We start from the raw sequence: 440,000 nt of genomic DNA on the forward strand, positions 1-440,000 counted from the left end.
TTGTCCTCTTTTTGGAAAACCAGAATATGGTCATCCTACCTATGTTGCCTTTGCCATGGGCCGGCCCTGCTTTATGCACCCCTATCGCTACTCAGCCTTATAGGAACAATTCAAGGCACCTTTGTACAATTTTTTTTCCACAACGTGTTCAGACATATGAATACATTTTCAAACACATTCCTAATTCTGATTAATTTAAGTGAACTGGTTTGTTCGGAAGAGATTTTTTCACTTTTGTTTGAAGTGAACGATCCTTTTAACTTTAGCCTACTTACTATAATTCTTTAATGTTCTGGAAAACATGTCCAAAAAAAGAATGTCCTTCCTCATTTTGTTAAAAATGATGCACTTAATTTTTATGGAATTTTGTTATGAAATTTAAATGTGTGTCTTAAAAAACAGGTTAAAATGTTGTTCTTTTTATTTTATTGTATTGATGTTATTGTTTGATTTAATTATTTGTTATTTATTCAATCATTTACATTTCAAACAGGGGCCTGGTTAGCTCAGCGAGTAAAGACACTGACTACCACCCCTGGAGTCACGAGTTCGAATCCAGGGCGTGCTGAGTGACTCCAGCCAGGTCTCCTAAGCAACCAAATTGGCCCAGCTGCTATGATGTGGTTCTCACTCTTGGTGGGACGTGTGGATACCACGGAGAATAGTGTGAGCCTACTATGTCTCTGCAGTAATGCACTCAACAAGCCACGTGATAAGATGCGTGGACCGACTGCCTCAGACGCAGAGGCAACTGAGATTTGTCCTCCGCCACCCAGACTGAGGCGAGTCACTACACCACCATGAGGACTTAGAGCACATTGGGAACTGGGCATTCCAAATTGGGGAGAAAAAGGGGAGAAAATTAAAAAGAAAAAAACAAGGAGTAAACAATCATAAATAATATGTTTTATTTCTTTACAATGGCTAGCAGTATGTTTTTTGGTCACTGATCTGGTGTCCAGGAATTTTCCAGGGCCAAGGTGGCAACCCTACCTCCTATAGACTTTTATTGTTTTTAAATTAATTAAACTTATTGCACTCTAATTCAAGCCATACAACACTTTTTGGCATTTTAAGACATTATTTGGCTAATTTATAAACATTTCTACTTGCAAGAACCACCCTTAAAAGTCATGTCCAGAAATTGGTCTCTCTCCCTATACAAAGTGTGGGCATGCATTCTAGAATCTTATCTGTAACAAACTTTGTTTCCCATCAAAACATAAGAAAATAAAGTAACACTTTACAATAAGGTTCCATTTCTTAACATTATTAACAACATTAGTTAACATGAACTGACAATGAATAATACTTTTATAGCATGTATTAATCTTGGTCAATGTTACTTTCAACATCTACAAATACACTGAATCAAAAGCTGTATTTGTTAATATTGATTAATGCACTATGAACTAACATGAACTAACAATGAATGTGCAATTATATTTTAATTAACTACCATTAACTAAGATTAGTAAATGCTGTAAATTATTTACTATTCATTGTTTGTTCATGATACCTAATGCATTAACTAATGTTGACGAATGGAAACTTATTGTAAAGTGTTACTGAAAATAATTTATATTAGAAGCAGAAAGCATTTGAAAGTCATTTGAAAGACCTCTGTGCTGTAGGTGAACTCAGTCGGATGAGCATGATGCAGTGCTGTTTACCAAATCAACAACATCAAGCCAAAATACACAAACAATCATGAACACATAGAAGACACAACACAGCTTTAAATGTCATGTTGCATTTAAAGGAAAATATGAACATGAGTCCACTGGAACCATCATATCTCTCATTCAGCACGCCATCTGTCTAAATAAAATATTAGCACACAAATTACAACTTCTCATGGATAAAGCCTCATCTGGCACATCACTCAGATTTTACCATGGAAACTATAAAGTGTTATTCACTCCTGATACAAACTCTCTTCGTAATGGTTTGTTTTGCAGGATGGATTTTCAGCAGGTGTACAATATGATGTCAAAACGTTTGAGTAATGGCACGCACACACCATAAAACACTATAAAAAATATTATTATGTTATGTACCTTGAAAACAAAATAACACATTATTCTGGAAATAAAGATTAAAGGTTTAGTTCACCCAAAAAATAATTTACTCACCCTTGTGCCATCCCAGATGTATATAACACACATTTTTTTAATAATATTTCAGCTCTCTAGGTCTATACAGTTCAATTTTTTTACTGTAAATTCTCATCTGTTGCCAGTAGTTGGTGATATGCACGAAGAATGCAAATTGCCAAAATCAAAAATGTGAAAGAAAAAGTGGAGATTTATAGTAAAAAAGGACTTCAATATTAATCTGTTTCTCATCCACACCTATCATATCACTTCTGAAGACAGGGATTTAACAACTCGAGTCATATGGATTACCTTTATGCTGCCTTTATGTGCTTTTCGGAGATTTAAAAGTTCTGGTCACCATTCACTTGCATTCTATGGACCTACAGAGCTGAGATATTTTTCACACCTACCAAACAACCCGAACTCTGATGTTAAATGGACTGGAGTCCGCAGGAAAAGATTTAGCATTTTTTGCACTGCATATATTTATTGAATATTAGCAGGTCTTTCTTGCCTAATTGAAACATACTAGAAACTTTCCATCAGCATTCATTAGATCTATACTGTATGTGCTTGACAAGAGAGTGAATCTGTAAAATGAGGATATTTCAGATTTTAGCATCAGCTTTAAACAGAGAGACAACACCAAGAGATACATGTTGAGTCCATTTGAGCTTTTAGTGAGACCTGCTGCTGAGGGCCAGATCACTCTGATAGCATCATGATGAATCATACAAAGATGTTGTGGGATTCCAAACCCCTCCAGTATTGTTTCCAACATCCCACCAGGACAGGAATCCAGCCCTGATTTACTGTTGGATAATCAGTCGAGTTTACCAGAGGTGGAGGGGACACAATCTGTGTGGCAACGAGAGAGAGACTCCTCTGTCCTGAGAGACAAGGAGATAGAGATGATAATATCATGCCTCAATTTGTGTGGTCATGATGACATGCAGATAATGCAGCTGACAGTCAGACACTTGGAGCAGATGCAAGAATCTGCAAATTGCAACTTAGCATGCGAACTGTGAACAGATGTGAAGAGCAATTAGATTGGTACACTGTTATAAACACACACACACACACACACACACACACACACAAACACAGACATTGGAAGCTATATTAGTAAGAACCTCTAATATGCACAATGGTTTTCATAAAGTCAAAATTCACTTGGAAAGAAACCTGCTTCACGTTTGCACCACCATAGCAACATTTGTGCCCAGTTATCACTCTACTCAAGCTCTTTCAATGTTTTTTCTTCTTTTCATTTTATATAAAAAGTTTTAATAAATAAATAAGCAGATACTTGGAGAAAAGTGTAACACTTCAGCAATACGAAAGCATTATTCTCTGAATTAAATACAGAGCTTAGGCTACAAAATGAAAATAAATAAATGATTGCATTTTCTTAACACATTTTTTTTCTTTACATTTATCATGCATTTTCTTTACAACATTATCTTAATTACTATTTTACCTTTAATACATTTAATTAAACATCTGTAAACATATTTAGTTAAGATTCACACCACTCCAATTTTATTTAAAAATAAATAAAATAAAATAGAAAGATTGAACAATTTATACTGGTAAGTATTTATGGGATGTTTTAATCTAAATCAGCAAATACAGTTGGATAAAATTATAGAAATCTATGTCATGTTTGTGCGTCATCCATAGGGAATTTGCAAGTGTGATTTATTATCAGCCTATATGAATTTTCAAATTTTTGCATGGCCTATAAGTTACTAATCTAAAAGACAGGCCCGGTTCTACGGGGGTGCTTGAGGGTGTTAAGCACCCTCAAATGAACCTTAGAGCACCCACAATTGCAGACCAGGGCAAACTACTGCCCGCAGGTTGATTTATCATGAACATTTTTTATTAGATCTTTCATTTATCTGGCTTTGGGACCTATCGCGCATCCATAAGCTTTTAATATGCTCAGGGTTGCCAGATAATAGATGCAACACCCCAATCAGAGAATTATACTTGCACAAATAGGAAATATTTCACCTTACGTCATACTTAATTTATTCATTCTGGCAACCACACATGCGAGTGCGCACACTCTCTCTCTCCTCTTTGGAAAAAAACCTTAAAGTGCTCAACAGTGCAATATTATGTTCAAAGAAAAGTGTGATACAGTCATTCCGTGTCCATTCTCGATGCTGCGTGTGCTGTTTAGTGCCAAGTCTGTGAGCAAACCTTTTCAGTGATGAACTTTAGTAAAATCCCAATAGATCTTTGCATCATTCGCACACGGAGGGGACACGCGAGCAAAAGCAAGTGAGAGAGGAATATGTTTGTTCTTTGTGTTATTTGTAAAATGCTGAAGTCCCTCACACCTGTATGTGAATTTTACTCTGGCAGTAATCATTTATCAGTGTCATGCAGCCTGTTTTATTCAGAGACTCACATCATGACCCATGAGCGTTTAAACGGGTTGATAATGTTCTGAGAATAAAACAAATGTGTCCACTTTGCGGCCAAAATTAAAATAAGCCTTTAGAATCTATAATTTCCGAATATTTTATTTTACTATTAAACCAGACTCCTGATGTAGAGTGTTAAATTGAATACTAAATTACCACTATATTGAAGTATAGTAAAATAAACAATTAATAATTATACTCAGTCTTAATTCAGTTTTACCAACACGTGATAGTAAATGTAGCAGCAAAACTTCAAGCAATCGCAGAATGGCCCCATCAGTATACACTTCAGAAAATTGTGCATCATTCATTGAGTGTATGAGTGCACTACTACTTCTGGGATTAAAAGATACAACTATGCAGAAATTTTTATCTTCTCTGTTTCGTGTTCTACTTAACGGCTGATGTGGCCCCTGTACCAAAACAATTGCACACCTCTGCTCAATTGAATATGTAAGTCTAATACTGTAAATTGGCAATCAGATTTCCTTGAGTCCCATCAAACACACAAAAATCCCTGCAGTTTGTGAACACACAATTGCCGCATCAAAACTTATAAACGTGTATGATTGTGAAAATCAGTATGTCCTAATCTGCACGTGCAGCATTTTGCTGTCATTTTCAGCGACAGATCATGTGAAAAAAAACGAAGCGATAAATGTTTTGTACATAAAAAAAACTGTTATTTACGTTGTTTTAGTAGCATTTAAACATGATTTAATATATTTAAAAAATGTGTAGTTACGATACATCTCCACTTTATACAGGATACCCCCACTATTTTCAGAAGCACCCTCAGTGATTTTGATCTGGAACCGGGCCTGCTAAAAGAGGAGAAAGATGTACTATAACCCACCTTTTTTGTTTTCTCCAATGTGAACAGAAAAGTTTTGAATTTTTTGGGCCACAAGTCTTTTTATTTCCACAATGATATTTGCTTGTGGTAGCTCATTATTATTGTAGGCCACCTCCCGCACCCACGTTCATTCTCAGCATCTGTAATTTTCTGTATTTGTGATCAGGCTGTCTTATTATAGGTCTATTTGACAAAATCCATCTTTCTTGTAAATGTTAGCCTATGCTCGTGATGGAGTGGTATTGGAGCAACAGAAATGCTGATGTCCTGACTTTCAGAGAGAGAGAAAAAAATGCTCATCCGTGGTGGGAAAATTTCACCGTTTTGCTTCTATTCCGCAACACTCCTGTAAAGTGAGTCACGTTCATTGATCCGGACGATTGGGACCACAGTCAGCGATATCAATGCGTTCATATCGCACAGTCTGACAAGCAACAATCTTAAAGGACTGTAAAAATCATACAGTGTATAGCAGTGTAACGATGGGCTGGCGCTGGCAATGACAAAGAAGATGGTGATGAAGTAAAGAACCCAAGTGCAAATTTATTCAAATCGTGATATCCATAAACCCTAACTACAAACGTAAATAAAACATAAACATGAACTTGACTTGACATAAACTTGACATGACATAGACTTGAACTCTCAACCAAGGTTACATACAAACAATCAATACCTGACAATGGACAAAGGAAAACATGAGGCTTAAATACATGAACATGGGAGAACACATGACAAAGATAACCAATAAACACAAAGAACTCTAAACAGGATAACAAGACAATCAACCAATGAAAACAAGACACATGAACATGGAGGGAAACATGAAATCACATGAAACAGGAATTAAACTTTCAAAACAAAAGACATGAAATACATGAACAAACACATCAAACATTACAAGCGGGCTTAAGAAAATGAGATTTACTATACCCTAAACCTAACCCTCAAACATGTTGACAACAGTAGATTAAACAGACTGATCTCGCTATGAATTCGGCTACATTAGGTTGAAAGTTCTTCAGCTAAAACCAAATTTCTAGCCACTGCTCCCAGCGGCCAGTTTCCAGGAGAAAAACTTGAGTTCACATGTGTCCGAAAAGTTGTAAAGTAAAGAGGAATGCATATATTATTAACTCTACCCCTAAACTTCAACCAGGGCCTTTTCTAGCGACAGTGCTGTGAAAAGGTATCTGATTTCTTCTATTTTTGTGTATTTTTCATACTACATTTTTTAGATCTTCAAATGAGATATAACATTAAACAAAGGCAACCTGAGTAAACACAAAATACAGTTTTCAAATATATATTTTTAAGTAATCTAACACCTATATCACCCATGCGATAAACTAACTGCCCCCTTAAACTTTATAGCTTTGCCACCTTTAGCAACAACAACTGCAACCAAATGCTTCCAATAACTGGAGATCAGTCTTTCACAACACTGTGGTGGAATTTTGGCCCACTCTTCTTTGCAGAACTGCTTTAGTTCAGCCACATTGGAGGGTTTTCGAGCATGATCTGCCCGTTTAAGGTCCTGCCACAGGATCTCAATCGAGTTCAAGTCAGGACTTTGACTAGGCCACTCCAAAACTTTAATTTAGCTTCATTTGAGCCATTCAGAGGTGTACTTACTCCAATGCTTTGAATTATTGTCTTGCTGCATAATCCAGTTGCGCTTGAGCTTCAACTCACGGACTGATGACCGGACGTTCTCCTTTAGGATTTTCTGGTAGAGAGCAGAATTCATGTTTCCCTCGAGTTATTGCAAGTCACCCTTGCCCTGAAGCAGTAAAGCATCCCCACACCTTCACAATACCACCGGCATGCTTGACCGTAGATATTATGTTCTTTATGTGGAATTCTGTGTTTTATTTACGCCAGATGTAACGGGACCCCTGTCTTCCAAACAGTTCCACTTTTGACTCATCAGTCCACAGAACATTTTCCCAAAATGTTTGAGGATCATCAAGGTGTGTTTTGGCAAAATTCAGAGCCATAATGTTGTTCTGGGTTAGCAGTGGTTAGGTGTGGGAGTCTCCCAGTAGGATTTTGCTTAGGGCCCCCAAATGCTCAGAAACAGCCCTGACCCCAACCCTAAACCTAACCATTAGTGGAGTAAAAATATAATCTTAGAGCAAAAATGTAACCTCCGAATCACGCTGATCATTGATTTTGTGAGCACGATTACATTCTGGTTTCCATATAGGACATGAACCCATGTCTGCTGATGCAATGCGCCATCAGTCTCGCCAAGGAAAAGATAAATACATCTAAATTGATGCAAAAATGTCTGATGGGAGATGGCACTTGTCAGTAACAGGAATGGGGGTGATGTCAGGGTACTGGAACATTCGGTAGCAACTTGTCCACTTCCTGTGTGATCATGTTGGATTTAAAGTAAAACATGATTTATTTAGGACTCAAGATGGCGCCGAGTATGGCTGCTGCGTTGCGAGCTCCGACACAACATAGCAATGTTTTGTTTGTTTTGTTCACAATTCTTATGTTTTTTGTCTTGGATGTTGTCTGCCTTATTGTCTACGACAGACAAACACTTTTGGACATTGGTTCAGCGATCTCACACCGAAAATCAGACTTCACATTCCTCAATGCCGACCCGCTGTTTACAAACACGCAAGCGGAGCCCTTTGTCTGGGCAGCACGGCCGCGGAAACGCAGGAGGAAAAGGGGAAACAGAGCCGGCGTTCTCATCAGAGTAAGACGCTGCGCAAATCGACCCCCGCTACCCACTATTCTACTGGCAAATGTTCAGTCTCTGGATAACAAGCTCTGCGAGCTGAAAGCGCGGATCTCCTTCCAACGAGAGATGAGGGACTGCTGCATTATCTAACAGAAACTTGGATGTCTGCGGAGATTCCAGACTCAGCCATTGAACCCGCGGGGTTCTCCGTGCACCGAGCGGACAGAGCGAAAGACCTCTCAGGTAAAACTAGAGGAGGTGGTGTATGTTTTATGATCAACAAATCCTGGTGTGATCAGAGGAACGTACATTCCATCAAGTCTTTCTGTTCTCCTGATCTGGAATTTCTCATGCTTCTGTGTCGACCATTCTGGCTACCGAGGGAATTCACAGCAGTCATTATCACAGCTGTGTACATCCCCCCACAAGCCGACACAGACCGGGCACTCAAGGAACTGTATGGGATTATAAGTGAGCAGGAAACCGCGCACCCTGAGGCCGCGTTCATTGTGACCGGGGACTTTAATAAAGCCAGTTTAAAATCAGTCGCACCAAAATATCACCAGCACATTAGTTTCAACACACGAGGGGACCGGGTTTTGGATCATTGCTACTCTCCGTTCCGGGATGGCTACAAATCCCTCCCCCGCCCACCATTTGGCAAATCGGACCACTCTTCCATTCTGCTTCTGCCCGCTTACAGGCAGAAATTGAAACAGGAAGCACCCACCCTCAGAATGATCCAGTGCTGGTCGGACCAATCAGACTCTATGCTACAAGACTGTTTTGATCACACGGACTGGGAGATGTTCCGGTCCGCCTCTGATGACGACATCGAGCTTTACGCTGATAGCGTAATGTGTTTCATCAGAACGTGCGTAGAGGAAGTGATTCCAACCAGAACTGTACGAATCTATCCGAATCAGAAGCCGTGGATCAATAGCGATGTTCGCGCGGCACTTAATGTGCGGACCTCTGCTTTTAATTCCGGGAACGCGGAGGAGCATAAACAAGCCAGTTATGCCCTCCGAAAAACGATCAAAACAGCAAAAAAGCCAGTACAGGAGCAAGATTGAAGGACAGTTTAACACCACCAACTCTAGAAGCATGTGGCAGGAAATTAACATCATCACGGACTTCAAAGGGAATAAAAACTCCGCCATGAACACCGCTGCCTCTCTACCGGATGAGCTAAATAATTTTTATGCTCGTTTCGAGGGAAATAACACCGCCCTCGCGGAGAGAGCTCTCGCGGCTGAAGCTACAGAGGTTAGTTCACTCTCCGTCTCTGTAGCGGATGTAACCCGATCCTTCCGATGGGTGAATATCCGCAAAGCCGCGGGTCCAGACGGCATTCCGGGCCGCGTCATCAGAGCGTGCGCGAACCAGCTGGCTGGTGTTTTTATGGACATTTTCAACCTTTTCCTCTCTTTGTCTGTAGTCCCCACATGCTTTAAAGCATCCACCATTGTGCCTGTACCAAAACAATCAAAAATAACTTGTTTAAATGACTGGCGTCCTGTTGCTCTGACCCCTATCATCAGCAAATGTTTTGAGAGACTAATCAGAGATTACATCTGCTCTGTATTGCCACTCAATCTTGACCCGCTGCAGTTTGCTTACCGCAACAACCGCTCCACTGATGATGCCATTGCATCTACAATACACACTGCTCTCTCCCACCTGGAAAAAAAGAACACTTATGTGAGAATGCTGTTTGTAGACTACAGCTCAGCATTCAACACCATAGTGCCCTCCAAGCTAGATGAGAAACTCCGGGCTCTGGGCTTAAACAGCTCGCTGTGCAGCTGGATCCTGGACTTCCTGTCAAGCAGACGCCAGGTGGTTAGAATAGGTAGCAACATCTCCTCATCACTAACCCTCAACACTGGAGCCCCGCAGGGCTGTGTTCTCAGCCCACTACTGTATTCCTTGTACACACATGACTGTGTGGCAACACATAGCTCCAATGCCATCATTAAGTTTGAAACAGCCTACAGAGAGGAGGTGCACATTCTGACACACCGGTGTCAGGAGCACAACCTCTCCCTCAACGTCAGTAAGACAAAGGAGCTTATGGTGGACTTCAGAAGAAAAGACAGAGAACACAGTCCCATCACCATCAATGGAGCACCAGTCGAGAGAGTCAGCAGCTTCAAGTTCCTGGGTGTCCACATCACTGAAGTCGTTGTGAAGAAGGCTCATCAGCGCCTCTTCTTCCTGAGACGGCTGAGGAAGTTTGGAATGAACCGCCACATCCTCACACGGTTCTACACCTGCACTGTGGAGAGCATCCTGACTGGCTGTATCTCCGCCTGGTACGGCAATAGCACCGCCCACAACCGCAAAGCACTGCAAAGGGTGGTGCGAACTGCCAGACACATCATCGGAGGTGAGCTTCCCTCCCTCCAGGAAATATATACAAAGTGGTGTGTGAAAAAAGCTCGGAGGATCATCAGAGACTCCAGCCACCCGAGCCATGGGCTGTTCTCACTGCTACCATCAGGTAGGCAGTATCGCAGCATCAGGACCTGCACCAGCCGACTCCATGACAGCTTCTTCCCCCAAGCAATCAGACTTCTGAACTCTTGATCTCCCATGATCAAAATACATCAGCACTGCACTTTATTACCATTACTCTTATATCTCACACCGGACTATTATAAATTATATTATTATTATTATATTATGTTCTCTCTTAACAACTGACTATCAACCGACAGCCTGAATGTCAATACAGTACAATACTGTACATTCTATATATATATATATATATATATATATATATATATATATATATATATATATATATATATATACTTTTTTTTATATATATATTTTTATTTTTAATTTTTATTGAATAATGTGTATCCATATAGTAAAAACAAACAAACAAAAAAATAAAACAGCGTATTGTATACTGTACAGTGTATGTTATTATTTGTATATTGTTGAGTGTAATTATGTGTATAACAGATGTTTAAATTGTGTTGTGTTAATCTGATGTTTATTGTAAATTGGTATATGTCTCATCACTGTCACGACTGCTATGTTGCTCGGAACTGCACCCAAGAATTTCACACACCATTGCACTTGTGTATATGGCTGTGTGACAATAAAGTGATTTGATTTTGATTTGAAGCATTACAAATAGTGAGGAGCACTTTAAACGTCATCACAAGTAATTTTTTAACAGGTTTCACTGTGTTTGTGAAAACATTTGGCTCTCAAAGGTATAGCTAAACCTGTAGACACATACATATACACTTCTCTTATCTGAAACATGGACTAGAAATAGTGTAATTTAAATAATATATAACCTCTTGGCTGAAAATCAAACAAAGAGAAAACTAATTTTGGCAGCTTTGTATCATCGTGTCCAATACGACATTATCACACGGGAAGTCGGCATGAGTTCCAGTATCCTGGGATCAGCCTCATAATGCCGACAAGCGGCATCTACTATTTGACATTTTTTTGGCTCCAGCATGTTTAACTTGCCCTGGGAGCGTGGGAGACCCTGGTTCGGATCCCGTGCTGAAACCAGTAAATAATCGTAGTTGCCTAATCAGTGACAAGCGTGATTCTGAGGTTGAATTTTTCCCTCTAACATTGCATATTTACTCTATTGATGGTTAGGTTTAAGTTTGGGGTTTGGGTTGGGGGGTAGCCTACAGTTTATAAAATATGCATTCCTCATTACTGTATTACAGCCTGTACAACTGAAAATAACTTGCTTCACAACTCGCTTTTGGCGCCATTCCGTGGACATTACACCTGGAAAATTTAGCTCACACGTGCCCATATGCCCAACAACTAAACGTTTTGTATTTCGGTAACCACAGGCCAGTTTATCTGAAAAAAAATCACCTGCTGTTTATGATTTCACTGTGAGATCAGTCTTTCCTATACTAGTTTACATATTGTAAATTCTACATTAGGGATGTCCCAATACCGATACTGGTATGAGGTCCGATACTGCGCTCATGTACTGGTACTCATACTCGTATAAATGCTTCGATATCAAAAACCGATACCATCTGATGTACAAATGTCATTACGTGAACATTCAGCCCACAAATTAAAATCACGTTATGTCCTAGTGAGATTATTTAACCGCAAAAGCTGCGATTTGAGATGAATATATAGTTTGCATGTAATTCAAATGTGAGCGCTTGTGAATGTGTGGAGACAGTGTTGTGCTGACGCCGGCTGCTCGTACCTTTTAAAGCTCCTCCAAGGCTCATACAGGGAAAACACCGTCATGAGCATCAAGCGCACTGTATGCAGCAGATGACAGTAAACAGAGTGCAAATTCACATTGTATTGTGAGGCACACACAGAGTACATACTTATTTAAATAAATAGCAGCCTTTTGTGGTTTAATAATCACTTTGAGTCACATAGCGACCGGCTTTTCCAGAGTGGGAAGCTGCCGTCATAACGTCAGAGCTCCATGGTCAAAACAACACAGAAACACTTCAAAATAAAAGCTCAGTCAGAATTAAAAGGTAAATTTATAGGAAAAAGGACAACAGAAATATAATCACTACTGTAAAGTAATTTAATATTCATTGTAATACTACTACTAATAATAACAATAATAATAAATCAGTAGTAATTGTGTGATATCTAACATCTGTGATGCTCTGTTATGCAGCACTTTATTTGACAAAATATAAAGTAACTCCAATGTTGTATTTTGGATTGTGCTGTGAGGTTCTGTATATAAGCACATAATTTAATAAAAAGATAATACAATATTATGTTGAAAATGAATTGCTATATTTTAATTTTAATAAATTTTTAATTAATTCATTTATTTAAACACCATTTTGATGATAAAATTTAAACTGTTAAAAAACAAAAACAAAAAACAAAAAACAAAAACAGGTATCGGACTTGGTATGGGCGAGTACCAAAAATGAATTATCGGTACTCGTTCTCAAAAAAAATGGTATCGGAACATCCCTAGTCTACATATTTGCTTAAAAATAACAAAATAATTATATTTCGACTTTCAATCTTTTAAACAAAGACAAATATTAACAAATATTTTTACTCCACAACATTGCTTTACTAACATTTTCGGGCAATCGTCATTGTGGACTTCAGGTAGCTCAAAAAATTATATTTTCAAGGCCAGAAATGGATTGAGCATGTGGGGAGAACATTCTGAGAAGTACTGTAGGTCATTTTCTTTTTTACATCAACATTTGATATTTTCATTAGCAGAAAAGGCAGATGGCACAATTACAAATTATTCACGTCAAAGTGCTTAACATTGCGTTGTTATAGGCATTAAACAATATTTATCTAATAAAATGCTGTTCTAGTAAATATGCAAAATGTCCATGAACCCTATCGTCTAGGCATAAAACACATGTATAAAATCACATCTGTTGCTCAATCACCCGTTCTCACACACGCAGCTTTAGCACAGAGACACGCATATGTGCATGTGTTGATGGTGAAGAGTTAAAGTTCGTGACTGCACAGCTCATAACAGAGATTGTTGAAATAAAGCAAGCACGCTGCTCTGCACACGGGTCAAAGTATTACATCACACTAAAGATGACAGCACGACCTCATCACTCACTCACACAAACACATGAGTGTGACTGACATGTTGTCTGGCAGTAATTGTGCAGCAGGCAGAGATCACAACTCCAGTCAGCTTTGGAGAAAACACTGTATTCATCATTCTCTGATAAGGGTAATATGACTATACTTTCTTTATAAATGATATAAAAACACTTGTATGATATTTCTGCATGTTAAAGCCTTTAACTTAATGGTATCCTTTCAAACATTTGTATAATTGTATCTGTTCTCCTAAGATCCACTTATCATTCTTTTAAGTTGTTGTGCCAAAAATTGTAATGCATGCAGAGTTGCAAGTGCTACATACAGCAAGGAACAGTACAAGGTTTGACAGACTTTACCACATTTATCACATCTTATGGTTAGTTCTTCTGGGAAGGGTTGCACCAGCTGTGCGTAAGATCTCCCTTAAGTTGGGATGTCAAGTTCAAACTACGGCTTAGTAACTGTAACTAGGGGTCGCCATGCATGTTTAATGTTTCCCTGCCTGTCTTTTGTGTTGATTATGGATTTTATAGTTCTTGTCATTGTCTTTCGTTTCACTGGTTCTTGTGATTATTAGTCCCAGGTGTTCCTTGTTTCCTCGTTTGCCCCTTGTGTATTTAATCTCTTGGCTTTTTTTTTTTTATCATTCATGGATGTAACGGTTTATTCTGTTTTCATGTTTTAGTTTCCTGTGTTTATTTTCTTGAGTTTTTATTAATTAAGCCTGCATTTAGATCCTCTTTCTCTCGATTCCTTCCTGCAAACATTACAGAAAGTTAGTGCTTAAGCACTAACTATTAAGGCAAAACATAGCTAGGTCATAAGCTCTTCTTCGTAAAGTGTAGTCGCATAATATGCAAACCTTGCTTGAAATAAGAAAAATGTTTGTAGAGAAAACCGTTTGCCAGTGGGGTAAGAAAAATAAGCTTAATTCAAGATTGATGTAAGCATTTTTTTCTTACTCCACTGGCAAACATTTTTTTCTTTTGTTTTTTCTTGTTTCAAGCATGTATAAGCTTAATTCAAGATATATACTCTGAAAACAAGTCTTGGATATTAAACAGTTTTGCTTAAGTAAATTCATCTAGTTTTAAGGACATTTACATATTTTTATTGGAAAACAAGGCAAACATACTTGTCTTGAAAATCATTTTGTTCAGTGTTTCACATAATGCCCATTTACTCTAAAACTAGTCTAAGTTGTAACTTACGCATGGCTGGTGCAACCAGCTCCTGGTGTGTAGAAATAATCTCCATCCGAATTCCTCCTTAACACCTCACAGTGACTGGACAGGCCAAGTTTCTCTTATAAGTGTCATTGATATGAAAATGTAGACGGTAATGTGTTCATGTGTTAATGTATGCATTAATGTTTCACTTATGTAAGTAAGAGTTGTAAAAGTTCAGAACGAGTCATTTTTGCAATTTAGTTTAGGTAAATACTCATTTTGGAGGTAGATTGGGGCTCTGAAAAATATAGTATGTTTCCATTGTACATTAACTGTTGTATTTCACAAGAACAAGATAAATTTGATTCATCATGCTATTATACCTTAAATCTTTTGTTGTCATGTTATTGGTATGGAATTTATCCTATTTCACAGCTAACATGTTCAAATTCACCTACCATTTGAGTGTGTGAGTTTGTGTGTTGTGCCTGAATGTGTTGTGTGGTGATTTGGCCAGCAGTGATGGTCTCCCATGAGGGGTGGTCTTTCTCTTTGCTTGGTGCTGCAGAAGGTCTGAAATTAAAAACAGACATGTTTGAGTTCCTTATTTGCACTACTACTGTTCAATTATGATTTACAAGAGAGTGTGAGCTATAGACCTCTCTCACGCAACAGAGTGACTGAAAAAGTCTGTCTGTTTGAAACTGTCTACAGTTGGTTTAAATTTGAATCATTCTCTCCTGCAGCTCCGAGATTCAGTTTAAAGCATCATGAACACAAAATGTGAACAAAAGGGAAATATTAGGCAGAATGCTAAGTTGCTCTTTTCTTATATTTACTGCCAGGCTTCAAAAAGGACATAAAGGGTCTGTTCCAAAACCTAGCGAGCTTTCTCAATAAGCAGCATTTTAAGACATCATAGGCATGCTCCCAATTCGAAGACTGTTCCAAAAGGTTGGTATCTTAATTATGCTGCATCCTAAGATATCTTGTTTTGGCCAAATTCTAAGGTAGCATCGTATGCATCCTTCCCCAGGTAGGAGATCCCAGAATGCATTGTGATGAGCTCGGCAGAAAATAAATCCATGATGGCAGATGAAGCGAGATAAATTTAGATTATAAATGTACTTATAATCCATTTGTAACACTTCCCTGGTAGCACAGGAATGAGGAAGCAGGAGGCAGCGTAACAAAAACCACACACAGCGGATATTTATTTTATTTTCTCGCATTTCAGCAATTTTTGCCAGACAACATAAACACACACATAGGTCTGGGCTGCTCTTATATCTCTCTCCAGCTCTCACTGCAACACAAAACAGCTGTTAGAGATAATTTCCCAAAGGTGTCAATCCTTACAGCTCTTCCTCTCCCGGCCTCGCTCTCCACAGAACGTCGCTCAACCACGCCCCCATCTCCACACCATTCAATTCTAAAAAGCATAGATAAATGACATGATAAAAAACTATTATTTTACCCAAAATGTATGTGCTTTGCTCTTTAGAGTATCATGTCATTCCTCTCGCGTCACCTGTACTGAAATCAGTTGTGAGTCGAGTCTCCCGTGCACTGCACGTGAGGAGCACTATTTGAATTATGCGTGGAGCTGCTGCCTATGTAGAGCATTCCAAATTGGTCTCTTATGAGGCATCATTTCAGTTAGGATGCTGCCATAGAAGTCTATATGATGCGTGAATTTGCATATATTTAAACTAGGTACGTAAAGATGCATTGTCTCAGGTTTGATGTCAATGTTACCAGTTACATAAGCAATTGTGACACAGTAAATGTGAATATAGGCAACAGCAAAAGAGAATAAATAATAAATAATGACTTTAAAATTAATAATGTTCCTCACACGTACAGTTGGTGTCATATGACTTCAGAACACTTGGAATATAGCACACAGGTTGTTGTTTTTTAATTTTTAACTTTATGATGTTGTTGTTTTTAATGATCTATAGACCTTATTCACAGTAGCACTATATTTTATTTTTGACATGAATGAAAACGAGGCTGTGAGGGATAGACTTACAATACAATCTCTTCTATAACATGCACTGTATGAAGCTGTATAAAACTCCTAGATCACATCTAATTTTCCAACAATGTTTTTTTTTTCTTCCCTTTTCCAATTCCGATTTGGAATGCCCAATTCCCAATGCGCTCTAGGTCCTTGTGGTGGCATAGTGACTCAATCCGGGTGGCAGAGGATGAATCTCAGTAGCCTCCGTGTCTGGGACAGTCAATCCGCACATCTTTTCACGTGGCATGTTGAGCGCGTCACTGCGGAGACATAGTGCGTGTGGAGGCCCACGCTATTCTCCGCCGGCATCCAAGCACAACTCACCACGCGCCCCACCGAGAGCGAGAACCACACATTATAGCGACCACGAGGAGGTTACCCCATGTGACTCTCCCTATTGGGCCAATTTGGTTGCTAAGGAGACCTGGATAGAGTCACTCAGCATGCCCTGGATTCGAACTCGCGACTCCAGGGGTGGTAGTCAGCGTCAATACTCGCTGAGCTACCCAGGCCCCCTTTGTCTAAAATTATTATTATTATTATTATTTTTATGTTTTGTCAGCAGAATGATCTAAAACACTTTAAACAACAGTACAACCCATTGAAAAGTCTAAAAGTCCATTCCTCACAGCTTCGTTGTCATTTCCGTCAAAAAAATAAAGATACCGCTACTGTGAATAAGGTCATGGAGCTTGACAGCACATGGTCTTGCATGCTTTCAATGTATGGAAAAGAAAAGCATGACCATTATACTAAATATCTGCTTTTGTGTTCCGTAGAAGACAGAAAGCCTGTTTGGAATGACATGAGGATGCGTAAATGATGACAGAAGAATTTCTGGTTGAACTATTATATTAAACTTGCATTTGACAACGTTTCCAAAGTACTAAACACAAACCAAAGGATATTTTCTATCATTTTAATGGAAATCTGGGCTTGTTGCATGTTTCAGGAGCTTTTACACAACATTTACCAGTTAAACATTCAACACTGCGCCCCCCACTGCATCCTGTGTGAATCCTGCAGTGTTACATACAAATGCACATACACTCTTTCAGCATGTTATGAAACGCAGCTGAGCCCTGAGGCTGAACGATCTGTCTGTCACATATGCAGACAGACTGACACACAGACAGCTCATTCCACACAGATATCCTGTATTCAGTGCCAGTCCTACCCCATTTACCTTTAATGTAAAGTGCTTGTAAACCAAGTCAAGTGGTCAAAGGTGTTAAAAAAAGGCACACTGCACTAAATATCTATGCACATTGTACAGTATATTTCACAGCAGGCACATTTATAGACTTTCATCATTACTGGGGAGTCTGGGACCCATCAAGTACACAATCTATTGTACTTTGATGTTGTAGGGGGGTTTCAAATTATATATTTTATTTATTCATTTAGCAAAAACAGCTCCAAAGCATTCATTTCTGGTGATTTTAGGAGCATAATTTCAACATTTTCTTTAGTAGCCTATATATGTTGTGTAGCATTAATGAATGGACTAAAAATATATTGTCACCTTTTCACATTACACAGCACAAGATGAAGTTTATCAAAGTTACCTTTCTAAAAGCTTGCTTCTGGCAGTATCATGGTACAGCAGTGCTGGTCCTACCCCATTTGGCACCCTAGGCGAGACCCTCCAGTACCCCCCCACCCCTGATTGGCTGATTAATGGGAGAGATATAGTCACTTGTAGGGCTCAACAATAAGTTTCATTCAGAACATACTTTTTAAGTCATTTTTATTGGAAATTCTATTTGAAGCGATCTTACAGCATGACTGTCATGATTGTTTTCCCTTCAAAGTGCCCTTCAGAGGGTGATTTATGTCTGAGTTTGACACCTAGCAGGAATTGTTCAAGGAACAAAAAGACGTCAATTCCTTAATCTTGAAATGGTCTATAGAACTAAACAAGACACAACACGGACATGTCAGCTCTCTCATTGTGCTAAGTTGGGCAACTGTACACCCTGCTGAAAAGACCAGCATTGATGGTCACCAGCTAATTTTGTGTTGGGTGCTGGTGTGCTGGTGTCTCACTCTGCAATAGGCTTTTAAGATATCTTAATGAACTTCATTAGGAAGACCATGCTGGTCAACCAGCTAGATCAGCACCAAACCAGCACTAACCAGCATAAACCAGCCTAGACCATCATGGGAATTGCATGCTGGTTAAGATGGTCTTTTCAGCAGGGAAGGCAGTCTGAAAGAGGTTGAAATGTTGAATAATCTGTCAAGATCAGAGGACCGGTGATACTGATGCAAACACTTCCGCTGATAGAGATTCAAATATTTTACATCTCGGGGGACGAAGTGGCCGTCCATGCAGTAAACAGAGTGAGCGGAACTCTGCGTGTGTGTGTGTGAGTAGGTTTTTGTGGTTTACAAGGACATTTTTCTAGGTTACACACTAGTAATTACGATGGCATTATGCTATAAATGTGTTTTTTGAGGAAACCCCTAGTGTCCCTGTAATTCAAACGGCTTTAAAAACATACTAAACAATGTATTTTTGAAAATTTAAAAATGCCAAAAGGCTTCTGTGAGGGTTAGGTTTAGAGGTAGGATTAGGGGATAGAATATATAGTTTGTACAGTATAAAGATCTTTATGTCTATGGAGATTCCTCGAAATGACAGGAGTACCAACAACTGTGTGTGTGTGTATGTGTGTGCATGTGTGATGATGGTATTTGAAAAATACCATCATCACAGCTCTATTTGATGAGCAGGAAATATGATCAGATCAGGCTACTGAGAGGTCAGAGGTCACGGGAACACTGATCTTTAGTAATATCAAAGTATATATCTCTCTGCTCCTGCTTAGTTAGACAAATTCTTCTTTAAAAAAATAATTATAACTAGCCAACATAGAAGACGGTCATTATGTAAGGAATAATTGACGACGGACCGTTGAATTGTTGAAAAACAATGCACACCAGAGGTGGTAATGCGGTCACGACGCTCAGCGGAGTGACTGATGCACCTCGGGTGTGCATTATTTTTCAACAATTCAACGGGCCGGAGTCAATTATTCCACTTATACCACGGTTACCACACCTTAAGATGTTGTTAAGGGTTTTATCTCAAGACATTTTCTGGTTTTCGTCCCTAAAATGCTCTTACTACTTTCTCCCACCATGGATTCAGCCAGGGTTGTGAGGGTTACTTTTGAAATGTATTCCACTACAGATTACAGAATACATGCTGTAAAATGTCATTTGTAACGTATTCCGTTAGATTACTCAAGGTCAGTAACGTATTCTAAATACTTTGGATTACTTCTTCAGCACTGGTAGATTTTTTCACTTGTTTTGACTATAAAAACTCTGCCAGTACAGTAAGACAAAATACACATGTTAAAAATACATTCTCTGAAAAACCTAAATATCTTATGCAGTGTTGTTTCTAAAACAAGATAAATCAAATTGATCTTGTTTTAAGGATTTTTAGATATTTTTACAGGAAAACAATACAAAAATTATTATCAAGAATATGATTTATGCCCTAATATCAAAGGTCTTACTAGAAAAAAAGAAATTATGATCCAGCATGAACTTTCTTGATAAAAAAATATGATCGTGTCTGGTAACATGTGCATGTAAAATGGCTAGAAATAGCTTCTTAGCTTAGCGTAAAGTTGACAATTTACACAAGGTTTATTTATATTTCTTCTGCTCCAAACTTACTTCAAACGTACTTCTCTGTCTGCTCGTATGAACGTAACACATCATAAGAAAGTGTTTCACCGCTGTTCAAATGCACTTTGGATCGCATCATTTATATGTATAAATGTTTTCCATCTGAAAGGACTAAATATTAAATGAAACAAATGACAATAAAATGCAAAGTAATCTCTTCACTAATCAAAATACTTTTTGAATGTAACTGTATTCTAAATACCAATTATTTAAATTGTAACTGTAGTGGAATACAGTTACTAATATTTAGTATTTTAAATACGTAATCCCATTACATGTATTTCGTTACTCCCCAACCCTGGATTCAGCGTCTTGCTTTAATACAGTTCAAGCCGTCATTGCTCACGTCACATTAGAACTAGCAACGGAGGATTGTGTGAGCGTGTGTGTGTGTGCGTGTCTCACAGAAACACCTGTTGGCATTAGTGAAAGGCTAATGATCCTCCATATCCCCCTGGCAAAGAAGCGTTATGCCACACTTTTTAGTGCCTACGCACCAACTTTGCCATCTGAGAACGAGGCCAAGGAATGCTTTTATCGGGCACTGGATGAAGCTCTTTGCCAGATCCCTAAGAGTGACAAGATCCTCTTGCTTGGGGACTTTAACGCTAGAGTGGGACAGAACAACAGGATATGGTGTGGAGTACTAGGCAGGCATGTATTTGTAGGGTGAAGGCAAATGGCATGAGGCTACTTAATCTTTGCTCTGAGCGTAACCTTACCATAACCAACACCATCTTCCAGCAGAAGGCCAAGTATAAGACCTCGTGGATGCACCCTCGCTCTAAACATTGGCACATGATTGACTTCATCATTGTGAGGCGTAGTGACATCAAGGATGTTCACATCACCCGTGCCATGAGGGGTGCAGAGTGCTGGACTGACTGACCATCGTAAGATTGTGGCCAAGCTCCATATGAAAGTGTGTCCCCCTCTGCGGTTGCAAAAGCCCAACAAAAAGAAGCTAAATTGCAACCGCTTGGGAAGCAAAGAAGCCAGAAGTGAGTTCTGATGCCTCTTAGCTGACAAACTAAGCGAGCTGGAACCTTATCTGAACCCAGAAAACACCATGGAACAACAGTGGACCTATATCAGTTCTGCACTCTATGATGCAGCAGCCCAATCCATTGGCCATAAGAGCAGGAACCACCAAGACTGGTTTGACGATAACTCAGACACTGTTGGTGGTGAACAGCTATCAGTAGTGACATCCTTCAAATATCTGGGGAGTATTCTCACAGAGGATAGCGATATCGACAACGATATCCAGTGCCAGATTAAACAGGCCTCATCTGCCTTTTGGAGACTTCGGCACAGAGTATTTGAGAACAAGAACCTTCATCCCTCCACAAAAATAATTGCACACCTTAGAACCAAGCGGTCTGTGTCATCACCCTCCTCTATAGCTGTGAAGCTTGGGTAACATAAAGCCGTCACATTAAGTCCTTAGAGCGCTTCCACATCAGATGCCTTCAGCGCATTCTGGGAATTACATGGCATGAGCGTATGCCTCACACTGAAATACTTGTAAAGACCAACTGCAGAAGTCAACTGGGGCACATGATAAGGATGCCCCCATGTTGGCTACCCCGCAGAGTGCTATATGGCCAGCTACATCATGGTCGAAGCTCAGCTGGAGGGCTGAAGAAGCGCTATAAGGATCAAATGAAGATTGCCTTGAGGAAGTGTAAGATCAGACCCGAGGACCTGGAGTATGTTGCTGCTGATCGTACCATCTGGTGACAGCTTTGTAGGGAAGTGGCTCGTATGCTGGAGATGGAGAGGACAACCAGAAGACAACAGGAGAGAGCCGGGAGACACACAGCCACGGTTGCCATCACTACCACCACAACTACCACATATATATGCCCCACCTGCAATAGAGCTTGTGGATCCAGGATAGGACTGTTCAGCCATCAAAGATCTCACCATTAAATGAGTGGACATCATCATCAGATTTTGATGGACAACCAAAGAAAAAGAATGTGTGTGTGTGTGTATGTGAGCGTGTGTAAGTTTGGGGGAGACGAGGGAGCGCGAGGGCTCTTTTTAACCGAAACTGGAATAACTGTAGGATATTTTAGAGATTGTTTGACATTCTTAACCGATTTACTTTAACCACTGACTTTGTTTTAATTTTGTTGTGGTAGCCTGTAGGATTCTTTGAAATAACTTAAATAATTTGGCAAAGTCATATGGAACCATTATGCAGTCAAGACCTGGAACTACTTTATAGCCATGCATTTCCTTGAAAAATAATTTCACACCTTAGAACGTCCGTGAACCAATCAGAATCAAGCATTTAACAGATCCGTGGTATAAGCACTTCTAAAGCACAGTGCGAGAGAGAGTTGAGTGTTGAGTGTATTCTTTATTTATTTATTTTTTTTATTAACAATTTTTATTGATTCCATTCAACAAATTAAATAAACATAACAGAAAATACGGAATCAAATTATATAAAATTAAACCTTTACCCCGAACATTCCCATTCTTGGATCTTAACACACCACCAAAAAACATGGGTTGTGTCCCCATCTTCTGATTGGCATTGCCAGCAGGTGGGTGTGTCTTTAAGACCAAGCCTATACAATCTAGAGGGGGTCCAATAAAATTGATGTAAAATCTTATATTGCATAAGGCGCACCCTTGCATCTCTAGATGTAGACTTGACGTTTTTTAGAATCCTAGACCACACTCCCTCCTCCAATACCAAGTTTAAATCTTTCTCCCATAATCTCTTGAGAGAAGTTGAAGCTCCATCCCCCAGTGAGACCGAATGCATAATAATAAAACAAAATCTTGGGCAGGCCTAGCCCACCTTTGACAATCGGCCTATGTAGCTTACTGAAATGTAATCTGGGACGTTTACCATTCCAAATGAAGGACTTCGCTATGCTATCAAATTGCTTGAAATAAGAGAGGGGGACATCTATAGGGAGAGATTGTAGCAGGTAGAACACAAGATAGAACACAATTCATTTTAATAACATTAACCTTCCCAGTTATAGATACGTAAATGTAATGAAGCCCATCTACCCACATTGCTCGAAAACCTTTTTATTAAAGGGTCAAAAGTAACTAACTAAATCACACAAATTTGCTGGGAATAAAATACCCAAATACTTAATTCCCTGTTTGGGCCACTGGAAGGCGCCCAGCTGAAAAGCTGTTACCGGGCAGTATGCTGTTAGAGCCAAAGCTTTGGATTTAGACCAATTCACTCTGTATCCTGAGAACTTAGAAAAGGAATAAATAATTCTGTGGAGGCAAGGCATAGGTCTAGTAGGGTAGGAGACAAATAATAAAATATCATCAAAGTAACTTAATCCAACCAATAAATGTACTCCCGAACCCATACATTTCCAAAATCTTAAAAAGATAACCCCATTCTACAATATTAAACACTTTTTCGGCGTCAAGTGAGATGGCAGCGACCGGAGATTGATCATTCGCTACTGACCACATGATATTGATGAGACGCCTAATATTATCAGAAGAGCTACGGCCTTGAATATACCCCACCTGATCTATATGTACAGGTGCATCTCAATAAATTAGAATGTTGTGGAAAAGTTCATTTATTTCAGTAATTCAACTCAAATTGTGAAACTCGTGTATTAAATAAATTCAATGCACACAGACTGAAGTAGTTTAAGTCTTTGGTTCTTTTAATTGTGATGATTTTGGCTCACATTTAACAAAAACCCACCAATTCACTATCTCAAAAAATTAGAATATGGTGACATGCCAATCAGCTAATCAACTCAAAACACCTGCAAAGGTTTCCTGAGCCTTCAAAATGGTCTCTCAGTTTGGTTCACTAGGTTACACAATCATGGGGAAGACTGCTGATCTGACAGTTGTCCAGAAGACAATCACTGACACCCTTCACAAGGAGGGTAAGCCACAAACATTCATTGCCAAAGAAGCTGGCTGTTCACAGAGTGCTGTATCCAAGCATGTTAACAGAAAGTTGAGTGGAAGGAAAAAGTGTGGAAGAAAAAGATGCACAACCAACCGAGAGAACCGCATGCTTATGAGGATTGTCAAGCAAAATCGATTCAAGAATTTGGGTGAACTTCACAAGGAATGGACTGAGGCTGGGGTCAAGGCATCAAGACCCACCACACACAGACGTGTCAAGGAATTTGGCTACAGTTGTCGTATTCCTCTTGTTAAGCCACTTCTGAACCACAGACAATGTCAGAGGGCTAAGGAGAAGAAGAACTGGACTGTTGCCCAGTGGTCCAAAGTCCTCTTTTCAGATGAGAGCAAGTTTTGTATTTCATTTGGAAACCAAGGTCCTAGAGTCTGGAGGAAGGGTGGAGAAGCTCATAGCCCAAGTTGCTTGTAGTCCAGTGTTAAGTTTCCACAGTCTGTGATGATTTTGGGTGCAATGTCATCTGCTGGTGTTGGTCCATTGTGTTTTTTGAAAACCAAAGTCACTGCACCCGTTTACCAAGAAATTTTGGAGCACTTCATGCTTCCTTCTTCTGACCAGCTTTTTAAAGATGCTGATTTCATTTTCCAGCAGAATTTGGCACCTGCCCACACTGCCAAAAGCACCAAAAGTTGGTTAAATGACCATGGTGTTGGTGTGCTTGACTGGCCAGCAAACTCACCAGACCTGAACCCCATAGAGAATCTATGGGGTATTGTCAAGAGGAAAATGAGAAACAAGAGACCAAAAAATGCAGATGAGCTGAAGGCCACTGTCAAAGAAACCTGGGCTTCCATACCACCTCAGCAGTGCCACAAACTGATCACCTCCATGCCACGCCGAATTGAGGCAGTAATTAAAGCAAAAGGAGCCCCTACCAAGTATTGATTACATATACAGTAAATGAACATACTTTCCAGAAGGCCAACAATTCACTAAAAATGTTTTTTTTTTATTGGTCTTATGATGTATTCTAATTTTCTGAGATAGTGAATTGGTGGGTTTTTGTTAAATGTGAGCCAAAATCATCACAATTAAAAGAACCAAAGACTTAAACTACTTCAGTCTGTGTGCATTGAATTTATTTAATACACGAGTTTCACAATTTGAGTTGAATTACTGAAATAAATGAACTTTTCCACGACATTCTAATTTATTGAGAAGCACCTGTATAAGTGATGTCATAACTTTACTTAATCGATTAGCCAGAATTTTGGACAAACTTTTTACATCTAACTGGATCAGGGAAATTGGGCAGTAACTTTTACACTCGCTTGGATCTTTGTCCTTTTTAAGAATCAGACTGATCCGGGCTTCCATCATGGTTGGAGGAAGCTTTCCGTTCTTTAATGATTCCATATAAACTTCTAACAAAAGTGGAGCCAGTTCTGTAGCATAAGATTTGAAAAACTCAGAAGAAAAGCCGTTAGGCCCTGGAGCCTTGCCTGTAGGCAAGGCCTTAATTACCTCATCAAGCTCCTCCAAGTTTATCTCAGAATCAAGAGAATTTTTTTTGCTCAGTTGTCAGTTTAGGGAGATCTAATGGTTCCACAAAGTTCCTAATATCTTCATCAGTAGACGAAGATGTGGAACTATAGAGATCAAAATAGAATTCTTTAAAAGCATTATTAATATCAAGGGCCGAGGTAAATATTTCACCACCAGCAGATTTCACTGAGGGAATGATAGAAAAAGACTCTCTCTGCTTTATATATCTAGCCAAAAGTTTTCCTGCTTTGTCCCCCGACTCACAGTATGACTGTCTTGCCCTGAATAACCAAAACTCCACTTTCCGTGACAAAATAGTATTATATCTATATTTCAATTGGGTCAGTTCTCTGAGGCCATCAGAAGACATACGGTGCTTCAGCTCTGCCTCTGCACTTTTAATATTTCCTTCCAACTCCACAAGTTCTTGTGCTTTGGATTTTTTGGTGAATGAGGCATACTGTATGATCCGACCCCTAAGAACTGCCTTAAGTGCCTTCCAAGCCATGCCCACAGAGGATACTGAGGACCAGTTGGTCTCCATATAAACATTGATTTCAGTCTTTAACATTTGTTGGAAATCAGGATTTTGCAAAAGGGACACATTAAGGCGCCAACTATATGATTTATTTTTCTCTGTATACGGCAACACCTCTAAACTCACCAGGGCATGATCTGAGACTAAGATATTTCCAATTGAGCAATCAACAACAGATGAAATGAGGGATTTGGATATTAAAAAAAATCTATTCTAGAATAAATGTTATGGACTGATGAAAAAAAAAATGTATAGTCCCTACCAGATGGGTTCAAAAGTCTCCAAATATCCGTAAGACCAAGATTTTTACACATCCTGTGAAATGTCAATGTTGCTATAGGGGGTTTACACACTTTTGCTTCACTGTGATCAAGGACTGAGTCCATCAAAAGATTAAAGTCTCCTCCCAATATTATATCATGAGAGGTGCCAGCAGTTTGCAGCATCCCTTCAAGATCTATAAAAAAGCCCTGATCATCAGCGTTAGGTGTGTAAATATTAACCAAAATCAACCTTTGCCCTTGAATTTCAGCTAAAACAATAATGACTCTCCCTAATTTATCTTTAGTCTGTTTGAGACATTTGAATTGTAAATGTTTATTTACCAATATAATGACTCATACATTAAAGCAGCAACTATATGATTTCTTTTTCTCCATATCTGGCAGCACCTCTAAATTCACCAGGGCATGATCTGAGACTAAAATGTTTCCAATTGAGCAATCAACAACAGATGAAATGAGGGACTTAAGCTGCGTTCACACTGCCAGCGACTTTGTCGCTGCATGTCGCCAGTGGCTGGCGGTTTGGTCGCTAGTGGGAGTTCCCACTACTGGTTGCCTAGTAACGTTTATGAATGACATTCACTGATGTCATTCCATTGTTGTTGACAGCGAATCCGTTTTCTTGCCGCTAAAAACAAATATTTTGGAGGGAAAAGTCTAAATACAAATGGAATCAGTACATAAAATGTTTAAAATCAAAGATGAATGAGAAACAAGGCATGCTCTTTGCCATTGCGGCTATTTATCTGCGGTGAAAGCGCAAATGCCGGTTCCAGCAGTACTTCAGGCTTGACAGAACCCAGTTTGATGAGCTGCTGCAGAGGGTGGGTCCCCTGATTGCAAAGGATAACACAAGCTTCCACTGAGCCATTTCCCCTGGTGAACGCCTGTCAGTTTGCTTACGGTGAGTATATAAATCATAATGCATTTACTGAACCTGGTTGATTTTAATATTTTGATAAATTTAGAGGGCATTATATATCACATTTAATTCACGTTTAATTCAGATACAATTTATTATGTAATATGTAGAATTAACTGCCATGTATGTTTTTATGATTCAACATGTTATAATAAACAGTTGTTCTTTGACTCTTAATACAGATAAAGCTGTTTCTTTTATATATATATATATATATATATATATATATATATAAAATTATAAATGTCATGTATGTTTTTTGTAGATCAATATGCTTTTCATATACATTTCTGCTTTGACTCTTAATACATATTTCCACAGGTTCCTTGCAACAGGGGATTCATGTATTGCCTTCAGCTACCGTGTTGGGCACAGCACTGTAGCTGGTATTGTGGCAGAAGTGGCAAAGGCCATTTGGGACTCCCTGGTGGAGGACTACATGCCTGTTCCCAAAGATTGGAGGGACATTGCAGCAGAGTTCCACCATCGCTGGAATTTTCCAAACTGTCTAGGGTCTATTGATGGGAAGCATGTACTGATCCAGGCTCCCAACAACTCTGGATCACTATTCTACAACTACAAGGGGATATTCTGTATTGTCCTCTTAGCAGTTGTAGATGCCAAATACTGCTTCCGCATCATAGAGGTTGGCAGTTATGGGAAGACCAGTGATGGTGGTACTCTGGCTAATAGTCCCTTTGGTAACGCTCTTCGCAGTGGAAACCTCGGCCTACCAGAGGACACACTGCTGCCAGGAGCAGAGCACCTAGAGCCCCAGCCTCAAGACTTCGTGGCAGATGAAGCCTTTCCTCTACGCAGAGACCTGATGAGACCCTTCCCAGGTACCATCCTTCCCAGTAGACACAGGGTGTTCAACTACAGGCTTTCACGGGCAAGACTGACTGTTGAGAATGCGTTTGGTATACTTGCAGCACAGTGGCGAATGTATCGGCGTGTAATTGGTGTCTGCCCTACCAATGCGGAAGCCTGTGTGAAGGCCACCTGTGTTCTACACAACTTTCTGCGGAGGACAACAAGAACTGGGCCAGACCCACTAACCCCTGCTGCTGACGGAGAAGTCTCTGCACTGCTGAACATCAGAAGAGTAGGGAGCAACAATGCAGCATGGGAAGCAATGTGTGTGAGGGAGACCCTTGTTGACTACTTCTGTGCTGAGGGTGCAGTTCCCTGGCAGCCACAGGTGTGAAAGGTTCTTCTCAGAACCAAACCAAAGGCTCTTTTAAGAGCCACCCACATTATAATAAAAGAGCAATGTTTCCATGTGTCATTTCTTGAAACAATGATATCCTGGCTACACTATTAGATATGCCCATTAAACACATCTCCCCCAAATACATAACAGCAATATGAATGAATAAGTATGAATAATAAAGCATAACACCTATAGTGACTGCAGTATGGGAATCAAACTATAAAAGGCTATGAACTTTAATATATACTAAATAGTTTCATCTATCAAATCAATATTGGACCCCACTGACTTTCACTGCATGGACAAAAACACATTCTTCAAAATATAATTTGTGTTATGCAGAAGAACTATCCCCTTAACAATAATCACAAAAAGAAACAGATTGAAAAGTCTGAAACAAATGTATTTATTTTTCCAAAAAATTACCTTACAGTTATTGTGTTTTATTTTAATGACATAAACATCAAAAAAACACTAATATTATGAACCTTGCCTGCAGGGTACAGCTGACAGGACCACGAGAGTAAATAAGCTTACAAACACCCCTCAAGGCCTTGTCAGCTGTACCCACTCAGCGACAAAACAACTTCCTCTCTTCCTGTTCCTGACTGCACTGGGCCTCAAAGCTTATTTGATGTATTTCAAATTTAACACTTTCCCTCTTTCTTAAATTAAGATTTTTGATTTGTGGCAACAGGCTCCAGAGGAAAAGTTCATCTGGGTCTTCAGATGCTGGTGGGGGATGAGATGGTGCTGCCTCTGCCCTGCTTAAGGCTGAAATTAGATGTTTCTCAAAAGGGAATTTTTGAAATGCCCTGGGGAGGCTTTTCTTCCCCCTGTCTTGATTCCCATTCTCTGTCAGCCTGGACCTAGCTGTTTGCTGGTTGTATTCTGCTGGCTTCTGGTTGGATCTAGCTGGCTGCTTGCAGGATCTGGCTGACTAGTGACTGTGGCTGGTGGGCTGCTGAGTGGATCTGGCTGGTTGTCTGGTTCTCCCTGACCCGCTGGCTGTCTGACTGGCACTGCCTTCATTTGTTGGTTTTGGACTTCAGTTGCCAAAATGGGCTCCCCAACGCATGTTTCCACTGGTGGCTCTGAACTCCATAAAGGGGTTGAGGAAGCCCATGATGGCACTGCACTTCCAAGGTTTAATGTGATCAACTGCTGAACCACTTTTTCTGTCTTTCAATTTGTTTAATTCTCGCCTGTATATGTCATGGAGGTTTTTCTATTTCTTTTTGCATTCTTCCACTAACAATCCCAAAAAATAAAAAAGGCATGTGCGCACACACACACACACAGACAAATATTCCTTTTATGACAATATATAACAAATTATGACAATTTATGATCAGATGTAATGAGTAACCATAGTATATATTGTTTATTCTGTAATATAATGCAATATACTCTGTAAGATATATACTGTATTTACAGTATATCTCACAGAATACATATATTGTATTAATATATACAGTATGCATAAGTATACAGTACATTAATTAATACAGTATTAATATTATAGTATTAATATATAGTATATACATAAGTATACAGTACATTGTATACATTGTGTATGTGTGTATGGATAGTATAAACAGCACTGTTTCTTTACAATTAATATTAATACAATTAATATTATTATTAAAGTATTAGTAAGGTTATTAATATGGTATGTTTATCCACTATATCTGATCATTTATATGGTTTCGTTTGCTGTCATACATGTAACACATTTTCAAAACAAATTATTTAATAGTTAATTTTACAGGCTATTTGATGATTTAAACCTACTTGGAATCCCCGCGATCTCAGATACACCTTTCCACGCATAATTTTTCTTAAATATGTCCCTGTACATGGGCAGAGACATATCATATAACATTGGAAAATTGCTAACAGCAAGGATTAGCCTTTCCTCCATCTTTCCGTCACTGCAGGAGCTGAGAGAAGGATCACGTGAGCTCTACCATTTTCTCTCGTATTGGCTGTCGCTCCCGAAAGTCGCTCTTCATTTGCATAAAGTTAAACATTTCTCAACTTTGTCACATTGCTGGACACACCCACATCCAGTCGTCAATGGTCGCCGTCGCTCGTGTCGCCGGAAGTCGCCAGATCTCATTGAACATGAATGAGATGAGGTCGTTTTGTCACTGAATGTCGCTGGCAGTGTGAACCCAGCATTAGATATTAAAAAAAATCTATTCTAGGGTAAATCTTATGGACTGATGAAAAAAATGTATAGTACCAGATGGGTTCAAAAGTCTCCAAATATCTGTAAGGCCAAGATATTACACATCCTGTGAAGCATCAATGTTGATCTAGGAGGCTTGCACACTTTTGCTTCACTACGATCAAGGACTGAGTCCATCAAAAGATTAAAGTCTCCTCCCAATATTATATCATGAGGGGTGCCAGCGGCTTGCCACATCCCTTCAAGATCTATAAAAAAGCCCTGATCATCAACGTTAGGTGCATAAATATTAGCCAAAATAAGACTTTGTCCCTGAATTTCAGCGAAAACAATAATGACTCTTCCTGATTTTCTTGACTCTGTCTGAGACATTTGAATTGTAGATGTTTACTTATCAAAGTAATGACTCCCCTGCTCTTACTCGAGTCAGTACTATAAAACATTTTGTTACCCCATATCTTTCCAAATTTTTCAGCTTCCTGCGGAGAAAGGTGCATTTCTTGAAGAAACACTATATCATATTTCTTATGCTTAAGAAGAGAAATAACCTTTCTTCTTTTTATGGGGTGCCCCAACCCATTCACATTCCACGTGGAGAGAGAGAATCCACTCATATTAACATTTGACATTTTGACATATAAGAAAAAATAGATTGTGTCAAAAACTTCACAAAAAAGATTATAAAGACCACATTCCAACATTGGTGCAACCGTCAAAACCCGAACTTACCCCAGAACAAAATAAACAGAAAAATGAAAAACATGCACATTAACCCCACACACGACAGCGCCAACTGCCGTCCATCCATCCAAACTCAAACAGTCCATGCACACCTACGAGAGCCCCCGTAACAAGCTTGCCATCGGATTGCTCAAGTCCGGTGTTTCTATACAAATTTTGTGAGACAGAATTACACAGCAAAAGACAATCTATACAACAAACTCCAGCCAATAGGCAGAATAAACACAAAGAATCATCGATAAAACTGTCCTGAAGGTGTGTTACTCTACAAAATAAACTCTAGCTGATAGGCGGACTAAGCATAAAGAGTGTGTAGATTCATCCTTAAAACTGTCCTGAAGGTGTGTTACTCTACAAAATAAACTCCAGCCTGTAGGTGGACTAAGCACAAAGAGCATGTAGATTCATCCATAAAACTGTCCTGAAGGTGTGTTACTCTACAAAATAAACTCCAGCCACTAGGCGGAACCAGCACAAAAAAAGCACTCAGATTCCTCAAACAATCAAGCGAATGTTCAGTGAGCTGGTCCACTCGGCTACATCGTGAGTACAACGAGATGACTTACTCACTCCACTGACTTTATGAAGGACATTTCTTGCTGTGGGCATGTGTATGTTTTACGGCCATCCTTAGCATCTATTCTCAATTTGTCTGGGAATATCAGTGCAAAAGCGACCTTCCGTTGATGTAAATGTTTCTTGCATTCCTTGAATCAATCATGTTTCTCTCTTGTCGAGTTCGCAAAGTCTGGGAACAAGAAATTGCTGTGGTTCTTCCAAGAAAGCCTTCCTTTACTCCTCGCCTCACATAACACTAGATCTTTATCGGATGATCTCAGAAATTTGGCCAGAATTGATCGGGGCCTGTCTCCCTCCGCGGATCGACGAGCAGGAACCCTGTGAGCTCACTTGATTTCCAGCTTATGGGCTGCTATGTCAAGCAGATTCAGAAAGAACTCATCCAGGAATTTCACCATATCCTGTCCCTCTACTCCCTCCGGGACTCCTACGATATGGACGTTATTTGGCCGGCTATGCTTTTCCATGTCCTCCAGCTTCTCCCAGACATGTTCCAAATCCACCTTGGTTGCTAGCGGATTAGCAGATAATTCCCTCACCGATGACTCCAGGTAATCGATACGTTTCTCGACATCCCCCACTCTTGTAACCACATCAGTGAACTTCGCCTCCATGGTGGTGATCAATCAATGTATCACAGCAAGATCCTCCAAGTCAGCAACGACCTTCGTCAGCATTGCCGACATGTTCAGCATCTCCTGCCGCATCTCCCGCCGCATTTCCCGCACGTCTCCAACCAAGACGACTCCCAGAACGTAAGTGTCTTTTAATGTCTCCAGAGCATGAGGATTTTGATTTCTTTGACATATTGTCCTCCTAGAACAGTTATGGAACAGAGTGTATCGAATCTTACCGGTTTATGTCCTAAAAAGTATTAAAACTTGCAAAGTGCGGGGCCTGGGTAGCTCAGTGAGTAAAGACGCTTATTGTATTAAAGACTACCCCTGTAGTCGTGAGTTCAAATCCAGGGTGTGCTGAGTGACTCCAGCCAGGTCTCCTAAGCAATCAAATTGGCCTGGTTGCTAGGGAGGGTAGAGTCAAAGGGGGTAACCTCCTCGTGGCCTCTATAATGTGGTTCTCGCTCTCGGTGGGGCACGTGGTGATTTGTGCATGGATGCCGCGTAGAATAGCGTGAAGCCTCCACATGTGCTATGTCTCCACGGTAACATGCTCAACAAGCCATGTGATAAGATGCGTGGATTGGCGGTCTCAGAAGTGCAGTTTGAGGCAAGTCACTACGCCACCATGAGGACTTAGAGTGCATTGTGAATCGGGCATTCCAAACTGGGGAGAATTTTTTTTTTTTTAATAAAAACTAGAAAAGTGCACAGAGCTCGCCGTTCACACGTCCGATCCTCGCATGGCGTCACATGACTCCTCCTAGTGTATTCTTTATTTTCATCTTAATGAAAATATTTAAAAATGCATTTTTTAGCACACATATCACATCTGGATCTCATTGTTTTTATTACATGTTACATATTCCAAGTTATTTTACTTTATTTTGTACATATTTGTATTTCACATGTGTTTATGGTCATAATTATAGTCATGAGTTGTGTATTTTGAATGTATTGTGTGTGTGTGTACTTGGCTATATTTGGGAACAAACTGGTCCACAGAAGTGAGCTAATTTCACAAACAATTCATACTGTACGTACATTACTTCTAAAATACAAAAAGATTTCTTTCTGGGTTTGGGTTAGTCAATAGTAATTATAACTAGTTTGATATAATAGCGAGAGCTAGGTAAACAAATGTGACTGTGATTGTTCACACCAGCTGGAGGATTGAAGCTCATCTGAGACAAAAACTGAGTCCAAATGCTGCCAAAGACAACATACAACCGTTGTTTAAACTGCAATCACCGTGAGTGAAGACTAATGACACAATAACACAGAGCTTCTGTCTCTCTCTTCTTCTCAAAAGCATCATGTCTGCGTTTCTGTTAAAGTTCTCAGATCTTCATATAGTATGTGTCTTCATGCAGAACTCAAAGTGAAAAACAGTATTTTGTAGTACTAGTGGCCTAATTTACTGTTGTTTTTTAACAAAGGAAAGTAACAATGTTAAATTATGAGCATATTTATCCAATGTATGTGTGTGTGTGTGTGTGTGTGTGTGTGTGTGTGTGTGTGTGTGTGTGTGTGTGTGTGTGTGGAGTGTGTGGGCGGGTTTGGGTGGTATTCGAGGATATTTTTCTAGGTTACAATCTGGTAATTACAAGGGTATTATGCTATAAATGTGGTTTATGAGGACATTCCTAGTGTCCTCATTATTCAAATCACTTAAAAAACATACTAAACAATGTTTTATTGAAAATGTAAAAATGCAGAAAGTTTTTTTGTGAGGGTTAGGTTTAGGGGTAGGGTTTGGGTTAGGGGATAAAATCTATAGTTTGTACAGTAAAAAAAACATTATGTCTATGGAGAGTCCTCATAATGCTAGCTGCACCAACATGTGTGTGTGTGTGTGTGTGTGTGTGTGTGTGCGTGCATACTAATAAATGCCTTTAAGATTCAACAAGATCACTTTTTATGTGGCTAGGCCTGAATATCATTCCATGGCTAACTTAAAAAAAAAAAAATCTAAGATGACAGCCCATCTCCAAGCCAAATGGGCAGAGATTCAAATCAACTAACATAACACAAGTATCACAAGCTCAGCAGAGACACATAAGCACAGAAATGAATTCTATACAATGAAACAGTTGTGGTCAAACTGTATTGAGTTTCTAAGAATAGTTATTTTTCAGTTTGTTTTTTTTTTTCACAGATATGTGTTTTTTATTTAAGTCACGCTCTGTTCTGTGTCCCTGCCGACGCCTCCTGCAACATAGATGTGTAGTTATTTAAAGAACAGCCTACCGTTACCAGCCCCGATCCCAGGGGCTCACCAATTATGAGGGAATGTAGAAAGCCACGGTTTAACACGAATGTTGCCTGCCACTCAGAATAGACTGACCTTAAACCCCGAGAGCAGGTGAAAGCCAATCACCATCCCGCTGTTGATAAAGCACAGACAAAACAAGATTATAATTTCAACAATCTGACATACAATTCTATTGTTTACTGATATGGTATACCACAGTTATTCTCCATAAGCCCAGTGTAAACAAGAGTTGAACTGGATCTGCCTCTGATGCAGTGCAGGATTTCATGTTCGTTTGGGTTATTATAATCATTTCAGGCACAATTAAAGTGGCAGGAGAGCTGCAGATCTGACCGAGAGAAGTCTAAAGTTCATAGACAACAAGCTGTCTCTCTCCTTTTCTGAACAGCTTTGAACTGTTTCTGACTCTATCATTTCAGCTATAAACTCAAATGACTGCTGGGACTGTAAACATCTGCTAAGAAAAAGCCATGCAACATTTTACAGTCTAGTGAATACAGTGAGATTACAGTGAGATTATGTTGAGTTTTGGGATGTTCAGTGAAATGTTATAGAACAGCCCAAGGGTAAAAATGTTTCTCGTTGAATATCCTATTTTATGAAATATGTTGCATTACTGAAGTAAAATGGGTTGCAAATCAGGGCTGGTACCTTGATTCAATCTTTGGGGGGAAACTTTAGGGGGCCAAGCCCCCTAGCCCCCCACCTCCCACACCCCCACTAGGAACCGGCAATGTTGTGAACGCTGCTTCATGTTGACTTGAATAACAAATTCAAAGGGTGGATATTGGTATAGTGACTCAGCTGGTGTATTTGAGTAGGAACTTTCTGTAGATCAAACTCTACAGGATCACGGAAAGATGTAAAGAAACACAATAACAGCTTAAGTAGCGTGCTCCCTGTAAAACTTGATTATATTTGAAGGTGAAGGGAAGTCCGTGGCTTCTGTGTTTGCGAATGACCGTGAGCAAACAGATCAGGCGTTTTACGAGCCATCGTTTGGGAAATGAAAGAGTACAGTGAACTGTCCAGAAGACATGGTCTCTACTTTGTGTGCAGGGTCTCCCTCAGGACTGTGAACACTGGGAGCGTTTGATGTGTCGAGAGCCGTGGAGGCCAGGTGGGTAAAACTGTAAATTTGACTGTTAAATACAAACAGGAAAAGTGAAAGATTGTTTGACCTTCTGCAGAGATTACCAGTTCCAGCAGTAAACGGCCCTCTGTTTAGCTTTCTCAATTGCGGCCTGCCTCGTTAGATTTATTACCCTCACAGATTCAGCCATCAGCCTTTGAATTCAACTCAAGCTTTGATGTTTTTAGTAAGACACCAACAAATGAAAGACAAAACTTTTCAGACCACAAGTGAAACTCAAAAGAACTAGAAAATCTGGAGAAAACCCTCTCCTGAATGTCCTAATACTTGCATGCAAATCTCACTGGCATTCATCCTGCATACCTCAGAGAGAGCAGCCATTCTTTATGTTTATGGCTCTCTCTCAGACCTGATTTGCTGAAAAGGGCAACTCTCTCTCTTTCTCGTTCTCTCGCGCCAGTTCCCAGTGACAGCTGAGTGGCTGAGATGTAATTGCAGAGAAGTGAGGTCAGCAGGAGGCTTTTATCAGAGGTTGCACAGCGTTCAGTAACACGAAAAGATGCACAGCGCAGACGGGCTGCCCCACAGCTTTCTCTCTCTCAGTGTGCCACACAAAGTTTGTCTGGAATTATCAGAACTGAAACAAACATTCTGGAAACACATGTGAGTAGATTTAATAGACTGTTTTCCAACTGATCTCTGTTTCACACTGACAGTTTAATATAATTCTGTTATAAGGGAATTTGGCAGTAACTGCCTAGAGAGAAAGACAGACAGAGATAGTGAGGCAGGGAAAAATACATTGACATTTAAGGTAATGATAGACCATTATATTGACCAGGTTGATTAATCGGCTGATATTTGGATATTTTGAGATTATCAGCTGATAAACCCACTTGGCCAATTAAAAGAGGTGGTCATTCCAACTAGTGTCAGTTTGAAAAATGTATCGACAGCCTTGACAATAAACACTTCATAATTTCTGTTTTCGAATATTTTTCAGTTTACAATTTTTTTTTTAACAAAAATAAGTGTGAAATATGTGTTCAGTTAAATTAATCTATTTCATGTACATTTTATTTTCATCTCATTTGCCTTAAAAACTGGGGACTTTAAGACATTTAAGAAATTAAGGCATGATTTCCTGTAAAGCTGCTTTGAAATGTGGTGAATAGTGAAATACAAATAAGAATGATTATTATTAAATTAATAATAAGACTATTATTAAATTATATATTATATAAAGGCAATATAAAAATTTCATACAATGAAATACATTGGTAATTGGTAATCGTCACCCAAGATATTGGTATCGGCATCAGCGATTAAAAATCCCTATCAGTCACAAATTTAAAGACACTGAACATATTAAACTGGGATTATATGTGTTGTTGAGGTGAGTGAGGAGGGAATCACGACTGAACTGCAACTTAAAGAAGATCCATTCAACTAAATGATGAAAGTTCTGCAACAACTGACTGGTCTACTGTAACTTCATCAGGATCAGACAGTTCAGGAATAGTGTTTTTGGGGTTGTCTTTCATTAATAACAGAAACTAATCAAACTGCAGCCTCTTCCAGCTCTGAGGACATTCAGTTACTTCAGGAGTTCTGAGGATGATGTCAGAGTTCACACTATGATCTGAGGATTTTGCTGGGAAAGATTCTGAGCGTTCAGGTTCAGGACCAGATCTCCCTTGGTTTGAGGATCCAATCGCAACAGGATTCTCAGTGACAGTTTTGCCTTCAGTATGTGGTTCATGAACTTCTTGAGAAACGCAGTATAATGCGCAAATGGACGCTGCCATGGAAACTGCCAAACTTGCTGTGTGGACTGTGGTTGCACGTCGTGCTGGTCTTAAGCTGTATATGCGTGTGTGACGGCGAGGGGGTTGCTGGTCAGTTGTCTGTGACCGACTGTTTCAAGCACGAACGCCACTCCAGGAACTACGACTACATGGAAGGAGGGGATGTTAGAATCCGACGCCTCTACAGTCGCACACAATGGTTCCTCACAGTCGACGAGTATGGGAACATCAACGGAACACAGGACCCCAACAACTGTTACAGTAAGAGCATCATTACGTCTGTCTGATGTCTTACCTTTACCATGTTTCTGAGAGGATTTTTGGCTGTATATTACAGCAGTTATAAGTCTGGAAGTCTGGAAGAAGGGTAACATTTTATAATAGCTTTTATTAATAATATTAACAAACATTATTAGGTTGGCTTGACAAACCAACTTACTGTTATACTACAGACTTGGTTTTTGGGTTTTTCCAAAATGGTAACCTTCTAGCAACTAGCTAGAACACCACAGCAATGCCTAGAAAATAGCCAGAAAACCCTAGCAACCAGCCACAACCCTAGCTACGGCAATCAGCAAGAACACTTGAGAAATTACCAGCGATCAGAGCCTAAACACCCTAAAAATCACACAGTCAACCTTAGAAACCATGTGCACTGTCTGCCTGTCTGAGTTTTGTCTGTCTATCTGACTGTCTGCCTTTTTGAGTTTCTGTCTGTCTGTTTGTCTGTCTGAGTGTAAGGCCTGTATAAATTTTAAAACTGTTTTGAACTTTCAGACAAGGCTTTGTCAAAATTGTAAAGTGTTACCAAACAATGTCTGAGGTAGAAGAAATTGTGGACGGTCAAAATTCTGATCAGAATATCAGCAAGTTGCGTGGCAGTATGTCTGGGGAGGTGGGGGGTGACAGGCGTAAAGAGAGACAGGTGCTGAGGGGCCGAGGTAAACAAATGCATTTGTGTGTATTGGGGGGGAGTATTTTTAGCTTTTGTTCCTCTATGTTAGATTACTTTATTTTGTGGTCAAAATATAAGTACATTCTGATCATTTTAATTATGTTTTTTTTTTTTCCGTGACGTGTTGTAAGACCAAATATGTCATAATGTAATTTTAACTTGTCCAGAGAGAGTGAAACCTCTCCATACAAACTGGTAAATGTCTTTTATATGGATAGTAAAGAAGCTGCTAATGCATGCAGAAAAATCCAGATTCAGAACTCAGACCAGAACCAAGGCACAGATTCAGATTAAAATCAGAACCAAGAATCAGATCAGAACCAGAACACAGATTCAGATCTCAAACAGAATCAGGATTCAGATTCAGACCAGAACAGAACTTAGATTCAGATTAGAACTAGAACAAAAATTCATATCAGAACAAGAACTCAGATTAAGACCAGAACCAGGACTCCAATTCTGATCAGAACAAGAATAATATCAGGACCAGAAATCAGATTCTGACAAGAACTAGAACTCAGATTCAGATTACAACCAGAACCAGAACTCAGATTGAGACCAGATTCAGGGCACAGATTCAGACTAGAACCAGGATTCAAATTAAAATCAGAACGAATAATCAGATCACGCCAGAACTAGAATTCAGATTCAGGACAAAATCAAGACTCAGATTCAGATTCAGATCAGAACAAGAACTCAGATTAAGACCAGAACCAGGACTGATATTCAGATCAGAACCAGAATCAAGAATAATTTCAGCACCAGAATTTAGATTCAGACAAGAACTAGAACTCAGATTAAGATTAGAACCAGAATCAAAATTGAGATCAGAACCAGAACTCACATTCAGATCACAAACAGAACCAGAACTCAGATTCAGACCAGAACCAGGGCACAGATTCAGACCAGAACAAGAACTCACATTCAGATCACACAAGAACCAGGATTCAGACCAGAACCAGACTCAGATTCAGACCAGAACTAGACCCAAAATTCATATCAGAACATGAACTCAGATTAAGACCAGAACCAGGACTCAGATTCAGATTCGAACCAAAATCAAGAATCAGACCAGAACCAGAACTCAGATTTAGACAAGAACCAGGACTCAGATTTAAATTAAAACCAGAATCAAAAATTAGATCAGAACCAGTCCAGAACTCAGACTGAGACCAAAACATTGAATAAGATTCAGATCAGAATCCGAACTCATTCACACCAGAACCAGATGATCCTACTCTACTGCTGTCTATAGCATGATAGTGTGTCAAAATTAACCGCTATAATAATTACTCTAATAACTTTAAATAACTACTTTAATAATTATATACCCCAGTAAATTGTGTATTGAATAATTTTACACTGGCACCCCACACATATTTGGTTGAGTAATTTCAGAGCTGTATGTGTGAGTCTCGTAGAAAGTTGTGTATTGGCGTGACAGCGAGCATCTCTGCTCTCAGGGAAAAATCATTACGTCAGCTGGCGCTGAAAAGAAGAAAAATTGATACAGCCAGATGTGGCTGACAACTGCACGCACAGAGCGCATGTAAGAAATGCAGTGAGGGTAAGAGCAGTCAGACAGCGCTGTGGGAGAAAAAAGCAGACGGGTTGTGAGGTTCTGTTAAGAGTCATGCCGTGACAGCAGCTTATTATACCGTTAGAACTGCTCAGATATAAACCAAACACTTTCAGAGACCTGCATGTATCCCTGCCCATAACCCAGCAAAGACCCCCAGTACAACTCGCAATACCACACAACACACACAAGAACAGTGTCTGTTTCTGTTGTGTAACTCATTTAAACATGCCCTTAACAACAAATAGACCTTTTAACTGTGAAATATCTCCTGTTCTGCAGAGTGTGTGGCATGTAACTGGAGGTTGTTGAGGGTTTTGTTTTAATTGAGTGGTGATCGTGCTTCAGATCCACTGAGATTAATGAGAACTATGTGACATTTTATCTGCACACCATGCCATCCATTAGGAATTATCAAAAGGATAGTTCTGACTCTAAATTCTGATTGGATGGGCCACGTTCAAAGCTGTTGTACTGTACAATGACAATAAACACACATCTATGACCACAAATTCGGACCAGCTTTATTTTAGGTACCTTTCACTAATATGTTCTTAAGTATTTGATACAATGTAATTATTATGTACATATGTGTTGCATTGTACTTACATTTAAAGTAACTGCATTTAATTACATCTGTAGTTACACTGTTAACCTTACCCCTAACCCTAAACCTAACCCTACTCCAACTCTTAACCTAAGCCTTAAACCCTAACCCCTACACCTAACCCTAACCCCTAACCCCTAACCCTACTCCTAAACCTTCCCATACCTCAACCTGAGCAGGAGCAAATATAAATCTTGTGAGAATTTTGCAGAACAACATGTAGTTATGTAACGGGAGCCAGCTGGTACTTGATAGCTGCGCGGTATGTGTAAACCTCCCTCCCCTGGCCTCAAGGTGCTCAAGGCTGTAGCCTTTAGCCTCCTCATTAGAGCGCCTGCCTCCCATGCTAGGGACCCCGGTTCAAATCCCACTCAGAGTGGATTAAACAGGATGTTGATACATTATGTTGCATATATTTAAATGTTATTACATAGTATTTAAAGACACCTAATATTAAGTGGGACCACATATTCTATATTAATGTTTGTCAACCGTAAACAACCTACAAGGGTAATGAACAATATTACCTGGCGTAAGAATTGTTTTTTCCGATTATTATTGAACATTGCTGTTAGTGCTGTTATAAAAAAGAAGAAAAAACAAACAAACACCAAATTAACAAGAAAAAGATCCCGCACACTGCTGCAGCTTGCGAATATACAATTTAATTAGTATAACGCTTCAGTCATGCGACCAAATACCTGCCGAATGTCGCATTACCGAAACGTTGTACTAATTAAACTGTATATTTGCAAGCAGCAGCAGTGTGCGGGATCTTTTTCTTGTTTTGTTGCTGCTGTTATAAAAGCAATCAGACACAGTTACAGTGATTTGATGATAGTTAACAGGGTCTTTGATAAGCTTTGTGTCATGCCCAAGGACACCCTTTACCTGTGGTAAGATTACTGTAACACACAGCCCTCTTGCGGCGTATTGCTTTAATGAACTGCTTACTCTACTTTAAAGGAATTGTTTTTTTAAACAATTTGCATCAATTACTGAATAATTAAGTAAGTTAATGAGCTATAATATTCATTTCAGAGAGCAACCAAATTAGCCTATCAACACTCCCTCTAAAACCCCAATCTAAACACTGACATCCCTTTGATTTAATGTTCTGAAATTAAGCTAATATTAAATACCATAAACTAACCCAAAGAATTAAAAACACATATTTACTTAATGTATGAACCAACTTTTTATCCGAAAAGGAGATTTTGATTGGTTTAAATGACCTCTGACAATATTTTGTAGAACATTTGTCCCCAAAGTCTCCTTAAACACTCACTCAGGTTCACTGGCTGTGTTTCAGGTGTTCTGGAGATCAGGACCGTTTCAGAGGGTGGCGTGTTGGCCATAAAAGGACTGAAGAGCCAGTATTATATTTCCATGAACCGCACCGGAATGTTACATGGCAAGGTAACACCCACCCAGTCCTGCAAACAAACATCAGTGCTTTCATTCAATTCCAGCTGATGCTTTCTCCAATAATTACTCTTGTTTCAAGGCTGATTTTAATGCTAAATATAACAAAAGAAATTAATGATAATTCAGGAATGTATATGTACAGTCGAATATTGCATAATTTGTAATCTGGGTGGGAATCTGAAACACATTTTTTTCCTTTTCCAAACAGAAAGACTATAACGACAGCTGCAACTTCAAAGAGGTGTTTTTAGAAAACTACTACACAGCATACTCCTCTGTGAAATGGATTAAAAATGGCAAAGAGATGTTCATCTCTCTGTCACAGAAGGGGAGACCACTGAAAGGCAAGAAGACAAGGAAAGAAAGTATCGCTTCTCACTTCATCCCTCGAAAGTGCAGTGAAGATTAAAAGAAACTGGCATAAAGCCACCACATGTCCAAATTTGTAAACATAGACGCAGTGAGATCGCACAAGCTGTTTATACAATATTACTGCATTTGTTTTGGGTTTCACCTGTCTGGTGTGATGAATGTGAGATTATTCTCAGTCTGAAGTGAAATCAAGAGAAAGAGAGCAAGGAGGAAGAATAATTGTCACATGTGCAGCGTGTGTACTTCCTGTGAACATTTTTCAAGCAGAACACAAACAGATTAATCAAAATAATCAATGACACATTTATTTTATTTTTTTATTTTTTTTGCTGCTCATATGCAGGATATTCATAAAGCGCTGGGTGTTTAGGAACATGGACATTGATAATAAATTACGTAAATGTTTTGGAGTTGTGTGTAACCAGCAGTGTACACAGCTAAAAATTTTGAATGGTAAAAAGTATTTTTGTGTTTCAGAGAGAATAAACAGAACATCTCTTTGTTTCCATTTGCTGCACTTTCACAATCATTAGAGCCATTTAAAAGTTCAAATACTATATAAACATGATAATGCATTTCATACAGATGACCAATCTCTCCAAATATGACACATCACTGCACTGTGCGTGTGTTCTTGATTTGTGTGTCTGTAACAATGAGCTGGACAGTTTTAATATCAAACACATTCTGTTTTGACTGTGTGAAATATAATTATATGTCCATATCTGCCAAATTCATCCTGCAAAGTTTTTCTTATAATTTATTTTTAACATTCCATTCTTGCTTCCAGCTCTCAGTTCTATATGTCTATGAGTAAATTATAGCAGTTCACTTATTTTAAGTCAACATGAAAACAAAATGGACCTAAAAGAAAACTAAAATGAAAACTCTGTCATCATTTACTCACCCTCATGTTATTTCAAACCCAAATGACTCCCTTCCTTCCATGAAACACAAATGGAGATGTTAGGCAGAATGTTGGCCTCAGTCATTACTTTTATTTTATTTAGGGAAAAAAAAAAAAAGAGGCAGTGAAAGTGATACAGGTTTGAAACAACATGAAAACGGGTAACTAAAGCTGTTTCATGTTGACTTTAATGTGTGAGTCTGACCATACTTAATTTTCACAGTCACTCAGTGCTCTAATGTGATTGTGTCCATGTGTTTTTATGTGTTATTTATGATATTTATGTGATATCAGAGAGGGGTGGGGTGTCTGAATGAATCTGAAATGATGAACTGAAATGATGAGTGAATAATCTGCATGAACACCAGAGTTTTGTATCGTTATGCTGCAAACACACACACAGAGTCAGGAGGGTTTTCTTTTGCTGCTAAAAATAAAGTGAAATTAGAGGTGTTTTATAAGATTATAGAACAAATCTCCAATAAAATATGTATATCTTTCTACTGAGTGGTGCCTTCTGATTTGTTCACACGTAAGAGTTGCATATCTTAAACTCATTGTTTTACTGACGGCTGTTTATTCTGCTGAATCTGAGAGCTCATCTGTGGATAGTGATTATTTATTATGTTTATACCACATTATTTATTTATTTTTATTTTTTGGGGGGATTTTCTCCCCTTTTTCTCCCCAATTTGGCATGCCCAATTCCCAATGCGCTCTAAGTCCTCGTGGTGACATAGTGACTCACCTCAATCCGTGTGGCGGAGGACGAATCTCAGTTGCCTCTGCATCTGAGACAGTCAATCCGTGCATCTTATGACGTGGCTTGTTGGGCGTTACCGCAGATACCTAGCATGTGTGGAGGCTCACGCTATTCTCTGCGGCATCCACACCACGTGCCCCACCGAGAGCGAGAACCACATTATAGCGAACACGAGGAGGTTAACCCAATGTGACTCTACCCACCTTAGCAACTGAGCTAATTGGTTGCTTAGGAAGCCTGACTGGATTCACTCAGCACACCCTGGATTTGAACTTGCGACTCCAGGTGTGGTAGTTACCCAGCTACCCAGGCCACTATACCACATTATTGTCAAATTCTTGATTTTGATTGGTTTACAAACTCTCCAAGGTGTTAATTTCTGTAAAAGCACATCTATTAAGTAGTTCCAGATTTGTTGACTGCTTTACAGTTCAGTATCAATTTTTACAATTGTTAATTGAGATTAAAGTTAACTGAACTTCAAAAATCCTCAACTGTACTGTAAGTTTCTTTGTCTGGTGTTTATGTTCTTGTTGTTTGGCTAGCGCATCAGCTCGAGGGATTTGAGTAAAACACTATTTCTGTAAGGTGAACGAGAGAGGGGTGCTGGCCAACTGCCACACCGAAAAGCACACACACACAGCAAGCCTCCAAATAACTCTTGACCCAAACAAAGTTAGTGCGAGGTAAATCTGCCAAGTCACGCAAAGTTGGTTTTAGCAGATAATTTGTAACATGCTTTGAATATAAACATATTCTCAAAGTTTCTCTAAGCTGATGTGAACTCACACTAAAAACTATATAATTCATTTATGAGGTTAAAGAGTTTGATATAGATCAATGTGCCAATCAGATGAATTTCGTCTGCAAACGTTTAATCTTCAATCATCTATATGTATTTTCAAACTTTACAGAACCCAGGAACCACCCACTCAGAGTCAACCCAAGGACACACAATATAAAAGCAACAAGTAACATGGCCACTAGTATAACTTTCATTTAGAACGTTAACTAATGCTTAACAGATCATTAGCAAATGTTCATTCAAATAGTTACAAATGTTTCTTTAATTCATCTGGTTTAAAATATTTGATGTTTGTGTGGTCTAAAGTCTTTAGCTCACAACATGAGTTCACTAGATGTGAGCCAAAATCAAATCAAAAGCATAACAGATTCTGGCAGAAATAGATGTGGACATGTTAAGTGAGTTGTATCACAGTTTTGAATCTAAATGGAATGAACCTGTTAAAGCTTAAAACATACCTACAAAGAATATGAGAGTAAACATATAGTATATAGGAGAACCCCCCCCCCCCCCCCCCTTCATGCTGTGTAAATGTTTAAATTATTTATACATTCATAATGAACTCTTGATCTTCAGCGGAGATGTAAATTACGCTGAATTTCTCATGAGAAGTAAATTGCGTTGACTTTCTCCAAGTTTCACACATTGGCTGTTGGTGGTAAACGTCACTCATTCATGTGCACACGCTTCAGGGTTAATCATGAACTCACGACCAAACTCTTAAGGTGGGTATAATGTTTATAGTGAGTGTCTTGAGATCGCCGAACCGGTTCTGATCCAGTTTGGCTTTACCTGGTTTTGTTGATTCAGTTCTATTGGAGGTGCTCGCCTTCGCCACTACAGTCCCCCAGGAGGCACCTGTCCTTGCTGCAGTCACCTCGGAGGCACCCGCCCTTGCCACTCCAGTCCCCTTAGAGGCAGCCACCCACGCCATTGCAGTCCCCCTGGAGGTGCCCGACATCGCCACTGCAGCCGACCTGGAGTCGCCCGTCCTCACTGCAGCCCCCCTGAAGGCGCCCGCCCACTCTGGTGCAGCCCTGAACCCTGTTCCCACCCTAGCGGCTACTGCTGACCCTGTCCTCATCCCTGTTCTTGAGTAGCCCAACCTCCTTACTGCTCTGGAGCCACCTGGCCCTCTTCCCACTCCGGGGCTGCCTGATATCATCCCCGCTCCGAGGCTGCCTGACCCCGTGGCCTCTCCAGAACCGCCTGACTCTGAATAACATTTTTAAGTGTAGACATGTTTTTGTAAGAATCATCCATGCAGATTCAATGCTAAAACAAGAATTAAATTAAGAATTACCTTTCCTTTGTAGAATTGTTTTTTTCACTGTGTGTTGAGAGGGGATTTTAGTCAAGTTTTTAATATATTTTTTATTCTTATTTCATTTTTATTTCTATAGTGCTTTTGACAACACCACAATGGTTTTCCTCATTTCAAAGCAGCTTTACAGAAAATTATCATGTGACATATTACAGCATCTGTTGCTTGATATCTGATTATTAGCACTTCATTAACATGATTAAATCTTCATTGCACCCAGCAATGTTTCAGTCACCAGCTTGCTTAACAAATGCTATCAATCAAATGCAGTAAACAATTATAATTTGCTTGAATAATTATTAATATATGTGGTCAGTGTGACCTACAGAAACAGCTGCAGCAGGATACTAATACTACAGGAGGAATCAGTCAAGACACTTCAGTGATCACACACACACACACGTGCACATGATCACCAGCACAGAATGTCACCTCTCATGAACCATTGAACTGTGGAATGCTACTGACCTGCAGGTAAAAGGCACCAATTACCTGACAGCAAATAAACAAACCCTCCACACAGGCAATTACTGCTCACATTTTCATCAGATAATGTAAACATATAGGTTTATTTGTGATTATATTACCACAGTTCATACCCTACAACAGAAAGGGCAATGTTTGATATTTGAACAGCAGCTGTTGATTCTGTTGCATTCCGTGCTTAATGTAAACTCTGAGATGTCTCCCCACACACGGCTGGCACTCCAGCCACCTGGGAAAGATGGAGGGCTGTAGTTTCACTTTAATCCAAAGCTTCTCCAGGTCTTTGGTGATAGATTCAGCGATGTCACTGGGAAATGGGACTTTGGCTCTTAGATCTTCATATATCATCCCAGAAGTGATTGTAGAGATAAGATGTTGAATCATCCTCCTCACGTCACTGGCCACTCAACCTGAAAAACAGAAATAATGAAAGTATCACTCCCACTGATTAATTCAATTCAATCTAGCTTTATTGATATGGCAACTGATGTACAGAATTGACAAAGCATTATAAGGTTATCCAGAATGTTTTTAAATAGGATACTACTACAACAACAACTGAATCTTACAAAACCATGTCCAGGTCATATTTCATCCTGAAATTAAAGGGAAAAAGAACCAATTAACTAGTTTTTAGTACAGTTAAGATTATTTGCATTGTAACATTATTCTCATGACAATTAAGTTTGGATGTTTTACTTTTTAGGTTTTATATTTATTTATTTATTTGTAATTCTCATCAAAATATTGCCATTTGTACTGATTTTTATTTAAATATGTATAAATTAAATAAATAGATATTTTATGTCTAAATACTTTTTTAATATAACAAAAATAATAAACATAGATTTTGCATTACATGAATTACTTTTTTTTCTTTTGCATTAATGAGAATTTGGGGAGGATGTGCTTAATTAATTGTCATGATAAAAATGTTACAATGCAAAATTGGCTTAATTTTATTTTAAGCACAATATAACTTCGTTTTTTATCTTTATTTTGGGGTGCTTCATAAGATTAACTCAACAGTGATAGCTACATTGATAATTACAAAGGCAAAAAGAAAGAAAAGGTAAACACTTGAATACTAATATATTATTATAATTATGATTAAGGGCTCATTTGGACTCTTACCAGTCCTTGAGATTTTGTTCATCCAGTGAACAAATCGGCTTGTTTCATCTTCAACTCTCCGCAGCGTCTGCGTCTGTTGCTAGGCAACCACCAGCCTCACTTCCTGCTTCCTGTGATGTGTAAGTGTTTCCGGTGTGTAGTGCACGTATGGCTTTGTTGTTGCCATCCGTGTGTTAATTTTGACAGTTAAAAACCACATTAAACCAGACTGGTTCGGTTCGGTGCTGATGTCGGATCAGGATTGCGCTGCAAGGGAGAGGAGCTCTCTGAGCGGGCTGCTGCTCGCCTCGCACGCCCCGCTGGATGAAGCGCAGCGCGCCGGACGGATGAAGTGCTCGCGATGCGGCTCGTCGCGCATGTTCTACTGCTACAGCTGCTGTGCGTTGGTTGGGCTGGAGTCACAGGACGTACCGAACGTGAAGGTCCGTCAAAACATCTATAAACTCTATTAATTGTGTTGAAAACCGTCTCTACACTGAGCGCGAGCAATGCGATAGGCTGTTTACACTGATTATAACGGGAGCGTTCTAGTCGACTCGGTGTTAGTCATGCTTTTTTTGTAAAGGTGATTTTTGGATCAGTGTCTGTCTTGAACGCAACATTTATTCTTACTAATTTTCCTTTATATTAAACAACGATAGTAGTTCAGTCTGAATCAATTAGATTGAACTTTACAGAGCGATACTCGCCATCATGTCATTCAAACCCCTATGATTTTCATCTGTGGAAGTTAATACTGCCTTTTTCCCATACAGTGAAAGCATATAGTGAGTACTAGGGGCTGTCAAGATCCACAAATGACAAAAATACAGCACATCCACTTAACAGTATTCCAAACCATATGAATAGCTTTTGTGAGAGGAACAGACCTTATTTTCACTCTTATGCCATCACATATGTGTAAGACTTTCTTGAAGATTTTTAGAAGAATATTTCAGCTGTGAGTTCATACAGTGCAAGTGAATGGTGACTAAAACTTTGAAGCTCCAAAAAGCACATCAAGGCAGCATAAAAGTAATACATAAGACTTAAGTGGTTTAATCCATGTCTTCACAAGTGATATGATCAGTTTTTGGTGAGAACAGTCCAAAGTATAACTTATATGACTTAAAACAAAAATCGAGAATATTTCCCCCAGCCAACTGAATAAAAGAAGCAAAAAGTAGAGGGCAGTAAACACAAGCAATTCAGTGACAAGATGTTTTCAGCAGACTGTAATTTGGACTGAAGGGAGGGAAGATTTTCATTGATTAATTACTTAAATTTGGGTCTATTCTTACACACATACACACACAACTTATTAAACTGATATTACAGTTTTTCTCAATTGCTTTGGCTAATATTTTTAAACAGTCTTAACATTCTCTAAACTGTTAGTGCAGTTGTCACAACTGTTTTATGGGACATCACAACTCTATTGCATGTCTGCAAAATGTAGTATCTCACCCAAAACATTTAATTAATGCTTCAAAACCTAGTTATTGTGTCAGTAAATTGGCCAATGCCACCAAAAAGTAAAGTGTTTTTGTCATCGTGTGAGCTGTACTGGTCAAAATGTTTAGATGTTTTTTCACCATGGCAGTCAACCCTGGAAATGTTTGTTATATACAAATTTCATTTTTGATCACATTTTTGTTGACACTGACTGCTTACTGTACTATACAAGAATGTCAATTTTGTCTAGCTGAATGCTATTGTGTATCACACTGAGCTTTTTAGATACCGATTTCAACAGTAGGTAAACGTTTACTGGGAAAAGTCAATACTGTACAATACTGTAGTACACAGAAAAAGGAAATGCACATTTGTATATATACAGTAAATTTATTTTTGTAGCAATGAGCTACATGTAAACGGAAAAATTAACATTTGCATGTCCATTTTTACACATTTCTTACATGTAAAGTCATATATAGTGAACAGAAAATTGCCAAAAAATGCATTAAAAAAAACACACAAAAAAACACAACAATGAAGAAACATTCCATGTCATAGATCTTTATGGAATATACATGTATGTCTGACAGATTTTGAAAAATGAATGGATCATTTTGCATGTGATGGCTCACATGATGAAAGAATGTTTAGAAGTTGTGAAGAGTATGACAATTTCACTGAGAATCAACTCGTCAGTTTTGATGAGCAAGCCATGTGCATTTAGTTATTGTGCAAATTGTAGAAAATTGTACTGACTCTTTTGCACACATGTGCCATAACACATGCAATATGCTTAAATGAATAAGAAACTAACTGTTCCGAGATTTGAACTTAATGTTTTGAAAAAAATTATTCTCATTCGAGAATTTAGCCAAAGCGATTGAGAAAAACTGTAATAGACTTGGAATATAGTGCACGAATCATATGGACTACTTTTGAGATACTGTAATGGTGTCTTTTATCCTTTTGGAGCTTGATAGATCCTGGTCACTGTATATTTTAATTGTACTGAAAAGAGCACAGTGAATATTCTGCTAAGCATCTCCATTTGTGTTCCATGGAGAAAGAAAAATCTTACAACATCATGAGATTGGATCATTCATTGGAGAAGTAGATGATGACTGAATTTACATTTTTGGGTGAACTTGTCAGTTTCCATCTTCATACAGTACATAAAAGATAAGTTACAGTCAGATGATGAGATATGTGTTAGAGGTTAATAAATGTTTGTCTGAAAGATAAATTAGGAAGAGTCTTTATTGTTTTAGCAGAAATTCAGGGACAAAGTCTTATTTTGGCTAATATTTATGCACCTAACATTGATGATCAGGGCTTTTGCAAGCCGCTGGCACCCCTCATGATATAATATTGGGAGGAGACTTTAATCTATTGATGGATTCAGTCCTTGATCGTAGTAAAGCAAAAGTGTGTAAGCCCCCTAAAGCAACATTGATGCTTCACAGGATGTGTAAAAATCTTGGTCTTATGGATATTTGGAGACTTTTGAACCCATCTGGTAGGGACTATACATTTTTTTCATCAGTCCATAAGATTTATTCTAGAATAGATTTTTTTTATTTTATTTTATTTTTTATATATCTAAGTCCTTCATTTCATCTGCTGTGGATTGCTCAATTGGAAATATTTTAGTCTCAGATCACGCCCTGGTGTGTTTAGAGATGTTGCCACAAACGGAGAAAAAGAAATCATGTAGTTGCTGCTTTAATGTATCGCTTTTGCAAAATCCTTAATTCCAACAAATGCTAAAGGCTGAAATCAATGTTTATATGGAGACCAACTGGTCCTCAGTATCCTCTGTGGGCGTGGCTTGGGAGGCACTTAAGGTGGTTCTTAGGGGTCGGATCATACAGTATGCCTCATTCATCAAAAAGTCCAAAACATGAGAGCACGTGGAATTGGAAGAGAATATTAAAAGTGCAGAGGCAGAGCTGAAGTGCCGAATGTCGTCTAATGGCCTTAGAGAATTGACCCAATTGAAATACAGATATAATACTATTTTGTCGCGGAAGGTGGAGTTTTGGTTATTCAGGGCAAGATAGACATACAGTTGTGCTCAAAAGTTTGCATACCCTTGGAGAATTGGTAATATATGTACCATTTTTAAAGAAAACATGAGTGAGCAGGCAAAACACGTTTCTTTTATTTCTTATGGGATTCATATTCAACTGTAGGTTATAACAGAATGGCACAATCATAAAACAAAACATGGCAACAAAGAAAAAAATTAAATGACCCCTGTTCAAAAGTCTGCACACCCTTAGTTCTTAATACTGTGTATATCCCCCTTTAGCATCAATGACAGCATGAGGTCTTTTGTAATAGTTGTCTATGAGGCCCCAAATTCTTGCAGGTGGTATAGTTGCCCATTCATCTTGGCAAAATGCCTCCAGGTCATGCAAAGTCTTTGGTCGTCTTGCATGAACCGCACGTTTGAGACCTCCCCAGAGTGGCTCGATGATATTAAGGTCAGGAGACTGTGATGGCCAACATGCTGCATTCATCTTGCCATCATTTTTCACAAGATTCCCCATGCCTTTAGAGCTCACACACCCCCAAAACATCAGTGAACCACCACCATGCTTCACAGTGGGGATGGTATTCTTTTCACTATAGGCCTTGTTGACCCCTCTCCAAACATAGCACTTATGGTTGTGACCATAAAGGTCTATTTTGATCTCATCACTCCAAATTACAGTGTGCCAGAAGCTGTGAGGTGTGTCAAGGTGTTGTCGGGCATATTGTAACTGGGCTTTTTTGTGGCAACTCGACCATGCAGCTCATTTTTGTTCATGTATCGTCGTATTGTGCTCCTTGAAACAACCACACCGTTTTTTTCCAGAGCAGCCTGTATTTCTCCTGAGGTTACCTGTGGGTTTTTCTTTGTATCTCGAACAATTCTTCTGGCAGTTGTGGCTGAAGTCTTTCTTGGTCTACCTGACCTTGGCTTGGTATCAAGAGATCCCTGAATTTTCCACTTCTTAATAAGTGATTGAACAGTACTGACTGGCATTTTCAAGGCTTTGGATATCTTTTTATATCCTTTTCCATCTTTATAAAGTTCCATTACCTTGTTACGCAGGTCTTTTGACAGTTCTTTTCTGCTCCCCATGGCTCAGTATCTAGCCTGCTCAGTGCATCCACGTGAGAGCTAACAAACTCATTGACTATTTATACACAGACACTAACTGCAATTTAAAAAGCCACAGGTGTGGGAAATTAACCTTTAATTGCTATTTAAACCTGTGTGTGTCACCTTGTGTGTCTGTAACAAGGCCAAACATTCAAGGGTATGTAAACTTTTGATCAGGGCCATTTGGGTGATTTCTGTTATCATTATGATTTAAAAAGGAGCCAAACAACTATGTGATGATAAATGGCTTCATATGATCACTATCCTTAAATAAAAGACAGTTTTTTTTTTGCATGATCAGTCATATTTTAAAAATCAATGCCAAAATTTCACAATTTCTGCCAGGGTATGTAAAGTTTTGAGCACAACTGTATTTTGAGATGGGGGACAAAGCAGGGAAGCTTTTGGCTAGATATATAAAGCAGAGAGAGTCTTTTTCTACCATTCCCTCAGTGAAATCTGCTGGTGGTGAAATATTTAGATTATTTTACTCGGGATGGGGCACCCGGCAGGGTTGCCCTCTTTCCCCATTATTGTTCTGTCTTGCCCTGGAACCATTAGCAGCCGCGATAAGGAGGAAGATTTTCCAGGGGTGGTGGCGGGAGGTATGGTGCATAAGCTTTTGCTTTACGCAGATGATGTTTTATTATTCGTCTCTGACCCTACTAGATCTATGCCTTGCCTCCACAGAATTATTAATTCCTTTTCCAAGTTCTCAGGATACAGAGTTAATTGTTCTAAATCCGAAGCTTTGGCTCTGACAGAGTACTGCCCAGTAGCGGCTTTTCAGCCGGGCGCCTTCCAGTTGCCTAAACAGGGCATTAAGTATTTGGATATTTTATTCCCAACTAAATTTGTCTGATTTAGTTAGTTAATTTTGACCCTTTATAAAAAGGTTTTCGAGCGATGTGGACAGGTGGGCTTCATTACATTTATCTATGATTGGAAAAGTTACTGTAATTAAAATGAATTGTATTCCAGAATTCAACTACCTGCTAAAATCTCTCCCCATAGATGTCCCCCTCACTTATTTCAAGCAATTTGATAGTATAGCGATATATAGTCCTTCATTTGGAATGGTAAGCGTCCCAGATTACATTTCAGTAAGCTGCATAGGCCGATTGACAAAGGTGGGCTAGGCCTACCCAAGATTTTGTTTTATTATTATGCATTCGGTCTCAGACATTTGGCTCATTGGTCGCTTCCACCTGAGAGAGCCCCTCCCTGGTTTTGTCAGCCCTCTATATTGCGAGTAAATTTCGCACTTTGTGACCCAAGAACGTCTGTTATTAGCCACTGGCAAGTAAATATTAACATTTCACTCGCCAGTGATAGAGTTGTGTAGTGTCGAAGCACCGAGGCCCTTTTACTGAATAAAAAGCAGTTGATTAAGAAGCTGGATTCAGCCTCATGTTTCCCTGCATGCTGTCTCATGCGCGCAGGAAAAAGCACTTGTGTCTCATTCAGTTGAACTCTGAGCATCTCGGGGAACCGCACCCGGATGTCACAAATGCAGCTCTCTTGAGAGCGTGTGAAGATGAACCACTTCAAGCGCTCTGATGTGCACGCCGTCTACAGAGGCTTGCACCAAACAACCTTGAAAATATAAACAAGGTATAAACGTATTAATTTTGTGAACGCAAAGCGCTCCAGTTTCACTTAACTGCCATGTAATGGTGCATAAAATGTCCGTGACACGCAGTGAGACAGAGGAGATACCCTGCTCTGTTTCTGTGGAGATGATAAAATGCAAGAAACAGAATCTCAAAGTCTTCCTTCACAAGAAATAAGGGCTTGTGAGTTAATCAGAGAGCCTTAAAATAATGTGTGAAAGTGAAGAATTTAAGGCAGAAATATTTTACTATTGCATAATGTAATAGCTATACAAGTTGGCTGGGTTACAAAAGAAGCAAAAGAAAACAAAACATTGAAACAGTCCAATGGATCAAAAGTAAATTGGACAAATAAGAGAGATATATTTTAGTTATTTGGACATTTTGATAATTAAAATATTATTTTAATTATTTTATACTTTTATATTTGACTGTCATTCATACAATTTTGAAGCCTGAAAAGGAAATCATATACCCTTATTTTATTATATGACCCAAGCTAAATTTGTATAAATGAATTTGTTGTGTGCATGAAGCACACATAGTGAGTTTGTAGGTTAATTAATCGTCATATTCATGAAACACCTAAAACAGACAATTAATCATCATAGCCCTAAAACAGGTAATTAATCGTCATAATCGCAATTATTTGTTTGACAATTAATTGTCAGCCAAATTTCACAATCGTGACCACTAATTTTCATTATTAGGTTCCTACCTTGTGAATTTTCTTTGTTAAAAATGTGTACGAAATTTCAAACAGTGACAACAACTTATTATTAAAAATGCGATTTCATGACATCATATAAATTGATAGAATATGAAATTTGTACATTTTTAAAAAGCTAAAATGTGATTAAAATCATAAAGCCCCAAAAAATATAAAAATAAAACAAATTACAATATACTATATTATGTGAATATATATGAAGAGGTCCCCTCTCTCAGTTTGCTTAATATATTTTTTAGTTACATTATGCTTACATGTCAAAAGTCTGGTGAGTATAAACAAAAAGTACTAGCCAATGACGATTCTTTCTCCAACATGATCGTAGAGGGTTGTTTTGTATAGAACAGGAAGTTCTTGCCCCTATTTCGACCATTGCAAAGCCTTTCTCTCAAACTAATCGGAGAAGTTACACCCCGTTATCTCACATTTGCACTTGGTATGGACAAAAGTATCCAGTGTGTCTAATTCAGACATTTATTTAAACGTAGCCTTGAGCATATGTCTGAACCCAAAATTCTGTATTAATAAGTCCCCTTTCTGCTGGTCATAGTGGATTGTGAGGGAGGTTAATACACTCGGTGACCTATATGAGAGTGGAGTGTTGAGATCTTTTGAAAATATGGTTAAACATTTTGGGATTCCCAGATCTCTGTTCTTTAGGTATTTACAGCTGCGCCACCTACTCTACTATTTTTGGGAATGTCAAGTCTGCATCTAGAGATGCAAGGGTTGGCCTTATGCAATTCAAGATTTTACAAAGATTTGATTGGACCCCCTCTAGATTGTATAGGCTTGGTCTTAAAGACACACCCACCTGCTGGCAATGCCAATCAGAATTTGGTGACACAACCCATGTCTTTTGGGGGGGTGTTAAGATCCAAGATTTTTGGTTGAAGGTTCAGAGTTTTATGTGTGACATTTTGGACACTCAAATTTTACTTTGCCCCAGACTCTGTATTTTGGGTGATGGGGCAGTCATAAATTTGGGGGATAAACATAAAATTGGGTTCTGACCAGTATTGTGATTGGCAGACAAATTATTTTAAGGGTTTGGAAGTCAGACAGAGCACCATCATTTCCAGAGTGGTGTGCGGAGATGGGGAGGGTGGCAGCTTTCGAAGAGGTGGCAAGTAGAAGGCTGGGGTTTGGGGACTTGTTTTTCAGAAAATGGGGTAATTATTTAGCTGTTTTGGGGGACTCTCGGTGAGGGGATGGGGAGAGAAAAGTTTAGTTTAATTATGTATGTTTATTATATATTTACATTTATTTTTTGTGTGTGTGCATTATTTTATGTGACCACAGGGGTGTTCGTTGGGGGTTAGGGTGGGGTTGGTGATTGGGGAGGGATATCAGTGGGGGTTAAATGTTAATTCGGTGTGTATGTTTTTTTTGTTTTTTTAATCACTAAAACTTTTTAATTACAAATATAAAAAAAAAAAAAAAATGTTTGTCCATTTACAGCTCCCAGTGAAGATCGACATCATCAAACACCCAAATGAAACGGATGGAAAGAGCACCGCAGTGCAGGCCAGACTGCTCGCTCCGCAGGACGTCACCATCTACACCTATCCCTGTATCCCGGATCTTGACCAGTCTGCAGAAAATGTGAGCAAGTAGAAATCCTTGAAAATCTCACTGTGTGCTCAAACCGTCTCGGGTGATACAGATAACCATTCTTCCCACAGATCGTGCTGGTGTTTCCCGGTCCAGACGCCATGACGGTTGAGCAATTATGGGAGTATTTTTCCGCAGGTGGAGAGAGCTGTGGCGGTGAGCCGAGAACGAAGAGGTTAAAGGCGGAGAAACAGAGTGATGCAGCTGCTGATACACACACCTGTCCAATTCAAAGAGTCGTTTTCATCGACAGCACCTGGAACCAAACCACCAGAATCATCACAGATGAACGTCTACAAGGTTCAATGAGTGAATTTGAATTGGCCACACTACAGGATGTTAAATTTGAATGATAGGAAGAGAATTTTGAAAATGGAATGAAAATTACTGAATTGCAATTTAAAGAAATTCAAGTCACACAATAGATGAATTTCATTAGTCCAACGCAGGTCTTGTGCAGCAAACCAAATAGTTACATAATTAATTTTGATAATTATTAATTACACCTAGTAGAATACATTTTTTCTAAACTGATTAGAACTGTTTCTATAAACAACTATGAACACTTAATTCTATAAACAACTTTCATGTTTGAATGAACTTCTTAATTTCATTACATTTTCATTCTTCCTTAAATTAAAATTGGAATTACAGTTCTGCATCCAGTTGGCTAGCTCAGTTCAAACTCAGAATTAAAATTAAAAAAGGCATTTTCAATTCAGTTCTGAATGGTGCACAACCCTAATACCATCAGACTCTCAATTCTTTATCTGTTTATTCATCTCAAACGTGATTTAATTTAACTGGTGTTATTTCTGTTATTACAGCTTTACCAACCGTGGAACTCAAGAGCAGAAGAACCTGTTTTTGGCGGCACCAGCAAGGATGTCCAGACACGTACCTAGCGACCATAGAGGCCATTTACTACTTCCTGAAGGACCTTCACAACCACTATTTCTCAGAGTACAAAGGAGAATATGATAATCTGCTCTTCTTCTTCTCATTCCTGCATAAGCTCATCAACAAAGCCAAACAGGCTGCTGGGAAAATGTGACTCTTGTGTAAAAAGAAAAAAAGACCTCAAATGACTCATGACACAGGGACACACCATACCAATAAAATGCTCCAGCTGTGAGAGGAACGTGCTGATGCATTTAAAACCCATGTGTTTTTATTTGTAAGAAATTACTGGATACAGATCCAGTTTGTCACAGTGATATTTAAATGTTTTTATTTACAAATCAAAGACTGCATGCATTTGAAAATATTCTCAGCATCTCTGGTAATTGAATTGACTGATTGCCGTGTAGTGTTTAAGACACTTTAATGTGTATCTGACAATAAAATGATTTTCTTGTATTCTCGTCTTGTGTGGTAAATGCATGATTTGCATTTGATCTTGATGAAGGGCTTGCACTGCTGCATGCATGCATGTTAGTAGTAGGCCGCTCTTATTTTGGACTGTAAACTGTCACAGGTCTTCTTGGCATCTCCTAGAAGCATGGCAGTGTTAGGCTTGTAGAATATGGGGTTATCCACTGCAGCGTAGCCCACGCCCAGAGTATGCTTCATGACGATCACTTGCAAACATACACGAACACGCTCCAGGTTATTACTGATTCACCTGTGTGATGGTTTTCAAGAGCTCATATTACGAGGAATAAAATTTTCCAACAAGACCATTTAATGAAAATAAACTGCAAAAAACTACTAATTCTCAGCTTCTGCAACTTTCTCAGATCAGATGAATTTCCACATTTATAGCGCCAGTGACACCTATTCAGATTTCAGTATTCAGAAACATAGCCCGTCCAGTCACCGACTGAGATTCAGGAACAGACTGGAGACAAACTACAATTCACAATTTTAACAAAACAATCTGGCACAGGACAGAGAACACAGGGAGATTAAATAGGGAAGGCAGGTGATAAGAATGAACTAATAACAAGGTAACAACGTGGGAGGGACCTAGACATGAGACTGACAGAAGAGCATGTGGCAAATTAACTGCATTATAAGCCATGTGCTCAAACAAAAACACACAGCATGGGTGTCAGGATCCTGTCACCACACAATAAACATGAATGACCAAAGTTACAGGATCCTGATATTACCCCCTCCCCAAAGGGACGCCACATGCCGTCCCAAAAGGAGAACATCTAACACAACACCAAATAACAGACACAAACTAGGGTGGGGCTGGAGTAGGAACTGTCCAAGTAGGAACTTCATCTCCATGATTTCACAAACTTTCTCAACCACCTCCCAGAAATTCCAGCTCTTTAAGCCTCCCCATACTGTATCTCCCAGTCCAAGGGCTCATCCAGTCTGGCCAGGAAAAGATGTATAAAGCTGGTCTCACCAATACCAAACCTCTGAACCGCATCGAGGAGCGCCTCAGTATAAATCCCAAAAGGGCGGTTGCCCTGGCAACAACTTCTCGACCTGCAGTCCCAGGGCAACTTTTGGGAGACTGGTTCCTGCCTAACTGGATTTGGAGTCCAAAAAATTCCCATTATCTCTGCTGGGTCCAATCTGGCCAGATTGTTATGTCACAGATTATGAGGGAGGACCCAAATGCAGGAAGGCAATTCAAAAAGGCTTTATTTAAAAGAAACAAAATACAAACCAAAACTCTCATGAGAAAGAGGAACAAAACAGCGAAAAATAAAAGATAAACAAAACACAAAACCAACTGAGGTTCAGGAACAGACTGGACACATAAACTACATCTCACAATTTTAACAAAACAATCTGGCACATGGACTTTTGTTTTAGCATCTGCCATGTGAGGTCAAAGTCAGGAGCTCTGCAAACCATCCTTTTAAATTTGCCTCAATACTGGATACAGCATTCTATATAGTTCTTACTGACTGCTAGTGGCAGTGCCTCACACTGGATATTATGTCTGTTTGCTCATGCTCAGGTCAAGTCTAATATCAACAAAGTCACCTCATGACCCAGGATGACATGGGGTCCTCCGATATTTAACTTCCAGCAAACTCCCTATAATCTTCTCGCATATGTGCAAGGATTGCAGGTCAAAGAAAAAAGTTTGGATTCCGTCCTTCACAGCCTTGTAACAAACATTTTGTTGGAGTCGAGTGGTAACACATCCTCCAGAGGCTGTGGTGGATTGCGAGTTTAATTTCTTTGAAACAACTTACCTGTGGTCGATACAGCAGACTGGAAAGTGCTACGTATCATCTGTGTTACGGGAAACAAAGGCTTGGCTGATGAGTGTTGTTTACATATATTTGGGGTTTGTTCTCATTCTCCCGGAAGGGTATTTTAGTGGCTAGTGAGAGTGTTTTTGCTCCATGGAACGGCAAGAGGGTGGAAGCAATGAGTGCGTCCACTAGCAAGAGACTTGAGGACCCCTTAACTAAGAAGGTGGATGTGCTGACTTCAGAGTTTGCTTAGATTAAGCCTCTGATACTGAATCTGCAACCAGGCGATACACTGAAGTCTTCTCAGGAGGCAGGATCTCCACCACCAGTTAGAAGGGCAGATTTGGCACCCAGACCCAGACCGCCTGCAGCTGTGTTTGGCCCCTGAGGAGCCAGAATCACTGTTGAGGGCTTGTGACCAAGAGGTGCAAAATTCAATCTTGAACTCTAAAGCATCCTCCACCAGGAGTGTTTATGCTTGTCTGTGGAAGCTGTTCTCTGATTGGTGTAGGGAACGAGCAATGGTCCCAGAACACTGCCTTATACCCCTTGTATTACATTTTCTGCAGTCCCTACTAGAAAGCAACAGGGCGGCGTCTACCCTTAGAATATATGTGGCTACAATTTCCGCACAACACGTAATGGCAGACGGTCAACCATTGGGGTCCCACGTTTTAGTTACTCGCTTTCTTAGAGATGCTCAGTGATTGCGGCACCTCTGAACATTCAAGTGCCCTCATGGGATCTGAGTCTGGTTTTAAGATCGCTTACACTGCACCCTTTTGAGCCCATGGAGCAGAGTAATCTGAAGTGGCTTTCATTGAAGACTGCATTTCTCCTGGCTATTACTTGAGCTAAGCACATAAGTGAGCTCCACGCATTATCAGTAATGTATCTTGCATTCGCTGGAATGAGGATGGCTCAGTAGTGACATTGTGGCCCAACCCATTATTCCTCCCCAAGAGGCTCTCAACCTTATTCAGGAACCAGGCAATCGAGCTGGCAGTGTTTAAGCCCCCTATGTCAAATACATAGGAGAACAGTCAAAGCGAACTATTATACCCAGTGCAAGCCCTTCGTGGATACCCAAGGGCCACAGAAAGCTTGCGGCAATCAGTCCTATCGGGGCCTTCAATTTCTTCTTAGGGGTAAGCATGGCCTCCTTGTGACCTTGTTGTTATGAGTTATCCAGTGTGAAGCACTGCCTTTTGCGGTCAGTAAGAATTAAATAGAACGAGAGTTAAATATGTAACTGTATGTTACGTATGAGTTCTGGATGACCACAAGAGTTCTATCACTCGGAGTCTGGGCGAGAAGATTCCATAGGGACAGTTTTCTGGAAGTCACATGGTTAAAAAGGGGAGGACCCCGTGTCATCCTTGGTCATGAGGTGACTTGGTTGATATTAGACTTGACCTGAGCATGAGCGAACAGAGATAATATCCAGTGTGAAGCACTGTCTCTGGCGATCATACAGAACTCAAAGAACCGCAGTTACATACGTAACTCTTGTTATCTTTTGTGTTTACGCAATCATAGATGATTTACAACAGCTGTACCTGATTTTTTTTTTTGGTTTGCTTTTATCCGGGTTGATACTGTGTCTACGAAAGCCCAACGACAAAAGAAGGCCAATCCGGCAGCTGCTAGTGGCCCACCATCAGAATCAGCTAAGTTTGACGAACCTTCCTCACCTGAGTGTTGTGATTATGGCTGCCATTAAAATGCTGGAGAGTGGAATTTATGAAACATTTGATGCACACGCCGCCATAATTCGAGGTGAAATGTTCTCAATTCAAGGAGAAATGCATAATGCACTCTCATCCTTGAAATCGGATGTTAAAACCCAAGGAGAGCGCATAACTAGCCTAGAGACTGCTGCCTCGGATTGGACAACCAGTCTGCACTCATTCAAGCCTGCAGTTGCTTTTCTTCAGAAGGAGGTAACTGCACTGAAAGCTAAATGCATCGACTAAGAGTGCCATTCCTGAAGTAAGCTCTGTCTGGTGGGAATCCCAGAAGGTCTAGAAGACCCAAAACCAACTAAGTTTGTGGCGGCATTGGCTGACATATTCAACCTCCCTGAACCTCCGCTCCTTGAACACGGCCATCATACACTCGCACCGAAACCAGCAGACGGTAGCCGACCGTATGCTTGCGTGAATTTTTTTCAGCGTTATGATGTTAAGGAGGATATTCTGCGAAAGGCGAGCCAGGTTAAACAGCTCAAATTCAAGGACAAAACTGTTCATTTTCACTAATTTTCCTCCTGAAATCGCCAAGAAGCGAGCAGCCTATTATGAGGTGAAATGGATGCTCCTCTGAGAATGGTCTCGTGGTGAGGTTCTTGAAGTGTATTTTTTTATTTTATCATGTAACTCAAGACCACAAGATTTAATTGATTCTTTCTACTCATTTTATTTTGTGTAAGGATTGTCTCCATGGTTTCTCGGGTTTCGTAATTACAACTCTAACTGGTCTCCCTTTTTCCTCATGTTTTCATAATGATGGGTAGCAAGGCTAATGACGATAGTGCTGACTTGGTGAGATGTGTTAGCTGGAACTGTAAAGGTCTGAATAATCCAGTAATAAGGTGTTGAACCATCTTTAAAAAACTGAAGGCAAACTTTGTATTTCTTAAAGAGACACCTTTGTTCTTCAGACCATTTAGATTGATAAACTTGCCCCACCTTTTTCATTCACATTTTCACTCCAAGTCCAGGGACTGTGGCATTTTGGTGCATAAATCTACCCCCTTCGTAGTATCACAAGTTATTGCAGATCACAAGGGCAGATATGTTATCACAGGAACTTTATTTTCGACCTCCCTAATTCTCGCAAATGTCTATGCACACAATTATGATTGTTGCTTTTATCTCCTCTTTTTGTCATGCATACCTAATCTTCACTCTCACTCATTAATTCTAGGTGGGTATTTTAACTGTGATGTGCCCATGGCTTAAAGATCCTCAAAGAAAGCTATAGCACTTTCAAAATGTGCTGCGATTATTCAATCTTTCTGCAGAAATACGGTATTTGTGATGCGTTCTGTTTTTTTAATCCTACAAGGAATTTTTTTTTCTCATGTACATCAGACCTATTCCCAAATTGATTATTTTTTCATAGATCAAAAACTTCTTCCTTATCTTCAGAATTGCTCATATGAAAATAAAGTAATTTCTGATCATGCTCCAGATGTTGTATGGCTTCAATTTCCATGGACGCTACCTATAAATAATCAATGGCGACTTAATCCAAGTCTTTTAACTGACAAACAATGTTAAATTAATTTCCTCCAATATAACATCTTTTATTGAAGTTAATCCTACACCAGGTATGGCTCATTCTACAATTTAAGAAAGTTTGAAATGCTACCTACATGGTTTGATAATCTCAGCATGATAAAGTCACCTTGATGAACTGTCCCGCTTTATAGCAGCTATTGATGATCAGTTTATCAGATCCTTCCTCTAAACTTTATGAAGAGCGTCAATTTGCTTTTCCGTTCTCAACATAGTGTATACATGAGTATGGTGATAAGACAGGTACATTATTACCCCATCTGAGATGTCTTGTCTCATACCCCAACTTAGACTACCTTCAGAAGCTGCTGTTTTTGATTACAAAGAGATAAACGCTCAATATATACAATTTTATGTAAATTTGTACGCTTCTGAGTCCATAAAAATTACACTCTCAATAAATATCTTTTTAGACAAAATAGATTTCCCTACTATTGACAAGATTTTGTGATCTCTTAAGAGGAGGATATACAAATTGAGGAAATAGCTGAAGCGATTGCACCTATGAAATCAGTTAAGGCTCCCAGTCCCGATGGTTTTCCATCTGATTTTTATAAGGCTTTTTCTAGACTACTTTGCCCAGTGTTGCTCTCAGCTGCCCCCAACCTTCTATCAAACAATGATTTCTTTGCTTCTTAAGAAAGACAAAAACCCACTAGACTGTAGCTCATATCATCCCATATCCCTTTTAAACTGTGACTAAAAGGTATTAGCTAAAATATTATCTATTCGGCTTAAAAAAAAAAAAAACATTTATACAAAATAATTTCACCTGATCAGACTGGTTTCATGATTCTTTTTCAATATTAGGCGCCTTTTTTAATGCTATGTATTCTCCCCTTGATGAAGTTGTGGTCTCGCATGACGCGGAGAAAGTGTTTGACCGCATTGAGTGGGACTTTCTTATTAATGTTTTAGATAGATTTGGAATAGGTCTCACATTTCTAACAGGCCATTAATGTCTCATTGGGAGGATGACTTAAAGATGACACTGGACGGTGACACTTGGGACTCTATTTTAGAAAAGAATACACAGTTCCACAGTTAAATCTAGGCACTGCCTTATACAACTTAAGGTAATACATCGTGTCCATTGGTCTAGAGCCCAACTTGACAAAATATTTCCTAATCTTGACCCCACCTGCCCACGATGTGCTGTAGAGCCAGCCTCTTTGTTTCATTCATTTTGGTCTTGTTCTAAATTATTAAAGTTTTGGGGAATTTTTTTAGCTGTCTTCAGACATTTTTGCTACGGTAATTGACCCCAACCTGCTGACAGCCTTATTTGGTGTTCTTCCAGAAAATATTAAATTAACAGCTTTAGAAATTGACAATATAGCACTGTACAAACTGTTGGACAGATGACTTATACTTATTAATTGGAAGCTACCATCTCCACTATCCTATCGTCAATGGGCTTTGGATCTACTGTTTGCACTCAAACTTGAAAAGATTAAATTTGGAATCAGAAAGAAAGCAGATATTTTTATAAAATCATGGAGCCCTTTTTACACTATTATAAGGAGACAGGTACTTGTTAAAATCTGTTCTTTTCTCATTTTATTTTTGTGTAAATATATTTCTCCTTTCTTTTTTGCTCAAAACTTATATGTTAGTTAAGAGTTTAAGTTAGACCTTATAATGGAATTTATGGCCAGACCTTAAAATTATAATTCAAATGTACATTTTACCCTGTAACTACTTTAATATTAATAAACGCACAGTATTAAGGGTGTTTAAGTAACATGTTACTTGCGATGAAAGTGCTAGCTAAGATGAATACGGGAAAAAGTTGGGCCCCCTGCCAAGTTTTCATATGGATAATGTGGCCCCCGTAAGAAAGTAGTTGAAGAGCACTGCATTAAAATTGTGTATGTGTGTATGTATGTATGTGTGTGTCTGTATGTATGTGTATAATTATTTTTTATTTTTTATTATTATCTATGTCTTGCTGCTGTTTTTGTATTGTTTTTGTATGGTTGTACACTGGAAGCTCCTGTCACCAAGACAAATTCCTTGAATGTGTAAGCATACTTGGCAATAAAGCCCATTCTGATTCTGATTCTTCTTCTTCTAAGCCATGTGCTCAAACACAGAACATGGGTGTCAGGATCCTGTCACCACACAATAAACATGAATGACCAAAGTGATAGGATCCTGACACCTCCATTCTGACACCTGACAAAGCTGCACAGTGTCTTGCTGTTTTAAAGGAGTCCTGGACAGTTTTTTTGCACCCATCTGTGCTATATTTAATTGTTCTTTTGTAAACATGCACTAGATGGACATATGTGATCATTTTGATGCATTTCCACTGGCAATGTGCAGCCCATTTTAAGAGCGGGACTGGGAGAAACACGTCTTTCTGTCTGTAAACATACACGGAAAATGTGAGATGTCGCTCCCGTGAAGACCAGCGTCTCTGCTTTGGCCTGTTGAAGCACACAACATCCCAATGGATTGTATTACGCTTGCGAATTCTGAACATTTCAGCGTGGATTGTATGTGTTTTCGGATTCAAGCTTTACAAAGGAACTGTTATTGAAAGATGCGGCAGTTAAACACTACCAGACCTGTGAGTAAACAGTTTCATTCTCAAATGTTTCAAATGTCATGACTATTTGATAGTTGCTGTGCTTGAGTGAACATTTTGATACATTCAGATGAAATATGCTGGGTATATGTTGTGTTAACCCTGAAATGGAGTTTTATAAATTATAATGTAATGCTTGTTCATTTTCTTTTGATTGAGTTTCAAATATAGCTGTATTTGAGGGGCTGCACGAAGTTAGCCAATTAGAACAGTGGGCATTTACATTGAAATCTTAAAGGGCCAGATAGCTTAAAACTGAGCATTTCAGACTGAGAGCAAGAGACAGGGTGGGAAATTATCATATTATTAAATTACTGTTTTGGTGTAAAAAAACTTTACTGACATTTTAAGTGGACCTCAGTGAAGATAATAAAATTATTAAAAAAATAAATAATAAAAAAAATGTCATGACCCCTTTAATATTAAGGGGAGGGCTTTTGACTTGGTCAAGTAAGCAACCACTAAGAAATGTCCTAGAAACTGCATTGCAACTCACTAAAAACCACTCTAAACACCTTAACAACAACATAACAATGCACTGGCGACTGCTCACCACCACACGGCATCATGATGGCGAGTTTTGCATGGGAAAATTTTTGTCAGAAAATGTAAAAATTAAGGTTTACACATAATGGGCTATATGATTTGTGTACAAATACATTCTGATGTAAATGTTCCCATTGAATTGAATGGGACAATCTATGCAAGAATCGTTTTCCTAACGATTTACACACAAATTTGTTTTGCTCGTGTTTCATTCATATGGCCCATTGTTTGTATGGTGTTTGTATGCAAATGAGAACAAATCTTTAGATTAGTAGTTTTGGTTGAAAGGCTGTTAAAACTGACCTGGGAAATCCTCGTTAATTTCATCCATCTCCAGAACGATGTCATATGGGACTCCAGCTTCAGCCAATAGCATGTTGAGCTGCCCAGGCATATGGCCTGCCACCGGGTGAATACCAAACCTGAGAGCCACGGAGAGACATGTTCTGAATGACAGTAATTATGTTCATTGTTTCGTACAAGTGATTGCAAATGAAGTGATAAAAAACCTGTGAAGCTATACGTCATGTGCGAGTGTTACAATCAGAGTTAGAATAACTTAACATTTCACTTTTCAATAGCATACAGATATTAATAAGAGGACGTGTGAGTTTATTCTTGATGCTATGAATTCAGAGTCTTTTATTCCACCATCTGCGTGGCTCTCATGTAAATACTGCCCGAATGTTTTACCCTTTTTCTCTTTGTTTACAGAATGGCCACGGTTTTATCAGCTCTTTTATCAGTTACAGATTTGTTTTGTCTTCGTTCTAACACAATCAAGCTGTTGACCTGCCAAGAGCTGAAGACATTAAAAACTCTGGATGTAAAATGTGAGAATTTGTCGTGAGATGATGTTTGAAGGTTATTTTGATTATCTCCCTCATTTAAGAGGTCGTGATGTGAAGGACGTTGGGCTAAATCTGAGCTCCACGCCAGATCGAATGAACCAATCACCCCAGCCAGATGAGTGTGTGACCGTGAGTTGAGCTTTCATGTGTGCAGTTTTGTAGTTTGTGTGTCTGACCTCACAGTCTTGCCCTGTTCTCTCAACATCTTCACCATGTCAGTGATGGGATACTGCGCCTTCGCCGCACACAGACCCCAGCCTGTCACAGAGAACACACACACACACTTGCCGGTTAGAGTGTGTGAATCATGTAAATTGGGATTCTGTTATTAATCTTTTATTTCTTTCTAGAGCTTTAAACAGTGTGAGGTAACTGCGGAATCCCCTAAATCCCTTTTATTTGATGTTTAAAGATCTACATTTGCTTCAAGTTTACTGATAATAACTGGAGGAGCGTGGAGAATTGTCTCATCGCCGCGTGCGTGCACAGACATTCAGGGAAATCCGTTTGATTAGATTCAGATTGCAGAGTTTCCTGAAACCCAGATGTCTCCCTGCAGAACAACTCCATGAGGATCGCGTGTAGAGGCGAGACACGCACATGCAAAAATATGTGACCTGTGCTAGAGTGTGGGGTACAGTGGGGGTGATGTGGGGTGAGTTTGAGGGTGGGGTGTTAGAGGGGGCAGCACTGGATGTGCTATGTGTTTGGGGGGTATTCAGGAGTAATCCTCATCTTTGATTGGGTCTCTCTGGGATGGTCAGACTCTTTGTACTGTTCAAGCTCTCTGCATCAGTCTCTGGTACTTATCAAGTTTCTCTCTTGTTCTTTAATCAAATTTTTTTCTCTTTCAATCTTGTAGTTGTCTGTGTCGTGGAGTATAATAATTTGTTCTCTGCTGTGGCCCCCTGAGAGGCTGCTAATGCAGGTGTGTTTGGAGGAGAGAAACAGATGTGATTGTGTGTGTTGTAATATGTTCTGTGTTCCACAGGAGTCTGTTGGGAGTGTCTCTGTTTGTGTCGGGGTTCTGGAGTGTTTTAAGAAACAATGACCTCTAGTGGTCACACAGCTTTGATCTGAAAAAGCGACAAATGAATTTTATGGGTTCAATGCAAGTTCAGCTATCTCCATAGTATTTGTGGCGTTATGCTGATTACCACAGAAAATAATTTTGACAAATCCCTTTTAAAAAAGCAAAGATTGTGTTTACAGTAATGCACTAGCAGTAGTTCTCAACCTTTTTTGTTAAAAGGACCCCCACTGTCAGAGAAACTATTTGAAGGCCCCCCCCACGTAGGCTATTAGAGATTTATATTATAAGATATCTATTATAAAATATTTCTTCTGATACTTCTACTGTAATGATGACAGCTACCCCCCAAACCTATTTTTATGCAAGAAACTATTAGCATTAATAGATTCAAAAATTAATCAGAATACATTTTGTAATTCCAGAAATGTCTAGAACTGTATGTTCTTCATAAAAAGCAATCTGTTGAAGGGAGTTATTAATTTTATTTTAGCATTTTCAATAAGTTAAATTATAATTCTTATATAAATATTATAATAATCTACCTTATTTTAAATAATTTGAAGAAATCAGTCCCCTGGAGGTGTGCTGAGGCCCCCTAGTGGGTTCCGACCCCCTGGTTGAGGACCACTGAATAAAAGCACACAGGGACAAGCAATCCAAGAAATGTGCAGCATTTCAGAGAAAGAAAAATGTTCATAAATGGAAAAAAGTCAAATATATATATATATATATTTACCGAATTTGAAATTATTGCCATTTCAGTTTAATTGAAATGTTTCTTTAAGTTTATACATTTAACATTACTCAGTTATTGGGTCGAAAAAAAGATACTGTCAACTTACTACAAAGTATGCTATATATTTTCCAAATCAATAGGAATACACCAATTTAAACATTTTTGGACGATACGATACCAATTTTAACAAAAAACTATACTGATTTTTTGTCACTTACCCACCTTATTTTGTCATAAGATCACTGTTTTGCTTAGAAATTGTGCATAACAAATGTAAAAGGAGGTACAAAAGCTATTTTATTATTCTAACAATAAATAATTTCCATTGAACATTGATTGGATCTATTGAACACATGAAAGGCTAAAATTCTGAGAGCCACAATAAAAGATAAATACAAGATTTAAAAACAAGAAAAGAATACAATATTTTATATTATATATTTATATATATATATATACATACACATATACACACATATACATACACACACACACACACACACAGTATATACTGTATACAGTATACACATACATTGATTTTTGTGGAAACTTTTTTTTTTTTTTACTGTTTTTGCAGTTCTAAACAATAGAACTTACATTTGACACATTAGGACAGAACATTCGAAATTCATATTATGAATTATTATATTTGACAAACTTTATGGGATTTCATTTATTTTGGTAGATATTTCTTTAAGTTAAATAAAAAAATGACTATAAACTTACTACAACGCAATACACCTACTTAATTATAAATAAACCATCAGTTTTTCATGCTTATGCAATCATCCTGTGGTCATATTTGGAGGTCCTTGTCATAAAAAAAGTTTGAAAACCTCTGGTCTAAATCATTATTTTAGTGGCAAGACACAAGTGGATGAACTTGTAGTTATTCGTCACCATCACCAATGTAAGTTTTAGATTTTTCTCTATGTAAAAAGTCTACAGGCTTTACATGTTCATGACAAAATGAATACAATTTTACACCAACAAATTCAGTAAGTGATTTTTTCACATTCACACGTATAATGTTTAAAGCTAAAGTGTGTAATTTCTGTGGCAGTAGAGTCACCAAACAGAATTGCAAAAATAAACATTTTCGAACACTCCTCCATCTGCCATTGAACAAACAAATAGACAGTCCCGCCCCCAACTCAAATAAAATTGGTTTTGTCAATGTTGCGGTGTTGGTCTGGACGGGTCGCAAACAGAGCAGTTTTTATAGTGCCAAATCAACCTACAAATGCTGGGATAGGAGAAAGTATTTCAACACAGAAAAAGTTCACTTCAGCTTTAAGTTTTGTGGCTATACTTTCACAGTGTGTATTTTAATCTTTAATGACTGGCCCCGTTTACTTCTATCTTAAGTGCATTTCTGTACTGTGCTTTGCTTAAAAAAACAAAAAACAACTGAGGTACGAGTCAATAATTTTTTGTGGTAATGGACAATAGGCCACAAATGCTGTTGATAGAGCTGAACTTACATGGGAACCAGAGCATTTCTTTACTACAGGGTTCTCACACTTTGTGACCAATACATTTCCATGATTTTTCCAGTAATTCGGATTACTGAATAAGGACAACTGTATTGAGATCAGGCTCATGAAGAGCAATTTCTAGTTCAATAAATATTTTAGAGCTACTAGAAAAATATATATTTACTACAGAAACTTCCATGATTTTTTAAGATTAAACTAACCTTAAAATGTTTTTCCAGGCCTAGGAATGTCTATTTTCAAAACTCCCTGTTATTTCCAGGTTTTCCATGACTGTGGAAACCCTGTTAATAACCTGCATAATTCAACTCATGGCTCTATAAAATGTTTGTGTGTGTGTCACACCAGGAGTTATGATGATGGTATTGGCCTCTTTGATCATTTCGATGGACTGCTCCACGTTCACTTCTGTGTGTGTGCTGACAACCTCCATAGGCTTCCCGCCGGATGTGGAGGTGGTTTCATATCCTCCAAGAATGATGTTTGGAAGAGACTATTATTTTTTTATTTTATTATTTATTCTTGTTTATTATAATTCTCAACGTTTAATCACCACACACATGATGAAGGACAGGATGACGAGCCAATCAGAGCGCCCACAATGGTCATGAGGTTATTGTCCAATAAGAATCCCTCAGCGCACAGAGCCCAGCCAGAGTAACTATTTAACACCATAATGACTACGGGCATATCAGCCCCTCCTATAGCTGCTGTGAGCATTACACCCTACACACACTCACACACACACACATGAACTCAACTTCGTGTTACTCAGATTTTCACTAAATTAATTCAGGGTTCAGTGTTTTTAGGGTGTGAGGTTCAGCTCACCATGATGGTGGAGAGGCCGGACACCCCCAGCAGACAGCTGGGTTGAAACTGTCACTCAATATAAAGGGCACCATGCCCCCCACTGATGCCGCCATCAGACTCGCATTCAACATGTGACGCTCCATCAACAGAGGAGCCAAGTCCAATATACCTGACAACACACACGGTCATTTGAACAGTGTATGTATGTCCAAACATCTCTCTTCCTCCAGATTTAATGATTACAGTCTATTTTGAGGAAAATTAAATCACCATTAGGTGAAGACCAGAGGTTTTATACAAGAAAATTTATGATGAACATCTGTAAGGTGTCCAGCCTAAAATATACAGACCAAAATATTCTGACAATAATACTGTATTCTTGAACATTAAGGTTTTATTGCTGCTAAGTGGTTGTGGAAATCATGGAATATTCATGAAAGATAATGATTAAATAAAGCCTTCTGCCTCTTATCTGCCATCTCTTAAACTTTCAAAGAACTTGAGTGCCAAGAGACACTTATTTTGTAGCTCATAATGGTCTCATAAAAACAGATTCTAGACAGACTCATATTAGCCGTTCTTAAACTCTGTTTTTGTTTAATGACTTCACCTTGTAGTTTTCCGTAAGCAACCAGAGATCCGCTAAAGGTCACTCTGCCGATGTAGGTGCCCAGATAAGCTACAATCTTCAGCACATTGGCCGCTGGGTGGACGTCCAGGTGTGGGTGTTCGATCATGAACTCAGCGATGCAGGTAAGAACCGCCGCGAGACCAACCAGACTGTGGAACGCAGCGACCAGCTGAGGCAGATCTGTGATCTCAATGCGTTTCGCAATCGTCAAATCTGATATTATAAATGTAACACATATCCATTAAATACACAAACAGTCCACATGTACAAAAAGTTGGACACACTTGACTGAATTTATGTTTTAAGGCATATACCTTAATTGTTATTTACTTTATTATCTATAAATTATTATTAATTATTAAAAGTATAGTTCTCCCAAAAATGATCTATCCATTTAAATCCATGACTTCTGAAGCGATACGATAGGTGTGGGTGAGAAAAAGATCAATATTTAAGTCTTTTTTTACTGTAAATCTCCACTTTCGCTTTCTTCTTCTTGTGTTTATGACATTATTTTTAAATTTTTTATGTATGGCCACCTACTGGGAAGGGAGGAGAATTTATATTAAATAAGGACTTTAATATTGATCTGTTTCTCACACACACCTATCATATCGCTTCTGAAGACATGGATTAAACCATAGGGGTCTTATTCATAACTTTTATGCTGCCCTTATGTAATTTTTGGAGCTTCAAAATTCAACACTGATCAAAAATTGTGCTTACGTATGAATTGTAATTATGTTAATTAAAAAATAGTTTGCACAATGTATAGTTCTGTATACTCTGTACAGTTCTGTATATTTTGCATATTTTCTACTATATTTTATTTATTCACAATATATTTCTTTACGGTCTACTATATTTTATTCTATTTTTTATCATTATGTGGGTGTATGTCCTTAGTTCATTGTTGGTTCTGTTTTTTGTTGCACTGTGGGATGAGGAAAAACTTTTCACTACATTACATCACATGTATGTAATATGTATGTGACAAATAATAATAACCAAACCTGACGGTCAATAAAAACCAAACCTGAAAAAAGATTCTTTACAAAGAAAGAAAAAAAAAAAAAGAAAATAAAATTGAATCAGTTGGAGCATTTTGTGAATGAAAAGCAGTCATCAAGTGTTCAGCTTACAAGGAAACTCCTTTAATACAGTTTTAAAAGCATCCCAGGATTCAAATCATTAAGTTAATTTGGTCACTGCATAATTCTCATACTTTCATATCATTTCATAGTTCTGCTGTCTTTCTAAAATATTCAAAATGTGGAAAACAGGCATCGTAAAAAATATTGTACAAAGAGAAACACAAAAACAATAATCAATAATAAAATCCACAATCCAGGCTCAGTGAGATGAAACTGTCAGTGCCGTTCAGATCTTACCCAGAATTCCTCCTGTTGCCATGGCGAATGACATCTGCGACAGCAGTTCTGGGGAGGGTTTCAGCGCACCCAGTGTGGCTATGATGCCCCCTGCCACCCCGATCATGCCCAGGGCATTACCCAACCTGCTTGTGTGCTGAGCCGAGAGCCCTGCTAGGGCTCCAACACAACACAAACTTGATCCCAGATACATCATCTACACACACACAGCACATAGAGTTATACAACTCATTTCAGCACAGGTCTCACAGATGTTATTGTCAGACGCGCAGTACCTGCTCAATGTTGTAACCACCGGCGACAGACACCCCGTAACCACCCACAAACACCAGTCCAGGTATAGAGTACAGATAGTTGTATTCTGGAGGGTCTGTCGACCTCTTAAACATGTCCAACATTCTCTGGGTAATCAGGAAACCACCTAAAGAAAATAATTTCATTAATCAACATTTCTAGAAGGTTGCAGGGAGTAGTATTTACCAGTGTGCAGGGTGTAGTAGTACTGTATACAATATTACATGCAGAGTGTAGCAAGTGATAATTTATTGTGTATTTTATTACTATGGTGTAAAGTGTAGTTCTTAGGGTATAGTGTTGTGTTATAGAGTGTTGTATTAAGGGTGTAATTAATGAGATGTACAGTCGTTAATGTTTTGCAGTGTAGATGTAGTTTACATTGTGTGTTGGCGGGGAGGGGAGTAACTAAAATGCATTACAATGTAATTAGTGCTTTTAACATGTGTCTTTAAATACAGTCTTTGTTTTTCTATGTAATTCTATAAAAAATAATAATTTCTGCAAAATTTCCTTTGACCCAAAAAGTCCTAATATATATTATTATTGCTTTTGTCACTGTTTCTTTCTTATTTATTTTTTTTAACTATTAGTACTATTATTAGTAGTAGTAGTACTCCTACTATCACCTTGCATACATAAGTCGCATGACAACGTTTTTTACGCACTGTCAAACTAAAGTTTGGAAAACTTTGTGATAATTATAATAGTGAAAAACATAAAGGGATAGTTCACCCAGATATGGAAATTCTCTCATCATTTACTCACCCTCATGTGCATGACTTTTTTCTGAAGAACACAAATGAAGATTTTAGAAGAATAACTCAGCTCTGTAGGTCCATACAATGCAAGTGAATGGGTGCCAAAATTTTGATGCTCCAAAAGCATCAAATAGTGCTTTTATAGCTTCTTTTATAGTAAAAAAGAAATTAAACATTGATCTGTTTCTCACCCACACTTATCATATCACTTCTGAAGATATGGATTTAAACACCGGAGTCTTATGGATTAATTTTATGCTGACTTTGTGATTTTTGGAGATTCAAAGGTCTGATCACCATTCATTGCATTGTATGGACCTACAGAGTTGAGATATTCTTCTAAACATCTTAATTTGTGTTCAGCAGAAGAAAGAAAGTCACACATCTGGGATGGCATGAGGGTGAGTAAATGATGAGAATTTTCATTTTTGGGTGAATTATCCCTTTAAGCAACATCTTTGGCCCAACTATACAAAACTCTGAATTACGAACCGAAGAATTGCCTTGCTTTCAACTGAAACAGCACCACGTAATTTATATATTCAAAACAATGATTTTTTTGCTGAAAGTCTAGAAGTTTGCAGGTATGAGTTTATGGGATGTGTAAATTACAGGGTGTAGTTTATGGGGTGTGGGGTGTGGGATGTATTTTCTTGTGTATAGTTGCTCTGACCTGCGATGTTGATGGAGGACACAAATGCTGCAAGCAGAGCCAAAGTTTCAGGCACAGATGAGGGTGTTAAACCTCCACCCATTAACACCAGCCCACCTACTGCTGTCAGAACAGCACATACACACACACAGCACACAATTATTACATGCAAACATATGATAAAAAAGACATGAGAGAGCTGAGATCAGTGTTTGTTTGTGTGTGTCTGACCTGAGATGGCGTTGGTCACTGACATCAGTGGTGAATGCAGTGTTGGTGTCACACCCCACACAGTGTGATAACCCACAATTCCAGCAAGACCAAAGGTGGTTACCATCTGTGTAAAAGCAGAGTTCGGAGATGCGATACCCAAGCCCAGTACTGACGACAGGCCTGCACAATGATGGAGAGAGGGTTCCTCAGTAAGTGTCATTCATTCATTCATCTAGTCTCTCTGTCTCCTCCTCACCTGCTGTATAGATCCCCACTGACGTCATGGTATGTTTAAAGGGGGTAATTTCTGCATGTTTTTCGGCTTCCAGCTCAGCGACGGTCTTCTGTTTAGCAGGTGCTGGAGGTGGGGTTGTCTTTGGCAGCGGGGCGGGGAAAAGATTCCTACCTTCCTGAAAGCAGGCAGTAAAACATGAATATGAATATTATCAAATGAATATAAAACATACAGTGCTGTGAAAAAGTATTTAATGATTTCTTCTGTTTTTGTATATATCTCGTACTAAATTGTTTCAAGAATTCAAACAAAATAACATAAAAAGGCAATCTGAGTAAACACAAAAACACTAAAGTACCTACGGTCAGTTTTTAAATGATAATGTTATTTATTGAGGCAGAAAAGTTATCTAATACCAACTGGGCCTGTGTGAAAAAGTATTTGCCCCTTACTAAATCCCCAAATCTATGAAACTGCATTCATAATGGGGTTCAGCTGGACTAGACACACCCAGGCCTGATTACTGCCAGCCCTGATCAATCAAATCAACACCTAAATAGAACTTTTTCAGCAGCATGAAGTTGGCTAAAAGTTCTCAACCAGTAGCACACTATGTCAAGGTCGAAAGAAATTCCAGAAATGAGAAAAAAGGTGATTGAAATACATCAGTCTAGGAAGGGTTATGAAGCTATTTCAAAGTCTCTGGAACTCTAAAGAACCACATTTGGTTATCTCCAAATGGAGAAAACTTGGCACAGTAGTGAACCTTCCCAAAAGTGGCCGACCTTCCAAAATTCCTCCAAGAGCACAGCGACAACTCATCCAAGAAGTCACAAAAAAGCAAAGGACAACATCCAAGGAACTAAAGGCCTCTCTCGCATCAGTACAGGTCACTGTTCATGACTCCACTATCAGAAAGACACTGATAAAAAAAAATGGCATCCATAGAAGAGTGGCGAGGCGAAAACCACTGCTAACCCAGAAGAGCATTAAGGCTCATCTGAATATTGCTTTAACACACCTTGATGTTCCTCAAACCTTTTGGGAGAATATTCTGTGGACTGATGAGTCGAAAGTGGAACTGTTTGGAAGACAGGGGTCCCATTACATCTGGCATAAATCAAACACAGAATTCCACAAAAAGTACATCATACCTATGGTCAAACATGGTGGTGGTAGTGTGATGGTGTGGGGATGCTTTGCTGCTTCAGGTCCAAGGGCGACTTGCAATAACTCGAGGGAAACATGAATTCTGCTCTCTTCCAGAAAATCCTAAAGGAGAACGTCTGGACATCAGTCTGTGAGTTGAAGCTCAAGCACAACTGGATTATGCAGCAAGACAATGATCCAAAGCATAGGAGTAAGTCCACCTCTCAATGGCTCAAAAGAAGCTAAATTAGCGTTTTGGAGTGGCCTAGTCAGAGTCCTGACTTGAACCTGATTGAGATGCTGTGGCAGGACCTTAAACGGGCAGGTCATGCTCGAAAACCCTCCAATGTGACTGAACTAAAGCAGTTCTGCAAAGAAGAGTGGGCCAAAATTCCACCACAGCGTTGTGAAAGACTGATCTCCAGTTATCGGAAGCGTTTGGTTGCAGATGTTGCTGCTAAAGGTGGCACAACCAGCTATTAAGTTTAAGGGGGCAGTTAGTTTTTCACATGGGTGAATATGGGTGTTAGATAACTTTTCTGCTGCAATAAAATATATATATATATATATATATATATATATATATATATATATATATATATATATAAATATATTTGAAAACTGTATTTTTTGTTTACTGAGGTTGCCTTTATGTTATATCTTGTTTGAAGATCTAAAACAATTTAGTATAAAAAAATAAAAATCAGGAAGGGGGCAGATATTTTTTCACATCACTGTACAATTACTTTAAAAAAGGTGGTTGGTTCGAGAATTTAATAATGGCAGCAAAGTTCTTTCATTTCTTTTCGATTATACAGATGTGTGATTTATAATGTCCAGATGTTAATATACATCCTGAAAATGACGGAACATAGAGGCAAAATCATTTCAGTATGTGTATAATACTCAGACAATCTGATTATGATTTATTTGGTTACAAGTGAAATTTCTGTTATAGTGAGAAAGAAAGAGTGTCACCTTCATCACCGTAGTCCCTCTGATCACATAATCCAGAGTCCCATAATTAAACTCATCAACGGGCACAAAATGGAAGTAAACTTTATCTGGGCTGATGGCCTTCAGCAGCTTTATGATGTTGTTTGAGTAAAGTGAGCTGGCCTGAGTGGGTATCTGACTGGGCAGATCTGTGAAGCCAATGTGTGTCACACCCTACAGAATAAACCAGCAGGGTTATGATTATGTAAATACATGATTCAGCCTATAATTTGTCATTCTGAAAGAGATGATGCACAGTAACCTAATAGACATACAGTTGTCCAGGTTTGGTTGTCTCGTTGTTTCCTCCAGCATCAGCTGCCAGATCCACGACCACTGAGCCGTCCCTCATACTCTCCACCATCTCACGCTTTATTAGGACTGGAACTCTTTTACCTGCACAAACACACCGCCATGAGATTGAAGGAAGGCCCTTCATAGGACTCATCATTTTTGCACTTTTGTGTTGCTTTCTGCAAAAGTTTTCATGTGGAGGTCAAAGTGGCACGTGTTGAAGCCCTGCCGCAAGTACTGTGAAAGAGCTTTAGGAGTCTGCATACTTGTATTCCCTTTAAAACTCACTGCACATGTCTTCACTGTTGTGATGTATTGTGAATGTGTTTAATACGGAGGGAGAGTGTGTGTGTTTGTTTGTTTGTTGTGTGTGTTCACCGGGAATAAGAGCGGTCCTGATAACGATGTCAACATCTTTGCATTGTTTGGCGAACAGTGTCATCTCCGCCTCCAGAAACTCTTTGGACATTTCTTTGGCGTAACCTCCGACCCCTTCACCCGATTCTGCGATTTCTACTTCCAGCGGCTCCGCCCCAAACGATTTGAACTGCTCCAGTGCTGCTGGTCTAAAGAGAGACCCATGTAAACAGAAACTTCAGACAGATGCAGATCAGATCAGTTTATAGCACAAGACAGATATGAGCTTCACAAATCACTAATCACAGTGATTCTGTGATGTGACACGTTTCCTCACTGACCTGGTGTCAAATCCTCTGACAATGGCTCCCATTGATTTAGCAGCACCAGCCGCAGCCAGACCAGCAACACCACCACCAATAACCAGCACCTACACACACAAATGCAAAGCACATCATTATAGATCTAATAACTCATTATAAATAACAATATAAAAATAAATGTTACAACAAATACAAAAAATTACAAAAAATTTCCCTTTAGTAGCACCACAACAGCTAAAGTGACTCCTAGGAGAGCTGAGGTCATTTGAGGGGAAGTGACTCCATACATCCACTAAAATTGTTGTTGATTGAGCCTAACTTGTTTTGAACCTAGAATATTACTTTAAGCTGGTGTCAAAGGGATTTTTAGTGGATGGATTTGAAGTGTCACAATAATTTTTGGGGTCACTGTATATGTGTACAGTACCTTAGCTGGAGGAACTTTCCCCGATGCTGTGATTTGACCAGTAAAAAATCTTCCAAAATGATTGGGTGCAAGAACTACAGCCTTATACCTGCAGATGAGGGACATATGAATATGTTTTATTATGATAATGATTTCCAGAGTGAGAGATAGGTGGCCATTCTCACCCTGCAATGTTGGCCATGGAACTGAGGGAGTCGTAATCCTTGGCAATGATGACCCGGGGCACCTGGTCCATTGCAAGTACAGTACATTGCTGTTTGGTCAGTTTGTCCATGAGTTCTGGGTTCTGTGCAGGATAGATGAAACTCACAAGTGTGGATTTGGGCTTCAGTAATTCTGCCTCATGCACTCATAACACCTCGTTAAAGACTAGCCCTCAAACCTGCAACACATGACACGTCAGTCACCTGCTGCAAGTCTGCGATCCACCTCAAGGACAGAAAACAAGACTGACCCATATAACTGCAGTGTGACCATATGCCCCAAATTATAGTAACAAAAATGTTTTTTTACACACAAGAAAAAACATTAAAATCAGAAACGACATCGTCATATTTCTTACCAAAATCAATACGCTTAAAATGGTTTTCCTTTTTTGGGGTAAGTTCATGAATGGTTTAAGCATAAACCGATTGGTACACCTACAGTAGATCTTTAAGTTGCACGTAATCACCTTTACTGGTGTGCTTACCAGCTCAAGTGTTGTGCGCATGACTGTTTACATTTTGCTGTCAAAAACTCAGAATGACCTGATGATTTCAAGTGAATGGTGACCTAAACTTTGAAGCTCCAAAAAGCACATAAAGGCAGCATGAAAGTACTTCATACGATTTCAGTGGTTTAATCCATGTCTTCAGAAGTAATATGATAAGTGTGGGAAAGAAACAATATTTAAGTAATTTTTCCCCCATAAAACCTCCACTTTCGACCAGCATTCCAATGCGCATTCATGAGAGGACTGAATTTCTCTTTTTTTTTTTTTTTTTTTTGCGATTTGCATTCTTTGTGCATTTAGCCACCTACTGGGCAGGGAGGAGAAAGAAAAAAAGGGAGGGACAGAGGAAAAGAGAAAACAAATCATATTTTTGCAACAGCCCAGTAGGTAGCGATATGCACAAAGAATGCAAATCACCAATATCGTGGCGATATCGATTATCCCTTCTTCATACATGAATTTAAGTCGTATTGATTATTTGAAGCTGACTTTGTGCTTTTTTGGACCTTCAAAGTTTTGGTCACCATTCACTTGCATTGTATGGACCTACAAAGCTGAAGAAAGAAGGACATACACTTCTGGGATGGCATGAGCATGAGTAAATGATGAGAGAATTTTAATTTTTGGGTGAACTACTCATTTAATGTATAATGAAAAAATCTTATTCTCATAACTGTAATGCATCCAGACATTTTACTTTGTAATTATCTTAACGATGATTATTCATTATTCTTAAATACTCAAAAACAATGATCTTTCATTTTTTTGGGAGTAGCATACACCCCCCTAAAGCGGCATATATTCTGGGAGGGGTGACTACTGCTATTGGAAAAGGTCATGAGGCATCAGTGTATTACTCCCTGCTAATTCAGAGTCTGGGGGACGGAGCTTCAACTTCTCTCAAGAGATTATGGGAGAAAGATTTAAACTTGGTATTGGAGGAGGGAGTGTGGGCTAAGATTCAAAAAAACGTCAAGTCTACATCTAGAGATTCGAGAGTGCGTCTGATGCAATTTAAGATTTTGAATCGATTATATTGGACCCCCTCTAGATTGTATAGACTTGTCTTAAAGACACACCCACCTGCTGGCGATGCCAATCAGAAGACGGGGACACAACCCAACCCAATACAGGAATTTTGGTTAAAGATTCAGGGATTTATGTGTGATGTGTTGGACACAAGGTTTTCATTTTGCCCCAGACTCTGCATTTTGGGTGATGGGGAAGTCATACATTTTGGGGATAGCCACTTGAGAGGTTGGGTCCTGGCCGGAGTTATGGTGGCCAGGCGAATAATACTCAGGGGATGGAAGACGGCTGGGGCACCCTCCTTTCGGGAGTGGTGCGGGGAGATGAGCGAGGTTGCAGCATTTGAGGAGGCAATCTTCAGAAGGTTAGGAAAGTGGTATTTGTTTAATAGGAAGTGGGGTGGATATTTGGATTTTTTGGAGGGTTCTCGGGGAGGGGCAGTGGAGAGTGATTTTTGATTTTTAATTTTTAGTTTGATGTGTATGTGCACTTGCTTTTTGAAAGTATTTTTTGTTTTAGTTTGTTTCTAATTTTTTTTTATAATTGTAAGAGACCACTGTAATGCGTGTTTGTGTCGGGTGGGGGGGATATTCGGGGGGAAAGGTTTAATTTATATATCTGATTCCGTATTTTATGTTGTATCTATTGGTTTTTTATGAATGGAATCAATAAAAATGTTAATAACAAACAAGAGCATGTCACGCAGCACAGTCGCAGGACATGTCTCAGATGGCCCTTTCCCCACAGATTCTGAGAAATACAACACACAGTTTCAAATACACACACATACACACACACACACACACTTTTTCTCAGACACAGACACTCATGTTCCAGCAGCGGTAGAACCGGGAGCAGACTGTAGGCCTCGCAGTGTGACACCTGCAGCTCTTGAGCGTCCATGCGAGAACACTTACTAGTGACGAGAGAGGGGGAAAAGTGCCAAGACACATACATAATCACAAACTCCACACACACTTCAATTCTAACACACAAATGCATTCAAAGAGCACAGATGTAAAAACAGGTTGCCACCTTTGTTGATCAATCAATTTCCATGACTTTTACAGATTTTAAAAGTAATTTTACAGACACTGCACTCAAAAAGAGCCATTTCTAGACAAGCTGAGGATAACTAGAAATATATATATATGTTCACTATAGAAATTGTTATTACTTTTGCATGACTTTTCTAGGTCTGGCAATCATCTTTTTAAAATTTCCTGATATATCCAGGTTTTCCATGACCTGTTGGAAAATTCCCTGCCATTTTAAAATATTCATAATAAAAAAAAAAAAGACTACCAGTCAACACAACTTAACAGTCTTTAACTTAAATCCTTTAGTTGACCCTAATCATAATCCTTATTTTCTCAAACCTGACCTCAAACATAACCTTTATGCACTCATTTTACTGCAATCTTTATCTGACCTTTAAACTCAATATCAACTCTGACCTCCCTTTGAAGTTCATGGAATTATACTTTGTCCTGTTACTAGTGATAGTCTTAAATTCAGATTTGTGACTTATTTCAAATACAAAACAACAAGATTAGCAGTCAACCCATATAGGTTTTTCAATGCTTAATGGCAATACCGATATCTAGAGCAGGGTGTCTGATGGCCAATATCAGTCTATCACAACTCAAGATTAACTGACCCACTGAAGGGTCTACAGGGTTTTTTTAAACATCATGCACAAGATAAATGTTAAATGACAGTTAAATGTCAGTTACTACTTAAAAATCATCCAAACATGGCATATTATGGAAGCCCATTTTTGCCACATAGGGGGAACAAAATGCAAATTTGAGATAAAGTCATAATTATTCAATAAAGGGCTCTATTTTTGTGAGTGCGCAAAGTGCAGCGCTACGCACAACCACCGTATGCAACGACTTATCCAATTTTCATGTCAGCGCAAATGGGCGTGGGTGGGAGTGTTTGCACTATCTGTGGGTGTATGAGCGCACACTGTGGGTGTATTGTATGTTAATAAAGTGGCGCAAAGCACAATTAGTTTTTTTCCTGAGAAATAGGTCATTGCACTAAGACGTTTGAAAATCATGTCTTATCTCAGTGCAAAGACCAAACTCAGTTCCTACATTTACAGTTTGGAGATTTCACCAGCGGGTGGTAATAAAGTTCATGTCCAAACTCTGAAAATATAGTGGAACATCAAATTATGCCCCTGACCATCACTGTCATTGCCCTTTTATAAAAACTTTCTATAGGTTATGGTTTATTTTTCAGTTATTATTATTATGCTTATATTTACAATTGTATTTATGATCTAATTTATATTGGAATTTTTCCTTCTGTTGTCATGTAATTTGAACGTAGAAATATTTTTGGTTTTATTTTTTTGCCGTTTCAATAAATGAATTTTTGAATTTTTCAAAATAAAAATCGACCGGTAGAAGTGAAGTGCATACCGATACAATCACTGCTAATACTAGCCATGATTTGTGTGTCAGTAGATGAAAATTATTAATAATACTTATTCTCTATAATGTAATGGAGCCTACATCTAAATTCTGATGAGAATCACATTTTCCATGCATATAAAAAAAAAACGTGTCACTGTCATGGAAATATGCCTGACATTCATCCAAGATGCAGTTAATGCACAAAAGAATGTAATTTCTATTCTTCTAATTCATTGCATACAGTCCATTTACACTACCAACGTCTTATGAATGTGCTGTCTTGGTTTATATTGCTGCTGCTTGTAAGGGAATGGACTATAAAATAGGATGCAGACGGTGCAATTACCAGAGAAGAACCTCAGAATAAATTGCACTCGACCCAGCCCATTTACGCATTGCACGTGCGATTTCACCAAACCCACTTGCTCCTAGACTTACATGATTGCACGAAAATATCAAAACTACATGGCCATGCCAACTGACTTTGCGCTTATGACTTATAGCACTCTTAAAATAGAGGCCAAAGTCTAAATTAATAAAGATAAGTCAAAATTTAGAGATAAAAATTATAAGATAGTATGTTATAATTATGCCTTTTAATCTCTAGTCTCATAATTTACTTACTGTCTCAATTTTTATTTACTATCTCATAATTTCTATTTATAATCTCATAAGAATGATTTAGCATATCATTAAGACTAACCAAAGTACTTTTTTCATGTGAAGGAAACAGTCTTCTATTGCATACACATGCATCAGGTAGTTGACAGCAAACTATTCTGAAAACATTTACAATTATTTTACATTTATTTAGCAGTTTTTATGGAGCATATATTACATGGAATATTGGTAATTTAAAAAAAATATCACACTGTAGGACCATTAAAAATTAACTTAAAGCAAAATGTTTGGTTAGAGCAGTTAAAATAAACACTTTCCTTTGTACTAGACTACAAATTTATAAATTTGGACACACCTGCACAGTCATTAAAAATCAGATAACACAGAAGGAAGCATGGGAATAATGCAATGGCCAAAAATGTTAAACAAATCAAAACAATCTCACTATTATTGTCTGGATTACAGCTTTGCACACTCTGGCCATTCTCTCAAGCAACATCATGAGGATGCACCCTGGGATGCTTTTCAAACAGCATTGAGGGAGCTTCCATTTACACTGGACACTTACTGACTGCTTTTTAAAAAAAAAAAAAAAAAAAAAAAAAAGTGTAAAGAAATTCATAGGCAGTTTATTTTTGTCTAGAAAAATAATTTAAATTCTTTAATCATAAGCCTTTCTATCAAAAGATTTTATATGATCAAGCATACATTTAGTCAAGTGTGTCCAAACGTTTGTCTGGAAATGTACATGTAAATTTTAACCTAAAGATTTGGTGTTGAATATTAAACAAAGTTCGTGGATATGTTAAATGTCAAATACCCATTACAAATACATTCTAAGCATATACACACATGCATCTGTCAGACGCAATGCAGAACAACAGATGAGGCGCTCAATTTAAGTCTCCAAACGTCTCCATGAGCAAACAGCTACTGAGATCTGAGGAGAAACAGTGTGTCTTTACCTGTCGCACCTCACTGCAGCACAAACACACGGATGAACTTCACATTTATGGCACTGTTGTGTGGTCCAGCGCGACTTCACTGTACAAACTATAAATAACTCTGTGGCAGGGCTGTGCCGGGTCTAGGCTGATGAAGCCTGAGAGACATAAGGCCGATCGGAGACGGCAGTGCGACACCTGTGTGTTTGTCTTTTTTGGTTAAGTTTATCATTAAACTATCATTTATATTATCAAGCCGGTTCTAGCCTCCTTTCCCTTTTACCCTGTTACAAACACATCATGTGATTGATATGGCAAATGGTGGCGCTGCAACATGGAGATTTAATTCAAACAACTTTATCATTTATACGATTAAAAACTCAGTTTAAGTTTATATAGGTCAGGATAAACTTGTAAAAGTATAATTAAAAAGGCAATTAACACTCCTGAGACTGCACAAACTTATCTGACAATGTCTAATTTATTGTTCTTTTGCAGTTCATTGATTTCATGATTGAATCTCTAAAGTGAATAAGTGTTCCTGAACTATACCTTTATTAACACTGGCATATACACAAAATTCCTGTATGGATGACAACGTTTGTTTAGTTAACATTTGCGAAGTAGAATCAACGCAGCTAGCTATGTTCACACTACTTAAAATGTTCTTAATTTTCATTCATTGCTTTTGGATTTCTTTTTTTTCTTTTTTTCTTTTACTGTTTTCCATTCGTTTTATTGTATATTATTATTATTATTATTATTATTATTATTATTATTATTATTATTATTATTATTATTATTACCATCACCTTTTTCCTATACATTTTTTGTTAAAGGAATGTTCCGGGCTCAATACAAGTTAAGCTCAATCGACAGCATTTGTAGCATAATACTGATCACCACAAAAAATTAGTTTGACTGGTCCCTCCTTTTCTTTAAAAAAAAACAAAACAAAAAAACAAAAAAAAACAAAAAAAGAAGCAAAAATCTGGGTTACAGTGAATCACTTACAATGGAAGTGAACGGGGATTAAAAGCAGAAATATGAAGCTTATAATTTTATAAAAGCACTTACATTCATTATTCTGATAAAACTCATGTATTATTTGAGCTGTAAAGTTTTTTAAAAGTAATTTTTACTGTCATTTTAATGTTTGTTGACATTACATTGTAATGGCAACAAAGTTGGAAAATTGGCTATAACTTTACACAGAAAAGGTTAGTAAGTGATTTTATCACACTAAAATCATGTTTACACGCATATTGTTTATCTCTTGTTCAAAAATTAGCCCCATTCACTTCCATTGTAACTGCCTCACTGTAACCTAGATTTTTGCATTTTTTAAGAAAGTGAAAATTAATTTTTGTGGTAATCAACATCATGCACAAATGCTGTCGATTGAGCTTAATTTGTATTGAATGTGGAATATTCCTTTAATTGTATCGATGCTTTGGCAATATTATTCTGTTCAAGCAATTGTCGCTGTGTGTCATTCATCTGTAGATGCGGCAGTGAAGAAGACAAGCTGCACATGTGCTGATCAAGTTGATGTGAGCTTATTGCAGCGCTGAGTTCCACACATGAACACGAGTGAAGGTAAAAAAATTCAGTGTTGGTTCACTGCATGCAATTTTATGAATATGGTTAGAAGGGGCGCCCCTATGCATTGCATACTTTGCATATATGGTTTTTACACCTCTGTATACTGTATATATACACTCACCCGCCACTTTATTAGGTGCACCTATACATCTGCTTATTCATGCGTTATCTATTCAGCCAAGTGTGGCAGCAGTGTAATGTATAAAATCATGCAGATACAGGTCAGGAGCTTCAGTTAATGTTCACATCAACCATCAGAATGGGGAAAAAATTGAATCTCAGTGATTTCGACCATGGCATGATTGCTGATGCCAGACGGGTTGATTTGAGTATTTCTGTAACTGCTGATCTCCTGGGCTTTTCACACAACAGTCTCTAGAGTGTAAAGAGAATAATGCGAAAAACAAAAAACATCCAGCGAGCAGCAGTTCTGTGGATGAAAACGCCTTGTTAATGACAGAGTTCAGAGGAGAATGGCCAGACTGGTCCAAGCTGACAGGAAGGTGACAGTAACCCAAATAAACACACATTACAACAGTGCTATGCAGAAAAGCATTCCTGAATGTACAACATGTAAAACATTGAGGTGGATGGGCTACAGAAGCAGAAGACCCCTCCAGGTACCACTACTGTCAGCTAATAACAGGAAACTGAGGCTGCAGTGGGCACAGGCTCACCAAAACTGGACAGTAGACGATTGGAAAAACATCGCCTGGTCTGACAAATCTGGATTTCTGCTGAGGTACACAAATGGTAGGCCCACTGCTGCCTCATTTTTCTGTTCTTAACTGACAGAAGTGGAACCCAATGTAGTCTTCTGTTGTTGTAGCCCATTCGCCTCAATGTTAGGGCTGGATGATTAATTTATGTATTTTTTCAATTATTTTTATTTTTATTTTTCACATTTTTTCGATTATGAAAACAAGATAATCGAGATAAAACGATTACTGTGCCACATTCCATTTCGCAATGAAACACCCGGCATCTTTAAAGCATCCTTTATTAAAGTTCAAATAATAAGGAAGCGAGTTATGAAAATAAGCTCAGAACTGGCATTTCTCTGTGCGGCCAGCGCCGCATCTATGAGTTGCGTGAAGTGACTGGGGAAGAGACTGAATCTTGTTCCGGCTGATGCACACTCTGGCGCGGGGACACTCATCACTTTGCTGCAGCTAGATTATAACGTGATGGCTCGCGACGTAGTGAATCTTTATTTTTTTCATAACCTTTGCCCCTGAATTTCTGCTAAAACAATAATGACTCTTCCTAATTTATCTTTAGTCTGTTTGAGACATTTGAATTGTAGATGCTTACTTATCAATGTAATGACTCCCCTGCTCTTACTTGAGCCAGCACTAAAGAAAACATGTCCACCCCATATCTTCCCAAATTTTTCAGCTTCCAGCGGGGAAAGATGCATTTCTTGAAGAAACACTATATCATATTTCTTACATTTGCGATTAACATTTTTATTGATTTTTCAAAGCAAAGAAAAACAAAACATATATACAATGAATCAACATTAACTCCCACTACTTCCCCTCCCCAATCAAGAACCCCACCCGACCCCAAATGAACATCCCAGTAGTCTTACATAAGTACACACATAAACAGAGAATAAAATAATAAATAAATAAATAAATAATAATAACAATAATAATAATAATAATAATAATATATATATATATATATATATATATATATATATATATATATATACATACATACATACACATACATACACACACACACACACACACACACACTATATATATATATATATATATATATATATATATATATATATATATATATATAAATATATATACACATATATATATGTGATTTAACTTCTCTAATTAGTTTGATGGAAAGGCTTTGCAATGGCAAAATAGGGGCAAGAAGTTCTTATTCAATGCAGAACCAGGGAGGGTCTCTTTCAGGTGGAAGCGACCAATGAGCCAAATGTCTGAGACCGAATGCATAATAATAAAACTAAATCTTGGGGAGGCCTAGCCCACTTTTGTCAATCGGCCTATGTAACTTATTGAAATGAAATCTGGGGCGCTTACCACTCCAAATGAAAGACTTCGCTATGCTCTCAAATTGCTTGAAATAAGAGAGGGGGACATCTACCGGGAGAGACTATAGCAAGTAGTTAAATTATGGAATACAATTCATTTTAATAACATTAACCTTCCCAATCATCGATAAATGTAATGAAGCCCACCTGTCTACATCGCTCGAAAAGATTTTTATTAAAGGGTCAAAATTAACTCTGACTAAATCAGACAAATTTGTTGGCAATAAAATGCCCAAATACTTAATGCCCTGTTTGGGCCACTGGAAGGCGCCTGGCTGGAAGGCCGTTACCGGACAGAATGCAGTCAGAGCCAAAGCTTCGGATTTAGATCAATTGACTTTGTATCCTGAGAACTTTGAAAAGGAATTAATAATTCTGTGGAGGCAAGGCATAGATCTAGTAGGGTCAGAGAAGAAGAATAAAATATCATCTGCGTAAAGCAAAAGCTTATGCGCCACACCTCCTGCAATCACCCCTGGAAAATCATCCTCCTTTCTTATCGCGGCTGATAATGGTTCCAGGGCAAGACAGAACAATAGTGGGGAAAGAGGGCAACCCTGCCGGGTGCCCCTATCCAGAATAAAATAATCTGAAATTAATCAATTTGTTTGTACCTCCGCTACAGGGTGTCTATAAAGTAACTTAATCCATCCAATAAAAGTATTTCCGAACCCATATATTTCTAAAATCTTAAAAAGATAATCCCATTCTACCATATCAAACGCCTTTTCGGCGTCAAGTGAGATGGCAGCGACCGGAGTCTGATCATTCGCCACTGACCACATGATATTGATGAAACGCCTAATATTATCAGAAGAGCTACGGCCCTGAATAAACCCCACCTGATCTATATGTATAAGAGATGTCATAACTTTAATTAATCGGTTAGCCAGACTTTTTGACAAAAAATTTTACATCTAGCTGGATCAGAGAAATAGGACGGTAACATTTACACTCACTTGGATCTTTGTCCTTTTTAAGAATCAGATTGATCCGGGCTTGTGTCATGGTTGGGGGAAGCTTTCCATTCTTTAATGATTCCGTATAAACTTCTAACAAAAGTGGAGCCAATTCTGTAGCATAACATCTAGAAAATTAAGCCATGCCTGTGTGTAAGACATTTATTACCTCGTCAAGCTCCTCCAAGGTTATCTCCAATTTTTTTGCTTAGTCATCAATTTAGGGAGTTCTAATGGTTCCACAAATTTTCGAATATCTTCATCAGTAGACGAAGACGTGGAACTATAGAGATCAAGATAGAATTCTTTAAAAGCATTATTAATATCAATGGCCGAGGTAAAAACGTCACCACCAGCAGATTTCACTGAGGGAATGGTAGAAAAAGACTCTCTCTGCTTTATATATCTATCCAAAAGCTTCCCTGCTTTGTCCCCTGACTCAAAGTATGACTGTCTTGCCCTGAACAACCAAAACTCCACTTTCCGTGACAAAATAGTATTATATCTGTATTTCAGTCGGGTCAATTCTTTGAGACCATCAGACGACATTCGGCACTTCAGCTCTGCCTCGGCACTTTTAATATTTCCTTCCAACTCCACGAGTTCTTGTGCTTTGGATTTTTTGGTGAATGAGGCATAATGTATGATCCGACCCCTAAGAACTGCCTTAAGTGCCTCCCAAGCCACATCCACAAAGAATACTGAGGACCAGTTGGTCTCCATATAAACACTGATTTCAGTCTTTAACATTTGTTGGAAATCAGGATTTTGCAAAAGGGATACATTAAAGCGCCAACTATATGATTTCTTTTTCTCTGTATGTGGCAACATCTTTAAGTTCACCAGGGCATTTCCAATTGAGCAATCAACAACAGATGAAATGAGGGACTTAGATATAAAAAAAATAAAAAAATATATTCTAGAGTAAATCTTATGAACTGATGAAAAAAATGTATAATCCCTACCAGATGGGTTCAAAAGTCGCCAGATATCTGCAAGACCAAGATTTTTGCACATCCTGTGAAGCATCAATGTTGCTCTAGGGGGCTTGCACACTTTTGCTTCACTATGATCAAGGACTGAGTCCATCAAAAGATTAAAGTCTCCTCCCAATATTATATCATGAGGGGTGCCAGCGGCTTGCAACATCCCATCAAGATCTATAAAAAAGCCCTGATCATCAGTGTTAGGTGCGTAAATATTATCTAAAATCAGCCTTTGCCCCTGAATTTCTCCTAAAACAACAATGACTCTTCCTAATGTATCTTTAATATGTTTGACATTTGAATTGTAGATGCTTATTTATCATTGTAATGACTCCCCTGCTCTTACTTAAACCAGCACTAAAGAAAACATGTGCACCCCATATCTTACCAAATTTTTCAGCTTCTTGCGGGGAGAGATTTGTCTCTTGAAGAAACACTATATCATATTTCTTACGTTTAAGAAAAGTAATAACCTTCCTTCTTTTTATGGGGTGCCCCAACCCATTCACATTCCATGTGGAGAGAGACAACTTATTCATATTAACATTTGACATATTGATATAATAAAAATAAAAAAATGTGTGTGTCAAAAACAAGATTACACAGACCACATTACCCATTAATGCAACAATCAAACCCCAAACTTCCCCCTGAACAAAACAAACAGAAAAAAGAAAAACATGCGCATTAACCCCGCGCACGACAGCGCCAACCGGCGTCTATCCCTCAAAACTCAAAGAGTCCATGTACGCCTACGAGAACCCCCGCAACAACTTTGCCATCGGATTATTGAAGTCCGGTGTTTCTGCACAAATTTTGTGAGGCAAAATTACATAACAGAAAATACTTTGTAAAACAGACCCCAGCCAACAGGCAGAATAACAGAAAAAACATGTAGATTCATTCACAGAACTGTCTTGAAGGTGTGTTCCTCCACAAAATAAACTCCAGCTGATATAAAGCCGTTCAGTTTCCTCAAGACAAACAATTGTTCAGTGAGCCGGCTGTTATGAGTGCAGCAGATGAGGTAATCATTCTACTGTCCCTTAAAAATACTCCACAAAAACAAACTCCAGCCAACAGGAGGCATAAGCACAAAGAACGAACAGATTTATCCACAACTGTCCCGAAGTAGTGTAATTCCACAAAACAAGCTCCAGCCGCTAGGTGGAGCCAGCATGAAAAACAAAACCGGCATCCTGGTTCCTCGGATGATCAATAGCCAAACTAACTCGAAGGCCACGCAAAAAAAACAAAAAAACACCATAACTTACTCAGCCAGTCAACTTTATAAAAGACGTCCTTTATGTGAGCACACAAGTGTATAGATATTTTGCGGTCATCCATAGTGTCCATTCTCGATCTGGCCGGGAACTTCAGTGTAAAAAAAATCTTCCGTCAATGCAAAAGTTTCTTGGAGTCATGCCATAAAACAAACTCCAGCCGCTAGACAGAGACAACGCAAAAAGAAACAAAAATGGCACCCAGCTTTCTCAGATAATAGAGTTCCTCAACCGCGAGGCAGTCCGCTAATATAAGAAACATCAAATGGCCTACTCCAATGTATTTATAGAGGAGAGTGCCTGTTTTGGACATGTAAATACTTTGCGACCATTCTTCGTTTCTATTCTCAGTTTGGCCGGGAACATCAATGCAAAAGCGATCTTCTGTTGGTGTAAGAGTTTCTTGCATTCCCTGAACCGATTGTGTTTCTCTCTTGTCGAATTCGCAAAGTCCGGGAACAAGAAAATATTATGGTTCTTCCAAGAAAGCTTCCCTTTACTCCTCACCTGGCACAACAAGAGATCTTTATCAGATGATTTCAGAAATTTGGCCAGAATCGATCGGGGCCTGTCTTCCTCAGCAGATCTTTGAGCCGGGACCCTGTGAGCTCGCTCGATTTCCAGTTTATGGCCTGTTATGTCGAGCAGACTCGGGAAGAGCTTGTCCAGGAATTTCACCATATCTCTGCCCTCATCATGCTCAGGAGTTCCAACAATTCGTATGTTATTCCTTCGGCTCATATTTTCGAAATATTCCAGTTTTTCCAAAATTAATTCCAAATCTGTTTTGGACGCAGGTGGATTAGCGGATAATTCCCTTTCCGATGACTCAAGATAATCGATTCGTTTATCAACTTCTGTCACTCTTGTAACCAACTCAGAGAATTTTGTTTCCATCGCCGTAATCGATCGACGTATTACAGTGAGATCCTCCAAGTCAGCAACAACCTTCGTCAGCATCACCGAGATGTTGGACAACTGACGCTGAATTTCATCTCCCAACGCGCCATCCAAATCGAGTCCTCGGCTTGCAGTCCCGTCAGAGGCCTCAGCTTGAACACGTAAGTGTCTTTTAATGTCTCCAGAGTCTGAGGATTTTGACTTCTTTGCCATGTTTATCTCAAAGAGCAAGTATGTAACTGAGTGTATCGAATCTCACCGGATTATAACATGAAAATAATTAAAAAACTAGCAAAGTTCGCAGAGCTCGTGTCTCACACGTCTGCTTCTTGCATGGCATCACGTGAACCCCCGTGTGTATGTATTTAAAGTATATGTTTTATTGTTTTTTATTTGTTGTGTGAAACCACATACTGATAAATTGTGTAAAGTAGTCTTTGATTGTCTTATATAAATGACAATTCAAGGCATATAATTGTAAGATGGTTTTAGTAGTAGCTATTAAAGGGATAGTTCACCCTCATGAAATCCCAGGTGTGTATTGCTTTCTTTCTTCTGCAGAACACATTTAAAGAAAAATATCTTAGCTCAGTAGGTCCTTAAAATGCATGTGGATGGCAGCAGAATGCACGTTCACAAAAGTGCTGAGTTCCCACGGTCTCTCGTGTGACGTATTCGCATTGCATGTTACGGACGTAATCTCACGTTCTTCTCTCGGTTGAGACATCCAGGATAAGCACACAAATGCACCATTGTGAGTAAACAAACAGATACAAATACAGATCTAAACCAAAACTGACAAAGCTTCTGTACAGCGTTCCTCCTCCTCACTTGTAAACAGTGCTGCTCTTCCGGCTGTGACGCACATGCGTCAGTTCTCGCGTGTTTCAAATGCCAATGCGATTACGTCACACGCACATACTGCTGCTGACTGGAAACATGATTTAGAGTTTAAAAGTACTTAAATATTGATATTTTCGCACCAAAAGCGATCATGTTGCTTTAAATGACATTAATTTAACCGCTGGAGTCATATCAATGACGTTTATACTGACTGTCTGTGATTTTTGGAGTTTCAAAAGTCTGATTACCATCCACTTGCATTTTAAGGACCTGCTGAGCTGAGATATTTTTCTAATTTTCTTCAAATGTGTTCTGGTTAAAAAAGTCATACACACCTGGGACATCATGAGGGTGAGTAAATAATGAGAGAATTTTAATTTTTGGGTGAACTATCCCTTTAATGTTTCACACAGGTTTATAGAAAAAAAAGTGTTTTTGTTTTTTTATTATTGAGTGTTAAGCAGTGTATTGAGAAACAAAGTAGAAAGAAATAGCTTTCATATTTTACTGTAATTATGGATGACACAATTTTACAGTTAAACATTTTAATGTGCAAAGTATTGAAAATCAAAATGAGTAAAAATAATTCACTTTTACAATTAATTTCACACAATAAAACATTGTAAAAAAACAATTTACATACATATTGTCAACAAAACAATACATTTCTAACAACCAGTAGTGTAATGGAGAATGAAAAGATGGGTAAACTATAATTATTATTTTAAGTTTGCTATAACAGACACCACAACCAACAACAATCAGACTTGTGAGTGTAACTACAAAAACAGCTGTTGCAAATGGGACTAACATCTTTAAGTCTGCGAGTGCCCCACCATGCAACCAAAAGTCTTACACACACTCGCAGTCTTCACATCTAGTTGCACGCAATGGCCAAACACTGAAAATATGTAAGACAAGTGGAAGTAGGCAAGTCCAAATCTCAGAAATGACAAGCACCTACAATTTAACCAATCCTCTCAAACTTAAGACACACCCACTAGTCTCCTCCCACAGCACAATCTTCATTGGTTTAAATTGTGTCAGCACTGTTCAGTACAGCATACAGCAGATATTCATATGTTCTGATTCTCTCTTTTCTCAGGCACGCCTGGCTGTGCTGCGTATCTGCACTGAGCGTGTTTCTCTTCATCAGGGTGTGTGTTTGCAGGATCTGGCTGCTTGAACTAACTCTTCTCTGGAGCCGATCTTGAAAACCTGTGCAAAGGGGTAAAACACTAAAATCGACCATATTGAACTAAATAGTTCCTCTGCCGTTTTATATCAGACTGATAATATTTCTCTGTGTCTGTTTCAGGCTGCTCTTTTGGCCTTGCGTGAAGATGGTGTCACCGTTTCCTTTGTGGAGCAGAAGTACTTCCTGAAAGCTCTTCAGAGTTTGACTCCTTCACTGAGTAGTGAACAACAGAAGCAAAACATACACTCAACTCTCTATTAAAAATTTGATATTGTATATTTATGGAATACAATTTTTTTATCATTTGTGTTGTGCATTCTTTTTTCATTCTTAATATTACAGCAGTTTTATTCCTTTTAATGGACCTTTAGTCGGATGCAAAAGTTTACATGTTTTGTTGATTTTCCAAGTAAAAAAAAAAGACAAAACAATCTTTTCAGTGAACACACACAAACTAGACATAATTCTGCAAAATGTTGTGCACATTTATTATTTATTTGCTTAATTTAACATATGAAAAAACAAAACAGTAAATGTGGCAGGTGCAAGTTTGGACACCCTTTCAGTCTTCTAGCTTCTAGCGTTCCTTATAGCCTACTAACAGTGTCTCTATTCTTCTTTTAGGACTTTTTCCCCACTCTTCCTTACAGAATAATTCTAGTTCAGCAATATTCTTAGGACATCTCACATGAACTGCTTGATTGAGATCTACCCATAGATTAAGATTTCATCTGTTAAACTGAGCAAATAACAATTTGCATAAATATGTCTAAGTTTAAGTGTGTTCACTGGAAAGATTGTGTTGGGTTTTTTTTACTTGGAAAGTCAACAAAACATGTAAATTGGCCTGGGGTGCCAAATTTTTGCATACTACTGTATGTTAAAGTATTAAAGAGGTCATACTGAACCGTCTCATGAGGAAAACAAACTTACATTTAAAACTTAAAACATCCTCCCTGCTCTAATATGAGCACTGAGTTTGGAAGGCATTCTTCTCTTTAAATTTGCTTTGGAATTGGAACAACATACTGTATGGTGAAACGCACTGTATAAATAAATTTAAATGAAAAATTAAAATGATCTGGACCTAAATGAAGTGAATAAAAATCATAATGTCTCATATGGCCCTTTTAAAGAAAATCACTTCTATGACACCATCAGCTTACCATAACAAACATAACTTTGAGAGTTATTTGACACTGTTTTGCATACATGTACACAGACATGTATCATTTTACTATATATAAACACAACAATAGTCTCTTATGTTTTTCCAGGCACATTCCCCACATCACACACACAACACTTTCCACAAATAGGGTACAAAATAGTGCCAGTAAATAGAGCAAGTGAAAGGAGGTGCTTCACCTTTAGAAAAAGACATTTCATCTACTTTTTATGCTAGGTTAATTTTATGTCAACATATATAATAGGTCTCGCTACAAAAAAAAAAAAAAAAAAAAACCATGGCATATTTTTGCATCTAATGTTTTTTAAATAATTAAAAGAGACATCAAAATGTACCCTATTTGTGTAATGTGCCGTAAAAATAATACACAAATAAAAAATAAATATGTCTCACAACAGTATATACAGTAGTATAGCTCTGGGAATTCCGATTCATTTTAATGAATCGTTCGAATGGCCGATTCGTTTCAACAAGCCAGATTAAAAAAAAACGATGTAAGACCGAGTCCTCGCTCGGCATTTTGTGTTTCATTTTTGTAGTTCAATTGCTGTTTATCTCCATGTTTTCACTGTTTTAATAAATTATATAGATTACATTAGTTCTTTATTTTTCCAACAAGATTATTAAGAACATCATGTGTTTCCCATCATAATAACAGCGCTAATTATTAATACTATTAATTATTTATAATATTGTTAACAATATCCCAGCTCACAGTTTTACATCTTTTGCCGTCGAGTGAAACATTTTTCGAATCGTTTGTATCGAGTGAATAAAATGAATCGAATCAGAAGGACGATTCGTCATTCGGACATCATATTCCTCGTGCCGCTCTCGTTGAGTCCAGCAGGGGGCGCGCACAGCACAGAGCTGTTTACATAGTTTCAGTATCAAGGTGAAGCGCATGATGTTGTAAATACTGTATGTCATGAACTGATGCGCCTGTGTGTACGTGCCAATAAACGCGTTTCGGTGTGTTATATGCGCGCACAGTCGAATGATGCTGCATCTTCAACTCAGCTTCATCACAGGTCGCTTCACTCTCATCGTGTTTGATTCATTCAACTTTTGGTTCTCAATACAGGCACTAGAGCTTCATTACACTTGATTGTAAACGATACATTGAGGATTTTGTTTTCTATAGGAAAGCTCATAGCAGCTGAAAGATGTCTGGTGGATTTCTACAAATGCTTAAGAAGAGGAAGGAGGTGAAGATCACTTCAACAACAGTCTACACTGCAGTGGATTATTATTGTATTTGTTTCACATCCTCATTATTAATATATTTTTCATCTTTCTAGTTGATTCCTTTGATTGGGTTTGTTGGTTGTGCTGCATTTGGAGCAGCAACAGCCTCAATTTACTTTTTATTCACCAAACCTGATGTCATGTAAGTAAATGAGATCTTTATTACAGACTAAAATGTCCATTATTATTATTGTTGTTGTTGTTGTTGTTATTGGCTATAAACTGTTTACAAAAAAAAAAAAAAAGAGTTAAAATGTTTATATCTGTCAAAGTTAAGTAAATCATGTTGATTCCTTGCCTAATTAAAATGTGTAAGACATGTATATGGGTGTTTACTAGTGAGTTTGGGTATGCTTAATATAATGTTTATTTACTACTATAGTTTAAACAAGACCAGAAACCCAGAGCCCTGGGAGAGGCTCGACCCGTCAAAACCACAGAAGGTAAAAGATTCACAAAAATCCAATCCACTTTAAAGTCTCAAAGGAATTGCTCACTGCAATATGAAAACCCTCTCATCATTTACTCACCCTCATGCCATCTCAGATGTGTATGACTTTCTTTCTTCTGCTGAACTCATTTGAAGATTTTTAGAAGAATATTTCTGCTCTGTAGGTCCATACAATGCAAATGAATGGTGACCAAAACTTTGACGCTCCAAAAAGCACAAAGACAGCATAAAAGTAATTCATAAGACTCCAGTGGTTAAATCCATATCTTCTGAAGCGATCCAGTTGGTTTTGGGTGAGAACAGACCAAAATATAACTCCTTTTTTACTGTATATTCACTGTATATTGACAGCAGTCTCCTTGGCGATCATGATTTAAAGCTCGATTACACGTCCTAAAGAGGCATCTAGCACTCTGAGCATTCGTCAAGCACTAGCTAGAAATCATGATCATGCCAAGAAACAGCAATGACAAGATGTACAGTGTTCTCACACAGAACCAACTGGATTGCTTCTGAAGACATTGATTAAGCCATTGTAGTCATATGAATTACTTTAATATTGCCTTTATGTGCTTTTTGGCGATTCAAAAGTTCTGGTCACCATTCACTTGCATTGTATGGATCAACAGATCTGAGATCTTCTTCTAAAAATCTTACTTTGTGTTCTGCAGAAGAAAAAAAGTCATAAACATCTGGGATGACATGAGGGTGAGTAAATGATGAGAGAATTTTCATTTTTGGGTGAACTGTCCCTTTGGAGTAATATGACGTTCAGTATGTTTTTCAAGCACACTGGGCTGATGGATCAGATCAGTTGTGACATCACTGAGATAACCCTAACCCCAAACCCTAACCTGCAACCTTCATATTGCCAGCCCAGATCCTAAACCATTACACTGCAACACTCACATCTATTCCATCATGCTTTGCATTGCTTATTAAATATTAAAAGTGCATGTTTAGTTCCATCCGGCTGCTTAAATGCCTCTGTTGTTTATCTTTTCAGCTTATAACTATTAACCAGGAGTGGAAACCAGTGGAGGAACTTGAGCTAGTGAAAAAACTGACAAAATGACACCATCTCTTCCTCTGAATGTTCATGCTGATTAAATCAGGGTCTCAGTTCTTTTATGAAAGAACTATCAAACTGAATATATCTGTGAATGTATCCATGTATTTTTGCATATAGTTTCTACACTGTTAAAGAACAGCTAATGAGTGTCGCACTGATAACCTGTATTGTTGCTGTTACTGTCAAAATCAACTGTCCTGTTGTTACTGAAATCACCTGTTCACTGGACTAAGACCTGCAAATTCATAAAACAAAAGGTGTTTAATAAAAATTAAATTGTGTTGATTTTTTTGTACATACGTCTTTTCTCTTCTTGTCAACAAACACTTTTCCTCATTCCTCACAAACACACACACTCGCTAACACGCTCATACACTCGCTGTTTTTCTCTGAGCTGTTTCCTTTAGTTAGAAGAACAATAACAGAATAAATCAAACCTGTCAACAGTATGAGTCATCATCACTGATGTGATTACAGAGGAAATCGAGCAGTGCATGTCTGCTGAGGTCATTGTCTCTGAATGTTTCTGCTCCTCCTCGTTATGATGATGCTCAGATTTGTCCCGTTAATGTTTTTTCAGTTTAAGCACAAACACAGATGTTTGAATCTCTCATTAAACACAAATAAAGCAGTTTAATTAATATTAATACAGTCTCTTTTCACTGTGCTGGAGTTTAAATGTTCACCTCCAGAAGAACCCAGTTTAATTCACTTAATCACATCAGTTTAATTCAGAACAATCACAAAGAAGCTGATGGTTTCATGTGATTGTCTGTATATGTGATTACTGCAGCTCAGCACTTTCATCTACAATCATTATGCATCCAACAACTTTCTATGACTGTTGCTGTAGATACATTCACACATTCAACATCATCTGAAACTTCCTCCTTCACATAAACACACACCCTCCACAAGAAACCCCCTTTATCATTTTTATGTACTTTCCCATCAGATCACATTCTACAACCACACGACTGTTAATTATGTAACAAGAATGAGGTGAATAAAACTTTGGACTTCTCAGTCGTCTGCTGTGGGTGTGTCTCTGTTCATGTGTGTGTACGTGACAAAGTATTACATGGTGATGCCGCCAGTCATGTGACTGAATGTGCAGTTCATAATCACAGTTCCTTATGAGATGACAAGAACAAATGAACACTTGAAAAATGACAGACCACGAGCACTTTTAAGAAACCTGCATTTATAAACTAGTTTTAGACAGTGCAATCATGCAACAAACATTTTTGTTAAAGTTCACAGTGAATTGAAACTTAAATCATCAGCCTGCTCGATTTCGGTGTCAGTTCTTGTGTGACATCACTTTCCGCTGACAGTGTTAGTAAGTGACTAAAATCCCCCTCCAGTGTCATTGCTGTCCTTGAAACAGGACTGAACTTTCAACTGCATGTAAGCCACCTTCTATAAAAGATGATTGCCAAGCAACTGCAGCTCTGCTGAATTCACACATTTGTCACTTTGACTGCAGCACATCTTACTGTGATATAATCCATTTACAGTCATTAAACAGACCATAATCCAGATTACAAAATATATAATCACTAAGTATGAAAAACAGTTATACAGTGAGGCTTGACTTAAACACCACTAATGATTGCTGTCCTACTTCCCTATCTCCCAAAGTCCTGCATTGTTCGAGAAGGGTACAGCTGCAGGCAGAGCTCCAAAAAGGGGCGGGAGCTCCAAACCACCAGCAAAGATACAGAGAGCCCCATACCTAACCTAACCATGTGTGGAAGTGTCACCCCCTTTTGGACCCGGCCCAACCCCTTTTTAGAGTAACTCTGGTCCCTTCTTGAATAATCCCGCCCTCTTTTGGAGATTCCACCCCCATTTGGAGATCTCCACCAGAAGCTACCTACAACGAACAAATGCGCCACCTTGTGGTGCGGGTGTGTAATGAAATCTGCACCAACATGAATACAGAATGCAGATGTTTAAAATCTATTTATTATAAGTTATCAAGCGCTTCAGTGTAAATAAATCAAATAAAGCATTCACATGCCCTCAGGCACACAGACCCACATAAAACAAAACAAATACTGCAAACATAAAGAAATGTGATCATTAGCTTTCACGTTACTGTGAGATTTAGTTCCAATAATCAAAAAGAAAAAAAAACCAAACAAACAAAAAGGCTATAAAATAACAAATAGGCTTAACACTGATGAAACTCATTATTGATATTTAAATAATTTTATATTCAATCTGTAGCTTTTGTTGTTGGCACTCAAATATCTGAAGAAAATTATTCTAAATGCATGAAATACAAAAAAATAAAAAATAAAAATTTCCCGTGAATGCTGTGTGAAAACTACAGTCAGTTTGGTCAAACTATTTTTGTCACTTGTTGATTATTTGCAAACATACTTAATATTTATTGTCTAGTCATGAAAAGTAACTCAACTGCAGGCCATGTCAGTCCAGAAATAAGAGAACGCGCACACTCACAGGGAAAACACATGCACATGGAGGGTTTGGATTATTTTACCTGTAAAAAAACATATGCAGATCATATTTCACCCTTAAAATCAAAAGAAAGAGATAAGAAATCTCCCCCAAAATTCTCATTATTATTTAAATTGTTGTATTTTTTGTCAATAAAATATTGGTGCATCACGGTTGCATTTGCTGTACTGCCTTTAATTTATGACGATTTTAATAAAAATTTGATTCACCGCTGACAATAATGAAAATTAAAAAAAAAAAATTAAAATACGCAAAACATCCGGATTCATTCCTGTAATGACAAATATTTAATTTAATTAGTGTAATGGGAATTTGCTTAATTAAATTGCCATGAAAACAATGGTCCTAAAAATAGGCTTCATTTTGTTTGTGCCAAATATAATTTCTCATTTTGTCCTTTTCATTTTAAGGTTGAATATGACCTGGACATGTTCTTCATTAGATTCACCCAGAACCCCCCACACATGAGACATCAGAACACACGCTCCAGCTGTTAGTGTTCCTCAGTGACAGACAGAATCATAAAACTAAACAAAAACAAACTGGGTCTGTTTCTCGTGTTTGGAGGCTTGTATTAAAGGCGTATCAAAAATGAGGTCAATATTCATTATAGAAAAAGCTGCTAGACAATCATTTAAAACCCTGCCGGGTTGACATGTCAGTTTACACACTCTCTCTCTCTTTCATCCTGTATGGATGTGTCTGTGTGCGAGAGAGAGAGAGAGACACACAACTTTACTGTTTTCAGGCACTCTGTGCGAGACAGTGTGTGCAGGACTGTGGCGCCCCCTGTGTCTGCATCTGCAGCTGCACCGTGCAGTGCGTCACCCCGTGTGACTTCATCAGCAGGCGCCTCGCATTCGACTGCACTTCCTCCCAGTTACCCACAATCCCTGGTGCTGAACACACAACAGAGACAGATGTACAAACATCAGCCAACTTCACAACCTGAACAACAGACAATAGCTCTGGAGTCACTCTGCTCTGTGTTGTCACGCACTGTGTGAATGAGCAGTTGTTTTTTATACTGTAATAATACTGTAATGTGTCCAAATAACATGCATCAAACACAGCAAAACTGGGCATGCACTGCACATTTCTGTTATTATAATATATTAATATTCAGTCAAACTTAAATTATAGCTTACAATCCATTTCTTTGAGCCTATAACAAGGACTGCGTTGGGAAATAATCTGTGTGCATTAGCTGCTCTTTCTTCTCTGAACATACAAGACTCTAGTGGCTCTAAATGATTTTAGGACTCAAGTGAAAGACTTTATTAACAGGTGTTTTGGTCAGTGACAGTGTTTTAATATATAGGGAGTAGGGATGCTCCGATCAATCGGCCACGATCGGTATCGGCTGATATTCACATCTTATGACTCGATTAGTGATCTGTAATTTGGTCGATCGCATGAACCATTCGCTCATGTTGCAGAAGACGCGTGGCTCCTTTAAGACTTCAGCAGCACTGTTATGGCATCCCAGAGTGTGAGGAACACTGACATAGTGTTGTAAGACAAAAAACTTGATTCAGCAGTTAAGAACGATGCAGTGGGACAGGTATGGTAATGAGGCATGTTCCCTCCATTAAAGTTCAAGTAGCAACAAGTGAAAAATTAACTATTAATACAATCATCCAACTAAATGAAAAGGTAGGGAAGGAATTTATCAATATAATAATTCTTTATACAATATTAAGATACCATAATATAATGTATTAAATATAATGTATTAAATATAATAACAACAATTATATGAAATAATGACAATGAATTAATAACCAAAAATGTCACATTAAGTTTAATTGCACCTATGGGTTATCAGTTTGTCTTCAGTTTGACACTAAGCTTCATTTTTTTATAGGGCTGTCTATCTTAATATAGATAATATAGATAACAAGCCTATACTTGTTTTAAAGTCTTATTAAAATAGCTTTTTTAATAAGCCTTTTAAACTTTTAAACTTTTTTTGTCAGCAAAAATTGGAAAAGTGATATTACTGGGAAGAGAAAAATGTAATTAATATTGACAGTGTGCAGAAAGCTTACATAGAGCCAGTTATGACAGAGATCTTAATAAAAGGTGAAATGATCAGTATCGGCCGATCAGGTGACAAGAATCAGAGCATCTCTAAGTAGAGCAGGGAGTAACATTTGTTATTTTTATATGTCCCTTGTTGTATGTTTGACATGTTTATTATTGTTGTAACACTTTTTGCTGCCAGAACTCTCTCAAAAATAAGATTTTAATCTCAGGGACTAACACAGTAAATTAGGTTTAATAATAAGCTCTAATTCCAGTATATATCGGAGCTTATGAAGCTAATAATGTATATAAATGACAAAGGAAAGAGAAGGTTTGAAGGTTTAGTGTCTCACCGAGCTGCAAGTGAACAATCGCTGCGGTTTTATCAGCTGTCAGAGCCCAGAGCTTGAGTTCCTCCACACGCTCCACGTGCTGCAGCTTCAGCAGGTCAGCTCTGATACATGACACATCCACATGACGTGGCACGCCTACACACGCATTAACAAACAATTTAGCTGATGACACTGGACGCATTCAGCAGAGACAGATAGTTCGCCCAAAATCGATATTTATCTCATCATTTACTCACCCTCATGTCATTTGACTTTCTCTCTTCCGCAGAATACAAAGATATTTTAATGGAGATAAGATGTCTGTTTGTCCACACAATGCAAGTGGATGGTGACCAAAAACTTTGAAGGTCCAGAAAGCACATAAAGCCAGCAAAAATTAATCCATACAATTTTAGTGGTTTAATCCATGTCTTCTGAAGTGATCCAATCGGATTTTGGGTGAGGACAGACTAAAATGTAACTCCTTTAATGCTATAAATCTTGACATTAGCAGTCTCCTTGGCGTTCAAGATTTCAATCTCAATTACACTTCCTACAGCGCCGTCTAGTGCTCTGTGCATGTGTCATGCACTAGGTAGTGTAATCAAGCTTGAAATCACGATCGTGCCTAGAGACTGGAATGGTACATGTAGACGTAAGATGTACAGTGAAAAAAGTTATATTTTGGTCTGTTCTAACCCTAAACCAATCGTATTGCTTCAGAAGTCATGGATTCAACCACTGGAGTCTTATGTATTATCTTTATGCTGCCTTTTTGTCACTTTTGGAGCTTGAAAATTTGGTTTACCATTCACTTGCATTGTATGGAAAAACATTATATTGGATATTATACAGTGGATATTATAGCTCCATTAAAATATCTTCGTTTGTATTCTGCAGAAGAAAGAACATTCATATGAGTTTGAGAACACATGAGGGTGAGTAAATGATGAGAATTTTCATTTTTGGGTGAACTATTCTTTAAACTCTCTGTGTGAGTGAAAGACAGCCAGTGAGAGGCAGACAGACAAACAGGCAGAGAGAGACAGACAGACAGATAAAGAGAGACAGACAGGCAGGGAGGCAAGCAGGCTGACAGATTGACAGACAAAGAAAGATAGATAGATAGATAGACATACAGACAAACAAGGAGAGATAGAGAGACCGATGGACAGACAGACAGACAGGCAGGCAGATAGAGAGAGACAGACAGACAGAAAGACAAACATTCAGAGACAGACAGACAGGCAGACAGACAGAAAGACAAAGAGAGAGACAGACAGACAAAGAGAGACAGATGGGCAGACAGACAGGCAGACATTCAAAGACAGATGGACGGGCAGACCGACAGAGAGAGCAAGAGAGAGACAGGCAGGCAAATGGAAAGAAAGACAAAGAGAGAGACAGACAGACAAAGAGAGACAGATGGGCAGACAGACAGACAAACAGGTAAACAGACAGGCAGATAGCCAAAGAGAGACAAACAGATAGACAGACACACAGAAAGACACACAGACTCGGTGTCTTACCCTCCAGTAGAATTATTCCGGTGTCTCTGATGATCTGGAACGTGCTGAACAGCACCAGCACAGAGAACAGGTACGTACACACTGGATCTGCCAGCTTATACTCAGGCTGACACACACAGACACACATTATTAGCAACTCCATGGCAATGTTATTATGAATGTGAGTGTTTATGCTTGTTTTATAAAGTAAGTTTGAGATCTGAAACTTTTATAACTGACAGACCAACAGAGACTCAAAAATCAGCTCAACTTGGGGGCCTGGGTAGCTCAGTGAGTAAAGACGCTGACTACCACCCCTGGAGTTGCGAGTTAGAATCCAGGGAGTGCTGAGTGACATGTCTCCTAAGCAAACAAATTAGCCCGGTTGCTAGGGAGGGTAGAGTCACATGGGGTAACCTCCTCATGGTCGCTATAATGTGGTTCGCTCTCGGTGGGGTGCATGGCGAGTTGTGCGTGGATGCCGTGGAGAATAGCGAAGCCTCCACACACGCTATGTCTCCGCGGTAACGCGCTCAGCAAGCCACATGATAAGATGCGCAGATTGACGATCTCAGATGTGGAGGCAACTGAGATTTGTCCTCTGCCACCTGGATTGAGGCGAGTCACTACACCACTACGAGGACTTAGAGCACATTGGGAATTGGACATTCCAAATTGGGGAGAAAAAAAAAAATCAGCTCAACTTCTTGCTAGAATGACAGACAGTCTAAAGTGTTAAAGATCATCCGTGATCATGTGATCAGCTCTCCGCAGTCATACCTTAAACCTGACAATGTACGCGGCGATGAGAACGCCCACACTCTGAACGAGATCACCCAGAGCGTGGATGAAGGCCGCTCGCACTGCCAGGCTCCCATGACCCCGCTGACCTTGATCCTGACCTCGACCTGGTGACCCATGTGAGTGGGTGTGGCCATGAGAGTGAGAGTGAAGATGTCCTGTTTGGTTGAGGAGAAGCCCCATCCTACACAAACACAAAACACACAAGCAGATGTGAGCCCCTCTATTAGGTTTTATTTTCAAAATGCACATGTGCTTGTTAAGAGATATGCACATGTTGTGCGGGTGTGTGCGTGTGTTAGGGGTGTAATGGTTCTCGGTAAATAAAACGAACCGTACGGTTCGCCACCCATGGTTCGATAAGCATTGGCACAGCGGTTCACCTCAAGTTTATTGACGCATCTGGAGCACAAGGTTTTGCAAAGAAAATAAAGCATCCAACAGACACGCACAGTTACAACCTCCGCTAATGCACCTGAATGGATCTGTAAATGGATACACTCCACCTGTGTTTCACGTGGGTCAACTTGATGACATCACTGTTCTGCACGTGTTGTGTGTAGTTGAAAATGGCAAGTGGAGAAAACGAAACACTGATAGAGAAGCCCCCTGCGTTATTTAGGTCTCCTGTCTGGAAACATTTTCTTTTTGCAGTCAATTACAACAGTGATGGTCAAAAAACGTTTACAAAACAGGCACTGATTACAGACAACGCTCGATGCGAGTGCTGTATTCTAGGTGGTTAAATACGATTTTTTGATCACATTATTGCTTTTTTGTTTAAAGTGCAATTTGAATTAGAAATGTCTTTTGTTTATGTTTTTCGTGTTTCAATAAATCAAAATCAATAAAGCAAAAACATTCACCGACCCTCGGCGGGGGGGTTAACGATGCAATCGGATATCGTGATATTTTTTAAGACAATTATCGTTAAAATATTTTTAGATATCGCCCAGCCCTACGTTACACCCCTAGTGTGTGTGTGTGTGTGTGTGTGTGTGTGTGTGTTTGAGTGAGAGACAGAGAGAGAAAACATGCAGGACACGCAGAGGGACAGAATCAAACATGACGCTGAGCAGCTCTTATGGACTTTCAACCCCTTTACGACCTATAAAATCTCTGGCCAAGTCAAAGCCATAAAGACAGAGCTTTATAGTAAAACAAAATGTGTTTCTGTGTGCTGATATGAGCATCACTGCAGTGAGTTTTCATACAGTGATATCAGAAAAACACAGATCACAGAGATACGACATTCTCATGAGAAAAACCAAGAGGAGCTTCATAATGATCCAGAACAGTTTTAGAGAGTTCTTGAGTGATTACCAGCAGTCCTAGTCCTACAATGTCCGAGAGCACTTAACAGTGATTCTGGTGTGATAAACATCTGTTTTGGACGATTATAGAGTAGTTGTCAAATTGAGTTATGACGAGTAGTTAAAGGGGGCGTTCACACCAGTTCTTGCATTTTGTCTGCGCTTTTTTAACTGTTACTCCATTGTCAGATGGAGTCTTCGGCCACTGCATCGCATCTTACTGTTTTTATTAGCATCTTGTGACATGAGCACCATGTTTTATAGATAGTGTGTCAAGCTAAAAAAAAATGTAAACGCGTCTGCATGCAACTTTTAGAGCCCTGTGTTCTGCTCCATTTTGTCGTGCTTTATCCAAATGTTTAAGAATGCAAGAACATTTCCAGTGTGAACAGCCCCTTAGAGTGCTGTACAGATATTTCATTTGCTTGACAGATGCTTTCTAACTAAAGAGAAAGCTCATTTGTGGCAACAAGAACACAGCTGATCTAACTATCAATAGAAAAGATTAAATGTACCTCTTTAAATTAAGCATGCTATTTTCTCAGTAGTGAGTTTAGCAAGCATGTGTTTGTGTGCTTGTTTAAGCTGATGAACATTTCAGACTCACACCAGGTTGACAGCGACGCCCACCGCAGCAGTGATCAACATCACATCTCCATCTATTGTAAAATCCTGATGAATGGTTCTCTGTGCAGCTTCATTCACTAACACACCCGTCAAAATATAGATCAGCAACACACTGATACCTGCAGACAACACCTCTGAACAGACACACACAGGTATGACACACTGAAGTCCTGCATGATATCCTGTAACAAACAGTGAATGCCATTTCACAAGAAGGCAAGACGAGACAAGACGAGTTGTTTACCAAGCCGATGGAGCCCGAATGTGAATCTGTATGTTGGTGGTTTTGCAGACAGCCAGAGTGCCAGCAGTGACACTATAATCCCAATGAGATCTGTCAACATGTGCAGCGCATCCGTCATGATGGCCAGACTGTTTGCCACATACCCACCTGAAAGACAAACCATAGTTAAATAAAAGTAAAACTACAGAAAAAATTAAAATGAAAATCAAATAACAGGCAAACAACAAGCAAATGAAAGTCAAACAACCATCAAACACAAGTCAAACCACAGTCAAATGAAAGTCAAACTACAAGACAAAAGACAAACCATGGTTAAGCAAGTCAAACTACAGACAAAAAAAATTTCAAATAACAGGCAAATCCAAACAAGTCAAACGACAGACAAAACAAATTCAAATAACAGGCAAATCCAAACAAGTCAAACGACAGACAAGCCAAATTAATGTCAAAGTACAGACAAACAACCACCAAAGAAGTGAAACAATTGTTAAACAAGTCAAAATAGTCAAAGGAAAATCAAACTATAAACAACTATCAAACAAAAGTCAAACCAGTCGAATTAAAGTCAAACTACAGACACACAACTGTCAAGCGAAAGTCAAACCAGTTAACCAAGTCAAATAACAGGCAAACAAATGTCAAACCAGTCAAAAAGATTTCAAGCTACAATCAACCATCAAACGAAAGTCAAACCAGTTAAACAAAAGTCAAATGGAAGTCAAACCAGTCAAAATAAAGTCAAACTACAGACACACAACTATCAAATGAAAGTCAAACCACAGTTAACCAAAAGTCAAATAACAGACAAACAAAAGTCAAACCACATTCAAATAGAGGTCAAGCTACAGACAATCAACCCTCAAACGAAAGTTAAACCACAGTTAAACAAAAGTGAAGCGCAAGGCAAACAACAGCCAAACGAATGTCACACATTGTCTCTGAGGGGCATCTGCTTACCTATCAGCTCACCGACCATGAACAAGAAGTACAACAGCGCCGCAAAACCCAATTTCCTCATGACCCTCTTGCGTTTGTTGTGTTCTCTTGTTGTCCTGCAGCTCTCGCAGGGGTCTGTTGTCAAGGCTGGGCTCCCTAGACTCGACGATGAGCCCAGCAGGGAGTCGTCATCATCCACCACCACCGTGTTGACCGCCGAGCCATTGAGAGCTCCCACGGGGAGCTCATCCCCCTCTCCGGACACAACCACCTTTAGACGGTTGAACTTCGGCATGTCATTGTCGTCCAGTTCATCAGAGAAATCAAATGCGGCCGTGTCACTGAGATGCCAGCTGTCCGGCTGCCGGCGAAACGCTGACCTCACACGACCAATCAGATTTGAGCCAGACATCTCTGAGTATATATTCACTCACTGACAGTAAAATTCAGAATTCAGGAATATTCAGAGTAGCTGACTGTAGATCAGTCCATGTGTGCGGCGGCAGGATATTTGACAGCCGGTCTCTTGTGCTCCATAACTCCGGGTTACCTGTAACACAACAAACACTCTTTACACACATAAACAAGCATTGGGTAGAACTCAGAACTTAAGAATTTGCTCCCTTTTAATTAGTAAATTTGGACTGAATAGGCCACACCCTACAGGATGTTCAATTGAAACTTGTTTTGTGCCAAAACATAATTACATTTATTTGATTTGCACTATCTCTGCCTATTTATAACCTGTTAAGTAGAATACATCAGCAGCATTCACTATTTAATTTTTTATGTTTCTCTAAACTAAATTCAATTCCGTCAAAACAATGAGCCATCAACACAGACTTGAATCCAGCACCTCTTTATGTCCATCAGTTTATATCTCAATCTACTGATTCATACTGAAAAATGAAATGTATTATTAAAAACTACTTACAACAGTTATTTGAATTACAGTCCATTTTTTAATTCTACTTCCTTAAAATTCCTTAGAATTGCAATTCTGCTTCTTGTTTTCTACAAATTCAAGAATGGAATTTAAAAGGCCTTTTCAATTCGATTCTGAATGACGCACAATCCGGACACATACACACTTTATAATATTAAAATAATATTAAACGAGAGAGTGTCGTGTGTTCATTAACTTAATAACATCACAGTGTTGTCTCTTATAGAAAAGAACATATGTGATGTATAAATGTGTGAATTTTGTCACTCATGCTAGCAAGCTAACAGCTACTCTGTTAACACTAAACACCGAACATAAAAACACTTCTGCGGTATTAAATGAGCACAAACCTTCCTAAAGTTTGACGTTTGAGTGTTCCGTCCATTGCGGTGTGTTCAAGCAGATCTTAGAGTCACAGTCCGGCCGTGTGTGTTGTGAGTACGTGTTTCATGTTAGCGCGTCCACTCTGCGCTCATCCCAACACTGCTGCAGTACCGCCTGAAGGCCAGCAGGTGGCCATCCGTAGTTTCAAAAATCACGATGGGACTCGATGATGATCTTCGCTTTTGCCTCAAATATGTGAGGCACAACAGCTAAATAATAACTTTGTCAAAAGGGCATTATAAGAAAAATAATAAAATAATAATAGTAATACTTGTAATTGTAATAATAATTATTTAAATGAAAATTTCAATTAAATATTTATGCTAGTACATTTTCTCGATATGCCAAAAGGTTCATTTTGTACCCTGTTAACTAGGATTGTCCCGTATATAAAGATAAAATGATGTGTCTCGTATAGAATCAATACGGGACGCGAATTGTCCCGTATTTAAGCTGGTCAGATGGCGTCACGGTGAAATCGTTCCAGATCGCTAATTTAACATTGATATAAGTTGAAAAATGTGCCTATGGTGGGTAAAGGACCGTCCGAAAAGTCCACAAATGGTGCTAAAATTGTGGATTTTTTTTTTCTTTTTCTAAATAAATGTTCAATAAGATCAAGCAATGTATGAATACAAGTCATGAGTCTTAAAGACAAGTACAGGTGAAGGAAGAAAAAAAAATACGTATAAACCAACCAAAATGCATACATAAATAAGATAAAGGAGACAAAAAATCGAAAAGATAATATATATATATATATATATATATATATATATATATATATATATATATATATACATACATACATACATATATTTGTTACATATAAACGCTGTTTTTTTTTTTTTTTTTTTTTTTTTATATAAATCAGGGGTCAGGAAAGTTCTAATTTCAGCATATAAATTAACCCATAGTGTTAACCCAACATAGCGGAAGTACATTCAGAGTGGCCGCAGATCAGTTTTTAAAGCATCTTTGTCGCGCTTCCATCTGCGATCACATGATGACTGCGAGCTGCTGCTGCTGCTGCTCTGACACATGGAAACAGTTTAATTTATTATCACATTTATTATCGCACGACTGATTCAAGACGGTTTGTGTTTTATAAATCAACAGTGATCTGATGTGATGTGTGTGTTACTAATCAGTGATATACAGATGGATTATTGTAGATTCAGAGAGAAACTGATTGACTGTGTTTGTGTTTTACAGCTGCTGGTGAAACTGTAAAGAGTTGACGAGATGATGGACAGACGTGAAGAGGAAGAGGAGGAGAAAGAGGAAGCAGCGTCTCCAGAGAGAGGTGACGGTAAACAAGCTGTAAAACACATCGACTTCCTGTATTCATTTGTGATTAATTCATGGCTATTCATACTGTGGCTGCAGTATGCCTCATGTACACTGTGCACAGTGTGTACAGATTCTGTATGCATGGAAAACCTGGATGACCTACAACATTTGCCAAACTGTGCAGTATATAAAACAGCACACTGGGTGATATAGGCCTATATCATATACAGCATATAGTGATATAGAATTAGAGGTAGACCAGGTAATCAGTTTTACTGATTAATTTGACTGATAGTTGCTTTTTCATTATCGACAAAAATCTATGCAGATAGTAGTCGATAGTTTTTTTTTATTATTATTCCTCATCAATAAACCTCATCTGGTGAAATACAGTTGTGCTCAAAAGTTTGCATACCCTTGAAGAATTGGTAATATATGTACCATTTAAAAAAAAAAACATGAGTGAGCAGGCAAAACACATTTCTTTTATTTCTATGGGATTCATATTCAACTGTAGGTTATAACAGAATGGCACAATCATAAAACAAAACATGTTCAAAAGTCTGCACACCCTTATTCCTTAATACTATGTATTGCCCCCTTTAGCATCAATGAGAGCATGAGGTCTTTTGTAATAGTTGTCTATGAGGCCCCAAATTCTTGCAGGTGTTATAGCTGCCCATTCGTCTTGGCAAAATGCCTCCAGGTCATGCAAAGTCTTTGGTCATCTTGCATGAACCGCACGTTTGAGATCTCCCCAGAGTGGCTCGATGATATTAAGGTCAGGAGACTGTGATGGCCACTCCAGTACCTTCACCTTTTTCTGCTGTAACCACTGGAGGGTCAACTTGGCCTTGTGTTTAGGGTCATTGTCATGCTGGAAAGTCCAAGAGCGTCCCATGCACAGCTTTCATGCAGAAGAATGCAAATTGTCTGCCAGTATATTCTGATAACATGCTGCATTCATCTTGCCATCATTTTTCACAAGATTCCCCATGCCTTTAAAGCTCACACACCCCCAAAACGTCAGTGAGCCACCACCATGCTTCACAGTGGGGATGGTATTCTTTTCACTATAGGCCTTGTTGACCCCTCTCCAAACATAGCGCTTGTGATTGTGACCATAAAGCTCTATTTGGTCTCGTCACTCCAAATTACATTGTGCCAGAAGCTGTGAGGCGTGTCAAGGTGTTGTCAGGCATATTGTAACCGGGCTTTTTTGTGGCATTGGCTTCTTTTTGGCAACTCGACCATGCAGCTCATTTTTGTTCAAGTATCGTCGTATTGTGCTCCTTGAAACAATGACACCGTCTTTTTCCAGAGCAGCCTGTATTTCTCCTGAGGTTACCTGTGGGTTGAAAATATGACTGATCATGCAAAAAACTAAATAAAATTTAGTCTTTTATTTAAGGCTAAAATAAATTATTTGGGCTTCCATTTCCACACACCTGTGTGTGGGGCGGCGGCGTCACTGGCGGCCTGTCTTCCCAGGCCCGCGGCAAGTGTGAGGGGAAGGCAGGCCGGCATCTAGCCCGTCGGCGGAAACGTGAGCTGTTCACCTCCGGCGACTCATTACGGCGTCTGGGGGTCCAAAGAACGGGTCCGGCAGCACGTCCACTTGTCCAATCCCTCCCAGCTCTGGTCCTGGGCGTGTGAGGATGCCAGTTTGTGAACACATGGAGATTTGAAGCCGTGCGCACTGCGTTTTAAAGACAGCGGTGATGAAGCATTATTCACAACAGGTGTGCCTCATTCACCGTTGACCAAACAAAGCTTATTAATTATGCACCTCTTCCCGCTCTCCCGCCCAACTCCCGTCGTTAGCCTGGCTGAAGGGCAGCCTTAAGAGGCAGGCGACAATGACGAGCCAGAGGAGCGGATCATTCTGCCACAACATATGTACGTACATACAGTATGTATGTACAGGTGCATCTCAATAAATTAGAATGTCGTGGAAAAGTTCATTTATTTCAGATATTCAACTCAAATTGTGAAACTCGTGTATTAAATAAATTCAATGCACACAGACTGAAGTAGTTTAAGTCTTTGGTTCTTTTAATTGTGATGATTTTGGCTCACATTTAACAAAAACCCACCAATTCACTATCTCAAAAAATTAGAATATGGTGACATGCCAATCAGCTAATCAGCTCAAAACACCTGCAAAAGTTTCATGAGCCTTCAAAATGGTCTCTCAGTTTGGTTCACTAGGCTACACAATCATGGGGAAGACTGCTGATCTGACAGTTGTCCAGAAGACAATCATTGACACCCTTCACAAGGAGGGTAAGCCACAAACATTCATTGCCAAAGAAGCTGGCTGTTCACAGAGTGCTGTATCCAAGCATGTTAACAGAAAGTTGAGTGGAAGGAAAAAGTGTGGAAGAAAAAGATGCACAACCAACCGAGAGAATCGCAGCCTTATGAGGATTGTCAAGCAAAATCGATTCAAGAATTTGGTGAACTTCACAAGGAATGGACTGAGGCTGGGGTCAAGGCATCAAGAGCCACCACACACAGACGTGTCAAGGAATTTGGCTACAGTTGTCGTATTCCTCTTGTTAAGCCACTCCTGAACCACAGACAACATCAGAGGCATCTTACCTGGGCTAATGAGAAGAAGAACTGGACTGTTGCCCAGTGGTCCAAAGTCCTCTTTTCAGATGAGAGCAAGTTTTGTATTTAATTTGGAAACCAAGGTCCTAGAGCCTGGAGGAAGGGTGGAGAAGCTCATAGCCCAAGTTGCTTGAAGTCCAGTGTTAAGTTTCCACAGTCTGTGATGATTTGGGGTGCAATGTCATCTGCTGGTGTTGGTTCATTGTGTTTTTTGAAAACCAAAGTCACTGCACCCGTTTACCAAGAAATTTTGGAGCACTTCATGCTTCCTTCTGCTGACCAGCTTTTTAAAGATGCTGACTTCATTTTCCAGCAGGATTTGGCACCTGCCCACACTGCCAAAAGCACCAAAAGTTGGTTAAATGACCATGGTGTTGGTGTGCTTGACTGGCCAGCAAACTCACAAGACCTGAACCCTATAGAGAATCTGTGGGGTATTGTCAAGAGGAAAATGAGAAACAAGAGACCAAAAAATGCAGATGAGCTGAAGGCCACTGTCAAAGAAACCTGGGCTTCCATACCACCTCAGCAGTGCCACAAACTGATCACCTCCATGCCACGCCAAATTGAGGCAGTAATTAAAGCAAAAGGAGCCCCTACCAAGTATTGAGTACATATACAGTAAATGAACATACTTTCCAGAAGGCCAACAATTCACTAAAAATGTTTTTTTTATTGGTCTTATGATGTATTCTAATTTTTTGAGATAGTGAATTGGTGGGTTTTTGTTAAATGTGAGCCAAAATCATCACAATTAAAAGAACCAAAGACTTAAACTACTTCAGTCTGTGTGCACTGAATTTATTTAATACACGAGTTTCACAATTTGAGTTGAATTACTGAAATAAATGAACTTTTCCATGACATTCTAATTTATTGAGATGCACCTGTATATATTCACAAACACACACAACTTTTCATCTGGTGGATAAAAAGCCTAATTTGGTAAATACTTGCATATAGATCATTGTAACAGAGCCAAGTCACTGTCATTTCAAAACAAGAGTCCCTGGTGTATCTAGGGCTTGTTTATAGTTTAAAGTCCAGTGTTATACACCAAATCTTAATTTTCTGGTTGCACAATAAACTCCTTTTTGGGATTTTATTCATTTTGGAGCCTCAATGTCTGTGCCCTTCATAATAAGGAAAGCCTAAGAAATGTTTTATTCTATAAATCGATTTTAAAAAACTATCGGCCAATAAATCGGATATCGGCCTTTTCCATCACCTTAGGTATCAGTATCGGCAAAATCCACTATACTGTATCTTACAATGCAGTGTGCTCGATTTGACCATAAATTTCTACTGTGATGAATGAGTAGAAAGTACTATTAAACATGATTTTGACTCATTATTTGGTCAGACTGATAAACATTAAGACATTTTTACATAAAATTTGTCTAAAAATGCAAAATTACTGTCTTTATTTCTGAGATGATAACGACGCTGTGCGCTTGCCAAATTAAACATGCAACGAATCAATGTGGTCATCTGTATGGAAGCCCGTTTCTGACACATGAAAAACATTTTTTACTTTAAGTCATAATATGAGATACTAAGTTATAATTATGAGAGAAAAAGTCAAAATTATTAAATAGTAAGTAAATTATTAGATTAATTGTGACTTAGTATCTCATAATTTTCCATTTTTATGTCATAATTATGATTTAGAATCTCATAATTACTACCTCATAACTTTGCCTTTTTTTTAAAAATCAAAATTGTGACATTTTATCTCATAAATATTGACTTTCAAGGCAAGTCAGTTCACTCAGTGACCATATTTGGAACCCTCCTGGGCAGGCTGGACAGCTATTTTCTATGTAGAGCTCCAATCTACTTGAATGGGGAAAGCCCGAAATCTCAACTGAAAACAGTCGGTCAAGATTATGATTAAAGAACATATTTCAACTCAGCGGTAAAATCTGACAACAATGGTATCGTAAATTGTGCTTCTTCAGCTAAGATCACACTATAAAACGTAATTTTTCAGGCTGGTTCAGTTGATGTGCATGCTTGTTCTTGAGTTGACTGACAGGAGATGTCTGTATCTAAAAGGTGATTGGCTCTTTTACCTGTAAGGCAGGATTTCCTTTTTTTACATCCACCATATTGGCCGTTCCAGTTTTTCCCCATCAAGTTTTATACCAGTGGTCCATCTCTGCTAAATAGTCTCTTTTATGACTTATTCAGTGTGGTGGAAATGGGCTTCCATTTCCATATGTATTCCAACAATGTAGCATAATACTGTTTGAGATGTATATGTGAAACAGTATATACTAAAGCATATGCAGGAAATAGTAGGCAAGTATTCCATTCTGAATATAGTCTGTGTGTGTTATTGCAGAGTCTGGTGTGATAGAAGAAACTCTAGCGCTGCAGGATATCCTGCATGTGAATGAACAGACGGTACAGCGACTGACAGACGGATTCATACAGCACTATCTGCCAGAACTAAACACCTCCAAACAAGCCCTGCAGGAGCTTTCGTATGATCAACTTGATCTCTGGTTATGTCAGAATAGCAAACTACAATTCTACTCATACTATTCCTGCAGTATTTAGGATGTATACTCTGCACAGTATGTGAATTTTGCGTGGAATACCCAGATGACCTACAACATTTGCCAAACTGCAGTACACAACAAGCACACTCAAATGCAGTATTGTTTCCCAGCGTAACATACTATTGCTTAAAGGGGTCACGACATGCCTCTTTTAACTATATTAATCTGTTCCTTGAAGTTCACTTATAATATCAGTAAAGTTTTTGCACAAAAAAAAAAACAGTCATATACTGTATTTGTAAAACACAATTATTTTCCACCCTCATTCTGACCCTCTGTCAGAAACACTGTTTTGGTGCTGCTTCTCCTTTGAGACTTGACAGTAAACGCCCACTGTTCTGATTGGCTCTCTGCTCTTGACTGACCTGCTCTCTCATTGCCATCTCACTGCTCACCACTACTGGGCAGGGCTACAGAAGTGATAAGGTAATGTAGGCGCTGAAGTGTTGATGTGGAGGTGGTCAGATACAAAATCTACCACAGTGTGACATCACAATGTGGAGGAAGTAGAAAACTAGTCGTTTTGCTCTTTTTGTAGTGAGGAGGAAGTTTTGAGTTCTGAAACTTACAGTATGTTTTTATAGTACAATAAACTCTTACATGTGAAAAGATCAAGGAAAATTTGATTCCTCATGTCATGACTCCTTTAAAAAAAAATTTGATGCATACAAAAAAAAATTTCACATACTGTTTTTCAGAAAAATAACAGGAAGTGAACAGTATATGCATGTGTTTGATGTGTGGTGGTTATGTTCTGTTATGTTTTTGATCTCTTCTTTCCAGACAAAATCAAGTTATTTTGCTTGATACTCTGGAGCAAGAAGTGATGAAATTCTGCGAGTGCAACATCATGATTGATCTGAATTCTCTGGTGGGTTTTTAATGGTGTGGGTTTTTTAAGCAACTGTGAATCATTGATGCTTTCCTCACTCTCACTGTTGATGTGTTTCAGTTCACAGAGGCAAAAGTTTATCACAACAAACTAGTGAATATTCGTAAAGACATGATCATTCTGCACGACAAGACGACCAAACTAAAGGTTTGAACTTTTCAATAAAACTACAGAAAAATTTACTCCTGGGTTAACTTGTTCCATGTTTCACACTGCTCACATTTTACTCGGGTTATTTATTAATTCTGGCCAGACATGCTTCAAGATTTCACTGTTTTACACAAGATTTGTGTGGGTTAGGATTGCAAAATTACAAGTGTGAAACGTTGTTTAACCCAGGGTTAAGTGCAGTGTGAAAAGCCTAGAGTGTAAAAACAAACACTAGAACAATTAGAATTTTATTATTTACTATCAAGCATGGCAGTAATGTCTTATGTGTGTGTGTATAGAAGCGTGCGCTGAAGCTGCAGCAGCACAAACAGCAGGAGGACCTGGAGAGAGAGCAGCAGAGAGAGAGAGAGCTTGAGCGAGAGAGACGCCTCATCGCCAAACCAGCCAAACGCACCAACACCTGAAACACACACACACACTGAGCATGCTCAGAAACAGAGCTCCATCATAGACTCCACCATTGATATTTTGCAATGGATTTCCTGGATATAAAATTTATGAAGACTAATTAATCAGAAACAGTGTGCTGCCTGTGAATGATAGACAGGTGAAGAGGTTTCTTATGTGTAATGTATGTTTTTCATGTGTAGATCCTGTCCAGTCTTCATGATCATCTTTATCATCTGTGGTTTTCTGTATGATGTAAAATGGCCAAATGTTAAAAACATGATCCAATAAACGTTCTTTCTTTAGTGAAAGTGTTGTTGATCGTTGTATCTGATAGACTGTAACAGATCTCTAAGTTCAGGCAATGGAGGAGTCAGGAGACAACGAAGCAGGTTCAAGGTCAGTCCTTTTATTCTCTCTCTTACAATCGCCAGTAACCGTCGATAACAAAGGAAAAACGTTCTAAATAAATGAAAGCACTCTAGCTAATCAACCACTCTCAGTTCAGGGCTGTCATGCTTTCTGGTCACTCTCTCTCCCTCTCTGATGCTCTGGCGTGCCTTTTCAAGTCTCCCTCCACCATCACTATAATGAGAGACAGGTGTTAGAGATAATTATGAACCAGGTGACGAGCCTTACCGCTCTCTCCTGCAAACCGACACATGACCACGCCCCCCATGCCACATGCCCCCACCACTGACTCAGGCTGGGGCAACATCTGGCCTGCCTACTCTCCCCACCCCATTTCTGGAGAGAAAGTCAGCCACAACCATCTGCGCCCCCGGTCTGTGGACCACCTTGAATTTAAAGGGCTGGAGAGCCAGGTACCAACAGGTGATCCACGTGTTAGTGTCCTTCATGCGGTGGAGTCACTGCAGAGGAGTGTGATCGGAACAGAGGGCGAAGGCTCGCCCCAGCAGGTAGTAGCGGAGGGTTGGAACAGCCCACTTAATTGCAAGACACTCCTTCACGATGGTACTATATTTTATCTCCCTGAAGGAGAGCTTGCGACTAATAAATAGCACTGGCCGTTCCTCCCCTCCCACCTCCTGCGAGAGCACTGCGCCCAGCCCCGTCAGATGCATCAGTCTGCAAAATAAAGGGGAGAGAGAAATCAGGTGCATGTAGAAGTGGCCCCCCACACAGTGCGGACTTTACCTTAAGGAAGGCCAGTTGGCACGACTCTGTCCACTGGACCGGATCGGGAGCCCCCTTTTTAGTAAGGTCAGTCAGCGGGCTGGTGACATCAGAATAACTAGGCACAAACCTTCGGTAGTAGCCAGCCAGCTCCAAAAACTGCCTTACCCCCTTTTTGGTCTTGGGTGCCGGGCAGGCTGCGATCGCTGCGGTTTTGTCAACCTGTGGACGCACCTGCCCATGACCCAAGTGGAACCCAGATACCTAACTTCCACCCGCCCAATTGCGCAATTCTTTGGGTTGGCCGTGAGTGCCGCCTGTCTCAGCGCTCTCAGGACCGCCCTCAGATGTTGCATATGCTGCTGCCAATCATTACATTAAATGATGATGTCATCTAGATATGCGGCGGCATATGCCGTGTGCGGTCTGAGGACCTTGTCCATAAGGCGCTGAAACGTGGCTGGGGCTCCGAACAAACGGAACGGTCACAAATTGGTGTAATCCGAACGGTGTGGAAAAAGCCGTCTTTTCTCGGGACATTGGCATTAAAGGGATCTGCCAATAACCCTTTGTTAAGTCCAGTGTTGAGTAAAATTGAGCCGCGCCCAACTGATCGAGTAACTCGTCAATTCGCGGCATTGGATAAGCATCAAATTTTGACAGCGCATTCACTTTCTGGTAGTCAATACAGAAGCGGACCGAGCCATCGCTCTTCGGTACCAAAACTACCGGGCTGGCCCAATCGCTGTGCAACTCTTGTATTATGCCCATTTCAAGCATTGCCTCTAATTATTCCTGAACAATCTTTTTCTTGTGTTCAGGAAGACGATAGGGGCGGCTACGAACCACCACGCCCGGGGTGGTCTCAATGTGGTGCACTATGAGGTTCGTGCAACCGGGTAGGGGTGAAAACACGTATGCGAACTCTGTTTGCAACCTGGCAATATCTGTAAGCTGCGACAGCGAGAGGTGGTCTCCGCAAGGGACCACCTCAAAGAGTCCTTGCCACTTGGCGAGTAATTTGGAGCTTGAGGTGGGCAGAAATACAAGCACTTTATCTCCCTGTGCGAATTCCCATAGTTGAGTGCCCCTGTCGTACAGTCGGCGTTGACGTTCTTGCGCTTGGAGCAAATTCTCCTGTGTTACCTGCCCCAAAGTGTGGAGTTTTGCTCTTAGGTCAAGAACGTATTGAATTAGATTTTTACTACTCGAAGGTCCTTCCTCCCAAGCTTCCCATATGACGTCATATGGGAAAACCCGGTGGAGGCTTGCGGGACCTCTCGTACTGCAAACAGCAGGGGTTCGAGCCACTTATCCCAGTTTTAATATCTTCGTGTATGAACTTAAGAATCATGTTTTTTAAGGTCTTATTAAATCATTCGACCAAACCTGTTTGCGGGTGATAAATGCTGGTGCGAATTGACTTAATGCCTAATCATTTGTATAGTTCACATAGTGTTTGTGACATGAATGTCGTGCCTTGATCAGTGAGGATTTCCTTTGGAATCCCCACTCAGGAGATTATTTTGAAGAGTGCCTCCACAACACTACAGGCTGAGATGTTGCGCAGGGGCACTGCTTCCGGATATCGTGATGTCCGTGTGCAGTCCATACTAATGGCCCGATGAGATCCATGCCAATTCTCTCAAAGGGGATCTCGATCAACGGCAACGGGCGCAATGGCTCTTTTGGGGTGGCAGGTGGATTTACCAACTGACATTCGCGGCACGCTGCACACCAATTGCGAACGTCCCCTTGAATGCCCGGCCAAAAGAAACGGCCCATTATACAGTTCAAAGTCTTTTCGTGACCTAAGTGGCCAGCCATTGGATTATAGTGAGCCACCTGGAAGAGTGTTTCCCGACGGCTCTTTGGTACTAACAGCTGAGTTGTATTCTCTTTGGTTTGAGTGTCCTGCGTCACTCGATACAACCGCTCTTTAATAATAAAAAAGTATGGTCACGTGACGCCATGCGAGAAGCAGACGTGAGCGACTGGCTCTGTGCACTTTACTAGTTTTTTTTTATTATTTTCATGTTTAATTTGGTGAGATTTGATACACCCAGTTACATATTTGCTCTTTGAGGTAAACATGGCAAAGAAGTCAAAATCCTCAGACTCTGGAGACATTAAAAGACACTTACATGCTCTAGCTGAAAACTCTGGCGGGCCTGCGGACCGGGGACTCGATTTGGATGGCATGTCGGGAAAAGAAATTCAGCATTGTTGCTGACTTGGAGGATCTCGCTGTAATACATCGATCGATTACGGCGAAGGAAACAAAATTCTCTGAGTTGGTCACGAGTGGCAGAAGTTGAAAGACAGATCTATTATCTGGAGTCATCAGAAAGGGAATTATCCGCTAATCCGCCCGCGTCAAAAACAGATTTGGAATCCATTTTGGAAAAATTGTAAGATCTCGAAAATAGGAATCGAAGGAACAATATATGAATCGTTGGAATTCCTGAGCATGAAGAGGGCAGAGAAATGGTGAAATTCCTGGACGAGCTCTTCCTGAGTCTGCTCGACATAACAGGCCATAAGCTGGAAATCGATTGACCTCACAGTGTCCCGGCTCGCAGATTTGCTGAGGGAGACAGGCCCAGATCAATTCTATAATTCTGATGTAAGCAAAGCATTTCTATCAAACCATCCCGGAAAAGTTAGTTATTAATAACAAGGCCTATAGTGAAAAGAATACCATCCCCACTGTGAAGCATGGTGGTGCCTCACTGAAGTTTTGGGGGTGTGTGAGCTCTAAAGGCACGGGGAATCTTGTGAAAATTGATGGCAAGATGAATGCAGCATGTTATCAGAAAATACTGGCAGACAATTTGCATTCTTCTACATGAAAGCTCCTGAGAACGGGAATTCCCTCGTCTGCGCCATCCTGACGCGGAGCCGATGTTGACAGCCCTGGCACCGCCTCACCAGCCATAGTATCGCATGTTACATCCCATGCCACTACTTTGCAGGACCCATCCACACATATTACCCTCAATATATTTTTAAAACTGGGCCAATTGGTTCCCAGAATTAGTGGAAGGGTGAGGCGGGGATTAACCGCAGCCTCGACTCTATGCCTTTTTCCCCTGAATCGTATCTCAATGGTAACCACCGGATATCTGTGAATGTCACCATGCACACACCTCACCCTCACCAGTTTATTTTTATCCAATGCCCCGCCTTGCACCAAGCATTGGTGGATCGAGGTTTGAGAACAACCTGTATCCACCAAAGCTTGATGTGTATCCCCTTTTACTCTTACCGGTATCCGATACGCCCCTGCCTGATCGAGGGCAGCCTGTGGAGCGTCGGGGATCCGGACCAGCACCCCCACCTCCATTACTGGACACCGCTCCTGGCTGTGTCCGGTTTCCCCGCAGCTCCAGCAGACCGGCCCAGGTCTTCCCTCCGCACTCGTGGGGGCGTCTCGCGAACCTGGAGGGGATAGCGGAGAGAGACGGCGGGGTAGGAGAGACAGACAAGGGGAAGGGTCCTCTGGACCGGGAGCGGGGTTTGGGAAGGCCTCCCCACCTCCAAGGAGCCGGAACTGGGCGGGAGTGAGGGGAACGGGGGTGAGGGGGGGGAACATGAGGCACGGGGTGGAGAGAGAAAAGAGAGAGAGAGAAAAGAGACTGTTTCGCCGCCTCCTGGGAACGCCGCCATGTAGTCCTCTGACAGCTGGACGGCTTCCTCCAACGATGCTGGGCAGTGGCACTGGACACACTCAGACATGCCTCGGGGGAGTTGGGAGACGAACTGCTCCAGTACCACCAGATCGACCACTTCCACGAAGCCACGGGTTCCCCCCACCAGTAGCCATTTCTGGCAGGTGTCACGGAGCTGCTGCGAAAAGCAAACGGGCGGCCATCCTTCCCGAAGCTCAACAAGCGGAAGAGCTGCCGACTCTGCTCCGGGGTCTGACCGACCCATTGCTAGATGGCCTTCTTCATGTGATTGTAATCCAGGAGGCTGGCGGCGGGGAGTTGTTGTGCTGCCAACTGTGCCTCCCCGGAGAGCAGGGGCAACAGGCGGGCCATCCACTGATTGGGAGGCCACCTCCAAACCTCCGTGGTTTTCTCAAAGAGGTCGAGGAAGGCCTCCGGATCGTCGTTTGGCCCCATTTTCATAAAGGCCACCGGTGGGATGGGCTCTGAGGACGTCGCAGTGCCAGCCCCCTCCCTGGCGATCAGGTTCCAGAGCACCTGCCGGTCCTCTGCTTGTGTCTAGAGCAGGACTTGGAAACGTTGTTCCTGCTCCCAGCATACCTCCATGAGGGCATGGTGTTGTGACTGCTGGATGCTGGTGAGGGTCTTGAAGACTTCGCCCAGCGGTGAAGATTCCATAGCAGCGTTCTCCTCTGTTGTAACAGATCTCTAAGTTCAGACAATGGAGGAGTCAGGAGACAACGAAGCAGGTTCAAGGTCAGTCCTTTTATTCTCTCTCTTACAATCGACGGTAACTGTCGATAACAAAGGAAAAACGTTCTAAATAAATGAAAGCACTCTAGCTAATCAACCTCTCTCTCGGTTCAGGGCTGTCGTGCTTTCTGGTCACTCTCTCTCCCTCTCTGATGCTCTGGCGTGCCTTTTCAAGTCTCCCTCCGCCATCACTATAATGAGAGACAGGTGTTAGAGATAATTATGAACCAGGTGATGAGCCTTACCGCTCTCTCTCTCCCACAGACCGACACATGACCACGCCCCCCATGCCACATAGACATCATCATCAAACTGTATAAACCGAAAAAACAGATTTCAACTTGTTATTTGTATATGAAAGTCACATTAAAACTGACTTGAAAACATTTTACCAGGCCTTCATTATTATTTTTGGTACTTTTCAAATGCCTTTTATGTACAAATGTAACTGTTTTAGTTGTCCCAGACCTAGACTTTCATGTTTAAAACAATGATAATCTGAATAAACGTAAACCATTTTGCAATGTTTGTGTGAAAATTATTTTGTTTTTCAAAAATTATGATTGTCTCACAGTTGTCATTTCCACCTGGCCAAAAAAAAAAAAAAAACAATTATTTATTTTTTTTGAAGAAAAAAACATGGCAAAAGTGTAAGTGAAAAGCATGCTTGAGATTAAATACTGTACAAGTCAATTGATGTTTGAAGAAAACAAGGTAAATATCACTTTGAGGAAAATATTTTATTGGCTGTCATTTTCTATCAAGATGTAATTTTTGCCAAATTATGCAAAAGTGTGAAAATATTTAATTGTGTGTATTTAGGATGTTATTGTTAGCTATGAATAAATAATGCTAGCTATGAAATGAGCTTAGCAAGACTAAAATGAAGTTTGCCATTTTATTAAAAAATATATATAATTAATATATACAATTAATTATTATTTATAATTAATACAAAAAAAGGTGCACTGAGAAATGTTTTCCTCATTGAAAAAGTTTTGTGCCTAAAGAAATGAACAGTAATTTTAAAACATGTATAAAGGAGGAGGCCATGTCAAGATCACATGACCAGCAGAATACTACTTCCTTTATCTCAGTATCCATCCTGTTATTTGACACTTACACTCATTGATTTAAGTAATCAAGGCTGATTGTGCATATTGAATTTATACATTGGCATTAGTAACTGAAAACATCTGTTTGAATTACGCAGTAACACCACTAGGCGTCAGTGTAACACCCTGTCTACACCGGACGCGAGTGGCGCGTCGCATCAAAAGCAATAGAACCCCACAGGCGCGATATCACTTATTTTCTTTTCGATCGGATACCAAGTACTTTTAGGCCAGTATCGCCGATATCGATATCGATACCGATACCTCTAATAAATTGAATTTTTACGAATTCTTTGGATAAAATTAGTAACTTAAATTATTACTTAACATTTTTATATATGTATAGGCCTAAGCAGAAAATTATAAGGCTGCTTTGTTTACCTTTTAAAATAAGTAAGTATAAGCCACATATAAAACCACAAAATTAACCATAGATATTATTATATGGTTACTATTACTAAAACCAATTTACAATATGTATCAAATAATGTATCAAAGCCTTGGTTACTGCCAAAAAAAAAAAAACATGGTTACCACAGTCCTGGTTACAAGTCATGGTTAATACAATATTACTACAGTAAATCCATGGGTAGTTTTCATGAGGGTATCATTTATTAATGAGGATTACATTTTAATTATCAATGTTTTAACACCCCTGAATTTAAATAATCATGTTAAAATGGTCACACAAGCCCATTATAATACATGTCATGTCTAGGTTTGTCATTACTTAGTGTAAATAACTCCAGATGCTGTTTTTCTGTCATTACCTCAGGAAAGCACTGCTCTCTCTTTGAACGAGCGATATAACTGAAAGGGTGAGCACTGTCTGTGACTGATAGTGTATTTTAGCATTTCTGCGCATCAAGATGAGCAGAAGAAAAATTTGTTCCAGTGCCATGCAACAATTCGCTCATATAATTCGAAACTTATGAGATGCATTAATATTCATGTTATCTAAATAATAAGATCACTGGTTAAAAAAATAAATAAATTAAGAATCGATATTTTTATGTGAGGATCGATATTCTTGATACCACATCAGTATCGTAAGTATCGATCCGCCCATCCCTTAGAACCCCATTATAATCAATGATGCTGTCTACACTGGAAGCGTCCGGACATGCCGACACAGGTGTCGCGTTCCATTTTGTGCTGCACACGCTGGCGCTACTACACAAATTAAACGGTTTAGAACGTTTGTGTCCCGTGTAGACAGCTTCACTGATTATAATGGCATCCGGTGTAGACAGGGTGTAGGTCCAAGATGACATATACACAAAAATGACTGAGTGAACTTTTAAAAAATGTCATTTCCATCACTGTCATTCCCACCACCAAAATCTATAAAACACAATACAGAATTTAAAATGTGGTAGAATTTTCATTTAAAAAAAAAAAAATAATAATAAATTTTTTTACAGAAATGACAGAAATCTCCTGAAATCACATACATACACTGTTAGACATTGTTAGTTGAGACTTTATTTTCTAATTTCTAATTCACAGTGCTAAAGGTGCCCGCAAAAAAGCAACCATATATTTGTATTCACTGGTGGCCAAAAATTTTGAATAATGTACAGATTTTGCTCTTATGGAAGGAAATTGGTACTTTTATTCACCAAAGTGGCATTCAACTGATCACAATGTAGTTAGGACATTAATAACATGAAAAATGACTATTACAATTTGAAAAAAATGTTCAGAACTTCTTAAACTACTCCAAAGAGTTCTCATCAAAAATCCTTCATGTGCAGCAATGACAGCTTTGCAGATCCTTGACATTTTAGCTGTCAGTTTGTCCAGATACTCAGGTGACATTTCACCCCACACTTCCTGTAGCACATGCCATAGATGTGGCCGTCTTGTCGGGCACTTCTCACGCACCTTAAAGTCTAGCTGATCCCACAAAAGATCAATGGGGTTAAGATCCATAACACTCTTTTCCAATTATCTGTTGTCCATTGTCTGTGTTTCTTTGCCCACTCTAACCTTTTCTTTTTGTTTTTCTGTTTCAAAAGTGGCTTTTTCTTTGCAATTCTTCCCATAAGGCCTGCATCCCTGAGTCTTCTCTTTACTGTTGTACATGAAACTGGTGTTGAGCGGGTAGAATTCAATGAAGCTGTCAGCTGAGGACATGTGAGGCATCTATTTCTCAAACTAGAGACTCTGATGTACTTATCCTCTTGTTTAGTTGTACATCTGGCCTTCCACATCTCTTTCTGTCCTTGTTAGAGCCAGTTGTTCTCTGTCTTTGAAGACTGTAGTGTACACCTTTGTATGAAATCTTCAGGTTTTTTTTTTGTTGTTGTTGTTGTTGTTGTTGTTGTTTTTTTTGGTTTTTTTTTTGGCAATTTCAAGCATTGTATAGCCTTCGTTCCTCAAAACAATGATTGGCTGACGAGTTTCTAGAGAAAGCTGTTTCTTTTTTGCCATTTTTGACCTAATATTGACGTTAAGACATGCCAGTCTATGGCATACTGTGGCAACTCAAAAACAAACACAAAGAAAATGTTAAGCTTCATTTAACAAACCAAACAGCTTTCAGCTGTGTTTGATATAATGGCAAGTGATTTTCTAGTACCAAATTAGTAATTTAGCATGATTACTCAAGGATAAGCCACCAGTGTATACATTTTCATTATCATAACTGCTTACCTGTTAAGCTTCATTTAATGTTTGTAAATTGTTAATGGAAAATTATCTTAAAGTATTCCACAGTGTGTTTGCTAGTAGAATCATGTGATGGCAGGAGTGTGAACTGTGTGAAGAACTGCAGTTTGAGTTTTGAACACCAGGTGGCAGCATAGCATCATGACAGTGGAGACAGATGCTGTGTGCAGAATAGCATACTACCATACTACTCTGTTTCTACAGACTGCAGTATATAGACACGGCAGAAATAGTATGGGAGTATGCTATTCAGGATTGGAGACACAGAAAATGTCAATTAGTGTGTGTTTCCAAAGGAATGATGTTGACTGAACATATTAACAAACCCCTAACCCTACGTTTTAAACTTCAATTTGTGCTTCAGACATGAATAATACCTCAAATCATGCGGCTTGTTGGAGAAGTGTGCTAATAAAGTGATAAAAATTAACAATTTCACCTGACGTATGATAAAATCCCATAGACTTACATTAAAGGAGGGACCCGAGGAAATATCATCCAGAATATAATAGAGAAATGGGGTGGGCTTCGCAACACCTTAACAACCACATAGCAACATCCTGGCAACCAACCAAAACACTTTTTAGAAAAATGTTAAAGACAAGAGACAGTGTTGTGTTGTGTTGTAAAATGCAGAGCTGCACATCTGCAGGTTAATGAAGCTCAGCTGATGTTCTGCAATGCTGTTGTAAACACAACTGCAGGTTTGAGCTGCAGCCAGAATCCACAGCTCTCAAACACCTCCACACCAGTGTGTGTGTGTGTGTGTGTGTGTGTGTGTGTGTTTCAGACAGTACTCCTCTGAGGCCACTGGGACAGACAGACAGTCCTGGTCTCCCAGTGGTTTAGAGGTTGACGCACCCCTCCATTCCGCGCGGGCGTTTCAGTTTGCCTCTGGATTTAGATGTTTGGGCCTGAATGAGCAAAAACAAACCCACAGCTGAACCACAGACACTCCAACAGACACTCAGCACATGTGGAGGTGAAAACTCAATAAACCCACCACTGCTCTGTTTCTGTCTGTTTCTTTCACTCACTTTCACTTGTACCATGGTATTGTAAGTGGTGCATGTCCAAAAATATGGTAATATAGTACATGTCCAAACCATACAACATGGCACAAATGGTATCAGATAGTAATAAAATTATACTTTGATATATACTGTGAAACTGAATGATCATCATATTCATGTACAATGTATTTACATGCTAAGATAATTAAAAGAATACCTTGATATTATCATGCAACATAACTGACCATGGTTTTACCATGGTACTCATCCAAAAACACGTGATATTGACATGGTACATGTAAAAAAATAGTCTCTAGCCCCTCTCTTAATTTTCTCTGCCACTCTCCACCCTCCATGAACACATTCTATTAGTGTCTGTCTATTCATAACAGGAAGTGCTCATTCTGACCAGTGTGTCTGTGGTCTCATTGTTGTCTGCTCATCATGAATGTAGCGTGTCTGGAAATGCTCTGTGGTTTGTTGCTGTTGAGGTTGTGTGACTTTTAAACGAGTTATATAATGTTACGGGTGGAGAGTTGAGGTGAGGGGTAATTGGGTGGAGCAGCAAAGAAGCTTTTGCGTATTAGACACCAAAATCCAAATATAGAATTGAACATGTTTCTCCTCGACCTAGTGCAACATCTGCTACGGCTTTAAATGAATAATCAACAGCATTTGTGGCATAATGTTAATTACCACAAAGATAATTTCGACTCGTCCCTGCTTTTCTTAGAAAAATTTTTTATATTACATTGAGGCATTTACAGTACAATAGAAGTCAATGGGACCAATATTTGGAGGGTTTAAAGCAGAAATGTGAAGCTTAAAAATTGTATAAAAGCACTTACATTCATTATTTTGTTAAAAATAATGAAATGATTTGAGCTGTAATTTTGTTTAAATCTTTGTTTTTGTCGATTTCGGATGAAATTCTAGTTATTTGTCACCAATGTTACATCATCAAGTTGTAAATTTGGATATAACTTTACACAGAAAAAACTAGTAAGCAATTTATCACACTAAAATCATGTTAACATGCATGTTGTTTATGTCTTGTGGCTTTTTTATGGGTTGGCCCCATTGACTTCCATTGTAAGTGACTCAATGTAACCCAGAACAAATCGAAATGTATTTTTGTGGTAATCAACATTATACCACAAATGCTGTCGACTGAGCTTAACTTGTCTTGAACCCAAATTATTTATTTAAAACATACAGATCTTGCTGCTGCACTATACAACACAACACTTCACATAATATCAGAACACACAACACTATACATCACATTTTATTTGAAAACATTACAGAAATTTCTATAGTATGTGTGTATTAACATCTATCCCATGAACAAAAGTACTGTCACGGTATCAAGGTACAGTGATGGTATCAGATGGTATCATGGTACTCAATAATGACCATACTCATGGTAAATACATTTTACACATGCCAAAGTCCCTCAAAGAATAACATGGTACTGCCACTGTAAATGATGAAAAATATATGACCATGGTCCATGTCCAAACCAAAAATATAGTATTGCAATGGTAAATGTGAAGAAAAAAAAAAAAACATTGTATTACCATGGTATTTCATTTATACCTGTCCAAAAAACCTTTTGTATTACCATTGTACCGTGTTGTAAAAAAAGGTACTAGACACTACTTGGCATGTTGGTTTTTGTGGTTTGTGGACCACACAGCAGGTATGATCATCTGATTTCATATCATCTGCAGCTCTGTGTGTCTTTCTATGTCTGAGTCTTATCTTCATTCTTTATGATATACGAGAGTCATAATTAAACTTTCACAACAAACCAAAGAGATGCATCAATACTGCTGAAAATGCAGTGGTTTTGGTGGAAAGTAAATGTAGACATTCAGCTTCTGAAGTGAAAACAACATAAACATTAAAGCAAGAGTTCATTAAACAAGAGAAACAGAACCTGTTATTTTATTTTACAGAACAACAGTCTAAAGAGAGAGAGAGAGAGAGAGAGAGAGAGAGAGAGAGAGAGAGAGAGAGAGACAGACAGACAGACAGACAGACAGACAGAGAAATCGGCAGTGTCTTGGAGCATAAAATGTTTTTGGGGTTATTTTCTTGGCACACACCTTTTAAAACGAACAACATATGGGGAGAAAGTGTCCTATACAGGATTTATTGACTTGTTTACTCTGTGAGTGTACGTTTATGTGAGTTAACCACAGATAAAAACAAAAAAACTGAATTACTGACAGAAATGGAGGAGTAGACGTGTTGAGTATGTGTGTCTTTTATTTATTTGTCATTCAGCAAACGTGTTTCTTCCAGTGGGTCATTCTCAGGAAACTGTGCCACCTGTACTAGAATACTTCAGGGACTGAAATATTGAGAGAGACCAAAGAGACCAATTTGAACAAAGAGCCAGAGTCGAAGTTGCAATCAACTGACAGAAGTTCTGATGTTTTTTCATTCTCGACAATTCCAATGGCAACAATCAGCAATACTGCTTACAGACAAGTTCAGACAGCTAACAAACATAAAACATAGAATTATTAGCATTCTGTATGCCAAATCAGTTTACGTTACAGATTTTCAAACATTCTGATTGGTTAAAAACATAGAAAGATTCTAGGAACAACTCCAAATATGGTATACTACGTGACTATATTACAGCAGTAATTTTTTAGGCAAAACATTCATTATCACAACCATTACTAATTCTAGCACTTGGATTGGTATCATGAGTTGCCTCTTTACACTTGATGTCCATGAAATATCCATTCTGTGGAAGTTAATTGGTTATAAGGCACTCCATTAACAAGAATGTAATCACATGCACATATACATTATCTTGAGGAAAAGATGATTAGACAGCACAAACAGGTCGTGTCTTATTTCAAAAAGGTTGCATGACACTCAGATAGGTGGAGTGTAGAGCCTGCGAAGAGACTTGGACAACATATAGAAACAGAAGAGAATTCTATATGCTTCAACTTTTAATTAAATCAACACATAATATAGAGTGATGAATAGTAATAAGTGGACTATAAAAGAGTTAAAAATGTTAACAATATAAATGTGTCAGGGGTTTTTCTATGAATTAATTCTTCGTCACTGAACTTTATAACCCAGGAATGGCCTTCAACACAGGAGACATGCACACACTTAAATGTCTCATACTGCTTGTTTGAACATAAAAGGCATAAAGTAAACAACAATATTAATAAGAAAAAAAATTAGATTAAAATACCTGACGACTACACATGAGTATGTAAAAAACTGGTGCATATCTATTATCTGGATGAAGCCGGGCTAAATGAGTTATTGATGTACAGTATTCCTGACATGGGTCAGACCCTCAGTCACTTCTCAGATATTGAATATACACATTGCTTGTGAAATGAATGAATGATTAATCATTGAAGAATAATAAATATAATATATATTAAATAAATATTATTATGCATATTATATATAATAAAACATAAAATAAAGAAATTACTTAATAATAATTGTTAATAAACTCATTAAGAGAAAAGCATCATAAAATAATAGGGTGGGGATCCACCTCCTTCATCGTTCTGGTTGACAGTCACTGGAAAAATACTAATGAGTAAGAGAGAGTTACTTCTTTGAATCATGTAGTCAAAAACATTTTATGATGTCAGAAAAATCAAAGGAGGAAATATAACTGTATAACAAGGTTTAACAGAAGACAGTATATATACAGCATTTTAGAGAAATTTACATGAACAGTGAATGCAGGATATTTTAATTTCAATACAAGAAACATTTGGTAGAATTCTTAGTTTTATTCAATGCAAACTTTAAAATGTAATGGTAATGATGAAGAATTTGGCTGATATTCTGATGAAAAAAAAATGTAAAAATGAAATTAAAGGAATATTCTGGGTTCAGTGAAAGTTAAGCTCAGTCGACAGCATATTAAAAAAGTTAATTTCGACTCGTCCCACCTTTTCTTTTAGTCACAAAAATCGAGGTTACAGTGAGGCACTTACAATGGAAGTGAATGGGGCCAATTTTTGGAGGGTTTAAAGGCAGAAATGTGACATTTGTAATTTTATGAAAGCACTTACATTCATTCTTCTCTTAAAACTCGTATTATTTGAACTGTAAAGATGTTTCAATTATCATTTTTACAGTCATTTTAGGGTTTTAGGGTTTGTTGACAATACATCGTCATAGAAAAGGTTTGTAAGTGAATTTATCACACTAAAATCATGTTTACACGCATATTGTTTATGTCTTGTGGCTAAACTTTTGAAACAGGGATTATTTTAACGTTTATGGATTGGTCCCCATTCACTTCTATCCTCACTGTAACCCAGATTTTTTTTTTTTTTTTTTTTAAGAAAAGGAGGGATGGGTCAAAATAATTTTTTGTTGTAATCAACATTGTCACAAATGCTGTCGATTGAGCTTAACTTGTATTGAACCTGGAATATTCCTTTAATGTTTTATTTGAACATGTCTTTTGCATTACACACTAAACATAGCCAGATCTATCCAACATAGAAATCAAAAGATAGATGAACAGAATTTCAAATCAATACAATATAGGCATCAAATTTGAGCTAACCTCCTTTCCAACACTTTATAGAAAACGTTAGTGGTCAAATTTGTGTATCATTCCACATATAGACCTTATTCACGCTAGCGCCATCTTTGATTTTTAATGGAAATGTAAACGAGGCTTTGAGGGATAGACGTACCATCTCATCAATTGCACAAACAGTATAAAGCTGTAAAAAGATACTAGATCACATCTGATTTTCCACAACTCATGCTGTCTGGAGTTCCTTGTCTACTGAATGTTCTTGGACAGATATTGTATCAATGTTTTGTCTGAAGAACGATCCAAAGCACTATAAACTGCAGAATAGCCCATTGAAAAGACTGTCTATCCCGCACAGCCTCGTTTTCATTCCCATTACAAATAAAAAATTATAAGCTTCACATTTCTGCCTTTAAATCCTCAAAAAATTAACCCCATTGACTTCTATTGTAAGTGCCTTGCTGTAACCATAATTTTTGTTTCTTTTTTTTTTTTTTGAGAAAAGGAGGGATGAGTCGAAATTAATTTTTGTGGTAATCAGTATTATGTCACAAATGCTGTTGATTCATCTTAACTTGTATTGAACCCAGAATATTCCTTTAATACCTTTTTTGTTGGTTTGTTTATTATTCTCTATGGTAGTTAAAGTTGTACATTTTTGTACGTGTCACCTCGTACAATTTCTTAAGATTTCACCATCTTGTACTACTATTAAATTGTCATGAGTCCAGGTTGAATCTATCAAATCATGTGCTGGTAGATCAGGATTGTCTCCAGGTCTTTCTTCTGACATCACTGATATTGAACCTACAGCCTTCATGTTACCAGCCCAGATGCTGAGCCATTAACCAACACCCTCACTGGCCTTTCGTCACCCTCTGGTTTTCACCATATTTTCACTCTTTGCATATTTATAAAGTTGTTGACTTTGACACAGTTGTTGTTTTTAGTGTGTGCAGCAGATGGGTATTTTAAGGGTGTGGAGCTCGTGGTTACACAACTGTTTATCTGTCAGACGCACACACACTCTTCTGCAGAGTGGCCCCATGCACACTAAACACTGAGACTTCTGGGTCTGACAAGCGATCTAGTTCATGACTGAACTCTTGTACCTTCACAAGTGGATGTGAAATATGATGTAAAGTTGCTGAATTTAAGTGTGTACTATTGAACTGCAGCACACATGAATGACACACATGTGCTAAAGGCCCATCAAAGTCTCATTTGTGAGAAATAAAGAGAATCAGCATTTGAGCAGATATAGTGTGTTATATTGTTAATATAGTCACAACTAAAGGGTGCAGACTGATCACACTGTGAATTGGCAATAAGAGACAACAATTTGCTCACCAAAATTCAAACCACGGCCCCAGTGGCCAAAGCTGGAAGTGTCGCAGAGGTGAAATGTCCTCAAGGTGGCGCAAAAAGCGAACTATATTTTTGGTTGTAAATGATGCAATACAGTCAACAAGAATATATTTTTAAATCCTACTCCGTAACCCAAACCCCAACCCTTAAACTAACCATGAGTGGAGTACAAATGTCATTTTAGAGCAAAAATGTATCATCTGTAGAATACTCACCATTTTTTATGTGAACCGAATACTTCTTGGTATCAACTGGATCAGAACCTGTGTCTGGGAGATTGCTTGCAAAACGTGCTATCAGTAGTGCCTCAAGGAAAGATGAACACATTTTAATTGAAGCAAAAATGTCTGATGGCACTTGTCTGTAATTCAGCAGAATGGGTCGATTTCAGGGTACATAAATATTCGAAAACAGCATGTTGTTTTTACTGTGTGATCACATTTTAAGAATGGCAGCAGAATGACTTCTTCAAAAACATCACCATCTTAAGTGCCTTATTGCTATTATGAAATAATTACTGCATAATAGAAATATTATTAAAAACAAATTTACATACAATTAGTTTTTTTTTACTGTATATACTGTATAAATTAATGAAGTGTCATCCTTTCGCTAGAAGATGTAGTCCCTGACATGTAAATTAAAGTTTATAGTTGGTCCCTCTGGGTGCTGTGCAGTGATTTACACAGTAGCTGTTATATTGTGCATTTTAGCACAACTGGAACTCTGCATTGACCAATCAGCATCCAGGACCACAACTATCCGTTTTATAATAATTGTCCATGGGTTCAGTTGCTTGTAATAGTTTCTTGAAATGGCAAAAATCATGGATTCTTTAAATTATTTATTCTTTGACTGAATGTCATTGACTCAAATCTGATCTTTGAATTCAAATAAAGTTTGAGGGAATATAAAACTCAGATGTGGGTTTTGCAGCAGGGCATTTCTGTCATGGTGGACATTGTGTTCTGTTCGGTTTACAGAATTAGGCTCCTGGACGTTGTGCATGAAAGTATGTATGTGCTGTTCATAAACCTGAAATAGACTGAAAACACGAACTCTCATCTGAACCCAAACCCACTGAGCACACTCAACCTACTGCCCACATGCAAATGCGCTTACACTTTCTTTACTATTTCATACAGGAAATAATATGTAGGTCATACAGTGTCCAGTGGCGCAAGTGTCCAATATATCTGGACACTTGCGCCACACTTAATAGTGTCTGAATGTCATTGCAAAACAATATATAGTGTTAAAAAATCAAATCCGACAGTTTTGTGACACTTTCTGGTTGTCAAACATTAGTGGAACATGTCCACAGTTAATGTCATGAACTGCACCTGTGGTTATTCTGCTTGGACACTTGTGTGAACTTGAGGGGAACTGACTTCATACATCCAATAAAAATCATCTTGGGACCGGCTGCTTAAAAGACAAAAACAACTCTGAAAGTGAGCCATTCTGAAAAAAAGTCTAGCAGCATTTGATCGCAAATGACACTTGCTGTGATATTTTGTTATCTAATGCAATGACGTTCAGACATTTTAATGTGTGTTGCAAGCGGCCAAATACTTTTTTGGGGTCACTGTATGCTCTGAACAATAAGTGAGATGGTTTTGTTTATGTAACTCTTTCAGAGGAAACATCAAATTTCTTCATTCATTCTAAATTGGTGGTTGGAAAGGTCTAGTGCAGCGCAGCTCAAAAAGTCCCAAAAAAATTTCCCCAGTGGCTTTTAGAGCATCACAGAGTCAATGAACTCCATACTGAAACTCCACAGTCTCTGTGAACGGCTCACATGCTTTTCAAACTCTGTTTATTTTAGTAAAGTTTAGTAAAAAGTCTGAGCTGGACCGTATTTACAGCTGAAGTGTGAATATCCCAGCGTAAATGTGCAACTGTAAGTAAGCCATTTGTAGGTTGATTTCACTGTGGCTCAATCAAAATATTGCTCTGTTTGTATGAGCAGCCTGACACAGTAACACTGACTCAACCAATGGTGTGGGTCTGTCTGTTTCTCTAACCAATGGAAGAAGGGGAGAGTGTTCAGGAAACCTGTTTAAAAAATTTCTTTTTGAAATTCCGTTTGGTGACGCTAGTTTACCTTTACGATACAGATTCAGTGCCTCTATAATAAGGGTCAAATGAGTCTTGTGTTTTTCTCAAAACAATGACAGAGGTGATGCGTTTGTGTCACTGCAGTGCAACAGAGCAGTGTTAAACATATGACTGCGGTATTGTCATAGCTCCATCATCCCAACACCTTCCATTTATGTTTGGACTTTTAGTTGGACACCTATTGAGACTTATGGTTATGTTTTTCAATTAGACTACACTTCCCATGATCCACTGCCCTCCTCACACTCATCTGTTCTCCATCTTTGTTCCCAGGTATTCTATGTTTTGCCATTACCCATGTATGTATTTAATCCCTCATGTTCTCTCCTTCTTTGACTAGTCTTAGTCCTATGAAGCTATTCACTTGGTCTTTCCATGCTAGAATTTATATTTCCGTCTTCATCGTTGTTGGCATAGTTATTTGTTTATCTTTATGTTCCTCATTAAACTCTGCATTTGGGCTCTAACACAATTTCTCTCTCTCTCTCTTCCTTGTGAAAGTGTGACAGGTATAGAAACACACGCACACCATGGACTGACGCAGAGGAGCAGCAAGCCTCTGTCCCATATGCGTATGCAACAAATCACAGATATTACATAACATGTGAAGAAACAAAACTCCACCCAGCACTGAAACTCACATGTCAACACACTTTATTAAAGACACTGAACTAATCAAAAGCTCTCTGAAAGCTACTGTAATCAAGCAGAATGATTCACTGTGATACTCAAGACAAACAGAACTGCCAATGTGAAAATACAGTGAAAAAGAGAACAGCTTTATGCATTTTTATATACCAATTGGCCAAGACAGCATTCCAGTCTTGTTAAAAACAATCTAATAACAGCTATGACATTATACACTAGTTCATCAGCTACTGTGTATTTGGAATTAATTTCATATGAATGTTTTAATGAAAATTTGTGTTCTTAATTTGCTTTATTATGCAGTGTCCATCTTATAAAAGCAATAAGACACTCGATGTTGTGCTATATTGTGAAAATAGTTAGGCTACTACACTGCATCATTTGTCACATCGACTTCACAGTATAACACAACCATTTGTGCCTTATTGTTTATTCAAATCAAGGATAGTTTCTACTCTAAATCATGATTCTATAACTACATTTGAAACAGACATAAAATTACTATAAATGCAAACCTGTGACCACTCATTTTAACACTGAAAAAACTTTGGAGTTTATTCTGACTATTACTATTATCAATATATAGTTATTGAATGTTAGTGTCTTTATAATATTGCAGCTGCCATAATCTTATAAAAGCAATACATTCTGCTTCATATTTTACCCTTAACCATGGCGAGCCTTTCATGGCCCATTGCTTCATTTCACTGTGATGCTCAAGGGGAAATAATGTGAAGAATTAGTAAACTAGAGTGGTTTTATTGATTTGTAAAAATGTTGTTGATGTAATGAGAGTCAGAGGGATTAAAACTTTCTTTCAGACACTCCTCAAGTATTAACCATTTCATTACACTGTTATGTAACATATAGAGTGTTTTGTGAGATTACTGCACACTATCAGTCTGGCACTGGGGCATTGACGCAGTGAAACAGGACTGTATTTAGTGGTGGTGAGCGTATGAGAGGGTGCGTTTAAGAAAAGAAATATGGTGGAAACCATAATGACAGGTTTGATCTTACTGCCCAACGTAAAGTCTCCCAAAACAGAGTCATAGGATCTGAAGTAAAAATGACCCACATTTCCAACAGATGAGAGTAACTGTTGACTACCCCGGTGTGTTGTTACCTTAGTAACCTGTTTTTTTCCATCTCACAGACTCACTGTGGCTAGTTTCACTGGAAAGACATGACTCAAAAATTTGCAGGTCTGTGATCTTAATATTTACTTGAGGGGATTGAAGCAAAGCTCGTTATAGCAACAAGCTATTATTTCAGCCTAAAATGAAAATCCTACCCTCATGAGACTTTTTCATTTTGTGGAAAACAAAGATTTGTAGCATCATTTCCCATACAATGAAAGCATACAGTAACCAGGAGTTGTAAAGCTCCTAAAAGGACCAAAAAACATAACTAAAATTGTACATATAACTCAAAAGTCACACAATAGGTTTGTTTGAGGAACAGAAAACACAAAGTTCCAATGTTCTCAAATCTCATTGACACTTCCATACCTGGCATGGCACAATTGGTCAAATGATAGGCAAAAATCAAGTTAGGTATCACTGACGTCAAACCTCACGTTATATTCATGCACAAATGAGAGATCCAAGTTTTGATGTATAAATTTTGGGTCTGTTCCTCACACAGCATGTGACTTGGAATATAGTGCACAAGTCATATGGACTACTATTCTGATACTATTTGGAGATGACAGCCCCTAGTCACAACTTTCATTGCATGGAATAGGATTAGTGTGAAGCTTCTGCTAAACATCCCCTTTTTTAGTTCCCCATAAGAAAGTCATAAGGTTTGGAACAATAATTCTCATTTTTGATTGAACTTTTCTTTTAACCAGCAGACATCATTTCATGTATCATGTTCAGTAAAACAATCAACAAGATCAAACGCTTTGCAGGAGCTTCTTTTTATTGGCTTTGTGCTTGTAGCTGCAACCATCCTCAGAACATTCTCCATCTTGATGTTAATACAGATGAGTAGCGTTATAAGTGCTTTATAAGCAATAAATATAGAGGATATAAAAACAGATATAAAAAAGCGTTGCAGACGCTGTCTTGACTGGAGTACACACTGCTGCTGCGTGCAGGAATCAAAGCAGCCTTCATCCTGCAGCGCTAGGACGTTCAAGCCGATCATCAGATCTACAACAAGGAGACACAAAGATGGCAGTTAACACAAAATCCACAACAATACTCAATCCTGCACATTAGACATCAGGCGCTGCTGCAGTACCTTTGTTCACGGCAGACTGTTCTGGATGTCGTTGAGAATGTTTCCGTACACAAAGTTGTACAGTTGTTCCTTAGACATGGTTCCATCTAGCTGCACTGTAACACAGATGCACACAAACCTTCAATGTCTGGAGTCTCGATGCATCAGAAACAAACACACACAACCATACAAACACTTACCGACATCAACCCCTGAGTCTTCCATGATTTTTGTGTGTTTCACATACATGGGCCAGACGTGTCCATCAAACAGACCGGGTGGGTCTGGCACTGCATAGTTCCTTGAACTGAAACACGCACACATACACACAAAAATCAGGTGCCAAATCAAACCCCTTTAGTTCTTCGACTTCAGTTCAAACGCTGATGCAATACTCACCTCCTCCTCTTTTTGCATTCTTCGTATGGAATGGAAATAAAGTATCGTTGGTTGAACACATCGATCAAAGGTCTGTTGAAACACAATGAAAATACATTTAATAAAAATGTATCATTTGCATCACACTGGGCAAAGTCATTTACAGTCGCAGAGCAACATCCCAATTAACTGTCATGAAAATCATCTTATGTGAGGCCACAGGTAAACACATCAGCTTTACAACAGTTTTGAGTGTGGCTCATTCAATCAGAATTTAGAGTCAGAACTAAGCATTAGAGGTAGTTAAACTATATTGAGTTTTGTTTTTAACTCAGCATTACAGTATAACATGCACTGATGTCTTGGCATATGATTGTTATGAATAACATGAACTTTTAGTTTATACATGAAGTTTCAAATAAAAAGAGAAAATAATCAAATGATATGAAATACCTTTAATTTGTAAAGCGTTTTATTAACTGGAATACCCTTCAATTCTATTCATATAAACCATTTTTATTGAACTTCCCTTTCATCTTTATTTGAGGTTACAATGATGTAAAATAAGTTTTTTTTTTTCTCTCCCCTTTTCTCTCCAATTTGGAATGCCCAATTCCCAGTGCGCTCTAAGTCCTCGTGGTGGTGTAGTGACTCACCTCAATCCGGGTAGCGGAGGACGAATCTCAGTTGCCTCCGAGGCTGAGACCATCAATCTGCACATCTTATCACGTGGTTTGTTGAGCGTGTTACTGCGGAGACATAGCATGTGTGGAGTCTTCACGCTATTCTCCGCGGCATCCACGCACAACTCACCACGCGCCCCACCGAGAGCGAACCACATTATAGCTACCACGAGGCGGTTAACCCAACATGACTCTACCCACCCAAGCAACCAGGCCAATTGGTTGCTTAGGAAGCCTAACTGGAGTCACTCAGCACGCCACGGATTCGAACTTGTGACTCCAGATGTGGCAGTCAGCTTCTTTACTTGCTGAGCTACCCAGGCCCCCCAAATGTTAAGACTTTGTTCATCCCACACACCAACGACTGTGCATGTAGTGTATGGACATAGCATCTCACCCATAGGTGTACAGCAGGAAACCTTCCACAATCAGGATATGAACGCCTTCCCCTTCATCCTGCACACGTGGAACGATTTCCGAGTCCAGGGTGTTGTTGACGCCGTGAGATCTTTCAAACTTGACGGGGTTCTGCTCCCAGGCATGGATGGTGCTCATCATGGCGTCCATATCCAGGGCAGAGATGACTGCAGAATCAAACATGTAAATGCAACAAGTTAGTAGAGGAGACGTGTCGCAGACCACCAGGCGTCTTAGTTAAATAAACATGCAAAATGTATTAATTAAGGCGCCTTGCTTAAACACACACACAACACAGCAACCCTTCGATAAGAGCCCAGCTTACCATCATACTGCTTAAAGCCATCTTCACCAACTGCAATCTCATCTTGGGGCTGAAACATACACCAATGAGATGCACTCCAGAACATTCTGACCAGCACAAGCTGATGGTGATCCCTCCAGACACCCACCACTAACCGTCCTTTACAACTAGACTAGAACTGTCTCAGCTACAACACGTGACTTAAGCGATAAAACTATATCATTAATGAATAACCTACAGCTCAGATGTGCGTATTCTCTGCACCTACTCACCTTGAAGAAGTCATCCTGATGAACCACACAGCAGTTGGGCAGATCCTTGATCAGTCTGTCAGTCAGTGTTGTTTTACCTCCGTTTGTGACCCTGTGGGGCAGAAACACATTCAAGTCAAACACATCACAACAACAAAGTATCAAAGAGTAAACAGTGCAATGCCTTTCTCGTTTACAATGGTACCACCATATATTTTGGAAAGCATTATGGTATTTCCATAATAGTCCATGATGCATTTAACACTGGTGTATCATATGACACCATGGCACATAAATAAGACCATAACTTTATTATGCAAATACGTCACATATTCATATTTCTCCAGATTAGCAAAAACTACCTTCATCCTTCCGCCAAAATACAAGTTTCTTCGATTTCTGCAACAGTGTAAGAAGCTATTAGAACCTGCCAATTACTTTTTTCTTTTTTTCCTGAAAGTGTCGACTAACATCAAATAACCACAGTAATATTGTAGTAACTGTCACTGGGGTAACTACTGTATTTTGAATAATGGTTAATTGTTTTATACTGAATTTTTTTTTTTTTTTTAACGAGAGTGGCACGCGCGCAGCATGCGGCCTGGACTGAGCATGCGCTCTCATTCACTCACCCGCCGATGCCGATGATGAACTTCATCTTCAAACTGGAAGACACGCGTCAAATCTGGAGAAAAGTGGCTGGTAACGCTGTTAACGGATCGATGACCGTACGAAGTAAAGCGTAAAAAGAGAAGGTGAAAGGAAACGTCAACTACTCGACTCCTCCATGGCGCTGAATGAGAGTTGGATGATGGCGCTGCCTCGCGATCTTATACCAAGACAAACTCTTTCGTTCACTGCCGCTCAGACACTACTGCGAAGTGCGCGCTTACTGACTATATATAAACCAGCGGGCCAGCGGAAAAGTAATGCCAGCCAATCGGAGAGCTGGATCGTCACAGTCTATGGCCACGCCCTGTGTGGGTGGAAGAGGGCCACATTCAGCAAACTTTCTGTTATACATTCATGATGAAATATGAGAATGTTATTCTGACGTTTATAGATTATGAGAGAGAAGAGTCAGATATTTTTAGTTAATTAATTTTGCTTTGCTTTTCGCTGAATAATTTATACATAAAGATGAACTGAATTATTGCAAGCCTTGTTTCAATCTCGTTATGTGTTTATTGAACTTTTTTAAAGCAATTAGAACTTTGTCTTTGTATGAGGACTTAGGACTTAATATTGGACAGAAATATTTATAAAGGACCCTGGCTTGTTGTATTGTGGTGTTGTGACAATGTTAATTGTTGTTATAAACATTTAATAAAATAATAATAAATAAAAACATTGAAAATGTGTGAAAACTATTCATTTTTTTAAGTAGTACAGCTCTATTTACTCACTGTAGCATGTAATATAAAATAATTTAGCATTTTCAAGCGTGCTCTTGAAAAAGTCGGTTAAAGAAAACTGATTTCTTTAGAATTCTGTAAATCTTTCAACTAGAGTAAAGCCAGAGTCACAGACCGGTGTGTGTTCAGTTCATGTGTGTTTAAGTAAAACACATCTCACACATCTAGTACTGGTCAGTGCTAACGAAAAGCAAATTCAACAATACAACATCACACCATGACTCTCAAAACAAAAGCACATTATTCCCTAACATTTATCAGTTTGCACCACCTTTAAACTCTTTACATTAATTAATGTATAAATTATTGTTTCATTTGATGCCCTCTTTATTTATTTGTATTTATTATTATTTCATATATTTATTTATTTATTTATTTATTTATTTTTGTTTTGTCTTTTCCTCTTGTTTCTGGCTTAATTTGTTCTTCCTTTTTCTTTGTTCCATTTAATATGTTAATCACAATCAATTGTGTGATCTTTTCTCTGTAAAGTGTTGAAGGACCAATAAAAATATATTATTCATTCATTTCTTTATTGTTTACATTTGTGTTGTGGTAGTTGTTTTTATAACGTGTTATTTGTGGTTAGATTCAGTTCATCAGTCAGTCAAATTATAGGTTCTAGTCTCTAATTCAAGAGTCTGTGAATGAGCTTTCATTTTCCATTTTCTAATTATGGTTATGATTTAATGTTTTTTTCCTCTGAACTTTTCCTTTGTCTGGTCTTTGAAGATCTCATTCTTTACAGATAGACAGTGTGTTCAGTCAGATCGTGTGCGACGTGTTGATTCCTGACTAAATGTTCTGGATGTGTTCATAGTATTCCTGGGATCCGTTTATTCCTTACATGGATTCAGTTACTGCAGATCCACATTCCACACATTTATTCACGTCTGAGGAAACCAGCGGTTCTTTAATATGCAATAAACTATTTGAAACAATGACAATATGCAGTCATCTTTCTAACCATACCATGCCTTTTTGTTCATATTTATTTAGATATTTCATCAGTTCATTGTATATTTGTTAAAATAAAAAAAAAATAAAAAAAAGGCTAAATGTTATCTTTCCCTTTTCTAACAATTGTAATTATTTTAAAAATGTTCTTAAATAAACAGCACATATTTTATATATACAGACATGGCATTTGAGAAATGTTGACCACAAGTAAACATTTCTACTGGTTATTCGCACATTACTTTCAGTTGAAGGAATGTCAGACTGTGTTTTGAAGTTCGAAAATAAAAATTATGAATCTGACTGTTGTTGTGATGTCGTCGCCATCTGGAGGAGCAATTTTTCTTATGACGTGTAAAACATATCCGCATGTTCATTTAAACCTCGAATCTTCCTCTCTTTTTATCCGTTTTAAAGTGAACATCACGGTTCAAGTGTTCACTCGTTCCATAATCGTTCGTCACATCGGGGCGCGTGTCAGTTGTGAGAACTTCATATGAACTACATTTCCCAGGTGCACTTTCGATGTTGAAAAAGCATATGACATGATGTGGAAAGAGGGTCTTCTGATAAAACTAAAAATGATGAATATAGGAGGAAGAATTTTCAAGTGGATAAGGATTTTATGGGAAATAGGACTATTCAGGTAAGGGTAGGAAACGAAATATCAAATAAACATGAAATAGAAAATGGGACTCCACAAGGGAGTTTAACAAGTCTGTTTTCTATAATGATTAATGATGTTTTTTCTCAAGTTCAACCAGATATTGGAAGATCTCTTTTTGCAGATGATGGGGCAGTTTGGAAAAAGGGAAAGAACATTCTGCATATAAATAGAAAAATACAAGAAGCAGTAATAAAGGTAGAGAAATGGGCGTATGAATGAGGATTTAAATTCTCAGTAGAAAAGACAAATACAGTAGTTTTCACAAGGAAAATAATTCTCCCAGAAATGAACCTGAAAATGTATGAAAGAACATTGGACAGGGTGAAAGTTTTTAGATTCTTAGGAATCTTATTTGAAACATAATTAACATGGGCAGATCATATAAATAAAATTATTGGAAAGTGTCAGAAAGTAATAAACATCATGAGGAGTTTAAGTGGCGTGGAATGGGGTGCAAACTTCTCCTCATTAAAAATTGTATATGTGACAATGATTAGGTCTGTGATTGATTATGGAAGTATAGTATATGGGTCAGCATCAAAACTTTATTGGAAAAAATAAATAAGATACAAGCTCAAGCTCTTAGGCAGTGCAGTGGAGCAGTAAAAACAGCATCCATATCAGCTCTGCAAGTTCTGACAGGAGAGATGCTACTAGAAATAAGGAGGAAACAGCTAATGATTCATTACTGGGTCAGTCTTAAAGGGCATAAAGAGGAACATCCTACAAAAATGGTGATACAAGAAATCTGGGAACATGATAAAAGAAATATATGCAAAAGACATGGGGATTAATAGAGTCAAGATGAGCCCAACAGTTGTAATCCCAGAAACAGATAAGACACCACATATAGACATGCATATGTTGGAAATAAAGAAAGCAGGAAGAGGGGAAATAGATTTACCAACAGAATTTTCAATTCATGTCAGTGTTAATTACCCCCAGTATATACAAATATTTACAGATGGGTCAAAAGATCCAGAGCATCAGACAATTGGAGCAGCATTTATAGTACCAAAATGGAAAGAAAGTGGAATAAAACGAAGTTCAAACTATTTGGGAGTTTATACAGTGGAAATGCTGGCAATATTCATGGCTTTACAGTGGGTAGAAGAACACAAACCAGAATACATTTTAGTATGTTCTGACTCTGTTTCAGTCCTTAAGAGCCTGAGAACTTTCAAATCCAGAAGACAAGATATTCTGTTTAGAATTTTACAAGTACATACAAAAATAATTCGAGAGGGTACAGTAATTAGGTTTATGTGGGTTCCGGCACATGTGGGTATAAAAGGAAATGAGGAGGTGGATAAATTAGCAAAACAAGCATTACAAAGAGAATCAATAGAATTACAAGTTGCATTAAGTAAGTCAGAAGTTAAAGCAGTAATATGGGGTAAAGCAATAGAAGAATGGCAAGGAATGTGGAACAATAAAACAAAGGGTAGATTTCTTTACAGCATAACCAATAAAGTTAATAAAAAAATAGGAAATATAGGTAAGTCGAGGAAAGAGGAAGTTGTTTACAACAGAATAAGGTTAGGACATTCAAATTTAAATAATACACTAAAAATAATAGGAAAACATCCAGATGGGTTGTGTGAATACTGTCAGGTTGAGGAGAATATATCACATGTAATTACTGAATGCACTAAATATGAACAAGAAAGGACAAATATGATGGAGGAGTTGATGAAGAATGGAATTAAGGAGTGCAGTATCAAGGAATTAACAAATATGTAAAATTGGAAAAACAGTAGAACTTTCTTTAAATTCATAAGAAAAACAGGATTGATAGGTAGAATTTAAGCTCTGTTCCACACTCCGGAGCAAAAGGTGCCGGTAAGGCGCCATTTACGTTGGATGCCACCCGCCGTTAAAAAAAAAAAAAAAAAAAAAAAAAAAAAAACAGGAAGAAGAAGAAGAAGAAGAAGAAGGCGTGCTTTCGCAGGAGTTCGGCGGAAGTGGGCGGAGCTTCCATTGGCTCTGACAGATAGCCACTTTCAGGAAGTGCTCGAGGTAAGACATAACATCTTCCCTTTTATCATAAACTTTGAGGGAAAAGGATAGGTTATTTTTATTTTTTTTTATTTATAAACCCAACCTGTATTATGAAATATAGTTTTTTTTGAGCTCCACGTTTGGGTTTATTTCTCAACCTGTTCTGTAGGACAGCTTGATTGTATGTTAGCATGCTAATGTGTGGTTGAGGTTTGCTGCTGCGCGAGTCTGTGTTTATTAATTAATATTAAATGTATATGTATATTTACTATATCCGACAACTTTTAATACATGTAACACCTCTAAACTGCTGTATTTACATTCTTCCATAAAATAACTCTGATTCTGCCACGTAAAGCTCGGATCTAATTTGGTGATGATAAAATCGAATTATTTTCTGATGTTCCTTTAATTTCATTAATAAAATGATGGTTAATGCAAGAGGTGTTTCCTGAGAGCAGTAATACTGCTTGATGATACTGCACCTCTGTCTTTTTTCCATGAAGTTGCACCCTGGATTATACATACATACACATATATATGTATGTATGTGTATGTATGTGTGTGTGTGTGTGTGTGTATATATATATATATACATACATATAAATACGTATATATATATATATATATATATATATATATATATATATATATATATATATATATATATATATATATATATATATATACACATATACACACACATATATACACATATACATATATAAAACTTTTGAAACACGACTGAAATGTTTCTCATGATCTTAAAAATCTTTTGATCTGAAGGTGTACGCATAAATGTTTGAAATTAGTTTTGTAGACAAAAATATAATTGTGCCACCTTATTAATTTATTTCATTATAAAACTAAAGTTTAATGAAAAAAAAAAGTTTTTGAAATTGATGACTTTTTAAATCATAATGATAACAGAAATCACCCAAATGGCCCTGATCAAAAGTTTACATACCCTTGAATGTTTGGCCTTGTTACAGACACACAAGGTGACACACACAGGTTTAAATGGCTATTAAAGGTTAATTTCCCACACTTGTGGCCTTTTAAATTGCAATTAGTGTCTGTGTATAAATAGTCAATGAGTTTGTTAGCTCTCACGTGGATGCACTGAGCAGGCTAGATACTGAGCCATGGGGAGCAGAAAAGAACTGTCAAAAGACCTGCGTAACAAGGTAATGGAACTTTATAAAGATGGAAAAGGATATAAAAAGATATCCAAAGCCTTGAAAATGCCAGTCAGTACTGTTCAATCACTTATTAAGAAGTGGAAAATTCAGGGATCTCTTGATATCAAGCCAAGGTCAGGTAGACCAAGAAAGATTTCAGCCACAACTGCCAGAAGAATTGTTCGGGATACAAAAGAAAAACCCACAGGTAACCTCAGGAGAAATACAGGCTGCTCTGGAAAAAGACAGTGTGGTTGTTTCAAGGAGCACAATACGACGATACCTGAACAAAAATGAGCTGCATGGTCGAGTTGCCAGAAAGAAGCCTTTACTGCGCCAATACCACAAAAAAGCCCGGTTACAATATGCCCGACAACACCTTGACACGCCTCGCAGCTTCTGGCACACTGTAATTTGGAGTGATGAGACCAAAATAGAGCTTTATGGTCACAACCATAAGCGCTATGTTTGGAGAGGGGTCAGCAAGGCCTATAGTGAAAAGAATACCATCCCCACTGTGAAGCATGGTGGTGGCTCACTGATGTTTTGGGGGTGTGTGAGCTCTAAAGGCACGGGTAATCTTGTGAAAATTGATGGCAAGATGAATGCAGCATGTTATCAGAAAATACTGACAGACAATTTGCATTCTTCTGCATGAAAGCTGCGCATGGGATGCTCTTGGACTTTCCAGCACGACAATGACACTAAGCACAAGACCAAGTTGACCCTCCAGTGGTTACAGCAGAAAAAGGTGAAGGTTCTGGAGTGGCCATCACAGTCTCCTGACCTTAATATCATCGAGTCACTCTGGGGAGATCTCAAATGTGCGGTTCATGCAAGACGACCAAAGACTTTGCATGACCTGGAGGCATTTTGCCAAGACGAATGGGCAGCTATACCACCTGCAAGAATTTGGGCCTCATAGACAACTATTACAAAAGACTGCACGCTGTCACTGATGCTAAAGGGGGCAATACACAGTATTGAGAACTAAGGGTATGCAGACTTTTGAACAGGGGTGATTTAATTTTTTTCTTTGTTGCCATGTTTTGTATTATGATTGCACCATTCTGTAATAACCTACAGTTGAATATGAATCCCATAAGAAATAAAAGAAATGTGTTTTGCCTGCTCACTCATGTTTTCTTTAAAAATGATACACATATTACCAATTCTCCAAGGGTATGCAAACTTTTGAGCACAACTGTGTGTGTATTAGTCTATAATACATCACAAATACTTAAAGTGATTCTGTTAATTGAATCAAATTCTTCATTAGATTAATAAATGTATTATCTCTTACCCATAAACTTAAACGTAATCTCATATTTCATGCAATAACCTGTATACCTAGGCCTGGAATGGAATATTAAGAAATATATCTGATGTTACAAATAAAAGGCAGAGGAATTCATTTTTTTTTTGCCCCCATATTTTGAGGGCATTCTTTTTTTCTTCTTTTTTTTGTCCCAGGCCTTTTAATTTCTGACTCTGTGCATCTCCTCAGATTTTTATTTCTTTATTAACATGTTTATTGTTAATTGTTGATTCAGCACACCCCTGTGTGATGGAAAATGTGTGTTTGTGCTGCAGAGGAAATGTCACACAAAACCACAGTGTGTGCAATGTGTGTATTATTGTTGTATAATCAGTGTGCAGATGTTCACTGTGTGATGACGCTGATGTTGCATCTTTCAGGAGGAGCCTGTGACCCGCATCAGCATCAGTGGACGCATGACCAGCACGCGTTCAGTCGCTGAAATCAGTTTCTGGCAGACGTGTGTGGCCGCTGAGCAGGAAGAGACAAGTGAAAGTCACACAGGAAGAGAGAAAAGAGAGTGAAACGCAGGAAGTGCTGCAGGAGGAACATGACCGAGTTTTGGATTTGTTTCAGCTGCTGCGTCGCCGAGCAGCCGCAACCTGTGAGTCGCAAACACGCTAAACATGCAGTTCTGTCCTTATTATGCCAGCAGTGAAGGTTCATTAAACTTTACAGAGAGTCTCGTGTGTTTTTTGAGCAGTTAATGAAGGAAAAGTGGCTTAGAGTGAATGTGCGTCTCAAATGCCTTTTTTCTTCATCTTATAATTTCTTGTGTGTGAATTGCAGAAGCGGAGGCGGAGAATAGATCGTTCTATGATCGGAGAACCCACAAACTTTGTTCACATGACTCATGTGGGTTCTGGAGACATGGGGCTGGGCGCTGTGAGTATCATTACGCCTCACACATACTTGATATCAGCAGATTTTACACACTATGCAAATTACATAGGCATGCAGCATTTACATGAGAATTACCTCAGTGTTTGTTCGTAGAATTACCTCACCATACATTCTATTTGTTTAAAAAAAAAAAAGGAACATTTGACTGACAAATACAATAGTTTGTTGAAATGTCACACCAGAATTGTTGGGAAACTGAAGGCTTTTGACCATATGCATTATTCTCATTTGTCTGTTAAAGGAAATGGATGATCTGTTATTTTTACAATTCTGATGAAATTATTTCCTCTTAACTCAGTGTTGTTTTTTGTCTCTGGCAGGTGGACTCTGTTCAATCGCAGATGAAATCTAAAGGTGGCTACGGGAACGGCACACCAGAGAGCGTTCAAGGATAGACAGGTGACACCTTTACACTGCATGGATTTCAGCATTACTGTCACTTGCTCCGACACCGTTGAATGTCACACAAATTTGGGAAGGGGTTAAAAAATAAGAAGGACTTGTGATGTCATATGAAAAGGAAAGTTGTTTCAGAGGCGGAACAATTATTACATTTTGATGAAAGACTATTACATTGTTTTGGATGTACGTTGATGAATCATTCACATTAAGATTAGGAACATGTATTAAAGTCTAGATAAAATCCAAATAGCTGTTTAGGCATTGTTTTAAGCTTCTGTATTCTAAAATCTAGCCAAATGATAACAGTAATTAATTGCCAGTAAAAACAAATAGTGATAGATTTGAAAAAGTAGTGTGGAGATGCTATGGTGGGTGAACTTGAGCTTAAGCCTCCATGTCCGGTCAAAAAGCCTCCTCAAAAGGTATCTCTGTGTTTCAGGAGGGGAGTAGTTCTCCATAATATACTGCAAACTCACATTCAGCTTTGACTACATTCTTGTATGGAACACCCACTTTTAACAGTCCAATTAAACAAATAGTTCACAAAAAATGAAAATTCTCTCATCATTTACTGACCCTCATGCCATCCCAGATGTGTATGACTTTCTTTCTTCAGCAGAACACAAATTAAGATTTTTAGAAGAATATTTCAACTCTGTAGGTCCATACAATGCAAATGAATGGGTGCCAAAATTTCTAAACTCCAAAAAGGACACAATGGCATAATCTATATCTAAGACTCCAGTGGCTTAATCCATATCTTCAGAAGCAATATGATAGGTGTGGGTGAGAAACAGATCAATATTTAAGTCCTTTTTTACTATCAATCTCTAATTTTACTTTCACATTTTTACTTTTTTTTCTTGTATATCACCACCTACTGGGCAGGGAGGAGAATTTATAGTAAAAAAAAGAATTTAAATATTGATCTTTTTCTCACTTACACCTATCATATCACTTCTAAAGATATGGATTTAACCACTGGAGACATAAGGACTACATTATACTGCCTTTATGTGCTTTTTGGAACTTCAAAGTTCTGGCCAACAGAAAAAAAATCAAGTCTCACCCTACAATTTTCTAATTACATATCTTATTTCACTCGGAAATGCATCACATTACAGAAGTAAAATGTGTTGCAAATGTTGTTTCATGATGACTTTTAGCTCAGACTACTGCATCGGGACTGAACCTGCAATAAGTGTTTTGTATAACAGTGTCGGTTGATTGACTATGATGTTTTGTGTCTTGCAGCTCGTGTAAACCCGTCTGAACCACAGACAAATGCAGATCACATACACTGGAGCGAAGTGCTCGCGATGCTGCCGTCTGGACTGTTGTAGATATTTTTGTAATGAAAGTATTGTTATTCTTTTACTGCTTTGTTAATTGTTCTGTACAAAAAGACCTTTAACAGTAGAGATTTATCCAAATGGCTGTCAATACGTGATTGTTTATGTGAGGGATCAAATTCGGATTAGATTTTTCCAATGGATCTGTATTTATTTCATGGTTTAATGGTGGCTGGGCCACATGACACAATTACACAAATTCACACAGATGCCTCTTGAGTTATAAAATCTGTAATAACTGCTGTTTCTTATGTTTTGTGCCTTTCAAATATTCCCTGGATAATGGAATATTTTTGTTTTATCTTTTAAATGTGCTATTTTGCAGGAAACTTGAATTGTGCATCTCACTGTAATATTTGTGCAATGCTCGAATGGGATGCATTGGCAGGAAAGTATTTTTGTACAAATTTTGTTCATTCTGATGCCTGAATAAAAGAACAGCCTCGGAAGAGTTTGTGCATGTGTTGTATTGCATGCATCTGTCAGATGAAGATGTTAAATGCGTGTTACTGATGCACATTTAGCCGTTCACACTTCATCTAATGAATCACACATGGATTTACCATTACCTAATAATGCTTTCACTATCCTCTGTGACTCAGATGATCTTAAACTATGTTCTTGTTTTGAAGGTACAGTTCTGGGATTTCCAAACCTTCATATTGATCTAATGACAATCTTATGCGAGTTCTTTAACATCTGATGCAAAGTCATTAAATAATTCATAAAAGAAAACACATCAGAAAATTAAATAAATAATAAAACCACTATGGTTTTGGTCCATTATTATTATTAGTGGTGGTAAATAATTGTATTTTATTTAGCTGAAAACAGTTCAATCGTAATATAATAAAAGTACCAGATATCCTCAATCGGAGCTAACAACGTAATCACGCATTATTGATAAATTAAATGGATTGCACACTATGAGAAATATCAGCATCAAAAAACGTTTCAAATTTCGGCAAATATTTAATCGTTCTTATGAATTAGGCGTTACAAAATGTTCATTACAAATGACATATGTTCATGGATTTTGTTCGTATGGAAGTTTTTGTGCAGAGACCTTCTGTACCTACGATGAAAAGCTCCGCGTTTTAACCATAGAAGACGGTAACTAGCGTGTTACGACAGTAGGTCGCCGTTTGCGGATACCAAACAAATGAATATGGAGAGCCGTAAACGAACACCTCCCTGTCGCAAAATTGTCCGTGTCATCTCTTAGGGAAATTAAAGAGAAGATCCATTTTTATCGTAGTAAACTGCGCACATAGTAAGGATTGTTTAGTATAAAACATGTGGAATATTAGCGTACAGGCGGTCAATTCATTAATCGATGAGCTGTTTCCTCACAAAAGCATTGTATTCAGCGTACTGAAGAATCTCCTTCATAGACATCCATTAAAAAGGGCTCTTGTCTCCTCGTCAGTGTACCGCCATGTCTGTATGCGATCACCGCGGTCACTAATATGGGGAACTCAGCTTGTAGGTTTCTATTTTAGAAGGGCTCTGTTTTTGTGGGCAGAAGCGCGTGACGCTTCTTTCTCGGTAATGTGACTGTACGGCAGAAGGCGGAAGTGTTATTGTTAAAATAAACATGACAAAAGCGAAACTCAGACAGTGAAATTACGGTTCTTTAAAAGTAAGACACAAAATATAAAAACTCGTTTTCTGGAGGACATCTGACCAGAAGCGACAGAAATGGCAGTAAATCTGTTGATATACCTCGCGTTGATGTTTTGCTCTCAGGTAAGACATGAAACTAAATCAAATCTGAAGCGTCATGAAGTAGGCGCTCGTCTTTAATGGCGACTTATTTTCTTTTATTTGGTGTGTTCTGTCACAGGTCGGTGGTCATGAGGCGATTCTACACGTGTCTGAAGGATCTACAGTTAGAGAATACTGTCTGGTGTACAACTCCTCATGGAGCAACATCTCACACTCACTCACTGGAGCTGTGAGAGCATTTATACACATCATCACATTCATCTGAAGAGAAGTTAATCAACATTGGCAATCAGATTCAAGGGAATTTATTCACCATTCAGAATTATTAAATTAAAGCAAAGACATTCATCATACATAAAAGCAAACATAAACTTAAAATTCTAAATCTCATCAGCCTCTCTTCACAATAGGACAATACGAATTTGGTTATTTCTAAAAGAGAGGGAGACATGTCCCCCCAGTTATAATGGTTGTGACGCCCCTGACTTTCACTCTTCTATGGAACACAAAAGGTTAAGTTATGCAGAATGACAGCCTCAGTCACCATTCTCTTTCATTGTACGGAAAAAAGATGCAATGAATGTGAACCATAACTGAGGGAGGCTGTCAGCCCCTAAATATTTAGCTAAACATCTCTTTTTGTGTTCCACTGAAGAAAGTCAGGGTTTGGAACTACACGAGGGTAAGAAATTATGACAGAATTTTTTTGTGAACTGTTTTTTAATAGTTAGGAATGTTCATCCAGAGGTTATTTTGTTAAGATCCAACATAAATAGTACCATTGTTAGTTGTACTGAGTGTGTGTGTGTGTGTGTGTGCAGCAACCATACCCATTAGTGAACCTGACGTCCAGTCCCCTGTGTGAGCGGGGTCAGCTGACCCCAGGTTCTCTTCAGGGTAAGGCTGTGGCGGTCATGCGAGGGGAGTGTGATTTCAGTACGAAAGCGCAAGTCGCTCAAGAACTGGGTGCAACTGCACTTCTGGTTACCAGCACTGAGAGTATGGTAAGAGTTCAAATTTACCCTCATCCTGTTACTTATACTGTATGTGAGCTCCTCTTTAAAACCTCACGTTTACACCAGGTGACTCCATCAGCGAACGACTCAGAGTACAGGAAAGTGAATATTCCTCTAGCCCTAATGAGGCATCGTGACTTTCTGGACGCCCTGCAGGTAAAGAACCATGTGACTCTGATCTTCTATGTGACTCTTGCTGCATTCAATTAATTCATGCTGGAATGATGGAATTAAAAGAATAGTTCACCCAAAAATTCCCCAAAAAATCATTTACCCACCTTCATGCCATCACAGATGTGTATGACTTTCTTTCTTCTGCTGAACACAAATAAAGATTTTTAGAAGAATATCTCAGCTCTGTAGGTCCATACAATACAAATGAATGGTGACCAAGACTTTGAAGCTCCAAAAAGTACATAAAGGCAGCATAAAAGTTATAAATACGACTGAGTTGCATTTTGATCGGTTCTCATCCAAAATCGATTAGATCACTTCAGAAGACATGGATTAAACTACTGGAGTCTTATGTATTATTTTAAGCTGCTGTTATGTGCTTTTTGGAAGTTGTGGTCACTATTCATTTACATTGTGAGGACCTACAGTGCTGAAAAAGCATCCATTCTCTGTTTGTTCTTCATAAATCTCTGCTCTCAGGTGTTTCTAGATAGAATGGAGGTGAGGTTATACGATCCACCTGTGCCGCTGTTTGATGCCAGCATCATAGTTATGTTATTGCTCGCTGTGTTTACGGTGGCCATGGGAGGGTTCTGGAGCGGAGCAGCGGAAAAGTGAGTGATTCTGTCATAATTAACTCACCTTCATGTTGTTCCGAACCAGTAAGTCTTCCTTTGTTCTGTTGAACACAAAAGGAGATGTTTAGCAGACATATTCGTGCTGCTCTTTTCCATATAATAATGATGGATGTGAAAGGGAACGGACACTGTTGAGTTCTAAAAATAACAAAGTAACCATTAAAAAGTGCACAATATTGTCATGTGCTGATGGGATGGTGTGTGCGTGCAGGGTGAAGCAGACTGCAGGCCCTTCAGCAGATGTGAACGACGTGCGTTCTGACAGCAGCGAGTTGTCTCTTTACTCTCCTCTCAAGGTTCTGCTGTTTGTGGGTATGATGTGTGTGATGCTGGTACTCATGTATTTCTTCTACCGCTGGCTAGGTGAGTCTGTATAGCCCTAATGTACAGTAAAACTTACTGTAACTCTTCAGGAAGTGATGTGAGTAATGTGATTGGTTGTTTTCTCTTGTAGTTTATGTGATTATTGTCATATTCTGTCTGGCGTCAGCGACGGCGCTCTATAACTGTCTGGATTCACTAATGACAGCTGTGGGCTGTGGAATGCTCAGGTGAATACACACACACACCAGACAAGCTTATACACATATAATTGTGAGGACCTCCCGTAGACTTCTATTGTTCTTGATTTAATTATGGGGTGCATCTCAATTAGTTTCCTAGTTCAGTAGTCAGGGCACTTACCAGGGAGTCGGCCATTTCTAGGGCTGTCACTATTGCAAAATCCTTCCAGTGCACTGAAACATTTGCTCTCTAAAAATTCCCAGAATGCACCATAAAAACCAGGGAGCATCGTTTCTCTCTATGTTCCCTTATCGGAAACGTCGTCATGTCTTCTGAAGTCTTTCAAGTTGTTAAAGGACGAGCACAAGTGTAAAACTATGAAGTCCAAGCCTTATTTTCTCTTTAAAAGAGAATTAGCTTTCATCCATAATGTTCATGAAAGGGAAACTTTTTTAAATATTAGAGTTGTTAGAAAAAGATTGAAAATAAGTTTATAAGTAAAGACGCTGACTATCACACCTGGAGTCACAAGTTTGAATCCAGGTAGTGCTGAGTGACTCCAGTCAGGCTTCCTAAGCAACCAATTGGCCTGGTTGCTAGTGGGGGTAGAGTCACATGGTATAACCTCCTCGTGGTCGCTATAATGTGTTGTTCTCGCTCTCGGTGGGGCGTGTGGTGAGTTGTACGTGGATCGCGGAGAGTAGCGCGAAGCCTCCACACGCGCTATGTCTCCGCGGTAACACGCGAGTGATAAGATGCGTGGATTGACGGTCTCAGATGCGGAGACAACTGAGATTCATCCTCCGCCACCCGGATTGAGGCGAGTCACCATAAGGACTTAGAGCGCATTGGGAATTGGGCATTCCAAATTGGGGAGAAAAAAGAAAATACGTTTATATTTGTTTCTTAATTTATGTCATTTATCTTCCATAATAACACTATACATTTGAATATCTACAATGAAAACACACGATAGTGTCATTTAAACAGTGATGTTGTTGATTAATAACAGTTGTGTTTAAAAGCGTGACCTCGTAACTGTGTCGCAGGTAATTAGGCAATAGTGTCCCAATGCTCAGTGGATCAACATCCTTTCCAGTGGCTGAATTCTTGTTAACGATATACTGGTTCATGACATAGGGAGTGAGATGAGACAAACACCTTTTGGCATTTAAAAAATTTTATCAAGCCATTTTTGGCTCATTTGTGAACATTTGTTACACAATAATAATTATAATAATAATACATTTTATTTATAAGCACCTTTCAAGACTCTCAAGGACACTTCACATACATAATCAAGTTTACAATAAGAACATAAAAGATACAAATCTAAAATCACAAATAAAAATATGCATAATCATAAAAATGAATACATTCATAAATAAAGGTTATTTGTAGTAAGCCAATTTAAAAAGGTGAGTTTTGAGGAGAGACCTGAAAGTGGAAAGACAATCACAATTACGGATATCTGGTGGTAAAGAGTTCCAGAGTCGTGAAGCAGCACTGCTAAAGGATCTGGACACCACAGAAGTCAGACAAACCGAAGGTATCACAAGAGAGAGAGAGGAGCAGGATCTAAGAGTACGGGTAGGAGAATATATATTAAGAAGATCTAGAAGATAGGAAGGTGCTAGGCTATGAAGAGCCTTAAAAGTCAGTAACAGAATCTTGTATTCAATATGAAATTTAACAGAAAGTCAGTGAAGTTGTTGAAGAATAGGAGTTATATGGACAGAGTTAGGGGTTTGTGAAATAATCTGTGCAGCTGAGTTTTGTACCAGCTGTAATTTATACTGAAGTTTTTGCGGTAGACCAAATAGAAGGGAATTACAATAATCCAAACGGGACATGACCAGAGCATGTATGAGAGTGACAGTGCTGTGAGTTGAATGAGATGAATGAAGACGATTTATGGTGCACAAGTGGAAATAAGCAGTCCGGGTGATATTATTTACATGTACTTCAAAAGAAAGAGTGCTATCCAGAATGACACCCAGACTCTTAACTTTCAAACAGGGAAGGACAGTGGAATTGTCAATGGTCAGAGCAAAACTTTTTGAATTGACAAGATTATGCTTAGTACCTACAAGAACTACCTCAGTTTTATTACTATTGAGTTTGAGGAAATTACAAGAAAACCATGATTGTATTTCAAGTAAACAGTTATGAAGGGAAAACGGTGGAAGAGAAAAATTTGGCTTGGTGGACATATAGAGCTGGGTGTCATCAGCATAGCAGTGAAAGTGGATTCCAAATTTCCTAAAAATATAACCGAGAGGTAGGAGATAGATTATAAATAATAAAGGGCCTAAGACTGATCCCTGTGGAACTCCAGTAGTAACTGGAGAACACTGTGAACAAAATTTATTCAATTTAACGAACTGAGTGCGACCAGAGAGATAAGATGTAAACCAAGCGAGAAGTGCCTGTAATACCAATGGATAATAAACTCTCTAATAGAATATTGTGTGAGATAGTGTCAAAAGCTGCGCTTAAATCAAGAAGAATGAGTATAGACAGAAGTCCTGCATCAGCTGAAATTAACAATCACAAACACGTACTCATTGGCTTTGTTTAAAATGGAATACTAGCATACTTCGTTCTGTATACTGCACAGTTTGTACTAGAGGTCGACCGATAGTGGATTTTGTTGATGTCAGTAAATAAGGTGGTGGAAAAGGCAGATAACCGGTTAATCGGCAAAACAAATTTTTTAAATCGTTTTATAGAATGTTAAATAATAGAATGTTTCATAGTCTTTTCTTACTGTGACGGGCACAGACATATAGAAGCTACTAGAGTCCAAAATGAATAAAGTCCCAGATGCAGTTGTTCAACCAAAATCCTAATTATAACCAAAAAATAAAAAATGATTTGGTGCATAGAACACTTGATTATCTAATCAAAATAACAAAATATGTTTAATCTGGTGTGTGTTTCCAGTGTCTCCTGCAGGGGAAAATCTCTCTCTGTGCGCTCGCTGCTGCTCGCCGCTGTCTGCATCACACTGGCTGTGATCTGGGGAGTTTACAGGAACGATGACAGGTACACGCAAAAGTCTGGTCAAATTCAATTAGCGAAAGTTTGTGTTTGTGATCAGAATTTATGTCTGCCAAAAGTAATAAGTAACAACAAAGTGGAATATACAGATCTGCTCTACTCATGGATGTCAAGTGCCTCAAACAAAACTCTGAAGATCTTTGATTCAACTATTGCAAAATTTGATTTAACTAATGTTTCAAATGCTTTGCCAAATCCAGCTATTTCTTCTTGCAGCCTGGTACCTTAAAAACACATCTTTGTTTCCTTGTGGATTGATATACTGTAAACCTGTGCGCACGCTAACTCCTGGAAATTGTGTAGCAGTCAGCCAATCAGATTGGAACTGCTGATTTCAGACTATGGACTAAAACACACACAGCCATGGAACTTGTGTTTTGACAGTGTTCCTCTGGTTCTGTTCGGGTCTGTGCAGGTGGATCTGGATTCTGCAGGATCTGTTGGGTGTGGCGTTCTGTCTGAACTTCCTGAAGACCATCACCCTCTCAAACTTTAAGGTAGCGCATGTTTTTACTCATGGCTGCAGTAACATGCTGCTGTGGCTGCATGTTTGACGTGTGTTTGCATGATCCCTGTAGATCTGTGTGATACTGCTGAGTCTGCTGCTGGTCTATGACGTCTTCTTCGTCTTCATCACACCGTTCATGACGCCTGTGAGTGACACCTCATACACACTCACTGTTTGAGAGACACTCACCCGTCTGTAGATTAGTTTGGGTTTGTGTTATTGCTTTATTGTTAAAGGGATAGTTCACTCAAATATGTAAATTCTGTCATAATTTACTTCTTGTATTTTAAATCATTAAAATAGCAACATATCCAGTGAAACAATGAATGTTGGGTGATTGTCTTTACAATTTTACATGCCATTCAAAAACGTGCCATTTTCCAACAATAAGAGTGTAATAAAAGTCTAAAACTAACTAACTTTTCTTTTATTGGATGTAAATGTTCAAGACAAAGGGGAAATGGTTGCTGTCTCTTTAAGAGTGTTTTAGCGCAAGATACAATATTAAAAGACCTCCGCTCAGTTTAGTCCCATTATTTTTGTACTGTGTCGTACTGTTGCATCTGTATTCATTTACTTTGAGTATTCTGTTATTTTGTGACAAAAAATAATATTGTTATCATTCTTCACTACTAGAGAAGAGGATTTCAGAGATTGTGAGACTACAGTCTCTCACAGGCTACTCTCTCATTTGTTTGGGTGTGAGATGATAAGATACGGTAGAGACTGTGTCTGTTAATACGGAATGCAATACTAATCCCTTAAATACCGGATGATACGGATGGTTGGCAACAGTTATATGACAAATGATGAAAGTTTATCAACATGCGGACCTAACCGGCCCAATTTTTACCAGCCCAGCGGTAAATTCTCCCGATCCCCCCTATTAGCCACTCCGGCCCTGTGTTCAGCAGAATGTTGCATCTTTTGACCATACAATGAAAATTAACATAAGTGACCAGTTTGGAACAACATGAGGGTGAGACAATAATGAAAGAATTTTAATTTTTAAGGGAAATTATCTCTTTAATATGTGTGTGATTTCAGAATGGAGAGAGTATCATGGTGCAGGTTGCTCTGGGCCCGGGTGCAGGTGGAGAAAAGGTGAGTGTGACACGTCATGTTAAGTGGTGTGTGTGTGTGTGTGTGTGTGTGTGTATGTGTTTGTGTGGTACTAACAGCACTGGCTGGTTCTGCTTTTGGTTTTAGACTGATGGTAAGGTGGTAGAGGTTCCAGGAGACTTCTCATCCTCCTATGAGAAAGTAAGAAGCTTTATGAGTGTGTGACCTGCATGTGTGTTTGTCTAGATGAGTGTGTGTCATTTTGGTTAGCATTCAGCTCTAGACACTAATTGCCAACACATGCTGTTTGTGTGTATTTGTGTAAAGTGTGAGAGTTCTGTGGCATTTAGACAGTAATGTGTGTGTTTTCCAGTTGCCTGTAGTGATGCGTATCCCACAGTTCTCGTCATTGGCTCAGAATCTGTGTATGACACAGTTCTCCATCCTGGGCTACGGTGACATCATTGTACCAGGTGAGAGTTTTCCACACAATCACAGACATAACACTTAGCCTATGACCCAACGTGACTCTTATTGTCATGACATTACGTTTGTGGCATAATACTGATTACCACAAAATGTATTTCGACTCATCCTTCCTTATCTTTAAAAATAGAAAAAATCTGGGTTACAGTGTGGTAGACTTTTTAAACATTAAAATATTCACTGTTTCAAAAGTTTAGCCACAAGACATAAACAATATGTGTGTTCACATGATTTCAGTGTGATAAAATTACTTACTAACCTTTTCTGTGTAAAGTTATAGTCAATTTTACAACTTCGTTACCATGACGATGTAGTCAACAAACCCTAAAACAACTGTTAAAATGACCATTTAATCAACTTTGGAGTGGTGGTGGCGTAGTGGACTATAGCACTGAACTTGTAAGCAGAGGGTTGCTGGTTCAATCCCCACAGCCACCACCATTGTGTCCTTGAGCAAGGCACTTAACTCCAGGTTGCTCCAGGGGGATTGTCCCTGTAATAAGGGCACTGTAAGTCGCTTTGGATAAAAGCGTCTGCCAAATGCATAAATGTAAATGTAACTTTACAGTGCAAATAATACATGAGTTTTAACAGAAGAATTAATGTAAGTACTTTTATAAAATTATAAGTTTCAAATTTCTGTCTTTAAACCCTCCAAAATTTGGCCCCATTCACTTCCATTATAAGTGCCTCACTGTAACCGTGATTTTTGCTTTTTTTTTTTTTTTTAAGAAAAGGAGGGATGAGTCGAAATAAATTTTTGTGGCAATCAACATAATGCCACAAATTCTGTCGATTGAGCTTAACTTGTACTGAACCAGGAACATTCCTTTAAGTTTGACAGCATTTTAGCATAATATTGATTACTACAGAAAATATTTTCGTTCCTTGTTTATTTAAAATCACACTTACAGTGAGGCACTCACAATGGAAGTGAATGGGGCCAGTCAATAAACGCTAAAATAAAAACGGTTTCAAAAGTATTTTCACAAGATGTAAACATTAAACGTGTTAACTTGATTTTAGTGTGATAAAAAGTTTGTGTGAAAAAAAACAAAAAACAAAACGCAGGGTTTATCCATCATCATGGCAACAAAGTTGTAATATTGGAAATAACTATGCACATACGGTTAGTAAGTGATTGTATTACAGTGAAATCATATTAACATCTGTAATGTTTATGTCTTGTGGCTAAACTTTTGAAACGGTGTGTGTATTTTAATATTTACGGACTGGCCCCATTCACTTCAACTGTAAGTTCCTCAGTGTAATCTGCATTATTTTTCTTTTTTTAAATAAACGTGGGTGACAAGTCGAAATTGTTTTTTGTGGAAATCAACATTGTCACAAATGCTGTCAACTGAGCTTAACTTGTAAGTACATGCATGAAACACAGCCCCAAAATTCTGTTGGACTCGGGTCAGGTAACACCTCTATTATGTGTGTGTGTTGTGGTGACTGCTGTTTTCTGCCTGCAGGGCTGCTGGTTGCATACTGTCACAGGTTTGACGTGTGGATAGGCAATTCTAGCAGAATATACTTCATCTCCTGTGCTATCGGTACGAGCATGTCATCTACTGCATTGTTCTTCTGCACATTCAAGCAAAACGATTCCAGTCGGAACAAAAACTCCAGTTTAAACTAACAGTGTGTTGTGTGTGTAGCTTACTGCGTGGGACTAGTGGTGACGTTTGCAGTGTTGTTGGCGACTAAGATGGGTCAGCCCGCTCTGCTGTATCTGGTCCCCTGTACTCTCCTCACCAGCTCCATTCTAGCATCCGTCCGGAAGGAGTTCAGACAGTTCTGGGCTGGTACCACTTACCAGGTGAGTCATTCTGATTAGACAAAAGATTCTTCTATTTGTGTCAAAGTGCTTCTGATTGGATTGTAAAAGTCCATCTGGATGTGATTTACCATGATACCTCATGTGTCTGTGTGTGAGAGAGATGTTTTATGACTGAGATATATACATGTGTAAGTGTTTACAGTGTGTACAGTAGATGCATGTATATGTATATGTAGGTATAAGACTTGCGATTTGACTTGGTTATCCTTCAGGTACTGGACGAATCCAGGAAGCCATTATTATCAGGTTTGAATTCATTTTTGTTCCTCATTCTAATAGTTACACGTGCTCGGTGCTGACCCCTGCCCTGCTGTCTCTCTTTTGCACATCTTCCTTCTCTAAGAGTGTGATCACACTTGTAGTTCGGTTCTGTTGGTCTGGACCAAAAAAGAAAATGATACATTTAGTCCTGGTTCGATTAGCGTTCACACTGGCATTTTTAACACCGAACCTAATGATACAAAACCAAAGGCATCAGGAAGAAGTCACAACCTGATTGGACAGCTTTTATGACGTATATTTTGTGACGGAACTTGACGATCATCCAAAACAATGCTGGCTGCTGGGCTAAATACGCTCGTTGGATTTATATATGTATATATGGTGGTATTTTTACCAGCTGAGAACAAACGAAGAGCTAATAAAATGTGTAAAGGAGTCAAAACATCGCCAGAAATTCCCCCGTTGTACACACAAACGAAGATATGCTGCAAGGACGGCTGACGGCAATTCCGACACCTGTACCGAACTGTAATGGGCAACATAGCTCCTATGATGAGAAGAACCAGGTATGCTTCAGGTCAGTATTAGGCAAATTACTTCCTGTTTTTGGTCCGTTTAGATGTCTTTGGTCCATGTTGCGTTCATATATATCAATCGAACCTCACCAGAGTTCGTTTGGAAGCGGACTGAGACCCACTTTCAGGCGGTCTCAGTCCGCTCGTTTGGTGCGCACCAAGGTTCGGGTGACAGCGTTCACACTTGTTCAAATGAACCGCACTAACAGAGCAATCACACCAGAGTTCGTTTTAATCGAACCAAACCTGCCAAGTGTGAACACACCCTAAAACCTAATTTGCTGTAGTACACATGCACACCAAAAGATGGTACTAGAGTACTCGTATTGTCCTCCTTTGTGTAGTAGATGTGTATGGCAGAGTATTTGAATGTTGCTCCTCTGTCTCTCCAGCTCGTGTTTATTAGTTGCATGATATTTTCAGTTTGCAGTCAGACTCACCTGCATGTCTCTGTTGCTAATAAACATACATTTATTAACCTCAACAATTAACATGAATCAGTGACAAATAAGGACTTCTTTACAGCTTATTTTACATTCTGCAGAATTTGTTTTCTTTGAAACTCATGCTTTCAAATTATAGTCTAAATGTATGAGGTTTTATGATTTATTGAATTCACTCTTTGAAAATGCCATACTCTGATACTTCTCAGATCTAAACTATACCAAAATAAAAAAAGATATTTGAGCTTCTGTATAGACTTTTATGTTGAGATATCACTGTAAATTTCATGCTGAATATTTAGTAAACTAAGTTAGAAATGACTTTGTCTTCAAGCTAATTTTAACTGTTGTCATTTATTGCTTAAAAACGATTATATAGTTTTATATTCTAAATTTGCTTTGGACACTGAAATGTGCAGAGCACGTCACTAACCCACCCATTAATGAACACGTTAAAGGGGTCACGACATGCCTTTTTTAACTACTTTAACCTGTTCCTTGAGGTTCACTTATAATATCAGTAAAGTTTTTGCACAAAAAAAAAAAAAAAAATTCATTTATTTGTAAAATATGATGATTTTCCACCCTCATTCTGACCCTCTGTCAGAAACACTGTTTTGGTGCTGCTTCTCCTTTGAGTCTTGACTGTAAACGCCCACTGTTCTGATTGGCTCTCTGCTCTTGACTGACCTGCTCTCTCATTGCCATCTCACTGCTCACCACTACTGGGTGGGGCTACAGAAGTGATAACGTAAAGTAGGCATTGATGTGTTGTTGTGGAGGCAGTCAGATGTAAATATATACAACACTGTGACATCACAATGAGGAAGTAGAGAATGAGTCATTTTGGCAGATTGGTTTCAACAAATGCTCTTTTTGCAGTAAGGAGGAAGTTTTGAGTTCTGAAACTTACAGTATGTTTTTATAGTACAATAAACTCTTACATGTGAAAAGATCAAGAAAAATTTGATTTCTCATGTCATGACCCCTTTAATTCCATGTGTCCTGTGTTTTCAACAGTAACATCAAATAAGCACTTTACTGAATGTGTGTAGATCTTTCTGCTGTAGTGGTGTAAAATCATAAATTAGAGTAATGTCTGTCTCTTGTCTCTCTGTTTAGATGGAAACTCTGGATATGCTGGTGGAGTGAGAGAATGCTGACAGATCTCAGATTTATATTATATATTATATTTCCTCAAACACACAACAGAAGGGAAATGCCACCTAATAAGTGTTTTATGTTGATGTGACATGAATGTTGTAAGTGTTTTAGACTGATGAAACTCTTTACACTGAATCTGTCCATTACATCACTGCAAACAGGCATACACTGCAACACTTTCCACACATCTGACTATTAACTCATTCTGACAGATGGAAATTAATCTTTAAGGGGCCTTAAATCTCCACATCAACCTGCTGTTTAACTTTCACTTTTTTAAATGATCGTTTTATACCATATTGTTTGTATTTTTTCACAATATACTAATGAATAGTTAAATTTTCTTCCACTGCGAAGAATTAATAATTGAAATTAAAAAAGAAATTACAACAAAATGGGCTTTTTAAATGACTGAAGATCATTTGTAAATTCAGCCAAAGTGGCCTGTTACAGACAATGACTGAGGTCTCTATTAGTATCAGTGTCTGCTTGAGTACACATGTGTTTGTGTCAGTTACTGTGAGTATGTGTATTTGCTGTTCTTGACTCTGGTAATAAGGTTTAATTCAGCATAACCTCACCTTATAGGGATAGTTCACCCAAAAATGCAAATTCTCTCATCATTTACTCACCCTCATGCCACCCCAGATGTGTATGACTTTCTTTTTTCAGCAGAACACAAATGAAGATTTTTAGAAGAATATTTCAGCTCTGTTGGTCCATACAATGCAAGTGAATGGTGACCAGAACTTTTAAGCTCCAAAAAGCACATAAAAGCAGCATAAAAGTAATCCATAAGACTCCAGTGTTTTAATCCATATCTTCAGAAGCGATATAATAGGTGTGGGTGTGAAACAGATTAATATTTAAGTTCTTTTGAACTACAAATGTACACTTTCACTTCCACATTCTCCTTTTGTTTTTTGGCCATTCGCATTCTTCCTGCATAATGCTGCCTATCGGGCAGGGAGAATTTACAGTAAAAAAAAAAAAGGACTTAAATATTAATCTGTTTCTCGCCCACACCAATCATATCACTTCTGAAGACATGGATTTAACTGCTGGAGTGTTATGGATTACTTTTATACTGACTTATGTGATTTTTGGAGCTTCAAAATTTTGGCACCCATTCACTTGCATTATATGGACCTACAGAACTGAAATCCCATACTTTATTAATTTACTAAAATTCTATAATATAATCATAACAAATGTCGTAACGTTAATCCTTTATCAGAAATTATGGTTACTATGTTACAGTTTTGTAAATGGTGTGTCTCTTGCACTGGAATATTTTTTTAATGCATGCTTTTTTTAATAAATTCGTTCTAAAACAAATTTTCCAGGATATACGCTATCAGGGGATTTGACTGTGTTGGAAACTTATCTGAGTGCAGAAAAAAAAAAAAGTGGTACCATAGTTAGTACCAGCCGCAGGCCGTGCATTTTAAGTCTATGCCTTCAATGTGATTCATGCCATTAAGAAAACACAGTTTCACAATGAATAAGACACTCTATGTCTTTGGGCATCATACTTTACGTGGCAGTCAACTAGCAATACCAGTTGACATTTTAAAAACATGTCCACACACGAAAGCCAGAACTTGATCCGACACTGAATGCTCCAGCAAGCCTAATTTACACTTAGAAAACTCCTGATGTTGCTATAACAATGCAAAAAGCACTTACCAATTTACTTGAAGTGAAAAATCAGTCCTCCTTTCCTTTTGAATAAATTAAGCAATCACACGGTCATGCAGAACATCTTGTGTTTTTAAATCCATAAGGATCTCTTTCTCAGTGGTGATGTGGCAGTGACAGCCGACTCGTCAGACAGCTTGAGCTTACGCTTTTTGCTCTTGAATTACGGACATCACTTTAAGTGTGATTGTGTCACTCAAGGCCAGCTAGAAGGCCTCGACTGGGACATATCCTAAAGATCACACCCACCAAGAACAAATAAATCACTCTGATTGGCTGATGAATCTGACAATCTGACATTAGATGTGCATTCATTTGCACTGTTGAGGGATTCTGAAGAAATTCTGAAGGCCTGACGGGGTGGAGCTCAGACTCATGCGCTGCTTTGGGCATGCAATATGTGAAACAGTTGTCACACTTTGCTTGTAAGCATCAAGGAATAAATTCTGACTGGATAAACTTTTCATTTTTCTCTATTTGTTTGTAGATTAATTAAGAGTGGAAAGCGATTAAAAATACATAGGCAAAAAGGTGATTGAGAATGAAAGGATGAAAAATATTTATTTATTTGGCATGTTAGGCCAGCAGAGAAGGCTTTGCTGGCCCTGAGAATTCACCACTGGTTAGTACATTGATTAGATGGCATTACCATGGTATTGAATGATTACCTTATTCACAGTAGTGTTGTCTAGGGCATCCGCTGTATGCCCACCTATCTTTCAAAGGATTTTGCGTATGCCCACATAAAATGAGCTATGATATGTATGGCCGCCAGAACAGCGAGGAGGCTTTTGACACATAACTTTTACTTATACTGAGGTGATGCCGCAGCACCGTTGAGTGAATTGTGATTATTATTTTTTTAAATAAGTGTACAGAGATTCTCTTCACGGAGCAGCAAGAGGCGGGACCACAACTGAAGGCACAGTTGGATATTTTCTAACCAATCATATTTTCTGTTTTAGTAAGAGGCAAGACATTTCCGGCGTCTACAGTGAGATGAGCCTGCAGCGCTGGAGTCAACATAATTATTTTGCGCTGTAGGGCTGCATTCCACTTCACTTTTAACATCCACTCTCTAACCCCCCTAAGCACTTCCCCTCGGGGGAATCCCCGCCACCATTTCTTAAGTCCGTTCCACTTCGTTCAGTGAGCTAGGGACGTTTCTGTTGACAGACCCTCAACCATAGACGTATTTTATATGTCTATGCCCTCAACCCCTCGATTTTGACAGAGGGAGCGAGCCTACTCTGATGTATGCTTTAGGCAACTGGTTGTATGGTGCCTTGGGCAAAACCCGCTTCAACACGCCCCCTTAGTTGTTGACCGGGGGTCGCCCCACCGCAAGATGCCGCCCTGGGCAACTGCACATGTCGCCCATGCCTAAATCCGCTACTGATTCCACAAATTGACATCAGCCTTCAACATGCTCCAAGTGATCAAGGGTTTAGGGTGTTCCAGTTAAACCCATTGCCAGGGTTGGGAGGGTAATAAAATGCAAAGTAATCTGTTCAGTAATCAAAATACTTTTTGAATGTAACTGTATTCTAATTACCAATGATTTAAATTGTAAGGTTGCACCATACAACCTTGAACGCAGCCTATATTTACCTCGCTGTTAAAAGTACAAAAGTACCTTGATAAAAACACAGTATGCCCACCTCTTCAGTCACTATTACACGACTGCTTATTCGTGTACCGTGGTATTTACATGAGACTCCAAGAATCTCCTTTGAATGACATGGCACTACCAGGGCACAAATTACACCATTTCTCATTGTAGAATCTATCCTGCAACTCTTTGGCAGTGCAAGTATAGTTGTTTTTTCTTCATGCCAGTATAAAGCACACTCCGTTGAAATAGAACCGTACTCCCCGCGGCCACCGCTGCTGCTCCGCCCCGCTCAAGTGACGCTCTGCGGGCTGACTCAGCGGGTGGGACGGCCTCAAGCCGACTCCGTCACGCCGCGTCAGTCCGGAGTCGCACAATTATGAAAAATCCACCTTCCGCTGGAGCTGCAGCGGACGCACACGATACCCACCACCGTCACCGGGCTTTCCTTCCGAGGCATACAGAGCAGCACAGCGCCGATAGATGGCTAGACGATCCGCTCTTCGTGAGTCTGAACCTTGAAGAGAATGGTACGCATCACTCGCGTGCTGTTGTTGTGGTTGTCTTGTGTTTGCCAGAGGCTGCGTGGCAAATCTGGCATAAACTGACAGTGCGCCTTTCAGTGGCAAGTCTCTGCCTGCCGAGGCTGCTTGAGGTGGAATGCGGGTTGCGTTGACAGCTGCGCTGAGTTCAGTCACGGAGCTCCACCGACTGTTGTTAGCGCGGCTCGAGCATCTTGTAGAACGCTGTGCGGGGCAGCGCGAGGGTCTTTTGGCTCGTGCCTCTCGCGCGCTGCTAGCTTTTAGCCCCTCTAACGCGCGCGTGCACCGGCAAACAAACAAACCAAAAAATAAATAAATAAATAATAAAAACCGCTGGCGTCGCGATCAGACAGATGTTTGCACTGCAGTCGTACATAATAACGATAAAATGTGTTCACCAGATTGAAGCCTTTGGCTATAAGAAAACACTTCTATTAGCTTAGTTGCTCACTCTGTATTTAAACGCTGCGGTCACGTGATGTTGGTGTAGTTGACGTTAAGAATGACAGTAACTAAAAACAACAATCTATTCTGCAATAATAAGTATTATATTAGCAGAATGTTCATAAACTGAAATATTGACCTGGAATTGCGCAAGTTCTGAGGAAACACCGAGGCGATCCTTTATAAACGCATTTCTAATATTGGCAGAATATTGTATTAGATGTTGTTTTGTGATTTGTCATTATAAATTAATACATTTTAAAGTGTAACCCGACACTTATCTCTTGTGTGGTCTGTCAGTGAGGTTGTGTGACGGGAGCGTGCTTGACAGTTTGAAACGTCACTGATTCGTCATCGACCGTCAACTGCGAGTGTTACATCGTCTGACGTGGAGGGGCACATGGGGGACCAGGGTCTGTCTACCCCCCCCCCCCCCCGAACCGCAACTGTACAGATGCACTAATATTTTGTTATATTTTACTTTAATGATAACATGGCAAGCATCTCAAAACGGTTTAATATTTCAGCATAGGGTAAGGAGACACTATCTAACCTATTGCCCACCCTAAAGGTAAAAATGCCCTCCAAAGTTCACATCGTAGTACCGGCTCTGTTGTGAAGTGATTTTGGTTGAGGTGATCTCTCCTCTAAAGGTCTTTCTTGAGGGCTAGAACTGGAAATACCTGCATTGTGGGGTCAAGTATCTGTGTCAGGGCCTACAGCTGAATTTTTAGTCTAAACTAGTTGAACTCTTGTGGTGACATTGATGACCCCTTTAAGAGACCATATTTGGTTTTATGTCTTAGCCTTATTTGCTTCCTTTGCCCTTAAGCATATGTAGATACTTTAAATACTTTTTCAATTTTTGGTCAGTCATTTTAATTTAAATATTTTTTTAGAGTAACTTTTCTAAACTTAGAAGTTTATATAGAGAGAGAGAGAGTATTTATGTACTGTATATATGTACAGTGTAAGTCAGAAGTTTACATACACTTAGGTTGAAGTCATTAAAACTAATTTTTAACCACTCAACATATTTCATATTAGCAAACTATAGTTTTGGCAAGTCGTTTAGGACATCTACTTTGTGCATGACACAAGTAATTTTTCCAACAATTGTTTACAGACAGATTGTTTCACTTTTATTTGACTATTTCACAATTCCAGTGGGTCAGAAGTTTACATACAAGTTAACTGTGCCTTTAAGCAGCTTAGAAAATTCCATAAAATGATGTCAAGCCTTTAGACAATTAGCTTCTGATAGGAGGTGTACTGAATTGGAGGTACCTGTGGATGTATTTTAAGGCCTACCTTAAAACTCAATCAAAAGAAATCAGCCAAGATGCAGAAAAAAATTTTATGGACCCCCACAAGTCTGGTTCATCCTTGAGAGCAATTTCCAAATGCCTGAAGGTACCACATTCATCTGTACAAAAATAGTATGCAAGTATAAACACCAAGGGGCCACGCAGCCATCATACCGCTCAGGAAGGAGACACGTTCTGTCTCCTAGAGATGAACGTAGTTTGGTGCGAAAAGTGCAAATCAATCCCAGAACGGAGGACCTTGTGAAGATGCTGGAGGAAACAGGTAGACAAGTATCTATATCCACAGTAAAACGAGTCCTATATCGACATAACCTGAAAGGCTGCTCGGCAAGGAAGAAGCCACTACTCCAAAGCTGCCATAAAAAAGCCAGACTTCAGTTTGCAAGTGCGCATGGGGACAAAGATCTTACCTTTTGGAGAAATGTCCTCTGATCTAATGAAACAAAAATTTAACTGTTTGGCCATAATGACCATTGTTATGTTTGGAGGAAAAAGGGTGAGGCTTGCAAGCTGAAGAACACCATCCCAACCGTGAAGCATGGGGGCGGCAGCATCATGTTATGGGGTGCTTTGCTGCAGGAGGGACTGGTGCACTTCACAAAATAGATGACATCATTAGTAAGGAACATTATGAGGATATATTGAAGCAACATCTCAAGACATCAGCCAGGAAGTTAAAGCTTGGTTGCAAATGGGTCTTACAAATGGACAGTGACCCCAAGCATACCTCCAAAGTTGTGGCAAAATGGCTTAAGGACAACAAAGTCAAAGTATTGGAGTGGGCATCACAAAGCCCTGACCTCAATCCGATAGAAAATTTGTAGGCAGAACTGAAAAAGTATGTGCGTGCAAGGAGCCCTACAAACCTGACTCAGTTACACCAGTTCTGTCTGGAGGAATGGGCCAAAATTCCAGCAACTTATTGTGAGACATCTTGTGGAAGGCTATCCAAAATGTTTGATCCAAGTTAAACAATTTAAAGGCAATGCTACCAAATACTAACAAAGTGTATGTAAACTTCTGACCCACTGGGAATGTGATGAAAGAAATAAAAGCTGAAACAAATAATTCTCTACTATTATTCTGACATTTCACATTCTTAAAATAAAGTAGTGATTCAAACTGACCAGAGACAGGGAATGTTTGCTATGATTACATGTAAAGAATTGTGAAAAACTGAGTTGAAATGTATTTGGCTAAGGTGTATGTAAACTTCTGACTTCAACTGTATATATTTATGTACACACAGAGTACTGTGCAAAAGTTTGTCAAAAATGTTGCATAGTGAGGATGTCTTCAAAAATAATGCCATAAATAGTTTGAATTTATCAATTAATGTCATACAAAGTCCAGTAAACATAAAAAAAGCTAAATCAATAGTTTGTGTGACAACCTTTGCCTTTAAAATAGCACCAATTCTCCCAGGTACACCTGGACACAGTTTTTATTGGTTGTTGGCAGATAGGATGTTCCAAGCTTCTTGGAACATCCTACTAAGCTCAGCAAAAAAAGAAACGTCCCTTTTTCAGGACACTGTATTTTAAAGATAATTTTGTAAAAATCCGAATAACTTTACAGATCTTTATTGTAGGGTTTAAACAATGTTTTCCATGCTTGTTCGATGAACCATAAACAATTAATGAACATGCACCTGTGGAACAGTCGTTAAGACACTAACAGCTTACAGATGTAGGCAATTAAGGTCACAATTATAAAAACTCAGGACACTAATGCAAGAACTGGCAAATGTAAACAATAAGTAGCATGCGTAAACATGTTAGGTAGCTGTTGTGTGTGACAGAAGCAAGTAATTGTCGCGTATTAGATGGAAACAATGTCCAGTGATGTCATTGGCTATAGTGAAAGTTGTAGGGATTTAAACATGTGCAGTCGCATGATGTCATACAAATTAGCCAAATTTTAAAAAAAGTCAAATGAATCGAGTTAATGAGATAAAAGGTGCTTTTACTGTGCAAACTGAGTACAATACTAGCGCTCTGTCCCTTTAAGATAGTGCATGCATGCACTTTAAACAGTGTCTATGGTGCATGGAGAGACTGATGAGAGAGATTGGATTCAGTCCAATAGAAGGAAACTGTTGATTTTCTAATGTGTGTATTTCTAATTTTAACCAACATGTTAAAATAAAAAAATGTGGGAACTTCGCGCACTGTGAACATGGAATGTGCAGGGATACTTAAATTTTGCGCAACACATGCTATCCCGCTATGAAATTCTAGCTATTTTCTACATATTGGTAATTGCTGCTGCTAAAACACTTTGAAACGAGTGAGCACAGCGCCTGTGCTTTGGCACGGCCAGTATATTATGCGCTTGCATGTCTTTTAGCCCTTTTCCACTGACATGGTTCGGGTGCGTTTTCCTGGGCGAATTCTCGAACTGTTCCATGCATTTCCACTGCTGAAAAGGCTGTTCCGGGGCAGAAAACCTGGTTCCGCACTGGCCCTAAAAGCTTGCTGGGCTCTACGCAGAAACCGATTACGTCAAGGGACGAAGGCCGGGATAATGTTTCATTACCATGGTAAACTTTTCCCAAACAACAACAGTATCTACCGTCTGCAGCAAGGAGTACTTCTTCGCTCTATAACAACAATAAAAAATCCACAAAATTATCAGACATTAAAAGTGTTCAGGTAACACGGCAAAATGAGTGCTCTACTTGCGATATGGTATTTACGAAGATCCAAGATAAACTAGAGAGATTGTAAAGGAAAAATACGAGAATGAAGATGCAGCACGAAATGATGCACGTCGTCTTCAATCGGAAAACTGACCAAATAATAAGCAAATTGAAAAACACTTAAGGAAGTACAGGGACCATCATAAGGACATAAGCAAAAGCGACAGTGGACGGAACACCAATGTTTTGGTCTCGGACACCGACCAGCCTGCTAACTAACCGGGGCATTGAATTCAATCAGTCACACTCATGATAAACAGTGAATCGCCGGTGTCCTCTGCAGCTGATCTCAGTCAGTTGTTATATTTGCCAACTTCGTTAGCTTTTCTTACACTGTTGTCATCTTATTTTGTGCAATGTTTTGTTCTGTAAGGGGATTTTTGATCAGCTACTCACTAAGTTTGGAAGATTGCGGCTATCTGTTAAGTAAAACGGTGGGATTCCCAATCAATAATATTATATGCAATGGCAAAAATCCAAATACAACCATCTGCTACACCAATGTTAATAATGATTCCACTGTAACAGTTTACAGAACTTAGCAAGTTAAGCCATAGTTCATACAATATAGTGTAATTACATTACCTGTTGTCTTTAGCGTAGATGTCGTCTTTGAAAATCTTGTTGAGCAATGTAATAACGATGAATTGCATTAATCTGTATGTTTAAATATGTCCTCAAAAACAAGAGTAAAAGCTGTATACAAACACACTGTGACGCGGCATGTTTGTTTATGTTTGAGGTAGTCATGTGAAACTACCATATAGACATTAACCCTTTACGTCACCGTTCGGACCTTAGGTCAGTTGAAAAGCACGGCCGGTTTACGATAGGCTACAGATTGTACCGGCCGTGAACCAGTGGAGCACAGGCTCGGCACGAGAACCATCGCAATTTTCGGTGGAAAAGGGCTATTTGTGAGCTAAATATAATCGTGCTCACTTGTCTCTGAACACTTGGTTAGTAGACTATATTCACTCCTTGTAATTTTTGTTCTCTCTCACTTGTTGTCTGCTCTCACTAATGTTATAAATGGATCAAGTGACAGTTCTAGCACCTGGCTCGAATCTCTCTCACACTGGCCCTGGGCCATCGGGCAGTCATTATTGTCGAGCCCTGCTTTGGAAACTGAAAAATACTGTGTTTTAATGATACAGCATCCAGGCCACTATGTGTCAGTGTAAGCCAATGCAAGTCATTTTGACAAACTTAAAAATATTACTGAATGCACCTTTAATATAAAAATAATTTGATTAGATTTTCAATTTCTGGTGCAGCAGCTAGTGAAAATGTCATTTTCTAGATTCCTTTGCAGCACCTGACAGCAAACACCTGTAGGTGAAATTAGTCATATACTGGGTGGCGAAACTGGTTTGAGGTGAATAACCTCTGTTAGAATGCAAATATGGTGACTGTGGTGTTGAAACCTGTGGAAGATTAATTGTTTCTGAGCTCTTTCATGTTTCACATCAGTGACGGCTTTTCTACACTAGTTTGGTGTTGGATTGTATGTTCTGCTTCTCATTATTATTTAGATGCTAATCAGTTGTTTGTTCAATGAGTTGTCCAGTCTTAAGGTCATACTAATTTTCAAAACCCATTTTTTTCTAGAGTTATTTGTCCTCTGGAAATTATGTGTGAGAGACAAAGAGAGACTAGCGTGTTTAAAAAGGCTGGTGTTTTGACTAATTCGATACTCTTTAATGTGATATCTCATTCTTCATTGGCCGAGAGCCAGAGATGCTTTACGCTGATACCCATACACACAAACAAACACAGGACAGCGAGAAACTTCACCCAGTCGAAACACACAAGAGCTCCAGTTGAGTTTAGACTGAATTAATTAATTATTTTTTAACAGAGATAGGTAGGTCTATTTCTAAAATCAGTTGACTTCAGCACCCCTTGTTGCATTATCTGCCTATGGTGTGAATCCAAAAATAGGAAAAAAACCAAAAAAACAAAACTTTATTTTCCAAAATTGGAGTGCCTTACCGGAATTATTAAAGAAATCTTAATATCCTTTTAGATTCTGGTTCAGAACAAATTGTCCTTTTTGTATCTACATTTTTAATGCCCTATATGGTTAAATCCCAGAGATTTGGGACTTTTAGTGTGGCTAAATTGTTAAATTGTACCCATTTTGCATTGTCGAAAACCAAATGTGCGTCATACTATGAAGCTAGTTTTTCTTGTCCAACAAACATAGGTCTGAAGTACAAATAATGTTGAAACTAGGAGTTTACCTTTATTTATTAACATAAAAACAATGATGTAAAAATCTCAATATTCAAGACTCCAAAAATACATTATTATTAAGAATAAGTGACACATGTGGCTCTTCAGTGAGTGCAGTACCTACATCTAGTTTTTGGATTTCAGAAATGTACATCTACAAAGCTCTGGAATGCATCGTCATATAGGCACTATGTAATGATGAGTCAGTGGGGTTGAGATCCATGTGCAGCTTTAATAACATTAAACGTAGTAAAACAGACAGGCAGGCAGGCAGGGGTCAATCACCAGCAACAGTAATATCAAAGGCAATCCAGAGGGGTAGTTAATAAACAGGCAAGAGGTCAGGGCAGGCGGCAGACAGTCACAGGTTATATCCAGGTAAACAAGGCAATAATAGTAGACAGACAGCAATGGGTCAAAACAGGGTAAACAGTCCAGGATCATACACAGATAATTCAGAAAACTCAGAGAATGCTTAGAAATGTCAGCCAGGGCAAAAATAAACTTCACAATGATAGAGAGTGAGAGTGAGACTTAAATAGCTGAGTAAATGAGAAACAGCTGAGCAGGTAATCAGTGCCAGGTACGGGGATTATGGGAAATGGAGTCCAAAGAGTTAGTCAATACCCAGGTGATGGAGCCCTCTTGTGGTGAGCGGGAGGAACCACAGAGGCAGGATTCCCCCCTGCCCCCCGCGAGCGGCTCCTCAAGCGAGGAGGCAGGTGACGCCGGGGTCCAAAGAAACCAGGGCAGATCAGACAGACGACCAGGGAACCAAGGAAACCAGAGCAGATCAGGTGGACGACCAGGAGACCCAGAAGACCAGAGCAGATCAGGCAGACGGCCATGAGACCAAGGGGACCAGAGTAGATCAGGCAGATGGCCAGGAGATCCAGAAGACCAGAGCAGGTCAGGCAGACGGCCATGAGACCAGGGATACCAGAGCAGATCAGGCAGACGACCTTGAGACCAAGGGGACCAGAACAGATCAGGCAGATGGCCAGGAGATCCAGAAAACCAGAGCATATCAGGCAGAAGGCCAGGAGACCAAGGATACCAGAGCAGATCAGGTGGACGGCCATGAGACCCAGAAGACCAGTGCAGATCAGGCAGACAGCCATGAGACCAGGGAGACCAGAGCAGATCAGGTGGATGACCAAGGGGACCAGAACAGATCAGGCAGATGGCCAGGAGATCCAGAAGACCAGAATATATCAGGCAGAAGGCCAGGAGACCAAGGATACCAAAGCAGATCATGTGGACAGCCATGAGACCCAGAAGACCAGTGCAGATCAGGCAGACAGCCATGAGACCAGGGAGACCAGAGCAGATTGGGTGGATGGCCGAGAGACCAAGGAGACCAGAGCAGATCAGGTGGACGGTCAGGAGACCCAGAAGACCAGAGCAGATCGGGTGATGGCCAGAAGTCCCAGGAGACCAGAGTATATCAGGCGGACGGCCAGGAGACCACCTCAGGGTAGGGACTGGATTAGGAGGCCTGGGTGGCAACCACAGGGTCGAGATAGGGTCAGGAGGCCTGGGAGGTGGCCACAGACTAGAGACAGGAGCCGTGGAAGGCGGAGCTGTAGTAGGCTCGGGGAGCGAAGCCGTGGGAGGCTCGAGGGGTGAAGCCGTAGAAGGCGGAGCCGTGGGAGGCTCGAGGGGTGAAGCCGTAGAAGGCGGAGCCGTGGGAGGCTCGAGGGGTGAAGCCGTAGAAGGCGGAGCCGTGGGAGGCTCGAGGGGCGAAGCCGTAGAAGGCGGAGCCGTGGGAGGCTCGAGGGGCGAAGCCGTAGAAGGCGGAGCCGTGGACTTCGCAATGATAGAGAGTGAGAGTGAGACTTAAATAGCTGAGTAAATGAGAAACAACTGAGCAGGTAATCAGTGCCAGGTATGGGGATTATGGGAAATGGAGTCCAGAGAGTTAAAGTCAATACTCAGGTGACGGAGCCTTCTGGTGGTGAGCGGGAGGAACCACAGAGGTGGCATTCGTGACACACTATATATAGAGTGTTTGCATTGTGAAGTCAGGCACTATGACTTTACTGGCGAAGGACAATTGCTCAGTTAAAAATGAGGAAAATTTAAATGAAGAATCTTGAATGAAAAATTTGGTTTTATGGTCAGGAGGCCGTATATTGCAAAATTGTCAAATTTGTGTTTTATGTGAATTGCTGGAGTCTTTAGAGCGTAGTGACACTTATGTAACTTTACGTCTCCAAGATCAGACTGAATGTGTGAAGTGATCATGAATGCAGCTGTTATCAGACCACAGCGTTACTCTCACTGACTTCCAGTGGTTCTGTGTTGACCCCTGCGGCAACTCGTCATGTCCTCTGTTCACTACATTAGACTAACATGTGGGATTATTGCATTGTATTTGACTACAGGAGTAGAGTATGGTTTTAAGGTATTGAATGAAGGTTGGTTTTGTGAAGACAGTTTGTATGTCCTCAGGACCAACTCTATACTGTGATTTCAGGGTCGTATGTCTATTATCTGATGATGTCCTAATGATCTGATAAAGTTAGGGGACGCTGTTGACTTTGACATTTTTGCTTTATGACCTTGTTTGAGTGTGTTGAGCTTCATAGAGTTATCAGAAAAATTTATTTGATCTTTGAAATCTGAGATTTGAGATGCTGTATGTAGTTTCTCTTTCATTGTACATACAGCCGTCAAGAGAACACATTTAGTTTGAGTTTTTTTTTCTTTTCTTTTTTTTCTCCCCTTTTCTCCCCAATTTGGAATGCCCAATTCCCAATGTGCTCTAAATCCTCATGGTGGCATAGTGACTCACCTCAATCTGGGTGGCGGAGGACGAATCTCAGTTGCCTCTGCATCTAAGACTGTCAATCCGTGCATCTTATCACGTGGCTTGTTGAGCGTGTTACCGCGGAGACCTAGCACGTGTGGAGGCTTCACGCTATTCTCTGCGGCATCCACGCACAACTCACCACACATTATAGCGACTACGAGGAGGTTTCCCCATGTGACTCTACCCTCCCTAGCAACCGGGCCAATTTGGTTGCTTAGGAGACCTGGCTGGAGTCACTCAGCAAACCCTGGTTTCGAACTCACGACACCAGGGGTGGTAGTCAGCAAAGCCTGTAAGTTTGATGAATAATGTACATTATGAACCGAAGTGCTCCAACATTCATTTGGAGCTGAAACAGTTGTCAGTGTCCAGACAGTTTAAGTGTGTCATGTCACTCCCAATGCAGGAGTCACATACAGTGTCCTACGATCTAATGATGTAGCTGGATTCCAATTTGCATGCTTAATTTAGTAATGGAAAAAGTACATACATTTGAGTTTGTAGAAATAAAATATGCCAGTACTGGGACATAAAATTGCGTCATGATACCACAAACCTCTGTAGTGTCAACAGTTTGCATTTAAATGTAATGAGGCTAAATTACTTTACAATTCATTGTTACTTAATGCTGCAGTGTGTAATTTCTGCACCAATAGAGGCATCAGATGGAATCAAGCGCAACTGTCCCTGCCTACTTTTTCAGCTTTATTGATTCCGAAAGTGTTATTCACATAATTTTTTTTATATATAGGGAATTCATAAAAGTCTTCATAAAAGAGTTCTAAGCCAAGAACCAAACCAGTTATCTCCTAGGTGAATAACAACATTACAAACTCTGATTTAAAGCAAAAAAATATTTGAAAATCAGACAAAAAGACAAAGGTACAAGACTACGTACTAAACGTCATTAATGAACATACAATCAAATGAAGCTTAGCAAATGATGTTAGCGAATAAAAAACATACAAATATAAATTATTTATTGTTTATTATATAGGAACAATATATTTCAAGTTTATTGCAATATACAGTGCATCCGGAAAGTATTCACAGCGCTTCACTTTTTCCACATTTTGTTATGTTACAGCCTTATTCCAAAACTGATTAAATTAATTAATTTCCTCAAAATTCTACAAACAATACCCCATAATGACAACATGAAAGAAGTTTGTTTGAAATCTTTGCAAATTTATTAAAAATAAAAAACGAAACAAAATCACATGTACACAAGTATTCACAGCTTTTGCTCAATACTTTGTTGAAGCACCTTTGGCACCAATTACAGCCTCAAGTCTTTTAGAGTATGATGCTATAAGCTTGGCACACCTATTTTTGGGCAGTTTCTCCCATTCTTCTTTGCAGGACCTCTCAAGCTCCATCAGGTTGGATGGGGAGTGTCAGTGCACAGCCATTTTCAGATCTCTCCAGAGATGTTCAATCAGGTTCAAGTCTGGGCTCTGGCTGGGCCACTCAAGGACATTCACAGAGTTGTCCCGTGTCCTTTGTTATCTTGGCTGTGTGCATAGGGTCGTTGTCCTGTTGGAAGATGAACCTTCACCCCAGTCTGCGGTCCAGAGCGCTCTGGAGCAGGTTTTCATCAAGGATGTCTCTGTACATTGCTGCATTCATCTTTCTCTCGATCCTGACTAGTCTCCCAGTTCCTGCTGCTGAAAAACATCCCCACAGCATGATGCTGCCACCATCATGCTTCACTGTAGGGATGGTATTGCCCAGGTGATGAGCGGTGCCTGGTTTCCTCCAGACATGATGCTTGCCATTCAGGCCAAAGAGTTCAATCTTTGTTTCTCATGGTCTGAGAGTCCTTCAGGTGCCTTTTGGCAAACTCCAGGCGGGCTGTCATGTGCCTTTTACTGAGGAGTGGCTTCCGTCTTGCCACTCTACCATACAGGCCTGATTGGTGGAGTGCTGCAGAGATGGTTGTTCTTATGGAAGGCTCTCCTCTCTCCACAGAGAAATGCTGGAGCTCTGTCAGACTGACTATCGGGTTCTTGGTCACCTCCCTGACTAAGGCCCTTCTCCCCCGATCGCTCAGTTTGGCCAGGTGGCCAGCTCTAGGAAGAGTCCTGGTGGTTCCAAACTTCTTATATTTACGGATGATGGAGGCCACTGTGCTCATTGGGACATTCAATGCTGCAGAAATTTTTCTGTACCCTTCCCCAGATCTGTGCCTCGATCAAATCCTGTCTCGGAGGTCTACAGACAATTCCTTGGACTTCATGGCTTGGTTTGTGCTCTGACATGCACTGTTAACTGTGGGACCTTATATAAACAGGTGTGTGCCTTTCCAAATCATGTCCAATCAACTGAATTTACCACAGGTGGACTCCAATCAAGTTGTAGAAACATCTCAAGGATGATCAGTGGAAACAGGATGCACCTGAGCTCAATTTTGAGTGTCATGGCAAAAGCTGTGAATACTTATGTACATGTGATTGTTTTTTTTGTTATTTTTTTTTTTTTTTTGTAGTTTTTTATTTTTAATAAATTTGCAAAGATTTCAAACAAACTTCTTTTACATTGTCATTATGGGGTATTGTTTGTAGAATTTTGAGGAAAATAATGAATTTAATCAATTTTGGAATAAGGCTGTAACATAAAATGTGGAAAAAGTGAAGCGCTGTGAATACTTTCTGGATACACTGTATGTATACAAATACATATAGTTTGAGAGTGTAGGGGGATTAACTGTATTGCATCATTCACAGTGATAATCACAGTTATAATTGAACTGCCTACCGCATGTTTTTGCATTGTTGTGTTACAGTCTTTATCTCTAAGTATACAACATGACACCATGCTGTGGACGTTAGCTAAGAAGGTGACATAGATGTTTTCCGGTTGAACTTTTTACATCATAGTACAGCATAGAAGAAGTCAGCTACAGTGAGACCCACACAACAGTCACAATAACAACATGGTCAGCCTTACAGCCACTTGCTTTTCTTACATTCTTTAGGCATTGATTTTGGTGCAGATTAGATGCTATGTTGATCAGAACTGCACCCAAGAATTTCACACACAATTGCACTTGTGTATATGGCTGTGTGACAATAAAGTGATTTGATTTGATGTACGTTATGATATCCGTTGTGCTTATGGTGATGTCCGAAGGCAGATGCTTTGCTTCACTTTCATCCTTATAAACTCTGTGTAAAACTTAATAATACTGTAACGTTTAGAATGAGGAGAGATGTTGTGAATAAACAGACGATTAAGAAAATATGTGGTTTGTCTATATTTTCCAAGTGATCGCTGGTATCTGTTGTCTGAATACTTAAACAGTCCTGTACCTCTTAGTTGTTTCAGGCTGCATATGTAATAACAATCATGCTTTCTGCCTCATTCTGTGAATGGAATCCACATGAGGTCATTAAAAGAAGCTGTTATAACCACTCAATGATAAATTAAATTAAGATATATGCAGTATGTAATGTGTAATTTGTCATGTTTATATACTGCATCCATGTCACTAATGTTAACGCTAGCATGCTTATCTTGGCCATAGAATGCATCTGTTACCCTCTTTTATTGTATTTTATGATGGAATGTGTGAAAATAGTCTGCGTAAGATCATGGAAAAAGTTTTTTTTATACTTTATAAAAAAAAAGTAAAATTTAAAAAAAAAAAGACATTTATTGCTACTGCAAAGATTGGTGTTGAGTGAAATGAGTTTTACTATGGAAGACAGATAGGAGGAATAGTCAATGGACTAAAGAATAGTAATTAGAGGCACATCAATGTGTCATTGCTGTGAATGTCCACAAATGAAAATTTCTAGCGTTTGTCGTGTGTCCCTGTGTTACGAAATAAATCAGCCTCTGAAGGGCACTTTAAAGGGAGAACAGTCATAGTAGCCATGCTGAGATAGCTTCAAACAAAATTTCTTATAAAAATGTATAAAAAGGTTAGTTTCAAATAAATGTTATTATTTAAACCCCACACCTTTCAGCCCTCCAAAGCTCTCACAATTGATGGTAAAGTCTTTGAAGGAAATAGGGCATAGGGGTGATCAATTCTGAATGATACGCACATGTGTTGTTGTTGTTGCTTTTCTTCTTTTCTGCTTTTTGTTGTTTTCGACTTCCGGGTTAAATGCAGGTCACGCGACACCTCTGTTTCTTGGAGCATGCGGATAACGCCGAAGTCTATTGGTGTCGATTGAAGTGTAAACTTGCTATCTAGGTTTGTTACTTCGAATTTGCAAAAACTGGACGATTTCAGTCGGACTAAGGTGTTTACATTATATTTTTAAAAAGATGAATGATTGCTTTAGTCTGACTGAAATCAGGCTTTTAAAATGCATGTAAACGCACTCATTGTGTCATGGATGTGGGCGGTCACCGCAGAGCTCATTTGCCATGGTTGGTTTGCAGCGCTTCTCTGATTAGTGGATCTTTCTGTTCTGGATTCATGTGTAGTGCAGTTCTCCAGGAATTCTGTTTCATTAACAACTTTCATTAACAACCTCTAAGCTCACAGTAGGTCTGTCTTTAAAGGTTTATAAGTTATTGTTAAAAATAAATGAGTGAGATTTTTACATCTGAAACCAGACTGTTGTGCTCCATAGTATTGCAAAAATAATGACTGTTGTCAAACAGGTTTTCTGGACACTGATCCCATCTGTCATTGGTTAGGTAGTCCCATCCCAAACTCACACTATTGGTTGTTTTGTTCTAACAGGTTGTTTCACTGTGGTTTATAGAGGAAGTTACTGTGGCAGCTTCGGCTTTGCATTCCTTTTGTACAACTGAAAAGTCGAAAGAACCATCACAAACACAAAACCATTGGAATACCTTTGTTATAGAACAAAATCTCACATACTATTTTGGATGGATAGTGTGAGAATTGGAAAGCAACGTGTTTTAAAACTATAATATGTGCACCGTTCTTGGAGTCACATAACATTCCATCATCCAATCTGTAGAGAGATTATGTACATGCCAGTGTGCCTGGTTACTGCCTCATATGTCTGAGCCCCCACTCCTCTCTCTCTCTCTCTCTCTTTCTTTCTAATATTCTTGTTCACTCTCAGAAACATTCATCACCCCACCCCCTATGACCTCTTGCTGATTAACTATGCTGAGAAAACACCATTTAGTGTTAACTATTTTAAACTAGTCTCTCACAGTGGCGTCTGGTGATGTTTCTTTACTCCTTGCTGCGACAGAAGGATGAAGATGAGGAGTATGAGGTAGACAGACTAAATCTAAAATGATCAAACTTTCACTGTATCTACTCAAATATATGTCTAATCCTCTTTGGTAAATTCGAGATTGTTCGGGCTTCACTGTTGCAGAACAGTTGACAGCAGAACGGCTGCTGTGAGTGGGCTGAAAACAAAAGGGAACTCTGGGAAATTTAATTAAAAATTATTTGCCGTTAAATCCACGAAGGGACTCTTGCTGGAGATATTTGAGCTTGATTTAATTTGAAAAAACCTGAAGAAGGTAAACAGACCAGCGACATTCAAAGAACTATGATGATGTCTGTAAAGTTGTTAATTTAGTTGATCTTGTGAGGTGTTTAAAGTGAGGTGGTTAAATCAGTTGTGGAGAAGAGGGTTTGATAGTTTGGGCAGCTGGAATCCTGGCAGATGGTCTAAACTTATAATATAGATCTTAAAATATGATGCTAGAGACTGCATGACCAAATGTCACTGGAACAAACGTTGCATCTTTAGATATGATTCAGGGCTTGGACAGCAAATCCACAGATTCTTGTTCACTGACCGTCATATGTATATTTCACACAAAGCTAGCAAGAACTTCCTCAAAATGTCTAGCACCATTCTGATTGAATGATTTCATGTAGTTTTCAGGGCTCATGTCTAGATGTAACCCCTGTTTGGTGACAACATTCATATGCTGTGTTTATTTGGAGTACTGCAGATAACCTAGCCCTAACCCTTACCAACCCAAACAGCAAATGTGAATCATTCGAAAGTCTTTTAGAATGAGAATTTCCAACCTTCACACAACCATTTCTCCTATTTACAGAATGGGGAAAGACCTAAGTCTCCAAAATGGTTGGTAAAGATTGCTATCATATAACATACTTCAAATCAGCAGTAAAATCTGACAGCATCGGTATCATAAATAGTGCAACTTTAGCTCTAATCATGGTACAAAATGAAATTTTTCAGACTGGTCCAGCTGATGCACATGCGCGTTCTCGAGTTATCCAACAGACGATGTCTGTATCTGAAAGGTGATTGGCTCTTTCACCTGTAAGGCGAGACTTTAGCCGTTCCAGTTTTTCCCATTCATTTTAATGCCAGTGCTCCATATCAGACTAAATAGTCTCTAGCACTAGTCACTGGATTTTACAAAGTTTGTAATGTTGCTGACATAGTTTCTGAAATTTGTTTAGAGTTTTGATTGAAACACTTGCTAACACGTAAACTAGATATTCATGAGCACAACTGTATTTTGGTTTGTTCTCAGAGTTATGTCTAATTTTATATTAACCCGCATTGTCACATAAAAACCTGTCAAAATCAGATATTCTCTTGCTTTGTAAGTAGGCAGTTCTTTCAGATAATTTTTTTTTTTTTTATTGATTCACATAAATGAACACCGTAAAACAAAACATATTTACACACAGAATCAATCTTAACCCCCACTATTACTCCTCCAGTCGGGGGCTGATGTAGGTATTGGCAGGGGTGGGCTGAGCCCACCCAAACGTGAGTCTTGCCCACCCAATCAAACATTTGGGAAACACTGTTTTAAATAAAATATGAATTTTTTTCCAATTTGTGTATTGGTTAAAACAATATGGGGGCGGGCTATGTGTTACAGACATTGAGAGTGGGTTGTAGATTGCCCAACCAATCACAAAACAGCACCAGAAATGTGTAGTGTTTTTCTATTTATCTCATTGGCCGAAAGCAACAAGCTGCAGCTGCAAACCAGAATGGTAATAAGAGATACTTTTGTGCAATGCATAGGTTTTTAGTGCCCATAAAGAAACCTGGTGGTGTCTCTAGCAGTGACCATGTGGCTGTTGTTAATGTACCACAGGCTCCCTCTTATCAAATATCTCCCTCCACATCAGCTCCCCAAAGTCACGTTGCAGGTGTTAAAGAAATACTGGACGGACCTGAATTATAAAGTAGAGTTCTGTGCGGGATGGATTTTTCAGACATGCTCACACGAGATTCTGTCCCACTCCCGCAAAAATATATGTAATTTTTTGTCCCGCTCCCACCTGCAACTTTCAAGTTTTGTCCTGCTCCTGCACACAAAAGCCTGCAGGTAGTGGTCTGCGTGAATTTTTCAGTCCCACTCCCGTAAGATTCAGTCCCACTCCGGTATCATTAATTTTTTTTTTTTTTTTTTTTTACAATTCCCACCCGGGAAAAAAAACGGAAAGAGAGAGAGAGAAATGCAGTGGTTTTTCCAAGAAAGTCTTCCTTTATTCCTCACCTCGTGTAACACAAGATCTTTATTGGATGATCTCAGAAATTTGGCCAGAATTGATCGTGGCCTGCCTCCATTCGCGGATTGCTGAGCAGGAATCCTGTGAGCTCGCACGATTTCCAGCTTATGGCCTGCTATGTCGAGCAGATTCGGAAGGAGCCCATCCAGGAATTTCACCATATCCTGTCCCTCTTCGCCCTCTGGAATTCTGACGATACGGACGTTATTCCGGCGGCTACGGTTCTCCATGTCCTCCAACTTCTCCCAGACACGCTCAAAATCCACCTTGATTGCTAGCAGATTAGTAGATAATTCCCTCTCCGATGACTCCAGATAATCGATCCATTTCTCGACACCCCCACTCTTGTAACCACCTCAGTGAACTTCACCCCATGGCAGTGATCGATCGACATATCACAACAAGATCCTCTAAGTCAGCAACGACCTTCGTCAACATTGCCGACATGTTCAGCATCTCTCGCCGCATTTCCCGCACTTACCCAACTAAATCATCTCCCAGGCTCGTGACCTGCTCGGGGGTGTCAGCTTGAGCACATAAGTGTCTTTTAATGTCTCCAGAGCCCAGGGCCTGGGTAGCTCAGCAAGTATTGACACTGACTACCACTCCTGGAGTCACGAGTTTGAATCCAGGGCGTGCTGAGTGACTCCAGCCGGGTCTCCTAAGCAACCAAATTGGCCCGGTTGCAAGGGAGGGTAGAGTCACATGGGGTAAACTTGTGGTCGCGATTAGGGGTTCTCGCTCTCAATGGGGTGCGTGGTAATTTGTGCGTGGATCGCGGAGAGTAGCATGAGCCTCCTCATGCTGAGAGTCTCTGCTGTGTCATGCACAGCGAGCCACGTGATAAGATGCGCAGATTGACTGTAACCGCGCCACCCTGAGGACCTAAGTAGTGGGAATTGGGCATTCCAAATTGAGAAAAACAAAAATGTCTCCAGAGGCCGAGGATTTTGAATTCTTTGACATATTATCCTCCTAGAACAGTTATGGAACAGAGTGTATCGAATCTCACTGGTTTATGTCATTAAAAGTGTTAAAACTAACAAAGTGCACAGAGCTCGCCATTCACACGTCTGATTCTCGCATGCGTCACGTGACTGCACCAGACTACATTAAACAGAAGGCCAACTGACAGTGAGTTGGAAAGCACGCAATTTAGACTTCTAATTTAAATATGGACTAATGTTAAGATTTTGATGCCTCAAAAACCTATTGAGAAAATAATGTGCTGAGCAATAATCAATATATCGATATTTTATGACATTCCTGATGTTTTGTAATATAGTACATTAATTGAAGTAGTTTTATTTTCATTTGAATACTTTTGTTTCTGAATGTTTTACCTGATATTGCTGTTACATACCTGAAAAACATCAAGCACTGTCAAACACTTCACTGAAGAGTTTCTAAACCTGATTTAAACCTTTTTTTTCTTATGAATTTCCCTGTTGGTTTCCTGCTACAGTCCCAGAAGTCCTGGATAGAGAGCACTTTCACCAGGAGGGAATGTGTCTATATATTGCCTGTGTCAAAGGACCCCCACAGGTACCACACTCAATTTCCTTACTTTCATATTGATGAAAAGTGTCTTGGACATATTCTTGACCGGATTAATTCACTCTTAGTCATTCAGTTGTGTATATTGATTGCTACTTTCTCTCAAACATGTTGTTGTTGTTGTTTTGCAGATGCCTCCCAGGATGCCAAATCTGCCAGCAGCTTGTGCGGTGAGTGTCACACACATCAAACATGGACAGTTTAGATAAGAGTGTTTTGCAGTTTTGTGATTGTCACAAAGTTTGTAGCTCTTCAACAAAGGAGGAAGCGGGAGATGACGAAATCTAACTCAAAGGTATATTTTAAATTTTTTAACAACTCAAAACTCGCTTTTCAGCGGACTCAAAACCATCACAGTCTCTGGGTGTGTGTGTGTGTGTAGCTCTCTCTTCCACACTGGCATCTGGTTCATTCTTAAATCCGTCTCCACTCTCACTGCAATGACAAACAGCTGTTAGAGACAATCAATGACAGGGGATGACCCTCACCGTTCTCATCTCCCGATCTCGCTCTCCATTCACAAGCTGGTGCTCGACCCCCCCCCCCCACCCTCCCACAGTGATGTGAACTCTTTTGTGTGTGTTTGTGTAGATGCTGCTGCGGCCGTTTGGTTCGTCAGCACGTCGGCTTCACTGCCACACTGGCGATGAAATACTCAGACGTGCGGCTGACGGATGGGGGGCTTTCAGATCTGGAGCAGTGGTCTGTGGAGAAACATACAGAGGAAAGTCCCACTGATGCATATGGAGTCATCAACTTCCAGGGCGGATCCCATTCATATAGAGCCAAGGTTCAAACACACAATAACGTGCACAAACACAATGAAATGGAACACTAGTGTACTACATACTGCTTAGTATGCACTGTATGCTGCCTATTTTTTTATAAGAACAGTAGTATGTGGAACAGTTTTAGATACTGTGCATCAAGTTGTATGACTGGCCTTTCACAGATCCGTAATCTGTATGGGCTAATGGGGCCAATACTCTGTTGTGTACATTGGTGTTCATTGAGACTGCTCAACAGCAGGATTTTTTCATATACATTTTTTAAATTAGTCTTTTACATTTTCTAATTTTATTTCTATAATCAGTGCAACTATATTTAATTATATATAATTTTATATACAATAACTAACATAAATATTTATTTAAATATCATTAAGTAATAAAAAAAAAAATGTATGATTACATTTTTAAATAATTACTTTGAATAATTGTTAGTTCAAGATCATGTCTTGAAGCACCTGACTTTATCAAAACTGATCGCCCAGCAATTGTGTAGATTTTGAAGCTGTATTGAACAGATTAATACTGTGGCTCATGGAGTATTGTGATAGACTGATGTAAGTGATGTCATGGTCTCGTCCCTGCAGTATGTGCGCCTCTCATACGACTCTCGTCCAGAAGCGATTCTTCGGCTCATGTTGAAGGAATGGCAGATGGAGCTGCCGAAGATCGTCATCAGCGTCCATGGAGGAGTTCAAAACTTTGACCTGCACCCTCGAATCAAACATGCGATGGGCAAAGGACTCATCAAAGCTGCTGTTACCACAGGGGCCTGGATACTGACCGGAGGAGTGAATACAGGTCACACACACATAAACATAAACATACATACACACAGACATGTTATTTAGCTATTTAAATGAGAATAAATGAGGAAGAGGATTTATTAGGAATACTATGGTCCTAATAAAGTGCCCGATGTGGTCATCTGCTGTTGTAGCCCATCCGCCTCAAAGTTCGTGTGCATTCTGAGATGCTATTTTGCTCATCACAATTGTACAGAGCGGTTATCTGAGTTACCGTAGCCTTTCTGTCAGCTCGAACCATTCTCGAGGCCATTCTCCATTGACCTCTCTCATCAACAAGGCATTTTTGTCCACAGAACTGCCGCTCGCTGGATGTTTTTTTTTTTTTGGCACCATTCTGTGTAAACTCTAGCTACTGTTGTGTGTGAAAATCCCAGGAGATCAGCAGTTACAGAAATACTCAAACCAGCCCATCTGGCACCAACAATCATGCCACAGTCTAAATCACTTAGATCACATTTTTTGCCCATTCTGATGGTTGATGTGAACATTAACTGAAGCTCCTGATCCGTATCTGCATGATTTTATGCATTGCACTGCTGCCATACGATTGGCTGATTAGATTATCGCATGAATAAGTAGATGTAAAGGTGTACCTAATAAAGTGCTCAGTGAGTGTATATTGTTTCTATTGTTTTTATATAAAGCTAATTACAATGTCAATAGACTAACTCAAAACACACACACACATTAATGGGACATCATGGCCATAGATGGCGACATGCATACGTGTTACCTGCTGTACAGACAGCACACTCAGCTAAACTGTGTGTGTGTGTGTGTGTGTGTGTGTGTGTTCTGAGCTGCAGTTACAGGATTACCTCAAGCACTATAATGACAGTCATTTGAGTGAAAAGATCAGGCCAATGCACTTTATTAGTGTTAACACACACACTCACACACATGCTGCTGAACACACATGTTACAGTCGTGAGGCCGTGACCAACTAGTGCACGTCACAGGCGTCTGTAAACCACTGACTGCAGGTGTTTTCCACTGCTTTCAGGTGTGGCCAAACATGTGGGCAACGCGCTGAAAGAGCACCTGTCACGATCGGCGCGGAAAATCTGCACACTGGGAATCACACCCTGGGGAGTGATTGAAAACAGGAACGACCTCATCGGAAGAGATGTGAGATTTATTTATATCACATTGTCTCACACACATTTGGCCCATTTATTAACCCTTTTTTCCCCCAAAAATTAAGAGGTAAACACAAACACAGTCCTCTTCGCTTTGTGTGCCTACTAACTTGTCTTCCTCTGTGTGTGTGTGTGTGTGTGTGTGTGTGTGTGCAGGTTGTAGCGCCGTATCAGACTTTGTTGAATCCCCTCAGTAAACTGAATGTGCTGAATAACTTCCACTCTCATTTTATCCTGGTGGATGATGGAACGGTCGGGAAATATGGAGCAGAAGTCAAACTCAGGAGAGAGCTGGAGAAACACATTAACCTGCAGAGGATTCACGCACGTGAGGCAACGCACACTTTTCAATCCCAAACAGTTTGACTCAAACGACAGTTATTATCTTGCAATCACTGTTATTATGAAGCAGTGAAAAGTTTGGTCACCCCAACGCATTCTTTATAATGACGTTATTTTTCTTTTAATTAACATTTTCGTCTTGTATAGTAATTCCTATGTAGGTTCAATTTATATTTGTACACAAAATAAATAAAGTGTGTTTGTGTTTATGTGAAGGTATTGGTCAGGGTGTTCCTGTGGTGGCGCTGATTTTCGAAGGTGGTCCGAATGTGATCCTGACAGTGTTGGAGTATCTGCAGGAGAGACCACCTGTGCCTGTGGTGGTGTGTGAGGGGACGGGTCGTGCAGCAGATATACTGGCATATGTCCACAAACAGACAGAGCCGGACTGGTATGAAACACATACATGTATACAACACAACACAACACAATGTGTGCGTTTGAGTCAGTTTATGGGTCATTCTACTTAACAAGCACCTTGCATGTAGCCAGCGTACTCTTGCATTTACCACATGTATGTAAATAGCATTTTTTTATCTATGAATAGCAGATGCCGACTTTTACTTTCTGAATACATCAACAAAAATCCACTGAATTGTTTCAAATGTTTTTTTTCTTTCATCATGAGGAAGCAGATTTTGGCTTGACCACATCCCATGTTTTTCAGCTTCACCTTGCAAATATGCACTTTTTGATTAAAAACAAATATAAGGAAATCTAGTGTTATATTCTTTCTATGTATATCAAATATATAAGTGTGTGTGTGTGTGTGTGTGTGTCTATGTTATATTTAGCTTGACATAATACATTTTTGAAACAGGCTTGAAAGTTGTGTCCCCAGGCTATGCGTAAACCGTTACAATTGCATATTCCCCCTTATTAAAATAATGCACTGTTGCATGAATCAAATAATTATTTCAAAATGACATCATTCTTCTAGGAAGTGAACACTGCTAGGAAAAGTCTTGTTTATCCCACTTATGCTACCTTATGTTTTGCTTTGTTTGCCAGTTGGAAAAGCTCTTCAAATGTCAGTTTTGTGTAGGAAGCCATTGGTTATTGAAAATTTCAACACACTGTATACTAGTACATTGTTACAATCAAAGGTTGTATTTGTTAACATTAGTTAATGCACTATGAACTAACAATGAGCAATTGTATTTTTATGAACTTACACTAACAAAGATTAATAAATGCTGTAAAAAATATATATTGTTCATTGTTAGTTCATGATACCTAATGCATTAACTAATGTTAACGAATGGAACCTCATTGTAAAGTGTACATTTTTTTTGTTAATTTATCATCAAATTGCACAGTGCAATTTATTAACACTTAAGACATTCTTTATCTAATAGAATGTTAAAAATCATACAAAAATTACTTACAAAATCAGAGTCTCAAAATGGAAAAGGCATTTGTTTTATAGACTGAAATGTGTACATTTGTGTGTGTGTAGTGCGTTGCCTGATGGTGTTGAGGCCGAAATCATCTCTACAATCAAGAAAACCTTTAACTTCAGTCAGAGTGACGCACTGCACCTCTTTCAAACACTAATGGAATGCATGAAGAGTAAAGAACTGGTAAATAAATACACACAACAACAATCAATACAACACACACATCCATAAGATTATTAATAATGTCTCATTTTTTATTGAAACATGGCAAAACTTCAGATCACAACAGTGTTTTAGATGTGAAAGTGTCATGAACTAATAACCTGTGTGTGTATGACAGATAACCGTGTTTCCTGTGGGCTCTGAGGATCATCAGGACATCGATGTGGCAATTCTAAAAGCTCTTCTCAAAGGTCAGTGTGTTGACTGTGTGTGAGTAATTGTGTTTGTATTTTTCTCTGTAATGGAGGTTTTCTCATCTGTTTAGTAAATGAAAGAAACAAGTGTGTGACACACATTTACTTAACTAAATTAAACTTAACTATACCAGACTTCTATTGTTTTTATATAAAGCTAATTATAATGATAACGATGAGCCCAAACTCAAATCCTGACCCAACCTCGAAAAGACAACCTAAACACATTAGTTACTCTATTTGTGAATCATTTTTACCTGTGAGGACATTCCTGAATGCCTACAAAAGGAGGTATTGTCAGATCTGGCTCACTTTTGAGGACAAATTTGTCCCCAGACTACAGCTAAATATAACCACACACACAAATACACTCTCAGCAATAAATGAAACAGGTTGAATCCTGCTCTGGGTCTTTCAGTAGATTAAACAAGTTTAGATGCTCAAACATTTACCTCCATGTCAGAATGACTATGAAAGTCTAAACTCTTTCTAAATAAACCATGTTGATCTCATTCTTGTTAGACCATCATTTATTCTCATTGTCATGCTGTCAAGTTCTAAAGTGCTGCAGGAATGAATCTGTAATGGGGCTGTTGTCTCGTGAACATCTTTTCCCTCGGGACAAAGCACCAATAAACACACCCTCCTGTGAGATAAGCATCTCTGTGTGTGTTGTGTTCACAGGTACAAATGCATCGGCCTTTGATCAACTGGTCCTGACGCTGGCATGGGACAGGGTGGACATCGCTAAAGATCACGTGTTTGTTTACGGACAACAGTTGCTGGTTCGTGACCATGTGTTTGTGTGTAAATAAACATTGTCAGAAACTTTGTCACCTCTGTAGAACAATGAGAGAAACAATTTTTTAGTGTTTGTAGTAAACACAATGACCAAGCAGAGGTCACACCAATGACTAATGACATGTCAAAAACATTTTGATACACTAACAAAAAAAGTATAAAAAAAGTATCAAGGTACAAAGAACATGGTTTTGTGGGCATGTCAATAACATGGTACATTAATATGTAATTGTTCTGTACCAATATATTTATCAAATTACCATGGTATTACCATCATAGATAGAGGGCTACACATGCATAAATTTGGATACGAAAGACGTAGCATGCTAGTTTGTAGTTTTGGCATACTCTGTTCAACATGAGAACTACTGTTTTAATGTGATTTTATGCCTTTATGTTCTTTAAGCTTTGATATATCAGCAGCAGCCATACTGTCGCAGTATTTGTCAAAATAATTGCAATATGAATGTGTGTGTAGGTGGGTTCTCTCGAGCAGGCAATGTTGGATGCGTTGGTTATGGACCGTGTCGAGTTTGTTAAACTGCTTATAGAGAACGGAGTCAGTATGCATCGATTCCTCACAATTACAAGATTGGAGGAGCTGTACAACACGGTACATGCACACTCTCACACACACTTGACTTGTAAACTGAATATAATTGAATGGTAAAATCTGAAAGTCTAAACTTTGATCCTCTTACAGAAACAAACGCCAACAAATCCAACTCTTTATCACCTGGTGAGAGATGTAAAACAGGTAATCCTGCCAGACTAAGAAAAACTGTAAATTGAAACAATTGATCAAATAGTTTTCTGCTTCAATTTTCTGCTTAGTTTTTATTTATTATTATTATTTATAGGGTAACCTCCCACCCAACTATAAAATCACACTGATTGATGTTGGGTTGGTTATTGAGTATCTCATGGGTGGAACATACAGGTGCAACTACACACGAAAACGCTTCCGGATAATCTACAACAATCTCCATGGAAACAGTCGGGTAAAGAAAGATTTGATGAAAAGCTACTTTTTTTTTTTTTTATAAAAAAGTAATACATGTATTCTGACCCATAATTAAAGATCTAATGGTGTCTGGCTGTCTCTGATAGAGGTCAGGGCGACACACAGCCAGTAGCTCTCATGAGTCCTTCAGCATTCAAGCTGACAAGAAAGAGAAAACAAGACACAATCACTTCATTAAGACCGCACAGCCCTACAAACCGAAGGTAAACCGTCTTCACAGTGTTTGAACATCTGTCATTTCTGCTTACCTGCTACTTTAATCTTCATGTTCTTGCTCTTCTTCCTTAGTTGGATTCAGCTGCTGAGCAGCAGAAGAAGAAAAGTAAAGAGGAAGTAGTGGACATCGACGACCCAGAAATGCGTCGTTTCCCATATCCCTTTAACGAGTTGCTAGTGTGGGCTGTGCTGATGAAGAGGCAGAAGATGTCTTTGTTCTTCTGGCAGCATGGAGAGGAGTCGATGGCCAAAGCGCTGGTGGCCTGCAAGCTGATGCGCTCGATGGGCTACGAGTCCAAGAAGAGCGATGTAGTGGACGATACCTCAGAGGAGCTGAAAGAGTATTCTAAGTGAGTCTGAATCAGAGTCGCAAAGTGACTCTGAATCAGATATTTAAAGTCTATATCAGAGACTCAAAGCGAGTCTGAATCAGAAACTCAAAGCGAGTCTGAATCAGAAACTCAAAGCGAGTCTGATTCAGAAACTCAAAGCGAGGCTTAATCAGTGTGACAAGGAGGAGGGCATGGCCAGGCTGTGATGGCCGACGCTGTATCAGCTGATCAGCGGGAGAGCGAGATAAAGGGGCGCCAGAGACGCCGGTTGGAGAGAAAGAGAGACGCATGCGGCCGCACTGCACGTTTGTTTATGTTGGTTTTAAATTTACCATTAAAGTTTATGTTTATTTTTCAGCCAGTTCCTACCTCCTCCTTGCCCATCCTTATACTGTTACAGTGGTGCCGAAACCCGGGAGGGAGGAGGGATGCGCTGTTGAGGAGTCCTCGCCACTGCCATCTGCCAGGGGGAGGGAAGAGAGATGCGCTGTCGAGGAGTCCTCACCACTGCCATCTGCCAGGGGGAGGGAGGAGGGATGCGCTGTCGAGGAGTCCTCGCTGCTGCCATCCACCAGGGGAGCAGCCGCGGCTGTCTGCTTGGGGATGGAGGGGGGACTCAAAGCGAGTCCGAGCCAGGAACTCAATTCGACTCCGAAGCAGAGACTCAAAGCAAGTCCAGGGCAAAGACTCAAAGCGAGTCCGAGGCAGGAACTCTATTCTAGTCTGAAGCAGAGACTCAAAGCGAGTCCGAGGCAGAGGCTCAAAGCGAGTCCGAGGCAGGAACTCTATTCTAGTCTGAAGCAGAGACTCAAAGCGTGTCCGAGGCAGAGGCTCAAAGCGTGTCCGAGGCAGAGGCTCAAAGCGTGTCCGAGGCAGAGGCTCAAAGCGTGTCCGAGGCAGAGGCTCAAAGCGAGTCCAGGCAAAGACTCAAAGCGAGTCCGAGGCAGATGCTCAAAGCGTGTCCGAGGCAGAGGCTCAAAGCGTGTCCGAGGCAGAGGCTCAAAGCGTGTCCGAGGCAGAGGCTCAAAGCGAGTCCGAGGCAGAGGCTCAAAGCGAGTCCGAGGCAGAGGCTCAAAGCGAGTCCGAGGCAGAGGCTCAAAGCGAGTCCAGGCAAAGACTCAAAGCGAGTCCGAGGCAGATGCTCAAAGCGAGTCCGAGGCAGAGGCTCAAAGCGAGTCCGAGGCAGAGGCTCAGAGCGAGTCCGAGGCAGAGGCTCAGAGCGAGTCCGAGGCAGATGCTCAGAGCGAGTCCGAGGCAGAGGCTCAGAGCGAGTCTGAAGCGCAGGGTTCTCGCAAATCCTTAGTCTTAAAATGTCTTAAATTCAGTTTTCCAAAATTTAAGGTCATAAAAAGTCTTAAATATTTTAAATAAAACAGAAGTCTTAATTTTTATTTAAAGAGGTCTAAAATTTGGGGGCGGGAAGACAGGAATCGTGATATGACCTAATGTGATTATCAAACATCAAAAGAATACGATTTAATTAAAAAATTAATGCGCTACATCTGTCAAAGTGAAAACACAGCACTGTTGTATTTTCTTCATGCACGCGGGGGATTGTGTGTGTTGCAGAGCAGTTCACAATGATTAAGCCATATCGGAAATTTATGAAACTATCACTAAAGATCAGCTGTTGATGAAATATGACAATGTTTACTTTTAATTGTTTATATTGTAATACATTGTAGATTATTAGTAGTGTAGAAGTGCACATTTTATATCCCTTAAGTAAGAGTCTGTGATACATGATTTATTTTGAGATTGTGTGGGTTTATTTTAGTATTGGTATACAGTATTCATTTTATTTGTTCAGGTCTTGAAAAAGGTCTTACATTTGATTTTAAAAACTCAGCAGCAACCCTGAAGTGTGTCTAAAGGCGAGTCTCAAAGTGAGGCAGAACCAAATGTAAAATGTTTTAGATAGGGGTAGAATGGTGTCTTTACTATGTTTTGTGAGGAAGTCAGTTTGATGTGTTGGAATTAAATACTTGTATATTTTGTGTTAGTGAGTTTGGCACATTGGCTGTGGATTTGTTGGATCAGTCGTTCAGGCAGGATGAGACGATGGCCATGAAGCTGCTGACATACGAACTCAAGAACTGGAGTAACTCCACCTGTCTGAAACTGGCCGTGTCATCACGGCTCCGTCCCTTCGTGGCTCACACTTGTACACAGATGCTGCTGTCCGACATGTGGATGGGACGATTAAACATGCGGAAAAACTCCTGGTATAAGGTACAGCCATCGCACGAGTTTTCAGCCTAAGTTTCGACTGTAAATAGTGATAAACTGATATACTATATCGATCATTGGCTGAAAACTGTCTGATTGGCCTATTTATATTAACTCTCCTTTGTTTCAGTTTCCAAAATCTACTCACAGAAAAGCTCAATGGATAACGTGTAATTCCAAATATTTTTGGATATTTTGAGTATATTCTGTGTAAATTTTATTTTATTCACACATTTTCTTTGTTAATACATCTCTATTTATCAGTATTATATCAGCCACCCTTCTCTCTAGATATTTTGTATTGGGATAAGCCATTGTAAATGCATTTATTTGTTTTTGTGTACATTTGTGTTTTATAAGGTGATTTTGAGTATCCTTGTTCCGCCGGCAATCCTTCTGTTGGAGTACAAGACCAAAGCAGAGATGTCACATATTCCCCAGTCACAAGATGCCCATCAGAGTATGGAGGACAGTGAACACAACCTCCAGAACCCTGATGACATACAGATGGTAAAAATACAAAAATCAAATGACACCGATAAAATATTTAGCATGGTTTAAATGTTATAACGTGCCTTTACTGAGCTGAGCCAGTATTCTGGGATCATGTTTTTAGTACACTAGCATTTGTTACTTAGAAAACTGTAAATCTTTAAATCATTTCTGTTGCGCAGCCAGCATTAAGTGTTCTTACACAATAACATTTATACATTTTTACAGAATTTCACTGAATTTACCATCCTCTGTGTGTGTGTGTGTGTGTGTGTGTGTGTGTGTGTGTGTGTGTGTGTGTGTGTTAGGATGTGTTTAAGGAAGTTCGTATGAACGAAAATGCAGAAATAAAAAGTGAATCAGAGGTCCACGTTCGGTCTCGTCGATTACCCATCACACGCAAATTCTACGCTTTTTACCATGCTCCTATCGTCAAGTTCTGGTTTAACACGGTACGTATTGCTACTTTCTCACGCTTTGTGTGTGTGTGTGCGGCCTTAGGTTGATTTCCAAGACTGTTAAGTGTTCTGCATTGGTGTTCCCATGATGATAATATCAGAGACACTTCCCTGCATAAACTCACTGCGTTACACCTGTGAGATTCACATCACACACACAGATAAACATCACAGAACTCTACAGAACGTTCACTAGTGACATTTCTACCAGACCTGACTCAACACTATGTGTGTGTCTGTATGTTAATGTGATGTGTGTGTGTAGCAGGGGTTGATTATTCATCCATTGTCTCTCAGGTAAGCTGAGGGATGTTTAGGTGAATTTGTTGATGAATTATTAAAGATGTTTGGTAGGACATACTGTAAGTATTTAAGTACTTGATACTTGGACCCCGATTATTACACGTCTATTTATAATACTTGATTGTGATTGGTCAGTGGCATAATTCTTCAGTCTAATATTTTTGTATAATATATCATAATGACATTAAAGTGTCAAATTAACTCCATACCATACACTTACTTATCATATAATAAAGTCATTTACACAATCAATATTTCATGTCCATTTATTTATTCATTTTTTTTGCCCAGTAGCCATGTAATAAGCAGGATATTGTACCATCAGCCAATCATCATTACCACAAAATATAGCTCTTCTGTGTGATCCAAGACCCCTCAGCTGGGGTTTACTATGCAACTCTGCAAGACTCGCTGTACTTTATTCATTACATAACTACAGAGTCTCCTTAATTATGAGCCATTATGAGAAGTTAGGAACTCCTTATGATGCTCTATATATGCTCAAGAGTTGTCATTTTTGAAGATGTTTAAGTGTGTATGTGTTTTTGTGTGTTGTAGCTGTTTTATATAGGTTTTCTGATGCTGTATTCATATGTGGTGTTGGTGAGAATGGAGCTGCTACCTTCTCCTCAGGAATGGATCGTCATTCTCTACATCTTTACATTAGCCGTAGAGAAGATACGAGAGGTATGTGTGTGTTTGTTCATTTGTTTTTTTTTAAACAAGGTATGTCAGAAATGTTTAATTATTTGACTGTCCCATGAGCAAAATTTGTTGCATTCCAACAAATTTCCGTGAAATGTTTAAACCTTGCCCGTGATGATCGACTTGCAGTTAAAGTCAGAGTTCTGAAATCATTACAATCCCACATTCAGAGAACAAGTGTGATGTTTAATGTTGTCCAAAGTCTTTTTGAGAGCTCTTTTATGTAATTCTGTATTTTTTATATATACAGTATAGATATGCAAACAAATTTAAATGTGGAATATTATATCCAGTGAGAATGGTACATTAAGTCACACACATTGTTTGTTAAATAAAATGTGTCATGTGAGTTCAGTCTGTATATTTTTGTCTTTCCTCTGTAGATGTTCATGTCTGAAGGTGGTAAGATCGGTCAGAAGGTTAAAGTTTGGTTCAGTGACTATTTCAACATCTCTGACTTCCTGGCCATCCTCATGTTCTTCGTGGGCTTCGGTCTGCGCTTCGGCTACGGGGACGTGTTGATCGCGGGTCGTATCGTGTACTGCTTGAACATCATTTTCTGGTACGTGCGGCTGCTGGATATTCTGGCTGTCAATCAGCAGGCGGGACCGTACGTCATGATGATCGGAAAAATGGTGAGATGATCATAAAAATACAGCCCAGTCATTGGCTTATTTCTGTTCCTGTGGGCCACATGAGATCTGTCTTTGCAAAAATGCTTCCATTATAATAAAAAAAAAAAACTGTGCACTGCAAGCTTAGAGCAGATTCATTGAAAATAAAGTGATTTAGTTTTGACCTGTTGTGACGTGCTGCTCGATTGCAGCTCTGACAGATCTCATGTGACCCACAGTGACAGAAACAAACCAAGGAAGGTGCATTTAATGGCTTCCATTGTAAATGCAATGTTAATGTTCTATGTGTTTTGACACTGTGTTCTCTCTAACTCTGGTGTATTTGTTTCTTTCTACAGGTAGCAAACATGTTTTACATTGTGGTGATTATGGCTGTGGTGTTGCTGAGTTATGGAGTTCCTCGTAAAGCCATTTTGTACCCAGACGAGGATCCCTCATGGACTTTGGCCAAAGATGTGGTGTTCCAGCCGTACTGGATGATGTACGGTGAAGTCTACGCGTATGAGATTGACGGTATCAGCACAAACTTCACTGTTCACTAAATCGTTTTTTTGACTTTTTTTCTTTCTTTGTGTGTTGGGAATGTTTCAAAAGAGTTATTTGGGCCAAACACCAAAGTTGCATACACATCTAGTGTATCGTTCTGTTAGCTTGTGAAATTTGTCACACTGATTGGGAAGGTCTGAACATTCCTGGTGGCAGTTCTGGGAAGATCTCCCAAACCCTCTAGTGCCATCAATATTTTGAAGTTTGACGTACATTTCTGTTCACAACTTGAACCATGTGGTCTAGAAATGTGATTATTCGTAATTTTTTTCCAAATATATTTTTATTCCAGTTCTCCTGATTCCTTGTATTATGCCGAGAACGGTGCATCCAATCTGACTAGATTTTTCACAATTTAAAATTAGTTGAATACTGACATTTTTTTTTAACTAGTTTTATATGGTTTCATCAGATTTTCCTAAATTTGGGTCAGAAGAGTTGAGATTATGGTGAAAATTTATTAAATGCTTGTTGATATTTTAGACCATTCCCATGTAACACATCAATGAATCTGATTGCAAAGATGCCAAAGAGAAAGCTTGACAATGCTTTGACGTACTGTCATGAAACTTGTTATGTATCATTGCTCCAATGCCCTGATGAGACAACATAAAGTTGGATTTAGCTTCACCAATTGGTTAAGTTGGTCAACTGGTTTTCCTTGATTCATGACTGGGGATGCTATAACCACATATACCTTTTAACGTGGCATTGGTGTGCTTGGCATTGCTTCTTTGGGTATATCTGCAACCAGAGATTAGAGTGATTTTATAAAGTACTGTATTGAAGCATCAGGCTTGTTTAACTTGTGTTATGTGTGTGTGTTTGCTGGCAGTGTGTGCAAACTCAAGTGATGCTGTGAAAGAGCTGTGTGCGACAGGTGTGTGGTTGACGCCACTGCTGCAGGCCGTGTATCTGTTTGTTCAGTATATACTGATGGTCAACCTGCTCATCGCCTTTTTTAAGTGAGTGACCCTGCTGCCCACTGTGTTGTCTTTGAGATGGTTGTCATGGTAACTGAACGTGCATTTTTTTCCCCAAACAGTAATGTGTACATGCAGGTGAAGTCCATATCAAACCTGGTGTGGAAATACCAGCGTTACCATTTCATCATGGCGTATCATGATAAGCCCATCCTGCCCCCTCCACTGATTCTGCTCAGTCATGTGGCATCTCTCCTGTCGTCCATCTGCAGGAAGAGGAAGAAGGACAGCAGCACATATGGACCAAGTAATTCACCTCCAGTGCTTGTGTGGTCACTCACCTTTTCTTACTCTCCATCAGTATTTTATTCTTCTTCATGTTTCTGCAGAGCTCTTCCTGACGGAGGAGGACCAGAAGAAGCTGCATGATTTTGAAGAGCAGTGTGTGGAGATGTACTTCCATGAGAAAGATGATCAGTTTCACTCTGGGAGTGAAGAGAGAATCAGACTCACGTCAGACAGGTCTGAATCCTCCAAACACAGACATGCAACACAATGTACACATGTATAACATGTTTTGGTAAACAGCCAATCACAGCCCTGACCTTACTGCTGACATCAAAGGCAGCGGTTGATAGCATTCTTGATCCTGGAACATGTGCTCAAATTTGTGATGAATCACACAGACATCTGACCCACAATTCTCAGTTCAGCTTGAGCTTTCAGAGCCACATCAGAAACTGGTTTAGTCTCACAAAGCCTGACTTTTTACTAGGGTTTTAAGTCTGGTCCACTTGACCAATTTTCTGGTCAAAAAACTGCCCCCTTTAACAGGAAGAGATGGTGTGACCAGTGAGCGTGTTAGAAATGACCAGAACATGTTTGTAGAATTTGTGATCCAAATTTCAGTCCATCTATGAAGTAATAAATTACGATTACGATTTCAGAAAACAACACAGAATATACTACTGATCTTGTAAAACTACTGTTCTTCTGCTCGTGGATATCTCATTTACATGACACTAAGTGTCTCAATAAATTTTGGCCATTTGTGTGTGAAATATGCATAAGATGATTAGCGAACAGTTGAAGCTAAAGCCATCTTTACACTGCAAAGGTGGCACAGAAGCTGCATCTGAAGTGGCATTTAGTTGTATTTACACAGACTGTTCAGAGCAATGCTACTCAGAGCAGGCATAAATGCATTTACACAGCAGTTACAAACGCATAAATAATGTTATGAGATGAACATTTTTAAATAAAAAATTATGAATAAAGAAATGTGAAATTAATGAAATATAAAGTTATACTTTAATTATGAAACTAAATTATGAAATATATGCTCAATCATAACAACAAAGTTTAAGGCTGCTCTGATGCTGCATTTTATATACACAACCAAAGCAGCATAAGAACTGCATTTGATACTATGGATTGAGGTGGGTCATAGTAAGCTTAATTTAATCTGGCTTTTGTGTCTTAACACAGAATTTTGAACAGGCACAGTGCAGGCTTAATTCGGCTGTGTAAAGACGCATTAAGACTAAGTTTAGTTTAATTTGATCTTTTGCAACTAGGATTGGGAACCGATTCTAAATAAGAACCAGTTCCATTTTTTTTTAAATACAGAAACCGGATTATTTTTAAAACTTTTAGTTACTTTAACAGCTCTCGAACATGCATTCCCCTGCCGTGCTAGTATACTTTGATTATGTTTTCTGTTACTTCTCACCGGCACTGCAACACAGCTATTCAGCAGTGCAAAACACACAGTCTGACCATTCTTTTTAGTGGTCCAAGAATTGAATCTAATAAGAATTGCTTTATTTCGAAATATTTCTTCCTCAAAAGTACTAAAGGAATCATTAATGGAACCATTAAGGAATTGGAATAGAAACTGAAATTGTTAAATTCATTACGATACACATGCTTATTTGCAACATACATACCAAATCAGGTCAGCCATTACAGAACTGTAAGTTATCATTAATAGATGATATAACATGAATAGATGCTGATCAAATTAGAATAATTTGTGAGTGAATTCAACTGTGTGTGCTTCTAGGGTTGAAACGATGTGTGTTCAGCTGAAAGAGGTTGGAAACAAGGTGAACTTCATCAAGCGATCTTTGCACACTCTGGATTCTCAGATTGGGCACCTGCAGGATCTCTCAGCGCTCACTGTGGACACTCTGAAGGCCCTTACGGCCCAGCGAGCATCAGAGGCCAGCAAAGTCCACAACCAGATCACCCGCGAACTCAGCGTCTCCAAGAACCTGGTGCCTGGCCCGTCCGACATGGCAGGACATTCCAAGTCAAGCGCGCTGGTGCGCTGCAGCGTGGGCTTCCTGCCCCCTGCGGCCACCATAGCGGAGTCACTGTTCGGGGGCAGGGCTGAAGACAGAATGCTGCGTCAAGGGGCAGAGCTTCCTTTGAGCCCAGAGAGACGCCCTCTGTTCATTCCGGAGGCTGGATCCTCGGGCTACGGCTTACCGCACACTAACACGCAGTCCCCGCAGCTGCGTCTGCGCGGACATTCACTGCGTGAGGGGAACGCCGGCCGACCCGAAGACATGAGTTCCAGTAGCCTCATCAGTGCTCCGGCCGCCACGGCCAGGTTCTTTGTCAGCACGCCGATGCAGCTTGCGGATTCTCAGCCAAGCACACATTCACGCGGTGCACAAATGTACACACCCCCTCACACCGTACAGACAGAGCAACACGGCGCCGTGGAGTTTGGGGCATTCGTAGGTGAGTATGAGAAGGAAGATGAGGGTGTTTATGGGAAGAGTGATGAAGGCTGCCCAGTGGTGGTCGTGAGTGAGCCGGAGTGTGAGGGATATGTCAATCCCGCATTTACCGATGATGATGATGAAGCTGAGATTAGGGTAGAGGAACCCGCAGCCGCTGACCAGCCTGACAGAAACGCGCCCCTCCCAGGCCTTCCTCAGGCCGCTGATAATTGGCCCCAGCATAGCGGCAGACGGTTCCCGAGAGATGCGCGCTGCATACGTGTGCTGCAGAGACTCAGACAGAGGACTGGAGGTTTGGTTTTGGCCCAGTTCAGCCTGCTGGGGATCAGGGATATAACCTCATCCTAACTATGATTCTAGACCCTCCCGCAATCTGCATGCCCTTGTTTGTGTTAGAGAGGGTGAGACGGGTGACGTGCCCATTTGTTTGTGGTTTTTGAGAGGGAATATGAAGAGGCCTAAATTACTAAATTGCCCCTCGGGAGTAAATAAAGTGGTATTGTGTCATATCGTGTGTTATTTTGGTAGAGACTAATCCTGGGCTGGTGCTGGTGTGTCAAAAGCTTGTTTGGGGTTTTTTATAGAGATGATTAAATAAACTAAGGTTTATGTGAGTGAAGTGTTTAATATGGTGACTAGTTTAAGATGTGCTGTATAATTTACTGGTTTCAATGGCTTTGTTCACACAGGCAGCAAAAACACTATTTTGGTTTATTCAACTCAGCAAATAGTAGAACAAATGAAATCAGATTTTTACAAACCATTCATATGTACTACTAGTATGTGGTTTGAAATCTGATTAAAATCGGATTTTTTTCAAAATGTACTTCAGTCAGATCGGAATTGAAGTAATTTCACATAAATCATTACTATAGCAACCAATGTAAATACACTGGATATTGACAACACTGTCTGAACAAAATACCTGAATTGGATGCAGTATGAACAAAGCCTGTTTATATAAATGAATGAGATTTATCTGTCTATCTGTTGTTTTGTGTTTATATAGCCTTTGGACTGATTTCGCCATTTTTCTCTTAAAGGTCACAAGGATAACCCTGAGGGTCAGAGGTCATTCCCCAAGGAGGTTTCCGCCAGCAGGCGGCAATTCAGTCCACCCAGGAAGGGTCGAGATATGGTCAGTGTAGATCTGAGATTGTAGAAGTGTTGTAAACTAGTTTAAAGATTTAATTTATATGTTGTTGATTGACTGAGATTTACTCGCTGTGCCATACCCAAACTGATGTTCTGTGTGTGTCTGGCTGTAGGGGGCATCACAGGGTCACATGCGGATGGTAAATTCATACGCTGGTTTCACCGATTTTGACAGAAATCCTTTGGTCGAGTCCAGTGAGTGGAAACAATTGCAATTGCTTTAAACATTAACCCTTACACATGTGCGGGTCATTGCAACATTATACATGATGAAAGATAAAGGCCTTGTTCACACTGCAATTAAATCCAGATGTCCTCACCAGTTTTGTCCCCACCAGTCCTGTGGTCTAGCAGTAACCCTTACATTACACTCCAGAGAGCAGGCTGTTTAAAAGCACCAGGTAGACAAAACACGGCGCCTCTGTTGACAGCAGTTTACAAACGGTTGCCAGACAATAATACATCTCTGGTCTTAAACGTTTGTTTGGTCAAAAACAGTTTACACTGAACGCGTTAAGCGACTGCTATCCATGTTTCCTGTTTGCAGCCATGAGATGCCGAACCATTGCTATGGTTATCACAAGGGTCCAGAAACTTGCCAAGTGCCAAATGCAGTGGGAAAAAAATGCTTTAATGAGTAAATAAAAAGAATTACAAGTCATTTGGCCAATAACTTGAGAACTTTAATTGCAAGAATGATAGTTTGACCCTTGCTGATTTTTTTTAATCTGATATAAGTCACTCGTGCATCTTCTAACAACTTTTACCAACTTTTAAATGTAGCATCGGAAATCACTTACCAAAATGGTGCATTGTGAATGTGGCCAGTATGTCTAACAGCAACCTCTTTAACTGTTTCTGTGTGTGTATATGTGTGTGTGTTGCAGCGCTCAGTAAACCGGAAAGGAATCGCGTGTCAATTGAGGATATCTCGCGAAACGAGGATCTGTCAGTCGCACTGCTATTGGTCAGTCAGACTCGCAACACGCACACCAACACATGAGTGTTTAAGACTGTTACTGTTGTAATGTTTTTTTTCTTTCATTGGTTTTCAGGGTAAATCAGTGCAATCCAGCAAACTGTGAGTAAATGCATCCACACAGTGTGTGTGTGTGTTTGTTTGTTTTGGTATTTGGACTGATTTTCTTTTGCTTTCTTCAGGAGTGTAGATGACGACATCTCAAACGGTGAGTACGGTTCCGTATATCTAATGCACTCTACTGATCCAGAAACACAGTTCTTACTGAACCGAACTTAACTGCAGTCTGTGTGTGTTTCAGCTGCAGCAGGTCTGTACAAGGCACGCCACACACACCTGGGTGCACGCAAGGACTGTAAGTCTGACCCCTGCTGGTCTGTTTTAGAGCTGCGCTTTATATGCGTTGCTGTGCTTACAAAAAATAAAAATAAAGGCAGATGCTATTTGCACCCCAGTGGTGCAATTTTGCTATTGTTGTTTATGCTTACCGGTATTTTTACTTGGTTCTGTCTGTGTCTTTCTGTTGAGCAGCGATTGGTTCTCCATTTAAGCCCATGGAGAGTTATCAGTATTCAGGTCAGTGTTTCTGTCTTTCACTATAAACACGTCCTGAAAGCACAAACACATTCTGGTCCAAACCCGACCCATAATGCCTCACTACATTAAACAGACTGTAATGATGGAGTTCAAACCTCTCCTTTAACTGGACGAGACATCAGGGTTTGGGTTTGAAGCAGACATGGGATGGCAACTCCTTGTGATGTATACTGACATCAGCCTTGTGTGTGTCGTCTGTGTACGTGTGTATTAGCGGTGGAGCGTAATAACCTGATGCGGTTGTCTCAGAGTATTCCATTTACCCCAGTGCCCCCTAGAGGTAAGACACAATACTGCCCTCTTGCCCCTCTATCTCTCTCCTCCATCACGCTTTGCTCTCTGTTTATTTGCTGTAAGGCTGGGCGGTATGAAGGTGTATACTGTGCAACAATAGAAATGTGTCAACCTGTAGAGATTTTGCTTATGGGTTTAACAAACGGGTGAAACAAACACTTATATTATGCATTGTTTACTTAAATTTGCTTAAACTTGAAAAGAAAAAACCTTGAAAACAGAATGTGTTGACTATCCATTCACAAACCTATTGGTTGATTTTGGAATTGACACCATGGAAAGTTAACACTTCTGTTAATCGGCCACGTGAACGCAGTTGTCGGGGCGATGCGACAATCGCTAAATGGCCAAATATCATTTGGTGAATACTTTTAATTGGTGAAGTATTCAATTTACCGGGTTATCCAAAAAAGGCATTACCACATGGCCATTATAAATAAAAGTGATTTTTCAATCATTTCAATTTCCTGCAAAAATAACTATATTGTGATATATACGGTTACCATGATAAAATGATTCAAGATTTTGGTCATACCACCCACTCCTAATTTGATGTTTTGTATTTATTTGTAATTCGTCAGACATGTGTAATACTGGATGTTCTCTCTGTTTGTGTGTGTTCTGCAGGTGAGCCTGTGACTGTGTACCATCTGGAGGAAAGTTCTCCTAACAGCATCAATAACAGCATGTCGTCGTGGGCACAGCGTGGGCTCTGCGCAAAGATTGAGTTTCTCAGTAAGGAGGAAATGGGTGGCGGCCTTCGGCGGGCTTTAAAGGTTCTCTGCACCTGGTCAGAATATGACATTCTGAAACCTGGACACCTGTACATCGTCAAATCCTTCCTACCTGAGGTGGTCAACACCTGGCAAACCATTTACAAAGAGGACACAGTCTTGCACCTCTGTCTCAGGGTACGAACACACACTCCAAATGAAAGAAAAACAGAGAGTGATAAGAGTTATGGGTTGGTGCAATCGACGCAGGGCCTGGTGCAACCGCACCGGTTGTACCGCCCTATGGTTGGCCCTGGCCATTCATATTGCTTGTTTACAGCAGTGAGATGCCAAAACATTGCTATGGTTATCACTATGTCAGCCATTGCAAGTTCTGTGCATAGACACAGAATGATACTTTAGAGGATTCAGTCCTGTATGCAAATGCAGTTGTCACTCCTAAAACTTTGCAGTGTGGCTGTGACCTTTATTTGCGACTCGATATAATGTGTCTTTTGTGTGTTTTTGTTCTTAACAGGAAATTCAGCAGCAGAGAGCTGCTCAAAAACTCACATTTGCATTCAATCAGATCAGACCCAAAACAATCCCATACTCACCCAGGTAACACATTTCTTACTTTATAATGAATTGTTTTTACCTTTGACGTCACCAACAGGAGGTTTTGTCACATGTAGCTCACTTCTTGAGTCAATTTCGTCCCCAAAATAGCAAAGTAAGACCACCCACAGACGACACAAGTTTAGTGATATGAGTGTGTTTTTTCTCTCTGGAGGTTTCTGGAGGTTTTCTTGCTGTACTGTCATTCTGCGGGCCAGTGGTTTGCGATTGAGGAGTGCATCACCGGAGAATTCCGGAAGTTTAATAACAACAATGGAGATGAAATCGTTCCGACCAACCTGCTAGAAGAAACCATGCTTGCGTTCAGTCACTGGACATATGAATACACGCGAGGAGAACTGCTCGTGCTCGACTTGCAGGGTCTGTAGATCTTCTACATTAAACTCTCCATCCTGGAAAACAGTGAACATGAATGTTGTGCTTTGGAATTTTTTTACAGTGCATTAGGTGCAGCTATGGCATGCTTAGTCTGCTTTTAAAGGAATATTCCAGGTTCAATTCAACGTAAAGGAATAGTTCACCCAAAAATAAATGGTGACCAAAAACATTGAAGCTCCAAAAAGCACATAAAGGCAGCATAAAATAAATCCATATGACTCCAGTGGTTTAATCAATGTCTTCTGAAGCAATCCAGTTGATTTTGGATGAGGACATAACTCCTTTTTCACTATAAATCTTGACAGCAGTCTCCTTGGCGATCATGATTTCAAACTCGATTACACTTCGTAGCACCATCTAGCACTGTGCGCATGCATCAAGCACTAGGAAGTGTAATCGAGCATGAAATCATGATTGTGCCTAGAGACTTGAATGGCAAGAATTACAGTGAAAAAGGACTTACATTTTGGTCTGTTTTCACAGAAAAATCCCGCTTCAGATGACATGGATTAAACAATTGGAGTCATATAGATTATCTTTTAGCTACCTTTATGTCCTTTTTGGAGCTTGAAAATTTGGTCACCATTCACTTGCATTGTATGGACAACCAGACATCATATCTCCTTTAAAATATCTTTGTTTGTGTTCCATGGAAGAAAATAAGTCATGAGCTTGAGACGATATAAGGGTGCATAAATGATGAGAGAATTATCATTTTTACGTAAACTATTCTTTTAAACTCTGTGGTCAGCAAATGCATGATGTAATTTACTACAGACAGTAATTAATTTGTAAAAACGAGCAGGAAATGTGTTTACAGCGATGCACTTACAGTTGAAGTCTAGCAGGCAAGCGTGCCAATGTACGATTGTTACTGGGTTGGGATTGAAATTCCATTTGGTCCCACTAGTGTTTTTTGAATTTCTGTTTTTGCATTTGCAGTTTCTACTTGATTACGATATGACCTTAATTTCTACAGGGGTCGGTGAGATTCTGACAGATCCGTCGGTCATTAAGAGTGGGGAGAAAGGGTGAGTTAACATGTGACCCCCCTTTAGCATAAGACCTTGTGAAACCAGGAAGATATAAACAGTTAATTACAGAGTGAATTACAGTGAATCTTTTTGAATATTCTGTCATTTGCATATTTGGTGAATGCGACAGGTCTTACAATATGATCTTTGGGCCTGCGAACCTGGGAGACGACGCCATTCGAAATTTCCGCACCAAACATCACTGCAACTCATGCTGCCGAAAACTCAGACTTCCAGGTGAGGGAGTTTCATAATTAATGTAAACATAATAAAGTTGGATTATTATTGACTCGACAACAATATGTGAAGATTTAAAATAGCAAAGCTGTGGAGTTTTATCTTTCTTACATTCAGTCTGTATCTCTCAAAGTTTCAAAGGGTTTTTTTGTGCATGTTTGTTGTCAGACCTGAAACGAAATGAATACACTCCAGATAAAATGACACTGCAGCACGACCCCCCCGAGGGCCCATCCCACTCGCCTCCTACAGAGGGCACCAATAAAGAACAGCGTCCCCCGATGCACTTAATGCTGTGAGCCACACACACATGGGCACACTCAAAAGACTTGCATTACTGGAAACACACTAAAGTTACTACTGTCCTAAGTATTTGTGTGTTTGTACGTGTCTTTGCATTTGTATGTGTGTGGAGGACCTCTGTGTGGTTTGTATGAAATTACATTAGGGATGTGTCGTTTATGAACAAATGAACTGATGCAATTTAGAAATGTTCTAAAAAGTCAGCTTTGAGGATTATCACCTTTTAAGAGTATTTTTTTATTTTTTATGTCCATATGGAATTATAAAGTGCTTAAGAGCTGGTACAATATCACTGTATAGAGTAAAGTATTTATTCTGAACTTCAATACATTGCCTTGTATAAAATAAAAGCAGTTTTAAGTGCAATGGCTGTCACTTGCTTATATGAAATTATCAGATTTTGTACAGAGCTGAATGCCAGTAAAAAAAAAAATTGTGTACAGAACAATCCACATGTAGAGGATGAATGCATTTATGGTTCAAAGTTTATATATGTTTGAATCTCATGTAGATTATGGGCAGATTGCAATGCAAAAGTACAGCACAGTATATGTGATTCATTGTCCCGAACTCTGAAAGCAAATGCACACAATCATAACTTATCTTTATAATGTTACAGAGGTACTCTTGTCCTTTATTGTCATTGGAGTATTTTGTAAGAAATGTAATCCAGTGTATCTTATAGATACATTTATCTGGCACTATTATGATATTGAAACATGACAATGTTTGATGCTGGGGAAATGAATTGATCTGTAAAAAATTTTTACTGTACATTTAAACTAATAAAATGCTGAAAAATAAAATCTGATGTGCTTTTCTGTCACTGTGGTATTCATCTTTTACTGTTAACTATTATATTTAAATATAGTCAAATTATAATATTTGAACTGGTAGCATCGGTCAAAAGACATAGTCAATTGTTTGTTAATGATTAATCTGTTAATTAAATAGGTCTACATCCCAGTTCAAACACCACTGACCCATAAACTGTCATCACTGGGCTGCTAATCATGGCACTCAACAAAAACACTCAACACTCACTTTGCTGATGGACGTGCCTGAATCCCCTCAACATGGATGATTGGGGATCATTCATCAGATATTAAAAGAACAATTCACCCAAAACCCTCATGCCATCCCAGATGTGTATGACTTACTTTCTTCTGCAGAACACAAATTAAGATTTTTAGAAGACTATCTCAGCTCTGTAGGTCCATACAATGCAAGTGAATGGGCACCAACATTTTGAAGCTCCAAAAGTACATAAAGGCAGCATAAAAGTAATCCGTATGACTCCAGTGGTTTAATCCATATCTTTTGAAGCGATATGTGTGAGAGAAACAGATTGATATTTGTCTTTTTTTTTTTTTTTTTTTTTTTTTAACTATACATTTTTTTTTTTATTAACATTTTTATTGATTCGAACAAACAGGATTACACAAACAGAGCATACACACACAATCATTTTATAAAATTGTATTGTATTGGTCTCAGATTTTGACATCTAGGCTCAAGCAGTGGAACTTGTTGGATGAAAGTGTGCAAGTCGCAGATCAGAGGAAGCATCACCAACCTTTTTCCAGCTTCTTCACCCGTCAAGATGGGCTCTGCTTCTGCCACAATGTGACCAGTCTGTTCGAGGCAATCGGAATCGCCTGTAACCAGAATGAGTGGCGCCTCTTCATTGAGAGCTCATCCAGGAGTCTCAAAGCCGTGCTGCTCCATAATGGTAACAAGTACCCATCTCTTCCCCTGGCTCACTCAGTGCACCTCAAAGAGGATTACAACAGCATCAAGACCTTGTTGGACACCTTGAAGTATGATGAGTATGGCTGGGAGGTCATAGGAGACTTCAAAATGGTGGTATTCCTTATGGGTCTCCAAGGCGGTTTTGCCAAGTTTCCCTGCTATCTTTGCCATTGGGACAGCAGGGACACCAATGTGCACTACCACAGGCGGGACTGGCCACAGCGGACCGAGTTCTCTGTGGGGAGGAACAACGTCAAGTGGGAGCCACTGGTGGACCCCCAGAAGGTGCTGATGCCACCACTGCACATTAAATTGGGCCTTATGAAACAATTTGTCAGAGCTCTAGATAAGGAGTCAGCAGCCTTCAAGTACCTTCAAGACTTCTTCCCTAAGCTTTCTGAGGCAAAGGTCAAAGCGGTGTCTTCATCAGACCACAGATAATGAAGATCCTGGAGTGCAGTGAATTCCCCAAGAAGCTCACTAGTAAGGAGAAAGCGGCTTGGAACAGCTTTGTCGCAGTGGTTCAGGATTTCCTGGGCAATCACAAGGCTGAAAATTATGTGGAGCTGGTTGAGACTCTGAAAAACTACGGCACAATGGGCTGTAGGATGTCCCTCAAAGTCCATATACTAGATGCTCATCTTGATAAATTCAAGGAGAACATGTGAGCGTACTCGTCGGAGCAAGGCGAGCGTTTCCATCAGGATATACTGGACTTTGAACGCTGCTACCAAGGACAGTATAACGAGAACATGATGGGAGACTACATTTGGGGGCTGATTTGTGAAAGTGATTTACAGTACAATCATAATCTCGAAAAACTACTCACTTCTAAATCTTTTGTAGTCATTTTTGTATTACTCCATGTTCATTTGGATTCATGTTGTTTTTTTCTGACTTTATGTGAACGAAAAGACACAAATTCGCCCGTTTTCTCATTGGAAATAGGTACATTTCAAAATATCACTGTCCTGGTCACAAAAGCAAAGTTTGTGGGGAATAATAGCCATTTTCTATACTTTTGAGGTATAAGCAATTAGGAAATAACACTTACTACCCAGGAACAAATATTGTGTTACATAGTATGATCATTCATATATGATTTTATATATTAAACTAGCCTTGCTATTTTATGACAATGTGGTGGATTAAAGTTTCTGTCATGTGTCTTCAAATGTAACTCCCCATCAAACTTGTAAGCAAAGCTGTGTAAGCAACCAGAATGTATTGTATAGAAATAAGACCATGTCAAAAAAAGATTGGTTAAATAATGACAGAATTTTTATTATTAAATTTGCAAATTTAGTGATGACAAAGCAGCTTTGATTCAGAGTAATATTAGTAGAGAGAGAGAGAGAGAGAGAGCGAGAGATATCTCTGTCACAGTTAACTTTAGAATATATGATCAAATACCCTTATTACTACTAATGCTACTCTAGGGAATTTAACCAATTAGTTTAATGAATAATGTTATTTGCTGTACAGTAGTTTTCACTACATCACATTTACGAAGAAGGGTCTCATAACAGTCCAATGAGTGTTAGGCCTCATGCACTGTATGTTGTCATTAGTGCAGCACATCTGCGTCACACCTCTTTCAGGGTGAATCATTTTCTTTTGATTTTAGGGTGAAATGTGACCTTGACTTCTTGGCATGTTCTTTATGAGATTCACCCTTGACTCCCCTAAACACTACAGGACAGGCCAACAGGTGCACTTAACTACTTAACATGATTACATTTTTACTGCAGTCAAGTATGAGTGCGTATAATGACTGTGACTGAGTGGGTTTCTAAGTGATGTCATATGACGAGGGTTTATATGAGAAGGTAAGAAACAAATCCTCAGTAGTGATGATGGGATTTTTGTTGTTTCTCATCGAGAGTCTCTTTGTTTACTTTGGATCCAGCAACACCTGGCCAGAGACGTGTACTGCATTTTTGCAGGAAATATTTGGTCACTACATAATACATTTGGATTATAATGCGTGTGTGTGTGTGTATATTGGCGTATTATCGCATACAGGTCCTGCTTAATGACATCAGTCCAGCCGTGAGTTTGGAGGAAGCAGAAAGACTCTTGAGTGCGATTGAGACCTGAGTCTGTGTTCAAACCCTGCTACAGTCCTACAGAATGGACACTGCGGTACCGCCCACTGAGAGAAAGAGAGAAAGAGAGAGAGAGAGAGAGAGAGAGATGTTCCCTCAGCAGAAGTTTCCATCAGTCCTCATGCAATGGACTTTTAGCTCCGCCCACAGTTGCAATTCAAACATGTGTCAATCATCTCTAGTTACCGTAATGACAACCTGTTTGTTTCCCTCAAAGGGAGGAGTAAAAGAAGATGTAGGCTGCTGCTGAGCGGACGGAGGAGGAGGAGATGTCAGACACCTCGTGATCATCAAACTTGAACCAGCGCTGCTTGAGCGGGTTCTTACAGTATGCTGTGTAATGACCGCCGTCCATCCCGCCATAATGATTCTATTGAGAGAACAACAAAGACCACAATTACAGAGAAGTCTGAAACTGATGTAGGTTCAACTGATAGAGCTTAACGCTAGCAACGCCAAGGTCATGTGTTCGATGTGTTGTACTCACAGACACAGCGTACAGGTTGTATTTCTTCAGGTTGTGTTTGGGCCCAATGACATACTGCGATAGGTCCAGATTATCCAGTGGAAAATCAACCAACGTCTGGAGCTTTTCTCGCCACCGGCCATCGTATTTAAATCTTATAAATGCATAACAACACATTTCACGTTTCTGTACTTACATACTGGTATAATAAATCTCTGAACTAAGACAGTGAAGATTTCACATACCGTTTCAAGTGCACGAGCAAAATTGGTGGAACTTTCCAGATTTGCATTTTCTTGATGGCGTCTCGGTGCGTTTTGCAGTGTCGGCAGTAGAACCGGTTACTGTCCGTCAAACGCTCTTCCTTTGAAAACAACTTCAAGCAATCCTGTACAAACATACAAAACAACAGTCATGAGCAATCTTAGGCCAAGTGCACACCACAAGACAGAAGCTTGTCTCCCTGTGCGCACCTAAAGCTGCACTATGTAAGATTTTTTGGGTTACAATTAACAAAAGTTCATTATTGAGTGAGTACATAAAAAAATCCATGTTCAAAAACCTGTCCTTGTCTTACTCCAATTCACTAATGTAAGCCTACAATAATGATTTGTATTTAGAGCTGTCGGGTCAGATTTGGTGTGAATTCGCAGATGTCATTCGTCGTTGCATATTTACGTCATGTCTGTAAGATCAGAAAGAAGGTCCGGCTGTGGCGCAACTCACGTAAGTGTCGGAGAAGCGGGAAGCGATTGCAACAGGTGTTAAGCAGTGGCATGAAATCACACTTTTAATGGATTTTTAACTGTTTTTGACTATTTGGTGAAGTTGTTTACCTGCTATAATGCTTGGACATGTTTTCTGGTAGGGTTGCTGAAGCTTATATTGGTTGTCATGCTTTAATGAATCGAACATTATTTATGCGTTTACCGATTGCGATGCGTTTACAAGTTTAACTTTTTTTCCAGTGAAGTTACTGTAACGTTTACTAATATTTATGACTTCTGAATATTTTATAACATTGCTACAGTGGAGATTCCCTTAGTGTGTGTTTCTAAGTGTCCCTTTGTTTTCTTATTTCTTTTATCCCAGTCACAGAAATACACAAGTTGTTTTCACTTTCAATTGCCCTTTTAGCAGATAGTATGTTTAAACACAGTAGACAATTTAAAATTGCATCTAAAAGCCACTATAGGTACAAAGTGAAAGCACCATGAATGCATGCTCATCTCAAGTTGTTTGTGATTTACCGATTTCCTTGCACAGGAATGTACTTATTATTTTGTTTAGCATTTAACCATCTCTCCATTTTAACTTTACTTCTAAAGAAACGATTAAATGTTTATTATTGTAATTGCTATATTGCATATTTCTGCATATTATTTTCATGTTTAATAAAGTATACTTCATCTCCATCATTAATGAATTCTCATTTTGCATTCTTATATTAGAGTGTTATTGTTTGCCGTGCATAGACCTACTATTGTAGTATTACGGTTCACTTTCATTGTCCACTTAGGCTGTGTAAGATTGTACTATAAAAATGTAGCATCTTGAATTGAACTCATATCAGCCATTTCACAAATTGTACCTCTTAAATTGATATGTGTAGTACAATACATACATTAATGTGTAGTAGATAAAACACTTGAATAATTATATTAAAATACAATTAAGAGTGTTGTTTATCCTCCTCAAAGCAAGTAATATAAATGTTATAAATGTTAAAATAAATACCATAATATCAACATGAAAATAGCACATCGTGATGAGTCACGATCACAGGCAAAGCAGGTAACCACAAACCATGACACTCATCTGCCAGAAAACCAATGGCGAATCACAACTCGCGTAAAATGCTCCTCCGTAAGTTGCTTGCAATTTTAAGTTTCATCCACAGATGTCGCTGGAGAGCCTAAAGTTCCGTAGTGCAGCTTTTAAAACTCACAGATTCTTATTTTCTGTTGTGTTGTCGACTTTATAGTGGTGTAGACTAGCTGCGTCAATGACAAGATTGTGGTGAAAGGATTTCGTTCTCACACAAAGTCACATAAAAGACATTGTGCACCTGACGACTGGTCGGCCAAATTAAACTTACTGTAGCATCTGCAGCTACTCTGAGCCTGTCTCACAAATGTGCACACAAGAAGAGCATTATGACAGACATGAGTTAGCTATGATTTTGGGCTTTTTGTTGAAGACTTGAAACATGAAAGTTTGCCAAACTTCTGTCTTGTAGTCTGCGCTAAGCTTTAGGCCAGAAACATACTTCGCACAAGTACGTGTACGTAGATGTGAGTGCTTGGCCAACACATTGCCAATTTGCGGTCTGCTTGAACATAACGTGCATTTTTGTGTTGCGTTATCAAACCTCAGTACTCAAGGGGGCGATAGAGTTTCCTTCAAACGTCTGCCATTAAACTGGATGTGTTATTATTCAGGTAAGTTATTATAAATTTATTGACTTTACCTTACTTGTTCAGCAATATTCTCTTCTGTTGACTTATAGTTGTAATAGTTGACGACTTGAAAGCTAAAACTAATGACCACTATAGCGCCCCTTGTGACAACGTTGAGAATGCAATGCGTACTTACGTTGCATTATGAATTGAGGTCTGACATATTTTAGAACGTGACAAAACACACACTCGAGCTTGTGTATCTTGAAACATCTGCATTCATGAACTTGCATGGAGTATGATTCGGCTTTTAACCTAATGCCTGTGTGAGCGTGTGAGAGAGTGTGTGACCTGTAGAGAGCACTTGCTGCTGGACATCATCTCCAGCGTGAGGTACATGAAGGTCTCAAATGTACGTGACTTATGTTGACAGCTCATGCATTGAACCGTGGATTTAAACTGGCCCTGAAACAGAGCAACGATGATGGACTCGTTCAGCAGCTTGTGTTTAGACCAGGCCAGTTCTGCAGCGCTCACATCGTCCAGATGATCGATTTCTTCTTCCTTATAACCTCTCCGTTTTTCTGCCTGGGAGAGAAAAACATAAATCATTACTGTGGTCTCAATTCTCATGTTGGATCAGAACTTTTAAAAACCCCATGAAATCAAAATTAAAGTTTTGTTATTTTTATCCCATATGCATATGTTGGGCAATTCCATGGAAATGTCAACCATATCATGAAAAAATAATAACTTTTAACCCAAGGAACAAAATGCCCTTTCAAGTTCTGTCATGGTATAATGGATAATGCTGTCCAGACCGTTAGAGGGTGCTGCTTGTTCACACAGCGCTGACTGAAGCGCTGATTACATTCTAGTTTTAAACGCAGCCTTTCAAACTTCAAGCAAAATTTGCTGGTTTCAAAGCGTTTTGGATAGTTTTATCTCATCATGTATAGGTAAGTGCCGCTTTCACAACTGTCGTGTCCATTTATGGTGGCTGCCCTTCTGGCCCCGCCTGCCGGAAGGCTTTTCCCCACCTCTCTAGAGCTTGGGAGGGGGACAAGGGGAGGGAAAGAAAAAAAAAGTAGAGGAAAAGGGCAAGGCGGAGCGACAGTGAGAGAGAGAGAGGAGAGAGAGAAAAAAACTTGCTCGCCGGTTCCCAGACACGCCATCGCCTAGTCCTTGATCACTCCTCCACCCTCTGGCGGACGACAGCCGCTCCTCCCCGGGCGGACCAGAGCAAGTCATCTGACCCTTGGTGGATGGAATGCCCCTCCGCGTTCTGGTGGCCGGTAGGGAGCCCCTCCGGCCCTGGCAACGGCTCCACCGCTCCAGGCGGCTGGCAGTAAGCCTCTCCACCCCTCGCGGACGGCTGCTCCTTTGGGCGGATGGCAGTGGCGAGGACTCCACGACAGCGCATCCCTCCTCCCTCCCGGGTTTCGGCACAAATGTAACAAGGTTAAAATGGGAAAGGAGGAGGTGGGAACCGGCTGAACAGTCAAAGTAATATTTAATCAAACAAAAAGACACACGACACAAACACACACACGGCAGCTGCATGTGGCTCTCTCTCTCTCTCGAACTGCCGCATCCTGCTGCACTTATCCCTCTCATCGGCTGATTAGCCCGATTGGGGGCCGGGCGTGCATAGTCACGGTCCCGGCCACGCCCTCCTCCTCGTCACAACAAAATATATGATTTATTAATACATGGCATTGAACAAATCATTAATTAATTTGCTTAAAACAGACAGAGAAGGGTGAGTCAGCGTATTATATCTAACAAATTAATAAAGTACAGAACCTGTAATATTTTGCAAAATCATTGCTTTTCAACAACTTTCATGTCGACACATCCCTTCCAATGTCCCAACTCTAGAACTCATCTATCACCTAGAATTCAGAGTTTCCCACTTGTAAGTACGACTTCGTTTGGTCATTCATGTGCTCGGAACTTGTAATTACGATATTTCCGATTCTACTTGAAGGGCACATCTCTTCATGTTTCAGTAGCAGAGTTTCTTCCTGCATTGAAAATTTTTCGCCGGTTGCCCAATCAAAATTATGGGCTGCCAAAACAAAATTCATGATATTTATCTCGCGGTTGGCGCTTTATATCACTAAATATGCTTCTCATGAGACAGTGAGACTCACATGAGTCATCATAGAACCACTCGCACAAGGGATCCGCTCTACAGTATTATTTTCGTATACATTTTTTTTTTTTACAAATACACCCTTACTCAAATCATCAATTTCAAATCATCACCCTTATTAAAATTTATCAAAATTTTACAGCTGTAACAGTAACTGTGGCATTTTGACAAAAATTGTGAAAATTGTGAATTCCACAGTGAAGCGCGTATTACATGTCGACTATTCATTTATATAATTAAAATCACACACTTTTGCGCTTTAACGATCAAACTGGGCCATGTAGCAAACTGTTTATCCGTCAGAAGAAGAAAACACAAATCAAAATAAAAGCTCATGTCAAAATAAAAGCTAGACACTTGAAATTAAAGAAATTGCAACAAAAATATACTACAACTGTATAGTAAAATGTAATATTTACTGTAGCAATATTATAATAAATAATAATTAATAAAATAATAATAATTAAGCAATATATCACAGGCAAAGTTTTTTTTTAAAATGCAATGGTATGTTGAAAAGAAACTGTTCTTTAAAACATGGAACTCTGGATTCTTTTCCATTTTTAGAAAAGGATTTAGGAAAAAAATAAAAAAAGATTTTAGTAGGGCGCTACTTAAAAACACTTAAGCAATGCATCCTTAATTGAGAAACACTTGAAGGATACATGCATTTTTTTCCCAATTAACATTTTTTATTGATTCGTACAGATAACAAAGAAAAACAAAACATATATACACTGAATCAACATTTAACCCCCATTATTACCCCTCCCCAATCACCAACCCCAACCTGACCCTCAACGAACATCCCTGTGGTCACATTTAAGTATACACAAAAAAAATAAAAATAATAATAAATAATAATTTAATAATAATAATAATAATAATATTTTATATATATATTTATTTATTTTTGTGTATACTTAAATGTGACCACAGGGATGTTCACACATTTAAAACTATGCTTCTCTCTCCACAGCCCCTCCACGAGAGTCCCCCAAAAACACCAAATAACTGCCCCATTTCCCATCAAATGAATCCCAGATCCCCAGCCTTCTACGACACCTCCTCGAAAGCTGCAATCCTCCCCATCTCTGCGCACCACTCCCGAAATGAGGGCGCTCCAGCGTACTTCCATCACCTTAAAACAATCTGTCTGCCTATCATAACACTGGTCAGGACCCAATTTTTTATGTGTTTATCCCCTATATTGATGACCGCCCCATCACGTAAAATACAGAGTCTGGGGCAAAATGAAATTTGAGTGCCCAATACGTCACACATAAAACTCTGAACCTTCAACCAAAATTCTTGGATCTTAACACATCCCCAAAAGACATGGTTTGTGTCTCAATCTTCTGATTGGCATTGCCAGCAGGTGGGCGTGTCTTTAAGACCAAGCCTATACAATCTAGAGGGGGTCCGATAGAATCAATGTAAAATCTTGAATTGCATAAGGCGCGCCCTTGCATTTCTAGATACAGACTCCTCCTTCCTCCAATACCAAGTTTAAATCTTTCTCCCATAATCTCTTAATAGAAGTTGAAGCTCCATCCCCCAGACTCTGAATTAGCAGGGAGTAATACACTGATGCCTCATGACCTTTTCCAAAAGCAGTAATCACCACTCCCAGAGTATCTGCCGCTTTAGGGGGGTGTATGCTACTCCCAAAAATAGTACAGAGCAGGTGGCACAGTTGTAAATACCTATAAAACTGAGATCTGGGGATCTCAAAATGTTGAACCAAATTTTCAAAAGATCTCAACACCAGTCTCATATAGGTCACTGAGCATATTAACCTCCCTCACAATCCACTCTGACCAGCAGAAAGGGGACTTATTAATACATAATTTTGGGTTCTGCCATATGCTCAAGGCAACATTTAAATAAATGTCCAAGTTAAACACACTGGACACTTTTGTCCATACCGCGTGCAAATGTGAGATAACGGGGTGTAACTTAACTTCTCCGATTAGTTTGATAGAAGGCTTTGCAATGACAAAATAGGGGCAAGAACATGCTTTTCAATACCAAACCAAGGAGTGGCTCTCTCAGGTGGAAGCGACCAATGAGCCAAATGTCTGAGACCTAATGCATAATAATAAAACTAAATCTTGGGTAGGCCTAGCCCACCTTTGTCAATCGGCATATGTAACTTATTGAAATGTAATCTGGGACGCTTACCATTCCAAATGAAGGACTTCGCTATACTATCAAATTGCTTGAAATAAGAGAGGGGGACATCTACAGGGAGAGATTGTAACAAGTAGTTAAATTTTGGAATACAATTAATTTTAATAACATTAACCTTCCCAATCATCGATAAGTGTAACGAAGCCCACCTGTCCACATCATTCGAAAACCTTTTTATTAAGGGATCAAAATTAACTCTGACTAAATCTACTAAATCCAACAAATTTGCTGGGAATAAAATGCCCAGATACTTAATACCTTGTTTGAGCCACTGGAAGGTGCCCGGCTGGAAAGCCGTTACTGGGCAGTACGCTGTCAGAGCCAAAGCTTCGGATTTAGACCAATTGACTCTGTATCCTGAGAACTTAGAAAAGGAATTAATAATTCTGTGGAGGCAAGGCATAGATCTAGTAGGGTCGGAGAGAAATAACAAAATATCATCTGCGTAAAGCAAAAGCTTATGCGCCATACCTCCCGCCACCACCCCTGGAAAATCATCCTCTTTCTTATCGCAGCTGCTAATGGTTCCAGGGCACGACAGAACAATAATGGGGAAAGAGGGCAACCCTGCCGGGTGCCACTATCCAGAGTAAAATAATCTGAAATTAATCCATTCGTTTGTACCGCCGCTACCGGGTGTCTATAAAGTAACTTAATCCATCCAATAAAAGTTTTCCCTAACCCGTATATTTCCAAAATCTTAAAAAGATAATCCCAGGGTGCCTGGGTAGCTCAGTGGTAAAGATGCTGGCTACCACTCCTGGAGTTCGCTAGCTCGCTAGTTCGAATACCAGGGTGTGCTGAGTGATTCCAGCCAGGTCTCCTAAGCAACCAAAATTGGCCCGGTTGCTAGGGAGGGTAGAGTCACATGGGGTAACCTCCTCGTGATCGCTAAAATGTGGTTTGTTCTCAGTGGGGCGCGTGGTGAGTTGAGCGTGGTTGCCACGGTGGATGGCGTGAAGCCTCTACAGGTGCTATGTCTCCGTGGCAACATGCTCAACAAGCCACGTGATAAGATGCGCAGGTTGACGATCTCAGACGCGGAGGCAACCGGGATTCGTCCTCTGCCACCCGGACCGAGGCGATTCACTACGCGACCACGAGGACTTAAAAAGCACATTGGGCATTCCAAATTGGAAGAGAAAAAAAAAAGATAATCCCATTCTACCATATCAAATGCCTTTTTGGCATCAGGTGAGATGGCAGTAACCGGAGTCTAATCATTCACCACTGACCACATGATATTGATGAAAAACCTAATATTATCAGAAGAGCAATGACCCCGAATAAACTCCACCTGATCTATATGTATAAGAGATGTCATAACTTAATCGGTTAGCCAGAATTTTTGACAATATTTTAACGTCTATCTGGATCAGGGAAATTGGACGGTAACTCTTACACTCACTTGGATCTTTGTCTTTTTTAAGAATCAGACTGATCCAGGCTTGTATCATGGTTGGCAGAAGCTTTCCATTCTTTAATGATTCTGTATAAACTTCTAACAAAAGTGGAGCCAGTTCTGTAGCATAAGATCTAAAAAACTCGGCAGCAAAGCCATCTGGCCCCGGAGCCTTGCCTGTAGGCAAGGCCTTAATTACCTCACTAAGCTCCTCCAAGTTTATCTCAGAAATAGAGAATTTTTTTGCTCCATCGTCAATTTAGGGAGTTCTAATGGTTCCACAAAATTTCTAATATACTCATCAGTAGACGAAGACATGGAACTATTGAGATCAAGATAGAATTCTTTAAAGCATTATTAATATCAATGGCCCAGGTAAATATCTTACCACCAGCAGATTTCACTGAGGGAATTGTAGAAAAAGACTCTCTGCTTTATATATCTAGCCAAATGCTTCCCTGCTTTGTCCCATGACTCAAAGTATGACTGTCCTGTCATTCAGGGAATGGCCAAAACTCCACCTTCCGTGACAAAATAGTATTATATCTGTATTTCAATCAGGTCAATTCTCTGAGGCCATCAGACGACATTAGGCACTTCAGCTCTGCCTCTGCACTTTTAATATTCCCTTCCAACTCCACGAGTTCTCGTGCTTTGGATTGTTTGGTGAATGAGGCATACTGTATGATCCGACCCCTAAGAACTCCCTTAAGTGCCTCCCAAGCCACGCCAACAGAGGAATTCAAGATTTTGAAAAAGGGATACATTAAAGCTGTAACTATATGATTTTCTCCGTATGTGGCAACACCTCTAAACTCACCAGGGCGTGATCTGAGACTAAAATGTTTACAATTGAGCAATCCAAAACAGACGAAATGAGGGACTTAGATATATTAAAAAAAAATCTCTTCTAGAATAAATCTTATGGACTGATGAAAAAAATATATAGTCCCTACCAAATGGGTTCAAAAGTCTCCAAATATCTGTAAAACCAAGATATTTACATATTCTGTGAAGCATCAATGTTGCTCTAGGGGGCTTACACACTTTTGCTTCATTTGATCAAGGATTGAATCCATCAATAGATTAAAGTCTCCTCCTAATATTATATCATGAGGGGTGCCAGCAGCTTGCAACATCCCTTCAAGATCTATAAAAAAGCCCTGATCATCAGTGTTAGGTGCGTAAATATTAGCCAAAATCAACCTTTGCCCCTGAATTTCTGCTAAAACAATAATGACTCTTCCTAATTTATCATTAATCTGCTTGAGACATTTGAGCTCTTACTTGAGCCAGCACTAAAGAAAACATGTCCACCCCATATCTTCCCAACTTTTTCAGCTTCCTGCGGGGAAAGATGCAGTTCTTGAAGAAACACTATATCATATTTCTTACGTTTAAGAAAATAAATAACCTTCCTTCTTTTTATGGGGTGCCCCAACCCATTCACATTCCATGTGGAGAGAGATAATCCACTCATATTAACATTTGACATTTTGACATGTTTGAAATAATAGATTGTGTCAAAAATAAAATTATAAAGACCATATTCCCCATTAGTGCAATAATCAATCCCCGAACCAAACAAAAAAAAACCTTCAGTTTCCTCGGATAGTCAATTGAATGTTCAGTGAGTCGGCTGTTTCATAAGTGCAGCAGATGACCTAATACTTCCAATGTCCTGCAAAAAGTACTCCACAAAACAAACTCCAGCCAATAGATGGCATAAGCACAAAGAATGAGCAGATTCATCCACAACTGTCCCGAAGGAGTTTTATTCCACAAAACAAACTCCAGCCACTAGGCGGAACCAGCACAAAAAGAAACAAAAAAGGTGACCAGCTTCCTCAGACAGTCGAGTGTAAGTTCAGTGAGACAAGCTCACTTGGGGGCAACGTGAGAAATGTATGTGATGCTGACGAAGGTCATTGCGGACTTGGAGGATCTTGCTGTAATACGTCGATCGATTACGGCAATGGAGGCGAAATTGTCTGAGTTGGTTACAAGAATCAGGGACATCGAGAAATGGATTGATTTTCTGGAGTCATCAGAGAGGGAATTAGCTGCTAGCCCGCTAGCAATCAAGGCAGATTTGCAGTGCGTCTGGGAAAAGTTGGAAGACCTTGAGAATCGTAATCGGTGAAACAATGTCCGAATTGTTGGAATTCCTGAGAACGAGGAAGGCTGAGAAATTCCTAGACGAGCTCTTCCCGAGTCTGCTCGACATAACAGACCATAAGCTGGAAATCAAGCGAGCTCACAGAGTGTCGGCTCGGAGATCCATGGAGGGAGACAGGTCCCGATCAATTCTGGCCAAATTAGATAATCCGATAAAGATCTTGTGTTATGTGGGGCGAGGAGTAAAGGAAAGCTTTCTTGGAAGAACCACAACATTTTCTTGTTCCAAGTCTTTGTGAATTCGATGAGAGAAACATGATCGATTCAAGAAATGCAAGAAACTCTTACATCAACGGAAGATCGCTTTTGCATCGATGTTTCTGGCAAAATTGAGAATAGATACTAAGGATGGCCGCAAAGTATTTACATGCCCACAACAAGTGATGTCTTTCATAAAGTCATTGGAATGAGTAAGCCATTTGGTGATTTTCATGTTGCACCCAAGTGAGCTTGACTCGCTGAACATTCATTTGACTGTCTGAGGATACTGGGCGCCTTTTTTTTTTTTTTTTTTTTATGAATCCGAGTAGCAGCTGGAGTTTGTTTTGTGGAATAACACTCCTTCGGGACAGTTGTGGATGAATCTGCTCGTTCTTTGTACTTGTGTCTCCTATTGGATGGAGTTTGTTTTGTGGAATATTTTTTTGCAGGACTTTGGAAGGATTAGGTCATCTGCTGCACTTATGAAACAGCCGTCTCACTGAACATTCGTTTGATTGCCCGAGGATACTGAATGGTTTCTTATTTTTATTTATTTATTTGTTTATTTTGTGTGTGTGTGTGTGTTTTGGTTCTGCTAGAGGCTGGAGCTTGTTTTGGGGAGGAACACACCTTCGAGACAGTATGTGGATGAATCTACATGTTCTTTGTGTTTATTCTGCCTATTGGCTGGAGTTGGATTTTCTTCTGTTATGTAATTCTGTCTCACAAAATTTGTATAGAAGCACCGGACTTGAGCAATCCGATGGCAAAGTTGTCGCGGGGGCTCTCGTAGGCATACACTGACTTTTTGAGTTTAGAAGGATGGACGCTGGTTGGCACTGTTGTGCGCAGGGTTAATGCGCACGTTTTTCTTTTTTCTGTTTGTTTTGTTCAGGGGGAAGTTCGGGGTTTGATTGTTGCATTAATAATGGAATGTGGTCTTGTTTTTGACACACAATCTATTTTTCTAATATGTCAAAATGTCAGATGTTAAAATGAGTGGATTATCTCTCTCTACGTGGAATGTGAATGGGTTGGGGCACCCCATAAAAAAAAGGAAAGTTATTTCTCTTCTTAAACATAAGAAATATGATATAGTGTTTCTTCAAGAAACGCATCTTTCCCCGCAGGAAGCTGAAAAATTTGGGAAGATATGGGGTGGACATGTTGTCTTTAGTGCTGGCTCAAGTAAGAGCAGGGGAGTCTTCATTACATTTATCGATGATTGGGAAGATTAATGTTATTAAAATGAATTGTATTCCAAAATTCAACTACCTGCTACAGTCACTCCCTATAGATGTCCCCCTCTCTTATTTCAAGCAATTTGTTAGCATAGCAAGTCTTTCATTTGGAATGGTAAGTGTCCCAAATTACATTTCAGTAAGTTACATAGGCCGATTGACAAAGGTGGGCTAGGCCTACCCAAGATTCTGTTTATTATGCGTTTGGTCTCAGACATTTAGCTCATTGGTCGCTTCCACCTGAAAGAGCCCCTCCCTGGTTTTGTATTGAACAGGAAGTTCTTGCCCTTATTTTGCCATTGCAAAGCCTTTCTATCAGTCTAATCAGAGAAGTTAAATTACACCCCATTATCTCGCATTTGCACTCGGTATGGACAAAAATGTCCAGAGTGTTTAATTCGGACATTTATCTAAATGTTGCCTTGAGCTTATGGCTGAACCCCAAATTATGTATTAATAAGTCCCCTTTCTGCTGGTCAGAGTGGATTGTGAGGGGGGTTAATAGACTCTGTGACCTATATGAGAGTTGTGTTGAGATCCTTTGAAAATTTGGTTCAACATTTTGGGATCCCCAGATTTTTAGGTATCTACAGCTGCGCCATTTGCTCTGTACTATTTTTGGGAATAGCATACACCCCCCTAAAGCGGCAGATACTATGAGAGTGGCGATTACTGCTTTTGGAAAAGGTCATGAGTCATCAGTGTATTACTCCTTGTTAATTCAGAGTCTGGGGGACTCTCAAGAGATTATGGGAGAAAGATTTAAACTTGGAATTGGAGGAGGGACAGTGGGCTAGGATTCTAAAAAACGTCAAGTCTGCATCTAGAGACGCAAGGGTGCGCCTTATGCAATTCAAGATTTGACATGGGTTTTATTGGACCCCCTCTAGATTGTATAGGCTTGGTCTAAAGACACACCCACCTGCTGGCAATGCCAATCAGAGGATGGAGACATTACCCATGTCTTTTGGTGGTGTGTTAAGATCCAGGAGTTTTGGTTGAAGGTTCAGAGTTTGGTATGTGATGTATTGGGCACTCGGGTATCATTTTGCCCCAGACTCTGTATTTTGGGCGATGGGGTGGTCATCGATATTGAAAATAGACACATAAAGAGTTGGGTCTTAACCAGTGTCATGATCGTCAGGCAGATATTTTTAAGGGGTTGGAGGTCGGCTGGAGTGCCCTCGTTTCAGGAGTGGTGCTTGGAGATGGGAAGGGTGACAGCCTTTGAAGAAGGGTCATTTAGAAGAATGGGGAAGTATAACTTGTTTGTGGAGAAATGGGGCAGATATATGTCATTTATGGATGTGTGATTATTATTATATTTTTTATTTGTTATTTATTTATTTTGTGTGTGTGTGTCTATATCATTTACAACCACTGGGATGTTGTTGGGGGGCCAGGGTGGGATTGGGAGGTGGAAGGGTAATAGTGGGGGTTAATGTTGATTCTGTGTATATATGTTTTGTTTTTCTATGTTCAATTATGTGAATCAATAAATATTGTTAATCTGAAAAAAATAGACAGTTCAGGTGCTCGACTAGAACGTAAATGCAAAATCACAAAACAACATCAGTTTGCTGTTGCTTTAAAAAAAAAGGTTTCATCTTTGTCTCAGCACATTCATGACATTTCGAGCTGAATGCTTTTTATCAGAAAGCATTTATCTCATGGTCTGATAAAAAGCATTGAGCTAGCTCATAGTGTTTTTTTGAGAGCAACAGTGTGCTGATCGCTTTATCCCGTTTCAAATTTTGTAGTGCATGTTTTCCATGTCAAAAATCAGTGTTATTAGGCCTTTAGTGTGAGACAAACCTTATTGAGATCTTCATGCAGTCCATCCATGAGGAACAATAACAGTTCCTGTGAATCTTGATGCTCGTAACTGGAAAAGCGGTTGTTGATTTTACAGATGGTGCCTTTAAAATCCTGCGGGCTGATGCATTTGTACTGTCCTGACCACAGCGCCTTCATAATGACACTGAACTCCTCCACCACCTCCCCTTTATGACCCAGAATATTTGCCCTGAAAAACACAAATATACAGACACACTGTTGCTTTCCTGTCTCTTCAGACCATAAATTCAATTGATCATTTAATCAGAGTAACATGTTATTTATAGTATTGTGTGTTTGTTGGGGTGTACTGTAATACCGGTTAATGTCTTCTTGGTAGTAATTCCTGGTGAAATATTCTGCCATGGCAACAGTGTTACACAGGCACTGGAGGATAGAGTTCATGTAGCAGGTGTTGCCTAAGTTACGAAGACCTGTTAATAACGGGCCCTGACCCCCGAACACTGGGTTCAGATTCCGAATCTTAGCCGCAGATGGCCGTGCAATCTCAACCTTAGCATATGTGGCTGCGGTCAGAGGCCTGTGACACAAACAAACACAAATTTGTTTAGTATGTGTGCAAACAGATGTGTATAGTGTGATTGTGTAAATGCACGTACTTGTTTTCTCTGATAATTGCAGGTACAGCTGCAGGTTTCCTGCTTGTCTCTGCATTGAGCTCCTGACTGATATCGGGAGACGAGTATGATCGTTTCAGTTTGGACTGCTCCCGCTCTCTCTCTTGCTCACGTTCCTTCTCTTTCTCAGTCTCTGCAGGTTGTGGCGGCTTGGCTTTGAGTGTGGAGGGTGTGCTGGGGGGAATTTGAGGCGTGTTGACTTCTGGAGGGTAGAGATGCACGCGGTTGGTGGGTGAGTGGTAATATCTATAGGTGCCCGTCACGGTGTCTAGAAACTGCACAAACAAACAGCCGGGAATGAGAAACGACACACCGAAGACAAAATAAGCTACTGCTGGTGCTGCCTTTTCCTCTTACCTTCATCCAGCCATCGGGTAACCCAGGAACAGTTCGGCCCATTTCCTCACTGCGTGCCCGTGTCAGAAGCTCCCTCTGCAACAAACACACATTCACTTCACATCTTGCTCAAAAGCAAAGCCCAGTCCTAATGCTGCTGAAGTATGTAACGATGTAATGGTCACTCATCTTCATATCACTCACAGTGCTTCACACCATTAACCTTAAACTACATATATAACCCTAAACACACTAAACTCAGTATGGCATGCTACTTTCAATATATATTCCTAAACATACTACCCTTTAATATCAGCCTAAACTTAACATATTACCCTAAACACCCTAAAACAGCCTAAACTCAAAATGGCACCCTACTTTCAATATATCATCCTTAACATAATATCACCCTCAATATATCAACCAAAACTCAATATTACGCTAAACTCAATATACTGTACTACCTTAAACACCCTAAACACAATATATTACCCCAAACACCCTATAAAACTCAATATGGCATCCTACTTTCAATATATCATCATAAACATAATATCACCCTCAATATATCAGCCAAAACTCAATATATTACCCAAACTCAATATACTGTACTACCCTAAACACCCTAAATTCAATACGGCACCCTACTTTCAATATATCATCCTAAACATAATATCATCCTCAATACATCAGCCAAAACTCATTATATGACCCTAAACACATTAAAACACCCTCAACTCAATATGGCACCCTACTTTCAATATATCATCCTTAACATACTTTCACCATCAATATATCAACCAAAACTCACTATATTACCCTAAACACCCTAAACTCAATATGGCACCCTACTTTCAATATATCATTCTAAACATAATATCATCCTCAATACATCAGCCAAAACTCATTATATGACCCTAAACACATTAAAACACCCTCAACTCAATATGGCACCCTACTTTCAATATATCATCCTTAACATACTTTCACCATCAATATATCAACCAAAACTCACTATATTACCCTAAACACCCTAAACTCAATATGGCACCCTACTTTCAATATATCATTCTAAACATAATATCACCCTCAATATATCAGCCAAAACTCAATATATTACACTAAACTTTATATATTACCCTAAACTTTATGTATTACCCTAAACACCCTAAACTCAGTAAGGCACCCTTCTTTCAATATATAATCCTAAACATACTATCACCCTTTAATATCAGTCTAAACTCAATATATTACCATAAGCACCCTATAAAACTCAATATGGCACCTTACTTTCAATATATCATCCTTAACATACCTTAACATACTTTCACCCTCAATATATCAGTCAAAACTCAATATATAACCCTAAACACCCTAAACTCAATATGGCACCCTACTTTCATCCTTAGCATACTTTCACCCTCAATATATCAACCAAAACTCAATATATTACCCTAAACACCCTAAACTCAACATGGCACCCTACTTTCAATATATCATCCTAAACATAATATCACCCTCAATATATCAGCCAAAACTCAATATATTACCCTATACACACTTAGCTCAGTATATTACCCTCAACTCAGTATATTACCCTAAACTCAATGTACTAAACGCAATATGGTACCCTAATTTATATATATCATCCTATTACCTTAATATAGAAGACTAAACTCAATATATTACCCTATACACCAAAAAATAATATTTTATCCTAAACACCCTCAACTCAATACATTACCCTAACCTCAAAATGGCACCTTAACTTCAATCTTTTATTTTAAACATAAATTGAGGGTGATATTATAAGCCAAAACTCAAAATATTACTCTAAACACCATAAATCCTATATACCATAAACTCAACATAATACCCTAAACACCCAAACCTCAACATATTACCCTAAACTCAATATGGCAACCTAATTCCAATATTTTATCCTAAACATAATCTTACCCTCAATATATCAGCCAAAACTCAAAATATTTCCATAGACAAACCTACACTCAATATGGCACCCTAATTTCAATTTATCATCCTAAACATATGACCCTCAATATATCATCTTAAACTCCATATATCACCCAATAAATCATAAAATCAATATATAATGTAATTTCAATACATCACCCTAAACATATCATATAAATGTAATATATCACCCTTAACTCAAAATATCAGTCTACCCTACTTGATCAAAGCCCAGCCCCATTCTGATGCTGCTGAAGTGCGTGATGATGATGTCACTCACCTTGTTGTCACTCATACCGCTGAAAGGTACAGGTGAATCCAGTGACATGCTCTTCATCTGTGCATCCAGTGGAACGTCCTTTTGCACTTTTCTGCTCTTCTCATCTCTCTCCGTTTCTGCCTGATCCTTCTCCTCTGCCGTCTGTCGCTCCAGTTTCTTTCTCTCCTGCTGTTTCTCCTCCTCCTTCTTCTCGTTCTCTTCTCTCTGTCGTCTCTCCGCTGTCTCTCGCTGTTCTTTCTCTTCTTTAGCTCTCATCTCCTCCTGAGCCCGCTTGCGTTGTTCCTGTTCTTTACGAGCTTTCTCCATTAGACTGAGGGTCTCAGCATGGATCTCCCTGCGTTCCTCCTCGCTCAGAGCTCTGGATGAATCCAGGTTGGGTTTGATGGTGCGGTTGGGCATCATCGGCCCATTGTGAGCCGCAGGGAGGTCGTTCGCTGCAGGCTTATCGCTGACCTTTACACTCGACAGTTTCACGGGTGGCTTCTTAGAGCGATCAATCTGTGTTCAGAGAGACGGTTGAGGTGTTCAATGGATGTTTAAGTGAATTCTCAGGTGTTCATGTGTGTAGTGTTGATGAAACCTACCTGTGGAGTGTGTCTGGGCGAGGCGGAGGGTGGTGTTACGGTATCTGTGCTTGTGAGGGGAGCAGGCTGTGGCAGTGGTGTGTGTGTTTGTGTGATTGCAGGGGATTCTAAGGGGGGGTCCTGGTCCATAGATTTGTACTCTCCATTAAGCTGCACTGGAGCTGCAGGCTCTTCTTGCACAATCACAGGTTTGGGCTCCTCCAGTGAAGGGTATGTGAAGTTTACTAAAATAACACGGCAAAAGACACTTTTATTTATCGAATCTGAGATACAGTGGATAACCATTTGCATTCAATACTCAATCACCCTGTAAATCCCAAACTCAGTATATCACTCTAAACTTCATATGTCGCCCTGTATACACCTCATACTCCATATGTCACCCAAAATGTATATTGCCCGACTACTCCAACAAACCCATCCTGAAACTGTCATGAGCTCATACCCTAATCACCCTCAACTCCATATACCACCTCAAACTCTGTGGGTGATACTCACACTGTGGCAGTGTGCTGGGTGCCTGCTTTCTGGGTGGTTTGACTTTAGCGTTGCTGGTGTACATGGGGTAAAAGAGCAGCCAGTTCTCATATCCTCCGTCCAGCACCAGCGGCTCACTGCGCAGGATAGTACTACTGTCCCACTGTACAAATACACAATTACATTAACACATACACCCTTACACACACACACACACACACACACACACAAATGTGTTTTATGTCTATGTCAATATGACACAATGACCGAAAGTTACAGCACCTGATAGAGAGCATAAGCTCTACCTTACCTTATAGAGAGCATCCTTTAGGCTCTGTAATGTGGTGCCCAGTTTGAGATCAGAGACGCTGTTGAACCAGTCCAACAGAATAATGTAATCCACAAACCCTCGGCGCTTCCACTCACACAGCGACGCTGCAGGCAGCTTCCCCTCAATCTGATTCACTGTCACCCTGATAATAAGCATATTGCATCATGGTTAATGAAGTGCATCTAAATATTAATTTGAATATTCAGACACAAGAGTACTGTGGGTTTCCTGTGTCAGGTTAATGTGTGAGGAGGTAGTGCTGGATGATTATAGGTAAGGAAAAAAATATCAATGTTTTCAGCCTTTCAACAATATTAAATTGTTATCTCAATAATTATAAGTTTGTTCTGAAATGACTTAAAACAAATTGTATTTTTTTTAATCAGAAAAAAAATTATAATTTCAAACAACTAGCCATTGCCAGGTAGATTTAAATGATTGCAAAACGAAAAATACCATTAAGATCTAGTAAAAAATTGATATGTGGATTCAGGCAATAGAAATAGTGTAACAAGTACTCAGGTCAATTTTCCAAGCAGCTTGACTCGTTCCAGCGCTAAAGAATGATTCGTTTGCGAATCAGTCATCTCTATTCTTACTTGCAGATGAGAAGGATGTGCAAAATCAGCCAACTGTTCAACTTGACTAAACTTGTCAAACACATAAATAAAAAAGCTAATTAAGAGTAACATTAAAGGAATAGTTCAACCAAAAATGAAAATTCTCCCATCATTAAATCACCCTTATGCCATCCCAGATGTGTATGACTTTCTTCTGCAGAACACATATGAAGATTTATAGAAGAATATTTCAGCTGGGTAGGACAAGACAATACAAGTGAATGGTGACCAAAACTTTGAAGCTCCAAAAAGCAGATTTTTTCAAGCAGTTTTAGCTCAATCGGATCGCTTCAGAAGACATGGATTAAACCCCTTGAGTCATATGTATTACATTTATGCTGCCTTTATGTGCTTTTTGGAACTTCAACGTTTTTCTGGCCACGATTCACTTCCACTGTATGGACCTACAGAGCTGAAATATTCTTCTAAAAATTTTCATTTGTATTCTGCAGAAGAAAAAAAGTTACACACATCTGGGATGACATGAGGGTGAGTAAATGATGAGAAAAAATTATGATAGGGTGAACTATTTCTTTAATGATGCTTTATTTGATAAAAATTTTCTGCAGTAATGCAAATCTTTGTGGGTGTCATGGTGAGCATTACCCTGGGCTGATGGCCTCCTCAGGTACACTGATGCACGTCTGAGACGGGACGCACATCTGCGACTCTTCAAAGTCCTGTCTGCACCGGGCATCCATTACCAGCACACTGATACTGGGGTCCTTCATCAGATGAAATAAACCCTCTGCACTGATGCTGCCTGAGAGAGAGAGAAAGAGATGTTGATACAGTAAATAAATAAAAAAAGAGGATAAAAAAAGAGAGATGAAGTTAAATAAAAGCAAAATGAAGAGAAGCATGAAAACAGTACCTTTATCGCATCTGCTCTTGCTGTTATTGGGTTCTTCTTTAACCTGTAGTAGAACATACCACAGACTTTAACTCCACAGCCATGATACAACAACATGAATTATTAACAAACCATAACAAAACATCATTGAATGATGGCCTGTACACTTTGAACATTGACACGTTTAGTTGTTTGAGTGCCACCTGGTAGTTAAACTACTGAACCAAAATCAACCACCTTCTTATTGCCCTTCTTCTCTGATGTCCCTTTGGGTGAAGCACGTCTATCTTTTTCCATCCTTTCTTCTCTTCGACTCTTTTCCTCTTCTCTCTCTTTTTCTTCCAGCTTTTTCCGCACTTCAACTTCCTCATACCTGAGAGAAAAACAGAAACAAGTGGAGGTGAGGGTGAGTGTGAGACAGCGGAAGAACAGTGTGTGTTTGTGTGTATAACACTGACCGGAGTTTTAGACTTTCTGAAAGTTTCTCTGCTTCCTCTATTGCCTTTTTAAAGCTGGTTGGTCCCAGCATGGACAGGAAGAAATCCTGTAAACATCCAAATGAGTTACTGGTATTAACAGAACAAACTCTGGAGGAGAACAGCACTGCAGATCCCTTTACTATAAAAAGTATATCACATTTCAGGTTGCTGACATGTTCACACCTGAGCACAGATTTTTTTGTTTAAGATGACAGTTTATGCCATCAGTACCTGAACAAACAAAAATGCAGAGGAACTTCATGACCCTATTACTACGCAGATAATGCAAGAATCTCTTCCTCGGGGGCCTGGGATGCTCAGCGAGTATTGACTACCACCCCTGGAGTCGCGAGTTCAAATCCAGGGCGTGCTGAGTGACTCCAACCAGGTCTCCTAAGCAACCAAATTGGCCCGGTGCTAAGGAGGGTAGAGTCATATGGGGTAACCTCCTCGTGGTCGCGATTAAGTAGTTCTCGCTCTCAATGGGGCACGTGGTAAGTTGTGCGTGGATCGCGGAGAGTAGCATGAGCCTCCACATGCTGGGAGTCTCCGCAGAGTCGTGCACAATGAGCCACGTGATAAGATGCGCGGATTGACGGTCTCAGAAGCGGAGGCAACTGAGACTTGTCCTCCGCCACCCGGATTGAGATGAGTAACTGCGCCACCATGAGGACCTACTAAGTAGTGGGAATTGGGCATTCCAAATTGGGGGAAAAGGGGATAAAAATTATTAATAAATAAATAAATAATAATAAAAAAAAACCAATCTCTTCCTCTATGTCTCTATCATTCCATTAAAAGCCATCACAGATGCTAATCCCAGAATGCACTATCAGCTGTACCTGTTGTTGTTTGAAATCCAGCCTCTTCTTGATGAGGTCATAGACGGTCAGATACTTCATGTACAGCACATAAGCTTTCTCCTCATCACGGTCCAGACGACACTCCTCAGCAGCCTTGAAAATCTTACAGGCACTCTGGACATAGCTGAAACACACATGACAGCTAAAGACTTAGTATTTAATGATCAAACACAACATTAATGCAAAATATTCAACTATAACATTAGTGACAGTGGCAGCAGTTGTTGTTTGAACCCCTGTGACATCCCTCCTCATACTGAACACTAGCATCTGTCTTTGCTTCATCTACAGCTGCTTGAGTTTTTGAGTGTATGCGTGTGTCTTACTGTCTGGTGTTGGTTTTGTCTAGTTTGATTTCAGCCTTCTTGTTCAGATCCCCCAGTGATGTGGACAGATACAAATCCTTCACTCCAGTGGACACGGACGGCATTTCAGCTCATATTCCTACAAAAACATTCACATTCGGATTCACTGAATAGTCATATTGTTAACAGAATAATCAGATCCTCAACAGAATAATGAGACTGATGACAGATTGCATTTAAACCTAAAACAGAATAAATCAGACTGATGATTGTTAAGATCACACCCATAACCAGGCCCAGATGGAATCCGTGGAGTTGCATTTTCTCTGCAGATTATGAGGGAAAATCTATGGAATTCTGTGGAAGGGACTTAAACATAGGAAAATGTATTAAATTAAGTTGAGAGTACTATACTCTAAATGATGGCTAAAAGCATCATGAAACTGGCTAAAATATTTAATAAACAAATAGGCAAGAGTTGGGGAATGTGTAGAAATTCTATGAATGACAGATGTTGCAATTCTGTCGAGTTTGCACCCACAGCTTCCATCTGGGCATGCCCATAACTGAAGAGTCAGAGCCATGACAGAATAATCAGACTAATAACAGAAAATGATCAGACCAATGACAGAATAATCAGACTAATAACAAAATTCTCAGACCAATGACTGAATAATATGACTAATGACAGAATAATCAGACTAATAACATAAAATGATCAACCAATGACAGAATAATCAGACTAATAACAAAATTTTCAGACCACTGACAGACTAATCAGGATTTATAACAGAAAATGACAGAACAATCAGACTAATAACAAAATTTTCAGACCAGTGATTTAATAAGACTAATAACAAAAACTTATCAGACAAATGACAGAATAATCAGACTAATAACAGAAAATGATCAGACCAATGACAGAATAATAAGAAAATGTTTAGACCAACGATGATTGAATAACAAGACTAATAACAAAAAATATGACTAATGACAGAATAATCAGACAAATAACAAAAAATGATCAGAACAATAACAGAATAATCAAACTAATAACACAATTTTCAGAACAGTGATTTAATCAGGCAAATAACAAGAAATATGACTAATGACAGAATAATCAGACTAATAAACAGAACAATAACAGAAAAACAGGGGGCCTGGGTAGCTCAGTGAGTATTGACGCTGACTACCAACCCTGGAGTCGCGAGTTCGAATCCAGGGTGTGTTGAGTGACTCCAGCCAGGTCTCCTAAGCAACCAAATTGGCCCAGTTGCAAGGGAGGGTAGAGTCACATGGAGTAACCTCCTCGTGGTCGCTATAATGTGTGGTTCTCGCTCTCAGTGGGGTGTGTGGTATGCTGCAAAGAATAGCGAGAAGCCTCCACACTCGCTACGTCTCTACGGTAACACACTCAACAAGCCACGTGATAAGTTGCGTGGATTGACATCTCAGACGCGGAGGAAACTGAGATTCGTCCTCCGCAACCCAAATTGAGGCAAGTCACTACGCCACTACGAGGATTTAGAGTGCATTGGGAATTAGGCATTCCAAATTGAGGAGAAAAATGAGAGACTAATAATGACAGAATAATCAGAATAATATTAACAGAAAATTATCAGACCATTGACTGAATAATCAGACAAATAACAGAAAATTCTGATAAATGACAGGGTAATCGAATTAATAACAGAAAATGACCATCCAATGACTAAATAATCAGATTAATAACAGAAAATTATCAGACCAATGAGAGAATAATCAGATTAATAACAGAATAATAGACCCATGGCAGAATAACCAAAGCCATTACAGAATAATTAGACCAATGACAGTAAAGATCAGACCCATCACAGAAGAATCAGACCAAGGCCTATTACAGAATAATCAGACCCATGACAGAATAACTAGAGCTATGACGGATTAATCAGACCTATGACAGTAAAGATCTGACCCATTAAAGAAAATCAGACCTATTTCAGAAAAATTAGACACAGTGGTGAAAAAGATGAACGATGACAGAATAACCAGAGCATAACAGATTTATCAGACCCTTAACAGAACAATCAGACCCATGACAGAATAAACAGAGCCATCACAGATTTATTATACCGATGACAGTAAAGATCAGACCTTTAACAGATTAATTAGACCTATTACAGAATAATCAGACCTATGACAGATTTATCAGACTGATGACAGGAAATAATCAGACCTTTAACAGATTTATCAGACTGATGACAGAATTAGCTGATTGATGACAGTAAAGATCAAACCCATTACAGTATAATCAGACACATAACACATAACAGAATTAACAGACACATAACAGAATTAACAGACACATAACAACAGAATTAACAGACACATAACAGAATTAACAGACACATAACAGAATAATCAGACGGAAGACAGTGATGATCAGTCACAACAGTACAGTTAATTATCTGTGTTTATGTTTTTCATCCGATTTAGCGCAGTTAACCGTCTAAACTCACCCCAAACACACAGCTGAAATAAAATCCACTCAGAACAGACACTGGAGATACCGGTAAAGCTGAGATGAAAGCGGTAAAAGTGAAGTTTAATCAGAGTATTAACTGTAAACACACTGACAACTGCTCGATCAAACCCGGAAGTCAACGTATTCGAATCGCGGAAGCTTTATTTAAAAACACTTCGTACAAACACAACTTTAACACTTTTAACGTTTGAAATTAGTGTTTATCATAGATATTCACACATACATATCTGTGGTTTTCATCACTTTTGTGTGCTAAAAACTCTTCTTTAACCCATCAGACACAGATCTATGAACATTATTTGACATTTACATTGCTTTTTTGTAAACTGGAGAATTACTGTGACGCTCGGATATGAGTCTAATTAACTTAAACATACTGGGGAGATTCGAGTTTTGATGATTCGTGGCGAAATGAAATATGTTGCTGAGATATGAAACGCGCACTGTAATCAGCTGATTTATGAATCCGTACGCATGCGCGCTGCACAGGGTGACTATTGTGTTGCTACTGTATTTTACTTTTGTTCTGTATGTTCTGGAGTCTCTGATCAAGCGCGTTCACAGACACAGGCGCGCTTGTGCTCGTGCCCGCTGCTGCATTATTTTCATCTCTGTTTTCTGGTCGGGTTCGGGCGGTTTCTATCCTGGAGCTTCTAATCTGCTCAGACGGTAAGCAGCATAAATTTAGCTTGATCACGTCCGCCGGATATGGAAGTTGATGAGTTTGCTCCGGAACATGAGAGATTTCCTGTTGATCGCATTTAACGGGCCGCGCTCAACATTCATCTAGATGATAATAACAATGACGATGAGATGAACCTTACTTTCACATTTAAACAAGTTTATATACATATTAACCAGTGTATGCGTTTTAAAAATATTTTGTCGGGAAAGCAGATAATAAAAGATACTCCAGACGCGTTTGTGATGTGTGTTTGTGCTTGATGGTTTTGTTTGTGCTTCGTTGCTCGAGTATATCTGTTTCAGTTTTAACGAATGCGATCTCAGCAATAAAGGGCACATTATTACAAGTACTATGATACAGTTTAACGTTTTGGACTCGTAGTTAATTATCACCGACTTCAGTTTAGCAGTGGTCTTTGTGGTAAGACCATAATATCTGTTCATCCATGAGTCCTCATTACTGTGGATAGATCAATGTAACAATAGTCTCTACAAAATAAAATGTTTATTCTAAGACTGAATCCAGCTTCTTATTCAAATTCAAAGACTACAGCTGCTATTGCTATTGTAAAAACAAAACTGATTTCCTCACTGGCCTAATGTATGATTTTGCATAAATCTGTAACATTTCTTTTAAAATATCCTAATTACAGTTAGTGTTACATTAGTATAAACATGTTAAACTATTGTAAGGGCAATGTTTAATTGTCATAAGTTGTTTCAAATGACAGCAAGAAACATAAGTTATATGCTTCTTAAAGTACACAGAGATGTGATACATAAAAACACACCAAACATGTTTTATATATATACACACACACACTGATCAGCCACGACATTAAAACCACCTGCCTAATATTGTGTAGGTTCCCCACATGCTGCCAAAACAGCGCCAACCCGCATCTCAGAATAGCATTCGGAGATATAATTCTTCTCACCACAATTGTACAGAGCGCTTATCTGAGTTACTGTAGACTTTGTCAGTTCAAACCAGTTTGGCCATTTTCTGTTGACCTCTCTTATCAACAAGGCATTTCCATCCACAGAACTGCCGCTCACTGGATGTTTTTCGCATCATTCGGAGTAAATTCTAGAGACTGTTGTGTGTGAAAATCCCAGGAGATCAGCAGTTACAGAAATACTCAAACCAGCCCATCTGGCACCAACAATCATGCCACGGTCCAAATCACTGAGATCACATTTTTTCTCCATTCTGATGGTTGATGTTTTGGCAGCATGAGGGGACCTACACAATATTAGGCAGGAGGTTTTAATCTTGTAGCTGTTCGGTGTATATAAACTCAGCAACAACAACAACAAAAAAAAAATCCTCTCACTTTCAACTGCTTTTATTTTTAGTAAACTTAACGTGTAAATATTTGTGAACATAAGATTCAACAACTAAGACATAAACTGAACAAGTTTCACAGACATGTGACTTACAGAAATGGAATAATGTGTCCCTGAACAAAGGGGGGGTCAAAATCAAAAGTAACAGTCAGTATCTGGTGTGGCCACCAGCTGCATTAATTACTGCAGTGCATCTCCTCCTCATGGACCGTACCAGATTTGCCAGTTCTTGCTGTGAGGTGTTACCCCACTCTTCCACCAAGGCACTTGCAAGTTCCCGGACACTTCTGGGGGGAATGACCCTAGCCCTCACCCTCCAATCCAACGGGTCCCAGACGTGCTCAATGGGATTGAGATCCGGGCTCTTCGCTGGCCATGGCAGAACACTGACATCCCTGTCTTGCAGGAAATCACACAGAACAAACAGTATGGCTGGTGGCATTGTCATGCTGGAGGGTCATGTCAGGATGAGCCTGCAGGAAGGGTACCACATGAGGGAGGAGGATGTCTTCCCTGTAACGCACAGCGTTGAGATTGCCTGCAATGACAACAAGCTCAGTCCGATGATGCTGTGACACACCACCCCAGACTAGGGTCCACCTCCAAATCGATCCCGCTCCAGAGTACAGGCCTCAGTGTAACGCTCATTCCTTCGACGATAAACGCGAGTCCGACCATCACTCCTGGCGAGACAAAACCGCGACTCGTCAGTGAAGAGTACTTTTTGCCAGTCCTGTCTGGTCCATTGAAGGAGGGTTTGTGCCCATAGGTGACGTTGTTGCCGGTGATGTCTGGTAAGGACCTGCCTTACAACAGGCCTACAAGCCCTCAGTCCAGCCTCTCTCAGTCTATTGCAGACAGTCTGAGCACTGATGGAGGGATTGTGTGTTCCTGGTGTAACTCGGGCAGTTGTCGTTGCCATCCTTTACCTGTCCCGCAGGTGTGATATTCAGATGTACCGATCCTGTGCAGGTGTTGTTACACATGGTCTGCCACTGTGAGGACGATCAGCTGTCCTTCCTGTCTCCCTGTAGCGCTGTCTTAGGCGTCTCACAGTACGGACATTGCAATTTATTGCACTGGCCACATCTGCAGTCCTCATGCCTCCATGCAGCATGCCTAAGGCACGTTCATGCAGATGAGCAGGGACCCTGGGCATCTTTCTTTTGGTGTTTTTCAGAGTCAGTAGAAAGGTCTCTTTAGTGTCCTAAGTTTTTATAACTGTGACTTTAATTGCCTACCATCTGTAAGCTGTTAGTGTCTTAACGACCGTTCCACAGGTGCATGTTCATTAATTGTTTATGGTTTATTGAACAAGCATGGAAAATATTGTTTAAACCCTATAATGAAGATCTGTAAAGTTATTTGGATTTGTACAAAATTATCTTTAAAATACAGTGTCCTGAAAAAGGGACGCTTCTTTTTTTGATGAGTATATATATATATATATATATATATATATATATGTATGTATGTATGTATGTATGTATGTATGTATGTGTATCACAGAAACCTGAGTCTCACTGTAAAAATGTAAAAATACTTTATTTAGCACCATTTGGGGTTCCTCAGCCGCCACATTGGCAGAACCCCCTGGAGATCCTCCAGGCACCCCTTAAAGGAGCCTCAAAAATCCTATGTATGTACTTAAAGGAACTTTTAAATATTACCCACCAGAAATCTACTCAGTTTACCCAATTAATTCATGACTTGTATTACACATAGCTGTAAAATTGACATATTCAGAGGGGAACTGGCTCCCTCAGCTGAGCTGGTTTCCCCCAAGTTTCCCCCCACCTTTATTAACTAACATCTTATGGAGCTTTGTGTTCCTTGCCACAGTCGCCTTTTTCTTGCTCACTGGGGGCCTGAAGACAAATAATTTTTAAGGCATGATTTTCACAGATGTTTTTTAATGAAACTGCTCAATGAGGAATTCCAAGACATTACAGCATAATTGTCTGTAGTGCTGCTTTGAAATAATGTGTATTGTGAAAAGTGCTATACAAATAAGAATCAGGGTCAGAAATTAAGGGGGGCTTGGGGCAAAAACGCCCCTGTAATTCATTCTTCTGCTTTTTATTTGTAACATTTGATATAGTTCTTAAAATTGTGCTATAGTGCTAGTTATATATACATTTGTATATATATTTGAGAATTTGTATTAATAAATTGATTAAATTGAAGAATTTGACATAAATGGATGAGACACGATTATGTTTTATATTGTTAAAATAAAAATGGAGTGCCAAATTACTCAAAATGTATTTATTAATTAACGCCCATTGTTGTTGAGTCACATGCCTATAACCCTGAAAATGAAAAGACACAAAGCTCTTGTTTAAATGAAAAATCAACCTAAAAATAATGCTAAAATGAAATACAAGGGACATTTTTTATTTATTTAGTGATTTTGTAGTTGTTTTTGTTTTTTTGTTTTTTTACAATTTCAGTATGTATTTAAGGATTTATTTAAATATTTCATGATTTAAATTTGAGTAATCTGGTCCTTCATAAAAAGTGCCCTCAGAAAAGTAAAAAAAAAAAAAATGAAAATTAAAACCAGGGGGTAGATATTGCCCCTTAATGTAAAAGTTAATTTCTGACACTGATAAAAATGACTTGATATATTTGAAGAGCCTCAAAGGATTTATCTTATGATGGGGTTAATAAAAGGAACAGTTGACAGTCCATAAGTGTTCTTTAGAGTTCATGGAGGAACTAAGAGTAAGTTTTTCAGAGAACTGAAAGAATGCCTGGAGGATTTCCTGGGTCTACCGGTGTGGCAGCTGAGGAACCCCAAATGGTGCCTTTTAATTTTCACAGTGATATAAGACCAATAAGAGTGCATAATTCAAATAAACTCTTTGTGGAGGGTGAAGCTTTATTGAGTAACAGAATCAGATGGATTTAGGCTAAACTATGATAATCAACTTGTATGTTTGTGTTGAAACTTTTGTTATGATATTACACATGAATATGGTGGATAACTGGAGTGTGATGTTGCAGATGTCTCTGGTGGATTTGGGGAAGAAGCTTCTAGAAGCAGCTCGTGCCGGTCAGGACGATGAGGTTCGGATACTGATGGCCAGTGGAGCTCCATTCACTACCGACTGGGTCAGTTTGTAGATCTGACTATAAATGATCAATTTTTCAAGGCAATTCAGTGTTACAGGTAGCACTGTATTGATATTCATCAAACATTCTGGTTAGGGTTTGTTCATGAAAATGGCACCCATCCAAACCTAAACTAAAACTATAAATGTTATTCTACTGCTGCCATGCAAACACTATTATTTCCATCAGCAAATGCAAATCGAGCTGTATTGTGAAGTTTTGTGTTAAAGCATCTCTCTATCACTCATGTTAGCTGGGCACGTCTCCACTGCATCTGTCCGCTCAGTTTGGACATTACTCCACCACAGAGGTTCTGCTGCGTTGCGGAGTGAGCCGTGATGCCCGCACCAAAGTGGACCGGACACCTCTGCACATGGCCGCGTCTGAGGGTCACACACGCATAGTGGAGCTGCTGCTGAAGGTGACATCATGTGGATGCTGCGAAAAAAGCAGCTAGAGTGTGTTATGAGAGTGATGTGATCTTTGATGTTTCTTTCAATGCATTTGCCCTGTAATTTGCTGCTTTAAGTGTGGCTTTCATCATGCGTTGTGGTAACAATGACTGTATTCATGTCTGTTTGCTTCAGCACGGCGCTGCTGTGAATGCTAAAGACATGCTGAAGATGACAGCGTTGCACTGGGCCGTACAGCACAGCCACCGAGACGTGCTGGAACTTCTGCTGCGGTTTGGAGCTGATGTCCACACGCAAAGTAAATTCTGCAAAAACGCACTGGACATCGCCCTCGACAACAGCTGTCATGACCTCGCTGAAATCCTGCAGGTACCTTCAGCAGACATACAAGTTAACGGATGTAATTTTTTAAACTTTATTTATAATTCCTCCTAAATTTCTTCAAACAACAAGAAATGAGTCCAGTTATAACTAATGAATTCTACTTGTCATTCTGTGATGACCCAAATAAAAGAAAACCTTCACAGACATCTTTACAGATGAATTCCATGGATATAACAGTGATGTCAAATTTAACCTCACATATTTAGGGGCCTTTCACTAAAGGTGTGTTAAGCACCTACTGTGAGTATCTGCTAGTTTTCTTATTCTTACACTCGACCATTATAGTACTTGGCAGCCCATAGAACCATGTGGCAAAAAGTTGATTGGTCAGGGCAGAAAAGTCAGCTGCCCAAATTTGGGTTCTGCCACTCAAACCCTGTAGCGCCACCAACAGTTCAAATTTATTGTCGTAATGCCCTGAGCATACAGGAGCAGTTTTATGACAGCACCATATACAGTGCATCTGGAAAGTATTCACAGCGCTTCACTTTTTCCACATTTTGTTATGTTACAGCCTTATTCCAAAATTGATTAAATTCATTATTTTCCTCAAAATTCTACAAACAATACCCCATAATGACAATGTAAAAGAAGTTTGTTTGAAATCTTTGCAAATTTATTAAAAATAAAAAACATGTACATAAGTATTCACAGCCTTTGCCATGACACTCAAAATTGAGCTCAGGTGCATCCTGTTTCCACTGACCATCCTTGAGATGTTTCTACAACTTGATTGGAGTCCACCTGTGGTAAATTCAGTTGATTGGACATGATTTGGAAAGGCACACACCTGTCTATATAAGGTCCCACAGTTAACAGTGCATGTCAGAGCACAAACCAAGCCATGAAGTCCAAGGTATTGTCTGTAGACCTCCAAGACAGGATTTGATCGAGGCACAGATCTGGGGAAGGGTACAGAAAAATTTCTGCAGCATTGAATGTCCCAATGAGCACAGTGGCCTCCATCATCCGTAAATATAAGAAGTTTGGAACCACCAGGACTCTTCTTAGAGCTGGCCACCTGGCCAAACTGAGCGATCGGGGGAGAAGGGCCTTAGTCAGGGAGGTGACCAAGAACCCGATGGTCACGCTGACAGAGCTCCAGCATTTCTCTGTGGAGAGAGGAGAACCTTCCAGAAGAACAACCATCTCTGCAGCACTCCACCAATCAGGCCTGTATGGTAGAGTGGCCAGACGGAAGCCACTCCTTGGTAAAAGGCACATGACAGCCCGCCTGGAGTTTGCCAAAAGGCACCTGAAGGACTCTCAGACCATGAGAAACAAAGATTGAACTCTTTGGCCTGAATGGCAAGCGTCATGTCTGGAGGAAACCAGGCACCGCTCATCACCTGGCCAATACCATCCCTACAGTGAAGCATGGTGGTGGCAGCATCATGCTGTGGGGATGTTTTTCAGCAGCAGGAACTGGGAGACTAGTCAGGATCGAGGGAAAGATGAATGCAGCAATGTACAGAGACATGCTTGATGAAAACCTGCTCCAGAGCGCTCTGGACCTCAGACTGGGGCGAAGGTTCATCTTCCAACAGGACAACGACCCTAACCGCACTGCCAAGATAACAAAGGAGTGGCTCTGGGACAACTCTGTGAATGTCCTTGAGTGGCCCAGCCAGAGCCCAGACTTGAACCTGATTGAACATCTCTGGAGAGATCTGAAAATGGCTGTGCACCGACGCTCCCCATCCAACCTGATGGAGCTTGAGAGGTCCTGCAAAGAAGAATGGGAGAAACTGTCCAAAAATAGGTGTGCCAAGCTTGTAGCATCATACTCAAAAAGACTTGAGGCTGTAATTGGTGCCAAAGGTGCTTCAACAAAGTATTGAGCAAAGGCTGTGAATACTTATGTACGTGTTTTTTTTCGGGTTTTTTTTAATAAATTTGCAAAGATTTCAAAAAACCTTCTTTCACGTTGTCATTATGGGGTATTGTTTGTAGAATTTTGAGGCAAATAATTAATTTAATCCATTTTGGAATAAGGCTGTAACATAACAAAACGTGGAAAAAGTGAAGTGCTGTGAATACTTTCCAGATGCACTGTACAAGTACATATATTGTATTATAAACATGGTAATTGTGTATAAAAAATATCATTGTAACTTTGGCCCAAAGTCATGCTTATTTGCTGCATATATTTCTGGATGACTGCAGAATATTCTGAATTTCCAATTTTCAAAAAGGCATATACTTTTCAGTTATTTTGAATGGATTAACAAACAGTTGTTGTGCTAATATTTCTACAAAGTTTGTCCAAACTTCTCCAAAATTCACCAAACTGAAAGTGAGGCTGAATCTCAGCATCACTTTTGCATACTGAGACAAAAGTTTGTGTGTATCATTGCCACAACACCCTGATGATACCATCTAAATCTATTGGTCAAATGTTATACAGTTGTAAATAATGGAAAATGTACTGTCAGCAGCCCTATCACCCTGCAGCTCTCCCCTGGTTACCCATTGAAGCTTATCGGGGTTGAGCCTGGTCAGTATATGGATAGGAGACCTTCTGAGGAAAACTGTAGTTGTTGCTGAAAGAGGTGTTAGTGAGGCTAGCAGGGGGTGCTCACCCTGTGGTCTGTGTGGGTCCTAATGTCCCAGTATAGTGACAGGGACACTATACTGTTAAAAGGCACCGGATGAGACATAAGCCGAGGTCCTGACTCTCTGTGGTCATTACAAATCCCAGGACACTTCTCGAAAAGAGTAGGGGTGTAACCCCGGTGTCCTGGCCAAATTCCCCCCACTGGTACCTATCATTCATGGCCTCCTAATAATCCCCATCCATGAATTAGCTCTATCACTCCACTCTCTCCTCTCCACCAATAGCTAGTGTGTGGTGAGCGTACTGGTGCACTATGGCTGCTGTCACATCATCCAGGTGGATGATGCACACTGGTGGTGGTTGAGGAGAGTCCCCTGTTCAGTATGTAAAGCGCTTTGAGTATAGTGTCAGAACAGTGCTATATAAATGTAACATTCGTTCATTCAATCTAACATTGTACCATAGGTGTGCTTGGTCCGATAATTGCTGCTTGCAGCTACTGTAAATTTACATTTATTCTTAAACAGCCCACATGTCAGTTCAATTGACACCAAAGTAAAAAATTAAAATTATTTTAACATAGGTGGATTTCTTCATGTATAATTACAATATCCATCTTAAAGGGATCATGGCATGCCTTTTTTGTTATTTTAATATATTCCTGGAGGTTTACTTTGAATATGCGTCATATATTTGTAAAGCATGATAATGTTTTACCCTTCTTCTAACCCTTGTGTTCGCGTTTGCAATTCAATGTCACACCACTTATCCATGAAAGCTGCAGGTAGTAGCGGTTTGTTTCATGACTCCAGAAGGGACCTCTTGTTTGGAAATTTTATCTGTCCACTTGCACTCATTCTGTTCAGAATGTCTAGTGGGTCATATTCCTCTTTATCAATACCATACCATCACTTTGGACTATACTGTTGACTCGGGCTCCGTTGTAAATGTATTGTGTTTGTTGTTTTATTTTTTGATTGCACTTTTATGATTGAGCCTTGGCTGAAAGTGCTATATAAAGTAACCAGGTTATTATTATTAGTGGTAGTAACTCGATCAATTGCATAACACAAGTTGTCATGTGCTGTCAACATGGCAGTGCCCATGAGGGGGTGACCGACTCCATGTAAAATGATACAGCTTTTTTTAGGTTTCTGATATGACTGGGATGTTCATCTATTGTGAGTTTACATAATTTTCAACATATTTTCTAAAAAATGCTATTCATGTCTTTTATGAGTAAAACTTTTTAATAAGCAAAAACGTACCTAGTGCACTTTTAAGTTACTGTAAAGCATTATTACACAGCACTCTAGAATACTTTATTCTGACTGGTCAATCACACCATTCAGTGATCATATATGTAAGGGATAATGTACAGTCAGCTGGTTGTTATCGCAAAATAAACCCATACAGGGTGATGAGGATCCCGAGAGTCTTGTATCATGCTGAAGGGGTTTATTTTGTGATAACAACCGGCTGACTGTACATTATCCTGCTTATTACATGGCTACTAACCAAATAAATAAATACATGGACATAAAAGATTGATTTGCATTGACAGTTTTTTTATTATTTGAGAAGAAATAAATGACTAAACAGCTGAAATCCACCTCCGGTTTGCATCAGAGTTCTGTTGGTGTTTGTTCTGTTCAAAGACTGTCTGACTGCTCATTATCCAGCTCATTAAAAGACTGTTTGCCAAATAAATAAATAAATGCACATGAAACATTGATTTGAGTTATTATTTTATTAGCTTACTTGTAGAGATCGCACAGTGATCCGAGTAGTAGTAAAGATGGCTCGCAATAAAACAGATGAGTGGTCTGATACGTGGATGTGTGGTTGTTTATCAGAAATATCAGACCGCTAGATGGTGCCATTGGCCAATCAGAATTGAGTATTTCAGAGAGCTGTGTAATAATTCTAAGAAACAAATGCACATCCAGGTATAATGTTATTTCAGACGGTCTTCCTGGTATTGCACGTCATCTTTTCTACTTCTCATATCACTCTGCAATCTGTACAAGTAAGCAAATAACATTATTTCGAGATAAATCAATATTTCATGACCATTTATTTTTCAAGTAGTCAAGCGGAATAATGAGCAGTCTGACTGTAATTTTCGTAATATAAATATCAACAGAACTCTGACGCAAGCTGGAGGTGGATTTCAGCTGTTTCTGGAGACTCTGTGATTTATTTCTTCTCACATAATTACATAATTTCAACTCAAATCAATATTTCATGTCTATTTATTTATTTGTTTGTTAGGAAGCCGTGTAGTAAGCAGGATAATGTACAGTTAGCCAGTCATTCGCATCAGTGGTCCTGATAAACCTGTCAGGGTTTATTTTGTGATAATGACTGTCTGACTGTACATTATCCATTACTTAAAACAATTAACATAAAAATATTTTATGAATAATTTTGTGTTTATTGTGTAATATGCATGACTGATGTGTTTAGGTAGCAATGCAGAGTCAGATCAACACAAACCCACAGAATCCAGATACATTGACTATTCACACCACTACACCACAGTTCATAATCAGCCCAGGAGGAGTCGTGAACCTCGCTGGACTCATCTCACCTGGAAACAACAGCAAATCTGCAGGTGACACAGAAACAAAAACATAAGGACTGAACATCTGTAACGGTGGCTGTGTGTATGAATGAGTTCAGTTTAAAGCTCAATGAAAGGGGTCTTTGTGCAGGTGCACACTTGACCTGACATATGTAATGATTGTTTGTTTGCCCTCCACATGATGAACAGAAATTTGCTCGTGATTATTTGCTCAGAGCATCTCAGATCATCAAAGCTTTGCATCACCTGCATCCACCATTACTTTATTACAATGAAATGAGTCAGATGATACTGCTGCACTGTGGAAAAGCCTAAACCTTACTAATTTAGTTTTATCTCTTTGAAAACAAAACAGATTGTCTTGTTTTAAGAATGATGAGATATTTTACTGGAAAACAAGACAAAAATACTGATTAAGATCATTCTTTGCATTGATAAATTTTGACATTTTCTTTATTTGATTTGAAGTTGCATTAATGTCCGCAGAGATGTGTTTTAGTTTATAACGTTTGCCAGATGAAAATCTCTGTTCTGTCATTGATTCAGTTATGGCAGCGGAGAAGGTGATAATAGCGGATATGGTCGACGGAGCCATCCAACAGGTTGTGAGCTCTGGAGGTCAGCAGGTCTTTACCCTAGTAACAGATGGCATTCAACTGGGCAGACTGCAAACTAGCACAGGCATCACCCAGCCCATAATAGTCACCATGCCTGATGGGCAGCAGGGTGAGTTCAAAGAGCTGCGTCCCTATTCACATTCTCATACTTAAAATGTTACATTGCTGGTGATTGAAAGTACACTTTTGATTTTGTGTGTGTGAAGTGGGACATACCACCATGTCATAAAATTGAGACTTAATAGCATAGTCGCATACTGTTTTGTTTGCATGCAAGTGGTAACATCATACTAAATGCGTTTCCTTAAAATTTAACTTCAGCTGAAAAAGTTAAAAAAGACCAACCACAAATCCCCATCTGCCCCTCCTCTTCAGAAAAAGCATGAACGGATGCATACTTAAAAAATCTGACATAGTATGCCATCCAGGCGTACTATTTTCAATGTACTATGATTTGCGTTGTACTAATTCTAATCTTGCACAGTATTTATGAAGGAATAGTGTGTGAATTGAGATGCAGTTAACAAGTTTGTCTTCCTGTAGTATTAACGGTGTCAGACATAGAGGTCGCTGAGGAAACGGTGATCGGTGACGAGCCATCAATTAAACGGCCACGTGTGAAGGAAGAAGACGACGACAGTGAAATGACGGAAACACAAGACATGCAGATCCACCAAAACATCTCACTGCAGGACATGCAGGTACTGCAACATGTGCACAAACCCCCACACAACAATGTAATATTTCTATGGCTGTAACAGTTCATCGATATAAATCAATAATAAAAATAATGTACGTTTGGGAGGAGCTTGTTCATCTAGGCCTGCCAATCATATCCCAAGGATACATAAGCAGCTGCTTCCCTCACACCGTTGACTATTCTTCCGGCATCCCTCTACCTCCCCATCTCCACCTTTATATTTTATGATGCCTATACAAATTATCATTCAAAATTGTCTTTCTTTTTCTTGCTTTAGTCAGATAGTTCAAGAGGGGAGGATCTCAGAGCTCAAGCCCAGTCCAGTGCTCGAGACCCTCCATTATGGACAGCACACCAAATCTGTTTACCTTAATGCACTCCAGGACCATATGAACCAGTGAACTCATGAAATATCATTATTGATTAGTTTCGCAAGTGGTAGAATAACAAGTTTTTAGATATAATGTAGAAAATAAAGTTTGTAATTTTATCCATTTAATTGAAAAAAAATTATCAAAAGATTGATTTATTATCAAATAAATTATTGGTTGCTGCCCTGAAGCTTCTGATCTGCTCTACTAAATTGTATTATTTATATCACTGGTCTGTCTTCAATGTTTTGGTTTCGTTTAGAACAGTTTTCGTTGGCAAAGTAATATTGCCAAATATCAGGCAATATTGTGTAAAATGTCATTTAGATTTTGTTCTTGTTTAAATAACTATATAACAATTATATATAAAACCTGTGTGTGTGTTTAACAGGAAAAAGTGTCTCTTCTGAAGCAGCTGGAAGAGGCGAATCGTGAAGCTCAGAGATATAGACAGCAGTTCCTGAAGAAAGAACAGGAAGCAGAAGCTTACAGACAGAAACTAGTGGCCATCACACGACAGAACGCCAAGAAAACAGTGTGATATACAAATAATCACACACACACAACACACACACTGTTAAAGCTAATAAGCTACTAAGATAATGATATTCACCATACCCTAACCCTCACACAAACCTGTTGACATCAGAGGATTTTAAGCAAAACATTATTTGCTGATTTATGAGCCTTAAGCATCTTCAAACATTTGGTCCTCAAGAATAGCACAACCTGTGCACACACACACACATATGTTGATTATGGATATGGGTTTGACACAGGTTTGATTCTGTCCCATATCCCATTGCTCAATCCCCAGATGGCCTCACAATAAAGTGGCAAAATAAATAAATAAATACACATACATAACTAAACTGCAGATAAATCAGGGAAATCAAAATCACAGATACGATCATTTTTAAACTGATAGACAACCCCAATTCCAAAAAAGTTGGGACAGTATGGAAAATGCTAATGAAAACAAAAAGGAGTGATATATTGTATATTCTATTTACCCTGTGCTATATTGAAAGCACTACAACAAGACAGTATTTGATGTTTTACCTTGTGTATTTAATTTTTTTTTTTTTGCATACTGTCCCAACTTTTTTGGAATTGCCATTGAAGCTGTATTTTATGCACAATTTAATATACTGTATATTATGTACATATAATACATTTTATATATCATATGTAAAAAAAAAACTTGAGCATAATTTGTCAGATAATTTAAGTTTCTGCAGAAAGATGGAGTATGGTTTTCATCACTGATAATGAATTTTACAGCCCATTATTCTAGTTGATATGGTGTATAATGTCTGCCGTTTGCTTGAATCAAATGTTTACTCACTCTCCTGTTTATAGTTTTCTCATGATCGTGATTTGTGATGCATTTTGCATTTTTCTGGATTTCTGTCATAAACATTCTTATTTTTAAAAGACCAAATTCTTGGATTTTGTTTCATTAAGGATTAACGTGCATTCTCACTGCAGAAATGTGCTTTTTTAAACAAAAAGCACATTTGGGGGGAGAGGGGTCCTGATCCGCCCATAAGAGTTAAGGGACTGCCCATAAGGCCAAAAAAATAGGGGGTCCCCTGGTGTTTCATAGAAACTAGAATACTACAAATATAAAACTAGACTCTTTTTTTTATTATTATTATTGCGGTGACGCGATGTGGCATTACCCATTATTTGTCCCATTTTTCATAAGTAATCCAACCTTTTTTCAGTCTGAAAATTCTAAACATGCCTGTTTCCTGAAGGAATGATGTGGGTTTTAAGGGAACCCCCAAGAGCTCTGTCACAATTCAAACACTTCTCATAACACCTAGAAGCCTACATGACAAATCAATATTTGAATACTGAAATACTGTGATCATGTAAAACTCTCAGTTGTGTATGTGAATGCACAGATAAGAGTTTTACAGTCATCATGAAGCTGTGATAATAGAATTCCAGCATGGCCAGAGTCTTTATTTTCCTTTTATTCTATTTTTTCCACCTAATTTGGAATGCCGGATTCCCAGTGTGCTCTAAGTCCTTGTGGTGGTGCAGTGACTTGCCTCAATCTGAGTGGCAGAGGACAAATCTCAGTTGCCTCTGCGTCCGAAATGTCAATCCTCGCATCTTATCACGTGGCTTGTTGAGCGTGTTACCGCAGGGAGATAGCGCGTGTGGAGGCTTCACGCTATTCTCCGCGGCATCCACGCACAGCTCACTACGCACCCCACCAAGAGCGAACCACATTATAGAGACCACAAGGAGGTTACCCAATGTGACTCTGCCCTCCCTAGCAACCGGGCCAATTTGGTTGCTTAGGAGACCTGGCTGGAGTCACTCAGCAAACCCTGGATTCGAACTTGCGACTCCAGTGGTGGTAGTCAGCGTCAATACTCGCTGAGCTACCCAGGCCCCGAGTCTTTATTTTCGTAATCGTCTATAGATATTAATTATGAAACATGTTGGGAAATATTCGATCGTTATACAGGAGTCGAGTCGATTGTTTGTTTTTCTCATGCCATGTTTAACACTCTGTGATAGCTTGAGTAAAGAGAATTTCATGGTTCTGCTCTCATGGTCTGCTTACATTCCTCAAACATTTCAGAATTCAGTATCTGCACTAGTCAAAAGCAAACATAAGGTTCTGCAGAACACAGATCATTTAAAAATGACTTGAGAGAGCAGAGGCTTTATTACGTCAGTGGGCAGCACTCAGTGAATATTATCTATAAAAACCCTCTGGAGAGAAACCAGCACACACACATGCACTGATCTTCCCTTCAAAGCCCAGAACTGCCGTAAGACAAAGATGATGCAGGCGGAGGAGTACACACAGAGAGGTAACTGCAGCATACTTGCATTCTCTTCTGTTTGAGTGTTTGACAAATAAAGTGCCTAAAGTGTATATTTTAGGTGTTGAAACTGGTCACCATTTCTTTTGTAGTTTTTCACAAGTCTTAAATCATGTTTTAGCTTGGTTGCTGTTCACGTCCATAATCCTATGGTCTCTCAATTAATATGAGCTCATAAAAACAGCAGGTACAATAATTAAACAACAGTTAGAAAAATATTTTTTGTTGGAAGTAGTATAGCATGTCACACTGCAGGAAACTAACTGACATGTCAACTATATATTTACAAGATAAACTGATTTAGTTAAAATAACTTGTTTTTTAAAGATCCTTAGATAAATGACACTTGGATCACTCAGAACTTATCTGAGACTTCTATCAGATGTAAAGCATATTTAGTTTATAATATCAGACATTTATGACATTTTATTGCTTTAAATTTGCCTTTAAACAGTTTATTCTAAAGTGTTTTAAGATCTTTTATAATATTAAATTAATTTTATTCTTTCCTTTTTTCTTTGTTTTTGTGTGTTTATCATTTCGGGAATTGACATTCCGTGTACATCAGATGTTGTTGTTTTATAACCTTTTCATATTATTTTATTTACAGTATTCATTATTAGCGGTGTGATTTGTAGTAAAATGCACTCTCAGTTTTTGTGTAACTGTCAGTAAGAAAACAGATGATCTGTGTTGTGTTAGTGTGTGTGGTGATGTATTGATGTTCCTCTAAATTTTGTGTGTCTAGGGAAGGAGATGGTGGATTTTATACGACAGTATCTCACTGAGATACGTGAGCGCCGCGTAGTTCCAGATGTGCAGCCGGGTTACATGCATCCTCTACTGCCCAACAGTGCCCCCCATGAGCCAGAGGGCTGGAGCTCCATCCTGCAGGACGTGGAGAACATCATCATGCCCGGGGTCTTTCTGTCTATCTTAATTCCTGTCTGTCTGTATACCTGTCTGTCTGTCTGTCTGAATACATGTCTATCTGTCTGACTGAATAGCTGTCTGTCTACCTGTCTTTCTGTCTGGATATACTGTATATCTGTTTGGATACCTGTCTGTCTGTCGAAATACCTATGTGTCTGAATACTTGTCTGTCTTTCTGTCTATCTGAATGCCGATCTGTCTGTCTAAATAATAACTGTATATCTGCAGTGCTCTGTAGATTACTTCTATATTGTAATCTGTTACTGAATCTGATTACAAATTATATGACTAAAATTGCAGTCAGTAATGTAATCTCTTGGATTACATTTTAAATTAATCTAATCTGATTACTTTTGGATTGCTTCTGACCTAGTTCTCCTTTATTTGATGTCACATGCATTTGAGTAGGACAAGCTTGTACAATTTTGACATAATGTTGCTTAAATATAGAGTAACAAAGTAAAAAAATGTAGTGGATCAAAATATGAACATTTATAATTGTATATGTGTGAATGAAAGAAAAAAAGGCACTTAAAATGTCCTTACACAATTTTGTGTGGTATCAGATCAGCTACATTATATTGTGAATTAATGTCACAAAACGTTGTTGCAAAAGCACATTCATGTAAAATTTTTTGAAACCGAGTACAAAAGCAATTTGCGGAACTCAACTAAACTTTACCGCACTACTGCAATCGGTTTGGTATTTACAATATATGTGGATAACCGCTTCATCTTCAGTGTAATTATGTCTGGTGGCTAGAATCAGGTCTGTGTGTGCCGTTCCGCCCCTCCATTCGTAAGACTTACCGTACATATATCAGCTGTAGACTAATTTACAATGAAAAATGTTAAATATTAAAAAGGAAAAGACTTAATCTAATTACAAATACTTGATTTTTGTTATCTAATTACATAATCCAGATAACATGTACTCCATTACTACCCAGCACTCTCTATCTGTCTAACTGTCTGTCTGTTGTCATTGAAGTTTTCTATGGATGAATTATTTGCGATACATTAAACTTATGCATTTTATTGTTAATAGGTCATTCCGTTTAATCAGTTTTCATATCAGCTTGTTTCAAATCATCTTAAAAGAACCAGATGTTTTATATTATTCTTACACATTTCTTAAATATCATATGATTATTGTGTCAGCCCCAAACAGAAAATTTCTTTAGACTTTAATTGTCTCTGGTTAGTCAAGCAACATGAGTATTTTTATGCTTTTCATATTAAGGCAAAATCAAGAAGACCAAAATCTTCCCCTACACTGTCTGTCTGTATTTTTGGGATATGTGTGCAGAAGGTAACACCTGTCTGTATATGTGTGTGTTGCAGGTAGTGCATTGGCAGAGTCCACACATGCATGCATATTTCCCTGCGCTCACCTCATGGCCGTCTCTGTTGGGTGACATGCTGGCAGATGCCATAAACTGCCTCGGCTTCACATGGGTATTACACACACTCTCTTTCTCTCTCTCTCTCTCTCAGTCTGATGTGTTTTGTTGATTTGTGTGTGTGTGTGTGTTTGTGTTTGTTTTCCTCAGGCCTCCAGTCCAGCCTGCACTGAACTGGAAATGTGTGTGTTGGACTGGTTGTGTAAAGCGCTCGGGTTGCCAGATCATTATTTACACCATCATCCACAGAGCAACGGAGGAGGAATACTGCAGGTAAACACTCATAACACACTATAACACAATCATGCACAAAAAAAGACATGACAATTACACACAACTAGGGCAAACTGTCCAGGCCTTTCAGTGCATGGGAAAACTATAAATTGCAATGTAATATAAATCTGCATAGTGTTTAATGTGGATGGATGTGTGTTTGTAGAGTACGGTCAGTGAGTGTACGCTGGTCGCTCTTCTCGCAGCAAGGAAAGACAGAATTCTGCAGATGAAAAGTGAATTCACACACGCCGACACAGACGAATCTGTGCTGAACTCTAGACTCATCGTGTACGCCTCTGATCAGGTACAGAAACACCTTTACGTGCTCATTTCACTCTTTAACTGTTAACTACAATAATAAAACAAAGATAGATACACGAATGCTTAGCAAATAAATAAATGGACATGAAGTATTGATTTGAGTGTAAATTATTCTATTATGTGAGAATAAGAGAGTGTGGAATGATACGAGAGATATGAAATCAACACAGGTATGTAGGAAATCACTTGTCTGGGACAATGGTCAGTTATACAGTTTAGTGGCATTATATACAAATATTTGACCATCAAAAGCCTGCATTGACCAATCACAATCAAGTATTGCAGAGAGACATGTAATAAAATGATACATTATGACATATTGTGACATATGTGTTCTGGTCTGTATAACTGTGATTGGCCAGGAAACATCCATCGACAGGCTCTTTTTATAAATGAAATCCTGACAATAAAATCAGGTTTGGATTTCAAGTGCCATGTCATGCTATTTGTCCATGAGGGAAGGAAGTAAGATGTGTGTTTCTACAGATGTCTCACTAGTGACCGTTCACAATGAAGTTTAAAACCCTCAACACAAATGAGTCTGTAACTTGAAAGTGTATCCTAAGTGTTTTATTATTTTGATAATTTTTTCTGTTTTCATTCTGCAGGCACATTCATCAGTGGAGAAGGCAGGTCTGATCTCGCTGGTGAAGATCAGATTTCTGGAGACAGACGAAGTGTTTTCACTACGTGGAGAATCTCTGCAGCGAGCCATTGATGAGGACCGCAAGAGAGGATTCATACCCGTGATGGTAAAACTCTCTTTCTCTCTCTCTCGACCAGTGCAAAGATCATAAAATTGTTTCTTATGAACTAATGAGCTGCTAATGGTGTATTGAAGTGTGAACGAATGATAACAGCAGTGTGTGTGTTCTACAGTTGTGTGCAACGCTTGGCTCTACAGGTGTTTGTTCTTTTGATCGACTCGATGAACTTGGCCCAGTGTGTAAGTATGATGTGATCAATAACATTAACACTTAGTGAAAGAGATTTAAACAACACTAAAGACTGACTATTTCTGATTGTGTGTGTTCAGGTGCCCGGGAGGGTCTCTGGCTGCATGTTGATGCGGCGTATGCCGGCTCCGCCCTTCTGTGTCCGGAGCTGCGGTATTTCATGAATGGAATCGAGTTTGCCGATTCATTTGTCTTTAACCCATCAAAGTGGATGATGGTTCATTTTGACTGTACAGCATTCTGGTGAGAGAGACTGAAAGATTACAAACAGAATTCAGATATTTACAGTTGAAATGTGTGTATTACAGAGAGTATAGATGAATTTCAAGCATTACTAAAGGTCTTGTGATTTGACTGGGTGAAAGTGAATGTGATTGGTTTGTGTAAAGTGTTTTTAAGTCGCTGTTTTTGATCTACAGGGTGAAGAATAAAATGAAACTGCAGCAGACGTTCACTGTCGACCCGCTTTACCTGCGACATGATAACTCAGACACCACTGACTTCATGGTACAAACACATATTTTTCACATTATAATGTCTGTTTTAGTGGTTTACTTAACAATCATCTTTCTATTTTCGGTGTTTGTGCAGCACTGGCAGATTTCTCTGAGTCGGCGCTTTCGCTCACTGAAGTTGTGGTTTGTTATGCGCTCATTCGGTCTGAAGAACCTGCAGGCTCATATACGACACGTAAGACATTTACAAACATTTAAGTTTTCAAACCCCCCTAAAATTAAAAATCACATTAAACACTTACAGACGTAATGAATTAATATTTACATCCTGTGGCCCTCATTCTTAAAACAGAATTAATTTCTTGTGTAAATTCTTGAATTTAATTCAAAGCAGCAATTTACATAAGAACGGTTACATGATTTTTCATAATTCACAGAGAAATTGGTTCTGCTTGTGTTAAATTAATGAGACCTGTATATGACACAAAGCTAAGCTAACAGTCAAAGCTAATAATAGCACAGAGTTTGTTCCTGTTTCCTGTGATGTGATGTATTTCCTGTGATGTCAGGGTGTGGAGATGGCGAAGCTCTTTGAGTCTCTGGTCAGGGGTGATTCAAACTTCCAGATTCCAGCACAGCGACATCTTGGTCTAGTTGTCTTCTGCTTACGAGTGAGCAGAAACTATAATGTCTCACGTCACGTCAGAAATCAAACAAAAATATAAAGGTCATAGATTCTGGAGTTAATTGAATTTTTCCTAAAGATTGAGTCAATAAAACCTCACAAACGCCCTTTTTTCCCAGGCAGGAAATGGAGCGACGCAGGAGTTACTGCGAAATCTGACTAAATCAGGGCAGATGTTTCTGATTCCCGCCGCCATCGGAAACAAACTGATCATCCGCTTCACTGTGACGTCACAGTTTACCAGCGCACAAGACATACAGCGGGACTGGAGCCTCATCCATCAGGCCGCCAGAGACGTGCTGCGTTCACACTCCCTCACACGCGAGCCCAGTATGCTGTCTGACACAGACAGCTGCGAGGAGAACGTGCAGGAACCGGAAGAAATGCCACTGACCATACAATCAGAGCTCAGCAGAATGCGCCTGGAGCCGATGATAGACGAGCGATTGGTACGTCAGGGGCAGAGACGAGCCATTCGCTCTCTGAGCTGCAGCGCCGAGATCCCGCCCACCAGGCCTGACCACGCCCACTCTCTGAAGGAGGCGCCGCCCTCAGGCTCGCTGGCGCAGATTCCAGAGCAGCCGCTCCAGTCACAGCAGAGAACACAGAAGCATCTGCTGAAGTTCCACAGCGTTCCGAGTCTGTCGCAGGTTTGGGCACAGTGCGGCATGCAGCAGCTGTACTACCCCTTTAAGAAAGGCTGGGTCACCAGCCGGGCAAGCTGCTTTAACTGCTTCCCTTTAGCAGAGACCAGCCCTCTGCACACTAAATAATACACACACAAACACACTATGCACACACTCCCTATATTCTAAACCCTAGTGAGCTGCCTTGCTGTCTACTGCCTTCTAAGGCAGTGTCCTAACTGAAATGGAACTTCATAAGTGACTGATTTGAAACACTCTCATTGGCGGGCTCAGGCTGTCTATGGGGCAGGGGGGAAAAAATAAAAAGGGCACCTGCTGCATGTGATGGGGCACCAGTGCGCAGAAATCTGTGATGCATTTATGGTGAAACAGTTCCAAACCCTGGTTAAGATTAACAAAATTTTATTATGTGACTCAGATTTTAAGCATAACTACTACACCTCTGTAATAAAAGCACACAGGGAACTATTAACTATTTAACCTTTTATTTCACACACACACACACACAGTAGAATCAGTAGAATCAGTAGAATTCTTCTTTTGGCCATGTGTTTGTAAATATCAATTAACTTTTTTGGGTCAACTGGGATGTCCCTCTCAATGGATAGCAGCAGAAGATCTGAGAGCCTGCCTTCCCCACATCTCTTCCTGAGCTGGGTCATGATCAGCTTCAGTTTAGAGAATGACCGCTCTACTGAAGCGGTTGTCACTGGCAATGTGGCATATATTTTGAAGACCTTAGTCAGGGTAGGGAAAACTGTGTCCACATTGTTGACTTTAAGGCACTTTAGCATAGCTTGCACACTGCTGGTTGGAAGAGCATAGGATGAGTAGAACACCTTGAGTTCAGTAACAAGATTTTCTTCCTCAACGTCAAAAACTGGCAAACATCTCTAACATATAGAGCAGCTCTGTCATCTATCATGCCTTTCCAGTGACTTAAGATCGTAAGGCAGTGAAGACCTGATAGGATTGCCCCAGTTGGTGTGTCATCCTTCCCCTTGAATCTCCGGTCTAGCTCTTTGGAGAGGATGTCAATAAAAGTAAAGAACACCTTACTCCGTTAGTGCTCCTCTGAGCTCTGGGCTTGATGGTCCTCTGTAGAAGATTGGGAGCTGTACTTGTACCTCTGAGGTACCTTTCTGTGTCTGGCTTGTCCAGGTATTTCATCAGGGACCTCAATCCCAGCTTCCCCTGCTTGTTCTTTGGCTTTTGAAAAGAGGACCTTGAATTCCTCATCTTTCCTCGTTGCTTTCACCCTTCCTATGACCCCTTCCACAAACCAGAATTTCTGGTTTGTTTTGTTTTTTAAGCTGTATACCATGTGATGCCCGGATGCTCTTGTGTAGCATAGATTTAGAATTTATTCTATGCATGGAGATCACCACACCTGTCTTCACTGAGACTGCCATTGCTTCTTCTGCACTCCAGAGAAAGGATCTGGATCTGTACACACATTAGTAATGCATCTTTAGTAAGCTGCAATCTTAACATTGGTTTAAATGTCAAACATATTGCTATGTAACCTACCTCACACACTGTAGTGGGATGTGAAGGTTACAGCTCAGACTGTACTAAACCCACTGACACCTGAACATCCTAAAGGGGGTGTGGCTGAGTGTGTGTGTGAGGATTCTACCAAAAATAAAGGGGTACTCCACCCAAGAGATAATTCTACCTCATTTGCAGTCTCTTTTGGAACCAATAAACTCATCCAGACAGTTTTTATTTTATTTTTTTCTTTCTAAAGATACTTTTAACTTCTCCATGCTAACTTTTTAACTTCTACATGCTAACGATTCTAAAGATTGGCTGGATGAGTTTATTGGCTCTAAACAGAAATTCAATTGAGGTAGAATCATGCTGCCACTAAACTGTTTTTTAAAAGGATATATATATACACTATATGGCCAAAAGTTTGTGGACACCCCCTTCTAATTAACAAATTTGGTTACTCCATTAAATCCAGTAAAGAAATATCTTAATGTTTCTTTATGTAATGGCTTGGGCTTTGTGTGCTTCCAAATTTGTGGCAACTGTTTGGGGATAGCCCTTTTCTGTTCCAGCATGACAGTGCCCCTTTGAACAAAGTGAGTTCCATAAAGAAATGGTTTACTGTGTCTGGCGTGGAAGAAATTAAAAGACTGGCCTGCAAAAAGCCCAAACCTGAACCCCACTGATCACTTTTGTGGTGAAATGGAACAGCAACTGTGAGTCAGGCCCCATCGACCAACATCAGTTCCTGACCTCACTGATAGCCTTGTGTCTGAATGAGAGCAAATCCCTGCAGCCATGTTACTACATACAGTATAGTGGAAAGCCTTCCCAAAAGAGTGGAAGCTGTTATTACAGCAAAGGGGGAAATTGATGCCTAAGGTTTTGAAATCAAATGTTCATCAAGCACATATGGTGTCCACAAACTTTTGGCCATATAGTGTATATATATATATATATAAAATAAAATAACAGGGGCACCAGGAGGGCATTTTCCACTATAGAGGCATCCCATGAGGGCACATTGTCTCACATATAGGAGCACGTAGAAGCCAACTAATTTTCTAGCATGTAGGGCAGCCTACATGGCACTGCATCACATTATCTCCATTGGAAGGGCACCCACTAGGACCCTTAATCATATTTCCTCACACATTGGGGCACCCATGAGGGCACTGCATCACAATTGTCCCACTGGAAGGGCACCCATTAGTGCACTACATCACATTTTCTCCACTGGAAGGGCACCCAGAGGGCACTTAATCACGTTTTCTCCACTGGAAGGGCACCCAGAGGGCACTTCTTCACATTTCCTCACACATAGGGGCACCCTAGAGGGCACTGCATCACGTTTTCTTACACACTATGCCACCATAGAGGGCACTTTATAATGTTTAATCTACCATAAGGGCATCCAAGAAGGCACTTTTGCGGCATTTTTTCTAACATAGGGGAACCAGGGGGGCACTAGTGAACACACTCACTCCCCATGTGAAGCATACGAGAGATATGACCCATAGGGGTGAATTCACTAAACAGTGGCTGCACTTTTGCAAGTGAAATTATAGAGCAAATTCCTGTCTTATTCACTAACCACCCGCAATCTTGTTTAAGTAGGCGAAATCAGAGCTGAAATAGTGCAGCGTCTTTAAAATGTATATATAAATTAGGCTCATTATAGATTGCGCTTTATTCACAAAACTCTGTGCAATTTGCGCGCCGTAATAAATATTGCGCTATCACTGCCCAAGGAAAGCAGGTGGTAAACTAATTAATAGAGATGTTTGTGAACATTTTCTATTAATCTTGGCAGGAGTTATTCATCACTAGTGATCAAAAGATGTTGAAGAGTGCAAATTTTACTGAGCTCCTTGCAATTCCTCAGAATTTTGCCTAAAGAAGATTATAGAATTATAATCTATAATTTTGCTGCCTACCTTCTGGGACAGCCTTCATGTCTGGAGCACTGTGATGCCTTAAAATGCTGTCTAGGTAGGCAGCTCACTAGGTTTTGGAACAGAGTTACTGTAAGTCCCTTAAGACAAAACTTCCTCAGGACTCTGAGCATCAGGATACAGGCAGGAAAATTTTCATACTGGCAGTTCAGTGAACATCACACGACTGATCCACTGACATCAACGACAATATACTGCCAGTACGTTATTCGATTGTTCAGATGTCATGAAATTATTTTCCTGCCAAATTGTCAATCAACACACATGAAAACCCAAACAGTCTCTACCTTTATGAAATATAATTTAATTCCCTCAGAATCATCATCTTTCAATCCAACTGTATCGTTACTGATTTATAAAAATTCACACACTCCCTGTTAAATGTTTGGACACACTTGACTGAATTTATGTTCCACATGATCCTACAAACCCTTTCATCTAAAGGCTTATGCTTAAATTACTGAAATCTGTTTTGTAGGCAAAAATAAATTGAGCCTACGCATTTCTTTAAGAAACTAACATTTAAATTCAATATTTTTCATTTAATACTATTTAAAAAACATGCCAGGATGCACCTCATGAAGTTTCTTGAGAGAAGCTAGTTTCACTACATAATTGCCAAAAATCCGATTAGGGTTATTTAAAGGGATAGTTCACCCAAAAATGAAAATGTTCTTATCATTTACTCACCCTCATGCCATCCCGGATGTATATGACTTTCTTTCTTCTCCAGAACACAAATGAAGATTTTTAGAAGAATTTCTCAGCTCTTTTGGTCCATACAAAGAAATTGAATGGGTGACAAAATTTTGAAGCTCCAAAAATCACATAAGTCAGCATTAAAGTAATCCATAAGACTCCAGCATTTAAATCAATATCTTCAGAAGTGACATGATAGTTGTGGGTGAGAAACAGATCAATATTTAAGTCGGTTTATTAATTCTCCTCCCTGCTCTGTCAGTCTCCACTTTAACTTTCACATTCTGCTTCTTGTGTTTTTGGCAATTCACATTCTTAATACATATCGCCCCCTACTGGGCAGGAGGAAGAATTACTAGCAAAAATTGACAAAAATGTATCTGTTTCTCACCCACACCTGTTATATCACTTCTGAAGACATGGATTTAACAACTGGAGTCTTATGGATTACTTTAATGATGCCTTTATGTGATTTTTGGAGCGTTAAAATTTTGGCACCTATTCACTTGCATTGTATGGACCTACAGAGCTGAAATATTCTTCTAAAAATCATAATTTGTGTTCTGCAGAAGAAAGAAAGTCATACACATCTGGGATGGCATGAAGGTGAGTAAATAATGAGAATTTTCATTTTTGGGTGAACTAACCCTTTAATAGTTTTGATGATTTAATATTATTCTAAAATGTGTAAAATAGTATAATAAAGAATGACTAGGAGTGGCCACACTGTTGACCGGAAATGTAAATGGATCCATGATTTATTAAGTGTTAATATGTGTATATTGATCATTAATAAGCATCTCTGTGCCTTTTGCAGTTTAATTTTCAGCTAAATAAGAGTTTTTATGTCACAGTCTCCTTTGTCCTTCACTGATCAACATAAAAATCTCTTCTGTCATGGGAACAAATGTCTGTTCAGAGTCATCCAGGAAGAAAAGTTCATCCCGGATGGTGTTTGGGCTGAATCCCTCCTGCACCAGCCGCCCCTTGATCTGTTTAAAAGTTCCTGTCACTTCAAGTGTGTTCTGATGAGGAAACATCCATAAGTGAAACAGCAGTAAATAACATGAATAAAATCTAATTGCATTTCTCTCTGAACTCTTCAATGGTGACTGTCACCTGTATTCTGATGAAGCGTGGTATGGCATAGGCAGGTAAGACATTCTTAACGTGAGCGTATGTGGCAGAACCATCAAACTCTGCCCCGTCTTTGAGTTTCAGAGCCGCCATTCCGATCCGTCCCTCGTGACCTGGGAGAAAGCGGCTTCATTAGAATACCAGAAAACTGATGGAACAATTAATGTACCAAACAAACTGGTCTACTAGTCTGACTGTGACAGTCATTGAATGTGATGTGTGTTGTGTGTCAGAATAAATAAAAACTCCTTTTCCTTTTAAATGCAGTGACCTGGTAATTTAACTCCGTAGACGTTTGCTTCTTCAATGAAATCCAACATGATCAACATTTCAGACACTTCAGTTGTTGCAACATTTTCTCCTTTCCACCTGACTCAGCAGAAACACATGAGTTATATGAATGTATACTACTTTATTCTCATCAATGACATACACAGTCATTTAAACAGAACATGTCTCACCGGAACGTGTCTCCAATGCGATCCTGGAAGTACAAGAATCCGTCATGGTCAACTAGAATGAGATCTCCAGTGTTGAAGTAAACATCTCCTGTCTGAAACACATTCTTCAGTTTCTTCTTCTCTGTCTGTTGAGGGTCTTTAGCATAGCCGTTAAATGGAGCGATATTACTGATCTTTGCCACTAACAGCCCAGTTTCACCTGAAACAAACAAATCACATCATAGCTTTGTGGTTTACTACCCCTCACGAATCAAGAACCTTTTTTTTTTCATTTCATTACATAAACCCTTTCTCAACAGCAGGAAAAGGAGATTATGTTTGTTACGATGAGCTAACGCTAGCTTGTGTGAACATTAGTAACCTGAACGAACCTCAAACAGACCTGTTTAAATAATCTAAACCAGCTAAATAAACAATTAAAACCACAATACTCTATTCTGATTAAGCGCAAACACCATTCTGCAGTCTGATGTTTCTAAATGATGACCGCACATCCAGGAATAAAGTGATATTTCACCGGTCATCCGGGTATTGTGAGTCATCTTTCCTACTTCGTATTGCTCTGCGATCTTTGAAAGTATGCTAATAAAATAATTTAGCAAATCAATATTTCACGTCCATTTATTTATTTGTTTGTTAATTAGTTATTTATTTGGCATGTATTCTTGCAATGAGCAGAACAATGAGCAACATGAACACGTTACCAAACTCTGACTCAAGCCAGAGGTGGAATTCAGCTGTTTCTGGAGACTCCATGCTCTCTTTCTTCTCACATAGTAACAATTTCAACTCAAATCAATATTACATGTTCATCTACATATTATTGAGTAATTTCCCATGTAATAAGCATATCGATCAGCTTGGCTGGTCATCTATCATGGCTGAACTGTCTGTAAAAAATAACTAGATTGCAAAAATAATTTGATTGTGTCAGTCACAGACCAGCATTACCCATCTAAACCAGTTAAAAGAACAGTTCAACCAAACATGATACTTGTGGTACTTTTGTTACGATTCACTGTTGTCTGCCCTGTGTTTTGCCTCTGTTATCTGTTCCACCCGGACTACACTTCCTATAATCCCCTGCCCTGAACACTTCCAGCTGTTCCCTATTGTTCTCACCTGTGTGTAATTTACCTCGTTTATCCCTGTATATATATTGCCCTGATGTCTATGTAACCTTTGTCAGTTGTTATATGTCTGTGTGTTTTGACCTTTTGTGTAGATCCTGTGTTTTCCCCACCATGGATGTTTTCTTTGTTCCTGTGTTTTACCCGTTATCCTGTACTTTGTTTATTTTATTAAAGTATGTTTCGCTGCACCTAGATCCAGCCTCCTATGACCTCCTTCCTCACGTTACAACTTTAATGGTTTTTGTTTTGACAGATGTGGTCACTATAAACTTTCCTTTGTATGGAAAAGAGCAGCATGAACATCCTTCTAAACATCTATTGTGTTCCACAGAAGAAAGAATGTCATGAGGGTTTTGAACAAAACATGACAGTGAGTAAAAGATGACAATATTCATTTCTGTATGAATTAATCCTTAAAGGGATAGTTCACCCAAAAATGAAAACTCTCATTTACTCACACTCATGCCATCCCAGATGTGTCTGACTTTCTTCAGCAGAACACAAATTAGTTTTAGAAGAATATTGCAGCTCTGTAGGTCTGTACAATGCAAGTGAATGCTGGCCAGAATGACATAAGAGGCATAAAAGTAATCCATAAGACTCCAGTGGTTTAATTCAGGTCTTCAGAAGCGATATGATAGATGTGGGTGAAAAACACACCAATATTTTAGCACTTTTTTTTACTATTTTTTAGGTGGCTGAATGTGAAAGTCACTTCCACACCAGAATGTAGAAGTGAAAGTGTAGATTTACAGTTAAAAAAGGACTTAAATATTGATCAGTTTCTCACCCACACCTATCATATCACTTCAGAAGACAGGGCTTTTAAAGTTCTGATCACCATTCACTTGCATTGTATGGACCTGCAGAGCTGAAATATTCATCTAAAAATCTTCATTTGTGTTCTGAAGAAGAAAGTCATACACATCTGGGATGGCATTTTTTTTTTTTTTTTTTTCTCAGCAGGGACATTAACTTCAACTGCCGATGTGTACGGTTTCTAGAAAAACACACTGCAGTAAAATGAAGCAGAATGCATTACTGACTGCAGGTAGCTTTTACCTGGAGGGACTTCAACACAGAATCCTGCAGAATTTCGTACTGGCTCTTCAGTCTCCGGGTCAAATTTAATGAAGGCATAAGGGCAGAGCATCTACAACCACACCCACACAAACACACATTTACATTAATGTTCTAGCATTTATCAGAGATTCATCTACAACAACTAACTACAGAAAGTGAATCCTGTTAATCACAGCAACATCTAAAATTTCACATATTTTAGAATTTCATTATTATGATGCAGTGACCTTATGCAGCGTGTTCACTCTTCCTATTGAACCGACTTTTCCAAGATAATTCACAAATCCCATGTTTCCCTCAGTCGCTCCATATAACTCGCAGATCCGCACGTTCCCAAATCGCTGTATGAACTCTCTCCATGTGTCCGCTCTAATCCCATTGCCCACTGCCAGCCGCACACTGTGATCATGATCTGTGTCTCTCTGAAGAAACAATAGAAACAATACAGTTACACCATTACTGCATCAACATAGCAAGTTGATTAATCTGACGATATTTGTTCATTTTTAGATTATCGCATCGGCCAATATCTGAGCCTGACTGGTATGAGTCAGTTCCAAAATTAAGTAAATATGTAAAATAAAAAAAAAATAATTTCAGCTATTTTTTGTGAATACCATTTGCTGTCTACAGGGTTTCTGCAGGTTTTATGTAGCTAAATTTAAGACTTTAAGACCAACTAAAGAAAAGTTAAGGAATCAATTGAAGGGAACATAATACATCAATATGTTCTCTAAATGTAAATGTCTAGGGAGCACATGAACAGTCATATTTATAGCAACACTTCAAAGTTGACAAATGCAACTTTCAATAGATCTCCTTTACTTTATAACTTATTTTACAAAAAGTATCTTGAATACCTCTGCTCCCAACCACCAGAATGTGGAAATAACTTTTACCTTCTGATCGGACCCATTGTATCAGCTATATTCCTCTACAACTCTGCTGTGTCACTTACTGACAGATGAAGCAGCACATACCACCTCCTATACTGTTCAATGAATATATAGCGATCTAATGTTAGCTGTGTGGTGCAGAAATTAGGCATAGTCTTCACTCTAATATAACTTAAAAAGGATGACCAGATTTTTAAAGTCTCAAAACGGGACGTGTGTGTGTGTGTGTGTGTGTGTGTTTACACGAGGGATCATAAAAATTGCATTTTGCTTTTATTTAGTACTGCCCTTTAGAAGCTATTTGATATAACAGATCCTCACATATATTCCACAAGACAAAATAGTAACTGTATTTACACACATGATCCTGTTCAGAAGTTTACATTCCCTTGGTTTTTAATATGGTGTGTTGCTTTCTCAATGATCAAAGATGGACTGTTTGTGTAATAATTGTTCATGAGTCCACAATGTCCACTTTTCTTAAAAATGAAAACTCTCTCATTTACTCACACTCATGCCATCCCAGATGTGTATGACTTTTTCTGCAGAACAAATTAATATTTTTAAAAGAATATTTCAGCTCTGTAGATCCATACAATGCAAGTGAATGGTGCCCAGAACTTTGAAGCTATAAAAAGCACATAAAAGCAACATAATATTTTTTACTATCAATTCTCCTCCCTGCTCTGCAGGTGGTGACATGCACAAAAAATCTATTTTTTATCTGTTTATCACCCACACCTATCATATCACTTCTGAAGACATAAATTTAACCACTAGAGTCATATGGATTAATTATGCTGCCTTTAAGTTCTTTTTGCAGCTTCAAAATTTTGGTCACCATTCAATTGCATTGTAAGGACCTACAGAGCTGAGAGAATTTTCATTTTTGGGTGAATTATACCTTTATACTCAATCAACAGCATTTATGGCATACTGTAATGTTGATTATCACAAAAAATTATTTTGACTCATCCCTCCACTCTTTAAAAAAAAGTGGTTACAGTAAGTCACTTACAATGGAAGTGAATAGGGCAAGTACATAAATGCTAAAATACTGTTTCAAAAGTCTAGCTACAAGATGTAAACATACAGTATGTGTTAACATGAGTTTTAATGTGATAAAATTGCTTATTAACCATATCTGTGTTATAACCTTAAAAAGTAATATCCAAAACCTGGATTACAGGGTTTTGTTGTCATGATTATTGGATATAACTTTACAAAGATAAGGTTAGTAAATAAATGTATCACACTTAAATCATGTCAACACATAATGTTTACATCTTGTGGCTATACTTTTGAAACTGTCAGTGTATTTCAATGTTTATGGACCGGTCTCTTTGGCTTCCTTTGTAAATGCCTCACTAACCACGATTTTTACTTGTTTTTGTTCTTTTTTTTTTTTTTTTTTATGAAGGATGGATGAGTCAAAATTAATTTTTGTGTTAATCAACATGATGAGCTTTCCTTTACCTGTAACCTTGATTCTTTTGACAGATGAGGCCGTTTTACCTTAGGTGTGTTGCACAGGTATCGCATGATCTCTCCAATGTACTGGATGACCGTCACCTTGTGTTCCCTGCAGTCATCCCAAAACCGGGAAGCAGAGAACTTCCTCCTCAGCACCACTGTCATCCCTGAAAACCGTGGAAACAGAACAGGTAGTTCCGCCCCAGACTTACACCATTGGAGCCAGAAGTTGACATGTCAGGCCGCTCAAATACACAGACCAATGTTTTGAAAGAAAATGGTCTATTTTATGTTTACTATATGTGCTTTTTGGAGCTTGGCAGTATAAATCACTGTCCACTTTGCTTGAATGGAAAACAGACACTTGAACATTCTGCTTTCATATTTTGGTGAACCCAGTTGATAACACTAGTTTGTATTTCTGCTTGCTATTGGATTAGGGCATGTAATGTAATTACCCCGCTCTAATGCTCCTGAGAGGCCGATGAGGAAGCCAGCGCTGTGGTACAGGGGCAGATAGATGTAGATGACATCACAGGATGTGACACCTAACATTCTCAGCAGGAACGCTGCAGCCCATAATCTCTCGTGATTTATTACTGCAGCTTTAGGAAGACCTGCAACACACACACAACTGCCTAAGCAAACACAACACGTCTCACACACACACCTGAGAGTGTTTGCAAGCTTCACCTGTGGTGCCGGAGGTGTAGATATAGAGGGCGGGGCTCTTGATGCTGATGTCATATCTCAGGCTGAGGGGTGGGGACCCTTCAGATGCAGAGATGACTTCAGCGGACAGATTCACAATCCCGTCTGTCTCACAGCTGTCTGACAGCACATACACAGACACGTTCTGCTTACGGAGAGACGGAAGAACTTCAGCCACTGCCGGTGCCAAATCTGCAAAAATAAAAAAAAAGCCTTGATATAGTTGTTTTAAAAAATACTTATAATTAAAACATTGAAAGAATGAAAAATACAATTACAAATAAAGGAATATAATACAATAGTTAAAATAATTAATATGTTTTAAAAAATAATATTAAAATAAATAATAATTTTAACTAAATATCAGTGTAAGTGTTATCTAAAAAAAAAAAAAAAATGCTCAGAAAAAAACTTTCTTGCGGCAACAGGCAAGGGCGTAGTCACGAAATTACTTTTGGGTGGGCCTCAATAAAAATGGATGGTCCAAGTTTACGACCATTAAAAAAAAATAAAATAAAATAAAAAAAATAAAAAAATTTCTCAAAACAGAGAAGCGGCGCATTCACACAGTTCTTTCATACTTTTAAAAATCCGAATTTATGCATTTTTAAAATATTTTATATATTTGAAGTTAAAAAAAATCTCTAATATTCTGGTTCACCCCGGCCCACCCTTGGCACTCTTCGCTTTTTTAAATTATTATTATTATTATTATTATTATTATTATTATCTCTGTCTTCATGTTGTATTGCTTGTGCACTGGAAGCTTCTGTCTCCAAGAAAAATTCCTTGTATGTGTTATCACACAGATTTTCACCTGCATCAGTGATGAGGACTGCAGCGTTGCAACAGTTGCAGCAGTGCACTAGGGATTTGCTCCTGATGTTCGTGTTCAGGAGCGCGACCGTGCAGCCCAGTTTGGCGAGAGCGAGCCACGTCCACACGTACAGCGGCGCGTTCCCGTGAAAGAGCGCGACGATCTGACCCGCTCGCACATGCGCGTAATCCCTTAGCGCGTTCGCGACTCTGTTACTGATTCTGTCGGCGTCGCGGTAAGAATAAAACTCTCCTTCAAAAATGATAAAGCGTTTATCCGGATGATTCCTCGTGGCGTCCTGAAAACATTCCAGTACCGTGTAACAGGGCGTTTGGCTCCTGAATTTAGTCATTAATCTCACGACGTTAATTAGTTTGAGTACATACATACATTCTTTAAAAAAATACGGGAATCGAAAATGAATAAAAAGAGGCAATAAAATAGCCAAACCAATGAGAAACGAATAAAACATGATGGAGAAAGAGTTCCTGTGAGTTTCGAGGTTTAAAGATCTTTCCAGCCCAGTATTGTTGTTCAGGTTTCAATAGCCAATCGGTGTGAAAGGCGGTGACTGACAACTGCCAATAATATTTTATTGCTTGCAACATAAAAGTTAATAAACTCCAATGGTAATCTGTAGTATTCAATGATCGTGGTCACCATGAAAACTGCTGTGAGACTTTTGCGAATTTTCACTCGGGTGATCATTTAAGATGTAGATTTTCTCCACATTAAACAAGGAAACAGGTGTCATGTTCTAGGCGAAGACTGCGAGTTCAGTGTTCTTTTCAAAAGAGGGCGAATTCCAATCGTAAACATCCCTTTGACTCACTCTGAGCTCTTGATGTAGGCACACTGAGCATCAATGTACCCTTCGCTAACAGTCTTGTGGAAGGGCCCTGAAGAGCTGTGATTTAAAAAAAAAAAAAAAAAAAAATATATATATATATATATATATATATATATATATATATATATATATATATATACTTTCCTTTCCTTTGGAACCACCCTTCGTGGCGTCCCATTTCATAAATGCCGTTTGTCTTGTCCCTTGTAAACACGCACAAACACTAGTTCTATGTATATAAAGTATTTAGGTCTTGTAACTGGTCATCATTTCTCATTCAAACCATTTTGATCACTTTTTTTTATTTTTTATTTTAATTGGACCTAGTGTGAGAATACACTTTATTCACAGTATCGCCATCTTTGATTTTTGACGAAAATGAAAACGAGGCTTTGGGGGATAGACTTACAGTCTCTTCAATGTCACGCACGGTATAAATCTGTATAAAGCTAGATCATGTCTGATTTTCTACAACTCGTGTGGGGTTTTGTGCCTACTGGATGTTCTTGGAAAGATACTATTTCAATGTTTTGTCCGTGAAAGGACCCCAAAACACTTTAAACTACAGTTTAGCCCATTGAAGAGACTACGTCTATCCCTCACATCCTCGTCGTCATTACCATCAAAAGTCAAAGATGACATTCCTGTGAAAAAGTTCTATGATGCCTTGATCCCGCCTATAAAAAATATATTTTTTATATTTTTGATTTTACCTGACAGTTGTGACTTTATTTCTTGCAATTGCAAAATATAGCCAAAAGTCGTAATTATGAGAAATAAAGTTAGGAAAATATAGACTTTTTATTTTTTATTTTATTTTATTTTCTCTCTTTATTTTTTCTCTTCATTTTCTCTTTCTTTCTATTTTTCAGAGAAAGATAAATGAAGATACAAATGATTAGCAAAATGCTATTTAAATGGTTTAAGATGGGGGATGTCAACCCACTGAACATGTCAACATTTCAAACGTAATTCATGTCAACTTCACATTTTCAGATACTGGTGCTTGTTATTGTGAATTCCCGCTCAAACTCACCACTCACTTCTGTGTGCACGCCGTTGGACTCACTACTTCATTTGCGAGAGTAGCATTGTGAACTTCAAAATGGTAAAACCCACAAGTAAGCATTTGTACAGCATTTCACCTTATGCTTAGTTTCCCTGTAAAAGAGATCAGTTTGGTCTAGTCTAGGTAAAAAATGCAAATTTAGTGGGTTAAGCTTATAAAATAATTATTATTTTTTCAAATACTTATTGAGGGGAATAAAAGGTAAACAGCTATATGAACTTGTGAGGATAATCATTCAAATCCATGCTACTCAGTAAACACAATTTTGCTTCTCACTAGACTAGATTGGCAACAACCTTTGCACCCTGACTCCTGGAAGTCAGCCAATCAGATTTCAGCTATTGAAACTATTGGAAAACTCTTGCTATTTTTGTGTCCAATATGCAGTCTGATGCTGAGACTGTGAAAGCATCAGATAAATTCACTAACAATCATTAGCTGTCTTCAGATGTGTAACTATTAATATTTTTTAACACTTTTACATAATTTATTATTATGGCTTGCATGTTTATTTTGAGGAAGGGCTCGTCATCCTCAATGGCGGCCACAGGTTCATTTTGGGATCAGATGATGTAGTTACAGCATCTACCAGCAGGGGCAAACTGGACCATGCTAACCAGCCAAACCCTGCCCTCTTGAGTTTAATCAGGTTTTGTAGCCTCACTGTGGCCATAATTGAAACAATAACATACAAAAAGTAAATACATTTAATTGAATCACAGGAATGCAAGAGGTAAACTAACACTGATCACAGACATCAAGACACTGATGACAAACAATGCAGATAAACTCTGATGCAAGGTACTTTTAATCTAGTTGCCTGTAACTGATATAGTTTTATATACAAAATGTTAATGTATTCAAACAGGAGAAACAGCTGATCTGTGTGGACAGACATTTGATCATTAGCAAGCGATAACTGGGTTGGAGTCTGTAAAAGTCTCTAATTTAAATTGACGTTTTCACACTAATAATCTGTTCTTCTTTAGTACAGCAATAATATATTATCCTACATAATAATACTAATAATATTATTAATAATGACACACCACAGAATTGATGTTAATATTGTTATCATAATAATATGATAGTATGCCCCAGTGCATTTACCAGACTGGACAAACAAATCAAAGTTTGATGCTGCCAGATAAGATCTCCTCAGATGGAGGCAGTTAATGATACAAACATTCACTTGTGCTCACACAGCAAGTACAAAGATTCAGAGGTCACTGTGGGGTCAAAAATCAGCTTGCATAAGCTTCAGCTTAAGCTGTTTAAAGGTCCCGGTCACTTCCATAGAGTTCTATAGAGAAGCATCCAATAATATCACCTTTTTATAATCTTCATACAGGTTTATTATGTCTTATGGGCAGGGTTGTGAGGGTTACTTTTCAAATGTATTCCACTACAGATTACAGAATACATGCTGTAAAATGTAATTTGTAACGTATTCCGTTAGATTACTCAAGGTCAGTAACGTATTCTAAATACTTTGGATTACTTCTTCAGCACTGGTAGATTTTTTCACTTGTTTTGACTATAAAAACTCTGCCAGTACAGTAAGACAAAATACACATGTTAAAAATACATTCACTGAAAAACATAAATATCTTATGCAGTGTTGTTTCTAAAACAAGATAAATCAAACTGATCTTGTTTTAAGGATTTTTAGATATTTTTACAGGAAAACAATACAAAAATTATTATCAAGAATATGATTTTTGCCCTAATATCAAAGGTCTTACTAGAAAAAAGAAATTATGATCTAACGTGAATTTTCTTGATAAAAAAATATGATCGGGTCTGGTAACGTGCATGTAAACTGGCTAGAAATAGCATTTTAGCTTGGCGTAAAGATGACAATTTACACAAGGTTTATTTCTATTTCTTCTGCTCCAAACTTACTTCAGACTTACTTCTCTGTTTGCTCGTATGAATGTAACACATCATAAGACAGTGTTTCACCGCTGTTCAAATGCACTTTGGATCGCATCATTTATATGTATAAATGTTTTTCATCTGAAAGGACTAAATATTAAATGAAACAAATGAAAATAAAATGCAAAGTAATCTCTTCAGTAATCAAAATACTTTTTGAATGTAACTGTATTCTAATTACCAATTATTTAAATTGTAACTGTAGTGGAATACAGTTACTTATATTTAGTATTTTAAATACGTATTCCCGTTACATGTATTTCGTTACTCCCCAACCCTGCTTATGGGAAAAATTTTACCTGAATTAATATAAATCGAGGTCGTGCATAAGCAGGCAGGAAACTACAGACATGGTTAAACATTTTGCAGCAGTCAAACTCCATTCCACCTCTGATTTTCACTGCAGCCATTCCAATGCGTCCCTCATAACCTTAACAAACACAGATGAACACATGGAGAGGTCAGTGATGTCACACCTGAAGAACTATTCATGATATTCAGACCAAATGCAACATCAAACCTGGAAGTTGCACTCCGTAAACATTCGCTTCCTCGACAAAGTCCACCATACTGATGATGTCAGAGACTTCGGTGGTCATCACATTCTCCCCCTTCCACCTGCCCACAAAAACCAATCATAAGCGTCTTGTTTCTTAGGTAGATGAGCAGAGTATTTAAAACGTGTTTGAAAACGGTCATCATTATGTCATCTTGACAAAGTGGTCTGAAGTGGTCCCGAGGGGTTCTGATGTGGTCTGAAGTGGTTTATTGGTGGTCTGATGAGGTCTAAAGAGGTCTAATGGGATCTGAAGTGGTCTAATGTTTTCCATAGGGGATCTTATGTGGTCTAATGTGGTCTGAATGTTTTCTTGGAGGTCTGATAAGCTCTAATGGGGTCTGAAATTGTCTGATGTTTCCTCTAGGGGTTCTGATGTGGTCTGAAGTGGTTTCTTGGAGGTCTGATAAGGTCTAATGTGGTCTGAAGTCATCTAATGTGGTTTCTCAGTGATCTGATGAGGTCTGATGCTGTCTTATGGGGTCTGAAGTGGTATGATGTTTTCTCTAGGGGTTCTGATGTGGCCTAATGTGGTCTGAAGTGGTTTCTTGGAGGTCTGGTTAGGTTTAATGGGGTCTAAAGTTGTCTGATGTGGTTTCTTGGGGATCTGATGAGGTCTAATTAGGTCTGATGTTTTCTATAAGGTTTCTGGTGTGGTCTAATGTGGTCTGATGTGGTTTCTTAGGGATCTGATGAGGTCTAATCGGGTCTGATATGGTCTAATGAAGTCTGATGTTTTATCTAGGGGTTCTGATGTAGTCTAATGTGGTCTCAAGTGGTTTCTTAATGGTCTGATGAGGTCTAATGGGGTCTGAAATCATTGGATGTGGTTTCTTGGGGATCTGTTGAGATCAGTGGGGTCTGATGTGGTCTAATGAGATCTGACGTGGTCTCTAGGGGCTCTGCTATGGTCTAATGTGATCTTATAAATTTTATTGGTCTGTCTTTTAAAACAATTTTAAACTTTCTGAAAAGGCTTTGTCAAGCTAACATCAAAGTTTGTCTCTACAAACTTTATCTATGTAGTTATTTCTGCAATTTTGTTTGGTGCCCCTAGAGGCACAGAAATTACACGTTGTAGCTTTAAACATTTTCTAAAATACTATATTTGACAACAGCCCAACATGGAAATACCTGAATGTGTCTACGATTCTGGAAGTAGATAAAATTGTCATTATCAATCTTAATTAAATCCCCACTGTTGAAATACACATCGCCACTCTTCAACACATTGTGCAGTCTCTTTTTCTCAGTTTGCTGCTCATTTTGAGCATAACCCACAAACTGAGCTATTTCTGTGATCTTCGATACCAGTAGCCCTGTCTGCCCTGAAAATAAACACACACATTTTTCAAAATGTCAACTAAGTCTCCTAACTTACCAGGATGCACCTCAAGAAGTTGCTCGAGTGACTGCCCAGAATGTGCATGTTAAATACTACAATTTGTTTTTAGCCAGTTTTACAGTAATTTCAGACTGTTCCCTGAGATATATTTCTTACTGGAAGCAATTATTCTTTGCTGGAGTTGCTAAAGGGAACTCTAGAGATAGATCAAACATTTTTACCCCCTCTCCCGTGTTTCATGTTTATCTGTGTGACCACTGACCTTTTGGCACCTCGATGCACAGGCCTGTAGAATCTCTGACCGGCTCGTCTCGCTCTGTATCGTATTTAATGAGTGCATGCGGGAACAGTTTCTGTATTACAAGAGACAAACATGTTAAAGTTGACCTAATACTCGAGTCATGAGTTCGAATCCAGGGTGTGCTGAGTGACTCCAGCCAGGTCTCCTAAGCAACCAAATTGGCCCGGTTGCTAGGGAGGGTAGAGTCACATGGGGTAACCTCCTCGTGGTCGCGATTAGTGGTTCTCGCTCTCACTGGGGTGTGTGGTAAGTTGTATGTGGATCGCAGAGAATAGCATGAGCTTCCACATGCGGAGTCTCCGTGGTGTCATGCACAATGAGCCATGTGATAAGATACGCGGATTGGCGGTCTCTGAAGCGGAGGCAACTGAGACTTGTCCTCCTCCACCTGGATTGAGGTGAGTAACCGCACCACCACGAGGATCTACTAGGTAGTGGGAATTGGGCATTCCAAATTGGGAGAAAAGGGGATAAAAAATTAATTAAAAAAAAACTAATATTCTCCAGTGAAAAGATCTCAGAGTTTCTGACGTGTGCAGAAATGCAGTTGTACTTTGTGCAGTAAGCTGACCCATCCAATAGCTCCTATCTTTCCAGTGTAGTTCACAAACCCTACATTTCCCTCTGTGGAGGTGTAAAACTCTCTGACTTCAATTTTGCCAAACCAATTGAGGAATTCCCTCTACATGTCTGCCCCCAATAGCCAAACACACACTATGGACTTTATCATCTTCTCTCTGAAAAACACAAACAAATGGATGATATACAGAATTAATTGGCAGCTTTAGGACAAATGTCTGTGTCTGTGCAGTTATTCATCTGTTATGAGAATCAAACAGATAATAAACAGATTATATATTAATATAATCCCTCCATATGTTCATTTAATAATCAGATGAGCTTGGATGACTTTAAAGATGTCAGTGACAACATCTTTAATAACATGTCAGTGCTGGTATTTACAGTTCAGGGTACAGCGAAACCTGAAATCAAACATCATAAAACGTGATCTACTCCATATATGTCATTATACATTCAGCATATCTGTTTCATTGACTCCTGATGCGTTATTCCAAGTAAAGGCCAGTAGCTATTCCCAGATCGGCACCCGGCTCTTAAACTTCTCTCTCATTGGGTGACAGGATGATCACATGGCACTGTGAGATTGGAGCTCATGTGCTCTTTCAGGATCCAGTTTCAATGACCAAAGTTAGATTGTTTACATTTCACCCCCCAAACTATGACTTCCATGAATTAAAACCCAAATCTGTGGTTTAATTAAAAACTGTCTGTGAATTCATGAGAGTGAAGATGTCTTGAGCTGTGTGAAGTGTGTAACTGCACTGAGAGAGTCCAGACAGACAGTTAGAGTAGAAATAATAAAGCTATTTGTAAGAACCAGCTGTGCTGAGGTCAGTTTACAAGAGTAACAACTGTACGAATACTACTGAAAACACACACACACTATCACACACACCCCACGACCTCACTGACCGCACTGAGCTGCCAGCACTCTAAATCTGTTTCACAGTCAGATGACTTTCACATTGACAAAGACAACTGTAATTTAATGTGAAGTATGTTACTGTAAACTAAAGTACTGTAAACCACTATTATGTACTACATACTGTACTTTCATACACCAGTTAATAGAAATACTCTGGTGTGTGTTAAAAGAATGTTCCAGGTTCAATACATCTTAAGCTGAATCAACAGCATTTAGGGCATAGATAAGTCTTACTCGTCCCTCGTTTATAAAACAAAATGGTTACAGTAATGCTGCGTTCCATTCAACTCGGAAAGTTGGATTCTCAAACTTATTACAAGGAAAAGAGCAATGGAATGCCACATGAAGTCAGAATTCCAACTTGGAAACTTGTGGGGAAATTCTCAACACAGATTTCGCCGAGATGCAGGTGCGTGATGTCACACAAACATGTTGGCACTCAGGGAGATATACAAAGTAAGTGATAAACATTCTTTTTTTTTTTTTTTATCCCCTTTTCTCCCCAATGTGTCATGTCCAATTCCCACTACTTACTAGGTCCTCGTGGTGGCACGGTTACTCACCTCAATCCGGGTGGCGGAGGACAAGTCTCAGTTGCCTCCGCTTCTGAGACAGTCAATTCGCGCATCTTATCACGTAGCTCGTTGTGCATGAGACTCATGCTACTCACCACGATCCACGCACAACTTACCACACACCCCATTGAGAGCAAGAACCACTAATCACGACCACGAGGAGGTTACCCCATGTGACTCTACCCTCCCTAGCAACCAGGCTAATTTGATTGCTTAGGAAACCTGGCTGGAATCACTCAGCACGCCCTGGATTTGAACTCGCGACTCCAGGGGTGATAGTCAGCGCCAATACTCGCTGAGCTACCCAGGCCCCCTAAACATTTGTTTTTATTAAATAATATAGATAAATGAGTTAAAGTTCCTACATTACAAGATATTAAAGCTTGTTTAACAAACACCTGCAGAAACAGGTGTATAAAACATGGTAAATTATACTCCCTTTTGATTAGCATACAGCTGTAGCACAAATGCTAGCGTTGCAGCATTGTTTATCAGTTGGGTTGCTAGGAGACGTCTCTAGTGACAGTTGAACCCCTGCTAAGCTAACAGGAGTGTTGCAGTTTTGTTTCCCTACACGTCATCGTCCGAGCATTTGGCAATGGAATGCATCTATGGTTGGAGTTCGGAGATATCAAGTAGGAAAATCCTACATCATTAGGCATTTACAATGGAAGTGAATGGGGACAGTCCATAAATGCAAAAATACAAGATGTAAACATTATACATTTTAACATGATTTTAGTGTGATAAAATCACTTACTAAACTTGTCTGTGTAGTGTTGTATCCAATAATAGTATTTATGGACTGGTTCCATTCACTTCCATTGTAAGCACTTTAATATAACAATGATTTATTCTTCTTTCTTTTTTCTTTTTTTTTTATTCTTTTTTTTTTAATTATGTGGAAATCAACATCATCCACAAATGTTTTTAATTGAGTTTAACTTGCATTGAATCCAGAACATTCCTTTGATCTGTACAGTGTCTACTGGTGTCAGTCCTGTACCTGATGTGTGTTCCACAGATAGTGCAGAACTTCTCCAATGTACTGAATCACAGTCACTTTATGTGATCGACCCTCTTCCAGAACTGAGAGGCAGAAAACTTGCGATGCAAAACTATAGTTGAACCTTAAAATGAGAGAAATAAAGATTATTTTAATTGTAAACTATACACTTACGTGATAGTATTATGAGAATAAAACATGCAGATTGTGAAATTTGTATTTAGTATGTGAGGGTCTTTCACAAAGAGAGAGAGAAAATTATACACTGAGTCCCTAATAACAATTAGTGGCTCATACACACTCAAACAGACACACACACCTGTTTCTACAGAGCCCAAGAAGCCGATGAGAAAGCCCGCTGTGTGATATAGAGGAAGAGTCATGTACATGACATCACTGTCTGTTACGCCATTAGAGGCTAACACAGCGAGAGTGGCGAGCAGACGCGTTTGAGTTATCACTGCTGCTTTAGGATGACCTGAAAAACACACACACAGCTAACTTCATCTCTGTATTAGTGCAAACCCTCTTAAAACACATTCAGGTCTGACACACTAACCCTTATATTCCTGTAGCCGTACAATTTAAAGGAATATTGTGTGTGTGAGTGACCTGTGGTTCCAGATGTATATATATGTAGACTGCAGGTGAAGTGAAGCATACATTTGATCTGAGCGTCTGAGGAATGGCTGCGTCGGTTGATTCTTGCATTGCTCTGCTCAAACTCTTTATACACAATGATTTGAGATCTTCAGCCATGATGAAAACCTTCACTCCGTCCTGCTGCAGATCTTCAAACACCTCTTCTACAGCACCCTACAGCTCTGAGACGACAACAAAACCCAAATGACACAATTAAACCACATCACAACAACAGTAACACACTACAACACTGTTGCAGCTCTCAAATCTCATTCACGTTTGGTTCAGATTAAAAAATGGTGCACTGATGCGTGGATGTGCCACGGTGGTCAACTAATTGACTAGTCGTCCAATAACTGACTAGTCAATTAGTGAGGTCGACTACTAACATCAATAATTTTAGTAGTGGTGGTTTTAATGGGAGATGCAATTTTAATTTTAATTCTTCAAATTAATTGAGATACGCAACTTCTTGGAGAGTGTATTTGTGTGATTATAGCTTGCTGTGCACAACAGTGAATAACAGTTAGCACAGTAAAACCATCTGCAAGAAGTTTCATCTCTTGAATGCTTTAAGATTAGTCCATTTATGCACCGCTGCTGTTTCAGCCATCAAAGCGCCGCATCAACAACACATTACAAGGCGATCGCTGTCGGACGTTAAATCCTCTGCTGTGAGTAATACTCCCATATTTGTGAGGTGCTTTTGAGAGTTTAAAGTCTTTTACTGATTAGGTCTGACAGTGTTTAAATAAATAATTACAGTAAAAAAAGTTGTTTTTAAAGTCATTTGGTTACATTGAAGCGAGTTATTCGGCGTCCAGGATGCACATAAACAGTTTTGTGCCACTCTGTATTGGAGCCTTTCTTATTTCATACTTTTCTTACTTTGTTAGCTTTGTGCAGTAAGATGCTATAGTTGTTTAGCCTATATTTTGTTGAATATTCATTAGTTACCACATTGAAGTGCTGCGCTTAGCGACCGTATATCCCTCTGAAACATGTCTGATTGGGGTCACATGAAAATAATGGAGCCTAATTCAATATTATTTTCCATAACACAGCCTAGTCATTTAGACAACCCACTGTCTAGTCGATTATGAAAACGTGTAGTTTTGCACATCCTTAGACGCGTCACACCCGGTTTGGCATTCGTTCTTGCACGTTTCATAACGAGATGGTTTGAAAATATGGAATGAAGAGTGAGATCTGAGAGCTGCATCAGAGGAGATTTTCAATATATAACGACCTAACTTTGGGTCTGTTCCTCACATAAAGCTGTTATATGAATATTAAACAGTCATATGGACCACTTGAGATGTACTTTTATGATGATTTTTGAAGCTTGAAACTGTGAACTGCCATTGCAAAAAAAAAAAAAAAAAAAAAAAAAAAAAACAATATATATATATATATATATATATATATATATATATATATATATATATATATATATATATATATATATATATATATATATATAAGGATAAATAAAAAATTATCCTTTGTCTTCCACTGAAAAGAATAACAGGATACTGGTTTGGAACTACATTGGAGTGAGTAGAAATTGTTTAATTTTTGCTGAACCATTTCTTTACATTAATATAATAATGATTATAACTAACCCAAACCCTAAAATATGACTTGTGGCTTTCTTAGAATTGCACAAACACAGCCTCTTCGTGAGCCATTTTATGTTTGTTTCCACTTTGAGATGCAAATGCAGTGGCCGATCGGTCGCTCCTCTCACCTGCAGACGCGATCAGGAGTTTCACGCCGCTGCAGCATCTGATCAAACTCGTACTCAAACTCCGTGCGCGGATGCTGCTGTTGTTGAGCGCGCACGCGCAACAGAGTTTCGCCAGCGCGAGCCAGCGGAAGATAAACGCTTGCTCGTTCAGCATGAACAGAACCGCCGTGGCCCGTAACACGTTCGCTATTCTGTTGCTCTCTCTGTCCGCGTCTTTAAACGTGTAACTTTTATCATCGAAAACAATAAACGGCTTGTTTGGCCGCGTTTCGACCTGCTCGAGCCAGCGCGAGAAACAGAGGTCGCCTTCTTCTGCGTGAAGCAAACTTGAGTAAAATACGCAACAAATCAGCGTGATAGAGAAAATATGTCCAAAAATATGGGGAAAACAGTCTGAGAATTAGAGGATACGATCAATCCGGCCAAGAGAAGCGACTGAACGAACATATTTGAGTTAAACAAACAAACAAACGCGACCAGTTTTATATTTGCCTTTCAAACAGCTGAAGAACTTTAGTTACAGAGTAGACTCTTTGTTTTTCTTGTGAAGGCGGAGCGACACGGATGTGATATTGACACGGTTTAAAGTTTCATTCAGCTCAGAGTTGCTTTAAGTGTTTGCAGCTCAAAATCCCTTCTATCCCTATTAACTTTTTCAGAGTAACCAAATTGGCTCTGCTGGTGTGAACCCAATTGAGCTGGTTAACCATCTTGCAAAACACAGTTTGCAGGTTGAACACCTCTGGCAAGACCAGATGACCAGAACAGGGCACACACACTTAACAAACAGACTTAAGAACACTCTATTGTGGACCATTTTAGCCCTATGTTTTCTTTGCGTTTACATATTTTTAAGAATCATGAGATTTGTGAAGTTTTAAAATATCCTAATTACTGGCATGGACAGAATGTCTGTCTCTGAGTGATGATGTCATAATGGTCTGTCTGCTTCAGCTGCTTCTTTTTGTCTCTTGTACCCCTTGCTTGCTTCTTTTCTGGATCATTTCCACTAAACACTTTAATGCTGATCTTTAGCTGTCTTGCAGGCCCTGGCATATTTCCTTTAGGAAATGCAAATGTTGTTGTTTTTTAACCCCCTTTGAGCTGTGGAGGTCTCTTGGAAGAATTGGGTCACATATTATCAGTGCACAGCCTACTCAAAATACAGAAATCTAATGATGAAAAAAGCTGGCCTAGACAACTTGTTAGTGAAGAGCCTGAAACTCAGTTTAGAAACTACCCGGATCACCATTATTACATGACTGGGAGCGCTCATGGACAAATCCTCACTATGAAGGATGCAGCAGATATTCATATACATGATCTTGAACATAATATGGTGAATGTGCTCTAATTAATTGTCTGGTTTTACATAAGCATTTTGATCCAGTAGCTCTGGTTCTGTGCCAGAACTGCGGTGTGTTCACAGGAATGTTGCATCATTAACCGAACGCACAGAACGAGGAGTAATGTCAAGACAAGCATCGCTATCAGTGCTTTGAGTAAGTCCTGATAGCAGCTGTTTTACTCTAGCTGATCAAACTCAGTGACCTCCAACTATAAAAACACAGGCTGTTCATTCATTTGAACATATGCTATCAGCAAATTCTATCATCTATCTTACACTCATGCAGCTCTCTGCAGTGGATTATGTTTTCAGGGATGCAGTACAGCAGATGTATGTATCACTGGTGAGACAAAATTACAGTCCTGATTCCCAGTATGCACAGTAGGAAACCAGTAGTATGCCAATCCTGTGACTGAAGTGTCGTGCTGGAAAAGTGGTAGAATGGACTACGTTTGAACTTCTCAAGGTCAGAGAGATGGCAGGGTGCCATGTACTGATAAAGCTCTTGTTCACTGTTTTGTTTATGTAAACAGGTTTTGGGAAATGGGTTACTTAGATTTCTTGAGTTATCAAATGCTTAGCTGTTATTTTCTACTTGCAGTAAAGCAACTGAAATTACTGTGAGTGACAGTCACACATCTCAAACACTCCCATGAGGTTATGAAATATCTCTAAATCTTGATCAAATGTGAAATTTGATAAATGTGTATAATTTAGTAAAACAGGGTTATTGAAACTACTCATGTTAGAAAGAAACCAGTCTGGTTACGACTGTAATCTTGGTTCCCTGAAAGGAGGGAACAAGACACTGTCAGTAGCTGATGCTATGGGAACTCCTCCCAGGAGTGATGATCTCTGAAGCCCTTTAAAATCATGCCAATTATTAAATAACATCATTCAATCAGGGGCCTGTGTAGCTCAGCGAGTAAAGACGCTGACTACAACCCCTGGAGTCATGAGTTTGAATCCAGGATGTGCTGAGTGACTCCAGCCAGGTCTCCCAAGCAACCAAATTGACCCAGTTGCTAGAGAGAGTAGAGTCACATGGGGTAACCTCCTCATGGTCGCTATAATGTGGTTCGCTTTTGGTGGGGCGTGTGGTGAGTTGTGCGTGGATGCCACAGAGAATAGTGTGAAGCCTCCACGTGCGCTATGTCTCCGCGGTAATGCGCTCAACAAGCCACGTGATAAGATGCGTGGATTGACGGTCTCAGAAGCGGAGGCAACTGAGATTCGTCCTCCGCCACCCGGATTGAGGTGAGTCACTACGCCACCATGAGGACTTAGAGTACATTAGGAATTGGGGAGAAAAAGGGGAGAAAAAAATAAAAATAACATCATTCAATTGAACTTGAAATCATGATCGCCAAGGAGACTGCTGTCAAGATTTATAGTGAAAACGAAATTACATTTTGGTCTGTTCTCACCCAAAACCCACTGGATCGCTTCTGAAGACACTGATTAAACCACTGAAGTCATATGGATTACTTTTATGATGCCTTTATGTGATATTTGGACCTTCAGAGTTCTGGCCACCATTCACTTGGATTGTCTGGGCCTACAAGCTACAATATTCTTCTAAAAATCTTTGTTTGTGTTCAGCAGAAGAAAGAAAGTCATACACATCTTGGATGGCATGAGGGTGAGTAAATGGTGAGAGAATTTTCGTTTTTGGGCGAACTATCCCTTTAACATCCATGGGACACCGGATGCCTTACGAATTATAAGCAAGTGCAATGGCATTGACAACTCAGTGAGAAAGTCTTTACTTGGAGACAGCTAAGCCTTTTGAACAGTCTCCAAAGCAGACAAAGATCTAATCCTTCAGTCTGAATTGACTTGTATGGTCAATGCACATGCCTAGTGCCCTCATTGGGCAAAGCATGTGCAGTCTCTGTGCCTTGTTTGATTAATTGTAAGGTTACCACCTGAGCTTTGAAGGGAGTGGCCTAAACCTTGGGCACATACTGTAACCCTCCCAAGGCTTGAGAATGGCTTTAGGCGAGCCCAATCCAAATTCTAAACAAGAATCATCGACCAACAATGCCTGAAAATCCCCCAATACATTTAACCGTAGCAAAAGTGAGTAGAAGCATGGTCTTCAGACCCACAGCAGTGACATTCACTTTGAGGATGGATGGAGAAAGCCCTGCATCCAAACGCTCCTGCAAAAAGTGAAGCACTCTCTGCACAGGGCGATGCACTGGGTCCTGACCTCGGGAAGAACACTAGTTAGCGTAAACTTGTAATTTCAAGGTATACAGCCGCCTCATCGAGGGGGCTCTGGCCTGTAGTATGGTGTCAAGCACAGGCTGCGGCAACCCTATTGTGCCAGAAAAAAACCTGTTCAGAGGCCAGACATGAAGTCTCCACAGCTCCGGCTGGGGATGCTAGATCATGCCTTGACTTGTGAGAGTAAATTCCTCACAGGAATTTCCCATGGTAGAACATCCAACAGCTCCTCTAGCTTCGGGAACCAAATGCTGTTGGGCCACTGCAGCACAACCAGCAACACGGTTTCCCTGTCTTCCCGAGCTTTGCACAACACTTGGTGTAGCAAGCGGTTGGGAATGACGTGTATTTGCGTTTTGCTGGCCGTATGTGATGTGAGGCATCCAAGCCCAGCAGAGCCTGGGTCATTGAGTACCCAAGGTGACAGTGCGTGGTTTCCGAGGCCAAAAATGCAGTGTTGTCCTAATGGATCAGACACTGAACCTGCACATCTGTCTGAAAAGCTCTCAGAGCCAGGAGGATTGCAAGCAGTGCTAAGCAATTTATGTGCCACATAGTTTGCACACCTGTCCAGGTGCCGAAGACTGGTTGACCCTCACACAGGGCTTCCCAGCCTGGGTTGGATGCATCCACTGTGACAAACTTCTGGCTACTTGGCTCAGTGTAACACTCGTCTTAAGAGAACAAGGCATTCTCTAAATTGCAAGGGCGGCTATACAGCGGCATGACACAAGGAGACGTAAGTGACTGCATAGCCACTTATAATGAGGCATTCTTATTTTAATGGAAGAACCTTGGCTTGAACTGAGACTTTACCCCCTCGAAGGCTAATTTCAAAAGTGGTCTGTGGCGAGGGGCTATTTTGTACATGAAAGTAAGCATCGTCCAAGTCTACTGACACAAATCAGTTGGACGGACGTGACCAAATCTGTCTCTTGGTAACCATCTTTAACAGAGACTTGTTAGTGTCCAGTTAAGGTGTCTCATATCCATTGTGGGCCACAGCCCAACTTCTTAAGGCCTACAGAAAGTACTGCATACGCCTCAAATCCCCATGTTGTGACATAGCAATGTTCTGACACGTTGCCAACAACAGTAAAACAAGCACTGAAAGTGACCTGCATTGTTCCACAAATTCAGACCTTCTTGAGTGTCATGGAAAAACACTGCATACGTCTTACTTCCTTGTGTTGCGACATGGCAGTCTTGTGAATGACAGGCCATGAATGAAGTAACCAACGTCACACCACAAACTCGTTCCTGGCTCACAACAGTGGGGAAAGCGAAAGGGCTTCTAGGCGACATGGAGGTGAGATAAATCTGTGTTGCAAAATGGCAGTCTCCTGGCATGCTGTTAACAACAGTACAAACAGGGCGAAACTGTCATGTGTTACAGAGGATATGTCACGCTCTCAGGCCAACAGGGTTAACGCCATTCATCCTCTTTTTTTTTTTTTTATTTCAAGGTACAAGTGAGCAACTTCAAGTCAGTCTCAGTTTTCCCACCCACTGGGGAAATTACAGTAAGTGCCTCACCTGAGCACATACATGTCTCACTTATGAAAGCCCAGCTACAAAATATCCCTGACATCATCACAACTGCCTAACGTGAACGATAGCAGCACATCAGAGCGGGCCGCAAATAGCCACGGGTGCACTGCAATGGGCGAATCCACTCAAGATGAAGAAGAGAAGAGACGCAAGGCTCAAACCGAAAGCATAGCGTCTTGAGTTCCATGCGTTTACAGTGAACACAATCAGTTGCAATGGGCGCTGCTTATATAAAACAGCCCTCGTGCCTGTCAGACAAAGGGATACAGTAAATCACTCACAAGGTGGAAAATATTTGCGAAACGCCATCTTGGAAAAAGACTTTGTTAAGCAAACAGCTCTTATGTGCTTTACACTCAAAACACAACTACAATCACAGAACATCAAGCTCCATCTGCCAATAAATTGCAGTTATTTGAAAAGATTAACAGATTGTCACTCCTGGAAGGTGTTTCCATAATCATATGTTTATTTTTAAAGTACAGTCAGTTATGTTGTACTAATTGCATGAAGTAATTTTCTTGAAATTTTTGCTAATACTACTAATAAATAAGATTAGCATAACTATGCAGGTTTGGGGCTTATTTTGGCGACCTACTCATTGAGTGTTTGTGATGTGAAAACTACAGAAGGTCTTTGTGAGCATGTGATAGTTGTGGCTGTAAAACACCTCTGTTTAAATAGAGCTGCTCTTTTGTATTCTGTCTTTGACCAGCCATTGTACTACAGTAAGCTGCATCATTTTTTATGCCATATCACTTATTGTTATGCTACTTTCTACACGTTCTTACCCATTTTTAAATGAAAAGATACTTGAGGCACCATTTGGGGTTCCTCAGATCGTTTAACTCACAGAACCCTTTGGAGAACATCTAAGCATCCTGAAGGGCAGTTTTCTGAGGAATTCACAAAATAAAACCAATGTTCAAGAGCTTTAAGTAAAGGGTTATTTAGTAAATGTTTTGAGGCACGTTAAATGTGTTAAAGTTCTTTGAATAAATAATAGGATTTTTTTTTTTTTCTTGAGAGGGTTCTTCTAATGTGTAATAAACCTCAATATAAATGTGGCCCATATCTGCAGTAGCCTAGTTATCGTTAATGGGTGATCTGTTTGTCTCGTAAGACGTGTTAAATGTTTTTTACTGCGGCTTCTGGAAGCACTTTATTTGGTGTCTTCTGCACCGCACAGGAGAGTAGCCTAATGATCATAAATCACTTTGACTTCTGTCTCCAGGTACAGTTGGCTAATATTATGGCGGGATCCTTCGCGCGCCATTGTGCGCGTCTGGAGATGCATGCGCTCCCGTTGCGTCACTTTAATCCATTTCAGACGTGATAGCACTGTAGCGATAAGAATGTGCTGCTGTAAGGATCTTCTCATGCTGCAGTTTCTCACGTCACGTTGTTTCAGGAATTTCATTTGGCTACCCATGCTAGGGGCCGCGCGCACTATAAAAGCGCGTCCCCGCGGCCCGTCTTTTACTTTCCCGGATCAGAACTGCTGTATGTCTCAGAGCTTCACGCCCGAACCAGAACAACATGTTGCGGGTCAGATGCCTCAGAGGTGGAAGCCGCGGAGCAGAAGCTGCACATCTCATCGGTGCTATGGTGAATACTGCAGTTTTATATCGGTCAATATAGCGTAAAGTACTGTATTACCACAGGCGCGAGTATAGTGGAATACTTATATATTGTATTTACAAAAACAACTTATACCACAACCATGATAACAGATCATTACAATAAATGTAAACAGCACACTCTATATCTCGCCAAACTTTATATGAATCAATAAAAAATAATGGGTTAACTGATTTGTAGTAGTCCTTAATTATATTCTATTTCCAAGACCTTACTGGTGGAATAAAATCATAAGCAGCATAAATTTTTTTCATCATTTTTTTTTAAACTATTAATAATAATAATATATAAAAATAATATTCTTAGAAATGTTGAGTTGGCCCAGAGTAACAGATCATGTGTTATCACTGATTGACAGCACAGCTGTCTAAAGAGCAGAGGATCCAGCACCTCAAGTGTCCTTCTGCTCAACTTTGACTATTGAGAACATAAGAGAGTTAATTCAGTAAATGAATGACTGTTCTGGTCTGTTCCATGCATTAGATCAGACCCGTCCTGCATCTCCACGTGTCTATCTGCGGGTCATCGCGCTCACATTGTGCAACAGGAGACGTGTCAGACGGTTTTCTATTCTTTCGCTTTATTTCATTAATTCACTAGCTTGTTATATATTTATGCTGTGCAAATCATAATAAAGTGATGAATGATGTTTGTTGCCGCCAGATAACTATCCTAATAAAAAAGCGCTCGTGTTGCTATGGTTACTTCCTCACGCGAACGGGAATTCTGTTCGCGATTGTATATTTACCGCAAGGTAAAAGTTTTAAAAACTCCGTTGAAACGGATACTTTTATGTAAAATGAACAAAATGAACTTTGAATATTCCCATACTTGACTTTCTTTATAGGGGTGGGATGGGAGGCAGGCCCTCTCTCAACATGTTTTTGCCAGCTGTGGTTTCTCTCTTGTCGTTATTTTTCCATTGAATATTGAGGTTTGGTTCTTGTGTGTTGCGCAGGTGGGTCGCGCGGTGTCGGGATGGGTGCAGCGTGCGTTCCGCAGCACCTCGAGCTCCGCAGCTGTAGCGCAGCCCCTCACTGTGGACGAGCCCGTTACTGAGCACGCGCCCGAGGAGTGCCCCGTATGCGCGTACAACGAGTGGGACCCGCTCGAGGAAGTGATCGTTGGGCGAGCCGAGAACGCCTGCGTCCCCCCTTTTACAGTGGAGATCAAGGTACAAAGATCACCTGCCCCAGTCCCTGAAGACTACAGTAGATGACAGTTCAGTACACTTCATTGCCATAAATAAGTTGCTGCAATGTAATTCTTATGCATTTTGATATCTCAAAGAAAAAATATACAACACACCAGTACAACAACAGTACAAAATAATACATATAGGCTACCCTTAGTATATTGCATTACAGTGATAGTATCAGATGGTATTACTATGCTATGGTATTTACATGGCAAATAATACCCTGGTAATGAGACATGTCCCCAACATTGTAGTACACTGAGGCTGTTGTTTTGTGTGTCCAGGCCAACACCTATGAGAAATATTGGCCCTTCTACCAGCAGTATGGGGGACAGACATTCCCGAAGGACCACGTAAAGAAAGCAGTTGCTGAAATTGAGGAAATGTGCAATATTCTACATCATGAGGGTGTTACTGTGAGACGGCCAGAACCAATCGACTGGTCATTGGAATACAAAACCCCAGACTTTACTTCCACAGGTACCTGTTGACAGTGCACTGATATCTGAGTGTCCAGTGCGACTGATCACATAATGATATCACTGCACTGTTGATTTTCTTCATCACTGTGTGTTTATTTTGCACAGGCATGTACGCAGCCATGCCAAGAGATATCTTGATAGTGGTGGGTAATGAGATCATCGAGGCGCCGATGGCCTGGAGAGCTCGGTTTTTTGAGTACCGTGCTTATCGACCTCTCGTTAAGGAATACTTCAGGCGGGGAGCCAAGTGGACCACTGCACCCAAACCCACCATGGCCGACGACTTGTATGATCAGGTAACGTCAAGCATTTCTATGTGCACATAGGCATGTAAACAGACAGTGTTCATGAGAACGCCACTCATTAGGTGCAGATTAACTCTGAGTATTGTGAGGTAGAAATGGGCCTCACTTCACATCTCTTCAGCACTCCCTCTGGTGGTGTATAGTTGTATTACACTGTTCACCATGAATGCCAGAATATCATTTATGAGCTCACTGAACATTATAACCATCTCTTTTGTGTGTATATATGTGTAGGATTACCCTATTCGCACAGTGGAGGACAGACATGAACTGGCTGCTCAGGGGAAGTTCGTCACCACAGAGTTTGAGCCATGTTTCGACGCTGCAGACTTCATCAGAGCCGGCACTGACATTTTTGTACAGAGGAGTCAGGTGACCTTTCCTCATTTCCCATACTGACCTTTACATGCTAAACCGAATATCATTAAATTAGCTGTGTGACTTTACCAGACTGATCTCACAGTGAAATCAGAAACAGTAGGTTGACTTTAGTTTAGCTAAAATCAGTCTGTGCTTACTGAAATATGAAACACTGCCCCCAGTGGCCAAAGTAGTAAGTGTTGTTGGCCATATGGGCACATGTCCAAGTAGGTATAGCTGCAGGCCGGAGACCTCCAAATCGGGGTGGTATCTCCAAAAGAGGACGGGGTTACAACATAAGGGGGCATGGTTACTCCAAAAGGGGGCATCACTTCCACTTAATGTTAAGGTTAGGGAATGGGTTAGGTAAGGGGCTCCCTATATCTTTAATGGCGGTTTGGAGCTCCCACCCCTTTTTGGGCAATGCCTGCAGCAATATCCTTCTCCACATGTGAGGTCCATTTTCCAGGTGAAGTGTCCATGGAGGGGCGCCAAAAACGAGTTGTAAAGTGAGTTGTTTCCAGCTGTAATACAGTGAAGAGGAATGCATATTTTATTAACCCCCAAAACCCAAACCTTAACCTAACCATCAGTGGAGTAAAAATGTAACGTACTGTCAAAAAAAAAAAAAAAAAAAAAAAAGGCTCACAAAAATGAATTGGGGTTCCCAACATTAAAAATAAGGGAATCTTTTTTTAACCAGTTCATTTACATGAACTGTCCGAAAGAACCGATTCTCTTAAATTAATTGGTTTCTCAGTGCTACATATGAAAGAGAGAAGATGGTTGATGTGAATGCATTTGATTACTCCCTCATCTCCACTGCTGCATTCGCAATAAAATGTGAGAGAGGTAGCGTTTTGTGACACAACACCGCTACTCGCTGGAAAAAAGTGGAGCTACTGTCACACTACCGAAAAATGTAGGAAGTAGCGGAGCTAATTTTAAAGGTACAATCAGTAATTTTTTCCTCATTAAAAAAGTTTAACACCTAAAGACATGAATTGTAATTTTGCAATATATGTAGGAAATAATGACCACTCACATTAAAATGAAGACTGAAATATCAGTAACCTTATAAAAGCAGGTTTATTCTACATGGAGAGGGTCTGCACACTGGGGCTGCCATGTTAGAATCACATGACCAGCCGAATACTACTCGCTTAATCTCAGTACCCGTCCTGTTATTTGACATTTTCACTCATTGTTTAAGGTAATCATGGCTGACTATGAATACAAAATTTCTAAAATGGCATCTGAAACTGAAAACTATTAATTCTAAATGATTCAGCATCCAAGCCACTAGGTGTCACTGTAAGTCCAAAATGACACAAAGACAAAAGTTACTGAGTCCACCTTTAAAGGTTCACCCAAAAATGAAAATTCTCTCATGATTTACTCACCCTCATGCCATCACAGATGTGCATGACTTTCTTTCTTCTGCAGAACACAAATTAAGATTTTTAAAATAATATCTCAGCTCTGTAGGTCCATACAATGGAAGTGAATGAGTGCCAAAACCTTTAAGCTCCAAAATCCACATAAAGGCAGCATAAAAGTAATCCATATGACTCCAGTGGTTAAATCCATGTGTTCAAACATGATGTGATAGGTCTGGGTGAGAAACAGAACAATATTTAAGTCATTTTTATCATAAATTCTTCTCTCTGCCCAGTAGGGGGTGATATGCATTAAGACTGTGAATCACCAAAAACAGAAGAAGAAGAATGTGAAAGTGAAACTGAAGTGGAGAATTACAGAGCAGGAAAGTTTATAGTAAAAAAAGGACCTAAATATTTATCTGTTTCTCATTTAACTTCAGAAGACATTAATTTAACCATTGGAGTTGTCTGGGGTACTTTTATGTTGCTCTTATGTGGATTTTGGAGCTTAAAAATGTTTTATCCCCTTTTCTCCGAATTTGGAATGCCCAATTCCCACTACTTAGTAGGTCCTCATGGTGGCGTGGTTCCTCACCTCAATTCGGGTGGCGGAGGACAAGTCTCAGTTGCCTCCGCTTCTGAGACAGTCAATCTGCGCATCTTATCACGTGGCTCACTGTGCATGACACCGTGGAGACTCACAGCATGTGGAGACTCATGCTACTCTCCACGATCCACGCACAACTTACCATGCGCCCCATTGAGAGTGAGAACTCCTAATCGCGACCACGAGGAGGTTACCACATGTGACTCTACCCTCCCTAGCAACTGGGCCAATTTGGTTGCTGAACTGCCTGAAGTCGTTCAAGCAGAGAACAGCGGTTCCACTGAAACACTTTCAGAGGCTCCTGGGGCATATGGCATCCTCGGTGCCGTTCACGCCACTGGGGTTGATGCATATAAGACCGCTTCAGCACTGGCTTCAGACTCGAGTCCCGAGATGGGCATGGCGCCACGGCACACATCACGTGGCCATCACGCCGATCTGCCGCCACTTGTTCAGCCCTTGGACAGACCTTGCATTTCTACAGGCAGGAGTTCCCCTACAGCAAGTGTCCAGGCACATTGTCATTACGACAGACGCCTCCAAGTGAGGCTGGGGCGCCGCTGGAGTCACTCAGCACGCCCTGGATTCGAACTCGCGACTCCAGGGGTGGTAGTCAGCGTCAATACTCGCTGAGCTACCCAGGCCCCATGTACCTACATAGTTTAAATATTCTTCTAAATATCTTAATTTGTGTTCTGCAGAAGAAAGAATGTCATACACATCTGGGATGTCATGAGGCTGAGAAAACGATGAGAGAATTTTTATTTTTGGGTGAACTATTCCTTTAAGTAACTACTCCCCAACACTGCAGCTCGTTACATCATAGAATATGCTTTGTGACGTCAAAGAATCAGCTCTGTTACATCATTTAATTAGCTTTGTTAGATGTAAGGACAGTGAAAGACCTGTTATGTTGCCTTTAGAATTTTTATCAGCTGGTTGACCTAAATCGAAGATGTCAGACTCTGTTTTCTAATGCATGTCTGCATGAGCTGATCATCGTCAGGCTGAAAACTATGATGCTGTTTCACTGACAGGTTACAAACTTCATGGGCATTGAGTGGATGAGGCGTCATCTGGCCCCCACATACAAGATACACATCATCTCCTTTAAAGATCCTAACCCCATGCACATTGACGCCACCTTTAACATTATCGGACCAGGACTTGTGCTGTCCAACCCAGATCGACCTTGCCGGCAGGTTAGTGATGTAATTCTGTTTACAGGGACAATCACTCATCCTTTTGAGTTATAAATATTTGCAAAAGTCATTGCGTTGATGTGTGGAGCTGTGCTGCCACCTAGTGTTGATCACTAGGAAGTACAGCACTGAGATTCATAGTGTTATCCATTTCTTCTGCAGATCGACATGTTTAAGAAAGCTGGATGGACTGTGGTGACCCCTCCAACTCCTCTTATTCCAGATGGTAAGTTAAGCACTCAACTTCAGAAGCCACAAGAAGGCCACATTCAAACCACAAAGGGTTACACATTAATAACTTTCACATTGTTAGTAAGACTGATATTTCATTAGTCATAAAAGTCAAAGTGCACACCCTAATGTTACCTAATATCACTAATGTTAAATTATTATAATAGTTATAGTAATTCAACATTTAGAAGTTTTAGGGAGTGCGCTTATTAAGTATTTATTCATAACTATGTCTTGGGCATGTCTTGGGCCAGAGAATAAAGGGTGATGGGACGGATAAGACCCGTGGATATAACGCTAAATGCTCTGCGATGCATCTGTTGTGATTAATGATGTAGATCTCAATGTGTTATGTATCGTCATCTAAATATTAATATCATTATCTCAGATCATCCATTGTGGATGTCGTCCAAATGGCTGTCGATGAATGTTTTGATGCTGGACGAAAAACGTGTCATGGTGGATGCCAATGAGACAACCATCCAGAAAATATTTGAAAATCTTGGTAAGAATAATGTTTTTACAGTAGTTCTTAATATGACGATCCAGACCTCCGTTTTTTTCTGCTGTGGCTTAACCCGTTATGTCTTTGATTGCTGTGTCACTTCTGCAGGTATTAAGACTATTAAAGTTAGCATCCGTCATGCTAACTCCCTGGGAGGAGGATTTCACTGCTGGACGACAGATGTCCGTCGTCGCGGCACCCTTCAGTCTTACTTCCTCTAGCCTGCCAGAAAGACGCAGTTCTTATTGAGTGCATATATTTGAGCAACAGTGACAGATGCAGGTTTTTGGTTTGATAGTGCTGTGCATGTCAAAGCTTTTGCAAATGTATCAAATGAATGTGATGAATCGAAACCTCCGTGATCTCAATATCAACTGCATTTCTGGCCGGCTGTTGTAGGAATGTCTCCAGTGAAGTAGGCAGTGCACCCCCCCCCCCCCCCCCCCACACACACACACACACACACCACCATGACCACAGAAAAATAGAGTTTCTACCTCCTTTTTTCCAGCTTATTTTGTCATTTTAATAAAATTACATATTTTATCATGAATTTTTAATTATATACCATTGTTTTTTACCCTTCGTGTAAAGGACAAAGTCTTTTAGGAACACTTTTGATTTGTAAGCTCAGGTATTTTTATAGCCATATTACCGTTATTTTATAAGCATATCGCAAAAATGTAAATATATAAATTTATACAGATACATTTTATTGGCATGTACTTTGAATAGTGTCCCCTCACAAAAGTGTTTTTATAGCATCTGCCTCTGTTGTCATTCACAATAGCAGGAGTCAGGACGCTACACTATGCTCTTACATGAGCCTGGAATTTCCCAACATTCAGGAAAGGTTTTGGTTGTTTTTTTGTGTTGTGTTTGCACTGTAATTCTCTACTTAAGCTTTTTGCATGAGATTGCTCTTTACTGACACATGATTCTGTGTCAGGTCAAACTAAATCATTAAAAAAAAAAAAAAACACATGGAAATGAGTGTAATTGAATTCTCTTTTCATTTTGCATAAAGTATTAACAATAAAAGAACACAGATGAGCAAAGTGTTAATAAAATGCATGCACCATTTGGAAGTTATTTTCTTAAAGAAGGATAAAACTCTAAAACTCAAGTGATAAATAAAAATTGACTATGGCATTTGCCAGTTTCTTGAAACTACATTTTCTTATTTGTAACCCTCAAAATTTAGAAATGGATTTCCCTTATATTTATTTTTGTCATTAACTATTTTTTATTGATTCCATACTCATATATTTAAACAAACAACACAAGAATACACAGAATCAACTTTTATCAATTATGTGTTTTTTATATTTTTGTTTATTATATTAATACCCGCCCCACCCAAAATATAAAGTCTGGGGCAAAATAAAATTGAGTGCTCAAGACCTCACAGATAAAATTCTGAACCCTCGACCAAAACTCTTGAATCTTAGTTCAGCACCAAAAAATGTGGGCTGTGTCCCCATCCTCCAACTAGCATCGCCAGCAAGTAGGTGTGTCTTTAAGGCCAGGCCTATACAATCTAGGGGGAGTCCAAAAAAACTGATGCAGAATTTAAATTGAATGAGGCGCACCCTTGCATCCCTAGACATAGACTTGACATTTTTAAAAATCCTACCCCATTTTTCATCTTCCAGTACTAAATTCAAGTCTCCCTCCCATAACTTCTTGAGAGATGTTAAAACCCCGTCCTCTAGACCCTGAATTAGCCAGGAATAGTACGCTGAAGCTTCATGACCTTTTCCAAAAGCCGCTAGTACCATCTCAAGAGTGTCTGCAGCTTTAGGGGGCTGCGTACTACACCCAAAGATGGCACAAAGTAGATGGTGCAGCTGTAAGTACCTGAAGAATTGAGATCTGGGAATCCAAAACCGCTGTGTAATATTTTCAAAGGATCTCAATGCTCCATTTTCATACAGGTCACCCAGCGTAGCAACACCCTTCTGAATCCATTCTGTCCAGCAGAAAGGGGACTTGTTAATACACAATTTAGGGTTTAACCTAAAACTTGCGGCAACACTCAGGTAAATGTCCAGACTGAACACGCAGGAAACTTTTGCCCACACTAAATGCATGTGCAAGATAACGGGATGTGTCTTTACTTCTCTGGGCAATTTGGTAGAAAGACTCTGCAATGGCAAGATAGGGGCAAGGACCTCCTGTTCAATAAAGAGACAGGGAGGGGCTCTCTCAGGTGGAAGCGACCAATGCGCCAAATGCCTGAGAGACAAAAGCATAATAGTAAAACAAAATCTTGGGGACCTAACTCGCCTTTGTCAGTTGGCCAATGTAACTTACTGGAATGCAACCGAGGACGTTTAATATTCCATATAAAGGATTTAGCTATACTATCAAATTGTTTAAAATAAAAGAGAGGAACTTCAATGGGGAGAGACTATAGTAGGTAGTTGAATTTTGGAATACAATTCATTTTTATAACATTAACCTTCCCAGTTCCCTTATATTTATTTATATTTTGCTTGATATAACAAATGTTATATATTTAGTCAAAATAAATTGATTAAAAATGGAGTTGACGTCACATGTCACGTGTTATTGAGCTGCAAGTCTCTCACACATTCACATGTGCTGTTTTTCTAAGGTGATAAAGTGAGTTTGTGTTAATAATTGACTCTGATAACAGCAGATGTGTGAGTATGTCTGGGAGGAACTTCACCAAACTGCATTACAACACATCACTCTCATCTCAAAACACAGGGAATATAAACAGCCCTCACATTTCTGTATATCTGAAAGCATGGATAGTTTCTACTAGTGTAACTACACACATATCATTTACCTGACCCAGTGTAACTGATCACACTGCTCTGGCCTCACTGAACTTGACTGTTTTAGGGTGTCTTTGTGTGGGCTGGGTTCTGACATCCTTGTCTCCAAATATTTGCTTAAAGAATGCCAATATGAAATGAAGATGAATTTACAACCTCTAGCCTATCAACGCTCAGGTAAAGTGTCTGTAAGTTGGGTTTCCTTGAGTGAGTGTCTAAATCCAACTTCCCCATAGTCAGTGTGTGTGTCTTATTTCAATCTGTTTGGAGTCAGGTGATGGTGCATCCGCTGAATTAGTGGCCCACTGTGCATTGTTTTGCTATGGTGTTTTGGACATACACCATGGGAATTCTATGGATTTTAGTACTTTTGAGTATGTAAACACCATTTCACAGTAGGCTATATATCAAACTTGCATGGGTAACGTGATTGTACCATGGTGTTGCCACTGCAGTACTTTTCTGTGAGACTGTACTTCAGCGTACACCTTCATTTGAAAATAAAAGAAAAAAAGATGTTTTTAACACTTTTTTTGTAATATGATTATACAATGAAACCACGGTGCGCCAGGTGCGTATATTATGCAGCTGCTCAACAGTTTTATATTAATCACTTTAAGAGTTTCATATGCAAATAACCACATTATTAAGTCAAACATCACAGGACGCGCTTCACCTCTGCAGCCTGGAAAAACATCCGCGCATCTCGCTTTTAAACTTCCCTCCATGCGTGAGCCCCTCCCCTCAGCGCGCAAGCCGATGCTCATTGGCTCGTCGCAGTTCATTTGCATTAACGTCATTCGAGGCTGTAGGTCAATCCGTGCGCGTGCTTTTATTGGATCTGCTGCTGTCACATTTGTTCTCAAAGCGCGTTATTCTTCATCAGGAAATTCGCGACGCGCGAACGCCTTTCTTTCGGCGCGGCCGCGCGTCATTTGACAGTCGCGCATCTATGTTTTCCCCCCTGTTCTCTATGTAAAAGACGCACAGAAACCGTAGGCCCTTGATTGAGAGTCGCTGTTTAATTCAGGATTTGTGGGATCCGCGTCGACGCGCCGCTCTGGAGTTCATCTAACGGCTCGTTTGGCGTCATAAATGCCGGATCGCGCGCTCCGTGACGGGATCGACGCGTTTGGGCCAGATTTCAGCCTGTTGATGTGAAGTGGAAGAAACACACCGGTTTGATCCCAATGACTGTGACCACAGCGGCTGAAAGAGAGGCCGTGCGGGCGCGTCGGACGCGTTTTGCGGGCGCTGAAGGAGAATAGACGCACGAAACACGCAGGAAAGATGGATGAAAGAGTCGCGTGAATCGAGCTGGAGCTTTAAAACCGCGACAGAAGCGCCCAAGTTCCTTTGAGGATGAAGAGAAACGCGCTCGAGTGAAGAGATACATGAGGCAAACACTGAGGGGGGTGGGGGGATCAATAGAGTTGATATCTGTGATTAATCTGTGATATTCTTCATGATCTGAGGGAGAGACGCGTTCACATTAGCGCAGTCAAAGCGGAGAGCCGTGGGTGAATGATGGGCTGCGCCTCCAGCATTCACCTCTCGGATCGGGTGGTTTATCACAGCGGGAAAGAGTCCGACGACTCGCACTCACCGCAGCAGAACTGCCCTCAGCAGAGCCACATTAAACCCAACGCCTATAAGGTGAGCCCCTCTGCTCCGGTACACTCATCCCATCCTTGTGTGTGTGTGTGTGTGTGTGTGTGTGTGTGTGTGTGTTATTTTTATCAGTCTGGAGTCAGATGATGGCCTAACAAGAAGTACCATGGCATTACCACCCTATTCTTTAAAGTACCTTACAAACACCATAGTGTATGAATGTAGCAATCATTCAGTACCATGGTGGATATCAAAATACCATAATATTACCTTCTGATACTTTCAAAGTTATTAACGTGTATTTTTTGCTCATGCACCATGGTGATTCCATGTTATCCTTTGAAGTACCTTGGAATACCCTGTAAATACCATGGTTTGTGAATATGGTAATCAGCAACACCATGGTACAAAGTTTCGTGATATTACTATCTGAAACCATCGCTGTACCATTGTACCGCCACAGTACTTAACTCTCCAAGTATAGTCAGGACATTAATAATGTGAAAAATTACTATTACAATTTGAAAAAAATGAAACTTAAACTACTTCAAAGAGTTCTCATCAAAAAATACTCCACGTGCAGCAATGACAGCTTCGCAGATCCTTGGCATTCTAGCTGTCAGTTTGTCCAGATACTCAGGTGACATTTCACCCCACACTTCCTGTAGCACTTGCCATAGATGTGGCTGTCTTGTCGGGGCACTTCTCACGCACCTTAAAGTCTAGAAGATCCCACAAAAGATCAATGGGGTTAAGATCCATAACACTCTTTTCCAATTATCTGTTGTCCAATGTCTGTGTTTCTTTGCCCACGCTAACCTTTTCTTTTTGTTTTTCTGTTTCAAAAGTGGCTTTTTCTTTGCAATTCTTCCCATAAGGCCTGCACCCCTGAGTCTTCTCTTTACTGTTGTACATGAAACTGGTGTTGAGCGGGTAGAATTCAATGAAGCTGTCAGCTGAGGACATGTGAGGCGTCTATTTCTCAAACTAGAGACTCTGATGTACTTATCCTCTTGTTTAGTTGTACATCTGGCCTTCCACATCTCTTTCTGTCCTTGTTAGAGCCAGTTGTCCTTTGTCTTTGAAGACTGTAGTGTACACCTTTGTATGAAATCTTCAGTTTTTTGGCAATTTCAAGCATTGTATAGCCTTAATTCCTCAAAATGATGATTGACTGACGAGTTTCTAGAGAAAGCTGTTTCTTTTTTGCCATTTTGACCTAATATTGTCCTTAAGACATGCCAGTCTGTTGCATACTGTGGCAACTCAAAAACAAACACAATGTTAAGCTTCATTTAATGAACCAAATAGCTTTCAACTGTGTTTGATATAATGGCAAGTGATTTTCTAGTACCAAATTAGCAATTTAGCATGATTACTCAAGGATAAGGTGTTGGAGTGATGGCTGCTGGAAATGGGGCCTGTCTAGATTTCATCAAAAATGACTTGTTTTTTTTTTTTTTTACATTGTGATCAGTTGAATGCCACTTTGATGAATTAAAATACCAATTTACTTCTGAAACAGCAAAATCTGTACATTATTCCAAACTTTTAACCGACAGTGAATATATATATATATATATATATATATATATATATATATATATATATCCTATTTATTTATAAAAATAAACATTTTCAGTATAAAATATATACAAATATATAAAGTATTTGGTAAAAGTTTCTGCATTTTCCATGTTAAAATCACTTGAAAGGTTTACTAGCGTAAACACACAAAGCTTTAAATAACAAACAAATCAACTTTATACATCTGGAACACCTGCTATGACTTTCTCACCTTTTTCACCTTGTATTTTACTAAATGTATTAGTTCACTTCTTACATATTTATTTATTTTTACAATATTACTGTTTCATTCTTTCTGAAAAATGAACGGAAATCATGTGATTAATCACAAGCATTTTGTTCAATGAAAGATACACTGTCCATAAAATATTCTCAGAAATATTATGAATTTGTTTTCGATTTAGTACAATGCCAATTATTCGAGTTTGCAAACAACATGTTTTATTTATAATATCACACTTATCTTTTTCTTTCTTTCTTTTTTTTACACACTGTAAAATGGGTCTTTTACACATGCAAAATTTCTAGCTGCCTTTGTTTTAGGAAGGGGGCCCGCAAGGGGATTCTCATATTTGGGTCCTTGGTATCACACAGTTAAAAAAAACAACAACCCTGTAGGAGACTGTGTGTTTGTTTAGAAATTCAACACAACAAACTGAATGAGTTGACCACACTTGCAGTCTTGTGTTGTATGGTCATGCCATTAGATGTTGGAGTGTGTTAATTTTAATGGTAATATTAAATCATAGTCACATAGTGAAATGTAGCAAAGATTCCTCTGACACACTGTGTTAAAGAGTTCAGTGTCTGTGTGTGTGTTTGAGTGTTTTGAGTCTGTGTTGTGTGTGCGAATTTGTGTGACGTATATGTTTGTGTGATGAAGACCAGCCAGTAACAGCCGGGACAGGGATGCTGAGCACCCAGCAGTTTTAAAGGTCTGTGTGTGTTTGAGTGTTTGATGTGTTGACTCACCTTTACAGATTTGTTACTGTACTTACTGAGTGATCAAATAACACTTTAGCGGTATAAGTTTATTGTGTCTTTATGTGTCTGTGAGTGTGTAGCCTATGTGAAGATGATGAATATAGTATGTGTTCAGGTAAATTATGTCACTTTTTGGTGGTCATTTCATTGTCAAAAAAGTGACCCAATTTACCTGAATTCACACAAATGAATGTTTCCCTTGAGCTAGTCTTATGTAGCTAGACATTTCAATTAAATGCAAAAAGATCTTGTCCATACTGCAGCTTATTCTGGCCAAGAGCTGCATACTAAAGCCAGTCTTTGAGCATGCAAAATTATTTCGGAATTCACAATAGACAGGATATGACATCACGCTTGAGGACTTCTGGTTTTCCTCTAGTTCTTCGTGGTGGTGCATTAACCACAAATATCAAAATATGCACACTTTGTATTGAGCCCAGAGGTCAATGTGTGACGTTTCAATCTTCTACTGTATTTGTTATGTGTTCTCGTCATCTAAATTCACAGGTCAGACAGAGTTCACCAAACATAAACTTTTGTGAGCAGCAGAATGCAAAATTTCTTCACATCTCTGGTCTCCCACGTTTGAATGCTTTTGAATGGAAGTTTATCAAGCATGAAGCGTAGTATGGCCGCACCTTAAAGCCAGTGCCACACTAGCAGACTCCGAACAACTCTATTTTAGCCGAGGGTGTTACACATGCAGACTGTTTTGCTGAGATCTCGCTACCTTCAGTTGGAGGTAAAGTATGACACACTTGCTGAATGGTGGAGGTAGGGCTGCACAATTAATTAAAAACTAATCGCGATTGCGGCTGTCACGATTATGAAGTCGTGAAAACTGACGATTATTCAATTTAAGTCCACTGTAGAGTTAATGATTTCTATTTAGAACGTGTTTTTGCAGCAGTTGAGTTTCTAACCAATCCCAGACATGTGCGTTGATCAATGAAATGACAATGGCCAATCAGAGATGCAGTGAGTCTATAGTCCAATCATTCAAGACAATCAATCCTTATGCGTGAGTTTATTTTTTATTTTTTTATTTGTCCCCTTTTTTTCCTCCCAATTTGGAATGCCCAATTCCCAATGTGCTTTTAAGTCCTCGTTGTCGCGTAGTGATTTGCCTCAGTCCAGGTGGCAGAGGACGAATCCCAGTTGCCTCCGCATCTGAGACCGTCAACCCGCGCATCTTATCACGTGGCTTGTTGAGCACATTGCCACGGAGACATAGCGCATGTGAAGGCTTCACACCATCCACCGCGGCATCCGCGCTCAACTCACCACGCGCCCCACTGAGAACGAACCACATTATAGCGATCACGAGGAGGTTACCCCATGTGACTCTACCCTCCCTAGCAACCGGGCCAATTTATTTGCTTAGGAGACCTGGCTGGAGTCACTCAGCACGCCCTGGGATTCGAACTAGCGAACTCCAGGGGTGATAGCCAGCGTCTTTACCACTGAGCTACCCAGGCTTATGCGCAAGTTTTAAATAGTCTGACGTCTTGCTTACAGTATGTTTAATCTCTGTTTGTGATGGCACATGAAAATTAGTGCGAAAGAAACATCATCTGACACTCGTAAAGAAGATGTAGATCAAAGGTGAGCAATTTTGAATTCGTTGTGTGGTGCGCCGTTTTTTTATCTCAGGTAAAAACTAAAACGATCCCGACCGTTATAATCAAGGTACAGACAGGGTTGAAATAACTGATTTATTATGTTGTTTAAACAGTTATATTTATTATGTGAGCATATGTGAGTGCAGAACTCTGCTTCAGTCATTATAATGGGAGAGTTTGAATATTGCTGCATTGCTAAATTTTTGTGTACAATTTATTAAAAAAGAATAACAGTTGTATTGATGTATTAAACAGCTATAATGTGGCTTGTTTTGAAGTCAGCTTGTTTTGGATGTTTTAGACATAGAAAAAGTCTTGAACGTCATATTTCATGGACCATCTTCTTTGCTATCACGTCTGCTCAGATAAATAACTATTTGACCTACAATTGCTGTTGGTAGATTTACATTTTAACGAATCACACAAAGTCGCAAACTGGCTGATTTTACCTTTCAAAGTGCAACTGCTGTGACAGATTTGAGGCCAAATATATAAAACTATGATCTTATGTGAACAAGATCACAATACGGATTTTAAATGCAGTAAGTAACTTCAATCTAAATCGTCTGTTCTGTCTTTGGAAGTGTTTTTTTTTATTTTTTCTTTTTCTTTTTTTTTATTAAATCATACAATAACAATGAAATGCAAAACATATATAAAATCAACATTTAAACTCCCCAACCCCGCCCCCCCAAAAAACAACCCTGTGGTCAGTAAATATATAGAAATAAAAATCAAACAGACACACATACAGTATATGCATACAGTGCATCCGGAAAGTATTCACAGCGCTTCACTTTTTCAACATTTTGTTGTTACAGCCTTATTCCAAAATGGAATAAATTCATTATTTTCCTCAAAATTCTACAAACAATACCCCATAATGACAACGTGAAAGAAGTTTGTTTGAAATCTTTGCAAATTTATTAAAAATAAAAAATGAAAAAAATCACATGTACATAAGTATTCATAGCCTTTGCCATGACACTCAAAATTGAGCTCAGGTGCATCCTGTTTCCACTGATCATCCTTGAGATGTTTCTACAAATTGATTGGAGTCCACCTGTGGTAAATTCAGTTGATTGGACATGATTTGGAAAGGCACACACCTGTCTATATAAGGTCATACAGTTAACAGTGCATGTCAGAGCACAAACCAAGCCATGAAGTCCAAGGAATTGTCTGTAGACCTCCGAGACAGGATTGGATCGAGGCACAGATCTGGGGAAGGGTACAGAAAAATTTCTGCAGCATTGAAGGTTCCAATGAGCACAGTGGCCTCCATCATCCGTAAATGGAAGAAGTTTGGAACCACCAGGACTCTTCCTAGAGCTGGCCGCCTGGCCAAACTGAGCGATCGGGGGAGAAGGGCCTTAGTCAGGGAGGTGACCAAGAACCCGATGGTCACTCTGACAGAGCTCCAGCATTTCTCTGTGGAGAGAGGAGAACCTTCCAGAAGAGCAACCATCTCTGCAGCACTCCACCAATCAGGCCTGTATGGTAGAGTGGCCAGACGGAAGCCATTCCTCGGTAAAAGGCACATGACAGCCCGCCTGGAGTTTGCCAAAAGGCACCTGAAGGACTCTCAGACCATGAGAAACAAAATTCTCTGGTCTGATGAAACAAAGATTGAACTCTTTGGCCTGAATGGCAAGCGTCATGTCTGGAGAAAACCAGGCACCGCTCATCACCTGGCCAATACCATCCCTACAGTGAAGCATGGTGGTGGCAGCATCATGCTGTGGGGATGTTTTTCAGCGGAAGGAACTGGGAGACTAGTCAGGATCGAGGGAAAGATGAATGCAGCAATGTACAGAGACATCCTTGATGAAAACCTGCTCCAGAGCGCTCTGGACCTCAGACTGGGGCGAAGGTTCATCTTCCAACAGGACAACGACCCTAAGCACACAGCCAAGATAACAAAGGAGTGGCTATGGGACAACTCTGTGAATGTCCTTGAGTGGCCCAGCCAGAGCCCAGACTTGAACCTGATTGAACATCTCTGGAGAGATCTGAAAATGGCTGTGCACTGACACTCCAACCTGATGGAGCTTGAGAGGTCCTGCAAAGAAGAATGGGAGAAACTGCCCAAAAATAGGTGTGCCAAGCTTGTAGCATCATACTCAAAAAGACTTGAGGCTGTATTTGGTGCCAAAGGTGCTTCAACAAAGTATTGAGCAAAGGCTGTGAATACTTATGTACATGTGATTTTTTTTTTTTTTATTTATTTTTTTTTTCGTTTTTTATTTTTAATAAATTTGCAAAGATTTCAAACAAACTTCTTTCACCTTGTCATTATGGGGTATTGTTTGTAGAATTTTGAGGAAAATAATGAATTTAATCCATTTTGGAATAAGGCTGTAACATAATCAAATTTGGAAAAAGTGAAGCGCTGTGAATACTTTCCGGATGCACTGTGTATATATATATATATATATATATATATATATATATATATATATACAAAAATACATACATACACTACTCTCTCCACACCCCACCCGAGAGCCCTCCAAATACTGTACCTGCCCCATTTCCATATAAACATATCCAAGCCACCCTGTCTTCCCGATGACACCTCCTCATAAGCTGCCACGAAAATACTCCACAAATCATACTCCAGCCAACAGGAGGCATAAGCACAAGGAACTGACAGATTCATCCATAACTGTCCCGAAGTAGTGTTATTTAACAAAACAAGCTCCAACCGCTAGGCGGAATCAGCACAAAAGGAAACGAAACATGCATCCCAGTTCCTCGGATGGTCAAGAGTCAGTTTAGAGGCCGCATAAAAGTATATCCCATGATTTACACAGTCCGCCAACTTTATAAAAGACATCCTTTTTGTGGGCATGTAGATATTTTGTGGTCATCCGTAGTGTCTATTCTCAATCTGCCCGGGAACTTAATTGTAAAAGTGATCTTCTGTCAATGCAAAAGTTTCTTTAAGGAAAAGTGTTAATCATACAAAACAAAACAAACTCCAGCCGCTCGACGGAGCCAATGCAAAAAGAAACAAAAATGGTGCCCAGCCTCCTCCGAAAGCCAGAGTATGTACATTGAGTCAATCCACTCACAAGAAAAACACCCAATGGTTACTCACCCATTGTTTCAATAAAAGACATTGCCTGATTGGGACATGTAAATACTTTGCTGCCATCCTTGGTGTTTATTCTCAGTCTGGCCGGAAACATCAGAGCAAAAGTGATCTTCCACTGATGTAAGAGTTTCTTGCATTCCTTAAACCAATCGCGTTTCTCTCTTGTTAAGTTCGCAAAGTCCGGGAAAAATAAAATATTGTAATTCTTCCAAGAAAGCTTTCCTTTGCTCCTCGCCTGGCGCAACACAAGATCTTTATCGGATGATCTCAAAAATTTGGCCAGAATCGGTCGGGGCCTGTCTCCCTCAGCAGATCTGTGAGCTAGGACTCTGTGAGCTCGCTCGATTTCCAGCTTGTGGCCTGTTATGTCGAGCAGACTCGGGAAAAGCTCGTCTAGGAATTTCACCATATCTCATCATGAAAATAATTAAAAAAAATTAGTAAAGTGCGCAGAGCTGTCTCTCACACGTCTGCCCTTCGCATGGCATTCAAATCTTTCTGAATCTTTGGAAGTGTTAAATATGTGAGGATGTGAATACATCAACATGATACATGACACACAGGCATATTGACTGAAATTAAAACTGGTTTTGTCAATAGTTCAAAAAGAACCTAGAAATATATACTTTAAACCATATATATACATATAATAACTTTTAGTAACATTAAGAAAAATTATTACAGTATGTAATGCTTAAAAGAAACTGCAGCGCAGCCCATAACCTGCTGTTCTGTAGAACCGGTTGCCTGCTTAGTGACGTCACAGTAATTTAATCAAATAATCTGCATAAATAATTGTGATTACGATATCAAGGGCAGTAATTGACAATTATGATTTTTGTCATAATCGTGCAGCCCTAGGAGGGGTGACAAACATACCAACTCGCTGTAACTCACTCTCTCTGATTCCCTGTCACGTTAAGCTAGCTGAAATAACTACAGGATTACCATGTGAACATAAACAATTGTAATAGAGTGATTTAGAATGTTTTTCAAGCTTGATTGATTTGTTCTGAAACAGGTGCTTAAATAGTTACAATGTTGCATTTTATCATGGTTCAGTTCACTTTCCCAAGGTTATATTTTAAAATGGACCACAACCGTTGTGGTTATTTTTAGCATTCATTATTGCTTTTGCAATATTTCTGCATTGAAAAGCATCTGTTCTCATGGTCACGGAGCTCTCTCTCTCTCTCCCTCATGTGCCTGAACACAAACATACACACACACGTACACACAGAAAGAGTGAAACCACATTTATTTCTATCAAAACATTGCTGACGCCACCCTCTGTTCTGCATCTATTCAAAAGAGATTGACCTAGATCCATCAAAAGGCTATATCTGCATTTTGATGATGAATTACAGTGACGAGCTGACCAACAGATTTCTTTTCCGTCCAGGTGGTCTCGGACCGATTGTTTTGGTGCGGATCCGAGTGAAAGTACCGTGTTCGTATTTACCTATACAAACCAAACCAAGGGAAAAAAACGCACCAGGTTCTGAAACAAATTATCCAAACAAGGCGGGTGTGAAAATGCCCTTAGGAGGCGATTCTTGGAGTAACTTTACCTTGTGAAAGTGCGTTATTGTGTATTTATCCCATCGAGGCTTGTTGTAGAACATGTACATTCATATGCAGCCTTTAGTGAGTAAAGAAATTACGTTCAATAAAAACAGTGTTGTGGCTCTGCTTTCTGATTTAGTGTCATTTTAATGTAGAAACAGGCAGGAAAAATGCTTGGTGACAGAATCACTTTGGATTACAATCAGTGTTCGTGATGATATGCAGCCGAGTGTGACAAAAATATTCAGATCAGCTTGACGTCTGGTCAGTTCTTCAATAAAAGAAGAAGCTCATTGGTCACTTGACGAGAACAAAAGAGCCCATCCCAGCTACAGAATGTTTTTTTCAAGCAAGCCTGATGTGTTTTTTCAGTTTTTGAAGCCATTAACGCAGCAGGGAGTTCTAGCGGTCAGTTAATTATCAAAATCCTGCTGACAGACGCTAATGCGTGCTCCGACTCCCTCCTCCTTGCAAGCGAGTATGTTAATGAAGCTCACACCTGAAAATCACTGGAAAAATCATCTAGTTTGGCGCCGGCTTAAGACACCAACACACCGCCTGACTGACATGTACAGCGATCAGTCAAAATTTTATTGTTTTCACAAGCCTTATGGGGCTGGGGCATGTTTACGTACCATGTTTTACAGTGAAAAAATATATATTTTGATCAAAATCTCTGCCGGACCACACATAATATGTTCAGATGATTTCACTTCTAGGCTAAATGTTATACATGGCTATGCAAAATGAAAGCTTTAAAATATAAGGATTATTTCCCAAAAATTGCATGGTACCCCAGATACACCCATAGTGATGAAATATCTGCCAGGCTCATTAATTGGCCAAAATTAGGTAATTTTGTGATTATCAGATGATTACAATGTCCACTTCACGATTAAGAAGTGTTGTCAGTTCCAGAATCTATCAACAGTCTTTTTAATGGATTATTTCTGTTTTAAACATTTATTTTTAGCAAATCGTGTGTAAAGGTGCATCTCAATAAATTAGAATGTCGTGGAAAAGTTCATTTATTTCAGTAATTCAACTCAAATTGTGAAACTCGTGTATTAAATAAATTCAGTGCACACAGACTGAAGTAGTTTAAGTCTTTGGTTCTTTTAATTGTGATGATTTTGGCTCACATTTAACAAAAACCCACCAATTCACTATCTCAAAAAATTAGAATACATCATAAGACCAATAAAAAAAACATTTTTAGTGAATTGTTGGCCTTCTGGAAAGTATGTTCATTTACTGTATATGTACTCAATACTTGGTAGGGGCTCCTTTTGCTTTAATTACTGCCTCAATTCGGCGTGGCATGGAGGTGATCAGTTTGTGGCACTGCTGAGGTGGTATGGAAGCCCAGGTTTCTTTGACAGTGGCCTTCAGCTCATCTGCATTTTTTGGTCTCTTGTTTCTCATTTTCCTCTTGACAATACCCCATAGATTCTCTATGGGGTTCAGGTCTGGTGAGTTTGCTGGCCAGTCAAGCACACCAACACCATGGTCATTTAAGCAACTTGAGAGAGTGAATTGGTGGGTTTTTGTTAAATGTGAGCCAAAATCATCACAATTAAAAGAACCAAAGACTTAAACTACTTCAGTCTGTGTGCACTGAATTTATTTAATACACGAGTTTCACAATTTGAGTTGAATTACTGAAATAAATGAACTTTTCCACGACATTCTAATTTATTGAGATGCACCTGTAAATATTCTAAAATAAAATAATTCAGTAATTTTATGTACTGTATGTCTCATTTGCTGGAATTAAATTGTTATATCATGTAGGCTATACTGTATATCAAAATTACATCAGCAATCGGTCACCTTGCTCTCTACATTTGGCCTTCAGCCATTAAAAAAACTCATTTCGGTTGACCACTAGTACCATGGCAGTTGATGTTTTTTTGGACATGGCACCAAGGCCCCTTTTTCACCTGGTATTAAGATGCATTTTTGGTGATTCGATCACAAGTGGTCAGTGCTAAATACAGGTTTAAACAGGGTCCAAAATGTTTTGTGATCAGATCATTGGAACCATATACAAAGTTGGTCAAAAACACATTAGATCGCATTTGAGGTGTGAAACGCAATCCACCCTGATGCGTCCCGGTAAAACAGCGAAGCGCTACCCTTTACCTGTCAATTAACTGCTGTGCGCAAATAAGAGTTTAAACATTGCAGATTACAAGTGGCTTTAAAAGGAAATAACCATCTAATCAGAAAATAAAGAAAAATCTATACATACAAAAGTAAGAGAACTTCATGGATCTTTTTCAGTGTGTCTGATATCAACATCCAGGGACACAGATGACAAGCACACACATCTGAAGCTCAGGTTAATTACAAAATAACAAAATAAAATCTTCTTGAAATGTTGCATTTGTGCTTCAGTCAGTTTTCAGCTGCATCTGGGAGAAACCGCGTGCCGGTTCTTTCGTGCTTTCTCTTTTCGGATTTTTTGTGGTTTATTATCATGCAGTAACACTGACAGAGTGATTGATGTATGTTGTCATTTAATCAGAGACCCTCCCCTCAAAATCCGAACACAAGTGGTCACAGGAGACTCATTTGAGATGCATGATAATACCAGGTGGAAACAGGAATGTATCTCGGCTGACCACATGTGATCGGATCACCGAAAATGCAAATAAATACTAGGTGGAAACTAGGGATGTGCACGAGTACTCGACTAATCGAGTAATTGTTCTACACCAGTTAGTAGAACACTATAAATGCCACTCGAATATCGCAAATTGATTTTCCTGCCGCATTTGCCTGCTGTGAACAATATTGTATTTTTTTCACTGTACTTTCCCTTTGAATCTCTCACAAAATCTTGCAGTTATAATTGAGTCCAATGGGGAGCACTGTGGATAATTTTTGAGGTATTGGATTAGAGAAGATACACTATATTGCCAAAAGTATTCGCTCATCTGCCTTTAGACGCATATGAATTTAAGTGACATCCCATTCTTAATCCATAGGGTTTAATATGACGTCGGCCCACCCTTTGCAGCTATTACAGCTTCAACTCTTCTGGGAAGGCTTTCCACAAGGTTTAGGAGTGTGTTTATGGGAATTTTTGACCATTCTTCCAGAAGCGCATTTGTGAGGTTAGACACTGATGTTGGACGAGAAGGCCTGGCTCGCAGTCTTCGCTCTAATTCATCCCAAAGGTGCTCTATCGGGTTGAGGTCAGGACTCTGTACAGGCCAGTCAAGTTCTTCCACACCAAACTCGCTCATCCATGTCTTTATGGACCTTGCTTTGTGCACTGGTGCGCAGTCATGTTGGAACAGGAAGGGGCCATCCGCAAACTGTTCCCACAAAGTTGGGAGCATGGAATTGTCCAAAATCTCTTGGTATGCTGAAGTATTCAGAGTTCCTTTCACTGGAACTAAGGGGCCAAGCCCAGCTCCTGAAAAACAACCCCACACCATAATCCCCCTTCCACCAAATTTCACAGTTGGCACAATGCAGTCAGACAAGTACCGTTCTCCTGGCAACCGCCAAACCCAGACTTGTCCATCAGATTGCCAGATGGAGAAACGTGATTCGTCACTCCAGAGAACATGTCTCCACTGCTCTAGAGTCCAGTGGCGGCGTGCTTTACACCACTGCATCCGACGCTTTGCATTGCACTTGGTGATGTATGGCTTGGATGCAGCTGCTCGGCCATGGAAACCCATTCCATGAAGCTCTCTACGCACTGTTCTTGAGCTAATCTGAAGGCCACATGAACTTTGGAGGTCTGTAGCGATTGACTCTGCAGAAAGTTGGCGACCTCTGCGCACTATGCGCCTCAGCATCCGCTGACCCCGCTCTGTCATTTTACGTGGCCTACCACTTCGTGGCTGAGTTGCTGTCATTCCCAATCGCTTCCACTTTGTTATAATACCACTGACAGTTGACTGTGGAATATTTAGTAGCGAGGAAATTTCACGACTGGACTTGTTGCACAGGTGGCATCCTATCACAGTACCACGCTGGAATTCACTGAGCTCCTGAGAGCGGCCCATTCTTTCACAAATGTTTGTAGAAGCAGTCTGCATGCCTAGGTGCTTCATTTTATACACCTTTGGCCATGGAAGTGATTGGAACACCTGAATTCAATTATTTGGTTGGGTGAGCGAATACTTTTGGCAATATAGTGTATGATGGCATCTGTGCTTTCAAGCAAAGTCAAGTGTGGCAATACTTGTAATATTCTGATTCTTATTGAATTCTACTGAAAATTGGTATTCGATTCTTGTTGGACTCTTGCAAACCAACAGACGAGGATTTGCTTTTATGCTGGGAAAAAATGCTTAAATGCTGAAGCTTATCAAACCAGTAGGTGTGAATGTGCGTGAAATCCCTAAACACAGACAGACCACATTTTATAAAAAGACAACTTTCACCATTTGTTTTTCTGAATAACAACCCATTCTCACTCCTGAGGTGTCAAATACTGCAGCTTGTGCAAGAGCCCAGTGCGTCAACAGGTGGACACCGAAAGCAGCCTTTGGCGTCTGTTTCCGATGCATCGGGCAAGTGCATTTCTTTCAGTGAGAAACGTTCAGCGTCAAAGACTGACATGAAGGGCATCAGATTTTTATCATTCTGAAATTAAATGTTGGGGTACAATTTTGTCATTCTGACATATGTTGGGGTATGCTTTTCATTATGTTTTAAATCAGCCTTGTTTATTCACAATGGTAATGTTTAATCAGCAACATTTATTAGTTTGCAGTGGTTAATGCTTATTCCGTTGTTTTCTGTACATACAGTTGAAGTCAGAAGTTTACATACACCTTAGCCAAATACATTTAAACTCAGTTTTTCACAATTCCTGACATTTAATCTTAGAAAACTTTCCCTGTCTCTGGTCAGTTTGAATCACTACTTTATTTAAAGAATGTGAAATGTCAGAATAATAGTAGAGAGAATGATTAATTTCAGCTTTTATTTCTTTCATCACATTCCCAGTGGGTCAGAAGCTTACATACACTTTGTTAGTATTTGGTAGCATTGCCTTTAAATTGGGTCAAACGTTATGAGTAGCCTTCCACAAGCTTCTCACAATAAGTTGCTGGAATTTTGGCCCATTCCCCCAGATAGAACTGGTGTTACTGAGTCAGGTTTGTAGGACTCCTTGCTCGCACACACTTTTTCAGTTGTGTGGTCCCATGGTGTTTATACTTGCATACTGTTGTTTGTACAAATGAATGTGGTACCTTCAGGCATTTGGAAATTGCTCCCAAGGATGAACACAACTTGTGGAGGTCCAATATATTTTTTTTCTGAGGTCTTGGCTGATTTCTTTTGATTTTCCCATGATGTCAAGCAAAGAGGCACTGAGTTTGAAGGTAGGCCTTAAATACATCCACAGGTACACCTCCAATTGACTCCAATTAGCTAATTAGCCTATCAGAAGCTAATTGGCTAAAGGCCTGACATCACTTTCTGGAATTTTCCAAGCTGCTTAAAGGCACAGTTAACTTAGTGTATGTAAACTTCTGACCCACTGGAATTGTGATATAGTAAATTAAGTGAAACAATCTGTCTGTAAACAATTGTTGAAAAAATTACTTGTGTCATACACAAAGTAGATGCCCTAAACGACTTGCCAAAACTATAGTTTACTAATATGAAATCTGTGGAGTGGTTAAAAAATGAGTTTTAATGACTTCAAACTTAGTGTATGTAAATTTCAGACTTATACTGTATTCTGCTCTGCTAAAGTGACCTTTTTGTTTCTGGGTGTATTCCATGTCTTCCGTTCGCTTTGCGTGAAGAACAGACCCAAATTTAAGCTTTTACGTAACAATCGCAGTCCCACAAAACACATCCCACTCTCTACTCGTTCTAACACATTCAAAAATTGCCGCCTGGAAAAGGCATTAGTGACGTCAAACGCCATTGGCTCTTGCGTGTTTTGTGGCCGATTATGATGAGCTCAAGTTCGCCCTTACAAAAAATCGAAACTTGCTGCAAATTTGACACTCGTTATTTTCACATGCAAATGAGCTTGTGATTCAGCACAAATGTTTGCCAGAAGTTTGCAGCTCTTCACCGATAGTGGTAAAATTCCAGCAAACCTTTGACAACAATTAATCATTTGCCACAAGTTCGCCGCAAAGCTAATTTGCATGTGAAAATTATCTGTGGTGAATTTGTGGCAAATTTGCAGCAAATTTGCCATGAACTCTCGATTTTTGTAAGGGCAGATGTATCTTTTGAATGAGACATGTGAACGGTATTGGATGACGCTGCCTTCACAAAGGGGGGAGCTTTTCAGCGATTAAAATCTTCGGTTTCACTCTGTTCCTGTTTCACAATGCTATCCTATGGTTTGTAATATTATTACTGTATATACTGTCAGAAGAATGACAGTGATGCCTCCCTTTTAGACTACCCTGCTCTGTGCGTCGGAAACAGACGCCTGGAAAGTATAGTTTAAGTTATCTTTGGTAACATTTACATTTTAATATTCGAGTAGTCAAGTACTTTTTCTTTTTGTGGATTAGGGTACTCAACTTCAAATTACTCAAAATACCCATCCCAAGTGAAAACAGGCCCTATGATACCCAGGTCTTTGAAGTAGAGATTCTATAAAGACAAATTTGCATTTATAAAATAATTATTTGTAGAGTTACTGATTTCCAATACTAGTGTGTTTAATGCTCTTTTGTGTTTAACATGTTTTTCCTTGAGGGTGAATGCACACAGTCTGTCGTGTGTAATATTTGGTGAAAATGTTTCTTCAACATGTTCATGCAAACTACAGCACACACAAATTTTAAATAGAGAAACAATAATAATTAATGTAGTTATTAATTTATCAACATTCAGCCAGTCTGAGGAAAGATTGTGTTTGACATCTGTCTGACTGTGTGTGTGTTTGCGCGTGTGTGTTAATCAAGGGCGCAGCAGCATCTGTGTAACTCTGTGTCCATGATAAGACTCAAGTGCAAGGTCTGACGACGCTATTCCCAACACATTTCTGTGTTTGTGTAGTGTACATAAGGGTTAGTGTGTACAATAGTGTATGTGTATGAGTGTGTAGTCTGTGTGAGTGTTTGTATGGGTATGTGTCTGTGCAGTGTATATGTGTGTGTGTGTGTGTGGTGCTGATATAGAGTCAGTGGTTTATCTGGCCTTGGTTGTGGCTTCTCTGATCTGTGTTTTTACTAAGTACAGAATTCTCCCAGTGTCTGCATGTGTGTGTTTGTGTGTCTATCCGTGTGTGTTACTAACTGAATTTGCCTGCTGAACAATGAGCTTAATCACCTTATGATGACATTTTGAAATAGAAAGGCTTGTTGGTTCTTTTTTTTTTTTAAGTTTAACATTTTGATTGATTGATTCATAGAAATTACAAAGAAAAACCAAACATATATACATACAATGCATCAACATTTAACTCCTACTACCCCTCCCCCTCCCCAGTCAACAACCCCACCCCGACCCCAAACGAACATCCCCGTGGTCTCACATAAGTACACACACACACACAGAGAAAAATAGTAATAATAATAAAAATATATATATAATAATCATACACATCTAAAACTATGCCTATCTCTACACAGTCCCTCCCCAAGAGTCCCCCAAAAACGTGAAATAACTTCACCATTTCCCATCAAATGAATCCCAGATCCCCAGCCTTCTACACGACACCTCCTAGAAAGCTGCCACTCTCCCCATCTCCTCACACCACTCCTGAATTGAGGGCACTCCAGCTGACTTCCATCCCCTTAAACAATCTGCCTGCCTGTCATAACACTGGTCAGGACCCAATTTTTTATGTATTTATCTCCTATATCGATGACCGCCCAAAACACAGAGTCTGGGGCAAAACAAACCTGAGTGCCCAACACGTCACACACAAAACACTGAACCTTCAACCAAAATTCCTGGATCTCAGCACACCACCAAAAAACTGAACTGAACACCACTGGAAGGTGCCCGGCTGAAAAGCTGTTTCTGGGTAGTACGCTGTCAGAGCCAAAGCTTCTGATTTAGACCAATTCACTCTGTATCCTGAGAACTTAGAAAAGGAATGAATAATTCTGTGGAGGCAAGTCATAGATCTAATGTGGTCGGAGACAAATAATAAAATATCATCTGCATACAGCAAAAGCTCATGCGCCATACCTCCCACCACCGCCCCTGGAAAATCATCCTCCTTTCTTATCGCGGCTGCTAATGGTTCCAGGGCACGACAGAACAATAATGGGGAAAGAGGGCAACCCAGACGGGTGCCCCTGTCCAGAGTAAAATAATCTGAAATTAATCAATTTGTTTGTACCGGCGCTACCGGGTGTCTATAAAGTAACTTAATCCATCCAATAAAAGTATTCCCAAACCCGTATATTTCCAAAATCTTAAAAAGATAATCCCATTCTGCCATATCAAACAGGCTTGTTGGTTCTTTAAAAAAAATTTAATTCCAAAAATGCAGAGTTTTCTTTAGGGATTGACTATAGTGATTCGCATAATTTATAGCAATAGGAGTCAAAGGGAAGACCCTATTTTGATAGCCAAGTAAGTATAGCCTACTTGTGTACGTGTTTAATTTTGTGTTGTAGCTCATTAAAGTCTCTGAGTAGTCTCATCAGATGATTGACAGGTGTGTGTGTGACAGTGATGTTTATTTGCGAGGATCGCAACAGATAGGAAGTACAGTAGAACAGGGAGAGAGTTGAGCTGAGCATGTACAGTAACGGATCTTCATAAAGGGAAAATACATCACTGCTATTAGTTCCTTCAGCCCCTACACACACACACACACAAACGCATTGGCCACAGTGTGTTCTTACTGTCACACACTTATATGTACACATGTATTTTTTCATTGTGTATTTTCTCCATTTATTCCTACATGTGTGCGGCGCTGTTGAAATTTCACATGGTTCATTAATATTCTTGATGCAATGTAATGCTTGCTAGCCCCAGTCAGCTGCACACTTTTTACTCTGCGTCCAGTAATAATTTTTTATTTGTGAACGAATCTGTCTTTTTTTTTAACTAATCTTTTAAGTGAACAAATGGGTCATATTTTTCGTTTACTGATGTCTCTCCCTTTCGAAGCCAGTGAGCTAAAGCACAAGACTGCTTTGGTGGCTTTTCATGCCTGTAAAGAGTGACTGTAACTTGACCTAATAGCATTCAAATGCTGGCTAGGAAAGAACATATAATTGGTTGACCCACTGAATGAATACGCCCCTTCACTGAACAAACAAGGATCAGGATCTGTTGATCGACTGAAGAAGAGGAGGTATGTTATTTGTTTACTTTGGTAATCTCGTTTAAAAAGGAGAGAAAGTGGCTGGATAAATTATAAGTAAAAGTGACTGATGACATTACAACGACACCAGGACATAATTGAATCACTTGAATTAATTTACTTCATTTAATTATTTTTAGTCTAATGTTGTTGTCTTTTGGTATAGTCATGCACATCAGTTCACAAAATAATAGCAATGCTTTATTGTAATTTGTGGGGAAAACGCTTCTGATACTTATGCTGAATTCTCGTAGTAGATTTGCAGAGACAAAATGTTTTAAAAAAGCAGGATGAGACTTGTTTCCATCATGAATGACTTGGATCTTTATCATTGGTTTAATTAATGACTCATTCAAAACACATAAAAGATGTTAATTTGTTGCCACCTACTGGTTAAGGTGTGATTTACAAAAATAGTCAATGAATGAATCATGGAACAAATTTGAATGACAGACAGAGAAACATAATCAATAAAAAAAGCTAATTGTAGTAATAGGTTTTTGTGGTGTTTGATATAACTTTAAACTATAGAAATTTTGAAATGATTGAATAATGTTTTATCATTTTTGTTAATAAATGGAGAACAAGGGGGTCCTAGGTAGCTCAGCAAGCAAAGACGCTGACTACCACACCTGGAGTCGCAAGTTCGAATCCAGGGTGTGCTGAATGACTCCAGTCAGGCTTCCTAAGCAACAAATTGGCCCGATTGCTAAGGAGGGTAGTCACATGGGGTAACCTCCTCATGGTCGCTATTATGTGGTTCTTGCGCATTGGGAATTGGACATGCCAAATTGGGGAGAAAAGGGGAGAAAAATAAAAAAATAAATGGAGAACAAAAAGGAATGATTAGGACAGACAAAACATACTGCCAATAAATAGACAGTTACAATAATAAATGGTTTGTCTGTATTCTTCAAGCGATTTTAATTTTTTAAATAACTTTATACATGTTTATTGAAAATGACAATATTTTGAATGAAAAATGATTAATGATTTAAAAACTGTTTAAAAAACAAAATACATCTATGCAACAGAGTGGAATACATTAAATGCGCACATCTTATATTGTCATTGGGGGCTGAGTCCCCCAAAGACTGACATAATAGAATCCCCCCGATTAATATTATTTATTTGTATTTATTTAATAAAAATAGTGCAAGTAATATTCTGCCTTTAGGCATGTCATTGTTTCACAGTTATAACTACAGCTATAGGCTCCCAGAGCCCTTCAAGTGTCAAAAGCTTCCAGTAAATAAACACACACATAACAAGGCATACATGAATGCCCGATCTATAACGATTTTAAGGTAGTGTTAAGCTATAACTCAACCGACACACGTAAATGCAGGTCCGTGGACGTGCACATAACAGAACAGCTGCTGAAATGAATGCAAGGGGAAACACTGAACTAGCTTAACCAGCTTCATCAGAAAGCCCACACTGGTCAGCCAGCTTTGCCAGTTAGGTTTAGCTGGTGAAAAGCATGGCTATGCTGCTCCACCAACTAGTCCAGCACCAAACCAGCACTAGACAGCATAAACCAGCCTAGACCAGTGTGGCAATTGCATGATGGTTAAGCTGGTCTTTTTAGCAAGGATGGGAATTTGGAATTGTGCAATAACAAGTGACAACCCTAGATATGTGTGTGTGTGGGCAGGTTTGGGTGGTTTCCAAGAAAAACATTTTAGGTTACAAACGGGTAATTACAAGGGTATTATGCTATAAATGTGGTTTATGAGGACATTTCTAGTGTCTCCATAATTCAAATCGCTTAAAAAACATACTAAATTATGTTTTTTTGAAAATGTAAAAATCTAGAAAGTTAGGGGTAGGGTTAGGGGATAGAATCTATAGTTCATACAGTATAAAAATCATTATTATATGGAGAGTCCTCATAAGGATAGGCGCACCAACAAGTGTGTTTGTGTGTGTTGCATCTATGCTTGCCGAGAGCTTGGCTTTAGCAGGATTGAAATGTAATCAGGATCAAGACAAAAATACCTGGAGAGAGAAGGAGAGAGAAGGAGAGGGAGGGGGAGAGGGGGGGTGAGAGAGAGAGAGCGAGAGAGAGAATCAGAGATTTTTAGGCCTTGATATTAGTATTTAATTATTTTTTTTTTTTAATTAAATTAAAATTTGATTCAACCATGTTGTCTGTTTTATTTCTGTATTGTTTACACTGGCAATATTGTAAACACTGACAATCATGCCCAAAAAACTTTACTTACCCTGATTCTGAGAGAGGGAGAAAGACGTGTTAACTGAGAGGGTTCATACTCACTGAATGAGTTCAGAGGAAGAGGAGGATGATCTTCATCACTGTATTGCACACATTCACTTGAGTGTTTTCTAGAGGTGGTTTGATCTTGTGTGCACAGACAGACAGACGAGTCACTGCCTCTGCTGACCTAACACTGAATTGCACATTCACTTTTACTGATAATTTTCTCTTGCCTTTGTTGCATTGTTGATTTACTATGATTTACCCAATAATCCCCAGAAAAACTATTGAAGAATCTCGATAAATGGTCACATGTAAACCTGCTGTAATCATACTTTCATTAATGAAAGTACAATATATAATCAGCTGATGAACGCTACATGTGTCTGTCTCAATGAATCATGTTTGGTTCTCCTACTGTAGCAACGTTCAGATGTGTGTTGGTGTAATTACTGTCATCGGAGGCTGACACACTTTACAATGTTGTGGGCATTATTGTGTCACTTTCTGTAGACATGTTATTGGTCCATTTAAATTCACAGAGTGGTCAGCACAACAGATCCAGATGACTGAGTAGAAACACTGAAATCAGAACTTCTCTGAACGATACCTGAAAGATAATTCATGCTCTCTATAAACTTTACCTTCAATACAACTTTTCATGTATAATGGCACATTACACGTTACACATAGCTTCTGTTGTTCTCTGCTAGTGTTTCAGCTGTTAGAATGAGCCATCCATCCCGACCTAAATAACCTTAAACATAAAAAATCGAGATAAAATTGAAATTGTGATATGACATTATCAAACCGCAAAGGCTGCAGTTTAATTAAATAATTAAATAGTCTGCACGCGCTGCTTGCTGTGCTTACTGTATGTGTGCAGCTCTGATCTATGTAGTGTTATAAATACTTAAGCACGTATGAGGCTAATGAGCTGAACAGACAAATCTTACAGTGAAATCAGAAACAGTAGGTTGACTTCTTTAGCTATAATCAGTCAGTGCTTAACAAAATGCAAAACACTGCCTCCAGTGGCCAAAGCAGTATGTTTTGTTGGGCATATGGGCATGTGTGAGCTCCATTTCCCAGGTGAAATGTCCACGTAGAGTGCCAAAAGCAAGTTGTGAAGTGAGTTGTTTTCAACTGTAAAGGCTGTAATGCAGAGGAGGAATGCATATTTAATAAACTGAACCCCAAACCTAAACCTAACCATCAGTTGAGTAAAAATGTAATGTTAGAGGGACAAAAGCAACCTCCGAATTGCACTCGTCACTGATTATGTGAACGCGTCGCTTCCTGGTTTCAATGCGGTATCCAAACCCAGGTTTCCCACGCTTTTGACGCCACATGATCCTGGTCATGCCACAGGGGAAGGTAAACACACTGGAGCCGATGCAAAATTGTCTGATAGGAGATGGTGCTTTTAGTGAGTCGCATATTAATGTAGCTGATCCTTTGGGTAACGGAAATAACATGCTGACCTCCTGTGTGATCACTATTTGCACATTTGTGTAATTCCAAATATGCTTGGCCGCTAAAATGTACTATCCAAATCTAAAGAAACCTAATGACACTGGATTTTTGTAGACAGAAGAGTTGATGAGAGCATTTCAGAAATGTCTTCCTTTAGTGTACCATCAAAATATAAGCTTCCGCCAAAATGAAGGCCCGCATAGCTTCGTCTCATGCAGGTTGAGAAAATATTACATAAATATGGTACTGTTTTATAATAATAAAATATTTTGTTGTTGTTGATATTATACAAAATATAATTCCATAATTTGATAAGAACTTATTATTGGGTTACAAAAAAATTATGATGAAAATTGGGCTGAGACCCTATCACAAAGTCAACAAAAACAGAGGACTTAAGTGTAAACCTGCTTTCTTGAATAGTATTTCTATTGGCAGTAGAGCATGTTTGGCCATGACTTAAAGGAATATTACAGGTTCAATGCAAGTTAAGCTCAATCGACAGCATTTGTGGTATAATATTGATTACCACAAAAATGAATTTTGACGTGCCTCTCCTTTTCTTTAAAAAAGCACAAATCTGGGTTACAGTGAGACACTTATAATGGAAGTGAATAGTCATCAATTTTTGAACATTGAAATACTCACTATTTCAAAAGTTTAGACACAAGACATAAAGGATATGTGTGTAAACATGATTTTAGTGTGATAAATCACTTATTAACCTTTTCTGTGTAAAGTTATAGTCAATTTTACAACTTCGTTGCCATGAAAATCTAATGTCAACAAACACTAAAACCCTAAAATAACTGTAAAAAGTATTATTTAAACAACTTTACAGCTGAAATAATATAAGTTTTAAAGAAGAATTAATGTAAGGGCTTTTGTAAAATTATAAGCTTCACATTTCTCTCTTTAAACCCTCCAAAAATTGGCCCCATTTACTTCCATTGTAAGTGCCTCACTGTAACCTTGATATTTTTTTTTTTTTTTTTTTTTTTAAGAAATGGAGAGAGTTGAAATTAATTTCTGTGGTTATCAACATTATGCCACAAATACTGTCGATTGAGCTGAATTTGTATTGAAGCTAGGGCTGCCCCCGACCAAAGATTTTCCTAGTCGACTAGTACTCATTAGTTTAAGCCATTAGTCGACTAGTTGTCACACGTTTATGATATGAATTTAATTACTTAAATATATAGTTTTTGTGGGGCATCAGAAAATGGTTTGAGTTCCAGGGCTGAGAAAGAATGTTATAAGTAACATTGCTAACTCTGTTCTACATTACAGAGAATTATTAAACTGTAATAATGAGCCTTAAAAATATAAATTTTATATGCGCACGCACGAAGCGATCCGCAGAGACACCGGCAAAAGTGGTAATGATTCTGAATGTGTCAGAAAAAAACAGCAAGGAGACTGTCTGAACATTTTGTTAATTTATAGAGAGAAATGCACATTAAGGTTTTGCCGACAGACGATGATCTCGGGGATTAATGATGGTCAGAGTGCTCAGCAGTAGCTGATGCCTTTGATGATGTCAAGACGATATTTGGCTCGTTTTCCCATTAATGTATTAAATTATTATTATCATTAGGCTATTATTACTATCTGACTATCACTTTTTATTGATTAAGACAAATGAAACAGAAAAGCAAACATATACACAGAATCAACTTTTAACCTCCATTATTCCCTTTCCCCCTCCCCAACCCCACCCTGACCCTCAACAAATATCTCTGTGGTCCAACTTGAGAATACACACAAAACAAAACAAAAAACAAAACTATGTGTGTGTGTATATGTATATATATATATATATATATATATATATATATATATATATATATATATATATATATATATATATATATATATTAGTTTATTTTATCCCCACTTTCTCCCAATTTGGAATGCCCAGTTCCCACTACTTAGTAGGTGCTCATGGTGGTGCGGTTACTCACCTCAGTCTGGGTGGCGGAGGACAAGTCTCAGTTGCCTCCGCTTCTGAGACAGTCAATCCACGTATCTTATCACGTGGCTTGCTGTGCATGACACCGCGGAGACTCACAGCACGGGAGGCTCATGCTTGCATTGAGAGCAAGAACCCCTAATCGCAACCCTCAACCAAAAATCTTGGATCTTAACACACCACCAAAAAACATGGGTTGTGTCCCCATCTTCTGATTGACATCGCCAGCAGGTGGGTGTGTCTTTATGACCAAGCCTATACAATCTAGAGGGGGTCCAATAGAATCGATGTAAGATCTTAAATTGCATAAGGTGCACCCTTGCATCTCGAGATGTAGACCTGATGTTTTTTAGAAATCCTAGCCCACACTCCCTCCTCCAATATCAAGTTTAAATCTTTCTCCCATACTCTCTTGAGAGCAGTTGAAGCTCCGTCCCCCAGACTCTGAATTAGCAGGGAGTAATACACTGATGCCTCATGACCTTTTCCAAAAGCAGTAATAACCACTCTCAGAGTATCTGCCTCTTTAGGGGGGTGTATGCTACTCCCAAAAATAGTACAAAGCAGGTGGCACAGCTGTAAATACCTAAAGAATTGAGACCTGGGGATCCCAAAATGTTGAACCATGTTTTCAAAGGATCTTAACAATCCACTCTCATATAGGTTACTGAGAGTATTAACCTCCCTCGCAATCCACTCTGTCCAGCAGAAAGGGGACTTATTAATACATAATTTTGGGTTCAGCCATATGCTCGAAGCAACATTTAAATAAATGTCTGAATTAAACACTCTGGACACTTTTATCCATACTGCGTGCAAATGTGAGATAACGGGGTGTAACTTCTCCGGTTAGTTTGATAGAAAGGCTTTGCAATGGCAAAATATGGACAAGAACTTTCTGTTCAATACAAAACCAGGGAGGGGCTCTCTCAGGTGGAAGCGACCAATGAGCCAAATGTCTGAGACCAAATGCATAATAATAAAACAAAATCTTGGGTAGGCCTAACCCACCTTTGTCAGTCGGCCTATGCAACTTACTGAAATGTAATCTGGGATGTTTACCCAAATACTTAATGGCCTGTTTGGCACTGGAAGGCACCCGGCTGAAAAGCCGTTACCGGACAGTACGCTGTCAGAGCCAAAGCTTCGGATTTAGACCAATTAACTTTGTATCCTGAAAACTTAAAAAACGGAATTAATAATTCTGTGAAGGCAAGGCATAGATCTAGTAGGGTCAGAGACAAATAATAAAATATCATCTGCGTAAAGCAAAAGCTTATGCGCCACACCTCCCACCACCACCCCTGGAAAATCATCCTCCTTTCTTATCGCGGCTGCTAATGGTTCCAGGGCAAAACAGAACAGTAATGGGGAAAGAGGGCAACCCTGCTGGGTGCCCCTATCTAGAGTAAAATTATTTGAAATTAAGCCATTTGTTTGTACTGGCGCTACCGGGTGTCTATAAAGTAACTTAATCCATCCAATAAAAGTATTCCCGAACCCATATATTTCCAAAATCTTAAAAAGATAATCCCATTCTACTATATCAAACACCTTTTCGGTGTCAAGTGAGATGGCAGCGACCGCTGTATAGTATTTTCAAAGGATCTCAATACTCCATTTTCATACAGGTCACCCAGTGTAGCAACTCCCTTCTGAATCCATTCTGTCCAGCAGAAAGGGGACTTGTTAATGCACAATTATGTTTTAACCAAATACTTGCAGAAACGTTCAGGTAAATGTCCGAATTGAACACACGGGAAACTTTTGTCCACATTAAATGCATGTGCAAGATAACGGGATGTGTCTTTACTTCTCCGGGCAGCTTGGTAGAAAGACTCTGCAATGGCAAGATAGGGGCAAGGACCTCCTGTTCAATAAAGAGACAGGGAGGGGCTCTCTCAGGTGGAAGTGACCAATGCACCAAATGTCTGAGATCAAAAGCATAATAGTAAAACAAAATCTTGGGGAGACCTAACCCACCTTTGTCAGTTGGCCTGTGTAACTTATTAAAATGCATCCGAGGATGTTTACCATTCCATATAAAGGATTTAGCTATACTATCAAATTGTTTAAAATAAAAGAGGGGAACTTCAATGGGGAGAGACTGTAGCAGGTAGTTGAATTTTGGAATACGATTAATTTTAATAACGTTCCCGAACCTGTATATTTCCAAAATCTTTTTTTCTCCCCAATTTGGAATGCCCAATTCCCAATGCGCTGTAAGTCCTCGTGGTGGCGTAGTGACTCGCCTCAATCCGGGTGGCGGAGGATGAATCTCAGTTGTCTCCGCGTCTGAGACCGTCAATCCGCGCATCTTATTACGTGGCTTGTTGAGCGCGTTACCACGGAGACATAGCACGTGTGGAGGCTTCACGCTATTCTCTGCTGCATCCACGCACAACTCGCCATGCGCCCCACTGAGAGCGAACCACATTATAGCAACCTCGAGGAGGTTACCCCATGTGACTCTACCCTCACTAGCAACTGGGCCAATTTGGTTGCTTAGGAGACCTGGCTGGAGTCACTCTGCACACCCTGGAATCGAACTCGCGACTCCAGGGGTGGTAGTCAGCGTCTTTACTCGCTGAGCTACCCTGGCCCCCCCATTTCCAAAATCTTAAATGGATAATTCCATTCTATCGTATCAAATGCCTTTTTGGCGTCATGTGAGATAGCAGCGACCGGAGTCTAATCATTCGTCACTGACCACATAATATTTATGAGAAGACTGATGTTATCAGAAGAGCTGCGGCCCCGAATAAACCCCACCTGATTTAGATGTATAAGAGATGTTACTTAATTGATTAGCCAAAATTTTTGACAATATTTTAACGTATAGCTGGATCAGGGAAGTTGGACAGTAACTCTTACACTCGCTTGGATCTTTGTCCTTTTTAAGAATCAGACTGATCCGGGCTTGTGTCATGGTTGGCGGAAGCTTTCCATTCTTTAATGATTCCGTATAAACTTCTAACAAAAGTGGAGCCAGTTCTGTAGCATAACTTCTAAAAAATTCAGCTGCAAAGCCTTCTGGCCCTGGAGCCTTGCCTGTAGGCAAGGACTTAATTACCTCGTCAAGCTCCTCCAAGGTTATCTCAGAAGAGAATTTTTTTGCTCAGTCGTCAGTTTAGGGAGATCTAATGGTTCCATACATTTTCTAATATCTTCATCAGAAGATGAAGACATGGAACTATAGAGATCAAGATAGAATTCTTTAAAGGCATTATTAATATCAGTGGCCGTGGTAAATATTTCACCACCAGCAGATTTCATTGAGGGAATGGTAGAAAAATACTCTCTCTGCTTTATATATCTAGCCAAAAGCTTCCCTGCCTTGTCCCCTTCCTAATTTATCATTAATCTGCTTGAGACATTTGAATTGTAGATGCTTACTTATCAATGTAATGACTCCCCTACTCTTATTTGAGCCAGCACTAAAGAAAACATGTCCACGCCATATCTTCCCAAATTTTTCAGCTTCCTGTGGGGAAAGATGCATTTCTTGAAGAAACACTATATCATATTTCTTACATTTAAGAAAAGAAATAACCTTCCTTCCTTTTTATGGGGTGCCCCAACCCATTCATATTCCACATGGAGAGAGACAATCCACTCATATTAACATTTGACATTTTGACATATGAGAAAAAATAGACTGTGTGTATAAAAAAAAAAAAAAAAAAAAATTATAAAGACCACATTCCAAGATTAGTGCAACAATCAACCCCTGAACATCCCCCAGAAAAAATAATAGGCAATAGGCGGAATAAGCACAAAGAACGTGTAGATTCATCCACATAACTGTCCCGAAGGTGTGTTCCTCCACAAAACTAGCTCCAGCTGCTAGCGGACCAGCAAAAAAAACACCAAAAAAAATGTTCAGTTTCCTCGGGCAGTCAAACGAATGTTCCGTGAGCCAGCCCATTCGGCTGTTACATGTTCTTGTACATGTAACAAATGCTCTAATCACTCTAATGATTTACAAGAAATATTCCACAAAACAAACTCCATCCAATAGGAGGCATAAGCACAAAGAACATTCAGATACATCCACATACTGTCCCGAAGAAGTGTTATTCCACAAAAAAGTCTCCAGCTGCAAGGCGGAACCAGCACAAAAAGAAACAAAAAGGCGCTCCGTTTCCTCGGACAGTCAAGTGCATGTTCAGTGAGTCAGGCCCACTCGGCTGTTAAATGAATGTAACAAATGCCCTAATCACTCCAGTGTTTGCAAGAAATATTCCACAAAACAAACTCCATCCAGTAGGAGGCGTAAGCACAAAGAACGTGCGGATTCATCCACAAGCTGTCCTGAAGGAGTGTTACTTCACAAAACAAACTCCAGCTGCTAGGCGGAACCAAAACAAAAAGAAACAAAAAGGCAGTCAGTTTCCTCAGACAGTCTAGTGACTGTTCAGTGATTCAGGCCCACTCGGCTGCATCGAGAGCATCACACAATGACTTACACATTCCATTGACTTTATGAGGGACATCGCTTGCTGTGGGCATGTAAATATTTTGCGGCCATCCTTAGCATCTATTCTCAATTTTGCCAGGAACATCCATGCAAATGCGACCTTCCATTGATGTAAGACTTTCTTGCATTCCTTGAATCGATCACGTTTCTCTCTTATCGAATTCGCAAAGTCTGGGAGCGAGAAAATGCTGTGGTTCTTCCAAGAAAGACTTCCTTTACTCCTCACCTCGTGTAACATGAGATCTTTATCGGATGATCTCAGAAATTTGGCCAGAATTGATCGGGGCCTGTCTCCCTTAGCGGATCTCTGAGCCGGAACTCCCAGGCTTGCAGTCAGCGTCAGCTTGAGCACGTAAGTGTATTTTAATGTCTCCAGAACTCAAGGATTTTGAATTCTTTGACATATATTGTCCTCCTAGAACAGTTATGGAACAGAGTGTATCGAATCTCACCGGTTTATGTCATTTAAAGGTGTTAAAACTAGCAAAGTGCGCAGAGCTCGCCGTTCACACATCCGATCCTCGCATGGTGTCACGTGACTCCAGGCGATTGTTATTATCAAATCAATATTACAAATAATTTGCCCGTAGACAGACAGACATGCACTTGAAGAAACACACTTTATTATATTATTAAGAACAGATGACAGAAAAGACGTCTATGCGCATGTATGACATGCTGTTTGTACAGAGGCGTGCAGTCTTGTGGAACACGCGCAAGTAAAGGGTTCTCACTTTTTCTTTGTTTCTGTCTTCTGATTTTTTTGTTTTGTTGCAAGAACAGTATTGTCTATGAGTGCTGCAAATTACCTCCGACATCTCAGCTCAGGAGGTGTTTTGAGTTCAGTTCGCTTTATTTCCACAGAGCAGTTCATTGTGACCACAAATCTGCAGCCTATACATCTGTGATTAAAACATAAAATAATACAAAAACGCATTCACCTCGAACCATGATTTATATTTCAGTGTTTATTATCATTATTATAATTGTGAAGGAGGGAACAAAAGGAATTTATTCACACACAAGCTGGTTCTTTGTCAGAGAGATGTTGCCTTTCACAACTGTTGTAAAGCCATCTTTCTCAAATTTGAACAACACACATTTTAATTGCACTTAATTTGTTTCCAGTTTCATTTGAATTTTTAGTTAAAATAAATAAAAAATAAAGTTCAAAGTTTGAAATCAAGGTGTCTTGCTTTATTGTGTAGGTTTAACCCTAACCCTGCTTAACGAAAATTACCCCATAGTACCACCTAGCGTCCAACCAGCGGTACCTCTGTTTGAACGTGAATAAGTAATTACCGCATGGACCAGCCATGTAAACGATCATATCTGTCCGTCACTGACTGTGTGACTTCGCCACTTCCTGTGGAGTATTTTTTTTACTGCCGCCAACCGACCAATCAAAACCTGGTCTACCAAGACTCTTCTCATCGATGTTTGGTCGACTATTAGGGGGCAGCCCTAATTGAAACTGGAATATTCCTTTAAGTTTGGTTAAAAGGATTATTTTGAAAAATATTGCAATTGTGATTTGAACAATAATCATATCGCTTATTGTTCAAATCACAATTGCAATATTTTTCAAAATAATCACAATTAAAAAAAATGTGTCCAAATCATTCAGCCTAGCTATAACTCAAACTTACACAAACTAAACTTGATTTTGGACATATTTAATTTATCTAACTAACTATAACTCAAACCAGTTGAAATCCTAACTAACCTTAACTTAACTGACCCTAAATAACTGTAATCTAGGGCTGCACCTGACGATTCTTTTTTTATCGATTAATCTAACGACTAATTTGCTGATTATTCTAAAGATTTTTTATAATTATTACTTGATTAATATAACAATTAATTAACCCAAAATAAATATACAAAACTTGTCTCTTAATATTTCAATATTTTATTAAATCATCTACTCTTAAACACAAACAAATGTACAAGAAACAAACTGTGCACTGCAGGGCATTATTCTGCAACAAAAAACAGTGTTACTATGAATGCAAACTTTAATACAGTGAAAAAGACACTCTATTAGCATAACATAAATATATATATAAATAAATAAAAATTTCCAACATTCTTTTGAATGTCCATGTACTAAAATAAAATATTTGATGCCATGAGTGTGCCTTCATTTACTATTACTATTATTTTGAATGGTCATGAAAAATGAAGCAATGTGATAATTTTACCTGGTCGCAAAAAGTAGTCTGTTAATTTACCTGATGAACTTTCACCTTTTGCTGACCCTTTATGCTTCGCAGAGCTAATGTGTGCTTCTAAATCACTTGCACCTTTATTAGCAACTGACACATAAGTGCCAGCTTTACATGTCATACATTCTGCTTCCCACAGATCTCGACCTGGAAGAAAAAAAAAAAGGGAATTTTTTTTGCAAATCTTCTGTAAATTTGCACTTTCGTTTGGGCATTGTTTCCAGTCAGCTGTCATTTGCTGCTGCTGTCAAGCAACCGTTTGATGCTGAACACAACAGCGCTTGTGTGTTCGCGGAGAGATTGACAGGCAGGAATTTGGCCAATAGTTGCTGCAAGCTTCTTATAATCGACCAATTGGTGTGCGAGAAGGCGGGACTTACAAAGAGGGGTTAAAGCAATGCAAATATGCACGCGCACACACTAAAGTATTAGACCAGATGCACATCATAATGCAACTAAAGCCGAATCCCGGACACTTTCGCAAATTTAGAAATCCCGGCTGGAAGCTTTTTTAAGGTCCGGAAAAGAGGACATGTCCGGGAAAAAGAGGACGTATGGTCACCCTACGTTAGCAGCGGTGCAGAAATTACTTTTAACGTGGGGGCGATGAGGAAACATTTAGAAAATCAATTTAAAGTGACTACTGCTAACAGAAACACGTGTTGTAATACTAATATGTCATTCTTGGGTGGGGACAAAAAGTAAACAGGACTTACGGTGCTGCCATCTTGACAAAGCGCTCTGTAATCCTAAATAACTTTAATGAACAGAACTCAGACTAGCTTGAACTAACTGTAAGTCAAACTGGCCCAAACTAAGCTTAACTCTAAATGACTCTAACCATAACCACATCCATTCTGCTCACCAGAGGCTATGTTCCCTCTGAACTTGTGTAATTTGGTTGTGTTTGTAAACTCGGTTGTGTTATCAGCTTTTGTTTGCTGTTGTGTTGTTCCCTGGGGCTGCAACACTGAAGACATGTTTTTCCATGAATGACTTTCAGCATATACCAGAGGTGTGAACCACTCGCAGTACCTGCTTCACTGATGGACGAGGTGTGTGTGTGTGTGTGTGTGTGTGTGTGTGTGTGTGTGTGTGTGAGAGAGAGAGAGAGAGAGGGGGATTAACGCTGTGAGTTTGTGCATATGTATATGTGTCCCGAGACCCTGCGCACAGCTCCCTGCAGTGCAGCAGTGAGGAAGTAGATTGCCCTCTATATCTCTCCCAGTGACGTCTGCACTCACAACAGTGACATCCACTTTCCTGTTATTCACTTCAGTGGAAAGACACTGAAGCAGCGCGTGTGAGTGTGAGATCCTAAGGGGCAGATGCAGTTCACTGTCAGGATGCAGTGTGTGTGTGTTAGTGGGTGTGTGTAAGAGCGTGTCATTGAGTTTGATGTAAATCTGACTGGTTACATTTGAGAGTAGAGTAATCAGCCTGGTGCAGCTTCACCTACAGACAAGGTGTGTGGAGAAGACAAAGTACAATTGAAGAGGATAAATCCAGCAACACTTGTTGAAGGGAGATATTTATTAGAGAAAAACCGATGCGATTCGGCACATAAGCCTTCATCAGGGTTTACAAAGTTGTCTATAAATAATAGGAATGGGCATTTTGGGGGCCTGGGTAGCTCAGTAAGTAAAGACGCTGACTACCACACCTGGAGTCGCAAGTTCAAATCCAGGGTGTGCTGAGTGACTCCAGTCAGGCTTCCAAAGCAACCAATTGGCCCAGTTGCTGGGGTGGATAGAGTCACGTTGGGTTAACCTTCTCGTGGTCGCTATAATGTGGTTCTCGCTCTCGGTGGGGCGCATGGTGAGTTGTGCGTGGATGCCGCGGAGAATATCGTGAGCCTCCACACTCGCTAGGTCTCCGCGGTAACGCACTCAACAAGCCACGTGATAAGATGCACGGATTGACCGTCTCAGACACGGAGGCAACTGAGATTCGTCCTCCACCTTGATTGAGTCACTACGCCACCACGAGGACTTAGAGCGCATTGAGAATTGGGCATGCCAAATTGGGGAGAAAATCCAAAAAAGGCATTTTGGTCATTTTGTGTAATCGAGTTCTCAAAGTAATTACTCGAGTCCTTGTCGAGTACATAGATATGTACATATATAGTATGTATGTAATGCCTTGTTGATGAGAGAGGTCAACGGAGAATGGCCAGACTGGTTCAAACTTACAAAGTCTACGGTAACTCAGATAACCGCTCTGTACAATTGTGGTGAGAAGAATATCATCTCAGAATGCTATTTTGAGAAGCGGGCTGGCGCTGTTTTGGCGGCACGAGGGGGCCTACACAATATTAGGCAGGTGGTTTTAATGTTGTGGCTGATCGGTGTATGTTATATGTCTTTGGCTGCTGCATTGCGTGTCGTTGTTCCAGTGTCTATTCATTATTATAGGCTGTTATAATGTAGTCTGTTACAATAAGCACAAAAGAGGGCATAATCAAAATATAATGCATGACATTTTGTCATTATGTAAAGACTCGCTGACCAGTTCATTGAAGCAATGCTCAGAACGCACGTGTATATTTCTCACGTTAGCAAACGTTTGCAGAGACAGATGTTCAAAACACGGTGGATTAAACTTTCTTTTGATTATCGTAAACCTGTAGAACAAATGCTAGCACTGCAGCATCGTTTATCAGTTTGGTTGCTATGAGACGTCTCTGTTGACAATCAGCGTAATCATTCTCAAAATTAAAAAAAATGCCCCTCTTTGATATCTTTGTTGTATAGTTGTTAGGTATTTGTCACTGAATTTCAAATTCAGTGAAAAGTCATGTCAAGCATTTTCATTATTGATCATCATTTTCATGATTGATCATTGCTGTCACTTCCAAGTACTCGAGTACTCGTGCCCATCCCTACTAAATAACTACAGCACACTGTTCTTCTTGCTCATGGTAGCAGATGGGCATCTGACTCCAGGGAACACACATACTGATATAATGTGTAGCTTGAATGTGTTGATCTGTCAAATGAATAAATGTTAGTTAGGTAGTTAGTCAGCTTGAAAATACATCAATCAGAGAGTTACTATTCCTATTCCTATGTACTATTCCTTTATCGGTGTAAAACTTCCCAATGGAAGTTCTTCCCATTAGACGAGTTTGCTTTAAACAGAGCGCTTCTGTAAGATGCTGTTGAGCTGAGAGTGCAATCTCATTAACTACTAGAAAGCAGGCCATGGTATCACTGTAGTTGAGTACCATACACATAAGTGGGATTGAGGTTTTGAGTCACGCTGTTCAGTTTGTGTGTGATTTATAAATTAGTGTGCTTGTCTTATGTAATTAATTCAAAACTGATTTGATTCTGTCAGTATTGATGACTATTGATTGGCTATTGGCATGTAGTCTGACTGGTACATACTATATTGTAGCTTATTCTGTAATAAATATCCACTGATTTTATAACTGCCTCTGGATTCAGTACACACTGACTTGATCCAAACACACTCAACACCATATGAATCATAATGTTCTGATTTAAAGGAATATTCCAGTTTCAATACAAGTTAAGCTCAATTGACAGCATTTGTGGCATAATATTGATTACCACAAAAATTAATCTCAATTCGTTCCTCTTTTTCTTTAAAAAAAAGTAAAAATCTGTCTTGCAGTGTGGCAGTTACAATAGAAGTGAATGGGGAAAATTTTTGAACATTAAAATACTGTTTCAAAATTATAGCCACAAGACACAGTATGTGTGTTCACATGATTTTAGTGTGAAATTAAATAGCTTAACCTTTTCTGGCTAAAGTTATAGCCAATTTTAAAACTTTGTTGCCATGACAACTAAATGCTATAAACCCTGAAACAAATGTAAAAACAACTATTTACAGCTCAAATAATCTTTTAATAGAAGTTTTAATAGAAGAATTAATAAATTAAGGGTCAGTTTTTCAAGTAGGACTTTTAGTTGGGGTTTGTAATTTATGAAAAAATATATAGGACTTCCGAACTTGTTTCGCCCATGAGTTAGGAGCTGTTCACACTGAACACGTACGTCTGCTCTGTTTTTCCATTGTTTTCCTATGTAAATGTGCTGGATGGACATCCTTGACTGCTGCACTGTGTCTCGCTGTGTCTCACGCAGGACCGGCACATTTTTAGACACTGTGTCAAGTTAAAAATAACTTCAGGTCTTAAAAACGCACGTCGAGACACCTGCGCTCTGTTTCATTCATTGCACTGTGTCTAGATTGTTTTTTTTGTTTTTTTTGCGCAGGTGTCACAAATAATTAACGTTTTGAACAAGTTCAGGTTGCAAAGATCTTTCAATTTCAAAATCATTCAATCTGTAATAGTGTAACATAAAAATACAATTGCAACACTCTTTCTTACATTCTTTTCTAACCAAGTTTTTTGTTTTACAAAAATTTTATAGGGTCACTAGGGCCTAAAATGTATTTGCACGTCCATGAATCATATTTCATGACGTTATATTAATATTAAATCAGATTATTTCTATGTAAGTTTACTATCACAACACATCTATTGTTTTGCTTATTGTTCTATTATTGTTATTTTTTTCGTGCTTAGAGCTTATACAAATTATATGAATATGGGGAATGTCACTTGCACTTCATGTTATTTGTTCCTCAAGGTGGCACTGTTGTTACAGTAATTGACTTGATTGATGTGAATTCTACATTGAAGTAAACAAAAACTAAATTATCAACGGAATTATTTTCATTAAAAAAATGCTCCTCAAGTCGCGTGGCACTATGCAAGGGTCGGACGTGTGAACAGCAAGCTCTGCACACTTTGCTAGTTTTATTTTTTTTTTTTTGTGTCATAAACCGGTGAGATTCGATACACCCTGTTTCATAACTGTTCTATGAAGACAATATGTCAAAGAACTCAAAATCTTCGGGCTCTGGAGACATTAAAAGACACTTACGTCCTCAAGCTGATACCCCAGACAAGGCTGCAGACCAGGCACTCGGTTTGGACTGTGCGGCGGGAGAAATCCAGCGGCAACTATCCAGCATGTCTGTAATACTGGCGAAGGTCCTGGCGGACTTGGAGGATCTTGCGGTAATACGTCAATCGATTATGGCCATGGAGTCGAAATTTTCTTAGTTGGATACAAGATTGTTGGATGTTGAGAAACGGATCGATTATTTGGAGTCATCGGAGAGGGAATTAGCTGCTAACCCGCTAGCGACCAAGGCGGACTTGGAACGCGTTTTGGAAAAGTTGGAAGATCTTGAGAATCGTAGCCTGCGAAACAACGTCCGAGTTGTTGGATTTCCTGAGCATGAGGAAGGCCAAGATATGGTGGAAATCGAGCAAGCTCGAGGACCGCTGAGGGAGACAGGCCCGATCCCGATCAATTCTGGCCAAATTTCTGAGATCATCTGATAAAGATCTCGTGTTACGCCAGGCGGGGTGTAAAGGAATGCTTGGAAGAACCACAGCAATTTCTTGTTCCCAGACTTTGCGAATTTTACGAGAAAAACGTGATCGATTCAAGGAATGCAAGAAATTCTTACATCAACGGAAGGTCGCTTTTGCACTGATGTTTCCGGCCAAATTGATAATAGATGCCACAAAGTATTTACATGCCCACATCAAGCATTGTCATATATAAAGTCATTAGAATAAGTTATTTTGGTGATTTTCACATTGCCTCCAAGTGAACTCGCTGAACATTCACTTGATTGTCCGATGAAGCTGGGCGCCTTTTTTTTGTTTCTTTTTGTGAATGTTCCGCCTAGCGGCCGGAGTTTGTTTTGTGGAATAACACTCCTTCGGGACAGTTGTGGATGAATCTGCTTGTTCTTTGTGCTTATGCCTCCTATTGGATGGAGTTTGTTTTGTGGAATTTTTTTTGCAGGACATTGGAAGGATTAGGTCATCTGCTGCACTTATGAACAGCCGGCTCACTGAATATTAGTTTGACTGCCCGAGGAAGCTGAACGTTTTTTATTATTAATTATTTATATATATTTGTATTATTATTATAAAAAAAAAAAAAATGTGTGTGTGTTTGTGTGTGTGTTGGTTCTGCTAGAGGCTGGAGCTTGTTTTGGGGAGGAACACACCTTCGGGACAGTATGTGGATGAATCTACACATTCTTTGTGTTTATTCTGCCTATTGGCTGGAGTTTGTTTTATAGATTTTCTTCTGTTATGTAATTCTGTCTCACAAAATTTGTATAGAAGCACCGGACTTGAGCAATCCGATGGCAAAGTTGTCGTGGGGCTCTCGTAGGTGTACATGGACTATTTGAGTTTTGAGGGATGGACACCGGTTAGCGCTGTCGTGCACGGGGTTTATGCGCACGTTTTTCTTTTTTCTGTTTGTTTGGTTCGGGGGAAAGTTTGGGGTTTGATTGTTGCACTAATGTTGGCATGTGGTCTTTATAATCTTGTTTTTGACACACAATATATTTTTTCTAATATGTCAAAATGTCAAATGTTAATATGAGTGGATTGTCTCTCTCCACGTGGAATGTGAATGGGTTGGGGCACCCCATAAAAAGAAGGAAGGCTATTACTTTTCTTAAACGTAAGAAATATGATATTGGGTTTCTTCAAGAAATGCATCTTTCCCAGCAGGAAGCTGAAACATTTGGGAAGATATGGGGTGGACATGTTTTCTTTAGTGCTGGCTCAAGTAAGAGCAGGGGAGTCATTACACTGATAAGCAAGCATCTACAATTCAAATGTCTCAAACAGATTAATGATATATTAGGAAGAGTCATTATTGTTTTGGCAGAAATTCAGGGGCAACGGTTGATTTTGACTAATATTTATGCACCTAACACTGATGATCAGGGCTTTTTTATAGATCTTGAAGGGATGTTGCAAGCTGCTGACACCCCTCATGATATAATATTGGGAGGAGACTTTAATCTATTGATGGATTCAGTCCTTGATCATAGTGAAGCAAAAGTGTGTAAGCCCCCTAGAGCAACATTGACGCTTCACAGGATGTGTAAAAATCTTGGTCTTACAGATATTTGGAGACTTTTGAACCCATCTGGTAGAGACTATAAATTTTTTTTCATCAGTCCATAAGATTTATTCTAGAATAGATTTTTATATATATATATATATATATATATATATATCTCTAAGTCCCTCATTTCATCTGTTGTTGATTGCTCAATTGGAAACATCTTAGTCTCAGATCATGCCCTGGTGAGTTTAGAGATGTTATCATTTATGGAGAAAAAGAAATCATGTAGTTGCTGCTTTAATGTATCCCTTCTGCAAAATCCTGAATTCCAACAAATGTTAAAGACTGAAATCAATATATGGAGACCAACTGGTCCTCAGTATCCTCTGTGGGCGTGGCTTGGGAGGCACTTAAGGCAGTTCTTAGGGGTCGGATCATACAGTATGCCTCATTCATCAAAAAGTCCAAAACACGAGAACACGTGGAGTAGGAGGGGAATATTAAAAGTGCAGAGGCAGAGCTAAAGTGCCGAATGTCATCTGATATTAGGCTGGATAAGATAATTTGACTGTTTATTAAATTTTTAATGTCTGCCAAAAAAAAATCTGATTTTAAAAACCCTCGACTGTGTTCAAGTCATTGGTTATTTGGAATTATTTACTTCAATATCTGCATATTCCGGTGATAAAAAAAGCAAACAATCAAGGCTCAGTTTTCACCATGGTACAATATCAGATAAAAATAGGCTTTTTAGTCAATTTTCAAATGATTTTAAATAGATTTTTATTCATGTATTTGTTTAAATAAATGTGGGATTGTAATTTTGGGAAAGATGCAAGAAAATGCTCTGTTACTGTGTATTATTATTATTATTATTATTATTATTTAAAAACAAAATTAATAAAGCCAAGTTATTTAAATGTGAGACACTATTATGACTTGTGGGACACAGCTTCCAATTTCGGGACTTTCCCTCATTTTGGTAACCCTATTTCCAAAAGGTTTCCACAGCTGGAATAGACGATATCTTTTTGGAACAATGATTTTTACTCTTATTAAAGCAACAACAGAAAGAAATCTGACCAACTGGAGTATCAACAGGATCTACTGACAGTAAAGCAAGTTGAGAAAACATTCCAAAAAAGCATTTTAATCCCAGGGACAAGGGGAGACAGGGATAATTGTTACACTTTCTCGGTTTTGCCAGATTATTTAGAAAAGGTTTAGCCTATAGCTGTAAAGTTTTGCCTCAAACATCTTTGAAATGTCATCCGTTTCACCTGTATCAGTTACATTTTTTAATCAAGTCAGATAATAAGAACACGAAGATACATTTATAACACTTATGCTGTATAATTGGACAGGGTTAGTGTGATAATTGTAATAGTAAAAAAAAAAGGTCTAAAATGTGAATAAAACATCATTCACTAGACAAATCATAGATTATGAGGCAACTATATTTGTAACATTTACACCACATGTAAACAAAGCAATCAAGACCATTCTTAATTTTTTTGTAAATTAATTTACACTTAAAGCTAACAACCCTTTTAAATGCATAACAACATGAAACAATATAGGCTAACAGTAGTTTGAAATCTCACATTTAATGTGATATTTAAATAACTATTTACAGTTATGGCAAGTGTATGCTGGGTTCAGCTCTAAGCATGAAAAAACTCCAAAATAATAGAACAAAAAGCAAACCAATAGATGTGTTGTGATAGTAAAATTACATAGATCAAAAATGAATGAATGCATTGTTTTTTTGTTTCTGCTTATTTCTTTTCAAAATGAAAATCAAACTACCAAAACTTACACGGACCATTATATCCAATAAAACAGGAACTTTTCTTAACAAAAAACATGCTGAGCTTTTCCCCACATTAAAATTGAAACTAACAGATTCATTGATTCAGTATCTCACATGCAGATTAGAGGAATCGGGCAGCACAGCATCTTACAACATTCTTGTGTTTTAACAACTCAGCGTGCCTTCAGTAACAGTGTGTATGTGTTTTCTTTCACTTTTCTCATGCACTCATTGTTGTCAGTATGGTGATGCTCATTTGGGATGCAGTTCCATAGTGGGATGGTCTCCATGGTAACCATGCATCATCAGGGATGCTGGAAAGTTTTACTGCTGTTCAGCAGCTGCATGTTTAGTGCATGTTGTTGTTTTTTTTTTTATAACATTTTATTAAAACTGTAAAAGCTTTTACAGTTCAAGATTTGTTGTTTAGGTCAACACATATGCAGTTTACAAGCACAACACTGAGTGTGATTATTCTTGTTTGTCTTTTCAGAACACACTCACAACAGAAGTGCAGTTTGGACCAATGAAGCTTTATGAAGATCAACTGCAGGTACTGACTGTACTGCCTCATGTTTAATCACTTCATATTCTATTCATTTTTATAACGTAATACAAAACAGCTTTACATTCTACTGTGCAAGCAAGTATACCTGGGGTTTCTACAGCAACCATGCCAAACATTGAGCATGAAAATACCATAATGAATGGTGAAAGAGTGTGTGTGTGTGTGTGTGTGTGTGTGTGTATGTATACAGGTTTTGCTATACTTGTGAGGACCAAATATTGAGAATCAACCTGTTCTGTGAGGACATTTCTGGTGGTGAGGACCTTTTGGGTGGTCCTCACAAGGGAAATGGCATATTAAATGATGTTTTTTTGAAAATGTAAAAATGCAAAAAGGTTTCTGTGAGGGTTAGGTTTAGGGGTAAGGTTAGTGGATAGAATCTATAGTTTGTACTGTATAAAAATAATTACGTCTATGGAGGGTCCTCACAAATATAGCAAAACCAACATGTGTGTGTGTGTGTGTGTGTGTGTGTGTGTGTGTGTGTGTGTGTGTGTGTGTGTGTGTGTGTGTGTGTGTGTGTGTGTGTGTGTGTGTGTGTGTGTGTGTGTGTGCTATTTACAGACTTCCCAAGTAACAAATCTCCCAAGTTTATCAGCTAGGATTGTCAATTTATTAAAATTTTTAATTGAATTAATTACATGATGTACCGATTAATCAAATTAATCGCAACTAATTACATATAAGCATTTACTGTGAAAGGCTGCCAAATAAAGATGATTTCATAATTTATAATTAAAATTATGATAATATATTAAAAAAAGATATTATAATTAAGATAATTCAAAGACATTATGTCATATACATACTGTTAATTATGGCAGCAGACAAGTTTAGACATTTAGATAAGACAAAAAAGTGGCTTGAATTCAAAATATTGTTTGTTTTATTTCCATATCATTGAGCCCTATTATTGGCCTACATCCCTCTGCACTATTTTTAATTGTTGGCAGGGGTTTAATTTGGGGCAGAACGGTCCGGCACCTCCGATTCAAAAAAAAAAAAAAAAAAAAAAAAAAAAAAGAGGTGGTGTTAGGTTCCCCCACCTCAAAAAAATTAATTTAACCCCCGATTGTTGGTCTATGTACTCATCCGTCTGTGTCACGCTGTGTCAAGTTAAACGTAGTTTGAATCTGGAAAAACCCATCTCGAGAACTGCATCCTGCTGTGCTTGGTCCAGCTGTCTTTTAATGCAAAAGCAGGACTGTAGAAGGCTATGCTGCCTGCTCTTGTTGGTTTGATGTGCCGTTTGGCTATACAGCTGGAGTTGCACTGTTTGCCCCCTACTGCCACATATTCGTAAAAACGTCAAGGTGGTACATCAAGCTTGAACTGAATTTACACTAAATACAACTAAAATTTTGTTTAGTGGATTTCAATAAAAAATAAATAAAAAACAGATAGAATATGTGCTACATATCCCACAGATGTTTGTACGTATATTCGGGGGGGACCCACAGCGATCGGTTCTACCGCCCCCACCCTCCGGTTTAACCGGTGCGTCGCTACAGACTGGGAGATCGCTTTCGGGGGGTGCCCTGGCCCGCACACTAGTCAAGTCATTTTTATTTGTATAGCACCTTTCACAACACACATCGTTTCAAAGCAGCTTTACTGCTTTTAAGTTATGCATTAACAGAAAATTAAACCATAATATCTATAAAGTCTTAGAGTCATCATTGTGTAATTTGATTAAATATGATTATGAAGTGTGTATAAAAATAAGTAATTAAATAACAATTGTATTTAGAAACCCAGTGAGCAAGCCGAAGGCGACTGTGGCAAGGAACACAAAACTCCATAAGATGTTGGTTAATGGAGAAAAATAACCTTGGGAGAAACCAGGCTCACTGTGGGGGCCAGTTCCCCTCTGGCTAACAGCATGAATATAATGCCAATATTACTTATTTATGTGTAGTGCAAGTCATGGTTTAAAATTAGTGAACTAAGTAAGTGTTAAGGGCCAGTGATTAAACAAAGATTTTGTAAGAACTGTAAGATTAATGACTAATGTCTTTTGAAGTTCATCCTGGATTAACTGCAGAAGTTCATATAGATGCACTGTCCTTTATTAGTTAACTGATGAAGGGTTTTGTTGGCAATTAAATGATAGTCTATGTATTCCATTTTAAGAGTGTAGTCCATCATTAGACCAAGGTGATGCAGGCCGAGATCAGTGAGGTGCTTCGCAGTTCAACCGGCAGGTCATTTCAGAGAGTTCTATCCTAAGTCCAAGGTTCAGGCAATGGCATATGAAGTATCCCATGTCTTATGGTTGGAGTTGGCATCAGTTCATCCTCTGAGGTCCATCGTAATAGACTGAAGTGATGTCTGGCTGGCACCGGCTGCATTTTGTCATCATTACTCAGAGACACGTAGCAGTGGAGTCCAACACGAAGCAGGTTCTGGTGACTTCGGGATAGGAGTCCCGAGGTTGAGACATGGAAACAAATAGAATAATATTAGCGTAGATGCCATTAAATCTTTTTGCAGAGTTAGATCATGATCAGTGTTTCAGGTTGCAGCAGACCTAACTAAACCAGCCTAATTGTGAGTTGAAGGATAAATTAGGTGTACGCCTGGCTAAATAGATGAGTCTTTAGTCTAGGCTTAAACTGAGTGAGTGTGTCTGCATCCCAAACAGTGTTAGGGAGACTATTCCATAGTTTAGGAGCCAAATAGGAAAAGGATCTACCTCCTTTTGTGGATTTTGATATTCTAGGAACTATTAACAGACCAGAGTTTTGCGATCGTAATGAACGTGATGGAATATAGCGTGGTAGAAGGTCACTTAAGTACTGCGGAGCTAGACCATTGAAAGCTTTGTATGCAGTTAACAGAATTTTAAAATTAATACGAAATTTAACAGGTAGCCAATGTTACGATGGTAAAATGGGGCTAATGTGATCATATTTCTTGGTTCTAGTCAGCACTCTGGCTGCTGCATTTTGAACCAATTGAAGTTTATTTATTGAACTTGCTGGACATCCTCCCAGTAATGCATAACAATACTCTAGTCTTGAGGTCATGAACGCATGAATTAGTTTTTCGGCATCAGTAACAGAGAGCATGTCGTAGAACAATATTTCTTAGATGGAAGAATGCTATTCTACAAACATTGGAAATTTTATTTTCAAATTACATTTGTATCAAATATAACATCGAAGTTCTTCGCTGTTGAAGACGATGTAGCAGTACATCCATCGAGAGTCAAATTATATTTTAGAGGCTTATTTTTAGTGGTTTTTGGTCCAATAGCTAGTATCTCTGTTTTGTCGGAATTGAGTAGAAGGAAATTTCTGGCCATCCAATTTTTTATTTCATTGATACACTCTGCTAATTTGGAGAATTATGAAATTTCATTGGGTTTCGAAGAAATATAAAGTTGGGTATCGTCATCATAACAGTGGAAACTTATTCCATGATTCCTGATAATATCTCCCAGGGGAAGCATATATAAGGAGAAAAGCAGAGGCCCTAAAACTGACCCCTGTGGCACTCCATACTTAACTTTTGTTTGATTTTGACAATTCCTCATTTATACAAAGTGGTAGCGATCTGCTAAATAGGACCTAAACCATGCTAATGCAACTCCACAAATGCCAACATAATTCTCCAGCCTATTCAAGAGAATGTTGTGATCTATCGTGTCGAAGGCGGCACTAAAATCTAAAAGCACTAGAAGAGAAATGCAGCCGTGATCAGAAGATAAGAGCAAGTCATTTGTAACTCTGATAAGTGAAGTCTCTGTACTGTGGTGTAGCCTAAATCCTGACTGAAATTGTTCACATATACTATTTCTCTGTAGAAATTAACATAATTGGTAGGACACTACCTTTTCTAGTATTTTCGACATAAATGGGAGATTTGAAATCGGTCTGTAATTAGCCAATTCTCCAGGATCAAGTTGTGGCTTCTTAATAAGTGGTTTGATAACTGCCATTTTAAAGTTTCTTGGGAAATGTCCTAAGGATAACGAGGAGTTAATAATATTAAGAAGAGTTTCTGCGATTACAAGAAATACCTCTTTTAAGAACTTAGTTGGTATTGGATCTAACATACATGTTGTGGCTTTTGATGTTTCGATAAGTTTTGTTAGCTCTTCATGACCTATGACAGCAAAGGATCGACGTTTCACATGTGGAAAATTATGAGACACTGTTTTCTGAGGTACTATGACAGATGATTGCATAATTCCAATTTTATTTCCGATTATTTCAATTTTATCAGTAAAGAAATTCATGAAGTCATTACTATTGTGCTGCGACAGAATATCTGGTTCAGTTGAGGGTTTATTCCTAACCAATTTAGCCACAGTATTGAATAAACACCTAGGAGTTTGCTAAAATATGCTAACCTGGCAACTTTTAGTGCCTGTCTGTAGCTACAGACACTATCCTTCCATGCACTGCGAAATACCTCTAATTTTGTATTCTTCCACTTGCACTCCATTTTCCAAGCTGCTCTCTTGAGAGCATGAGTGTGATCTACAGACGGAGACAGGAACGCTCTCCAACACATCTGTGTTTTTAGGGCACTTAATCTTCTGAGAATCCATTCACTCAGCTCCTACTGTGTGTGTGTTCTATATTCAGAGTTGTCATTATCTCACATTAATTTCTTCAACTAATTTTAGGCCGGCAAAGTGAACCTGGCTCACACTCACATGTCTTGAGCTCTCTGACGTTCTCTTGAGAAAAGCATTAAATATTAATAATAACTGTATCAAACTGAATGCATATGTTACATTTCCTGTGTTTGAAGAGACGCGTGTCACTTCTGAGTAATTCACAGTAATTTAAAGTTCATGTCATTTTATTTATTTACGAATTTAACATGTATGTTATACTGATTGATATGGATTATACTGATGTTTTACTTAATAAATCATTTAATCTCTGGATACTTTAATGTTTAGTGAAACTGTATTTAAAATTCACAAATTTTCAGAGATTTTGTGAATATGTAAAAACTAGCTTTGAGAGGCGTGCTGAAGCGGGGCTCCAGGCAGCTGCCCATGTCGCCCATGCCTAAATCCGCCACTGGAAAGAAAGCATATCAACTGAACTTTTTCTGAACTTTTTCACTTTTATCAACTAAACTGCATTTTTTTTTTTTTTTTTTTTTTAGAACTTTATTAATTAAAACTTAAATGTAGCAACCATGTATGAAAATGTTTATACTAAACAAACTGATTATTATACTATTTAAAGGCTGCTGTCAACCTGGACCAATTTCAAACATTGGTCCAGTCAGCCATAACCAAAAAAATCAAAGCATAAAAAAATATGTAAAATATGATCTTACCTGAACAATGTCAGAAGCTTGTGTCACCTCTCTGTCTACACTGTTGACTTGGTCACTGATCTTTTTTTCTTCTTTCAATAATAGATATGCCACAAACATCACCATTACCATTAATCTAAATTAAATATAAAAACGTGGAAAAGTCAAAGAACAATATCATTGTTTAGAAGTATACTATGACATAAGATTATTGTCACACACAACGCTATGAAAGAAATCCTGAATGTCTGCCCCACTTCAGTTTTTTGGCTGGTGGTTGTACATGAGACATTATTGGTCATTCATTGTTTCAGTGAAAAAGACTAAGAGTAAAGATTAAAAACTCACTAAAATGTGTAATGTTTTAATCTGTTTAACAACATTACCTTACAATAGGCAAAGATGATTTCTCTTTTTGCTCACGTCTTGTCTTAGGTAGATTGCATATTGTCAACAGCTCTGTGTCTGTCATGCTAGTGCCTGGCAGGCTGTTGGGATCTTTACTATTAATCACGTTGTCTGCGTTCACCCTTACTCATTTGCTGAATCAAAACGGGGACTGTGACATGTGAGAACTAGCCAATGGGATTACCGCTTTTGCGTTAGTTATGTCCACTGCTGCAGCAACCAGCTGGCAGAGGCTTCTGCTCGGTCTTAAAGGTTTCCTTCTAGGCTAACGGCTGCACTTTTTATCCTTGCACTACAAGTAAGCGAAATAAAAGTTTTAAAATTGAATTAATATTTCTCAAAAAGTGTGTGTGTGTGTGTGTGTGTGGGAGGGAGAGAGATTAATTAATTTATTTCTAAAAGTGAGGGGGACATGTCTCCCCAGTTATAATGGTTGCTACGCCCCTGTCAGTAGCTCTTATACAGAGACACGGTCAACAGATGTCAAACACAGTTGTTTTGAATATCAGAACAAGAGTTTGAATCTGATGATCCCAGCTGTAATGAAACATCCCTGCAGAAGACACCCATACTTCTGTTGACAGTTCTGTTTATCTCTGTGTCTGTGTGTTGCAGGTACTGTTAGTGTTTGCCAAAGACGACGCTCAGAGTAATGCGTTCTGCTGGGCATGCGAGCGTGCTGGTTTCAGGTGTAACGTGGCCAGAACGCCTGATGCTGCGTTCGAGAGTTTCCTGGAGAAAAATCACGACCTGATCTTTATCGATCACAGACATTCCAGATATTTTGATGCTGAAGTGCTCTGCCGGTGCGTTCCACATCTGACTGTCTTTTTTTATTATCTGGAGTTATTCTGGGAAAAGCACAGTCACACACACGCAGCCTCCTGACAAGTCAAGATGAGACATGCATTTATTTGTCTGAAAGAGATTTGTTTGAGTTTGTGTGATTTAAATAATTTTCTCTCTGTCAGTTCAATCAGAGGCATCAGCTCCTCTCAAAACACTGTGATCATCGCCATTGTGAAAAGGTTTGTGTGCGGTCTGTTACCACACATACATATATACCCACATATACACTCCGTTTTTACTATCTCAGTGTTTTTATAGTCCTGTAGAATGACACTGTAAATTAGAGGCAAAACTGTGTTTATAGATAACAAATCACTCTGTTATCATATGATTATTGTGTGTCTGTAGATATCGAATCATTCTATTATTACATGATTATTTCAATATTTTGTTTTTTATTTTGAAGGCCAGATCGAGAAGAATCCACTGTGATGCCACTGATATCAGCAGGATTTAACAGGGTAAGACAGTGTGTGCATGTCACTTTGTTTTTTTTTTTTTTCTCCCCAATTTGGAATGCCCAATTCCCAATGCGCTCTAAGTCCTCGTGGTGGTGTAGTGACTCGCCTCAATCCAGGTGGCCCAGGACAAATCACAGTTGCCTCCGCGTCTGAGACCGTCAATCCACGCATCTTATCACGTGGCTTGTTGAGCGTGTTACTGCGGAGACATTGCACGTGGAGACTTCACGCTATTCTCCGCGGCATACACGCACAACTCACCACGCGCCCCACTGAGAGCGAACCACGTTATAGCGACCACGAGGAGGTTACCCCATGTGACTCTACCCTCCCTAGCAACCGGGCCAATTTGGCTGCTTAGGAGACCTGGTTGGAGTAACTCAGCACGCCCTGGATTCGAACTCACGACTCCAGGGATGGTAGTCAGCGTCTTTATTCGCTGAGCTACCCAGGCCCCCCGTGTGCATGTTACTTTAGCGTTAACAAACCTCTGTACTCAAGAGGGTGAGTTTCCTTCAAATGTCTATGCCAATAAACCAGATGTGTTTCTGTTGAGGTAGCTAGCTATAAATGTGTGCATGGGTTTGTTTGTGTGTTTAGCGGTATGTGGAGAACTCAAACATGATGGCCTGTTACAATGAACTCATCCAACTTCACTTCGGAGAAGTACGAGCTCAGATCAAACTCAGGTGAGGAACTGTCTGTCTGTCTGTCTGTCTGTTTTTCTGTCTGTCTCTCTTCAGTAAAATATTTTTATTGCCTCATTTATAATACTGTGTGTGCGTGTGTGTGTGTGTTTATTCTCAGAGCCTGTAATGCTGTTTTTACCGCACTGGAACAGAGTCAGGAAGTCATTGAGATCAGCAATGAAGATCAACTCATACAGGTACAAACACACACAAAATGTCATTATCTGGACACTATTTTATTGGTTCTTCATTGCAACATACAGAATACTGATTATCAGTCAGAACATTTACATGCTCTTTTAAAGTTACATTTCAGTTAGACTAAGACTAACGCGAGAGTGATCTGCTCTGACTGTGCGAGAGAAAATTTACGTTTAATGAGGTAACGTAAATGAGGTTTAATGATGGTGCCATATTAATCTACTATATATAATACTGAATATTGTGTATAACATTGCTATGGGGAAATATAATCCTAATGTCAAATGTCATGTCTGATTTTATTTAATCTGTAAATTATTATTTAACCCAATAAGCATGCATTTCCATTGAATATGCATTTTTAAAAAGGATATTTAGATATAATCAGAGACGATATATATTTTTTATTTTATTTATTCATTTATTTATTTTTTCTCCCCTTTTTCTCCCCAATTTGGAATGCCCAATTCCCAATGCACTCTAAATCCTCATGGTGGGGTAGTGACTCACCTCAATCCAGGTGACAGAGAATGAATCTCAGTTGCCTCCGCGTCTGAGACCGTCAGTCCGTGCATCTAATCACGTGGCATGTTGAGAGCTTTACCACAGAGACTTAGCATGTATGGAGGCTTCACGCCATCCACCGTGGCATCCACGCACAACTCACCATGCGCCCCACTGAGAGCAAACCACATTATAGCGACCACGAGGAGGTTACCCCACGTGACTCCAATTTGGTTGCTTAGGAGACCTAGAGAGACAATAATATTTAAAAATAAATATATTAATTGTTTTTAAATGTATGTAATCAGTGACAGTATATAAGGTGCATATATCTAACATAATTTTGTATTTTCAGCAAAGCAGAATTACTAGCCACTATTTCTATTTGGTATCACCATTACCCTGTTCTGGGCTGGTTTTTAGTCCCAGTACATCTCTGATGGATCATTTAGCACTTTTGAGAGCAGTACTTTTAGCTACATTTTAAAGAAAATGAACTGTTTTGCATATGTCTTTTGAAGTGTAATAATAATAATAAAAAACTTTCAGTCTTAACTTTTTTTTTAATTTAAGCTTAGTTTAAAGAATCGTGTACCGAACCGTGAGTTCAGTATCGTGAACCGAATCGTGAGATGAGTGAATTGTTACACCACTATTAAAGACAGATAAACATGGTCTGTGTGTGCTTCTAAATAAACAGATGAAGCACTGTTCTTTGCATACGTGGGGCTCATGGGCTTGTGTTTTTAGTGCTTTTAGAGCAGTCCAAATGCATTGTGAAAGAAAAGTACAGCAGGTTCAAGCATTCACGCAATTCCCAACATTATTAACCACAAAAAATAATTATACAAATCTACAAGTGTGGCACAGTATAACAGAAAAGGAGGAGATGACAGCGTTTCACCAGATGTGGAACATTTTAAACTACAAACTGCACTTTTAGTGTCGAAATAAAATCTCCATGTGAAGTAAATAGGACAGAAATCTGTATATTACCATTATATAAAACAAATCAAATCGTTAAAACAATGATGACAATTCAGTACTATATTAGAATAATAAACTTGACTGGGTCCCACATAGACTTGCCACAATATTATAATTTTCACACCGGTGCGGTGTTCACGTTCAAACCGACTAACACCGGTATTACCGCTGGTTTGACGCTAAGTGGTATTATGGGGTAATTTTCGTTAAGCAATTGCCTAAACAATAATGCAAGCTTGATTTCAAACTTTACACTTTTTAATTTTTTAATGTATTTTTAACTAAAAATTCAAATGAAAAAAAAAATGAATTGCAATTAAAATGTGTGTTCAACTTTTTGAAAGATGGCTTTTCAACAGTTGTGAAGGGCAACATCTCTTTGGCAACAAACCTATTTCATCCGTGCATTCTCTCCATCATGGGCTACCGGTCTGGTATTTCGTTGTCCGGGCAAATACATCACTTATTGTGGGTTGTTGCGGGTTTAATGTTGGTGTTTTATTACCTTTCATCCCAGGACCCAATTTAGCTGCTTCGGAAGGATAATGACTTTGAATGTGTGTGAATAAATTTGTTTTGTTCCCTCCTAGGGCTGGGCAATATGTAAGAAATATGTTCACAATATTTTTATTAAAAAATATATAGATATTCAGTTGAAGTCAGAAGTTTACATACACCTTAGCCAAATACATTTAAACTCAGTTTTTCACAATTCCTGTAATTTAATATTAGTAGGTCAGTTAGGATCACTACTTTATTTTAAGAATGTGAAATGTCAGAATAAAAGTAGAGCGAATGATTTCTTTCAGCTTTTATTTCTTTCATCACATTCCCAGTGGGTCAGAAGTTTACATACTCTTTGTTAGTATTTGGTAGCATTGCCTTTAAATTGTTTAACTTGGGTCAAATGTTTTGGGTAGTCTTCACAAGCTTCTCACAATAAGTTGCTGGAATTTTGGCCCATTCCTCCAGACAGAACTGGTGTAACTGAGTCAGGTTTGTAGCCCTCCTTGCTCGCACACGCGAAAATTTGTGGGACACGCTCTGCCCACACATTTTCTATTGGATTGAGGTCAGGGCTTTGTGATGGCCACTCCAATACCTTGACTTTGTTGTCCTTAAGCCATTTTGCCACAACTTTGGAGGTATGCTTGGGTGTCCATTTGGGAGACCCATTTGCGACCGAGCTTTAACCTCCTGGCTGATACCTTGAGATGTTGCTTCAATATATCCACACAATTTTCCTTCCTCATGATGCCATCTATTTTGTGAAGTGCACCAGTCCCTCCTGCAGCAAAGCACCCCCACAACATGATTCTGCCACCCCCATGCTTCACGGTTGGGATGGTGTTCTTCGGCTTGCAAGCCTCACCCTTTTTCCTCCAAACATAACGATGGTCTTTATGGCCAAACAGTTCAATTTTTGTTTCATTAGACCAGAGGACATTTTTCCAAAAAGTAAGATCTTTGTCCCCATGTGCACTTGCAAACTGTAGTCTGGCTTTTTTATGTCGGTTTTAGAGCAGTGGCTTCTTCCTTGCTGAGCAGCCTTTCAGGTTATGTCGATATAGGACTCGTTTTACTGTGGATATAGATACTTGTCTACCTGCTTTCTCCAGCATCTTCACATGGTCCTTTGCTGTTGTTCTGGTATTGATTTGCACTTTTCGCACCAAACTATGTTCATCTCTAGGAGACAGAATGTGTCTCCTTCCTGAGCGGTGTGATGCTGCGTGGTCCCATGGTGTTTATACTTGCGTACTATTGTTTGTACAGATGAACGTGGTACCTTCAGGCATTTGGAAATTGCTCCCAAGGATGAACCAGACTTGTGGAGGTCCACAATTGTTTTTCTGAGGTCTTGGCTGATTTCTTTTGATTTCCCCATGATGTCAAGCAAAGAGGCACTGAGTTTGAAGGAAGGCCTTAAAATACATCCACATCCATCAGAAGCTAATTGGCTAATTGTCTAAAGGCTTGACATCATTTTCAAGAATTTTCTGCTTAAAGGCACAATTAACTTAGTGTATGTAAACTTCTGACTCACTGGAATTGTGATATAGTCAGTTAAAAGTGAAACAATCTGTCTGTAAACAATTGTTGGAAAAATTACTCGTGTCATGCACAAAGTAGATGCCCTAAACGACTTGCCAAAACTATAGTTTGCTAATATTAAATCTGTGGAGTGGTTAAAAAAATTAGTCTTAATGACTTCAACCTAAGTGTATGTAAACTTCTGACTTAAACTGTATATCACAATATCCAATTACATCATCAACCCCCCGGCTGAGGGATCGGTGAAAATTCTTGCTTTAGTGATTTTGCACTGAAAATTAAATTAATTTATTTAAAAAAATAAAAACTTAAACCAAAAACATTTCTAAATTCAAATTGCACTTCAAACGAAACAAAAAAGCAATTAAAATAACGAAGTGATAAAAAAAAAAACCTGTGTTTCCTGTTTGTGTTAGTATGTGAATCCAGCATATGAGTGCATGATGGGATATCAGCGCGGTGAACTGCTGAAAGAAAACACTGAAGTGCCGAAGAGTGAAAAAAACAAAACGGACCTGCTGGAGAACATCAGAGCATGCATCCACAGAGGAAAAGTAAGTGAGACAGAGACAGAAAGAGATATTCAGAACTATATCCCCAATCCTGAAAATGTGCTCACAGCCCTGTGAAGTACAAATCATTACTAATCCAAAGCCTAACCCTAAAACATAGATAACCATAAATTCTGCAAGTATCACTCGTGTTTTGGTGCGTTTTGCGTTAAATCCCATATTTTAATAAAAAACAAATGGGGTTGAAAATGCAAAAATGCCTAATAACTAGCAAATGTCATCACAACACACTGATTTGCATGCATTACTCCTGTGCTTTATGCCAAGAGCAATATTACTTCTGTAAAAAAAAAAAAAAGTCCATTGCTATAATTTTTCCGATAACAGAGTTGAACTACTGAGTGAGACCTGCAGGTTTAAAGTGTGAATAATCCTGCTGTCCCACTTCACACAACACAAAGGTCATAAACACACACTCACACACACACAGCTGGAGGAGTGTTTGAAGCTGCAGGCACGGCACTTTCATCTCACAGGGGTCGAATTTTGATTCTCTCTCACTCCTGATTCCATATGCTGTTTAAATTCTCTGTCATATGCTGAGCTGTGTGTGTGTGTGTGTGTGTGTGTGTGTGTGTGTGTGTTTGTTTGTTTCAGGAATGGCAGGGAGTTTATTATGCCAAAAAGAAGAATGGCGACAGCGTGCAGCAGAATGTGAAGATGACCCCTGTAATTGGTCAGGGAGGGTGAGGCGGAGACTTCAGCTTTAATGTTTTACTGTGTTTTTTTACATGGTAACATGGTAAAGATATTTTGTAACTGAGAATCACTATATTTCACCAAATATGGGGGGGCATGTTCCACGATTGTACCATGATAGTGCCATGGTATTCTTTGAAGTACCTTGGAGTATCATAAATACCATTGTACATGAATATAGACAAGATCCATGCAATACATTTGTCATTGTATAATGTCTCTTATTTTTTTATTATTATTTTTTTTTAACCCCTTTTCTCCCAATTTGGCATGCCCAATTCCCACTACTTAATAGGTCCTCATGGTGGCACGGTTACTCACCTCAATCCGGGTGGCAGAGGACAAGTCTCAGTTGCCTCCACTTCTGAGACAGTCAATCCGCACATTTTATCACGTGGCTCATTGTGCATGACGCCGTGGAGACTCATGCTACTCTCCGCGATCCACGCACAATTTACCGCACGCCCCATTGAGAGCGAGAACCCCTAATCTCTCCAGGGGTAGTAGTCAATGTCAATACTTGCTGAACTACCAAGGCACCCACATAATGTCTCTCTTAATACACTTTCTGTTATTAACAGTCATAAAAACAGTTGATAAAAAAAAAACAATCATTTAATTCTAATCACGCATAGCACGGATGAGGTAAAGCCATTCGAGTCTCTCGTTAATATGCGCTCACTCATTTACAGATGCTCTTTACAGAACAGCCGGTTTTCTTGAGGTACAGACAGTACTGATTTTAAACACGTGTTCAACATATCAGTGTAAATATTTGTAAGTAGTACAAATTAAGAATGCACAATATATCGGTGGCCATATCGGTATTGGCCGATAAATGTGTATTTTAAAGTTATTGGTTATCGGTCCGATAACTAACAAAATTTGGCCAATATATTAAAGCCAATAAACTATGGCTTTTCAGGCACATGCTTCTCGCAATTTGGGTTTTGATTGGGGCCTTCTGGATTATGCTTTTTTTAAATAAAAGGAAGTTGGCCATAGGAAAATGTCTTTATTTAACTGGTTTAAAGTAGGCTGTATTTGGTAAATGATTTAATTTTAATCATTTAAAATTAGATTTAGGGAGTTTTAGATGTTTCTTGCAGGTTCCTTGTTTTCTGCAATTGAAGTTGTTTAAAAAATAAAAACAATAATCCACTTTACATGATTGATTTCATTAGAAGTGCTCCGGATGTAGCTTTATAAGATGAGCCTTTTGTTTTTGTAATCCGACACACAAAATGTAGATTTATATCCTTGATATAGATTTATTTGTAAATATATTGGTTATCGGCCTCCAAATACACTGAATTATCGGTTATCGTTATTGGCCAAAATTTCCATATCGGTGCATCCTTAGTCCAAATTATGCATGAAAACAATAAACGTGTAAAAAGTATAATATATGCAATATAAAATCATATTTATTATAGAAATACATGGATTTGTTCATTTTTAAAAAGCTTAAATGTGACCAAAATTATGAAGAACTAATAAAATATAATTAGTAAAATTAATATTTTTGTAATGTACCTAGTTAGAAGGTCCCCTGTACAATTAATAGCATTAACTGGGAGAGAATTCCTTTCATATGTGAGCAAAATGGACATTATAACTGAAATATACCAATGTGAGTCGAAATTGAATTGAATCGAGAGCTTGTGAATCCAAATTAATTCCCAGCCCTAATGTGGTGTGTATTATTGTTATGAATGAAGCTCAACAGTCAGTTTCAGGACGTATATTTGCATACATTTTTTCCACAGAGAAATAGATTTTTAAATATTTCAAGACAGTCCTATCATGAGCTTTGAGGTTATGTGATTTATTTCATTTTCAAAAATTGATGTCAATTGTGTTTCCTGTTGAAACTAGAGTTCTCTTTCTTACATTCATTCTACGTCAACTAAGGGAATGCCTCAGGTGTGACCGATTGAGGAAGCACCAATTGACAACGTCTGTCAGAATGACAGACCAACTGCTGTAGCGATCAGGGAGTCCCACCTCCCAAGTATATAGACCGCTGCAGCTCGCTGCTGTGCTATTTTCGCCCTCTTTCCTTCGAGGTTTGTGGAAGCTGCACTCATTAGATGCTTTATTGGAGTTTATCGTACCAAGCAACATATTCCTCAGCCTTGCCGCCAGGAAAGACGGAGCGCTTCACCACCTCTGTTTTTCAGAAAATGTATAAATCATCAGCACTGGCAGTTAGAGCATTAAATGTGATGTGCCTCCTGACAGGAGCACGTGTTAATGGAGGAAATTGGGTGCCAGCTGGACTCAGGTACTCCTAACCCAGCACTTTGGGAGGAGATCTGTGTATTTGCAGATCTGACCCTCCACATGTCATGTGGGGCGGTTCAGAGCTGCGGCAGAAGTATGGGCTTGGCAGTGGTGGGCGAGAGGGTGTTATGGTTCAGTCTTTCCAGCTTGTCTGAGAAGTAAAAAGTAGACTTCTTGTCCACCCCTTCCCCCGGACGGTCAAGTCCATGAGCCAATAGTGTGATCTGAGAAAGGAGGGAGAAGCGTTCGAGGCCTGTCTCTTCGGATTGTCTCTTGCACCGCGAGTGTTCAGCAAATACGTAGAGAACATTTGGGGATCAGAGTGACTGCTTATCTGGACAAACTTCTTCTTTGTGTACCGTCATAGTTGCAGGTGAAAGAGGATACAGAGACTTTAGTTTTACATCTGATGACCTTGGGTTTTAGAATAAACCAAGTGAATAGCTGTCTGGTTCCCATCCAAGAAATAAACTATATGGGTCTCAGGTTGAACTTGGTTTCATGCATTCCTGTCAGAGGTTTGATGGCATCAAGGGTAGTGGTTATTCCCCTGGGGCTGTTGCAAATGATGGAATTTCTGTACTGGACACAATGTTCGCGCCTCGGGCACCGACTCATTCACAGAATAATAAGTTCCGAGCTTCAGTGGTCTATATACTAGGGAGGTGGGACTCCCTGATCGCTTCAGCGATTGGTTTGTCATTCTGACAGACGTTGTGTGCTTCCTCAATCGGTCATGCCTAAAGCATTCTCTTAGTGAGATACCTCACTTTGTCATCAGAGAATGTTTGGAACGCAACTTATCAAAGGTATCGTCCCTTTTTATAATAGCCAATAGAGTGCAACAGTCTTGTTCCGGAAGTAAAAAAACCCATTCATTTTCTCCATAAGGGAGTGGATTTTTAACTATAGTTTATAAAACTTTATAGACAGATCTACCGTGAGCTCCGAAGTTGTTAATCAATGGTATATTCTTCTGGCTGAAGCCTTCGGTATGTGTTTTTTCATCTTCATTTAAAAAAAATTGTTTAACAGAGGACTTTTTGGTGAAGAACTACACTTCCCATGATCCCGAAGGGAAATGAGCCACTAATCAGGCAATCAAGGTGGACAAAGCGCCCAAAACAAGCTCTGCAGTGACCGCCCACTGCCACTCACGCTACATGTATTTGCAAACACCTGAACATTTTGCAATAAAATGAAAATATGTTGTTTCAGTACTTATAATCAACAACTTTTAATCTATGGGTTTATATTTTACATTGTTTTCAATTTGATTACTTCATTCGCAATGCTTCATGGGATTGTAGTTCATGCCTTCATTAAAGACATCAAGTACACTGTCTTGTACCGTTGTCTTTTTGTCCGTTTTTCAAATGCATGTTTTCTTCAAATCAAAGTTTGTAATGGTGCCATTCACCTCAGAGCTGATTAGTTTGGTTCATGGCTTAGAATTCTTTTATGAAATGAATGAAGAAATGAATGAGACAAATACTTCTTGAACCAAGACAGCTGAAAAAGTGGGTGGGCATTTTTGCGCTCTATAGACTTTAGATTACTTAAGAACCCAGCAAAACCACATCTGAACACTTATGTGATAGAATTAAAGACAATTTATAATAAAATAAATTCCAGAGGAACATTGTCCTTCTAGAGAGCATTTCATTGGACAAAAAACATTTATAAAAGATCAGTATTGATGGGAAAGATACTTCCTGAGCCACAAGTGCTGAGCATCACTTTTGAGCACTAGAGTTTGACCATATAACCTCTTTGTTAATATAACTGTCTTTCTCTGTTTGTCTGTAGTAAAGTCAGGCACTGTGTGTCAATTAACAGGCCTTTAAATGACCATAACAAGGTAAAATGCATTCAGACCTGCACATACAGTCATATAAATGTGATCTCATCAGTTAAGTGTGTCTGTACAGTTGTTCATGACTCTTTGTGTGTGCGTGTGTGTGTGTGTGTGTGTTCTGATCCAGACAGAAAAGCCATGTGAGAGAGTTCAAGCCGAATCACAAACAGGTACCACAGCACAATCTTTTTACAGTCTTATATATTTTTGACATGAAGCAGTTGAATTGAACTCATTGAAAAAATTGCATCATCGATACTGAACTGCACAACACAATACACAACAGCAATGCAACACACAAACTAATCACAATAAAAAGTGTCATACCAGAAAATAATAAAAGAAAATACTATTACTGTCACATTTAGTGTTGTAGTGTTTGTTTTTTGTGTCTGACCGTCAGGTGATCCAATCACAATTGTTCAGTGTTAAATACAGGTATAAACGTTCTATGATTGGGTCACTCAAACCACATTCAGCATTCACAGGAGATGCATGTTAATATTAGCTGTAACGAGACCTGTGCCATTCACAGCTGTTTGATGCCAGTTTGTTATCATATGGAGGACAGGTACTGTAAGATGTGTGTGTCTCTAATGTCTATGTACATTGTTGTTGTGTGTCAGATATTCAGCAGTGCAGCAAACACAAAGATCGCAGAAAAGGTTCTCTGGACATTCGTTCAACAACCTCTCGAGGGAGTGATGGTGAGACCACTCTGATCCCTGACCCTAACTCCTAAACCCTTACCCTTGACCCCTGACCCCTGCACAAAGTTCATTCAGGGGGTCTGTTGGTTCAAATGGTTTGATGTAAGTGTAATGAATATCCTGCATTAACCATGAAAACATGTGACAGATGCAACTGTATGGCTCGAGTGAATTTAATGAGCAGATTTACTGATCAAACCTTTTGCAAACCTCAACTCATGTCACATCAAAAGACAATAACGTGCAATTAGAGCAACATGCACATGGAAAGTATGCGAGTGCTTTATTAATGTGACGTGAAGTGTGTATTAAACTCTTGTTGTGTTGAATAGGAAGTTCACAGAGGAGACATTCATCTATGGCCAGAATTCACTCCATGACGATAGAAGCACCAATCACTAAGGTACACAGTTTGTGTGTGTATGTGTGTGTACTTTGCTATAGTTTGGGGAGAAAATTGTCCTCAGAAGTGAGTGAAATCTGACAAAACCTCCCTTTTCAGGACACTTAGAAATGCCCTCAATTGGAAAATCAATTCATAAAGTACATACTGTTCTTTCAAATCCTCTAAATTCTAAACAAATTTGGGGATTTGAGTTAGTCTGTAGTAATTATAATTGTCTTCTAAAAAGTCTATATGTCTTGATTAAGTAAATGTGTGTTTATGGCTGTGTGCAGGTGATAAACATCATAAATGCAGCTCAGGAAAACAGTCCAATGCCTGTTGCTGAAGCGCTGGACCGTGTGTTGGAGATACTACGGACCACAGAGTTGTACTCACCTCAGCTCGGGACTAAAGAAGAAGACCCTCATACAAATGACCTGGTGGGGGGTCTCATGACTGTAAGTCACCTGACTGATATTCTGTTTCACACGGAATTAGTTTTAAAAATGTTGCTCGGATGAGAAGTTGCTCATTAAAGATCTGCAAATTTTTATTGCAAAATATTGACAGCATTCATTATAAAATCATGACCAATCTCTTGGAAAAATAATAGCACACCTCTCTCTTAAGTATATTCATGTCTAATGGAATAGTTAAAGAAATTAAATGGATTATAACAGTTCATGTAAGCGTGTGAGAGTTGTCAACAGTTTCTCCTCTGCAGGACGGATTACGCAGGTTATCAGGAAACGAGTACATCTTTGCAACAAAACGTAAATCGAGTTCACTGCTGTATTTTTCAAAATACCTCTTTATGACATTTGACACCTTTCCTGTGTCTGCTATACTCAACAAACTAATCATACACACATAATCACACACACATTATCTGTTTCAGAGCTGCATCACATCCCCAGTCACCTGACCACACCACTGTCCCTCAACGATATCCCACAATGCATTGCTCAGACGATGGAGAGCGAAGACTCGTGGGACTTTGATATTTTCAACCTGGAGTCAGCTACCATTAAACGGTACACGCACACACATACACACAGACTTTAGAAGCTATATTAGTGACAGTGCTGGGTAGATTACTTTAGAAATGGAATCCGGTACTGATTACAAATTACACAATTTAAATTGTAGTCAGTAACGCAATCTTTTAGATTACACCGTTTAAATAATCTAATCTGACGTCTTTTGGATTGCTTTTGGATTACTTTTAGCATATTTTGATAAATCTAATCATTAAATTAAAATACCAACTGACACTCATTTAAAATGAGTAAAATAAAATCAAACAGAAACTTAGTCAGTTGCTGAGTAAAACAAAGGTGCTGAAGAGGTCATGGAAAACTAAAACTATGTTAATCAAGCTAGAAGATAATGAGAACATGCTGTATTTTTAATTTTCAGAGAACTGTTATTCATCCAACTTTGATATCAATAATAAGATAATGTCTCCGGATATGAGGTAGGTATGAACGATAAACTATTTAAGTTTCATTTACTTAATAGACTTGAATGTTGTTGGGGGCCTGGGTAACTCAGTGGTAAAAGACGCTGGCTACCACCCCTGGAGTTCGCTAGTTCAAATCCCAGGGTGTGCTGAGTGACTCCAGCCAGGTCTCCTAAGTAACCAAATTGGCCCGGTTGCTAGTGAGGGTAGAGTCACATGGGGTAACCTCCTCGTGGTCGCTATAATGTGGTTCGTTCTCGGTGGGGCACGTGGTGAGTTGAGCGTGGATGCTGCGGTGGATGTCGTGAAGCCTCCACACGCACTATGTCTCCGTGACAACGCGCTCAACAAGCCACGTGATAAGATGCGCAGGTTGATGGTCTCAGACCCAGAGGCAGCTGGGATTCGTCCTCCGCCACCCGGATTGAGGCGAATCACTACACGACCACGAGGATTTAAAAAGCACATTGGGAATTGGGCATTCCAAATTGGGAGAAAAAGAAAAAATAAAATAAAAATAAATAGACTTTATTGTTGGATTTGAATGGTGCAATTTGGTTTAAAACACAGAAGACATGTCTCTACTGTGGACCATGCCATGAGATTAAAGTAATTTAATCTCATGGCAATCTCATGGAGTAATTAATCTCATTGAGTAATTTTAAAGGAATTAAACTTTGAGAACCTATCTGCACTTATTACCAACATGGCAGTGCTCATGCCAAAGGCCAGACAGGACATTTTATTGGGAAAAAAGCAAGACTGGTGTCAAATCAAAGTTCTCTTGTCACTGGGGCAATAATGTGCGTCTCACACCGCACACTTTAGCATCTTGGCCATTTTGTAACGTAAGTAGTGCAAGTATTATGTTAACAAATGAAAATGCGTATACTACAAGTACCCGAATTATGTACTACTTCAACTGGAAAAATGGAGTGTGGAATGTTGGGCACATCATGCACTCAACTGTCGCGGCTTACTGTATGTAGCGAAAGGGGTGGAGTTACCCAGCCGTGATTCTGTTATGACAAAGCAATTGTAAATAATGGTGAATGTGGCAACTAGTGAAACTTCAGTAAAGACAGCACCTTATGCTTTACCATCACCCCATGCCGTGAGTATATACATTATTTAAAGGAATAGTTCACCCAAAAATGAAAATCTTTCACCCTCATGTTGTGTATGATGTGTATGACTTTCACAAACAAAGATTTTTAGAGCTTTTGGAGCTTCAAATTTTTGGCACCCATTCACTTGCATTGTATGGACCTACAGAGCTGAAATATTCTTTTAAAGATCTTAATTTGTGTTCTGCAGAAGAAGGAACGTCATACACATCTGGGATGCCAGGAGGGTGAAAAAATCATGAGAAATTTTTCATTTTTGGGTGAACTATTCCTTCAAGATACAAGAGTTGGACTGAGTTTTGCTAATGCGCTTAAGTCAGCAGCAACAGATTGCGTGCGTTTGAAACATAATTTCTGTCAGCTAAAAAACTGTGAATACTTCTGTGTAGTTAAAAAAAAAAAAGCATTAGTCATTTGGGGGACAGTACTACACATTAAAAAATCATACACTGTATGGCCGAATGTAAAGTGTAAGTGTATAGTGCATTGTTTGGCACACAGCTCATTATATTTACTATACTCTAAACCAAACCCTCACACAAAACTGTTGACATCAGTAGATTTAAAGCAAAATATTTTTTGACTGATTTAAGAGCGTTTGAAGTAATGAGGAGCACTAAAAATGTCAGTTCTCATGGAGCCCTTATAAATATGACCACAACCAACATATTCAAAAAACAGGTTAAAGATTGACCTAAAGAATGATATGATCAAATGTATTGAGTTTTGAGTTTGCGTGGTCATGGCAGTCATGTTTGATGTTTATTGTATTTTTAGGCCGTTAACATATCTGGGTTTGAAGATCTTCTCGCGCTTTGGTGTTTGTGACTTTTTGAGCTGTCCAGAGGCGACGCTTCGCTCGTGGCTGCAGATCGTTGAAGCTAATTATCATTCCAGTAACTCGTACCACAACTCTACACATGCCGCAGACGTTCTGCACGCTACTGCATACTTCCTGTGCAAGGAGCGCGTAAAGGTGAATATTCACTCACTAATAAACCTTTTTTTATACTAATTATAGTAACTAGTTGTCCATTAAAGTAATATTTTAGTCGGCAAGTCCAGCCCCTTGTTTCTGTCAGTCACTGGGCAACACTTTAGATTGTTTCAGTGTTCTCAGAGTGGTTTATATGAATTTTGTTTTCAATGTGAACACTGCAAATGTTCACTTATAACATTCTCCAGTTTTAATTTATTTTCATGTTCCTGTAATTCCAACAATATTTTGCCATTACAAGTACCAAATAAAACAATTGACGTGCAATTTCGTTGTGATGCAACTTGTATTGTTTTGGTTTATTTCATGTTACTTAAGCCTCCGTTTGTGGAGAGAGGAATTTTCCACTACCATTCCATAGCGTCACCATATAGCGCAACTGACTTCATGTGATCCAGTTGACACAGACCCAAAAGTATCAACTAGTGGTTGCAATAATCAAATAGTCAGTGGAGCTCCCTCTGTTTTAAAGCCCCTGTTGCATCACTGTGATTTAGGCCAATCAAATGGCAGAATTATGAGAGTGATGGCACGTGGATTGTATGTAATTTCATGTAATGTGTATATGAACAACAAAGATGACGTGTATTGAATTTGATCTTGTTACTACAGCGATAACCAGGTGCATTTGTATCGCTGAAGACTCTTCACGTTTGACTGTGTTTTTCAGCAAAGTCTTGACCCAATAGATGAAGTCGCCGCACTGATCGCTGCTACTATACATGACGTCGATCATCCTGGACGTACAAACTCCTTCCTATGTAACGCAGGAAGTGAACTAGCCATATTGTACAACGACACGGCCGTACTGGAGAGTCACCACGCTGCGCTCGCCTTCCAGATCACAACACGAGATGACAAATGCAACATCTTCAAGAATATGGAGAGGTACACACACACATATACAAACGCGCACAAAAACATGGACACACACACTGACGCTGCTGCTGTCTTTCAGGAACGAGTATCGCACACTCCGGCAGGCCGTCATTGACATGGTTCTCGCCACTGAGATGACGAAACACTTTGAACACGTCAACAAGTTCGTCAACAGCATCAACAAGCCACTGACTGCACTGGAGGAAAATGGGGTGAGAAACACAAACACACTCACACTTGCACACAGACATTTTGCTGTGGTACTGTAATGGGTAATGAGAATTGTGAAATTTCACGGATATTGGTATCAGCTGCTGAGAGGTTGGTATCGTGGTAACACTAAACAACACAGGCAGTGAAGTGAGTGAATGTCATTCATGTTCAATGAGAGTTTGTGTTTTGAAGCGACGTGAGAGACAGAGACTGTTGTCGATGATTCAAAGTTAAGTAGAGTTTAACTTTAAGGAAAGGAGCTGTGACATGATGCGGCAACCACCAGTGGAAGTGCAGAGGATGGAGGACATGTGATACTCTGCCTGATACAGTTGGATACTGCAGTCAAGTACGCCCCCTAGCAACAAACAGTACAGCAAGCTGCAGCGATTTTATCTGTCTGTCTGTCTGACTGTTTCATTGGCAAGGAGGGTTTTATGCTAGGGAACTTAAGAATCTGAATCCCCCCTGGATCAAAGGTTATGCTAGAATAGTACAACTCTTTTCTGAATTTCAGTGTTTAGGGTTATTGACTAATTTAGCCCGGCAGGCATTGTAAGTGTTCTTCTATGTACTTTTCAAGCCCATCTCCGTCATCACTGTAACGAGACACAGGTGTTACGTATCATTAATCACCAGGTGATGGCCCTTACCGCTTCCTCTCTCCCCAGTGACAGACACGTGACCACGTCCCGCACCACATACCCCCACCGCCCGACTCAGGCCCGGGCAATTTCCGGCCTGCTAACGCAGCCCCCCCCCCCACCCCATTCCTGGAGAGGAAATCAGCCACAACCATCTGCGGCCCTGGCCGGTGAACCACCTTGAATTGAAGGGCTGAAGTGCCAGGTACCAACGAGTGATCCACGCGTTGGTATCCTTCATGCGGTGGAGCCACTGAAGCGGGGCGTGATCCGAGTGGAGGATGAAGGCCTGCCCCAGCAGGTAATAGCGGAGGGTTAGGACCGCCCACTTGATGGCAAGACTCTCTTTCTCAGTTGTGCTGTACTTAGTCTCTCTCAAAGAGAGCTTACGACTAATGTACAGCACGGGGCGCTCCTCCACCTCCTGCGAGAGTACAGCCCCCAACCCCCTCTCTGATGCATCAGTCTGTAAAATGAAGGGGAGAGAGAAGTTAGGAGCATGTAGGAGCGTCCCTCCACAGAGTGCAGATTTCACTCTCATGAAAGCCTCTTGGCACGCCTCCATCCACTGGACCAGATCTGGTGCCCCCTTTTTAGGGAGATCAGTCAAGGGGCTGGTGACATCAGAAAAATTAGGCAAAACCTTCTGAAATAGCCATCCAACCCCATAAACTGTCTCACCTCCTTTTTGGACTTGGGACGTGGGCAGGCCGCTACCGTTGCGGTTTTATCAATTTGGGGTCGTACCTGCCCATGACCCAAGTGGAAGCCCAGATACCGTACTTCCACCCGCCCAATTGCGCACTTTTTCAGGTTTGCCGTGAGTCCCGCCCACCTCAGCGACCTCAGCACATCTCTAAGATGCTGCATATGCCTCTGCCAATCATTACTGTATATGATAATGTCATCCAGGTAGGCAGCGGCATATGCGGCATGTGGCTGGAGGATCTTATCCATTAGGCACTGGAACATGGCAGGAGCCCCGAACAAACCGAACAGAAGAGTGATGAATTGGTGTAATCTGAACGGTGTGGAAAAGGCTGTTTTTTCTCGGGATAATGGAGTTAAGGGGATCTGCAAATATCCCTTAGTTAAATCCAGTGTTGAATAAAATTGAGCCACGCCCAACCAATCGAGCAGTTCTTCAATTCGGGGCATTGGGTACGGGTCAAATTTAGACACTGCATTGACTTTCTGGTAATCAACACAGAACCGGACTGACCTGTCACTCTTAGGTACAAGAACAACCGGGCTGGCCCAATCGCTGTGCGATTCTTCTATTAACCCCATCTCGAGCATTGCTTCTAATTCGTCCCAAATCACTTTTTTCTTATGTTCGGGCAAGTGATACAGCCGACTGCACACAACCACTCCCGGTGGGGTCTCGATATGGTGTTGTATGAGGTTAGTACGACTGGGAAGAGGAGAGAACACATCCGCAAACTCGTTTTGCAATTTGGCCACCTCCGTGAACTGGGATGGTGAGAGGTGGTCTCCACAAGGGACTGGGGTGAATGGGTTGGCTTTGAACTTCACCTCCGAACCGAGCATCGCCCTCTCCAGAACTACCGTCGCCATGGACACGGGGACCACCTCTCTCCATAATTTAAGGAGGTTGAGGTGGTAAATTTGACGTGCTCCACCTCTATCCGTTCGCTTAATCTCATAATCGAGATCCCCGACTCGCTGTGTAACCTTAAAGGTTCTTTGCCACTTGGCGAGCAATTTTGAGCTCGATGTGGGGAGTAATACAAGTACTTTGTCTCTCGGTGCAAATTCCCATGGCTGGGTACCCCTATTATACAGCCGGCTTTGTGTCTCTTGAGCTTGGAGCAAATTTTGTTGTGACAACTGACCCAGTGTGTGTAGCTTCGCTTGAAGATCAAGGACATATTGAATTTCATTCTTGCTTTGAGAAAGTCCTTCCTCCCACGCCTCCCGTATGACGTCAAGCACCCCGCAGGGCTGCCATACAGGAGCTCAAAGGGGGAAAACCCTGTCTAGGCTTGCAGGACCTCCCTGACTGCAAATAATAGGGGTTCCAGCCATTTGTCCCAATTCCTAGCGTCCTCTTGCACAAACTTGCGAATCATATTTTTCAGGGTTCGATTAAATCGTTACAACAGACCGTCAGTTTGCGGGTGATAAACGCTGGTGCGAATTGATTTAATCCCCAGCAATTCATAAAGTTTGTGTAGTGTTTGTGACATAAATGTTGTGCCTTGGTCGGTGAGGATTTCTTTCGGAATCCCCACCCAGGAGATAATTTTGAAGAGTGCCTCCGCAACACTGTGTGCTGAGATGTTGCGTGTAGGCACTGCCTCCGGATATCGCGTTGCATAATCCACCAGAACTAATACAAATTGATATCCACGTGCTGACCGTTCTAATGGCCTGACGAGGTCCATACCAATTCTTTCGAAGGGGACCTTGATTAATGGTAATGGGCGCAATGGCACTCTTGGGGTGGCCTGTGGATTCACCAGCTGACATTCACGGCATGCCGTACACCATCTGCGTACATCCTCATGAATGCCCGGCCAATAAAAGTGGGCCATTAAACGGTGTAGTGTTCTTTCTTGCCCTAAGTGATCTGCCATAGGATTGTGGTGGGCCACCTGGAGAAGTGTTTCCGGCGGCCCCTCGGGACTAATAACTGGGTTGTATTTTCATGGGTTTGAGTGTCCTGCGTCACTCGATACAACCGGTCCCTAATAATTGAAAAATACGGATATGTGAGGGCGACGTCGGGCTGGAGCTGCTGGCCATCGATTACTCTCACTTGGTCAAAGGCATGCCTAAGGGTTTTGTCACGTGAATGCCCTAAGGACGGGAATGCCGGAGGATTCCCCTCCTAGGTAAGTCTGATTCTGAGCAGACGCAGACGGCCCCGGCTCCACCTCCCCAGCCATCGTGTCACACATCACACGCTGTGTTTTTGGTTTGCAGGACCTATCCACACACAACGCTTTTAATAATCGTTTAAACCCCGGCCAATTAGTTCCCAGAATCAGTGGATGGGTGAGGCGGGAATTAACCGCGGCCTCCACTCTATGCTTTACTCCCCGAAATTGAATAACCGTAGTCACTACCGGGTATTTGTGAACATCCCCATGCACACACCTCACCATCACCTTGTGTTTTGTACCCAAAGCCCCGTCATGAACCAAGCTGTGGTGGATCGAGTTTTGATTACAACCCAAATCCACCAGGGCTTGGTATGTACGGCCCTTAATTTTTACCGGAATCCTGTACATCCTTGCTCGACAGGGGGCAGACTGTGGTGTGTCGGGGACCTGAATCCATGTCTCCACCCCCGTTACTGGATGCCGTTCTTGGATGCGACCCCGGCTCCCCGCAACTCTGACAAACCGGCCCAGGCTTCCCGGCTGCACCCATGGCAGCGGACACATCAACCTGGGGTGGACGACGGAGAGGGGTAGGGGTGGGGGCCAGCGCATAGTGCAGCCCGCTAAGGCAGGGCGCGGTTTGGGTGGAACCACTCCCCGTTTCTGGGGAGCGGGTATAGGGTGAGAGGGAGGGGCAAGAAAAGGAGGATGAAAAGCAAAAGGGAGAGAGTGAGAGAGAGAGAACTGGACTGCTTGCCAGCTTCCTGGTAGGCCGCCATGTAGGCTTCGGCCAGCTGGATGGCATCATCCACCGACGTGGGGCGATGGCACTGGTCCCATTCCGCTGTTCCTCATGGCAGGTATACTGTCAGCTGCTCCAGCACCATCAGCTCAATGACATCTCCCACGCCGGAGCCTTCCCTGGCTAGCTCCCATCTTTGGCAGGCATCACGGAGTTGCTGGGCAAATGCGAACAGGTGGCCGGCGTTGCTCAAGTTGAGGGAGCGGAACCACTGGCGATGTTGTTCGGGGGTGCGGCCAACCCGTTGCAGAACAGCGGTCTTCAGCTTGGTGTAATCGAGGCGGTCCTCAGCTGGTAGTTGCTGGGCCGTGAGCTGGGCCTCCCCGGAAAGCAGCGGTAGCAGGTAGAGGGCCCATTGTGTTCGCACACAGCCAGAGGTGGTGGCTAATTGTTCAAAGAGGCCCACAAATGCCTCCGGATCGTCCTGAGGGCCCATCTTGGTCAGGAGCAAGTGCGGCTTCATCACTGCCTCCGGGGGTCGCGGCGGAGGATCCGTCTGGGCCTAGCCAGATCCGAAGGGCCTGCCGATCCTCGGCCTGGGCTTGGAGGAGCTCCCAGAAACGTAGCTCCTGAGCGAGCAGGGCTTGGTGATGGGACTCCTGGATGCTAGCCTAGGCGCAGATGACTTCGTCCAGTGGTGAGGTGTCCATGGCGACCAATCTTTTTCCTTATCCCGGGTTTCGGCACCAGTGTAGACATTCCAGCAATAAGGAAGCAGGAAGCAGGGTTGCAGTACAGGTAAGTCAGCTGTTTATTCAGCGTTTTCAGCTTCACAATCAGAGTTTTGGCTTTTCAACTTCACAATCGACGTGTACCCTTTAGCTTCACAAAAAACATACACTTTAGCTTCACAATAAATAAACACTTCAGCTTCACAACTTCGGGTTTCTCTGTCACTGACTCTCTCTCTCCCTCCCTGGCATTCTCAGCTGCCTTTTCAAGCCCATCTCCATCGTCACTGTATCGAAACACAGGTGTTACGTATCATTAATCTCCAGGTGATGGCCCTTACCGCTTCCTCTCTTCCCAGTGACAGACACATGATCACGTCCCGCTCCACAGTCTATTTCACAAATAAATCTCTATTGCCTTTTCCAGCAGTCAAAATGGGCAAAATTTGCAGGTCCATTTCAACAAATCCATTCCTTCCCACTAATTTCAAACAATTTGTTGCAGTGTTTCAGGGGTTTAGGATGGTGCTGTAACAGTTATTTCTGCCATCTAATATTTTTGTAGAAAATAAAATCCAATGGGTCTTTTACCATTGGGGGGCCTTTAGCCCCAGGTAATGGTATTGCCTGTTCAAAACTGTAAATTAAATGTTTGAGAGGAAAGTATGCATGCAGTACCCAGTGAAACAGGTGGGGAAGCTAGAAAACAGTATGGGGCTAAATTTGAAAGAAGTTGAAATATTTTTAGGTCAAACTTGATTAATATATGTAAAAACAAATAAAAAATTTAAAGTTGCATAACATCCAGAAAGTCTTCAGGTAAAAGGTCACATTTGGCTCTTCCCACACGGGTCAAAATTGACCCGTTAAGACAATGGAAGGAACAGTTTGTTTTAAATAGTTATTTCTCTTAAACATTTAAACACAAAAATAAATTTGCATTTTATTTAGTTTGTTTTGATAGTCTTGGCATAGTCCAAACATTTGGTTCCGGTACCAAAAATGATGCAGTATTTATAACATATTCTTTACCTGTACCTGGTCAAAAATAAGCCTAAGACAATAGGAGGGTTAAAAGAGTTTTTTTTTAATTTATTATTTATTTATTTTACGTAAAACGTTTATTCACAATATTTATTCGTTTACAGCGTTTCGGTCAAGGAACAGAACCAGAGAAGTTTAACGGTGGTGGACAAAGCATTTACTAGCAATTCTGGTGCCTTTCTTATATGTGCCTTTCTTTCATGGCCGTGGATTATGATAATTGTGAATGAACGTGCACAAGCCCACTATTTACGCATGTTTGTTTTCACTAACACACACACATTTAACAAACAAATCTGGGGTGTACGCAGTGTTTGTGAATCCGGAGGAAAGTTTTCAGGAAGGTCCATTATTACTCACAATTTCCTCATATATTTACGAAAGTTTCATGAATGAGGCCCATTGATTTTAGGATAGAATGATATAATTTCATCCATATTTTAATTGCCAATTTTATTTGGCCGAACTGTGATTTAATGGCTCTGTCTCTCTCTCTCTCAAAGGCTAATGGTGATGAGGAGTCAGTGAAGAGCATTCTGTCGGTTCCAGAGAATCGTATTCTTGTGAAGAGGATGTTGATCAAATGTGCAGATATTTCAAACCCCTGCAGACCGCTGCAGCTGTGCATCGAATGGGCCGGACGCATTTCAGAGGAGTATTTCGCACAGGTGCTGCGTTTGTGTTTTTGTGTGTGTGTGTATACAGTATGCTTAATAGGCTATAGTTTTCGAACAAATTTGTCTCCAGCTAAATCTGACTAAACCCCTTTGAGGACATTGGGGATATCCTCAATTAGAAAAGCAACTTGTAAATGAATTAAAAAATGTTTTTTTTAATGTGCGTCTGTTTGTGTATGCATGTGTATATGTGTTTAATCTCTCTGTCTCTCTCTCTCTCTCTCTCTCTCTGTCTCTCTCTCTCTCTCTCTCTCTCTCTCTCTCTCTCTCTTTAGACCGATGAGGAGAAGCAGCAGGGTTTGCCGGTGGTGATGCCTGTGTTTGATCGCAACACCTGCAGTATTCCTAAATCACAGATCTCCTTCATTGATTATTTCATCATGGACATGTTTGACGCCTGGGACGGTAAAGAAAAACCTGCACACTATATACTCAAATTAAACTTACAATGTACTCTCAGTATATTCACTTTATACTTATGGTGATTGTGTTGTTTGTATAAAATTAAGGAACATCATGAATATTATGGTAATATTAATGTGCTTTTTACTAACATAGTTAAGCTGATTAAGGACTAGCAGGTTGGTTTTGAGTCTCACTTCTTGTGAGTTTGAGAGTTATGTCAAATTTGTTAACAAATCGTTCTACTGAGTTGCTTAATTCCAAGCTTGTATATTGGTCACAATCAGAGTTGAGAAGTGTGATTTGATATTATGCATTAGTTATTTCAATGAATCTGTTCAAATCACTGATTCGCCATCAATCCAGCAGTGATTGAAGTCTTTATGTGGCATTCGAAATGTTTGAAGTTTTAGTAAAAATATATTAAGGTAAATATTGCTGTCTATATATTGTACTTTTGGTGTAAAATGAAAATGACAATATATGACTGGATTATCTTTTACTTAATTTTTACTTTGAAACATTTAGAATCTTCTTGGGTGCGACATCTGTTTGGTTGAAATGATGGAATAAATTCTGTTTTTTTTTTTTTATGTGATGTTTTGTGTCTCTGCAGCATTTGCTGATCTGCCGAATCTAATGCAACATCTGGACAACAACTTCAAATACTGGAAGAGTCTGGACGAGAGGAAACTACGCAGCCTACGGCCACCGCCTGAGTAACACACGCGAGCACATGCAGCAAGGACGAGCTTTGTTTATGTGTGAGCGGCTGTCATCACAAGGGACATAGAATGGTCATGACAGGACGACACGCATGTGAATGACTGATGAGTGTCTCACATTTGGGAAGAAACACTAGCGATCAGCTCTACACCTGTCTAACTCTCTACTGTCTGTCTGCTTTCAGTTCTTCACATGTACACACACACACACACACACACACACACACACACACACACACACATACATGTATACATGCGCGTGTAGAGCGACAGAAACACGTCTGCAGAGCTCTGTTTATTTTGTTTTCTATAATAAAATAATGATGAGAATCATGTTAACTAATAAATACGATTAAAAAGAACTATAAAACACCAAAGTGATTGACATAAATAATAATCTTATTCTTATCATCTGTAGTTAATATCTGCAGAGAGAGGAAACATTAATAAAATATAAATGTTTTTATTTTCTTATTGAATGATGCCATTTGAATCTTCCTGTTGCACTGTAGACGTGTGTGTGTGTGTGTGTGTGTGTGTGTGTGTGTGTGTGTGTGTGATGCATTGCTCAGAGCCACAGTGGAGAACTGCTCTGCTACCTGCGATAACACTGTTCACCGCATGGCAGTAATCTGTGAAAATATTCAGACTTGAAGGATTTTCCTGCAGAGATTTTTTTTTATGTGGCCGATCTACTGATGACTGCTGCCTTATTTTATATGCTCTATTTATACAGCTCCAGCGCACTGCTCACCTGCGATGGACACCTGCAGTTTTTAACACACTCATGTTATATGAAGTAAATCTCAATATTTTTATAGATAATAAATTTTACACTGGAACGCTGTACAGCAGAAGCACCTGTGTGAAACGGATCATAATTTCATCCATGTTATTTTTGACACGTGGTATATCATCAGTCTATGTGTCTGCAGCGGAACGCGTCTCATCACGAGTTCAGATGTTATTGGATCTTTGGTTCAGGAAATGATATGCGACTTGAAATCTGCGACACAAACGCTGCATAAGAGAATTGGAATCTCTGTCTCTTCATCAGGGTTTTTGTTTTTGTTTATTCAGATTCATTCTGTATGTCAGCACAGAGTTCATGAGTCAGTGTGACACGGATAAAGCTGCCTTGCATCATGTTTGTGAAGCAGCTCACAGGTTTTACTCATGACCTCTATCATAAAGCTCAATATATGACAACATGTGTGTGCTTCATTTATTACACAAATAGTTCTCAGATTTGAATGAATCTTCAGCATGTCTTCGTCAGGGTTACAGAGGTCACGTGCGTTTTTTTTTTTTTTAACCACTGTAAACAATTGATTTATTTAAAAAAAAAAAAAAAAAAGAAAACCTTTTAGTCTGGGCTGGATAATTTTCATCACTTTGAAGAGATTCACCCAGCCAGCCTCTAATATTAAAAAAAAAAACGTTTTCCACTCATTTAGATGTTTCTTAAACAGTGTTATTTGTACCACTCAGAGTCCAATGTCTGTGATGGACATCAGCAGTTGCTTGTATTTGTTTTTGCTAAACCACAAGCCTGATTTTCTCCCAAGATTGCTTCTGTCAAAGAACAGAAAACTTGTCACATATTGAATGTCATTAAAGTTTCAAACAGCATTGCAGCAGTCTGAAGTGTTTAACTCAGGTCAGCTGCTGCAGTGCATTCTAAAGCTGTACACAGTCCTTCGCTTCAAGGGTTCTTTACAGTAAAGAACCCTCTTCATATCATGAAGCATTTCTGGATTTGTTGGTTCTTCAGTTGCTATTAAAAAAGGTTCTTGATGATACATTAGGCCATAAGGTTCTTCAGTTCATTGTACTGGTTTCTGGGTTCTTTGAAGCACCAGTAAATACAGAACTTTACCAGGTTCTCCCATTACATCAAACTGTAGAACCCTTTTTGGTTTCTACACCGTGAACCCTAATGTTGTCATTATTGGAAAAATCAAGTTGTCTTAATTAAACATTACTTATTTTAGTGTTACTAACTCAAACGATTGAGTACATTTGAGGATATAATTGAGGATACAGGGAATACCCATAATCCCTTGCACTTGAATTATGGTTCCTTGGTCAAAGGGAATTATGGGGGCATTTAAACAGTTGTCATAAAGAATTGATAGAGGTTTTAGCTCTGATTTGTTGCAAAAAGTCCTTTTGTGTGATGACACCATTAGGGACATCAGTGTCCCCTTTGGTCAGGTTGGACCCTGTTAGCTCTATTTCACTTTGTGCATGTGCAACTGAAGCATATGCATTTCAGTGGAGAATTAAGTTTATGTAATGACTAACCTAGAATCGGTTATACTCTTCTTTATTTGAGCTGTTGTTATTGTATGATCTTAATTTGAGTCAAGTCAACTAAAATTATTGAGTAGAAACAACAATATTTAAAAAGAAAATCTAAATTACGTCTACTTGCATCTAATTACCTTAACTTAAATAGTTAAGTTAATTCTATATGAACACCAAGTTAAGTGAACTCTATTAGACAAGTTTTGGAGATGCCATTGAGTTTACTCAATCAATTGAGTAAAGTTAACTTATTAGGGTTTTCAGTGTATTGAAACCTTTACTTTGAAGTGTGACAAGTAAACAAAGTCTCCTGTTATTCTAGCAATGCAGGTTTGGTCCAACAAGTTCATCCTGATCGGTCAGGTGAGTTTGTGAAGCTATGTGAAGTGTTGCTTGTGTGGTGGGCTGATTGAGTTGACATTAAGAATTCTTGTACTTAAATATCTCTTTTCACCTGACCTGATCGAGGATACTGAACAGGACAGCCAGATACTCCAGAAGTATACAACATTCAGTCATAATAACATCATTACCCTGCAACCCTCCACCTGAAATTCAATATAAGCGGTAAACAAAATGCATCTTTAAAAAAATAACAAATATGTCTTAGAATTGCATACTAATTATCACATACAGTATTCCAAGTGCTCATTTTTTAATAATTCAATAACCTATATTAATTTGTAATAGTATAAAATTATATTAAGGCTTACTTTAGGCACTTACAATGGAAGTGAATGGAGGCCAATTTTTGGACGTTCCTATTAACATTTTTATTGATTCATGAACATATAACAAAATAAAAAACAACATATATTCACTGAATCAACATTTAACATTTAAACCCCTAATGCCCCTCTCAAATCACCAAACCCACCCTGACCTCCAACGAACACTACTGTGGTCACAAATAGATATATATACACACACACACACACACACACAAACATAATCATATATAATTAAAACTAAACATCTCTCTCACCAGCCCCTCACTGAGAGTCCCCCAAAAACACCAAATAATTGCCCCACTTCCTGTCAAACAAATTCTGAACCCCCAGCCTTCTGCTTGAAAAGTACTCATTTGTCAAAAGTATAGACAACAAAAGACATAAACAATATGCCTTTTAATATTCCTGTTGTGCTGTTTAAATGTATTTAAGTTCTTCATACTTTCATAATGATCGTTTTCAGCAGAGAGGTAAATCTATAGGGTTATTTTTGTTTCATGTTAACATACAAATGGAAAGAGATTTACAAATAAAAAATTGGTTCACAAATAAATTGAATCAGATCCACAAATAAATGTAAGGAGTTTCACAAAAATTAAATTAATTCACAAATAAAAAGAATGAGATTTATAAATATATGTAAGGAGTTTCACAAAAATAAAGTGAATTGACAAATAAATGAGATTTGCAAATAAATAAAAAAAATATTTACAAATATATTTTTTTAACTCACAAACAACTCTGTCCAGCATTTATTTGTGGATCGCTTCCTGTGCGTTTGCGGATCGCAACACGTATTTGTCTATTTTGAAACAAATCTAGCGTCAAAATGTGTACACAAATCTACAAATAGGCGGACTCCACCCATCGTCTACCCAAGCCAATCAGATAACGGGCTCATTACTCGGACCAAACGTTGCACATTCTATCTTCAAACAATCACGCTTCGTTTTACTATCAGGGCGGGACCAGAGTCACAGAGCTCTCATGAGCATGGAATCAAGCACATACAGATAAGCTCCAAGACTGCAAACATTTAAAGAAATGGACACCATCAGAGGAATACTGTGATTTAAGGTTCATATAATTTTCTCTCGGTTATAAACCTGTGTTGTGTCTTGTTAAATTCGACAGCTGAAAATTGCCCATTTGTAGAGTGTCCTGATCATTAGCTTCATAGCTAACCTGACTGACTGTATGAGTTTCTTGACCGAAATGTGTCATCAAAACCTTTACTCTTAATGTTACATGGCAGATCCAAACAGACACACTACTAGACAGTACAAAAGATCAGTAGTACAGATATTGTCTTTATAAAACATGAATCATATTAGATGATCTAAGGAGCACAAATCATAAATTAATACCCTATATTACACAGTGTACAATATCTGCTATGGCATTAATTTGGTTTCACATTATGTTAATGTATTTTTTATTTTTTTTTAATAATTGAAGTAATATTTAAAAGATTTATATTTTTAGCTCTTAGTGTTATGGCAGACCAGTCCAGTGTTACTCACAATAAATAATTATGTTAACCCTGTAAAACAATGCATGTTTCACTTATTTAGTCAGGAAGTATATGGGCTGTGAGATACAGGAGGACAATAATAATAAAAGAAATCTCATTCTTTTATTTGTGAATTCATTTAATTTTTGTGAAACTCCTTAAATGTATTTGTGGATCTGATTCAATTTATTTGTAAACCAACTTTCTATTTGTGAATCTCTTTCCATTTGTATGTTAATTTGCAACAATTCCATCTCCATATAAATTCCACCTACTCTGCCGAGAAGTGAATGTGAATCGCGCATTTTCTCTCCGTGTTTCATGCGATTGGCTGTTTGCTGCAAACATTAATGTGCACGAGCGCGTGAACTGATCTTACAGTAAACTCGGGATCAAAGTCTGAATTGACAGAGAAAGATGATGAGGAACATCGTGGTTCCAATTAAGACTGATTGGGTACAGGCCCTGATATAAGTAAATCCGAATGCAATCCGTCCCGCTGTAGAGAGTATTTTCAGTTAAAACACAAATGTACAGCCTGAATGCAGATTTAAATCGTCCGTCAAATCACATGTCCTGGTACAAGCAGATCTGACGTCGTTTCAGCTATATTGGTCATATATACAGCAGGCGGCGCTGCGCGCGAGAGAGGGACACTGAACAATTGTGAAAGAAGAGACGTGACTTCCGGTTGAGGCCTCAGCGCGAGAGTGGTGTTTGTGTTTCGATGGTCAAACTATCATTTTTTAAAAAAACAAAATTTAATTGAATGTTGATATTTTGTATTTTAATCAAGTTTTACGCGCATGAAGCTTTAACAAGCGCAGATGGCGTCCGAATCACCGTAAGTATTTGTTTGTGTTCATGTTTCAGCAGTAACTGCGCAAACTTCAGAGTGACTGTCTATTATAAACCCTCACAAAACTACTGTGGTGGTACCATGGTAGTGATCAGACGGTAGTACTAGGACTCTCTCTCTATCTAAAATGTATGTATGGTATTAAGTGGTTACCACATTCCAGTACTCCGATATTTACTGAGAATACAATGGTTGTGCGGTACTGTTAATAAAACACCGGTTTATATGACATGTTTGTGGTATTGTAGTTGATGTTGGAGGGCATGAAGACAGACTCTGTGAGTTTTAGAGTTCTGTTGATACTCGCCTCCTACAGTAAACACGCGTGTGATTAGAACAGGCGGCCAGCTTTCAGTGTGCTGCTGCCTACAAACATCACACACACTATATTTACAGACCTTTGAAGTTATATTAGCAGGTTAAAAAACAGGTTTCACTATATAAGTGATGACATTTTGGCCCTCAAGTGTACCCAGACTTGTTCTAGCTCAAACTTGTCGTACTTTCATGTAGTCACTTCACTTGTGATATTTGTTTTCTGCAGGTGTGTGAGCAGTAGGTGGGATCAGGCCAAACCCCGAGCTGCTGTCCTGCAGGGTGTTGTGGGGAGCGAGGTCCAGGCTGCTCATGTAGCGCCGGTGTCGAGTGCAGCAGCGGCTCACAGCTCCAGCTCAGTGGACACCCCTGACGTACCGGAGCCTCTGCAGGGCGGCGTGGAGCTGGCCGCTGCGATGGCGGCGAAAATTAACGCCATGCTGATGGCTAAAGGCAAACTGAAACCACTTCAGCCACTGCCCAGTAAAGTACTGACCATTCCACACGAACGCATGCCATAATGTTTCATTGCCATTCTCCATGCTCACATGTGTTTTTTGTGTATGCGCGCAGGCTCCGCCCGCTCCTGCTGCTCCTGTCAGCACTGATGAGGTCATCGTTGCTGAAGTCGACATAAATGACGTGCCGCTCAACTGCAGAAATCTGCTCACCAAAGGCAAAACTCAAGAAGAGGTGTGACATCACACATGACATCATTAGCCGCAGTGTGACCATTTGAGTGTGTGAGATCACTCTGTAAACTTGTGTTCATTCACATGTTCTCATTGTGTTGTAGATTCGTCTGTTCAGCGGCGCAGTCATTTCAACTAAAGGACTTTACATGAGTGATGCAGAGAAGAGTAGCAGCGCAGCCCCGTATGTATCTGTACAATAAGTCCTTTGTGTGTGTGTGTGTGTGTGTGTGTGAGCTCTCTAACTCTGTCTCTGTGTGTAGAGCGCGGTCGCTGTATCTTCATGTGCAGGGACGCAGTCAGGAGGAAGTCAACAGTAAGTACACTGTTCTGTCTGTTGTTGAGCAGAGTGTTCTCTTGCTTTCCTAAGTGATCAGACTTCAGATTTCCACCTGGTGGGCAAAAGAAGTCACACAGACCAAAAGCCATATCTAGTGACCAGAATATCATAGGCTGCGTTTGCACTGCAAGACTTAATGCACAGATCCGATCTTTTGACTGTATTCAATTTTATTTTTTTGTCCCGCCTGTTGATATTCATTGAAGACACGACTTGTATCTGATATCTGTGTTTACATTTACTCTCCTGCCCAAACTTGAATGATTCCATTTACTGATCACTTTCACTTATGAGTGCCACGGTTCACCCTTGGGTTATGAATGGCCTTGTGCTATTGAATATTTTCAAAAGTAGGCAAAATTGCACGCAATTAATTAGGCAAAAAAGGCAAAAGCAACTTTTCACTGCTGCCATGGTAAGAACGGCTTAAATGATTTCAACATCGGTTAGACGAGTGTGGCTAAAGACCTATTCGGATGGGATTAGTTTTCCTGACTTATGTCTGTAAAGTCATTATTACTGTGGACATCTGTAATATTTACTGTCAATTCGCATGCACGACATAAGCAATGTCTTTAAAAATCACATAGATGGGTGTGTATACAGCATTTACACACTGCTGTCACATGTAACTGACCTATTAGAAAATGTGTAATGTGCTTATTAATTACACAGGACATATTAAACATTATCATATACTGTATTTATGATTATAAGAAATTGATTGGACTATCTGGCTAAATACAACAGAACTGGTGACATTATCATGCCTGTAATCTTGTATTACACTCTTGAATTAAAAATATGGACAATCCCTTCACATTATGTAATTTTATGTTCCGAAACACGGGGTTCAACACAATTTCCTGCATTCACTCTGATCAAATCATAAAAACTGCTCGTTTCTCTTACATGGGTAAATATTTAATATTTAAAGGGCTCAAGTGCTGGAAAGTGCAGATTTATGGGATTTATATTAATTTCGAACTGGATTAATGTGACATGGGTTAATTTTACAGACCATTTTATAGTAGGTAAAACACGTTGTGATTTTTACCGGCGTGGGAATGTGCAGTCTGGAAAAAGTCTGGGAAAATTACTGACATGACCGATTCGAATGGGATTATAATTACTGAGAAGCTCTAGTAATAATTATATTACCCCACATCCCCATATAAAACTAATTCTGTCTGAATAGTGCTAGAAGTCAGGATTGGTGGGACCAAGTCCACAAGTTTGACTACAGGGAGTGGGTGCAAAATTTCTGCCTCAAGAGAAACTGAGTTTTTGTGCAAGCGTCTACAGGCGCGTCCGCATAAGGACATGCAGTTAAGAAAAGCCAAGGGGAATCAGATATGCGTGTTTAGATGTAGGTCAGATGTCCAGATATCGGATATGTATCTGATTTAAAACCACATTTGAAGGTGGCTCGGATCAAATGCGACAAAATCAGATATCATGCAGATTTTTGTTTGCACGTGTGCAACAATATCCGATCTGTGTCAGATGTGAGTACAAAATCTGATTTTTTTTTGTTTTTTTTGTGACTGTGTAAACACAGCCATAGAAACTTGGGGTGGACTCTTTTCAGTTGAGCCAGTCACCCTAGCATCAGCATAGCAATGCCTTGGCAACTGACACACCATAACATAATGGCAGTTTTTTTTTTACAGAAAATTACATTCATTTAGGTGTTAGTTAAGCTACTGTGTAGTGTGGTTTAGGACATTGAGATTTCACTGTGGGCAAGAGAAACCGGTGGGACCAATGTGTTGACAGTGTTGTTGCATTAAATGGCTTGTTAGAACTAAAACACTATGTATTAGTTGTAATTTATCATGTAGCATGTGGTCAGGACAAGATGTTTGAGTGAAAGTGAACGAAGTTGTTTTCTTTCATCAGAGGCCGTGGCGAGAATAAAAGAGCTGATCTGTGAGGATGTTCTGCGCTCATCAGATGGTCTGCAGCCTCCAGTGATGCCCACCGTGCCAGTGTACCGACACCCTCCCACAGCCGCCGCATCCCTCTCGCCAAACACACGACCCCCAAACACCCCCACCATACCTGCTCACAAACCACCCCCTCCACACTCAGGGGTATGTACATGTGTTTGTGTGTGTGGAGGTTAATGAAGACAGATCTGTGGAGTGTGTGTTTAATAATGTGTGTGTGTGTGTGTGTGTGTGTGTGGAGGTAAAGAAGGCAGGTCTGTTTTGCATGTGTGTGTGGCATGTCTGGTGTGTGTGGAGGTAAAGAAGGAAGGTCTATTGAGTTTAGGAGGTGTGTATCAGCAGAGACCGTACAGTAACAGCAGACCGAACAACTCCATATCCATATAGGTTTAGTCACTCCTACTTATTAATTACTATTTTCCACATTTTGGATAAATAGTAAACTCATCAGAACTATTTAGGAACACAAATGGAAGTATGGGAATTATGTAGTGACTTAAAAATGAAATCTTATGTTTAAGCTTGTTTGTTCAGATTACAGCACTATACAGTCTAGGCATTTTCTCCAGCCATTAACACATTTAGATTTAAGAATTTCATATGCAGGTGCACAGATTCAGTCACGTGTCCAAACATTTTACTATAAGTATGAGTCTCGCACATACACAGTTTGTATAAAGTATGAGAGCTCCTTTAGTGGCGTCTCCGATTCAATTTACTGGAGTTTTAAGGTGTATTCATTAAGCTGTTAAATCAGTGTTCAGAACATTACCTCAAATGACTAGTGTATTCTTGTCAGTCACTGTGTTTACTACAGCAGCCGCTCAGCTCGTGACACTCAAGAATATACTAATGTTCAGGGCTCTGTTCCAGTGTGCAGGGCTCTTATGAGCTCTGCTGGAGAGGTGCTTAATGTACACAAACATTTGCATTTTACAGCTATACATGGAGTTAATTGAAAAGTCTCATGTAAACACACTCACCTCAATCTGTCTGGGTTAACAGTTCAGCTCCCCTGATCTTTGATGTCAGATGAGGCATTTCCATCAAATGGAAGCAGGAAGTGACATTCATATTTTTGCTGTCATCCACTGCGAACTGATCTTTACCCAGTAGCTCTTGTGCTGGGCGTCAGGGTGTGAGGTGTGATGTCATCGGCTGTAGTGAATGACTGTGGCGTCTTATTGGTTGCAGAGTTTTGTGCACACTAAGATATTTGTAGGACTGGACCAATCGAATCCGTCCTTTAATGTGAATGAGCGTGTGGAGGGGCCATCGGGCTCGTACCTGCAACACATTCAGTCTGAGACGGGTGCACGTGTCTTCCTCAGAGGCAAAGGGTCAGGATACATCGAGCAGGCGTCGCGTCGGGAGTCCTTTGAGCCGCTCTATTTATACATCAGGTAAAGCTCCTCTACACAAACAGTCACTGCTGCTCTTTTATACACCGCTTTGGTGTTTTACCATGCTTCTGATATGGTTCGTCTATTGCAGCCACCCAAATGCAGCAGGACTTGACGCAGCGAAGAAACTGTGTGAAAATCTGCTTCAGACGGTGAGTGTGTGCGTGCACCTAAGTATGTGAAAATGTTGAGATTCAGGTACTTATGATTGATTTGAATTTAATGTTGTGTTTTGGTGGTGTTTAGGTGCGTGCAGATCACGCTCGGGTGATGTTGACATATCCAGCCACTGGTTCCACTACAGGTGTGTGTGTGTTATCTGTTCTCTGCTGTTCAGTCGGACATCATTCCAGATGTTTCCTCAAAAGAAAAGACTCTTCTGGTCTTCAGAAATCAGCTTTGCATTCCATTAGACCTGCTGGTCTCAAAAAGCCACTGTGGTATTGGGCCGACACAAAAAAAAAAAAAATAATAATTGCGAGTGGTTGGTGAATAAAACGCAGGGTTTTTTTGTGCGTTTAAATACTACAAGCAAGTGCCGCAACTGTTTAGTGAATTTACTCCTTAATGTCTTTCAGTTCTAGGCCCATATTCACAAAGATTTTTATCTTACCACTAGGAGTTCTCCAAAGAGTTCCTAGCTAAGATTTTTTGCTTAAAAGCTATTCACAGAACTGCTAAGAGCAAGTTTTACTAAGGAAATCTTAAGAGTGAGGTGGAGTTGAACTTGTTGCTATGGATGACATCAACTTTTAAGGAGCAAGCTCTTAAATCATCCAAAGTGATTGGTAGACAGAGAAGCACAATTTGTCAGCAAATTCTTCATAGACAGGCAGCGGGATATATATAGGCCTATCAAATATAATATAGATAGATTTTTATATATATATATAATATTTTTTTTTTTCTTAATATACTTTTTTTTTTTTCGGTTGCTGAATATTTGTTCATCCTGTGTTGGTGCAATTAAATAAGCATGCATCTCGTCTACTCTATCAACTACACCATGTAGCCCTGCAATGGCCATGAATGCTGCCTTATTTTTCTGAAGCGAACACGCATCCACAGGGAAACATACACTATGAATTGTCCGATGATGTGGGGTCTGGAGAGGGCATAAGTAGTTTGATAGATGATTCTGCTGATGTATGACAGAAATTCCCAATGCATCTGCGCAAAACAGTTGCAACACATTTTGCCTGTGGCCAGAGAGCACAAGAGTTGTCAAAATCGGGAGGCCTGGGTAGCTCGTGGTCAGTTGTGCGTGGATGCCGCAGAGAATAGCGTGGGCCTCCGCGCTACGTCTCCGTGGTAACGCGCTCAACAAGCCACGTGATAAAATGCGCAGATTGGCTGTCTTGGATGTGGAGGCAACTGAGATTCGTCCTCCACCACCTGGATTGAGGCGAGTCACTATGCCACCACGAGGACTTGGAGCACATTGGGAAATTGGGCATTCCAAATTGGGGAGAAAAGAGGAAGGGAAAAAAGAGGTCAACCTCTATCTCCGGTGTAATTTGGTTGTTTCGGTTTGTGGGAGAGGTAACTGCATCTCTAACTTTGCAATAATAAAAACACCCTCTCGATTCAGAAGATATATGTATTTTAAAGGTTGGTGTCATAATAACATTCTAAAACATTGTTTTTAATGTGGATTGACGACCGTAGGCGTGCTTTGGATCATTTGTGAGTCACTCTTAGGGATTTAGAAGTCCTCGAGGATTTCTAAGCTGTCGTGGGTTTAAAAGCTACTTTAGCGTTAAAATGCTTCGTGAATCTTAGATGAACATATTACGAGTCCTAAAATTAGGAGTGACACACCCCTGATTTTTAAGAGTTGCTCCTAAATTTCCACGTTAGGAGCTACTTTAGCCTTAAGAGTTTTGTGAATACGGGCCCTGGATAGACCGACACAAAACTAGATCACTTTTTATAATCGGCATATTGGAAGCACCCAGAATTCAGTTGTTATTTTACTGCACAAGTACTCAAGCAACTTTATTGTCCCTGTCCTTTTAAAATGAATTTATTTTATTTACAAATATTTTCTAAGAGTGATTTGGTAGCTATGAATTTTATTGGAGGCACTGAATTCAATTGCTATAGATGTTAGTGTTTTTAAAACTAGTAGTGGAACTTGTAAACAGACTGTGGTGCTCAATGTTTGTTTGTGGGGAGGTTATGAAGTATTGTAGTCAGTTACATAATTCGGCTCAAGGGTTCTCATCTATTCAACTGAGTTCCACCTCTGCCCTCTTCGCATTGGTCCAGTGTTTGTTAACTTAGATGTTTTGTTTTGCAGTTTACCCGACACACGGTTACTCTGCTAATAACAGCTACAGCAGCCAGTCGTGGTTCAGTTACCCATCCAACGGTTACACAAGTACTTACCCACCATTCCCCACTGCCAGTGGATACTGGAGCAACTCCAGTGGACACTGGAACAACTCCAGTGGACTGACTGGCCAATCACAGCTGACCAGCAGTCCGGTGCAGTACCCTGTGTGCTCGCATCAACCAAACGCATTCCTGAAGCAGGTGAGAGCACATGAACACAACTGACCACAACACACACCCACTTACACACTGATGCACAGGTGGCTATGCCAGAATTCACACCCGCTTTCAATAAAAGATTGTGTCTGTGTCAGGATGAGGACATAGTGTCAGATGGCACTGATAGAAGCCCGAGTCCTTCTGGCAGTCCAAAGCAACACGTTTTAGAAGAGAAGCAGAAAACACAGGTGTGTGTGTGTGTGTGAGATGACACAAAGTTCTACATAGTCCCATGTTATAGTATACCAAATTATTTAGTTCTTTAAGCACCATTTTAACACATTTTACCCTGTTTAAGTCATTATGCATATTAAAGACTCATGTGTCTGTGTCTAGGACGAGGCGTCTGCAGATGTTGCAGTAAATGTAGCAGAAGGCCGCAGCTACTCTGAGAGGTGACTATTAATTCTTCACCGGTTCTGCACATTTGTGCTGCATTCAGTGATTGTTTTCTGCATTAGGCGTATAGACACTTTAAATGCAGAAAAGTTTTTGTCTAATTTGAGTAACTGCTGAAGTCTGTGATATAAGGGAACAAACACTGATGCTGTGTAGATGTCTTTTTTGTGTGTTTCTTTTGTAATGGGAGTCTAGAATTCGTACGGGACAGTTATGAACTTTGTCACACTGATCTGAACACTCACTGAATGAATTTGTTACCGAGTTAAGTGTTCAGGCTGGGTTGGGGTTAGTTAAAGTTGGATTGGTTTAAGAGGTGTGAGTAATACTAGGTGTTTTTTTGTTTGTTCAGTACACTGATGCCTCCACCAGTAGCTCCAATCATCAGAAAGAGACCTGCAGAAGAATCCAGCAGACCCCTCACACACACAGGTGCACACACAAATACAAAGTTAATTTGCATATTCTCCCAATGACTTTTCTAACCCCTAACACTAAACTCTTTGCATTTTGAAATGTGAGACATTTAATGACTTTCTGAAGCTGCTGTAGTGTCATTTGGTGTTGTAACCATGATGCACTGATTGACAAGAACACACTGTGATCTGTGCAGATGAGGAACATCTGGTGAAGAAGGTAAAGCTTCCAGACGTTTCCAGCAGCTCCTCTGGACTTGTTCCATATGGAGGTGATTCATCAGATGAGGAAGAGGAGCGCACGCGCTTCACCAATAAGAACACGCTCTAAACACACACACACACACACACACACACACACTCTCTAAATAAACATACACGCGCTACTCAGAAACATGAAGGACTTTTATGGCATAAAGTGTCTGTCAGTGTTTGACAGAAATGATGAGTGACTCTGATGTGAAACTGTTCCTATGGAATAAAACAATAAACCACAGACCACCTTTGTCATTTATTCAGCTTTGTTTGCACGAACACAATCAACCGATTCATGTAAAGCTAATGTCATTTTCTAGTCATTGTTCAGCCAAGTATATTTTGTTGTTCTACAATCTCAGGCTCTTTAGATGGGTGTGTTATGTCATCAGTGCTGTGTGATGTAAGTGGGTGTTGGTGTTCCGGTGCAGAGCATCATGGCTCTGGGCTTGTTCAGCGCAAAACACTGGTGAACGAAATACACCGTGACAGCTGAAGTGCTGCTGAAGCGCAGCATTATAGAACGAAAGACTTCCACGAGCGTAATCCAGAAACACATCGATCCGCAGCGGCTGCACCTTGATATGCATGTCTGGCATCCAACCATTGTGCAAGAACTCCTATTTACACTGCTGTTCAAAAGTTTGAGGTCACATGACTGAAAAGTTTCTCATGATCTTAATCTTTTGATCTGAAGGCATATGCTTAAATGTTTCAAATGAGTTTTGTAGACAAAAATATAATTGTCACCATATTAATTTATTTCATTACAAAACAAATTGTATTTAAAAAAAAGTGTTTTTTTAAATGGATGACTTTGACCGAATAATAAAAGCAGCAAATAAGTGCCCAACATAGATGGGAACTCCTTCAATACTGTTTAAAAAGCATCCCAGGGTGATACCTCAAGAAGTTGGTTGAGAAAATGTCGAGTACATGTGATTTATTTTGGAATTTTATAGTCTCAACATAATTCCCATAGTTCCATTTCTGTTATTACATAGTTTAGATGACTTTACTATTGTTCTAAAATGTGAAGGAAAAAAAAAATTAAAACAAAGAATAAGTGATCCTAAACTTTTGACTGCTAGTGTATGTCTGACAGAGAACAGTAAAGTGTATATTAACCCTCAAATGCAAGCAGTCATACAGATTATGTATTTTCTCTTGATGTTTTTTTAGGAGGCCACTGATTATAAAAATCATGAAAATGTTGCAATATTGTTTCAAAGTTATATTAAAGTCCACACCGTGCAAGTTTTGTAGTCCCTATTAAAGTATATGTTGGGGTGAGATTGTACAACTGTTAAGAGTTCACAGAAACACTTAAGTTTCATGAGTTTCTGGAATGTTCCTGCATGTCTGTGTGTGTCACCTGAGAACATATATCTGCAGCCTGACAAGCTTTAACATTCCTGACAATGTTATGTGAGTTTTGCAGGCTAGGATTCAAACATTTTCCTGCCAAACATTTTGAAATATAGAGCATTTTATATTAAGAAATTTCTCAGTTTATCAGTCCACTGTACTACTTTTGACCTCTGCATTTAAATGTTTGTTGTATTCTTTTCTCTCTCTCCCTGCATCTGAATATGCATACTTAAAGTATATAGTATGCCAAATGAATGGTATGACTGAATCCTAAGTATTTATAAAACACTAGCCTTTGTGCCTGAAATCGCATACTGTCGAGTATGTACTGTATTTGATGAAGGTTGCTCTTCTCAGCCAGTCATACAGTACGTACTTAAGGTATGCATGCGAGTAGTATGAATGGATTCTGGACATACCTCATATGGGGATGTGGGTATTGACCTGTGACCTGAATATACAGTATGACGTAAGAACAGCAACAGTCAAAATAATCTACTCTGGTTTTGTTAAACAAGCCCCATTTAAGCACAATGAACAACTTTCTTGGTATATATCACTGATTCTTGAGATAAGGGACAAAACGTCCTACATAGTTCTATGTTAAAAATCAAGAAATTCATCATAATAAAAATACTGAAAAAGTTAAATCCAAACGGAGGTTTCGTAGGCGCCATGCGAGAGTCGGATGTGTGAACAGTGAGCTCTGCGCACTTTGCTAGTTTTAATAACATTTGTGTCACAAACCGGTGAGATTCGATACACCCTGTTCCTTAATTGTTTTGGAAAGACAATATGTCAAAGAATTCAAAATCCTCGGGCTCTGGAGATATTAAAAGACACTTACGTTCTTGGGCTGATTCCCCTCAGCGGCAGGCCGGAAGCCCCAGACTCAATTCTGACGGTGAACTGAAAGAAAACCAGCGAATTGATGAATGTGTCGGCAATGCTGGCGAAGGTTGTTGCAGACTTGGAGGATCTTACTGTTATACGTCGCTCGATCACTTCCATGGAGACGAAATTCACTGAGGTGGTTATAAGTGTTGCAGACGTCGAGAGACTAATCGATTATCTTGAGTCAACAGAGAGGGAATTAGCTGCTAATCCACTAGCGACCAAGGTGGATTTGGAAAGCGTCTGGGAAAAACTGGAGGATTTGGAGAATTGTAATCGACGAAACAACGTCCAAATTGTTGGAATTCCTGAGCATGAAGAAGGCCGAGATATGGTAAAATTCCTAGACAAGCTCTTCCCGAGTCTGCTTGACATAACAGGCCATAAACTGGAAATTGAGCGAGCTCACAGAGTTCTGGCTCGGAGGTCTGCTGAGGGAGACAGGCCCGATCAATTCTGGCCAAATTTCTGAGAATATCCAATAAATATCTTGTGTTACATGAGGCAAGGAGTAAAGGAAGGCTTTCTTGGAAGAACCACAACATCTTCTTGTTCCCAGACTTTGCGAATTCGATGAGAGAAACATGATCGATTCCAGGAATGCAAGAAACTCTTACATCAACAGAAGGTCACTTTTGCACTGATGTTCCTGGCCAAATTGAGAATAGATAATAAGAATGGCCGCAAAATATTTACATGCCCACAGCAAGCGATGTCTTTCATAAAGACAACTGAGTAAGCCATTTGGTGATTTTCATGTTGTTGTCTACTGGGCCTGACTCACTGAACATTCACTTGACTGTCCGAGGAAAATGGGCACTTTTTTCATTTCTTTTTCATTTCTCCACCTAGCGGCTGGTCAAGGTTTATGGCATTATATTTGTGCCACAATTCTGCGTGCTAGATGATATTTTGAGTGCGCAAAAAATTGCATTCCTGCACATCCAAGAGGATATTCTGAGCACACACAATTATATTTTGAGTGCACAAAAAGTTATTTTCTCAGTTTTGTAAAGCAATGTATCTTCCTGCAAAGATTAATTCATTTTGAGCAAACGAAAATAAAATCTGCACCCGAATAAAGTTTGAATGTGCGCTGATGTCAACATTTGCAAAGAATTCAGACATTTTGTTACTCCATTGTTTTTTGTGTGTGCAAAATCTCACTCACTTTCTAAACCTGTACACGCTCTGTGTGCTCAGAAATACTAGATGTAGTAATCGCCCGTAAACAACAGGAGACGAAGGTAAAAACAACAACAGTGGATGTGCATGTCAAGAGCGCGTGTGAGGAGGTCAGGAGATCCCTCCATTTGTATAACTTGAGTCTGAAGGAATATAAGAATGTCTAAACTCCTGAAAATAAATTGTCCGGCGTCTCATAGAAGTTGTAACGTGCATGCGGCAAATACCGTCATTTGGAGTATACTTTGACAGGCTCGCGTTCGACTGTACACAGACGCTGAGCGTTTGCGTTAAAATCGAAGTATACTTTAGGCTTTACTCTGTTTCTCTGGAGTGATAAAATGATGAAACAAAATCTTTGAGAAATAAGGGCTCGTGGGTTTTATCAAAGAACATAAAAAATAACGTGTGAAGAAATTAGGACAGAAATATTTGACTATTGTGTAATATAATATTATATAATATAAATATAATATTTTCTATTATATTTTTTGTATAAAAATATAAATTTTTTATGAGTTCCCAAAACAACAGCATAAATGTAAAATTTACAAAACGAGAGACACGCATACAGTATTTTAAATTTTAATAAATATTTTGAAATTTAAAACATAATTCGTCATAAATTTTTACGTTTTTAAAGCCTTAAAAGGAAATCATATATCTCTATTTTATTATTTTATTTATATATTTGAAGTTAAATATGTAAAGGGGTATGAATGCATACATGCACCTTAAGAAATATGACAATTAATCATGAAAGCCATAAAAGAGACAATTAACCGTCATAATCACAATTGTTTGTTTGACAATTAATCGTTAGCCAAATTTATCGTTAGCAAAATTTCATAATCGTGACAGCCCTATTGCATGTTCAAAATATCATCTTGCTGCCTGCGCACGCAGTACGTTTTTGTGTACTCAAAATATCATGTTGCACCGCACGTGTGGAACTGTGGCACAAATAAAACTCCATAAAGGTTTGTCTGGTTAGCATGGTCCAGTTAGCCTTTGCTGGTTGATGTCATAACTGCACCAGAAAAGCATCTTTCTACAGTGATAGACATTTTAAACTAATCTATGTATTCTGTTTTTTGCATGCAAGTTGCAACATAAATCATAAATATTTCATTATATTATAGTAGTTGTTTTACCAGTGCCTGATTTTTTGTAGGGCTCTTAAAAGGGTGAAAATTACATATTTTTCCCTGTCAGCTGCCTGTGATATCACAGTCCTGGATAGTTGCTAGGGAAGGGTTTGGGACTTTGTGCATTCTTGTGGTGCCATTAGCAAATCAGCATTTTCCTGATCAGTGTTGATGTAATCTGCTTATAAAATAAAGAGTTACTGTAATCTAATTACTTTTAAGTAAAAAAAACTTGTGTAACTCATTACATTTTAAATTCTAGTACTCAGATTACATTAACTGACTTTCAGTTTAGTTCATTACTTTTAAAGTAAAAAAAAAAAAGAAAAAAGAAATAATAATAATAATAAAGGAGAAATATCTGATCAAGCTTCAGTGTGTTCATGTGGATCTTCTGAATGTGTGTTCAGTGTATGTGTTGAGCTCAGAGTAGACAAATATAGACTGGACATCTCAAATGTTAGCATGAGATGTAGAACTCACTCAACTTCACTGAACACTGCAAGGCAACACATTCTCACTGTAACATTGAGTGTTTCATATGAATACATTAACTCTAGGGTTATTACCCTTGGTGTTATATTCATAATAATAATAATAATATAACATTAAAAGTGCACTCAGTGATTTTATAAATATGTCGTCTTGAACTCACACTGACACCTAGGGGTGTGGATTCAGCATCATTCAAGCATCATTTTTTCCTCATTAAATAAGTTTAACTCCTAAAGATATTAATTGTAATTCTGCAATATATGTAGGAAATAATGACCACTCACATTAAAATGAAGACTCCAGTCATATCAGTAACCTTATAAAAGCTGTTTTATTCTACATGGAGAGGGTCCGCACATGGGGGCTGCCATGTTTGAATTACATGACCAGCCGAATACTACTTGCTTAATCTCAGTACCCGTCCTGTTATTTGACACTTTCACTCATTGTTTAAGGTAATCATGGCTGACTGTGACTAATACATTTCTACAATGGCATCTGAAACTGTAAACTATTGATTTTAAATTATTCTGCATCCAAGCCACTAGGTGTCAGTGTACGTCCAAGATGACACAAAGACAAAAGTCACTGAGTGCACCTTTAATTTAATCCCCGAGTGAAAGTGTCTAATAAAAGGACAGTTACTGAGATTAAGCAAGTAGTATTCGGCTGGTCATGCAATACTAATGGTGCATTCACGCTGTGTCGGACTTATCATAATTATGAGATTCTGACTTGTGAAAAGCGTTCGCATCTTCGTAGAGCTCGTAATTACAAGTTGTAAACTCTGAATTTTATGAAAGCTCCAACCTGACAGTCATGACATCATGTGAAAAGAACCAATATCGCAGCATCTTCAACAATGAAAGGTAGCGAACACATATTTCTGTTTGATATGCCATCTTATTCTGCCAACCTCACCTGGAGCGTTTTCTTTGTTCAAACATTTTGCAACAACATATCAAGGTGAATTAATGAATTCATGTAGTGATACATATGTTGCTGTTATCAACAACAAAGCCACTTTGGCTATATGAGTGTTGTCATAGAAAAAAATAACTTAGGAGTTCCCAAGATGTGAACGGCTCCGAGTAGAACCTCTGAGTTGCCATCTCGTCATTACAGTAATTCGGACATGACGTGAACGCAGCATAACATGGCAGCCCCCATGAGGCTGCATGTAAATCGTACAGATTTGGTTTGAAATTTAATTTGCTATTTGTCGACAGACATTTGGCATGTTAAAATGTTTCTCTGAAAAGATTTTTTTTTATTAATTTACATTTAATAGTTATATAACCACAAATGCATAAAAGAGTTTACATCTGAAAACCAAATCTGGCCTAAATTGGGACGTTAAAAGTGACTCGCTTTTTTTCCATTCGTCCACACGTAATAATACAGATGGATAGTAATAAAAAATGACAGGATGTGACGTAAGCACAGAGTCAGGACCTTTTTCACACTCCGGGTTTTGGAACGCGGAAGTAAACGATTGCAGGGTAAACATCGACAGCAGTGAATGGGAGATGACAGCAAATATTATTTTCACTTACCAATTTGCTCCAAGAGCAAAAGAAAAAAATCCACTATTACATTTGAGTGACTTTCCAGAAGAAGAAAAAAAATAGAGAGTGGTGAATTAAGACAGTCAGATGGGAGAAGATGGCAAATTTACTGTCATTCTCTCAGCAGCTGTCACAGAAACCCCCTCACAGCTGTGGTAATTCATTTTTTAAAACTAATTCCAGGGTAATATAACACAAAGAATAATGTTATAAATGTACACTCAATATTAAAAAATATTATCATATAAAAAAAGTTTGCTAGATTTACGATGCTAAATAAGGCGGAAACGCGTCATCACAGTCACAGTGAAAAAGGTCTCAAATAAACGCGATGGGTGACGCGGACAGTCTGGACGGATGGGTCGCCGTTAAACCAGATGCGTTCGACGACAGCGAGACCCATAAACTCAAATTTATCGTGGAGTGGAACGAGATCGAGACCAAGTTCGCGGTGACGTGCCATAACCGCACGCTGCAGCGGCGCGGCGACGCGAGCGGCAGCTGTGCTGGTCTGTTCTCCAGCGAGCACCTGACACACTTGCACTCGCAGCTGAGCGCGGTGCGGGACGAACTCGAACCGCTCTTCCCGGACCTGACAGGCTTCCGCGAGCCGAAACTATGGGAGCTTCTGTTCTCTAGCGGGCCCCGGAACGACGCTGACGCGCCGTGCAGGCAGCTGGAGCGATACTTCAGCGCCGCGGTGGACGTGTGCGGCCGCAGAATCGTGCTGGACGCTCTCTTCAGCGTCAGTGACAGAGATGAGGAGCAGTACTTCGAAGACATGCACGAGTTTAAATGCAACGCAATGCGCGACCAGATTCAACGCGCCAAAGACACGCTGCGCGCGGTGAGGACAACAACAACAACAGCTCCCATGATTCACATACAAACTACACTAAAAAATGATCTTCTTTTCAACTCTATTCTGGTCTATCCTAGTCTATTCGGTTGTATGCTACTCCACTCTCTTCTGTTCTATTATACTCTGCTCTATTTCTGTTCTATTCTAGTTTATTCTGTTGTATACCACTCTACACTCTTCTCTTTTATTCTGTTCAAATTGCTTTATTTAAGGTATTCAACCTTATTTTACAAACAGGTCACTTTCCTGAAATCTGGAACAAGGGTCTAATATTTCCTCTTTATAAGAGCAGAGACAACTCTGACCCCAACAATTACCGGGGCATCTGTGTCAGCAGTAACCTGGGGAAGGTGTTCTGCTGTATTCTAAACACCCGAATACAGGCCTTCCTTATGGAGCACATTATCCTGTGTAAAACCAGATTGGCTTTCTACCAAACTTCCGCACAACAGATCATATCTATTCGCTACACACTCCGACTGAGAAGCATGTTCACCAAACACAGAAATCTACAATTTTTGCATGATTCTTTGATTTTAAAAAGGCATTCAACTCCATTTGGCATGAAGGACTATACTATAAAATTCTCCAAACTGGTGTAGGTGGTAAAGTGTATGATATCATTAAATCAATTTATTTGAACAATAAATGCGCTATAAAACGTGGCAACAAAACAACTGAATACTTCATTCAGGGCCGTGGGATGAGACAGGGTTGCATTTTAAGTCCCACTCTTTTTAACATTAATATCAATGAATTGGCAACAACGCTGGAACAATCTGCAGCTCCTGGCCTCACCCTAAACGACACAGAAGTGAAGTTTCTCCTGTATGCAGATGATTTGGTGCTGCTGTCACCTACAGCTGAAGGTCTACAGCAGCACATAGACCTGCTCCAGCAGGACTGCCACAACTGGGCCCTGGCAGTCAATCCTATTAAAACCAAAATTATGATTTTTCAAAAGAAAGCCAAACTTCAAGACATCAGATATATTTTCATACCTGGCAACACCACCCTAGAATACACACACTAAATTATGAGCGCATCAGGTGGCTTTGGTCTGGCTGTTAACACACTGAAGGAGAAAGCAGAGAGAGCATTCTATGCCATTAAAAGAAAATTTCATAACATAGAAATTCCAATCAAAACCTGGAACAAAATTTTTGACAGTGTCATTTTACTTGTCGCCCTGTATGGAAGTGAGATCTGGGGACTCCTCTGAAGTCACGACTTCACTAAATGGGATAATCACCCTGTTGACACCCTCCATAAAGAATTCTGTGGGAACATTTTAAGAGTCCAAAAGAAAACGCCAAATAATGCATGCCGAGCTGAACTAGGCAGATACCCATTCATTTTACACATTCAAAAGAGGTTTATTAAATTTTGGAAACACCTTAAATCAAGCCCCCATCAAACACTCCATCATGAAGCATTTTTAGACCAAGAGCTGAACCCCAAAAGCAGTCCTCTCAGCCAGCTGAAACCAGTTACAGACCAGTACTCCTGAAATAAAACTATCATATTCGGCCAAATCATAAAGCACAATAAAAATACCTATTTGGAACACTGGGAGAATTAAACTAAATCACAACACAAATTAGAATACTATAGAAGTCTAAAAAGAAAATATGAATTGCCGGTTTATCTGTCCACCGTCAGAGATGTAAAACAGGCACATACTGACCAAATACAGGCTGAGTGATCATAACCTCTTCATAGAAAGAGTGAGAGTTAAAAAATCTTGGCACCCCAGAGAAAACAGGACATGTGTTTACTGCCAGAATGGAGAGGTTGAAACAGAGATGCACTTTCTCCCCCACTGTGGAAAATATCAATTAATTAGAAACACATTCTTCACAAAATGCAGTGAATCTATACCTGAAATATGTGAACTGCCTGAAATTTAACAAATTCAAATCATATTAGGAGAGAAAGAACACATGGCCCTACAACTGCTAAATATGTCACACTCTGCCATAACCTGAGAGAAAGAACTCTTGAGCCAATAAACCAAACTTTTTCACTTACATTTATACATTAGTTAATATATTATTTCATTATATATACTGTATATTACTGTGTATCAGTTACATGTGATTTAAAATATTTACATAAAATGCTTTTATTTATTTGTTTGTTAATTACTGTGTTCTAAAAATCCACAGTTTAAATCTGTTGATTAATGTTATACACGTTTCTGCTCTGTTTGATTTGATTATAACTTGTGCTTTGGCAATATTGTACCATACAGTCATGCCAATAAAGCAATTGAAATTGAATTGAGTGGAATACTACTCTATTCTACTCTGTTCTATTCTAGTCTGTTCGGTTGTGTACTACTCCACTCTCTTCTATTGTACTCCGTTCTATTCTAGTCTGTTCGGTTGTGTACTACTCCACTCTCTTCTATTGTACTCCGTTCTATTCTAGTCTGTTCGGTTGTGTACTACTCCACTCTCTTCTATTGTACTCCGTTCTATTCTAGTCTGTTCGGTTGTGTACTACTCCACTCTCTTCTATTGTACTCCGTTCTATTCTAGTCTGTTCGGTTGTGTACTACTCCACTCTCTTCTATTCTACTCTGTTCTATTCTAGTCTAATCAGTTGTATTCCACTCCACTCTATCCTATTCTACTCTATTCTTCTATATTCTAGTCTATTCAGTTGGATACTACTACACTCTCTTCTATTCTGTTCTATTCTAGTCTAATCATTTGTAATCCACTCTATCCTATTCTACTCTATTCTGCTCTATTCTAGTCTGTTCATTTGGATACTACACTCTCTTCTATTCTATTCTGCTCTGCTCTGCTCTGTTTTATTCTAGTCTAATCAGTTGTATTCCACTCTATTCTATTCTACTCTGTTCTATTCAGTTGGACACTACACCACTCTCTTCTGTTCGGTTCTAGTCTAGTCTGTTCTATTTTAGTCTATTCGGTTCTATACTGCAGTAGTATACAACCGAATAGAACAGAAATACAATAGAATAGAAGAGAGTGGAGTACTACTCTATTCTGCTCTGTTCTATTCTAGTATATTTGATTGTATACTACTCCACTCTCTTCTATTCTATTCTGCTCTGTTCTATTCTAGTCTAATCAGTTGTATTCCACTCTATTCTATTCTACTATATTCTGTTCTATGCAGTTGGATTCTACTCCACTCTCTTCTGTCCTATTCTAGTCTATTCTGTTCTGTTCTAGTCTATTTGGTTCTATACCACAGTAGTAGTTTACAAAAATGCAAAAGAGTGAAACTTTATTGTACTCAGTGACTCAAAATCCTGTCTTCAAGCACTGGGATCCCTGAAGATGGAACGTCCCATTATTGTTGATATTTTAATGAAAGCAAATCAACTGATGAGAAACGATTACAACATAATCTTTTGTTGGATCCTGGGATATAGCGGTCTTCTTGGAAATGAGCAAGCAGACATGGTCGCTAAAAAAGCTCTCATAGAAAGAATTAAAGAGTGCAGAATCCCGAGAGTCGCGTGATGCCATGCGGGAGTTGGATGTGTGAACGGCGAGCTTTGCGCACTTTGCTAGTTTTTTATTCTTTTTGTGTCTTAAACTGGTGAGATTCAATACACCCTGCTACATAATGGTTCTAAGAAGTCAACATGTCAAAGAATTCAAAATCCTTGGGCTCTGGTGGTATTAAAAGACACGTGCTCAAGCTGATACCCCAGACAGGGCCGCAGACCAGGGACTCAGTTTGGATGGTGTGGCGGGAGAAATTCAGTGTCAACTGGCGAGTATATCTGTGATGCTGATGAAGGTCGTGTCGGACTTGGAGGATCTTGTGGTAATACGTCGATCGATCACTGCGATAGAGACTAGATTCTGTGAGTTGGTTAAAAGAATTGGGGACGTCGAGAAACGGATCGATTATCTGGAGTCATCAGAGAGGGAGTTAGCTGACAAACCGCTAGCAACCAAAGTAGATTTGGAATGCGTTTGGGAAAAGTTGGAAGACCTTGAAAATCATAATTGGCGAAACAACACCCGAATTGTTGGAATTCCTGAGCATGAAGATGGCTGAGATATGGTGAAATTCTTAGACGAGCTCTTTCTGAGTCTGCTCAACACAACAGGCCATAAACTGGAAATAGAGCGAGCTCACAGAGTCCCGGCTCGGAGATCCGCTGAGGGAGACAGGCCCCGATCAATTCTGGCCAAATTTCTGAGATCATCCGATAAAGATCGGGGAGGCGCGAAGTAAAGGAAGGCTTTCTTGGAAGAACCACAACATTTTCTTGTACCCAGACTTTGCGAATTCGATGAGAGAAACATGATCGATTCAAGGAATGCTCTTACATCAACGGAAGGTCGCTTTTGCACTGATATTTCCGGTTAAATTGAGAATCGATACTAAGGATGGCTGCAAAATATTTACATGCCCACAGCAAGCATTGTCCTTCATAGAGACAATGGGTTGAGTAAGCCATTTGATGATTTTCTTGTTGCTACCAAGTGAGCTTGACTCACTGAACATACACTTGACTGTCTGAGGAAGCTGGGCGCCTTTTTGTTTCTTTTTGTGTTGGTTCCACCTAGTGGCTGGAGTTTTGTGGAAAAACACTCCTTCAAGAAACTTCTGCATCAATGGAATGCAAGAAACTCTTACATCAATGGAAGGTTGCTTTTGCACTGATGTTCCCGGCCAAACTGATCATAGATACTATGGATGGCCATAAAATATTTACATGCCCACAACAAGTGATGTCTTTCATAAAATCAATGGACTGATGAAGTCATTGTGTGTTTCTCACATTGCCAAGTGTGCTTGACTCACTGAATATTCACTTGACCGTCCAAGGAAACGGGGTGCCTGTTTTGATTCTTTTTGTGTTGGTTCCGCCTAGCGGCTGGAGTTTGTTTTATGGAATAACACTCCTTCGGGACAGTTTTGGATGAATCTGCATGTGCCATGTGTTTATGCCTCCTATTGGCTGGAGTTTGTTTTGTGGAGAATTTTTGGCAGGACATTGGAAGGATTAGGTCATCTGCTGCACTCATAAACAGCCGGCTCACTGAACATTCGTTTGACTGCCCGAGGAAACCGAACGTATTTATTTATTTATTTATACATTTTTTTTTTTGTACTGGTTCCGCTAGTGGCTGGAGCTTGTTTTGTGGAGGAACACACCTTCGGGACAGTTTTGTGAATGAATCTACACATTCTTTGTGTTTATTCTGCCTATTGGCTGGAGTTTGTGTTATAGATTATTTTCTGTTATGTAATTCTGTTTCATAAAATTTGTATAGAAACTTGAGCAATCCGACGGCAAAGTTGTCACAGGGACTCGTAGGCGTACATGGACTGTTTGAGTTTAAAGGGCTGGACGCCAGTTGGCGCTATCGTGCACGGGGTTTATGCGCACGTTTTTCTTTTTTCTGTTTGTTTGGTTTGGGGGGAAGTTCGGGGTTTGACTGTTGCACTAATGTTGGAATGCGGTCTTTATAATCTTGTTTATGACACAATACATTTTTTCTAATATGTCAAAATGTCAAATGTTAATATGAGTGGATTGTCTCTCTCCACGTGGAATGTGAATGGGTTGGGGCACCCCATAAAAAGAAGGAAGGTTATTACTTTTCTTAAACGTAAGAAATATGATATAGTGTTTCTTCAAGAAATGCATCTTTCCACACAGGAAGCTGAAAAATTTGGGAAGATATGGGGTGGACATGTTTTTTTTAGTGCTGGCTCAAGTAAGAGTAAGGGAGTCATTATATTGGTAAATAAACATCTACAATTCAAATGTCTCAAACAGATTAAAGATAAATTAGGAAGAGTCATTATTGTTTTAGCAGAAATTCAGGGGCAAAGGTTGATTTTGGCTAATATTTACGCACAACGCTGATGATCAGGGCTTTTTTTATAGATCTTGAAGGGATGTTGCAAACCTCTGGCACCCCTCCTGATATAATATTGGGAGGAGACTTTAATTTATTGATGGACTTAGTCCTTGATCACAGTGAAGCAAAAGTGTGTAAGCCCCCTAGAGCAACACTGATTTTCAACAGTGTAAAATCTTGGTCTTGTAGACTTTTGAACCCATCTGGTAGGGACTATTATTATTATTATATTTTTTTCATCAGTCCATAAGATTTATTCTAGAATAGATTTTTTTTTTAAGTCCCTCATTTAATCTGTTGTTGATTGCTCAATTGGAAACATCTTGGTCTCAGATCACGCCTTGGTGTGTTTAGAGGTGTTGCCACATATAGAGAAAAAGAAATCATATAGTTGGCTCTTTAATATATCCCTTTTGGAAAATCCTGGTTTCCAACAAGTGTTAAAGGCTGAAATCAGTGTTTATATGGAGACCAACTGGTCCTCCGTATCTTCTGTGGGCGTGGCTTGGGAGGCACTTAAGGTGGTTCTTAGGGGCCGGATCATACAGTATGCCTCATTCGTCAAAAAATCCAAAGCACGAGAACTCGTGGAGTTGGAAGGGAAAATTAAAAGTGCCGAGGCAGAGCTGAAGCACCAAATGTCGCCTGATGACCTTAGAGAATTGACCCAATTGAAATACAGATATAATACTATTTTGTCACAGAAGGTGGAGTTTTGGCTATTCAGGGCAAGACAGACATACTTTGAGTCGGGGGACAAAGCAGGGAAGCTTTTGGCTAGATGTATAAAGCAGAGAGAGTCTTTTTCTACCATTCCCTCAGTGAAATCTGCTGGAGGTGAAATTTTTACCTCAGCCATTGATATTAATAATGCTATCCATTGATATCTTGATCTTTATAGTTCCACGTCTTCGTCTACTGATGAAGATATTAGAAACTTTTTGGAACCATTAGAACTCCCTAAACTGATGACTGAGCAAAAAAATTCTCTTGATTCTGAGATAAACTTGGAGGAGCTTGATGAAGTAATTAAGGCCCTGCCTACAGGAAAGGCAAAGGGGCCACATGGCTTTGCCACAGAATTTTTAGATCTTATGCTACAGAACTGGCTCCACTTTTGTTAGAAGTTTATACGGAATCATTAAAGAATGGAAAGCTCCGCCAACCATGACACAAGCCTGGATCAGTCTGATTCTTAAAAAGGACAAAGACTCAAGCGGGTGTAAGAGTTACCGTCCAATTTCCCTGATCCAGCTAGACGTTAAAATATTGTCAAAAATTGTCTAATCGATTAAGTAAAGTTATGACATCTCTTATACATATAGATCAGGTGGGGTTTATTCGGGGCCGTAGCTCTTCTGATAACATTAGGCGTTTCATCAGTATCATGTGGTCAGTAGCGAATGAACAATCTCCGGTCGCTGCCATCTCACTTGACGCCGAAAAGGCGTTTGATATGGTAGAATGGGATTATCTTTTTAAGATTTTGGATATGTATGGGTTTGGGAGTAAGTTTATTGGATGGATTAAGTTGCTTTATAGACATCCAGTAGCAGTGGTACAAACAAATGGATAGGGGCACCCGGAATGGTTGTCCTCTTTCCCCATTATTGTTTTGTCTTGCCCTGGAACCATTAGCAGCCGCGATAAGAAAGGAGGATGATTTTCCAGGGGTGATGGCAGGAGGTATAAGCTTCTGCTTTACGCAGATAATATTTTATTATTTGTCTCTGACCCTACTAGATCTATGACTTGTCTCCACAGAATCATTAATTCCTTTTCTAAGTTCTCAGGATACAGAGTCAGTTGGTCTAAATCTGAAGCTTTGGTTCTGACAGCATACTGCCCAGTAACAGCTTTCCAGCCGTGATCTTTCCAGTGGCCCAAACAAGGCTTTTTTTAAGGATTTGGGTATTTTATTCCCAGCAAATTTGTTTGATTTAGTTAGTTAATTTTGACCCTTAATAAAAGTTTTCGAGCGATGTGGGCTTCATTACATTTATCGATGATTGGGAAGGTTAATGTTATTAAAATGAATTGTATTGCAAAATTCAACTACCTGCTATGTTACTCCCCTATAGATGTCTCCCTCTCTTATTTTAAGCAATTTCGATAGCATAGCGAAGTTTTTCATTTGGAATGGTAAGCATCACAGATTACATTTCAGTAAGCTGCATAGGCCAATTGACAAAGGTGGGCTAGGCCTACCCAAGATTTTGTTTTATTATTATGCGTTCGGTCTCAGACATTTGGCTCATTGGTTGCTTCCACCTGAAAGAGCCCCTCCCTGGTTTTGTATTGAACAGGAAGTTCTTGCCTCTATTTTGCCATTGCAAAGCCTTTCTATCAATCTAATCAGAGAAGTTAAATTACACCCCATTATCTCGCATTTGCACTCGGTATGGACAAAAGTGTCCAGAGTGTTTAATTTGGATATTTATCTATATGTTGCCTTGCTTATGGCTGAACCCCAAATTATGTATTAATAAGTTCCCTTTCTGCTGGTCAGAGTGGATTGTGAGGGGGGTTACTAAACTCTGTGACCTATATGAGAGTAGTGTTTTGAGATCCTTTGAAAATTTGGATCAACATTTTGGGATCCCCAGATCTTAGTTTTTTTAGTTATCTACAGCTGCGTCACTTGCTCTGTACTATTTTTGGGAATAACATACACCCCCCTAAAGCGTCAAATACTATGGGAGTGGTAATTACTGCTTTTGGAAAAAGTCGTGAGGCATCAGTGTATTACTCCCTGCTAATTCAGAGTCTGGGGGACGGAGCTTCAGCTTCTCTCGAGAGGTTATGGGAGAAAGATTTAAACTTTGAATTGGAGGAGGGAGAGTGGGCTAGGATTCTAAAAAACATCAAGTCTGCATCTAGAGACGCAAGGGTGCGCCTTATGCAATTCAAGATTTTACATCGGTTCTATTGGACCACCTCTAGATTGTATAGGTTTGGTCTTAAAGACACACCCACCTGCTGGCAATGCCAATCTGAGGATGGATACATAACCCATGTCTTTTGGGGGTGTGTTAAGATCCAGGAGTTTTGGTTGAAGGTTGGTGTGTGATGTATTGGGGGAAGAAGCTGTCATGAAGTCAGCTGGTGCGGGTCCTGATGCTGCGATACCGCCAGCCTGATGGTAGCAGTGAGAACAGCCCATGGCTCGGGTGGCTGGAGTCTCTGATGATCCTCTGAGCTTTTTTCACACACCACCTGTTATATATGTCCTGGAGGGAGGGAAGCTCACCTCCGATGTTGTGTCTGGCAGTCCGCACCACCCTTTGCAGGGCTTTGCGGTTGTGGGCTGTGCTATTGCCGTACCAGGCGGAGATGCAGCCAGTCAGGATGCTCTCTACAGTGCAGGTGTAGAACCGTGTGAGGATGTAGCGGTTCATTCCAAACTTCCTCAGCCATCTCAGGAAGAAGAGGCGCTGATGAGCTTTCTTCACAATGGCTTCAGTGTGGATGGACCATGTTAGTTCCTCAGTGATGTGGACACCCAGGAACTTGAAGCTGCTGACTATCTCCACTGGTGCTCCATTGATGGTGATGGGACTGTGTTCTCTATCTCTTCTCCTGAAGTCCACCACAAGCTCCTTTGTCTTACTGACATTGAGGGAGAGGTTGTGCTCCTGACACCAGTGTGTCAGAGTGTGCACCTCCTCTCTGTAGGCCGTTTCATCATTGTCATTGATCATACCTACCACCGTCGTATCATCAGCAAACTTGATGGCATTGGAGCTGTGTGTTGCCACACAGTTATGTGTGTACAGGGAATACAGGAGTGGGCTGAGAACACAGCCCTGCGGGGCTCCGGTGTTGAGGGTCAGTGATGAGGAGATGTTGCTGCCTATTCTAACCACCTGGCATCTGCTTGACAGGAAGTCTAGGATCCAGCTGCACAGCGAGCTGTTTAAGCCCAGAGCCCGGAGTTTCTCATCAAGCTTGGAGGGCACTATGGTTTTGAATGCTGAGCTGTAGTCTACAAACAGCATTCTCACATAAGTGTTCTGTTTTTTCCAGGTGGGAGAGAGCAGTGTGTATTGTAGATGCAATGGCATCATCAGTGGAGTGGTTGTTGTGGTTGGCAAACTGCAGTGGGTCAAGTGAGGAAGGCAGCTCAGAGCAGATGTAATCTCTGATTACTCTTTCAAAGCATTTGCTGATGATGGGGGTCAGAGCAACAGGACCCCGGTCATTTAAGCAAGTTATTTTAGATTGCTTTGGAACAGGCACAATGGTGGACGTTTTAAAGCATGTGGGGACTACAGACAAAGAGAGGGAAAGGTTGAAAATGTCCGTAAAAACACCAGCCAGTTGGTTCGCGCACGCTCTGAATGCCGTCTGGACCTGCAGCTTTGCGGATATTCACCCGTCGGAAGGATCGGGTTACATCCGCTACAGAGACGGAGAGTGAACTAACCTCTGTAGCTTCGGCCGCGAGAGCTCTCTCCGCGAGAGCGGTGTTATTTCCCTCAAAACGAGCATAAAAAGTATTTAGCTCATCCGGGAGAGAGGCAGCGGTGTTCGCGGCGGAGTTTTTATTCCCTTTAAAGTCCGTGATGTTAATTCCCTGCCACATGCTTATAGAGTTGGTGGTGTTAAACTGTCCTTCAATCTTGTTCCTGTACTGACGTTTTGCTGATCTGATAACTGGCTTGTTTATGCTCCTCCGCATTCCCGGAATTAAAAGCGGAGGTCTGCGCATCAAGTGCCGCGCGAACATCGCTATTAATCCAAGGTTTCTGGTTCGGAAAGATCCGTATTGTTCTGGTCGGAACGACATCCTCTACGCACTTTCTGATGAAACACGTTACGCTATCAGCGTAAAGCTCGATGTCGTCATCAGAGGCGGACCGGAACATCTTCCAGTCTGCGTGATCAAAACAGTCTTGTAGCATAGAGTCTGACTGGTCCGACCAGTACTGGGTCATTCTGAGGGTAGGCGCTTCCTGTAAGTGGGCAGAAGCAGAATGGAAGAGTGGTCAGATTTGCCAAATGGTGGGCGGGGGAGGGATTTGTAGCTGTCCCGGAAGGGAGAGTAGCAATGGTCCAAAACCCGGTCCCCTCGTGTGTTAAAACTAATATGTTTGTGGTATTTTGGTGCGACTGATTTGAAACTGGCTTTATTAAAGTCCCCGGTCACAATGAACGCGGCCTCAGGGTGCGCGGTTTACTGCTTGCTTATAATCCCATACAGTTCCTTGAGTGCCCGGTCTGTGTCGGCTTGTGGCGGGATGTACACAGCTGTGATGATGACTGCTGTGAATTCCCTCGATAGCCAGAATGGTCGACACAGAAGCATGAGAAATTCCAGATCAGGAGAGCAGAAAGACTTGATAGAATGTACGTTCCTCTGATCACACCAGGATTTGTTGATCATAAAACATACACCACCACTTCTGCTTTTACCTGAGAGGTCTTTCGCTCTCTGTCCGCTCGGTGCATGGAACCCCACGGGTTCAATGGCTGAATCTGGAATCTCAGCAGACATCCAAGTTTCTGTAAGGCAGATAATGTAGCATTCCCTTGTCTCTCGTTGGAAAGAGATCCGCACTTTTAGCTCGCAGAGCTTGTTATCCAGAGACTGAACATTTGCCAGTAGAATACTGGGTAGCGGGGGTCGATTTGTGGGGCGTCTCACTCTGATGAGAACGCCGGATCTGTTTCCCCTTTTCCTCCTGCGTTGACGCGGCCGGGCAGCCCAGACAAAGGGCTCCGCTGGCGTGTTTGTAAACAGCGGGTCGGCATTAAGGAATTTGAAGTCCAGTTTGCGGTGTGTAATTGCTGAACCAATGTCCAAAAGTGTTTGTCTGTCATAGACAATAAGGCAGACAACATCCAGTACGAAAAACACAAGAATTGTAAACAAAACAAACAAAACACTACAGTGTTGTGACGGAGCTCGCAACGCAGCAGCCATACTCGGCGCCATCTTGAGTACAACGTTTTTTATCCAGAAAATCCTTGAAAGACTTGTAAGATGTGCCCAGGAAAGCTCTTGGAATTTTTATCAAAAGTGCAACTAAAGGATCTTTTATAGAATTGATTTACTGTACTGGATTGAATGGTCTCCCTTTTGTCTATGTATTGTTTTTGCAAGGTGTGTTGTATTTATTAATTGTTTGATTGCCACCTGTATTTGCCTTGAAATAGCCATTGTAGCTGATATGGCAATAAACACCAAACAAACATAAAAACAGTAGTATTACAATCAAATAAATTAGAATAAAACAGAAATAGAATATAATAGAAGAGAGTGGAGGAGTATTCTATTCTACTCTTTTCTATTCTTGTCTATTCGGTAGGATACTACTACACTCTCTTCTATTCTGTTCTATTCTAGTCTATTTGGCTGTACACCACTTTATTCTACTCTATGCTGTTCTGTTCTAGTTTAATCAGTTGTATTCCACTCCACTCTCTTCTATTCTGTTATACTCTGTTCTATTCTAGTCTATTCAGTTGGATACTACTCCACTCTCTTCTATTCTGTTCTATTCTAGTCTAATCAGTTGTGTTCCTCTCCACTCTCTTCTATTCTGTTATACTCTGTTCTATTCTAGTCTATTCAGTTGGATACTACTCCACTCTCTTCTATTCTGTTCTGATCTATTCTCTTCCACTCTGTTTTATTCTGATTGACAGTCAGGTCATAGTGATGTTTAGTGTTGTGTTATAGTGTTTAGTGTCTGACTTTTGTTGTTGTTGTTGTTGTCTAATGTAATTGTTGTTGGTGGTGGTGGTGGTGTTTAATGTAATTGTTGTGTTGTGTACATCAGCTTGTGCAGAGTCACTCTAGTGCTGATGGACTTGTGCGCTTGATGAAGATCTATGAGGAGGAGGATGAAGAGTACAGAGAGTTAGTCAGTGTGGCGACACAGTTCTACCAAAATCATCTTCAGCCATTCAGAGACATGAGAGAGCTTGCCACACTCTACAGGACTGAGATCATGGTACACAAACGTGGAATATTTATACTGTTATAAATTCATTTGTCACATCACAGGGATACTGAAGTAAAAAGCTAAGAGATTATTTAAAATGAAAAGAAATGGTGATCAGTTACAGGACCTACAGTATAAACTCTCCATTATTTATATTCAATCATGATGAAACCCGTGTCTTTGTGTGACTGTGTGTAGAAGTGTCTGCAAAATGAAGATCTAGGACCGAAGCGTGTGTGTGAATTGGAGGCAGAGATGCATGAATGGAATCGGCGTGGAGAGAAGTCTGTTCACTCTATACAGGACGCCACTGTGGATTACTTTAAAGACACATCTAAAGCCCTGACAGGTAACACACACACACACACTTTGCATTTGCACTCTGATTCAGAAATAAACGAGTCAATGATTCAATGACACTATTTTTTTTTCTTTTGTCCAGATCTATTAAGTTAAAAAATTAAAAAATACATAAAAGGGCAATTCACATAAAACAATTACTTGGATACACCTCTTCTATGATGAGTTTGAATTTCTGAGTTCAAAGTAATTTTGAACACAAAGTCTTGAGCTTAAAATGTTATGTGGTGTAACCGTCCAGAAACAGGAAAAGAAAAAGTCTTGGAAAAAAAAGCTGAAAAAAAAAATGTTGGAATGAGTAGTTCAGAATAATCTTTTATTTATGTTCTTTAAATAACTAAGCACTGAAACAATTGTTTTAAAATATGAATAGTATTTGAAAAATGTTTGTCTACCGAATCAATGTCAAGCCATTTTGTTGCTTATGTTGACAAAACCTTACAACAGAGAGGACCCTGTTAGACCCTTAAGACTGTGTGTGAAGTAAAAAACAAAATCCAATATTTTGACATTTTTATGAAAAGTCACATTTTGTTCAGGTCATGTGGTGTAATACAGAGAAAACTTCTTTATATTCTTTACTCAAAAATTCAAAAACATTTTGTCTTGAAAATGCATTTGAATTGTTTTTTTTTTGTTTTTTTTAATACAATTAATGGTTGTTGACATTCTCATGTATTCAAGGTGCAATGAAAGTATTTTAATACTTTGTTTTATGTAACATCATATGACATTTTTAAGTCATTACATATTTTCTGTAAATGTTGTACCAAAATTTATAAAACCAAATTGGACACAAAGATTACATTTCTACAAACGTGATGCGTTTTAAACTAGGTTTTCTTTTTACCTCTCTCTTAAAAAAAAAATAAAATAAAAATAAGGCCTAATTTTTTTTAGCCTTGGACAACCTTGTTTGTTAATGACCTATATGCCAATATGCATTGTATGTGTAATTGTGAGTGTTGTGTGATGTTGATTCATGAATATCATTGACACGCTCACATTAAGGACAAGAGGACAATTGTATGGAATCAAATACTTACTGCAAAAGGCAAAGTTGTATGTTGTTAAGTGCAAAAACAATATATGTTGTAAATGAAACCCAAGATCCTTTTTTTCTTCTCTGCTGTAGATTTATGGTAGCAATTCTTTTGTTACACTTCTCTGTCTTTGAGTTTTTCTTTGCAATATTTATTTTTAGGACCATTCATCCGTGCATTGTGATCTTCGTTTGAACTATCGATTCCTAAATCCCAAGATCTAACAGTTATTCTATGTGTCAGCTCCATAAGGCAAGTAAATCACTTTCATGTGTGACCAAATTTCACACCATGCGACTGAAAATGTCTGTGATTAGCCACTTGCTGGTGAACTTTCAGATTTCAGTCACCAGTGATTGAGTAGTATAGTGTCGAAGAAGTTAACACCGAGATCCTTTCACTGCGTTTTGAGAGTAAACATTTGGTTTAACTCGTTCTGTGTGTCTAAAGATCAATGCAATCCATAAACTTATCTTTTAATACACTTTGTTCAATACAGTCAGCTGCTGATCAAAAACAACAAAAAAGAAACGCATGTAGATGCACTTAATAAATCTTGTCATATGCGCTCTCTGGCAGATGCCGGAAGTCTTAAAGAGAAAGTACAGATTTAGTTTGTTTAATATATCATTGTAAATACTTGTAAATAAAAAAATATATGCAATAAACCTGTAACAATATATATAAATTTCAAGACATTTATTGATGGAATAGACTGAATTTGAACATTTCTAAAAAGTTAAAATGTGACAAATATGATTAAAAACCAATGATACAATATACTGTAATTTGTAAAATTAATATTTTCAAATTGTGCCTAGAAGGTTAAAAGGTCCCTTTATAATTAAATGCATTAGCTGAGAGAATGTCTTTTATATGTAATAATGGACATTGTAACTAAAATATACCCATATGAATCGATATCATATTAAAGAGAGAGCTTGTTAATCGTAATTGAATAGAATCGGGAAATTTGTATCAATACCCAGCCCTACTTCTTTTAATCTGCATTTCAGTTCGTGATACCGCTTTCCCTTTCACTGTGTGGCATAATGTTTTGACGTGAAGGCAGAGGCAGAGTATGATGACATCACGCGGTGCATGGTTTGTTAGCAGTGTTGAGTCGCATGCTAAATTTACATGCTCTATGAAGCCCACAAACTTCAACAGAAGTGGATATGATCAGCAGAAGAAAAACTCACTGCAACTTAAGGTTTGTCTTGTTTTCTCATTTGTAACCTAAAATAATGCCATGTCAAATGTTGAAAGCTGAAAAGCTGCTGTGTGTGATCAGAAGTGCTACACTGGCAGCAAGACATGCTGATGAGTGCTATATACCAGTCAGACACATTCTGTCATCTTGCTGTCCCCTCAATCACCACATTCATTGGACAAATTATGCATTTCAGAGCTTTGCATATGTACATGTCTGATATACAAAAAATAGATATAGATATTGCATTAAATGAAGAGCCACATGTGTTGTTTATTCTAAATTGTGTATTTAGTCTCTGATTATGATGTTATTGTTTTTATGTGAATAGATAAAAGTAAATTTCTACAGAATTTGTACTTTAGACCTTTGTTTTGTTGGACAAGAAAAACTACATTTGTACCATGTGACCCACATTTGGTTTTTGACCATGGAAAATGTCTAACATTTTACAAAGTTACTCATTGAGCCACAATGAGAGTCCCAATTTTCTGGCATTTAACTGTAAATTTTGGTATATTTGTATAAACCAAAAGTAAACATTGTTTGAATCAGATAGAAAAAATCTGCAAAATTATTGCATTTTATTTCCAACATACATTGGTTTTTGTAATAAAAACCGCTTTGCTTTTGCAGTACTTGTGTTTTTTTTTTTTTGTTTTTGTTTTTTTGTGTGTGTGTTTTTTTTGGTAACACTTTACAATAAAGTTCCATTTGTTAACATTATTTAACAACACTAGTTAACATGGACTAACAATGAACAATACTTTTAATGTTAATTTCAATATATACCAAAACATTTTTAAAATCAAAAGTTGTACTTATTCAGAATCAGAATGAGCTTTATTGCCAAGTGTTCTCACGTACACAAGGAATTTTTTTGGGTGATGGGAGAAACAAGTGCACACAGAACATTACTGTGAGACAGAATATAAAACAAGGTAAGAGTATAAACAGACAAAAAATAGGACATGTAACAGAATGGCATATGTACATGTGCAAGTGTTAATGTATGTGCAAGGTAGGGGTATGTACAGTTATTGAATTATGTGAATTTACATATGTACATGAGATATGTATTTACATTATTGCGCTATGGGGGAGTACTGAGGCAATTTAATTGTTCATGTGGAAAATGTCCTAAAAACTGTTCTTGTGCCTGGATGTCCTGGCGCTCAGTGCTCTGTAGTGCCGGCCAGAGGGCAACAGTTCAAAGAGGGAGTGGGCAGGGTGTGTGGGGTCCAGAGTGATTCTTGAAATCCACTATCATCTCCACTGTTTTGAGTGTGTTCAGCTCAAGGTTGTTGTGACTGCACTAGACAGCCAGCTGTTCAACCTCCCGTCTGTATGCAGACTCGTCACCATTGCGGATGAGGCCAATGACCATGGTGTCATCTGCAAACTTCCAGAGCTTGACAGAGGGATCCTTTGCAGTGCAGTCATTCGTGTAAAGGGAGAAGAGCAGTGGAGAGAGAAGGCATCCCTGCTAATAGTGAGGGTCCCGGATGTGAGTTTCCCCAGTCTCACTAGCTGCTGCCTATCTGTCAGAAAGCTGGTGATCCACTGACAGATTGGGGTGGGCACAAAGAGCTGGGTCAGTTTGGTTGATCCTTGGATCCTTGCATAAGTCCCAGGTCTGTCGAGGTGTTGCAGGATATAATGCAGTCCCAGCATCATCATACTGACAGCATCATCCACAGACCTGTTTGCTCGGTAAGCAAACTGAAGGGGGTCCAGCAGGGGTCCAGTGATGTCCTTCAGGTAGGCCAAAACCAGTCTCTCAAATGACTTCATGACCTCAGACATGAGAGTGACAGGTCTGTAGTCATTAAGTCCTGTGATTTGGGGTTTTTTGGGGACCGGAATTATGGTGGAGCATTTGAAGCAGCAGGGAACATCACACTGCTCCAATGATCTATTGAAGATGTGTGTGAAGACCATAAGTGCAGATTGAGTAGCAGGAGGGGCGAGTAGGGGGGTTCCAGGAGGTGTTGGTGTGTGTGTGAAGTGAAGATCAGTGTGGGGGAGGGGTGTGAGACTGGGCTTTTCAAACCTGCAGTAAAACACATTCAGCTCATCAGCCATTAGTTGACTCTCTACTGAGTGAGGGGGAGGTGTCTTGTACTTGATGCTTTTCAGGCCTTTCCACACAGATGCAGGATTGTTGGCTGAAAATGGTTTTTTCAGCTTTTCAGAGTAACTTCTTTTAGCCACTCTGATTTCCTTAAGAGTGTTCCTGGCCTGGTTGTAAAATATTTTATCCCCACTTCTGTAAGCATCCTCTTTGGCATGACGAAGCTGTCTGAGTTTTCCTGTAAACCATGGTTTATTGTTATTGAATGATAAAAATGTGCTAATAGAGATGCACATATCCTCACAGAAACTAATATATGATGTCACAGTATCTGTGAGCTCATCCAGGTCTGTGGCTGCAGCTTCAAAAACACTCCAATCACTGCAGTCAAAGCAGGCTTGAAGTTCCAGCTCTGCTTCATTAGTCCATCTCTTTACAGTCCTTACTACAGGCTTAGCTGATTTTAGATTCTGCTTGTAGGTCGGGAGAAGATGAACCAGACAGTGATCAGAGAGTCCTAAAGCTGCACGTGGGACAGAGCGATATACATCTTTAACAGTGGTGTAGCAGTGGTCCAGTATTTTTCTGTTAGAGGTAGTCCAATAAAAATAATGCAGAATCTTAAATTGAATGAGGCGCACCCTTGCATCCCTAGACATAGACTTGACATTTTTTTAAATCCTACCCCATTCTCCATCTTCAAGTACTAAATTCAAGTTTCCCTCCCATAACTTCTTAAGAAATGTTAAAACCCCGTCCCCTAGACTCTGAAATAGTACGCTGAAGCTTCATGGCCTTTTCTAAAAGCAGCAAGCACCATCTCAAATGCATCAACTAATGTTGACGAATGGAACCTTATTGTAAGTGTTCCCTTTTTTTGTGTGTGTGAAATATTTTTATTCCATGATTGTCCTGTAACTCTTTCAGCATCACAGGCAAAGACATGCAACTCTATCATCTCTATCTGTACCACACAAATACAGATTTGCAACTAGTTCTTTTTAATGGCTGACATGCCTGAAAAAAGATGAGGCCATACCCACATGAATAATGACATAACCAACAGTGCTGATATATTTTAGTACAGTGCAATACTCAGTGACGTTCATCACAGAATCATTTACTACTTCATTAAGTGTCAAAGTCATTTCACTGCACACACACTAACCCTGATCATTTGATGCTCATATTGTATGTATGATGTTTAATTAATTTAATTGACGTTTAAAGTTGAATGTGTGTGTGTGTGTGTGTTTAGGTATGGTAAAACAGATGGAGCAGGATCGGAAGCGATTTGGCCACTCCTCTTGGGCAATGGCCACACCCCGGCAAGAGAGACTACGTTTACTATTGGCTAAAGAGACCTTGCAGTATATGAGGGCCAAAGAGATGTGCATCAAACGCAAGAAAAGCAACATACGAGAAAAGGTGTGTGTATGTTTACTTGGCTAGAGTTTGAGGTCAAATTTGTCCCCAGAACTGAGCTAAGTCTGACAGAACCGTCCTTTGGGAACATTTAGGGACGTTCTGAATTGGAAAAATTATTTATTAAGTAAATTTATTTTATTTTTCTGAAAATCCAAAGTTCTTTTGCAAGGTTTTGATTTGGGTTTGTCTGTAGTCATTATAATTTGCTGTTTATTAAAACCATAGTCTATGATATGTCCTCATTTAGTTAGCTAAGTAAAAAAAAAAAGAAAGATTTGAGGTCTTCTAACAGTGCATTTCTGTATTTGTATAGAACTTGTTTTTTCTTTTTGCCATTTTGTTTCTGGCCGAGTATTCCTCAGGCGACCACATGAGGGCACAGTTTCACACATCTGCTGTGAGGTCAGATCCACATGCTGCATGGTAAAGTGCATTATGGGTATTTTGATGCAGAATGTGTGTGTAATACTTTGTCATATTTACAAAAATACTAAGAGTTCAAGCCCTGCTGCACTGTTGCCATGGAGATCTGTGAAGTGACGCATTAATATTTAATGTGGTGTCAGATGTTACACACGTTTGATTCACTGTATTTGTGAGGACATCTTGTGAACGTAGTGGTTTTTATACAGAGGTGATGATTTTTCAATACCAGAGTGTTTCAAATTGTGAGGACCACCCAGAATGTCCTCAAAAGCTGTTTTCTCATGATTTGCTACATTAGTAAGGACATTTTTAAACATTTGGCACTCACATGTATAGCCAAACATGTACACAAAGACTTTGAATAAGTGTCTCTGTAGATGCATAGTATTGCAGGGGGCGGAGCGGAGGGTGTGAGCACGGTCAGGACACTAGAGCTGCAATATTATGAGACGCAGCTGGAGCTGCATGACTGCAAGTTTGAGATCCTGAAAAATGAAGAACTGCTCCTGCAAACGCAAATCCAGACCATCCAACGACAACTAAGAGGTGACACACACACACACACACACACACACACACACACACACACACACACACACACAGTAACATATGAAAGGTAACTAACACACTGAAGATTCTGCACATCTGCAGTAAGTACATAGTTTAACCTTTTACCAAAATATGATCTACTGATCTAAAGCACAGTGTGTATGTGTGTTTGATGCAGAGCTGCAGGAGCAGGTGGTGTATTATGACACCTGTGAGGACCCCGAGGAGCTGCAGGATGTTCAGGTGAATGTAAGCCCCGCCCAGAAACAACTACAGCAACACCTGAAACAACTGGAGCGTCAGAGAGGAGCGATTTCATCACGCAGAGCTCAACTGAGAAACCAACGGGTACACACACATTATGTTGAAATATTGAGTTGTTAGTGTTTATAGATAAGAGAGAGAGAGAGAGAGAGAGAGTGTGTGTGTGTTTATGTTTTGCAGGAGATGTGTGTTCAGGCGCACGAGCTGCAGCAGCACTCAGTTGCAGTGCGATCTGAGCAGCACCGCCAGCATCACGCCGCACAGCTGGTGAGTAATGCGCCAGTAACCATGGTAACTACAACCCACTGCATCACCACACAAAGCATCCCATAATGAGTCACAGTAACAGTACTGTAGGATCCCGTGGGCTGTCTGTGGGCTACAGAGTTGCCATGACGACTGAATCTTCTGTCAGACCCTTAGGAGTCCAGCAGGGGTCACAGTCATATTCCCATAATTCCCTGCGCTTGTGCTGGTCGTGTGACATGTGATATAATAATCTGATTACCCAGTATACTCGTTATACTGGTTGATCAGTTTCACTCAAGGGCAGAGTGATTACTTCATGTTCTTCCTGTTTCAAATAGTGAACATCTGTTACTGTAACTCTCCAGTTAGTGACACATTCACTCTGTTGCAAAACCTAGTGCACTTTATAACTAGACAGCATTTTAAGGCATCATAGGTGTGCTCCAGCAGCTAGGTCAGTTGTAACCTTCATGGAGATTGCCACCCCAGAACGCACTGCGCTGACGAGTTCAGAGAATTCAGGGCCTGAAATTCATTTCTGAAATATGGCTCATATGGGGGGGAATTATGCACTTTGCAAGGGGAATAAAACTCATAAAACTAAAACATCAGAAATTTTACAACAAACTCAGCTAAATCTCATGGGGGGCTACTTATCTCAATTCCTGTATAGGTCAGATGGATCCAGGGTCAGAAATCAACTTTTCCATTAAGGGGCATTATTTGATTTCCAGAGGCATTTTTTACCTTTACAAGGGCGCTGTCAGTCCTTTTATGTTATAATTTAAACAATTAATTTAATTTGAAAAATGGCATATTTCAATAATGACAAAATTGCTTGATCCTTGAATTTTTTTTCTCATTCACATATTTCCAGATATTTTGGCTATTAAATTAGCCTACTTAGCAAATTGCTAATGTCAGGAGCCTATGAAGAGCGTTCAAAATCAGTTACCATTTCAGTTAGGATGCTGCATCTGTAGACAGTAAAAAGAGAGATGGCACACTAAAGTTTGGAACAGACAGAGTTCATGTGTCATGATCAAACAGTCCTGCAGGTATGTGTGTTTGTGTGTTCAGAAGCGAGAGAAGAGGAGAGTTGAGGATGAGAAGAGGAAGCAGTGGGTGGAAAGAGAGAGAGAAAAAACGCTCAACAGGCTGCGCTCATTCAGAGAGGTAAAACTTGTGTGTTATTGGACATGTTGTAAAGATGCCTTCAGTATAAGGATGGCAATTATAAGAAATTTAACAACTCCAGTTCCATAATGGTTCCATTAACAATTGTTTAATACTAAACAAAAACAACCCTATTTTTTGTAACTGTTTTAGTTTTTTTAAAGTACCATTTTTATGATTAAACTGTTCCGATCTAACTACATACTGTCATATGAACAGTCAGGAAATACACTGATGAAAGTCTCACAAGTCTTAAACACTCATAACAAACTATAGACTATATGATTTGTTTTTCTGCGTGCCGTTCTGTCTCACACACAGTCGAGTGTTCAGCCTTTCAAAGTTGACCATGACCTCGCACGAACGTGTCCAACGCATGTGTACTATTGCTGCTTTGTGATACCCTTTATGACAGTCACTGGCAGATGCATGCGCAGACGAAGCACAGACGCGGACTGTCCGTGTGTCTAGAAATAGTGGGTTACACGCGGCAAGTCTGCATCTGTGCTTCGTTTGCACATGCGTCTGCCATTGACTGTCATAAAGAGTATCAGAAAGCTGTAGACTGTACATATTACAAAATATACGTCACGTCATTGATCTAATGAGCAAGTCAAGATTTGCTCTGACAGATTCAAACTGATGACTTGTGAGTTTGAGACTGAATGAGGTTTGTCTATATATTGTCTTTGTATTATTTCACAGCACCGGCTTTCTTATCATATTCAAAGCAACAATTCAAAAACAATTTCTGTTGCCGTGGCTCTGTAAATTCAGTAGCAGTGCAGGAAACACTGTCAGAGTATTTTAGAATAGTGTTCCATTCACACCTGTGGAAGCATACAAACATTCGAGAAACTTTAACAGAACTAAATGTCATGAAAATAATTATGTTTCATAATTAAAGTAATAATTATTTCCTGTCCCAATTCAATATGTTTGTTTGTGTGTTGTTGCATTTAGAGACATCAGGGTCAGTATATTTTAAAGACAGCTCATGTGAGGCCAGTATCGCATGACTCCAGCTGCGATGACTCCTCCCAGCCCCTGTCAATCATCAGTCTGGAACCGCAGAGCTCCACCCCCTGCAGGAAGGGGCGGAGTCTGAAGCAGCGTGACATCCCGGTCCAGATTCTGTTGCCTGCTGGAGGTGCAGGAGCAAAGCCTGAGCAGACTATAACACCTCCATCTCCTCCTGTCCTACCCCTTCCTTCCGTCCCACCCCCTCCTCCTCCTCTTCCTCCCCCTCCTCCACCCATCAGTGAGAAGCTGCCAATCAAAAACAGTCTGGAGCAGAATGCAGGTGAATCACAGTTACAGACAGACGTATGTTCGATTTTAACTGTGACTCGTCTTACCGATCTGGGAGATTAGCAAATTATGAATAAACTGTCGTCATCAGAGCTTGTGCAGTTGTTTTGGGGAAACTGCAGCGGCTGAGCCATGTGGCTCGTCTCGCCGCTCGCACCACTTTGGTGGCATATATTATGTGACAGAAAATCAGGCAAACTGTCTAACCAGCATGCATCCTATCAAGACAGGTGTCGATCTGTCTGCAGAGCGCTGCATTAAGTTAAACACCTATTCTCACCTAATTCAAACATTAGTTATTGTGAAACAGCTTTTAAACAGCATTGAACTTATTTTATGTTTTTGAATGTAACGTTTTTGATTATTTCAGTGAATTATACAAAAAATGTCAAGCACATCCAGGTAATATTTCACCACAAAATCGAGAGAAATATTTTGGATAAAAAAAAAAAAAATCTAAGCCTATGTTAGGACCATTAAAATGTTTCCATGAGAAAAGTAAAATAATAATACTAAAATGTCACGGTGCTAAAAACCTTATGGTCCTAAAATAGGCTTAATTTTCTTTATGCAAAATGTAAAAATATTTTAGGGAAATATTTCATGAGATTCACTCAATTGTGCATTCAAATAAAACATATGCACGTTTGTGTTGCAGGGTCAATGGACGAGCTTTTAGCGTCGCTGCAGCGTGGACAGAAACATCTGCGAAAGGTTACGACCTCCACAGACAGCGATGTCAGAGATAGCCTCATGTCAGCCATCCGTCTGGGTGTGATCCTGAAGAAAGTCCCGCCCCCTACACACGGCGCCTCCCACAACACAGACTCTGAGCTGGAGCGAAGCATCAAAGCCGCTATGATGAGGATGAAGAAGATCTCAAATGACTCTGACGATGAAGAGGGCTCAGACACGCCATCTGGAGACTGGGACAGTTAAACACACGACAGCCTTAACCATCTGTGATCTGAATGCTGCTGTTCAAAGACTAATGGTTATAAAGCCAAAGGCTGCAGGTTCCGTCATCGTCAGTTCCTGGTGTAAGTCACTCAGGGTATGAAGAGAATTGCCAGGGAAAGCTCCAACACCACCCAAACAGGTTATAAATGCCACAGGTTGGGTTTCTGCTTTGGGTGTCTTGATTGTAGGTGACTTATTAGTCATATTTAAAGGAAATCGCTTTGGGTTTTGGCAATGAAATGTGCCATAAAAGAAGAATATATAAAGTTATTAACAGTGAATTTGGCTGTTAAGCTGAAAAATAGACAAATATTGCACTGAACATTTTAAACTGTCAAAGCACTACTACAAGTTAATTTCTTCTCTTCCGTCTCATTTTTGATGAGTTCTATTCGATTTTTTAATTGTAAGAAAAATTGAGTAAAATGCTGAAGTGCCTGATCAGGATTAGAGTCCGTGTTTCTGTGGCAAGTGAATATCAATGTTTACTATGACATTGGTTTCATGAGAAAATTCTACAACTATCTAAAATCTGAGAATGTTGTGTTCATTTAAAAGTTTCAGAGTAAAGCTTTTAAGACCTTTTTAATGTTTGTGTATGTATGGGGTGGAAGCAGAACAAGCAACAGGAATATAAGGAAATGGTTTCCTGAGATTTCAATTGTTTGAGTTCTTGTGCTGGTTTGTGCTGCTCTTGCTTTCACCAGTCCATGAGAATCACACCGAGTGTGAATTATAAAGGCGGAACCAAAGATGCAACAAAGATCCTGTGCTTTACAGAACCCAGCATTCATGTTGCTATGGTAACCTGTCACAGTTAGTGACACCATGACAATTCACTGATGATAAAACAACTCGACACAAATGCAGCAAACACAATATTCACATCTGGATCACCATACTCACAATCAATAGCAGCAGTGTGTGGGATGCAGGTTGCTAAGGCAACACATCCTCTCACCAATCAGAGGGCGAGAGAGACGCCCACCGCTGCACACTACACAGGCAGAAACATCAACTCGATAGAAAACAGCACAAAGGTTTCCTTCACAAACTATATTTCAACGATTATTCATTTTACAATTTTGATCAACAAAACAGGAAGGGGGAAAAAAGTGTCAAGTGTCTTAAAAGTTCAGTTAGACCCCAGGAGTGAGTGTGTGAGTGCATCTACAGAGGTGTTAACAGAAATGCGCATTCACCTGTGTTAAACATCTATAATACACCAGCCACGACTTTCAAATAAGACAAAAAACCTGGAGAGAATTGAGAGGAAGTGTTTGGAAGCTCATGCACTCCTCTTCTGACTCAAAGGCAGAGATTATTCTAAAAAAAAAAAAGCCACATATAAATTATCCCATCACCCAACTGACAACACACACACTCAACAGAAATCTTACACACACATACAGGAACAGTGGGAGGGGAGCACATCATCTACACAGCAGAATAAAATGAGTAAATCTGCACCATACAAGCAAAATTCCCTCATCAAAGCAGATATTTGCAGCAGAGATTTGGCTCAAATTTTCATTGATCAGAATTAGAAATATAATTTAAGCAACAATGAAAATTCTCTTCAAAAAACAAAAGTCAGCGGAACGAGAGATTTGCGTCCTGCAAATGCGTATTGCATTAATGTTTCAGTGCCCAGTCGCAGTTCAGTTTCACGTTAAACAGATCGACGTATCAGCTCCTCCACTGTGACTGATTATTGAGGACTCATTGAGCTCCAGTGAGAGCACCACCTTCAGGCACTTTGTGATTCTACAGTTCTTGCGTGAGTGTGCATATCAAACTACTCCAAACTGCATGAAGCCCTGAGATCTGCAGCGGCAAAATGAACCCTTCCGTCCGTGTGTGTGTGTGTAAAACTCTCTACTCTCAGTGCAAGCATTGACCATCAGTAGCCCTTTAACCAGCAGATCACGCACACGAGAAACCCCCAGTTACAGAGAGAAGAGGGCATGTGTGTGTGCATGTTATATGGTGTTTGTGTTCAGTTGTCGATGCCTAGTTTCGAAATCCCCTGCCGTACTTCATGTAGCTCATCGATCTTTCCGTCAAGAACATCCATAAACTTCTTGAGTTCAGTCTTCATGTTCTTCTGTTTTTGCTCGCTGTTGTTTATTTCACCATGTAGCTGCTTCATCTGCTCATTCAGATCTCTGTTGGTCAGTTCTGCTGCCTGTTCAACACATGAACACATTATCAACATCAGTCAATACACACATGTCCTGTGAGAACAGTAAACATAGATAGCTGGTCTGCGGTTAGGTGTGCTGTTGGAATGCTGACAGCTGCAATGTGAAACGCCACCTAAACCTGCACCTGCTGCTTTTCTTCCAACGCATTTCATTTTGAAATATATATATATGAAAAAAATAATGAAGAAAAATTAAACGTAGGCCAGTGATTCATTCAGTTTTAATCAGTTTATTTGTTGTGAATGATGACAACAAAATCCTTTCCACAAATATTTTCATTAGTTTCTTCAAAATTAATGACCCAATTAAAAAAAATAGATCTTTTGTCACCACGTGTTCCCATACATCCCATTTTACATCCTTTCAATTTGCAATAATTTGACATGACTTCAACAAATTGCAACATAACTCAATTTCCTATTTGTATTCATAACGAAACATATTTCCTATGTGTTTTGTTATTAAAGGTAGAGTTACTGTTCTAAATTTTAAACTTCTGCAATTAATTCAACCACTTGAAGAAAGCGTTGATTTCGGTGTTAAAATAATTTCCTATCCCAGCTTAATATGCAGAAACAACTAAATAAGCCACCTGTAGGTTCATTTTCACTATAAAAATTACTGTTTTGAGCGACCCATCCAGCCCAACACAACAAGAACCCAGTTTACACCTGGTATGAAGATGCATCTTGGGTGATCCGATCACATAAGGCTAGGCGAGACGCATCGCTAATTACACCTGGTCGCATAAATGCGTCTCCTGTAACCACTCGTGATCGGATTTTGAGGGGAGGCTCTCTGATTTCATGACGACATACATCAATCATTTTGTCAGTGTGTTCCTGCATCATAATAATCCGCAAAGTCAGAAAAGACAAAAAGTGTGAGACAAATGGTGTGCTGTTTCACCCAGATGCAACTGAAATTGAATGTTAGCACAAACGCAACATTTCAAGCAGAAATATCTACTGTTTGTCTGCATTAAAGTAGCTTCAGATGTTCGTGCTTCTCATCTGTGTTGATATCAGACACACTAAAGAAGATCCGTGAAGTTCTTGTGTTTTTGTTTGTATCTGCTTTTTAAAATTTTCAGATCGGACATTTTTTTCCTTTTAAAGCCGCTCGTAACCGGCAAAGTTTAAACTCTTGTTTTAGTGTATCGGTTGATTGACAAGTGAGTGGTGGTGCTTTGCTGTTGCCGGGACGCATACAGGACGGATTAGTGTTTACACCTCAAATGCAATGGGATCACATGAGTTTTTGACCACATTCATATGTGGTTTTTGTGATCTGATCACAAAACGTTTTTGACCCCGTTTGGACCTCTATTTAGCACTAACCACATGTGATCGGATCACCAAAAACGCATCATAATACCAGGTGGAAACACAGTCTTTGACTCAACCAATGATGTAAATTGGGGCGGGAGTATCTGTTTGATCAGCAGCACAAGGGGGGTGTATTCAGAAAGCTGTTTGAAAATAAAGGTTATTTGTGCAGTTCTGTTTGGTGACGCAGAAATTCAATAATTTTTGCAAGTCAGTCCACTGTCGGACATCTTTGGAACACTCTCTCCAAAACGGTTGGTCAAGATTATGATCAAAGAACATATTTCAAATCAGCAATAAAATTTGATAATATTAGAATCATAAATTGTGATTCTTTACCTCATATTATGCAAAAAAACACAATTTTCACAGCTTGTATAACTAATGCGCATGCCTGTTATAGAGTTGATTGACAGGTGATGTCTGTATCTAAAAGGTGATTGGCTCTTTTAACTGTAAGGCAGGATTTCCTTTCTATATCCACTGACCCTTGAGTGCTAGAGCTCTTTGGTTGAACATTTCCAATTTCTCCCATTCATGTTAACTAGAAGTGGCCCATCTCTGCTAAATAATCTCCGATTAAATTTAACAAATGTGATTAGAATTAAAAAATATTAGCATTCAAAATGTAACAGACATATTTGCATACTGAATTCTGATTCTGACGTGTCTTCCTTGCATATAGTTAACCATCTATAGCCACATTTACACTGCAAAGACACACCGTCACATTATTTGGTGATTCTCATAAAAAATCAAGGAAAACAAGACAAACACAGCACTTCAATAACACTGGTTATTTGCTGCAATTTAGCATTACAATAACTTCCCTTTTGCCTCATCAGTCAAATCCACTGAAAATTCAAGTAATTTTTAGAATTGTTGAGTCAAACATGACCAAAAGTTACGATTCGATTCAGTGAGTGAGTTGTTAACGCGAGAATCACTTGGCCAGATTCAGAACGATTTTAAACCGATTTAAGAAGTGATTCACTGATTCACCTAATGATCCGTTCATGAATCAGACAACACTATTTGTTGGATGTTTCAGTCTCTGAAACTTCAATCAGTTGTGACCAAATGAAGGACAACAACATGTAACAAACTACCAGAGTCTCATTACACAAACTCTATGACAGAACAACTGTTAATGAATGCTGATCCTGGACACTTTGTGTTGCATCATATTGAATTGAACAGACCAATCACAGCTCTGCAATCACAGTGTAGCGGTTGTTACCTGTAGTTTAGTGTTGATACTTTCACATTCTGCCATCAGCTGTGGGATGATTTCTGCTTGTTTGCGAAGATTCTCAAGCTCCTGAAAAACACGATCATAAGAGCTCAAACACACAGTAAGAGAACATGGTGCACTTGTGTGTGGTTGTGAGTCTTACCTGTTGTTTATCTTGTAAATCAGCCTCCAGCTCTTGAATTCTGATGGTCAGTTGAGCGTTTCTCTCTCTCTCCACATTCACTTCCTTACACTGCAGCTCCAACTCTGAGATCTACACACACACACACACAGAAATCATTACACTCTCCAGCCTCCATCTCCAGCTCTTTAAAGGGATAGGAACAGAACAATGTTTAAGTCCTTTTTTAACTCTAAATCTCCACTTTCACTTTTACATCTGAAAGTCACATGTGGTGCCTGTTTAGTTTCACTTTCACATCTGAAAATGAAAGTTAAAGTGGAGATTTAGAGTAAAATAAGACTTAAATATTGACCTCTTTTTCACCCACACCTATTATATCGCTTCTGAAAATATGGATTTAACCACTGGAGTCTTATGGATTACTTTTATGTTTCTTTTATGTGATTTTTTGAGGTACAAATGTTTGATCACCATTCCCTTGCATTGTATGGACCAACAGAGCTGACATTTGTTTTTTTAAAAATCTTCATTTGTGTTCTGCTGAAGAAAGAAAATCATACACATCTTGAGATGGCATGAGGGTGAGTAAATGATGAGAGAATTTTCATTTTTTGGTGAACTATCCCTTTAATGTAACACACTTTGGCTTGTTTAACTGTTACAATTCAATATTCAATCGGTATCTCAAAATAACTGTTCAATCAAATACACTGGTCCAAACCAGAACAGCTGCAATTAACCTTACCCTAACTGCAATTATGCTTAATTCTAGCCCAACTGTGAAGATGGCTGAAAGATTTCATAGATTAATCCTGGGGTTAGAGTATCAGTGCTGAATCAAACTGTATTCACCTTGTTCCTCAGTTGATTATTCTCCTCTTGACATTTTGTCACTTCACTCTTCCAGCTTTCAGCGTTGCTGTTTGCTTCCTGCAGCGCGTCAGCCAGCCGCGCATTACTCTCCTTCAGCGCCTGCAGCTCCGTCTCCCGCTTCTTACTGTCAAACACAAATACAGACTCACTCAAATGTTACTGTGTGTGTTCCCTGCTGAAAAGGCCACCTTAGGCCAATGTGAATTTCCATGCTGTTTAATATTGGGTAGTGCTGGTTTCATGCTGGTCTAGCCAACAAAAAATGCTTTTCACCAAGCATGGTTTTCTGACGAAGCTGGCTGGCCAAGGTAGCTTGCTGGTTAAGCTAGTTAAGAAGACTGGTAGGAACACCAGCAATGCTGCTCTTTTTAACGGTTACCTCTGCTCTATGACAGATTTGAGCCGGTCGTTTTCACTCTTTAACGCCTCGTTCTCTGGGCCATGTGAAATTTTCTCATCGTCCGTTCCGTTGATGCTGGATGCCTGATTGGCTGATGGAGTTTCATGGCCAGATTCCTGATTGGACAAATATTTATCACACTCTGACATATTACACACAAAAATGGCAAGAGCTTTCTAAAATTACAATCTGATTGGCTGACTTTACGCAATGTTTAGTGGCTGTTGGTACAATACAATGTGACATTAAAAACAGCAATATACCATTTTATCACACTAAACTGCTACTTGTTGGAAAAAGCTGAACTACTGTTACGCTACTGCAAAACATCAAGTTAGTAGAGGCTCTTCCTTTAGTCGGTTATTTCCCAGCAACGAAGCGGTGATTGTGACTCCTCGATCAATACATTTATGCCGCATTAAATGGTCCATCTGAATGCACCTTTTCTTTTTATATGCCACTCCTGATCTACGTTCTACAGCAATAACATAACCACACATTTTAACCCACACACATGCAAAAGCTTGTTACTCTCCATAAGAAGTAACAATGTAATGTAATTAGTTCATTTTTATGAGGAGTAATGCATCAATGTAATGCATTACTTTCTAAAAGCAACGTTCCAAAACACTGGTGGTTGGTTGTTTTAATTGTCAGTCGGACTTTATGACGATGACAAAAGTCTGGCTCTGTGACAAAGCACTTTTTAAGACTCAATGAAATGACTTGATGAGTACAGCTTATATATATATATATATATATATATATATATATATATATATATATATATATATATATAAGGACATTAATTAAATCAATATTAATATCCATGATTCACTTTTAACTTAACTTTTCCATGTTTGAGAACCTGTTGTTAATATCCATAACTAAAAACTGTATTTTTCATAAAACTATTACACAAATCAAATCTATGTATACGCAAAAAATGCGACTTTAAAAATATTAGTGATTGCTATGTATCCTGTAGATGTGCAGATGTTTAAATGGATTGCCTTTAGAGGAAAGCTGTTATAGATCTGGCAGACTGAGAGAGGAGTGTAGGTTTGCTTTTTGTTTATTCTTAATCATGATGTCACATGTACCTGTGAATGTTCACTGGACGTCTCCATGTTCTCCTGTGATTTCTCTCTGGCCAGTTTCGCTGCTTCTTTCACCTCCTGAAATTTCTCGGCAAACTATGACGAAGAATAAACTGTCACTTGCAGCAGCGACTCACAGCGACTTTCACCTCTGATGGTTAAAAGGCTTTTAGCTTATACAGATAACTTTTATATAAATGAACATAGAAGTTAACAAAACGTATTTGGCTGCTGTAGTTATATGAAGCTGCAACACAACACAATTAATCGCGACCATCACAGCTAATGATCATAGATCAAATACAGTGCATGTAATGTGCTCACAGTTCTGACTCACGGTGCGAGAACAAGTGTGTGTGTGTTGTGAGCATGCATGTGTGACGGTCGGTGTTCATGTGTGTGCATGCAAGCGTGACGTGTGTTTTCAGACCTTGGACAGCTGTTGTTCAGAGACGAAGCCAAGGCCAAACACAGTGTTTGCTCGACTGTCGGCCCACTGACCGAACTTCTGTGACGTTTTAGTGAAGTTCATGTTGGGAGTAATAGTGCTGTTGATAATGACCTGAAGAAACAAACACACATTTACAACCCTGAGCCAAAACAGGTATACAACAGCAGATATGTTTAGATTTGAAATATGACATAATTTAACCATTTTAAACACTCTTTGTCCACTCATACAAGTGTATGATGATGTCACTTCCATTTTTAAAGGGAAAGTTAGTAAATAACATTATCTTCACACAATTAGTGTCAGTACTCTTTATAAACCAATATGTCTATAATAAATGCCATAAGTGTGATCAAATTCATTGTCATGATCATCTTGATCTTAAAAGACTTGTTAATTAGCAGCAAGAAAGCCATACACAACACAGTGTTATTCTTGAATCTGATCAAAGTGAACTGTTTTACCTCACTGCGTGTGTGTGTGTGTCTGCAACTAACACACTAATGAGCAAACGCTTTTAAACTGCATCTGTGTGTGTGATTCCTCCTATATCTGCTCTCATAGGGACAGCAGCAGGTTTGTGTGTATGTCTCAGTAGGTCTGTGCTGTGACATCATCACTGCCGACTCCATACTGAGGGACTGATCCAAATCTCCATGGCAACATGAACTATAAACCCACTGCAGAGGGAGACCCTCAGTGCACTGTTTGTGTGTGTGTGCGCGTGTGTTTGTGTGTGTGCATCCTATAGTAGGGACTAAATAGCTTGCAGACTGTGTGTGTGTGTGTGTGTGTGTGTGTGTGTGTATCTCCATCTCCAAACACTTGTGTCTGTCTGACCTTGGACCCATCCACACTGATGATGCGGTAACTGTTACGTGAGCTGTCATAGAAGTATGACACCGTAACGGCCTGTTTACTGGCAGGAACCCAGTTCTTCTTAGTGCTTGGATCAATTTGGAACACATGAGCTCGAGTCGTGAAGATCGGCTGCTCCCTGAGAAACACACACAATGCACAGGAACAAAAAGAGAGAGAGAAACACAGACAGCATTAAAAGGTCAGCTCAGGTCATCACAGACACCACTGACCACTTTAAACATTGCTTGCACAGGAAGCACGACTACCCCTAAAATGTCATCATAAATGTGTTAATGACATGTTTCATATATATACACAGACACACACAAAATATATGATAGCTAAACAGTATATATATATATATATATATATATATATATATATATATATATATATATATATATTATTCTGCTCAGATGGCTGAAGTTTCTGCCCAACAGAAACAGGGTTTGCTCAGCAAAAACAAAAGTTAGAAGGAACATTGCTCCTGAGTAATTAACTTTGTTCCATTCACACAGAGTTCAGACCACCACACAACCCAGATCACTACCGAGAAAAAAGGTACAGTGACAAACAAAGTGTAGTTAAATCTGTGCAGTATGTAACTGAACAACTAGTTGTTAATGCACTTGACCAATTTACACATTTTGACAGCAGTGTGTCTCTCTCCACTGTAGTTTCTCTCATCAGTCCTATGGTCTTGGGATAACCCATACATCAAAGTCCAGAGAGAGACCATGCTGTTTAAAAGCAGCACTTTAACCTCCTTAACTCTACATACCTCTGTGGACCGGCTGGCAGATTCGTGGGCGGGGCCAGCAGTTTACGTTTAAAATGTAAAAGCCCCTGGAAACATAAACAGTCAAATTTGGTACCAATTGAAAACTTAGAATCTGAAATTTTCACAGAACTCCACTTTTGCATTTATGTTAGCCTACATTAAATATCAATGCAAGACTTGTAAACCTCCATGTCACAAATGTGGTGATGTTGCAGGAATATGAATAAAAAAGTTTTTCAAATAGCACTAAAATATAAGTTTCTCTCATCAGCCCTGCGGTCTCAGGGTAACCCGTACATTACAGTGAATAGAGTTTAATAACAGGTACTTAGACGCATCTAAACAAAACACTGCATTTCTGTTGAAGACAGCTGGGTCATTTCTACAATTCGGTGATATTTAAGTCCCCATTACAAGTTGTGGGATTTTTATTGTTTAATTTCACCCAATTACAATTTTAATAGGATTGGTAAAAAGAATTAAAACAATTTATAATGTTCCACACCACTGTGAGCCTAAAAGTCAAATTTTAAATAACTGAAATAATTTTGCACTTACACTGTGTCAATTCCCAATGTCCCCAGAGCTGCACATCAAACATATTTGACAAAAATAAGTGCTAAATAATTGTATTTCTATTTTTTCCCCATCCAACTCAGTGTTAGTGTTACATTCTCTCACTAACATGTATTCAATTGTGGTAAATGTTCATTTTAACACTGATAGTGGAGGTTTTTATGTGTCCCTTGATTTATTGCCCACCCTGTAATGTCATGATACTATGACCTTTAATTGAAGATATTATGAAATATTATAAAATGACATCACTCAGCCATTCAGCAAAAATATTTTAAGCTATTTGAAGTTTCTAACTCTTTTGTTTTATTTGTTTCTATATTCCGTACACACATACAATGAAAATTTAGGGGATTCACTTTGACATTTAAATGCTGTTGTCACTCCCTAACCTTTGTAGTGCGTATGTAACCTAAAAATGATTTTGTTGCTATAACACCACAGTTCGAAAGATTATTAAAAGAATCTGTTAAACAACAAAGAAAAACGTCTCATATCACTGCTACTGTAAACCCCAGGTAGCCACAAACCCTATATAAAATCTTACTTTAGGCTATTTTCTTCAAAATGGGCCATTTTCTACTTGTCTGTGATCTTGCTTGGATAAATAATCCAATGTTATGTCTCAGATGTTGACAACAAAATTTGCAGTCCAGCAGAAAAAGCACGATACATTTTTTTTTTTTTTTTTTGGCAAAATAAGTTCGTAGCTCGTAACATATTCTAGTTCTTGTGTTTGAACGCCACCTGCATTTCAAATCTGTAAATTGTGATGGAATGTGAAAGTGGAACATTTATTTTTCCTAATAGTTGCTGCCATCTAGTGGAACTGTCTAAAACTTTTAGCAGAGACATAGAGCAAACAAAGCCTGAATCACAGACTTTTAAAGACAGGGTAAAAAAAAAAAGTGATTCTCATAAGTTTCTAAACATATAGGACTACACTATTATTTATGAATTGTTGGAATTCTTTTTCTTTAAATTCTGAGGGTTTTCCAGAGACTATTAGCAGAGATGGGCCACTTCTATTAAAATGAATGGGAGAAATTGGAACACTCAACCAAGGAGCTCTAAGTGCCCAATGGTCAATGGATGTAGAAAGGAAGTCCCGCCTTACAGGTAAAAGAGCCAATCACCTTTTAGATACAGACATCACCTGTCAATCAACTTTAGAACGTGTATGCACATTAGCAATACAAGCCAGGAAAACGGTGTTTTTTAGCAAATATGAGATAAAGAAGCACAATTTATGATACCAGCGTTGTCAGATTTTACTACTGATTTGAAGTATGTTCTTGGTCGTAATCTTGACCAACCGTTTTTGAGATTTTGGTCTTTCCCCATTCAAGTAAAAAGGAGCTGCACTTTCGTGACTGGAAATAGCCACCCGAGAGTGTTCCAAAGATGGCCGACAGTGGACTGACTTGCAGAAAGACTTTGGGGTTTTCTGTAAAGTGAGACCAATATTACGCAACTAGTCCACTGTATGTAAGGTGATCTTTTACATTTGGGTGTAAAAATGCAGGCAGTAGTCAAAATTCTGCAGAGCTGAAGAGGTTAAAGAAAATAAACAACACATCACACCTTTAGGCCGGGTGTACACAGTGCGAGTTCCAACACTTGGGATGTCGTGAGCCTCTGCACAAGTTATGACAGTGGTTTACAAAACCACTGCCAGATGATAATACACCTCTGGTTACTAATAGTCCTTTTCAAAAATAGTGAACGTCAAACACCACATTTCTTGTTTACAGCTGTGAGACACCAAATCATTGCTGTACAGGCCTCGACAATAAGGACTCCCCAATGGACCGGGACCATTGTTAAATGAAATTCGGGCCAGTTGCAAGAACTGATACTTGCCCGATTGGGCCAGTGCTGCACTTACAGTATAACATTAGTGCTAGAATACAACAGGCCACAGAGCACACAAAAATTACATGGAGCGAACACAGTTTTCCAACCGAACACTCGGAGACAAGCGAACATGATTATTATATTGAGTGCGCACATAATATACTGGACATGGCAAGGCACAGTCGCGTGAGTACACGAGCGTACAGACACCGAGTGTGCTCTCCGAGAACTGTCCTCGCTCTGTTCCAAGCGTCTTTGCAGCATCTATTAATGTGTTGAAAATTGCAGAAAAAAAAAAAAGCTTCATGAATTTCGGACAGGGACTGCACGCCTTATGCAACATTTTAATGATCCCTGCACATTCCATGTTTACAGTGAGGGAAATACCCTTTTTTTTTTTCTTTCATTTTAACATGTTGGTGATAATTATTAATCTACAAATAAGAGGGGGCCTGAGTAGCTCAGTGAGTACTGACGCTGACTGCCACCCCTGGAGTCATGAGTTCAAATCCAGGGTGTGCTGAGTGACTCTAACCAGGTCTCCTAAGCAAACAAATTGGCCCGGTTGCTAGGGAGGGTAGAGTCATATGGGGTAACCTCCTCGTGGTTGCGATTAGTGGTTCTCGCTCTCAATGGGGCGCGTGGTAAGTTGTGCGTGGATCGCGGAGTGTAGCATGAGCCTCCACATGCTGGGAGTCTCCGCAGTGTCATGCACAACGAGCCACATGATAAGATAAGAGGATTGACTGTCTCAGAAGCAGATGCCACCTGGATTGAGGTGAGTAACCGCGCCTCACCACGAGGACCTACGAAGTATTGGGAATTGGGCATTCCAAATTGGGAGAAAAACAAAAATCTACAAATAAGAAAACAAGAAATCAATAGTTTCTTTCTATAGGACTGTAAATCCAAGTCTCTCTGTGCTTCTCTCTCATCATCTCTCTCCATGCAGATTAGACATTTAACGTGCATTTCCAAAGTTAAAAAAGCATGTTTTTCTATAAACATTTTACCTTTAGATATGAAGCGCAGGATGAAAAGTAATAAACTTTGTTAAACCCCGGTTATACCTGTGGCTGGAAATCTGAGCTGCTCAGTATTCTAAATGCAAGTACATTTAACAACTAGGCAATGTTTCAAAACATAATCATTAATTCAACATGTTAATGGGGTCTGATATGAAAAGAAGTAAAATCTTGATGGCAATTATTATTATAATCAAAGCTGTTCAGCTTGAAGATGACATTAAAAAAAGTCTCCATATCATCCTTATAAAACACCTGTTACATGTCTCATTTCTGGACTGTACAGGTATTTTTGTTTTTACAGCCATCTTGCAAACTATACATGTGATACAATTTTAAGGGAAATTGTTTTTTTTAAAGCCATGATGGTAAAAAAAAAAAGTCTATTTTTCATTTTCATTTTTCCTTTTTTGTGTTGGGGCCAGTGAAAATTTTGGCAGGGCAAGTACAAATCTGACCGGGCCAGCAGAAAAAATCCTTAGCATTGAGCCCTGCTATGGTATGTCAACCATCACAAATAAATGCACTCGTGATGCATTCGTCACTCCCAAAACTGCAGTGTGCAAATGTGGCCAAAATCTTTCCACTGTCAGGCAGTCTTACCTGAGCTGCAATGCCAGATGACAAACATCATCCAGTCCCATTTATACTGATGTCACTGGCCTGCTGAATGACAATACTTCCCCTAATATTTAATTTATAGATGGGACTCTATGGCTGAATTTGGAATGGCATACTACCATACAACATACCGTTCAGCTGCATCATATCTTGACATGTGTGTATATGTGCATGTGTCACTCCTGTTTCTTCACCTCAAACACAATCACACCAAAACATTCCTGAACATTCAAAGAGTATCGGCTGAGCCATGCCAGGAATGCAGTTCTACCTGCGCACGTGCACACACGTGTCCCCTCAGAAGCCTCACCTGAACTCTGACCTCACAATTCAATGAACTCAGCTCTGATTACAGCAGACTGTGAGGAGTGGGTGGAGCTTTATAGGACATTGTTTTGTGATTGGAATGTGCGTTGTGTGTCCTTTCTAGTTCTGTTGTCAGCGTCAGTGCATCAGCATGCTCAAACACAAACTCATGACCCCTCAAACACAAGAGTTAAATCTGCCTTTAACAGTTTAATAAGCACAATCCTAATCATAAAACTCAATCACACAGCAAATACTGCCGATGACGGAACATTAAGGAATTATGCTGCACAAACAACGGGTTCCACAGTCACGTTCTATTGTGGGTGGAACACAGATCACCAAAAAAATTCAATAAATAATCGCTCGCTGTGATGTCATATACCACGCACACAATACTACAGCAAAAACACCATGAGACGTTTGGTACAGCTCACTGTGGTGCTGATATATTTACAACATTACTGCTTTTCATTAAAGTTCCTCACAGACAGCACTCGTACCATCTGCTGTGTGACACTAAAACTGTACAATCAAGGATATAAATAGGCCTACACACTTAAGACAATTAAATCAACACAATCACACATTGTTCAGTACATTCACACAACGGCTGATGCAAACATCATTCCAACAGCAAAAAAATGTTGGCCAGAGGGGAACTGACTCCCTCAGCTTTTTTTCCTCCACTAACTGACATCTTATGGAGTTTTGTGTTCCTTGCCACAGTCGCCTTTGGCTTGTTCACTAGGGCCTTAAGGCAATTCTTTTAAGGCATGATTTTCAACCATGTTTTTCAATGAAACTGCCCGATGTTGACTAAGACATTACAGCATAATGTTCTGTAAAGCTGCTTTGAAACTATGTGTGTTGTGAAAGCACTATCCACCTTTTTCCTGGGGGTGTTACTGGGGAAACAAATGTGGGTGGGACTTCCGCCGGAAGTTGTTCAACAGCATTCCCTAGCTCTGGCTGCAGTCATTTTAGACCCTGTTTACAGCTGGTAATAAGACGCATTTCGGATGACCCAACTGCAAATAGTCAGCGCTAAATATAGTTGTAAACGGGGTGCAAAATGTTTTGTGATTGGATCACTAAAAACATAGAGGTAGTCAAAAACCACATGGCATTTGAGGTTTAAAACACCATCCTGATGCATCCTGGATGACAGCGAAGCACCACCTCCCACCTGTCAATCACCCGCCAAACAAATGTTTAAACACGTGCAGATTTAAAAGGAAATAACCGTCCGATCAGAAAACTTGAAAAAGCGATTACATACGTGTGTCTGTCTGATTTGAACATGCAGGGTAACAAGATGACAAGCACACACGTCTGAAGCTGAACTAACACAAGGACTCTGCTAAAACAACCGATAATTTTGCTTGAAATTTTGCGTTTATGCTTAGATTAAATCTCAACTGCATCTGGGAAAAACAATGTGACGGTTTTGTTCGTGATTTCTTTGTCTTTAAGACTTTTTTGCAGTTTATTAATGTTCAGTAACACACTGATATAGTGATTGATGTATGTCCATACGAGATTAGACAAGCACTCCTCAAAATCCCAACACCACAACGAAAGATTGAATGGATATATGCCGCAACAACAGCTGCGTTAACCTGACAACAGAAGAAACGCCCATATTTCTTGCTAATCATCACGGGACGTAGGAAAAAGATGGATACAAATAAAAATGACTAAGTAAATGATCTAACCCGACTGATGCAATTGCAGAATAACAGGGCAGGTCATGTTCATGTTTTGCTTTACTTTCAATGTTCAAACAAGTGTCTATACATAGAGTATAAATATAATTTCAGAAATCTTCTGTATCGTCAGTTTAACGCCCTGTTCACACATGCAGCGACTTTCAGCAACAAAGCAACATGATCTCATTCGTTTGCAATGAAATCTGCCAGCAACATGAGCGACAACAACCATTGTGGGTTTGTCCAGCAACTTCAGAAAGTTGAGGAAAGTTTAACTTTTTCCTACATCCCGTGATGCTTTGAGAGCAATGTTACTTCTTTGTCAAGTAAACACAGTGGTTGTTGCGGCGTATGTCCATTCAATCTTTTGTTGCTGTGTTGGGATTTTGAGGAGAGTGTGTATGATTTCGTGAGGACATACATCAATCACTATATCAGCGTGAACTGAACGATAATAAACTGCAAAAAAGTCATAAATACAAAGAAAGCACGAACAAAACCGGCACGCTGTTTCTCTCAGATGCAGTTGAGATTTAATTAGGGCTGTCAACTGATTATATTTTTTTATTAAATTAATAACATGGTATCCCAATTGATTAAATCACAATTAATCGCATATATAAATATTTGCTGAGAAAGCCCCTAAAATAACAATAATTCAATATATAATGATGAAATAATTATAAATAGTTATCTTTAAATATTTACAAATTATATATTTTTTTATGCATATATATATATATATACACACACACACACACACACACACACACACACACACACACACATACACAGGGGGCCAAAAGTTTGGAATAATGTACAGTTTTTGCTCTTATGAAAAGAAATTGGTACTTTTATTCACCAAAGTGGCATTCAACTGATCACAATATATAGTCAGGACATTAATAATGTGAAAAATGACTATTACAATTTGAAAAAAAATTTCAGAACTTCTTAAACTACTTCAAAGAGTTCATCAAAAAATCCTCCATGTGCAGCAATGACAGCTTTGCAGATCCTTGGCATTCTAGCTGTCAGTTTGTCCAGATACTCAGGTGACATTTCACCCCACACTTCCTGTAGCACTTGCCATAGATGTGGCTGTCTTGTCGGGCACTTCTCACACACCTTACAGTCTAGCTGATCCCACAAAAGCTCAATGGGGTTAAGATCCATAACACTCTTTTCCAATTATCTGTTGTCCAATGTCTGTGTTTCTTTGCCCACGCTAACCTTTTCTTTTTGTTTTTCTGTTTTTGTCAAAAGTGGCTTTTTCTTTGCAATTCTTCCCATAAGGCCTGCACCCCTGAGTCTTCTCTTTACTGTTGTACATGAAACTGGTGTTGAGCGGGTAGAATTCAATGAGGCTGTCAGCTGAGGACATGTGAGGTGTCTATTTCTCAAACTAGAGTCTCTGATGTACTTATCCTCTTGTTTAGTTGTACATCTGGCCTTCCACATCTCTTTCTGTCCTTGTTAGAGCCAGTTGTCCTTTGTCTTTAACGACTGTAGTGTACACCTTTGTATGAACTCTTCAGTTTTTTGGCACTTTCAAGCATTGTATAGCCTTCATTCCTCAAAACAATGATTGACTGACAAGTTTCTAGAGAAAGCTGTTTCTTTTTTGCCATTTTTGACGTAATATTGACCTTAAGACATGCCAGTCTGTTGCATACTGTGGCAACTCAAAAACAAACACAAAGACAATGTTAAGCTTCATTTAATGAACCAAATAGCTTTCAACTGTGTTTGATATAATGGCAAGTGATTTTTTAGTACCAAATTAGCAATTTAGCATGATTACTCAGGATAAGGTGTTGGAGTGATGGCTGCTGGAAATGGGGCCTGTCTAGATTTCATCAAAAATGACTTTTTTCATATAGTGATGGTGCTGTTTTTTTCATCAGTAATGTCCTGACTATACATTGTGATCAGTTGAATGCCACTTTGGTGCATTAAAGTACCAATTTCTTTCCAAAACAGCAAAATCTGTACATTATTCCAAACTTTTGGCCACCAGTGTGTGTGTGTGTGTGTGTGTGTATATATATATATATATATATATATATATATATATATATATATATATATATATATATTAGGGCTGCCCCCAACCAACGTTTTTCCTAGTCGACTAGTAGGCGTTAATTTAAGCCATTAATTGTCGCATGTTTATGATATTAATTTAATTACTTATATATATATTGGGGGCATCAGAAAATGGTTTGAGTTCCAGGGCTGAGAAAGAATAAGTAACATTGCTAACTCTGTTCTACATTACAGAGAATTATTAAACTGTAATAATGAGCCTTAAAAATATAAATTTTATATGCGCACGCACGAAGCGATCCACAACGACACCGGCAAAAGTGGTAATGATTCTGAATGTGTCAGAAAAAAAACAGCAAGGAGACTGTCTGAACATTTTGTTAATTTATAGAGAGAAATGCACATTCGGGTTGTGCCGACAGTTGATTATCTCGGGGATTAATGATGGTCAGAGTGATTGCTAATAGCTGATGCCTTTGACGATGTCAAGACGATATTTGGCTCGTTTTCACATTAATGTATTAAATTAATTATTATTAGGCTATTATTATTATAAAATTAATATTTCAAATAATTTGCCCTGCGGCACACAGACATGCACTTGAAGAAACACACTTTATTATATTATTAAGAACAGATGACAGAAAAGACGTCTATGCGCATGTATGACATGCTGTTTGTACAGAGGCGTGCAATCTTGTGGAACACGCGCAAGTAAAGGGTTCTCACTTTTTCTTTGTTTCTGTCTTCTGATTTTTTTGTTTTGTTGCAAGAACAGTATTGTCTATGAGTGCTGCAAATTACCTCCGACATCTCAGCTCAGGAGGTGTTTTGAGTTCAGTTCGCTTTATTTCCACAGAGCAGTTCATTGTGACCACAAATCTGCAGCCTATACATCTGTGATTAAAACATAAAATAATACAAAAACGCATTCACCTCGAACCATGATTTATATTTCAGTGATTATTATCATCATTATAGTTATTATTTTTAATAATTGTTTTTATGTCTTCATTTATGTAAGTAATTTTCCACCTGCATGTTTAGATGGAGACTTGCTTGACGGTAAATGGAAAGGTGGTTACTTATGTATATGTGTATATATATATATATATATATATATAATTCTTTTATCACTTTATTATTTATTTATTTGCTTTTCCGTTTTGTTTGGAGTGCAATTTGAATTTAGAAATGTATTTGATTTAAGTTTTTTGTTTTTTAAATAAATTAATTTTATTTTCAATGCAAAATCACTAAAGCAAGAATATTCACCGATCCCTCAGCCCCGGATGCCGATGTAATTGGATATTGCGAGTATATATATATATATATATATATATATATATATATATATATATATATATATATATATTGATTGTGTTCAGCTCTTCCTTGAATCCTAGTTTCGTGAGTTATTTACCAGTTGGTCATTGTTTATCTTTGTTACCTAGAATCCTGATTTAATCTGTGGTTTTTCCTTGTTTTTCTCTGTTTCTTCCTGAGTTGTGCAATAAACTGCATCTCCTCATCTCGGCTTCGAGATGATTAAAATGCATTACATTATTGTGGCAGAGGAGTTTTGCATTTATAAGACAATACAAAAAGCAGCTTTAGAATACAATGTATTGTTTATTTGCATATTATTGAACATAAGCCAATCATTGGCATACAGTTCACAGCAATCCATTTCGCAATTCAATTTGTCAATAAGTCAGATTTATTATGATGGTTTCTCTAAGGACCCATCAATGTATACCTGCATCATACGGATGCTTTTGGAGCGTCTCATTTTGGTTGCGTCATAAACATACCAATTTTCTTAGTTTAATACTTAGAACACGTCTTGAGATCCCTTAGTTCGGATTTGCATTCCAAGTGTTTTGAACGCAAGAACACAATGCATGCTCATGTTGTGCTGTCTGCTGAAGGGTTGTTTTGTTCTCTGTATAAGCTGCGTGTTGCCCATACAGCTGTAGTTTTGCTTACTGCCCCCTGGAGAAAACATGTGGTACTTCAAGCTTGAATTTCTCATCAGTTTTCCTTATTGGCTATTACGCGTTATTCTTTATAAAATTAATTGCACTGAATTTACGCATTAAATCAACAGCCCTAGATTTAATCTAAGCACAAACACAAAATTTCAAGCAAAATTATCGGTTGTTTTAGTGGAGTACCTCTGTTAGTTCAGCTTCAGGTGTGTGTGTTCTTGTTATCTTATTACCCTGCATGTTCAAATCAGACAGACACACTGAGAAAGAGCCGTGAAGTTCTCATCTTTGGGTATGTGATCTCTTTTTCAAGTTTTCCGATCGGACGGTTATTTCCTTTTGAAATCCGCAAGTTTAAACTTTTGTTCGGCGGGTGATTGACAGGTGAGAGGTGGTGCTTCGCTGTCGTCCGGGATGCATCAGGATGGTGTTTTAAACCTCAAATGCTTTGTTTGACTACATCTGTGTTTTTTGTTATCCAATCACAAAATATTTTGCACCCCGTTTACAACTAGATTTAGCGCTGACCATTTGAGATCGGATCATCTGAAACACATCTTAATACCAGCTGTAAACAGGGTTAAAATATGACTGTAGCCAGAGCTAGGGAATGCTATAGAATGACTTCAGGCTGAAGTCCCACCCACATTCGTTTCCCCAGTAAGACCCCCAGGAAAAGGGTAGATATAAAAACACTCTCCCCTGCAGAAATTTATTTTCTATCGATAAAAAAATTTGATTTCTTGTCAAATTAGAATGATCTCTTAGTTTTACCGGAAACATATCTCATCTGTGATCAGATTTTCAAAAGATATGACCAGATGTGCAGTCCACCGATAAAGTTAGAGCGACAGGAGTAGGAATGCTTACTAGTGACTTCACAGTACAGAAAATAGCAACATCAAGCGATAACATTGCTGCATGTGTGAATGAGGCTTAACTGGTATTTTGAGGATGGATTACTTGTACATAAATGTACAGTACTGTGCAAAAGTTTGCAAATGTATTTTTCCTATTGACACACTAAAACTGAAGATATAAATAACTATCTGAAGACAAATGTTTTTGTGAAACATCTTAAGAGCCTAAAACTTTTGCACAGTACTGTATGTGATACTTCAGGGTTTAAACTGAAGTCCAAAGCATAACTCGGGCAGACGCGACACAAAAACATCCTCCACTGTGTCTAAACTTCAGTTTCAGGAGGTTTTGCCAGAGACTCTTTAGCCCAAGACAGAGCACTGGTATTAAAATGAATGGGAGAAATTGGAACACCCAATATGGCGGGTGTAGAAAAGGAAGTCCCGCCTTACAGGTAAAAGAGCCAGTGGCCTTTTAGATACAGACTGTTACCTCAAGGATGTGTATTAGCAGAATCAGACAGAAAACTGGCAGTTTTTAGCGTGATCTGAGCTAACGAAGTAGGGCAGAGTATTGATACAGTTTTCCCGATTCAATTTGATTCCGATTCACAAGCTCTCAATTCGATTCAATTTAGATTCATATGGGTTTTTTTCAATTATAATTTTCCTTTTGCTTGCATATAAAAGAAATGATCTCCCAGCTAATACTGTTAATTATAAAGGGGACCTTAGGAAAATATTAATTTTACTATTGATATTTTATTTTTCATCATTTTAGTCACATTTTGGCTTTTTAAAAATGAACAAATAATTTTCCATCAGTAAATAAGATTATATTTAAAATATTATTTGTTAAATTGCATAATTTGAACTATTTACAAGCATTTACATTTGTTGAACACATGCTAAAACCAGTACTGTCTCTTTAACAAAAAGATGAATTTCTGTAAACAGCGCCTTTAAATAAGCGCATGTTAACGAGAGAGGACTCAAATGGCTTTACCTCATCTGTGCGATGCATGATTAGAATGAAATGTTTTTTTGTAGTTGTTTTTGATCAACAACTGACTGTAAAGAACAGAAAGGGGATTAAAAGACATTATTCAATGACAAATGGGTTGTGTGGATCTCGTCTTGAACACACATTACACAGAACAACTTTTACTGTCAACACGCTGTGAAAGGATCTCGCTGCTGAACACTTCACGACTAAACTACACAATTACTGGTGAGTGAAATCTAAACATTTACCAGCTAGTTGCCAGATATATTCACTTTAGTCACATAGGGTGAAAATTGGTTGCAAATGTGAGTGATTTCCTCTCACTGTATTAGAGGGTTGCACATTGAGTGAAAGATCGATCTTGGGATTTAAGAATGGATATTATTCAAATGAACATCGCGATTAATCGTAAAAACTATATATTTACTCACCCCTATACAGAAGCACGATTTATGATACCCATTGTTGTTCAGATTTTACTGCTGATTTGAAATATGTTATTCCAGTTCCAGTTTGGTCACAGGACTAGACTGACTCAATAACTGTCTACATGTTCATTTTTCCATGAGAGATCAGATCAGAGAAAGTCCTTAAGTACACAAGTGTGAAATACTAATAACTACCAGGTCAAGCAGTTGTTTATTCACTCTCACCATTATCAGCTGTTCTAATAAGTGATTCGTGTTTTAGATGAATAGCTTTTCTACGTTTATCACACCAAGCAACATAACTAGATCTTTTGAACAAGAGCATTTGCTGCTTCATTTCATGACTCACTTTCTCTGACGTTCCTGATGAAACTGACAGAATTACTGTAAACTCTAAGATCTGATGATAGTTCTTGATTCAGCAGAAAATGATCAACACTGTTGACAGTTACTGGTAATATACAGTGCTGGTTAAGTCATTTACTTTGGCTCCCAGCACAGGAACAGATGGTTGTGCCCAACACCATCTGCTGATAGAGGCTTCAATCCCCACTGGAAACCTGCCGCCATTTACCCTGCCATTAAATACTATCATGGGGTCCTGAACGTTGTGCAGCTGCTAGACACACACACACACACACACATGCTGTAAGGTTTGACCTGCAGTTAGTTTGCAGACAGTGACTTTACAATGTGGCAGATCAGCATCAATAGACACTTTCCATTCATGTAACTGGAGACTAGCAGCAGTGTGAAGCTCCGGCCTCTCAAATGTGCTTTAAATAGACACTCCAGTTCAACACCTCACTGAACCCCCAACAGCCAGTGAGCATGAAGATGGTTCCTACAGCCATGAACTCCTGTGGCTTCCAGCTACACGTAATGTTCTGCGGTTTAGGGTTGAATCCTGACTGTCACCATGTTGCTATGTGGTTTATTAGCTTTGACCATTCCAAACAGCACCGAGAGATTCCACGCTGTAACAGGGTTGTGTAGAATGAGGTTAATCTATAACCGTCCTGTCACTAAAAGAGCCTGAAGCTGAAAACTGAGCTGTAATCGATCAACATTATAGAGTTAAAATAAACTGTGTAAAATGGAACATACAAAACAATGAAGTAATATGCTGATTAAAATCAACCTAAAATGTAATCTATGCAGTCAATGATGCATACACAAAAATGCATTCTCCATATTTAATGTAGGTCTAATACCTATATCTTATTCTTATCATTACTGTAATAGGGTCGAAATAGGGTGAAAATTGGTTGCAAATGCGAGTGATTTCCTCTCACTGTAGTAGAGATTTACACACTGAGTGAAAGATCAATCTTGGGATTTAAGAAACAATAAAGATGATCCTTCAAATGACGATTGCGATTAATTTTAAAACCAATATTTACCCACCCCTATTTCAAACATTAAAGGAATAATTCACCCAAAAATGCAAATTCTCACATTATTTACTCACCCTCATGCCATACCAGATGTGTGTGACTTTCTTTAATCTGCTGAACACAATGATTTTTAGCAGAATATTTCAGCTCTGTAAGTACAAGTGAATGGTGGCCAGAACTTTGAAGCCCCAAAGGCAGCATAAAAGTAATCCATATGACTCCAGTGGTTTAATCCATGTCTTCTGAAGTGATCAAATCGGTTTTGTGTGAGAACAGACCAAACTAAAACCTCTTTTTTCACTGTACATCTTGCCATTGCAGTCTCTAGGCATGATCATGATTTCATGCGATTACACTTTCTACTGCTTGACGCATGCTCGGAGCGCTAGATGGCGCTATAGGAAGTGTTATCAAGCTTGAAATCATGAACACCAAGGAGACTGCTGATGTCAAGATTTATAGTGAAAAAGGAGTTACATTTTAGTCTGTTCT

General features: G+C 39.4%; 18 protein-coding genes, 1 long non-coding RNA gene and 2 pseudogenes across 28 annotated transcripts in view; 13 read left to right on the plus strand and 8 right to left on the minus strand.

Moving 5' to 3' along the window:
* Window positions 1–15,326: 15,326 nt before the first annotated feature.
* LOC127416795 (uncharacterized) lies at window positions 15,327–43,403 on the minus strand. Its single transcript, XR_007893174.1, has 5 exons — window positions 43,371–43,403; window positions 42,717–42,864; window positions 35,362–35,498; window positions 16,218–16,290; window positions 15,327–15,431 (listed from the first exon to the last, which is right to left on the minus strand). It is a non-coding gene; the product is annotated as an uncharacterized LOC127416795 (long non-coding RNA).
* On the plus strand, window positions 37,046–43,375 carry LOC127416791 (fibroblast growth factor 7-like). The gene is made up of 4 exons (XM_051656339.1): window positions 37,046–37,142; window positions 38,061–38,548; window positions 42,741–42,847; window positions 43,065–43,375. The coding sequence occupies exons 2-4, from the start codon at window positions 38,266–38,268 to the stop codon at window positions 43,263–43,265; spliced, it is 591 nt and encodes a 196-aa protein (XP_051512299.1). The 5' UTR covers window positions 37,046–37,142; window positions 38,061–38,265; the 3' UTR covers window positions 43,266–43,375.
* A 4,406-nt stretch (window positions 43,404–47,809) lies between the features above and the next one.
* On the minus strand, window positions 47,810–79,913 carry LOC127416715 (NAD(P) transhydrogenase, mitochondrial-like; annotated as a pseudogene).
* Window positions 48,773–58,551, plus strand: LOC127416790 (tRNA-uridine aminocarboxypropyltransferase 1-like). The gene is made up of 4 exons (XM_051656338.1): window positions 48,773–49,069; window positions 57,040–57,183; window positions 57,264–57,492; window positions 58,020–58,551. The coding sequence occupies exons 1-4, from the start codon at window positions 48,875–48,877 to the stop codon at window positions 58,244–58,246; spliced, it is 795 nt and encodes a 264-aa protein (XP_051512298.1). The 5' UTR covers window positions 48,773–48,874; the 3' UTR covers window positions 58,247–58,551.
* A 17,265-nt stretch (window positions 79,914–97,178) lies between the features above and the next one.
* Window positions 97,179–99,295, plus strand: c26h15orf48 (chromosome 26 C15orf48 homolog). Its single transcript, XM_051656342.1, has 5 exons — window positions 97,179–97,270; window positions 97,384–97,447; window positions 97,541–97,629; window positions 97,870–97,930; window positions 98,945–99,295. The coding sequence occupies exons 2-5, from the start codon at window positions 97,406–97,408 to the stop codon at window positions 99,011–99,013; spliced, it is 261 nt and encodes an 86-aa protein (XP_051512302.1). The 5' UTR covers window positions 97,179–97,270; window positions 97,384–97,405; the 3' UTR covers window positions 99,014–99,295.
* slc30a4 (solute carrier family 30 member 4) lies at window positions 99,111–110,719 on the minus strand. Its single transcript, XM_051656337.1, has 8 exons — window positions 110,586–110,719; window positions 109,311–109,839; window positions 108,354–108,500; window positions 108,090–108,243; window positions 106,149–106,353; window positions 105,390–105,495; window positions 103,882–104,016; window positions 99,111–102,399 (listed from the first exon to the last, which is right to left on the minus strand). Exons 2-8 carry the CDS (start codon window positions 109,699–109,701, stop codon window positions 102,245–102,247), a joined length of 1,293 nt encoding a protein of 430 aa, XP_051512297.1. The 5' UTR covers window positions 109,702–109,839; window positions 110,586–110,719; the 3' UTR covers window positions 99,111–102,244.
* An 858-nt stretch (window positions 110,720–111,577) lies between these two features.
* On the plus strand, window positions 111,578–118,856 carry LOC127416792 (biogenesis of lysosome-related organelles complex 1 subunit 6-like). Of its 2 annotated transcripts, none has more exons than XM_051656340.1 (6): window positions 111,578–111,715; window positions 111,835–111,931; window positions 116,876–117,017; window positions 117,879–117,966; window positions 118,048–118,134; window positions 118,437–118,856. In XM_051656340.1, the coding sequence occupies exons 2-6, from the start codon at window positions 111,865–111,867 to the stop codon at window positions 118,560–118,562; spliced, it is 510 nt and encodes a 169-aa protein (XP_051512300.1). In that variant the 5' UTR covers window positions 111,578–111,715; window positions 111,835–111,864; the 3' UTR covers window positions 118,563–118,856. The 2 variants fall into 2 exon arrangements, with proteins under 2 accessions (XP_051512300.1, XP_051512301.1); XM_051656341.1 differs by having other exon boundaries at window positions 111,835–111,925.
* A 20,651-nt stretch (window positions 118,857–139,507) lies between these two features.
* LOC127417440 (nicotinamide riboside kinase 2-like) lies at window positions 139,508–142,746 on the minus strand. Its single transcript, XM_051657502.1, has 8 exons — window positions 142,497–142,746; window positions 141,886–141,976; window positions 141,635–141,683; window positions 141,290–141,476; window positions 140,231–140,302; window positions 140,032–140,138; window positions 139,853–139,947; window positions 139,508–139,761 (listed from the first exon to the last, which is right to left on the minus strand). Exons 1-7 carry the CDS (start codon window positions 142,520–142,522, stop codon window positions 139,859–139,861), a joined length of 621 nt encoding a protein of 206 aa, XP_051513462.1. The 5' UTR covers window positions 142,523–142,746; the 3' UTR covers window positions 139,508–139,761; window positions 139,853–139,858.
* A 568-nt stretch (window positions 142,747–143,314) lies between these two features.
* On the plus strand, window positions 143,315–152,509 carry LOC127417438 (CDC42 small effector protein 2-like). 2 transcript variants are annotated; one of them, XM_051657501.1, is made up of 5 exons: window positions 146,767–146,922; window positions 149,784–150,007; window positions 150,193–150,288; window positions 150,627–150,705; window positions 151,963–152,509. In XM_051657501.1, exons 2-4 carry the CDS (start codon window positions 149,954–149,956, stop codon window positions 150,699–150,701), a joined length of 225 nt encoding a protein of 74 aa, XP_051513461.1. In that variant the 5' UTR covers window positions 146,767–146,922; window positions 149,784–149,953; the 3' UTR covers window positions 150,702–150,705; window positions 151,963–152,509. The 2 variants fall into 2 exon arrangements, 1 of the variants encoding a protein (XP_051513461.1); XR_007893276.1 differs by lacking the exons at window positions 150,193–150,288; window positions 150,627–150,705; window positions 151,963–152,509 and adding an exon at window positions 143,315–144,882 and having other exon boundaries at window positions 144,992–146,922; window positions 149,784–149,941.
* Window positions 152,510–153,585: 1,076 nt separating this feature from the next.
* Window positions 153,586–167,242, plus strand: LOC127417435 (signal peptide peptidase-like 2A). 2 transcript variants are annotated; one of them, XM_051657497.1, is made up of 17 exons: window positions 153,586–153,809; window positions 153,907–154,017; window positions 154,610–154,792; window positions 154,871–154,960; window positions 155,459–155,592; window positions 155,828–155,979; window positions 156,071–156,167; window positions 159,067–159,168; window positions 159,599–159,680; window positions 159,762–159,836; window positions 160,739–160,795; window positions 160,901–160,954; window positions 161,127–161,226; window positions 162,718–162,798; window positions 162,904–163,064; window positions 163,298–163,331; window positions 165,448–167,242. In XM_051657497.1, the coding sequence occupies exons 1-17, from the start codon at window positions 153,762–153,764 to the stop codon at window positions 165,486–165,488; spliced, it is 1,602 nt and encodes a 533-aa protein (XP_051513457.1). In that variant the 5' UTR covers window positions 153,586–153,761; the 3' UTR covers window positions 165,489–167,242. The 2 variants fall into 2 exon arrangements, with proteins under 2 accessions (XP_051513457.1, XP_051513458.1); XM_051657498.1 differs by lacking the exon at window positions 160,901–160,954.
* A 544-nt stretch (window positions 167,243–167,786) lies between these two features.
* Window positions 167,787–213,691, plus strand: LOC127417430 (transient receptor potential cation channel subfamily M member 7-like). 4 transcript variants are annotated; one of them, XM_051657486.1, is made up of 40 exons: window positions 167,795–169,307; window positions 187,798–187,877; window positions 188,021–188,059; window positions 188,481–188,679; window positions 189,265–189,478; window positions 190,490–190,614; window positions 190,782–190,953; window positions 191,184–191,358; window positions 192,427–192,550; window positions 192,708–192,780; window positions 193,468–193,568; window positions 194,063–194,197; window positions 194,288–194,341; window positions 194,445–194,585; window positions 194,695–194,811; window positions 194,897–195,174; window positions 197,160–197,388; window positions 197,746–197,895; window positions 198,186–198,329; window positions 199,197–199,325; window positions 199,727–199,978; window positions 200,317–200,491; window positions 201,360–201,489; window positions 201,570–201,754; window positions 201,837–201,969; window positions 203,513–204,198; window positions 205,244–205,338; window positions 205,469–205,550; window positions 206,243–206,322; window positions 206,411–206,436; window positions 206,517–206,542; window positions 206,636–206,689; window positions 206,866–206,910; window positions 207,146–207,211; window positions 207,853–208,136; window positions 208,477–208,559; window positions 208,732–208,937; window positions 209,935–209,986; window positions 210,120–210,226; window positions 210,395–213,691. In XM_051657486.1, the coding sequence occupies exons 1-40, from the start codon at window positions 169,182–169,184 to the stop codon at window positions 210,523–210,525; spliced, it is 5,703 nt and encodes a 1,900-aa protein (XP_051513446.1). In that variant the 5' UTR covers window positions 167,795–169,181; the 3' UTR covers window positions 210,526–213,691. The 4 variants fall into 4 exon arrangements, 3 of the variants coding, with proteins under 3 accessions (XP_051513447.1, XP_051513446.1, XP_051513448.1); XM_051657488.1 differs by having other exon boundaries at window positions 169,170–169,332; XM_051657487.1 differs by lacking the exons at window positions 206,866–206,910; window positions 207,146–207,211 and having other exon boundaries at window positions 167,794–169,307.
* LOC127417431 (ubiquitin carboxyl-terminal hydrolase 8-like) lies at window positions 213,541–239,388 on the minus strand. Of its 4 annotated transcripts, none has more exons than XM_051657491.1 (20): window positions 239,247–239,388; window positions 238,702–238,760; window positions 236,225–236,342; window positions 235,878–236,022; window positions 235,015–235,100; window positions 234,794–234,929; window positions 234,578–234,620; window positions 234,310–234,466; window positions 233,063–233,225; window positions 232,774–232,915; window positions 232,276–232,499; window positions 231,692–232,189; window positions 229,459–229,533; window positions 229,084–229,376; window positions 228,783–229,004; window positions 228,443–228,653; window positions 217,606–217,842; window positions 215,101–215,243; window positions 214,877–215,009; window positions 213,541–214,759 (listed from the first exon to the last, which is right to left on the minus strand). In XM_051657491.1, exons 3-20 carry the CDS (start codon window positions 236,326–236,328, stop codon window positions 214,601–214,603), a joined length of 3,171 nt encoding a protein of 1,056 aa, XP_051513451.1. In that variant the 5' UTR covers window positions 236,329–236,342; window positions 238,702–238,760; window positions 239,247–239,388; the 3' UTR covers window positions 213,541–214,600. The 4 variants fall into 4 exon arrangements, with proteins under 4 accessions (XP_051513451.1, XP_051513452.1, XP_051513450.1 ...); XM_051657492.1 differs by lacking the exon at window positions 239,247–239,388 and having other exon boundaries at window positions 213,541–214,436; window positions 214,588–214,759; window positions 238,702–239,221; XM_051657490.1 differs by lacking the exon at window positions 239,247–239,388 and having other exon boundaries at window positions 213,541–214,436; window positions 214,576–214,759; window positions 238,702–239,221.
* Window positions 239,260–252,939, plus strand: LOC127417437 (GA-binding protein subunit beta-1-like). The gene is made up of 8 exons (XM_051657500.1): window positions 239,260–239,396; window positions 243,771–243,878; window positions 244,132–244,299; window positions 244,466–244,660; window positions 249,702–249,849; window positions 250,366–250,545; window positions 250,980–251,137; window positions 251,899–252,939. Exons 2-8 carry the CDS (start codon window positions 243,771–243,773, stop codon window positions 252,046–252,048), a joined length of 1,107 nt encoding a protein of 368 aa, XP_051513460.1. The 5' UTR covers window positions 239,260–239,396; the 3' UTR covers window positions 252,049–252,939.
* A 174-nt stretch (window positions 252,940–253,113) lies between these two features.
* On the plus strand, window positions 253,114–264,196 carry LOC127417433 (histidine decarboxylase-like). Its single transcript, XM_051657495.1, has 12 exons — window positions 253,114–254,347; window positions 255,108–255,280; window positions 256,637–256,750; window positions 256,846–256,968; window positions 257,135–257,275; window positions 257,901–258,044; window positions 258,172–258,238; window positions 258,329–258,491; window positions 258,668–258,755; window positions 258,840–258,938; window positions 259,273–259,374; window positions 259,508–264,196. Exons 1-12 carry the CDS (start codon window positions 254,317–254,319, stop codon window positions 260,159–260,161), a joined length of 1,899 nt encoding a protein of 632 aa, XP_051513455.1. The 5' UTR covers window positions 253,114–254,316; the 3' UTR covers window positions 260,162–264,196.
* Window positions 264,197–264,923: 727 nt separating this feature from the next.
* Window positions 264,924–272,399, minus strand: LOC127417434 (long-chain fatty acid transport protein 2-like). Its single transcript, XM_051657496.1, has 10 exons — window positions 271,895–272,399; window positions 271,060–271,269; window positions 270,825–270,983; window positions 270,409–270,533; window positions 268,225–268,419; window positions 267,977–268,067; window positions 265,782–265,980; window positions 265,592–265,689; window positions 265,303–265,433; window positions 264,924–265,208 (listed from the first exon to the last, which is right to left on the minus strand). Exons 1-10 carry the CDS (start codon window positions 272,364–272,366, stop codon window positions 265,032–265,034), a joined length of 1,857 nt encoding a protein of 618 aa, XP_051513456.1. The 5' UTR covers window positions 272,367–272,399; the 3' UTR covers window positions 264,924–265,031.
* Window positions 272,400–274,538: 2,139 nt separating this feature from the next.
* On the minus strand, window positions 274,539–283,880 carry LOC127417441 (long-chain fatty acid transport protein 2-like; annotated as a pseudogene).
* Window positions 283,881–290,034: 6,154 nt separating this feature from the next.
* LOC127417436 (glycine amidinotransferase, mitochondrial) lies at window positions 290,035–297,629 on the plus strand. The gene is made up of 9 exons (XM_051657499.1): window positions 290,035–290,172; window positions 291,164–291,379; window positions 291,688–291,883; window positions 291,991–292,181; window positions 292,425–292,562; window positions 295,577–295,741; window positions 295,904–295,967; window positions 296,361–296,477; window positions 296,586–297,629. Exons 1-9 carry the CDS (start codon window positions 290,104–290,106, stop codon window positions 296,696–296,698), a joined length of 1,269 nt encoding a protein of 422 aa, XP_051513459.1. The 5' UTR covers window positions 290,035–290,103; the 3' UTR covers window positions 296,699–297,629.
* A 2,468-nt stretch (window positions 297,630–300,097) lies between these two features.
* Window positions 300,098–371,757, plus strand: LOC127417432 (high affinity cAMP-specific and IBMX-insensitive 3',5'-cyclic phosphodiesterase 8A-like). The gene is made up of 22 exons (XM_051657493.1): window positions 300,098–300,940; window positions 340,647–340,706; window positions 347,031–347,221; window positions 347,387–347,443; window positions 347,671–347,725; window positions 348,326–348,414; window positions 348,533–348,611; window positions 352,578–352,715; window positions 353,331–353,419; window positions 357,528–357,579; window positions 357,704–357,746; window positions 358,203–358,283; window positions 358,619–358,689; window positions 358,965–359,129; window positions 359,396–359,444; window positions 359,570–359,705; window positions 362,038–362,236; window positions 362,928–363,145; window positions 363,216–363,348; window positions 369,863–370,027; window positions 370,312–370,441; window positions 371,055–371,757. The coding sequence occupies exons 1-22, from the start codon at window positions 300,809–300,811 to the stop codon at window positions 371,159–371,161; spliced, it is 2,439 nt and encodes an 812-aa protein (XP_051513453.1). The 5' UTR covers window positions 300,098–300,808; the 3' UTR covers window positions 371,162–371,757.
* Window positions 371,758–376,370: 4,613 nt separating this feature from the next.
* On the plus strand, window positions 376,371–385,145 carry LOC127417286 (KH homology domain-containing protein 4-like). Its single transcript, XM_051657198.1, has 14 exons — window positions 376,371–376,561; window positions 377,121–377,379; window positions 377,465–377,584; window positions 377,688–377,767; window positions 377,847–377,899; window positions 379,826–380,019; window positions 381,070–381,278; window positions 381,370–381,430; window positions 381,525–381,582; window positions 383,581–383,816; window positions 383,930–384,022; window positions 384,171–384,229; window positions 384,586–384,665; window positions 384,847–385,145. The coding sequence occupies exons 1-14, from the start codon at window positions 376,545–376,547 to the stop codon at window positions 384,978–384,980; spliced, it is 1,653 nt and encodes a 550-aa protein (XP_051513158.1). The 5' UTR covers window positions 376,371–376,544; the 3' UTR covers window positions 384,981–385,145.
* A 6,630-nt stretch (window positions 385,146–391,775) lies between these two features.
* Window positions 391,776–416,741, plus strand: LOC127417283 (WASP homolog-associated protein with actin, membranes and microtubules-like). Its single transcript, XM_051657189.1, has 10 exons — window positions 391,776–392,412; window positions 405,083–405,256; window positions 405,446–405,596; window positions 411,196–411,365; window positions 412,169–412,337; window positions 412,519–412,688; window positions 412,785–412,871; window positions 413,934–414,029; window positions 414,993–415,332; window positions 415,999–416,741. The coding sequence occupies exons 1-10, from the start codon at window positions 391,897–391,899 to the stop codon at window positions 416,277–416,279; spliced, it is 2,154 nt and encodes a 717-aa protein (XP_051513149.1). The 5' UTR covers window positions 391,776–391,896; the 3' UTR covers window positions 416,280–416,741.
* A 138-nt stretch (window positions 416,742–416,879) lies between these two features.
* LOC127417287 (homer protein homolog 2-like) overlaps window positions 416,880–440,000 on the minus strand; it is a 24,712-nt gene continuing 1,591 nt past the window's right edge. The window contains exons 2-9 of the mRNA XM_051657199.1: window positions 424,879–425,035; window positions 424,018–424,149; window positions 423,591–423,683; window positions 422,467–422,603; window positions 422,067–422,211; window positions 421,233–421,343; window positions 421,076–421,156; window positions 416,880–418,488 (exon numbers count right to left, since the gene is read on the minus strand). Coding sequence (XP_051513159.1) covers window positions 418,300–418,488; window positions 421,076–421,156; window positions 421,233–421,343; window positions 422,067–422,211; window positions 422,467–422,603; window positions 423,591–423,683; window positions 424,018–424,149; window positions 424,879–425,035 — 1,045 coding nt within the window. The 3' untranslated portion in view covers window positions 416,880–418,299. The remainder of the gene's footprint in view (window positions 418,489–421,075; window positions 421,157–421,232; window positions 421,344–422,066; window positions 422,212–422,466; window positions 422,604–423,590; window positions 423,684–424,017; window positions 424,150–424,878; window positions 425,036–440,000) is intronic.

Source organism: Myxocyprinus asiaticus, chromosome 26, assembly GCF_019703515.2.
Source record: "Myxocyprinus asiaticus isolate MX2 ecotype Aquarium Trade chromosome 26, UBuf_Myxa_2, whole genome shotgun sequence".
Taxonomy (NCBI): Eukaryota; Metazoa; Chordata; class Actinopteri; order Cypriniformes; family Catostomidae; genus Myxocyprinus; species Myxocyprinus asiaticus.

Excerpts from the sequence above, each read along its gene's own strand:
- LOC127417437 (XM_051657500.1), top strand. The coding sequence starts at position 243,771 with ATGTCTCTGGTGGATTTGGGGAAGAAGCTTCTAGAAGCAGCTCGTGCC. Across the intron at positions 243,879-244,131 it reads CTCCATTCACTACCGACTGG|CTGGGCACGTCTCCACTGCA; the intron begins GTCAGTTTGTAG and ends CACTCATGTTAG. Across the intron at positions 249,850-250,365 it reads AAACAACAGCAAATCTGCAG|TTATGGCAGCGGAGAAGGTG; the intron begins GTGACACAGAAA and ends TCATTGATTCAG.
- LOC127416790 (XM_051656338.1), top strand. The coding sequence starts at position 48,875 with ATGTCGGATCAGGATTGCGCTGCAAGGGAGAGGAGCTCTCTGAGCGGG. Across the intron at positions 49,070-57,039 it reads AGGACGTACCGAACGTGAAG|CTCCCAGTGAAGATCGACAT; the intron begins GTCCGTCAAAAC and ends GTCCATTTACAG. Across the intron at positions 57,493-58,019 it reads CACAGATGAACGTCTACAAG|CTTTACCAACCGTGGAACTC; the intron begins GTTCAATGAGTG and ends CTGTTATTACAG.
- LOC127417431 (XM_051657491.1), bottom strand. The coding sequence starts at position 236,328 with ATGCCGTCCGTGTCCACTGGAGTGAAGGATTTGTATCTGTCCACATCA. Across the intron at positions 233,226-234,309 it reads GAGGAGGCCATCAGCCCAGG|GGTGACAGTGAATCAGATTG; the intron begins GTAATGCTCACC and ends GCTTATTATCAG. Across the intron at positions 229,534-231,691 it reads GCGGTATGAGTGACAACAAG|AGGGAGCTTCTGACACGGGC; the intron begins GTGAGTGACATC and ends TGTTTGTTGCAG.
- LOC127417434 (XM_051657496.1), bottom strand. The coding sequence starts at position 272,366 with ATGTTTTATTCGTTTCTCATTGGTTTGGCTATTTTATTGCCTCTTTTT. Across the intron at positions 271,270-271,894 it reads AGTCCTCATCACTGATGCAG|ATTTGGCACCGGCAGTGGCT; the intron begins GTGAAAATCTGT and ends TTATTTTTGCAG. Across the intron at positions 265,981-267,976 it reads CTGTGTTGAAGTCCCTCCAG|GTGAAACTGGGCTGTTAGTG; the intron begins GTAAAAGCTACC and ends TGTTTGTTTCAG.
- LOC127417432 (XM_051657493.1), top strand. The coding sequence starts at position 300,809 with ATGATGGGCTGCGCCTCCAGCATTCACCTCTCGGATCGGGTGGTTTAT. Across the intron at positions 353,420-357,527 it reads CCTGTAATTGGTCAGGGAGG|TAAAGTCAGGCACTGTGTGT; the intron begins GTGAGGCGGAGA and ends GTTTGTCTGTAG. Across the intron at positions 370,442-371,054 it reads CATGTTTGACGCCTGGGACG|CATTTGCTGATCTGCCGAAT; the intron begins GTAAAGAAAAAC and ends GTGTCTCTGCAG.
- LOC127416792 (XM_051656340.1), top strand. The coding sequence starts at position 111,865 with ATGATGGACAGACGTGAAGAGGAAGAGGAGGAGAAAGAGGAAGCAGCG. Across the intron at positions 111,932-116,875 it reads GTCTCCAGAGAGAGGTGACG|AGTCTGGTGTGATAGAAGAA; the intron begins GTAAACAAGCTG and ends GTGTTATTGCAG. Across the intron at positions 118,135-118,436 it reads ACAAGACGACCAAACTAAAG|AAGCGTGCGCTGAAGCTGCA; the intron begins GTTTGAACTTTT and ends GTGTGTGTATAG.
- LOC127417286 (XM_051657198.1), top strand. Across the intron at positions 377,900-379,825 it reads CAGTCAGGAGGAAGTCAACA|AGGCCGTGGCGAGAATAAAA; the intron begins GTAAGTACACTG and ends TTCTTTCATCAG. Across the intron at positions 381,279-381,369 it reads CCGCTCTATTTATACATCAG|CCACCCAAATGCAGCAGGAC; the intron begins GTAAAGCTCCTC and ends CGTCTATTGCAG.
- LOC127417436 (XM_051657499.1), top strand. The coding sequence starts at position 290,104 with ATGTTGCGGGTCAGATGCCTCAGAGGTGGAAGCCGCGGAGCAGAAGCT. Across the intron at positions 291,380-291,687 it reads CTTTTACAGTGGAGATCAAG|GCCAACACCTATGAGAAATA; the intron begins GTACAAAGATCA and ends TTGTGTGTCCAG. Across the intron at positions 292,563-295,576 it reads TTTTTGTACAGAGGAGTCAG|GTTACAAACTTCATGGGCAT; the intron begins GTGACCTTTCCT and ends TTTCACTGACAG.
- LOC127417430 (XM_051657486.1), top strand. The coding sequence starts at position 169,182 with ATGAAAAATCCACCTTCCGCTGGAGCTGCAGCGGACGCACACGATACC. Across the intron at positions 188,060-188,480 it reads ATCTGCCAGCAGCTTGTGCG|ATGCTGCTGCGGCCGTTTGG; the intron begins GTGAGTGTCACA and ends GTGTTTGTGTAG. Across the intron at positions 206,323-206,410 it reads TGTCAGTCGCACTGCTATTG|GGTAAATCAGTGCAATCCAG; the intron begins GTCAGTCAGACT and ends ATTGGTTTTCAG.
- c26h15orf48 (XM_051656342.1), top strand. The coding sequence starts at position 97,406 with ATGTCTGGTGGATTTCTACAAATGCTTAAGAAGAGGAAGGAG. Across the intron at positions 97,448-97,540 it reads TGCTTAAGAAGAGGAAGGAG|TTGATTCCTTTGATTGGGTT; the intron begins GTGAAGATCACT and ends TCATCTTTCTAG. Across the intron at positions 97,630-97,869 it reads TTCACCAAACCTGATGTCAT|TTTAAACAAGACCAGAAACC; the intron begins GTAAGTAAATGA and ends TTACTACTATAG.
- LOC127417433 (XM_051657495.1), top strand. The coding sequence starts at position 254,317 with ATGATGCAGGCGGAGGAGTACACACAGAGAG. Across the intron at positions 258,239-258,328 it reads CGATGAACTTGGCCCAGTGT|GTGCCCGGGAGGGTCTCTGG; the intron begins GTAAGTATGATG and ends GTGTGTGTTCAG. Across the intron at positions 258,939-259,272 it reads TGCAGGCTCATATACGACAC|GGTGTGGAGATGGCGAAGCT; the intron begins GTAAGACATTTA and ends CTGTGATGTCAG.
- LOC127416791 (XM_051656339.1), top strand. The coding sequence starts at position 38,266 with ATGCGCAAATGGACGCTGCCATGGAAACTGCCAAACTTGCTGTGTGGA. Across the intron at positions 38,549-42,740 it reads GGACCCCAACAACTGTTACA|GTGTTCTGGAGATCAGGACC; the intron begins GTAAGAGCATCA and ends GCTGTGTTTCAG. Across the intron at positions 42,848-43,064 it reads CCGGAATGTTACATGGCAAG|AAAGACTATAACGACAGCTG; the intron begins GTAACACCCACC and ends TTTTCCAAACAG.
- slc30a4 (XM_051656337.1), bottom strand. The coding sequence starts at position 109,701 with ATGTCTGGCTCAAATCTGATTGGTCGTGTGAGGTCAGCGTTTCGCCGG. Across the intron at positions 108,501-109,310 it reads CATGGTCGGTGAGCTGATAG|GTGGGTATGTGGCAAACAGT; the intron begins GTAAGCAGATGC and ends TTTGTCTTTCAG. Across the intron at positions 102,400-103,881 it reads GATTGTTCACTTGCAGCTCG|CACCAGGGATTGTGGGTAAC; the intron begins GTGAGACACTAA and ends TTGTGTGTTCAG.
- LOC127417440 (XM_051657502.1), bottom strand. The coding sequence starts at position 142,522 with ATGAAGTTCATCATCGGCATCGGCGG. Across the intron at positions 141,977-142,496 it reads TTCATCATCGGCATCGGCGG|GGTCACAAACGGAGGTAAAA; the intron begins GTGAGTGAATGA and ends TCTGCCCCACAG. Across the intron at positions 139,948-140,031 it reads AGACTCAGGGGTTGATGTCG|TGCAGCTAGATGGAACCATG; the intron begins GTAAGTGTTTGT and ends TCTGTGTTACAG.
- LOC127417283 (XM_051657189.1), top strand. The coding sequence starts at position 391,897 with ATGGGTGACGCGGACAGTCTGGACGGATGGGTCGCCGTTAAACCAGAT. Across the intron at positions 392,413-405,082 it reads CCAAAGACACGCTGCGCGCG|CTTGTGCAGAGTCACTCTAG; the intron begins GTGAGGACAACA and ends TGTGTACATCAG. Across the intron at positions 412,689-412,784 it reads CTCAACTGAGAAACCAACGG|GAGATGTGTGTTCAGGCGCA; the intron begins GTACACACACAT and ends TATGTTTTGCAG.
- LOC127417438 (XM_051657501.1), top strand. The coding sequence starts at position 149,954 with ATGACCGAGTTTTGGATTTGTTTCAGCTGCTGCGTCGCCGAGCAGCCG. Across the intron at positions 150,008-150,192 it reads TCGCCGAGCAGCCGCAACCT|AAGCGGAGGCGGAGAATAGA; the intron begins GTGAGTCGCAAA and ends TGTGAATTGCAG. Across the intron at positions 150,289-150,626 it reads GAGACATGGGGCTGGGCGCT|GTGGACTCTGTTCAATCGCA; the intron begins GTGAGTATCATT and ends TGTCTCTGGCAG.
- LOC127417435 (XM_051657497.1), top strand. The coding sequence starts at position 153,762 with ATGGCAGTAAATCTGTTGATATACCTCGCGTTGATGTTTTGCTCTCAG. Across the intron at positions 155,593-155,827 it reads TGGAGCGGAGCAGCGGAAAA|GGTGAAGCAGACTGCAGGCC; the intron begins GTGAGTGATTCT and ends GTGTGCGTGCAG. Across the intron at positions 159,681-159,761 it reads TCACCCTCTCAAACTTTAAG|ATCTGTGTGATACTGCTGAG; the intron begins GTAGCGCATGTT and ends TGATCCCTGTAG.